At 47.1% G+C, this 500,440-nt stretch overlaps 2 protein-coding genes and 2 pseudogenes across 10 annotated transcripts; 1 reads left to right on the top strand and 3 right to left on the bottom strand.

The window, feature by feature from the left end:
- Positions 1 to 14,312: 14,312 nt before the first annotated feature.
- Positions 14,313 to 127,227, top strand: STK24 (serine/threonine kinase 24). Of its 5 annotated transcripts, none has more exons than XM_004746116.3 (11): positions 14,313 to 14,795; positions 61,676 to 61,906; positions 98,313 to 98,369; positions 105,918 to 106,026; positions 106,325 to 106,482; positions 114,368 to 114,553; positions 117,207 to 117,352; positions 119,137 to 119,266; positions 120,360 to 120,428; positions 122,741 to 122,877; positions 126,163 to 127,227. In XM_004746116.3, exons 1-11 carry the CDS (start codon positions 14,754 to 14,756, stop codon positions 126,197 to 126,199), a joined length of 1,302 nt encoding a protein of 433 aa, XP_004746173.1. In that variant the 5' UTR covers positions 14,313 to 14,753; the 3' UTR covers positions 126,200 to 127,227. The 5 variants fall into 5 exon arrangements, with proteins under 5 accessions (XP_004746173.1, XP_004746169.2, XP_044937325.1 ...); XM_004746112.3 differs by lacking the exon at positions 14,313 to 14,795 and adding an exon at positions 43,100 to 43,150; XM_004746114.3 differs by lacking the exon at positions 14,313 to 14,795 and adding an exon at positions 54,706 to 54,774.
- LOC106005208 lies at positions 110,170 to 111,377 on the bottom strand (annotated as a pseudogene).
- A 2,799-nt stretch (positions 127,228 to 130,026) lies between the features above and the next one.
- On the bottom strand, positions 130,027 to 400,959 carry FARP1 (FERM, ARH/RhoGEF and pleckstrin domain protein 1). Of its 5 annotated transcripts, none has more exons than XM_045081388.1 (27): positions 400,550 to 400,959; positions 343,488 to 343,681; positions 225,755 to 225,859; positions 209,211 to 209,253; positions 206,676 to 206,754; positions 199,141 to 199,238; positions 196,653 to 196,767; positions 195,664 to 195,811; positions 193,247 to 193,342; positions 191,572 to 191,735; positions 191,006 to 191,074; positions 188,762 to 188,837; positions 187,390 to 187,624; positions 174,068 to 174,255; positions 172,860 to 172,949; positions 171,699 to 171,832; positions 153,461 to 153,542; positions 147,166 to 147,403; positions 144,752 to 144,882; positions 139,581 to 139,649; positions 139,286 to 139,375; positions 138,718 to 138,800; positions 138,529 to 138,641; positions 137,250 to 137,416; positions 133,530 to 133,637; positions 133,004 to 133,155; positions 130,027 to 131,473 (listed from the first exon to the last, which is right to left on the bottom strand). In XM_045081388.1, the coding sequence occupies exons 2-27, from the start codon at positions 343,656 to 343,658 to the stop codon at positions 131,392 to 131,394; spliced, it is 3,126 nt and encodes a 1,041-aa protein (XP_044937323.1). In that variant the 5' UTR covers positions 343,659 to 343,681; positions 400,550 to 400,959; the 3' UTR covers positions 130,027 to 131,391. The 5 variants fall into 5 exon arrangements, with proteins under 5 accessions (XP_044937323.1, XP_044937324.1, XP_044937322.1 ...); XM_045081389.1 differs by lacking the exon at positions 400,550 to 400,959 and adding an exon at positions 399,540 to 399,660; XM_045081387.1 differs by lacking the exon at positions 400,550 to 400,959 and adding an exon at positions 398,874 to 399,006.
- Positions 238,127 to 238,210, bottom strand: LOC123392415 (annotated as a pseudogene).
- Positions 400,960 to 500,440: the final 99,481 nt, after the last annotated feature.

Here is a 500,440-nt window from a genome sequence, read left to right on the forward strand (position 1 = left end):
TAAAAATTAAAAGTTTCTGCGCAAGAGGTAGATTTTAACACAAAGGTCACATTAGGAATGAGTCGTGACAAAATAAAAAAACATGTTTCAGGATAAGGAATTAGGAAGTTGGGCAAACCATTGTGCTTCTTTGAAGAATGTGTTTCTTCATCTGTAAAGGAAGGAAATGAGGAACTAGGACTCCCATTAGGGTCTATGACTGGACCATCATGACTACAGGGTAGCCGCTACCCACATGTGGTTGCTTAAATTTAAATTTAAATTCATTAAATAAAAATTCAGCTCCTGGGTCACACTTGGCACATTTCGGGTGCTCAATAGCCATATGCAGTTAGTGGCTCCTCTATTGGACAGTTTGGATATAGACCATTTCCATTCACCACAGAAAGTCCTATTGGACAGTTCTGGCCCATAAGTTCAGTCTTAGCATAATTGGAAGGAGGGAAGATGTTAAGGTGCTTCCATAAGTCATCCATTGTGTGGTGATTTTCCACTTAATCATAGTAGACAACATTTCTAGAATATACCTACATCTCACCAGGCCCAGTGGATTGGGCAGCAGGAAGGACGGGAACTAAAGCAAGGTAGAGCTAGTGCGATGAAATTATCTCCAGGTAATGGAGAGAAGATACATTCTAGACCCTTCTCACCTTCCTTCCTTCCCTGCCCTTCTTCCTTCCTTTCCCATATTTTTTAATAAGTGCCAAGACTTGAGTCAACTACTGGGTATTCAAAGATAACTGAATCTGTCCATTTGGTCAGAGAGAAAAGCAGAGGATGACAATACAATGTATTTGGTAAGAAATATGACAGAACAATCTTTGGGGTTTTCTGGAAATCCATGGGAAGATTACCTAACCCTAGATGAAGAGGCAGAGGAAGGCTTTCCAGAGAGGGTGATACTTAAGGTGGGGATGAGGGGAGACATATGTGAGTTAAAATGATTTCCAGATATGAATATTATGGTTTGTTATTAATTATGACCCTGTTAAAATGCCACAACGGAAAGGAAGAGCAATTCGAGAAAAATAAATAATGAATAGTTTTTGAAATAATTAGCATTACAAACCCTGTGATATGCAGACTTTGCAAAGTCACTGTCAAAATGTGAGAATAGTTATTTTTATCCATTCTGAAGGGTTACCTGCCTAACTCAGTCTTTTTAGTTGCTTCCTCCTTTGTATGAAAAGAACTGTAAGCTGATTCTGCTCATGTGGTCCTATAACCCTCCCCAAGGGTACTTCTCAAGACTTCTACCATTTCAGGGGCACCTGGGTGGCTCAGTGGGTTAAGCCTCTGCCTTCAGCTCAGGTCATGATCTCGGTGTCCTGGGATCAAGCCCCGCATTGGGGTCTCTGCTCTGTGAGGAGCCTGCTCCTCCCTCTCTCTCTGCCTGTCTCTCTGCCTACTTGTGATCTCTGTCTGTCAAATAAATAAATAAAATCCTTAAAAAAAAAAAAAAAGACTTCTACCATTTCAATAAATGTTGCTTCTCAAATCTCTTAGTTTCTCAGACTAAAATCTTTGGAGTTATTCTTGCTTCTACCTTTCTTACACTTCACATCTCTTCCTTCAGATCCTGTTCACCTTTGCCTTCAAAATATATTCAGAATTCTGTCCGCTTTCCCTAGGCCCCGTGATACCTTTATGGTCCTCACCACCTTTACTTTGTGCCTAGAGAAAAGCAAGAGATTTCTCATGGTGTTTCTCTACGGTTGCCTTTCTACTATGAATTCTCCACTCAACAGCCAGAGTAACCCATTTAAAATTTGGCCGATCGCATCATGCCTATGTTCAAACTCTTTCAAGCTTCCCATTTTGGAAAGATAAAGTTGAAAGTACTCATGATGAGCCACAAACCCCTACATGATCTGCCCCAAGCTCCTTCATCCCTTCCTGGAATTGCTCAGGTTGGAAAACCACATGGATCATTCCCTCACTTCCTTCATGTGATTGTCCAAATATCCCCAAACAGAGAGGTCTTCCTTGTCTGTCCGATCTAAAATGGCTCACGCTGGGGGCACTTGGCTCAGTTGGTAGAACATGTGACTTTTTTTTTTTTTTTTTAAATTTTATTTATTTATCAGAGAGGGGGGGGGGAGAGAGCGAGCACAGGCAGACAGAATGGCAGGCAGAGGCAGAGGGAGAAGCAGGCTCCCCGCTGAGCTAGGAGCCCGATGTGGGACTCGATCCCAGGACGCTGGGATCATGACCTGAGCTGAAGGCAGCTGCTTAACCAACTGAGCCACCCAGGCGTCCCGAACATGCGACTTTTGATCTTGGCGTTATAAGTTTGAACTCCACAGTGGGTGTAGAGATGACTTTAGAATCTTTAAAATTGCTCACCGTTGCTACCAGCTCCACGATCATTCTTTATCCTTACTCTGCTTTGTTTTTTATCCGTACTATGTTTTGTCTTCAACACATTTATAATCACTCGATGTGTTATATATTTGTTTATTGGAATATAAACTCCACAAGAGCATAGATTTTGTTATGTTTACCGCAAAATCTCAGTCCCGTGATCAGAGTCTGACTGAGGCATGTGCAGTTCATAACTTGTTGATGAGTGAATAGAATTCACGTTTCATCTATAATTATATGACCTCTGTAGACTATGAGTTCCTAATGATATGATTACATATTATTTCCAGCCACCCGTTACCACTTGGAAGGTAAACTCACTCTAAATGAAGTTCTTTAAATATACCTCCCTCATGCTGAACCTGTAGGATCATGGACCCAAAACAAATCTTAAAAGGTACTCTTGCTTAGAGCCATTCCTTTCAAAATAGAATATGGATTAAGTGTTCATAATGGATAGTTTATGGATAATAACTTATTATAGTTAGTTTATGGATAATAATAATAACACTTAATCCTTACTCTATTTTGAAAGGCTACCTGGGAAGAAGAATCCATTGTTTCCTTTGTTTAACAACTTTAGTTCCTGGAAATTTTTTCTTAAGCCAAATCTAAATCCCATTTGCTTTTATTCTAGGATTAGGAGAATTTTCATAAATAAAACCAGTCACTTATATGTCAATTATACCTCAATTTTAAACAACAGGTATTTTTTTCCTTCTTTTTCTCTCTTTTATTTCCTTTTTCATAAGGAATCCATAATCATTGTAGAAAAAAAAAACAAAGAAAAAATCAAAGATAACCTATATAAATAGCCTCTTGTATTTACGTGTGTGTATATACATATATTTTTAATTAATTACTTTATTTATTTGACAGAGATCACAAGTAGGCAGAGAGGCAGGCAGAGAGAGAGAGAGGAAGGGAAGCAGGCACCCTGCTGAGCAGAGAGTCGGATGCAGGGCTTGATCTCAGGACCCTGGGATCATGACCTGAGCCGAAGGCAGAGGCTTTAACCCACTAAGCCACCCAGGTGCCCCTGTATACACATATATTAATAAATATTTTATTGACATGTAACATACCTATAAAACTACACGAGTCAAAAACAGCTTGACAAATAATTCGAAGTGTAACCCCAGTGTAACCACAACTCAGGTCAAGAAATAGCGCCCTCTTTCCCACAGGTAACCATTATTCCTTTTATCCTCTCAAATTTAACCACTTTGGAGGTCTAACACTATTAGATTAGTTTCGGTTGTTTTTAAACTCCAGGTAAGTGGAATCATACAGTACTCCATATGTGTAGTATTCTTTCATATCTGCCTTCTCTTATTCAACTTCAGGTTTTGAGTTTCAGTGTGTACACACACACACACACATACACACACACCATTTCTCTTTATTAAATCTGTCTTCGGTTGTGTTTGATCAGCTCTTAAACTCATCAAGTTCTTAAGAATTTCAGTTATACTTTTTATTTCTAGAATTTTTATTTGATTCTTTTTAATTTTTTAAACTTTTTTTTTGTTTTTTAGAGAGATCATGCAAGCGAGATGGAGAGGGGTAGAGGGAGAAGGAAAGAGAATCTTAAGCATTCTCTATGACCAACACAGAGCCTGATGCAGGGATCTATCTCAGGACCCTGGGGTCATGACCTAAGCAGAAATCAAGAGTCAGATGCTTAACCAACTGAGCCACCCAGCCATCCCCATTTGATTCTTTTCTTTCCTTCTTTTTAAGAATTGGAAAAATGTGATTCATTTTTATAGTTTCTATTTTTCTGGAAAATTCTCCATCTCCATCTGTCATTTAATTTCTTGTTATATTCATATTCAGTCATGTTTATTTTAGTATGTTTCTTCTGATTACTTTGATGTCTCCATGATTATGTTTCTATTATATACTTTTTCTCTCAGTCTTCTGTCCTGTCTTGCCTTCTTATATGCCTGGTTATATTTTGTAAGTTCTATTTCACTGCCTGGTTATTTTTTATTGAGTACCATACATTGCTTATGAAAAAATGTACCGATGGTTTGAGACTCCAGATGATGGAATCTTCATCCAGAAAGGATTGAAGTTTACTTCTGGAATAGCACAAGGCTAGGACAGATCACCTTAGTCTGATTTATTGGGCTGATTTGAAGCTAGGCTTATCCTTTGTGACAGTTAGTCTATTTCTTTTCTTTTCTTTTTTATTTTTTTTTTAAGTAGTCTCCACACCCATGGTAGAGTCCATAGGGCTTGAACTCATGTCCCTGAGATCAAGACCTGAGCTGAGATCAGGAGTGAAGACCCTTAACTGACTGAGCCGCTCGGGTGCCCTGAGAGTTAATGTATTTTGATTCTTCTTCATTTTTAGGGTGTAGTGCTTTGTGGTCCCAATCAAAAGTTTGGGTTTTTTGCCAGAACTTCTCTTCCGTAGCACTGAAGTCACAACTTTGCTTACCTGGCCCTAGGGAAGTGCCGAACTTCTGCTTCACTCTTTTGCCACTCAGTTGTCTCTTTCAAATTAGCAATTGCCTCAGGAAGGAGAGCAGCTCCACATGCCAGGTCTACCTATTGTGGCTTTCCTATCTTCTGGATCTTGGTTCCACAAATTGCCTTGCTAACTCTCTGATAACGTCAAACACTTTTTAAAAAATTTATTAATCTATTAATTAATTCATCTACCTGTTCTAGTCATATTTAATGACATTGTTCTGAAATAACCTAGGCCAGAATTCAGCCATTGCCAGAGCAAAATTTTACATATACTCTAAGGAGAAATACTATTATAATGTACCTGCATTTCTATAACTTGCTTTTCTCACTTATCCCTATGTGAGCCATGAAAATCTTTAATAAGTATGTTAGTATTAATTTACACAATAATTTTAAGATGGTACATAGAATTTCTACCATTCTATGAGTGAATCATAATCTTTTAGCCAAACCCTTATAATTGGACACGTTGACTGTTTTTACTTTTTCTTTGTTATGAACACTAATATGATGTTTATGGTCATTTTACCTTTCTAAGTAGTTGTACTTATTTCTTAAGTATAGTATCTTGAAACAAAAATGTGATAGAAAAAAAGAAGGACTATTTTAAGGTTTTTGTTATATTACTAAAGGTCCCTCTAGGGAATTTATACCAACTTACTTTTTCACCAGCAGTATATAAGCCCCAGTTTCCTTATGTTTTTAAACATTTTCTATTTTTTAAATTTATTTGACAAAGAGAAAGAGAGAGAGAGAGAGAGCATGCACAAGCGGGGGGAGGGGCAGGCAGAGGCTAGGGAGAAGCAGACTCCTGCTGAGCAGGGAACCCGATGCTGGGCTCAATCCCAGGACCCAGGGATCATGACCTGAGCCAAAGACAGACACTTAAACAACTGAACCACCCAGGTGTCCCATTTTTAAGCACTTTCTAAATAGTAGAATTCTAATTTTTAAATTTACCTGCTTCTGACATGCATAGACAAATATATATTATATGATTCTTCCACATCTCCACACCAAAAATACTCTTGGGATCACAAGGGAAAAAAACTAAACTTCAATCCTGACCTTGAGAAGTTCATGATTCTTCATAGGCTTTTTTGGGCTGTTGTTTTGTTTTGTTTTTGTTTTTTACGATTTTATTTCTAAGTAATCTCTCTACCTAACGTGGGGTTTGAACTCACAACCTTGAGTTCAAGAATTGCATGCTCCGCCAACTGAGCCAGCCAGGCGCCCCTCTTCATAGGTATTCTTGGTATGACTCAGTTTTCATTGTGAAATGAATATTAGGAATATTCCCCAAGAGCCTAATCCTCTGTATAGAAACTTGCTGTCTTGTCCTCTCACCAATTATACATACATCTTGGACCCTGCCTTATTTTAAATTGCAATTATATACTGAGGGCTTATTTACAATCCACAGTCCAGGCTAGCTTCTTGGTCTCCTTCTGCCAACTCTACATAGCCAGGTAGTGTGGCTGTACTTTATTTTTCCTCCTTCGTGTACTTCCCTAAACTCATCCTTTTTGAACTCAACTCAGTGGTCTGACTCCTCATCCAGCTTACCAAGGTCACTCATCCAGACCAGGGGTCAACAAACCACCAGGCAGGGTGCCAACTTGGCTTACCAGCTGTGTTTGCAAACAAAGTTTCCGCTCCGCTTACTTGCATGGTATTGTCTGTGGCTACTTTGTTGATACAACAGTGAAGCTGAGTGGCTGTGATAGAGATCCCAGGTCCCACAAACTTAAAATACTGATACCCCTGCCCTTCACAGGAAGTCCGCCCGTCCTTCATTTTTACAACTAAGATCCTGAACTTAATAAGAAAGATTTCCCCACTGCCAGATTAAGCAGCTGCTCAGAACAAACCTCCAAGTCCCCAACTGCAGTGGGCAAAGGGCGGATTGCTCAGTGTGACTTTATTTAGGGTACAGGCACTCCCCGCCGCAAAAAAACAAAACAAAACAAAACAAAACTGTGGGATGATTCTGTCCCTCCCACTCTTCTAGCCAGTCAGACCTCCCTATGAATTCAAGCAGAGCTATCATGAAGGATGTCTCATTTTATCTGGGCTCTTAAATCTTTGGGATGATAAGGGCAAAGAATGACATGATCATCCTTCTCTCCTATGGAAAGAGCCTGTCTGGCAGGGAAGGCAAGCAGGAGCCAAATAAGCCCAAATATCGAGACACACAGAGTCCTGATGACCTTCCTTGAATCCCCAAATTGAGTTGTCAGCAGCTAGCTTCACTTTTTACAATTTTACTCTTTAAACTTGATGTGACGGGCTTATAAATACTGGCTTTCCCAGGTAAATGAGATAAATGACTCTTTTTGTTTAAGCTAATTTGAATCAGGTTTCCGTTGTGTGAAATCAGCAGAATCTAGACAAGTATAAACCTGGACCCAGGGATAGAAGGTGCGAGAGAGAAAAACTGTCATGCAGAAGACAGAATGGAAGGCAGTGGGTGTTCCTGGTTCCTAAAACCATGGTTCCCAAACTCTGCCTCAAGGTGCCCTGAGTGTTCACAGAGGTAGCCCAAGATGGTTTACATTTTCTAGAAATGCAGCGGTATTAAACATCTGTCAGAGGCCATGCTGACAGGTGGTCCACAGTTTCAACACTAGATCACGCTTCCTTCTTTTCAGTGATGTCATAGAGCCACGGAGCATCTGCTTATATTTTGACAGCTGCTATGTTAAAAAAAAATCAATGTGTACCAAGAACTGAAGCATTGAAGAAATATGTCCAACCTCAATCTAAAGTCTGAGAAGTTGTATATTATCCAACAGGAACACATGTCCCCTTAGCATATAACTGCGATTACTTAAGAATTAAATTAATAGACTCTTTTATTTATTTTTATTTTTATTATTTATTTATTTATTTTTTGAGAGAGAGAAAGAGCACAAGCAGGGAAGGGAGAGTTAGAGGGAGAGGGAGAGAGAGAATCTTAAGCAAGCTCCAAACTCAGTGTGGGGCCCAACTCTGGGCTTGATCTCATGACGCCGAGATAATGTCCTGAGTTGAAATCAGGAGTTGGATGCTGAGCTGACTGAGCCACCTAGATGGCCCCAGATTATTTTCTAATTTACAGTGTTATTTTTCAAAGGGCTACTGAGTTATTAAAACAGAACCACTAAGTTGCTTGTACCTAGCTTCTTGATTAATTGGACTATTAGGTATTTCTTTTGGCTCAGAGGTGCTATGAAAAATTACTGAGATGCTGAGGGTACCGGGGAAGGAGAAAGTTTGGTACCTCTGCACTTAAGACCATCCCCAGGACCTCAGATCCTCACCAATAGGAGGTGAGCTGCTAAAACAGTGCACCCTCCAGAAGGGCCAACCTCCATGTGCTCCTCTCCAGTGTGGCCACAGAAAGCCACAGAATCTGGAGAACCTTCCAGAGAACAGAGGCAAGTAGAGTCCCAGTGGCTGATCCCGGTCCTTCCCCAATTGTCTCACTTTCCGGAAAGGTATCATGTATATCATGGTCTGATGATGACCCCTGCTCATTTTTCTCCCCTTCTTTTCAGATGAGAGTTTTTAAGGTGGTTATCAAAATTTTTCCCCGTATCAAACACATTAAGTGTGCTAACATTTACCGTGTAGATATACAGCAGATTTTTGACCTATGAAAAGCTATATCCAGACTTGACAAAGAGGAATACATATTATCCAGAACCTCCAGAGTAGGAATGGATGACCTAAGTAGACGCTGCTGGAACCTGACTTGCTTTGGAGAAGTAATGAGTATATGGGTGGCTAGGCAGGGGCTGACTGTAGTATGTTAGGGTGGGAACACACACAAGAAATCATAAATGGAAAAAGAGAATGTGTATGTTTGTGTGTGTGTGTGTATGTGTGTGTGTGGATGGACACATGCTGGGCAGCCAAGGGGTGTGGATGGACACATGCTGGGCAGCCAAGGGGTGCCCAGGAGTCTTCTTTCCGTCTTTCCATCTTGGCACCTCTTCTAGGAAACCCACACAAGGATAAGGGTAACCAGAGGCCAGCAGGGAAGACAGAAAGAAGAAAAGCAGCGTTCCGATTTTATCACTCAACACACCCTCCTGGATTTAACCAAGCCTCAACCAGGAAGCTTGGATTTCCATCATGGAGCTAAAATTTCCCTTTTGCGGTTATGAAGGGTTGAGCTAGGTTTCCGTCACTTGTTTAAAGAGGACTGACTAATAGCCTCACTGACTAATAAACTCATAGGAAACAAAGTAAAACTGGGCTGGAAAATCAAGGTTTGAAACTACATGCTTTTTTTCAGGTGAATCCTTGATGATAGGGTTGTGTCAGGTCGATATTTTCATGAGGATTCTGAGTATAGCTGGCTGTGTGCATTCTGGAACCAATGCCTACAACTCCCAGGCACATTTTACCTTCGGGTGGTTTATACAATGTTCCTTAAGCACATAATTCCCTAGATCTCCTTGAAGTTAAAATTAAAATCGCTTTCTACAATTTGTCTTCCTTGTCAGAAAATAGGGCCAAGGGCTTTTAACAGGGGAGCCGCAGTTCTGAGAGTGTGGGATGGATGATATCACCCTTCTGGGGATGATTTCATTTATGCCCTTTCTGGACACGTCTGAAAGCAAACCCAGCCTCGGGAGGGAGGGAAATCTACACACTTGATGAGTCTTTGTGTACTGAGTCTTTATGAGCTGATTGGCAGGGTCAAGTGTCCACTGTGCAGAGGGTGACAAGCTCTGTTAATTGGCTTTTTGCCAGGCAGAATTGCACATGAGAATTTGTGTAGTGAGCCTGTTCTAACGTACCCTGCTAAACAGCCTTAACTTCCCTGGTGTGAGCCCCGAGAACATGCCAGAAACAGAGAACAAAAAGCCCCTTCCTCTTGCGGGCTCAGCTTCCAACCAGCCTGGTAAATTTCACCTCCAAGCACCATGATACTCGGGGCGCGGAGACACTGGAGAGAAAGAAAGACTTTATCAAAGTGTAACCTTTTGGCTGAAATGAGTATTTATGACTTTCGAAATACTCCCTGGAAAATATTCTGAACTCTTTTCTGGCACATTCTGCCACGTATTTCAGATGATTTCTTCTAATTGGAAATGCTTTACCAAGCAAATACGTGCTTCTCTTCCCTGCTTCTGCTCTGCGTTGTCCAGCGGCTGGAGATTAATGCTCTAGTTTCTCCATGAGAAGAAGTTCAGGGACTACGCCCACGGAAATATGAAGCAATGCCTATTAGCATAAATGTGAAATGTGACGTGTGTGGAATGGTGCACAGGCCTTGAGAGAGGAGAAAGGAAGCTCCCGCTCCTGGAGCGGAGCCTGGAGGAACTAGATAAAGCAGGTGGCCAGAACCGCTTGTGTAGGGAAAGGGCTGGGTTCAGGGCTGACAAGGCGCCCCACCCCCAGTTCTATGTTGAAGTCTTAACCATCAGCACCTGCGCACGTGACTGCAGTGGCAGACAAGGTCTTTAAAGGGGTGATTAAGTTAAAATGAAGTCCTGAGGGCCAGCCCTAACCAAATCTAGCAGGTGTCCTGGTAGAAAGAAATCCGGGCACATGCATATGTACACGCACGATGTGGAGACACAGGGAGAAGGCGGCCACCTACAAGCCAAGGAGAGAAGCCTCAGCAGAATGGACCTCGCGGACACCCTGATCTTGGATGTCCAGCCTCCATCACCGTGAAGAAAAACGTTCCTGTTTAGCTGCCCACCCATGGTACTCTTTCATGGCAGCCCGGGGAGACATATGTGGGGTGCGACCCCAAACTGAATTAGAGTCATGTTGCTCTGAGAGCTTGATCTCCGAGCCCCACGCCCACCAAATGAAATTTCCTTTGCACCAACGTAGCCAGATCTCTTCCCGGGGCCCTAGCATATAATTCCTCGCCGTCATGTCATACCAATCTTAATGATCTGTCTTCCACTTTTTGTGTCTTCACCTGCTGAACATGTGTAGGATTTGTCAAGCCTTCTGTTACTTCTCCGAGCTACTCGAATTTCTCTCTTTAAAGTTCACCATCTAAGTCCCTTTCTTGAATCTGTACATTTAAATTGCTAATGAGCTACTTGTCTAGCTGCTCTTTATAAAGTGGCATTTGGGGGTGTTTATCTTTTCAACCCAGAAGGAGAAGTGAAGGGACTGATTGTTGAATTCTTGTTTTCAGCTACGCTCTTGGAGCTCTGCTGGGACTACTCACTGGTTTAGAGGGAGTTGATAGCCAAGGGCTCTGTATTCTGAAGGGCCCTATATAGGGGCCTGGAAATGTCCTTTGTGGTCCTGAATATGTGTCAGAGCACAATTCATTGCTCAATTGTTATCCTTAAGTCAACACAAAAGACAAAGAGGGCCAGGGGATGAAAATAATTCCATGGGCTAGTATCTCCATGGAGACCAGCAAATGCATAATCTCTATGGAGACCCTCAAAATCTCTCCTTGTGAAATTATAATAGTATATGATCTCTTGTAATTCTGTGTGGAGGGTGGAGAGGAAGTGACAAGAGGAAGAGGATGAGAGGATAATCCTCTTCTTTCCATGGTGGAAATTAGAGCTGTTGCAACTCTAAATTTAATCAACTGCTCTACAGTAAAATTCTGAAGTTAGGATTCTGGGACGTCATTTCTCTAGGTTGGGAGGAGAGGTACCTGAGGAGTGCCAGTGTTTATGGACCCAACACTGAACCAGATGTCTGACTCGTAGTTGGCATTCGAAAAATGTGTTAATGGGTGAACAGAGGCAATAAGCAATTGGGCGGGATCTCATCAGGGGCTCGGGCTGTGTCAATCTGCTCTGTTGAAACAAAGGTAGAAGGCCACTGCCCTGGGGATACTGGGTAATGTCTGCATATGACCCAGTGCGACCAGGAACTCCTATTTTGTGTCTTCTCTTACGAGGAGAATTGTGCTCAGTGGTATAAATATGGTCAAAGGAGGAAATGAAGTTCAGTCATAGTGAGGAGGTAAAAAGGGAAAATAGCAGGGAGAAATCAATAGGGAAAGAGGCCCCTAATGAATGCAAGTCACTGTTTCCAGATAAGTTGTATCCTTTTATAATCTACATGCTCTTAGCCTCCCTAGCTTCTGGATATGAAGTGGGACTCTGGTTACTTTTTATACAAGATTAAGGTCCAAGGCCTCCCCTCCCGACACCCCTCATCCTCCCAGGGCTTATTTGTTGGAAATAAGCTCATGCAAGGTGGACTCCATGAATTTCCAATGATAATGCCTCCGACCAGCGTCCAAACATTTCTGTCCACTTGTCCTGTTTCTTCCTCCTTATCTTGCTGCCCTGTTACTGCCCCTGACTGCTAACCCCAGAGAGTTTTAGCACGATGGTCTCTACTGGTTGAGTACAGACTGGAAAAAATCAGCTTTAATTCCAGGGATAGCCACTGCTCAATCTTGGTAATATATACTTCCGGGTTTTTCTCTGGTAATGCATCACAGACATATAATGTTATATGTCTATAGATATAGATACAGATTATAGATATACATGTATATACATACCTATAGATATATAGATATCTATATATATCTATAATATATATCTGTATATATCTATATCTATATATCTATAATGTTATATGTCTGTGATGCATTACCAGAGAAAAACCCAGAAGTATATATTACCAAGATTGAGCAGTGGCTATCTATACATATCTATATACATGTATATCTATACATATCTATAATGTTCAAATATATGTTCATATATAGGAAGTGGTTTGAGCTCAGCCTATACATTTGTTTTGCACAGTGTCTTCTTGACAGCCTATAATGAAAATACCTTTCCATGTTACTAGATATTGTAATATATCATCATTTTTAATGTCTACATAGTACCTACTGTATAAACACACTATCATTTACTTAACAATCTCTTAAATTTTTAATCTGTTCCTAATTTTCCCACAATTGTAGCTCTCCTTGCCCTGCATCTTTTTGTATCCATTTCTGGGCATGTCTTGGTTCTAACTTTAGGCCATGTTACTTAAGGAGACTTTCTGGGTGGAAGATTACAAACCTTTTAAAGATGCATCTCTTGCTTGTTTTGCTGGTTCTCTCTTTATGTTCCCATTTTTGAGTACATGAAACTTACACAGGATGGTGAACTCTCAGGTATCCGGGTTCATGCTTTTCTTAACTTTGTATTTGCCGCATTCTCTTCCCAGTCCTTGGGGGAGGCAGGAATTCCTGACTCAGTGATCCCATAAAGATAATCTGAAGGTATCCATCCTGGACTTTGAGGAAAAACATGCACGTTTCCAAAGGGAAAGTGAGGATTATTTTTAGCACCCCAGTCCTCCTCGGATCCAGCGCACCTCAGGGAGCAGCAATTCCCAGGATACCGCGACCCTTCGGAGTATGAACACCCCTTTCGTCGCTCGCTGGAGGACTTAGAGTTTCCTCCCAATTGTTTAGGATCTCCGGGGGACTCCCGGGCAGCACCAGTGACTGCCTGGTCCCCACAACCTGAGGTGCAGGACATCAGCTCGTGGCCGCCACTGTCCCCTTCAAGTAAAATACTTTCCGGAGCTTCTTTCCTCCGTTGTTGGAGAAGAGGTGACTAAAAAGTAGAGGCAGGACTGGTCCCCAGAGGGGACTTGGAACTTTTGCAGGCGGCCGAAAAGAGAGGCCGAGAGAGGGCCGGGGATACGTCTAGACACGGTTTCCTTCCATTGTCTTCTCTTCCTCCTTGCCCCCTCCATCCCCCCCGCCCCCATTTTTCCCTTTCTTCTGGGTGGACGCTGCCGCCTGGGTCTGGGGCCCGGAGATGGTGGGGTGCAGCCCCCTCACTTCTTCGTTAAGTTTCAGCCTTCAAGTGGGGCTGCTTTCAAGCAGCAGAAACACGGAGCTGAGCGTGAACAGCTCTCGACCTCTCCCCTCCCGGCTTCCTCCTCGGGTGGGTGGGAAACTTCACCCAGAAGCCGAAGAAGCTCCGCCCTGGTAGTCTGGAACTGGCCACGGACCGGGGACCCTCTGGGCCCTCTCCCTCCCGAGGTCCCCCTGCCCTAGCCTCTGCCCTCGGGGAGGTCGCCCGGAGCCCGTTTCCCTGGGGGCAGACGGAGCGGGGTGGGCTTGCGTGGACCAGGAAGAGGATGGCAGAGTTCAGACTTGGCGCTCCCCGCTCCCTCGCCGCCCGGCCCCGCTGCGCGCCGGACTCCGGCCGGGAGCGCGGGGGGAAGTGGGGGCGGCGAGGCTAAGCGGGGTGTTGGGCACGCTGCCAACCCCAGGTCCGACTCAGTCCCCTCCTCCCCTAGCCCGGCGCGGGGGCTGAGGCCCCCCCTCCCCGCACTCGTGCGCCGGCCGCCTCCCGGCTCCGCTCCGCCGGCTGGCAGCGGGAGGCGGCCCGCGGGAGGCGCTCGGACCCCCGCCAGGACCCCCGCCCGCCCGGCAGGCGGCGGCGCAGGCGGCTGCGGCCTAGGGCGCCCGGCGGCCGCGAGCCTCCTCCCCCTCCCGGAAGCGCGGGGCGGGGTCCCCGGCCGGGCCGCGGAGGCGGGCGCGGGGGCCGGGCCGGGGCGGGGCGCGCTGGGCTCTGCGCTCGCGGGCTCGGCGGGCTGTGCGCGCCCACTCCCGCTCCAGGCGGCCAGCGCGCGCGGGCCCAGGCCGCCCGGCTCCAGCCCAGCAGCAGCGGCGGCAGCTCGCGGCGAGTCCCCGCGCCACTCTCGCAGCCCCTCCCCGGCGCGGTGCATGGAGACGCGGCCCGCCGCCCGCCGCTGAGCCCGCCGCCCCGCCCGGGACCCGCCGGGGCTGGGGTGGCCTCAGACTCCGGCAGGCCCCCGCCGAAGCCGGACTCGGGCTTGGCCGGCCGCCCCCGCCGCCCCGGGGCTGCGCGCGGCCCGCGGGCCTCGTCGCCCGCGCGGATCGCCGCGGCCCGGCCGTCCCGTCCCAGGAAGTGGCCGTCCTGGCCGCCATGGCTCACTCCCCGGTGCAGTCGGGCCTGCCAGGCATGCAGGTAAGCAGGAGCCGGGCCGCGAGCGGAGGGAGGGGATGCGCGGCCCGGGGCGGAAGCGGGGAACTTGGCGGTGTAAACACGGCCCCCCCTCCACACGCTGCCCCTTCCGGGGTCGCGCCGGCCTCCAGCGCGGCACTCCAGCCCCCAGGGCGCCCCTGCCCCGCGCCGCGGCCCGGGGCTCGGGGACAGGGGGTGGGGGTGAGCGCAGGGATGAGGGGGTCCGCGGCCTGGAGGCGCCCTCGCGGGCCGGGGGCCGCGGGGGTCTGGCAGGGATGTGGGGGAGCCCTCTCCGCCGCCCTCTCCGCACTACGCCTTGCGAGCTGCAGGCCCGGCGCCCGCCGGGTCCCCGGGAGAAGTGATGGGGGGAAATGCCCTTGGAGGCCCCGACCCGGTCTTTAGGCCCTGCGTGCAGGCGGGGGGCGGCGGAGGCCCCGTTCCCCGCGAGCAGGAGTTAAAGTTGAGAGGCCGGAGGGGAGCCCCGGGCGCGCCCCGACTCGTCCTGGGCCGGGCCGGGCGGAGGAGGCAGGGCGGGGTGAGGGAAGGTGTAACCGCCAGCCCCCACTCCCGGCGCTTTTGCTCCGCGCCTTTCCTTCTGGTGCCAACTGAGGGGAAAGTGCGAGCGTGTAAACCTTCTGGAAGGAGGAATCAGGCGGACAGCATGTACTCCAGTGTCCCGAGCCGACGCTGACCCGCCCGATCTCGGGACACTGGGCTTTCACTTGGACACTTGATTGGATCCAGACGAGTTCCTTCCCCGTAAACCTCTCGGTGGATACTTTGTGGCATCTTGGCTTAACCAGTGATTTGGCGGAGGGGTGGGGGTGGGGGTTGTGTGTTGGGCTTGACTTTCAAATGTGCCTGCTAGCATTAGAGTCTTTTCGCCTTTGGGGACTGTTTTTAGTCCTTTGGAAAACAAAACTACTTGGCCCTGGTTAATTTGTCATATTTGCAAGCGCACAAATGGTGGCAAAATAGGAAATGGGACTGAAATCTCATGATACAGTGGGAGTATGTCTTTAAAGTTTTGTTCTCCCGGTTTAGTTGAGGGAGTGTACATAAAGAGCTTTAAAAAAACAACCACGGTATCCAAGTGGATTTATTTGTTATTTTACAGACATCCGCCGGCCCATTTTTTTCCGTCTTCCCTTGCTCTTTAGGGCTGAGAAGTGCAGTGTTTGGACCTGGCATCTTAAGGGCTGAGACTTGAATCTGACAGGTCTTCCCATGGCAGGTCGTATGGCCCACCCCACCCCCGCCTTTTGTTAACCATAAAAAGAAAGCTGGATTTCATTGTTCAGGTTTGAAATCTATAAAAATAGCAACACGAAAGCTACCAGAATTTTATCCTGAGGGTTTTTTTTTTTTTTTTAATAAAGGAATAACAGTCAAAGTTAGTATCTTGAGTGTACTTGAAGAAAACTGCCCTTGAATCTCATTTAAAGAGCTTTTAAACTCAACACTCATTTAAAACCTAAGCTTCTGCAGACTGTTAGGTAAAAATCAGATGTGGTTTCTTGGTATTAAAGTTCCTGCTTCGCTTTGGTTTGAATGGAGAGGCAGGAAGGCACGGTGAACTGGGTGAAAATGATTCCTGAGCCCTAGAGCAAGAAGAAGCTCTTGAGTTGAACAACTTTTCTTTTCTTTTCTTTTTTTATCAGTTATTTCCTTTAGACTGACGTCTGCCGTGTTAATCAGGTTGTAATCTAGTACGGATGCCTCACTTAAAGTTTACAGTGGAGGTGTAAGGCCTTTGTGGAAAGTGAATCAGTTTGAGGCGGTACTTAAAGCCCTGTTGGTTGGTGCCCTGAAGAAGGTATCAGGTGGTCTCCAGGTGGTGGTGTCTGTTCTCAACGTTGTCTGTTGTCTTTTTTTTTTCCGCCCTCAAGTGGATAGGCGAAATCTTGGAAAGAGGATGTAAATTTCCATTTCAAGGGAACTGTTTTTGTTTGGTTGAGACCTCCAGATTTTCAGCTGTCATAGGTTGGGGGCAGGGAGCTGTAAAAGGTGGCTTTCAGCACTCCTGTCTTTAAGTCCACGTACAAACTGTAATTGTGTTTAGTGTGCCATTTGGGGAAGAACATTCCTTTCCTCTCCCTTCTCCCAAGAAGAAAAACAACAGGCGCATTTATTTTTCTCCTTTGAATTAGCAGTTGTTACCAGCCCAGGAGGCTTTCCTCAAAGTTATGGGTTAAATTAAATGGAAGTCACACCTGCTTTTGACTGTTCTCTAGAATAAGATAAGAGACACTGCTAACCCTTCTGTGTCTGGTCCCGATACTTCCAATCACCCCGCCCCCTTTTTTTGTTCCCCTCTCATCTTCTGAACAGGGCTTATAAGGAGTTGGGGTAAAAATTTCAGAAAGACAGCAGAGTGAATTTAGGTGGCCTGAATTTAAGTATCAGAGATACTTAAGTAAGCCTGAAAGGACATTTTCATATAAACACCATTTTTTCGTTGTCTCGCAAATCATTTTTATGCCTCTAGATTTTTATTGGTGCCTCTGGAGGTAGGGGTGTTATTTATTCTGTCTTCTGGATGTGAAAGCCAACAGAGACTAATTGAACTGACCAAGGAGAGGGAGTATATGAGCTGGGAAGTGTGTGATTTGAAACCAGAACTTTTCCTGTCTCCCAGACTGTGTTTCTGCTCATCATGGTGTACTGCTGCTTTATTATAATTTTTGCAAACATTAAAGGCTTTTTAAATTACACTTTGGGGGGCGCCTGGGTGGCTCAGTGGGTTAAGCTGCTGCCTTCAGCTCAGGTCATGATCTCAGGGTCCTGGGATCGAGTCCCGCATCGGGCTCTCTGCTTAGCAGGGAGCCTGCTTCCCTCTGTCTCTCTCTGCCTGCCTCTCTGTGTACTGTGATCTCTCTCTGTCAAATAAATAAATAAAATCTTAAAAAAAAAAATTCCACTTTGGGTTTGCTGAAGAACTATGCTAAATGAGGAATACAAGATTGTATTTTATTTGGCCAGGAACTATTATTGAACATTTATATGCCAGGTCCTAGGTAAGGGGTAGAGGACTGTACATCTGAATGAGTTAATATTTGTAATAAATGTGTAATGAAGGTTGCCAGGGGCCTTTTTTACCTCCCACATCTCAGTTTCCTATTAACATAGGGGAGAAAATAAAAAATCATGAACTGAATGTAGTAACTACAAATAGACTTACAGAAATTAGGTTGATTTGGGGATGTATGTACTCCGTGTCCTTGAACATTTGTTGTTTCAATCAGTTTAATTCAGATTTGAAGAAAAGCTTCAGTTGTCAGTGGGAACACTAGCCAGCTTTTAGTTTGCTTAAGTTGTAATTTAAGAAGAATTAGGTTTTGGTTTATAAGTTTCTCTTGCAGATTTTTATTGGTCATATCTCAGCTTCCAAGCTTTTTGGTTTGTGACCCGCGTAAGAAGTACATTTTACATCAAGATCTGAAACAGAAGTTTTAAGAGACAGCCCTGACCCTCACTACTTGTGATGTCCTGCTTTTGTGTGATGTCTTTTATTTAAAAAGAAAGAGAGAAAGAAAGAAAGAAAAGCTGGTTGCAGCATTAAATTGATTTCACAGCTGACTGGTTTGACCCAAGTCCGAAAAATACTGAGTTTGGTATGTCCCATGTGCAGGACAGCTGAGTTACTTAGCATGTTTTGAGGATGTCGTTAATTTACTATATTACCCGATTTGAAAAGTACAAGAGGGTTTAGAGGAGTAGCTGGGAAACTTAGTTTCTACTTGGTAAGCCATCCTGTCCCCCTCTCTTCCTCTCTATTGTTCTCCTTGATTGGAAAGACTAACCTTGGCTGAGAATGTCCCTTTAAGTGGGGATTTCGAGAGGAGCGTTGAACAGCCTGGTTTGGACATGTTGGGAACTTTCCTCAAGTGCTCTTGCTTGCCCTGGGGACACCTGTGTACCCTTAAAAATACGGGAAATGAAGGAAAACAGAAGGACAGCTGCATTTAATTGTGGCTTCAGTGCTCTCGGATTTTTTTCCCCTTGTTTGTGTCGCATTGCCATCGTTTTTTTTACTGTTTCCATGGAAGAGGCCTCTCCATGTTCAGCCTGTTGCCATCTGCGCCCTGGGGAAAGGTTGGCATGTTACGGGGTGTGGACATTCCCGGGATTTGTGAGATTGAGGTTCTGAAGGCACCTTGAGCGAAATGCTTTAGTGTGGAATGGGGTCTAGGGTCCGATGTTGGACGAGATGGGGAGCCTCTGTGGTTGCGGTGCCAGGACCTATGAGGAGTGGGTGGGGACCTCGGCGGGCCACGTGCTCAGGAAGTCAGCTGCCCAGCGAGGGCTGTGATCTGGGCGGTCCCAGGGGTTGGAAAGCAGGTTCACGGGGACACAGAGGTTGGAAAGCAGGGGTTGGAAAGCAGGTTCATGGAGACTAGCCTGGACCCCAGAGCGGGGGCTGGGGAAGGGGGCCTGCGCTCCGGCTGGGGTAGGGAAGCACTGAGTGTCAGGAGCTTTAGGAGTCCTGCTTGGCTGCTGGAGGTGGAAGTAGGATCCTGGGGCTGGCTGGCTGCCACTTGGAAGGCGGTGAGAGGAACCCCAGGCTGGTGAGAGTCGGGACAGACAAAACTGAGTGGTTGGAGGTTCAGGTGTCAGCAGGATAGCCAAGGTGGACTTTCTTCTTTTTCAAGATTTTTTATTTTCAAGTGATCTCCACCCTACATGGAGCTCCGAGACCCACTCACAGCCCTGAGATCAAGAGTTCATGCTCCGCCGACTGAGCCAAGCCAGAGGCCTGCCCCTCAGGGTGGAGATTTTAGCAGATTGACTTCAAACCTTGGTAATTTTGAACTCTCAGTGAACATTGAACACTTTTTTCTTTTTTTTTTTTTTAATACGATCTCCCATCTCCCCAGCTTTTGATGCTTTTTTGCTGTTCTATGCTAAGAGTAATAAGGAAAGTAAAGGCACAGTTTTCTGTTACTGTTAGTTGCCTAAGATTGTTTTTTTTTTTTTTTAAATTTTTTATTTGACAGGCTAAATATGTTTTCTTAAATACCCGTTTAAATATAACTTGAAGGAGTATAGGACATTTTGGTTGTAATCCAGCTATGGGAACGGTCCTGGTAGGATTTCACATAGAACCAAATGACCTTCAAGTCGAAATTGGTCAGGTTAGATTTTTCTAGGCTGCCGACATAGCACGGTGTCCCCTCAGGGTCGTTACGGGCAAGTGGCAGCCATCCTTGCTTTCTCGTTCCTGCGTGTGATGCAACTTCACGTTCCTCTTCCCGCTGTTTTCATGCGCAGAGCAGAGCTCGCCCACTTCGTGCCCGTGGAAGGGTATTTCTAGGACCTTGATGAAAGACGTGGTGTGAGGAGTCACTGAAGAAATGAGCCTGTTGGCAGCTGCTGCTTCTTCCTAGAGTCTTTTTTAAGGCAGCTGAGGCCAGGGTCAAGGAGTCAGAGGATCTCTGGAGAAACATGCCACTTGGCACTGCGTTGGGAGCCATCTCCCAGTGATTCAGAGTTGCCTGCTTGGGAATTCCGTACCTGCAGGAAATGGGCCACACTGAGCCAGCCCTTCTGTGGCTTCTTTTTTATGCTTCAGCTCAGCATTGTTATCGTTCAGGGAACCTTGGAACCTTGTAGCAGCAGGGAGTGCAGGAAATAGAGGTTGCACTGTTATCCCTGTGTGTCTGTTTAGGGTCATCTGGTGTCCTTGGACCAGTCATTTCCCATAATTCACATTTTTGCAGTACAGTATGTTTTAAAAAAACTCCTAGGGCCCAGTGCTTTGGGGAAAAGAAAAAAAAAATCATGGCTAACATAACACCTGGCTGTGGAGTTGAGTATGGAGTTTTCCTTTTTTTAAAAATTTTATTTATTTGACAGAGATGCAGCAAGAGAGGGAACACGAGCAGGGGAAGTGGGAAAGGGAGAAGCAGGCTTCCCGCCGAGCAGGGAGCCCTATGTAGGACTCGATCTCAGGACCCTGGGATCATGAACCTGACCCGAAGGCAGGTGCTTCCCGACGGCGTCTAGGTCGCTCAGTGGTTAGAGTATGGAGTTTTCTAAACCCAAATGGCTCCTTGATTTCCAAGGTTCAGATTAAAAAAAAAAAAAAAAAGTATCTTTGCTTGCTACAAGATATACAAACACCCCAGATTGTGGATTACAAAGGCACTGTATGTGCATACCCCTGGGGACAGCATTGTTGACTTTAGAGACCTTCCATTATGTTTTCTTGAGGGTTGTTAGGTTTTCTTGAGGGTCAGGGTCAGTACAGGGAACCTTATCTGAGCAGCGCCTGCTGGTATCTGAATAAATCGTGGGAACATTCTGAGTTTTCTGTTAATGCTTACGAAATATGTAGCGGGTGTTTATCTTCCTATTATTTTAAGCCTCTTCCTATTTTTAAAAAGATTTTTTAAAAGGCCCTGAGACTTGAAACGACCATATAGGTCCAGATTCTTTGTTTTAATTATTTAGGATTTTTGCTTAGTTTTTATTTAAAAGGTTGAGCATAAAGAGACATACGGCCGAATCAGGTTTGTTCAGAAGGAGAGCCGTGACTGGCCCCTTGCCTCCCTCGTCCTCCTCCCCAAAGGCAGCCCCCTTGATCTCTGTTAGCTAATTGTTGTTATTTCTACTTTATTTATATAGAACATTTAAAAAATTGCTGCTGCTTTTTTCCTAGTTTAGGGCGGGGTCTGTGTGTGGACTTCGGACTCTGAAGAAGAGGCTTTGGTTCTTGGCTGTCTCAGGCACAGGTCCCTCTCTTCCCTCTCCCCGGCATAGTCTCCTTCTGACTTTGGTGACGTGCTAGCCCAGCCCTTTAGCAAACCGGGATAACTTTTCAAATCTTCACTGAAATTTTTTTTTAAAATAATGTAATTGCCTTAGTTTGGGCTGCTGTGACAACGTCCCGTACAGAGACTGGGTAGCTTAAACACCAAATGTTGATTCCTCATAGTTCTGGAGCCTGGTGAGATCGAGGCTCTGGAAGATTCTCTGTCTGCTGAGGGTAGCTCTTCCCGGGTCATGGACGGTCTGTTCCATGGCAGAGGGGTGTGGGAGCCCTCTACGCTCTCTAAGGACACTTGTCCCAATCCCAAGGGCTCCACTTTCATGATCTAATCACAGGCCCCACCTCCCAATACCAATCCCAGAGGGGACTGGGTTAAAGGTGGGAATTTGGGGAGGACACAAGACATTCAGTCTGTGGCAGTATTTATAACTTACTCAGCCAAAGCTTGCAGAAGTTACTGAAATGTTTTCCGAAGTTTAGGTCAAGCAGACAGGTGTCTGGAGACATCTTGCTGTGAGCCTTCTGAGCCGCTCCCGAGTGGACTGGTGGTCGTCTGCCCTTAGCGCTCTGCTCACGGCCTCTGTCACCTTTTGCCCTCAAACGTGGGACTCCTCGTGCTGCCCTGGACCACCTCTTTTTCTGTGTCTCCTGTCACTGTCTGTCTGGGTTTACACTGTTGTGTTGGCGAAGTGTATCTTGCAGTGCCTTCCTGTGAATAAGGTACATAGGAGATAGGTTCTTTGAGGTCATGAACATTTCTTTTCCTCTCAATTAATGTTTTGGCATGGGATATAGTTACAGGGTGGAAACTATTTTCCTCCAGGATTTTGAAGGCATTTCTCAGTGTTTGAGGCTTCATTGTCGCCGGTCAAGTCTGCAGTGCCACACCAGCACTGGATTCTGTGTGTGTGAGTTCTTTTGTTCTTCCTGAGCCTAATAGGATCTGAATTTTTTCTTCCTGAGCTCGGTTTTCACAATAACTTGTCATGATGCAGGTCTTTTTTTTGTGACCGATACTCAGGAAGCCCTTATCATTGGGCAGCTCAGGTCTTTTCTGTGGTCTCCCTCTCTTAAATTATTATTTGGATGTTGGACCTTCCATTGAGGACGGGTCCTCAAAGAGTTTTATCCTTTTAAACCTGTTTGCTCTCTCTTTGTCTCGCTTACTTGGCTTTCTGGAAGACTGTCTCAGTTTTTTCTTCTAACTCTTCTAATGAGTGTTTCTGCTCTAATTTTTTAAATTCTAAGAGGTCTTTTTGGTTCTCTGAATGTTCTTTCATTATTTCAGTTGAAATATTTGCTCTTATCTCCCTGGGTATGTTAATTGCAGTTATGTTTCCTTCCTCCAGAATAGATTCTCTTCCTCCAAGGCCCTTGGTCCCCTCTTGTTGGTCATGGTCTTTATTTCTAATGCTAGAGGCCACCCTTGAATGTCCACTCCTCTTTAAGAGTGGGGGACAACCATGCTGGTTGGAAATCTGAGCCCTTGACTGGAGCTTTGTAAACCTCAGTGATGCCGGGTGCTTCTGCCAGATGGCAGAGGTGACGAATGGCTGATGTCTGTTTCTTTCAGCCTTTTATACATTTCCCCTTCCTGGAGAAGCTTCTGACCTGCTCTGGTCTGGACCCCTTCTTGTCCACAGCTGGTGCTCCCCCTGCTGCTCCCCCTGCTGCTCCCTCCTCCCATCTGAGACCTGAAGCCTGATGTGCGCCAGGCGCTGGAGGTTGGGGGAGGACTGAGTGTGGGTGCTCCGTCTTGTGGAGCTGCGCTCCCGTTATTTAACTCCCGCCTCTGTCCTCCTCCAGGAGCCCTCGGCTTCCTTTCTAGGAACTGTGATTTCAGTAGTTGCCCTGATTGGGAAGGCTGTGAGCGGGGAAGGCCACTGGGGGGTCTAACCACTTGGTTAATTGACTTTCCATCCTTATTTTAGATGCTGCCGGTTCCTGAATTCTGCGGATTCAGGCTGCAAATGGGCTTGGCTGGCGGCGCTCTCTCCATCTCCAGTTTCGCCTGTCCTTCCCCTCCCTCCTCTGAGTTTCTTCCCACTCCTGGAATTTCATTGCTTTTGGTCTTTTCTCCCCTCCTGGCAGGCAGAGGTTTAACCTTAGAGAACCTCCCTTTGTTCTGGTTTGTTGGGATTTCAGGATTGTTCAGAGTAGGTTACGCTCAGCTTTCTGCCTGGATGCCCCTCCTTCAGCTGGTACAGAATAGAATGAGTGCACTTTGAATTCCAAAGTCAGGTCTTCTCCAGGTGCCCGAGCCCGGTGAAGGGCTCCTCAGGCCCTCGTTCCCTTCAGGAGATGGTGCCTTCTCTTTTCTCTCTGTTAGTCGACGACCATATAAATCCATGCCTGTTTTTTACATATCTCTATCAGTGACCTCCACTTTTGTAACTTGAGCTGAGAACCTGTTTTTCTCTATTCTGTGTCTCATTTGCTAGTCTCAAGGTCATGTGGGCACAGAACCATTTCTTGAAGCCTCATAGTATCTCTTTGGAGAAACATCTTCTTCAGTTGATGTGTGTTTTGGGGGCTCAGCCCTGGCTTGGAATGGACTGTGTGCTTCTGGAGGTGGGGAGCCTGGAGCAGCTCCCCTGGCCACTGGCTCCGTGGTGGTCAGTGCGGGACCCGGGCGCAGGTGCATAGCAGCTGTCTGATAGCCCGACACGGTGTTCAGGAGGACACGTGGCGGAGCCAGTTGGCCGTGTGTCAGGGGGTTCCATGCTGTGGACGGAGGCCCGTGGCGTGGGGGTCTCTGCAGGTTCCATGCCGTGCACAGCCTTGTGCGCAGCCTCAGCATTTATGAGCCCTCAGCTCAGGTGTGTATCTAAGCAGGTAAGGTTGCTCTTGTGGGATAGGACCTTAAACTGATTTCCTACTTAGGAGCAAAGTATTTTTGGGGGGGTGGGTAGAAACTTATAGTAATAAATCATTGAGTGAAAGTGAAAGATCATCCTGAATTTGGGGGACAAGGTGGTGGTTAGCAGTTATTTTCGGTACCATTTCATAGGATAACTTTGAAGTTCCGTGCAGTGTGGTTACAGTTGCTAAATTGCTACCTGAACTCCGGGTAAACTGAGAGCCAGCTGGGGAAAGGCATTGTTTGAACATTCTGGGAGTTTCCTTGTGTTTGATGCACCTTCGTTGTGCCCAATGTTTCTCGAGAGGTATTTTGAAAAGAGAAGAATTATGTTGAGTACAAAGAGTTACTCAGTTCCTTAGCGGTTCCTTGTGGTAGGCGGGTTTTCTTTTTCCTTCTGCTCCTCTGCATTACCAGAATAGATAAGTGGGAGAAGTAAAGGTGCCTTTTGCTTTGCTGAGTTGAGAAAATAAATATTTGTTGCTTGTAGTGGAGGGAAGCCTTGAAGGAGTAGGACAAACTTTTATTACCTTCTTCCCAAGGGGAGGGTGCTGGTGGGCTGCTTCTGCCCTTGGGCAGTCCTTGAGGCTTCTGCCCAGGTGGAGGGGCTCTTATACCCATTTTACAGGTGGGAAAACAGAGGCTTAGGAAGTTTAACCAAGGCCCCTCAGCTAGAAAACAGCCCTATTGGGGCGAGAGCTCTGACATCGGATGCCAGCATTGGCGGTGCTCTCCCTCACACCAGAATGCCTCCCACCGAGCCTTTCAGGTCCTGCCCTTGCCCCGTCCTGCCACATGGGATCCTGTGTCCCTAAGGGTCACAGTGTGCTTCCAGCCTCTGTGAAACCAGCCCAGTAGGAGATGGTATTTTGGGCACCTGTATTACCCCCCCCCCCTTTTTTTTTTACTTTTAAATATTTTGTTCCTGCTCTGGTATTATTTTTAAGTGGCTTCCCAAAATGTGTGATTGTGCCTGTGGGGGTGGTGACTTGGACATTAAGGTGTTTTCCCCATTTCTGGTCCCCAGTCCCTCTACTGAGCCCTTGGCCCTCCCCTCCAGTGGGATTGGGGCCTTTGGGGGCCTCTTACTGCCTTTCTGTTGTTGCCAGAATAGCTGAAGAAGGTACCCATAGTCAGACCAGTGGTTTCGAAGTTTTAGCATTTTTTCTCATCACCTGGAGGGCTTCATGAACTGTAGACTGCTAGGCTGTCGGTCTGGGACGAACACTAACAAGTTCTCCAGCTGTGTGTCTGTCTCAGGGACCACAGTTTGAAAACCATTAAACTGGAGAATTAAAAATCCTTAAATCCCTGTTGCTGGCCACTGTGGGACACTCCAGCGATGCCCCATTTGAAATCTCAGTTGAAAATCAGTGCTTGGGGTGTGCGGCGGGCTCCGTCAGTAGAGCCTGCAGCTCTTTTTAGGGGTTTCACCACTTCGGATTTTCATTTTTTCTTATTGATTTATAACGTAAACTCAAGTTGGTTAACATACAGTGCGGCGTTGTTTTCAGGAGTAGAATTTAGTGACTCATCGGCGTGTGTAACACCGAGTGCTCGTTTGGTCACGCGCCCTCCGTACCGCCCGTTTAGCTCGTCTCCCCTCCCACCCCCCTGCAGCGACCCTCAGCTTGTTCCCTGTACTTAAGAGTCTCTTATGGTTTGCCTCCCTCTGTTTTTATCTTATTTTAGTTTTCCTTCCCTTCTCTACGTTCGTATGTTTTGTTTCTTAAGTTCCACATGTGAGTTTTCACTCGGACAGTGTTTGTCTTTCTCTGACTGACTTCCCTTAACATAATACCCTCTAGTTCCCTCTGTGTTGTTGCAGATGCAAGCGTTCATTCTTTTTGACCCCTGAGTAATATTCCATTGTGTTTACACGCCACATCTTCTTTATCCATTCATCAGTTGGTGGACGTTCGGGCTCTTTCCATGATTTGTCTGTTGTTGACAGTGAGAGCTTGCAACTCTTGATCTTGGGATCATGAGTTTGAGCCTCACATTGGGTGTAGAGGAGGCTTAAAAAGGAAATCTTTAAAAAAAAAAAAAGACAATTCTTGAGACTTATGACTTACATTTCAGAAGACTGACTTTGGAACCATGGGTATAACTGGGAATTGGGAATTGACTGGGCTTCTGTGAGACTTGTTAGAGCCTTAACTGTTTTAGCAGGTATCATAAACCTGTTGGGAAATAAAGGAAGATCTGTGTTCTGTATCTTTGTGACATCAGAACCTTACTTTGTAAGGACTGCATCCCTTAGAATTAGCATTCCACTGTTCTTTTGGAAAACACCAAACCACAACAGAAGTCTTGACGTGATCATTTTCCTAGGGTTGTGAGGAGGACTTAATCGTCCCAACTCAAGCCTTTGGTTGCTTGTGACCAGATAGCTTGTACTGCTTTTCAGTCCTTCTCGCTGGTCAGCTCTCCGCTCCTCCTGCCTCTGGGAACCTGCTCATCTGACAGGATATCCCTTGCTGGGAGGGGGGCTAGCTAGGAAATGAATGGGTTCTCTTTGGGCAAAATTGATTTTCTTTTCTTGCACTTGTTCTGTTTGACACTGAAGATATACATATATGTGTGACTGGGAAAAATATTCCAGGCCAGTAGACTTTGTTATATTTGGGATCTCAGAGGTTTTATGCTTTTATGTATAAATAGTTGATTTGATTTTAATTTGAAAAATAATCTGTATTTCTATATTAGCAGTCTTTTATTAGAGTTTACTGCGATTAGCTAAACTTCAGCCTTATCTGACTTGCTTATTTGAGGGTGGTTTTGGAAGGAAGGAAGAAGTCTTGATTTTTTTTTTTAAGTCTATTGTAATTTTTCAGAGCTTTTTAATTTTTAATTTTAATTTTATTTTTTTTAAAAGATTTTATTTATTTATTTGACAGAGATTACAAGTAGGCAGGGAGGCAGGCAGAGAGAGAGAGATAGGAGGAAGCAGGCTCCCTGCCGAGCAGAGAGCCGGATGCGGGACTAGATCCCAGGACTCTGGGATCATGACCTGAGCCGACTGCAGAGGCTTTAACTCACTGAGCCACCCAGGCGCCCCACAGAGCTTTTTAAAATGTGTTTTTTGTCCAATATAAGGGTAAATGGTGTATAAGGGTAAATGGATTTAGGAGATGGACTGTGTCAGGAAGGGCATTTTCGAGGTTTGGGCTCCTCTCTTCCCTTAGTCAGTGACGACTTGGGGGTCTTCCTAAAAACAGAGTTTGTGTCATTTAGAGGGCTTCCCTCCGTGTTTTCTCCTTCAAGAAACGGTGAGGTGCTGCTGTGAAGTGAAACTGGGTGCATTTCCTGACCTCACTGTCCTCACACGGGCTGCTTGAATTTGTCCCCAACGCGGGCATGCGTGGTGGTGGTGGTACTCTCCTGTCACGCTCGCAGTTGGAGAGCCACAGCCCCGGGGTGTGACCAGAGGTATCGTGGGACAGAATTCCTTCTCTGCTTAGGCTTGAAGCGGGGTCATGTTTTCAAGTGATCCCCTAGTTTAGAACAGTTTTGAGTTGAAAAGCAGTTTTGTCAAGGATCTGTTTGATCCCTCCCTTTGGATGGATTACTGTGTATGTGGAGCAAAGGTTTCTCAGCCCCCCCCATGTAAATGTAAATGTCTGTGCTCACATATGTGTGCTCATATACAGTATGTTAATTTCTTTCCTCTTCATTGTGATGTGTCAGTAAGTAGCCTTTAAAAACCTTGTGCTGTAACACTCCTAGTTAGAAGCAGTTTATCCTCTTTGTAGGTCCAAAAAGAACAAAGTTTCTGTTTTCTTTTTATCTCCAAAAGGAACAAACCCCTCAACATCCTGAAAAACAGAACGGAAAGTTACCTAAAGTGATAAAATACTGATGAATCGCTAAACCAGGATTACACTCCATATTAATGCACTTGAATTTAAATAAAAATTTGGAGAAGGAGATATAAAAAATGATGAAATATTCTAAGCCCTTTTAAAATGATTAAATTCTCCATATTTTTCTACATGGTTTGTTGCACCGGTTCCTTCTTAGTAGGTTAGCCATAGCGATCAAGGCTGGTTTTGAAATTCCGGGAAAGAGATTCTTCCCTGTGTCCTTTCGTGTCAGGGTCACAATAATTCTGTTCACTTCTGCTGGGGAACCTGTGGCCGTGGAGGCTCTTGGAAGACCGGAGCGAGGGCTTCACTTGCTTACCTGCTGCCGTGTACGAGCACTCCCTCCCAGTCCGGCCATAGTGCCTACGTGTAGTCTACTAAAAAGTTATATGAAATGGGGGGTTGAAGATAGGTACAGAAATGGGAACCCCTTTCTGGGAACACATACTCACTCTAGCCCCCATTAAATCATTTCTAAAGAGGGGCGTGTGGGTGGCTTAGTGGGTTAAAGCCTCTGCCTTCAGCTGGGGTCATGATCTCAGGGTCCTGGGATCAAGCCCCACATCAGGCTCTCTGCTCAGCAGGGAGCCTGCTTCCTCCTCTCTCTCTGCCTGCCTCTCTGCCTACTTGTGATTTTTGTCTGACAAATAGATAAATAAAATCTTAAAAAAAAGTTATTTCTAAAGGAAAGCATGTATGGTGTCAGTACTTGAGTAAAGCTGTTTATGACTTTGCTTATTTTCCAGTCGTCTCTGAACGTACGTACGTTCAGATCTGTAAGAAATCGCACTCATACACAGGTGGTTCTTTTGTATTTTCCATCCAGAAATGGATCATAGGTATCGTCCCCCATTTCTACATTTTTTTTTAAAAGAGATTTTATTCATTTATTTGCCAGAGAGAGAACACAAGCGGGGAGTGGGAAAGGGAGAAGCAGGCATCCAGCCGAGCAAGGAGCCCAATGTGGGGCTCGATCCCAGGACCCTGAGACCATGGCCTGAGCCGAAGGCAGACACCCAATGACCGAGCCACCCAGGCACCCCACCGCGTGGTTTGTTTTAAGGTCTTGACTGACTTAACCTTGCCTCCGTCATGTAAGGCTCCCTCTTCCTTGGGACTCAGAGCTCTGGTCGGAAGCACTATCCTTTTCGTCTCTGCTGGCCGGACAGAGTAACCTTGCCACTTTGTCTTGCTTTTGGAGAAAGAAACAGTAATTCATCACTGTTACTGTTGTTCATGAGTCTTTGTGGTTAATTGTTTTGCTTACATTGATACGCTATAGACCGTTCACCCAGTGGGATGGCAGATAGATGCTGGGCTCCGCTTCCCCTGCCGAGTTGTGTCCCAAACAGAGGACACTGTGCGTGGACTGGGCGCACGTATGCGTGTGTGTGTGTAGCACCTGCACACGCGCGCATGGGCCGGTGTGAGCGGTAACTCAATGGCAGAACCTCTCTCCTTTTGGGCCTCCTTTAGTTAGCTAGTGAAGCGACCCCTCGGCCCCGAGGATGATGAACAGCAGGAAGTCTGCTGGGCTGTACTGTGTTCTTAATTGTTCTTCAGGTGAACACTTTATCTATGTGGTACGTATAAGTATTCTAGCTTTTTTTTTTTTTATTTAAACGATTTTATTTATTTGTGAGAGAGAGTGAGAGTGCACAAGCAGGGGGAGTAGCAGAGGGAGAGGCAGGCTTCCTGCTGAGCAGGGACCCCCCCCCCCCCCCCCCCCCCCCCCGTCTGGATCCCAGGATCCCAGAATCCCAGGACCCCGGGATCATGACCTGAGCTGAAGGCAGGTGCTTAACTGACTGAGCCACCCAGGCACCCCAGTATTCTAGTTGTAGAATAGCTTTTCTATTGTGTGTATTTCTTTTCAGTCTTTTGCTTTAATGAAAAGTTGTAGGTAGCTGGGAAACTGGCAGGACCGTGACCGGTGCAGATATTGTGAGTTGAGATTCCTGCACCAAATGAACCTTCACGCCCGAACAGGACCAGCCTGCTCTTAGCAGTTTCAGAGTATGTACCAGAGGCCCTGTATCCACGGCTCTTCCCGCACATGGTGCCTACGGGAGCAAGGGACTGCTGGCCTCCACGGTGCGGGTGTGGAGGGTGGGCTGCCTCGCTAGCTGCATGGGGGGGGGGCGGGGGGCGGCGCCACGGGCTGAGTTTCTGCACCAAGACTGGGGTCGACCCCCATCCCTTTATGGCGTCCTGCCCGCTGGTTTCAGATCAGCGTCAATCTTTCCTCCAAAGGAGTTAGGAAAAACTTGTTTTCTCAGAGACTTGGGAGTTTTGGAACCTCGAATAAGGGACATGGACCTGTAACTACCAACTTTCTACCATATGTACATTTTCCTGAATACAGAAATTTGAGAACTAGAAGGCAGTGATCGGAGAATCTAGCATTACGGAGTTCCGCTGGAACCTGTTGGCCTTTTCTCTTCATTCAAATTTAAAAACTTCTTTATTGTACAATTGATCATCCTTAGTTGTTTAGCTCTTGTGAGCGCAGACACAGAAGTGAGTGTTGTTGGACAGATGCACAATTACTGAGGGGGAGGAAGTGTTGTCAGACCCTGTGTCTCAAGGTCTTTGCTATTTATAGCTGAAACATGGTGTCGACTGGCCTCTTGGCTTGTGGTATTGAAACAGAAACATTTATAAGGCTATATTGATATTTTGATTATAATTTAGTGCCAGGATCCTACCACTGTTACCATTTGTTGCAAGCCGAAGCAAAATTTCTCATGTGTCAGAGAAAAAGTTTAAAATACGGACATTGCCCCAGTGCATGTCAAATTGGGTTTTTAAGTTTGTCAGTTAGAAGTCCGGCATGTTTTCGTCTAGAAACGAGTTTAGAAATGGTGGTTAAGTTGTGAGGCTATGCTAGAAAAGCCTCACCGACCTACAATTTAAGGGTCACGTTCCTGGTTCCGGAGGCAGGAAGCCAGTTGGTGTAAGAGGGCTGGGGGAGAAGGAAGCATTTTTTTTCCTTTTCTTGGTCTAGGGCTGGCCCTGGGCAGCATTGCCGAGCTCAGGGGGCTCTCCGGCAGGTTGCTGGCCCTCACTGTCCTGCCCAGTCCCTGTCTCCACCCGTGGAGGCCTTCTTGGTACCGTGGCTCTGGTGTGAGATTTCTTGACCGCGTCCGTGGCAGCAGGTTTCAGTCGTTCCCAGTTAAAATTCCGACTCCTTCTTTTAAAGCCAATTTTAGCTAGATTTGGGAAAGCCTCTCCACTAGTTGATGTATAAGTAGTAGTCGTTGATTCCAGGAAGAAAGTGCATTGCTCTGAATAAATACCTAAAATGCAGAGTATCAGGCAGTGAAAGGTTGAAGGCCTGTGTAGGAGAGAGCGTCTGTGCCACGCCCCATGCCTGCTGCTGCTGGAACTTGGAAGACAGATGCCAAGCCCTGTCTTCAGGGGGCGTATGTCCTGATAGCAGGGCACGTGTATGAGCCCGCGTCGGTGGGACGAAGGCAGCTGCAGGAGCGTAAGGCACAGAGGTAGCATAGAGGAGACAGTCACGAAATACCAGAGGTGGCACTTTGAAAATCGATCAAGGAAATGATGCCTGAGCTCTGTTCTGGAAGATTTTTTAAAGGCAAAAAGAATCTAGACAGATTAGAGTGTTCAAAATCGTAAGAGTTTTTTTTTTTTCCCCCTCTAAAATAGCATGAAGTTTGGAAAAGTGCAAGGAATTCACTTTTGTTCGACATGAAAGGGAAAGGAAGGAGAACAAGAGACAGGAATTGAAGAGGTCGTCAGGGACCAGATCATAAAGGACCATGCTGAGTGGTCGGGGCTGCAGCCTATTAGGTAAAGCAGAATTTCCAGGAAAGTTTGCAGCTGCAGACGGAGACCACTTTTGGATTTTAACAGCTTGCCTGGTGCCTGGGCTAGGAGACCCTTGCCACCTCGGGTGTGCCACTAGGGGGACTGGACTGGGGCATCCCCGGCTGGGTAGGGAGAAGAGGAATTCCAGAGGGTAGGTGGAATGGGCTGGATTTGGTAGGGGTGGCAGTGGAGGGAGAGGGGGTCCGAGGGGAGCCTCTAGGGTTCTGGCTGGGGCGTGTGGATGAATGAATGGAGGGGCCCCTGAGATGATGGGCCTGTGGAGGCGAGGTAGGAGATCTGTGTCTATTTCAGATGCTGGAATGTAGGAGGAGGGAAGGAATAGGTGGTTTCCCATCTGGGTCTGGAGCTTGGGGGAAGGGTCTGGATGAGGAGGGACGGAAGCTGGGACTTACTAATAAGTAGGTCATCAGTGGTGGTTAGCAGTACAGGCGTGAGCGCGGTGAAGAGGGTGTTGAAAAGCCACGAGCCCGCGTAGGATCTTGCTTCCGGACGCCTGGACGTTCCGCCTGCCTGCTTTTCCCTGTGAGCCGTGCTCGGAGCTCTGCCAGCTGCTCAGCAGGGCATTGCGGTCCGAGGCCGCAGGGCGGAAGGGTGGGTGTTAGTCTGTTCCCTGGGGGCAGGGTTCACAAACTGATTGCTCTGTAGTCTAGAGCAGCTCCTAGTCTCTTGGGTGGCAGGGCGTTTCTTCTGACACACGTTTTATTACGTTAAATCCTATGCCAGAACTCCAAGTACCTAGTCCTCAAAATATGCTGACTTTTGACCCTGAATCTCCCTCCTGGGTGGTTTACTGGATGTGGCCGCTGAAGTGGACCAGAAAGCAGCCGGAGAGCAGAATTTAATGAGGACGTTCAGACATTTTGGTTTGGTTACACCTGCAGAGATCAGTGGGGAAGCCTCTAGATTAACTCGACCAAATGAGCTTTCGTTTAGCCCAGAAGGTTGAAGGGGAGGTCCCTGCCGGGCTCCTGACTGCACCCGGTCCGACGGGGAGGAAAAGTCAGGAAGAAGGAAGGCAGTGATGGGGTGGGTCGTGTCGGGCGATGGCGCTGTTGCAATCATTTTCTTTAGTGTGTGCACGTGAAGCGTGCCAAAGCACTGGTTTTTGACAAGAAATGGATTTTGGAGTTGTATCTTGTTGGTTTACTTCCAGTTACTCTCCAAGAAGCAGGATGTTTTAAATAACTTGGGAGCCTGGAGAGGACAGTTCCTACAACTTGGGGTAGATGGGAGCTGCTGAGTTTGCGTCGCTGGTTTTGCCAGAGCTAATTTCAGTACTTGGAGTGGAAGGGCCCGTTGTGCTCGGTGAAGAGCTGTGGGTGTCCCGGGTCTTGGGGCGGTGGGGGCTCTCTGGGGGCGGTACCTGGAGCGATGAGGATACTCCTGTCGACAACAGAATTGAGCAGAGGGTACGCAGACTTCTGTATACTCTCAATGTCCCCCCTCCGCCCCGCCCCTGATTATGTTGGTTCCGATCAATGAGCCTACATTGATGCCTCATTATCATCAGAAGTCCGTGGTTTGTGTCACGTGGTTCACCCCTGTCGCACTCTCTGTCGGTTTTAACAAATACGTGAGGACATGTGTCCACCCTTAACAGTGTGCAGAAGAGTCTCACTGCCCAGAAAATCAGTGTGGGTCTTTTAAAAACATGTCCTTTTGGTTCTACTGGAATATTTTTTTACCTGTACACCATTTTTCCTCCCGTTTTTTTACTCTCTGACTTGACCAGAGTAGTTTTCTCTTGGTACGGGGGAGCCTGGGTTGCCCTTGGTCGTCTCCGTCCTTATAAAAGCTGTGTGCACTTGGGGTTCTCGGGGTGCACGTATCCCAAATGATGTCTTGAGAAGTTAGTGGCTCTTGGCAGCCATCCAGGAACCAGACAAGGGAGGATTTTTTTTTTTTAAGACTTTATTTATTTGATAGCGAGGCAGCAAGAGAGGGAACACAAGCACAAGCAGGGGGAGTGGGAGAGGGTATGAGCAAGGGGCCTGAGGCGGGGCTGGATCCAGCATCCCGGGGGGCCATGACCCGAGCCAGACACCCAGCGACTGAGCCACCCAGGCGCCCCGCAAGGGAAGGTTCTAGCAGGGCCTCCCTCCACAGCTCGTCGTTGGCTCCCTGCTCCTCCAGTTCTGAGACTGTGGAGTTGAAAAGCGTGTATCCGCACTGAACGCGGGGGAGGCTCGCACCTCCTCTGAGTAGCTCTTCTTTTCGTTTCAATCCCTAAAATTTCCGTCTTCCCGTCTTTTCCCAGCTGGGTCAAGGGGAAGGCGAAGGCCATTTCGCCCCAGAGTTGGAATAGGTGCTCTTAGGCTTCAGAGCCCCCCAACTCCACTGACTTCTGCCTGTGCTGAGGCTCTGCGGAGCTGCCCCACACTGTTGACCTGGCCTTAGCGTCTCTGATGTGTCTGATACCAGTTTGGTCCTTTGGGTCTGAACCCTTTCCTATAACCCAGCTCCTGTGGAAGGCTGTTGGGAATTGTAAGGAGGGAAAAATTAACTGCACGTGGTTTCCCCCTCCAATCCCCCTAGACTAACGTAAGGACTCCATTAAAAAAACAAGCTATTACAAATTTTAATTTAAAATATTACAGAAGTAAACATAACTAACTGTAAAAAAAAAATCAGTACAGAATTGTATGGTTTTATCCCTCAGGGTAACTAATGTTGAACGTAAGGATTCTGTGTTTGCCTTAATTGCAAAGGGTTGTTCACTCTTCTACATTGAGAACTGAAGGAGAAGGCTGGGAATGCCATTTATTTTTTCCTCCTTATCACAGCAGTTCTATCGGAAATGTCACCAACCTCTAACCAAGACCCCTTAAGCCATCCAGTTTCTGCCAGCACTTAAGTGCTTTCCATACTCCTGATGAGACATGATACTCATTCTTCAACCAACAGAGATTGACTGGATGTCTGCTGTGTTTCTAGGACCCTGCTAGAGGCCGGGGAAGTAGATGAGGTTTGCCTGCTGTCCGTAATGCTCTCGCAGCCCGTTGCCCGCAGACATTCCGGCAGCCCAGCAAGCGCCCGGAGTATAGGGTGATACTAATCAAAGTGGATGAAAAGAAAGGAGCCTTCCTGGAGGAGGTGGCCTTGGGCATACATATAAGTAGTTCTTTAAGGTGCTAGTGGGTAAAGAGCATTCGAGGCAGATAGGATCTTGTCATGGAATTGGCTGTAATTTGGGATAACTGTTGTAGATCAGTTAAGTGAAGGTTTTCCCCTACCCGAGAAAATGAGGAGGAAAAGGTATTAGAGAGATTTCAGTTTGGAATAGGATAAAAGTGCTAAGAAAAGAAAGGTGAAGTCTGGGGGGTTCAAGTCTGGTGGGGTCTCCTTCATGGATTGGGTCATCCAGATTATGCAGCAGTGGCCTGAAGTGACTTTGGTGGCCTCTTAATTTATCTCTGACTGGCTTGAGGGACACATAGCAAGGAGAGATTGGAGACCTAGGTAGGTCTTGATTTCTATAGGCTGGCCCCAGTATATTCCATTTCTAAAAGTTGACCTTAATCTTCATTCCTGATTCAGAGGAATGGTTTGTTGTTAATTTTTTTTTTAATTGGGCTAAATGCACACGGAAGCACGGGGGAGGGGGGCGGTATAGATGGTTTCGCTTTATTTTGTGTGCTTAGGGCCTTTGGAACGAAGCAAAAATACCTGCAGGGGCGCCTGGGGAGGGGCTCAGTGGCTCAGGTCATGATCCCAGAGTCCTGAATGGAGCCCCGCGTCGGGTTCCCCGCTTCTCCCTGCCTCTGTGCTCTCCCTCCTCCTCACTCTTTCAAATAAATAAAATCTTTAAATGTATATGAGTGTTTTTACCTTTGAGCCAAGAGCTTTGGGCGGGCTTCCCCTGGGGGAGGCTGGCTGTGGCCGCGAGCTCGGCCGGGAGCTCGGCGGGAGGCCCGCGTGCGGGAAGGCGCGGACGGGTTCCGCGGACGGGTTCCGGGGACGGGTTCCGGGACGGTTACCCGTGGCGGGCGGGGGAGACGCCGCGAGGGAAGGAGGCAGCTGCTGTGTAATCAGGGCAGAAGAAACAAGGAAGGGTTGCCTTCTCTCTCTGACAGAGTCCCCTCCGGCGGCGACGTCGGTGTCAGCGACGAGTCGCGCGCAGGGCGAAGACCCCTCTGTGGCGGGGGAGGCCGGCCGCCTCGGAGCCGGCGCCGCGGGGCGGCGCGCGGGGCAGCTTCGGGCCGCGGCGTCGGGCTCCTCGGCCGGAGAGGGGTCGGCCGGGCCCTCGCTCGGCCTGTGGGGAGCTGAAGACTCTTCAGAGGGTTGGCGCGAAAGAGTCGCTCAACCTGAAACCTTGGTGCGTCGCAGCGGCGGTCGCCGCTCTCGGGGCGGAGTCGCGGCCGGAGTTGGGTGAACAGTCCGGGTGCAGAGGCCCCGCGACCCTGCGCGACCCCCTGCGCGACCCCCTGCGCGACCCCTGCGCGACCCCTGCGCGGGCTCCGGGGGGCGGGGGCTTCGCCGAGCGCTCCGGACGCCTGTGGGAGGCCGGACGGTGGACGGAATAGGTGACCAAGTAGATGAAGTCGTTCCTTCGGTTTTCAGAGGGAAAGCGGTGGCCGGAGGGGGCGTCGTGGCGCGTGCCCAGGGCTGCTGTGTGATCTGAGGCCGACCCCTGGGGACCCCTGGGGCCGGGTCAGCGCCGGGACGCTCCCGGAGGCCTCCTCCCATATCCGGCCTTTGGCTGCAGTGGACCGGGTGCCTGTCGTTTGTCGTCCGCGTTCCCGCCGCGGCGCATTCGCGACTCAGAGGAAAGAGGCACCTAAGGCTTCGGGTCAGACTGATGGGAACACGAGGACGTTTGTCATATGCCAGCTTGAAAACTTCCAGTATATGATTCTCAGGAAACCGCAGTATGTACGCCTCTGTCTCCTCTTTGATGAACACTTGGGCCGGCAGAGGCACGGAATGAGTGAGAAACGGAAAGGGTTTGAACCCACCCGCCTCTGGCCGTGGGCACCATCCTTACGCTGTGGTTCTCCAGTGCATTTGCCTCCTGGACTGCAGCGTGAGGCGTTTCTGCTCGGTTCTCCAGGGAGAAATTGGTGTCCAGCCCCACAACGGGCCCCACCTCCTCTGAGCGCTTTGCAGCCCACTGTTCGGTATGGGGAATAAACCCCGTCTGGGATGGGTTTATTGGGGTATTTGATTGGATACGGGATTGAGGCTGTGGTACTGAGGTATAGAGAAGGTGACTTGTACATGTTGTGCATTTGTTCAGTTTGCACGGTTGGTAATAAGGCCAAGGTTTCTGGGTTGAGAGCTGAATACGTATGGGGGCCTTGCAGAGGAAACAGTGATTTGCAATGAAAGATCGCCCCTTCCCCTCCGCAGGGGCCTACTTGTGCAGGAGTCCGTGAAGAGGAGTCAGTACAAATACTGGGAAAACAGCACAGCCTGCTCTCTGCTCACTTTAATTTAATTTAATTAATTTTAAAAGATTTTCTTTATTTATTTGACAGGGAGAGACACAGCGAGAGAGGGAACACAAGTAGGGGCAGTGGGAGAGGGAGAAGCGGGCTCCTCACTGAGCAGTAAGCCCGATGTGGGACTTGATCCCAGGACCCTGGGATCCTGACCCGAGCCAAAAGTGGATGCCTAATGACGAAGACACCCAGGTGTCTCTCTCTGTTCACTTAAAAAAAAAAAAAAGATCTTTTCAATATCATCTATCTTTCTTTCTTTCTTTTTTGTAAAGCTGTCATTTATTTATTTGAGAGAGAGTGAGAGAGAGCACAAGCCGGGTTAGGGGCAGAGGGAAAGGGAGAAGCAGACTCCCCGATGAACAGGGAGCCCAACACTGGGCTCGATCCCAGGACCCCGGGACCATGATCTGAGCGGAGCACACACGCTGAACTGACTGAGCCACCGAGTTGCCCCTACATATTTTCAACATTAAAAAATCATGCCTTAACTAAGTCTGGGAAGAAGGGGAGCAGAGGCGTTAGAGGGCCTCCGAGATCAAGGTGGGAATGACTCTAAAAGCGTTCCTGTGGCAACGTGCAGAGTTGTGCGTTCTGTCCCTTTTCAGTTGAGAAAACCCATCTTCTTCGCTCTTTTTGAGCGGCTGTTTGATTCTCTGTCGACCCCTTTTTGGAAGCGGGAGATAGGAGTCTGACGTCCTGTGATAGAGGCTGTGCCATCTGCATCGCTGGGATTGGAGGTAGGAAGAGCTGTTGTGGGCGATAGTTAGGAGCAGGAGCGGCTGCCTGTGGTGGGGTGCGTGGGAGGAGGCCAAGGAGGAGGACGGCAGGTGGACACCGACTTACTGAGCACCTGGTCCCTGGGAGCGCTGGAGCTGGCCGGAGAGTGGAAGAAGGTCTCTGTTCGCCACATTCTTGGCAAAATTGGTCCCCTTGCAGCAACCTCCTCCATGTTCAGGCTTTTGGACAGATCTTATGATATTCGTCATTAAAAGAAAGCAAAACCAAAAATAACAGCAAGTCCTTTGTAAAATGAGTTACTCCGGTGTTTAACGTGTAGTGAGAAGAAGGTCAGTAGGCCTTTGACGGCAGAGGGTCTTTTTGTGTATGGCTCTCTGGGATCTGGGGCGTATCTGGTAGGAGAACCTGGCGTTGTGGGATGGGGTGAGCAGGGCCCCGTGCGGGCCTGCCCTCTATCAGGTGTCCTTTAGAAAGCGGCATTGTACTCATCGCCCGGCCCCCCTACCAGCGTTACTTTGCCAGACCTTGTTCTCTGGCTGAAAGTGCGGGTCCACATGTAATGAAACACGCTGTCCTTTAAACTGAATGATTTTGCACATTGAAGCGATTTCTTTCATTCTTTGGTGAAACCTAGGATGACAAAGATTTTAAGAGTATTGAATCACATCCGTATCTTAAGAAATTCCTGTGATTTTTCCAATTTCTTTAAACTTCCATGTTTCCTTTTTAGCTTTGGAAGAAAATTTAAACAGGCTTGAAAATAAATGCAAATACAGGAGAAATTAAGTTTTTTTCCAGATGATTTATTTATTTTAGTATTTTAGTTTTGTTTATTGGTTCTTCTTCTGGAGAGAATTGTTTAATAGAAATGCAATAGTTATAGTGTTTGGTATAATACAGTTCAGGATGTTTAATCTATTATAGAAGCACGTTTGCTGCTTTTAGCTTCTTGATCATTGTCCAGATTGATTTAGGGTAATGGATTAGAGATGTCTGAAAACTGACCTTTTGTAGCCAGAATGGTTTGAGCCAAGAATTTGGGACCATAAACTTAAGATCTTCCTGAAGTCAGTTTGGCCTTTTAAAAAAAAAAAAATGTTCTCAAAAAAGAGTCTTTCAGTGTATGTCATGTTTATATGTGTTTGTTAAAAATGGAAGCGTTGGGGCGCCTGGGGGGCTCAGTGGGTTAAAGCCTCCGCCTTTGGCTCAGGTCGTGGTCTCAGGGTCCTGGGATCGAGTCCCACATCGGGCTCTCTGCTCTGGGGGGAGCCTGCTTCCCCTGCCCCCTCCCCTGCCCGCCCCCCCCCCACCCCGCTTGCCTCTTTGCCTATTTGTGATCTCTTTCTGTCAAATAAATAAATAAAATCCTTAAAAAAAAAATGGAAGTTTTACAGCTCTGCTTTTTCTTAGTATAAATTTGTAAATTAAGCTCATTGGTAACAATTGAGAAAATGCAGAAAAAAACGATTAAAAAGCCCATAAATAACCACTTGTTATTATTTTAGTGTAAAATCCTTCTGAAGTTTTCGGTGAATGTATGTTACGCATCTGTCCCCTCCACACACAGCAAAAATGGAATCTTCTGAATGTACCATCCCATAATGTGCTTTTTCCTGTAAAACGCCGGACCACTTCTCCGTGTCGATGATTCATCATCATTCGGAGCGGCTGCTTGGTATTTCATTGAACGGCCACAGAGCAGTTCCTGAAACTAATCCTACATGGGTATCTGCTTCGGTAGTTGCAACTTAAAAAAAGGAGAAAAGGAAAATGCCAATGACTATACGAATCTGCATCCTTATCTGGCTATTTCCTTGGGATGCGCTAGAAGCGGGAGTTTTATTTGCTGAATTTCAGTTTTAGGCACTGTTGGTGCGCGCACACGCACACGCGCACGCGTACACGCACACGCACGCGGAGTCCTTGTTGCTTCCAGAGCTCGTCCTTTGTGATCACTCACATCTTTTTAGTCCTTCATTTTTAGATGGTGTTTGTTCTCCCTGTCCTTTTTGTTGCAGTTTTCCTGAGTTTTCTGCTTTTAACGTGATGTTTATTTGCATGGCTTTTATTATCTTCAACTGCGGTGGCTACTTTTTTTTGGGGGGGACACATGGGAGTGTCCTATTTTATTTAGGTTTTTTTTTTTTTTAATTAATTTAAAATTCCAGTCAGTTCTCCTGCTTGTCAGGCTGGTTCCAGGTGTGCGATGCAGTGATGCAGCCTTCGACGCCACCCCGCTAGCTTCTCTGAGTCAAGAGAAGTATTTGAAACCTTTCCCCTGTCCCTTGCGAAGTCCTCTGTAGGATGACGTGTCATTTTCGTTCAGCCCTTTGCTTGTTGTATTGCTTGTTCCGCCCGCTCTGCTGAGTCGCATTTCTGCACCGGTCCTCCCGGCTTAGGAGCACTCCGAGGGGCGGGTTCTGTCGGTCGCTGCCGTCTGCCCGGGACCAGGGCTGGTGCAGGGATGCGGGCGCTCCCCTGGACCACTTGCCCATCAGGTCCGCCAGGCCAGGGGTGAGCTCCCTCCTGCCTCCGCTTGCTCTTCCTTGGGGTGACTTGCCGCCCCCCGCGGTGGGCTCCTCTCCCTGGTTGGGGACATGAGGAGGGCTCTGCCACCTCAGAGTCCTGCCCACAGCCTGAGCCCCTGCCCTTCCTAGAGCATCTCATTTTCAGAGAAGCCCCTTCTTGCTGGGGCCCAGCGAGCGGGGGCTGGGCTCAGGCGTCACTGCATCGGGCAGGCAGTCTTCAGGGCTACGGCTGTTCCCCAGTTTCCTTGTAGATGGACTTTTCTTCTCCTTTCATCACCTCCAGTGTGGGTCAGAGGAGAGAGGCGTAAACATGCTGCTCATTTGCCTTCTTCCTTGGCGAGTCTCCTTGCGGTCTCTGTCAGCACGATCGTCCGCGTGATGGATGGGGAGTTAGTGCCCGAATAGTCACCCTTGGCCAGTCTGCCTCACGTGCTGTTCTCCTTGAGCAGAGCACCGAGGAGGACTTGGAGGAAAAGGAAGCTTTTGTGTTGTGCGGGCGCTTATCTGGACCAGTCAGCCGCGCTGGAGACTGAGTCTCCCTGTGCCCGGTAGGGGATGGTTCCCTGCTGGGTGCAGCCCTTTAAAGGCGCCCTGTTTCCTTGAAGCTTCCTCCCACTGAGGGTCTGGATGACATTTACTCTGGATGACATCCCCTCTCGCTGGTGGGAGGACAGTAGCTGGCGCGGCAGGAGCCCTGCGAGCCCGGGTCCTCCCAGGCCGCTCGTGCCACCTCGTGTGGGACAGGAGCAGGACAGCTTCCTGAAGGAGGGGACCTCCCAGAGGTCACCTCCCCGATTCCCTTCGGAGAACTGAGTACTGGAAAGAAGGTAATTTTAAGGAGAAACTTACATTGGCGCAGGATCTCGAATCCTTTGGTGTCCGAAGCAGGTCCTTGTTTGGGCATCCTCTTGATGACCTCAGCACGGTATTTGGTATTTTCAGACTTCACCCTACGAGGGATGGCTGGCATTTCCTGTCACACTGGGGAGGTGCGTCAGTCGGTCAGTCAGTGGTGTCCTTGGGCGCTCGCTGAGGAGTGGAGAGCTCGCTGAGGAGTGGAGAGCCGGCGGCTCTCTGCACTGTCCTGCTTTCCGCTGGCGCCCAAGCCGCTCCGGGGCCTCGCCCACCCTCGCTGGGCTGCTGCTTCTCATCTGCTGTGGGTTAGCAACCTCCCTTAGAGTGTGGGTTGTTCATGGGCCAGAATGTTCTGAGAGGGACTGAGGTCCCCTTCTGTGCAGAGCAGGGGACACGAATTCAGGGCTCAGGGTTCATGACCGTGACCTCTCTTTCTGCGCTTGGAGGCGGAAGGCTTCCTGCTTCCGGAGGGTTGAGGTTTCAAAAATCTGACCTCTGAGTCGGAGTTGGGTTACTATACTGGAACAGTTGTGCGAGCTTCCCTTAAATATAGGCACACTTCACGCAGCACGCCAGCCCCTGGGTCGGGGCAGGGGGCGGGCAACTCTGCTGCCTTATGCATTTGATTTGCCCTTCAAGTGTTTAGTTCTCTTTTTTGGGAATGAGCAGCTCTGTAGTATCCTTGAGTAGGGAAGGATTTCACAGAAGCGGTAATCTTTGGGAGGGGTAGCATGCCTGGCTGTTTCTTCTTATTCATCGGGGCCCAGGGCCCAGGGCCCAGGGCCCAGGGCCCATCTTCCTTCTCTTTTTACCCTTGCTGGCATTTTTGGTGATGTGGCTTTCCCTAACATACAAGTGTTTCCCCTCCTCTGAGAGGATTTGCTACACAGAGGTGCTGGAGAAGCGAGGACCCTGGAAACGGAGTATGTATTCGTCTCAGCAGTGTGAGGTTTAACATGTCCGTTCCTTAATCTGAAGTAGGTGAATTGTCTTGTATGCCGTTTCTGGGGTCTAAGTGGGTGTGAGGGATGACTGTGCTGTTGTGGAACTGACCTAGGATCTGTGAGGTCGGCTCGATTTTAGTTACAATCAGTAAAACGCAGGGCAGGGAGCAATCCTGGAACGATCCTGCTTACTGGTAGAGGTTGGTTTTTTTGACTGTGCAAAGGCTGGTGTGTTGTTTTCCTTAGACTCGCTGCCCTTACCTGGTAGCCAGGAGGGAGTTGGCTGGAATGGGCCTTACTCAGCAGTATTTATTTCGGTTTGCACACCTTCCAGAAGGTTGCTCACTTAAATCCCCATTTATAATATTTGAAAACAGCTGACCCACCGGTCTGTACTGGGCGTGATGGAATGTGGGGCCAGAAATTACGAAATCTGCGAGTTGATGACCGCGTCCCGAAAATAATGCAGTTTTGTGAACACCTTCATTTTCAAGGTGGGGTAAGTAGCCTGTGAGGATTGGAGGAAATTAAATGATTTAATCTTTACCTCTTCAAAAGCCAGGGCAACCACAACACAAAGGTGAGGTGAATTGCCCAAGATCATTAAACAAATATGTGGTAGAGGCAAGACTTGAACCAGTTTGTCTCAAAAGCCCACACCCTTAACCACTACACTTCGCACTTACACCATGAGGAAGTGTATTTTATTTCTCTATTTAACAGCAGATGCTGGTGTCACTTAAACGAGGGAAGGCAGGACACGAATGAATTCTAGGTAGTGTGGAATATGGTAAGCAGTTTGTTTGTACTCCTGCATTATTTTTGCCACAGTACTGGCTGAGAAAAGAAAGACCTTACATTTCAAAGCAAGCTTAACGAGTTCCTCCTTAATAACTATGGTCTGTCGAAACAGCGTCTTCTCAGGTTCTGTTCATGACGGAGAAAATGGCGTAGAGCACAGGCGAGTCCAAAGCTTATCTTACCGCTTTGCTTGCTGTGTCTTTAATCCTCCTGGGACAGTATCTTCTGTATTTATTAAATTGGTTGCTTCTAAGTAAAAAATAAATCTTCCCTGAAAGAAGTTGAGAATTTATTTTAGATTAGAATGTAATTTCCTTGAACCTTCACCTTTTCTGAATCTGATGCTAAAAGCATGCTCTTCTCTACTCACAATCCCAGGAGTTTTCATAGTAATGCCACAAGGAAAACAGAAGAAAACCACCTTTTCTTTTCCTGCCCTGAGCAGACACCCGTGCTGTGCTTCCTGAGTAGGGGCTCAGGATACCTCCAGAGGTGTTGGGGTCGCTTGTGAGTGGCCTGACGCTTCATGGACACTTATGCTCTGTGGCCTGGCTTGGCCTTTGTGTTTGGGGGCAGGTGGGTTGGAAGAGTCGTCGTCAGGGATGTGAAATTTCGGTGAATCAGGAAGCTATGGAAAAACACAAAACTTTCTTGTTTTTGGAAAAAACCACTCCGTGGACACCTCAGCCGGGTGTTCCGCGAGAGGATGAGGTAAGATGGAGTGAGTGGAGTCTGTCCTTGTAGGGCTCACGGTCGTTTGCGGGGACGCAGACGAATATAGGAGTGCAATGTGGGATATTTTTTCTTTGAAACGCTTCTGTGGTTTCCTTTCCATACTGCAGAATGTACTCCCCGGGGTGTATAATTCAGTGATTTTTAGGGACTTGACTGAGTGGTGCAGCCCTCACTGTCAGTCGGTTCAGAACGTGTTCATCCCCCAGTGGGACTCCTCATGCTCACGGACAGTCGGCCTCTGTCCCCCCAGCCCCAGTCCCCTCTGTCTCCATCACTTGGCCTCTTCTGGACACTTCATATAAATGAATTCATCCAGTCTGTGGGTCTTGTGACCGTCTCCTTTGACGTAGCATGGTTTTGAGGTTTGTGATGTGGCCTGTGTGAGTAGCTTGGTCCCTTTTGCTGCTGAATACTGTCCCATTGTAGGGATGTGCCTCATTTCGTCTGTCTATCCACCAGTTGACGGACATCTAAGTTGTCCCCAGTGTTTGGGTACCGTGAATAATACCACTGTGTGTGTCTTTGTGCGAGCCCTCGGGGTTCCAGTTCTCATGGGAGTGGAACTGCTGGGTCATACGGTGGTCTGCTGTTTGATTTTTTCAGAAACTGCCAAACTGCTTCATGAAGTAGCCACGCCGTTTTACATCCCACTAGCAGTTTACCGTAGGAAGGGGCAACATATTTTTAATAGATTAAATAGATTTACCATTGCTTCCATTATAACATGGATACTGTTCCATCAATATGGCAAAACAGAGAAAAACAACCTAACAGCAAAAGCAGTGGTTTCATTCCTTACCCACCCACAGCCATTTCAGGCTTGGCGCCATCGTGACCCACCGTCGAAGAGGTGCGTGCCGCCGAGCATCGTGATTGGAGTGAACGGGACAGAAGTTGAGGACAGCGTGCCCAGGGGTCTGCGGGCCGAGTGCATGTAAACAACTTGTCCTTTCCGTTCTGTTTGGTGGCTGTCAGGGTCTGTGGATTATAACTGTGTGTGTCCTTTTCAGTTACTAAAACCTTCCTCTCAGTCCTCGCCAGCCCTGGGCTCCTGCGTCTCCTCACTTGATTTTCCTTCTGGTAGTTTCTGGAAGTCATGACAGCCTTCGGTACCTTTCCTGAGGTTTTCCGGAGGTTTCCCCGCACAGCTGTGGGGGAGGGACTGAGAGGAGCTTGGGGGCTTGGGTGGCAGGCGGGCCCCTCCTTGAGCCGCTCGTGATCCCGGGACAGGGAGTGTGTCTGTCTTGTGTGAGTGTGTGTGTGTGTGTGTGTGTGTGTGTAAGACACGGGACAGGAAGAGGAGCGGAAGGGTCCTGAGAGGGGCAGAAAGTAAGGCGAGCTAACAGGTGTCCTCTGGAGCCAAAGGTCAACTTAATGTGGGGATAAAGGGACAAGGGATGTGAAATACCACCTGGGCCGAGCACTTGGCTTTCAAGCCCAACGATGTTTAGTTTAATTATAACCTGAAGTCTGGTGTGGTCCTCAGTATGGAGGTTCTGGAAGTGATGAGAATTTGCAAAGGCCCTGTGGGTCAGTGACATTGATGAGAGTGACAGAAAGCCAGTGTCTGCTGTGAAGGAGGTCAGATCTGCAGGGGAGGGTCTGCTGGCACTGAACTTGAGCTGAACCTTGAGCTGTGGAGTGGAGGGACAATGCCGGTAACTCGCACGGCCCGTGCCAGGGCCCTTGGCACCGATGAACTCATCCGACCTCCCACCGCCCTCAGTGCAGGGGCTTTATGTTGTCCTCATGGGCGGAAGAGGGAACAGAGGTCCCCAGCCACTCAGGATCTCATCCCCTGTCCCTTGTCAGAGCCAGAATCCGATCCAGGCAGTCCAGCTGCAGGGTGTGTTCGGTTGAGAGGCAGTGGAAATGGACCCAGAAGAGGACTAGAAATAGTCTTGCTCCTTCTTGCTTCCTGTTTAACTTTGGGTCGCCTTACTTGCGTCCCTTCTGTATAGCTGGGTGGGGGGAGCGATACGAACTGATGGCACTGTTCAAGGCAGAGCGTGCCCTGGACCAGAGGGAGAGCTGGCCTGGGCTGGAGACATCTCACGCCTGCTTGAACCTGGTTGTGTTTGCTATTCGAGAGCGCAGGAAGGTAAGTAGATCTTCCCCCTTCTAAAGAGTCATACCCGGGAGCATTGTTCTGACCGGAACCCTGCCCTGGGGCCGGGGCCCAGAAAGCTTTCCATCACTGGCACCAACTGTAAAAATAAATATGCTTAACAGGTAGCCTGGTCCATGTGAGGCGGGTTTTTAGGGGTCACAGTGTAGGGTAATAGGACTTCGGCTTTAGAGCTAAACGCTGTGCCTTCTGGCACTGTGTCCCCGGGGAAGTAACAGACTTTGCCGGCCTCCATCTTCTCCCCCGTGGGAGTGTCTTCGTCCGAGGGCTGGTGAGATGATGGACAGGCGCGTTGGGTTGGGAAACGAGGGCCGGAGAAGGGGCGTGGCGGGGTCCGTTGCTCGCTTCTGCCCAGGGATGCCTGGCCGTGACTTCTGAGGTCCCAGACGGCTCCTGTCCTGCCCTGGGCACTGGTCCTGGGTCCCTTTGGTGGGATCAGGCAGCCTTACCAGCATGCAGGCGGGGGACAGAGTCTACTCTCTTGGTGGTATGGCCTGGGGATGGGCAGACTCCAGCTGCCCTGGGCTCACTTTGTCAGCTCATGAGCTAAGACGGTTTTTCCATTCATAAAGAGTTGTTCAAAGAAAGAGAAGAGGAATGAGCCACGGAGACTGGCGGACGCAGCCGAGGTGTTGGCTGTCTGCTCCTGGAGAGGTTTTCTGCCCTTGCTCAAGCACAGGCCACGCAGGCCTCAGCCCTCCCGAGCATCGCCCAGGACAGCCAACCTGGTGCTTGTCTTCCTGGCCGGTCGTGGCGGCAAGACTTCTGAGCAGTGTGAGACGCGCCACCCCCCACCCCGGGAGAGAGGAGCGCTCTGTGATCCCCTCGGTTCCCTGGTGGGCGGGAGGCAGGTTTCCTGCTTGGGCCGAATCAGCCTTGCTCATTGCCTTGGCAGTTTTATTTCATCTGTTTTCTCCTTAATGCCTCTAAAAGCTGAGGATTTTCAGGTAAAGGAAATGTGACCATTGATTGAAATATAAATACACCTAAATTGTTTGGTCTGCCTTTTGGAATAGTCCGAACCGGAGCTTCCTGATACTTGCTACTGTAAGCTTTTGTCAAATACGGGAAGGCGAGTTCACCTGCAGGGAACGGGGGGCAGGGGGGCATCCGATTGTGCTCCTTCTGCTGATGGTGGCGTTCTGTTGTGATCACCCGAGGGCACACCTTGCCTGCTGGGTTCCTCTCCCCAGCCGTCCTGCGGAGCGCACTTCCCCACACAGAGGCTGACCCTTGATGCATAGACAGTGGGGCTGAGCCCCCTGACTGGCTGCAGGGGCCCGCGTGCCCGTGACTTACCTACAGTACCCAGGTGCCCTCAGCTGCCTCACAAGGGTCATGTTCGCTTTCTCCTGCTGTGGCTGTGAGGTCTGGAAAGGCCCAGTTAGGAAGACCGCCCTGCACAGAGCCTTTGAGTGCGGGGGCTCTGGAAGTGGGGGTGCCTGTTGTTTGTCAGTGCTTATTGTAGGGTACAGTCTGAAGCTCTTCCAGGGCATGCATGTATCTTTGGGGGGGGGCGGTTAATAAGGGAGGTGGCAGCGTTCATTTCTCTGGGAGCTCTGTCATCTCTTTGGGATGCATTCTGTGTTTTTCATCACCTGCTTGCCCGATAGAACTGGCCTGGTTTCCGTCTTTGCCTGCGTGTCTGGGGCTGCTCATCATCCCGGAGACACCCCAGGCCTTCCTGTGTCAGCGGCGAGCCTTCCATGGAAGAAAAGGGTGCCCGGCAACCCCTGCAGGGGCTCAGAGGGCTGGACTTCGTGGGGCCTATGGGGCCCAGAAGCTCAGTCCTGCTGTGACTTGCACTGTTCGTGACCTTGGGCAAGTCGGAGCCCCAGGCCCGGGTGTCCTCCTCCCTGTGTTGTCAGTGAGTGGTGAGGGCGGGTGAGGCTTTGGCACCCAGCAGGCAGGCAGAGCCTTAGAGCCGTTTGCTCGGTGTGTGCTGAGAGAGCTTGCAGCCAAGGGACGGTCCTTCCAGCCCGGGCCCTCTCCCTCCCTGGCCCTTGGGTCCCCGCTGTCGCTCCTTCTCTCGCCGGAGCTCTGATGGCACAGAGCTGCAGACGCTGGTTTCCTGTAAGGTGGTGTGCGCGGGTGTGTGTATGTGCGTTTGTGTGTGTTATTAGAGACTGAGGCCAAAACAGTGAATTCAACTGGGGGGGAGAAGTCATTTTATTCTCTTAATTATAATATTTTTCTAAAAAACTTGCATTTGTGAGTTTAAAACTTAAGCAATTTCTACCGAACACATCCCGTTAAAGATAGTAGATCCTGGTATGAGGATCCCCTAAAGCTCCTGCCGGTGTGCGTCTGTAGGTCTAGACATCTATATTCATAGGGTTTCACATCCCTTTCTCTCAAAAAAAATTTTTTTTCTTGCCAAATACTGTAGAGTATTTACTGAGTTTCTTCTAGATTATGGGGCTGTTGTGGGGTTGAGCCGAAGTGTACAGTATGGGGGAAATGCGTTGGCCAAGCCAGATTGTGGGGTGGGCACGTTGGAAGGGCTTCAGAGAGCTCAGGTGGGGAAGCCGGGGCTGCCGCTGAGGGCAGGAGGTGCTGTGCTCAGGAGCCAGGCCCGGGGCGTCCCCTGTGCTGCCCCGTGTATTTACTGCAACGAGGAGAGAGCAGATTTCTACAGACCCGGGACTTCGGCCTCGCATTACAAATTGATCTTCCATCGGTTAGTGAGGAATGAGGCTTCTCTTTCTTTTGAGGATTGGAAAACTGTCCGTTCTTTGAGCTAATATACACCATTTGCTATTTAAAGGTGTTTTATGGTAAATAAAAGTTTTTATTTTGGAGACTTTGAATTAACCAACTTAATACACAAAACACCCTTTGGGGCTGGAGGCAGAGAGCAAGCTTGCAAGGTCAGCGAATTACCAGGAGGCAAGTTAGTGGAGGTCGCAGGGGAAGGAGGTAGAGAAGATTGAAAGGCTGAGCCTTGGGGAGATACCCCAGCCCGAATGACGTCCCACTTCGCTGATGTGATTCCTTCCCAAGCGGAGAAAAGCAGGTGAGCGGGAGAAAAGTTCTCAAGGCGTTACTGTGGAGCAGTCTCCTGCGCCTGACCGCTGGTTCTTAACCTTGCTTGCCTGGTGGAACCTTCTGGGGACTCGAAATAACACTGATGCTGGGGGGTCCCCTCCCCAGAGCTTTGGATTTCATGGTCCAGGGTGATTGTGGTGTGCAGCCCCGGTTGAGAACCACTCCGCGGTGGGGCAGCAGCCAGTAGAGCCATTGGTCTTTGTTGCTCCCTCCCCAGCAGGTTGTCCTGGCCCCGGGCTCTGGTCGCTGTGGCTCTTGCTCGGTGCCAAAGGAGGCCAACGCCATCTTGGGGATGGTGCATGCCATCAGGTGGTTAGTTCTTCAAGCCACAACTCATGAGTGCCGTTTGTGCTGTTGAGGGTGCAGGCTGACCAAGTAGGACACTGTCCTGCACACCTGTCCTGTGTCCTGAAGAGGAGCCCTCGTGTCCTGAATCAGCATTTGGTGTAAAGGCCAAAGCCCCGACCTTAGACTTCCGACTGAGTCAGAGTGAAGAGGCCAGGGTTCCCCTGTTGTGTTTAGGTCAAAATGTGTCTACGGTTGGCTGCGGGGTGGGGGGAACCCCAGTGATCTGACCAGGGGAGATGTGCTGATTGTGACGATTCAGTTCCTTGAAAGCAGGACACCCCTTCCCAGAAGTGTGCCGGAGACTTTCCAGGCAAGGGTGGAGGCGAGGGGTGTACCACGAAGTTTCTTCACTGTGTCCGTTCCCAGAACTCTAGGGGGCCAGACATGGCAAGGATTTCTGGGAAAATACTCATGGAAAGGCATCTGAGTTTTTTTGGGTCTTTTTTTGGGGGAGGTTATAGATACTAGAGTGGCTTTGTATGTATGTAATCTTATATGTGTTTCATCAAAAGTTCAGCTTTTTTTTTTTTTTTTAAAGATGGGTAGGCATGGGAGAGATCCCAATCAAGAATGAACTTTCAACTTGTTAGGATGGGGAAAAGCTTTTACGGGTTCATGGACTTGATTAGACAAATCCCATCTTTCAGTGCAGAGTGCCTCTTGAAATGTAACGATTACATTAATCTGATGAGATGGGTGTTCAGGGCATTTTATTTGCCAGTAATTAGCTCTAAGATATCTTATTTATGAGAAGAATAATTTATACTAAAAAAACAGGAATGTGGGGAGCCTGGGTGGCTCAGAGGCTTAAGCAGTGCTGACTTTTGATTTCAGCTCAGGTCATATATGATCTCAGGGTCCTGGGATGGAGCTCTGTGTTGGGTTCCATGATCAGTCGGAGGCTGCACAGGATTCTTTCTCACCCTCTCTCTCTGCCCCTCCTTCCTCTCTCTCTAAAATAAGTAAATAGATCAATCTTTTTTTTTTAAACAAGAGTATTAAGCCATACTTTAAAATTATGATAGTCTTTAAATGTGTCTTTGGGGGCGCCTGGGTGGCTCAGTGGGTTAAAGCCTCTGCCTTTGGCTCAGGTCATGATCTCAGGGTCCTGGGATCAAGCCCCACGTCGGTCTCTCTGCTCAGTGGGGAGTCTGCTTCCTTCTCTCTCTCTCTCTGCCTGCCTCTCTGCCTATTTGTGATCTCTCTCTCTCTCTGTCAAATAAATAAATAAAATCTTAAAAAAAAAAATCCCTATTTGGGACCACGTTGCATTGTTATAAATGGTATGCTTTCAGTAACTGTTTTGGCCAGTGTTTCAGTGATTTCTAAAAATGTTTCCAAAACTAAGTGCTGTTTTAAAGATGACCTCACCTGTTCTCCGAGGTGCTTGCTGAGTGCCCGCCCGCTCTAGCAAAGGTAACAAGTCAGTGCCAGTGCCTCACTTTTTCTCTTTCTCTGAGGCTAATTGGATCCTCTGACATGTATAAGGTAAATAAATACTGGGAGCATCATTGTTCTGTTTCACCGAGAAATTAAGGACTTGCTCAAAGTCATAGGACAGTATTGCCACAGGGGGACAATCCGGGTCTTTTGATGCTTTTGTGTTCTTGTATTTTGCTGTCAGAGCTTGGGAGGCAAGGAGGGACATGCTCAAACTTTATTTATTTATTTTTTTAAAAGATTTATTTATTTATTTATTTATTTATTTATTTATTTGACACAGAGAGGTAGGGGGAGCATGTGGGCACAAGCAGGGGGAGTGGCAGGCAGAGGGAGAAGCAGGCTCCCATGGTATCCTGGATCCAGGACCCTGGGATCATGACCTGAGCCCAGAGCAGATGCTTAACTGGCTGAGCCACCCAGGTGCCCTACTCTCTCTCTCTCTCTCTCTCTCTCTTTTTTTTTAAGTAAGCTCGAAGCCCAGTGTGGAGCCCAATGCGGGGCTTGAACTCACAACCCTGCTGAAATCAAGAGTCGGTCGCTTACCTGAATGTGACATGCTCAGGCTTTGGAAGTAGATGGCTATGGGTTTGAGTTCGGGGTGTGTCATATACCCTGTGTCCTTCAACAAATCAGCATGACCGCTGCCAGCTGGAGGGGATCCATCCTTCCGAGTGGGCATCTGTCATTTTTCTTAGGGCTTCATTCTGCCTTAGGGCACATCTGAGACCAAAGAGTTTGACCGCCTCCAACTGTAGCTTTCCCCTACCTTGTGAAATGGGGAAGGCCAGGAGTTGCTCCAGGTCTCTGGCTTCTCTCCAGGTGTCAGGATGTAGCTGCTGTGTGTGTTCCAGTCTTCAGCTTGTTTTGCAAGACAAACTGAGGTTCAGGTTTCTGCTCAGGAAGTTTTAGTAGGATGTCTTTTTCACAAACTAAAACTTTTTTTGTTTTTCTGTTATTCTTTTTGTTGTTGTTGTTTTTAAAAATTTATTATTTTAGAGAAAGAGAGTGAGCACAAGTGGGGCAGGGGAGGAGGGAGAGAATCTCAAGCAGACTCCCTGCCGAGCACAGAGCCTGTTGTGGGGCTCGATCCCACTACCCTGAGATCGTGACCTGAGCTGAAACAAAGATCGGACGCTCAACTGACTGAGCCACCCAGGCACCTCTAAGATTGTGTTTGTGTTTGGGAACCACATGGGCTTCTTGATAAACTGCTTGGGTGTGCTGTGTCCACACCCACCAGGCAGTGCCTTTGCATCTTTCCTCCTTGGCCATAATTCTCCCTTTCCATTGCTTGTGCTCATCTAACCTTGAGTCTCTCTGAGACTTCCTGCACGGCCGAGCCTGCCTTCTGTGTCCGTTTTTTTTTTTTTTTTTTTATTCATTTGACAGAGAGAGATCACAAGTAGATGGAGAGGCAGGCAGAGAGAGAGAGAGAGAGGGAAGCAGGCTCCCTGCTGAGCAGAGAGCCCGATGTGGGACTCGATCCCAGGACCCCGAGATCATGACCCGAGCCGAAGGCAGCGACTTAACCCACTGAGCCACCCAGGCTTCTGTGTCCGTTTTAGGGGATGGAGTAGTCCGCACTTACCGGGAGTGGAAGGTCTTCAGAAAGTTCTTGCTTTTTATAATTCTTAGCATCATTTCTTAGACCTCAGAGCTTTTTACTTGGAGGAGGGGCTGTCTGGGGCTCAGCGGTCTCTCTGGAAGCCTTGTGCTAGAACGCTGCTTGGCGGCCCAACCCTCTGGCCTCCCTGGTCGGTGGTTCGTTGACGACCACCACACATGACCTCCACGGGGCTGTCCTCTGCAACTTAGGAGTTTTGCAGATGTTTCCTTCCCGCTTTCTGGTGATGCTCCCTCAAGCCTCCTAGAATCTCCCTCATCCCTTTCCTGAAGGAGGAAAGGCCTCATTGTTTTAGTTGATTTTAGGGTAGCGCAGTGGCATGTGCATTGGTTTGTGAGTTAGGTGATTTGGGGTTTTACTTCTGTCCGCAGTTCAAGGGAAAGGCTTTTAAGAAACTACGGAGTCATGACCAAGCGCTGTCGGAAAGGGCAGCTCAGTGTTAACGACGAAGAACTACAACAGAAGCAGTTTTCCTTATGTTCCTTTATCTCTTGAGCATCCTGAAAATGTACTGTTTGCCCATTTTACAGATGTGGAGACAGATATGGGGGTTTCAGTAACTTGCTATGAATTTGGCAGAGCAGAGATCTGAAGTGCTCGGGCCCCTAGACGCCATAGTTTTTGGCGGGTAATTTAAGCATCAAGAGGGACAGTTTTGAGTAACTGTCTGATAGTTTATTTTGGGTCTCATCTCTCCAGATCTTAGGTAGCTGCTGCCCCAAATGAGAGATTGTGCATGTCAGCGAGCAGCTGACACCGGTTCTGTTCTTCGGCCTCCGCTTTCCTGGTCTCTCCTCCCTGTAATGCTCTGGATGTGGGCTGGGTTTTTGTTTTCTATTGTTTGAATATGTCTTCGGCTTTCCTTCTTGGAAAGGGGCGTCTGCTTGAGATTCTCCCCGTTCTTTCCTTTTGAGGGAACTCTGGATGCTGTCTTGCAGCTCACCTCTTTGCTGGTTAGGTTGGCGAGATGGTAAGATGCTCTCTTCGGTGATCACAATCTCAAGTGGGAAAACAGCCTGCAAAAATGTTAATACAGTTTTCCTCCCACCGCGTGGGTGTGCTCCTGGAACCACTGCCTTTGCTCAAGGGAGTGGTCAGGGTTGAGTGTCATTAAGCAGTAAATGGGAATTCCCCCCCCCAAGAGCCTTGAAATAAGGCTGATCTCTTTGGTTACAGAAGAAAGAGGGTGTGGGACACACAGTTGAGATTGGGCTTTTTTTTTTTTTTTAAGAATTTTTAATAATTTTAAGTACTTTAAGACTTTCAAGAAGTTGCAGAAAACGCTGTGTAGTTCCTGTGTGCCCTTCCCCTAGCATTCCCCAATGATAGCCTCTCACGCTGTAAAAACCAGGAAACCGATGTTGGCACGGTGCTAGTGAATTAGCTGCAGACCTACTTCAGGCCAGACTTGCCAGTTTTTGCCTGTAGTTTTTGGAGGGTGTAGTTGGGATGCAGGACTGTTCTACTGTCACAAAAAGTCTGCCTGTCACCTCTTACCCAGCATCCCTTCCCCCGCAGCCTCACAGCTGTTCTCCGTCACTCTTAGCTCTGTCACTTCAGGAATGTTCTATAAATGGAACCGTACACTAAACCCCTGGTGCTCATAGACAGTGTTGAGAAGGTGGGTGATGGGAGAGTCAGTAGGGGTGTCGGAAAGGAGCCCCGGGATTCTGGTTCACAGGGGGCATCTGGGGCTTCAGTAGAGATGATGCGTTGCCCGCGGGTGAAGGAGTGAAGGAAAACCATGGGCTTTAAGGTTAAGTGGGAGCCCACCGGCAGGGTTTAGGAAGGTCTAACAGTGGGTCAGTTGGAGGCACAGCTGCTGTGGGGTCAGGCGGGGCAGGGGGGGATTGCATGGGGAGACATTCCAGAAGAATGATGGCCACAGTTGGGCGGTTGGGATAGCAGAGGAATTAGGATGTTGGAATCCGCCGCTATAGAAATGGCAGACAAGAAGGCTGGTGGCACTGGGACATGGGCTGGGAGAGCCCGGCAGGTATGAGGGTAAGGGACGGCGGGCAGCCAGGGTGGAGGCATGCGGGTGGTGGGGCTGCCCCGGCTGGCACATGGGTCTCCCGGCTGGGTGCCTGTCCGCTGCACGGGTGGTGGCTGCCTGCGGTGCTGCCTGGCGGGGGGAAGGGGTTCTGAGGCCGAGGGCCTCTCTAGGAGGACAGATCTGCGGTTGGTGAGTGGGTGCGTGCCCGATTCCGAGGTGGGGTTGGGGCGCACCTGCCGCCGACTCCCCCTCCTCATCATGTGCTCTCTGTTGTTGTAGGGACGGGAATGCGATAAGTAGCAAGTGTTCGAACATATCAAACTTGGCTCCTTTCTCTTCTCAGAGAGAAACAAAGAGCAAAGCTTGGCTTTAACCCAGAGCGGGGTAGTATGGTGTGGCCAGAGCCGGACAGCTAAAGCCAAGGAGCTTTGAAAGTTGATTAGTAATGCCAAATGCATTTTTCATTGCCAGAAATGATCCAAAGAAAACAGTAATAGCTATTCAAGTTTAAAAATATAAAATACTTGTCATCCTAGAACTATTTTAATGTATTCTCTCAAGGGATTACGAAATACGCTGAATTGTAGCAGAACCCCGAGCTCCGGGAGCGCGCAGCTTAGCCCTTTCTCTGAGCTTTGGAGGGGAGCGGGTCACTGTGCATGTGGATTTTCTTCCCAAAGAGATCCCAACGGTGCAGGTGGGCCTGTCCTCACTGTGCCGCGTGGCACGGGATACTACTTCTGCTGAGCACATGTCCATTTCCTGTGGCCGGGGCTTCTAGGAGATCCCAGGCGCTAGGGTAGCTGGTCACCCCGAAACTTCCATATTTTAATCAGCGAGAGGCTTGTGTTGATTCTGGATTCACCCTGACTTTTCAGCTCTCCCACAGTCCTTGAGCCCTGGAGGTTTTCCAGGCTCGTGGGGTCGGGGCTCAGGAGCTTTTCCAGAGCCCAGACTTTTGCCTGAGCCCCGCCCCTGAGGGAATGCATCTGCCATTTATTTTGGTCAGTTCTGAGGGATCTTGACCTTAATATGATTAGGTGTAACAAATGCTCCGGTCTCCCTAGACCTTGTAATTAACAGTAAACAGGATAATGTGTGAGTGCGTAGGAAGTTCCAGAATGTAGCCAAGGTTTAATGAGACAGGCAGCCTGGTGGTGTTAGGGAGAAGGGGTGATGAATGTGGGACGATGGCACCCAGAAGTGGAATCCACATGTCCTTTCCCAGACTTTCTGGACATAGCCCGTGGTGGTTCTGCGAGAACTGGAGAGCCGTGACTAGAGACGAGCCCTCAGTGTTGGAGGGCCTTTGGGGCAGACATCGCATGGTCCGTGTGTCACCTGGCGCCACGAGAAGACGCTAGGTGCCCACTCCTTAGTGCTTTTCCTGGAGACACTCTTGTTTCTGTCCCCATGACCCTTCTCCCAAAGGAGGAAACGGAAGTTTGCAGATGTTGAGTAGCATATGGGGCCCTATTACATAGTAGATATATAAACGCTGTCCAAACTCTTCCATCATGAGAAACCTTTTCCTCCTCCGGCTCAGAATGAGGCTCTCCAGGCCAGCAGTGCGGGTGGGAATTTGGACTTGGGGGGCCTGAGTGGTATTTCTGAGGGTCAAGTCCAGGACCTGTAGGGTGGGAGCTGGATGTTCTTGTGCTGGCAGTACCCCACCTGGGGCTCTCTCCCCGCCCCGCCTTGTTGATCCAGGAGAGGTGAACTTTGGCGGGAGGGTCCTGACCTTCCCGCTGCTTCGGAGAAGGCTGAGCTGCTGTGTGTCCTGACCCCTGCCTGGGATCTGGCTGGGGCTCCAGCAGCAGGACCCTGCCGCCCGTCTGGCAGGTGGGATGCGGGGGTGAGACGCCAGCAAGCCTTTCTCACCTGGGATGATGGCCAGCTTAGTTCATTCAGCATTAACCAACCTACCTTCCTTCCTTCCTTCCTTTCTGGGAGTGGGGGTAGGAGGTGGGGCAGAGGGTGAGAGAGAGAATTTTAACCGTAGAGCTTGATTTCATGACCCTGAGATCATGACCTGAGCCCTAATCAGGAGTCAGACACTTAATCCGAGGAGCCAAGGTACTCCCCAGCATAAACCATTCTGGAGAGAAAAGCCTCAGGATGGTGGTCAGAACAGCCCCCGTTCTACCAAGGGGATCTGCTTTGCCCGTGGCATAGATTCCGACAGGCAAATGCTGAAGCTGCTTTCTGAACAAGGTCATGGTTGGCACTGAGTCTCTCATGGCTGTGGGGCTGCATGGCCTGATAATGACTTGCCAAAGGGCAGGGGACCCTGCTTATTTAGTCCCCTGCTGTCACTGTATTAGCATATGTCTCCCTCCATGCCAGGGACAGTCTGCAGCCCGGTTCCAGCTGCTGACACAGTGGCAGAGAGTGGGGACTGACACGCCACACTCGACCACACGCAATAGCAAGCTGTGGCCGCCAGCTGCACCGTACAGGCTGCAGGAGAGGGCTTTGGGGGAGAGGGTCCAAGCAGTCGTGTGAGCAGCTGGGTCTCCATCAGGCCAGAGGGAAATCGGGCAGCTGATTAAAATGAAACACTCCACCAGAGTAGAGAATGTCTGTCTGCCCCTGCCGCCCCCACGATGGACACGTTTCTCTGGCAGTGATGTGGGATTTCTGTTAAACTGGTTGCCTGTTCTTGTCTAACTTCTCCCCAGAGCATCGTGGCCTGAAACATTGATGATGGAATGTGGCTCATGATTCCTGGGTTGATTAGGGTTTCCCTGCAGGTCCTTCCTGGGCTCGTTCACGTGCCTGTGGTCAGCAGGAGGAGTGCTGGCTGTCTGCCCTGGGTCCCAGGTTATGTCTGGTGTCTTGGTTCTTCTCCGTGTGACCTCTCCAGCAGGCAAGCCCAGGCCCCCTTTTGTGCCAGTGGATGCATTCCAAGACGTCAGAGACAGATGCTGCAGGCAGGGCCTCTTAAGGTTTAACCTTGGCAAGAGCACAGCGCCCTAGGAAATCCAAAGGCCAGCTTGATTCAGGCCACCTCTAGGTGGGAGCAAGGGGCACAGTGGCTTTGGGGTGTGGACGTAAGGCGATGAAGTTGTTACTCTAATAATCTCCCAGGCTGCCTGCTGTCCCCGAGGATCCGTGTCCTTTACAGCTACAGGATATACGGATACAGCTACAGGATATACAGATCTCCTGTTTTTTCCCTTCCCAGGTGGCACAGCATCGACCTTAGAATCTGTGCTCTGCCGGCCTCTGCCAGCGATGGTCCCGGGGGGGCCACCAGGTTGCAGCTCTGCAGATCTGGCTTCTCTTCATTCAGGGAACTGAGGCTTGAAAAGACACCCCCCAAAACAAGCAACCAAACCAGCATGGCGGGGTGGGAACACGGTGACTGCAGCAGCCGGGCCTGTTTCAAGAGTGGCGGGAGGGAAGGGCGTGTAGCAGCGGACGGTCCTAGCAGCTCCGAGGTCCGGCCCTGCCCTGGCAGCGGGCTCCTTTTGGGCGTCAGCCGTGGTGTCCGTTGGTGGTGGTCAATAACCAGCCCACTGAAACCTGGAGGTTTCCAAGAGCAAATTTGCTCCCTCTCGTGCAGTCGGTGGCTGCCCGGGAGGCTGGGCTGGCCTTGGCTGGGCGCTGTCACGCGGCTGCGTTGAGCTCGGTGAGCTGGTGGCGGGGCTGCGGCTGGGAGGTTGAGGGTCCCCTGAGCCGTGGAATCGCCGGGGCTGAGTGAGTCCCTCCCCTGCGCTCAGTTCCAGCCTCCTCAGCCCTTTTGGGGCCTAGGTTTAGAAGTCCCCACGTTCTTTTGGCCAGAGCCTGTGTCAAAGTCTGCCCAGATTTAGGGGGTGGGGACGCAGACTCTTTCTTGCTGGGAGGAGGGCCAGTGACTTTGCAAAGGCGGGTGTGGGCCTAGAGCGGGGCGGTTCACTGGGGTTATCCTGGTACCAGGCTCCCTGCTCTCCTCTCCGGCATTGTGGGAGTGTGGATACATTTTTGTTGGCTTCATTTTCTATTCTCAAAAAGGAATGCCACGGTCTTTTCTTAGTCTGGGGCCGGGACAGTTAACAGAGGGTGTCAGGTTAGCTGACCTAAAACAGCCGGATCTTAGTGGCATGTAAGCCTGTCAAGGCTGTTGCGCTTCTGTCCCCGGGTCTCCCGGGCAGTGGTTCTCACAGTGGGCCCATGGATCTGCGTCACCTGGTTGCTCTCTGGTGCTTGGGGGCCGTACACCACATTTGCTGAACCAGAAGTTCCGGGGCTGGGGCCAGGCAGTTTGTGTTCCAACAAGCCTGCAGGTGATTCTGAAGCCACAGAGGTCGTTTCTGCAAGTTCAGGGGGCTCTTCCTACAGCTCCCTTAGCCTTGCAAGCTGGAGGGCCGCGTTCCTCGCTCCCCCTTCCTCTGGCTCTCAGTCCCCCTGAATTAGGATATTCTTTGTAGACTCTACCCTGCAGGGCGTGTGTCGGTGTGAGGCTGGGGCTTTCTCCCTGCTCAGGGGACATTTCTTGGCCATCAGTCATCGTGCCCAGGGACATGGGTCAGGAGTTAAAATATGGTCCCTGACTTCCCTCGGCTCCTAGTCTAGTGAAGGAGGTAGTGTGGGAGGGCTGGCCGGTTCAGGGAAGTGACAAATGCAGTTCGTGTAGCTGGAGCTCGAGGTGTCCATGTAGAATTATGGATCTAGCAAGTCCTCGATCCTGGGAGTTAAAATTCAGAAGGCAGGGCAGGAGCTCGCAGTTTTGAAAGTTACCCCATGTGTAATTTAAAGCCGTTTTTCCTAGGAGGTGGCTATTCGTCAGAATTAATTGGGGGTCTTCAAACAATATGGGTTATGTGCCCCTGCCCTGTGCATGGCTGAGAGCATTTTGGGATTGCCCACGTGTCCCAGGGGCTTCCGACCAGCCAGGCTGGGGGAACACAGTCTCAAATCGTGACACTGCGTGGCGGGGACGAGTAGAGGAAGGATGTTGTGCTCTGTGGGTAGTCTGTGTGGGGAGACTCTGCTGGGACCAGGGACCGGGAGGAGCCGAGTGCAGAGCAGGGTTTAATGCCAGGGGCCTGGAAAGTTCCCAGAGGGAGGGCTTCGTGGAGGAGGACAGGATCAGGCATGGCAGCCTCTGGGCTGCAGCCGATGGACGGGGGGGGGGGGGGGGGGGGGGCAGGGCACCTGGCTGGACTCCGTGACCGGCGGGGAACTCTAAGGGAAGGAGAGGGCGAAGGAGGAAGGCGACCAGGGAAGCCCAGTGTGTGTGTTTTTTCAAATGGGAGAAACCCGAGCAGGCTGCCAAGGCTGATGGGTCTGTAGAGAGGGCTGAGCGGAAGAGCGAGCAGTGAAGCCGGCCCCCGATGAAGCCACAGCCCGGGGGACAGAAGGATGGACTCAAAAGCTCAGCGCTTGGGATTGGCCTTGAAGAAAAGGAGGGCCCCCTCCCCTCATCCTGGGGGGAAGGAGGTAAGGGAAGGGGTTTGGAAATGGGAATTTCTAGCTGCTGAAGATGGACGTGGTCTCTCTCTTGTTCCTTTTTCTTGCAACCCAGGATGTGTTCTTTTTCTCACTTATTTTGTTCATTTTTACTGATGGGGTTAGTGGGTTTTGCGAGTGTTTACCTTGTTCAAGTGCACAGTCTCAAAAATGGGGCTTCTTTGGCATCTGTGAGATAGCCCCTGACTTGGTGCGCCTGTGTTAGTGGGGTATGCTATCCCTGCGGGGTTCACACTGCGGCGCAGCAGCCCCTCCGCATGGGATCGGGCGGGCTGGGGTTCAGTAGTCCCTCCCTCGTGAGGTGCTGCTTGGGACTCTGCGGGTTTCACCTTGAAAGCAGGTTCGTGGTTAGTGCCGACTAGCTCACAGTGCTGCCGACATTGCTGTAATTCTCTGTTGAGGGCCCCCCACACCTCCTCCTTCTGTGCCTGCTTTCCCGCCTCTTTTTCAGCCCTTCTCCTTCCCCATCTTCCTTCCTTCTCCATGTTTCCATTTCTTACGAGGACTGGTAGACTTTGAGGGTGAGCCTGCCATCCTCTCACTGGTGGGCAGCATTTTTGAGAGCAGGTGTGGGAGGCGGTGTATCCAGGGTCCTGTCTTACTCTGGGGGGTTTCAGGTGGTGCCAGCAGTCTTTTGGGGTGGATGGTCCCTTGTGCTGAGATAGGCCGTACCCCTGAGTCTCCTTGCTGAATGTCAGTCTCCTCCCTTGTCACCTCCTGGGATGACAGGTTGCTGCCCACTGAGAACTCAGCTGCTCACACATCTCTCTGGTCAAGGAGTCCTTAGGGTGGGTGTTGGAGTCCCCTTGGAAATGGACACTGTGTGTGTGTGTGTGTGTGTTCACCTAATCGCACTAGAGATTAAGAGCTTTCAGAAGGGATTTCAAGGGCGTGATGCTTACAAGACAACAGGTTCTTAATGTTTTCTGGGTTCTGGTTAAAATATTGAGGCCAAGGTAGTAGCTGTAGGTGAAGATGCATAGGGCTGCCTTTGCTGGACTTCAGACCGGGCCTGTTAGGAAATCATTAAGTGCTGGTTAACCTACATCGCAGTGCATAACCAACCTGAACTTAGGAAATGAGGCAGAGAGGGGGAAAAAAGGGAGAAAAGTGGAATATTTGCTTCAATAGGGGTGTTTTTCAATAAATCCATATATCATATTGCATTCAAATAAGGGTTTGGGTTTTTAATTAAGCAAGTGCTGGAGCCTTTCCCAGTTTTTATAGTCTGGGTGGTTCTTATTTGCACACTCGCTGTGTTTTATAGAGAGGAGGCTTAGAAATCTCCGTGTTGTCCTGTGTGTGAAGAGCTGTGAGCATAACCAGCCTGACCCTTAAATGAAGAAGACTGGAAGACTGTGTTCTTTATGTTTGTAAGGAAAAAGGAAAATCTGGTCCCTATCTTGTGAGTTTCTGAAGGTTCTCTTCTTTTCGTTCTCTCCTACAGAACCTGAAAGCAGATCCAGAAGAGCTTTTTACGAAACTGGAGAAAATTGGAAAAGGCTCTTTTGGCGAGGTGTTCAAAGGCATTGACCTTCGGACTCAGAAAGTGGTTGCCATAAAAATCATTGATCTGGAAGAAGCTGAAGATGAGATAGAGGACATTCAACAAGAAATCACAGTGCTGAGTCAGTGTGACAGTCCCTACGTAACCAAATATTATGGATCCTACCTGAAGGTAAGGCTTGAAAATGAGAACGCAATTTTCCATGACCCGGTGTGTGACCGAGCTGGAGCTGTGTACGTGAAGGACGTCAGTGTGGCAGCTTTCAGAGGAAGGAGAAATGTTCTGACCTTTGCGATCAGAAGAACCTGGCCTTGATAGTTTTATCATCCTAAATGTCACCTGTAGAAATATATTTTGGTTTAAGTTTTTGTTGATGTTGCCTTTCAAAGAAGAAAATTATTTCTGAGGGGGACTTGGTCATCAAAGACACCTTTATTCTGAAGGTATTATAATGGGCATCGATGACTTTCCCTGGTTTTAGCATGGTTTATCATAAAAACTCATGCTGCCCTAATATTAGCCTCTTGATATTATCACTTATCTAGTGTAGTTTAATACTATTTTAGAAAAACTGCTGGAACTGATACTGTTGTTGAGTGAGCTAGTTTATCTCCACTTGACTTTGAAGAATTGTAGGTAAGTAAATAATTACTTAAAAGAGTTACAACAGTCCACTACGCATTGTCCTTGACTTCACCTGGTTCTGTGAGTCGGTAAGACGAGCATTGAGATCGGTGTTCTGGTCCCTCCTGGGACTGTGTTAGGTGTTGTCAGTCACTCCGGTTGCACCACTCAGAAAGCATAAGGCTGTCCCTTGGGTTACAAGTCCCTTGACTTAACACCCGTTTTACTGACCTTAACAGTGTAGTATCTTCCAACGTGGAGTTTTGGCAATTAAGAATTGGTGAACAAAAATTCTAAAATAACTTGTGGAAACGAAAACCTCATAGGTAGGAAGAACTCCTTCCTGAGAGGTGGTCGGCGGTGAGCCCAGAGAATGTACAGCCGGGCTTCCTCCCGACCGGGTTTACGCTCTGAACTCTTCACGGTGCTGCCCGCCATGTCAGCCTCCTGACGGTGCAGGCTTTGACTTTGAGGAAATGGAATAATAAGGTATAAGCGGAAGGATGGACATTTTGAGAACCCATCGATTCACTTAAAATGAATATTTAAAGAAATAAAAATCGAGTGGTAATCCAATCTATTTTTTTTTTTTTTTTTGGCAATGTGACATAGGTTCAAATGGCAAAGGATGGCAGTCGGCCATGGGTCAAATGCAGCCTTGTGAAATGGAGAGAATAAGTTTTGGAGTCTGACGTCTTGGTCTTGAATCTTGCTTGTCTTGGCATGTGGTTTTGAGCAAGCTTATTTGTTTGTTTTTTGAAAAACTTCCCTGCTTCCTCATTTGTAAAATGGGAAATTATGGTATATACCTCATTGTTGGAAAGATTAAATGGTATCAAGTATGTAAAAATACCTGGCATGTGCTAGGTGCTTAACGAGTGTTAATTTCCTTCCTTAATTGAATTTATTCATACTCCTTCTCTGAAATTACCTAGCAATGAAGGACGTATTCACTGAGGTCAAAGCAAGGAGGAGGAAGTGTGCCAGTGATAACAGTGGATGTTGGGGTGGGGTGCATCCATTTTGGGTCGTGATAGGGCAGAAAAAGAAGCACCGTATGTTTTGATTCTCATGGTCTAAGCAAAAACACGTCTGACTACCGGACGGGAAAAGCAAAGGTCTTAGTGATGTTAAATATCTATTGAGAAAAAACAAACAGCCAAAGAAACTCAACTTGAACTCTGCTGTACCACTTAATATTCTTTGTGAAATGACTTCGACAATAGCTTTATTGTAAATTCAGAGTTGGTTTCATGTGGTGTGTTGATGTTGTATTTTAATATGTTCATGGTTCCTTCGGCAAAGGAAGGGTGGAAGATTCTGGCAAATTTGTGGTGATTTATGCCAGCTAATAGTCGACTATGGGAATAAAGGATCAGTGGTTCAAAAGTATCTTTTTCAGCCCAGTTCTCCAGCAAAATTTTAACTGCCTGCTGGAATAGATTGCTGTATTATGGCCAAACATGGTGTTGACTCTACATACTTAGAGATTCCATCTATAATGTCTCGTTCTTGCCAGAGTCACTGATTCTAGAACATATATTCCAAGTCAACCTAACCTTGATCTAGAGTCGTCCAGTAAATTTATTTGGTTAACATAATGTCAGCTGCTAGAATAACCTCCTCCCCCCCCAATTTATAACAGCTCACATTGGATACAAGCTTATTTCTTGCTCACTGGTAAGCCTGATTTATGGGTGGTTTTCCTCCAGACAGTGATTGAGGAACCCTGGTTCCTTGTTGTTCTTCCTTCCACCTTCCGTGCGTGACTGTGCTCGTGGGCCTTAAGTCACTGTGGGAGCCAAAATGGAGACTCCTGTGAGAAGTGTCCATATGCCCAGGCCTAGGTATGGAACACGTCATTTCTGCCCGTGTTCCCCTGGCCAGTCCACAGTCATTCGACCACACCAGACTCCGGAGAGGCTGGGAAAGGGCATCTCATCATGAGCCTCATGCAGCCGGCTGTGGGCTTGGTGCTCAATGAACCGTCCCTTTCTGAAGCCTCTTACCCTGTAAAGGACGTAGAATAATTTCCAGAGTGATTTTCTCCACTAACTATCTTCAGGAGGATGAAAAGTTTTGATAACTTTGTCTAGAATGTCTTACATTTTACTAGGCAGATTGTCTTTTAGAGAATATAACTGCCTCAAGAATGCCAAAAATAATATCATCATTGTGGAAACTTGCCCTTGGTTTCTTAAACCACGTAAAAGTGGATTCTGTGTAATTGGATTAAGAACATAAGGAACTTTTCTAGTTAAGCAGTAATGGCTGTTATGAGTTGGGCAGGACAAGAATCCAGAACTGTGAGTCTATCCGCTGGTTCTTGTTTATCAATTCCATGAAGTTCCTTGCCCAGAGGAAGAGCCTCAGTGATGAGCCAGGGGCTTCGTATCATCTCTGCAGGCTGACGCAGTTGAAGCTTGTAAAGTCCTGTCAGGTAGGATACAAATTAAATCGATAGAAAAGACAGATGATGGGTCAGTGGGTCTTTGGCATTAAGTTGAAAATTACTGTGCTTTCTGTGGTTTTTGTTTCCCTTCTAAAATCTCCCGGTAGCATTCAGAGGGTAATATTCTTAGTTCTTTAAGGGCTGATGGCAGCGAGGGCCTTCCGTTTCACCTGGCGTTGAGTAAGGACTTTCATATACCACGACCGGGCAGAGAAGAAATGAGCAGAAACTGGGTTCTTCGTACTGGGCTAGCACTTAGAGGCTTCCTAACTGTGTCCGTTGGTTTCCATCATCTGGTCTAGAAAAAGAGATTAAGCACAATAGGTCCGGAGTGCTCTGATACACTGAATGTTATTGAGGATGAGGGGCGCGGAGTTGATTTCCTACTGTGTGGCTGGGATCCGATCAAGAACCGCAGTGGAGTAAGTGTTCCGCCTGAACAAGGTCGGTCGAAGGAGGAGACCAATTCAGGTTCTGGTGACGAATCTGAAGCCTGGGGGGGGGGCTTGAAGGTTACCAGGGTCCAGAGAAGAACCGCATTTGTTGTAGTTCAGGTGTTTCTTGTTTGGGAAATGAAACCAGTGAGAATATTTAATTAACCAGAAGCCTCTGAGTCCTAACCATAAACTACTGGAATTTCCTGTTAGAAAAATACCACCTGCAAGGTCAGAATGAAACTGTGTGCATGTGCGTACCCCGCATGTGTGTGTGAGTGCGCGCGTGCACGCGGCGATGCTCCGGGCGATGTGAGGGAGGGGAGAGAGAAGTCGGTGGTTTTTAGTCGGGCAGGAAAGACACAGAAGATCGTAACCACATGATGTTCCTTAGGATTCTAAGCCTGTTTCCTTCTTGAGCAGTGTTCACAAGTGCTGCTCACCCTCGTTAGCTCTACCCGGCTCTTCCGGGGTTTTTTTGTCGTTGTCAATTTGCGGAGGTAGATGCGTTATTAGAATCTCCACTCTGAGGGTCACAGTAAGGGCCAGGAGTTTAGTCTAGGGTCTTAGCACAGGTGCTGACACCCCCCCCCCCCGCCGCCCCCCCGCCCCGCGTGCTTTAGGCTGCTGATTTTCTAAGGAGAAAACGCAGAAGCAGAAACTTCCCCTACGGGGTTACTGATGAACATTGAGAACAGGTAGATAAAGTGCCTGGCATGTGGGAGATCTTTAGCAAATGATCATTTTTTTTTAAAGTAAGAGAGAAGTTACCTGTGACAAATGATTCAAATTCATGAGGTTTTTATTTTTTAAAAGATTTATTTTGGGGAGGGGGCCAGAGGGAGAGAGAATCTCAGCAGACTCCCTGCTGAGCGCAGAGGAGGGGAAGGTCTTGATTTCAGGACCCTGAGATCCGTACAAGAGTCGGAGGCTTCACAGACTGCATCACTCAGGTGCCCCCCAAATTCATGAATCTTAAAAACAGATCATTAGCATTTTAAAAACGAGGTTGATCATTTTCCTTTTAAAGTAAATGACTTAGTACTTTCACATATGAAGCCAGCTTAACCAAAGCAAATCACATGCAAGGCAAAAAATCCAGAAAACAAAAAAAGCTGTATTTCTCTTAGCTGTTTTTGTCATAGTATTGATACTAAGGAAACATGTCCATGGAGTGAGTAGGTGTCTAGTAGTGAATTCAGATCCCCAACCTAAAACTAAGGTTTTCTTCAGTTCCTGAAAAAATTTAGGGTACTTTTACTCATCAGATTCACTAGAAAACTAACATGGAAAAGTCCCCTGATGAGTTTTAGAAAACACAGAGCTCTACGTAAAGACAGATTAGGCTGGTAAAAGGGTTGGCTACGTTGTGTACATTACAAGTACACTTCACAATGATTTATTTTTTAAAGATTTTATTAATTTATCTGAAGGACAGAGATCACAAGTAGGCAGAGAGGCAGGCAGAGAGAGAGGGGGAAGCAGGCTCCCTGCTGAGCAGAGACCCTGATGTGGGGCTCGAACCCAGGACCCTGAGATCATGACCTGAGCCAAAGGCTGAGGCTTTAACCCACTGAGCCACCCAGGCACCCCCAACAATGATTTTTTAGAGTTAAATTATTTCGACTTCTGACGCCTTTGGTTCTTTTCTTCTTCGTTCTCCAAAGGGAAAATAGTTCGTGATGAAATAGAAAAAACAATCATTTTGCCCTTAGGAAAAGAAGTAAAAGAAAACATGTATAAATGGCTGGCATCTTTGTGAACGAGGCTGCTGGGTTGGTTACCGTCCACCCACTATGCTCATGCTTCTTGTCCCAGCGTGACTAATAGCCTCTCCTTTGACTCTCAGAAGCATCCATGTTTGGACAATGTACTCAGCCTATTCTGCTTTATCTCAAGAAAAAAAAAAAAACAACAAAAAAAAACTAAACCCAAACTACAGTCTCTTGCTTCCCTATATTGTATTATAATTTCACGATCTTTTTATCTCAGAGATGAAATAAGAGTGTTGCAACATGATAGTAAACATATCTGTTGGGACATGTCTGAATTTATCTTCGCTCACACTTTTTCCCCAACTGCTTGCCCCACAGTAGATCCTGCTGTTGTATTGACCTAGTTTCAGACCTAGTTAGCAATACTTTTGGGAGGCATTTCGGCTCACATATATGCCTAGTATGCGTGTAAACACTCTGCCTCAGGCATTCTTACATAAAGCACACAGGTTCCTCCTCGCTCATGCTTTCCCTGCCCCTGAAAGCAGAGTGTCCCAGCACATCCTCACTGAGACAGAGAAGATGCCGTACCCTGGTATCTAGGATTCTGTGGGTATAGTCCACGAGCAACGATTTGCAGCTTAACTGAACTTGAGTCAACAAGGCAGAGTTAAGGGGCCAGAGGGGAAAGTCAGAACTCGCCTGCTGTTAGGAGTCCCTGTGCCGAATGGGACTTTCTGTGGTTGTAACAGAGAAAGGCATGTGAAATTGGGGCCCAGCCCAGGCACCTAAATGGAGTAGATGTGGTCCCTCTGTACCTCCTGCCGACATCCCCAGGCCGCACCCTGCGACGCTGACGGTACCCGTGGCCACGTCCGGAGACATTTTCAGTTGTCAGCACCGGGGATGGTGCTACTGGCGTGTGGTAGTGGGCGGAGACCGGGGTTGCTCCTACAGACCCTGCAGAGCCCAGGACAGCCCCTACAACAGAGAGCCACTCAGTCCAAGTGTCCGTCGTGCCACCGCGGAGACAGCACGGCCCATGGAGTGAGCCGTGATCTTTTGTCCCAGAATGTAGGAGGAATGGAATTTCTGGGGCTTCGGTTGGGACTCTGGGAAATATCCCCAGGGGTATTTTGGACACTCTCAGAGACCATGATGATGTCCATGTGATTCTGTGGCCAGACCACAAGCGAGCTTCGGAAGCCGCGTGAGCAGGGTGCGTCCACATCTGGGACCGTGACCTCATGCTCTGTATGCTGGGCTAACCTCCGAAATGTCACACGGTATTTTGGGGACAGTGGTATCCAAAAGATGCTTTCCTCCGTGACTTTTACTCTGATGTAAGATAGGACAAAGGCTGTAGGATTTTTCAGAACGTTATGGGGCAGTAAGTGTGTCATTTACCTGAATATTGTCGAGGACCCTCTCTTGGTTAGTGTCCATGACAAACTCTGCCCTTTTCAACAAAGCCCTGGAGAGTGCTGCTGGTCCGGCCGCCCAGGGATGCTGGTCTCGGGAAGGAGAGGGAGCCTTCCCTCACTGCTGAGTGTCTGAGTGGGAAGCGGGATTCTCCCGTGAGCATTTGTGGGCTTACTACAAAGTTCATACCCCGGAGACATTATTTAATACCCAGACGAGTGCTGCGTAACCTCCTCCGATTGATTTATTGTCTGTGTTCTTGATGACAGCCAAGGTCAAAAGTTAATGATGCAGCAAGTGAGATGCTGATGCCTTGGTTTTTTTCCCCCGTTTTTGGTATGTTTTTTACTTTTTAGTTCTTTTTGGTCACTTGTTTATAACAGTGGCGTGTCATTCTTAGTCTTAAGCAGAGATCGTCCCACTGTAGCCTCTCCGAGTTTTGGGCTAACTGCCTAATTAATAAAATGACCTGTTTTATAATGTTAAATAAAGAATTGGTCATGCGCCCCCCCCCCCCCCCCGTATTTCTTTCCACTTTTTCCATTAATGGACATCAGATAAGGAGAGTGCAGGTTTTCCGCCCCTGTTTTTCGGTGTGGCACCATCAGTATTGATCTGTGTAAGACCCTGGTCTGTTTTCATCCATTTGATTGTATTTCCTTCTTCCCCCTACCTTTTTCTTCTGTATCATAGGTTTTGATATGTCTTAGGATAGTGTGTCCTCAGTAGATACAGTGTTTTGTGTGTTGTGCATGAGTTTATTTTTCCCTACCACATAGTTGTTTTTCAAAATTAGCACGCGGTAAAATTAAGCGTTTTTGGGTGTACAGTTCTTACAGTTCTAGTTCTTTGTGTCTTAACACACGTATGGATTCTTACAAGCACCGCCATACATAGGACGCAGAACAATCCCAGCATCACGAATAATTCCCAACTCGTTGCCCATCTGATCCCCTGGCATCCGTTCATGTGTTTTATTGTCCCTGGGGATGTGCAGGTTCCAGAGTGTCCTATAAAGGGAATCGCACATCCTGGTCCTTCTCTCAGCTAGCGTTGTGTATTTGGGATTCATCCACGTTTGTGTGTGTCCGTTCTTTGTGCCTTTTCATTGTTGGGTCATGCACATTGTCATGATGTACCAGACTGACCCATCGAAGGGCACTGGGGTAGTTTCCGGGTGTCGGCCATCGTGTGTAATGTTGCTGTAAACACTCCCCCACAGGTGCACGTAAGCTTTCGTTTCTCTAGGATAGATACTGGAAGTGGGATTGCTGAGTCATGTGGTTAAGCTTATGCTGGAGTTCCCACAGTGCCTGTGTCATTTTGCATTGGCTTTGTCAGCATTTTTTATGGTAGCCATCTCTGTAGGTGTGTCATGGTATTTCGTTGCAGTTTTCATACGCATTTCTCCAGCGACTTAGGATGTTTGACTGTCTTTTCATATGGCTCTTATTTCCATCAGCCCTCTGGAGTAGGGTACTTTTGCTTTACTACCTGACACTCCTTTTTGGTTTCTCTGTTTTTTTGTTTTTCTTTTTAAAAAACAGCTTTAAGGGGGCACCTGGGTGGCTCAGTGGGTTAAAGCCTCTGCCTTCAGCTCAGGTCATGATCCCGGGGTCCTGGGATCGGGCCCCACATCAGACTCTCTGCTCGCCAGGGAGCCTGCTTCTTCCTCTCTCTCTCTGCCTGCCTCTCTCCTACTTGTGATCTCTGTCTGTCAAGTAAATAAATAAAAAAAAAAAAAAAAAAAAAACCAGCTTTAAGGAGGTAGAATTTACATGCCCCATAGTTCATCCATTTAGATGAAGTCTTCAGTGGTTTCTGGTGTATTCCCAGAGTTGTGCAGCCATCACCATAGTGAACGTTAGAACATTATCATCACCCCAGAAAGAAACGAGTGTCCATGACCAGTCACTCCACATTTCCTCCCAGGTTCCCCATCCGTAGGCCCCCAAGGACCTACTTTCCAACTCTATAGATTTGCCTATTCTGGAAACTTCATATAAATGGAATCCTAGGATATGTGGCCTTTTGTAACTGGCTTCTTTGACTTAGCATAATCTTTTTCAAAGTTCACCCATGTTCTAGCATGTGCTGATACTTTATTCCTTTTCATGGCTGAATTGTAGCCCATCATATGTATGATTTTTTTAGTATTTCCGTTTTTAGTATTTGGTATGTATATTTAAGTTTTTAGTATTTGGTATGTATATTTAAGTTATTGATTTTTAAAAAATAATTGAATCTTCTTTTAAGATTTATTTCATTATTTGATAGAGAGTGAGAGGAGAGTGTGCACACACAGGGGAGGGAGAAGCGGGCTCCCCACCGAGCAGAGAGGCTGATGCGGGGCTCGATTCCGGGATGACCTGAGCCAAAGGCAGACGCCCCGAGGTTATTGATTTTTTTAAGTCCATATTTGATATCACAAGTAGCTTCTCTGACTCTGTTGTACTGTTAACTGAGAGGTATCCTTTGTTGAAAGAAATCTTTAATTCTAGTGTAGATCAGTCTGTCAGTTTTTCACCTTCTGGTTTGTGCCTTTGGGATCCTGTTTGAGAAATCCATTAGTTCCTCAAGTTTATAGTTTTTATGGTTTTTTTCTTCAGTTAGCCTTGGAGTTTTGCTTTTTATTAGATCTTTATCTGGTATATAGTGGGAAGTAGGGATTTTATTTTTCTCCATACAGTGGGATAGGTTTTCCATTACGAGTCTGTAAATGGTCTGTCCTTGCCCTGCTCAGGTATGATGCTGTAGCACACCAAAGTCTTACATATTTCTAGGCCTGTGTCTGGATTTTCTGTTCACTTGTGAAGCCAGTATCATACATGTTTTATGTGTGTGATTATTAGCTTGTCTTTAAGTCTCAATATCTGGAGGGGATAACCCTCTTCATCTTTCCCGCGTACAAACAAAAGCTTTGCATGAGGTCTTTGAGGATCTTTATTCTATCGTATAAGGTTAAGAATGAATTTGTACATTTTCTGTTTAAAATCCTACTGAAATTTAAAAATTTATTTTTGAGGAAAGTTGTCTTTTTGTGAACCTTAATAAAGTTAAATATTGTCCCATAAAAGATCTTGTGGATTTGTAGGTCAGTTCCTAGACACGTATCTTACCTTGCTGTTTTGCGTGATATATTTTTGGGTTGCTTAGTTAAGGGCATTGTGATAATTTTTTTCGCATTGTTTTTGGTAATCTTGCTGAATTCTTGCTAGTTTTGCACACGTATGTTCGGATCCGTAAATACCGGCCGTTTTCTTCCTTCCCTAACACCTTCCGCCAGCATCTTCCATTTTCGGTTTTGGCTGTGACCTCTAGGACTGTGACTGTGTTGGTTACGTAGTGATAGGAAGGGTATACCTGTGTCGTTCCTGATCTTAAAGAAAATGCATCTTAAATTTTTCTTTAATAGGTATGGAATTTGATACAGAGTTCGGCGGTGCAGACTATTTTTTCTAAATAAGGAAGTCTGCCTCTAGTCCTAGTTAGAAGGCTCTTTAAAAAACAAAGTAACAGGGCGCCTGGGTGGCTCAGTGGGTTAAAACCTCTGCCTTCGGCTCAGGTCATGATCTCAGGGTCCTGGGTTCGAGCCCCACATCAGGGTCTCTGCTCAGCAGGGAGCCTGCTTCCTCCTCTCTCTCTGCCTGCCTCTCTGCCTACTTGTGATCTCCGTCTGTCAAATAAATAAATAAAATCGGGGAAGGGGAGGTAACAAATCATAATACTCTTTTTTTCCCTGTAGTTTTAAAGACGGTTATGTCTTTTCAGTTACGACTTTTTCAGTTATGACTTTTTCAGTCTCCGTGTACGTAGGTTGGCTAGATCTGAGGTGTGCCCCTTCCAACTTCTGAGAAAGGAAACGGGTGTCACAGGGTGAGGACGGTCCTCTCTAGCTGATGTTGGTAAGAAGACCCCGGAGCTGGTTTCATTAGCTGAGAACTAGGGTCCTCTTCTGGGGCCTGCAGTTTTTTGCATACCACTCAGATGGAACAGAGAGAAGTAGAACCTGACCTTGCCTTGGACTGTAGGCCGCTGCAGGGGCCCCATCACCAAGATTCCCACCATCGCATTTCCTTCCTGGTCACGGGTCAGGAACGATGCTGAGACAGAATTTTAGCAGCTGTTCAATTGCTCGCTGAGTGATTTACTCACATCTGTGCGGGCAGTTACTGTGCGTCTTGGCTCCCAAACCTTGTGTGGGTTCCTGCGGTGGAGGTATAACCCGGCTCAAAGCAGCTGGACCGAAATCACTGCACACTGGCTTGTGCTGAATTTGACAAGAGGTTTCCAGGAGGCAGAAAGTTTTTGTATTTGAAACTGGCCTGGAGGGATTACTTGTGGGGCAGTACCTTGATAGAGTACCTTGATAGAGTTGTCTCTTTGGGAATTGTTCAGATGGTATCTGGAAGGTCTAGGGGTCACCATTTCTACATGTGCACCTTGGGATTTGTTTCTCCCTTTGCTGGGGACTATCCAAGACACACTTGGGAGTATTTTCGGTGGCGGTAAGAGGAGAGGAAGGATGGGTTGGGGTGGTTCAGACTGCCTTGGTGGTTCTTGTATTTTTGAATTTACTATAATACTAAATATTTTCCATCCACTGGTTTTAGATTGCACTTTGGTACTTTGCCTCTACATTTCGGGATAGGTAGGTTTGTGAGAACGTGGAACAGAGACTCTTGGGGATTGGGGGAAGGGTCTTTGAATTTGGTTTGGGGAAATACCCTACAGAGGCTCTAGAAGAGACCTAGTTAGAAGGGAAAGATCGCCTTTCCCTGCCGCTTTCTGTTCTAGCCCCCCTGACCCCAAGCCCTGGAGATCTGGAGGCCTGCCTCTGAAGCGCTAATTCTGGCTCTGAATCTTGGGCCTTTGTCCTCGTCTGCAAAATAAAGTTCCTTTCAGTCTCTGTTTTGGCTTAGCTTGCCATTCAGTAAGGTTTTTTTTCCCTCTTATTTGTTTGTTTTAATTAGAGCGTGAGCACACACAGGTGCACTGGAGGTGGGATGGGGGCTGGGGGGTGGGGAGGAAGTACCAAGCTAGCCCCTCTTGGGTCTAACTCGGAGCTTGATCTCATGACCCTGAGATCACGACCTGAGCTGAAATCAAAAGTCTGACGCTTAACCGACTGTGCCACCCAGGTGCCCCCAATAAGCAATTCTTAAGCACAGTCAGAGTAATTAGAATCCTAGATTGTCAGAGCAGGAAGGGACTTGGCAGGCTCCTGGCACACTCTTTATTCTCTGGATTAGAAAACCAAGGCACAGATGAGCTGAGTGATTTCCTTTTCTCCCGGTATCAGAGTCGGGCTGGGTTCAGGGCTGCGGGGCTCCTCGCCCCTTGTCCCCTTTTGGCTTCCCTGCACCTGACTGTTGTCCTGTCACATACTTTTCCCTTTTCCGTGTTGGATTCCCTCCACTGGTGGCTTGTTCCTCCTTCCATGAAGGGGATTTCAAGGTCTCATCCGTGGCTTAGCCCATTTTGCTTGAGCTGAGCTGTTCAGTCCTGAGGACGGGGGTCCTAACTGTTGCTTAACGAAGCACCTGCCCTTTCCTCCCTCCTGCGGATGATGGAGCTCCGCAGGCAGCCCCTGGCGAGCGTCAGCTCCTGAGGCCTGGCTGCACCTACAGATGATCTCATTTCTTGGTTCCCCACTGTGGCCTAGACCGTGGGAGTGCTAAAAGCTCCCCAGGTGACTGTAATGTGAGGTCACGGTGAAAGTCATTAATCGGTAGGATCACCTTGAGGAGAAGGAGCGTCCGCAGAGAGCAGCACACAGAAGGTAATTACCACTAAGGAAGCTTTCAGTGTTGGAGAAAATACCAGCTCAGAAGGTTTCAGCAAGAAGGGTGTGTGTTTCCTCACAGAGCAAAAATTCCAGAAGAAGGGCACCTCCTGCTGATGGTCCCCAGGGTCCTCAAAGATCCAGGTTCCTTCTTCCTTTTCATACCGCAGTCCTCAGGGTCTTAGCTTGGCCTGTGGGCAGATAAAGGGCCATTCTTTTTTTAGGAAGTGTTCTTCAGGTATAGGAAACCTTTCTCAGAAAGCCTCCCTAGGCCCCCTCCTTACATAGTCACTCATCAGACCTGGGTGACAGCCTGATGCCTCACTGAGCCCCTGGCTGGAGAGATGGGGCCACCTCATCGGGCCCCGCCAAATAGGACTTAACCTCTTTTTCTCCCCCCCACCCCCCGGGGTTTACCTGTTAGTAGTAGTAATCTCTGCAGCCACTGTGGGGCTGGAACTCATGACCCCGAGATCAAGAATTGCATGCTTCTTGCACTGAGCCTGCCAGTTACCTCTAGGATTTACTTCTTGAGCTGGAGAAGAGTGGGTTTCCCCCAGAGTCATGAAGTCAAGGGAGGGAGAAGGGGGAAGTGTTGGTTGAGTAAATCAACCAACAGAGCCTCTGAAAAGGAATTCTGTTAGGTCCTGCCCTAGACATGCCCACTGGGAAGCTCTCTGCCACCCCTGCCATGGGGAGTCTGGCATTTGCTTACCTGGGAGCGTTCCATTTTGCTGGTGGCCATTGAGATTCTACTGGAAACTTGATCAAATTAGCCAGACCCTGGACTTGCAGGCGCCTGGCCCTAGGTCATCTTTTCACACCTGCCTTGAATCTGAGTCCAAGTTAGTATCGTCAGATGGCCTAGTGCTGAATTTCTACCTTATTTCTTGGCTGGTTTAACAAGAGAGATTCTTGCCTAGCAGGTGTTGACCTTAAAAGTAAAATAATCAGTTATTTTACCAGCAAAATGAATTTATTTCGGGATAGCAGAGGAATTGCAACTTGGGTCTGTCAAGCTGAAGCAAAAGGCATAGTCAAGTCCAGAAGATATGGGAGAGGAAGACTCTTTTATAGGGGAAAGGGGGCGCTGGGCAGGGCTGTTAAAAACAAAGTCCATTGGACTGAAGGGGAGGATTGGATGTGTAGCGGCTTCTCATTGGCTGAGTTGTGGCGGTCTCTCATTGGCTGGGGTGTTGCCGGGGGAGGAGAAAGTCCCTCTTGCTGGAGTGGTAGGGTATAGGCTTCTTTCTTTTGGGGCTCTAAGGCGTCGCGTACAGTAGTAGGGTGTATGGGGCTGCCCCCTTCTGGCCTCTCAGCTCCATTTTAAATGAGGTTTCCTTTATTCAGTTATTTACTCTTCGGTGCATAGATGATTGTCAACCTCTATAGCTCACATGTGTTGAATGAATGAATGAATTTGAATTTGTTTCAGTAGCTTTGACATAGATCCAGAAGCCTAGCCAACACCTAAAAAAATCTTTCCTATGGGACTCATAATTGGACTCCCTTGGGATAATGGGGACCTGCTTTGGCTGCCAGAGCTGGCTGTCACATGAGCCCTGCAGGGCGGCCCTGTCCCTCCTATTCCTTCCATTTTGGTTTTGTGGTCCTGTAGCTCTCATTGTTAGCACCACCTTCCTTGTTCCTCACCTGTGGATGATTCTGTGGTTGCCCATAAAACAGTCTGGCAGAGTTTACATTCCTTTTCCAAACAGCCGTTCGAGTAACTTAAAGTAGCCTGCCCTTATCCGTGGGGGATTAGTTCCAAGACTGCCAGTGGTTGCCTCAAACTGCAGATTGTACCAAGCCCTATATACTATGTTTTCTCTTAAATGTACATATGTGATACAGCTGAATTTATAAAATAAGCACAGTAAGAGATTAACAGCAATGACTATAATAATAATAGAACAGTTATAGTAATAGCATTAATGTGAATGTGGTCTCTCAAAATATCTTACTATACTTACCCTTCTTATGATGCTGTGAGTTGATAAAATGCCTATGTGATGAGATGAAGTGAGGTGCAAGACACAGGCATTGACCTTTTGGGCCTTTCACTGGGAGGAGGATCATTTGCTTCCAGATTGTGGTTTAGTGCTGATCACTGAAACTGCCAAGAGCAAAGCCATGGATAAGGGGGGATTTGCTGTAGTAGCAAACTTGCTTTCTACAGAGCCGAGTTCTTCCTGATAACTTGCCTTTGTTTTCTTTTCCCCGGTACATCCTAGAGCAGGTCCTTTGTGGCTGTTGCTCTTTTGTGTGACAGACTCTTTGGGCTCTGACGGATTGACTGATGTGAAGTTAGTTCCTGGTCCTTTGGGGTAGGGAAGTGGCTTAGATGCTTGCCTTTTGAGAACCTGCCAGGCCTAAAGGTTTAATTGGTATGTTTAAGAGCCCTTTTGTCCGTTTTCTGATGATTGATCTTTAGGGAAGTAAATTAATTTGTAGGTGACTTTCCTCCCTCCTCTTTACCTGGATATCTATAACCTATATTTGGAGAAAAAACACATATTTGAATCCTGTTTTTAAAACATGAAGATGTTCTCCCTCACGAAACTCTGTGAGTAGGTTTTCTTCATTCTTCCTTTTTTGTATGCTTTTGCACAGATAACTGTATGCAAGTTATTCTGTATACAGAGTATTCTGACTTCTGTTTATTTGCATTAATTACGGAGGCAAGGATCAAGTATCTTAAGGCATTTCTTTGCCTGAAGGAAAGGACTTTTTTAAGAAAGGAAATTTTGAAACGATATCCAGTAGAACATAGACAAATAACTTGCCTAGCTGTGCAGCTGGAAAGTGTGTTCTGGCATTGGGGGGCTGTTGGCGTACTGCAGACCAAATTGCTAAAAACATTTCATATATAACCTGTGAAGTAGACCAAGCATTGCTACACTGGATTAGGTATGTAGTTTTCTGAATTATCATGCTTTTTGGTTAACTTGGTACGAGGTTGACTTTCTGGTTTATGCTTTGATGGACTCTTCGCTGTCATCGTAAGTGAAATCAGTAGAGAGAAGTCAATGGCAAGGTTGATTATAGACCAGGGCTCATGGGAGCTCATTGCCTGCGTTTCTTGTTCATATACAAGTCTTCTCTTGCTTCTGGCCGAGGCTGGTATAGGGTGGTATGGATTTTGCAGCCATTATTGCTTATGTATCTTAAATAGGCCTGACGAGGTGGAGTTGGCTTGTGTTCGGTACATGAAGACTTCTTGCTTTTCTCTCCTTCCTTTGATGGATCTATATTTCTGGACACTTTTCTGAGAGTTGAGATGCATTCAGAGGCTGACGGACTGGTTCCTAGAAGAGAGGGGGCATAAGTATGCCAGATGCAAAACCACAATGATTTCTTTGATTGCAGGGACCTTTGGGCCAGCTTGCAGTAAGAACTTGCCTTTAGAAGATCCCTTGGTTCACATCAGTGTCTCCCTCTCCTCAAAGGGATGGCAGCCCGATGGACAGCGGGCACATGACCCTGACATCAACAGACTTCCTCGGAGGTAAGCTGCTCTGTCAGTGCCACCCAGACGGACAGGCGCCTTCCTCGTCAGTCCTGAGCGCTGCCTCTATCCACACTGTCCATACACGTGCTCAGAGGACCTGAGTCTTTTCCACTTCCTCAGGTGACAGATAGCCCTTCCTGCACAGGGATTAGAGATGTGTGGAGTGAGAGCCAGCTGTGGCAGCTTTCTCTTGACTGAGGACAGGCATTTCTGAGTTGGTGGTCTTGAACTCACAGTCAGTCCTTTACGGCTTTGTGTTCATTTCTCACTGTGTGTTGGGCTTAATTCTGGTCACTAGGAGCAACTGTGTTGCTATCTGGGGACAAGCTGCACATGGTCTGTCCCTTCTTTTGGGGGAGATTCTGTTGATGCACTTGCTGGCAACACCATGTTATGACTCTGGTGCAGGCATGTGCAGTTTCAGAGACTGAGCTTGGAGCTTTCTAGAAGGTATTGCAGCACGTCTTAACCCAAGGAGGGCACAGTGCAGCAGACATTTACCTTTCCTCAGGAAGTGGATTGCGACCCCGTGTAGGTGAGATTGTCTCTGGCAAAGATTCTGCTGCCTTGGGCTGTGTTGCTTTATTCTTAAAGGGCTACATGTATCAGAATAAATTAGGGTTTTCTTAGCATTTTTTGGTTGTTGTTTTAATTATTTCCTGCCTTCAATTAAGAGCTTCAGTTGCAGGGTCGAAATAAGGAGAAATCTTAACTTACTCCTTGTGAAAAGCTGCTGGGAGCAAAGTTTCACTTTCACTGTTTCCGTGTAAAACTCTGGAAGCTTCCGTGGCACTGTTGCGATGGATTTTAACCCGAGTGTCATCTTCAGACCTTCTCAGTAGACCTTCTGTTTCCCTTTTTGGCAGAAGCGAGGAGAGGAGTGTGTTTGAGCGTGGCAGGACGCGCCGGCAGTGCAGGCGGAGGAAGTCACCCTCGCCCTTGCTGTGGTCTGCAGAGTGTAAGGGGTGCCCTTACGTGTTTGCCGAGTGTTTGCCACCTGAGGCTGTTCTCCCTGGAGAACGTCTCGTGACCTCACTGAGCGTTTCCTTTATGCCAACTTGTACATATTTTTAAGAAAGGAAGACACTTCCGTGATAAGCTTTTGGTTTTTAAATTGTTTTTAATTTTTTAAAAGATTTTATTTATTTATTTGACAGAGATCACAAGTAGGCAGAGAGAGAGGGGGAAGCAGGCTCCCTGCTGAGCAGAGAGCCAGACGAGGGGCTCGATCCCAGGACCCTGGGACCATGACCCAAGCCGAAGGCAGAGGCTTTAACCCACTGAGCCACCCAGGCGCCCAGCTTTTTGGTTTTTTTATTCTAACCTCTTAAGGTCCACCTTAGGTCTGTTACAAGGATTTCCTTTGTAAGCCCCGGGCCTGTCTGGGAGCCGTGCTCGTGTGAGGCTCTGGCTAGTGTGGAATGTATTAGGAAGCTTATCTCCTGGTTCTCACACGTTCTTATAGTGCTCGGGTCCCCACTGCTGTGTTTGCCATCTAAGGGGCTCAGGGCTGTCGAATGAATTGATTCTAGCATCAGTGCCTGGTTTAATAATGTACCAAGTTGGATACTACACTTTCTGATGTTGATCATCAAGTTTCTGCCTCCAGTGTACATTGGAGGAATGAGAACTAGTCCACTGGCGTAGCTGGCAGCAGAAGCAGCATGTTCTTGGTCTCTGACTTCTGCTTTCTCCTTCGAGCAGGAATGATTGGGTCCCTTCACCTCTGCTGGGTGCACCACAAGTGTGCAGAGTTGTGTCCGCCTTGCACTTGTTTTAAAAATCACCACCTTGGTACCCTGAGTCCCTTATGTGGCCGTTGGGTGTGGGATGGAAGCCCCTAGAGCACATTTAAGAAGCGTCTACTTGTACCACACCGAGAAAAATTGACGGCAGTTGTTTCCAGTATGTTCGGTATGAGATGTGTGAGCCCTTCATTAGTAGGATCTGCCCCCGCCACCCTCATAGTCCTCCAGGTGTTTGTTTTTTTAAACCTTGCCCATGGGATTTCATCGATGTGAGGAAAGAACTTGGGATGACAGCGCCAGCCTCTTTCTCCAACAGCATCTTAAAACTGTGTTTGCACCTCAAGGTCATACTCTCCCTCAATCCCAAGACCCAGTTTCTAGGGCTCCCAGGCGTAGGGTCAGGTGCATTTCTTTCTCCTGCTGTCATAATCTGTGGGTCACCGGTTCTTTGCATCCTGAGCTCTGCTCCTCTGTCTTGGTCTCAGAATGAAGGCTTGGTCTCTGTACCCGAGACTTGTTTGGTGTCGTGAGGGAAAGAGAGACAGAGCCAGGCAGGCATCACCCGAGTAAGTGCTCTGATGGTGGGGGCACGAGGTTGTACTTGGAGTACACAGGAAGGGCAGCCCTCCACAATAGGAGGGGGAGGGCAGGGGGACACGGGGTGCGTTTCTTGGAGTTCATGTGTCACGGATTTAGGATTGGCAGACCGAGCCAGTGGGCCTTGGAGAGCCTGGGAGAAGCCTTTGGACAGAGGGTGAGAAGGTGGGGTGATTTAGGAGGGTGATACCCGGGAAATTTCTTTCTTCTTTTTTTTAAAATATTTTATTTATTTGACAGAGAAAGCACAAGTAGACAGAATGGCAGGCAGAGTCAGAGGGAGAAGCAGGCTGTCGCTGAGCAGGGAGCCTGATGCGGGGCTTGATCCCAGGACCCTGTAATTGTGACCTGAGTCAGAAGCAGACGCTTAACTGACTGGGCCATGCAGGTGCCCCGAAATTTCTTAATAAACACACTGAATTGAAGGAGGGAGAGAGGAGAGCGACCTGGACTGTCCTCCGGTGGCTGCTCTCCTGCTGCACGTGGGGACTGTAGGTGGCTGCTGGTCAGGTCAGGCACCTGGCGTGTGAGTTGGATTTGATGACAGCAGTCAGTTCTGTACGTGCACCCAGTTTTCAGATAGCATGGTTTTCTGTTCCTAAATGGGAAAAAAAAAAAAAAATAGAATTTCACTTGACAGGTGAAGTCCAAACTGAAGTTTCTGAAGTCCAAACTGTTTTTACTCATTTGGTTAATTAATTAGAAACTCAAGTGTTTCAGAGCACACATAAGAGGTGTGAATAACGGTATATAAATATTGTTGGAACTCTCTGTTGTGGTTTCCCTTTCTTTCTTTTTTTTTTCCCCCTTGTCTCTGGTTTCAGAGTTTCAGCAGTAACAGAAAGACCGGGTTGGTTCTGGAAAGACAATCTGTTGGCTCACCTGCCGTGATAGGCACGTTTTACTCACCATGTATGGTGGGGAAAGGTGCGCGCATTTGAGGACCGAGTGGGTGTGAAGCTTTCCAAGTCTAGATGTGCCATTAAAATGCAAGTAGCCCACTGTTCTGAGTGTCCCAAATAAAGAAATTCGCCGCTAACTTATACTGTATCTCGCTAGGTTGGGTCTCTATGCTGAGTCGGTGATCAGGGGTGCACACCTGGGCTCCATGGGTTGGCAGCGGTGTGGGATGGGCGGGGAGGGAGTGGGGGGAGGTGTGAGGGGAGGGAGGTGTTGCATAACCTTCACACTGATGCTGGGGTGGGTCCCTGTGTTGGGGCCAGAGCACAGCTGAGGTGACTCGTGCCCTCTGGTCTGGGGAGCGTGACGGTTTCCATGTCTGACGGGAATGTCTTCTGTCTGCAGTTCCTTACTTGCCTGCTGTTAGCTGGCTTTTCCTGTTTGTTCGTCACATGTTCCTTTGTCCCGGCTTTTAACTCCCGCCCAGGTTTCGCGGCTGGCTTGGACCTTGCTCAGGCCTCAGATCTACTTACGGAAGCATTTACCAGTTATTTCCCCTAGAATGTCGCATACAAACTTCACCGTGCACAGGCCCGAGCAGCGGATTTTCCTGTCGGGTGAGCTGGGTCTCAGGGAATCCGGAGTTGACGTTAGGAAGGCATCCGTGAGAAGGAGCGTGTTTAAGGTGGATACAGTAACTTACAGCAGAACATCCAAGGGCTTTGAAAACCGCTGATTCCCATCCTGTCCTTCAGCTAGAGTTTGGGGATGGTGGCCTGGCCTTGTTTATAAATGAATCAGTTTAAAATTTCTGAAGTGTAGGGTCCTTGTAGGGCATACATTGAAAATACCATGGAAATGTGGGCAGTGCTTTTTCAGGGTGACTGTGTCAAGAACATTCGGCCTTCATCTGATGCTGTGTTTTCTTTTCTTTCTTTCTTTCTTGAGAGCAGGAGAGACAGAATGGGGGGGGGTGCAGAGGGAGAGAGAGAATCTTACGCAGGTTCCAGGCTGAGTGTGGAGCCTGACGCAGTGCTCGGTCTCACAACCCTGCGATCATGACCTGAGCTGATAACGAGTGTTGGATGCTTGACTGACTGAGCCACCCCGGCACCCCTGAAGCCATGTTGAAGCCTTCATGAAATTGCCCGTGGTCTCTAGGAGACAGAGTTGGCAGAACACATCTCCCCGGTGGCTGTCTGGGGTTGCCTGAGGCCTTCCATTGCCACTTTGCTCCTGTGGTATCTCTGGGGCTTCGAAGGTGGAAGGTGGATGAGGACGGCTGTTTGGAGGAAGAGTGCCATGGGCAGGGGAGCCACGAGGAGCCGGCTTGGCAGGGAAGGAAGCGTCTATGCAGAATTTGCTTGCTTCCCTGGCCTGTGTCAGAATCGGGAGGAATCTGGAATATGCCAGTTGCTTCTAGAAATGTCTGACCTAACATTATTACACTCACTCTAAGTAAATTAAAACTTGGAAAAGGGAGTCGAATGTGTGCCAGGAAGTGGTCAGATCTGTCCATTTGATCATTTTGTGATTCCTCTGTGTTGTTTTCTTAGATTTTTGGCTTGTTATTTTAAACACAACTGATTTTGGACTTACTTCAAGTATCTGTCCTGTTTCCATGCTTCTTATTTCTCCTTTTGCTCTTTGTTTCCTTCAGTGAATATCCTTTACTCTCTAAAGAAGATGGGTTTGGGGATTATGATTCCATTTAAGTCCATGAACATAATTGGACTCTGAAAAAAAAAAAGGAAATTCATGCTATGGTCAGATGCACAACTTTGAGCAATAATTTCCCAGATGTTGGCAAAATGGATTTTTTATGTTGTGGCGGAGGCACCGTGTTGTTCACCGTGTTGTTGCCTCTTTGTTTAGTTGACTGTTTCCTTTGCTATGCAGAAGCTTTTGATTTTGATGAAGTCCCAAAAGTTCATTTTCACTTTTGTTTTCTTTGCCTTTGGAGACATATCTTGAAAGAAGTTTACAGCATCCTTTCTTGATAAAAACTCTTCACAGCATAGGGATGGATGGAATATATCTCAATATCATAAAAGTCATATAAAAAAGCCCACAGTGAATATCATTCTTGATGGGAAAAACCTGACAGCTTTTCCCTTATGTCCAGGAATGCAGCAGGGATGTCCACTATCACATCACCATTGTTGTTCAACATAGTATTAGAAGTCCTAGCCTCAGCAATCAGAAAACAAAAATAAATAAAAGGTATCCAAATCAGCAAAGAAGTGAAACTCTCACTCTTTGCAGATGGCATGATAGCCTGTGTGGAACACCAAAAAGCCTCTACCCCAAAAATGCTTGAACTCATACAAGAATTCAGCAAAGTGGCAGGATATAAAATCAATGCACAGAAGTCAGTTGCATTTCTATAGGGTAACAATAAGACAGAACAAAGGAGATTAAGGAGGTGAGGAGACCCTGGTACTGGCCCAGACAGAGCCTGTCCTGGAGACATGGAGGGTTGGAGTCCGCTGGAGCCAGAGTTGTTTTAGCTGGTGTTTCTGGTCGCACAGAGAACTGACTCAACAGCCCGTTGGGTCCTGCATCCCGGGGTGGTGGGGGGCAGCTTTTCCCTGTGTGGTAGCCTCCTGCCCTCTCCTGGCCAGCTGTGCAGTCAGACCAAGGCTTGGAGGTCCTAAGTGTTGAGAGGATGTGAGCCCCTCTTGGGAGCTCCCTAGCTGCCCTCACGCCAGCAGAGGCGTTTTTCTCTGCCTTATGCACCAAGGTTTGGCCAAAGGGGGCCCAGCTGAAGGGCCCTTGGCAGACAGCAGGACCCATCCCTGCTTTAATGTCTGGAAGGCATCAGCTGTGTTCCCTGATGGCCTGGAACAGCCACAGCCCCTGGGACAGGGAGCACATCTGTTTCCTTGGAGAGTAATTTCTAGTCTGCAAGTATGTGTCCTTGCGATTCTGGGGAAAATAGACACGGTGTGCTGAGTCTGTGGTATCAGACTCCAGGGTCACCGTGGGCAAAGACAAAACTTTGCTTTTGAGCAGATTGAAAATATCTGAAAGTAAATCTTGCTTTCAAATCGCAAAGGAATACACTTCATTTTGCAACCAGTCACGGGGGGAAAGTTGTAGGCTCGGAGCCAAAGATAATATAAAAGATGTGCTTTGAAATGTTTCTGAGGGTGGCGACTGGATCCCTTTCTCTCTCCCGAACACACTGTCCTAGTGTAATTGAAGAAGGTCCCTGAAGACATTTGGCAGCTCCATTTTATGTTTTTCTCTCCAGAAAGTCGAATGAATTAAAATTCCAGTTAGGCTAAATATTTTCCTTCACCAAAAAGAAACTCAACTCTGGGTTTTTGGTTGTTGTTGTTGTTGTTGTTTTGGCTAATGTTACATGTAAATTAAAATGAATATTAATTGTATTTCTCGTTCTCTTCATTTCAACATACATGTTCTGCATATTTAAACTTTCGTCTGGAGTATCTAAACACAGCTGAGGTATTTAGATAAGATAATTATGCCATATGTTTTCTCCTCTAAAACATATATTTCTGAGTAAATTCCTTAAAAAATGGTATGATTTATGCCATCACAGATCTCATTTAGATTATGCAAAGAGGGACCACTTGGGTTGTAATTGAAGGGAAGACTTGTTCCCAGGGAGGTCATTCTTCTCTTTCCGCGTTCGTTCGTTCATGTGGCACAGCGTGACTATCAAAAAAAAAAGGAAAGTGGACGCTGGAACCAGCCCTTGGATCGAATCCTGCCCCGAAGGAAGGGGTCTGCCAGGGGCCAGCCAGAGCGTCAGGGCGGCGGTCCGGGAAGAGTCTGCGACCGAGCTGTGCGGCTTTTCATACACAACGGGGTCTTCCTTATGGGGGCAGAGGCGGGCTGGGGCTGGCGGTGCTTCACGCCGTGGGGGGAAGCACGAGCCTGTACCCCGCAGGGCACGTTCCGCGCTCTCTCGGGCCTGACCGTGAGCCCCAGTGCTGCTCCCCGTGACGGAGCCCGTGGTTTGTGCATCTGATCCAAGGGCAGCTTGAGTGTTTTCAGGAGCTCATTGGTCGCAGACGCAGTGTATGTTGAGAATGTGTGCGTGTCCCGAGCCCTTTGCTCTGGACTGGTGCCGTGCAGAGGACACCCGAGTGAGCAGCCAGCAGCACAGCGGGAGCAGAGCAGAGGTGCGCCGGGCAGACGCGGGTCCTCGGTGACCGCGCGGAGTCGGCGTGTGGCCTGCAGGCCTGGGCTTCGCAAGCCGCCGCCTTCAGGGTAAACTCCACACATGGCAACAAAATACTGATATGAATGCGCATGCAGGCATTTAAAATACAGCATTTGTGTTTTGTGAATCTACCAACTCCGTAGCTTGACTCAGAACGCGAACGGCCCTTCTTTAAAGATGTGCGGGAGGTGCGGGCTGCACAGTTTATATATTTTTAGTCTTGCCCAGCCGTCCTCGCCTTCGGACCTGGCTTTATCTCTTCGGGCTGGGTCGTTCTCCAAGAACTAATGCCATCTTCAGTAGGAGTTGGCCCTTCTTTGGATTTTGTGGGTTTTGAGATGAGTGTTTCTGACATATGTTGTGTCACACCCGCGATGGTTGTCGCTGAGCTGAAGGGTCGTGTAGGCACGAGGCATGTCCCTTTGGCAGAAGGATCCATCCGTGGCGCGGTGAGGGCAGAGAACCTGGTCAGCTTAGTGGTTGGCATTTCCTGACCGTGGCGTTTGCTGTTCTGGTAGCGGAGGCGCAGGGGAGGAAAGGTCCTTCTCTTTTACCTCCCAGGGTGTGTTTCTCACATTGCTCTTGATTGCTGCTCTTCCCTGTGACTTAGAGCCTTTGTGAATACGCGCATCTGGATGCTTTGTGTCTGCGTGTGAGCAGAGTGGTTTCCGTGGTCTTCCTCTGCGTGAGCAGTCAGCACAGAAACTTCCCACGGTCGCGTGTGGTATCGAGTTAGGTCAGCTTGCTGTCGCCGGGGAAGAGAGGACCATCTCAGACCCCTCTGGGGAGACTGACCTATCACACACACTTGTATGTGTGAGCACACATTCGCGCACACACACACACGGTGATAAGACAGCCCTTTTGGAAAGAGTCCTGTGATAGAAGCCCAAAGAGGAGCATTTCAGGGACCGTCCAGCGCTCTTTCCAGTTTATTAAAGGACATTAGAACAAGAATTCTGAAACTGGCCGTGATGGAGCGTGGGGCTGGGGAATCCCTTAAATTGCAGACAAACATTTTATATTTTCCCAGCAGTCAGATTGGAATTCACAGCTGTATAAAAGGAAGCCAGTTAAACAGTTAAATGTTATGGACAGTGACATCAGGAAGTATTTTCCTCACTGGATTCCTTTAGAAATTGCTGAGAGCCTGTGGTGTTCATTATGGTGGCTTCTGTCGGGGGTCTCAGTCTGTCAGAATGTCTCCAGAGGCGCCCGGCTGCTGTCCTTCCTTGCCACCGGCCAGGTACCTCCGTAGACGAGAGGAGACGGATTGCCCGAGCAGGCAGGGTCATTGGGAGAATGAAGTGAGACCCTCCTTAGGAAGTGCCTGGCTCTGCACTCGTGGGAAATGATGGTGGCAACCCCGCCTCCTTGATCAGGAGGAAGGCACGAGGAGTTCTTGGGACTGTTCCTTCCCCAGGGAGCCTGTGGCTGCCCCCCGTGAAGGAGAACGTGCCTGTCCCCAGGCTGCGGACAGCTCTCCCTTCCTTCCCTAAATGCCTTGGGCCAGCACCACCTCGCAGCCAGCTCAGCCCCTCGTGGTCACAGGTGAGAGGCGGCCCCAGGGGACAGCAGCCTTGTTCTCCCTACAAGGAGGTACTTGTCTGATCACAGGGGGACCACTGCAGATGTGGAGGGGAGCCCAGACCCCCAAAAGCGCTGTAATTGGGGCAGGCGGGAGGGCAGGCACGGGGGAGCAGGTGGGGACAGGCGGGGCGGGGGGCAGGCAGGAGCTGGTCGGGCTGGGGTGGTTGATGCTAGTGTAAGGTGGAAGCTTTCTGTGCAAAGAGACTCACACCCAACATTCACTTATTTCCAAGGGGTTTCTTTAGAAATAACTTTTGGGGCCAATGACCCTTGTTAGCTGACGGCTCCTCTCCTAGGCTGCGCTGCATCCCTGGTGCTGAGAGGCGCCCGGGTTCCCACGACTCTCTCCTCTCCCTGCTGCGCTCCGTCCTTCAGTGGGAACCATGGCGCTTTCCCAACCCTGCCTCTTGCAGGTGTTTCGGTATGTGGCGATGCCATGAAATGCCTGTTCCTCAGGATGGTGCTAGGATACATTCTGTTCTTCCAAGGTTTGAAATCACTCAAAGGCAGAAACCATCTGATCTTCCTGCTTGCTGTCTGTCTTTATGTAGATGCTTGTAGAGGAAGGAAATTGATCCGTTTCTTCCCCTGACTCCTTTTCTGTCTATAGGTCTTGGGCTTGCTTGAGTTAATTTTAATTCGTACGTTACAAAGAAGTTAAGTTTCGTTCTGGATTTTCAGATTTACTATTCATGAAATATTGTGATCTTTTCTATTTGCATTTAGAAAATGGTTTGTAATTTTCTTTATTGCTATTTTTGCAAATATAGTGTATTGTCGTTTTTTCTTGATTGCAGTAAATGGAAGTTGTCATTTAAAAAAATGATACATTTCTCATTTTAATATTTTCCAATATGCATATGTCTTTATCTTTAGTCTTTGCTTTGCTTTTCTTTTTCTTTTTTGTTTCCTTTTTCCTTCCTTCCTAGCTTATGGGTTGAACACTCAACATTTCTTTATTTTTCATTTTATTTTTTGGTGTGATAATGAAAATATATCATGATATATCATGAGTACATCTTTGGCTGTACTGTATATATAGCTTTTGCTATATAGGCAGACCTCATGGATCCTGCGGGTTTGGTTCCAGACCATGGCAGTAAAGCTCAATATTGTATACTAAAACAAGACAAATGAATTTTTTGGCTCTTAAGTACACGTAAAAGTTACGCTTTCGGAAAAGTTATGTTTATATTGTAGTCAGCTAAGTGTGCAATCATAGCACTTTGTCTAAAAAAGCAGTGTACATACTTTAATTATAAAATACTTTATTGCTGAGAAATCCTGACCATTTCTCAGGGTCGGGGTGGTGGTTGCCGCAGGTTGGGGTCGCTGTGGCAATTTCTTAAAACAACATTGAAGTTTGCTGCATTCATTGACTCTTCCTTTCCCAAGTAGCTTCTCGGTAGTGTACCGTGATGTTGGATACTATTATACCCAGTTGGTGTCAGTGCTCTCAAACCCTGTCACTGCCTTATCAATTAAGTGTGTGTCATAGTCTCAGTCCTTTGCTGTCATTTCAACAGTCTTTGCCGCATCTTCTCCAGGAGCAGATCCCATCTCAAGAAACCAGTTTCTTGGCTCCTCCACGAAGAGCATCTCCTCGTCGGTTAAAACCTAAGATTGCGGTGATTTAGCCCATCTTCAGGCTCCACTTCTAACTCTGGTCTCTTGCTGTTTCCACCACATCCTCAGTGACCTCCTCCCCTGGAGTCTTGAACCCCTCGACATCATTCATGAGGGTTGGAATCAACTTTTCCCAAACTCCTGTTTGTGTTGATAATTTTGACCTTTTCCCATGGATCATGAATGTTCTTAGTGGCATCTAGAATGGTGGATCCTTTCCAGAAGGTTTTCAGTCGACTTTGCCCAGATCCATCAACCTATGGCAGCTATAGCCTGAGGAAATGTATTAAATCCTAATACTGGAAAGTCAGAATGACTCTGAGCCCTGGACTGCAGAGTGGATGTTGTTCACACAACACGAAGACGCTGTGAATCTCACAGCATGTCTCCACCAGAGCCCTTGGGTGACCATTAACACTGAGCAGTAACATTGTAAAAGGAATCCTTTGTCGTGAGTAGTAATGTCTCAACAGTGGGCTTAAAATAAAAAGGTAAACAGTATTGTAAACAGATGTGCTCTGTCATTCAGGTTTGGTGGTTTCATGTAGAGAGGACAGGCAGAGTAGATTTAGCCCATTCTTCAGGGCCCTGGGAGTTTCCGAATAGTCACTGAGCACTGGCTTCACCTTCATCACCAGCTGCATTAGCCCCTGACTAGAGACTCAGCCTGGCCTTTGAGGCTTCATAGCCAGCACTTATTTCTCCTCTGTAGCTACGAGGGTCCAGTGTCTTCCAGCAGAAGGCTTTTTCATCCAAATTGAGAATCTGTTGGGTGCAGCCACCATCATTCGTGATCTCAGGAAACTTTGGGATGACGTGATGCATTTCTACGTCATCACTTGCTGCTTCATTTTGTACTTTTATTTATGGAGACGACGTCTTTCCTTAAATCACAGGAACCTGCCTCTCTGCTATCTTCAGACTTTTCTCCTGCAGCTACCTGACCTCTCTCGGCTTTTATGGAGTGGACTTCATACTGCTCATCAGCAATAAGGCTCCTTTCCTTTCTCATCATTTGTGAGTTCACTGGAGTAACACATTTAATTTCCTTTAGAAAGGTTCCTTTTGCATTCACAACTTGGCTGATTGGCACAAGAGACCTAGGTTGTCTTGGGTTTGGACATACCTTCTTCAGTAAGCGTACTCCTTTTTTGTTTCTGATTAAAAGTGAGAGATGTATGGCTCTTTCATTCACTTGAACATTTGGAGGCTGTTGTAGGGTTATTCATTGGCCTAAAGTCAATATTGTTGTGTCTTAGAGAACAGGGAGGCCAGAAGAGACAGGGGAATGGCGAGTTGGTCGAGCTTCCAGGACATACCACATGTACTTGTTAAGCTCCTCCTCTTTTATGGGCATGGTTCGTGATGCCCCCAAACAATGACATTGGTAACATCAAACATCACTGGTCACAGATCCCCATAAGAAATACAACACTAATGAGGAAGTTTGCAGTGTGAGGATTACCAGTATGTGACACAGAAACATGGAGGGAGCCAGTGCTATTGGTAAAATGGCGCCCGTAGATTCACTCAGCACAGGCTTGCCACAGACGTTCCATTGGTGGGCCTGCAGAAAAATGAGGGATGCCTGTGCATAGTGTTTCCAACATCATTTTTGCCTGATCTGTAGTGAAGATTTTGATTTTTTTCCCTTTGGGCTAAGGATTTGGTCAAATAATTTTTAGTTGACTTATTTTTTTCTTTGTCTGCTTTCCAGTACAACCTATTTTTAGCTGATTTCTGTATATAGGGCCTTTCTCCCACTTCATAATGTGTTTCCAACACTAGAAGAATTTCCCTGCGTTGCAGCACTTTTGTCCTCCTCTTGGGGCCTGGAAGAGGGAAGCCTGGATTCTCTTTCCTCTTCCCCGTTCTCATCTGGGTGACCTCTTCATCCTCTGTAGGTGGGAATGATTCCCTTTCTACCATAGAGGCCTTTGCTTTGGAAGCCATATCCTTTTTTTTTTTTTTTAAAGATGTATTTACTTGAGAGAGAGAGGGTGCACGGGCACACTCATGGGTGGGGGAGGGGCAGAAGGAGGGAGCGTGCTCATGCAGACTCGCCACTGAGCGTGGAGCCCCACACGGGGCTCCATCCCAGGACCCTGAGATCATGACCTGAGCCGAAATCAAGAGTTAGATGCCGACTGAACCGCCCAGGCATCTCCCCCCCACTAAGAAGACCGCCATATTCTAAGGCTGGGAACTGGCATTGTTTTAATAAAGCCTCCCGTATTGTGGGTCATGGATCTGGAGGCCTCTGACTGCAGTGCAGACGCAGAGCAGAACTTGGGAATTCCTGCTGTAAAATCTCGTTCTGTGTTAGCTGTGTGGACGCTGCCCTGTCTCATTTGCCTGGTTGTAAGCTTTTGCTGGGTGTCCATGAAGCCCCTGGGGCTTGTTCATGTGGGGGCCAGCTCGCTCACCCATTCCAGGCTCTCAGGAAGTGTTTCCAGATCATTCAGGGAGAGTTTTCCTGGAAGCTGCGCTGTTGTTGCGTTGACATCAGATTAATTTGTTCAAGCAGAAGTTACGGGAAGCAGAATCAAAAGCCGAATGAGGAAACTGCTGTTTCTGTAGTTCATGGGAGAAGAGGCTATTTTCCCTAAGACGTTAAGAAGTTACTGCCTCTGAAAAAGGCCCTGTAAGCCCGTAGAGACACGGACAAAGGATGTAGATGGAGGATGGTTCACAGAGAGGAAAGCAGTCACGACTCTTGGTATGTGAAGGTGTTCAGCCTACGATCAGAGAAGGAAACGTCCTGAGAGACATTTTCCCCTGCTCGTGGATTCTGTCTTCATGTTCTAGGGCTCCCATAATAAAGTACCACAGTCCCGGTGCCATAAACAGCAGATGTTTATTTCCTCACAGTTCTGGAGGCTGGAAGTCAGAGGGCAAGGCATCGGTGGGGTCGGTCCCCTCTGAGGCTCGTAGACGCCCCCCTTCTCTCGTGGTCCCAGGGTGTGTGCCTGTGTCCTCATCTCCTAGAAGGATGCCAGCCACGTTGGATCAGGGCCCACCCTGGTGCCTTGATTCTTAACTTAATTACCTCTTTAAAGACCCAGTCTCTGCGTAGTGTTGACCCTTGGAACTACACAGGTCCACTCATGGGTGCAGAGTTTTTACAGCTCTGTCAGTGCTTTGTCCCGAATACCCTTTTCTCCAGACAGTGTAAGGGCGTTACCGGTGAGGTTGTGGTCAGCGGCAGGCCATCAGTAAAGTTGTTGAGGACTCGCAAGTTCTCTGCGGATCTGGGGCTCCGGGGGAGGGTAAGGGGGTGTCAGCATCTCTAACCCCTTGGTGTTCAAGGGTCAGCTATACAAATCTTGAACTGGGGGTTAGGACTTCAGCCTATGAATTTGGGGGGGCATGAAATTCAGCTTAGGACAATGACAAGAAAAAGTTTCATTACGCTGTTGGCGAAGGAAAGGGGAAATTGGCACTCCTACGTTGCTGGTGGGGCATGGATCGAGATGGGTTCTTTGAAGAGAAATTTGTCATTATTTGTTAAAATCCATGTGGGTTCCTTTGACCTAGAAGCTTTATTTCCCGTAACTCTTCAAAGTGAAAACATGTGAGGTTCTTCCTTGACACTTGGCTCGTGATAGCAGAAGACTGGGAACGACTCCGTGTTGTCGGTGTGGCATGGGTTAGTTATGGTTAAAAAAAGAAGAGGAATTTCTTTATAGTCAAATAGAGAATGTTCCAAGGAGAAGCAAGGTACAGAGCAGTGCACAGAATGTTACCATCTGCATAAAGGGGAGAAGGAGTTTGTGGGTTTTGTGGAGAGCATTTTCTTTGAGGTTGCACCACATGTTTTGGTAGTTTGGGGACAAAGGCTGGGTACCCCGGGGCCAGGGGGAGAGGGAAGGTTCTCACTGTATGCATTTTGGTACCTTTTAAATTTCGAAATGTGAATTTTTTAAATAAAGGAACCATTTTCTTTCACTTATGAGAAAATTGTATCGCGAGGTCGCTTATAATTTACATTTTTGAGGTGTTTTAAAAATGAAATTATTCTGTTTAAAATCATTCATGTTTTTTTTTTTTAAAGATTTTTATTTTTATTTATTTGTCATAGAGAGAGAAGCGAGAGCAAGCACAGGCAGGCAGAGTGGCAGGCAGAGGCAGAGGGAGAAGCAGGCTCCCTGCCAAGCAAGGAGCCCGATGTGGGACTCGATCCCAGGACACTGGGATCATGACCTGAGCCGAAGGCAGCCGCTTAACCAACTGAGCCACCCAGGCGTCCCTAAAATCATTCATGTTTTAAGAGCTTTTCTGATTTATTCTTCTGAGAGCGCCCCACAAGTCATGATTTGGAAGGTTTTATGAGGGTCGTGAGTCCACGTCTAGGCAGCGCTTGGTCACTGAGGACAGGTTGCTGTGTCCCTCAAGCCAAACCGTCCTTGTAGGACTTTCTTGTCTCAGGCTCGTAGGGCAGTAGTTATTTTTTTCATTCCAGCGTGGAATGTGTATGAATCATTGTTCCAGATTTCATGTTGCTCAGACACTCCCATGCAGGAATATACTATTTAGTAACTTGTTAATTGGGCTGCAATTTGGTTTTACCAGGCTATTTTAAGGCACTTATGGGTGACGATGTTGATAAAGCTAGTAGCACGTTGTTTGTGTGTGGCACCTTGAACTTTGCAAAGTGCGTCCATGTTCATGACAATCTCATTATACTGTTAGTTGAACTTGGAGGTTTAGAAGCAGGTTATGACCATCTTTTTAAGCCTAGCATCTCGTAGTGCATAAGTGATGACTTTCCTGCTGGAGGTTTCAGGGGGTGTAGTGGCTCTGCTGTGGAGGAGAGCATGAGCGCTCAGCACTGGTGGTCCAGTGCCACCTGAGGCTTATTGACCTTGGCCATGTAGTGCAGGGGTTTTCGGTGGGGGCGGTTCTGGCCCCCAGAAGACACGGTGCTGCCTGGAGACATGTCGGTGATCAGCACTGGGGGTGTGTTACTGACATCTAGTTGGGGAGGGCCAGGAACGCTGCTCAACTATCCCGCATGCACAGGGCAGCTCCCCGACAGACAGCCTAGGCTCCCCCGGCCTCAGATGTCAGGGGTGCCGAGGACGAGAAGGCTTGATGCAGGGCACAGAGGCAGCGCCTGCCTGCCTCCCCCAGAGCCTGGCTCCGCTCTCCCCAGCTCATCCATTTACTCCCTTGTGGACGTGTGCTTTAGGGTCGGTGGTGGTGGAGCTTACTCGGAATCCTGACTCATGGCCATTGTAAGTGACCTTGTCTGTCTTGTGTTGCACATGTGTCCTGCCTGGGAGGTGGGATGGAGCCCGCAGGTGAGCTCCTGATGGGGCACAGGTTACGTGCCTACACGAGATGCTCCCCCAGATCCTAGGATCTGTCCCTTCGCGCTCTTCCTGGTTTTCATGATAACCACAGCATCTGTGTCCTCGTCCAGGTTGGGAGGGAGGCAGAGTTTATTCCTAGCCCCCTTGCCTTTTGGTGGGGAAGAGAAGTCAGCAGCTGAGCTTATGGTTCGGGAATTTGAGCCAGGAGAGGGAGGGCAAAGCAGAACCCGGAGCTTTTAGGGCTCATCCGGACCGTGGGGGAAGCCTTTCTATAGGCTTATAGAAAGGGAGAGAATGATTGAGTACGGAGGGTTGGGGCTGTGGAGAAGGAGTCTCCAAGGGAAGGTGGCAGATCGAGAGACGGCATCAGTAGCGGGACTGGGGGCCACTGGGGGAGGGGGGTGGGTGGGCAGGGAGCACGGCTGGCACGCTACTCTTGGACAAGGATGAGACAGACCTCTTTCTCGGAGGCAGGGGGAAGATGGGGACAGACGTTTGTGGCCCCTGGTGGCCCGAGGGAGGTGGCTATGTCCTAGGGTTGCATGTCCCCGAGAGGGGAGGGGGTTATGTCCTAGGGGTGCATGTCCTAGGGGGCGTTGCCCTGTGAGTCTTGACTCGTGCGGGGCAGGAGCAGCTGTGCGGGATCTGGCGGGCTTTGGAGCTCGGTGTGTCCCGGGACGCGGGTGGGGACGGTGGCATGAGAGCAGGGGACGCGTGGGTGCCTGCGAGTGGGGGCGGCCTCCCTGAGACAGAGGTGGGAATTCACTCTGCAGTTTAGTGCGAGCCATCAGTTATCTTAAAACCAGAGTGTATTTTTTCATTTTGTTCTCAAGGAGAAAGGAGAGTCATTCTTGCTTCATGAATGACCTGTGGACTCCTTCATCCACCTGTCCACAAACTTGTCACACCCCCTCCTCTCGCCGGGGCTCCCTGTCAGTAGATGGTGATGCCGGGTGTTCATCTGAGTGAGGGCAAGTCTGGAAGTGACCTTGATGTCCCTCTGTACCCCCAGGCCCCATCACATCTGCCTCCCCGGCACCACCTCTCTCTCTGCCTCCACCTGAGCCTGCAACTACTCTCTGCTTCCTTCTCCACCCACGTCCAGGGCTCACTCCAAAGTGGGCATCTACTCTGGTGCCCTCCAGTGACTTTTAGGGGGAATCTGAAGTGTTTAGCACAGGCTGCAAGATTGGCCTCTCTCTGTCGCACACTTGGTCACTCTGCACCGGGGCGCCCTCGCCTCCGTGCCTTCCCTCCATTAGGTCCTTGGTGTCCCCTCTGCCTTGCCTTACAGCTTCGCTTCTGTTGGCTCACCTGTACTTGTCCCCCCTCCCCCGGCCCCTCCCTCCACATCTCCCCCAGCCCCAGAGCCAGCTCCTCATTCGGGCTTATATGCAAAGAGACAATTCCAACTCTGCGATCCGGCAGGTCCCTGCTGTACCCTCTCTTGGCACCTACTCTTGATAGAGTTCAGGGAACAGTTGCCAAGGTCTGTCTTGGGCTCCCGAAGGCCAGCTCCGTGCGAAAAGGCAGGCGCCTCCCCTGCTTACCGCAGCCTCCTGGTGCCGGCCCCTGGCAAGCTGCCCTGCGGCCCCTCGGCCCGAGGGAGTGGGGACTGAGCCTACACAGTGCAGGGCCGGTGGGGTCACTGACCCCGCTTCCCGGGCCACCTCCCATGCAAGTGAACGGCTCACCCAGTGAGCTGGAAAAGCCAGTTCGGCCGACGGGGGTCAGCCAGAGAACCTGTTCCTGATCAGTGGTGCCAGTGGACCTGGGGGAAGAGCACGTTAGTTACAGTCCCCTGGCCATCGTATTTAAGCCGCATGACCTAACGCTGTTTCCCAGGGGTCCTCGGATCTGGTGGCCCTTGTGTTGGGACAGCCTTCAGACGCCAGTAGATATGCCACCAGGAAAGAGCTGGATATAGCAGACGCAGGGCTGGTCTTTCATTCCCTCCCCTCCAGGAGGTGAAGCCTTTACAACGAGAGGTGGGGGCACTTGGTTTGCTGCCTGTTCCGCTGTGGCTTACGTGCCCCCGAGGTATTAGGACAGCATGGGGAACTGGGTCACTTTAGCACCTGGTGCGGCTCCCTGGAAGGAGAAAAGTAGTGTGTTGAAAGAGTTATTTTTTATTCATTCATTTATTTATTTATTTATTTATTTATTTAAGATTTTACCCATTTATTTGACAGAGAGAGATCACAAGTAGGCAGAGAGGCAGGCAGAAAGAGAGAGAGAGGAGGAAGCAGACTCCCTGCTGAGCAGAGAGCCCGATGCGGGACCCGATCCCAGGACCCTGAGATCATGACCTGAGCCGAAGGCAGTGGCCCAGCCCACTGAGCCACCCAGGAGTCCGAAAGAGTTATTTTTGTTTCCTTGGTGGGTAGTTCCCTGCTGGGCTAACCCCTCAGGGATTTGGGAGAGAGGAGCCTAGTGCTCGGAAATGGGTGGGCAGGTGCGGTGTGGGAAGCAGTGCGGTGACCCCCTCAGGACGTCTGGTCACAGCCAGCAGCAGATGGGAGTGACGGAGAGGGTGATGACCCACTGAGTCTACCTTCACGGCCATGAGAGCAAGCGTTGGGAGCTGGGTCAGACAGCGCCCTCGCAGCGGGCTTGGGAGTAGAGATGTCGAGTTCCAAGGTTTTCATGGCAGGAGAATGTAGAGTTCCCGTGTTCTCCAAAATGGTATTGGTTGTTCCTTGGGATAATTTATTTCTGTCAGATGAGATGCTTTTTGGAATGCCTAGGAATAACACAAACATTTCTCGAGGAGCAGGGGCTGTGTCTGCCTGGCATTAGGCTCAGTTACAAAATGGAAGGAAGGCCAGAGAATAGTCTTTCTGGTGGGAAGTTCTCTCAGAATCAGAACCCCCTGTTCCCAGCAGGTGCCTGTGACTGGGTAGTTATGGCAGGGGTGGAGGGGTGGTCGTGGTAAAATGTTTGTATGTGGAAGGTAGATCCCAAACACATCATGTCAGGCTTCTGTGCCCCCCGTCCAGTCTCTGCTGAAATTGTCTTTGTCGTACTAGACATCAAGGGCATTTAAAAGCTTGAGAAAATGCTCTATATGCAGTAAAACTTGGACTGTCTAGAATATCTTAGAATCAACTCCAGATGTCAGAATTTAGTTGACATTTTACAAGGAAGGTATTTTACAAATGTGGTGCGGGTATCGTTGCCTCTCCGAAGCGAACGTGTGGCCGGCACAGTTCTCCCTTCCTTGATGACAGCGCGCGGTAACTGACAGGCCCTGAGCTTGACCGCGCCCCACTGTCCCCAGGCGCGTAGTTTGCTGTTGGTAGGAAACACGGACTCGTGAATCTAAAATCCGACCAGGAGTTGCTGAAGTGAAAGTTCGCACGGGATGTTGGGGAGGGAGGCAGGGGAGGGTTTTCCCCCCGGCCTTCCTCGGGGGGCGAAAAGGCCAGAGAAACTGTTCCAGGGTTCCAGAAGAGCAGGCGGTCAGAGTCCGCCCTGTTGGAGCCAGGAGTGTGGAGGGCCCCTGGGGATACTCTGAAGAGGGAGGGCTTGCTTCCACCCTGAAGGGACCCAGAGCTCGCTGGACGTCCACTACAGCTTCCACACAGGACTGAGTCAGTAAGAAGCTGCTGCTTCACATCCGCCCATGCGTTTACTGCCCAGGCCAGGGACCAGACCCCTCTCCCCGTGCCTGGTGTGTGCCGGGTCCTCCAGCCCCAGTACCACTCACGGGTTACTCACCACCAGTGCTGTGACGAGGGTCCATGTCACTAGTTGTCGACCTTGCCTGCTTGCTGTGGGTCAGGCACTAGATTAGATCAGATGCTCAGAGAGGAAACAACTACCTGAATCCCTCCGGCTGTCAGGAGGTCAGGATCCGAACCCTGGTCTGGCTGGTCCCTGAGCCCGCAGGCTCCTGACTGCCCCAGGGGTGCTCCCTGTGCACTGTGGCTTGCTTCTTGGCTTTCAGGGGAGCATTGCTTTGGGATTTGTGTTTAAAAACAGAACCCTGGAAGTCACGGGGGCTGAGTGGTTTTAGGAAACACGGAGGGGAAAGACACCAAGTGGACACTGGCGAGCACACAAACTCAAGACTTGGTTTGGGGCCTGCTGTTCTGGAAAGCTTCCTGAAAACTCCGGTAGCTTTCAGGCTGTGGGAAACTGGATGATAAGAGGCTGTGCTGCTGTCCCCCCTCGGGAGCATCCCGTTCCCTTAGCTCACAGGGCGTGAGGGCTGCCCCTGCACAGCCCAGAGCTGCAGGCGACGAAGGGCAGTGGCCGGGCCCCGGGGCTGGGCGCTCTGGGCGCCTCCCGGTTGACATGCGGGGGAACGTGTGTGACCAACGCCGGCCCTGTGCTGGGCCTTGGGGACTGGTTCCCAAACCCTGCTGTTGCCGAGGATCACGGACTGAGCTTGTCCATCCCCTCTTCAGAGATTTCTGGCTCAGCAGGTCCAGAACATGTTGCCTCCGAGCTCCTGATGCAGGCAGGGACAAGCCATGGTCGCCCACCATGTCTTGAGGCCGTTCCTGCACGGGACTCATTTGCACACGCTTTTCTTGCTGTCACGTGTTTGGAAATTTCCAGTTCCAAAAGAACAGTGAACCCCCCCCCCCCCGACATTATTTAAATTTTTTTCTGGTTTGGTTTATTAAAAATAATTACCCTCTTTTTGTTTCTGTAGGACACTAAGTTATGGATAATAATGGAATACCTTGGTGGAGGCTCCGCGCTAGATCTAGTAAGTACCCCCCCGCCCCATGCCTGAATACGCATCAGAGCTCTTCTCCGTAAATCTTGGTTGTAAAGGTAATTCTGTTTTTATCCACTTGTGTTTCCCTCTTCAGTTGCACGGAAAGCGGACCAGACTTTCCCTTATAATTTCATTTCTAATAATATTACTAGAAATTATAGTTTCCTCTTTTTAAAGTTTTTTTTAAGATTTTATTTATTTATTTGACAGACAGAGATCACAAGTAGGCAGAGAGGCAGGCAGAGAGAGAGGGAGGGAAGCAGGCTCCCTGCTGAGCAGAGAGCCCGATGCGGGGCTCATGACCTGGGTCGAAGGCAGAGGCTTAACACACTGAGCCACCCAGGTGCCCCAAATTTCCCCTTTTTAAAAGATTGATTTATTTGAGAGAGAAAACGTCCATGAGTAGGGGGAGGGGCAGAGGAAAAGAATCCCAAGCAGACTCCCTGCTGAGTTGGGGGGGGTGGGGGGGTGCTGGATATCACGACCCTGTGATCTTGATCTGAGCCAAAACCAAGAGTTGGGTGCTCAACCCACTGAGCCCCCAGGGAGCCCCTAGTTCTACTTTTGAAACCAGTTCTGCTGTTTCCTGGGAAGCCAGTGAATTTGTTCGTAGAAGCCGTGAAGGATCCTATCATTGCCTTCCTTGGGAACCATTGTTAGCTTGTGTTCCAAAACTGCTCTTAACTTCTGTGGAGCGGAGATCCCGTTATTGTTTCGTACTTCAGATAGTATAGCTTAGCTTCTGAAATGCGCCTGTAACATTTTCATTTATAACTAATTAGAAGCAGGGTTTTTAAAACATACCTGATTTCAGAAGTCCGGCAGGCCGGCAGCCTGTGACCGTGGCAGAGCGATGTCACCCATGGGAGCCGGGGGCAAGCCTGGGTGGGGGGTGCACACTCCTGTTTCTCAGTCGTACGTGCGGTGGCCTTGCTGGTGCTGGCGGCGCGTTGACAGCGGAGCTGGCCCCATCCCCGTGGTTTTGTCCCCTGGCTGGCCCCGGACCTTCTTGCCAGTCTGTGTGTGAGCCAGCGGAAGCTCGCCAGGGGTTGACCTCAGAGCCCCAGGCTGCACCTTGCTGCTCTCAGTGAAACATGGCAACGTTGTTAGCTTCTGGCTAGATGTTTACAGATGAGCAGTGAATCGTAAGCATCACTTCAGTTGTCTTAGAAACACATGGAGGCAGAACAAGTTTTAAAAAACTCCCATAGTTGTTTAGCATTTGACATCTTGTCCCCACAGTGGTTATGCTCTGGAATCAGGGCACTCAGCACCTGTCCTGGAAGGGCTGGCTTGGGGTGCTCACGTGGTCATTTTTAGTACCGGCCTTGTCTGTCACTTTTGTTTTAAAAGGTGACGGTTGTCTGGCTGATGTGCCTGCAGTTTTCCCTGCTCTCAGAGTGGTTGCTGGAAAGCCTGTATGTTTTAATGGTTATAGTCTTACACAGATTTTATCCACTAAGGAAAGAAAAGCCCTTTTTCTTTCTCACAGTGGAAGTAGCAATTAGTCGTTTTTTGCAGGGGGGGGGGGAGGTAAACCTCTAAAACTTTATGTATCTCTAAAAGTATCACATACCCAATTTTAAAATAGCCTATCATGTTATAAACCATGAAAGCAATCAGTCTAAGTAGTGTTCAAGGGGAAATTTCAAGAAAGGGTTTAATACCGTATCAATGATAAGAATGAGAAAAGCAGCAGAAGAGCTGGATAAATTTCATGGCTTGCTTAGCATCTTTTCCATAAATACCTGACACAGAGAGTTTTTCATTTTTTACCTTTGTGGGAACTGCTACAGGAATGTAGAAAATAATCTCATTTTGGGTAATTAGATTTACTGTTACCTTGAGGGCACCGCCTTGTGGCACGCAGGAGATTGTTTGCCGGGACTCTGTCCTCCACACACAGCCCTTCAGAGAAGCAGCTCTAGCCTCGCTGCCCTGGTTTATTCATTCTTAATGCCACAGTAATTTATTTAGTGGCAACTGCCTTTGGAGCTTTGAAGTCTGTGAAATTGTAGACATTACAATTGGAAGGAGGTGTAGAACTCTCCACTTTAAAAAAAAGAAAAAATCTTGTTTGGTATCAGTCCTAGCAGACTGCTCTGCACCATGCACATTGATGGCCTCATTGACGAGAGCCAGGCCTCCTTTTTTTGGACGTCCTGAGTCCTCTCCTTTTAATTGACGAGCCAGTGGAGAGGCTGAGAAGTTGGGTGTCCCAGCTAGCAAGTAAAACTGGACTTTGGACCTCGTTGTGCCCGGCTGCAAAGTTTGTTCATCCGTCCCTCTGACTTCGTTTTATCTTTCTCATATCCCCTTGCTGGTGGCTGGTCCCCAACCTGCAAAGATGACGCATTCATAATAGAAGACAAGAATTACTTTTTGAATGTTGAAAACTATTAGGATTATTTTGAGAGGGTCTGTTATTTGTTTATGAAAGATTTTAAGAATGAGAATATTATTGCATATAATATTGGATACCATGTAGCTGAATATATGGATTCTGGGACTTTTGCCTGAAAAATTAACATTGCTTTTATTAAATGTCTCTCTGGTAAGAGGCATACTGCTAATATGTCTGTGTGGCTTTGGAGGAGCCTCACATGTCAGGGTCTGTGGAGGAAAGGCGACCACATGTGCCTTGGTCGGGGAGAGGGCCATGCCATCCCTCAGAGCATGTAGCTCTCCCTGGCTCTTGCTTCATCTTTGGCTTTCTAGATTCATCTTTTCTCTTCATGCACTCAGCAGCCAACATAGTCAGCTTGGGCGGCCATGACAGATTACCGTGGACTGGGGACTCAGACAACAAACATGGGTTTCTCAGAGTTCCCACTGGAGGCTGGGAAGTCCAAGCTCAAGGCATGGGCAGATTGGTGTCTTGTGAGGACTGCTTCCTGGCTTGAGGGTGGTGTCTTGTATCTTTGCATGAGGCGGAGCAGAGAGCCCCAGAGCAGCTCCCTGACCTATTCTTGAGAAGGGCACTAACCCTGTCCCTGAGGACTCCACACATGTGATCTCATCACCACTGGCGGGCTCCACCTCCTAAAACCATCAGATTGGGTGGTGGGTTTTCAACATTTGAATTTTCAGTGGTGAGGGTGGGCACAACAATTCAGTCCCTAGCAGAATGAAACCTGATCTAAGGCTTCCCCGACTGGTCAGAGGTGGATGGCTGTCTGGGCAGCCCCTCCCCCATTCTTGTCCGTACGGGTGTTGGAAGTACCGTGTGCCAATTTGGTTTTTTGCTTTTTCGCTCTGCATTGTGGTTATCGGGTCTTTTTACTTAATGCTCTTAGATGGTAGTTGAATTCCTTGCCTTAAACCTTAATGACACTGTAGCCTGGATCAGGACGATGGCTGCCCTCCTTCAGCTGACATTGCCTTTTGACCATGTCTGGTAGTTACTTTAAGAGGGGCTTGCTGATCATTCTGGAATTGAGGTTCCACAGGGAGGCCGGCTCCACAATGGGATGGGAGACAGAGGTAGAATTGCCTGGATGTTCCCCAGTGGGAAGTGGGTGTTTGGGTCGTAGGTAGGGAGCTGTCTGGGTATGAGCATGCTTCCACGGACCCCTGCCCCCGAGCAGTCGGAGGCAGCAGCGGTGTCAGCTCTCGGAGCGCAGGAGAACGGCAGACCCGATCCCCTGCTGCCGTTTATTACATCTGGAAGCGGCCTGAGAGAGGAGAGCGACTTCACCGCGGGCTGAAGATGGGTTGAGGATCCTGGTCTGCTGCTTGGCCTCTAGGTAAATCATGGGCCCCACAGATAAGACAAGGCGAAGGACAACCAGAAGGCTTCATAAATTCCACTGTGGAATTCACACAGGTCTGCTTTTTGTGGGGGCACTGAGGGGCTGTCGTGTTGTTGTCTGGGCGCAGCGGGGGCCTCTCTCTGTGAGGCAGATAACACTGATGCTGTTGGAGGGTGCGTCCCTGGGAACCGCTCTTCCTCTGTTCTGGAATTGCCTCCTTCCTGACTTTAAGAAAATGCAGCCGATACCCTTAACCCGTTACTTGAGCAGCAAAAGATGGGATCTGGCATGAAGAATAGTTTCAGACATAGTTTAGGTTTTTTGTTTTGTTTCATTTTGTTGTTTTGTTTAGTAATGTCTGCACCCAGCGTGGGGCTTGAACCCATGACGCCAAGATCAGGAGCTGTGCGCTCTTCGGACGGAGCCAGTCAGGTGCCCCCAATATATAGCTGAGTTGTTAGGAGCCAGGAGTGTTTGAGTAAAATAAGCATATATTTTATTTTGAATGCACACATATGAGTGTGCTCGATCTGTTGATTGTTTTTTTTAATTTGAAAGGCAATGAACAAATTGAAATAAAATGTTCCTTGGTTCCCCGTCGAAGCCCTAGAAGGCACTGTGAGGAAACGCTGGGTTCTGGTTTGAAAACCACGTGTGTAAATAATTTCTCAAGTTTTGTCTGCTTCTGGCGTGCCCTGACTTACAAATATAATAGGTATCGTGCGGTTGAAGACTTCATGACTTGAAATGTGATAGGTTTCAGGTGAATTCATTTTTCATTCAGAAAATGCTTGTTGTGTGCCTGCTACGCGTCGGGCACTGTTCCAGCCGCGGGAAGTTTCGGCAGTGAACGAGGCAGAAGGAAATCCCCCTGGCACGGAGCCGTATTCTGCTGAGAGAAGAGAGTCAAACTGTATGTCGGAAAGTGCCGCAGGGAGAAGGAAGCCAGCTGGGGTGGATGGAGCCGCTCGCAGGCAGCGTCCGCAGCAGACGGCCAGAGTCCGGGAGATGGGTAGTGACAGCTCAGTCTCTGCAGGAGACTGTCAGGGCTGGCCTTGGAGTCTAGTTTAGAAGAACCCCTGCGCCGTGAAGTGGTCACTCGATCAGGCAAGAGATGGTTGACAGACTTAAAAATGAACATGCAACACGATTTAAAGCAATGAGATGGCCTGTTTGTTAATGTTAGGCTAAGCAGTTACTGCAATGGCCCCCAAACGGTGTCTCCAGCGGGAGAGAGGGCTGGTTGACCCTGGAACAACACGGGTTTCCACTCCCCGGGTCCACTTGCATGCAGATTTCTCCTGTACGGGACAGTGCTGTAAATGTATTTTCTCTTTTTTATGATTTTCTTAATACCATTTTCTTCTGTAATATACTGTGGACTACACGTAACATACAAAACGAATGTTAAGAGACCATTTATGTTATCTGTAAGGCTTTTAGTGGAAGTAGGCTGTTAGTAGTTAAGCTTTTGCGGAATCAGAAGTTGTCTGCAGATTTTCAACTGTCTAACCCCGACATTGTTTGAGGGTCCACTCTGTTTGTCCCGCTTCCAGGGGTGGGGGTCACTGGGCTCCAGTCCACATGGTCGTCAGGGCCCTGCTCTGGACGGTGGCTCTGCCATCTGTAACCTGTGGTTTCCCGTGGTCTTCAGTCACTGTCCTCTCTTGCTGCCAGTGTTCTCAAGGCCAAGACCAGCAAGGGGCCATCACTTCTATGCATATTCCATGAGTGAGACTTAGTCACACGGTGAAGCCTGCTACCTCGGACCCTGGCCCAGGTGGCCCCCAGTTGCGTGCCTGGCTGAGGGTCCGCGTTGCCGAGGAAGGAGGGAAAAGCAGACTTGGGGGAGAGGGAGTTCGAAGTCACCCAGAAGTGAGATGCAATCTCAGTGTTTTTCCTGGGAGTCTTTCTTTTTTTTTTTTTTTTAAAGATTTTATTTATTTGACAGAAATCACAAGTAGGCAGAGAGGCAGGCACAGAGGAAGGGAAGCAGGCTCCCCACTGAGCAGAGAGCCCGATGTGGGGCTCCATCCCAGGACCCTGGGATCATGACCTGAGCCAAAGGCAGAGGCTTTAACCCACTGAGCCATCCAGGCGCCCGGGAGTCTTTCTTTTATAAAATTATTTGAAAAGCCCACATTCCTCTTCATGGTAGAGACCGGCACGTTGATATTGCTTAGAAATGTTAGTGGTGGAAGAGGTTAACGTATCGCTCTGCAAACTTAGCTCACCCCGGGCTTCCCCACCTGTGGAGAAGTCTGGGTCCAGAACAACTGCAGACCTTCTGCAGTGACTCCAACAGCAAGGATGATCTCCCACCTTCCCACGGCATGTAAATCACCCGTGGGTGGTGCTTAGGTCACGTTTAAGAGGGCGTAACTATGTGTCTATCAATTGGAGAGCCAGCACTTAATGATCCAGGGAAGGGGTTTTAGTTAGTTTCCCCGCTCCTCTTCTTTCCCCTTGGTGGTGGCCGCAGGCGGCCTTGCTGTTCCTTTCCGGAGACTTGATAGCAGAAGGGAGGGGCTGGTTAAATCCAAGTCTAGTCAGATGTCCCTCATGATTTGGGTACCCTGCCGGAGGAGGAAATGCAACCTGTGCTCCGTGATAGGATTTGGGAGAACTGGATTGTCCTTCTGGGTCCTGGTGTGAATACGAGCGTGCCCGTGCACACCCGTGCATGTGTAGCACGCGCACACACACTCGCAGTGCACAGGCGCATGCATGCACGCACATGCACACGCATGCACACACACCTGCACATGCGCACGCACGCCCACGCTCACGTGCAGCCTTGCCCTCCCCTGACTCTCCCCGGTTATGAGAAAAGTGCCTGTTCCCTTTCTGAGTAGTGAAATGTCTTTGTCCTGTGAACACGCAGAAACAGCTGTGGGGGAGACGGACAAGGCAGGGTCTTCAGGTTGTGCTCTTTGGAACAATAGTTTAATGTATGTTTCTTGAAAAATAAGACTCTTGGTCATATAATTTGGGGGAAAATTAGGTTCTGTGGAATAAAGTGTGCAACATGTTGCCTTCATCTGAGGTAATCTCTGGACGGCCCTTGGACAGTATCTGAATTAGAAACTGGGTCCTTCTTGGTAGGGTAGTTGGCCCAAGGGTGTGACCTCCTCTGAGCCCATCATGTCTCGTAGAACCAGTGTGCCCCCCACGTTGTCCGGCCCTGTATCCTGCACGGGAGACTGCCAGGGGATCGGCCTGGTCACAGGGCACTGCTGCCTGATGCCAGAGTCCCCGAGACTCTGGGGTCATTGGTTTAGGAGAAGTGACCGGCTTTGAGAAAGAGCCCCGCGCACCCCCACCTCCCCTCTAGCACGCCTGGACCCTGTTCTGGAAGACTGAGCTGGGCCTGTGAGCCCTGGATGAACCAGAAGGGGGGGTGCCAGGCAGGAGTCCGGCTGTCACCAAGAGACCAGGGGAGCCTCTCTGATCCCCGCCCCAGGCCTGGGAAACAGCCGTTCTGTCACCATCCTCCTGGCGAGGCCCTGAGATGCACAAGTCAGCTTGTCTGTCCAGGACAGCGTCTGTGTGTCAATCGAATGCTCATGTGGGAAGAGCATCTTAGTTTCATTCCCTTTAAAGCAACCCCCACCTGGGTGGCTCAGTGGGTTAAGCCCACTGCTCAGTGGGGAGCCTGCTCCTCCCTCTCCCCACAGCTCACGCTCTCTCTTGCACACACGCACTCTCTCAAATAAATAGTCTTTTTTTAAAAAAACAACCAAGATGATCATTTAAGTAACTTTAATTGTTCTTTTCTTATTAGTTAGAACCTGGCCCTTTAGATGAAACTCAGATTGCTACCATCTTAAGAGAAATCCTGAAAGGACTTGATTATTTGCATTCCGAGAAGAAAATTCATAGAGATATTAAAGGTAAGGAGGTGTCTTGCTTGTTCTCCTCAGAAGCGCCCCCCCCGGGCCGGGTGGGAAGGTGCTGTGGAGCTGAGCTCGTGCTTCTCTGCCCGAGGGAGGTTATCCTGCATGTGTGGGGAGACTGCCTTCCTCACGCCTGGGCTGGGTGGCTCGGGGGGGCATCTCCCCACAACGCAGCAGGGCTGCCTGCCCTCAGTGAGCCCGCGATCCCCTGGGACAGAACCACGGGCCCCTGAAGCCACAGCGGGTGGAGCCGCCCCGCAGGTAACGTCGGGGCGTCTCGGCTTTCACTCTGCAGCTGCCAACGTCCTGCTCTCGGAGCATGGGGAGGTGAAGCTGGCCGATTTCGGGGTGGCGGGCCAGCTGACGGACACGCAGATCAAAAGGAATACCTTTGTGGGCACCCCATTCTGGATGGCGCCTGAGGTCATCAAACAGTCCGCCTATGACTCAAAGGTAAGGCCCGGCTCTTTGCGGTGGCCGGCTCCGGACAGTTGTCCCCTTTGCTTCGACCTTGTAGCCTTTCCCAGCGGAGTGAAGCGAGGTCCTTGAAGTGAGACCTAAAGGTGGTTCTCTCAGACCTTGGTCAGAGAGCAGGTGTCATCTCCCTCTCCGTCGTTCACTGTCCTGAACTCACCCGGCTCACAGTTGCCGAGGTTTCCAGCTTCAGCACCGGTGCTCGGTGGCGGTGGGCGCCCCGAGAAGGAGCAGGGGACGAGGGTGGCCGGAGCGGGCTCGGGCCTGGTGACACGTTCAGGTGGAAGCACGAGGGCGTGTGGGGCCGCAGAGTGGAGCATGCGGGGGGGCCCCGGGCAGACCTCGGAGCAGTGTTCCAGGGACAGGCAGAGAAAGAGGCTCCGCAAAAGCAATGGAGAGTCCACGAAAATAGAAACCCAGAATCTGGAAAGAATATGCCTTTAGAGATTGCTACAGATTTTTCCTCTCGTTATTTTCAATTCTGCGTTAGGATCCTTATTCCCAGAGGCTCCTTCCTAACATGACGCAAAACGTGATTCCCCTTTTCTATGTTTTTTACCTGTCATATGTGGTACTCTCCAGTTTTTCCTGGTACCTTCAACTTTCTTTTCTTTTTTTCTTTTCATTTCTTTCTTTTCTTTTCTTTTTTTTAAAAAAGATATATTTATTTAAAAAGAGAGAGAGCACCTAGAGGTGGGGAGAAGGAGAGAGAATCCTAAGCAGACTCCCCGCTGAGTGAGGAGCCCCCTGTGGGGCTTGATCTCGAAACCCTGGGATCAGGACTTGAGCCGAAAACACCCAACCAAGTGAGCCACTCAGATGTCCCCTTCAGCTTTTGTAAACTTCTTTAGTATAGACTAAACAACCTACGGCTCTTGCCTCAGGAATCCGTGATTTAACTGCTCTGTCCCCCCGGCTGCCCACTCTCACACTGTACGCAGAGTACTCGCGTGGCCACAGAGAACCGGCTCCTCTGAATCGACGATTTCTAGGCAAACCCGTGTTTAACTCCCATACGTTTACATGCCAGCGTTGTTTCCTCTTTTTAAATGGGAATCTTCTAAATAGACAGTTGACTTCCCAGCTTGTTGAACACAGCACGCAGAGCGTAGAGCAACCTTTCCTCCAGCCCTCAGGGTGCCATTGTAGCCGTCGGCTGTTGGAAGGACCGGGTGGTACTGGTGGGGTACCTGGTGGGGCCGCAGGTGTGCCCTGGTGCTAGCCTGGCAGAGACGGACCTGGCTATCTCACTTTTGAGTTGTCGTGGTGGCCGTGACTGTCATAGTCCCCCCGTGGCCTTGGCAGCCGTGGCCTGAAGGTGACTGTTGGGTCTTCAGTCCCCAGTGTGACAGCTGCGCAGTGTTCACTACACTTGTCGCTCGTTGGCGTGTGGCCCTGTGTGAGGGTTTGCTCCAGGGGAATCTCTGCAGCCAGTTCGGCCATTGGGGAGCTGTCAGTTTGGGACTCGGCAGGAACTTCTCTGTTTAGTCCTTTCTCTTTATTTGAGGCTGAGGCCCATTTATCCAAGTTCGTCCATCTAGAGTTCGGTAGGTGCTAGAATCTGCATTTCTGAACTCCTCTGATCATACTGTGCCAGTGTACCTTCTCTTCGCGGGAAATGAGCTCCTCGACCACGGGGCTTGTGAATCTGGATTCAGACCTTCTCTTTCCATGATGAAACGTCCACCACGGCTCACGCGACAGCTCACTCGACCTTGCCCTTGCTGCCTGTCTTCCTCCTTTGGGGCCACTCTGGACTTTTGCCCAAGATGGGGCCTCTAGCGGTAGAGATTTTCCTGCATCATAAGGCTTGGCCACCTTTTTCCCGGAGTTCTTGCCAAGATCAGAACACTCAGATCTCATCTGTGGGTGTTTCAGGGTTCTTGTGTGTATTTAAAGATGCTGTCTCCAGCTCCAGGGGCACGCACTTGGTTGGGGAGCATGAAAAGCTACGCCACTCTTCTCTCTACCCTTTAACTTTACCTCTTAGTCTGGCCTGTATCAAAGGCTAAATCTTTTCATTTTCCCGAGTCATACCCAACACCTCTGACCTGGAAATCACGTGCAAAAATGATGTTGATGTGAAGTTTGCTTCCCAGATTTGTTGACCCAGGAGGTGTGGAAAGTGCAGATAAGGCTGATGTCTATGTCTGAGTCTGGGACCTTGGGGGTAATGTGACATTAGTTCGCTCCCATTAGGTGTGGCTCTGGACTAGCAGCTTTTTTTCACAAAGGGTCTTTTTCTGCATTTGCTTTGTGGATATTTTTCTAGGGACTGCCTCCCTTCTCAGAGGCTTGCCTGGGAGGCGGTGGAGGCTCTTTGGACGGCCACGGGTGGTCTCCTGGTACACAAACATATTTGGCTTCTTTCCAGTTACCCTTTCCATTCTTTGCCTTAGGTGTCTGTCTAGACATATTTCCCGTTAGTTTTTGCTTTCTGTTGAATGCACAGCCCCATGGTGGCAGGATTCTGTTACCGTTGTTCGGAACCCTTGCTCCCGTCATACTCACTTTTGGACACTCCCTGCTTTTCAAAGGAAGGTCAGGTTGGGATAAGGCTAGAATGCCCCTGCTTCACTAGCATCATCATCTTTACTGAACCAAAGGCCATGTAAACCTTAGTTTTATGTACGTTGTCGACATGAACGCCTGTTGAAGCAGTATCTCTGACCCCTTGTCATTTGTCCAGACTTCTTAGGTGTCCTGAGCATGTTTGCACATACGGGACATCTTCCATTGGTCTCAGTTCTTCATCTAAATATAGCATTACTAGATCATGATTGTCCGTATGTCTCGAGCCTTCATTATTACTGTTATTTTTAAGGTGAAGTAGGCTAGCTTGGTTTATTTTAAGAAGTCTTGAGACTTTGGAGATGGTGCCAAGGGAGATAACTGCTCTCCCACAAAGAAGGGTTTGCTTTCCATGTCTGAGCAGGGTCTTGGCTAAAGAATGTTAATTCCCTCCTACCCCCCGCTTTCTTTGTAAGGTTATTATGGTGGTGTGTTAGCAAATGGATTGGACTTGTATGAAAACATTGTCTCTGTTCGATGTCTCTTTCTCTGTATTCGTTCATTTGGTTATTGCTGTAGTTGTGCCCAGTGCTGAGTAATTTACATCTTCAGTGAGTGATTGCAGTCCTGGGTGGCTCTGGCAGAGAGTGGGGAGGGCAGAGGAGTTGTGTGCAGAAAGTCAGAGCAAGCTAGGGAAAGCTTCATAGACATAGAGCTTTGCAGCCCCTCAGAGATGAGGTGGGGTGGGTGTTCAGACCCAAGTCTGGTGTGGGAATGGAGTGACCTTTGCATTTGGATTTTAGATTGTGGTGAAGAACGTAGAAGGGGGTGAGGCTGGAGAAGGTGACTTGGCCTGCTGACTGAAATACCCCGCAGACACTGAGAAGCCAGTGTCCATAGTCTCTCGTAAATAACTTTTCCCTTTTTTGGTCTCAAAAGCAGTATGTACTCTTTAATGTGGAAAATGTTGGGAAAAAGGAGATAAAAAAAGAAAAACATCTGTAGACCTACCACCCCAGCACAGGCTAAGTTATTTTGGTGTCCGGTCATCTCTGAAATAACTGTTTGCCATCTAACCATGGTGAAAAATGGAACTAGGTGATATGTTGATGGAAAAAAATAAGATTGTTAAAGATAAGGGAAGACTGGCAGTATTAGCCCACCAGTTTTTGGAATCTGTCTGGTTAGCTTGTCCATGGTGGCCTGTGAAAAGCAGGATCAGAAGCTAAAGATCACAAATAAGATTTTTTTTGTCAGCATTACATGTGTGAATTTTAAACAGATTGTTGGATTGGTGGCTCATATCCATTGGCTCATTCAACTTGATCACTGGTCTCAACCCCTGTAGCTTTTCCAGAATTACTGCCTTCACCACGAATTGCTATGAGTTTTCCTAATTCAAAGTTGGGACTTTTTCAGCATTTTTACTTTCTAACCAAGACATTCATGGAATGGATAAATGGACTGACAGGCCTTTTCTGTGTCTTTTGATGCTTTCTGGAATCAATGTATTGACCACTTCTTTCAAGTCCTTTGCAGATCTTGGGGCTGTGATTTCTATCATCGTTTTCCAAATTTAGCAGACCTGTTGGTGATGAGCATAAGAGGACTTCTGAATCTGATTGTTGCCTTTTTTTTTTAGCAAAACCAATACAAAATAGACAAAGTAAATAACCAATAGTCTTGAGTTGGGCATGCGCTTTGATCATGATCTGGTATGTTTTTTGACCGTGGAGCACATTTTGTCTTGGGTAAGACGCATGCCATGAAAATCAGGCAGTTTTTGTCTTGAATTTCCTCAGTAATTAGCCTGAATTTTCTAAGTGCACCTTCATCATTCTGCAGATGAACAAGGCTTCCTTTAGAAACGCAGCCCTTAGGGAATCGGATGTGAGTTTGTTTCCCGAGTCCCCGTGACTAGTGTTTTCCAGTGTTTCTTACATTGAGCGTAGCTGGTGCTCTCAGATCACACCAGTCTGTCTTGGGAAATGAATCTGCTGCTTTCTTCGCTCCCTTTTTGCTGCTTAAGGCACTGGTTCTTCCCAACCACCATGGTACTACCCAGGGAGCCAAAAGGCAGGATTCTTAGTTCTTTTTTTCCCTTCCTCCTTCTCTTGATTATAGAGCCTTGCCTATGGTTCCTTTTAGAATATTTTCTGCATATAAATTTTTTATAGCACTCAACATTGTGTTGTATCTGCAGATCTGCAGCCAGCCTACTTTTACTTAATTAACAGGATATTGCAAAGATCGAGAGTGTTGTCTATTCATAGCAACCTAACCCCTACCGAGAGGAGTCCCTGATCTTCAGTACCAGAGAACTCTGTGTCGTCTCTTAGGAGCATGCTATGGGAGCTGTCCATGCGGGAAGTCAGTCTGTTTGCAGGGGTCTGTGTGTAGTTTAGAACACCTGCCCTTACAACTTCTGTTGGGCCCATATTGAAAACCACTGTTTCTTTTCTCTTAACATCTAATTTTCATGGTTTTCCAGATGGCAATAAAACAGGTCTCCTCTCCTACCTCAGTCTTAATTGCTTTGGAAAGTAAGTGCCCTTCCCCCACATAACTTTTATTTTAATACCTAGACACGTGTTCTCATCTGATGCCATATTTCCCAAAGATTTCCTAAGTACAGTAATGGACAAAGCCCCTCACATTCGTGATTCTCTGCCCCTGTCACTGTTGAGCGTGCGGTGTCGCAGTAAACGTGTTAGCGCAGCTTCATCCTTCTTCTAAGATTTAGTGGAAGCGATGGAATGTTTTTGGCAGCATACACCATCTTCTAAATCTAAAATTATTTATTTAGGATAGAGTCCTAGAAGTGGAATTTACTGGTTTTAACAAGCTTGGGTGTTCTTACGGCTTTTGCTACATACTGCCAAATTGCCACCAAGTTTTCCACATTCGTCGGCAGGATAGGAGAGGTCTAGAGAGGGAGCCTCCAGGCAGGAAGACACTTAGGAGCCCCCCCAGAGAAGCCCCAGGAGGAGAGGATAGCTCCGAACCCAGCCACGGGCAGGAGGGACAGGGGGCCCCCAGTGTTGAGAGGCTGGGAGCCACACCCCTGGCCCTGGCTGGTGGAGGAGGATCCAGAGAAGAAGGCACGAGCTGGTGCAACACACAGGCTGTGGCTCAGCTGGCAGGATGGCACGCGTTTTGCTGGGACGAGGCCATACTGGCTGACCCTCCCCGGGGACTAGGGGGGAAGCAGGAGGGCGATTCCTGAGCCTCTCTTCTGAAGACTGTGGCATGGCTTGCAGGCGGGAAGGTGGCCTCCTGTGGGCTGCTGGCCCGTGCCGGCTTGTAGGAGCAAGTGCAGGTCCTTGAAATCTTGGGACTCTCTGTCTCTTGTCCAGCCAGGAGCCTGCTCCGCAGCCCTCGGAGCTCTGGGGACATGAGCATAGGCTCATGGTGAGAGGCTGTCGGCAAAGGCCACCGTCGGTCTGGTGTTTGGATTATGGTTTGTAAGTGGCTGTGGGGTGCTTGGGGGTCGAGAGGTTGTCCGTCAGGGGTCCGGGGGGCTGAGGCCCTGTGGGTGCCAAGCAGCAGGCTTTGCATAGAGCAGCCGTTCTCGGGAAGTCCCGGAGGGCCTGAGCAGGCAGCCAGAAAGGGGGGTGGGGTGGGATGCTTTTGTGGGAAGAACTGTTGGGAGCTGTTGGCACACGAGGCTGCGCGTTCCCCTGTTCGCGTATCCCTCGCTCCCTGTCACTGTGCACCTGCTCCTGTCCTCCTGCTGCCGCTGGCAGCGCAGCGCCGCTCACCTGCCGAGCAGCCTGCCTCCTCCTGGGCGCAGGGACTCTGGGATCTGTCACGTTTGTACTGACTTTAAAAGTAATACATTCCTATTGAGCTAAAGCAGAGTCCAGGGAGGGAGCATGGGCAGAGGACTCCTGATGCTGGTTCTGGAGTCTGATCCCTTTTGTGCAAAGAATTCAGAACAAGACTTGCTGACAGGCCTGTTTTCACCAAGAAGAGAAGCAGCAGAGCATGTGGTGGTGCCGACCCCGCCGGCTGCTGGCCAGGGAGATCGCAGCGAGGGTCTGTTCCGCTCCCTAGGGCTGTGAGAACACAGCAGGTTTTGAAGGTTGGGATGTCGGGGTCCTGCCGTGACCTGAACCATGTCTCAGCCTTTCATTTCTTTGCTGTAGAGGGAGGGATCGAGTAGGTTCTGACTTTCCATGGGTTTCCCGTGCCCAGTGACCAGGGCAGAAAGGCTGTGCGAGGCGGGCTTCGTGTGGATCCCGATTCAGTAAACCGACCGTGACAGTACTTTCTTCAAGAGTTGAGGAAATTTAACTATTACAGCATATTAAGTTATTATTAATTTTTAAACTGTTCCTAATTTTAGGTCTTGATCGGTAGTATAGAACCCTTGCTGACAAGCTGAGGTCGTCAGGGGAGAATGTCAGGATATCTTTGACTTTTAAATACACTGTGGCAAACAGTAGACAAAGTCCATATGGCAGATTGTTCATAATCATTAACTTCATGTTAGTTCTGTGAATATTCTCCTCTATTAAGATTCTGGTATTATTCTCTACTTCTGTGTGTGTGCGAACGTTTCTGGAAGACACCCGTTCTGAGTTCGGGGCCCTCTGTGAGGCACCCTGCTCAACCTCCCCGGTATTATTTCCATTTTGCCGTTGAGGAAACTAGGCTCACAAGTTAGATTTTTTATTGTTAAGATTTTATTTACTTACTGATTTTAGAGCACGCGTGAGAGAGCATGGGTCAGAGGAGGGGCGGAGGGAGAGGGAGCGGGAGGCCGTCCCCATGCCAGGCCTGCCGCGGGGCTCGATCTCACGACCCTGAGAGCACTGCCTGGGCTGAAACCAGGAGTCAGACCCCAATTGACGGAGCTACCCAGGCGTCCCGGTGAGATACTGTCTCCTGTCGTAAGACTTTGGTTGTGGAGCTGGCATTTAAACCCAAGTCTCTGAGGCTCTTAGCCTCACAGCTGTGCGTGGTTGTAAGCAGGTTTAATGGGGTGAGTTGCAAACACCCCTCTGTTCCAGACGTGCCCGCTCTGCTCACTTCTGGCGAACTGTCTCGTCACTCCAGGGATCTGAGTCACCGTGGAGTGCCTCATACTCCAGCAGTAAACGGAAGATGAATGATTGTAAAAGCCGCCTTCAGTGCAGAACTAGAAGGTGGTCTGTGTATTCCGTTTTCTGCTGTGTGTCGCCTGTTTTGAAATTATACCAAAGGCTTATCTTTTTTGTTTTTGCTCAAAAATAATTATCTTTTTCAAAACCTTAGAAGTATGTTGAGATGTATTTCTTTTTTTTCCTAAGAAGCCTATTTACTCGAGCTTATTCCTTTTGGTATCTCTAAAAATGCTTTGTTGTTGCAGGCAGACATCTGGTCCCTGGGCATAACAGCCATCGAGCTTGCGAAGGGGGAGCCCCCTCACTCGGAGCTGCACCCCATGAAGGTTTTATTCCTCATTCCAAAGAACAATCCCCCGACGCTGGAAGGGAACTACAGCAAACCCCTCAAGGAGTTTGTTGAAGCCTGTTTGAATAAGGAGCCAAGCTTTGTGAGTTGCTCAAGCTCGGGGTGGGCCCCTCTTTCTGTGTGGCCAAACTTGGTCTAGAGCCATCTTACTGGAATTTCCTTAATCACTCTTGCTGTAGTCACCATCGTCTTTATGACCGCGTTCTCTTTTTTCTTCTTCTTTTCTAAATGGATGCGATTGATTTGAGTTGCAAATTTTTTTTTTTTTAAGATTTTATTTATTTAGGGTAGAGAGAGTGTTTGCACAAGTGGGGGGTGTGTGTGGCTGGGGGCAAAGGGAGAGGGAGAAGCAGATTCTGTACTGAGCGAGGACCCTGACTTGGGGCTTCATCCCAGGACCCTGAGCTCATGACCTGAGCCGAAGGCAGAGGCTTTAACCCACTGAGCCACCCAGGCACTCTGCAAATGTTTTTATTATTTATCTTTTAATAAACAGAAATCTACTTATTTTCTTTCAGATTTCCTAGCATTTCGTACCTCATTGAGCCTGAAGACTGTGCTCCTTAATATTATATGTGGGATCATAAATTTTTAATGTGTATAGTAAAAGGTCAGGCTATTTTTAGCCGTTTTTAGTAATCGCAAAGTCTGGCCAGAAAAATAATGGCTAAATGTGTCTTTAAAGTACATGTTTTCAATTTCTTCTTGGCATGTGGTAGGAAAGAAACGATAAATTACGAAGTACGCATGTACCACCCACCTTCCCCCTACCCCTTCCTTTTTTACTTTTGTTTGTGTGTAATTGACTGGCAGAGCCCTGTGGCCAGACGAATTCTCTCCTGTATAGCCTTAGCTGAATTCTCTCCTGAATTAGGATGCATCTCTGAAAGTTATCTTTGTATTTTGGTGTTACGTATAGGACCATGTGTCTTGGTTTGTTTCTGAGTCTTCTAGCAGTGTTGGCTGAAGGCCAAGCTAAATCTACCCCCCCCCTTTTTTAAAAGATTTTTTTTTTTTTTAAAGATTTTATTTATTTGTTTGACAGAATGATAGAGCACAAGTAAACAGAGCAGCAGGGAGAAGCAGACTCTCTGCTAAGCAGGAGGCTGATGCAAGGCTCGATCCCAGGACCCTAGAATCATGACCTGAGCCGAAGGCGGATGCTTAACCAACTGAGCCACCCAGGCGCCCCTTTAAAGATTTTATCTGTTTATTTGACAGAGGGAGATCAGAAGTAGGTGGAGAGTCAGGCAGGGGTGGGGGAAAGCAGGCTCTCTGCTAAGCAGAGAGCCAGACTCGGGGCTCGATCCCAGGCCCCTGAGACCATGACCTGAGCTGAAGGCAGCGGTTTAACCCACTGAGCCAGCCTGGCGTCCCTGAATCCCCTTCTTAACTCTTATCTAAGAATGGGTGACTAATTTTACAAGAACACCATGGTTTTCTAGTATGCTCGTTTTGGTAAAGGAATGAAATGGGGGATGCAGCATTTTCTTCGAAGCCCCGGGGAACGTAGCCTGAGATCGCCTGGTGGGCTTCATTAATGCATCAGGCGGGGGGTGGGTCGCTGCTCCATCTGTCCACGGCGCTCTGGACGGTCTGGCATGATGTGAGTCCCTAGCCACAGTGCGGAGGCTAGGAAGCACCCAAGAAGATACACCCCCACACGTGTGCTCATCTTTCCATTAAAAATGGATTTCTAGTGTCTGCATACTTGCCCAGAGCACACATATCCACCTCTACCCTGCCCGAAGCACACTGAGGAAGAGGATGAGAAGCTGAGAGTGTGAGCACTTTGGAGACGCTGGGAGTTTCCCAGGGAGTGAGACGGCACCTGAGGTGACCCAGGTTTCCTGTGGGCTTGAATTTGAGCCACACGACTGGCTGTTGTGAATCAGGCTTTAGTAAGTGGGACCTGAGTCTCACTGGCCGTGTTCCCCCCTCCGTCTGCTCTCGTTTGGGCTGTGCTTGGAAAGTGTGCTCCTTGCCATCTGATTTGCCATCCTTGAGGGGAAGGCAGTTGCCGACTTCAGAATGTGCTGTGTGGTTTTGGCCATTCAGAGCCCAGGATCTGGACGAGGTTCTCACCCCAACCCCAGGGCGAGAGACAGACGGGGGAGGCCAGCACTTGTACGTGGTGAGTGAGGGCACCCGGTACTCTTTCGGCGTCAGAGAAAAGGGTATATCTTGGTTCCTTTCTAGTTTCCTTGCGATGTACCCCCGTTACCATCTATCCACTATTTTGGGGAGGTGGAGCCAAATACTAACACAGAAAGTTAACAAGGTAGCACGGAGCATATGTTTTCTCTCTTGTCAGCATCTGTATGTAAGTATGTGTGTGCGAATGTAAAACAAAATATTTTATAAAAACTGGGAGGTATATTCTAGCTGTCCTAAATGATCTCTGGAGTTCTCTGACATGTTTTCCGTGTCAGTGCGTCTTCCTAGGGAAAGGCTTTTTGCTTTCGCTGGGTGGTTCCCCGTGGCATGTCATGGACCACGTCAGACACTAACCGCCATGTCCACACTGCACGTGGATTCCCACCCGTGGGTGCTGGACCACTGCTGTTGGAATCCTGGCTTTTGTCAGGGAAACAGACCTGGAAGCAGAACTCGATCTTTACATTTTAGTGTGGGTGTGTGACTCTTTGAGGCAGAAGTCTGTCTTTTGGGGTCGAGTCAGAACACAGGGAACTTCATCTCCTGCTTCCTGTTCTGTCTGGCGGCTTTTTTTCCAGAGACCCACCGCGAAGGAGTTACTGAAGCACAAGTTTATAATACGCAACGCAAAGAAAACCTCCTACCTGACCGAGCTCATCGACAGGTACAAGAGATGGAAGGCCGAGCAGAGCCACGAGGACTCGGGCTCCGAAGACTCAGACACGTGAGTCCCCTCCACGTGGGCGTGCGGGGCGCGTGACCTGGGTTGGGGGTCTCCCATGGGAGCCCTGTGAACGGGTCATGTTTGGGTTTGTTCTTCTCTCTCATCTGGGGTGGGATTTTCTGTTGTTATTTGTGGATTTCTTTGTTAATTTTTTTTAGATACACCAGGTTGATGGTGATCTTTGTGTCAGTATGGGACAATTTGGGGACCTTTTGGCCTCTTTCTGTTGCTAGTGGAGTTTCCAGGAAAAATCTCTGTGAAGGAACTAGGCCTGGTCTCCTTTTCCTTTTCTTTTTCCTGCCCATAAACTATCGGTCAGGTCAGGTGTGACTGCTTTACATGTATCGCTTTTTGACGATACAAATGTACGTCTTTGTGATTCCGTGTTGTGGTGTGGTCGATGCTAGGGCTTTAAAGCCGCATACCAGAAGTTCCTTGCTGAAAACTGGTGTCAGGTTACGCATTCTGGAAGTCTTTTAGCCAAAGAGATGGTTGAGGTCTGGGAGTTGCTTTGGTGTATATGTGTGTGTGTCGGGGGGCGCTGGGCCGCCCACTCCGGCAGGAACGAGGGCGTCACGAGTGGAAGTGGGCCCCGCTGTGGCACCTCTTCTGTTCTCCCTCATGCCTCGGCTACAAGTCCAAGTCGACCACCAGACCAGGTCCACGCACCAGGCTGGTTGAATCAGTTTCTGGGGGCGAGACCAAGCGTTTCAGGGTCACAGGAGCCAAGAGTGAGAACCGCTGGCTCAGGACGCGGAGAGATGAGGGTGGTAGCTGTGGGGACAGAAAGGTGGACCGGCGGCCCGAACGTGGCCGTGGCCTTGAGTGAGGGAAGTGGAGACCATCCAGACCTCGGCGTGTGGGTGGGTGTCGTGGTGACCAGAGAAGCAGCCGGGCGGGGCAGGGAGGAGGCCGGGGCACGGGAAGCTGAGTTTGGGGTGGGACATGTGTGAGGTGCTGGCAGGATGGTGTAGGGGCGCACTGAGGTGCGGGGTGCAGGTGAGGCGTGCCGGCTGCGGTCCGGGATTTAGTTACAACGCTGTGAATGGTCGTTGGAGCCGTGAGAGTGAACCGTGTCACCCACCCAGTGGGCCGACTGCTGGGAAACGCCAGTGTAGAGGACCGAACTGTGGGTGACCATGGCCGGGGCGATCTGGGGGCAGAGACTTCGGAGGGGAGCGGGGATGAGCAGGAACACGGACCCGGGGCTCCAGCAGGCGGAGGAGAGAGCAGGAGCCCCCTCGCGCAGTGTCGTGCGGGCGGTCGACGGCCTTGGTCAGGGCAGCTGCAGGGACAGGGTTGGTTTTGGGGTGAGGGAAGGTCAGAAGCAGAGGCAGTAAGTGTAGCTGACACAAAGTGTAGCTGACACAGCCAAGAAACGAGACTGCGGGCTGGCTGTGGCTGGAGGGGTCGTTGCGTTGCGGGAGCCAAAGGGATGCGTGTCGGGGTGTTGATGGGAAGGAGCCGAAGGGGAGAAAAGATGCCCTCTGAGAGCGGGACTGTCAGTGGAGCGCGGAGCGCAGGGTGGTCCTGCCGGGGAGCGGCCTCTCTGGGGTCCAGGAGGTGGGATGGCGGCTGTGGGTGCGGCCGGTGCCGTGGGAAGTCAGGGAGCGCCGTGGTGATGGTCTCTTTCCTCAGGGCCGGGTGGCAGGGCCCGGGAGGGGTGATGGGTGACGAGCGGGGTTGGGAGGTGTGGAATGTGGGGTGGCTAGCAGGGCTGCGGGGGGCCGGTCTCGGTGCAGGGATGTGCACTCGCTCATGGAGTTCCGGATTTCTCTCCAAAGGGAGACGGATACGGACAGCCAGGCCTCTGGAGGCAGCGACTCTGGGGACTGGATCTTCACTATCCGAGAGAAAGATCCAAAGAGTCTTGAAAATGGAGCTCTTCAGCCTTCGGACTTGGAAAGAAATAAGGTAACGCTGGCTCCTACCACAGTTCGTCCCCACTCACCTCTGCAGGCCTGCTCTGTGGGGGGCGGGGTGGGCTCCCTGGGGTAGCGTGCTGGGGGGTCTCGCTATTGGGGACCCATAAGGACCCAGAGAGTCAGATCCGAGAACCCGGCCTCTGGTCTGTACTGCAGGCTGCTTCCTGCTCTACAGAGCCTGCTGTGTCCCTGTCCCCGTCCCCCAGCCCCCTCCCCCGCCATCGGCCTTTCCTGAGGCTTGCACATAGTGGGGGGCGGGGGGAGGGCATCTCACCTGTGAAGTGACATTCAGACTCTGCACGGAACTCTGTTTTGTGTATTGGGGTTACTCAGAAAAGATACCAGAATTTTGGGATTAAGGTTTTTAGGATCTTAAAAATAAACATAGTGCTGTTGGTACTTAACATGGGACTTTATTTTCATTGGTTTTACGCCTCTTTAAGTTTATGAAGAACTGTGTTTTTGGAGTTGCTTTAAAGCACCGTGGTGTAGTTTCTGTCAGGCAGCGTGGACCAGCGGCTGTTCACAGCTGTCCCCTGGTGATCCTACAAGTCTTGCTGTGCTGGGCAGATGGGAGTCATTACAGAGATTGCAAAAGTAGAAAATGGGCCCCTGTCCTGTGATAGTCACTTGCACCAGCCAGCTTTGATCTCATTTCCATTTCCGGAGTGTCGGTAGTCAAGTCCTGCTGCATAGACCGCGCAGGGGTGCGATTCGGTGTCACCGGCCTCTGCACGAGGGCCACTCCTGGGACCTCTCGGGCCTTTGCACCTAGAGTCCAGATGCCGGTTGGCCCAGCTGCATGAGTCTGGCACATCGCCGCAAAGAAACATTGACATTTAGTGAAAGAGCGAGACACTCCCATTTAGCTATCACAGCAAGTGCCTCGACTCCTGGGTTGTGAGTTTGAGTCCCACTCTACGTGTGGAGACTACTGAAGAAAATAAAATCTTAAAAATAAAAGCACAGCAAATAGCGTTTCAGACTGTATGCTGGCTAGCTTGGTGCCTGTCTGAAGTTTCTGCGCTATTGAATGTGAATGTTAACTACTTACTTCTCATCACCTTTTTTTCTTCCCTAAGATGAAAGACATCCCAAAGAGGCCTTTCTCTCAGTGTTTATCTACAATTATTTCTCCTCTCTTTGCAGAGGTAAGATACCCCGTTGACGTGTGGGGGGTGGGGGGTGGCGCGTGACAGGGACGTAGTGGGCTGCAGGGTCCTCTTTCTGGGACGTGTCGCCAATCGAATTCGGGAGGTTAGAGCCAGTGGGCACCAGTAGGTGGGGAGTCGGCATTGTGGTCCCGTGAGGCCGCTGGGGTTGGCACTGGCTTCCCGGTGCCCCTCCTGCTCTCCTGGGCAACGGCTGCTGCCCGGTCCTCCTGGGAAAGGTCACTGTCGCCTCCTTGAGTGTGCTGGCCCCGCATGGCTCCGGGAGTCACCAGGGTGAATTTGAGCTTCTGTCGCACTGCTCTCCACAAAATCTGTTCGGTGTGGCCTGACGGCTTTGCATCACACAAATTGATGGCGATGCGGAAGTGTAGAATTTGATTTTAAAGGAGATACCAGATTTCGCAGAGACCTCCTATGCCCTACCGTGCCCCCGTAGTTCACTGTAATCCCATAGAAGTCTCCTTACCTGTTGTTGGGCCCCCGGTTTGTTTCCCCGGTGGGGAGCCCGCCCTGCCTCCTGGAGGTACGGCATTGTGCAGTGTTTGCCAGAATAAAGTTTACGAGAATGAAGGTTATTCTTCATCTGGTTAGGAGGTGATTTGAAAAGAAGTTGGAGATACCCTTTCTGGTTTTTTTTTTGAGTCCCACAGGCTGCCTTTAAGGTAGTCCAGAATGAGCTACCCTGGTCCCATGCTGAGCCTGGGGTGTAGAGTTGAAACCACTGGACACGTGGGTTTGTGACGGCAAACTTGAGTGACACAGGGCAGCTGGAGGCCCTCTGTGTCACTCCCTGGCTCTGCCCTCGGCTGACGTTTCTGGGTGCCTGCGCTCCTCCTCTCCTGTCCATAAGACACCATCTCACTCTTCATTATGTTGTGTGGGAGGGCGGTCTGGGTTTTCAAGATGTTCCCTCGCTTTCCTGTTAGCCTGCCATGGGCGCTTCACTAGGATCAGTCTGGCCATTAGGGAAAATGATAAACGTATTTCTTACTTTGTTTGAAGCCAGGTATTTTCTACGGGGCATATGAAGAAACAGTGCCGAAATCATTACTTAGAATTGGTGAATTAGTCCTCACTGTAATATTGTTTAGATTTTTTTCAGCTAAGCTGAAGGTAAATTCACGGGTGTCTTGTCTAAGGTGTTTTTATCAGTATACATCATTTTATGGAATTCCAATAAAAATAACAAGGAATCATTATCCCCGTGTCTACAAGTGAGGCTGTCCCGATGTCGGAGTGTGCATGACGGCTGATAGAGCCCATCCGGCAGCAGCTTTGGGCAGGGGGACTTGTGTTGGGGGCGCAGGGCAGGGTGGGCTGGAGAGGGAGACCGTTGCAGGAAATGGGAGAAGGCAGAGAGGTTGGGCGCTCGCGACTTGTGAATACGGTTGTATTAGTTAAGTGATCAGGAGTCCTAGGTGGACACCGGCGGCCGCCTCCAGGTCTGCCGCAGTCTGTGGGGGGAGGAGCACAGGGAGAGCACGCTGGGCCATGGCCTCCCACACCAGGCCCTCCGAGTCCTCCATGTGTCCCTGCCACGGGGAGGAGGAACCAGCATGGTCAGGATGGGCCGACCAGGATGGGCTGATGCTGGCAGTGATGTGTTCATGGGAGTTTGCAAAGCCAAAGCCAAATGTGATCCATTTGTTAAAGGCGACATCAGGGAGGGGCTCCCACCGTGGGAGGCTCGTCGCGCCTGCTGCCTGTGACTGAACCTGAACGGCCCTCTTTGTCCTGCGTTGCTCCGGGAGGGGGACTTAGAGCCGGTGGTGGTGCTCGAGGACACTGCTGTGATTTCTTGTGAGGGGTGGGAGGCTCAACAGGGACACTGGATTCCCAGAATTTAGGCTGGGTGGGGGTGCTTGGTTGTAGGAAATAGAGTATTTTGACAGCACTGTGGACCAAAAAGGCTGTTTGCTGGAATAAAGGACCGACCTGTGGGAACCAGAGCTGAGCGGTGGGACAATGTATTTCTGGTGTCGACGAAGGTCCAAGTGGAAGAAGAGGGGCGGGTGTCCTGTCGGGTCTTGAAAATGTGCCCAGAAAGTTGTCTCTGCTCTTTCCTGGCGAAGGTGGCGATTTAGGTCTAATGAATGCCGTTTCCACATGCACTGTCCCCCCGAAAGACACTCACCAGAGGGAGTGCAGGCTGCCCACAGCCCAGCCCGAGCTCCGCCAGGACTCGTGTGCCTGGGGCGCAGTGGGCCTCCCGTCGCGTCCCTCCTTAGAGGAGGTTCCCCTTGATTCCTTCGCCTGTTCGGGTCATGCTCTTCTCGCTTGTGTGTCTGCAGCTGAAGGAGAAGAGCCAGGCGTGCGGAGGTAACATGGGGTCCATAGAGGAGCTGCGCGGGGCCATCTACCTGGCCGAGGAGGCCTGCCCCGGGATCTCGGACACCATGGTGGCCCAGCTCGTCCAGCGGCTGCAGAGGTAACTGCCCTAGCCCCGTGGGTCGGACCATGCCACGTGTGCCCCCTGCCTTTCCTGGTCTGTCCGAGGGACGCCTGGCAGTCCTAGGTCGCCTTGGGGCTTTGCTCCTGGTCTCCGGCTGTTTCCTTCCTGGCCACACGGTTGAGGCAGAATCAAGTCCGAGAAGACTTCAGTTCTGAGCTCTAGATGTCACTGTGAAGGAATGACGGGGTCTGGGGTGCCCAGGGGAGGACCACAGACCATGCGCTTGGAGCGCTTTCGTGGGAACACCCAGTGACCTTGTGACCCTATCCGCTCCTAGCGATGCTGCCTGTCTGCTGGGGGCGGCGTATCTTCCTTCTCCGGGTGCTTTTCTCCTCTCCCAGGGTTTAGGGACTTAGGACACGGGCACCTTCTCCTGAGCTTATGCCCGTGCTCACGTCTGCCTTGCTCCTGGGAGCCTTGTCGGGACAGCTGCGCGCTCCCTGCCCTGCCGGGGGCTCTGGCCTGAGGGGGCAGCAGCAGAGGGGGGCAGCGATCGGGCTCCCCCCACCCAGTCTCAGGCTTGTTCTAGGAGTTCCCTGGTGGAGGCCACTCCCACGGCCACCCCCACGTAAGGGCAGTCCTTTGGGGTTGCTGCGGAGTGGAGGTGAGCTGTGACTCGAGCTCTACTCCACACCCCAAACCGTCACTCCCCGGAAAGCTGGCTGGGTCATTGCTTTGAAATTCCCCTTCCGGGGGAGTTGTCCAGTGTCTGCCAGAGGGCAGCCGAGCCTTGATGAGAGTAGAGCGTTTCAGGTCTTTCCAGAGACACTGACTTGACAATGTGTAAAGAAGTTAGGGGCGTGTTGGGTTGCTTTTGCTTCTTGGCAGTGATGATCCAAGGGGCTGCCCTCTGGCCCGTGAAGCGTCCTGATAAAGTGGGATGTGGGGGCACAACCTAGTCGCAGCACCGCACGCGGTTCACGCTCCTCTGCCCCGGCTGCGGTGTAGACGCCATCCCCGCACGCCGACCCGCCCTTCTGTGCCGGCAGCACGGTAGGGCCTGTTTACCGGCCGCCTTGATATCTGAGGCGAGCGAAGGAGTCCGCTGTAGTCTTTGGGTTCATCCGCTCCCCGCTGTCGGTACTCACGACTTCCAGGCATAAAGGAAAACAGAAGTCAGGACGGCGGGACACACACAGTCGGGACAAGCTTGTCGTACCCCTCGGGGGTGTGTGCGGGGACGTCCCTAACGTTAGTGTGTCCGTGACTCTTTCATCTGGGCTGGCATCCTTGTTACCGCACAGGCTTCCCCACGACCGAGGAATGACTTAATGGTCCATTTTTCTCCCTTCCCGAAGTGGCTCGGGGGCTGGTGCATGTGTTTTGCTGGTACGGGAGCCTGCGAGTGTCCCAGCGCTCAACGAGGAGCCCGCCGCGCTGGGAGGGTCCTTTCTGGTTTGCTTTTCTGCTTGTGAAGGGCCACTCTCGGGACTGATGGTTTCCACCCTGTCCCGAGTTGCCTGAACTGGTCAAGGGACACACGTACCTGACTTGATTTCCCCTCTGCTTCCCGGCCCTTGGGCGGCCAACACAGCTGGTCCGGCCCCGCGCTGCCCGGCAGCCGGTGTGAGCCACACTACACGGTCCAGGGCTCTCTGGTCACCTCCTGAGGAATAGTAAAGAAGGTGCCAGTGAAGTTAGTGTCGTGATAGCTCTTGAACCCACTGCATCCCAGGTCTTTCCCCGACGTGTCATCAGTGAGGGGTTGTTTCCCGCGCAGTTTGGCATCTTTGCGGACCGGCATGTTTCACACTCAGCGGCACATCTCGGCGTGAACCCGCCATGGTTGGTTGTGACCTCGGCAGCCGCCGGCTCAGTCCCACCCACCACGGCCCACGTCACGCGGGGGCGTGTACTTTGCTGTGATGCATTAGGAAACGCCGAGTCCACAGTCCTTCTCGTCCCCACGCCGTCTGTCTCTCCCGCTCTGCTCTGTGCCGTGCAGACTCTGCAGCCAGCGGTGACGCGCTCCAGGGCTTCGGGGGTCCTCCGCAGGTCCCTGCAGCTGGAGCTCTTCTGTGTGTGCCCCACCCAGATGGCCCAGACCACGGTGGCCACAGCTGCTGCTTCGTGCCCGTTTTGCTCCGAACGGCATCGCTCTGGTGGATCAGTCACCTTGGGGAAGAATGAACCGACTTTGCCTAAAGCGTTTCAAAGACATGTATCGTAATTTGAATTATCGTGTGGACCCTTCTGTGTGGCATCAAGTCCTCCCGTGGCGCAGGCAGTTCTCCTTCTGGAAGGAGGCTCTGAGATCTGTGGCTACGGCCTGCTTTCCCACAGGGTCCTACGTGATCCTTTGTTCTCCGGGAGACGGCCCAGTATTGTAGACGCCGCAAGAGCGGCTCTCGGCCAGAATGGTTGAGAGCACTTCCGATAAGTGTGTCCTCTGCCCTCGCCTGTGAATGGGGGTCAGTGTTGAGGTCAGGTTGGGCCTTGCAGACACCCCCCCTTTCTGTATTCCAGAGCGAGACAGTACCCCGCAATTATCAGAAGCCGAAGAAGGCGCCCATGACCCCACTCAGCCTGGTCACGCCTCCCGGTGGTGCTGGGTCACGGGGTCCGTTGTGTGTAAACCATAGACGCCAAGGTCATGACCTGAGCCAAAATCAGGAGTCGGACGCTTAGCCGACTGTGCCTGCAGACCCCCTATAATTACAATTTTTAACTGTTTTTTCAGTTTGCTGAATTTACTTAACCCTTTCTTTGCTCTTGGACATCGGAGTTGTTGCCTAATCTTTCCAATGACAGAAAGCCCTAAGAGACCTCCTTGTGCAAATACAATGCTCCTTCTCTGGACAGTCCAGGGACAGCTCCAGGAAGTGGATTACGTGTGCGAGCAGCAGTATTCTTGTGGCCTGGAGAGGCCTCCTGTGGCCATGCCCCAGCCAGCCGTGTGTGCGCCCTAGGGGTCGCGCGTGTCAGCGGGTGCTGCCCACTGGGCAGTGTTAGAAGTGCACTGTAAGCACAACTGTCCCATCTTTTTTTTCCTCCCAGGAGACCAACCGCGCTCTGGCTTGCTACATTCTTCCTGTTTTTCCACTATCTAACCGACGAAAAGTGGGGTCAGAATCATGACTTTCTTAGTTCTTATGAATTCTTTATATAATAATGAACCCATTGATGTTTGCGCCTCTAGATTTCTTTTATGACTTGAGATTGCCTAGTAAACTGGGATTTCGGTGCTGGTTTGACTTTTTGCACGGGGGTTACAAAAATGACACACATTCACTTAAATTTCTCTTGTTTTTCTTTCCCTAGATACTCTCTAAGTGGTGGAGGAACTTCAACCCACTGAAATTCCTTTGGCATTTGGGGTTTCTTTTCTTCTTCTTCCTCCTCCTCCGAAAACGTCCACGAGAGCCTTTGCTGACCCCGCTGCTGCGGTGTGACATCCGGGGGCCCCCCACCCCCGACCCCGGCCGCGGGTGCCCACCATCCTGGGGCGCACGGCCCCCCCCCCCCCTCGCCGGCTTCCGCCCGACGGACTCGTCCTGTGGGCTGGGGAGGGTCGGCTCCTGCAAGCGATCATTTTATTTTCTCGTTCGTGTTTTTTAATTTTAGCCATCGTGCACATATCAAGGAAAGTGTCTTTAAAAACAAAAACAAACCCTGAAATGTATATTTGGGATCCTGACAAGGCAATTGAGGACATGAAATCTCAGGTACCCTGCTTTAAGTGGGTGACTCCCCCCGCCGCGGGAGACGGAGTATCGCTCTGGTGGGTCAGTGTACAGATTTGTATATAGTGTCATTTTTACGGAAACCCTTTTGGCGTGCATAAGGAATCACTGTGTACAAATTGGCCAAGTGCTTCTGTAGATAATGTCAGTGGAGTAAATATTTGACAGGCCATAACTCGAGTCTATTGCCTTGCCTTTATTACATGTAAATTTTGAATTCTGTGATCAGTGATTTGGGTTTTATTTTGTATTTGCAGGGTTTGCCATTAATACCACTTCCTGCCCCCCTCACGGAACACTCCTCTTTGTACCTCCGCAAATGCAGATCCCCTCTTGTTTGCCCGACGGCCCTTTTGGTACACACACAGGTTGATTTCCTTCCATTTGATGGTACTATTTCTTAGCGTTTTAAATTGGAACATATCTTGCCTCATGAAGCTTTAAATTATTATTTTAAGTTTCTCCCCGATGAAGTGCTCTCGTCTTCACGTTTGTTTGAAATCGTCCCACGGCAGGCCCCGCGCCAGCTCTCCTGTCCTTCCCAGTAGGATTTTCTGTCGCGCCTTGTAGTGGAATCCGCATATCATCTTGCCCACCTAAAAATGTCTGAATGCTTACACGAATAAATTTTATAACACACTTATTTTGCACATTTTTCCTTGAAACGTGACTCTTCAGAGGGCAGTGTACCTGGTATGTGTGTGTGTGTGCGCGTGCGCGTGCGTGACAGCGAGCGAGCGCACGGGGATGTTTGGCACTTCCAGAAAGACGTGCCCACATTCAAAACTCTTGAGTGTCCTGGTCAGCTCCCTGTGTGACTTTCAAAAAATTGGCCGTTTAGAAAATGGAGCTGGATACTACTTATTTGTGAAATTGCGCTCTCTTCCCAGGGACCTTGATTAAGGGCAACCTTGCTTTCTTAGAGGAGCCGGGGCTGCTCTCTGTCAGCCGTGGGCCTGTCGTTCTCCTGGCCTGTGGCCTGGTGGGAGGCAGGCGGAGTCCTTTCTCTGGGGTGAGACAGGGAGTCGGCAGCGATTCCCGACTAAGTACACGTGGCTTCGTGTGGTTTTCGTGGGCACAAATCATCGTCCTCTTGCAGGCGCAGCGGCCCTTGCAGGGGCAGACAAGGGAGTTTTGGAAGCAAGGAAGTTACTGGGTCACCTTTGGGATGGAGGGTTTGCTGTCTGGCGCCCCAGTGGCTGGGCCACAGGGAGGGGAGGCAGCCTGGAGCTAGAGAGGGGAGCGTGCGTGTGCGCCGTCTGGGTTTGGTCATGGACTGCAGCGTCTAAAAGCCTACAATGAATTTTTTTTTTTTTTTTAAACCAGAATCTGAATGATTGATTGATTTCTGTAAGGGATATGTTTTGATTCGGGGAAATAGAACTGCATCGCGGATCGTTATCTTGCGTGTTCGGCGGCGGCAGGGACTTTAACTTGCACGAGAAGACGTGAGGCTGTTCGCGCTCTAGGAGTGGTTCGTGCAAGGCAGCGCCCCATCTCCCTGTGCGAGGCGCATCTGCTGCGGGACAGTCCCATGAAGCAGTGACGCCGCTTTCTCCGGAGGGTGGCAGGTGCTGCCCTTCAGCCAGCCGGTGTAGACGGCCGCTGGCTTACGGTCCCGCACCTTTGCATGTAGACGGTGACCTTGAGACGACACGCTGGAGCCGGTCTCCAGCGCAAGGAGTGGTCACGCTGGCAGGGAGACCGGATTCCAGGTGAGCGGATTGACCCATGGTTGGCACAAGGCCCACAGCCCCCAGACGGTCACAGCGGCGCCCCCCAGGGAGAGAGAGTCATTGTTCTGGAGGCTACCTGAGCACCTTCTACTGACGAAGCCTGCTGGGGGTTGGTGGGGGGAGTGCTGTGAGGAGCTTGGACAAGGGGATCTCGCCCCCAGACTCTCCGGTCTGTGGCCACGCAGGCTGCGGTTGGCTTCTCGGGGCCCGTGGGCCATGTGCCCTTCCACGGGCTGCTCCGCGAGCCGGGGAGGCTGGTGGCGGCATGGCCCCGCCATGGGGGCCCCTAGCGGAACCTGGGGAGAAACCCCGCCACCGTGCAGCCAGACCCACAAGGCTGGCACCTGGAGGCTCCCTGATGCCCAGACGCTCCCCACCCCGGCCCCCAGCCTCACTGCTCAGATTGTCCCTGGCCTGGGAGAGGCTTTGGGCAAGCACAGCTACCACCTGGGGGGACCAGAGGCAGTGGGCTATATGGTTGGGTTTTCATGCCTTCTAGCCATTCTGTCGTGTGTCCTGGCTGGCTTCACAAGCGAGTGGCCACCACAGGGGTTCGGGGGCCTCGGCACCTCAGAGCTGGCCTCGTGACTGTTGTGATGTAACCACAGGCCACACGCCTTCTGAACTCAGCGGTTTGCCGATCGAGTTAGTCTTATGTCCAGTGCAGTTCTTCGTGTAGCGTTTTGTACTGTTCTTTTGGCAAAACATGGTCCATTTATGAGTGTTTTTTTCTGTTCCCTTAAACAAACCGCAGCTTCCGTATTTGTGCTATCAAATACGGCAGTAAATGGAGAGAGTGCGGTGTGGCGTGTGTGTGAGCACGGGGACTCTGTCGTGCAGGGGGACTGTGCAGGTGAAAATCCGAGCCCCCGGTGCCATGGTGTCAGGAGGTGAGGAGGTCAGGAGAGCGAGGGCCCATGATGGGACTAGTGACTTTCTAAGACGGGCCCCCCCGAGCCCCTCCTCCCTTCGGCCCTGTGAGGACACAGGGAGAGGACAGCAGACTGTGACCTGGGAAGGCTGTCACCAGACACCAGATCTGCCGGTGCCTTGGTCTTGCACCTTCCTGCCTCCAGAGCTGTGAGATGCGTTTCTGATGTTTCTGTTCGAGTTGCCCGAGTGACCTGAGACACTGGGTGTCTCTGAAACTCCCCGGGTTCCTGGTAGCTTGGGGGTGGTCTCCGGTGCCCACAGGATTTGCACTTAGAAGTCCCAGGGGCCCACAGAGGTATGAGTAGGGCAACACCAGCACTGAACCGGCTTGGACTCTCTGAGACACTGAACTAGACCCCTTCATCCCCTAGCCTATGGAAGTCAGTGACAGGTACCCTGGGGGGGGGCATCTTCCTGAGACTGCCTTTATCCCGTCAGCTGCACCTCCGTTCCCCCTCCTGGGGAGTTGGTCCTGCTGCTGGGGTGTGAGAGAAGCCATCTGGGAAGGAGTGGCTGGTCTCCAGGAAGGACGAGGAAGGACGTGGAAGGTAGCCCCCCTCCCTGGCTTTGTGTCCATCCCTTGAGTTTTAGTCAGTTTCTAACCACGGACAGGCCCCGCCAGGGTTCCGCCTCCCCGGTTTCACGCCGTCAGCCTCACACGAGGTCCCCCGCCCCCCGCCCCCCCACGCTAGGACCAGCCACCTCCACTCCTGGGCCGCGCCGTCCCCGCAACCCGCCCGCATCGGACGAAAATAAAGACCAGACAAGGTGGGTGATGTTTTGCCTTAAAACGTCAGTGTGCTGGATTGTGGCGTGAGGTATTTTTATTCCCTTTTGTTAGTACTTTCAAACCATCTGGTACACAGCGTAAGGCAAGTGATGAACGCGTCTCGAGCTCCTCGTCCATGGGGGCCGCCGCTGCCTCCACGCCCACCAGCCCCGGCTCCGCTGCACCGGCCAGTGGGGCTGGGGTACGGGCAGCGGCTGGGTGGGTCGCCCCCTCTGGACTGGGTCGGAAAGGGTTTAAGAAAAGTAGGGAATAGCAGCCACCCGCTCTCCACAGAGAACAGGCAAGCAGATTTCGACTAGCGGGCCCCGCAGGTCCCAGAGCCCGGTTCCCTGTGTAGTCCGACTGTTGCGGATACGCAAGGTCATACTGTGGATACCCCATGCCTGGGTGGGGGGGGGGGGATATAAGCGGAGGAAAGAATGTTCTTGAAGACAGGCACAATATATACTACTACTAACTGTGCGGTCCCCAGCCACAGGTGCAGGCTATGGGGGTGAGCACGGAGGGCCGCGCCCCTCATGTTCATGGGGCTTCCACGGCCCCTGGAAGCTCATGGAGACCCTCTGGAACCGTCACGTATCACAAATGGCCCTGATCACGGACATACAAGTTCTCATGCTCGGGAGACAGACAGCAGACACCACAGTGGAGGACCTCCCAGCGCACACACCACTCCTAGGACAGCGAGTGCGCAGACCTCGAGCCGGATCTGGGCCACCCCGCTATGCTTCTGTAAAGAGGAATCACGGAAGCAATTTGGTCCCCTTGTGCCAAGAACAGCATTTTGCTGGAGCATAAAACCCCAAAGGGGAAAGTACGTAGCGTGCGGCGAGCTGCTTCTATTAATCAAAGAAGTAAATCATAACATTATTATAAAAGTAGAAAGATTGAAAAAACGAAATCTGAAAATGATCTCATTTGCTTAAGACTGTGCTGTGTGTATCACAAACACTGGAAAACTTTTTTTTTTTTTTTTTTTTTTTTTTTTTAAGAAAAAGAGCGCTTGCCCTGTCTTTTGGTTGAACGGATGGGGTCGTACTGCCTCAAAGGTGCAGCTGCGGAGGAGCGGTCATTTGGCACTGTTAGGGACACGGGGTTAACACTGGCGTGTGCTGGGAACAGGCCACCCGGAGGAAGACCGGCGCAGCGGGAGCCCTGTTCCGTTCAGACCGCGGAACAGCTCGGAAAGACAAGGTTAAAAACGGTTTTGTGGAGACAGGAGAGCTGCTGTAAAACCAGGTTTCGGTTTCCCAGACAGGTGTTAATTTTACTAGGCTTCGTTAATACAGAGGACAGGCAGTGTCTCCCGGGGAAGCCGCCCCCGCCGAGCCCAGCGACAGACGTGCCATCAGTACCCGTGAGACTCTCTGTGGCTCAGGACGTGGGCGCGCGAGGTGGAGCTGGTCGCGCTGCGGATCACCTCCATCCACCTGCGACCGGAGAACGAGAGCAGGGTCAAGGGCTACTTTCTCTGAACCTGCGCAGGGTGTTTTTTTCCCTTGTAACGGCTTCCCGACACTCCACGTAACCTCATGACTTACAAAAACACAGCACGGCAGGCCGGTGCCCGGTTTGCAACGTGCTATTTTAGCAAACGGGTTCTTGAACGAACTCTCGGTACCCAAGTACACGAAAGCCAGGGTAAGGGTTCCGTGAGGTATACCAAAGGAACAGTTTGAGAACCACGGCTGGGGCGCTCCCTTTGTAGAGCAGCGGGATGGAGGGGTCTGGCCCGCTCTGTGCGCTCCTTCTGCCTCCCCGTCTCTGCTGGACAAGGTCTGGAGGTGTTCTGGGGTGTCACAATGAGGGGGCGCCAAATGGCCTCTAGGGGTCGGGACCAGGGTGCTGCTCCCCAACCTCTAACGCGTGGGCCGGGGCCTCCCGCCCCTCCAGGGATCCACATGGTCTCCAGAGTCATCAGTGCCGAGGGTGAGAAATGGGTAGTAAGGCTGTGTAGAAATTCTCTCATCACTGGTCTTTTTAGGGTCTCAATGGCCCTTGCTACCACAGTGACAAGACCCCCAACCGGTCCAGGGTTCCCCGTCTGGGCTCAGATTTGGGAAGTCTGTCGCCTGGGCCCACTTTTCTAAGCAGTGTACTAGGGAGTGCCGGAGGGGAGGCCTGGGCCTTGGTTTCCCCCCACGGTGCGTTGCCCTGTAACTACCCTTCCCGGCGACTGGGTCCGGGTCCTACCCTGTAGGCTCACGTGATGTGGGGATACCGAAGGAACACACACTCTGGTCCTCTCAGCACGGCCAGGAGGGCTGGGGACCCCTGGCCCTGTCTGCTCTGGGGCCTGCGGACCTCCCCCTACCCCGACCCCACCCGAGCTGGTGCTTTAATACAGGATCCAGTTCCCCAGGGACCAGAATTTCTACTTGAAATTTCAGGAACGGTCTGAAATCGGTCAAATGGGATAGTTTGGGTCTTTCCATCTTTGAAAAGGACAGCTCCTGGGTCTCATTCTAGCCCACAGGAAGTCTTACTAAAAAGGTGACCCTCAGAAGCACGAGGATTTGCTCCCTTCCTCGGGTGGCTCTCCAGCCGCGGCACAATCTGGCAGATTCCGACTGAATACTCTAGACACTAAAACGCATGTTAGAGATTTCAAAACGGGCGCCCTGGGGAGCATTAATTCAACATTGTACAGGTTAGGGGCTGACACTGAACCAGAGAAGTCAGAGTTTCACTTGCTTCTTCGAGAACAGCGGTGGATACAGGTGGCAGGCCGGGGGACCATCCTCCTCACCCGGCTCCCCCAAAGGTCAAGGACATTTTGGAAGTGAGCAAATGCCCAGGCCCACAGTGGGCAGTGAGTAGCTGCCCCCAGAAGAGCCTCGTCCACTGGGCTCGCTTGGGAGAAGGGAGGGGGTGTACGGCCCGATCTCGTCTGATCTCGGAAGCTAAGCGGGGTCGCGCCTGGTTAGTACTTGGATGGGAGAAGGGGTGGGGATCATTACCTTTCGAATGTGTATTCGCTTTCAGCCCTGAAGTAGTACACGTGGGACTTGAAATGCAGCTTGAACACATAGTCTTTGTGGATGTCCTCCGACTCTGAGGGGATGGTGAGTGAGTAGCCGAGCAGAGGCAGGCTGGCGAGGGGGTGATTGTCCTGGGCAGAGGCAACAGCGGGGGGCTTTGGAGAGGCGGCCTCGGGCCCTGGGGCCTAGCTGCAGCGTCTTGCCCCACAGGCCAGCCAGGAGGCCCAGAATTCATTAAAGGCCCTCAGCCTTCAATGAAGTCGTCCCCTCTCCCGCGTTCAGCCACCAGCCCGGTGACCCTTCCCCAGGCCACGGCGCCGCCTCCCGCACGCGGACAGCATCGGCCTTCACTTTGGAAACGAGGGTCTCGGGGATGTGGCCTTCACGGGCCTGGGTGGCTGGAGCGCTTGGGTTCTTCATCCTTCCAGAGTGAGCCTGTCTCCGCACCCACCCCCCAAACCCTGCCTCCTTACGGCCACTGCGCCGGGCTGTGGTCCTTACTTACCTGGTGAGACTTGTAGAAGAACAGGCAGAAGTTAGTGAACACCACCCACAGCTTCTGCCACCCGTTGCTGTTCTTGAACTTCCTCAGCAGATTCCCAGACAGCTGATTCTGAAAGACAAGCACGCCTGTCAGGAGTACAATGTGGGGTGGGGTGGGGGTGGGGGGGCGGGCGCGCGCGTGCACGCGCGTGCACACACACACACACACACACACACACACAGTTCCCGGGGCCTCCAGTCCCGGGGGCCTCCTCATGGGGTTTCCGGGTGAGGCTTCCTGCTTCTGCCCTAATTTAGGGAGGGGGCCTCTGCTCCCTGTGGGTGCAGAGTCTGAACCTGATTGAGCTGCTGTCACCCACCTAAATGACAGGTAATTTGCACCCTCCTGCCCCCCCAACGGTGACCTCTGTACCCCAGGTAGAAGGTAGGAGCACATCACGCTTCCTCGCTGTGCCTGCTGCCCCTCGGAGAGGAGACGGAGAGTTCCTGAAGTGCTGCCTCTCACCCAGGGACCCTCCCTACAGGGTGCGGGGGGAGCTTGGTGCTCCCCGATTTCCGACTTCAGAGCCCCGAATGGTAACCCAGGAAAGGCCCCATCACCCCAGGACAACACGCTGTCGGGTGCTGCGCGCCACCTAGTGGCCATGGCCGGAACGCCGGCCTGCCCTAGCAGGCGTCCGCCAGGGCCCTGCACATGTGACTCTCCCAAGGAAGAGTCATCCCCGGACCACACTGGCCTTCCCCACGCGTCCTGCTTGGGCTCCCCAGCTCGGAGGCCCGGTGGGGGACACCTGGGGCACAGGCTGCGCACCCAGACCCCGCACCGGGAACGAGACCGTGGGACTGCCTGTCCACAGCCCTGACCAGCCGGTCCCTCAGTACCCTGGAGACTGAAGGAGGCAGGAAACGGATGCTGGGGACAGACTCCCAACCCGGGGGTCAAATGGGCAAATTATTAAAAAAAAAAACAAAAAAACAAAAAATACACCTGAGTCTACTTTATTCTTCCAACACGCATTTTTAAGGTATGCAAACTTCTTTCTCTTGCCTCCGGGCCCAGGGACCTTAAAGAATTTTAAGTGTCTCTGCCTGGAGTTACCGTCTGATGGGGGGACAGAGGCTACCGGAAGCAAATGGTGCCTCAGGCCGAAAGAGCACTGGAGGTAGACAGACCCACAGACAGGCGGGTTCCCACCCTGCCTGTCACCCACGGGCGAACAGGACGAGAAAATGGGGTGCTCGGAGTGCCAAGCAGGTGATGGCAGCAAGCAAGACTGGGGGAGCCTCACACACGGAGCTGAGTACACCCAAGGCAAGGGGGGAGCCCTCGCCTACCGAACCCACACCCGCCAGCTGGAGCCCGGAAGGTCCTCCTCTTGCGGCCGGTCCCACAGCGTGCCGCGGCCCACCGTGACCCAAGTTCAGGCAGGCACATGGGAACGTTCTAACCGCCGCCACCACCACCGTCTGTCCTTTCTGGAACATGCCATGTTCCAGCCCTCTGAACAGAGTTCTCCTTCCCTGCTCCCCACTGTCTCATTGGCCGCTGGGGTCACAGCTGCACGCAAACCCCCCCACTCCGGCTTTACTCAGCTACACTTGTCCCTTTCTCAGGTCCCACGGCCCTCTGTTCTGGAGAGGCTGAAGCCTGCGGGCAGAGGACTCCGGTCTGTGTCCGACCAGACCAGTTCTCCTCGGCCACCTTTACTGGGTGGGTCAACATCCTTGAGCCCCAGTCGGCTGCGGCCCCGTCACCTCGCTCCCCTCCCAGAAGCCTCTGCTCCTGGACTCCCCAGCGGAGGGAAGGCCTCTGTGCTCTGCCCTCGTCCTGGCACACGCTGCTGCTCAGTCTTTATTCTGGATCGCGTTGCATTTCCCCCCCCCTCCCCCGCCCAAGGTTCTGTTTCATTCCAAAGGGGCCTTATTTGGAACTATGGTCTCCACAGGCGTCAGAGTTCAGATGGGTCCTCCTGGAGTAGGGTGGCCCTAAGGCAGTACCCAATGTCCTCACGACACCTGAACACGGACACAGGGACACCTCCCCATGAGAGAGTCTGAGATTGGGGTGATGCGTCTGTAAGCCAAGAGACACCAAGGATGGTGGCCAATACCGGAAGCTGGGGATGAGGCATGGTGGGGCCCTTCCTCAGCTCCCAGCAGCCCGGCGGGGTAAGCGGCCCTGGTGGGAACCAGTTGGGGGGAATGCGATGTGGCAACCAGGAGAGCCAGAACCCTCCCCACCCCGATTCTCCCTCTCCGTGCTTTCCCTTCCCTCCTGGTCCCTGCCTGCCTCTCCCCAGGCCTCTAACGCCTGCCAACTCCGATCTAAAACACGAGAATGCTCCATGGGCCCTCTCCGCGGGGACTCCTACGTCTCATGTGGACCGCCCCCCGCCCCCCGCCCCCATGCTCTTGGCTTCCCTACCACCTCCGGGTCGCGCCCAGCACATCTTCACGCCTTCCCCAGCTATCGCCCGTACTCCCCTCCACCCGTGGGGGTCCTGCAGGAGATATGAGGGGAAGAGGGTCCATTGCGGGGGGGGGGGGTGTGCTCAGCAGCAGCGGAGCCGGGCTGGAAGGCATGGCCGCTTCCTCCCCATTGCCCAGTGGGACCAAAGGGCCTGGGGAGGGGTATGTGGCAAGGGCCAGGGGTTCACCTACATTATTGCTATCTTAAACCCACACACCGCGGGGCTTGCAGTCCCCTCTCGGGGGGCCGGTGGACGTCCCCGACGGGCCGGACAGTCTGCAGTCTGAGCTTATCAGGCCAAGTGGCCAAGTCAGATTGTCGTCACCAGATAACATCAGACCCCATTCTTAGTTCATGGGCTGGGACCGACAAAGGCGGGCCTGGATCTGGCCTGCGGGCCGGTTTGCTGACCAGCTCACTACACACACCTGACCACGTAGGCCGCTGGGCAGGCCTGTCGCCCCAGAGGATCTGGCCTTACAGTGCCCGGCTCCCAGGACCTACCTGACATGGGGGTCACTGTGTTCCGGAGTGGCCTGCATGCTCCTAGGCTGGCAAAGGGAGTTTCAAGCCTGCCAAGTTCCTGAATCCCCTGACAGTCCTCACCTGCCCCCAACCCCCCGTGCGTGGGAGAAGCTCTAGTTCCAAAGCGTGAAGGGAGGCAGGACGCTGAGTACAGCGAGCTGGGCAGAAGGACAGAGTCCGTCCGTCCCCTTGGGGTTGGAGCTGAGGGACCGTTCACTGGCAGCCCCAGGAAGGCCTGGTGCCAGGGGTGCTGGGGAGGTCCCGGGTGGCGCACCTGGGGCCCAGGGCCTGCCCCTCACATGGGTGCTCCCAAGGACGCTTTCAGAAACAGGCGCGGGCTTTCGGCCCCCTTCGCAGGGGGACTCCGGAAAAGCAGCGTGGAACCGTGATGGTCACCCCCAGAGAGTGATCGCGGACAGTCCGTAGGGACTGTCCCCAACACCACTGGCTGGCCCCTGCCATCCCTGGCTCAGGGTCTCCCGTGACATGTCCTGGGCCAGGCCCATCTCAGAACTCAGGTTTTCAGGTGTGAAGAAGGCAATCCAGCGCCTCTGCTCATGGCAGCCCGGCAGCGGGGGCGGGGGCAGCCGGAGCCCACACGGCTCCGTGGTCCGACCTGGCCCTGCCGTGTCCCCCTCCCCCACCTTCCTGAGCACCAGTGACCAGCACCGGGAGGGGGACGACCACAGCTTCGGGGGCCCGGAGAACACAGGATGTGATCCACACCTCCACGGCGACGCTGAAGTCCACCATGGAGACGCTGGTGTTGCGATGCCAGCACACATGTACCGTAGTGTTGCCGCGGGGCGGGGCCTGGCGCTCCAGCGACGTGCGCGAGGCGCTCAGGTCATCCTCCGACTCCTGGTCCGCCACCGTGGCCTCGTCCGGGGACTCTGTGCGGTGTGACAAAAGGCTGTGCTTCGGATCTCTGCTGGCCAGGAGAAGGACCCTCCCGGACCCTCCTGGGTGCCAGATGGGACAGGACGGCCGAGGGCATTCAGCTGGGGAGCCCCCTGCACCCCGCCCCGAGCAGGAGGTCACACTAGCAGCCATCTCCTCGTCCGGGTCCCACCCTGTCAGCCCCTCTGCCAGGGAGCCCCGAACACACCTGGGCACTGAGGCCTGGGGTGTTCGCCCGGTCAGACGGCCTCGGGTCCTCTCCCTACTGCCGGCGGTAGCACTGTTCTAAGGGGTGTTTGAGTGGGTGGAAGTTCCTTGATTTTTAGGGTTATGAAACACAAATGTCTATCAACGACAGCCAAACTACAGAAAGAACCCAGGTGTCTTTTGGGTCGAAGAAGAGCTGGCGATCTAGCCACCGGAATATTACGCGGCCGTCACAAAGGTGAGAGCTTGCCATTGGCAAGGATGTGGATGAACCTGGGGGATACTGTGCGAAGTGAAACAAGTCAGAGGACCAACACCATATGATTTCACTCAAGGAACAAAACATAAACATACGGGAGGGGGAGAAAGCAGGAGACAAACCATAAGAGACTCAACTACAGACGACAGACTGAGGGTGGCCAGAGGGAGGTGGGTGGCGAGATGGGCTGGATGGGGAATGGGCACCCAGGAGGGCACTCGTGATGCGCACCGGGTGTTCTGTGCAACTCATGAACCACCGAATTCTGCTCCTGAAGCCAATATTGCACAGTACGTTCACTAACTGGAATTTAAATAAAACCGGAAAAAAACGTACATGGAAGAAGTAAGATGTGTCCAATCGATCACAGCAGCTATATAGAAGTACTTGGGTCAGAGGGCCTTCTTTGTTTTCTATCCTATAAACTTCCAATTACATGATTTTGTACATATGTCATAAAAATTAGGAATAAAGAAGACTAAACACAAACGTCCGTCACAGAGATGGGAGCTGCCGGGAATGGAACAGGCTGTCCCCGCTCCGTGAGCCGGGGCTGTGCCCCCTCCAAGGCCAGCTCCTGGAGGTGGTGTGCCCATGCCGTCAAGCACTAGGAGACTCCCCCCGCCGGCCCACACTTACTGTTGTCAGGGGGGCTGCTGGCCAGGAACTCAGGAGTGGGGCCGCTGCTTTTCTCTGCCAAATCAATGGCCATCTGGATATCCTCAACCCACTTTTCCATCTCGGACCTGGAGCTGAAGAGGCGGGGGACAGCTTTTCAGAGCCCGGCAGGGAAAGGGGCCGACGGGAGGGGTCGGGCGTCCGCCTTACCTGGCCGCCACGACGACGGACTGCCGCTGGCCCCGGAGGGTCAGGCAGTGGGGCACACCCCACTCGTCCTCGCTTTCCTCGATCTGTGGGACGAGTGTGCATCGTGTTACTGCCAAGAGGCAAGTGGGACACGCAGTGCATTTTCAAACGCTCCCCGAACTGGCTATGGCTCAAAGGAACCACAAAGGCACGGAATTGCTTTTTGGCAGTGCCCATAAACTTCCCTCTACCCGGTGGCGGACAGGCGGCCCCTGCTCGAGGGGTGGGCTCCCCTGCTCTAGGGGCTGGTAAGAACGCTCTTTCAGGGGTCCCGGGGCCAGGCCTACCTCATGGCCATGACAGCTCGCTTCCTCACTTGATTCTAGAAGGAGGTTGCCCGGACATCTCACATGCAGGAGGAGCCGTGTCCCGAGCCCCTCTCAGGGAGCCCGAACAGGGCCAAGGGGCCTAGTTCCACCCCTCCCTCCCCTTCTTCAGGTCGCGGCCTCCCCCTTCCTCTAGCTCGGCCTGCCTCCTGCAGGCAGCGCACCAGAGGGGTGGGGATCGCATGCTCACGGCGCATACTCACGGTCATGCCGTACAGCGGCAGCTGTCCGTGGACTTTAAACTGATTCGAGGCCGTCAGCCCCCTGCTCGTGTACAGCAAGACGTCATTGAACTAGAGGAGCAAGGACAAGTGCAGCTGAGACGGATGGGCTCCCCTGAACCCACAGGTGCACAGACTGCGTCTTCAGGATCTTGCAGGGCAGCTGCTCCGCAGCGACCGCAGCTGCTCCTCCTGCCTCCCTGGTGGCCCGGGCCCGGCCCCATGACCCCCGTGGGGCCCCCCATCACCCTGAAGACCGACGGCTCTCGGCACTTACCAGGAAAAACATGCGCTGCTGGAGTCCCTTGCCGGAGAGCTTGCTGAGGCTGCCCAGGCGGATGAACTCCTGTGGAGCAAACAGAGCCCGGGGGTTGGCGGCGGCGCGCGAGCCCGCGTCCTCTTGCCACGCTGGGTTCCGTGGAGAACCACAGCAATTCTAGTTACCGTTCACTGAGTGCTGCTGTCCCTCCCAGGAACCCATAAGGCGGGCGCTCCGATGGGCTCCGCGCAGAGAAACCAGTGCTCAGAGGCCACGACACTGTGGCTCCATGGCCAGTGCTGCGAGCGGGGTGGGGGTGTGCAGTGGAAGGTGGGGGGTAGTAGGGTCTCCCGCCACATGCATGGTTGGGGGGGTGGTCAGGGCATTGGGAAGACACAGAAGCCAGAGGGGAGTTACTCCGAACCCAGGATCGCTCTGTGACTCACAGCTCTGGTTTCTGGAAACCAGTAACTGCTCTGGGATAAAACAGCCAGAAGCAAACGTGTCCAAGGAATTCCTCCTCCCAGATTAATAAACAACTGGGGGCCCAGGTCACTTGGGGGCACTTCAAAAATTAAAAAAAAAAAAAATTAAAACTCTAAACCCCACAAAATTTTTTTCTTGTAAAATACACATAAAAATGACCGTTTGTGACCTTTAGTGCATTCAGAAAGTGTACGCATTGCTACTCTCCAGGTCTGGACATTTTCATCACCCAAAAGGAAACCCGGTGGCCCTCAGGCAGTCACTCCCCACTCCTGCCTTTCCCTAAGCACCTGGCTCCCACCAATTTTTTTTTTTTTTAATGGATTTGCCCATTCTGGATATTTCCTATAAATTCTGTCTTGTCATATATGAAGTTTTGTTTTGCGCCTTCTTCCCCTTGGTGTGTTTGCAAGTTTCATGCACATGGGGGTACATATCAGATCTCCCCTCCTTCCCGTGGCTATTTCCTTGTATGGACACATCACACTGTGCTCGTCTACTCACCTGAGGATGGACACTTGGGGTTTTTTGGCTACGACAGTGTAGTTATGGACATTCACATTCAAGGTTTTGTTTGAGGGGGCGCCTGGGTAAGCGTCTGCCTTTGGCTCAGGTCATGATCTCAGGGTCCTGGGATCAAGCCCCGCATCAGGCTCCCTGCTCAGTGCGAAGCTTGCTTCTCCCTCTGCCTCTCCCCTCTGCTCATGCTCTCCCTCTTTCTCTCTCAAACATAAATAAATAAAATGTTTAAAAAAATTTGTTGTTGTTGTTGGAATACCTGTTTTCAATTCTTCTGGCTATATACTAAGGACTGGAATTGCTGGGTCCTGGGGAAATTCTATGTTAACTTCTTAAGGAGCCACTAAACTGTTCTCCACCATGCTACTTCTAACCCAGGGCTGCAAGTTCATTGATGTTTTTCACAGTCCTCCTGTGGAGGTGGGGGCTCTGCTTCCCTTCGATATGGGTGGGCTGGTGACTGATTTGACCAACAGCGTGTGGACCTGCCACTATGTGACTTCCAGGATGAGGTCATAAGACCACATGTAGCCTTTGCTTTGTCCCTAGGAACACTTGCTCGTGGGACCCTGAGCGGCGCACAGCATTAAGACCAGCCTGAACCGAGGGCCGGTTGGGCTTCTCATGGGCTCCCTGGTGCATAGTCAGTTCCAGCCGAGCCTCCAGATGTCGCTGCCAGGTGTCAGCCTCTGACCCTCCAGGCCAGGCCAGCCCGTCTGGGACCCCTGTCCGTGCACAGGGAGCGGAAGAATCCCCTGGCTGAACCCCGCCCAGTTCCTGACTCACGGTGAGTCATGACCTCTACGGAACAGCTGTTTTCAGCCTCTAGAGGTCCATGACCTCTAGGAAAAGCTGTTTTCAGCCATGACATGTCCGAATAGTTTGCTACGTTATCAACAGACTTCTGGAACACCTGCCACCAGATTTTTCCATGCTCAGAGCAGCTACCGAGCCAGGGCCTCAGCCAACTCATTTTGATTCTATAGACTTTGGCACAGACTGACTCAACTCTGCTTTTTTAATGAAATATGGATCAAAGACCATGTCTGCCGGCAGTTTCACCGATGTACGTGTTTTGGGGACCAACAAAGGGACACATCATAGATCCTTGCAGGAATTTGGGATGGATGCTATCAGACATCAACAATGCGATCCGAGGAAATGCTGTCGGGTGGGGGGGTGCACCACTACCAGGCAGCCAAGGATGGGACCGGGACTCAAACCTGCTGCAACAGGTGCGTTTTTTAACAGATCTGTGGGAGCTTGACTGTTTTCTCTGCGGGAGATGAGGTGCCCTGGGACACTGGCTGCAGGAAGACGGGGGAGCCCCGTCTGTGTTCCTGGGTTGGGGGGTGCTCCAGCGGTGGGGAGAAGGGCTGTGGACTCCGATATCAAGGTCCGACACAGGGGAGGGAAAATGTCCCGTGTCTAAAATTTTTCTTTTTAAACCACAGGAGGCGGTGGGAGGACGGCCCCAAATATCCTTGAGAGCAAAGCTGCTTCCCTCCGGAGGGAAATCCAGTCCACACCTCTGAGTTTTCCCAAACGGACCTCACCCACCGCCAGAGCCTGCTTCCTTTCTGACTATGCTCCTCTAACCGGAAGGCTGGCCCAGGACAAGCTCTCCCCCAGGCACCCAGTTCTTAGGATAAACACCATCGGGGGGCTGACTCCGGCCCAAGTACACCTGGGGTGGCCTGGGGTAGCCTGGGGTGGGGGGGGGGGAAGTCCCACCCTCCAGGATGTGATACCATCGCGGACTGACCCCAGCAGGAAGGTGAGCGGATTCGGCCCTGCCAGACTCACGCTGCAGCAGCCAAGGGGGGCGTCTCCCCTTTAAGTCTCCATTTTTGAAATTCTACTTAGAGACAAATCAGAGCTTTCCTCCCAGCCATGGGGGGTTATTTGTTCCCCGGAGGGCCTGTGATTCCTTCCTCTCCGATTCATTCAGGGTAGACCTGAGGCTAGTTGATGGACACACGGGACATGGATATAAGGCAGTCGGTCACCAGCTCCCCAACTCCCCAGCTCCAACTTCCCCTAAATAATCCCGAGCACACAGTAGGAGTCTTATACTGGCATTGTAGAGGAGCCTCAAGTTCAACGTTGTCCCATTTTTCAGAGAAAAAACCGAGGAGCAAAGTGACTTAGAAACCTGTCCGGGATCAGTGACAGAACCTGTACTTAGCCACAGGCCTTCCTCCACGATGCTACCCTTAATCTCTTCAAGTAACTACAGGTGGGGGAAGGAGAGTCACATTTGCTATTTTTACACATTAAATCTCATTTGATCCTCATGGCCTATAAGGGACAGCATAGGACGCCCGTGCTACAGAAAGGAAGGAACATTCTGGTTGGTTGAAACACCGAGGTCTGGCGGAGCGAGGACCTGAGCCTGAGACTTCCTGCTCTAATCTGCTCTTCTTCACATGGTACCAATGGGGGCCTTGCCGCAAAAAAAAAAAAAAAAAAAATTTTTTTTTTTTAAGATTTTATTTATTTGAGAGTGAGCACAAGCAGGGTGTGTGTGGGAGGAGGGCAGGAGGAGAAGCGGACTCCCCACGGAGCAGGGAATGCAACGTGAGGCCAAAAAATTCTTTATGGGTAGGCTCTGTTCACCAGGTAGCATAATAGGCTACGTATTCTAGAACATCCAAAGTTAAGAGACAATCTCAGTAATGGCACGGCTTCCTTGTAGCTGGGTAAATGTGCTTCTTACATGAAGCCCACTAGAATGTTCTCCCTGGCAGAGCTGATGCAAGCTCTGGCTTTCGTTTCCACCTGTCACGCCCCACATACAACTCTTCTGACCATCTCTCGCGACTAGTGTTCCATCAGTTTTGTAACTGGGCTCTCCTGTCAGAGACCCAAACACACGGGCAGGTTCCCTCGTCTTCCCCACATTACAGACTTCAAGTTTCCGGAGAAGCTGCCTGGCAGCCAGGACGGAAAGCCCCTGGCAAACTGGACAGAGCACCTGTCCGAGGAGCAGCAGATATGGGGGTGGGCGGCTCAGGTCATGATCTCAGGGTTGTAAGATCGAGCCCTGCATGGGGCTCTGTGCTCCGTGCGGAATCTGCTGGAGACTCTCTCTCCCTCTGCCCTTGCCCACTGCTCACGTGTGCATGTGCTCTCTCTCTCTAATAAATCTTAAAAAAAAAAAAAAAGGCAGATGTGCAACAGACCAAAGGCACCAAAATTCTCTCTGAAGCACCGGGTCATGTGTACCTTGAAACGGGGCAGCCCTAGGGATAATGATCCCAGACAGAGTGGATATACCGCCTAATATTTTTTGATCCCTGGGCAGTGATGGCTTCTTAGGAAAAGAATCAGAAGCAGGCAGGTTCCCTGTGTGTTCATGTCCCCCTGGCCCGGAAGGGGTGTGCACGCGCGTGCAGCGAAGCCCTGCTTCCCCGCGCGGCCGGGGGAAGGTTAACAGCTCAAGTGAACGCGAATCTCTCCTAGAACCATGTTCGGCCTAAAACCTTATTTTAATTCTAAATTAAAATTATGTCGCGGGGCGCCTGGGTGGCTCAGTGGGTTAAGCCGCTGCCTTCGGCTCAGGTCATGATCTCAGGGTCCTGGGATCGAGTCCCGCATCGGGCTCCGCAGGGAGCCTGCTTCCTCCTCTCTCTCTCTCTGCCTGCCTCTCTGCCTACTTCTGATCTCTCTCTCTGTCAAATAAATAAATAAAATCTTTAAAAAAAATAAAAAAAATAAAAATTATGTCATGCACAGTAAACTGCATCTCTTAAAACTCCTTTTCATCCTTATACAGGAATTTACGTGCTTTGGGGCGCTAATTTTCTTGCACGACTGTATCACCATTTTGCCCCATTGTTTGTTTGTTTTCCCTTGGCTTCCATTTCCATTTCCCTAACTTTTAAAAACTAAAATAAGCTACCTCAATTCTTCTCCAGATATGGTGGGAGGAAAGAAAATTAGCCAATCAACAGGTAAGGAGAAATAGTAGACCAGGTGGTCAAAGGCTTGCTTATCTCCTTCTGACTCAGAATTTTCTAGTGATTCTGTCACCATCAAGGCGCCTTTCCCAGTTGCCTTGTAGCTGGAAGGAAGCCACTTCATTGGGAGGAGGGGGTCTTAAACCAGAGTCCAGATTCAGAAGGTTCAAATGTAAATCACTGAAACACTGCCTCGCTGGCTTGGCTCCCGCAGCGGCTTACCCTTCCTGGAATCACGAGATTGTCGATGCCGATCAAGTCCTTCTTGAGTTCGTGCAGCTTCTGGAAGTTCTCCATCTTGATCATCGTACCGTGAAGCTGGACCACCAGCTCAGTGATCTCTGCCAGAGCAGCTAACGAAGCGAACACAGACACGGTGGCATGAGTGGCAGACCGGGGTCCCCCCCGCCACCACACCCCAGTATCAGCCCTCTGGGTCCCATCCCCCAGTAGCTAAACTAAGTTAGAAGCCATCCTCCTGGGGGGAAACACTGCTATTCCTAATACAAATTTTTCACAAATAAAAAAATTGGCATTGTGTATTTACTGGAGTTTCCCAAATGCATTCTAGAAATGTAAAAGATCCCTTTGTGGCTACGTGGGGGACGGCTGTCCTGTCGGAATCACTGGGCACAGAGAGGCAAACCGTAGGGGAAGAAGCAGGAGGAGACCTGGAATTTTTCCCTGGGGCAGAGGTTTCTACCCGCCTCCTGTTACCCGGGAAGAACAGAGCACAGGGAGGCCACAGAAAATCTGGGGCAAAGGAGAGACCCTACTGATAGTGTGACATTCTGGAGCACGTGACATCCGGCACCGCACCGCACCCCCCCCCCCTGGGGTTCTTCCTTCTGCACCAATTATCCCATTTACCAAGATGACTGCAAAAGGCAGATTTTGGAGCCTGGGCACATCTCCCTCACGCGGGGACGTATCTGATATGGAAAAGGAGCTGATGCCCAAACTAGAGTGACTTTAGTTTACGTAAATCCATAGGAGCTGAGCGTTTAGATATTTTCGTCAGGAAATACTTGTCAGTGGTGGGGGCGGGGGTCGGGGCTGGGCGGCACAGCTGATTAAGTGTCTGCCTTTTGGCTCTGCTGGGATTGAGCCCCCGCTGGGCTCCACGCTCAGTGGGGAATCTGCTTCTCCCTCTCCCTGTGCCCCTCCCCCTGCGGACACATGCACACTCTCGCAAACAAATGAATCTTTAAAAAAATTTAAAAAAATATTTAAAAACCTCATCTGTAAGTTTTGTCTACATATCCTAGAATACCAAAGGATCGACTTTTCTGCAACAAGCCCCACAGCCCCATTCCCTCCTTAAAACCCTCCCAGTCTTCCCCTTTGCTCTTCCTTGCAGTCTTGTGGGATTTATGAGACCCCAGGGGGCCTGGGCTCTGTTTACTTTGCCAGTCTCGTTTCTGCTGCTATCTCTCTGTGTTCTATATAGAACTTCTACTTTCTGTAATGTTCCACAGTCTCTGTCCCCTGTGGGCCTCTGTATGTGTTGTTCCCAAGTCTATCCAAGAAAATTCCTTTACTTTATACATTAGATAAAAACTTAAAATAACCTTTCCTTCAGGGCACCTGGGTGGCTCAGTGGGTTAAAGCCTCTGCCTTTGGCTCAGGTCATGATTCCAGGGTCCTGGGATCGAGCCCCACATCAGGCTCTCTGCTCGGCAGGGAGCCTGCTTCCTCCTCTCCCTACTTGTGATCTCTGTCTAATAAATATCTTTAAAAAACCATAACCTTTCCTTCAGAAAGCTCCCCCTGGGCTCTGGGGGCTGGGTCAGGTCATAGGTCAGTCACTGCCCAGATGTCCTGCCCTCTGTGGCCACTAGCTGGTCCTGTGAGTGGGGGCCACATCCGGGTTATTCTCTCTCCTATGCTTAGTACACAGCAGGTGCTCAATGAGTACCTGCTGTAGGAGAGACCAGCCAGGAGCCAGATCAGGAAGATTTAACTGCAGTCTGAGGGAACCAGAGGTTACCCAGGTTTTAAGCACGAGAGTGAGAGGTACATTTAGAAAAAGAGGTGACAGGGGCGCCTGGGTGGCTCAGTGGGTTAAAGCCTCTGCCTTCGGCTCAGGTCATGATCCCAGGGTCCTGGGATCGAGCCCCGCATCGGGCTCTCTGCTCAGCAGGGAGCCTGCTTCCTCCTCTCTCTCTCTCTCTACCTGCTTCTCTGCCTACTTGTGATCTCTATCTGTCAAATAAATAAATAAAATATTAAAAAAAAAAAAAAAAAAAAAAAAGAGGTGACAGATGGCAGGTGTTCATAATAGCTTAGGAGAGAGATACCGGCAGCCCAGGTATCTCCTCTGTAAAGTGGGGTAGCAGTACTCCTGTTGTTGCTGGTTGCTAAAGGAGCGAAGGCACCGGTGTCACTAAGATACCTGGTGCGGTACCTGCCCCGGTGCCGAGAGCGCGACACGGAGAGTGACAGCGTCAGGACACTAGCACAGGACGGTCAAGAACATGGGGTCTGGGTCCGGGCTCCGAGCCATCTGCTCTCCCGCTGTGTGACTCCGGGCGCGCCCCTCAACCTCTCTGGACCCTGCGCGGCGCCCCGCCCCCCCGCGGCGCCCCGCCCCCCGCGGCGCCCCGCCCCCCGCGGCGCCCCGCCCCCCCGCTCACCGCGGCAGTCCCGGAAGTCGGCGTGGTGCGGCGGGTGGTGCTTGCACAGGCGCTCCAGCAGCCGCTTGTAGTGCACGAGCCGGTGCAGCGGGCGCAGCAGGAAGGTGTTGAGCGGCAGGTAGCACACCTTCTGCAGCTCGAAGTCCCGGCACAGGTTCTCCAGCCGCCGCGAGCCCCGGATGCCGGTCTCCAGCGCCTCCAGAGCTTCGCTGTGCTTCCACAGGTGAACCGCCAGTTGCTGGGGTGGGCGGGGAGACAAGTGCGCATGCGTCCCACGCGGCCAGCCTCTCCCAGACGAGGCTCGCCGCGGCTTCCTTTTGTTCTCCTACCGTCCCCACTTGGCTATGTGTTTGATAGCGGCGCTTAGGTTCTCCGGATGAAAGAAAAGGCTCTACTAAAGCATTAAGCCGCTCACAAAGCTTAGGGATTTTGGAGGAGGAGATGGAGAGGTCATCTCGGAGGAGCAGGAACAAACAGGAGCTCTTTCAGGGGCCCGGTGGTTTTCTTCTAAATGTCACCAGATGACAAATAGACCAGGGCCCATTCAGTAAATGTCACACGGTTACCACTGTGCCTTCCTGTTTAACTCAGAGTATCTGCCACACGCCCCAGCTCTGCTCAGTCCTAGAGAGCTGGGTGAGAATTAGACATGCGCCCTGCTCCAGGGGGTCCCAAAGAGACGTTGCGCATGACCCTTTCTTCAGGCTCCTGAGCCTTCTCCTGGACCTGTCTGGGAACTTCCTTACTGAAAGCCAGTTTCAGCAAAAACCTTTTTTGTCAGCCTAACCCTTATCCTAACCCTACAGCCTGGATGTCTGGTCACCTTTGACATTGGGTTCCTCATCTCTCATCATCCCCATGTGATACCAGATCACCCTGTCTTCAGCAAAGAAGGCTGTTAGGTTGGTTCAGCCAGAACCCGACTTACCCATGTTTCCTCTGCATATATTCCCATCCTCTGACCCCCTACCCTGCCCCTTGGCTAGAAACGCCCATGTTGTCTTCAGAGATGAGCCCAGTCTCTCCCCCACTGAAAACCCCACCGCAGGGGACTCTACCCCAGTCACAATGGTCCTGAATAAAGTCTGTCTGACCATCTCTAACACATGCCATTGAAGATTCCTTTCCTGTTATGGCTCACGGTGGACACTGGTGAGGGTAATAAAGGACAATAAAGCATTAATGGAGGAATTCAATCTTCCCAGCAGGTGGGGAAGATCGCGAGGGAAGGAGGTTTCCGGACAGAGGTAATAACATGGGCACAAGGACATCAAGGTCAAGAGAACAGTCGTCCTTAAGACTCACTACCCAGGGGCAGTCTCGCTACCCATGCACCGCTCACCCCCACATCTACATTTCCACGCCCCACAAAGGGTTCCTAAGGAGCCTGAAACATAGCAAGTCCGGTGGGAACCCCATGCTCTCTGCCTCACCCAGGGCCGCCCTGAGATTCTCCAGCCTCAGTATGAGTGCCGCCACCAGCCAGGGACTCAAGACAGGGAAACCAAGAGAACATTCTAGATTCCCCCATTTTTTGAATCCTTTACCAAGTTTTTCTCATTCTACCTCCTTAAAACATCAAACCTTTTCCTGTTCTTCTCCACATGGTCACTGCCCTGGTTCTGGCCTTGTGCCGCCCATCACCAGGGTGGGGTCTCCATGGGGGCCTCTGCCTCCACGCCTCACCCCTCCACCACTAATAAAAATTGGCGATGGAGCTCAGCTCGTGGCCTCTTGGATGGAACATGACGAGAGCTCCCCCCTATCCTGGGACAACCTTCAGAGTCCTCAGCAGGGCACAGAGGACCCTTAGGATATAATCTCCCTACGCCTCCTGTCTTGCTTCTTGCCTCTCATCCCAGGGCCAAGCTGAACTTGAACGTGCCCGGCTGTTGCATTCAGAGCCTCCGCAAACGACACTCCTCTGTTTGGACTCCTGCTGTCCTCAGCAACTCCCTGGACACCCACCTGCCGACACCAGTTAGGGGCTCCTCTGTCTTCCTGTACTTAGGCTGTATTTGTCCCTCTTAGTCCTTATCACATGCTCTCCCCTGCTTAGCTTGTTGACTACTTTAAAAAAAAAAAAAATAGACTCATAGGAACTTGCAAAGTAATGTACAGGGAGGTCCTCCGCCCAGCCTCCCCCGAGCATTACCATCTTGGGACGACCGCACAACGTCAACACCAAGAAACCGACATTGGGCCAATCCGGAGCTTGTCCGGGTTCTACCAGCTACGCACACCCTTGAGCGTGTGTGTTCTCGTGTGCGTGCAGCTCTATGCAGTATTGCCACATGCACAGTCCCCTATTAAGAGAGCATGTCTGTCATGTTCCGATATCCTTGTGGCCTGATGCATACAGTAGGTGCTCAGTAAATGCCTGTTCCCTGCATGCACTAATGAGCAGATGAGGGGCAGTGGCTGGCTCGGTCACGAGAGCATGCAACTCTTGCTTTTGCAGGCCTGTGAGCCGGAGCCCCCTGTGGAAGTTACTTAAAAAAAAAATAAATAAATAAAAGAGAGAAAAAGAGTAAGTGAACCCATGCATGCACCCAGCTGAGGCAGGAGTCTTGCAAGAACCCGAGAGCCCAGAGAGGCAAGTTCATGATCCCTGGAGCACAGAGTGGAATGCAAAGATCAGGGGAAAGGGCCTGGAGAGATCATCCAAGGCTAGACGATGAAGGCTTCCTTTGTCACGTTTTGGGTTTGGACTGCATTCTCCCAACCACAGAGACGCAGGAGGGCTCTGAGCCTACGCAGTCGGCCTGTAACGGAAATGGTGCCTGGAGCTCGGCTCGCTGTGGGAGGGGAAGCACCGGGAAGCAGGTCGAGACATCCAGCGGAGAGCAAACGGAGGGCCAGAAGGAGTAATGTGGTAGGAGCTGAAGAAGGAGAGGGGGCAGGATTTGGACACTCGAGGAGACAGACGGCTCAGGTGAAGGTCCCAGACTGGATGAAAGGCGGATCTTTTATTTGTGTGATTTCGAAGAGCCTTTGTGCAACTGGGCGGGTGTTTCCGGTTGGAAGTCCACAGCGTGAGCCCGCGATCACAGTCTGGGTGTGTGACTTTCAGGCGGGGATTGCGGCCCCTGGCCCCCTGCCTCTGTCATGGTCACGAGTGGAGGGTTGCCCACCCCTCAACTGTGCCCTTGAAAATGCAGGTAAATACGTGGCTTTGTGTGTTGGGGCTTGCGGGGGGGCAGGAAGGACCCTGCGAGCTGCAGATTGCTCTAAGCATTTTGGACAAGTGCTAAGCTGGGCTTCTACATCTCTAGAACTTTCTGCGGCCCTCCCTTCATATTTCATAAAAATTCTTTAAAACCAACTATAACCACTACAAGAAAAAGCAACCCAAACAAAGTCTAAAAAAGGCTGCCAGGGGCTGTGTGAGCCTCTGCACCTATTTTAATTTCGCTCGCACAGAGCTCCATGCTATAAATGCTCACGGCATCCGCGCACCAACTCACGCGCCAGCAGCTGATGAAGCCGCCTCAGTGCAGAAACGCCAACTCACCAGGCCCTGAGCACAGACCAGGGATGTTTTAGGAGGTCTCAGGTGCCAGGTGAACAGAGAGCAGGCTGGAGGCCTGCGCGTGTCACCTCTCCGGGGGTGAGCGACCACAGACAGCTGGTAAACCGGACAACTCTGGGGGCTGTCCCCAAGGGGGCAGGCAGTGGGCTGGCAGGTGTCCAGCTGCTGTCCCCGGAGGCCACGGCGGAGGCCCAGCCTCCTGGAAGGGAGTAAGTGCTGGGGGAGCCCTCCCTGGGCAGGATCATACAGCGGGTCCTTGAATAATGTCGGGGTTCAGAGCATTTAACTTTTAGTCCCCCTAAAACTCAACTATTAATAATAGCCGCCTGCTGTCGAGGAGCCTTCCGGTCAACACAAAGAGCTGATGATCCCACGGTGTTATATTTACCATCACAGGGAGCACGACACACATTTAGGGGACCCTATTGGGTTGATGGAAAAAATGCTGCCCGTAAGTGGACCCGTGCCCTCCAAACCGGTGTTGTTCCAGGGTTCAATGCCACGGGAAGGGAGCACGAGGAGCAAAAGGGGAAAACCCGACTGGGCCAAGAAGACAGGCAAAACGTGGGAAAAGGAGCTTCCTGTGAGGAAAAGAACTGGAAAAGTATGACAGTGATGAACGCATATTGTGTGTGAGGAAGAAAAAGATCTTAAACAAGCGAAGAAGCTTGGAGAGGCTGCGCTCTGTGTGATTCTGACTCTAGGACTTTCTGGAAGAGGCAGAACTATGGAGGCAGGAGAAAGTCAGTGGTTGCCAGGGCCTGGGGGAGGGGAGGGATGAACAAGCAGAGCAGGGAGGGTTTTTCGGGCAGCGATGCTGTCCTGTGTCCTCTTGTCACAGCAGGTACACGACGTTCTGCACTTGGCAAAACCCCACAGGACGTACCACTCCCAAGAGTGAAGCCTCATGTAAACTGGATTTTGTGAATAAAAATGTCCATCAGTTTTAACAAATACACCAGAGACGTTAGCATAGGGGTCATGGTGTGTGAGCGTGCGCGTCAGTGGGCAGGAATAGGGGAGCTCTCTGCTCGATTTTTCTGTAAACTTCAAAAATTGCTTTAAAAAAGTAAAATAGATTACGGGGTGCCTGGGTGGCTCAGTGGGTTAAAGCCTCTGCCTTCAGCTCAGGTCATGATCTCAGGGTCCTGGGTTCGAGCCCCGCATCAGGCTCTGCTCAGCAGGGAGCCTGCTTCCCCCTCTCTCTCCGCCTGCCTCTCTGCCTACTTGTGATCTCTGTCTGTCAAATACATAAAATCTTAAAAAAAAAAAAAAGGAAAACATATTAATAAAAAATACGACAGAAAGTTCAAAGATGTCTGTTAGTTACATGGGAGTTTTGTACAAAAGCCTGACTTACGGCATTACAAATACCACAGCCCTAGAACCTCTGAGATAGTTCTTTGCATCTATTGCATAGGATTCTGCCATCCCACTAGCTTCCAGCGCCTCCCTCTCTCATCTTGCCCAGAGGGGAGTGTTGCTTTTTGAACAGAGAAAAAGTGAGCACAAGGCCTACAAAATAAGATCTTGATCTTTCAGAGAAATAGGAAACTTCGAGAGTAGCCTTTCTTTCCTGTGTTCCCCCATCTGCCCCCCACCGCCCCACCATCCTCCCTCATGAGAAAGATCATTCTAAGGGGGGAAAAGTGAAGCACTCAACAACTTAGCAAGATTCTCGGGAATTAATTCAAACTCTAGTGGTAACTTTCACTGTACGCATGTCTTAGATGTTGGCTAGTGCTAGACAGACAGATGGCCGGCGGGAAATGGTGTCGGTATGAGCAGCCTGCCCTCAGTTATTAGTTAAGGCTCTTAGATAGGCTTCGGGCAGTCAAGATGTAGGAAGATCGCTTTAAAATGCAAACAGAGGGGCACCTGGGTGGCTCAGTGGCTTAAAGCCTCTGCCTTCGGTCATGGTCATGGTCAGGTCATGGTCCCAGGGTCCTGGGATCGAGCCCCGCATCGGGCTCTCTGCTCAGCAAGGAGCCTGCTTCCTCCCCCAACCCCTGCCTGCCTCTCTGCCTATTTGTGATCTCTGTCAAATAGATAAATAAAATCTTTAAAAAAATAAAAATAACAAATAAAAAAAGTAAAATGCACACAGATGTATCTGTATTCAAAAGGTAAGCTGTATGAATCAAAACATTCTATATTAAAGGGATGAACAGGTTAAAGTGAAAATGTAAAAATGAAAATTCCATATATAAGAGAGGAAGTAGATTTCAAAAATGAGTGGAAGCCTGGCTCGGGGGGGGACCGACTCTTTGTACTTCCATTCTTCGTAACCAGCAAGCAGGTTAGAGCTCTCGGCCTGGCACCAAGACTTAAGAAGTCATAGGATGGAAAGAATTCCTACGTGGTTCTGAAACCGGTGTTTCTGCCACACGTAGACGACACCAAAAACAACGGATGAAAAGCGAAACGTTCTGTCAACCAAACGTCTTGTCTACCTAATTTTTAAAAATGGGTTCTGAATGATTTATTCACAGAAAATACCCATTGTTTTGATCACACAGAGTTTTTGAAGAGGAGAAAGGACCAAAAGTGTCCCCCACCCCCACCAGGTGACTTCCTTTTCCTTTATGCTTCCAAATAGAATGATCTGGCAAGACAGAGGGGTTTACGCGGAGCTGTATCATCCCTAGAAGGTCAAATCCAGTCCTGTGCGCTTACAGACAGCGGTGAGAGCCCAGGCGTCTGACAGCCCCGCCATTACTGTGCCCAGGAAACGTGTTCCACCCCAATCCCAAAGCCGCTCACCTTCATGCCCTGAATGTTCTTCAGCAGGACGTCTCCGATTCTTTGGTAATCTCCTCTGATGTGGGCATTTGAGCGGCCTTCCCTGAGAACAAAGGCAAAAGGTGGTGGGAAACGAAAGCGTTAGCAGTGGAAAAGCTCCCTGAACGAGTCCCAGCCCCAGGATCCTACCTAAATAGCGACCTTCCCGACTCCCCTTCCAGTACCTCCCCCTTCTCTGGGTATCACTGAGTATTAGCGCCGGAAGGAGACCTGGAAATTTCCCAGTCATTCTGCAGACACAAAGAAGTCGACTTGTTCTTTGTTAAAAGATGGGGGAGAACTATTTTGTCATCATTTTAATTTGGTCTTATTTTAGAGTTTCTCCCCATCCACACTTGGGTGATTCTGGCATCACTTGAACAGCATGGAGAGCACAAACAGACCAGGTTTCTGCCCCTGAGAACCCTCAGCCTAGAGCAGACAGAGTTGTGTGCAAAGCCCTCAGGAGGGGAAAAACAGGACTGAGGGGGTACAAGAGACCCATGCGTGAGGAGGTGGGAACGGGTGCAGAAGCAGGCAGGACAAGGGGTCCTAGGTATAGGGGAAGGTCCAGACTTCCCCCATCCCGACCTGCTGGGTGATCGCTGACAAAGATGTGGGCACCTTCAGCAGAGTTTTGGTGTATTTTATTTACATTTCTTAAGGCTTTGGGCTGCAGCCAGTGTTGATAAGCCAGGGGCTTACACACCAGAGGAGAAGAATATCAAAAATCGCAGGTAGGTACTGAGCACGGTCTGCCATGCTGAACACAGTACAAGCACGAATTCACTGACCCCTCGTGTTGACTCATGAGGCAAGTGCCCTCTGGACCACTTTTTTTTTTTTTAAAGATTTTATTTATTTTATTTTATTTATTTATTTGTGAGAGAGAGTGCAAGTACGTAGAGAGGCAGAGAGAGAGAAAGGAGGAAGCAGGCTCCCCGCTGAGCAGAGAGCCTGATGCGGGGCTCGATCCCAGGACCCTGAGATCATGACCTGAGCCGAAGGCAGAGGCTTAACCCACTGAGCCACCCAGGCGCCCCCCTCTGGAACCACTCTTAAGCAGCTTTAGAAACCGAGGCAAAAGAAACACGTGGCTTGCCTAATGTCAGGCTCAAGCCTGAACTTGAGCCAAGGGGGTCCAGGTTATGCCCCTCTAAGCACGGCGCCAGTGGTATGTGTGAATTGAAGCACTCTTGAGAAAAGAATATTCCAGAGACAATTAAAACACCTTTTACAACAATGAATCTGGCTATTATCTTGAAACCAACTGTTCAGGAAAGCTAGAAGCCAACTTCAGTGAAGGGGATGAGTGAGGGAAAGAAAAAAGGTAAAAATCCGGGCATGGCACCTTGAGTCAGAAGTGAGAGGTGCTCCAAGGGGCATAAAACCCTGAACCCAAGTCAGGACGGGCCGTGATTCAACCCCAGGGATGCCATCGCTCTATGCCTCCAACACTAGGAGAGTGACCTCCCTTCCCAGCTAAAGCAGCGCTGAGCCTGGGAGCCTTCTGGAACAGTTATCAGGATGGGCAGAGGAAGGCGGGAAGAATGCAGGCATGTAAGGAAGCCAGTCCAGGGGCTGGCTCCTCACCCAGCCCCTGAACTCCCTGGGTTTTAAGCACATGCTGTGTGGATGACATCACACAGGAGGTGGAGCCTGCAGACGCCCCTCCCCTGGTGGTCGATGACATCACATGGGGGCGGAGCCTACAGACCCGCAGGGGAAAGCTTCCCTGGGAAAAGGGACAGAGAGCGTCCATGATGCCGCCAGCTTGGGTCCTCATGGCTTCTGGACGCTTTCTTCAATCCATTCCTTCTTCCTCCACCCCCGACACAGTATCCCCAAACCTTCCCCTTCCTCTTAGCTGCCAAAACAACCATGGTTGGCAGAGTGCCTTACTTACTCACTTCTCTTCCAGTTCAATATGGATTCTCTCCCCATCACACAGTTGTTCTGCCCCATGCTCAAATGCCACGGCAGGAGCTCCAGTATCCTCCCTTGTCTGTCTCTCGTATCCTCACCCACTGGATGAGATTCCCTCCAAAATGGGGCCCCTGGGGGAAGTTCAAGCAACGGACTGAGACCAGGCTAATCACTGCCTTGTAGTCTCCATCAGCTGCAGGATCGCGACATCTCTGGATTTCCAGCAAACGGTTATTAATCCAGTCTCTACAGAGAAGCAGATCACTTGGCCATTCTGTCGGTCCTAACGTGTGCCTGCTTTTAGCTGCGAGTTTGCTGGCTGCTCTTCTCATACGCTTGGGCGCAGAAAGGAGCTCTGGCCTGAAATGGAGGCTTTCTGCCTCCTGGGAACACCGGTCTCCTGCACCTTCGCCATCCCATGAAGCTCCCTGAGGAGCCGGAAAGTTCTCCTTTCCTTCCCCCACTGCTCCCCCCAACACCTGAACAAAAAAAGCAAGACCCAGCTCCTGAGCCACGATGTACTGATTTTGACAAAATGCCACACATTAATAAGAGGAGGGAAGACGCGCTGCAACTTGATTTGCGGGTACGTCGATACTACTCGGAACTTATGTAAGTGACCCCAAACCTTTCAAATGGGCATGCCATTGACAGCGCAACTCAGGAAGGTCTTTATTTAGTTCGAAGGACATGATTTAGATATTTTAGTGAGAGTCCTCTGGATTGGGGGGGGCAAGGGGAGAAATGGGGGGAGAGGGTCTTGTGGCTTCCTTAATATTCCTAACAAGCAATTTCCTCTTTCTCACAGATAACACCCTAGCCCAGGGGAGAATCCAGAGCTGGAAAGCGTACGCTGAGGGAGGGGCAAAGCCCAGCATGGAAATCAAACATCACTGACTTCACTTTCTTTCTTCTTCTGCCAACTATTTCTTAAAAGAAAATGTACTCCTGTTAAAGCCTCAAAGTCAAAGGGACATTTTCCTGCATTGGCTTGCTAGCAGAGCCCCGTTTCTGTCTGTGGCATCTTTACTCTTGTTTTAGAAACAGCTCCAAGGGCGCCTGGGTGGCTGAGTGGGTTGGGCCGCTGCCTTCGGCTCCAGTCATGATCTCGGGGTCCTGGGATCGAGTCCTGCACCGGGCTCTCTGCTCGGCGGGGAGCCTGCTTCCCTCTCTCTGCCTGCCTCTCTGTCTACTTGTGATCTCTGTCAAATAAATAAATAAATAAATAAAATCTTTAAAAAAAAAAAAAAGAAACAGCTCTAGTTTCCTATCACCACTGCCCTGTGCCCCTGTGGGGGGTGAGGTGGGGGGGGGGTAGACAGTGAGGTGGATGTATTCAAAAGGGGCCAGCTCTAGCGGGTGTGCGGAAAGCAGGCTGCGGCCCCGGAAGTCATCCCAACCATTCAGGCAGCTCTGCCCGCCCTCGGTACCTTCCCCTCTGCAGCACACAGGGCCGGTCCCAGCCCTGCTGTGGTTCCAGAATGTGGAAGGCCTTCCACGGGAACAGGACAGAACCCGAAACTCCTGCTGCCGCCTCTAAAAACACTGTCTTGTTTTTATTTCCTGCCCCCCGATCTGCACGTTCAAAGCATCTGCTTTATTACGAAGAACTAAAAGGTCATTTCATTATGAAGAACATGAAAAAAGTAATTATAACTCTTCCAGAACATCCTCCGGATGTTAACCTCCCAAGAAAAGGGTCCTTGTTTGGAAGACGGGGCCACATATTTGCTGCCTGTGTAATTACCGCGCCGCAACAAAGCCGAAAATTCCTTTGACAATTTCACTTTGGAAACCCATGTACTTGGGTGCCTCCTGGGTGCTCGATTCTGACCCGTGCACGTACACCCTGGAGCAAGGACACACGGGCTCAGCACAGGGCTGAAGGCACATGCTGGCACACACACACACACACACACACACACACGAATCTCCAAGTCTTCCTGACTCTGTACACACTTCATTCACCACTACGTGAGCTGCTCACTAACTCAGCAGCAGGCAGAGCAAGAAGAGGAAGGAAGGACCAGTTCCCTGGGGGAGGGCCGAGAGTGAGGCCGTCTACAGGGCACAGAGGGAGCCCCTGCACCCGAAGGCTTTGACTCTGACCCCCCAGGAAACACAACACTGGCAGCAGGAGCAGATGGGCAACCCCGATGGGAGAAATCACAATGTGCTCCCCCCGGCACACCCCAACCCCAGGGTCAACCAAAACTCTACGTGGAACCCTAAAACCGTGAACAGCATGTCCACAACCTCGTCAGTGACACAACCCCCCACAGGCTGTGCTATCCCGAGAGCGGGACGTCATGTATGGCTGATGTCACGTCTGGCTTCCATCAAGCGTCAGAGAAGACTTTACTGCGAACGCAGGTAGTGACCAACCCCACTGGGCTGTCCAGGTAGTCTCCTACAGTCCGGACGTGTTCAGTAAGCACTCGGACCTCCCCTTCTCACAACAAACGAGGCATCATCTCAGACTGAAGCACAAAGCTCCAAGCACCTCCGAGCTGGGGCGCGGCAGGCCCACTGGACTCTGGGTCTGGACGCCCCCTCCCCTGGAAGATGCACTGAACCTTATGAGCCCCCATTTTTAGGCCACATTTGCAAATCAAACATCATATCCTTAGCTCTTGCTAGTCCCTGGGGTTTCCAGGACTTTACAATGAAAAAAGTCTGTAATGACACATATTTGTCTATATCTAAGTAGAAAGACAGTGTATAAATAAGTAAATGAATAAAGATAAATCTCCCATTAATGTGTGAGTGAGGGAGGTTGGCTGAATTCAAAAGCAAACAATTTAGCCAGAGTAATCAGTTAGATTTATATTCTAGACCCAACACTTCTTTATATATATTTATATGTAATACACGGAACATCTATAAATATATTAGCCACATGTAATCTATGTAGATTTCAATATTCTTCGATGGATTTTAATATCCTTGAAGATCCCTGGAGAGGAAAATCCAGTTACTTTGCATTTTAGTTCGCATCCCAAGCTGTGGGAAAGATGTTCGTGCAAGAGGCGTCCTCACTGGGCTTGGAGCCCTTGGGATTGTCTTTGGGCGCCCACAGGTAAGGGACCCAGTCCCTGGGCCAGCGCCATCAGAAGGCAGACAGCCCGTGCTCCGGCAGAGGCCATGCCCGTGCATGATAACCCCAGGACACTTAAGGCTCTGGCTTTCCTTCTGGGATTCAATACCAAGTTCCATTTAATAAGAGGAGCCAGAGTTACAACCACACCCACCCACAGGCAGGCTTGACAGCACCCACGTGAGATCTGATGCCATTACCGGGGTGCAGTCCTGTCAATGAGCCACCTGTGAAAATGCGACAGGACGAAAAAGGGGTCTTAGGCTCATCTGCCACCTGGAGGGGGCTCTCTCTCAAGTGCTGTCCAGCAGAAACCCACCTGCGGTTCAGGCAATTGGAAAAATTGTTTTCATTTTCCTAGGAAAGCAGCTTGTTCTCAGAGCACAGTAGGCTCTACAACCAGGACAAGGCAGAAACTCCAAGGAAAACTAGCTCCCACAGAGGACGGGGAACATGTCCTTTTACGCATGTGTTAAAAGGAGACAATGACCACCACCCCCAGAAGCCCAGCAGACACTGGAAAGCCAGCTGGGAGAGAATATAATGAAATCCCAGGGTCCTCTATGTGTCCGTCTTGGCTTTGAAACAAGCATAAAAATTTAAACTTATATAAATAAGCATACAAGCGATCCCCCAGCACAGTGTATGGGTAAACCCCCCACACAGATTTTTTTTCCCATTGTTTAGGCTAATTTTTCTCATTTTTCTTCCACTGTTTAAGCTTCCAAGCGGTTTTCTAGGTAGACCACATTGCCTTGTCTCCCAGGAGTTTCACTGCCGTTTACTCTAACAATGACTTGAAACCCTTTCTGCATCATCTTATTCTTCCAACCAAAGAAAAATCTTCGAATAAAAGCTCTTACATGGAAGAAGTAGCCCCAGTGTGGGTGAAGCGGGGAGTGCAGGGCTCAGAGAAGCACCCGGAGTCTTGCTTTTTGACAGCTAACCTCAGAGATTCTGATTTCCAGGCAAGTGGACGTTGGGTCACGATGGGAACCGACGAGGTATTCTGTCTCCCACTCCCGAGCTCCCTCCCCTTCAAAGCTTCGAGAACTGTGCTGCCCTGGACAGTATCTGCACGTGGCTGTTTAAATCTCACCTCTACTAACCATGAAATCAGCCACACTAGCCTATTTGACATGGTCTGTAGCCACATGGGTCTAGTGGCCGCGACCGAGCATTGCAGACACAGCACAAATCTATCACTGCCAGAAGTCCCACCCGAGAACATCGCTCTGGAGAGAACAGGGACGAGGCCTGTAGCTACCTCTCCTGCCCCAGGCTCATGGGCTCCAGCGAAATCAAGAAGTGAGGTGCCGTCCTAGCTAGTTGTATCCCAACCAACTCTCAAAGCCTCATTATCCACAGGGAGGGGAAGGCCGGCCTAATTCCACAGGATTGTTTCGATGGTCCAACGAGACAATCTAAGGGAAAATGTTTGGAAAGATGTTGCAAGAAATGCGAGGTGCTTTATGGTACACATGTTGCCCGTCTTAAAGCCGTCATGGTATTTCACAGCTCCAGAATATGGACGGAGACTTCTATTCTGGGAAAAGGGTCAGATGCCTGTGCATCTCTGGGCTTGGCCCAAGTAGAAAATGGAGCAGGAGCTCTTGCTCTCCCCCCAGATGTCCATTTCCCCTTTTCATATCTTATCAGGCTGCCTCCTGGTCTGGCTGCCTCCTCCAGAGAGCAGAGTGAAGGTGAAACCAGAATGAAGAAAGGGGAATGCACCATGTTTTGTTGGCCGAACACCAAGAAGAGGGACCGAGCTGTGGCAGGGATGCAGTCTGTGTTTGTTGAATCCACGAAAGCTGATCCTGGTGCAGTCAGCTGACAGAGGGATTCACGTGCACACGGCTCGAGGCCCTGAGGTGGGGAGATGGCCTCCGCCACCAAAGCCCCCGTGTGTGACTGGGAAGGAAAAGGGAAGCGAAATATCCTCGCCCCGTCCACACATTTGTGCGCGAGCATGCATGCGTGTGGCCAGGAAAGGCCTGAGCAGTGTGGGTAGCACAGGGTAACGGGCAGCGGGCAGGGCTGGGGTTTCCTGGGATCCAGAAGCTGTTCTCATGTTACAACAATCAACCTGCTTCCTTGGAGTTCTCTCCTTCTAAATGTTAGGCCTAAAGCTGCTGATGCTGAAGGCATAATGTCAGTCAGACAGACTGGTTTCCAAAACCAGCTGTGCCCTTAGCTAGCTGTGTGACATCTACCAAGTAGCTCACCCTCTCTGGGCCTCATTTCCTGACCTGTGAGATAAGGAAAGAACAGTATCAACCTGGTGATGTTCTTGTGAAGATGAAATGACACGGTACACGAACGGTGTTTAACAGGAACACAGGAAACATTGGATTCACGTTGGCCAAAACTCACCAAAGACATCGGCAAGCGGCTTACACTTTTTAAATCAAAGGGATAAAATAAAAGTGTTCCTAACACTTAGCCAGAGCCTTGTCTCAGACTGTAATGGCCTTGACATCTCTGGTGACCTAAACCAGAGCCAAGCAGAGGCCAAGAGACCATGCCCTCTGCTCTCGGTTCCTCGCACCTCTGGCCTGATTCAGATTCTAGATTCAAATTCTAGAGAGAGAGGGCAGAAGGCTGGGTCAGCAGGTCAAGTGGGAAGGTCAAGCAGCAGTTCAGCAAGATGGGGAGGGTAGGACTTGGAAGCCACGCTGCCTGGGTCAAGTCCAGCAATAACTCTGCAAGCCGGCCGGGCTCTTCCTCCTGCTGACCGAGGCTCGGGTCCCCTCGTCCCAACCTGCCTCTTCGCGTCGCGCAGCTGAAACACGGCGGGTAAGGCTCAGAAGCACGCCCGGTAGGTCTTACCAGTGCTCTTGTTTCTACTGTGATCCCTTGGGCGTGGCCAGAGAGGCTCTGAGGACATGTGGCAAGGCTAACTTCTACAGGATCACCTCTGGTATCACCATGCCCACAGTGGCCATGTCACCCTTAGCAAGTCTCTTGGTAGATTAGAAAAAAATTGAAATCCATTTTTGCAGATTTGAGATCTAATGGGGATCCTACTGCAGACAAAGGCACCAGGGGGCCAGGGTCAACCAGATGCCACATACTTCCTGCCACTTTCGAGAAGACACATATCCCAGGGGGGTAGGCAGAGGAGAAGGGGCTCTCGGGGAGCAGAGCTGACCTCCCGAAGCCAGGAACAGAAGGATGGATGCAAGAGTTGGGGACAACAGGTGCTGGATGGGGCTCTGGTGGGTTCCCGTTGAGTGGCCCAGGGCACCCCACACACTGAAGCATGAACCATCCATGGTGGATTCACACCTAGCTCCTTTCCAGGTGGAAAGTCTTGTGCTTTATCAGCACAGCTGCAGAGGCACAAGCCGCAGGCCAGATCACACCCAAGTTCAAGTTGTGCGTCTGTCACTTACAGGCTGTGTACCTCTCTAAGCCTCATTTTTCCCAAACATACAACAGGAATAACAGCTACACTTGGGGAAGCGTTTTCAACATGGGCGACAGGCTTCTTCGGTAGAGGGTCAGACAGTAAGTATCTTAGGCTCCGTGGCCCGTACAGTCTGTGTCATGAGTCTTTAACTGGGAAAAGAGGCCACAGACAATGGGTAAAAGAATGGGCATGGCTAAGTTCCAATAAAACTTTATTAACAAGAACAGGCAGCAGAAGAGATCTGGCCATGGGTCATAGTCTGCCAACCTGTTTTTGAAGATCAAAGGGGAAAAGCTGGGTGGGCGTTTAAATTTTTATCACTGATGCCAGTTTTCAGTGGTACAAGGTACCTGAAGAGTTTGATGCCACGAACTCTGCATGTGAATGAGACTTTATAAAGGCACTGGCCTTCCTCACTTGCTAGGCCTCCCTCTGCTTTATGAAAGATCAGTCCTTACCCTGGACAAAATCAAGACATTTTCATGCATTCAGCAGGTATTTTGAGCAATTCTTGTGTCCCAGGCCCTGGGTTTGTTGTAGTAACAAGTACTATTTCTTACTCATTTTTCAGCCCAATATTGTCCAATCTTTTTTTGTGATGATGCAAAAATATTTTTTTAAAGATTTTATTGAGACAGAGAGAGAGAGAGAGCGCGTGACAGCAGCGGGAGGGGCAGAGGGAGAGGGCGCGGATCTCAAGCGGACTTTATGCTGAGCATGAAACCTGCTGCGGGGTTTGATCCCATGGCTCTGAAGTCATGACCTGAGCCAAAATCAACAATAAGATGCTTGGGATTCCTTGCGGGGTGCTCAGTCATTAAGTGTCTACCTTCGGCTCAGGTCATGATCCCAGGGTCCTGAGATTGAGCCCCACATCGGGCTCCCTGCTCAGCAAGAAGCCTGCTTCTCCCTCAGCTTGCTTCTCTCCCTGCTTGTGCGCTCTCTCTCTGACAAATAAATAAATAAAACATTTTAAAAAAGAAAAAAAAGAATAAGATGCTCAACTGACTGAGCCACTCAGGTGCCCCTAAAATGTGTTTTATATCTTCTATGAAACACAGTAGCCACATGTGGCTAATGAACTCTTGAAACGTGGCCAGTGATACTGAGAAAACGATTTTTAATTTACTGTAAATTTTAAATTTAGATCACTGTACGGGGCGAGCCGCTGTCACACTGGACAACGGACAATGCAGCTTCATAGCCTGCCTTTGTCCTTTTTTTATATTGTCTTCCAATTGCAAACCGTTCAAGTGTTTGAGGAAGATGAGGCACAAAAAGATTTGAAAACTGCCTCTGCTATGCCAGTCATTCTCTCAATCTCTCTCACTCTCAAATAAATAAAATCTTAAAAAAAAAAAAAAATCCACAACAAAAATGGGTGAAGCCATTGGCAAACAAGAAATCATTCATCTGACGAGGCCGTGATCACTCTCAAGTTCCAGGCTAGACAAAGTGGCACAGGAATGACTGGCCGTGTGCCCAGGCATGTGTGTAAGGGACCGAGATGCCGGGTGGGGACGGGTCGGTGATGTAAGGAGCCTAGTTACAGTCTTGGAACCTCGGAGACGGAAGATGCGGAGGACAGAGGCCTCTGCATGGGCTGTGTCACAGGTAGAAAAATCAATGCCATGAGCGGACTTTGCTGGAACAAAGCCTGCCTCAGGATTCCTGACTCATGGGGTTGTAACCCAGACTTCCTGCTCACAACCTGATTCGCCCCTGCTGGGAGCACTGACAGCCCATGAGGCCGTGGGCTACATCACACGAGAATGTTCCACGAAAAGGCACTGCAGCTAATTTTACTCTAAACGAAGGGTAACAGTTTTCATTGTCCCTAGTAAACATCCCGCAGACCTCCACATGGGACCGACCGTGTCTGGAAAGGATTAGGCAACCGTGAATAAAGTTTGTAGGACGGTAATTATTATTCCATGAAATAATTATAGGCGTCATCTGCAGTCAACCTTTACAAGTATTTTGATGTTGGGAAACAATCTAGAAATCAGATCCTTTCCTTATGTCCACGTGACAGTAGACCCTACAGAGGTCTACTCTGGGGGGAACCAAAGCTCGGGAGTCCTGTAAATTGCATGGGCGAGGGGTGCCTGGGGTGGCTCGGTTGTTAAGTGTCTGCCTTCAGCTCGGGTCGTGATCCCAGGGTCCTGGGATCCCTGTCGGGCCGTGTCGGGCTCCCTGCCTGGTGGGAAGCCTGCTTCTCCCTCTCCCACTCCCCCGGCTTGTGTTCCCTCTCTAGCTGTCTCACTCTCTTGTCAAAAAAATTAAAAAAAAATCTTAAACAAAAATTGCATGGGCGAAGCTGGCCTTTCCGCGGGCAGCGACCAGTAGCCTCTGACAGTACAGGGATGAGGCATGGAGAGGCCGACTCTCGCAGGGGAGAGGAGGGTGGGTGTGGAGGGGGACGTCCGTGTACACACACGTACGGAACGTGGCATGTGCTCAGGCCCAGTTCGAACACCTGCATCCAGCCCCCGAGGACAGGATACTGGGGGACACCACTCTGGCTCCAGGGAGAGCGACCTTTCTGAGGAGCGGAGGGAGGAAGGCAGGAAGCCCCGTCACCACCCCGGCAAGACGGTGTCCCTGCCCGCCCTGTTTACAGGGAGCTCAGGTGTGTGGTGAGCTCAGGAACAGGGGCTGTCCAGCCTCTGGACATCCTTTTGAGCATCTCCCAACACAGTCCCAAGTTCACACACCGGACGGAGAAGCGACACGCTGTACCACACACAGCAGGTGTCCCCCCCGCCATGGGAAGAGTGTGGCGTCTGACCGGCTGGCACGATCGCCCACCTCACCCCTTCTGGGACAGTTACAAAGCTGAGAAGTCTGCTGTCACTTCCCAGGGGTTGAGGATCAAGCCCCGCAGACCACACAGAGCAGTGGGGCAATGCAGGGAAGCAATACTGGGAGACGGAAGAGCCTCCAGGAATGAGGAAGGTGCTGGAAAGGCAGCTGGAAAGGTGGAGACTGCACCGTGCCCTTGGCTGCGTTCTCAATGTGGAAGCACTCAGCATTCGGCTCAAATACGATTTCAGCTTTATTTTAATAAAAATGCTATTTGTCGGAGAGAGAGATAGGGTGAGCATAAGCAGAGAGAAGCAGCAGGCAGAGGGAGAGGGAGAAGCAGACTCCCCGCTGAGCAGGGAGTCCGATGTGGGACTCGATCCTGGGAACCTGGAATCACGACCTAAGCCGAAGGCACACGCCCAGCTGGCAGAGCCACCCAGGCGCCCCACGATCTCGGCTCTAAAGGGACATCCTCCGGGCAGTTTAGCCCCCTGCAGCCGGCTGCGGATGCTCGGGCTCAGGCTCAGATCGAAGGTAACCCAAGCGGCACCCACACCCACTTCCTGTGCTCACCTGCCGCTGCCTGGTTCAAACTGCGTGACTCAGGGATGCGCCAGGGCAGCCCACAGGGTGACAATACGGGCTCCATCCCTCGTGGCCAAGACACTGTTTCGAAGCTTCTACTCCTAGCCTGCACTGGACGACTTAGGATTTTTTTTTTTCTCTTTTTAAAAATCTGGCGGTAAAAGGTACATACATGGGGCACCTGGGTGACTCAGTGGGTTCAAGCCTCTGCTTTTGGCTCAGGTCATGATCCCAGTGTTCTGGGATCGAGCCCCGTATCGGGCTCTCTGCTCAGCAGGGAGCCTGCTTCCTCCTCTCTCTCTGTCTGCTTCTCTGCCTACTTGTGATCTCCGTCTGTCAAATAAATAAATAAAATCTTAAAAAAAAAAAAAAAAAGGTTCACGCAGGCAGTTTGCCGTCTTCACCATTTCCTAGGTGTACTAGCGGTTTGGTGGCTCTAAGGACGTCCCCCGCGCTGGGCAAGTGCCGTCCACCCCCACGTTTCATCGCGGTCAGCGGGAACTCCGGCTCCGCGGTGAAACGCAGGCGCCTGCTGCCCTCACCCCGGACCTCAGTAACCACCCTCTTATCTTCGTCTCTAGACATCTGATTCCTCCGGGTCTCTCCTAAGTGGCATCATACAGGGTCTGGTCCGGCTGGTGTCTCGCTTAGCCGGTCTTTACGTGTCCCCGGTGCTGCAGCAAGTGTCCGAACATCCTTCCTTTTTAAGGACAATATCCCATTGGACGACGTACCACATTCTGTTTAGCCACACACCTGTCAGCGGGCCCTGGGCTGCTCCTGCAGCTTTTGGCCACTGTGATAATGAGGCTGTGAACGTGGCGGCAGAAGGAGGGGTCTGGGTGCTCTCAAGTCTTTCAAATACCCGCCTAGGAGTGGCCCTGCAGGGTCACGTGGTAATGCTGTATTTAATTTCTTGAAGAATTCCTAGGCTCTTCTTTTAACGATACCCAGCTTCCAAGAGCTGGGATGATGAGTTTTTATTTGTTTTTGTTTGTTGACTGTCCACCGGGACGCCACGGTGAAGATGTGCCACTCTGGAGGAAGGTATTGCTCTAAACCATTCTCTGACCCTCCCCTGGTCACCCCCACTCCGTTTCTGCCACTGGAGCGTCCTGGTGAGACAACACGGCTCCACGTGTGGATCACTGTCTGCAGGAGGGTCCCCACCCGACAGAGAGGCTTCCTTTCTGCTCTGAATGGACCCCCTCCTTGTCTCTCGACTCCCTAGGGTCCAAGCCTGCTCCTGCCCTTACTGCAACGCACTCGGTGCGCCCGGCCACTCTCCAGACACGCTCTCCTCTGGGACCCCCCAATCTCTGGTGGCTTCTTTATGTTCCTTCACTGGCTCTGGCTCAGCCATAAGCGGCACATTTATGGAAGGCTGCCAGAGACGGGCTGTTTATTACAGTCCTGTCCCTGGCTCTCCTCTGTCTCACCATTCTTCCTTACAAGATGGAATTCTTCTTGTGGATAATTTCCCGATCCAGACCTGCACCCGATTTCCTTCCCAAGCCCGAGACCTGCGTTCCCAACTGCTGGTAGGACTTCACTGTTGACCCGTCAGAACTGCTGTGCCCCAAAGCTAACTCACCTTCCTTTCTTCTTTCCATTTCTTAAATTCATGAGCATCCTCCCAGGGAGCCAGGATCCCTCCCAGGGGGCCTCTCCCTTCCTTTCACCTTTGGTCCCACGAGGCCCACTTGCCTGCTCTGTGACATCTCAATCTCTGGTCTCTCCACCCTCCTAGCTAGACTCCTGCACGCCTTCCAAGGGAATCTACTCCAAGTTTCTCCTAATACACGCAGCTGATCCCTCTGGAGAACCACGTGCACCCACAGCCTATCCCAAGTGCCCCCCTGCAGGACTGTCCCCCAGACCCCAGCTCCCCGGGTCTTCATCCATCTCTGGGGATCAAGTTGGCCGATGTGTGCTAGGTGCCTGCGAGGCATTTCTGGGCTCGAATTTGGGAAACTCTGCTCTGAAAGCCAAAGGTTGTGAGTGGCCGTCTCTGAACGCTTTTGAACAGCCGAGTAGAACATTCTGACTTTGAAAAAAGAAAAGCATTCTGGATGTTTTCACAAGTCACCAAACTGGTTTCCTTGTTTCTGGAGACACAGAGTAGCCTAGGCTTTGGCCAGGATTCCTCCCCTCGGGGGCATCACGTCAGGAGAACGTAGCATTTAGATACGGTGTGTTTACTGAGCAAGGGGGTTCAGCCTCCTTGTGCTGGAAAGTGTCCTGGTAATTCATCTGCCCTGAGGCCTCCCATGGCTGATGGAACCTTAGGGACAAGCTAACACAGAACTGCGCAGGAAAAGCCTGGTGGCTGTCAGTGCACTACCAAATTGGGGGGAATTTTAGGTGCGCGGTAAACTTGGGATCTTTTTTCCCCATTACAACAGTCATTTAAAACAATATCACTGGGGGGCGTCTGGGGGGCTCCGTCTGTTAAGTGACTGCCTTTGGGTCAGGTCATGATCTCAGGGTCCTGGGATGGAGCCCCACATCGGGCTCCCTACTCTCTGCCCCTCACTCTACTTGTGCTCTCTGTCTCTGTTAAATAAATAAATAAATAAATAAATAAATAAATAAATAAATAAAATCTTAACGTAAAATAGCGTCATTGAATAAAGTCTGGAGTTTGGCTGATGGTAACTCAGCTATGGGAGTTACTGAGCTCGGGCAGACGGAAGCAACTGACGTCGACGGAAAGGCAGGCATGAAGGGTAACCCAGAAAACTCTTTTGTGGCAACTTCTCTCGAAATCTAAAACTATTTCAAAATAAAGTTAATGTAAAAAAATGATCAGCTCCCCCTCCCGGTCCCCGTGCATGGGGTAGAACTCGAAGCCCTTCCCACGTACCCTCTCCTTTAGTCTGAGGGATGGCCCTGTGAGCCGGAGACCACACTGCACACCTGACAGCCGAGGCCTGGGGCTCCGCAACGGCCGCAGGCAGCTGGACGGAGACAGCTGGTGGTGTTCCCGTGAGTGTGGACCCAAGTCAGGACACAGCCGTCCCCATCTATACCAGCCAGCCCGGGGGTTCCCGTGCATGCATATACATCTCCGCCTGCTTCTCCGTGGACTGTCGGTCAGGACCGCAGTGTGAGCTCCTTCCTTAATAAACCTCCCCGCGTTCCGCTTTTCTTAAATACATTCATTCCCGGGCTGCCTCTGCTGTGTAGGCACCAAGGGCCCAGAGGTCGTTCGAGGCAGAACATGCCAACGATGCCTGGGTGCCCACAAGGGACATGGCCCACTCACCTATGAGGGGGCCTGGCCCTCCCCCTCTTCCAAGCCTGCCTCCTGCCCCCAAGACCGAGAGCCCCCCGCGGGCAGAGACTCACACTCGGACACCAGGCTCGCTCGTCCCCTCGCGCACCTGTGTGTGCACACGTTCCCAGGAGCCATAACCAAACCGCAAAGCAAAGAATCGGAGAATCCTAGTTTGTCAGAGGAACTCCCTACCAGTGGCTCCAGAAAAGGAATTTCTCAGTCCCCTCAAGCAGTGCTTTAGAAACACACGTTTCTGGGACTCCTTCCAATGCTCTGATTCAGCAGAGCTGCACCAGGACGGGGGGATCTATTTTTTTGAAACTCACCCCCCACCCCGGCCCCCAAGGTGACCTTGAGGCACTGGCCGGGTTTGGGGTTTCTCCTAATAGATAAATGCCTTCTAAAAACAGTCGGCCTGCGCTCAAGAAACCCCGGGCTGGGGGAGCTCACTGCCTCATAAGGCAGCCTCTCACGACTAAGCGTCAGCGTTAGGAAATCCTTCTCTATATTTAGACACGACATGCCTCTTTGGAAACGTCCTGTTTGAATTTCCTGCTCTGGTACAGTGAAGATGATGCTCACTCCCTTTTCCATGTGACCAGCTGAAAGAGAGCCAACGTGCATTCTACAATCTTCTCTCTTTTAGGACAAATGCCCATGGTTCCAACACTTTTTCTTTTTTAATGAAATGCATTCTCTTATTATCAAATGTAAAACTCAAAATGTCAAAGGTGAAACTCAGAATTGGGCCCAGTGTGCTGAAGGAGCCCTGAGCCTTGAAGGTTTCGTTTTTCATTCTCTGGCCTTCTTTATGTCTAGGACACTCAGGACAAGGGTTCCTGCCCTTGGTGACATACTGGGATCACCTGTGAAGCTTCAGGAACCGCTGGGGCTCAGGTCCTACCTCTCGGAGATTCCAACATAACTGGTCTGGGGTTCTGGCTGGGGATGGAGATTTTTGTTAAAGTTTCTAGGTGACTGGAAGGAGTAGCCAATGTTGCGAGCTAGAGATGGACACCGGGTCCTCTCCGTGTTATTCTATCTTCTCACATTCATTCACGCAGACTTTCTGCCCGGAACCCCCCGCCAAGCAGGTCTTCCTCAGCACGCCCTTGAGGAAATGATTAGCTGAACTCAACAGCAGACTTTTCCACGGATTCCTGATAAACGTCACCAGTCTGGTTTGGGTCCACAGTGGCAAGGACATACTGTGCCCTTGAGCGGCGTATCGACGATCTGTTCTCTCTCTAGCTTTGAGTCTTTTGTATGTAAAACATGAATAACATTACAGATCTTTGAAAGAAACGCCACTGGAAATCCTCTGGGAAACATGGGATAGCAGCCGCTTTTTAAGAATTGGCTCTTCTTTCACAGTTAAGGGCTGGATACTAAAAACTGAAGGTCAAAGATAAATCCAAGAGCATGCCACTTATTCCTAACTTCTCTGTGGTGGCAGGAACTAGCGGAGGCCACGATGCTGGGCTGCCAGGGTCCCACCGGTGGCATTTCCTGTGTGTGACCTCCCCAACATTACCAAGGTCATCTGTCATCATTTAGGTGGATGGAAGTTGCCAGGTGCTCAAGATGGTCTGAGCCTCTGGGACGACTTAAGACTGTTCAACACACATCTCACTGGCCACACAACTAACTGTGGCTTGGTTTCTCCAGAGCTCTAAGTTCTTCGACTCCCCTGTGAAAGCATCGTCGAGCTCTGTAGGAATGATGAGGTAATGTGCTAGGGCAGAACGCAACCAAAAGCTTCCAAGGAAACTTTGGGAGGTAAAATCAGAAGTTAGAGCCTGTAGAAGCTTTTTTTCATTTTGACAAGTGGCCTTTCTCTTACATTCACACCACCAACCTAGAGTAAACCTCTCCAGTGGGGTTCCTAATCTTGCCCCATTTTCAGTGAGGCCGTCACTCAGTCCTGGCTGTGCTCCCCTCCCTGGGGCCATCTTGGTCAAGCCTCCGGCCTCCTCCTATTGTAGGGCGAGATCTGTGTGTGCGTTGTCTTCAAGTACACTCACAGCCCGACTCCCAAGCATGTTCCCTTCACGACACAGGAAAGCAGCCCCTCAGACCTGGTCAGCTGCCACTTGAATCCCATCATCTGGGATCACCTGGGGTGAGACCACCTCAGCCACTGCTCCTTCACACTCCCGGTCACTAAACGCCCTAAGAACACTTTAAAGCAAATTGTCCCCTACAGTGAGGAAACAGTATACAACGGCGCCACCTCTGCCAAAAACACAGAAGCCTCTTGCTATTTCTCTCTGGAATTTGTAAATGCATGTTTGGTAGACAGTCAACTCCCCGAGTGTCTACACAGAACAGGCTTAAAAAACAAGAACCACAAAAAGCACACCTGAAGAATTTTCTGTAAAGGTTCCATCTTAGGGAAGGGGACACTGGACTTTGCCTCCTCCGGGACACGGAGTGCTTCCTGACTTCCAGCACCACACTCTTCTTCCTCCCAGATTACTGTTTTCTTCGGTATTAAACGGACAGACTTAATGTGACTCTGAACCAATCTGCCCATCGACATTTAGATCATTTGCAATCTTTTAATGCTAATATGGCTATCTCTTGTCATGTCATCTCCCATTATAAATGCATCCTTAAGATGAACTCCTAGAGTAGGATATAACGTGCAAGTGGGCGGTACATGGGGCCCTATGTTTTGCTAAGCACTTAACACCATGTCATATAAATCTGAAAACCGTGTGAGACATACAGATGCTTCACAAAGGACTCTAAGGCCAGCGCAGGGAACTACCGCCAACACCTGCAAAGTCCCCCCTCCCCCACATGCCTCTACTCCTTAAAGCCCACATTGGTTTTCCAGAAGGAACTACCATCTTTATGTTGTAAGTTTCACTTACTCATGAGAAAACCCGTGTTCCAAAGAATTGTAAGCCAAAGGGAACAAAAACCCAGGATGACATCTGAATGCACACAGAATGGAACTGAAAACCATCTTGAGGTTGGCTCACCTTAAGCCAGGTTCTTGCTTTTCTCTTTGGGCATGACAGCTGCGCACAAGGAATGACAGGAAGACAGGAGGGAGCCAGGAGAGGGGACGCGTGTCATGGTTAAAAGTAATTGTGCTCACCACAGGGCTAGTCGCTGTTCGGTTTCCTTGAGAAAACTTGTATGAAATTTGTGCAAAGGTTCAAAATTCGAGAAAATGAGACTTTTCAAGGCTTCGGGCATGGCGTCCTCTTTGCTCACCGCGCTCTGAAACCACTAGAACAAAGAGGACACACGCGGACACGTGAATGGCGGCCCGGAGGACACAAGGCTTTCTCGCTAAATCTGGGGGCACCCGGGAGCATGAGGGGCTCCTGGGCCTGACTGCTTTCCCCGTTTTCCATCAGACGGGGTGAGAAGCCCCTAGCTCATTCTCAGGGCCGCCCACAACTTGTTACCGATGGATTGTTGAGGTCAAGAGAAATCTCTGAAGTGGGCAGCTACTTCCAATCAGGACTGGCATTTTGGCCAACTCACTGGGTCCCCACTCATTTAGACCACGGCACCCCCTCTGCTTCGATCCTGTAGGAACATCGATCGCTGTGCCTTTGTGAAGACGCTGAGCCCCAAGGAGGCAGGACAAGGGAGAGAAGCCACTACCTTCACACAGGTAGGTACTCTATCCCCTCCCCGAGGCCCAGCGCCTGTTCGAGCACCTGCTTGGGCGAACCCCTCCCCCGCCCAGGCCATTCACACCCTAAAGGCACAGAAGCCCAGCGATTCCCACTGGCCTCCACTGGCTAGTTTTTTCCCAGAACCCAGGGATCCTAGATACCTGCAGTGCTTTGAATTTCTTTCCTAGACTCAATAGGACTGATTAAAATAACAAAAGGCGGGCTTCGGGCAGATTTGCTGACTTGGCTCCATTTCTTACCAAGGGCTAAAACCAGGCTTCTGTTCACCTCTGGGGTCTCCCTCAAGCAGAAGGAGCTGCATGTGATGCCCGGCAGAACACCGCTCTGCCCTGGGTGCCAGGCAGGCAGAGAAAGGTTTCGTTTTAATTATCTCCATGTTAGGAACTTCCTTTCTTTGCACTTGAAAATCACAAATGTAAAATTTTTTAATAGAGCATGTTCCAAATTAAATATACTATTACCGTCTAATTTCTATAACCCAGAACCAAATCCTTTTAATTGAATTCAGAGAGCCCAACATTTAATTAGATCCAGCAACTCTCTGAAAGCTACAGGGGTGTTGAGATACATTACGCAACTGAATGCTCTAAGGGAAATGCGACACATACCGAGGTGATGACCTCAAGGTCCTTCAGGTACGTCCTTTCGGTGGTGGATACCTCCTTAGCAATGAAGTATGCCTTGTCCGTTGGGAATCTCTGCAAAACCCACAGGAGAGACAAGACGTCATAATAATCTTTGAGCACAAGCCTCTAAGAATGTCCTGATTAAAGCGACACATGGTTCATTTTCCATCTTCTGTTCACGGCTCAAGAAACTCTTACTGGTTTGCCTTTCTGTGTGAGGAGCTAGGAGAACAGAATGGATTCCCATGATGGGGATAAAGCCTGGGAACGTTTCCTTCCGCATGAATCTTACCCGCAGTCAAAGGCCTCCAATGAGTACGTTAGTCACCGTGAAGGACTATTCATTCAAGATGGGGCATTGGAGGCTCTAACCAATTAGTAAAATATCAGAGCAATGCCGTCTTCCAGGAAAAGAAAGAGAAGCCGCAGCGGCCTTTGTGGGGAGCAGGGTCTGGTGGTGTCGGTGTATGGGAAATGGGAGCTTGAGTGTCCGTGGAAATACACAGTGGCTGAGCTACGGGGACGACGAGAAAACAGCTGGCGACACCACCATGACTTGGTTCCCTGGAGTCCTTCACTAAGGTGAGCAAGCACCTGTCTACAGTGAGTTGGCCATGGGCAATCCTGGCTGCTAGCCATCTTGCCTGTTTCCACGAGAGTATGCCTGATTCCACCTCCGGGGATACACACGAGAGCACTGGCATCGGAGACTTGGGACCCCTGGATGCCCATGTTTCTGGCAGCAGCAGGGAGATAGCCAAAAGGAGCGAGTGACCCACCTGTCCCGACAGACAGGTGCATAAGCACACTGTGCTCTACCCACACAATGGGATAGGACTCAACTTTAAAAGGGAAACTCTGTCCCACGCTACACTGTGGATGACCCTCGAGGACGTTGTGCCACGTGGAAGAAACGTCAGACACAGAAGGACAGAGAAGCGGTCGAATCCACAAAGACAAAAAGCAGGATGGTGACTGCTGGGGGCTGGGAGAAGGAAATGGATGGAGATTTCCCGGTGAGTGGGGACAGGCTCGGTCTAGAACGATGACAAAGTTCTGGGGATGGACAGTTACACAACACTGTGAAGGTACTTCATGCTACCAGCAGTTAACATGGCAAGTGTTACGTATACTAGTGCAGTTTAAAAAAAAAAAAATAGAGCAACGCGTGTGCACGCGGGTCCCCACACCTTTCTCCGGCCTTCCTCCTCGTCGTCGGTGCGCGGGCACGCCTGGTCGTTCAGCAGCGGGCTGACTAAGGGGGAGGCCTGCTTGGTGTCGGGGCTCAGGTTGGGAGACAAGATCACGCTGGCGGGCACAGCTCCTCCCTGGGAGTTGATGGACAGCTCTGAAAGGTGAGGGCTACCAGTCAGGGAGCCTATTTGGGGATGAGAAGTATTAGAGAAAAAAATAAAAAAGTAATTCTTTCTGGGACCGGATCGCTACTGTCCATTTTCCCCCAAATCAAATCTTTAGAACCTTGACTACCATTCTGCACATCGAATGCGCTTCACGATTTTCTAGTTTTTCTCTGAGTTGCGGCTGCCTTCCGACTAAAAATACCGTAGTATGAATGAGTCAGCGGAGCCAGAGTTCTGTGATTAATAAGGCGGAGAACTCTGCTCGGGGAATGGGTAGAAGCATAGTGGATCCCCAAACGGGATCTTCAGCTCCTTACTACTGCCTGAGCGGCTACGAATTATTCCAGAAAGACAGTGTCTCTACCACCAGGAGACATGAGAAAGGACTAGCAAAATAGAGCTATTCTAAAAGGAAACTAAATAGCTGATGTGCCGGGACAGACTACGCCTTGGAAACAACGGGCCGCAGCAAAGCCAAGGATGAGCAGCTAACTCCCCTTCTACCAAGAACAGAAGCAAGCTTATTATACCTGGTGATGGCACTCCGGGTCTCTCTCACTGTTTGGGACAGAAACACTAGCACCACATGCAAAGCTGGAGGTCATTACATTATCACAATTCCCCTTGATGAGTCAAAAAGTGACAGGTCATTAATGATTCCTCTGCAAAGGATACATTAAATAATAGGAAAATGTATCATTACCCATTAAACGTCAGCCAAAGGAGAGGGTGTGCACGTGCAACGTTTCGCCAACAGAATTTTGTGAGTCTCCAAACCTCAACCCATGGAAGCCAACCGGGACGTTTCGGAAAAACACTCTACCTGCGTGTTTCCACCGAACACATTTGTTAATTCTAACACAGGTTTGCTAGGGCTAGTGCGAGGGTCGACGAAGTTCAAGGAGCCTGCAGTGCCCTCTGTTACCATTCTAAGGAAAGACGATGTAAAACGCTTTCTTGTTTCCCAAAATGCGGTTTCAGCTCAAGGCTATTCCGCACACTGACAAGGATCTCGGCGAGAAGGTGAAGTGCCGTTTTCTGGGCATACCCCGATTTTCTTGAAAGCTACCCTCTCCCTCTGGATTCATCCATATCCACTTTGAAATTACAAGATGGGATGGCCTAGAATGGGTAGTGAACTTGATATCACAGGAGGAATGAACCAACTATGGAAAACCACCAGCCCCCGCCCCGTCCCAGCTGGACCGGCTAGGGGTGTTGCCAACACATGCAGGGAAAGCCAGCACACCCAGAACAGCAGCAAAAAAGCAGATGTCCCGCTACAGGACTATGGGTCAGTGCGACAGTCCCCGAAGAACGAGACTTGAAGATGTGAGCAAGATTAAAGAAGTTTGCGTTTTAAAAATCCCTCCATGGAAATCCTGGCATTTTTAATACGCAGCACTGTTAGACAAAGACCCGTGCACCCCACACTCCACCAGACCCAGCGAAACCCGGAGAAAAAGGCCAGAAATTGCTTCACAAATGTCAATTTTATTGACACTAGTGCACAACCGAATACAATGATTTCGAAAGTACTGGAACTTGTCAAATAGAAATAGTGACAACAATTAGAACCGCAAATGTTTCAAGGGTCTACGCTATTCCCTTTAAGAAAAAAAAAAGTCACAAAAAGGAAACGTGTCATCACTACAAATAGGAAATAGGAAAGAGAAATTCTGGCAGTCTGGCGATCCAAACATTTCATGCATTTGTGAGTCATTGTATCCGAGCAGCTTTTTTATCTGTCCACCATGATCCGGCAAAATGGGGGCGGGGCTTACCTTCAGCTCTCACACTGTGGTGAGGTCAGGTGAGGCAGTTCTAAGTGAGAGCATGCGGGGCCTCGGTTTTGCAGGGATGTGCAGCAGAAAAAGCACTCACGTCATCAGTGAGAGTTGGAGCCAAGAATAAAAAGCAGTTAGAGAAGGCTGGCTTGGAGGAGGAGAGGGGGTGGGGGTGGGTTTTGGGACAGTACCAATCAGGCCCTGGACAGCATCCAGCAGCAGACAAAAACCACCTGCCCCACTGGGAGGGAGAAAATGCGGGAGGTGGGGGGGCCCATCAAGCACAGGCACTTCTACCCTCCAAAGGTCAGAAGCTATTGCCCTGGTGAAGTCCCCCTGGGGACACTTCTAATTTAGTAGACTGAAAGGTTGAGAAGACAGACCAGGGTTCCAGGAGATGTCTGTCCCGCCGAGAGGGCAGGGCACATTTCAAAGAGAACAGCCATCTAGAAGCATCTACACTGGACCACGTCAGAGACGGGATTCAGAAAACAGGATAATGGCAGTGAACTTCATAACCCGTATTCCTAGGTTGAGGAAAGGACAGCCCCGGGTCAGCCACAGGTTGCTGGGGGACATGCACTCACTCACGTAGCCCAAAGATGTGGGTGACCGGCACCTTTACACGGGCAACACAAGGACTGTTGCCCACTTCCGTTTCCGGAGCGGCTCCTCCCGCTAGCTTTGTGTCTACTCCTGGGGCCCCAGACAGGAAGGTTGATGGGTGTATTTAACAGCAGGACCAATAAATCAATAAATACCAAGCAGCCCGGTCTAGAAATCTGTCCACAAGTCCAAAGAAGGGGACAGTCCAAACTCTGAAGTTCAAGTTTGCTCGTTTCAACTGCCTCCACGGAGAGCAGCCGTCTTCTCCCCTTGCAAGCGAAATTACTCGAGACTTTTGGAAAATTTATAGGTGACGTGGTCCAAACCCAACTATGCAGCTCACTGACCATTCAGCAATCCGTCAGACATGCTGATGAGGGCAACCGGGAGAATCCGGCAGCTTGATGAGAAATTAAAACGCTCTTTGGACTGAGCGTATGCAAAGTGGTGTCCACGTAGGGTCCACCCCTGGGCAGGTGGGAAGAGCTGGGTCTTTAAGTCAGAGTCTACGCTACAGTTACTTGAACTACAGGTCTATGTAACCAATTTTCACTGAAGTAGTCCATTCCACAAACAAACAGGGCTGCTCTGTAAGAGAAAACCAGCCCCCTTACCTACCTAGCTTATCAAGCCTGTTCAAATCATGAAGCTGGTTACCTACTTTGAAGGCACAGCCCCAGGTGACGAGAAGAGGAAACTGTGACTGATGTTCCCAGCTACTCAGTGAACTCATTAATGCCTGGGTACTTTTTTTAATTGTTTGTTTGGTTTTTTTTCCCCCCTCCATGACAAACTGACACAAGTAATTTCTTTCAGGGATGGGCTCTAGGTAAATAATTTGGGGGAATCTTTTGAGAAAGCACCTGGATATTAAGGCAACAGGTGGAAAGAAGCTTCAAGACATTAGAAAAAGATCAGTTATACTCCAAAAATCCAGAAGCTTCTGATTCTTCTAAAAACTATTTTTCCCATTTCCAGAAACTGCCCTGCATTTTGTTTCCAGTCATAACTCTCCAACCCTCCACCTCTTCCAAATGATTTCATGACCCCAACACGGTGCCCCCCCCCTTCCCTGCTATTAACCCGTATCAAGTGGGCTGAGTTTATACTACCCCCATGGACTGGAAATGCCACCACCAATACTGCTGTCAAGAGAGGCATTTCTCGGAACAGCTTTTAAAAATCCTTTTAAATGTACACATTCTCGTGGCACAAACAATTATGGAACTCCAAATTAGCATGGCTATATTTAGGGATTCAATTTTTCACCTAGCTGAGAAACTGACTTAGCTTCTCTATCTTTTTAATGTAAAATACATTCATCCTTATCCGTTCCTGGCTTTTCTGGGGAAGCTCTGCAGTATCACCCCAACTGGACCAGCCCCTTTTCAGAGGTACATCAACAGTGGGAACATGGTTTATGACCATGGAGCCAAACTCAATGCTCATCTCCCACTTTTTGGGATTGGGCACAGCTGCATAGTAACCTCCTCTGATTGTATTAAGGCTTAAGAAGAGACTCACACATGTCTGGAAAAAGAGAATTTCCACTCTATTTTCCAAGTCATAGAAAATGGCATTTGGAAAACTTAGTTGTACTTATCCTCTATTTTAAATTGGTCATCTTAGTTTTAATTAGCTAAGTTGTTTTTCCTCTTAAGTGTTTAGAAAACCTGGTAATCATTTTAAAAATAGTAACCCAGAGCAGGTCTGATAGATACTCGAATATTTGAGAATACTGATTGCTTTCTCAATTCCTCTTTTCAAAATTTTAGTAAGTACAATTAGAACAGGATGCTGATTATTCAGCGTTCCCCCCAAAGTTACCTGGGCAAGCCTCTAGATTCCACTCAACTATCATGATTTGTCTCCTGGCATTTGGTTCTAAAACAAGAGATTTTATCTCTACATACCCAGAATATGTTCCAAAGGCACATGTAGGAAATTCATTACAGATGTAGGTTTTCATGGATCTTTGAAAAGGCTCTTTTTAAATCCATCATCTCCTTCTAAAAAAAGAATACGTATGAACTCTTTCTGGAGAGCACCTGTATTTGAATTGTTATCAAAAAAGTTATCAAAAAAGGTCAGTATTAGGCTGAAAAAGGGTAATATCCCAAATGGACAGGGCTCACTCGTGTGATAACTCAGCTGGGTGTCCACTCCAATGGAATATGTGAAAAAAGCTGACAATGCTTTGTTAAAATTGTAAGGTGTAAAAAAAAAAAAAAATTATAAGGTGTCACGAGAAAAACTAGTTCACAGAATTAGCAACCCTGGTTGTGCTGTCCTTTTCTTGATAATGGAGGGTGTTGAGGGTAATGCGTGTATGTGCCTCTTATTCTCAGACCAAGGTCCTTTAAACAAAGTTTCATAAGCAGCTAAGAATCAGCTTCAATGTTCATCACCCAGCAACTCAGAAAAGCAACCACAGTGCAACGTGCAGAGAAACAGAGACATGCCTAGGAATGGAGCAATGACAGAGAATGTTCTAGTGTGCTCTCACTTACGGAGAAAAGAGAAAGGAGAATTTCTCTTTGTTCACACATGGTGGTGGTGGTGGTGGCAGCGGTGTTGGGAGCAGTGTTTGGGTTGGGGAACACGGTGTTTCATACCAATGAAAAATACCATCTTGTACTTAGGACAAAGCTTTAGCCGTCAGTGGGAAAGAGCAGTTACAATGGACAGTTTTTACAGCAAGATACCTGTTAGGACAAGTAAAAGCCTCTTGAGTCTGGATTAACAAGAGATATTATCGTGCATACACGGTTACAGGAGTTTGGCCTTCCATGCTCCGAGAATCCCCAAGCTCATGGTTAACCGCAGAAGCCAGCACCCTTCCCGGTGATATAAATCCATGCTTTACAGGGATGCTGCTTTCCTAGACCGTGGAGAGGGGGAGGAAACCAGACAGTATCTGTGACAGCCTACATTCTGGGGATGCATCAGAATTACTAATAGTTTACTTATTATCCATGAGGAGCCAATGGGGCTGAGCTGGGCGGGGTCTCCTCTATGTTCCCATCAGCCCCCGCACCCGCCAAGACAAGCGCCCAACTAAATTCCCTTATAGACATCAACTATGGAGAGTGTTCTACCCTCATCTGATTGGCTGGTCCGTATCAAAACAGGAAGCCAGCCCTTTGGTTAGATGTCTGAGCTCCCCTGTGCAGGCTGTGGCCACAGATACGCTCTGCTTCCGTGAGACCTCTCCCCCAACTACAGTGATCCTGCTCGCTTCCAAAGATGACCCCCCCCCCCCCACCGCTGCCAGTGCACACACAGTACAAAGTGCAGGCTCCTTAGAAGACGAAATCAGGCAACTGAAGTCTTCCCTTTGCCTTCTAGACCCCACCCTCAGTGATAGGGGGTAGGACCCCGGCATGTCTCCGTGTTAAAGCTTGCTGTTTAGAGAACAGGATCACTGTAATTCTAGAGGAAACAGGTATTCCAAGTACAAATTGGTATTCAGCAGTGTAAAAAAAAAAAACAAACATCAGACAGTGCTCAACAATGCAGGAAACAGGGTACACCATGCTCTGAGGATAAAGACAGAACACTGGGGCGGGGTGGGGGGCTTTTCCCCTCCTAGATAGGTACATGCTGACAGACAGTGCATACAATGGAACAACAGAAAATGTTTCCCCAAATTTATTAAACAAATGACAAAAATGAGAATGAAGTCCCCAGCCTTTTCTATTGTAAAATTTGGCATATTAGACATTTTTAATAAAATATTTTATCTCTAGTATTAAATATACACACAGAAAGGACAGAAGGGAACTGGATTAATCATATAGGCCAAGCTTGTGAGACTGGGTTAGTCAGGTGTTCACAGCAACTTTCCACGCAGAAGGGGGTGGTGAGCATGGGGGACTGGACCTCGGGCCTTGAGGTGCGTGTGGGGAGAGCAGCAGGCGTGTGGTCTGCACTAAAGAAGGCCTGTCTTCGGTCGTTCTGTACATCGCTGCAGGCAGAGTGACAAATTCCCTACTTCCCACAAAGGAACTTAGAGGCCCAGGGGGAAAAGGAGCTGTTAGCCTAGTTTCATGAGCCAGAAAGTTCATCCGTGGGTAATGACACACCAGTCACACGACTATGGGCTCCAAAAGGAACCTTCTCCTGTTTCCTATTTGAGAGCCAGTAAACAGCCCAAACTTGTAAGAGAGCAGTAAACTGCCTGGAGACTCCCGGGCCCATCACCGCCTCCATCTCTTACTTGAAAGTAGAATGAGTCCATCCCTGTCTGATGCTTTTTACTAAGTGAGCACGCATGCGCACACACGCAGTACTCGCTCGTGCCCCCGGCTTGGGCTGCGTTTGGCAACGACCTGCCGTCACCCTTCAATATTCTGCAACTGCTGCCCCGAAAGCCCCGCGGATCTTCCGGTGCCCTTCCCGTGATGGCCTCTGGGACACCAGCCTTGCAGTTCACCTAAAACTTGCTCTCAGCTACACATGTGGATCGGATGTCCCGTGTCAACAGCTGACTTTTAATCCTCCCTGCTTTCAGATATGAAGCCACTCCAAGACATTCCAGAGTAACCTGATCTAGAACCCATGCAAAGACCCAGAGGAGGTGCCTTCCCCTGGGAACAACACCGGAGGCTGAAGAGATGCCCATGTCTCCAAGCGAAGCTAAGGTCAGCCTACACCGACATGATTCTGGACAAATCAGTCAATTCAGTTCTGAAAGATTTTCTCACTTCTTCCCCAGGTCCCTCCAGGGAATGCTGAATTGCCTTCATTGGAAGAGAAGAAACGTTCCTTGTGCTAGAAGTGTCATTTACATTTCTTGGAATGATGTACTGTTTCCTCCCTTTTTTTTTTTTTGGACAAAACAAGACTCCACCCACCTCCTCCCAAACATATAAAATGGCATACAAATGAGCATCTGCAACTCCTGTTTGTAGCAGAATTACTTGGAAATCTCTAGGTTATTTGAGGAAACAGTAAGTAGTCCTTTTCAATGATGGCTCTAAGCAAGAGGCAACCAGGTCCTGACAACATAATGCCAAATCGTGGAGTTGGGTTTGTTTGTTTGTTTGTTTGTTTGTTTTTTTAAATAAGAAGAGAACAGCTTCTTATTAAAGTGGCATGCTTATTTTGATCTAAAAGTCAGTGGCTTCCTTTTAAAAACCAGCGAGTGGTATTAGAGGTATGCACGAGCGTACACCAGGGAGCCCATTCTCCTGCACTATTTCACTCAACTTGACTGAAACAGACGGAATGAAACTAACAAAGAAAAAGCAGCAGCGCCAGTAAATCGTCTCAGTCACCAGAGCCTCGTTTGTTCATCACTTACTGCTCTCGGAGTTCATAACGAGCACTTCTGCTCCCATGTGCTCTCACGGAGGTGGCGAACGTGGCTGAGTGTGAAACTCATCAGACAGCCACCAGTGGTGGATTATTCTGCAACAGTCCCTCCTTTCAGGTTCAACAGAGACTTACTCCCTATGGCAGCAATGGCAGAGAAAGATTCCGCTGCAGCTTGATTTATAAAATCTGCAGCAACAGACTCATCCCATGAAACCAGAGGAAGGCCCACCAGCTTTAGAGTGACTCCGCGCCTATCAGAGAAGGAAGGCTTATGGCCTCCGAGAGAGAGAAGATCCAGAAAACAAAGCCTTTCTTAGGAATGCAATTCTGAGGTCTCTTTAAATGCTTGCCGAGATGAAGAGTGATTAAAACAAAATCAATTCAAAATAAGCCCAGTGATGAAAAGGGCCCCCAAGTTTCTTAATTTAAGGCTGGGCCAATCACTGACTAATGATGGCAACTGTACCAAACTCATTCTGTGCTGAATACGGAGTAACATTTTAAGTGGAAAAAGTTGATGGATTGGAGGTGAACACCAATTACAGATACGAAAAAGGATGCTGTATGCATATGCGCAAGTTTTAACAGAATTTTAAAGGATAGTTTAATCTCATTAATTTTTCCTTCTTTTAGATACTGCTTCGCAGCACAGTCAAAGGGCTTCCAAGGCTAGGATGCAAGCTGAGTTTCTGATTCAACTGAGGACAGGCTAGATTTTGCATACGTGCTGCAAATTTCAAGAGGCTCAGGCTGTATTTTAGTTTTGCAGGCCTGGCTTTTTTCTTTTTTTTTTTTTTTTTTTTTTTTAAAGCATTGCTGGGTTTGAAATCTTCAAAGAAGTTCTTGAGAATAAAATAAAAATCATTCACATTTCAAGTGCTGGCCATGTGGCACAACTGGGAACTAAGTCTGTGAGAAATCCCCAAATATGAGTCACATATGTGGGGGAAGAATCTGGCCCACAGAATTCCTTTAATTAAATGCCTGTCTAATAAAATATCGTCAACGGCATACAGATGCCGGTCAGAGGAGCTGGAGCAGTTCAAGTTCCGGAACCCATTAAATGCATTTCTTCACGCTAAAAGAATTTCTTGCATTTTATTTTGCCCTGAAAAACAGCAACAGAAAAATCAACCACGCGAGGGGCTACAATGTGCATACTTTGAAATACCATCTCACAAAGATAGGGATTCAGGGGGGCCCTGGTGGGGCCTGGTGGCTGGAAGGTGAGTTTCTATAGATGGTTTGTATTCTATCTGAGGCCTTAAGGTTTCCTATTTCATGGAGCAGCTATTACCTAAATCCTGGGCTCCTTACTGATTCAGGAGTCCTCTGCACTAGCTGTTGTCTTAGAAAAACAGACAGACGGGTCTTGGGAAACCCTCTGGAAACTAGAATGAATCCACAGGTCACCTGTCCACACCCAACCCCATTGCTGGTCTTTGCTGCATCCTTGGTTCAACTCTGTGACACACGTGTCCTTCCCTGCCACACCGTGTGGCTCTGGAGGCCATGTTAAGACCTGGGGAACCAGAGGCGCCCAAAAGGTAGAAGGTGAGAGGCTGTCAGCTTTCCCTGACCTCTGCACGGAGAAAGACCACATCTCCTGTGCGAGCTGGCTCTGCCGGGCTCCAAGAATGCTTAGAAGTACTCCCTAACCCATGCTTAAAATCTTTATTTGTGCAGAGCAAGCTCTCCCAGAGGCAATTAGTGGATATTTTCAGCACTTTAGGCTATGTGGCTTTTGAACAAACCATACCCCTTCTCTGTTAAGCACCATTAATCACATCAGGACTGCTGCTTTCATAAATACTGGCCCAGAAGCAGAAATTGAGTCGCTTGGCTGGTACGAACCCAACCAGAGGAAAACTTGATGAGCTACCCTAAAAAGGGAACGTCCGTCAACACAAAACTGAGTACACTACCATTGATCAGCTGTTTTTAAAACATTTCACATAAAAACAAACAGACAAAAATCACTCCTTTAAGCAAAAAGCAAAACAAAATAATTACTGGAGCATGTTTTGCTTTGGAGGTTTACATTTGCTGATTCGCACTGTATGCTGGGAAGGTTAATACCCACTGCTCATTCATACTTCCATCAGCAGACTGCAGTGTAATCAGAGGTAAAAAGAAAAGTCATTTGAACAAATCACCTTCACAAATAAACCACAGGATTCCAAATGGGACTCTGCTTAACTCACATTGGACTGCATTTTTATACAGCAGATCGACATCTTTTTCTAAGTCCAGAACAGAATATGCAAGAACACATTATAAGTGCAAAAACTCCACAACAGAAAGAGCAGTGCTTCCTACGCATTATGGACTGTAACTGTCTTAAGTCAGGTCTCCATGATCCCTGGTCTCCACATCTAATTTTAATTATTAATCTGAACAAGATTCTCCAAAATTAAAGTACTAAATCAAAAAGGTCCTATTGCACCAAGAGGTCACACAGACCAGAGCTGAAGGGCTACGGGCCACAGTTCCAGTTCAGCTTCATCAGGCAGTGGTTGTATGACTAGCTGACATGTCTCGACTTCAGCAGGTCAAGGTTTGTCATCCACAAAATGAAGGTTTCCCCTAGACAATCTCTAAGGTCCCTTCTAGTTCTAAAGTTCCATGACTCCGTTAAATATAGAGATCTAAAGCAAGACATCAATAGACTACTTCAATGAACATCTTTCAAACCATCCAATAATCAGTTTGATTCATCAATCATGCACTGAATCAAATGATTAGGAAAATAAGACAATAAAAAAAAGTTTGTATAAAAGTGGATTACGTTTTCGGCATCTTCAAAACCAACTTGTCAACATTCGTGTGGACAGATAATCAGTTGGGAGCCACAAGGTCAGTCGATCTGTCTATTTGTCACATATGGCTGCCAAATTCTTCCCTGCTTCCTAAGTACGTGGAGCCCTGCCCTTGTCATCATGCCACATGCAGGAGCTTAGTAAGGCAGTGGGCATGGTGGCATGCCAAGGATGTATCACTGTTAAAACTCTTTTCAATTATCTGGTAGTTAGGATCTAAAAATTTGATTCTACAACTCATTTTTTTTTTTTGAAAAAGTACTAAAGACTGCAAAGTACCAAGTAACAGGCATTAATTAATGAAAGTATTTCATTGATGATGCTTTCCTTACTTTGCAAGCAAGCCAGAAATTTACCTGTCAGCTTCAACATAGTCCACTAGATTCTAGAAGGCAACTGTGTCAGGCTGAGGAATGACCCAGACTGCCCAGCAGAACCATCTGCGGAACCCAAAGGGCACCCCAGACCAATTAGATAAAAATGTCTAGGGTTAGGGCCCAGGCATCACTGATTTCTAAAATGTCCCAGGTGATTCCCTTGTGCGGCTGGGGCCGAGAAACAAGCATGATAAAACCAGGTTCTTGGATCTAAGATGCAGGAATGCTGAGTGAAAGGCACTGGCAGAAGTGGGCAAGATTTAAGAAGAAATCAAACCTCTCACTACATACACTTCTTTTCCTGCACATGGAAACTTCTAGAAGTCACTGTTTCCAAGAGAAGACCCTGTTCACCCAAGTGTGAACGTTAAGAATGTACGTAATAACCAGCCAAGAGGCAGCAATACTGGAAAACGGTCCTCTCTCTGCTGCACAGGAGTCAAAGTCAGGCCTTTAGTGCCTCCTGCAAGGTCTGATTTTCCCCTGCATCGCCCCTCAACTGCATTTCTATGTTTCAATTTGAAATTCTGACAGCCAGTTGTAGCTTCTTAAAACATGACTAACAATTTGACCAACTGATGCGAATCGCAGCCAAACCAGCAGACCCTTAAAATTAGTTCCACTGACATCCTTTACATCAATTCAGAGGAAGTCTGGAGAGAAAAGACTATTCTCCCTATTAAAATGTTCATTATTCTTGACGGGGATTTCACCCACACTTAAATCTTAGCCAGCCATCAACTTACAAACGGGCTTGAATTATGTCAATTCCCTCACCTACTGAGGCTCCAAAAAGCTCCAAAAAACAGCACCTCCTCTTAAAGAGGGGGGAAAAAGTAAAACCTACACCTTCCCTGGGATCGCTATGATAGTTCAGTCTGAACATTCAATCGAAAGGAGCGTGATCTGCACACAAACTCAATACACACAGAAGATTTCCACATAAATAAACACCCTATACCCATGATCAGATTCATAAGAAAGAATTTCTTCCTTGCCTTCAACCAGAAAGATAAACAAGCTCCCGGTAACTTGTCATCATGTCTTACTATTTATCTTGTCCACTATTTTTTTTTTTTGGAAAGCAAGCCCACTATGCCAACTTTCCTTTTTCTTCAAGATTTTAGAGTTAGGCATACCCTATCCAAACATGGCTGTCCAAAACTTCCTCCAAACAAACATTGATTAAAGATTAATGAGTCCCTAGGACAGATCATCTCCACTGGAACCCTGGACTCAGGACTCCAGGTTCCCGACTCTTGAAGCCCGGCCCTCCTACTCGGCCTCCTCGGCCTCCTCACTCACACGCAGGCCGCCCCCCTGCTTCGGACTTCTCCGCATGCAAGGGGAGCCCAGCACCGCTGGGTTGCCAAACGTGAGTGGCTGCCTCAAAGGGGTCCCCATCTCAGAGTCTGAATCACTGGATTCAGTCCCGCTGCTGGTGGAGCCCTCGGTCACGTGCAGGGGCGCCCTGGGGCCCGCCAGGCCGCCGGCACATGCTGACCGCACGGCGGGCGTCTTTGAGGTCGGACCCACGAAAGGCGCACCATTAGCCAGCATTCTGCCTCCCGACGCGGCCAGGCTGGCCCGTCCTCCCTTTTCGCGGCCATCAAGCCCATCCAGTGCCTGTGGGGTTGTCGCCACCTGGCTAAGGATGAGCGGGTCGGTCTCTGACTTGTTGTATCTACTGGGAAGATCCCGTAAGTATGGCCTCTGCAGGACGGGGGACGAGCTCTCGGAAAGAGGGCCCTGGCTTGGGAGAGCATCCTCTCCCGTCCTTTCCCGGCTCGGGTCATGCCCGTTTTCGGAGACATAGCCCTGAGACCCAGTCCGGTCCCAAGTCAGATTCGGACTCGACTGTCTGCTAGCGGGGGACACAGGGGTGGCTGGGCTACTGCGACCGTCCGAGCCCCTGAACAGCTCATCTATCAGGGAGCTGTGTCGTGGGAGTCGGGGGCTCCCGCTCATGTCAAAGGTGAGGTCTGCGGAATCATCATCGAGGAACTCTCTGGAAGGAGGCCGGGAGGACTTCACGGAGGGAGGGGAAGCCCTGGGCCTAGCCTCGGTCCGCCTCTCCTCCCTGGAGAGCAGGTAAACCCCACTGGTCAAATCACCCTCATAGTTGTCATTTGTTTGGGACTGGGACGCTTGCTCCCTGAGCAGGTCGGACTCGCTATCTACGTCACTGCAGTCAATGAAAGGAATGGAAGTGCTGCTGCCGCGGGCAGCCCTGGATGCTGGACCTGTGCTCGGCTGCGGGGGCTGAGCTTTACTCTGCTGGGTCCTATCCTTAACGACCTCCTCCTCTTCGTCGGCCGCCGCCCGCGCGGCTCCGTCCGCCTTCCCGCCGCCCGCGGGGCTCCGGGGCAGCGCGGGGCTCCGGCGCGGCTCTTCGGCGGGGGCGCTGGGCTCCTCTCCCTGCGGGCCGCCGGCGGGCTCCGCGCCTTCTCGCGGCGGCAGGCTGGCACTCGGCTGCGCCTGCGCGGGGCGGGGCGAGAGAGGGAGGGCGGGGTCAGAGGCTACCTTAGAAACACGCGGGAAGCTTGCAGCAGCGCCAGGGACTGCCAGGGACCTCCAAGGAAACGCTGCCGGTCCTTGCTGCTCAAACAAAACACCGCCCATGCGCAGGCCCTCCCGAGTGCACAGGGTCGGCCTCCAGAAGGTTCTCTCTGCGTGTGGATGCTGACGATGCAGGCCCTCCAGCAGCACGTGTGGGCCACTGCCTGTCTGCTCTCTAGGGCTTCCGGGCTCATACTGGGCTCCCAGTTTCCGTGGACCCAGAGAGTCCTTGCAACCCACAGGGGGCTTCCCAAGAAAGGGTGGGTGGGGAGAGGAAGAAAACACATGGTGGACCACCCCCCCCCCCACACACACACCCTCCCCGGAAAGGCAAGTTGACATGGATTTCAGACAAATGACAAAAAACTTCTTTGTTTATACTTCCAAGGGAAGAACAGACAGGTGAGGCACTCTTTTTAGAGGTGCCTACAAAGTTGGCATTCTCTGGTAGAGAAAACCCCGAAAACACACCCAGAGGCCAATTCCGGACAAAATGAGCTTTCACCATCCTCAGGACAAGAGTGATAATGTCCCTTAGTGCCAACTGCGGTCACTGCGCTGTAACAGGAGTCCTGGGAACTCTCCACCCAGTCTGGTGCCAACAAAGGGTTCTGACCTCGGCCCTGACCGGGAGCTACACCCAGCAGGTGCAAAGGAGGTCCCGGTGTCTTCACACAACCACACCCATTTCGCTGGATGGGGGGCTCCGCTCTACTGGCTCCCGTGGGTGCCTGCTAGCGGGGGACACCTGCTAAGCTGAGTTCAGGCCGACAGAGCAAACGTCTCCGTGGCAAAAAGCACAGCATGGAAGACAGGAAATGAGCTGAAAAAGGACCCGCTCCAGGGTACGCTGAGCCCAGGCTGGGCTGCACAGAGCCTGGGTCTGCTCAAAGCCAGGGCACACACACAACTATACTCTTCCCTCAAAAAGAAACCCCCAAAGTGCAGGGCAAATAACTCAGAAACATACTGTAAAACACAGTAGTTAACAAAGTGTGGTGAAACAAAACGAAACACAAAGCCCCACAGTTGTAATAATCGATGAGCATTACTGACTTGTTTTGGCACTTCTGAATTCGGCTCTGTAGGCTGTGTAGCCAGGCTTCTGATGGACTGAATCTTGCTGTGTTTCCTGGGAGAAATCACATAAGATAGCCAAAGTTAGGTAAACTGTGTTTTGTTTTCTGTGTGTGTGTGTGTGTGTGTGTGTGTGTTTTAATGAAAACTAACAACAGCCTTATGCGTATCCTTACTATGAAGGCACCTAAACTAGTCTGTATGGGTGCCTGATTGAAAGGGGGTCATTCTTGGGGCGCCTGGGTGGCTCAGTGGGTTAAGCCGCTGCCTTCGGCTCAGGTCATGATCTCAGGGTCCTGTGATCGAGTCCTGCATCGGGCTCTCTGCTCAGCAGGGAGCCTGTTTCCTCCTCTCTCTCTCTCTCTGCCTGCCTCTCTGCCTACTTGTGATCTCTCTCTGTCAAATAAACAAATAAAATCTTAAAAAAAAAAAAGGGGGTGTCATTCTTTTCCTAATACTTGTAGTATTCAGGGGTTACCTAAATTCTGAAAAAATTCTCAGTAATCCCCTGCTCCCGTTCAAGCGGTCAGGAGACCCAGTCACTGCTCACTACCTTTCTAGACCTCGGAAGGTCCGTGGGAGGGAGAGTTGGCTAGGTTCCAGGATGCCCTGAGGTGCAAGTTCTGGTCTGACAATAGGCTATCAATTCATGTATTTCTGGTCATGATTTTCTAGATCACTTCTATGATAGAGGCAATCACCACTAATCAGCTAACTCTTTCACAGTGTTGAGGTCAGGGAAGGCCTGCCCCCCGTTAATGAATTTACAGTCTCAGCAGTAGAAGGAACTGGATTTAATGCCACTAGCCTGTCTCCTTTATCTTTTCCCTTCCTTCGTCTGCCGGTGCCCTCCTCTTCCTCCGTGAGCATTAGAAACTTTCGAGCTACTCAGATGATGAAACCGTATCAATACAGACAGATCAAAAGTTAACGTGCATTTGGCTTTTCTTCGAAATACTCCACGTATACAAGGACAGTCGAAGCATCAGGTTTGTTTCGGCAAGCGTAAAACGAGGCACCAAGCACCCGGAAGGTTTGTCAACAGAGATTCAGATAAATAAAGCGGGATACTTTCACAATACCCTACAACGGCAACACAGATCCCCAGATCAGGGTAGGGCTTCAAAAGCAAGATGCAGAACGAGGGACCGTGTGTTACAAGTTAAACAAATGAAACCACACAACCCAGAGGAACCCTGCCCATCCGTTTCAGGTGCGTAAATATATGTAACAGGAGGAACAGGAAGCTGGCAGCTGTGCCTCTGGGAAGGGGAGACGGGAAACAGCGAAGACGGCTGTCGGTCAAGGTGGGGGTGGCTACGGGAGCCAACAGCAGTTACACACAAAAAAGGGGGAAAAATCCAGATGCAGAAAGAAACGTGGATGTTTGCTGTGTTCTCCAGTCTCTACTGTCATTTTAAGACGGATTAAAATGTAAAAAAGAAAAATGTTAAAAAGAAGAAATGCACATGCCCTGAACAGCCCATCGTGCACCTCACATCAGCTGTTTACTCGTTTATCTCATGTCCCTGGATTCTCTGCTTCTCCTTCTCCGGGCAGCAGAGCCACACTCGGGGCAGGGGGCCACGTGCCAGCTCTGAGACGAGGGCTGGTAACTTGATCTCTCTGAGCTACAGTGTCTCCATCTTTAAAAAGGTAACAGGAGGGGCGCCTGGGTGGCTCAGTGGGTTAAGCCTCTGCCTTCGGCTCAGGTCATGATCTCAGGGTCCTGGGGATCAGGTATCCTGGTATGAGCTCTAAAAAGAGAAAATACCACTTTGGGTTTCTTCTTTTTCCCATTACCCAGGTCCCGCATGGGGCTCTCTGCTCAGCAGGGAGCCTGCTTCCCCCTCTCTCTCTGCCTGCCTCTCTGCCTACTTGTGATCTCTCTCTCTGTCAAATAAATAAATAAAATATTAAAAAAAAAAAAAGTAACAGGAGTGGGGCGCGTGGGGGGCTGTGGGTGAAGGTGCTGCCTCGATTTCCGCTCAGGTCATGATCTCGGGGTCCGGGGATCAGGCTCCGCCCTCAGCAGGGAGTCTGCTGCTTTCCTTCTCCCCCTACCTGCCCCCCACACTCTCTAAAATAAATAAAATCTTAAAAATAAAGAAAAAGGGGACTAGGAGTGCACCAGCCTCATGGACCTGGCATGAAGACTGGGAGTTCACGGATGCGAAGCGTGCGGAACCTAGCAAGGGCTGCCAGCAACGAAGCGTCTGTCACCTTTCAAACTGCACTTTCTTGTGTCCCCCTTCTTTCACGTAGTCAAGGACCTGCTTCTGCGTCCGACCGCTAGAAGGAAGGGGACAGAAGAAGATGAGAGGGAAGACAAGACAGGAAGGCGTTCTCATTTGAACATGGGACACACCCAGTATTTCCTCCCCCCCCTTCCATCACCAGGAGAGACTTGGGCTTTCCTAGCGAGCCAGGCATCAATGCCGCTCCGAGAGACAACCGTCTGTGCCCATTTTGTCCCTTGGCAGTTCCCTTCTAAGTAGCAGAAAAATGTTCAAGTGATGAAACCCCTTAATGATTCTGAATTGGCTTATTAAGCAACCATCCTGAGAATCTGTATGCTTCGAGGAGGAAGGGATAATTCTGTTCACCAAGAATGCCCATGGCCTAGACTAGGGGACACGGGGACTTCGGACACGGGGAAGACACTCCAATGTTTGCTGAGAGGAGGAGCGGGAAAGAGAAGCGAGGATGTGTAAGTCTAAGGCGCCATCCCGGGGGCTAGACCAAATGTCGAGGAGCAACTTGCTTCTTTAGAGAAAGGAAATCGTTACCTGAACCGAAATGATGACCCCCGACTAAAGAGAACGGGCTTTGGCTTTGGTTTGGGCTCTTCAAAAAGTCTAAAAAAGGCATGATGTTCAACACAGATTTTCCAGAAGGACTTGCAAAAATCCCGACTGGCCATGAGAAATTCCAAGGTATCCTGGTATGAGCTCTAAAAAGAGAAAATACCACTTTGGGTTTCTTCTTTTTCCCATTACCCATGAACACTGGGTTGGAAAAACAAGAAAAGGGATAGAAAACAAGTATGTCCAATAAAATTTCAATCATGTACTGTATTATAGAGCAGGACCATAAATTCACATATTTAGTAAAACACAGTTGTTCCTAATGACAAAATATAGTCATCATTCAACCATTCCCCACCCCCCCCACCCCCGAATTCCTTAGAGGAACTACAGAAAACAGGAATACTTAGCAGAAGCCATAACACTTCTTTTGACAGAATTCATAAACAAATTTTGTGTATGTTGCTTACATTTCCTTCTTTAAAAGAAAAAAAAAAATCAAAGTACAGAATTCCCTTTTTGCCTCCTTAAAATAACTGAAACACACTTTTATTTTCTCCCTGAAGGTTCATGCCAACTTTGCATACTGGTCTTAAGTCTTTTTTCTGTCGAGCCACATATGGCTCAAGCCTCCACGTGGCCCCAGGGACCACACAGGAAATGAACATTTTTTTTTTCTTTCTGGAGCACAAAAGTATCACTCAAGGCTGAAAAAAAAAATCACGTCCTTTGATTCTGCAAAGCGGAGAGCATAATTTTCAATTCCCGGGCTGAACATTCTCCATGTAAGAGGCCGTATTTTATAAACAGGACTTACCACAGTCCTTAACGTTCCCAGCAACTTCCAACTATTCTGAGGGATCTCAGAGTCTGGGCAGTCCCAACTTACAAACAAGCGCGCCCCAATTCTACATCTGTAAGTAGCCTTTTGGAACTCAGAAAGCATTTTCCCAGAGAAAATGCTTATAAACAACTTATAATGGGTGACTGCTTCCCAGGTCAGGCCATAAAAGCTGATTTAATCCATTTTGTAGCTGAACGATGAGCCTCGATGGCCATTTATCATCTTTTTTCCCACAGGGGAGAAAACCACTCGCCGTTCAAATCCGCAATGGCGGCTGGGGACATCAGGGATCTATCATCCATGACCTCCACCACCCATTTCTGGCAGGGGAAGAAGATGCTCTTTCTTCCCTGACCCCGTCCCGGGGTGAGCGACGTCTTTAGGGGTTCTGGAGAAAGTGGGGTGGACCTGCTTATCAGCTGTGCGAATGCGCTGTCAGAGGCTTGGGGACAAGAGCGGGGATGCGAAAGCTGGGGACAGCTGGAGGCTTGTGTGGGCAGGGGCCTGCCCTGAATCTCGTGGATGCTGAGTGGTGTCTCGAGGAGGTGGCCTGGGGGCTGGAGCCCCAGCAACTGTACAGGTCAGGCTGTCTGGGGCTGGGGGGAGGGGCTGCCCATTCTTTACCCTTGTTCTGTCAACCCAGGTGACAGTGTGGTTACAGAGTGTCCAGGCAGACCTGTCGGTACAGACCCTCAGACACCGGCACAGCGCTGGCTGCCGTTCCAACCTGCGCCCCAGCAGAGCCCCTATGTCCCCGCAGTCATGGGGTGGGCTCCAAGGTCACGGTCCCCCACCCTGCCCCCACCCACTTACGTTGGCATCAGGACGGAGTTTGATGAGAAAGCGCTTTCTTTTGAAGCTCAGCTTCCGCACCTTCGCCCAGTTGAAGGCATTGATCTTAGTAAAACCCTGAGAAGAAGAAAGGTCTCGGCCAGTGAGCCACGAAATGCATAATAAGCAACACAGGGGGCTGCTTTGCCTCAAGGACGGGGAGCTGTCGCAACCATGCCTTCTGCTAGAGGATTCTCAGGATTTGCTGCTGTGGACATTACTGTTCCTGGAGCATTATTTTCCACTAATTATAGGCTTTGGCATTCAAACCAAGTCTGCCTCCAGGGAGAGGGGCAGTCAGCCAAGGGGAAGGATAAAAAGACAAAAAAACAGTAAAAACCACGACAACCACAATTAGTGACCATCACTTTTGGAGTGTCAGCACCCCGTAAGGACCCGACAGACCTCACCTTATCAAACCTGAGACAAAACCCGCGGAGATGGGTTTATTATCTTTCTCTTACAGATGTGGAAAGTGCTGCATGGACAGATCTTGGTGTGTCCAAAATCCCACAGTTTATGAGGCAGAATGAGATTCCCCAGCTTGTGCCTTAACCAGCGGCTAATCGTTAATCTCCATAAAAGCAACCCAGCAGGTTAGCAATCAATCCCCCGTGTCGCACAGGGGTCAGCCTCCCATGCCCAGGCGGCGGCCCCGGCCGCCCCGCTGCACAGGCGGGAAGGGGAGGGAAGGCCCGGCCTGTGGTGTTTATTGTCTTCTGGACCAGAGCATAGTCTCAGGGAAGGACTCACACATCCCCTTCTCTGAAAGTCAGGTGTGGAGACACAGGGTGACGGAGAAGCAAAGGGAGACAGCCAGAAACCAGCTCCCATCTGTCCTGTCATCTCAACTAAAATTAGAATTCCTCCTGAGCCTGTTCGAACACCAGAACCGTTTATTTAAATTGGTGAGAATGAAGCAATTAAGGACTGGCAAGAAGATTAATTTCAAGTTACAGCCTTTGTACATGATTAAATAACGGAGCAGTACTCAGTATTGGATTCTACCGCACACCATCAAGAGCGAATTAATTCAATTGTGAGGCATTTCTTCCCTCCCTACTCTCTGTGATTTTTAGAACTGTTTAAGGCCTCTGATTTTAAAATTTCACGGTAGGACTGAAAACTCTATTTGGTTTCTTGTCATTTGGCTCATCGAGCACTCCTAAGGTTACTCCAGTAGGCCGAAGACTGCTGAGAGCGGTCATGTCCTCTAATACCATCCTGCTTTCCCATAAGAAACCCAACCCCGACTCCTCTCGGGACAGGATTCGGTGATAATTCATGTCCGTCGTAAACATCCGATCCTGCGGCAGAGAGGCCCTGGGACTATTTTGGTAAAACAGGAAGGGGAAACAGAACCGAACCTGGCAGAGCTTGAAGGAGTAGGTTAGATTGTGTACATATTTACCCCTTCAAAATGGGTGAAAAGGACCCAATTTAAAAGGCAGCTGCTTTCTTCATACTCCTTTGAAACTAAAGCAGAGATGATGTACTTTTGTTTGAAAGAAAAGCACTGAGGAAACCTTTGGGAATGGTGAATAACTTCATTGTCTTGATTTCACTGATGGCTTCAGGATATCTATATATATATATATATATAGGCTTATAAAACTGCATACTTTAAATATATGCATTTTATTCTCTGTCCATAATACTTCAATGAAGCTGTTAAGACACAAAAGCAGCACCATCAACAGAACAATGGCAGTGCGATCAAGAGAGTACACACTTCAGAGTACAGAAAACCATGTTTTTAATAAAACACAGGTAAGAATTCAAGTGCAGTGTTTTGCTATAAAGTTACTATATAGCACCTGGCTGTCAGGAATTTAGAGAACGGCTAAATCCTAAAAAATACACCTTACGCTTTTCTTTTTAAGTTACGTATACCTGAAATAACAAATCAGCCGACTGATGTAAAATCTGAATTAGGTATAAAAACCTCTAAATTTGGTTTAAAGAAAAAAAAAGCAATTAAAAACCTTAACAGGTTTTAAAAAAAGGGGGGATGGGGGAGAGGACATGAGTATCACGTGCCAGTGTGAAGAAGGTGTTTCTTTGGGGGGATCTGAAATCTGATTCTATGACACTGGGATTTGAGCCCAGGTCCACCGAGAGAGATTTCTGTGATCCTACAAAGTCAACAGATACAAGCAAATCTCGGGTTGTGCATTCCCCAACCAGAGCAGGGGCCAGTGAACGGAATGGAATAGGATCTGGAAGCTGAGGACCTGGAAAGAAATAGAAACCCTGAGATGAGTTTCGTTTTTTCCTGTTCACAGAAAGTAACTATCGGAGGTCTTAACTCGGCCCACCCAACACGGAATCAGAGTTGAAGAGCCAACTCTTATCTTTCCATCACCAAGGGAACTGAGCTGTGGTCTCAACGCTCTTACCTGAAAGACGAGAATTCCCGTGTTGGCCACAGCCAGGTTGATCTTAGTACCTTCCCTGTCCTTGGCCGGGTGCAACCGGATCCCATACATCTCCAGCCTGCGGGCAATCTCCAGGAGTTGGAAATCTGATTCTGCTGGTGTCTGTCCACTGACAGAACAAAAAATGAGAAAAGAAAGGCCAGGAGATTTGGATTCCCTGTGTCTATTAATTTGAGATTAAGCAACTTCTCTTGGGAAATTAAAAGGCATTTCATCACAAACAATGGAGCTACCTGATCAGAAGATACCCAACCCCCCATTCATTATCACCCAAAGTCAAACAGCAAGGACAAAAGCCCTACTGCCCATGAAACACAAAACCTCAAAAGTCTACCTCACATTTGCCCTGTTTTTTTTTTTTTGTTTGTTTGTTTGACTCAAAGAGTTTCCTTTAAGGTCATATAAAAGCAAAACACCATGGTGTTAAAACACATTTTTAGTCACTTACAATGGGCCTACCCTTGGAAGCAAAGTTCAGGGCAACACTCTTGCGTACTTTCATCAAGCGCACATACCCTCCTTCAAAACAGCAACAAAAACAAGAGGCCCAGCGAGCATCTTTTGAAAAATATTTTACTGATCAAGGCCAAAAAAAAAAAAAAAAAAAAAAGGATACAAACGTTCTGGATTTTCCTAACATTCCTCCTTTGCCCCTTGTGGATATCCCTTTCCTGATTTCCTATTAATGGGTCTTAAGTTCTCCCTTTAATTCCACAACGTGGGTGCCCTAACTTCCAGGCCTATTCCAGTAGCACAGGAAATCAAAGAAGGATCCTAGAGCTCTGGTCCTGAGTGGGTGACCCGCATTTCAGAGTCCAGGGTGGGTGACAAGACCTCCAGGAACCTCTGTGCTCTTCTCCCTCTCGTTTGGCCTATCTTGCCCACCCATGTACGCTGGAAGGACAGACAGAAACAGCTCAAAGGGAACACAAGGCACCCGCGGGACTTACATGTGATTGTGGTGAAACTCCACGATTTTGTCTTCTAGTGCGTCTTGCTGAGGTATGTACTTGTTTTTTGCTAAATGCTCTCTGTCCGAGGCTTCATCAAAATCCCCAATCTCAGCTACCAAGGAACAGAGAAAGAAAACCCAGCCATACAGGATTAATACTTCACAACTTGTTGCATCCCCCCGTGGAACATTCCAGAACTAGCAAAGCAGAAGGCAGTGGAGAAGGCGACCCCAGCCTGTGGGTATGGGTCAGGGCCGGACATCAACACAACTTCCCGTGAGCATGTATTTAACAACTGTGCCAACATGCCGGGATGGTTTCCCCTCTTTCTCATCTCTACCAGCTGCAAAGAAGACTGCATTATCCATCCGTCTTCCTCCATCCTCGTTCCTGGTTCATTCTTTCCTCCCCACCCAACTAGGACCACTTCTGTTCTAGGCGGTAAATTCTACACATGTGGATTTCAGGACCTCATGACTTCTAAAAGAACCCCAGAATTTCAGGACTTTACAAAAGCAACTTTGAAACTCTTATATATAATAATTACTGGTCCAAACCCCAAATGTTTTCTCATGCAGAGAAAAGCCAATGGTAAATATAGCTACACACACGTGATCTCATTTGGTAAAACAAAACAAAGTATATTAAGTTTCTTATAGTCCTAGCGTCAGAAATGACTGGTCAAGCTGCAGATTCTTACGAATTTTTCATCTACAAAGAAGAGGAGGCACATTTTCTCACATTACCTCTATATTGTCCCCAAATGGCCATGGTCTGGAAAGCTACAGGACAGACCTTTGAAAGAATGATTGTACCTTAACATCACTAGTGCAGCTCAGTTTATACCAATCTAATACCTCTGGGACAGCCTCGTTTTTTGATTTGAATCCTGATTCATATCATAGGATTCAAATAATAAGTTGAATAAAAAGTAGCCTAATGACCAGAGCCCTGGTGTTTCTGAGTAAAAGCTAGTGAAATCTACTGGTCATTCTATCATGTGAAGCAGCTTGTCCCACTCTGGCCAACGACCGTCCAGTAACCAGGCAGGACGCGGCCGATATGTTCCTATAAATCGCACCCACTGAGAACATTTGCTCTGCACAATACCGGGCCAACTTATCTGGCTCCAGCTATGCCAGGGGAAGAACTGATCATTCTCAAGCCCTTCCTGCTGCGGGGGACACATCAGTAGCATTCCTTCCTGAGTCTGGGAGATCTTCAGTAAGGCCCACATAGAAAGAATGAGAAGAGAAGCACAGGCTCTAGAAATACCTCCTTTTAGGCGTGTTTATGAACCACTAGGAATGACACTTGTTCCAAACCTTTGGGAATCTTGTTACCTGGGCAGATATCCAAATGGGTTGATTTTACGAGACTACTCTGGAAACTACGGAAATTTTAAAATGAGATGACAGCACAATTTCCTTCATCCTCATGCTTATATACGTGACATCCCTATCTTCCCGAAGCACAACATCTATATTCCATTTCAAGTAACTTCTGCCTTAGCCAAGAGGGGGAAAAAATGCCCAGCTGGGTTGTCAATAAGCCTTAGAGTGAGCACAGTCTAATTTATCCTCTGCCTAGATTAAGAAGGTAAAAATACCCAGTTTCAAGCATCACCAGGGTTCAGCCCAGCTTCATGTGTCTTGGGGTTTACTGAACTCCGGAGAACGGAATATAAGATGCGCCATTGTTGACAGTTTTAGGTCTTAAAGCTAATGGGCCATATTCGATAATGGATATTAAGTTCAAGAACAGGACAGAACAAGCTTAGTTTATTTGGATGCCATCTGTCCAAGCTTCTCCTCCAAGTCAAATGAGATTATCAAACAACTGCGTACTAGTCCTTAAAAAAAGGGGGGGCCCGGCGGACAGTCAGCTGAGCGTGCAACTCTTGGTGTCGGCTCAGGTCACAATCTCAGGGTCCTGAGATCAAGCTCTACACTCAGAATGGAGTCTGCTTGAGATTCTCTCTCTCACTTTTCCCTGCCCCCTCCGCTGTCTCGTTCTAGCTCAAATTAAAAAATCTTAAAAAAAAAAAAAAAAGAAAGTTGGGAGCCTAGGTGGCTCAGTCATTAAGCGACTGCCTTCGGCTCAGGTCATGATCTGGGAGCTGGGGGTCCTGGGTTCGAGTTCCCATCGCGCTCCCTGCTCAGCAGGAAGCCTGCTTCTCCCTCTTCCACTACCCCTGCTGTGTTCCCTCTCTTGCTGCCTCTCTCTCTGTCAAATAAAAAAAAAAAAAAAAAAGGAAGGAAAGAGTAGACAGATACCGAGCACAGAATTCACAGGCCAATGCTGGGCGTGGTGGGTACGCCCATACAGCTTGAGGAGTATGGTCCTCAACCCACTGGAACTCGGGCTCGCAGCAAAATAACACAAAGGCATCGTTACCGTGTTTGGGGGCTGTGATTACTTCCCCGCATCCATCGGATCGCAGGGGGCTCCAACAGGACCTCTGGAGGAAACAAATGCCACTTACACTGTACGATGTGTGAGATGAGGAGGGCCGCGCTCGTGTCATTACAGGTCAGCCTGCCCTGAGCCAGGTCCTGCTTCACCTGCAGAGCGAACAAGTACCTGTGGACACAAACACACCCGTCCGGCGTCACACACTTTCTGGCTGACGGCACGCACGGGGGGCGGGAGGGGGGTTCGGTGTCAAAGTCAGGCTCAGGTGCACATGGTGAGGAGCTGGAGAGAGGTAAACAGAGCAAGGAAAAGAGAGCCTGCGTCGTCCAGCATGAATGCCCGGGGCCGATGACGGCAATGTCAACACTCATCCGTCACTAGAAGGACCAGGAGACATGCTAGAACCTTCTCATGTGAGGACAAATACATTTTATTCTTTGGCTCTACCTCTCCATTTAAAAACCTAAGACTATCTTATGCCACTCTCTAAATAATTTTTGCAGGGTGTAACAAAAGTTTATGTTTTTTCCCCACAGATCAAATGTATGAAAAAAATAACTTTAAGGATCAGAGAATAACAGTAGGTCATTATCAAGGATAGAGAGAACTCTTTTGCCAACTGACTTGGAAAGATATGAGTGTTTTTTGTGTGTGTGTGTGTGTGTGTGTGTGTGTGTGTAGTGTAACAGTCACTTAGATTCTCCCAAAAGCCTCAGTTACCAATCTATAAAAATTCATTTTACAGTTATTTTTATATTGCAGAATAAAGCAAGGAAACATTTTTGGTGGAAGAAAAAAGAGGTATTTATAGATCAAAGATATTACGTAAAAACAGTGCAGTGTAAAAACTGATTTGAAAAAAAAAAATCAACAGGAACACCTACATATTTTTAGGAAGATATTTGCTAGTTTTGCCCTAGAGGTGCTACCTCAGTAGCAAATCTTGGCAGTTGGATTCTGGCAGTCTGCAGTTACTGGAAGGTCACAGAGGAAGGTCCATGGAGAAATGACAGGTTCCAGGTATGGGGTAGGTATGAGTCTGGAGTATCTAGTGAAGTCAGAAAGCAAGGCGGCTTGGAAATATAAATGGGTTGTATTAAAAAGGCAAAAGAGGGGCCCCTGGGTGGCTCAGTTGGTTGAGTGTCCGACTCTTGGTTTCAGCTCAGGTCATGATCAAAGGGTTGTGAGATCAAGTCCCAGGTTAGGCTCTGCACTCAGTGGGGAGTCTGCTTGAGATCCTCTTTTTCTCCCCTCTCTCTTAAGTAAATCTTTAATAAAGGGGGGGGGGCAAAGAAACATCCTGAAGGGGTGTCCACCTGCCAATGCTGTGGCAACTTGAGTATCAATTACAATAATTAAAGTGAATCAAAACACATGGATTTGATAAAAATTCCTGAGTCCATTTCAGTATTCAAAGAGAAAGCAGGAAAAACATAGGAATTTGAGAATGAGGGAGGCAACGTATGGGATCAGGAAGGTCCCCTTCCCGCCGCACCTTGCGACAAAGTCTGAAGTGAGGGAGAGCTCCTAAATTTTCTAAATGCATCACCACTGGAGGAAACTATGAAAGCAATTCTTGGTAACCTGAGGCAAGAAATGGAGCATGGACTCTGCATCTCCAACAAGAGCGGCATTTCAGGATATTTGGAAAATCCAAGTAGAGGAGGCAAAGTTCCTTCTGGAAGTATGCCGACTAATTACCGCAAGAATCCTCCTTCCACAATCTCTAAAACATTACAGACTCTGGCAAGGGCTGTTAATCCGCGTTAAAACCATCCAGGAGCAGGGCGCCTGGGTGGCTCAGTTGTTTAAGCCTCTGCCTTCAGCTCAGATCATGATCTCAGGGTCCTGGGATCGAGCCCCACATCGGGCTCTCTGCTCAGCGGGGAGCCTGCTTCCCCCTCTCTCTCTGCCTGCCTCTCTGCCTACTTGTGATCTCTATCAAATAAATAAATAAAAATCTTAAAAAAAAAAAAAACCATCCAGGAGGGCGCCTGGGTGGCTCAGTGGGTTAGGCCGTTGCCTTTGGCTCAGGTCATGATCTGAGGGTCCTGGGATCGAGTCCTGCATCGGGCTCTCTGCTCCCTCTCTCTCTCTCTCTCTCTCTCTCTCTGCCTGCCTCTTTCCCTACTTCTTGTGATCTCTCTGTCAAATAAATAAATAAAATCTTTAAAAAAAAAAAAAAAAAAAAAAAAAAAAAAAAAAAAAAAAACCATCCAGGAGATTGAATGTTTGCCTGGAGACAAAGTAGCATGACTTCACTTCGCAGTGGCGAGATCAGAACACCCCCACCCTAATTCAATGATGAATCTTGGCGCTGTTAATGAAACGGGAAACACACAGCATCACTTCTGATGAATTCTGGCCCCAAATGTCCAACCAGTACCCATCAAGCCTATTGAATGACCTTTCAGTTTTCTAGAAAAGCAGAGGATGGAGGAAAAAGCTAAATGGCACCACGAGGATGAAATCTGACAAATTAAGGAGGCGCGGCATTCTACCATGTACTGGGTCCAGTTTCTTCAACAAGGTGGTATCACGGTGGGGGTGGGGGGGGAGACTCTGCTGGATCAAATAAGGTCCAAAGGACATAACCAAGTGCAGCTCTGGTCCTACATGAATCTCCTTTCAGATGAGCAGACAAAAATGACATTTACGGGACAGATGGGGAAATCTTAGCATGGCCATGGTAGTAGGAGAAATGAAAAGTACATATGGAAAAATCAGAAAGGATATCACACTAATGTATTACCTAATGCTCACCCCTGGGCCACCGGAATACAGTATTTTACCTTCTTATTCTTGCTTATCTGCATGTTCTAACTTTCTACACTGTACACCTGTGATTTTTTTTAATAATGACAGGTTATTTTTAATTAAAAAAAGGGGGGGCTTTTAATAAGATCAACCATAGAGGTTGCCATAAGAAATAATTGAAGTAACGCATGGAAAGCTCATGGCTAGAACAAACACATTCAATAAAAGTTAGCAATTTTTCCCTTATACATGAAAAACTAGAGGTGCCCGGCTGGCTCAGGCAGTGGAGCACGTGACTCTTGATGTCAGGGTCATGACTTCAAGTCCCGTGTTGGGGGTACAGCTTACTTAGTAAAATTTAATAAAAAAGAAAGAGAGAGAGAAAGAGAAAAGAAAAATGAATCCCCTTTAAGTTGCTTAGGAAATTCCATTTCTAAGAACTAAAAACAACTACAGAGGCAATTTTGGAACAAGCTCTCCCAAAAAACCCAAATCGAAAAAAACCTCCCAATCCGCCAGCGGGTAATAGTTGACCTTTACACAGTGCCCCCCCCCCGACATTTATTCCTGCTCTCCTGTTCCCGGTCTCTGGGAAGTTAAAGGGAAGAAACGCAGAGACTATAAAAGACAAGACAAGAGGCAGCACAATCTGGCTTTCTGGATTAGGCAGGAGATATGCTATTTTGAACCTACACTTCTCAGACCAGCAGGCTTTAATTCTCTCTCTGGTTAAATTTTTAAACAAGTCGAGGACCTAAAAGCATTCCGTTCTGAGTAGTTGGCCATCTCCCAGTTCAAACATGAGGTCTGGAATCTGCAGAGAAATTTTCAGGGACAGATGAATGGTCAGAGTCTAACAGGCGTTGGGGACCTTTGGTGACGTCTCCTGCAGGCTCCCAGGCAGCGCTGGCTTCTGGAAGCTCACACGTTCAGGCATTCTGGGGGCTGTAGGAAGAACCTGTCACTCCTTACTCTAGTCATATTTAGTCTCCCTGTTCTGAGGTCCTTGTAACATGAGAACAGTCTTCCTGGGCCCTGACAGTTAACTTCATGACCGCTGTCCATCAGGGCTAACTTCGGGGATTCACCAACGCCTTTCGTACTTATAAATTAAGGAACTGCCATCAAATTCACAGGAGCTAAAGGCTGAGTCAGCTCAAAAGACACAAAATAAAACAAGACCAGTCAATGATGGACACTCAAAGTGCTAGGAACAGAGCGAGTCCTTGGCAGCAGCCTGGGCATCTGAAGAAGGGCATGACGGTGGCCGGAACTCATCAGGAGGACTTCTGGGGACAGTAAGTGTAGCAAATCACACCAACCAGAGGCCCTACTTTGAACACGTCTATCTTAACTTATTTCGTTCGGGAGGTCTTCACTGTTCTTTCCTTATTCAGCGGAAAGTAATTTACAACTTCTCCGCCGGTCTCAGGTGACACCTGAGCAGGCCTTGAAGGGCAGCAAGTTTGGACGGATCTCACCACCTCTAAGAAGAGCACAGCCAAGAGGAAACCGGATCCGAACGGAGACAGGACGCCCTGAGCAAAGCGTGCCGAGAGGCATGTGGGCTCATCGAGACGGTCTTGGGAGCTCTGTGGTGAGGAAACCTGGTAACCTCTATCCCAAAGACCGCTCCCTGCCGCAGTGTTTCAAATCCACACCTGCTTTTCCCCTTCTAGAGGCCACGACCCTGGTGGCAACAGAACACAGCGCCACGGAAAGTGCGGTTCAATAAATAGAAAGGAATTCGGCCCCTTGGTTAACAGCAAAGTGCAATTTAATCTTCTATCTACAGACACGGGAAGCTGAAACCTATTCCAGAGGCCCCGAGAATTAACTGTAGAGCTAGAGTCACTCAGAGTCTGCTAAACTGCAGACCTGCCTCTGTGGCCCTCTTGTCCCCCAGTCCCTCGGCTAAAGTGCCGCCCACACAGAGCTTCCCCTAAACCTTCCCTCACTCCCTCTCTGCTGCAGAAAAGTCCCGGGGACCTCAAGAGGCCCATCATTAAACTTCTGCTTACACAGGAACTTGAGAATGAGGGAGGCAACATATTGGATCAGGAAGGTCCCCTTCCCGCTGCACCTTTCAACAAAGTCCAAAGCAACGGAGAGCTCCTAAATTTCCTATCAATTATCTTCACCCTTGCACCGAAAGGAGTCTATAGAAAAGATGTTTTAAATGTGGTTAACACTGGGAGCCGGAAAGCAAAGACAACAAAACCCAAAAGCTGCCCCATTCGGCTGAGCCTGTGTCACCTGAGGAATTTATCAGATCGGACACAGCGGTGCATGGAATTTTCTAGCAAAAACCACCATGGGAGGAAACTACAAACCTCTAGAGACCATGATTTGTAAACACTGAAAAGGTGCAGAAAACTCAAAGCAAATTAGAACAGGAGGGAGAAAAACAAGGCTTCATGCCACCAACTTCCCAAGGAGGACAGAGGTACAGCGACAAACAGGAGGCAAAGGCACACTGCCCTGTGACAGCTGGACTCGCCTTCACATTGAGGTTGATATTCTGAGCTCCGAGCAATGAATGTTCCAATCAAAGGAAACCCAGCCCAGACGCAGAGACCCAGCAGGCCCAGCAATGACGGCACCGGAAGCCTCTGCTGTTGTTGGCCCATCCTGTGCCTCTGGACATCGCAGTCCAGCTGCCTCTCCTCCATGGGGGCTGTTCTAGAAAACCACGCATACCTCCCAGAAGGCTGAGGGCTCCTGTAATTCCTGGCCAATTAATGGCTTCATCCATCTGAGGATTATCAGTGGAGGTAGCAACTTAGTAGCAACTCACTCAGAAAATGCAGAGGCATGGGAAGAGCCACCGCCTTCACCTGTTCCTGGAAGTCCACGTTCCTGCACCTGACACGGCAGCACGGCGTCTGGGTGGCCTCTCAAACAAAAGCCGGCAGAACCCAATCCCTGACTTTCCACCCCTCTGGAATCCCCCTGCTTCCCTCTGCTCCTTTTTTAAGTCAAAGTCTAAGCATAAGACAAAAGTCTAAGTTTTCTCCCCGCCCCTCAGTCTCTGCTGCCACCGGCCCCTCACCAGGATGGACGGACCCCATCTCCAGCACAGAGCCCAAACGCAACCACGCTTCTCCGTTTCCACTCCTGCCACCTCCTCGGGGACCACCAGTGGAGAGCAATGGCTTCCTCATGGAATTCCCAGCTCTCACCGTCTTGCGACACCCGCACGGCAGCTAGACTTTCAACCCTACCATCCAGCCAGCCTCTGTCCTGCCTCACTGCACGTCGCCCTGTCTTTTCCTGTCATGCCAGCCTTCTCTAGGGTACAACTGGCCCTTGAGGGTGATTAGGGGTACCAACCCCAGGCGCAGCCTCAAATCTGCATTTAACTTTTGACTTTCCCAAAACTCAACTACTGTTGACTGGAAGACTTACCAGTCAGAAACATAGCTAACACATATTTTGTAAGTTATATGTATTATACATTGTATTCTTATAAAAAAAAAAAAAGTAGGCTAGAGACAAGAAGTGTGAAGAAAATCCATTTGTGAAGAGAAAGTGCATGTAGTTCCGTGTTGTATTTATCACACTCTCATGCACTCACGCACGCGTGAGCCATCTGCACGTAAGTGGACGTGTGCAGCTCAAAGTCCCGTTCAAGGGTCCACTGTATTTGAACATCCGGAGCTTGTTGGTGCCTTGACCACCGCCAACCGTTCCTCCTACCTGGAAGGCTCTTCCTCCAAGGAGGACTGAAGGATTTTCATCACGTGCTCAGACACGTACCACTTCCTCAGACTGACCCATCTGAAGCTGTCACCTGGTCGTAACTGTCCATCCTATCATCCTTCCTCAGTTACCTACAGAGATCTTACCATTATCTGATATTTGTTCTTGTTCATTTAATCATTTTATCCGCTCCTATGAGAGTCAGGCTTGCCTTTTCACCACCATATTCCCAGAGCCTAGGACAACGCATACAGCGTCCACTTCCTAAGCACTGTTGATGGAATGCCTCCATTCCTTTGCTAAATGACGGTCAACCACCCAAGACATTGTGCTCCATACCAAGAGGAGGACAAGGAAGGGACACGCTTAGCCTAATCAGCAACAGCTTGAAAGCCATGTGTGGGAAGAATCTGGCTGGCCAGACTAGTAGGTCACTCATCCGGGCACTCTTGAAAGGGTGACACTTTGTCTTCAGGCATTCCCACCAGGCTCTGCTCTCCCCTAGCATATATCGTGTGTCTTCTGCAAGTTAAACAATGATGGCGATGATGTGATCATGCATGGCCTCCCTACGGGCTCCAGCCACCTCGTGCATAATCCTGCTTCTCCTCAAGACAACCCTGGCCAGGTGCCAGCAGAGTCGCACTGAACAGGGCAATGAGCAGAGGGACAGAGGGAGCATGGAAGCTGGCCAGTCACACAGGGACCAAGGGCAGGCCTGACTCCATACTCACACTTCTCCCACTTGGCCAGCTTTCAAAGAAACCGAGCATTGGCTCATGCCCACGCACCCATGGCAGCAACTAAAAGACACTGAGCTACCATCTTGGTTTCCCAGAGTCTGACTTCCCCAAACCATCCTGTGATGTGACACACAGAAGAAAGAACTAGGACCGGGAGAGGTCACAAGCCCAGTTCCCTTCACGGCTTAGCTTTCAAGAAACCAGGTTTTGAGGAAAACGTGGTGCTTTCTCTCTTGCCCTGTTTGTAGGCGGAGCTGGGAGCAAAGGGTTACACGGTGAAGGACAGCGCAGACGCCGGTCAGGGAAGCGCTGTGGACATGTGTCATCAGATGGCGGAGAACACGGACCTTCTATTCTCCTCGGCACCCCGTGGCAATAAATACCCAGTTTCCAAACCACTAACCTTGTGAGTTCTTCTTGGAGTTGTGTGTGGTCAGGTGGAAAGAATTTCACCACAAACTTGACAACAACATGCTTTGGCCCTAAAAGGCAGGGAGAAAAAGCAGGGAAGCATTTATTGATTTGTTTCAAGTGCAATTAAGGAAAAAGACTTCAGAGGGTATATCAGACACCAAATAACGAGTCTCATTCCAAGCTGCCAAGAGCACATCTGCTGACATCCGGGTCACTGAAGCGGCAGCTGAGGTACTAATTCCCACTCCCACGTCGCAGAGACACAGCTGCCTGTTCTAAAACAATGCTGTGACCTGACTGTGTGGTTCAGGTATTAACCTTTTCCTCTGAAGACTTAAACTGTACTCAGATTGTAAAAGCAGGCATTTGCCTTCAAAAATTTATCTAATTGGCTCTTTTAGTCCAAATGGAGGCCTTTGGGTAACTTGAGGGAAAAATGAAAATGTCAGTCGGTTTTAGGATTTAGGATTTTAAGCTCTCCACCAGGTAGAGCTGCTGATGGGCTCATCAAATATGTAGGAGCACCTACGGGCCAGGAGCTCCCCTGAGCTCTGGAGAGAAGACAAACAAGGCGCGGCCCAGCCCTCAGCCCTCAGCCGCAGCCCTCTCAACCGTCGTGCGGATGCGTTCGGGCAACATCAGAAAGCAGACCCGGGATGCGTGGACAGGGAGCGGATCAAGGAGATGGGAAACTCTTCAGAATTAAAACAGAACATCAAGTTAATTACAATAATTTATAACCTGAATCAGAGCTTGTTCTGATATATGTATCAAATTTCATATCTATCAGATATATATAAGCTTATATGAGCTTACAGACCAGAGCAGTCTTACAGGTTCTGCCCTTTGGAATGATAGCCACGAGTTTACTAAGGTCTATGAAACATAAGGAAATATAATGAAATCCAAATTTTAACAGCAGTTGTGCAAAAGCAGAAAACGTCTCTTTGCTCTACCTTTTGCTGTCACAAAAAATAATGTTGTATCATCATCTGTGATCACCCATTTAAGTTGAGGAAAAAAAACCCCAAAAGCGACGGAAGATGAAGATGTGGACAAGAGACACAAAATTAGGAGAAAAATGAGGCACAGAAATACTGAAGCCCAGGGACTCTGGGTCCCTTGTCCCTGACCACACTAACAACAAAAACCGTCGCCTGTCGAGGCTGGATCATAAAGTAACATGGCCAAATGGGGAAGACAGAAAGCCAGCCTGTCTCCTGTCCGCGGCGAATTCCGCAAGGCTACCAGATCCTTCTACAGCCTGAAACGAGGAAGATGCTGTCCCTCAATGCAGAAGGACAGCTCTGTCTCACACCCAACTAGTCACAGCCCACAGGGATCGGAGGAGAAGCCCCGCTCAGGGTGGACCCAAGGGCAACAGAGGGTATCTCCGGTCTGCATTTGGCAACATGCTAAAAGACGCTGTTCCACACCGAGCATTTCCCAGGAGTTACTGCAGGCACACAAGCCATCATTCTGGATGCTTCGCTACCTCCACCCACCAGGTCTGGGGGCTTCTCAGCAACAGGCTCCCCCACACCTCCCGCCCTCCATGCTCAGGTTCTGGCTAGCCGCCCCATAAACCCATAAACATTAAACAAACAATGGAGGTTTCATTTTCAGCATCAATAATTGCTTAATTTAAATGACAGAAGATCAACATCAATTTCAAACGCATAAGGGCCCTACAGACGCTGCGCGCCTGGTTATTACACCCACATACATTGTTAGAAGTGGCCCAGTGGGGTTTCTTAGTCAGACATTGAAATGATCGCAGCGAGGTGTCCTGGTGCTTCCTGTTCCACTAATGGAATCCGATTCTGTTTCTATCCTGGGACTTCTGCCCAGGCCGGGGATGCAGGGAGGGAGCATTTAGACTCTGAACTTGACCTCAAAACCAAGAGTGGGGGGCGGAGAGTGGAGGTGCTGTCCTGGTCTGAGTCTCAACAAGAAGGGAGAGAGAAAGCCTGCCTTCTTTCCTTACTCCTCCTTAATCTTCTCCAGCACACGATATAAATGCAAGCCAGACTCCCTTCAGTTCTGCTCGCCATTCAGAAAGCCACGAGTGCCCCAGACACTTATGGGCACCTCGTTGTTTCCACACAACACTTGCACTCTGATTTCCCAGGCTTTGGAGAGGCAGGACAGAAAACCTAACCCTAGTCTTTGGAATCCACCTTCCCCTTCAAAAGTGACAGTAACAAACACAGGCCTTGACCAAGGCAAGCTCAATTAGCCTGGGATGAGCAATATGCGTTAGCTATGAATCGAGATTGGATTTTCCAAGCAAGGTTTTGATGACCAAATTGTTAAATATTAAAATTGCAGAAGTGACATTTTAATTGCAGTTGGTTTAGTGGATGAGGACAGGAAATCACGGGGTTAAAAAAAAAACCAACCACCACCACCAAGAATCTGTGCCACCAGCTCGCTAAACGCAACAGGGCCAATGGTTGTCTAGAAAAGGAACTAGTCTGGCTTCACACTTAACATCACTGTTAAACACAGGGGAGATACTTACTTCTAATCTGCTTGACAATAGGTTTTAAGAGATCCAGCCACACCTACGAAAGAAAAAACAGATTGAGACAAATTCTCAATGGAAGAGCACAATATTTTGAGACTTGACTTGGAGCTGTTTAAAATTACCATATTTTTGAGTATTTGAGGCCGTCTGTTCCTGTTTGCTGCAGGATGGTGTATCTCCCATCACCTACCACTTGCATAGTATAGATCCAAATTTGCTGATATCATCCCTGAGCTTCGGAGTTGAAAACCTCTCCCAGCTGCCACGAGTGAACTAAGACTTCTTTGCCTCTCTTTGTACTCTTCTCTCACCGCTAGTTCCTCAGCAAACCCCGAGGCCCCACTGCACGTCTGGCTACAGGGGGAGTGAAAACACATGTTCCTTAATGAAACAAATACCCACGTGTTGTTCGCATTTACAGAACAGCACATCTTTGACGCATACGGGAAGGGAAGAAATAGGAAGGGAATGTATCTCTCTGCACCAGGCACTATCCAGAAGCTTCCAACCTCTCAAAACAAGGCCAGAAGGATTCAGGTTGCCTAGAAGAGGAACAGAGACTTGTAGACAAGAACTATCATTTGTCCAGACATCAGAGTAAGGACTGAAACCAGGCCTGTCCAGCTTCAAAGTCCAGAGTCTTTTCACACACAGGCAGGATAGGAGGCAAAATTAAGAGAGAGCAGCCAACTGCCCTTAAGGATAAAGCATCATTTAACCATATTATCTGATTTCACACGCTGCTTTTCTCTGAACTCCTTCTGAACTGGTGGTCATGTGGAAAGGGTTCTACTGAAGACATGGTTACTGTGCTTAACGTAAACAGGTTCTTACAAGTAAATATGAAAAACACAACACTCTTGAACGATCCAAAGAATTAACAGGTAACTGACAGAAGAAAAAAAAAAGTAACAATGGCTAACAGGGAAATTATTCAAATTCAGGAGCAATCCACACTACAAATGCAAGGCAGAAAAATCAAATACCAATTCCACCCACTAAATTTGCACCAGGATAGGAGTGTAGGTATCTGTGTATTCGCACCGTAATACCCCAGCTTGGCAGGGAAACCTGCAGTGTCTTAACGCTATTGGTGGAGAGATGAATTGGTATATTTCTGGAGACTAATTAGGTAATAATTATCTGAAGCCTTAAAAACCCCCACTCCTACATGTACTCTTCATCCAGTCATGGAACTTTGGGAAATTGTACAGTGATGCACGCAAAGATTTAGGTGAAATAAAAATGCTGTGATTAGCATTTCTGATGGTGAAAATTTTTTACAATAACACCAAATAAATAAGTAATCTCCAATAGGACACGTTATCACTCAGGCATTAAAAAGGATGTTCTTGTGGAATATTTAAGTATGTGGGAAAATGTGTTGGGGAGGTTGGAAGATGGATGATTTCCTGCCTTTCTCCATTATCTAAATCACCTTAAGTGAGCACTAAGAATTTTCACAATGGAAACACTAAAAATGTTAAATCTCTACTTATTCAGGTTACTCTTTCCCCATTCACCTTCTCCAATCAGTAATATTTCTTTAATTTTTTTTAAAATTTATTTATTTGACAGAGAGCAGAAGAGCACAAGCAGGCAGTGAAGCAGAGGGAGAAGCAGGCTCCCTCTGACGTGGGGCTCGATCCCAGGACCTTGGGATCATGACCTGAGCTGAAGGCAGTTGCTTAACCAACTGAGCCACCCAGGTGCCCCCAAGCAGTAATATTTCTTAATGAAATTCTCATTTCAGTATTTCCCATCCCCTACCACTCTCCTGTAAGGGGGACAAACAACATTAACAACAACGAAACAATGATATTAGGGGGATTTGGCTGGCTCAGCTGGAGGAGATGTGATTCTTGATCTCAGGATCGTGAGATCAAGCCCCAGGTTGTATGTAGAGATTAGTTACATAAATAAACTTGAAAATAAAATAATGGCATTACTTGCCATAGGTTTATCTCCACTGTGATAATTATAAACCTCAACCTTCAAACGTGAGAACATCAACATTTAAAACCGCAATCATCGTTTGCGAGACGTATTTTTTAAGATGCCTAACAGATGGAAAAGGTGCCAAATGTATTTCCATGGGATAAGAAACGGAGATTGAGACCATCAGTACCCAGAGTTGGAACTTAAAACCCTGTTCTTAACTTTTTTATTCATTTAACAAAATATTACCGCATCCCCATGTTAGGTTCTGGGAATCCAGTGATGAGACAAACTTAGCATGGTTCCTGCTTTATGGAACTGATGGTCTAGTGAGGAAGAGACAGGAACCAAACCCTTCCTGACAAAAGTGAAGTTGTGTGACAGAAACTGACTGAAGGGAGGGCAGAGGACTCCCAAGGGCTGGGATGGAGGTCTGACCAGGCATGGATGTGGGGGGGAACACGAGACCTGATGTGAACACAACATTGTTGAGGGAATGGGTCCCCGAAGATGACGTCGTGTGGAGATGTGAAGGGAATGCCACAGCCCCAGAGCAAGGCGGGTGGGTCAGGAAGGGGTCAGACTGCACCTCCCCCCCCCCCCCCGCCGCCGCCATGTTGCCATTCTTCATCCTTGTCCTCAGAGCAATATGAAGTCAGATTTAAGCACAGGGCTGACGACATCAGATGTGCTATCTTTAAAAAGATGAAGCTGGCAGTGTGAGGACAGAAGGGCCGGAGGAGATGTGGACTGGCCCACAGCAATCGTCTGGGCGAGAGGGAACACTATTCTGGAACAGGGGTGCAGAAGCAGGGATGGGGGCAAGTGGGCGGACTGAAGAAAAATTTAAGAGGTAAAATCAAAAGGGATTTACTGACGGACTGGATATGGTGGCTCAGGGAGGAGATGATGACCAAATCTATACCAGGATTTCCCCTGAGGGCCTCTGGATAGACGCTGGCGCCATTCACAAAGACAGGAGTACCGGAAGAGGGCCAGGATGGAGATTCTAGACTTTGATTTTATGAGGTGTCCTTGGATTTCATGAGCAAGAGACGGTATGGCAATGGTGGGGCGCACGTGTCTAGAGCCCAGAGGTGAAGCCCGGACCGGACATCTCACATTAGAAGTCGCCTCCACCCTGACTCCGTGGAGGGGAAGGCAGTCTCACCGAGTCCAGAGGATGAAATGCCATGACCCAAGATGGCGCCTCCGCCATGGAACAGGCAGGTGGAAGCAACGAGGACTGAAGGGAAAAGAGGAAACGTCACGTCACAGAAGCCGTGGGAAGACAGCGTTTCCAGAAGGAATTATACCAAGAACTACTGAAAGGTCAAATGAGGGAGAAGTAAAATCGAGAATGCGAGTTTCCATTTCTGGGTCGGGAAGATAGGAATGTTCCTTCTTGCTGCCTTCTGCTTCCCCTGTAAAAGCAGAGGGCTGCAGGACGAGGCAGGGAGAGAGTAAGTGAAGTGTCGTGTTGCACGGGACAGCACGTTAACTGGCAAACCAGAGTGGAGACACCCCCCGCCCCCGCAGCCCCGGCTACGGTGTGCGCACCCACGGGCCTGCAGGCCTACGCTCGCCTGGCCACCATAGCTGCCTCAGGGAACCCCCTCCGAGAAGCTTCCCCATCGCCAGTTCTGCTGCAGAATCTGCCTCAACTTCCGCAAACCACTTGGGACAAAACGACTGTGCTCTGGCAACATCAATGCCAATTTTATGAATTGTTTTAAAACAGCTCTCGTCTGTTTTTGGCATTTCTGTGGCAAGCATCAAACACAAGCACCAGTTTGAGCCAACGGAGCATGTGGTTTTAGAACGAGCAGGTCTGGGAACATCAGACCGGCGGGCATGAGGCTGTAGGGTAGGGCTCCGTGGCAGTCACACTGGGGGCCATCGATCATGTCATGGCTCACCCAGTGGGTTGGGGGGAGAACTCAGGGTCTCCGAGAACCTCTCTGTTTACCAGTTACAGTGTTAGCTGCAGGGCTCAGAAAAGGTCTTGCACGGAGAGGACTTAAATTACCCTAAATGGATGAGCTATAAGGAGCAAGAAGACAAATAGGGTTGCTGCTTGTCAGAAGTCAAGCACGGAAGTTTTGGTATATAGGGAGGGCCACTGGAAAGCACCTCAACTGGACGAGGTCATCATAGACAGATCACTTCTCCACTCAACCTAAGTAGAACGGAAGCAAGCTCTGGCCAAATTAAAAAGGTGACAAAAGCGCCATCATCTTTCTTTCCCTGCCAACCGGCTCCCCAGAAGGTCACAGCTGTAATGATCTATGCCTAATCCCACTATTCACCCCTTCGACCAAGCCACACATCCCTGTTCTTTCCAAAACCATGCTGCTGGTCTCCAGAGCACCCCTACACAGCCATGTTACCGGACTGTAAGGGGATTTGGTTAACATGAATGGATTTCTCAAAATGTCAGTCTCGTCAGTACAACTCACTGAATCAGGGAACTTCCGGGCTAGTAAGAGGTTGCTGGGGCTGCTGGGCCAAACCACCACAGACTAGGGGACTTGGACAACACACTTTAAAAAAATTTCCTCACAGCTCTGGAGGCTCACATGTCATGGGCTTGGCTTTTCCCAAGGTCTCCTTGACTTGCGAATGGCTGCCTTCTGGCCCTGTGCTCCCGTGATCATGTCTCTGTGGATGTATGCCCCTGGGTACATCCAACTTCCCTCTTTGTAAGCTGACAACTGTCACCTGGATGAGAGCCTACTCTCCTGGCCTCATGTTAACTTCACCACCTCCTTAGAGGCCCTATCCTCAAGTACAGTCTTGTTCTGAGGTACTGGGTATTAGAGCTTCAACAAACAAATTTCAAGGAGACACAACTCAGCCCCTAACATATACCTTCCAGAGCTTTCTAGCCCCGTCTTCTTGCGTCTGCCTACATTTCAGTCAGGCTCCCTACTTTCCTCTGATCTTCGGTTAATGGTAGTGTTAGAAGAAACACTTCAACGCTTAGGTATGTAAGGAAAGGCAAAGTCAACCACTGTTCCCAAAGTGGTTTTTCATCTTTCCTTTCGACATCTTTAGCCTCTGTTATTTTGGTGGGTGACATTTTAGGTAGATTTTGTAGGCAGCTAAAATATCTGAGGTATTTTGAAAAGGTTCTTATTGAAAGAAACTCAGTTACTTGGTATCAGAATACTGAGAAGAGACCATTTCTTGAGCATGTCCTGCAGTCCAGGCACTAGACAACTGCTTATACATTCTCATTTAATGTTCCTGACGATGCGGTCATTTTACACAGGAGAAGCCGAGTTCAGAAAGCTTCTTTAAGCTGCCCAAGGTCATACACAGCCAGGATGCAAGATCAAGTTCATTTGACCCCAAACTTGTGCTTTTTCTGCAAATAATATGCTGTTCGTCTAAAAGCTAACAGACTCAACAAAAGCTTAGCTCACCTCTTCAGGTTTAAAAATCAAAACTGCATGTGATAAAAAAATTTCATTGACTGTAACACATATAGGAATGAGATAAAATGTTACAGCAAATGATCCAGTGTCTAGAATTCATGGCAACAAAGTAGTCTTTCCACAAGCTGACTCCTACAAGAAATAACTAGACTTTGAATTTTTATAACAATTTGCTTAAATGTAACTTTTTCATATTAATGGTAAGTGTGGCTTTCTTTTTAAACCTGTTAGACGGTTTTTTATTCTGCTCAAAATAGATTAACAGGGACTGGATTTATCTTCCTACATGAAAAACAAAACAAAACAAAACCAAAAGAAAAATATACTTAGCACAACAAATCCGAAAGCTCAGGACACCAGACAGTTAGAAAGAGTGATCCCTGAGAGACAAGTAAATAGAATCACAATCACTACACTTGCCCCAGCTTTCTGCCTTGAGCAAGTTCTGGACCATGGTACAGGGAGGAAGTATTTGGCAAATCCATGAATTAAAAAGATGGGGCTGAGAAATCTCCCTCCAGAAAGAGCATTTGAGAGAGTACAGAAGGTTCCCTTTGAGAGTCATCAACTGAATACTGATCAATGTCACCTTGTAATAAAAGTACCCAAGACTGGGGACAAAGAACCAATGAAATGACTCAAGGTATCAGACCTAGAGCTCACATAGTGTCCGGACTACTACTATTTCTCACCAGCCGTACCAGACAACCTCATGATTTCTGGGGTACTGGGTAAGGTACAGAATGGCTGTCCCTTAGCAGTAAGGAATAATTAACTTGAGAGTATACACCAAACCAGTCCCAACTAACATGTCTTAAAATCCAGATCTGAAAGGACTAAATGGTTTCCAAATAACTTAATTGCATCCCAGGACACTCAATAAAAGTTTATAGGAATATAAAATATCTAGGATTCAACAAGGTAAAATTCACAATATCTGACATCCAATAAAGAAAATCACCAGACATATAAGGAAGTAGAAAAATAGGGCCCATAATCACACAAAAAAAAAAAAAAAAACAAAACAAATCTAACATGGAACACAGGTGTTAGAATTAGTGAAGGACATAAAGACAGTTAATTACAACTGCATTCCTTATGTTCAATGTTGACATACAGAAGAAATAAAAGACTTAGATGAAACCTCTAGAAACAAAAACAACACTGTGTGAGATTCAAAAAACAACAAAAGATATAGGATGAAACTGAAATCAGATTAGACACTGCAGAAAAAACACTAATGAACTTGAAGATGAAGCAACAGAAGCAATTCAAAATGAAACAGAGAAGTAGTATCAAGAAATTAATGGGGCGCCTGGGTGACTCTGTAGGTTAAGCTTCTGCCTTTAGCTCAGGTCATGATTTCAGGGTCCTGGGATCAAGCCCCACATCGGGCTCTCTGCTCTGCAGGGAACCTGCTTCCCCTTTTTCTCTGCCTGCCTCTTTGCCTACCTGTGATCTCTGTCTTGTCAAATAAATAAACGAAATTTTTAAAACAAGAAGAAGTTAATAGGGCACCAGAGAACTGTAGATCAACTTTGGGCAGACTAACATGCATGGAGAATTGAAGTCACAAAGGATAAAAGATGGCAAGGGAGGGGCAAAAAACCCCAGACAGAATATTAGAAGAAATAATGGCTGAAAATTTTCCAAATTTGATGGAAACGATAAACCTGACAGATCTGAAAATCTCAGAAAACCTCAAGCATAAGGAATGTGAAGAAGGGGTACCTGCATGACTCAGTTGGTTAAGCATCTGCCTCCGGCTCAGATCATGATCCCTGGGATTGAGCCCCACACTGGGCTCCCTATTTAGCGGGGAGCCTGCCTCTCCCTCTCCCTCTCTCCCCTGCTCATGCTCTCTCTCTCTCTGACAGATAAATAAAATCTTAAAAGAAAAAAAAAAAACCCAAGAATGGAGAAGACAAACAGAAAATAGCAAGATGACCCATTTAAATCATTATTAACAATCACACTACACGTAAATGCTCTAAACACCCCCAATTAAAAAGCAGGATTATGAGACTGGACAAAAAGGCAAGATCCAAATCTATGCTGGGATCCTGGGATCTAGCCTCACACCCGGGTCTCTGCTTCGGGGGAAGTCTTCTTCTCCCTCTCCCTCTGCCTCCTGCTCCCCCTCCTTGGGTTCTCTCTCTCTCTCTCTGTCTCTGTCAAATAAATGGATAAAATCTTTAAAGAAGTCTATTAATTAGAAACCAAATATAAACAAAATAAAAACAAAAAACCATGTATCTTCCCAGCTTAAGAAATGGAAGATGAGGGGCGCCTGGGTGGCTCAGAGGGTTAAGCCTCTGCCTTCAGCTCAGGTCATGGTCCGGGACCTGGGATGGAGCCCCACATCAGGCTCTCTGCTCAGCAGGAAGCCTGCTTCTCCCTCTCTCTCTCTCTCTCTCTGCCTGCCTCTCTGCCTACTTGTGATCTTTCTCTCTGTCAAATAAGTAAATAAATAAATAAAATCTTTTTAAAAAGAAAAAAAAGGAAATGGAAGATGACCCATTGTTCTCTTTTTCTACCAATCCATCCTCTTCCCAGACTCTCTATGCTCAAGAAAAGCCTCCTCTGAGAACTGCCCCATTAACACAGCCACTGTCACATCAAACCACAGTGCTTCTCTGCATGGTGACAAAGGCACTCCACAACATCACTGCTGATGGATTCCCAAACTTCTGTCTGTGGTTCTGCAACACTCTTCATCCCTTACAACCGGCATGTTCCACAAAGAGCTGCTCATGGCTAATGATGTTCTCAGACCCCCAGGAAGAAGCAAGGTCAATAGGCTGCTATGAAGCATAACATAAGGAGGCCTGACCGACCCCGGTAGGGCTGGGAAACCCCCAAGAGGGGTGTAGCTGTGGTTTCTGTGGCCTTAAGCCCCTACAAAGCATGTCTGCAGCTGTTGACTGAACTGTGTCCCTCCCAAATCCTAGTGTCGAAGCCCTAACCCCCCAATGAGACTGTATCGATAGGTCTTTAAAAGGTAATGAAGGCTTAATAAAGTCCTAAAAGTGGGGCCCTGGTCCAATAGGTCCGTGGCCTTAGAAGAAGAGAAAGATGTTTGTCTCTTTCTGCCATGTGAGAACACAGTGAGAATCTCCACCTGCCAGCCAGAAGGCGAGTCCTCACCCAGAACTGATCAGGCTGGCACCCTGATCTCAGACTCCAGTCTTCAACACTGTCTGCCGTTCAAGTCACCCAGTCTGCGATATCTTGTTAGGGCAGCCTGTACTAAGACACTACCAGGGGCAAAACTTTTCTCCTGGCACAGAGAAAGATAGAAAATTAACAAAAAGAGGGCAATCTTCTTCCAGAGCTTTACTGGTATTTATTAAAAATGCGAACTGTCGTATCAGATCGGTAAGCGATACAGCTTTAACGCAAGACTGGTGGGTCAGCTTCGTTGGTTTCTGAGCTCGAATGCAAGCACCAAATGTGACAGATATCGGGGTGCTTACTACATGCAGGGATCCTGCTGGGCCCATCATTTTAAAGTATCCCATGGCAACCTCGTAAAATCATCATTTATTAAACTCATTTCCCAGATAAGGTCCAAAATCGAAGAGGTTCATATTCGACCCAGCTGTGACAGGACGAAGAAAATGTTTAAAATGATATTTACAAGCCACAGACTTGTGGCTTGTGAGATCAGCGGTACCCTCCCAGTACCCTCGACGGGCTTCTGAGATCAGCAGTCCACACCTATCTCCGTCCCTGAGGTTCACACAGCTCTCGCCGACCTCAGGGCCAATGGGAGGAAAGGCAGCCACATGTAGCCGAAAGCAGGCCAGTGTGTGAATCCTGGTTAAAAACCTGGTTATGCAGTTCATCGTTAAGTACCGGGCAAGTTACCTCTCTGAATCGGCTCCCTGGGCAGTGCTGGCGTGTTGCCATAGAGACAGCAAGGTCTGCAGAGCCTTGCGTGTTTACTGTCTGGCCCAGTTCGCCCCCCTCTCGAATGCAGAACAAATGAGATGCATTAAAGAGTGGAGCAGAGTCATGGCGCACAGGAGACGATCAAGGACAGTCAGGTCTGAGTTCACTCCAATGGCAACTTCCTGGCCTTCTACCAGCCCCCCGACTCTGGCCACCAATTAACTCAAATATGAAGTAGAGTCTCGATTCCCAGGATCTGACTCACATTCCTGCCATGGAAAGACCAATCAATACAGCAGCTGATGAAAACACAAGTCTGCTCCTGTGGGGGCAGTCTCATGGGCACGGCTGCCTGGACCCAAGGACAAGGGCAGGCCAAACTCGCATGGACACACAGCCATCAACTCTATTAAGTGGCCAGCCAGAGGACAAGTCTAATGAAGGGTAGAGCATAACTGATTACCAATTATCACTAGCTTATCTCCTGTCTTAGACTGTGGAATGCATGCCTTCTCCCCTTAGGCTTTTGCAAACCCGACTGGGGCAGCCCGCTCTGACGTGCGTGCTTCATGTGATGGAAAGTGAGCCGAGCACGGAATGCTGGGCTGGGACCCCAGCTGCCTGGACCGACCACTCAGGCATGGAGGTCCACAACTCCGTGTGCCAGAAACTTGGTTGGGGACCCTAGCTTCCCACATTAACATGCACAAGCAGGCACTTGGGCAAAACCGGCTGCCACAGCCCCCATTTAGATCTGGTGGGACCGATCACACTTCCTCTTGGTTTGGCAAGTAAGTAAGCAGCCTCCCAGATGAAGCCGGTAAAGGTGAAAATCACAGCAGGAGCATCGAAACACTAGGCTGAGGACGCACACGTGTTCACTGCAGCAGTCTTCACAGACACTGATGGTTGTGAAATACACAACCTCCAGGTCCACCTACAGACACGCACGTGCAAAAACATGGTGCGTGCATTCAACACGTCTCAGCTGAGCCTTAAAAGGAATGGATATCCTGTCATATGCTACATTGCTACATTACACCCTGAGGACAGGAGGCTCAGCGAAATAAGTCACAGAAAGACAAAGGGGTTTTAAGTACGCTGAGAGGTATCTCTAGTAGCCCAACTCCTAGAAACAGAATTAGAATGGTGGTTGCCCAGGGCTTGGAAAGGGGAATTGGGCAGTTGTAGAAGGGCATACAATTTCAATTTTTTAAAGATGGAAACAGGGGCACCAGGGTGGTTCAGTTGGTGAAGCATCTGCCTTTGGCTCAGGTCGTGATCCCGAGGTCCTGGGATCGAGTCCTGCATGGAGCGCCCTGCTCAGCGGAGAGTCTGCTTCTCCCTCTCCCTGCCATTCCCCTGCTTGTGCTCTCTGTCTAACGAACAGATAAAATCTTTAAAAAAGTAAAATAAAAAATAAAGAGGAGAAGAACATTCCTGAGACCTGTGACACGAGGTGAATATAGTTAATGCTACTGCCCAGTACACCTTGAGACCATTAAGATGGTTAACTCTTATGTCCTCCGTTTTCATCCATTTAAAAAATGGTCATGGTAAGAGTTGCCATGACAAATACTTCTTAAACACCTGAGTAGGTCCCACACACAGGGTTACATGCTGGCTGATGTTAGCGCGTCTGATCCTTTCAAAATCCCCACTACCGAGCCCATTCCACCCACGAGTAAAGCGAGGCTCAGGAGGGCCAGCGCCCCACTCCTGTCACCCCGTTGTGCTGACTTCGGGGCTGGGAGTCTGATCACAGAGCCCTTTCCCAGGCTGCAGTAACATACCACCCCGCTCAAAATCAACAGAATCGGGGGGGGGGGGCCAGAAACCAGTGGACAGAAATCTTGTATTTTCAAGCACCTTTACTAAGAGCAGAGGTGAAAACCCAGCCAGAATTTCCGGTTTTCACAGGTGAGTGGCTCTTCCTCGGTTTGCCAAAATCAAGACTTGTCCTCGGCTCTTCCAAAACTGATTCTGTCAGCCAGCCTCCGGGCACCTTCTGGTCATTATTTCTGCTCCTCTGTGATTTTATTTCATTGAATTTGGGGATACACTTTTTTTTTTTTTTTAAGAAAAAAAAATTTATTTGAGAGAGCACATGAGTACACGCAGGGGGTGTGGCAGAGGGAGAAGCAGGCTCCCCATGGAGCAAGGAACCCGATGCAATGTGGGACTCGATCCCAGGACCCTGAGATCATGACCTAAGCCAAAGGCAGATGCTTAACTGACTGAGCTACCCAGGCGCTCCTGGGGATAAACTTTCATTGATATTTTATACACATATGGTACACACGGGGTAAGCATAGAGGTCACTGTATTTTTCCCCGCTGATTATACACACAGAACCAGCACCCAGATCAAGAAACAGAACTTGGCCAAGGGCCCCAGGGGCCCTCCTTGAACCCCGCCCCCAGGCACCCCTCCCGCCTCCTCTAACATCACAGATCCGTTATTTTCTTTAGTCTTACGAAATTAACTCTCAGGTTGGGATTTTATAATTGACAGAGAATAAAACATGGAAACATGGTCAGAACAGAAGGGTGATGGAGAGCATGAGCTTGTGTTTATGCAAACCTGTACCTGAATCACAGCCATCGCATTTCCTCACCGTGCACCTTCATGAAAATGACTTCACCTTGCTAAGCCTTAGCTTCCTCATCAGAAAAAGTGTATATGATGGGCTTTTCTGGAATGAATGAAATACTGTAGGTCAAACTAACAGGATGCCTTGCACAGAGTTATCACTCTTCAGAGCAGGTGCTGGCTGACTATGGCTTCCTGTATTATAAATAAAGTTTTATTGAAACAAAGCCACATCTCTTTGTTTACATACTGTCCAGAGCTGCTCCTGCACTATAAGGGCAGCCTTGGGTGGCTCTAGTAGAGAACCTCTGGCCTGCAAAGCCTTCATATAATATTATTTGGCCCTTTATGAAATGTACTGATCCCTGCTTTAGAATGTGAGCCACGTTAGCGGCTGTGTCCACAGGGACTAGAATAATCTGGCACATGGTAGGCAGCCATGTGGTGGCTTTCATCTGTGTTGCATGGGACAAATGAACCCCTATTTCTTTGCCATTATTAACAGGTTTTCTGTATTTTGCGGCTAAACACACTCCTAAATGGTATTGTAAGAAAGGAGCAAGATGATAAAAATCAAGCCTGATAAAACTTGAAAGAAGCCAGCCCTGGAGGTGCACAGGAATATCAATAGGTCTGTAAGTTCTAGAAGGGCACTGAACTTGGGGTCAGAAGGACCTGGTCAGAACCCCAACTCCACCATTAGCTAATTTATGCTTTAAAAAGGCAACTCCAGCTGGCTCAAAACAAGGCATGAGTGGAGTCGGGGAAGGCAAAGTTGTTAGAAATAATAATACAGCATTACCCTCCAGTGTTTTGAGAATCAGTATTTTAACATAAAATACTTTTATGAAACAATGTTCCGCAGAACTAGCCACATTGTATTGTAATTTATTTGTTTTCCTTCTCTCTCTTACCAAGCAGTTCACTTTTCTGTTTTTTTCAAGCTGTGCCCATCTAATGAATGGAAACCGTCACCACTTCTTGCTGTCACTCGTGTCTTCTACGGTACAAAGGATGATGACAGACAGTGTAGGCACAAAATAATTGTTGGATAAATAGAATGCAGAATTAGATCTGGCCCATCTGTGGTCATCTGCCACATCAGAAAAAGGAACGGGAGTCAGGGAGGCTTAGATTTAATTCAGGCATGCGGAAATGCTAAAGAGTATTTGGAGACAGGAACAAGCTGAGAAAACACTATTCACACCCGTTTTTAGGTACGGGACAGATTTGCTCATTCACCACCTACCCACTCAACTCCTGTCTCTGCCTTCCTTGTAACACTCTCTTCTGCTCTGTGATGTGTCCTTCCCCTGGGTTTCCTCCTCCCCATCCGCACCTCCTCTGGGGGCTCGCTCTTCTCTATCCCTTAAATGCCGGTGGCTCCAAGCGAGCCTCCTTTACACAGTCTACCCTCTCGTCCAGTGTCAGAGCTTCAGCTGATATTTAAAATAACCCTGGGGAGGGGGGCCCTGGGTGGCTCAGATGGTTCAATGTCCAACCCTTGATTGCATCTCAGGCCATGATCTCAGGGTGGTGAGGTCATCCTCCTCATCTGGCTCTGGGCTCAGAGCAAACTCCACACTGTCTCTCTCCCTTTCCCCTCTTTCTCTCTTCAAGTAAATAAATACAATCTTTTCAAAAAAATTTTTAGAGTGCCCCTAGGTGGCTCAGTCATTAAGGTCTGCCTTTGGCTCAGGTCATGGTCCCAGGGTCTTGGGATCGAGGCTCACACCAGGCTCCCTGCTGGGCGGGAAGCCTGCTTCTCCCTCTCCCTCTCTGTCAAATAAATAAATAAAATCTAAAAAAGAAAAAAAAAGAAATTGGGGACGCCTGGATGGCTCAGTTGGCCAAGCATCTGCTGTTGGCTCAGGTCGCGATCCTGGCGTCCTGGGATCGAGTCCCGCATCCTTGCTCAGCAGAGAGCCTGCTTCTCCCTCTGCCTGTGACTCTCTCTGCTTGTGCTCTCACTCTCTGACAAATAAAGTCTTTTAAAAAATTTTTTTTTAAATAAAATACTCCTAGAATTTTTTAAGTCCACATTTCAACTCAGATATCTTTCCTGTGCTCCGGGAGATACACCTACTGGTAATGCCCACTGGACATCTCCACCGGGATGTCCACGGACGCCCGAGTCCTCCTGTCTGGATGGAATACCTTGTGTCTACCTCTGCACAGACAGGGCCACTCTGAGACTTTCATCTCCAGTGACTGGCACCACTATCCCCCAGATGGCAAAGCTGGAAACCCAGCTGCTCTGAGCCTCCTTGGCGTCACGAGCCCATCCATTCACTCATATCCCCAGCCACCTCCTCCCCCCAAAATCTCTTGAATCACCCACCTCCCTCCAACTCTCCACCACGGTACCCCCTTAGCTCCTTCCAGCGCCGTCTCTAGCCTGATAAACAGCAAGCTCCTAATGGCTTTCCTGACTTTAGTCTTGTCCTATTCCAGTCCAGTCCTCTTTCTAACCGATAAATTGGATCCTATCATGTTCCCTTTAAAACACACTGACAGCTTCCCAAACACATTAGCTTAGTACAGAGCTGTGCTGTCCAGCACAAGAGCCGCGGGCTGCACGTGTCTACTGAGCGCCGGGAACACGGATGGCGTGTATTGAGAGGGCCTGTGAGAGTCAAGTACATGCCAGATCCAAAGACTCAGCACAAAAAAAAGGTGAAATAGCTTAATTCATAGTTTTTGATATTGATTGCATATTAAAATGATCATGTTTTTGGACACACTAAGTTAAATACACTTTTAAGTTAATTTCACTTTGGGATGCCTGGGTGGCGCGGTCGGATAAGTGTCTGCCTTCGGCTCAGGTCATGATCTCAGGGTCCTGGGATCAAGCCTGCTCAGCGGGGAGCCTGCGTCTCCTTCTGCCCCTCCCCCTCCATTCCCTCTCTCTCTCCTGACAAATAAATGAATAAATCTTAAAAAAAAAAAAAAAAAAAATTACTGGGGCACCTGGGTGGCTCAGTGGGTTAAAGCCTTTGCCTTCAGCTCAGGTCATGGTCTCAGGGTCCTGGGATCGAGCCCCGCATCGGGCTCTCTGCTCAGCAGGGAGCCTGCTTCCTCCTCTCTCTCTCTCTGCCTGCCTCTCTGACTACTTCTGATCTTTCAAATAAATAAATAAAAATCATTTAAAAAAAATTACTTTTTTTTTTTAACATAACTGCTAGCAAATGTGATATTACATATGTGGCTCATATTTTCCTTCTACTGGATGCCAATGGTATAAAAAGTCCCTCAGGGATGCCTGGGTGGCTCAGTGGGTTAAGCATCTGCCTTTGGCTCAGGTCATGACCCCAGGATCCTGGGATCAAGCGGATTGGATCAGACTTCCTGCTCAGCAGAGTCTGCTTCTCTCTCTCCCTCTGCCCCACCCCACTGCTCGTTCCCTCTCAAATAAATAAATAAAATCTTAAAAAAAAAAAATAGTCCTTCAAAGTGTGGCTCCCTGCCTACCTGAGAGCCTCCTCCTTCTCACTCCTTCACCTGAGCCCCTCCCCCTAACTGCTCAACTCCAGCCACACCCGCAGGTTCCTGAAGGTTGCTTTCTGCCCTTTAAACTCAGGGTCCTCTCTCACTAGAACATTCTATCAGGTCAACTCCTACTGGGCTCATGGGACTCAGTTTCATAGTACCTGGGAAGGAGACCCTGAACACCAAACCAATGTTATGTGTTGCCCCTCACTGCCCAATGCCCCTGGACCCAATGGGGCCCCTGTCACATGCCCTGGGCTAGTTACTGACTAAGCTTGACACCCCACCTGGATCATACGCTCCCTGCGACTTACAGTTATCCCCAGCACAGTGGCTCACAAAAGTGCTAGGTACCCTGTAGTAATTCAGAGAACAAAGACAAATACAATCAGTGAACTTGTAGTCTCAAGTGACATCTATTAAAAGACTAAGATACAACCTTAGGAAAGTTCCCTGAGCCAAAAGACAAAATAAACAGTAAGCTATGTTCTCACTCTTGGGTTCACAGGGGTGAAACCTCTGTAAAGAACATGATATATCTTTCAAACTTTACAATGATGGAAACCCAGGCCTTTGGATGGATCTTAAGCAGTGAAACACTTGGTCGCAAGCATCAAAGCATCATGTACTAGTGGGCTCCCTGTAGCTTCATTTGTTTACAAAAAAAAAAAAAAAAGAAAGACTGGGAACAACCTACATATCCCACTATTTATAAGAGGCGTTATAAATCATGGCATGACCATTCAGCGCAATGGCACGAACCTGAAAAAGGAGGAAGTGGATTCTATGAGCGGAAAAGGAAAGAGCTTCAGGATACATTAACAGAAGCGGTGGGGACGATACAGGAAGTTGTATATTGTTTCCCCAAAACCACATGTTTCAGAAATATGTGCTTGTATATACACAGACACGGACGTTTATCAGGAGGATACGGGGCCACTAGTAATGGTAGTTTCTGGAGGGAGAGGTGGGGGGAGGGGTCAGAGGGAGCCAAGCCTTCACAGAGCATGCTCTTGGCACTTGCTAACCCTACATATGTAGTATTTTCCAACAAGATTAACAAGGGCTTTCGGGATGTTCTTCTTCTGCGACAGGTCTGTACAGCCAAGGAACCACACCTGGTTCCTCACCTTTCCCGACACTGAGCAGATGGTCAAATACCAGCATCAATTTCCTGCCACTTACTGTGATCTTCTTGTGGTCGGGAAACTCGAGGCCGAAATAGTCCCCTTCTACAAGGTTGAGGTGGTTGCAGACCGCATCCAGCAACACTTTCCCCGGGGCTCTTTGCTGCGAAGAGAAACAACAGGAGTTACCCACCTCCAACACAGGAAGAGATGAAAACAAACCTCGGCTCCCATCACGGGAAGCCTCGTCATTCCTGAATCTTCCGGCCCTTCTCGGCTTGCCAATCTCCACGGATGCTGACCACTGGACCCCCTGACTGCACCCCCTGGAGTCTTTTACAGGCTGCATTCCTACTTAGCTGCTAATTCTCTGCCATTTTCCCCTGCCCACCCCAATTCCACGCACCACCCCCTTTCTTAAAAATAAATAAATAAATACACACACACACATACACACACACACAATTTATTTAGAGCAGTTTTAGACTGATAGGAAATTGAAGACAAGACACAGAGAATCCCCACACAGCTCTTCTCACCACACACACACCGGATCCCTTATTGTTAACCCTGTATCGATCCATCTGTAACCACAGCTGAGCCAACACGGACACATGATCGACATATTATCGGCACCCCGAGCCCACACTCTACAGCAGGGTTCACTCTGCATTCTAGAGGTCCAGACATCTTGATGAATGTATCAGATCACATCTTTGCCATCACAGGGTCACAGAGGATAGTTTCACCATCCTAAGAATCCACCGTGTGCCACCCAGTCAACCCTTACTCCCCCAACCTCCGACTCCTGGCTATCACTCCTTTTGCTGCCTCCACTGTCTGCCTCTTCCAGAATGTCATACAGTGGGAACCACATGGCATGTAGCCTTCCCAGATTGGCTTCTTTTGCTCAAGTGTATGCACTTAGGTCCCTGGATGTCTTTTCATGGCATCTTGGTTCGTTTTTTTTTTAACTGCTAAATAACGTTCCCTTACATGAATGTACCACAGTTTATCCATTACATCTTTTTTTTTTTTTAAGATTTTATTTATTTATTTGACAGAGAGAGAGAGAGAGCAAGCGATAAAGGAGGAGCAGGAGAGAGGGAAGCAGGCTCCCGCTGAGCAAGGAGCCCGATGCAGGGCTTGATCCCAGGACCCTGGGATCATGACCGGAGCTGAATGCAGATGCCTAATGACTGAGGCACCCAAGCACCCCGAAAGTCATCTTGATGACCATCCAAGTGTTGATGAGGAAGAATAAAACTGCTATAAATATGTGCGTGCAGGTTTTGTGGGGACGTAAAGTTATCGACCCATGATTCCGTATCCTTTCTGTGGCTGTGGAACCCCTGGTCCCACTCCTCGTCCCTCCCACCCCAAGTACGGCAGAATTTAGGACTTTCTTCCCTAGGTTCTCCCAGCACATTGCGCAAGCTCACTCCCACACCTCACCTACACGGAAGGTAAAGGTTGCGTTTTGTTAACTTCTGTATCCAGGGTGCCTACACACCAACCAATTTGGAAGTGAATAAACAAATGAATAAAACTTCCTCATTCCACAGTATTCTATATCGTTAAGTATACACGAGCTTGCGTCTCCACTTAAATTCTGGGCTCCTTACTCACCTTCATAGACTTACTGTCCAGCACAGCAGCTGGACCAAATGCCCACAGCAATCAGTACCGTACAAGCACTTTCTAGTTACTGAACCTCTAGGGAAAGGGAACACAGGACAGACAAGGTCCCAATTCCTACCCTCAACACTAAGAACCATATGCCTTGGTTTTTCTTCACTGCTTGGTGGATTCCTTTTTTTATTTTATTCTTAAAGATTTTATTTATTTATTTGAAAGAGAGAGAATGAGAGAGAGCGCGAGACAGGGGGCATGGTCAGAGGAGGAAGCAGACTCCCCACCGAGCGGGAAGCCCGATGCAGGACTTGATCCTGGGACTCCAAAATCATGACCTGATCCAAAGGCAGTGGCTTAACCAACTGAGCCACCCAGGTGCCTCTGCCTGGTGGATTCCTAATGACCCACTAATAAAATGGACCCAAGTCTACCACACAGATCAAGCACCGGAAGGAAAACATCTCAAAACATGGTCATTTCCAGTTACTGCTTTTACATGTGCACTTTCCCCCTGAGAAGAGTGGAACATTACAGCAACCAAATAGTAACCCAGGGGACTAATGGACAGAAAGAGCTAGAGGCTGACAGGTTCAATGATGGGCATGTCCATTAGCAGGAGTCATTAAAGAGGCTTCGGTGTCCAGTCAATAAGCATTTCTTTTTTTTAAACAGATGCCATTTTATATCCCTAGAATTCTCATCACCGAAGTCCAGAAGATATTCACAGCTATCTGAAGGCATACAGTATTTGCCACAGGGAATACCAACCTCACCGGGCTCTTCCAGTGCCTGGTTCAAAAACCACTGGTAAAATTATCCCACGTGCGCTGATGGCAGGACTCATGAGAAAAACAGGGATGTCTAACAAAGAGAGAAAAGATTTCATTCCCATTCTCGAAGAGAAATCACCCCTCCTGTACTTCCCACGTTGGATCTACTCTGACAGTTTGCAACATCGTTCCTCATTGCTTGTCTCCAGTGGATTTTTTTGGAACTTCACACTCAAAGTAATTTTGTTCAAACTCACATCACAGTATATGTTAATTAACTAGAATTTAAATTTTTTTTTAAAAAACCCACAAAATAAGAAATCAAATCACAGAATGTAAAATAAATGGTGGTGTTGGTGAGTGTACTTAGTGGCACTGAGTTGCACATGTCACGGCTAAACTGGTCAATTTCACGTTACAGATGTTTTCTCACAACGCAAAATGCAGAAGAAAAAAATAAGAAAAAGGGGCAGTGGGATTCATATCTGAAAACAGCCACAGGGGGTGATGCATGATAGAGTCTGTCTCAAATTTTTTTTACGAGCCAGAAAGTGAGTTCTTCTTAGAACATTAGAGCTTAGAAAAATACTGAGGGGTAGAACTAGTTCACGAAGAGTGGCTGTGAAGGCCCGACCACACGGGGAGAGTGAGCGAACACCCATGTGGGCGCACGCGACATCGGCTAAGATTTCTCGGTGCAAAGAGGTCTTTTATGTGTTGGGCAGGAAATGAACATTGTTGAGTAACTGCAAATTTTGCATTTGGGGCAGGCTTTGCACCAGGAGCCAGGAATGGGGTTCAGAAAGCTATAAATCCACCAGCCCTTTGGCTAAAACAAATCTGGACGTAAGTTGATGAAGTGTGAGTTGGGGAAGGGAGTATATCCAACAGCGTGGATAAAGCTAGCAGAGCACAAAGCTTAGACCCAGAGGAATTTTGACCTGAAGAGGTCTCTTCTCAAAGGGGGGCAGGGGCTGACTTTAAGATACACACACATTTGGGGAGCCTGGGTGGCTCAGTGTGGTTAAAGCCTCTGCCTTCGGCTCAGGTCATGATCCCAGGGTCCTGGGATCGAGCCCCACATCGGGCTCTCCACTCAGCAGGGAGCCTGCTTCCTCTTCTGTCTCTGCCTGCCTCTCTGCCTACTTGGGATCTCTGTCTGTCAAATAAATAAATAAAATCTTTTTAAAAAAAAAAAGATACACACACATTTCTATTTAATGTTGCACAAGCTACTTACATGAGGAAAGGAAACCAATATACACATCATCTGAAAACCTACACATTAGTAAGTTTAATATGAAAAGGATCTTATGACAAATGACTTCTTTAATTATCCCTATGTGTTATATTGGGGCTGGGGAAAAAACCTCTAAGACCCCCATAGCCTCTAAGTAAGGGTCAGTCTGGCCAACCCCACACTCAGCCAGTCTTGATAAAAAGTAATTATGGACGTGTATGCCTTACAGAAAAGACATCCAAGAGTAATTATATGTTTCATTCTGGAGAACAGATCAGCAATTAGTGAAACTACATAATCGCATTTTCACCACTTTTTTCTTATTGGCTACTTTTAATTATGCTTCAAAAGGCATCTGAATTTTAGCCTCCCGCACAAACAAGTTAACTAATTTCATATTGGGCGTCCCTGCTGATTCTCTCCATTTTGAACTGGCTGTTCACGGAATCCTATAAAATTACTTTGTAGGAGGGGGCGCCTGGGTGGCTCAGTGGGTTAAGCCTCTGCTTTCGGCTCAGGTCATGATCCCAGGGTTCTGGGATCGAGCCCCGCATCGGGCTCTTTGTTCAGCAGGAGCCTGCTTTCCTTCCTCTCTCTCTGCCTGCCTCTCTGCCTACTTGTGATCTCTGTCTGTCAAGTAAATTAAAAAAATAAATAAATAAATAAATAAAAATTAAAAAAAATTAAAAAAAAATTACTTTGTAGGAGGAGGTCTGCATTCTTGGGGATGGCCACTAAACACTGAATAACAAATAGTAGGAACATTCAAATTTGTTTTTTTAAGCTATTAAAAATTGTGAATCAGGGGCACCTGGGTGGCTCAGTCATTAAGCGTCTGCTTTCGGCTCCGGTCACGATCCTGGAATCCTGGGATGGAGCTCTGCATGGGGCTCCCTGTTCCATGGGGAGCCTGCTTCTCCCTCTCCCTCTGCTGCTCCCCTGCTTGTGCTCTCCTGCTCTCTCTCAAATACCTAAATAAAATCTTTTTTAAAAATTGTGAATCAAAGTTGCTTTCGTTTATTGTACCTTAAAAAAAAATCTATCTATGCCTTTAGGTTTTTTCTATTACATAAAGTTTTATGTGGGAGTATTTTTTTTTCCTTTTCCAAAAGAATAAAGACAATTCTTTCTGGGGTAGGGTCTAGTTTCCTCCCTCTCTCTGTTTCCTCCAAGCTTCCGAATAATTTCCCCTACTTGATACATGCTACAGTTCTAAGCTTTCAAAAGCAATCTCCTAGATAGGAACCTATAAAGATAACATTCGCCCAGGTTTAAAAACTTTGTATCTGCTGAGGTTTCAGAAAGCTGTTTCTCGAAGTGTTTTGTTTCCTTCCCCCCTCTTCCTGGTTTAGGATTAAGGTAACCATGACAACCAGGACTGGCTCTAATCCAGCAGAGAATGGCTTCTCTCTAAGGCCTTGGTCCCTTTTTCTTACCTTTAATACCTCTTAGGAGAATATGATTCAAAGTCTTATAGTCCACTAACCTTCAACAACCCTAATCTTAGGGCATTAGAATCCCATAGATTTCCTCACAGCCCTTGGCTACTTTTTGACCAGGTGGGTGGATACAACTGATGCTGCAGGCTTGAGGAGCCTACAGGCACTGGGCTTAGATGCTGCACAAACAGAAATCAATACAAGTATTTCCAACAAGAAACCAGCTAAACCCGAATATTACGCGACATACCATGTTAGAGAGAAAGAGAATGCGACGTACCATGTTAGAAAGAGAACTCTCCAGTGTCTCTTCCTCCAAGAACACTAATCCTACTGAGGGTTTTGCCCTTATAGCTAGCTTCATTTGACCTTCATTGTTTCCCTACTCTCAGGATAGCCACAAAGAAAGTTCCGTCTTCAGTATACGAATGGAGAGTTGGGGAAGCATGACTCAGTCCACAGGACGCGGGAGTCAATGAGAGGCGTGGAGATGATATCATCTATGCCCCAAGATCAGTGTAAACATTAAAACGATGATTGCAAAGTGGTGAGCAAAGGCTCTGGTACAGAGGAAGAAGTTCTCCATCACTGCTGCTCCTGCTGTGAAGGGAAGATGTTCATTTCGAGCATGGCTGGTACGGGAATGAGTGGACACCGAGGCGGAGGCATGCCTCTGCAACGTCAGGGCACAGGAAACCTGGCTACCCCATCAGTGTGCCATGAGAGGACACCTCCTGATGCAGAGGCCACCCCGGGGCCCCGCTGGGGGTGATTCAGCACGGTACTTCCGGTTTTCAATCCCGCCAATCAACCTGACCAGCTGCAAGTGCTGATTCTTGGGGAATGGGGCGAGGCCCCAAGGTCACCATTTTCCCAACAGGCTCCCAGAGCGGTGGCTGCTGGGACAAAGATTGTGCTTTGAGTGGCAAGATGCTCATCACAGGAGTCAGTTACTACTTTTTTATAAAAAAAAAAAAATTATTTATTTGAGAGAGAGTGTGCATGCACGAGCAGGAGGACTGGCAGAAGGGGAGGGAGAAGCAGGCTTCCCGTTGCGCAGGGAGTCCGACGGGGGTGCTCTCCCAGGACCATGACCTGAGCTGAGGGCAAATGTTTCACAGACTGAGCCACCCAGTGTCCCTAATCAGTTGCTACTGAATGACACTCGGGTCCTCTACAGGCAGGGCTAGCTGGCTGGTTTTGTGGTCTCTCTGATTTCTATACAAGGCGAACATCAAGCTAGAAGCTTAACTGTAGGGGGGAAAAAGTGGTGCCAAACTTATGTTTATGGGCTGAACTATGTCCCTCAAAAAGATATGTTGAAGTCCTAACTCCCAGTACCTGTGAATGTGACCTTATTTGGAAACAGGGTCCTCGAGATGGAGTCAGGTTAAGATGAGCTCATTCGCATTGGGCCTAAACCAGTAGGAACAGTCCCTTCTAAGAAGATGGTGTGAAGACAGACACACTGGGAGAAGGCCCCGTGGGGACAGAGGCAGAGACTGGAGTGATGGGACTATTAACCAGGGAACGCCAAGGATGAACATCCCCCCACACTTCCGCCAGAAGGCGGAAGAAGCAAAGAAGGATTCTACCCAGTCTTGGAGGGAGCATGGCTCTGAAGACACCTAGATTTGGAACTTGTGGGCTCCAGAACTGAGAGAGATTAAATTTGTTGTGTGAAGCACCACCCCCCCCCAATACACAATTTTGTGATTCTTAGTCACAGCAGCTCTAGCAAACTCATACCCATCCCTCTGCTGTATGGGAGCAGAGACAACACAGTTATGCCCAGAATAGTCCCTTTTGGATAAATGAGATTACAAGGAAATAATAAGCCAATAAGCAGATTTAGAATAACAAGAACTCTGGCAGAATTCCTCTAACTTGATCATCACATACACTCAGCAAGTAGTAGACTAATTATAGAAGGTAATTAATCTTTCCTGCTGTTAAAATATATTCCCTTTCTCACAGCTGTTGCTTTAGATGTGAACGGGTTCTAGAATTGAAATCCTTTTTAAGAAACATTGTCTCTTTTGAGAGCCTTCCACCTGTCAGGTCAGAGGGACGTGAAACGGGCTCAGGAGCTTCTGATGAAGCAGAAGTTCAAGGAGAGTACAATTTCAGAAATTACACAGGAACCCACCTAACCGTCCATAAATGCATGTTTTTCTTAGAAAATTTAGCACAAGGCCACTGCCAGACAGAGCTTAATATAAGAGATGAAAAAAATGTCAGTCTGTGGCTAAATATGGCCAACTCAATACATGCATCTCCACTACATCCAGAAACCCCACTTCAAAAAGAACAGTAGAGAACAGAAAAAGGAAAAAGAGGAATACATACATTAAAAAAAAAGAAAGAGAAGAAAATGAGAGAAGTGACAGCAGGTGAGAGGGGTCCCCCAAATTCTAGAGGAGGACAGACAACAACACTGAAACCTAATAACAGAGCAGAGGAAAGAGAGTAAGCAGTCGGCAAACGGCCACATTACACAGAGCCAGCCCCCCTCCCAAAGGTCAGAAATGGGAGATGCCAGCCACTTCTGATAATGCAGACTAGAGGAAAACCCTTGTTAAAACACTGCAATTTGTATCCCCATATAGCCAGGAGTTTATACCTAAAAAAAAAAAAAAAAAAAAAAAAGAAAGAAAGAAAAGAAAGAAAAACAAAACAAAAAAAACAAACAAACCTAGAGGGTTATAATAAGGAATATTTGTATAGCAATTAAGAGCTCTAAAAAATCTAAGATGAAAAAAAGAGCAGCACAGAAATACTTTCACTGGAAGAGATTACAGATATAGGTGAAAACTCCTAGAAATAAAACATCCTGACCAAGAGATGGCACTGAGTTTATGGCTTCAGCTCAAGAGTCCCAATGTCTGACCAATGCGACTTCTATCCAGACCCGAGAGCAGAGGATATGGTGCAAGCTCAATGCAAGGAAATTCTCCAGCATGAAAGAGTCCAACCTTCTAGGTTGCAAAGGACCAGAGAGTATAACACAGAATGAATGAACACAATCAATTTCAAGGCAAATATCTGGGTCATTTTGGAACCCAAAGAAGAAAAAGAAAATGCTTACCAGAGGGAAGGAAAGGCAGGTGAATCACAACCAGGGCTTGGGACTTCTTGACAGCACACGAGAAGCCAGAACAGAGTCCCTACCATTCTCCCCTCCGGGACAGCAATAATAATGGCTGGCGGCTTGTTAGGCGTCAATAAAGATACTGGAGGCCAGATGCAATGGCCCCAGGGCTCACCCCAAGATGGAGAGATCCCTTCAGTCTCAGCTGCATAACTGCACCTCCACAAAGCTACCTGCCCTGGGGGACTCCAGGCTGGAGGTACCAGACTTGCCAAGATCACACACTCACGGGCTGTGGAGCTGGGATTCAAACCTCGTTCGGAGACCCTGCTCCTAATGGTTGTGCCCCAGAGTCTCTCCATTTTCCCCCTTGTCCCTTTCAAGACCTATATATACTTGCAATTTTGAGGACTCCCAATTGTCCTGGGGAAAACTTGCCGAAAAAAACAAGGAAAGAGGCTGGTGCTTTCCCAGAGTTCTAACTAGAGGCACCGAAGCGGGCTAGTAGGCCACATGGTAGGACACAGCTAGGATGACCATAGTAAGGCATAGCCCCAGCATGCTAGGCCGAGTGGCACATAAGCCAACCATGATTTTCCACCGCAGAGGCAGGGCTCCTTGGTTAACATGGAAATGAGACAACTGAAACGTGGGAGATGATTCTCATGCTGTTTCTCCACCCCTTGGGTGATGGAGAAAGGCAGCACAGTGTCATCATTTGGAATACAAACCCGGGGGCACCTAGGTGGCTCAGCTGCTTAAGCCTCTGACTCTTGGTTTCAGCTCAGGTCATGATCTCAGGGTTGTGAGAGAGCACCTCGTTGGGCTCCACACTCAGCACCATCTGCTTGAGATTCTCTGCCTGTCCCTCTGCACTGCTCCTCATCCCACTTGCTAAGATAAAAAAAAATTTTTAAATTTTTAAGAATACAAACTCTGAAGACACCTGCCTTCTTGCAAATCCCATAACTCCGTTCCATGGCAGTGTGACCTTGGGCAAGTTACTCTTTGGGCCTCCCTTACGTTTTCTGTAAAATGGGCGTAATCTGGGGCGCCTGGGTGGCTCAGTGGGTTAAGCCACTGCCTTCGGCTCAGGTCATGATCTCAGGGTCCTGGGATCGAGTCCCGCATCGGGCTCTCTGCTCAGCGGGGAGCCTGCTTCCCTCTCGCTCTCTGCCTGCCTCTCTACCTACTTGTGATCTCTCTCTGTCAAATAAATAAACAAAATCTTAAAAAAAAAAAAAAAATGGGCGTAATCTCCAAACCACTTCATAGGATTTGTGAGGAGGAATATGTGAGTTACCATACCTCAAGCTCTTAGGATGGTACCCGGGGCTCAGTAAACTCTACCAGGTAATAAGTATGATGTGGGGGTGGGGTGGAGAAAAGGACACAAAAGCCCAACAGGAAAGTGGCGGCGGCCTCATTAGCAGACACTGTGATCACCATCGCTGTGAGATACGAACCAGATCAAGAACAGGAACTACAACTTTAAACACGGAAGCCTGGGAGCGGGGACAAGGCTTTCATTCTGGAAGAATGAAGCCCACCGTGTAGGCCTGCCCATCTATGCGTCCACAAACGCGGTGATTCTTCCTCCCGCCGTGGCTCCAAGGGTGGCCACACTGTCTGCGAAGACACTGCCTTCCTTGTTCCCCGCCGCACTGAGCCCCAGTGATCCGAACACCCATTAAACACACTTCAGACTGGATATCAGAGCCCCGGCTCCAGGTCAAGAAGAGAATGGGTGCTTTCAGCTCCTCGGCTGTAATTTGGCTACACTGTAACCACAGCGTTGTTAGTACAGAAGTCACTCCCCTTCCGTGGCCCCGGGACTTCACGTGCGCATGCGCGGCGAATGCTTAAGGCAACGAGCAAAACAGGAAAAACATGTATGGAGAATTCGGCCATTCCTAGAGCTGGGTTTCTCTGCTCTTGACCCTGAGCAATTCATTGTCCTTGGATCCCTTTCTGAAGGTGATGAAGAAAAAATTCTAAAATTTATCGAAATAAGACAATCTTGACATTTAAAAAAATATTCAGTAGTCAGGGAATAACATATCACACAAATAATGAATCAGGCAAGTAAAACCCAGATCACGAAAGCTCCAGGAGAAAGCATTAGATCCTTCCCAGCAAAAGAAAAATGCTCTCTCTCCCCTTGGGCTCAGTGATCTAATTAAGCCTCAAAACTTAATTCAGTGCATGGAGCCTGAACTTTCTGGAAATACACCTGATATCATGCACTTAGCCTCCAAAATTATTATTCCAAAGTAAGATGGAAAGTAAACATTTTATTGAATTTAGCTTAATATTCTAACAGAAGGATAAAAACGCTGTAAAACGAAACCTTGAACTAATATGAGTTTCCCAGTTCGCATCTCTCTTCCCCTGCAGGCAGATTACTTCTACTAAGTTTTTTAAACACAACTTTTCCCCTCAAACCAATCTCCAAGGTTCTTGGACAACTTCCAGGAACATTAAATGAACAAAAAATTATTTTAAATGTTTACAGATGCTTTCAACAGAAAACATTTTTAGTGTTTTTCAGTTAGTAGGAGAATGGGAACATTTTCTCATCCTGAAAAAGGACCCTTAAATTACTTTTTATGCATTAAAAATAGGTCAACCGAGGTGTGAAAAACACAGCTTTCAGGTCAATTTAAGAATTCTCAGCTCTGGCATCCCCAGAAAACGTCCCAAATAAATACTATTTACTTTTCATTCTTCAAGTACTTTTCAGGTTTACTATCCTATTAAGCACATTAGCAACTGGGATCCAAGTGGGCAGGAGCTCCAGGCATGCATGTCTACAAGGAGGTCAGAGTTTTAACTTGAGTTAGTACAGCTGACCTTTGAATAACATGATTTTGAACTTCATGAGACTACTTATATGCAGATTTTTTCAATAAATACAGTACCATACTATAAGTGTGTTTTCTTAGTAACTTTCTCCCTCAGGCTTACTTTATTATAAGAATACAGTATATAATGTATATACAATGTAACATATGTGTCAATCCACTGTTTATGTTATCTGTAAGAAGCTACAGGAGGCTAGTAGTTACGGAAGTCAAAAGTCATACACAATGTACTTTTCAACCAAACAGAGGGCTGACACCCTTCCTGCATTGTTCAAGGGTCAACTGTACTTCTTTGAAAAACTGGAAAGCAAAAAAAAGAAAAAGAATAAAGTAAAAGAAAAACTGGACAGCTCCGATCAGTGTAAACAGAGAGGCTCCAGATTTAGCACAAAGAAACTTACAAATATGTAACAAAGGTAACAAAAGGTATCTAACAAGAGACTGAAGGTAGTCACAGAAAATGAAATGCTATTTCCCAGGGGCTTGGGGTGGAACAGGGATGGAGAGTTATTGTTTCAGGGGTACAGAGTTCAGTTTGGGAAGATGGAAGAGAATTCTGGAGATGAATGGTGGTAATGGCTGTACAACACAGTGAATGTACTTAATGCCACTGAACCGTACATTTAAAAATGCTTAACATGGTATAAATTTATGTTAGGTGTATTTTATAATGGGAAAATATCCAAAAGGACTGGTAATCTATTATAGGGAATGGCAAATTAGGGGGAGAAAAAGTCAAGGACTCAAAAGAATGTTTTAATTATAAACAAAGTACACAATATATTTATAAAGATAGACAGCAAACTTATATATTTCCAATGGATGAAGCTATTACTGCTAGGTATAAAAATGTGTGAGATTACATTTGGGAATAGCACAGAATGCGGGGGGGGGGGGGGGTGGTGCTGGACCAAGGTTCCAGAGTCTTTAGGATAGGACTTCGATGCCTGGCTTGTCGTTTGCCTATGTGGCAAGTTACATGGCCTGCCTGGGCACTGATTTTCCCAACTGAATAATGGAACAATAATGCCTCCTAGGGAGGCAGGCCTGAGAATTCAATGGGGTAAACACATAAAATGACAGGAATTGATGTCAGCATTTAGAAAGAGGCTTTGTTTATGGTTGCAGGCTTTTCCAAGTTTTTCCACCTTTTGATATCTAAGAAAACTCCCTTTAAACCCCATTTTAAGGTTTACGGCACATGAACCGCTATAAAATAAAACATATTTGCAATTATATTCCAGAATCTTCTGAGGAGGGGTTGAGGAATAAGATAATGGGAATAAGGGGCAGAGGGGACAAACTAGAAAACCCTAAAAAGCAAGCAAGTTCTGTGTGTTCACTGTGGATGACCCGTCCTTCCTGCCACCAGCTTGCCAGAGTAAGACAAAGCCTAAGCATAAAAACTCTAGGTTTAGGAAAAAGCTCATAATTAAGTAACAAACTATAGAAATGATCCCTGAAAGTATAGTCTTCATAATTGAGTATATAGAAAAAGTACAGACAGCAAATCCAAAAATATGGATGGTCCACTAGAAAGGCTGAAAGAGTGTGAATTAAACTGTTTTCCTTTAAATTATCAGGCAACATGCTCCTTGCTAATAAACCAATGTTGGCAGACAAGATCATTCTGCATGGTTTACATCAGATTCTTTCAGTTCTTACAAACCTAGTAAAAAGAAATGATGATCAAGTCAGGAGCTATTTCTAGGAGCTAGTTCCGGAACAGCAACGATTCTGAGGTTCATCCGGAAACTTAAAACCATCCACACCCTCTAACCTGTACATATCTAGAATCTTGCATGTGAGAAGTGTTTGGAAAAAAATCCTCCAACCATTCCGATTCATGCACACACTCACAGTCCTCCATGACACTCAGGACTTGGAAAACACACAGCTTACGTTCTATGACAATCTTTTCAAATTCACCTGTTGCAATACCTTGATGAAATTTTTTTTCAGCTTCCTTGTATTTCTTTGCTGCATCTGGCCTCTGTACTTCTGATTACCATTTGAGTTACTAAATAAATAGTTCCCAAATAGTTTCTCAGGTCAGTTCTATCAGAAAGAGCCATCTTCCACTAAATCATCTGTGTCATTCCTCCTCCAAACTCGGCATCAGGGTCTTTGCAATGGAAAACAAGGCCGCAGAGAATCTGCTCCTCCCCTGTCACCTGTCTGAAGCCACATCCAAGTGTTCTCCTCCTGCTCACTCCAGTCTAGCCACACAGGACTGTCTGCCGTTCTCAGCCTATCAAGTATATACCTACCTCAGGGCCTTTGCACTGGTTGTTCCCTCTGCCTCCAAAACCTTCTCCTTAAAAATGTACATGCATAATTCCCTTGCCTCTTTCAAATCTCTGTGCCAATGTCATGTCTCAACAGGGCTCACCCAAACCACCCTCAACTGTAATTTGCCCCCAGTCTCCTTAACTTCTTTTTCTGCTTCTCATTTTTCACTTTACCACTCTCTAGCATCTGAAACAGTATTTCTTTATAATGTTTCTTATACATGGTTGTTCTGCTCCATTAGCGCACAGACTCCATGAGCATACGGATGTCTGGTTTTGTTCGTTCGATCAGCATGATCCGTAGCAGGTGTCCATGCTGAGCAGATACGTGAATGAAATCCTCTTAAGATCACTTCTCGCAGGGAGACCGCAATAGTAGCACGATCTTTTAACAAAAATAACCATGTGCTAGGGTCTAGATTCTAAAGCCGCTTTGAATATATTTTTTATTTCAAGACATTGTTGCTCAAAGTATACAGCGGAAGTATAGAGAACCGACATCTTCCAAACGCTGTAAAGGAAAACTGCTCTGGAAAGGTTACTTGGAGGGAAAACACGAAAAGGGAAATAATGAAGGATGGTTTTCTTTCGACAAGGAAGCACATCGGGCTGGGCCACCGTCCACAACAGCGCTAGTCACGTGACCATTGCACATGGCCAGAAACACCTACAAGAAGACCAGAGACCCCACATGGAAACCATCACTCACCAGTGCTAACTGGCCATGAGCCTTCATGCTTATTCCCTCATCTGACTTCAATGAGGAATGAGGTTCCAGAAATAAAAGGAGGGCTTCTGTTTTTTCAGATCTTGTTTGGAGACCAGACCCTCCTTGGGCTATTATTACTGATGTAGCACTCCAGAATATTCAGACCTACTGCTCCCTTTTGAACTGGCTCCCTGGTTTACTCTTGTGTGATTACTTCAAAATCAGGTAAAGATGATACCTTGGATAGCCCACTCTGCTGTCCATTCGTACGGGCTGCCTTTTAGCCCTATTTTCAATCCTATTTTCAATCAGACCAGCCCAGCAACCAGCCAGTTTAGGGTTACTTCATTTTTTGTAGTGTGACCACTGCTCAAAGTGAGCGGCAGGAGAACGGAAGGCAAATCTAAGAAGGACACTGAAAAGCATGGGTATAGAGCACATCTTTGAAATAAAATCCTGCCCGGGGCCCGGGAACACGGGCAGCCCGCAGCTCTCCCTTACCAGCGCTGAGAGCCAGGCCACACCTGAAGACAAGCAGAAGTTTCTGAAAAAGCAGAAGCGTACAATAAAACCGCCTTTAACAATGACCCTCTATGACGTCACAGCACTTAAAACGCTCGTCGGCAGCAGCTCCGCAAGCAAGGACGGACACAGCCGAAAAGAGCGTGCCCCCTTAGATCCAGAGTTTGGGTTAATCTGTCCACAGTGTGGGATCGTGACATGCACACTCTCCCAGTTTATAAACAATTACATCAGCGCTACAAACAAATGCAGTAAGTACATGCTTGAAACAGAGTCCGTCACCTGCTGAAAATGAAGTAGAACTTGACAGAAGAGAGTTTACAGGTTTCCCTAGAAATTGGGAGAGTCAGACTCAATTCTGGAGGAGAGATCCAGGAAAAAGATCTAGTTAATAAAGTTTAGATTGTCCTTTCAGGGTCTCATTTCTTCATCCTGCAGGATGCTTTCTCAACGGCGCTGCCGTCAGGCCAAAAGAAAAGCTCAGCAGAGCCCCACACCCTGTGCGTGTAACGCCAGCACTGTTTTACAAAGCCAAGATTACAAATCATTCTGTCCTCCTTAATGGCACGATTAACCCAAATTGCCCTGAAGTGAGGAGAGAAGACTGGGAAATGAATAGGCTCCTAAAAGAAAGGCCGGAAGGGATTCACAGCATCGGGAAGTAGAATGATGGTTGGGGTGGGGGGCAGGGGGGGGGGTGGGGACGGGCAGTGAGCGCGGGGAGAGGGCGGCGGGGTTATTTAATAGAGTTATTGAACAGAGTTTCACATCTGCAAAAAAAAGTCCCAGAGCTCTGTTTTACAGCAACGTGAATCCACTAACCACCACTGCATTGCTGACTTTAAAATGGGGGAGATGCTAAGTTTTATGTGTTTTTAACCACCACTGAACACAAAAGCAAGCAAGGAGAACTCAAACTCTAGGTCTGAGCCTGCGCTTGAGACTCCTTCCCTGATGACCCCACAGCCCAAGCCGGTTTATTCATCCCACGGAACAAAGCAGGACAGACTGGCCGCACACAAACACACACACACACACACACACACACACACACACACACACGCGCGCGTGCGCGCACGGCTGTTCTTTTGCACGGGCGTCATTCATTACAAAGTCCGCGGCCATGTGTGACTTTATGTTTGATTTTCATTCATTTTTCAAAGCTCTCCTCTACCAATGGCTGGCCCAGTGGAAAAATTTCAAAAGCATTTATTTTACCCTTAGCAGCTCCTTTTTAACTCTGTGTGCCTGCGAGCCAGGCAGACGAACCTATGAAGCTCTGTTTTCTCTGCTGAAATGCCCCGGAGCTGTTTCAGGGCATCAGGAAAACAGTCCAGCTTCTCCTTCTAGTTTATGCTTTACCTGCTAGTTCTTTTCTTCCTTCCTGGGCAGGCCCATGGTTAGATCTTTTTCAAAAGAAAATCAACAGTTCTACAATACAAGGCAGGATGTTCTGTATCCAGAGATGCCCTCGGGTGACATCCAACACTGAGATACTGTGATCCAGCAGGGAAATGGAAAACCCCTTGAAACAATGCAGCACAAGTAACTTGGAATAAAACAGACTTACACATTGGTGATGATGTGCCTGCACGTGTAGATTTCCAGGTACACGCCCACAAATGATATGCACAATTTATAGGCGGCCCAGCAATCTGTATCTTGCATAAAGATTTATCTTGCATTAAGGTGTATCTGGTTTCCTACCACTGCGGTGATGAGCTGTCCCTCCAGGGAGAACACGGTGGTGAGTCTTCACCCAGCTTCCAGGACCCAGATCTTTCCACACCTCCTTCCACAATCTCCCCTCCCCCAAATAAAACAATGGTACCATCACTATATAAATGATACCTGGAGAAGTTTGCCACTTTACGAAAAAAAGAAAAAGAAGGAAAGGAAGGAAGGAAGAAAAAGAAAATTCTAAAACTGGTTAAGTTCATTTAAATTCTCCAAGTGATAGAACTGAGAACACATAGAAGAAACTTCTGCACGAAAAGCCTGACGACAAGCGGGCTTGTGAAGGATGCGGAGGTCCACGGTTTGGGATCCGTCATGAACTGGATCCAATTCTGGCCCGGAGGGAAAGGAAAGCAAACTATCAAATGAAATGTTTTTAGGAAAAGAATAAACGTCTTCTCTCTTTCCCAACTGCAGAATAATGTCTCATGATTAATCACAGTCATTTTCACCAGCACCGAAAAATCGCTCGCAGTTTCTGGTTTGATGTACTCAAGGCACCGCACACCACGTGGAGCACTTCGGGGGCTCACAAAGGTCAGTGCTGCATCTTGCGGGATAGGCTGCCAGCCTGTGTTGCATGTTACGCTGAACCCAAGCCACGGGCCCTGCATCCAACATGATGCTACCGGCTTCCTAATAAGCCTTCTGGAAAACTACTGGGACCCGCTAAGCTGAACGTATGTATGGGATCAGCAAATCCGGAAACTCACCGGAAGACAGGGGACAATCCCCATTACTAGTAGAATGAATCAATTCCAGCCAAGGGAACGCAGACGCTGTTGCCACGGCAACACCACAGATGAAGGTTGCGAACCTAATGCCGAGTCAAAGAACTCACAAGGAAGGGTATGGATTGGATTCCACCGATCGTGAACTCATTTGTTATAGTCCCCAAAGGTAGGAACAATCAGGACAGTAGCTATCCTGGCAGAGAAGGAAGAGCTGGTGGGGGGTGTTGGCGGGGGGTCGCCTTTGGGGGCTGAGAATCTTCTCTTACGTGATCTCTGAGATGGACAAAAGAGTGTATTCACGGATTCATTCACAGCCATTGTGATTTGGGCGTGTTTCTGTAGGAGACTTCTACTCTAAAAATGTTTTTTAAATCTTACTATCATAACATGATGGAAGGCATTGCCTTTCCCGACTGACCTAACTCTGTGCTCCCCAAATCCGACGAACATCCAGGTGTGGGATGACTGGGTACTCCTCCAGTCAGGTTTCGACAGGCATGAGAATGGTTTCGACAGCACTCTGCCCCCACAAACTGCCTGCGCCAGGCACATTTTCTGGAAGCCCACAGGCCTGCTGTCTCTGCCCGCACAATCCCCTGAAGGAGCCAGCTTTGCCTTGCTGCCTCCCCTTCCTTCCCTCCGGGGCTGGGTCTGACGCCGAGGAAGAAAACCTAAGCAGTTAAGACTCCGTGGGTCTCTGCCAGGATCACGCCTAGGCGGGGGGGGGGGGGGGGGGGGGGGGGGGGGGGGGGGGGGGGGGTCGGGGGGGGGGTCGGGGGAAGAAAGGGGGGCAGGGAGAGAGCTGCTCGGCCAGTGCCATGTGACCCAAAACCCAGCTCCTGGGAAGAGGTGCTCTGCAAAGCACCAGCGTCCAGGACTGACCTTCTAAAAGGATAAGCTTCTTGGCAAGCAAAAATAATAAAATTCATGCACTTCAAGGATTTCTAGGACAAAAAGAAACCCCAGAACACGATGAGGCTTCAACGCAATAGTTCATTATGCCACAATAATTTCCAACTGTGTAGCAAGCAGGCATTCATTTCTTATTTTCACACAACTTCCCCACACGTTATGGAGCCATCACGCTGCGAAATCTGCATTTCTCGGTGGTTCACAACAAAGGGTTCCGAATTGCTTTCACCGGTATCTAACTTCACATTTTCTATTGAATTGGGCTAAGAAATTTCAATTATCTTGGTAAGGTCTCAAAAAAAAAAAAAAAAAAAGAGTGTCAGGCATCGCCAACACACAGAGCCCTACCGTGTCCTCCCTGAGGGTGAGGAAGGCCGCCGAGAGTCCTGGGGCCAGAAGGTCAGCAAGACTTCACTAGATGGCAAAAAGCAGAAACATGGCGCCCTGAGGCCCCTCAGGATAGGACTTGAGCTCCTCAGGGCCTGGTGCTTTTGGGGGGGGTCTTCACTTGCCCAAAGGGCAGAAGGAAAGGAGTTTGGGAAGGGTGGTTATGAAGGTACAGGCTGTGGGAGTTGCTCAGAAACACACACCAGGTTTGGCCAACAAACTGTTGACCACAGAAAACAGACCTGTGAGGGCTTCACATTTTTTTCTGATGACGGTAAAATCCTTTTTTCCCCCCTTCCTTTGAAGACATTAAAAAAAGAGCTCTCCGTACCGGCAACATATCAAAAAGCAGACTCTTTCCAGAAAATGTCAAGTCATTCCATCAGGCTACTCAGACTCAATAAGCAAATCATGAATTTCAGCTTAGAAATCATCTGTAGACAGTTATAAAGAAATGTGGAAATACTGAACACCAAGGTTACCCACCACAAAATAAATCTTTCTAAGGAGCCTCAAGGACTGTACTCTCCTTGTCCCTATTGCCAAAACACACAAGCTAGATTAGATGTGACAAGATTTCCTCAGGAATATGGGGTTTCCTTCATGAAAGACTGCTGATAGAGTATGGGAGCCACTTGGCTTTTTCTTTTCTTTCCAAGCCACAAATTAAAACAAAGAAAACCAAGAGCCACCTGGAATTGGGAAACCCTCTTCCAAACCGGCACTACACAGAAATTCAAATTTATAAACGAAATAAGATGAAGGGTGGCTTTTAACCCTGAAATCATGGATTTCCTTAAGAGCAAATTTTTCTACTATGTTAACTTTATTAATCAAGTCACACAACTGATTTATGTACGACTCATTAGACATAGCTGAGTTGTGATGTAGCTCAGAATGTGTATTCGTTATAGAAACAGAGATGACTAAATTCTATTCTGGCTCTTGAGTATTTAATCGCTCTAAAGTTAACTCCCTTAAAGGATGGGGAAAAAAGAAAAAGAAAACAAAACTGTTGACAGTCAATCAGAATTGAAAATTGCAGGACTGTGCAAATAATCTTAAAAATATTCTAGAAAAAGGGGGGCTTTTTTGTTCCCTTGGAAGAATGAATAAACTTAACTGCAAATAGTAAGAATTTAAGGTTTTTTTGTTCTGAACAGCAAAATAAACTAGTCTTAATTTTTTTTTTTTAAAGACCTGGTTTTGGGGCACCTGGGTGGCTCAGTGGGTTAAAGCCTCTGACTTTGGCTCAGGTCATGATCCCAGGGTCCTGGGATTGATCCCCGCATCGGGCTCTCTGCTCTGCAGGGAGTCTGCTTCCTTCTCTCTCTCTGCCTGCCTCTCTGCTTACTTGTGAACTCTGTCAAATAAATAAAAAACATAGAAAATAAAAAAATAAAGACCTGGTTTTCCAGTTTCCTTGAGAAGTAAAAAATGAATAGCCAAAGATGTGCCAATCAGAAAAACCTTCAAAAATGACCTTCAAAGTAGAGCAATCCAGAAAGAACAGATAAACAAGAAAATAATATTTTCATGGGTTAGGAAGAGGCTGGAAAATATTTAATAGGTATAAATTCAATATATTTATTGTTGATATAATAATAATGGAAGTCTCAAATTTGAGAGGGAAAAAAAAAAAGTCTGTCCTTAATAACCACATCTTCAAAGCCAGAAGCAGACTCAGCAAGATAAAGAAAAACTCATTATGAACCAATACATTTCTCATTATGAACTCTTTGGATCACATATTAAATAAAATCTAGCAGCCTTTCTCATTCCACTACCTGGGCATACAGGCTTACACCTACTGATGAGAATTGGAATAATAAAACCTAAAACCTTTTATGATACAGGTAGATGGCAATTGCTCCCAAATCCCAACCCCAAATCAACCCCTTCTCAAGAGGCTAAAGGAACAGTGACCATCTTGTTGACTGTAAGCAACACATGCTTTCTTTCACCACAGATCACCACAAATTAAATAAATCTATCCATTTCTGGCACGCGGTTCTGTGCGTTGCTACTAACATTCACGTGTTATGTGTGACGTGCACGTGTGTTTTCAGCGGGTTGGGGATGGCGGCCTTTTGTGCAAGATGGCCACCATGATAAATAAAATTTTTAAATTGTCCATTCCAGAGTTCTAGAAATTTCTCAGTTGGGCTAGGATGCTTGGGTAATTCCCTCCATCGGTGCCGTCCTCCACGTGCCTCAAGAGTCTTCCTTCTGTTTCCAATAAGGAGCAACCCAGAGACACCCTGGTCTTGGTCACACAGCCTTCAGAGAGAACCACGTTTGGACAAGGAGCATAGACAATTAAGAGGGAAGGTAGCACAGTCAGCCTCATGGCTGTTGCCAAGCAGGGTGGAGAGCCGTCCAAATCCCAGGGTTCGAGGGGCATGGGGCTGAGGTCAGAGGCAGGCTGGCATTCATTCTGGGAGTCACTATGTGTCACCCAAGATTCTGCAGTATTTTTCCTCAAGCCCATCTCAGGTGGTGCTGACCATCTGCTACACCCTTGACCAGGCACTCCCCAACGTTATCTCGCTCCCCCTTACAGAGACCTCACCGGGAAGGACTGCAGAGGGAACTGAGGGCAGCGAAGGTCATCTGCCCCGGGTCGCACAGCTACTAAGGGTAGATCTAGGGAAGTCTGTGTGTGTCCGACGCCAAAGCGTTGGCTGGGTCGGTGGAGAAGTCTCATTCCCTCCGGGAAAGAATGACATCAAGCATTCCTCTAGCCCCTAAGACTTCCAAAGAGTAATACTTAAACAAGCCATGGTTTTAATAACCAAGAAGTGAAAATTTGAAGGTTATCTGAGGCAAAGAAAGTTCCTTAACTGATTTCTTAAGAGGGCCAACGATTACTCACGGCCAATTTTTCTAGTCTTCTATCTACACCTCCCGCATGAACATACCTCTTTCCCACCAAAGGATCATGATGTCATCCCCTGGAATTTTCCTCTGGGTATTGCTGCTTTAGCCACACGCCTCGAAGAGAGCCCAACCATCATGTGAAGAGCACGACCATGAAAACCTTATGCGACTCAGGTGATGACCTTCATCATTGCGCTAAAGCTGCTTCCCATTCTCAAAACCTTTTTTCAGATCCAACCATTTCTAAATGTAAGTTTTTTTTTTTTCAAGATTTTTATTTGTTAGAGAGAGAGAGAGAGAGATACAGAGCGCAAGCACAGGCAGACAGAGTGGCAGGCTGGAGGCAGAGGGAGAAGCAGGCTCCCTGCCGAGCAAGGAGCCCGATGTGGGACTCGATCCCAGGACGCTGGGATCATGACCTGAGCCGAAGGCAGCCGCCTCAACCAACTGAGCCACGCAGGCGTCCCTCTAGGTGTAAGTTTAACACACAGTTTGGGTTAAGGCTCTGATTGGAGCTCAGATTTGCTTTCATCATCTACACTCGTGGGTCTGAAGAAGTTAAGCCCTGGGGCCAAGGGCTGACAGGAGTGTGCACCTTGAGGACCCTGTAGGGAGAAATAGGATCTTGAACTTCAAGACACGGAAAGCGAGCCAACAGGTATGAAAAAGGAGGAGGAGGAGGGGGTGGGGAAGGAGGAGAACCGGAAGGGGGGGAGGAGGGAGAGAAAGATGGGGGGAGGAGGGGGTGGGCAGGGAGGAAATGGAGGAAGAGGAGGAGGAAGGGGGAGAAGAAGGGGGAGGAGGAGGGAAAGGGGGGGAGGGGAGGATCTTCTATTTCTCAAGGTCAGTGGTGACAGGAGGGTTGGTGGGGAGCAGACCCACAGCCACAGACGCTCGTCCACACATCCCAACTTTAAACAACGTGAAAGGAGCCAGAGAGAGGTCACCCTCCTCTCTCATAATTCAGAGGGCTCCAAGTCCTCAGGCTGCAGACACTGAGACGCACCTGTGACCCCGGGCGGGGGCAGGGGGGGTACGGTCCTTGCAACCCCCCCATTGGAGGTGCCAGGTCCCGCCTGGCATTTAGGCTCCCAGAGCTTGTACAAGGGAGGCTGAGGAGAGAGGAGAGGACGAGCCATCAGCGCTCCCAAGAGCATCAGTGCTGTCGATAAAGGACTTGGACTCGGTTCTGGCAGCTCCAAGGAACCCGCTGAGCTGCCAGCTTTTCAGCAAAGGGGACACGAAGTACAGGGTCTGCTCTAAGACCAACGCATCGGCCATTCCAACTGCAACACAGCCCGAGGCTTACAGGACAGTCTAAGGTGTCACAGGGACCCCAGGAAAGCGTGCTGAATCTGCTTGTCCATCTCCCACCCCAGACACTGCCTCAGTATCCCCAGAGGCGCCGGGCGGACAAGGAGGGACAGGGGAAGAGAAATCTGTCTTCTCCTCTACACGTCATTCTAATCATCTACATAAGATTCCAAATACTCGGGGTCGCATGGCTTAGGCACAGGTATTGTCCCAAGTGGTGACTGGCAAGCTGAGCAGAAATACCATCAAACATCTGTCAGTGAGCGGTACACGTCCCGATTGTTGGGGGTCAGGGGCACGGCCCAGAGGGAGTCCTGAGCACACCTGTGCCCATCAGAGACCCTTTTTAGGAATCACACAACGGGGAGTGTGACTTTGCATGTCCCCTTGTGACAGGGCTGGGGACTCCAGGCTCACGTCTGAGAACGGGACTTGGGTGAGGCCTGGAGAAGCAGGGAACGCAGGTGCATAGGTGGAGGGAAATCAGGCAGACCCAGGCAGGAAGGAGTGTGTCTGACCACCTGCTTCCCTCCTGCCTCCCTGCCTGTGGAGGGCCAGGTAAGGTCACTGTCAGTCCTCGGTTGCACTGGTACCCTGGTATCTGAGAATCCAGTTCCGTTTTCTGTTTACGTCATCTTCTTAATAGGGTCCTTTTTTGTATGACCTAAGCCTTCCAAGAGTAGCTCGGAAATAAACTTAACTGCTTTTCCCAAAATATTTCAAGAAAAGGAGGATTTTTTTTGTTTTTTTATTTTTAGTAAATACAGGTAAGCAGATATCAAAAATGAAGAACAGGCTTGGATTTATATTAAAAATATTCTAGCCTAGGGGCTCCTGGGTGGCTCAGTTGTTAAGTATCTGCCTTTGGCTCAGGTCACGATCTCAGGGTCCTGGGACTGCATCCCACATAGGGCTCCTTGCTCGGGGAGAAGCTTGCGTCTCCCTCTCCCACTGCCCCTGCTTGTGTTCCTCTCTTGCTGTCTCTCTCGCTCTCTGTCAAATAAATAAATAAAATATTTTTAAAAACATTCTAGCTTATTTTTGCCCTTGAGTGCGTGATCCTAAGTAAAATGAGAAAGACAAATACTACATAATATCACTTACACATGCGATCTCTAAAAAGTCAGACTCCAGGACGCCTGGGTGGTGCAGCTGGTTAAGCGGCTGTCTTTGGCTCAGGTCATGATCCCAGGATCCTGGGATCAAGTCCCGCATCGGGCTCCTTGCTCAGCAGGGAGGCTGCTTCTCTCTCTGCCTCTGCCTGCCTCTCTGCCGGCTTGTGCTCTCTCTGACAATAAGTAAAATCTTTCAAATTAAAATAAAATAGAAAGTCAGACTCCTAGAAACAGAGGAGGAGACAGTTTTCAGGCGCTGGGGCAGGGGGTGGTGGTGGACACAGAGGGGTTGGTAAAAGGGAATAAGCTCTCAGTTAGAAGATAGATAAGGTCTGATGATTTCATATATATCATGGTGACTACAGCTCACTCTGCACTGTGTAAAACTGAAATTTGCTAAGGGAGTAGAAATTAAATATTCTTATACACACAGATAAATATGTAATGCACTTAATGTATTAACTACATGGGGGGGAAGGCTGTTTCATAAGGTACCCATACACCAAATCTCCACGATGGAGACTTTTAAAATCCTACAACCTTATATGCCAATTATACCCCAATGAAGCTAGAATTTTAAAAATATCCTAAAACTGTGGATTATAACACGTTATTTGAGAAAAAACAAATAATTTGATCCTGCCAAACTGTATAGAAGAGGTTTTAAAAAATAATTTTTTTTTTAAGATTTTGTTTTTTTACTTATTTGACAGAGAGAGACACAGCGAGAGAGGGAACACAAGCAGGGAGAGTGGGAGAGGGAGAAGCAGGCTCCCTGCAGAGCTGGGAGCCCAACAGAGGCCTCGATCCCAGGACCCTGGGATCATGACCTGAGCCAAAGGCAGATGCTTAACCGACTGAGCCACCCAGACGCCCCAAGTTTTTTTTCTTTTTTTTTTTTTTTTAATTAATTGCTCTACTGTGGGTTGATATATAAATTAATGGGGTAAAAGCAGGGAAGTGATGACTATAAACACTTCTGATTTTCCAGAACAGACTGTATTTCGTCTCCCACATATTTTACTAATCAGTTAAAACCTGAACTCCAAAGGGTGTGACAGGCATATTTTATGTCTTACACAACTGCTTAAATGAAGCACACATTCCAGAGACAAAAGCCAAAGGTGGAAGGCAAGCAAAGTCCCCAGTCACTTGCCACCCGAGGTGGGGAGGCACAGAGAGCGCCAAAGGAGGTGGCCGACTTCCAGCCTCCAGAACCTCTGTCTTGAAACCATCCAGTGGACAGAAACGCCACAGTCACCTTTACAGCTGAAAGGGGCCTTAGAATATAAGAATATCTGTCTCAAGAACTAATCTTCATTTGCAAGTACAAGCAAGGAGTGGATGCTTCCAGTTCTAAGCAATGAGGCAGACCATTCAACGAGGCTTTATCTTTAAATCTCTCTTGCTTTCTGGTAGCAGATTTCCTTTATGCTTAGCTTTGGCCACAGTTAAGAGCCCACCTTCCCGGAGGCCATGGCAGCAGGAGGGAGTGGGAAGCAGAAGCAGACAGAAGCTTCCCTGCTCTGGGAGAGGCTGTGGGGCTCCCACCTGCTGAGGAGCAAGCGGCTGGCCGGTTTCTGCACGTACCCACACAGCTCCGGCCACAGGGGCCATCCTATCCTGGGTGTTTTTAAAAGCAGCCTTACAGGTTTTCCTCCCCAGGTTTACCGACCCAGCAAACACATGCAACACACAGGATAGAAAGAACACTTCTATTTGCTTCCTGTCTGGCTGCTTTGGGGCTGGAGCGGATCCTTGAAAATGAACCTCCCGATCCCACATGCTCCAATGTCGGTCACATGTGTGGTCACCCAAATGCCACCTGAGGGGACAAGACCTATGTCACCTCCATCTCCCAATAACGCAATGGTTGGGTAAAATCACCAGCATGCTTCAAAGGTGGACCTTGGGAATCAGCCGGTTTATTACTGAAATCTTAGCTGGGCTGACGGATAGCTTGGACGCCGAAAGAGTCCCTGAAAGGGGCTTGCATGGGAAAAGCAGCAAGCATGAGGCACGCCTGGCTTGGGAGGACCCCAAAAAGCAAGAGAAGGGCCACTGGGCAAATGTGGGGGTGCTCCCAGCTGCTGCACCCTCCAAGGTGATGACCTCACACGTGCGTGTGTGTGCGTGTGCTCCAGAGTCCTGAGTCAAGAGGGGCGCATAACCCCAGAAGTTTTGGGGGGTCAGGTATAGCTGTTGGAGGGCAGGCTCTGCTATGAGGAAGCTGTGTGACCTTGGACAAGTTCTTCAACCCCTCTGTACCTTTAGGTCTCAGAGTACAACTGGGAATGATTGGACCCCAATAGAGCAGGACCTGCGGGAAGATTAAACAGGCTCAGAGCGAAGGTTAGGTGTTATTGCTCATAGCGGTGTTTTGTCTGTTCTTTTAGAAAGCCTGTCTGCTTCAGGAGCAGACGGAGTGGGAGTGTGTGAGAGCCAAGGGGAAAGGCCTTCCTCCTAGGCAGGAATTAAAGTTCCAGAATGAAACCATGGCAAAGCCTTGTCCTGCAAACTAAATGTCCCCCCCAAAAGATCCAGGGGTGGCTTCTAGGCCCCCAGACACAGAAATACCAAGCTCACCCCCAGAGCACTGCACAGTCCCTTGGCTGAGACCACATGGATGGAGCAAAGAAGATTCTGATTCCCTTGAGTTGCTCCAAGAGCAGCCGAGACAGCGATTGGGGGCTGCATGTGGTCCACATGCCTAGCCGGGCTCTGGGTCCCAAGTAGGTGATGTGGGGGCCGCGGTCTCTGCCCCAGAGTCACTTTGCCACAATTCATCTACACAGACGGGACCTTTCTTCTTACCACAATTTGTCTATGCAGACAGGACCTTTCTTCTAATTCTCATGTCTGGGGTGCCAGACACCCTAGCCTTCCTGAGGCAGGGGCGGACACACATACGCAGTGAGGAACAGACTGCGGCCACACACACTGGCCCAAAGAGGAATTCAATCTCAGCCGGAGAGGCCATGTCATCCCATGGAAATGGTCTCCCGTCACAGCCGCCTCCACGCACCCCAGGCCCATTGCATAAGATGGCATTTGTTTTTATTGTTGGAAAGGGCTGGCTGTGTGTCTGATCTGTAGGAGGGAGAGGCCTGAATTTGCTGAGCATCCGAAACAGTTTAAGATTATTAATGACCATTAGATGCTGCAAAATCTGAAGTCCTAAGAGTGGTTTTATCTGAGGATAATCACTATGACTCAGACTTAAACCGAAGTCAGCCTGACGTTTCTTCCTCCCCCGACGGCTCATCGGCTGAATGGGAATTCAGAAAACCATCAGTGCGTTCCTTCTGCTAATTGTAGTGACACAGACATGGAGGATAACGTTTCTATCCTTGCTTCTCCGCCACATTATGAGACGAAGAAAGGAAGAGGGAGCACGAACACTTGACTCTGCATCAATCCTACTAATAGAACAGAACGTATTTGCTGCAAACATCTCATTGTTCATTTCAGTCCATTGCTATTGGCAACCGTCCGAAGCGGTCCATGGGGGCGCGTGGACGAGCCCTGTCTGCGGCTCTGCCCTCGAGGCCGGCTCTTCCTGTCACCCTGGTCTTCTTCCAGAGTTCCCGCTCCAACTCAGGAAACCATTTGCTGCCTCCAATCAGAGTCCCCAGGGAAACAAAGTTTCTCTTGACAACACACAGCACAATATGAAAGCTGGTCTGCTCTCTTGTCCCTAATCTGATCACGTTCCTTCCAGAGGTGACCTGCCTGGCCCAGGAAATGCCAACCTCTATTTGAGATTTCATGAAAGTAAACCCTGCTGTCACATCAAACACACAGGATTCCAAGCACAGACTGCCCCCCCCCGCCATTTTGTTTGAGCTGTCTGGACATTATAAAACAATAATACTTTGGAGGGCACAGTATCATTCAGCCAGCACTGTCCCTTACAATATTTGATTCATAAGTTCATGTGAATAGGGGGGGGGGGAATCCTGGCATTTATTGAGCACCTTCTGAATGCTGCAAATTCTAGTAGGTACGTAATAGATATTCCCATGTTTAATCCTGAGGATCCTGAGAGATAGGAATTAATTTGGGATTTTTTTTTTTTTTTAAAGATTTTAGATCACAAGTAGGAAGAGAGGCAGGAAGAGAGGCAGGCAGAGAGAGGAAGAAGCAGGCTCTCCGCTGAGCAGAGAGCCCGATGTGGAGCTCGATCCCAGGACCCTGGGATCACGGCCTGAGCCAAAGGCAGAGGCTCTAACCCACCGAGCCACCCAGGCGCCCCTAATTTGGGAAATTTTTAATACAAGATCATGTCAGAATCATTAGAATAAGTTATTTACTTGGAAATGTGTTCAAACATTAAATAAAGTAACACATTTGGTGCCCAGCACAGCACCACGTAGATAGCGGGCTCTTGGGAAAACATCCAACCTTCTTTCTTGGCGAGGAGAACAGGACTTACTCAAGTGCCTCCAAACAACGCACCAAAGGCAAGAGCTGGGGCTCAGCTCATGTCCACCTGCATTTACTTGGCCCTACCTGGCCCCGTGCATGCCTGTCCTTCTCACCAACACAGGATCTTATACCCAGGTTAGTCCATGGTACACACAGCACAGGGTGGCTGGGGGAGACTTGGTAACTTGCCCAAGGTCTCGGGGCCAAGAGATGAAGGATTAGCCAGGATGTGACCTTCCTCCATCCTGAGCAATCCTACACCCAGTCTTTGTCTAGACTATGTTTACCTACAGGATACTTTTTCTCAAGTGTGCTCTTCTCTACAAGGGAACTATGAAGGGCCTTTGATGGGGGGCGGGGGGGGGGGGGTTGGGAGGGTAGCAAAGTCCGTGCAGAAGAGGCATGAATCTGTTCCATGCTTGTCCCCCCAACACAGCCCCAAGCCCCCCCACTTCTGGTGCTTCCCAGCCTGCAAATGCATCACTCTGATCTCTGCTCTGTGTCTCCTCCCTGAGTCTCTCCTCTTATCCGGACACTGGTCATACTGGATCAAGGACCCACGACTCTCCTACGCAGCTCTCACTCGAACCTCCATCTTAATTCATCTGCAAAGTTCCCTCTTCTAAAGAGAGTCACATTCACGGGTACCAAAGGGGCAAGGACCACAACACACCTTCTGGTGGGGTGCACAATTCACCGCTAACACCTTGTCTTCCGGAGAAGCCATAGAAAAATCCTGCCCAGTCCTTCTCCCGTGCCCTTTATCCAAATTACGGCTCATGATGAAGTCAGGGACAACGGTGTAAATATGTCAAGGGAGATGGCGACACCGGCTGAGAAAGAAGGCAGAGAGCCCTGTGTGGTCAAACTGGGGTTCACACAAGAATGAAGGTCAAGAGATCTCGGCTCTGTTCTGTGTCGAAACCTACTCTTGCTCTTATGCAAGAGATGCCTGTTTTGTTTTTTAAATTTTTTTCTTATAAATAACATCTCCATCTTCTGAAGCCTACTTGGAAACACACACAAACACACACATACACACACACACACACACACACACACACACACACACAAACTCGGCTGCAGCTGGGTGTACTAATTATTCCAGCATTATGTCAACCTCTTGTCAAATGAAGAGTGGCATTCCAAAATTTCTTCACGCATCATCAAAATTAGAACGAAAATGCTACAGGAAATCTACTTCTCTCTCTCTCCAGTGTTGATAATTTGGAGAGCAAACGTGAGCCCTGCCAGTGTAGCAAAGATTATCTTAAAAACAGGCCTTACGGAGCACCTGGGTGGCTCAATGGGTTAAGTGCTCACCTCTTGATTACAGCTCAGGTCAAGATCTCAGGGTCAGGGGACGGAGCCCTGCATCAGGCTCTGCACTCAGAAGGAGGATCTGCTTTAGATTCTCCCTCTCCCTCTGCCCCCCATCCCCACATAAGCTCTCTCTTTCAAAAAAATAAATAAATCTTAGGGGAAAAAATACAAAAAGCAGTGCTTCATTTGCAAGTGAGGCAAAGCCATAATTAGGGTAGGCCAGCCCCGTTCATCAAAGTTCATTTTTTCAAGTACAAGTTTTCTCTGGTTGAGAGGTACATTCAAAGGCCCTTTAAAAGTTCTCTAGAAAGAGAAGATTTTTTTTTTTTTAAAAGATTTTTTTAATTTTTATTTATTTGACAGAACACAAGTAGGCAGAGAGGCAGGCAGAGAGAGAGGAGGAAGCAGGCTCCCTGCTGAGCAGAGAGCCCGATGCGGGACTCGATCCCAGGACCCTGAGATCATGACCTGAGCCGAAGGCAGCGGCTTAACCCACTGAGCCACCCAGGCGCCCATAGAAAGAGAAGATTTTTAAAGCAGAACAAGGGTCACCCACCAAAACACGGAGAGTGCACTTAAAAAGCCACTTCACCAACACAACACCTGATTCGCTGTCAGGTTTCCTCGCTCTCAGCTGGCAGGCAAGGTTAAGAGAGCCTGTCAGGTAACTTAACGGAGGCTACCAGTTTTAAAAGTTGAAATTCACCACCTGAGCAGGAAGCAAAAAGGGTAGGGGCGAAGGTTTCGGATCTGCTGGTCCTTTGGCAATCCCATTCGTTCTGGAAAACACTGGGATGAAACCCACCAGCTACTCCCTCACTGTAACCTTGACTTGGCATTGACCTCCTTGGGCTTCAGTTTCCGCTCTGTAAAGTGCAAAGGACACACACAGCCTCCCTTGCAGGTTGGTCGTAAAGGTTAAAAATACCACACACGAAAGGTACGCTCTGGAGCATGGGACCCACAGCAGCTCAGTGAAGGGTGGTGGTGTCTTGATCTGTGTTAATACTTCTGCTCTTCCCCTAATGGTCATTGATACTAGGTAGGGAAGGGGGTGGGCAAATCGGCCGCCGCGCTCCCAGAAGTGAGCCCTCCCATCACCAATGGAAAGCCCCTTTCCCACTCTGAGAACCCTGACGACTTCTGGGAGAGCCATCCCTGGCCCCTTTGTGTCTCCCTCTGAGGTCACTGGGAAAAGGGGGGAGCTGACCCACGTCCCCAAGGATGACTTGGACTCCCCTTGCCAAGGGGGCAGAGCAAGAAGCAGTATAAACTGAGATTCTTCTCGAAAGGAAAATTTGAAACAAAATCTCAGTGAACAGTTCCAGCGTCCTTAAAGCTTCTGTTGGGAACAAATCTACACTGTGACTGTCTCACCATCTCTGCACGGCTTGGTCTCACTCATCACCCGTTCCCTGCGGGTCAGGTACCTTCCCAGCATCTGAAGTTTGCAAAGTTTGCCTCCTGGTAACTCAACTCCACCCCACCTCCACATGTCAGATCAGAACTTCCAGGATATAGAACCCGACGCATTAGTAAGTTTCTAAATGGCATCAGGAATAGCTTCAAAATCATCAACGAACTGTGCTGTAACATACACACAGCTGTACGCGGGGAGGACAGTGCTGCTTCATCTTGAATGCCAAATTACTGATGTTCTCATTTATTCTAGTCTACAGCTATAACCCTTAGAAGGCGGAAGAGTATGTTTTTTAAGCTGCAGCATTCAGGAAACGCCATTCACTGGGCCATCCCTGGGGTCGGGGTGGAGGGGGTGGAGCACAGAGGTGACCTGCCCCTTTCGGAGTAAACCCACTTCCCAGATTTCCGCCATCAATCTAGTTGATGTGGAAATCAGGGCTGCTATGGTCCCAACAGAGGAAACCTGGGAACTGGGGTGGGGTGGGAGTCAGGGTCAGCATGCCACATTCAGGAGATAACGCGCTCTATTTCTGTCCTCCAGCATAATGATCTTAAATTAAAGGCTCCTGTGGAAAAATATTTAATCTATTAAGTACAACAACAACAAAAAAGCAGACTATAAGGAGTGTATATAAAGAAGGGTTCCATGTGCATAAAAACCAGACGTAAATGGATATAAATCCCGGAAGAGATCTGCAAGATGGTAATATACCAAGGTTTAAGGAGACTGTTTCTCAAGACTAGAATTATGGGTGATGAGTAGGTTTTCTCCTTGTTTGCTGACTTTATTCTCTAATTATGGGTGCAGTAAACCGGAATGACTTCATTAGAAGAGAAAAACAATACGAGTTTTCATCCACTGTGTGGATTCAAGTTTGCCTGTTCTAGATACGGGGCTGCTCACAAAGGCTACTTGCGCCATGGCTTCCCCCTCTTGACGGCACCTACGCTGGGTCTTCTGTCTTCCTTTTTTTAACTTTCCCCTGTACCCGCCAAAAATGGCAGCCCCCCTTCCCTTCTGATTTTTGGAGCATTTGCTCTCTGCCTCCCTTCTCATCCCTGACCCCTCGGCTTCCCGGAGCTTCTCTCTAACCCAGCTGTCCAAGAGAAACAGCGGGAGGCACAAACGAAATTTACGTTTTCCTAATAGCAGTATTTTTTAAAAAGGGAAAACAAACCGATGAAGTTAATTTTAACATTTAATCCCAATACTCCAACTATTATTTTAATATATCAATATTTTAAAATGGAGTTATTTTACACTTGGGGGCTTTTGGGTACTAAGTCTTTGAAATCGAGGATGCGCTTTTTTTAAAAGATTTATTTATGAGAGAGAGAGAGAGAGAGACAGCATGAGTTGGGGGGAAAGGGAGAAAAGCAGGCGCCCCACTGAGCAGGGAGCCCGACACGGGGCTCAAGCCCAGGACCCTGGGATCATGACCTAAGCCAAAGGTAGATGCTTAACTGACTGAGCCACCCAACCACTTAGAACTGGCCACATTTCAAGTGCTCAGTAGCCACATCTGGCCCGTTCAACTGTATTGGGCGGTGAGGTTCTTCTAGTCTTTATGTCTGTTTTCTCTTTATCTTCCACTCATGGATCACCCAGTATACCATCTAAGCGGGGATCAGACCTTCATAGTCCCTCCAAGTCACAGTTCCCAACTACCGGATCAACAAAGCACATCCTTATAACTTGGTTCTGTAGTCACAACATGTGCCGAAGGAGCACCAGAGGAGCAATGGTCTTGAAATCTCTTATCCGATGACTCAGTATTTACCGAAGACCCACTATATGATGAACGCAGATAGGACCATTACTGTCATCAAGGTGCTCACACCGTCCTTTGGGAAAAGCCACGTGAACAAAGCCACTACCATACGTACTACACGTGAGGACTGTACGTATTAGGAAACCACAGGGGAGAACACGTTATGATGAATTCTGTGGGTTGCAGAGTCTAGGAAACCTTCGGAGAGGAGTCTACCCAAGGGAAAGGAGAGGGCGGTCCAGGCAAGGAGAAGACCGCACAAAGGTGGAGAAGCGTGAACTCACAGAAGCTTCCAGCAAAAATACACAGAGCATACAAAAACAGGGAGCCCGGCAGGAAGTCAGACTGCTGTAAATGATCTTGTGTGACCTGCTGAGTAATTTTTACTTTATCCTGTGAGCAATGAAAAATCGCTGGCAAGTGTTTTTGCAAGAGCCTGGTATTATCAAATTTGGGATCTATTAGCTCTGGCAGAGGGTAGGGTAATTGAGGGGGAGGGTGGGTGACTAAAACACAAGACAGGCATCAGCATCTCTAGTTAGCTGCTCTAAGCTCAAAAGAGCTTTAGAAGAGGAGACAGAAATGAGCACGAGGCCTTGGGACTCGGTGTGGTCTTGAAGAAAAGAGGGTGCGGACGAGCGGGCATTGATATTAAATCTTTCGATGTGCATCTGGTGCAAACCTCAGACAAGGGACCTGTGGTGTTAGAACTAGAGTCGGGACATAACCTCAGGGACGCCACACTGTTGGGCACCTAGGGCTGGAAGAGCCAATCAAGGAGGCAGAGAAGGACAAGGCAGAGGTGGAGGGAAAGCCGGGAGCCACTGACGGACCTAAGGGACATGTTTCCGGGGAAAGGACACTTTTCAGGAGGAATTAGTTCTGCAGATTCCTTCCATCCATAACATGAACCATATGAGATACTCAAATTCAATCTCTAACATATTTTTGCCACGTCCCCAATAGAATCCAAAAATGAATTATTTACTAGCCAAATGATCAATGTGTGTAAATTAAAGCCTAATCCTCTGCCTTTTCCAGCTTTCTGATCTGGACCACATTTTATAAATGAAGAATTAACCGTAGAATAAAACCAACGAAATCCAGGTGAGTCGTCTCACGGATGACTAGTCTCTGTCCTTCGTGTAAAGTCCAACTCTCTACAACAGAACGTTGTAGAGGTGAGCCTCCTCGTAGCTTCTCTGAGCTTCGTATGGTTGCTTCTGGAACGCCGGGACAAGAGAAGGGACCTGAGGAACAGGAGTGGCACAGTACAGGGGCCAAGGAAGTAAATGCTGGCTTTCTTCTCTTTCCCATCACAGCATTTGGTTTCATTCCCAAAGAGTGGTACAGTATAAAAGGCAGGACTTTTGGAGCCAGAAAGATCTGAGCTTGGATTGTCAGCCTTCCACTTTCTGACTACATTTAAGCAAGGGACAAAAACTTCTCCATTTCCTTCTGCATCAAGGGGAACAGGTGAAGAACTATCTAGCATGGGGGACGCCACCTAAGCGGAGACCCTGTTCCTCCCTTTCCTCCTTCTTCCTGAGTTGGAGAACTGCAGGGGAGTCAGGCAATTTCCTCCCTCCCCACATTTCTGAGGGGACTAGCTACGGCCAGGTTGGTTAAACACCACCAGGCTCCCGACAGCACGACTCACCCTTTCTGCTATCACGGTATTGTTGCGTGGTGAGTAACTGGTCGTTAGGTCTGGAGGCCAGAAAGATCTCGGTGAGGAACAGACGCACACAGTGATCACGGACCAGTCTGTGCCAGTGTCTGGATGGTGGGTCACCACCCGTGTGCTGCTCTGTCCCCACAGAAGGCAGCCTGCAGCCACGCGGCCACACTGTGTCCCAGAGATAAAGCCACGTAACATTTCACCCATGTGGACAAATGGAAGCGAGATGAACAACAAAATGAACGACTGTGCAGTCAAGAAAAGGGACGGAGGGAAATGCAGATTGAAGGTAAACAGAGTCCCAGAAGAGCCAAGCACGGAATCTCGCGACTGTCCACGTTTGAGAGACCCCCGGTTGGGCAGCCAAAGAAAGCCAGTGGAGGCAAATTTATCCGCATAAACGCAGAAAGTGGTCGTGAGTAAAGGCTGAAGATGTCTGAGAGGAGGGGAGGCTGGCAAAAGCCTTTCCACAAAGAAATTCTCAGAGATAGGGTCTGACGCTGCAAACACAAAGGAGAAAATGCTGGAAGCTGATCCAGTCTTTGAGGAGGAGGCCGAGAGACCAAGGTAGAGAAAAGATGCGCACTCCGTCATAAATTATATGACAAGGACTGCTCAAACAGTTCCCGATGAGTTTTATTTTTATTTTTAATTTTTAAGTAAGATTTGAGAGAGAGAGAGGGAGAGCATGCGTGAATGGGAGGGGGAGTAAGCAGAGGGAGAAGCAGGCTCCCCGCTGAGCAAAGAGCCCCATGCAGGGCTCGATCCCAGGACCCCGGGATCATGACCTGAGCCAAAGGCAGATGCTTACCGGACTGAGCCGCCCCAGCGCCCCGGTCTGTGATGAGTTCTAAAAATCGAAAATGTTTCTGACATTTTAAATTATGGGGTATGACATAAACACTACTTTTACTATTTTTCTCTGTTTCCCCATGCATTTGTCACTGACAGCATTTTTAACGTTTTGACAAAAAATTTCAAAGGTCAGGGAACAATCATCCTTTTAAAATTCTGGCCCGGCCTCGTTGTGCAACTTTGGTGGAGTTTATTCGACCCCCTGTAGCCCAAGTTTGATCTTCTGTGAAGTGGAGACATAACCAGCCCCTGTCCAGGCCTCGGAGAAGGTCAGACATGACATGATTATGTGTTTAAAGCACCCGGCACTCTGCCAGGCACGTGGCCAGCCCCCATCCGGTGGCAAAGAGCAGGATTATACTTTCCCCCATAAAGACAAATCCAACAAATTTCTTCAATTTGTTGAAGAAATTCAACAAATTGAAGAAATCCAATTCTTCAGAGGGAGAATAAAAAAGACATTGAAAAATTCTTACATAGCAACTGCCTTCTATTAATTACAAAAATCTGTGAACTTGTACTTCCTTCTCCCGCTAAAAAGATCACCGTCATGCCTGAGTTCCCTACACAACATGAAGAACATGCCAGCCACCGAGAGGCAAAATTTAAAGAAGTTGAGACCAAATGAGAGAACGTTTCTCTGTGGCACAGGTCTTATTTTTGAAGGTCACACGGAAAGATATGAATCCTCCGTGCCAACTAGCAGACGGAAACACAAAGCCGTTGACCTGCTCCCGGTGAACTTACGGCCAGGCCAGCTGAGGTCATGACCTTTTTTGTGCCTGGATGAGAGGCAGGAAGGGTCTGTGAACGCAGAGAAGTCAATGCAGGCTTTGACCTGCAAGATGAAGGTCAGTATCACAAGCCATTTCGCAGGTGATGCCGTTAGCTTGCAAAGGGGACGCCATTTAAAATCACGACGCCCACCGGCCTGAAAACAGCTGGCACTATCCCAAACCCACCTCCCAGGGCTGACTTACTGGTTTCTAGGTCTCGGGGCTCCCAGCCCTCTGCCGCCCCGTAGTCCTCACCACCAGCCCAAAGCTGTTTCGAGGCAAGAACCGTGTTGTCCTTCTGGACCCATCACCCAGCAATGCACATGTTTGTTGATGGAATGAATGAACGGAACCAAGCCACAGAAGTTGCTTCAGAAGCTCCTTCTCATCGACGACCCACCTGGTCCTTAGATAAAAATCACAGTTAAAAGAAAAACTTCTGGTGAACAGGGATAAAAATGAAAGGCTTCAACTGGGCAGCTAAAAGTCCTAACCCATTACCCGTAACGTCGCTGGCTTCCATAATCAAGGCCAGGGCAGTAAGAGAGACTTCTGAAAGTGGGGTTGGGCCCGCCGAGTGACACACCAAGACGAAGCCCCTGGGGTGGGGGATGGGGGGCATACATTCCATTTTCACCAGCCTTAAATCGACTCTCAGCAGCATCTCCCAAAACAAACATGGGACTAGAGCGAGGTATGGAGTTTTCTAAACACCAGGGGAAGGAGACTCACCATTAAACTGAGACCACCACCAGAGTCAAATAATGAGTATGTTCTGATGAAGGGAACTTTCTAATTAAAAGGGCATCCATTGACTTTGAGGTCTTTCCATCCACTAGTCAAATACAGCCCAGAGTCTTTGAATTTCCTAATTGTCGGCTATTCTTCCTGAGTCCGTCCTCCAGGTCTTAACCCCTAACATCCTTTCCACCTCCAGGAGCCTATAGGATTTCACTCCTTTTACAGGTAGAGAGGTTACTAACTTGGACAAAAGATGTTCTTGTTCACATAAAAGTATGTCCTATATTTAAAACAACAACAACCAGGAGTTCTTTTACATAAGCACTTTAGAAGATGTAAGGCAGATTATCTAGGGTCTATATACTAAAGTGGTGGGACCAAGCTCAGACTAGGACTTTGCTTAGAGCTCCAACAACTGTTAACAGCATCATTCGGACACATTTCCCCGAACCGCAGTTAACATCATGGGGACCAAGTCCAGACCATAAAAATCTTTTTGTAGGTATCCAACTCCCACAACAAGCCCCAAACAAAATCCAATCACGGTAAAACTTTAACAGTTTCCTTGAAGTGGAAATTACATTCTATAAAATTCAGTCATTGTTAGGACTCAATTCGGTGACCTTTAGTCAATTTGTAGGCCTGGGCAACATCACCACGATCCAGCGGTAAACACCCGCCCGGCTCCCCTCATCAGCCCCCAAGGCCACTCTGAGGTGGATTCCTGCTCCCCCTCCCGGCCCCGGAAAACCACCTGCTCTCCACCCCTCTAAACTCACGTGAGTGGAAGCAACACCTCGTCATTTCCTCATTTAGCATAATGACTTTTGAGGTTCCTGCCTATTGAACATGTCCCATCAGGGTAAATTTCACTGATTTTTTTTTTTTTTTTTTTTCCAATGAAGAGCCAGCCTTTCCAATCGTGAGCCAGCTACCCAGAGAACACATCCTGGGGAAATGAAAAAATCCCACCTGGGCCAACAGGTCCCCTCCAGGCGTGGGGCAGATGACTACACGGCCACCCCAGGGCCCGACACCTCTTCTCTCATTTACCGAAGAGGGCTCTCCCACTCACCTGGACGTCAAGTCACCCTCAGCTGCAGGTGACACTGTTCCTCCTCCACGGACCCCATCGGAAGGGGTCCAAAGGAACCAGTTACCCAGCTCCCTTATTCTCTCGCAGCGAGAGAGATGCTTGGTTTCCTCCCTCATGAGACCTTCAAGTTCCTCTTTACTTTTCAGCTTATCTTTTCTCTGTCCAGAGAACTCTGTCGGGGGAGCGGGGAATGGCATTTGCCTGAGCATGTCCATAAACAATGAGGTCTGGCAAAACTAGATTGGCCTGCGTTCGGGGAGCTGATGGAAGGCAAAAAACAAGACCATCTTTGGCCATTCATAACTGTAGTGGTTACGGGGGAAAAAAAACAAAAAACTGTGCGGTGGGGGGAATGCAGCAAGAGGATTCTTGGGAGTGAAGGAATGAGCGTGAGATACAAATTAGTCCCTTAATAGAGGCAAAATGACAACAGACGCCGGCGCTCGGCCCTCCCAGGAGTCTGCAAAGAGGTGGGAGGCCTGCCTGTCTCTACGCGCGCGGGCGTTGTTACTCCGGGGGCGTGATTACGGCTTTCCTCCACCCAGCACCAGGGGAATAGCTGACTTTGTGCCAGAATGGGGCAGCTGTCCCCAAGGCCTGGGAAGCTCCTTCTTGCCCTCCTGCTTCTCAGTGGGAGAGCTCAGGGTGGGTATCTAGAGGGTCTATATATGGGGTCAAAACTAAGGGGCGTCTCCTGGAAGCAGTCCTCGAAAGGAACTGGCTTCCTCAGGGAAAACACCGTTTGTCCTCGACTCCATGGCTTCAGCCGGGCTGATGTGTGCTGTTTGTGAAATCTGGTCCCCCGAATGAACGAGGCTGCTCTGGGCACGCTTCCCGCCCCGGCCCCGGCTTTGGCTCAGAGCACAGTGTTCAGTTTCTGCTCTTTAAAGAGATCCAAGCCATATGCCACCGAGTACCTGTGCACCTAAATAAACCAACAACAAAAAACATTTGCTGCTTAAAGCCAGTTAAGTATTCCTCTGTGTGTTTTCTTTTTTCTTTTTTTTTTTTTTTAAAGATTTATTTATTTATTTGGCAGTCAGAGATCACAAGTAGGCAGAGAGGCAGGCAGAGAGAGAGAGAGAGGAGGAAGCAGGCTCTCTGCAGAGCAGAGAGCCCGATGTGGGGCTTGATCCCAGAACCCTGGGATCATGACCTGAGCCGAAGGCAGAGGCTTTAACCCACTGAGCCACCCAGGCACCCCCCTCTGTGTGTTTTCAATGTGCCATCATTTCTCGGCTTGTCCCCACCGCCCACCCCCACCCCACTGCCTCCTACCCCCGACTGCCCCACAAAACCCCACCAATTTCAGACAGTCCCGTTACTTTATTTTGTTGTCACGCCCGCTCTTTAGTCATTAGTCCCTAGGAAGATTAAATGATAGGCTACAGCCTAGAAAACTCTAAGCTTTCAATAGAATTCAAGTCCCAGGAATGTCCTGGAACCTGGAAAATACACAAATACCGAGTTTCTAAGTCACTGCCAGGAAAATTCTAAATAAGAGAACACAGTGGGCCACACATCTTTAACGTGGCTCAGAAAACCAACACCTCCACGTCCACGGTGGCTTCAGGCCCCTCAGGCTGGCACCCCGCCACAAGAGCAGCTCTGTCTCCTTGAACCAGGCCCGTGAGACTGACCCCAGGAGCCGGCTCCCGCATCGGTTCAGCAAGAGAACTTTCAGGGGGTAAACGAGCAGTGAAGGGGACACACAAACCAGAGAGAAAGAAAGTGCATGGAGAAGGCCAGGAGCCAGGTCCCCATACCTCCTCCCACTTCCTTCACACGGGAGCTTCCCAACACTTCAGCACCACCGACGTGTCGTGGGGTGGGGTAGGGGGACGAATCGTTGTCGTGGGGACTGCCCTGTGTACGGTTATTCAGTCTGCAGCACCTTGAACCCATACTGGTTGGACACCATTAGAAGACAACCGACACCATCTGTACACATTGCCAGGTGGTCCCCGGGAGTGGACCCCTGGTCGGCACCCACTCCAGCATCCTCAATATCTGGGTTGGAAAGACCTGGGAGATCATCTAGGTCAAGGCCCATCGTTCGGAAGGAGTTCAACAGAGTCCTTTAAAGAGTAACTCTCCAAGGTCACCGAACCCCCTACTTATTGGCAACACAGAAACCAAAAGAAATGGTACCTGAGCAGGCCAACAATTCTGGAGAAGACTTTTTCCAAAAAATATTATTATCAGGCATATTTCAAAACCATTTCTTGGTAAATAAAACAGTGTAAGTAATGTTGTTTGGTTGAATAGAAAATGCCTCCTGGAAATCAGCCCATTCAAAAAAGAACGTGCACAAATCCTGGTTGTTCTAAGAGGAGAGACCCCTCGGATCTGCCCATCTCCCATCAAAGAACAGCCATTCATAGAGAAGCCTATAAAAATAAAACATGGTCTGGATGATTATGATCAAATCTGGAGATACAGGGTCCACACACCTGATGGTGGTCCAGGACCCTCAGGAAATGTTCCCAGTGACTGCCAATAAGTGACTTATGTGAAAACCTGAGCAATAAGGTAGCATGGGCCACGCTCTCCTTCCCCAGGCACTTGCCAACTGAAGCCTTGTTTCCTCTTGGTCTTGATTAAATGTCTTTACATGGATACAGCACTCTCAGGGCAAGGTGGTCAAAATCGGAGTTGGGTGGGGTTTTAGTATATTGCAGGGACCTAGAAGGAGTTTAATCAATACTCTTAAAAGATCATTTGGGGGTAAGGGTAACATTAGACACTATTCAAAGGTGACATCAGAATAAAAGAGCGATTTTCAGTGTTCCTGGAGCATTTTGGTCCCAAATGATTAGCAGTGTAGACAAAACAGCAGATAATCTGGGAAGCAAGGAACAAGCAAAAATTTATCAGCAAAGAAGAACTATTCACAAGTAGTAAAGAGCTAGAATCAAATGCATGCATTCTTAAAAAAAAAAAAAAAAAGATTTTATTTATTCATGAGAGACGGGAGTGGGGAGGGGACTGAAGGACCTCATGTGGGACTTGATCCCAGGACCCTGAGATCATGACTGGGGCTGAAGGCAGAGGCTTTAACCCACTGAGCCACTCAGGCACCCTGGGATCCACCTTTTAAATGGAGCCGGCCAGAGCATGCTTTCCTGTCTCTTGGCTAGTAACTTATTCTCAGCGCAAGGCAGGCTGCTGTGAAGAAAAAAGGCTGCTTTAAGCAAAGGTCAATTTTAATAGGATATTGTAAGCAGAGAAAAAAAGACACTAACATTTTATAAAAATGGTGATCTAAGTATAGTGAAATTTACTTTTTTTTTTTTTTTTTTTTTTTTTACTTTCCTTGGGTTCACTTAAAAGAAAAACAGGAATAGGTATTATTTTCTTACTCCAAATTAAAATCGATTAATTTTTTTTTAAATGAAACATAACCAGCATTTTCTGAAGCTGTGGATTGCAGCGGCTGAAATGTCCAGGCCTGCTCCCAGCATCCCCAACCAAACCCACGCTTTCCCATTCCATTCCTTCAGCCAGATGGCATCCAAGCAGGACGCCTCTGCCTTTGGCAACCCTGTCTACTTACAACGTGCTAGTCTCATTGAGCCCAAAGTCGGAAAACTCCAGTCAAAGCACACACAGCTTAGTGTATGAACCAAATCCGTTCCCAACGCCGGCTCACTGCACGGCAGGTCCTTCAAGTTTCAGCATCGCAGGAAGAAACCACACAGTCCTTCGGCAGCAGGTGGACCCCCCCCCCCCCCGCCTCGTCTGTAGCCCTACACTATCTCCCACGCCATGGTGCTCCCTTATTGTGCTCCAGCCTCCCAGAAGGCAGGGGTGGTGTTTCACTCCTCTGTATGCGCTCAGTTCCCATAAGCGGAGGATTAGTTAAGCGTCTGCCTAAGGAAAGACTCCATGTCTAAGGTCAACAGCATCGACACAGATAAAAACAAGCAGTGTGCCATATTCCGGGGAACAGCTGGCAGAATTACCTCAAATAATTGAAATCCACGGGTAAGCCACAAGGAATTAAGCTGATTGCTACGTCCTAACAAGATCTTTTGTACAAGCCGATGCAAAAGGAAATACAAGGGGCAGTTCCGTAAGAGGCTCTATTTACTGCTTTAGGAATCGTGTTTTTCTGTGCTGGTCAGTTAAATCTGACAAACATCTCCCGAGCCCCGTCTCTGTGTGTTATGGCCACCCCATATGGCAAGATATCTCAACAAGAGCCACGGTTTCTTTACCTTTTCTTGGTAAAATGGGCAAAACGTGCCCTCTTTCGAAATGCCAGTATGACGGCTAAAACAATGGAAGTTTATACAAAGTGCCTAGTATATGACAGGTGCTCAAAAATATAGGGTAGACCCAAGGCCACTGAATAACACAGCTCTAGGGTTAGGGGCGGGGGCGGCATTTCTGTCACAGTCCCGGAGGGCCGGACACACACCAATCTCGCATCGCCTTTTTCCTTAGCCTCCTGCTTTCCTGGTTTATTTCATTTTCCACCTCCCTGCCTGTTCTCACCGGAAATGTCAAGGTCAAAATGCAAATGCATAGGATGATGGCAAACAAGATCCAGGAAAGTGGGTGATTTAGAAATGAACCTGCTACTGATCAACTTCTGAGCCATTGAAAAAGACAAGGAATTCATTCAAGATCTATCTTTAACTCCTAGATACTACTGACAACTTCAAAGAAACATAAAACAACACTTAATACTCTCCATTCTTCTGGGGGGAGGGGTTCCACAGACCCCTTTTGAGAATTCAATAAAAGAAAGAGACTGTCTTCTCCCAAATACACACACATCCTGAAATTCTGCTTATATTTCAGACCGTTCAAGAACACACATTCCCACCCCAGACCCCTCCCCCACATCAGCAATAAAAGAGAATCAGGCTAGACCTTCCCATGATTAAAATATGGAACATGCTGACTTTTAAAAATTATTGTGCATACAGCTGGCTACAGTCCCAACAATTCTCTTGCTCTAGGTTGTGTTAAAATTCCAAAGAACAAAATAGCATGAAGCGAGCCTGGGAAGTTTGTGAAGCCAGTCTCTGGTCTAAAATGCCGCCTGCTTCCCCAAATAATTAAGCCATTACTTCATCCTCGATTGCACACCTGCAATATAATTGCTTCACAAAACCATGCTCACAGATGGCTTTGAGAGAGGTGAGTCCACATAATAAAAGTTCACAGGCAGCTTGGTTATTTGGACAGGGTTTTGGAATTGCAGAGATGCTGCCTGAGGCAAACACAGCATCTCATTAGTCCGGCTGATTAGCTGGGCTGCACTTTGCAGTGGAAACCCCACATCTCATCCTTCTGGGGGGGTGGGAGGGCTGTGTCGTGCGCCCCCAGGGCAGCCAGACTGTATTTTAAACAATAAACAAAGCACAGGGTCCCACACGCTGAAGAGCAGAGTCTACAGGAAAATGACAAATAGTCAATGCTCTCATTTAAAGATCCCAATCAACAAGAATCACAATCTGCTTTCTATTCGTAAAATGCTTTACGGTTCTGAAGCGCTTGAACATGGCTCAGAACCTCAGAAGGCAGGTATGACCGCTGCCAATGCACCCGTTGATTAGCAAATGCTCTTAGAGCAGAGACTGGGCGGGGTGTGGAGGAGTCAAGGTCTCGGTCTTCCAGCAGCCATGAAAATGCAGAATGCCAAGTCAGCCGCAGGAAGGACAAGGGTGTCCTCCAGGAAAGGAGCACTGAACCAGATTCTCCAAGGGAGAGAGATTCTGTGCTGAGAACTGGAATGGGAGGAGTCTTGGGAAAGGGCAGTGAAGTCAGAAGAGCGTGGGCCAATACAGAGGCAGAGAATGGGCAGGATCTCACCGCTGGGTGCGCCCTGGCGTCTGGGGCGTGATGGGGGCTGCGGCTGGCGAGGAAGATGGGCCAGATCACGGAAGGCCTGACCCTCCGTGGATAATGGGCGTTTACAGAGAAGGAAGTGGAAGATAACACAGATCTGCTGGAGCCGTTGTTCTCAAATGATGCAGAGCTTTAAAAAATATATCAACCCAGCAAGTGCCCTCCTAGGTATTTACCCAAAGGATAAAAAAATACAGATCCCAAGGGGCACCTGCACCCATGTTTATAGCAGCAAAGTCCACGATAGTCTAACTACGGAAAGAGCCCCATGTCCATCTACGGATGAATGGATAAAGAAGATGTGTCGGGTTTTCATCTGCCTATAACGGAATACCAGCCAGCCAGCCAAAAGAATGAAATCTTGAGATTTGCAATGACGTGGGTGGGGCCTGACCGTACCGGGCAAAGTGGAATACGTCCGAGGAACAAAAAACAGATGATCGCAACCCGTCTATGGAATTTAGGAAAGGAAACAGATATGGGAAGAGGGAAAAGAAGAAAGGGAGAGAGGGAAACAAACCTGAAGAGACCCTTAACTATCAGGAACAAACTGAGGGCTGCGGGAGGGAAGGGGGGAGGGGTGTGGGAGGGGGTGACAGGCTGACGGGCTTTAAGGAGGGCACTTGATGGAATGAGCCTGCGTGTTACATGTAAGTGATGAATCACTGAATTCTACTCCTGAAAACAAGACTAAACTCTATGTTAACTTAAATAAAAATTTGAAAAAAAAAAAAAAAGATAAAGGATTACTATTTTTTTAAAAAGCGTAACAATGCTTGGGTCCTACCCACAAAGATTCTGATTCAACTAGCCTGGTGTGGGACCCGGACAGCAGCATTCTTTTTTAGAAACTCCCCAGGCGAGATTACCATGCAGCTGGCATGGACAAGCACTGGGCTAGAGGTCCAGCAGCTTCCAGCTCCGCGGTCAGTCAGGGCTCTTTCCCGGGCGTTGAATAATAGCAATTATTTCCCCTTCATTTTATGTATCAATTTTAAAAATGAAAAAAGAAAAAGGGAAAAAGGGATGGGGAGAAAAGGCTCTCAGATCCACACATACACACATACCCTATCCTTCAAATTCAGCTCTTCACTAGAACATAGAGGATTCTAGCGATGGTTATGTGCTATGTGTGCAAATTGATATGCAAAGTATCCTAATGAATGCAGATGTTAACAAATCCAAAGTGACCTTTACTTCTGGACAGACTGGGTAGGAAAAAAAAAAAAACTGTGAAAGTCTCTTTATTACATATTCTTTGAGACCATGATGCTTTGCTGGACAAGATCAACAAATCTAATAAGCTTCCTACAGGGCCTCAGGGAGCCAGCACACGGCAGGGGGAGTGGGGGACATCCTGCATGATCCCTTTTATCTGAAGAATTTCAAGCTTCTGAAGGTCATTTTACCGACAGATACGGAGTTCATAAGAACAGGTGCATGAGAAATAGTGACCCAGCAAACTTCCAGAAATCTAAATGGCTGGTGCTCTCCGGGTCACAAGGTCAGCAGACCTCAGTCACATCTACTGCCCCTTTGTCCTTCCTATGTCCCACAAGGACACCACTGACCGAGCTGCCTTCCCTCTTCCGACACAGTGCTCTGTCGGCCACCATGAATCGACCAGACTCGGCAACAGAATCAAAATCAATTTATGATTCCTGCCCCATAATTTAACACCACTTTAAAAAGAACCACTCACTAGGACTCCTTGGAAAGAGTACCAATTTGTACCAAGCAAGAAGCCCCAAACACTGATTCCATTCATTTAAACCAACAACATAGCCTTTTAGGTAAGTAGAAGTTGATTGACCAAAAAAATGTCTGGGGACATAAATTTCGGGGAAAGAATGAAATGCTTTTTTCACTCCTGCCAGAAGAGAAAGAAAAAATTAGGGTGGGGGGGGGGAACCCTCATCTTAAAACAGGCTTTGGTGCTAACCTTTGAACATAACGCCATGAATTCACTGTTGTGCCAAGGGCCGGGGTCTGTCCGTCTCAATAGGATTTCCCCTGGGACTCACAGAAGAGTTGCGAGAGGGCTGCCTTCACCCCTCTGGCTGTTTTGTTCCTGTCCCCTGCCCACCCAACATTTATTTATTTGGGGGCAGGGCAGAGAGAGACCCTCCAGCAGACTGAGCACATCGCCAAAAGCAGGGCTCGATCTCGTGACCCTGAGATCATGACCTGAGCCAAAATCAAGAGTTGGGTCTTCATTGACGATGCTCCCCAGGTACCCCGTTACAGGACACCTAGGAAAGGTGTGTCCATTATGTTACAGGACATCTAGGAAAGGTCAACTGCACGGCATGATACAAATAAAATGTATAAAAAATATTCTAAATGTATTTACCAATATTTGATCCTAAGCACCGACACCAGATCATAATGGGGGACTGTGAGGTCATCAATAATGTGCCCCCTCTCAGTCAGGGGCTCTGAAAGCCCGAAGCTTCCCCGGGAGGGTTCGTGACTAACACCACGAACGTGTCCTGCGCTGTCTTCCACAGCTTCCCGTGAGGGGGACCAATGGTCACAGGAGACGTGAGGGACACAGCCCTGTGGCCAAAGGATGCCATCGAACACGGGCATGTATTCTGTCCTTTCAGGAAAGGAGAGCTGATCAGCTTGTTGAGAATGATCAAATCTGGGGCAACCAGCTCAAGGCTACAGACATTTCCCAAGATGGATTTCCACCTGTATTCATTACACAATCTATTTCTAAAAGGCAACCCATCTTGCGGAATCACATTTACCTCCCAGCCCACAAAACCTGTGGAAACCCGGCCGTGAACAAAAGATTTACGGATTCCACCATGAAGAGGAGCAAAAAAGATCTGGGTGTACAAAATGGCCGTCCTAATGAGGCGACATGTTAGGGCCCCCTCAGCCACGGGGACAGGAGGCCGTACAGGTTCCCTTCTCCACCAGCCCAGGCTACCGTGACTAAACCCTCGCTCTGCCTTCCTCCAGGCCTTTCCCTGTACTGTCTGTCCTTATGGCAGGCCCCCCTTCGGCCCACACGCTTGACAAGCTGTGAACTCAGGCATTTCAGTTACTTCTACTGACGACAGCTCCCATTGTGTGGAAGGCACCCCTGTGCCCAGCGCTCCGTGGGTGAACTGCATTATACCTGCGAGATCTGCCATGGCTCTGGGGCCACCTGAGGCTTGGCACTTCACAGAAGTCTCCTCAGTGGTCTCGATTTGAAAGTCCCCACACCTTTAACCAGGCAGCCCGTAGTCACCTCCTCTGCAGTCTAACCCCAGGCCCCCTGAGCTATCTGGCAGCAGGGAGGTGAGGCAGCTGGGCTATGAGGGGAATGTCACCTGCTCTCGAGCTCCCCCCAACGCGGACCTGCTCTCACAGGCCTCCTCAACTTAGTCAATATTTGTCCAGCACGCCCGGCCTAAGCAGAAGCATGATAACCACCTTCCGCCTGCTCCTCGTACTAGAAAACAAAACCCTTGACTCCATTTAAACATGAGTGATGAGGGGCGCCCGGGGGGCTCAGTTGGTTAGGCGGCTGCCTTCGGCTCGGGTCATGATTCCGGGGTCCTGGGATCGAGCCCCGCATCGGGCTCTCAGCAGAGCCTGCTTCTCTCTCTCCCCATCTCCCTGCCACTCTGCTTACTTGTGCTCTCTCTCTAGCTGTCAAATAAACAAATAAAATATTTTAAATAAATAAATAAATAAATAAATAAATAAACACGAGTGATTAAATGAGACAACAATATGGCGGCAATCCACAATCGAGTTAAGGAAAGATCCTTCCATCTGGCTGGCTTTTAACTTTTTTTTTTTTTTTTCAAGATTTATTTATTTGAGAGAGAAAGACGGACCATATGTGACCAAAGGTAGGGACAGAGGGATAGAATCTCAAGCAGACTCCCCTGTAAGCCTGGGGCTTGATCCCAAGACCCTGAGGTCATGACCCGAGTCAGATGCTTAACCGAATGTGCCACCCAGGCGTCCCCATCTGGTTAGCTTTCTTTTAGAGTCGGAGGAACGCAGCACAGGTAGGACTTTGAAGATTTAAAAATTCCCCCCCAACCTCTACTTCTACTTTCGTTCCCGTATCTTATGACCTCGGGGATTTAAACTACTCCATGACTTTCTTACTAAAACAGGTTCCATTTCTATTTAAGTGTCTTGGAAAGAAGAGGGCATGTTATCCATGTGAGTAACTCATCACCGTCCGCAGCCAGAGCTACACGCCGGATGAGGGTCCAAACCGCAGGATGTACAGGGGAGTCCCACAGGCACCACCAGCAAGGCCACACCATTTTAACACCATTTTGCAAGAACAGAGATTTTTTCTTTGAGCCTCTTGGCACTTTTCCAACTTCATCACTCCGATGGCCAGGAGTGAAATGCATGACAATGTATCACTGCTTGGGTATGTTCTAGTCTAGACCAGGACCATCTGACGTGACGTTCTCCAGTCAGGGGATGTTCCACACCTGAGCTAACACAGTTGCCATGAACCATATGGCCGCTGAGACCTTGGAAGTGGCCGGTTCCACGGTTCATTTAATTAGATTTAATTTCAATTAAACAGATGCATGTGGCCAGTGACTGTGGTACTGGACGGTGTCTGTCAGACCGTGACACACATGGGGGATTACTTTATCTCAGCCAACCAGTTTCAGCAAATACCGTCCCCCACCCCATTTCACTGACGCCAAGGACTTACTAGCATCTTTCTAGCATCTTCCATCACTTATAGCTCCCACGCCCCTAACTGAAGAAAACACGGAGTCAATTCAATGGAAAAATGGGAAATATTAAAACTCCAGATTTCTAGTTAAAAGCACTAACGCTGGACACGAGTTCAGTAAGTCGTCTTACCCCACCTGAGTGACAAACAAGTACTTCTTAAATTACGCACCGTGGGGGCGCCTGGATGGCTCAGTCAACGGGGGAACCCGCTTTTGATACTGGCTCAGGTCATGATCCCAGGGTGCTGGGATCGAGCCCCACCTTGGGCTCCGTGCTCAGTGCAGGGTCTGCCTGAGAGTCTCAGTCTCTCCCTCTGAGCCTCCCCTCCCTTGCTCATGCTCTCTCGCAAATAAAAATCTCTAAAAATAAATAAATAAATTATCCGTAGCGTGTAAGGGATACCGAAGTGGCTGTGGGGACACTTCGACGATCACACATCAGGGCACACGCTGTACTCTGTTAAGGAGCAGGAAAGGTCAACAGAGAAGGCGTGACGGGGGGGGGGGGTTACATTTTGCTTCCTACTCTAGGAAAAGCCTTTTCAATGTCCACCCACCCAAGTTTGTTTGCTCTCTCTCCAGAGGTTCTGGTAAAGAACACAGAAGCTATTGTTCACCCCCCGCGCCCCCCCACCCCCGCCGCTGGCTCTCCTCAAACAGGGCTTTGTCTCCAGGCCTTCAGAGACGATCGCTCGCCCAGGAGAAAATGCTGCTGCGTAATCGGGCCACACTGTGTCTAGTCGGTGGCATTTACACAGATTCCCAGAGAGAAGTGACCGGGTCACCGAGCACTGGGGAATTGAGAGCAGGGTTGGCCATCCCCATGGAGGGAGAAGGTGGCTGGTGGTAAAGGGGACTCGCCTTGAGGTGGGGGCGTGGGTCACAGCCCATGGGAGGTCCAAGAGTGTCACTCAGCATGGGGACATGGCATGTTGCTGAGTGTGGCATGTGCGCTGGCTGGCACGGAAAGTGCCACTGGAGGCAACTCACCTGTCATGACAGTTACTCTGTGAGCCTGGGATCCACCCACATTACACAGTAGGACCACAACGCACAGTAGGACCACCCACAATGCACAGTAGGACCGCTGAATCCTACCAGCAATGGAAAGCTAAGGCCAAATTCACAGACCCAGATCATCTCGAAAATCAAGCAGTGTGAGATTTGGTTCTACTTTCAAAGATGTACATCCTTCCAACTTCTGAGTTCCTCTGCTACAGAGCAAAGAGAACAGAGAAGAAACAGATGCTAACATTCTTCTCGCGCGCGCCCTGCGTGGTCTTTCCCTTCTCGAAACCGGCAGCCCCACTCCGCCCGCTGCTTAGCGCCCCCGCCCCACCTCCAAGTCATCCTTGACTCCTCTCCTCTTTCTCTCACTCCCCAAATCCAATTCCTTACCAAATCCACTAAGTGCTACCTTCAAAACTCTGGGACTCCACTGCGAAGTGCCACCCTCTTGTCTCCAGGGAGGTACCACAGCGCTCTAACTGGCCTCCTTGTCCAGCCCCTGAAGTCTGCTCAACTCTGCAGCAGATATGGACCTCATATGGGGTCCAGTCAGATGACACCACTCAGAAGAATACCTAAACGCCTTCTCCTGGCCTACCAGACCCCTTGTCATTTCTCTGGGCACTTCACCCATTTCCTCTCTCACTCCTATTCCAGCTACTGTGGCTACCCTGCTTTTCTCAAATACATCTAACACACTCTGACCTCAGGACCTTTGCATATCTCCCTACTGCTCTCTGAAATGACTTTCACCCCCAAATGTGGGACTTACTCCCTCACTTGCCCTCAGCCTCTAAATGTCATATTACCAGAGGCTTCCTTAACAGGTTTACACAAAATATGACATAAAAACATACACCACTATACACACTCTTTCAAATTTTTCTCTTTTGCATTTAGTACCACTTGGCATATATTTGGTTTTATTTCTAGTCTTTTCTACTGGAATATAAGTTCCATGGGGACACGAGTATTCTGTCTGTCTGGTTAACTGCTATCTCCCCGGGGCTCACCTACCAGACAGCAGGTGTTCAAAACATTTATCTGTGGGGTTTCTCTTTGAATATTTTCATTGGTTCTCTACAAAGCAGAATTCTCTCAAGATGAAGTTCATGCGATGTAAAGGTCATCAGGAAGACTCAAATAAGTTATAGGCCATAAAAATCACAATTTACTTAGATAAAAAGCAAGTGAATTTAGGACAATATAGTTCTGCATATTTGCCTCTGGACTGAAAATTAGGTTCACCAATTCCTCAATGAGCTCCTTCTCTGGGGTGCCCCACTGGGCTGCTCTGGTCAGAGGTGGGACTCTGGCTCTCCCTCAGTGGTATACAATGAGGGTATCCCCCCAAAGCTTTGGGGGTCTTGGCCTGTCCTCTCCCCTTTAAAAAACAAATGCCCACGATACACATCTACTTCAGAGGGCTTTATGTTAAGATGTGAAAATAAATGCGTGTGGGTGTATGTGTGTGACAAACACTTCATTTCTGGGTCAATAAGTTTATTCCACATGGAACACCTGGCTGGCTCAGACGGTAGAACACATGACTCTTGACCTTGGGGTCCTGAGTTCAAGCCCCACTGGATACAGAGCTTACTTTAAAAAAAAAAAAAAAAAGGTTGATTCAGTTTATAACACTAAATTCCCTTCTCTGTCACAAACAAGTGGGCCGTGTGCTCCTCCAGGCCACCTCCCCAACTTCGTCACCCCAGGAGGCTGTATGCCCCAGAGACAGCAGACTTGTCCCTTAGGTTCACCTGTCACATGCCCAGGACATTGCACACTGAGCCTCAAACACAGTGGAGGCTCCAGTCAACGTGTGCGGAGCGACAGAGACACCAGAGCCGACTGGAGCCTCCGAGGGCTGGTGACCGACCACCTTCAGGTGGCAGGGGTTCCGCGGCACACTGGACAGACAGCATGTGGGACACGGCTGCTCTTTTTAGAGAAAGTGGACTGGACAGCGGACTGTTTCCCACTCATTTCCAGGACAGAAGTCCGCAGCTTGTTGAAGCTTCCCGTGCTCTTTCTGCACCGACTAATTTTAATTGCATTTCATCGGGTCCCTTCGGTAATAGCCGGTGACAGTCCCAGATGCCAGGCCCTGGCAAGAGCATCTGCTTCTCCCCTCAGGATTAAACTAAACGACTTAACCTCCAGGACGGCGGGCCCTCCTCTCGAGGTCTGTGGAACAAAAAAGCTTACACCACCGTCCGGGCCAACAGCCCCATTAAGAGAACCCCATTGGAGAACCCCAGTGCTGGGAGCATCTATTTAAATCTGGATGGTCACTTCCTTGAGAGCCGGGACCTCATCTCCTGTATGGCTGTCCCAGGGGCCCCAAGCAAGACCCATGCCCAGTTAGAGCTCAGTGAAAGTTTGCAAAAAGTCACCGGATGTGAAGTACAGAGCCCAGGAAACATACAAGGTGGCCGGACTAGCGCTCAATAGGAACGAGATGGCTTTCCATTTTATGGGTGACCCCTTCGGATTTCTCTGTTGTGCTTAATTTCCTTTCAGTACTTTGCATGAGCCAAAGTACCACTCCAGTCCCTTCTTATTTTGGAGAACAACGAGGCTAGGTTGACTGGCCCACGGCGTACGGATAACCAGGTTGGGCACATGATTTCTCATCTGTGGCCGGATCCAGCATGCTCCCTCAGTTCTTGGCACAGGGCTCACCCGGCGGGGGAAAGTGCCCGCTAATGGTCGGTGGGATGGATTCCAGGGGTAGCTGACAGCTGACACTATCTGAGTGCACAGGATGGCCAACATCAGCGAGTTAGAAAATAAAACACCCCACTGAGTCAAACTGCTCAGATGCAGAAAACACTAGGACAGCGGCTCCTCTAGAACACCCCGAAATAGAAATTCATAACATATGACGGGCCCAATTAAGACATTTGGGAGCTTGATAAAAATAAATAATTATGTAATGGAAAGTAAGCTGTGACCATTTAGAATCAGGAATTCAAATGCCGTGGAGGCCAAGAGGCCACCGAATGCAGAAACTTCCTTCATCCCATCTCGGACACACCGTGGAAAGCGGGTGTCACCACCTCCATCAACGCAACGTTTCCACATGCGGGCACCGCTCGGCGTGAGATGGGCCACGCACCTGTTCCAGACGTGCCCTGTGGCATGGTAGATTCTGAGGCTAACATGGTAGGGAGACATCACTTCTGTCCCTGAGAGTCTCAGAACCTACTGGAGAGGAAAATTTTAAAAACTGTGCAGGTAAAATGGCCAGCGAGAGGCACAGAGAGGCTATGGGGACGCCGAAGAGGAACAGCACACACACAAGAAGTCAGGAAAGGCTCACAAAGAGTGACAGCACATGAGCTCCATATTGAAGTTTCGCCCAAGAAACAAGGGACCAAGACACCCCAAGGGAGCCCAGACACGAGGAGCACAGGGTATCTGGAAGGGTCTTGAGCGGCCCCCATCAGTTCACGAAGGGCCCAGGAAACAGGAAAAGCTGTTGGGATTTTGTCCCCGACATGAAGGAAAACAACCGAGGAACGATGTACTCAGAGATGCATCAATGGACCTACAATGTCACTCATCACTCTTGATGGTGCTTCTGGCGAGCTCAGAGTCTGTCCTCGCCTGCAAACCTTAAGCGCCACGAGGGCCGGGTTTGAGTCTGTTTGGCTCACCGTGTTCCCGTTATCTGGTACGGTGCAGGAGACGGCGCCGGTGTTGAACAGACTGCGAGTGAATGAACGAACCCACCCGTGAGTGGACTCCAGCGCGTGGACAGAACGGGGGACACTCGGGGAGGGGGACAGACCAGCCTGTGATAGGATTCCTCTAAGCCTGATCATGGGAGAGATCACAGCTGCCCCTCAGGTGTGGTCTGAGAGGCTAAGAGGACAGGAGAGTGAGGACAGAGATTTTAAGAAGTCTCAGGACAAGGCGACAGGGACACTTAGGGAAGTGAATTCAGTTTTAGAGATCCCGAGCTTGGGAGGTCGAACATCCATGCACCAGCAGAGGGGAGCTGTCAAATCAAGCGTGAGTCTGCTTACATGTAGGGGAAGATGTAGCCAGAAACATATACAGGTGGCCACAGGAAGGCCACGGATGGGGCCACGAGGCCACGGGGGAGGAGCTTCGACCCAAATGTTGTGAAACCTGGATAGGTTTTGTACCACAGAATGACTCCCTTTGAGTTGACTGTTAATACCACCAACAGTGGCCACAAAGCAACAACCAATCTTAATGAGCCATTTGCTGTAAGAATTTCATTTTCAGCTTTTAAGACTGGGTAATAGCTGAAGCATGAACTAGATTATCTCCATAAGGGAAGACGGCGGTTTGAATGCCAGCAATTGGTTTAAAAAGCAGTTGAGCACAAATATGCCTAACGAAATTATCCCAAAGTCAGACGCAAAAAAAGACCGATGATCACTCTTTTCATTACAGCCAGGATCCACTCAGGTCCTGAGTTTCCGTGAGAACAAGGGAGCAGATTATAGGAGAGATAATGAGCGTGTTTTAATGTCTCGCACGCACCTGGCTTGCTCAGACTGCGAGTGACGTCACTAAGCAGGGCTGCATCTTCCCACAGCCTCTTTGAGACGAAGAAAAAGCACTCAGAAAATTCTCAATGAAATCAGATGAATAGCCGATCCGGTAGAAAGAGAAATGTCGCTACGGAAAGAAGCTGGGATTCACGACTAGGAAATCTAAATTGATCCTCTGTATTTCGATTTTGTTAACTCCTGACAAGTAAGAGAATCTACAGATTTGGCATCGGGGGGTGGGGGGTGGTAGGGGCGGAGGAGACTCTCTTCCATCTTAGAATTTAGGAAAAATTTTAAAACATGTACATATTGCATTTTCTTCCCTTTGAGACTTTAACGGCTGTATGAAGTCTGATAAGGGGAAATGTACACCATTACCATCTGATCATCTACTTTATTGAATGGAGGAAGGTCAATGAGAACATTAGCACTGATTTTTTAGGTACTAAAATCCTCGCGTATTTTTGAAAGTAGCGACATGGAAGCAGCTTTCCAAATCCTTTACCCTGAAATCAGCTCATAGGATCAGACACAGTGTTATACAGAACCCCATGCCATTTTCAGGTCCAGGGGAGCTCATCTCTGCTCTGGGAGTGAATGGTTTCCATCTATCCAACAGGGAATGAGTACTTCTCAGCATTAAGAGTATGCTGGGCCTTAGCTCAAGGGGGGGGGCGGGGGTCAGTTGCCAGCAGCTGGGAAGGAAAGCTAGATCCTTGTGCCTGGTGTTAATCTCAAGCTCATTCAATTTACCCTAAGGCACAGGAGAGCCTCTGCATATTAAAAATTAACTTTCTCAACTCATTATGAGACCAAACTTCACTTGCAAATATAACCAGCAAGAGCCTTTGAGGGAGGAAGGGAGTTGGCCATCCAGCTAAGTAATTGGAATTCATAATTCTGAAAAGCCCAGGAATCCCTCCCAGACTTAGGAGTAATAAAGGCAATGTGTTCAGCCAACCCATTATCAAGAGTAGTCAAGAGTTATCACTATTTTTACGCAGTATCCTTGTGTCTACAGAAGCCAGCTAAACCCCCTGGTTTTGGGGGGAGGAGGGCACTCAATTTCTAGCTCTGAGGTTGGTGTGAATGAACATTTTTTCACGGAGTTAGTATCCCTGCCTAGGTGCTGGGGAGGGCGTAGGGAGGAAAAATTATCATGGGGCTATCATCTACTGACTTTTTAAGACATTTGCACACAGAGGGAGGTGGTAGCAATGGTTATCTAAGAGCTAAGTTTTCTTCAAGGATAGGAATGTTCTAGAGTAATCTCTACTGTCCAATATGGCAGCCACTATGCAACTCAGGAATAGTTCAATTGCATTTAAAGTTAAATAGCCACATGGGGCTGGCAGCTACCCTACTGCACAAGGTAGACTGAGAGGACTCCAGCTCGGGGCGCCTGGGTGGCTCAGACAGCTCACGTCATGATCCCAGGGTCCTGGGATCGAATCCTACAACTGGCTCCCTGCTTAGCAGACAGCCAGCTTCTCTCTCTCCCTCTTCCCACTGCTTGTGCTCTCGCACAGGCATACACCCTTGCTCTCTCAAATGAATAAATAAAATCTTTTAGAAAAAGAAGACACAATCTAACTTTTGTCAGCTGATGATCCAAATACAAAATGCTCAACTTTGAAAATTTTAGTATTTATTTTTAGGATTAAGAAAAGCGTACATCCTTCGGTGTAATCGGCAAAAATGCACATGTGAGGCAGTCTGTCACCAACTCCTCATTCTTCACCTTCAGAGATATCTAGACCAACCACACTGAGCACGTTTTCGGTCAAAGGTATATCAATTATATTAAAATATAAATCTTTAGTTTTAATTTTTTCCAAAGAAAAAGCAAATACCTAGGAAAATAGAGAAGCGGCTGATGAATCCAGAATGTTTTTCAAAAAAAAAACCAAAACTTTTTTTTCCCCCCAAAGATAAGAAACAAAATAAAATTTCTCTGAGTCCCACGATGAATCTCAGATTTGGCTACTGTCATGCCGAATGACTTGGACTCTGTCCAGTTCGGTGGCCTCGCTCCCTACGAACTTGCCTGCTCACACACAAGATCTTCTGGGTGATTATACTAACACCACAGGAAACTGCTGGTTCCTTGGGTGCCACCAGGTGTGACACGTTCCAGAAGGAAAGCCTACTGTATCCTACTCCTCTGAGGGGCTAGAGGATAGGACAAAACCCCACCTAATTTTAATTTTAGACTTTCTTGACAGTCGTTTTTCATAGGTGGGTTCGTCTCAAACTTCCCTCTGGTTTTCTTCTCAGGATGGATCAAGATGTCCTCATGTTCCTTATGAAAATTTCAAACTAAGTCAAATTACAGGAAAGCCACTTTTTTCCCCCACTAAAGCACATACACCGATTACAGCACTTATGTAGAATTATCCTGTTTAATCAAGCCAGAAACCATCCTTTTTAAAACACAGAAAGAGAAATTCTCTTTATACAGAGAGACATGCGTAATAACTTGGGTGTACTTCGTCTGTAGTTATTTCAGTAAAATGCACATCCGCAGACGGTAGATACAATGACATCCTGTATTCACAACAATGTCAAAAAATAAAGCACCCAACAATTTTCTCAAACCCCCCTTTTAAGATCAAATCTCTTTTAATCCTCTTTGATAGAAATCATTCCTAAGTATATTTATAATTCCTTGGGTTCTTAAAAAGAGGAGGACTGAATTTTAAATTTTTTATTCAATATCCCTCAAAGCCAGAACATCAGCTATCAGTTCTCACGGCTCGCTTTGCCCAGTCTCCTGGTTTATAGCTTCCAATTCTCTATGTACTAGGAGCAGTAATTAAGCCTGTGTAGGTTAACTGAGTTAATCATGATCTGAATTGAGGAACCAAAGAGCAAAGTACAGGGCTGCGAGGCGAGGATTTCTGCCAAGCAAAGCATACGGAAGGACCACGGTCCCAACCCAGCCACCCTCCCTGGCACCGCCATCCGCGTTAAAATGTTTTTCAAGGGCCAAAGAAGCCAGAGAGACCAGAAGCATGAGCCCCAAATGACACCTCAAGTCCAAATTTCAATTAATATAAAATTAACCAGTTAATTTACCATTTGCCAGGATTGAGTTTACTAGACAATGCTAGCAACAATCAGAAGTGCATAGCTCATCAATAACTTGGCGATGCCTCGGCTATAAATTCTCCAACACCAAAGGGTTGTCATCTTTAATGTTAGTGACCCCATAGCAAACTTTCTTTTTGCAGCTAGCCCCATTTAATTTTTCCCGCTGAGGGGTACCTCGGGGGCTCAGTGGGTTGAGATTCTGCCTTAGGCCTGGGTCAGGATCTCATTCAGGGTCCTGGGATCAAGGCCCACACGGCAGGCTCTCTGCTCGGGAGGGAGCCTGCTTCCTTCCTCTCTCTCTGCCTGCCTCTCTGCCTACTTCTGATCTCTCTCTCTCTCTGTCAAATAAATAAATAAAATCTTTAAAATAAAAAAAATTTCCCACTGAGATTAGCTAGTGCTTAAAGCATTTGGGGGATGCTTTCAGTGCCTTCCTTGTGCTTATTCAGAGGAAGGTGGAGACGGGGAGTGAGTGCGGATTGTGTGTAGAGCAACAGGAAATGCAAGTCAGGGGCTGACAAGTGCCCGAAACCAAAGAGAACAGTAATGACTAGACCATCAGTGCCCCTCCACAGTTACTCCTCTGAAACCTGGCTTTCTAAAACAAATGATTTTTTTTTATCAGCTATTAGCAATAAATGTAAATGTTCTCTTGCTTCTGTTTTTCTTAATTATAATTATCAAAAAAATTTAAGATAGTATTACACAAAGTCCTTTACAAATCTACCCATTATCTCTACTTTTGCTTTTCTTTGTGGGAACCCAGCCATCTATGGGCCATGGATAAAATACGAACCTAACCGAATGGGTCTGTAGCACGCCATAGCAATAATACAGTGTTCTCCTAAAAACAAAAACACAGAGTCCATGATATTGGGCAATGCATGCACAAGTTCCTTACTGTAAATCTCCTTAATTTATCAAACCTGGAATTTAAGGAAGCATGGGCACACAGAAACCACCCAAGGTCTGGGCTTAATGATTAACTTGTTCGTGTTGCTCATTCACCAAACACAGACACCAAGTGCAGAGTGTCCCAAAGGGCACCATTTCACTTTGCAAGCACAACACAGACACCCGGGGTCCAATAGGACTGGGGACATGCAGGAGGGGCACCTGACCACCCAGGAAGGCCCGGAGGGCTTCCTGCAGGAAGAGGCATCTCAGCCAACACAAAGAGTGAGCCTTGGATGCACCGCAGGCAGGGCGCATTCAGGAAAGCACAAGGCTGCGTGTGTGCCAGGCCCAGGAGCTGACGGGTCCATCAATTTAGGGAACCCACTGCAGTGGATGTGGGGCTGGAGTGGGAGAGGCAGCAGAGGAGAAGCTGGAGAGACCACAGTTCCTGAAAGCCTGTTAAGCAGAGTGAGGAGCCTTCCTGGTGAAGCCACTGGCCGCGGTCTGAGATAAAGTAACAGAAGTGCAGGTAGGGCAAGAGAGAGAAGAGGAAGGGCAGGCAAGATGTCTGAGGGAGGAAGGGCGTGGGTGGGCGTCAAAGGGGCACAAAGTTTGGGAATGGGGACACTAATGTCACAATGGTGATATCTGGCAGGAAAGGAGCCAGGGCAAAGGGAGAGGCCCAGAATCCCTGAGAAAGACATTCCAGTCATTAGAGCAGGCCTCTGAGGACCGGAGGGCAGAGGCCAGAGAGGGAGGAAGAATGTCCTAGGAGAACCCCAGCTCTGTCCCCAGACTCGTAGCCTTGGACTGTGTCCGTTCTCAAGATCATCCATTCTTACCCAAGCCCCTGGGAGGCTACTGCCAAAGCAGGGGATGGCAGGAGACACGCCTCCCATGGGAAGAGGGGACCCAGCTCAGCCGAATCTCTTCTCCAGCTCTGCCCACCCTGTAGCCCCCACCCCACTGGCCTTTCACAATCTAATTAAAATGAAACAAAACTAGAAATGCAGTTTCTCAGACCCAAGAGCCACCTTTTAAATGGCTACCCAAAGAGGCTGGCACAGATCTTTTCCTGAATCACAGAAGTTCAGCCAGAACTGGGTGGAAAGGGTTTCAAGTAGCATATGCAAGGGGTGAAGAAATTTGATTTGTTTCATAAAAAGGTAGAAATTTCACCTCATCACAGGGTACTTTAATGTGCTCAGTGAAGGGGGGAGGCACCCGGCTGGCTCAGTAGAGCATGCGATTCTTGATCTTGGGATTTTCATTTTAAGCCCCACATTGAGCTTAGGGCTTATTTACAAAATAAATAGAAAAATAAATAAATAAAGGTAAAATGTTCAGTAGAGGATCAATGTGGAAAACAGAAACACTAGTTCGACATTCTCTTGAATACATAAAATACTCAAAGAACTACAGCTGAAACGATACAATACACTTCAAATGTTGGCACTTAGGCTATTTTTCTCTCCAACGTATGTAAACTTTGTATTTATTTATTATGCTGTCAGTGTGGATAAATACGATGAAAATAGTAAAAACACTACAGCCTCCTCAGAGTAGGCATCGAAAGCCTTCAAACATTTTCACAATTCAGGTTTTTAAATTTATGACATATTCCAGGAAACCAGGAGGTAGGAAACCAGAATCGACAACTTGCTGAAAGTGGCATTAGGAAGTGTTCGATCTGGCAAGTCCTGGGGGCCTCCTACCCAGGTTTATCGATGAATACCTTGGACTGTGTCCTTTCTCAAGATAGTTGTGCCAACAAATCAATGTTGAATATGCAAATATGGTGGAGTCTCTGTCTGAGGGTTTATCCCCAAGCCTGCACCCAGGAGGTGCTCACAGCAGGCTTCCCTTATAAGGCCCAGTACCACCCAGCCCCCACCCCCACAATACAAGCCTAGGAACCAGCAATCAGAAATTGCTGGAACAAATGGGATCAATGTATGTGGTTATGGGTAATCTTTTAATAAATGATGATTTTTTTTTTTTTTGAGATTTATTTTAGAGAGAAAGCTTGGGGAGAGGGGCAGAGGGAGAGAGCAGATCTGAAGCACACTCTGAGCTGAGCATGAGCCCTACGTGGGGCGCGATCCCACCACCTGGAGATCATGACCTGAGCTAAAACCAAGAGTCGGAGGCTCCATGCTCAACCCACTGCCCCGCCCAGGTGTCCCTGATGAGGGAAATTAAATGCTTCTTCCCAGAGGAAATCCAAGAGCTCAGATATGGTCTGAGGCCATATCCTGATTTGATCCGACAAATCACTTTAAACACAATAAATACTTGTATTTATAATGTTGAGGCTCTTCTCTCAAGGAGCTTTTGCCATCAAAACAAGTTATCAGAAAATTAAGAACCCAGGAGCAAACAAACCTGCGTATCAACAGCAAGTACAATCGGCCCCTCTTCTCCGCCCCTTTCTCCCAGCCACGCCCACAACGCTGGAAACGCCCCCAGTGCCCGGGTGGGGCCAGTAGCGGGAACGCCCCTCGCCTCGCTCGGGGTTGGAGGGGGGTGGTCCTCGCTCAGGTCTCGGGAAGGGCTTGGGGGTTTGCTCAATCTGTCCAGTTACATTATGGAGCCAAACCGCTCCTTAAACCCCTGCGCTCCGATAGGACAATTCCATCCCTGCCATTCTGAGGTCCGGATCTGATCTATTTCAGTCCTTCTGGACACCCAAATCCCACTGTAAAAACCACCTAAAAACACTAAAGGCCATTTTAAGTAAGATGAAACGTTAGCCATGTTGCCAGGGGCCCTAACACAATTACTTACAAATGTGTTTAGGTGCTCTATTCTGTTTACTGGTACAGTATCTTCACGTCGCTTTCACAGTCAGGGCTGAGGTCTCATCCCCTATCCTGCTTTTCCTCAGTTACTATTATGCTATAATAGATGAATCAACAGCTCTTATGAAATAGGCAGAGGGGAACACAGTGTCCAAGGAGGAATTCTTGTTCGACATCGCTGGTTATAAATCCTGGACACCCCAGGCACAATCCACAGGCTCTGGGGCTTCTCAATGTCTTTTTCAGAGTCTCTGCAACACTCGATAATCTAGAAACTGATCTCGTCCTTGGCATTTTGGGTCCTCATTTCATCAACTACATTCATCAAGGGAAGGCTGAACACAGAGGTCCAGCCTCCAATTATGCTTAAAGACAGCGGTGACAGGCACGGAGCCATCCGCACTGGCCAGACCTGCCACCTCAGAATGTTAGCAGGAGCTGCTGTCAGCATCAGAGCTCTAGTCCATCAGCCTGGCGCCTTGCAAGAAGGAAGAGACTCTGAGCTTTAGATCTACCCTGTCCCCCACCTCTACTAGTTTCATGGGCAGATGGTGACTTTTGGAGCTTCTCAGTGTAAACACTTATACAATGCATTAATAAATGCAGGCCTGAAAGAGTGTTTCATGTTTCTACACTATATTTAAACATTACGCCAATCACACTGCCTCCAACCCAGAAAGTGACGGGGTGGGGTGGGGTGGGGTGTTAGATGTTAGCCGTTCATCAGTGGAAAGTTTTATTCTGTTTTCAGGCCAAAGCGATCAGCCACCAATGCCAACCACTCGCTGGGAAAGCAGGACACTGTATACAAATTAATTGTCACGGCTCAGTCTTTCACAGATACAAAAGGGGTGGGGGGCCGTGATTCCCTTTCAAAATCCAAAAATGTTGGGAATCCCTTTCCTTGGCCAAGCAGTTTCCTTCCTAGAAACTCATCACATTTTGCCTTGAGGGAAACAATTAAATCATTATTTTTGTTGATTATTTTTAAAACATACCTAATTATCACCAACCTCAGCAACGATCACTCGTGGCCAGTCCTATTTCATTCATATCCCTAACCACACTCACACACACCCACTTTACATGGCAGAAAATCCCAGGCACCATTTACTCCATGAATGAGGAGCCCAGTGTGTTAGGTCTACTTTAGAATGACAAGAGCCTGAGTTCACTTGTTAACGTTTATAACATTCTGGGACATTAGAAGGCATTAACTTGCTATTGAATCACATGTAGGAAATTAAAATGAACCACTCCCTCTGACCACTTACAGCCATAGAGTTCATTTGGAAAAACATTTGCCAGACGAATACAATGAATTCACCGATCCACCCCAGGACAGCAAGATGAATACAGTTTCATCTAGATGAAGTTCACTCTTTTTAATAAAAAGTGTGAAATTTAATAAATTTTAATGAATTTTTAATAAAATCATATTACTTGGGAACTAACCAATCAGCCAAGTATCTACTGTTTGACCAGAGTTAACTCAAAACTCAAAAGAGAAAATTGCTCGTATTTACTTGATGGGCAGATGAAATCCTAACTTTTTTTTTTTTTTTTAAAGCAAGCCCCATGCCCCATGTGGGGCTTAAACTCATGAACCTGAGGTCAGGATTGCATACCCTACAAACTGAGCCAGCCAGGTGCCCCCAAACGCCTAACACTTTTTTTTTAAGATTTTACTTATTTATTTGACAGAGAGAGAGAGAGATCACAAGTAGGCAGAGAGGCAGACAGAAAGGAGGAAGCAGGCTCCCCACTGAGCAGAGAACCCGCTGGGGCTCAATCCCAGGACCCTGAGACCATGACCTGAGCTGAAGTCAGAGGCTTAACCCATTGAGCCACCCAGATGCCCCAAGCCTAACATTTTTAAGGAGGTTTTTAGTTATGTGAATGGTACTGATACCTTTCTTTTGACATGTAAGATTCTGGATGGTCCAGATCAACATGGGAGCAGATTAATCACAATTTTGCTAGTATTCAATGCTTAACTGAAATCCTCTCCCTGGGATTATCCAGGCCCCTCTGATTTTATGAGGTAAGAAATGGCAAAGGGACAAGGGAAGGGGAGAGAGAGAAGGAACCAATCTTAAAAGACTTGCTTCTTTGAAATCTAAAACAAAGCAAAAATTTTCAGATAAGCCCCTCTCCTCCAGGTAATGAATGCATAAGGACCAGCCCCTGGCCCCCTCAGTCTCTCCTGATCAGGAAAGGGAAACATGAGGTCAGTTAGGAGCCCGTGCAACTCTCCACTTCAGACAAAGAGAAACTCACCAGCCAGCAATGCATTTCCCAAACCAAGCATGCCCGTGTGCACACCAAAAGCTCCAGGGAACTTCCCTGAATATTTTGGGGGATACCTTGTGGTTTTGTTTTCCGTTTCTCAGTCCTTTAAATTTTTTCTCTACAGGGTCACCCCGGCAAAATGACCAAGTTTAATTGAGGATGCCATCTGAAAAAAGTGTGGGGGGGGGTGAACAAAACAACAAATCCATGCATGCATTAGTGGAGATGGGTGTTCACACTGAGGGAATGTCTCCTTGGAAAAGGTCAAGGTTAGCAGCCACACCTGGTAAACTTTTTTTTTGTTGTTCCCAGCCACGCAAAACATTAGGTTTTGCCACTTTATAAAGAAAGGCTGATTCTTTCCCGAGCTACACCATTCCGATATTTCAGTTGGTAGTTGAGAGAAGACAGGCTTTGCCAGGAGACATGCGAGGTTCAAATCCCTGCCCAACTGGTCCTTCCACAGTTTAACCTTGAACTCCTCCCCTGAAGTCAGAACCATCAGTCTTCACAAAGCTTCGTCTGTTTGGTCTCTGAACTTCTATTTCCCTACACACAGGAGAGATTAGCTACCTCACAGCAGCTATGTAAGCAACACATTTTACCATTCTGTTCAACAGCAGAAGACCGATAATTCTTAAATGCCTAGGGAGCCAGACACTACTGTGGGCAGAAAGCAGGAGCCACTGCCCTAGTAAAGGCTCTAAGCAAAACTGAAAATGCTCGCTTCCAAAACCCTCTCACAGTCCAGCCACTGGCTTCTTCCTGCCCCCCTGGCTCCAGGCTCCAGTCCCAGCTCAGTAATTATCACTAATTATCTCTGAAATGTGAGCTGATAAGAGCTCAAATGCAAGAGTAGCAATTGTGGCTTCAGACAGCCCCAGAGACAGACATCACTAGTCCAACCCAGCACCAGTGACCCTGAACTCCAACTATGACCCTGCAGACAGACATCACTAATCCAGCAACCCTGAACTCCAACTCCAACCCCACAGACAGACTTCACTAATCCAGCCCAGCACCCGTGACCCTGAACTCCAACTCTCTGGACAAGATATCCAAGCAGCCCCTACCAGTTACACAGCTGGCAAAACGGCAACCTATTAAGTGATGTTCTTCCCACGTATTCGCACTTAAATACGGGGCCCCTGAGGACTGAGACATAAAGATCCCTTAGTCTCCCAAACACAAACGAAGGTCAAGACAGAAGTGAGAGGGAAAACCGAGGGGAATGCATTTCATGATTGGGTCCCCACGTGAAAATTTTCTTTTAAACTATTCTAACTGTTGGGCTTTTTACTCGAGTGCAAAGAGTGCTATTTGCGGTACTTTTAAAATAACATATAATCATCAGTGTACCATGAGCTAGACTCATCAAAGTGCCATGAGTCCCAGGACACGGGCTTGCCCGCGTTAAGCCCAGCAGAGGCAGCAAGCTGGGAAGGCGGCTTCAGCAAACGGCACCAAACCTCATCGCTCTCGCCTGTATGTGCGACAGCGTCGTCCCTTGTGTGACTGTGCGAAGAACGTCTTCATCCTTCCAAACCCTGGGCTCCAGCGACAGAGATTTCAGGTCTGCGTTGCAAAGTGCTGTGTCCCCAGAGACCAGCCCAGCACCAAACCCTCAGCCGACTCTGAAATACCCAGGGAGGAAAGCAGCAGTTCCTCCACGCCCCTGAGTAACTGCAGGAAGGCTGGTCCCAACTTTTCTGTGGTGCTGACTTGTGTCACTGTGACACCAGCACGGGTCCATACTACTACTCACAAGGAGAGAGCTCGAACAGCCTCCATCCGTCTTTCCCTTCGTCGCCAGTTCCGATTCAGAGGACGACAGTGTGAAACCAGAGGGGAAATCGTGGGACATAATTATATGAAGAGAGCAGCTTCCGAGATTCGTGCACTGGCCTTCCGATCTCGGGCCACCGCATCACCAGGTCCCCACGCTGTCACCACACACCACCTCAAAGGAGTGATTCACCATTAAAAAAAAAAAAAAAAAAAAAGTGGGGAGGAGGGGGAGAAAGGAAGGGAAAGAAAAGCTAACACACACTCAGTTTCTTGGCCACCTCAATTCTCAGGCTAAGAAAACGGCTCTCATCAGATAAGAAAGGTCACTCCATAACAGAGAGAGACCATAACAATATTCACATTTTCTTATCATTCTTGTGGAAAAGACCCATTGGCTCAAAGTGGGGTCATTTGCCCCCAGGACAGCAAACCCAGACTTCATTGCAGTTTCAGCCTCTTCAGAAGTAAAATTTAAAGCCAGTCAATTTGGAATTTTCTGGAAACACCAAGGAGGTAATCTGTCACATGGGCCCTCCCTGTCCCCCTAAAGGAAGAGGAGTTGCTCCACGTGATTAGACACTCCCCCTGCCCTTCCCACTAAGGGAAGGTGATCGCGCCTAGAACAATTCTTTTCTCTTGCTAATAACTTCCTTGACCCATCGTCCTTCCTGTAAAAATCTTCTATGTTATATGATTCCTTAGAGCATCCCTCTACGGGCTAGATGGGATGCTGTCCGATTCAGAAATCGATTAAATAAAGCCAATTACATTCTTCAAATTTACTCGGTTGAATTTCAAGTTTCCCCAGCACGCTTTGTGAGGCCCTCGTGAAGCTGCTATTTGAACTCATTCACGTCTCTACATCTGTTAATCACAAAGGAACCCTCGAGATCCCACAGATGCCCAACATCTAGGAGAGGAGTGAACATTTACCAGAATGGCTTTTTCCAAGAAAAACATACTGCGGCTTTATAAATCACTAATAGTTTAAAAACCAAGACCCAACAAAGCCCGTGTACACGTATATTTAAAACCAGATGTGCAATCTCATATTGCCCACATGAAGAATTTAGGACAGCCCACAAGAGCTTTTGAAACTAAGAACAGAACACATTTTACCAGATTTCCTAGTCATGTGTTATTGAAGATACATTAACAGCTCAGCCTCCACAAAGAACCATGATAGACCCTGACCAAATGGGAAAGGGTTATAATGGTTTATTACACGTCTTCCTAGCGGTCGAATGTGAAATCTGCTATTAAAAATTGACTCTGCGTTAACCTAGGATCCTACTGGGTCCCAAACCTTTTCCCCTGAATGCAGTATGATGGGCTTGGTGGTTAACTCTTAAATAACCAATGATTTTTATTCTAACCTAAAACCAGACTTTTAATACACCTGCACTCAGTTGATATGTTTCAAGTAACCAAGTTAAAAACATTTTGTTGTAGAGGCGCCTGGGTAGCTCAATCGTTAATCGGCTGCCTTAGGCTCAGGTCATGATCCCAAGATCCTGGGATCCGGTCCCGCATCAGGCTCCCCTTTCAGTGGGAACCTGCTTCTCCCTCTCCCATTCCTCCTGCTTGTGTTACCTCTCTCGCTGTGCCTCACTGTCAATAAATAATAAAATCTTAAAAAAATTTTTTTTTGTTGCCTAAATTCTCTCCTCCCTGACCACTCCCTTAACAAATAGTAACGAGTCAAAGAATCAAGCAGTCACTAAAAGCATCCTGTTGGCCCATGAAAAGGTCAAGGTTCCTGCCCCTGATCACCTTCTGGTTCCAGGAAATTGGATTTCCTGGTATGGTGGTCACATGATTATCTTTATTTTTTGGAGAGGCATTCTAGACTACTTAAGAGTGAAAGGTATGTGAAAACTCGTCAAGCTGTACACTTGCCCTTTGTATAGTTTTCTGTGTAAATGGTATATACCTCAATTAAAAGTTTATTTTAAAAAGGAAGAGTAAAAGATCCTGATGTCATTTATTTTTAAAAGGGTCCACAGGGGCACCTGGGCAGCCAGTCAGTAGAGCAACCGATTCTTGGTTTCAGCTCAGGTCATGATCTCAGGGTCGTGGGATCGAGTCCTGAGTCAGGCTCTGTGCTCAGTGTGGCGTCTGCTTGAGATTCTCTCTCTCCCTCTGCCCCGCCCCTCACTCTGCCTCTCTCTAAAATGATGCAGTAAAAATCTTTTAAAAAATAAAAAAGCTTCGACAAATAGATAAGATGGATAAATGGATAGAAGCAGCAGCTAGGAAAATGTTCATTACTGAATGCAAGGAGTAGATACACAGGGCTTTGCTTTTCTGCAGGCTTTAAATTCTTATAATAAGAAAATCCAATCGGACTTCCTATGTATTCACACAAATAGCTTTAGCAAAAACAGGAAGAGCCCTCACGTGCAGACAGCACGGTCTCTAACAAGAGGAAAGGTAAGCCTCTTAGGACAGAAGGAGCCATGTATGCCCCAAAGGACCATGAATTTTCTAAGCTCAAAAAGGGCTTCAAGCAACCTCCGCCGCTCGGAGCACAAGGACAGCCCTGGGATTTATTTGAATCACACAAAAGCTGGGAACAAATAGGAGAAAAAGGGCAAGAGAAAGAAAGAAGAGTAACTTGAGTTGCCATGACAACCAAGAGGAACAGACATATTGTCCAAATCCAGACAATGGTAAGAGTCTCCAGGGAAGGAGAGGGGAGGGAAAAAACACGAAACACACGAAACACGCACATCTCCATTCTTCTGAGTTTTACTAAAGTAAAATTACTTCTGGAGGGGGGATACCTGGAGCTGAGCCTTTGGACTCTTGCACTGAGTCCTAGTCCTGACTCTCCTGCATTTCCTGTATTTCTGAAACAAATCCCTATGGAACCTCAGTCGCCAACAGCTGACTACGGCATCTGCTCCACACCGAAGATCGCTCGGGTGGCAAGCTCTCAGCTTGACCAAGAAATGACTGGAATCTTCTTGAGGGGGTGCCCAGCACAATATCTAAACTGAGTGCTGGGGGCTTTTAAATGCCAGCTTATTTTCCTCTTACACTGAACGAATCTACTAGGATTTTATTGTTTCCATTTGGGTTATCCAACTCAAATGGGTGCATCCCTTCTCACCAGATAATTAAAGAGTTAAAAAAAAAAAAAAAGTAGCTCATTACATTCACCAGCAAAGATCATCACTAAGAATTACAAGGGAAGGAACGCCTGGTGACCCAGTCGGTTTAGCGTTGGGCGCGCGATTTCAGCTCAGGTCATGATCTCAGGGTTCTGGGATCGAGCCCCACGTCTCTGTGCTCAGCGTGGAGTTGGCCTGACTTTAGCTCCCCCTTCCTCCTCCCCACATCGCCACCCCCCCAAATAAATAAATAATTTTCTTTCCTTTTTTTTTAAAGAGTTGCAACTGAAGAAGATTCATTTCTATGGGGTTGATTCGAAGTTAAGGGCAGCATGTGTTACCATAGTTTTAATATTAAAGCCAATATATCAGCAAAATTTATGAGATACTACAGATCCACAATAATGAAATACACAGGGCCCCTTAAATTAGCATAAACAGAACATGTGGTCAACTAGACTTGCTTTGGGGTTGGCAAACATTTCCTGCCAAGAACCAGGCGATACCTACTTTCTGGTCCATGTCCATATGGTCTCACCGTAACCACCCAGCTCTGCCACTGCAGCATGAATGGACTGGGCTGTGTTTCAATAAAACTTTATCGATTTATGGACACTGAAATGGGAATTTCATGTCATTTTCACATGTCATGAGATAAGTCTCCTTTTTCTCAACCATTTAAAAATGCAGATGAATTAGGACTTCACCTTTCCAAAATGAAAAAGTTCCGGCAACTGGTGCCCACCATGTGAATTTAATCAACACTGCTGAGCTATCCAGTTAAAAATGGTTAACGCGGTAGATTTTATGGTATATGTATTTTGCTTTAATTAAAAAACTGTTTTGAATTAAAAGTTTTTAAAAAGTAAGACTATTCCTGGCAGGTCGGCTGAAGCTGGCCCACGAGCTATCATTTGTGGCCCGATAGAATCTCTCCATCTTCATTCGGAAGTAGGATGTGAGCTGTCCTGCTTGTTACCCCCACGGGACTAGACACCTGCATCAGAAATCACTAAACAGCAGTGTCCATCGACGCCACAGTTAAGAAGAGAGGCCTGCCATCCCCTGTGTGAGGGCACAGACACAGTTTGAGGGCTTGTGAAAGGAGAGACACATCTCTCTGGGTTTTGAGTCAACTGAACTGGAACCTCCCTGCACAGGAAAACTGGATTTGAGGACGGGACCTCCACGTGCCCTCAGCAGCCATCCGAGAGGTCCCTAAGGAGGACACACACGGAAACACCCTGGCCTGGGGAAGGCGGCGGCCAAAAAGAGAGAGCTCGGGGAAAAGCCAAATACAGATGTGACCCAGAAAAGTCTGGGGGCTGTGAGACTGGGCTCTGAAAGCACTTTCGTCACCATCAAAGGAAACATGGACTGCCTTTCCAAATCCCACACTTGCTATGTCCTCACCAATAACCAGATGAAGGCAGAGAGGCCAAGTTTCCTCAAAGCAGCGACTGTGACCCAGGGAGACAAGTCCCAAGGACACCTGGGTTCGGCCTGGCCTGTGATGCCACAAAAACCAGAAGGCGCAGGTCAGAGTGAGAGGGATTCTTTAAGAAAACAAAGCGGCCCCTTGCTGCAGAATTGGCCGGTGGCTAAAATTCACTGTTTACACAGAAACACTTTTTTTCTTCCTATGATATTAATGTGTCAAATGCCTACATAAAATAAGCCCTTTCTCTGTGCCTCTAACTCCATCCTTTTAGTTTTCAATGGTGGGTTTTATTAAAAAGAGCAACCTGGGGTGGCTTGTATTCATTCATCTACATGGGACATCTGGAAATTCTGGAAACTAGCTTGAAATCTGGGACTTCAGAAAATTTTCCAAAAGGTGGCTGTTCCAAAGAGTGACTCACGACTAACCTAAAATCCTCCCTTTGCCACCAACCAAGCAAATGAGTAAGCTCTGTGTTAATGACCGAGCTTCACGGGTAGGAACCCTGATGAATTTCATGTGGACAGCGTGCTGGGCCCCAGTGCATTAACACCATTTCCTTCAAAGGACAAAGCTGGGACTGTTCTACCCATTTTACAGAGGAGGACAACAAAGCCAAGGGAGCAAACCTTCCCAAGGCCACACACCTAGCAAGTGGCTGAACTGGGATATGAGCCCAGATCTTTGACAACAGAATTAACGCTTTGACACCAGAATTAACGCCCATCTTTCAGATAAACAGAATCACCACATAATGTGAAGACCACTGCTAATATGAGCTGGAAAACCATTTTAAGCAGTGACCTGTCGGTGACTTGGTCTCACAAGGTCTCCTTATCTATACAGGAATGAGTTGGCACAAAGGGTGTCCACTAATTTCATGCCCTCGACACAAATTCTCCCCTCAGTAGTCGGTCATGCTAGGGGAAAATAAAAAAAAAAGGAATAAAGCACTTAAATGTCATTTGGCTGTTTTTAACTTACTTTTCCTGTCACACAGAACAATCACCATCACTCTGTGGAATCAAGGGATTTTTCTGGTAGGACAAAGAACTTTATAAGCCATCACAGAGATCATCAGCTAGCTGCAGCGCACCATGAGACAATGGGCTTCACACAGGACATTACGAATATCATCTACCTCCGCCATCAGACTGACTTCTGACATGACATCCCCACCCCCTCAGGATCCAGAGCCTCAAGTGGAAGGCCAATATACCTAGGTTGTTGCAAATACAATACAGTCAAAATAATCAGCTTTACAGTTCATTTCCACAAACACCCCGAGTGTCTGGCCTGTGCTTGGCACGTAGGATTATAATGTTGACAAAGTCCGGCATCTTGCCTTGAATGAGCTACGCCGGGCGAGTTTGGGGCTACAGAACCAAGTACGGCTGACCTATGAACACTGCGGGGGTTAAGGGCACCAACCCCACCACAGCTGAAAATCTCTACGTAACTTTTGATTCCCCTAACACTTAACTACTAACAGTCTGCTGTTGACTAGAAGCTTAACCAATAACATCAACAGTCAACACCTTTTTTGTGCTCTGTGTATTATGTACTATATTCTTACAGTCAAGCTAGAGAAAATGTTAAAATCATAAGGAAAATACATTTATAATACCTACTGTATTTATCTTAAAAAAACAAGAACAAAAACCCACCTCCACATATAAGTGAATCCACACTATTTCTACTCAAGGGGCCCAAGGGTCAACTGTCTTAACATTCTCTGTGAAGTTCAATTACAAATCACATCTTAGATCTGGAGATGCAGGGACTTCCCGAATGAGATGACATTTTAACAAGGTTTCGAGGAGGAACAGCTTTCAAGATGGGGGTAGGGAAGAGGGGAGAGCATGCAAGAGGCATTCTAGAAGGAGAAAAGAACATGTACAAAGGTCCTGTCCTAGCACACAGGGTAAGGTATTCGGGGGACCACTGGAGGGAAAACTTGAGCGGAAGATGGATGCTCCCTAGGTCAGATGTGGGCAAGGAGGCAGGCAGTCCAAGTTTCATTTCGTAGATTAGGAAACCGTAACAGAGACGGGCAGACCAAGGGCTCTGGGGGAGTTGGGCTAAGGCCTGCTCCGTGCTCCACTGGCCCTCCCCACCCAGGGTTCGGGGCTCCGCGAATGGCACTTCATTGAAGGAAAAAGGGAGGGGTTTCCTCCAAGGTCACCAGTGAATCCATGACTAAATCAAAGTTAGAGTCAAGGGCGCACCAATGCTTACAACAAAAGTCACTCTATTTCCAAACCAGGCAGAGATAACGAATAAAAAAGTCAGGGGAAGTGGGAAAAGAACCACCACTGGAGAAATGTCAGAGTATAAAAGGCTCAGATTCATAAACAGGAGATGGATTCCAAGAAGATAAATACCACATGGCGCTTAAGGATATTTTGCATGGCGGATGGGCCATGCTCCACTCAACCCCATTTGGCCAGACATCCAGAAGGCTAGACTTTTGCACACAGACTAAGCCATTCCTTAAAAGAAATCCCTTCAAAGAGCAAAAGCTAGTCAGAAACATACAAGGTTATATACTTTTATAGGAGATCACAAGATTCTCTCTTTATATTGTTAATATTTTATGACTTTTGAACGAGCATAGAGGCTTTGAAAACTTTCTGAGAACAGCTTTTAAAACAGAGTCAAGTACAAAGAAAGATAAAAGAGTAACCATCTATCCAGCAGCCAGAAATGACAATGTTTTGTCACATCTGGTTTGGGTTTTGTTTTTTTTTTTTTTTTTTTTTTTTTTTTAGTAGAAATAAAACCTCATAAATAAAATTACTCCCATTCTATGTTCCTATTTGTGTATCTTTCCAATTCATATTCTACTCACATATGCATACACCTCTTTGGAAATACAGAGAGCTCTGGGTAGGTCTGGTTTTTAAATATAAATTAAACCATACTCATATCATTCAAAATTAGGTTGTTGAGATCTACTCTGATTTATAGAACCACAGCTCACTCCTCTAACTCTGGCACAGTACTGGCTTAAACATACCACTTTCTATTTATCCTACCTTTGTATGGATATTTGTTTCCAGGTCTATTCCTGAAGATCAGTTAATAACCTTGCACTTATCCTCCTGAGAGACTGGAGATACGAACGCTGTCAACCAAAGTCATGTTGAAGGTGAAATTGTATTACGGAAGTAACAGGGTCACAGTGCCTGGGACACTCGGCTAACACCTGTCATTAGGAAAGTCACAGTCTATGCTACACTATGGTAACACCCGACTTCTCCAAAAAATACCCACTACCTTCTCTTCAGCCTAACGGAGAGTAATTGTAGGGTTATGGTAAATTCCTGGGGCCTCACAGAGAACTGGCTATATTTTCTTTTGCCCTAATAAAGATTCCAACTCAAATTCACGTGCAACATGAATGACTATCACGATACCATTTTGACACAATAATGCAGTGCTGGTAATGCCACCAGGTTATCCCCAGCGAACACAAAATGCACGAATTCCATTAACCTGAGCCTGGAATGACCAGTTCCCATTACATCTTCGTCTCTTCACTTTACCTGGAGATCTTTGCTAGTCCCCTCCAGGAGCTCCGTTTTCCCTGATCTGAAATGGAAAAACACTTGATCATCTAATCCCACTGAGAGGGAAATCACAATCGGAAGCTGCCCTCCCGCCGCCTCACTGTCCCTAAAACAAGCTCGTTTGGAGCCTGGAGGAAGAGGAAGAGCTGGCTAGAAAAAAGAACGTGGTATCAACCTGTAGGAAGCAGAATCAGCACGGGGGAGCACTGCTGAAATCACCCACCAGCGCAAATTCAAACCATGTGTTGCTTCTTTTTCCTTTCCCCCCCCCCCACTCCCACACAAGCGTGCTACGTACCGAAAAGACAGCATCTAGATTACAAACTCTCATATAACTACATATTTTTAACAAACATCAAAATATGCTCTTCCTAGGACACCATAAACTCCTTCCCACACACAATTTTCCACCATCCTCAACCCATTCAAAACAAAACAGCTCCCCAGCACGGAAATACACAGTCCTGCAGATTTATGGACGCTGATTTCACCCTGGGAGGGAGGAACGGTGCCTGGTCCAGGAAGGGATGGGGTGACTAAAAGGATGTGGCATGAAGGCTGCATCCACGGGATGTAAAGGCAGGCAGACGGCAGGATTTCTTTACGGAAGACGGGAATTATGGCCTGTCCCCCCCTTACACACACCTTAGGATGGGCCAGGTCCGGAACTCCCCAGCATGGCAAGCACCCCAGGTGAAAGCCAGCACTTCCCCATGGGACCCTGGCCACCCCCTTCGTGTCCCCCCGGGGCCTGCCCTATAAAACAAAGGAATGAGACCACACACGCTCCCCACCCCCTTCAGGTGGGGAGCTCAGAATACCATCCCTTCCTCCTGGAAAACTGCAACCCCTGTCCATCCTTGGGTCGCAGGTGCCCTCCTAAAATGCCCCGACAACAGTGCAGGAACTACATGGAGACAGAAGCCTCCAACTGATCGGCTGTGCGGGTCTCTCCAGAGCCTTCTCCTACCGCCTGCGTAGAACGGATTCGTACTGCAGGCCTTGACCCTCTCCAGCCAGCAGGGCACTGGGATGGGGCCCGGCCCCTTGCATCCTGTCTGTGGCCTCGTTTAACACTGCTCTTGGCCGGGTAAACTTGGCCAGCAGCAGATGAGAAGTCAGTTTCAAACACTGGTCAGCCTCTTGGCAGGACGGGGGGGAACTGAAATCAGAACACGGTTTCAGCGTTAGAACTCCCTGCCTCGGGAGAACAAGGGAACCAACTCCTGCTAAAGCAGCTGGCATTCTGAGAGATGAGGGCCTCAGAGGCCGGCGGAGAAGGAAGGAGTCCAGGCAGTGTTAAAAAAAAAAAAAAAAAAGCACTTGTAGGTGAGGTTCGCGTCTACTGGCATTGTTTTGCTTTCCTGGGCCCAGAATTGAGCTGGGCTGAGTCCCAGACCTCAGGGTACCATAACCTTGACCTTTCCGATGTTTGCCGATGTTTGCAGAGTTTATCTGGCATGTGCTGAATACTTGAATGGCTGAACCCAGAAAGCATGCAGGTGACTACACAGCTTAAGCCTGGTAGGTTTTTGTTTTTGTTTTAATATTTTATTTACTTATTTGACAGACCACAAGTAGGAAGAGAGGCAGGCGGCGGGGGGAAAGCAGGCTCCCCACCGAGCAGAGAGCCTGATGCGGGGCTTGATCCCAGGACCCTGGGATCATGACCCAAGCCGAAGGCAGAGGCTTCAACCCACTGAGCCACCCAGGCGCCCCAAGCCTGGTAGTTTTTAATGGTATAAGCTGAAGGAGAGAAGGAAAAAACAAAACAACAACAAACAAAAAAAAACCCAAACCAGGGGGCCTGGGTGGCTCAGTGGCTTAAAGCCTCTGCCTTTGGCTCAAGTCATGATCCCAGGCTCCTGGAATCGAGCCCCACATCGGGCTCTCTGCTCAGCAGGGAGCCTGCTCCCCCCCCCCTGCCTGCCTCTCTGCCTACTTGTGATCTCTGTCTGTCAAGTAAATAAATAAAATCTTAAAAAAAAAAAAAAGTTTTAAATGGAGCAGTTTCACGAATCAACCAGCAATGGGTGACTTCCAACATGATTGAGACCATCTTAAAAAAGAAGACCAGCTTTGGGGTGCCTGGGTCAGTTAAGCGTCTGCCTTGGGCTCAGGTTGTGACCTCAGGGCCCCAGGATCCAGTTCCACGTGAAACTGTTCGGTGAGGGACCTGCTTCTCCCTCCCCCTCCCCTCTCCCCCTTGCTTGTTCTTGCTCATGCTGTTAAATAAATAAAATCTTTAAAAAAAAAAAAAAAGAGCTCAATACGTTTTAGACAGCAGAGAGCAATGAATGACCAAACACACGCAAAGCAAGAACGTATTCCGTCTTTTCCATGGTGTCCAGAACCCGGGGGTCAGCTGGCGTCCAAAGTCACAAATAATTTACTCCATCAACTAACATCAGAAGCGCAAAAATCCTCAGGGGCAGGGGCACCTGGGTGGCTCAGTGGGTTAAAGCCTCTGCCTTCGGCTCAGGTCATGATCCCAGGGTCCTAGGATCGAGCCCCGTATCATTGGGCTCTCTGCTCAGCAGGGAGCCTGCTTCCCTTCCTCTCTCTCTCTCTGTCTGCCTCTCTGCCTACTTGTAATCTCTGTCTGTCAAATAAATAAAATCTTTTAAAAAAAAAATCCTCAGGGGCAGAAGAGATCAATATTTTTATTAAAAGTAAAGTGACTGGGTGTGGTGCATTAACAGTGAATTTTGGAACACTGAAAAAAAATTTTAAAAATTAAAAAAAAAAAAAGGTATAGTGCCCCCCACCTCACAGAATAAGGCACTTAGAAGGTGAGAGATTCGTGAAAAATTGTATTATGAAGCTTGCTGAGGATTGTTTTTTAATTGCATTCCCCCATGTGAAGACTGGTTTTTCCAAACTCTTCCTTCGAACGGACTGCCCATGCAGGAGTTTATAATACAGTCCAGAGGATTAAAACCAGGAAAGAGCCTGAAGGATTATTCCAATCCCAATGTTTTGCGAACATTCTAACTGAAGTTCAAAGGTAATTGGCCCAAAGTCACACAGCTCCCAACACACACACACACACACACACACACACACACGCCTCCCAAGTATTTTTAAATGTCCCGCTTCTTTGGCCCCTGGACTATTTCCCGGACCCCTCCCCTCCATTCAACCAAAATCTTTGGTCTGAAGGTTAAGCCAAGACCTACAACCAAGAACTTCTTCCTCTTTTCTTTAAAGTGTATGAGAGAGATCAAGTTTTCAAGAGACCATCTTGGAATATGAAATTTCACTGCTGCCGTGTTTACAATTGAACACTGTGAAACTTGGTGAGGAGGTCCGTCTGAGCTTCCAGAAGCCAGGGAACCTTGCGGACGCAAACCTCCAGTTCTTTATGCTAAACTGAGGGGGGGTGGCGCCAACACTGGGGGCAGGTGGGCAAGACAGGCTTGGCTGCATGGATGCCCCTCACTGAGCAAATTCTAAGACTAATTACAGACGAGCAGATGTGTACTGATTACAAAAAAAAAAAAAAAAAAAGGAAAGAAAATTTTAAATTCTTGAATTAATTGCCAAATAAAATCACATAAATATACATGAATAATCCTACCAGGAGGCAATATCCGTGGGCTGCCTATCTAGAATTTGCCACTTCATCGTGAGAGCAAGATCAGAGACGCCGGCAGAGAGGGAGAAGCTTGGCAGACCGCTTGGGGGTGGACTTCGGCTTTCTTCTTTGCTCACCATCTTTGCCGATGCCCAGTTCTGTCCCCTCACACCGGCACTCTTTACCTGCTCACACCAAAGGATGCCTGTTTCGGGCCACAGATTCGTAAGCGTGACGCCCTGTGGTCTAACACGTTATCAAGATGTACTGACCCATCTCGACACAAAACCATACCATACCGGTCGATGATCTTTCTCAATTATTGCTGGAGTTTTTAAAGGAAAAAGCATATCGAAACCAGAGGGTTTCCACAGCCTGAGCTCATCAAGGCCTACTAATTAGATGAATACTGAATAAAACATCAGACTCTGATAGAGTGAACATTTTAGCTTGGATCTCTTCCAAGCCACAGATCAATTGGGTTTTTGGTGTTTTGTTTTGTTTTTCTTAATTTTGGGGGGAGGGGCAGAGGGAAACAGAGAATTTTAAGCAGGCTCCATGCTGGGTGTGGAGACCAGTGTGGGGCTGGATCTCAGACTCTGAGATCACGAGCTGGGCCGAAATCAAGAGTCAGATGCTCACCCAAGGCACCCCTGGAGTTCTTGTTAACGAAGGATTTGAACAAATACATAAAAGAACAAGAAAGCAGGGGAGATGGAGAAGATGATGAAAATACAAAATGAGAAGGAAAATGTGTACTTTTAATGTGACATTGATTAGATATGTCAAGAAGAAAAATTAACAATTCCATCACACTCTCCCCCTTCGGAAAATCCTGCCATATCCAAAAGCTTCCAGAACAGTTCTATTGTAATAGACGCCCAACACAGTCAAGGCTGGGAGCGATCTAAAGACGCAGACAATTCCATCTCCGGAAAAGCCTGAGGAAGTTAGTGACAAATACTGTCTTTTCTAATCAAAAGGCTTTCTTTTGGGGCATCTGGGTGGCTCAGTCGGTTAAGCGGCTGCCCAGGGTCCTGGGATCTAGGCCCCAGTCGGTTTCCCTGCTCAGTGGGGAGGCCTGCTTCGCCTGCTCCCTCTGCCTGCCTCTCTGCCTACTTGTGATCTCTTTGGGTCAAATAAATGAATAAAATCCTTAGAAGAAAAAAAAAAAGCTTTCTTTTGCATTCAGTGATGTTAGGAAATTTCTGATACATATTTTCAGTTTGATAATGGGAGAGTGATGGTGTGAAAAAAAAATATACAGGTTTTCAAGTGATACACACTAGAAGTGTTTACAACAGGGCACCTGGGTGGCTCAGTCTGTTAAGCTCGGACTCCACTCAGGTCATGACCTCGCCGCCTGTGACATTCAGCCCCACATCAGAGTCCATGCTCAATGCAAACTTGGCTTGATACTCTCCTGCTCTCTGTCTCTCTCTCTCTGCCCTTCACCCCTGCGTGCACACACTCACTTCATGCTCTAACAAATGAATTTCTTTAAAAAAATAAAAATGTTTACAATTGAAAACAAAAGCTTTGCTTTCTGAAGGAACCTTTTCAAAACCTGATGAGTGAGGCCCACCCCTACTTTTTTTTTTTTTTTTTAATTCTTCTATGATCACCTATCCTTTTTTTGAAAGCTGTGTAGCAGAATTACCTACAATTTACCAATTTTAAGTGTTTTGGGGAATCAAGCACATTCTCAGTGTTACGCAACCATCACCATTCATGTCCCTAACTTTTCTTCATCTTGCAAAACAGCACCTGTGCACCCAGGAAACACCAACTCCCCATCCCCCCTCCATCCAGTTCCCGGCAACCACCACTCTCTGTTCCGTCTCTAGCATGCACACAATGTGCAGAGCTCCCCTGGTTTCAAACTCAGAATTAGTAACATAATACCAAAAAAACCTCCCTCAGATTCCAAATATTGACTCATTAAAAGACAGTATAACATATGTATTCAATTTGCAATAAAAATACCAACATTTTAATAGTTCCATAGAATTCTGCATACAAATAAACAATCATTTAAGTGAACTTATGGTTTTATTATCATTGCTTTCGTGAAATCGTTTGATAGACTTATTTCTGTTAGATCTCTTAAGAACACTTCCTAGAAATGAGACGGCTGGGTCAAAGCTAGCACATTTTTAAGATTTTTGACCAGTTGCCAGAATGCCCACCAGAAGGGCTGTTGCTTTAACTTTTAGTGAAGCTTCTCATATTCAAGTAGACTGCTCTGAATTTAGGGGTTGGGGAGGGAGGCCAGGAGAGACTCAAACAATAACACGGTTCCCACTAAACACTTGTACTACCGACCCGTCCTTTTCTTGAAGTTATGAGACCTTTTCCACGTGATCTCTGCCTGACACGGTGTATAAGAAATCTACAAAGGTCATGAAAGCTCCTGAGCGAGGAATCAGATTTTCTAAAGGGTTTTCTTTCGTCCGTTAAAAAAAGCTGAAGATACAACTCTGAAAGAAAACTGCTACGCAGAAGGCTTATAAAACACACAACCAACAAGATACAGATTTCTGTCTCATTACTAATATTTTTCAAAACCAACCCAAGAATGCAATTAAAAAGTGCATGGTTTCATAATATTTTACGTTATCAGCAAATCAGCGTATTTAATTACACAAGCAGCCATTTCGCATTTACAAGAAACACTGCAAAACCAGCAACATCTTGTGTTTTGTGTCTTACCCGTTAATTGAGCTTGTTGAGGGTGGCCGAAAGGAGCCTACAAAGAGCACTCTCTGTTTCCCCCCATACACCCGAAATCTCATTGCTCAAGTAAAGCCAAATTTTCTCTGGTTTTAGAAAGTTACCATTTCAAAAATTTCTCCCTTGGCTTTTCAAGGTAAAACTTTTTTATTTACATAAAGGAGGGGTAGGTGTGGAACAGAGGGGGAGGGGAACAGAGGGGGACGGAGGGAGGAAGAGGGGGAGGGGGAGGGAGGGAGGGAAACAGATGCCATAAAAGAACCTCTGTTCTGTCTCCAGCTCCTTCTTTGGCCCAGCAGCAGCCGAGGCAGCAACTCTTCCCCACAAGGTGGTTCCTGAAAATCGCGTGGTTACTTTCCCCATCTCCCCACTGCCATGGGTTCTAGGAACATGTGTTTTCATTTAGAGCATTATGGATATTCTCTAGACAGTCAGTCTGTTGAAAAGAAATTAATCCCAGCAGTGAGCTAAGATCCTGAATTCTCAGCAATTTCTTGTGAATCGTCGGTAAGGCTATTTATGCTGAGGCTGGAGTTGAGTGTGTGAACAGCTGACCAGGGCTAAACCATTATGCATCAGGCTTCTCCGGCTTAAATCTTTCTGCATTTAGAGCAACACGGGCAGAAAAACACCTTTCTCGTTAATAAATGCAATACAGAGACAACAGACAGAATTCCTACAAGAGCTTCGTGTCTCCATCACAGAGACCTAATGCCTCCATTTTACTGAGCACCTACAGTGTGCCCGGAATCACCTAACTTCAGAGGTAAGATCTAGGTCACTTTGCAGGCACGACGGCCAACTCACATGGCCTGCTGTTGACACCAGAGACTCACTGTGGGTAACTGGTTTGTTCAGAATCAAGTTGTAAGAGTGGAACTAAGGGCTGACTGCTTCTCTCACTCTCAACTCCAAACGGGGTTCATGACAAGAAGGCTGTCTGAGGGTGAGGAGGAGGGCCCAGTGCTTCTCCGGGATGCCCACGCATTACCAACCGCCCCGTCAAATCAACACTTTGCCCCGACCCTGAGAGGTGTCCCAGAACAAGAGGTAGGCCGAGATGGTCTCAGATCGCCAACAACTGAACGATCACGTGGACAGGAGAGGAAGTTATTTTCAGAGATGCGCATAACCATTCGATAAGCCCTGTATGGGGGGTTGTGAAGAAGGAGACAAAACCACGGATCGACTTGTTCCAAATCCCACTTCTGACATGTGCGTGCGCACACTCACCCACACACCACGAGGAATCCTGAGCTCAAACCCAGAAACTCTGCCTCCGCCCAGGACTCAATCTGTCAGCCCAAAGCAAGGCACCACGTGGTCCCGGTCTCCACGAAAGCGTGCTCTGAACGGAACAGGAAGGTCCGGAGGGAGAGGGTAAGAGCAACGCACAGGTGCCTTGGGAAGTGAGCCCGACGTGTCCTTGTCTGTGACCTTGGCCCCAGCAGCGGCGAACGCAGACAGAGCGCATCCGTCAAGAGCCCCATGTCGTTAACCACGTACATGAGCTCAGGCGAGCCTCACGACCGCATGCGAGCGAGACGCTATCGGCCTCGTTTCCCAAACGGCAGACCTCGGGTCCCGCTTAAAGAGTGACAGCAGCTGGATCTGAATCTGGGGAATATCGGACTCAGAGGGTTGCCACGGTCATTTCCTGAGATCGATTCCGAACGCGCTCTGCAGCAGCCCCCAGAGACAGCGCCGACCGCCCTCACCACCCTTCTTCTTTTTCTTCATCATCATCATCATCATCATCATCATCATCATGTCGATCTGCAGCAGCAGCAGCAGCAGCAGCCGCATAGCAAGGCCAAAGGGTTCAACTCAGGGCTACAGCCAGTAAACACTTCCCAATAGTCTTGAACGCTTCCAATTATTTTCATCTCCCTGAGCGCCTTATCAAAGATTAGAAACTTCACATTTTTTCCTGGCCTAACTTGGCCTGAAAATCACTTTTGTTGCAGCCTAAGTCAACACACAGCTAAGAATTCATCACGCCCTGCGCATACAGCGCCCGTGCCAACCTCTGGAATTCTCCGGACTCACCACCAAGGAGCTGGTCTTATTTTGATAAAAGCTCCTCTGAACTCTCGGGTCTGTGCTTGCCAAAACCCAGCTGACAAACGGTGGTGTCAAACAATTTGGAAGCGTTCTAAAACTAATACTGAGATTCGGGGCCACTTGTATTTTCCTCTTAAGTGTGAATTATCACGAAGGCTCCCTGAGTCATGGACTTGGCTATTTGGGCAGGCTCAAAGAGAACTTTCTTCAAAGACCAATGCCAGATGCTTCCTTGAAAACAGCGACTTACAGTTTCAAGCCTTTGGAAGGCTTGGGATGAAAGATAAAAGTTTTCAAATGTGTTGCAAAGTATTAAGTCGAGAGATGGCTTCTATTATTGGAGGGCAGCCTGTGGACGCGGAACTTGAGAACATTCTGTCATAACTGAGAGGTAAGGCCTGCCGAGACAGCTCCCTTGCCCATTTGCAGAGGTACTGTTGGCCTGTCTTTAGGTTCATGTCAAAGTAATGGGACAGAATCATCACTGTGTGTGTGTGTGTGTGTGTGTGTGTGTACACATATGCTGTGCACCCACCCGTGCACTGGAGGACAGGAGAGAGGGGGATGGAGGTGGGGCAAACTTCTAATACCAAAACCCAGACCCTACTCTTTGGAAAATACCATCATCGTTGGATCAATAAATAAAATTCAGGTAATAAAACCTTGTATTAAGTACACTAAAGAGATCTGGACATTGACTGGCTAGGGACACTTCAAGTCTGTAGTTATGGAGTGATAACCACAGGCACGCATTTTCTTTTCGCCTTGTGTTTCTCACACTGAATGGTCGAGAAGTTGAGACAGACCCAAATGACAAAATGATGTTCCAGAAATGATTTCTGAAAACATTCACCTGACAAGAAAGTCCCTCTAAACTCTACTATACATCCTATTAAATTATTTAAAAATATATACAATTAACGATCTGGCTGTCATAATCTAGTGTCTTCTCTTGGTGGATGAAGGTCCTTATCAGGTCACATTATTAATTCACACATTAATGTGTGAGCTTGAGGGCTTTTTGTCGTTGTCTGTGCCCTATTCCCCAGGAGGGGCTTTCCATTAAACTGAAGAAAACCATCGCCATGTCTTGGTTAAAACCACCTTCCAAGTGTCCTGTGGCGTTGGCAAAATCTTGGAGAAGGAGGAAAGAGAGGTCCTGGCCCCACTCTGGCTACCATTAGCTAAACAATCCTGGGCAAAACCATTATCTGTTTGAGACTCACTTTTCTCATCTTGAAAAAGGGGATAAAGTTTTTTAAAAGCCATCCAAGTTCATTTTCCAAAAGTACATTTTGATATTAGCTTTATGATTATTCAAATATACATTTATGCACTTGTCATAAATTAGAAACTTCGTGCTAAGTGAACATTTTTGTATTTATTCATTTAATCCATAAACATGTATTAAATCCCTGTTATGTCCCAAGCACCATCCTTGGGACTAAGAACAGACCAGAATCTACACAAATTCTCTCCTCCCAGTTAAGTGGAAAGACAGGAACCACCTACATTATTAAGAGACCAAACACGCTATTGTTTAGAGTTGTGTGCCAAACTATAAAGAAAAACAAGGGAATGATTAACATAACATTTAGGCCCTGATTACTTCTGTGGGGAGGGAGGGTGAGCAATGAGGAAGGGCCCCACTCCAGGAATGTTATGTTTTTGAACTTGCATGTTCGGGTTCTTATTCATTAAACTATACTTACCACATTTTATAGCCTCTTTTGCAAATATGCCATATTTCGCAATCTATAGTTTTAAAAGATCACGTAAGAAACAAATCATGCACAAACCCAAAAGACCGGCCTTATAAAACAGTGCTTTAGAATCTGAAGCATTCGAAACATAAATGGTTTCAGATTTTAGTGTAAGAGTTTTGATGTGATTGGAGGGGACATTTTAAAGAATCATATTTCAGTTGTTTTAAGCCTCCTTCTCAAAGTACCAAAGTTTTTCAAATTAAGTCAGTAGAGAGCCCCCCATTCTGGGTGTTTGGGAGTCACTGGTAAATCTCATAAATAAATTTATGCTAATGTATTATTTAATGTATACAAGTCACATACTCTTTCCTGAAATGCATCTCCATACCAGTGGCTCAAGAACTTGAAAACTTACAAACAACAAAAATTAGGTTTTCAAAAAGGTCAGCAGCCTAAACCCTGCTTCATTCTAAAGACTTCTAAAAGACATCTGGGCAAGGAGCTGTCAAACTTCGCATATGTAAATTGCAAGGCTAGAGGTGGGTAACCAGAGCATTCATTTCCCACTGGAATTTCCTTTTTTAAAAAACCACCACTGGAAACCGTCATTAGAAACAGTGCTGCTTCAGGTTTTCCTTTGGTCTTTTTCCTTCTGGAACATTCAAAGACAGGTACAAACACAAGGCTCTTGTGATCTTTCTTTCACAGACATACATCTGGTTCCTTTTCTGCATCCCCACAAGGTACAGCACTATATGGCATCAATCATTTCCATAGCCAAAGAATTTATGTGTCGTCAAAGGTCCATAATGTGGATGGATATTGGGTGTGTGTTGCGGAGAGGGCAGACCATAAGATTCCTTCTACCACAATATCACTGTCACCATAAGGACTCAATGGAAAGTTATTTTTAATTCTACACTCCTTGAGCAAAAATGAAGAACTCTTCCTTAAATAAAGGGCTCAGAGACTCCCTTGTAAGAAAGGCTTTGTATTACAAATGTTTATGTTCTTAACCATGTCAAGGAAAAGAAATGCCACACCATCAAAGATACCATTTCCCCCCCCCAAAAGTCCCTGACAGATTAACAAGGAACAAACATGCTTGCCTACTTCCAAAGGTGAAGTTGTCCCATAAAAATCCATCCACGCATCCCCTGATCTGTGTCATTTGTGTAAAACCTACCTGGAAATTCCTATTTCTCTGCTTATTAGAGGTTCTATGAAACACAGCACAAAGAACACAACAGCTGGACTTGGAGGTTCCTCCAACCGAATTACAGTTGATGCTCATTCTTTGCTATATAGAGTCTGTTCTGTAAATGTGGTGCTTAAGTAGCAGATACTTAACCACTGCTCCGGGGCAAGAAACAGGGTTGGGTTCCTAGAAGCTTCTGGTCACAGCATTTTCATCAACCCATCAATGCGTAACCTTCGTTCAATGTGCTTCTGTTTAAAGACACCTTATTCCACATCTATTGTTCATTCATTAACACTGACCTCATGACCAACAGCACCGTAACTCATGCCTGAACAAAGCTCATGTGACACACGTATTTTCTAAGGCACCTCTCAGCATTCTCACGGCTGGGAGCACCAGGGACTACTCCATCTCTACAACTGGGGGCCATCTGATCCCACGATGTAAAAAGCACAGAAAGGTGGAAAAGGTGTCATTGCACAGACCATGAGAAGGACAGCTGTTGACAGTGACAACTGAACCCAGAAGGCAGCGCATCTCGTCCAACACGCACAGTGGACGACTCCAAGTTCTCACCGCTGCTCTGTGCCCATCTGTGAATGATCTCGGAAGCAACACAAGGAGTGATGGGGGGTTGGTAACAGATAAATTTGAGGGAGTTTGTGAATTTGCAAATACCAGAAGATCGGCTGCAGTTTAACAAGCCCATCACCAACTTTAACAAATTAACACCTAAACCTAAAAATGTTTCTGAAGGTTTTTTGATAATTTCTAAAAATATACCAGGTATTTCTTGACACCATTCCAGACTATAATGGAACAGCCTAATGTTTCTATGCCCATAAGAAACTCTTCCTTGCATGAGCCATCTGCCTTGCGAAAGGCCACTCACGCCATCAGCTATGCAGACAATGTCATCCGTCCTTGTGTCCGCTACAGAATCTCTTTCCACCCAAATACAGTATAAAGAGCTCAAAACTCACAGAAGGTTCCAAACACGCAGAACTGGTTATAGTTCTAGGTATATAACCTACACTTGACCCGCACTTGAAAGAGATGAGCAAATGACACATTCCCCCTAGAACGACTAGGTTTCGGGTTGGGGTAGGGCGTGCGCATCCACCTACTGAGAGAAGACCTTCCAAGGCAACGGCCTCTGTGACACGGAAGGTGTGGAGGGCTTGGGTCATTATGTAACTGCCTTCGATCCTTTGTAAAAAGCTCGGGGAGCAGGTGTGATCATCTGACCTTTGCTCCACCTCCCCAACTTCCTCCAGAGAAGGTCTCTCTGCTGCTTCTGATTCCCACAGAACCCCACTTCTCTCCTGTCGGATGCTTTTGCCTGCAGTCACCCCTCATGCGTTCAAACTGCTCTGGGTGGCCATCCCCTCCCTGTATGCCCTACACCGCACGGCTGTGGGTAGGGAGAGCACGTGGCTGTCACACAGAGCAGTGGGTTGTCCAGGTAAGTGACCCAGCCTGGCCAGGTAGGGCCCCCCTGTGACTTTCTGAAAGATCAGTTAAAGAAATCACGCACGGGAACCAAAATGGGCCAAACCTTGTCGGCTGGGTATGTGGAAGGTTGCACAGCCACCATCAGCCACACCCCTCGAGTGTGACACCATGACCAGATGGCTGGCATCGTCTTCCAGGTGTGCAAAGAAAGGCTGTCCAAGGCTGTCCCCTTGAGAAGGCAGGTGCCCGGGACGCAAGGAGCCCCGGCTCTCAGTTCTAGGCAGAGCAGACCCAGGCAGGACACACAGATCAGTAAGCAGCTGGATTCCTAAACCTAATTAACAATTAATGTTCCATTTCGGTGCTCTGGTCTAGAAAAACAATGACAAAGCCTCTATTCACTACAGTTCTGGGTTCCTTAGGTGATGTCATTCTGTTTGTTTACAGTTAAAGTACCTGGTTAAAATTAAACTTTTCTAAATGCCCCCTTATAGCATTGTTTCCGTGTGTGTCACTAAGGACTCTGAGCTCTTAAAATTATCCCCATAGAAAAGGGAGGGAACAGAGTACGTGAACACCCACGTGCACACACTAACCCCACCTGACTTTCGAGAATACACTAACAAAATTACAGTCACTTTTGCTGGACAAAACTAAAGACTGTTTTTCAAGTTAAAAGAGTAAGAAGGCTAATAAGCTTATTTTCCTGATCTGTCCTTGATAAAGAATTTGTTTCTAAAGTTATAAGAGCAGGATGCATCTCCATTTTCTGTGTTATTTGAAATTGCAATTGTCAAGTAATCATATGATAGCTTTGTAATTACAAAACAAGTTTTTCTTTTAAAGAACTGTCCTCTTAACCCCAAAAGATTTCTCAAGAATTAATACCGACATAAACATCTGTTCCCTTCCCTACTTCAGGCCTGAACCATCCACTTTACTCTGGGAAGGAAAGCTGGAGGAGACTTTTTAGAAAAAAGCTTTGAGTTTCCACAAGTAGAAAATGTCCCACATATTACTCTAATCATCTGTTTCAATTACAGCGTTTCTTCCTTTATTGAGGTATTATGATTCTGTCATAAATAAAACATTGAATACCGGAGCTGAAATTTTTTTGCATCCAAATTAACTTAGAAACATCCTACAAAATGCTTATCAGGAAACTGAAAAGACAAACAGGAACTAAAGCAGATACTTGGGGGGCACTTGGCAGGGGGCTCAGTTAGTTGAGTGTTCGACTCCTGATTTTAGCTCAGGGTCATGATCTCAGGGGTCCTGACCCCCTCATCAGGCTCAGCACTCAAGGGGGGCGTCTGCTAGTCCCTCTCCCTCTGCTCCACCCCCCCGCACTCACAGGCCCACGTTCTCTCAAATAAATGACTAAAAATTTTTAAAAAGGTAGATACTTGGTTTTAGTAGTCTAAAAAGCTTCACAATTAATAATCCATTATTTGAATTTAAAAATGAGATGCAAAAATTACCACAGTGTTCTCAGAACAGGGCAGTGTGGGAAAAGAGGTGTTCCTTTTACATTTAAAACCTTTCAGGAGCTGAACTGCAGTAATCCCAATTAACATTTTAAAACTAATGAATCTAATTAAGAGACCATAGGGGAAAGAAATGGTTTTTAACTTCAGCACCAAGCAATAAACGAAATTCCTCTCTTCGGTCTAATTTATGTCGGGAATAAAAGTGAATCTTCCCCTAGCATCAAATACCGCACAGCAGAAAGGTCTCCTTGGCTCCCTGCCAAGAGGTCCCCAGTCTGGGAGAGCCCAACCCCCCTTCCATCCCCCCACCCCCACCCAGCATGAGCGCAGTTGTAAGTGGGTCAAGTGCGTGGGCTTCACTAACCTGAGAGCCTATCTCCACCCACGCCCACCCAGCAGAAAAACATGGTCACATCAACATTTTAATAGAACTCCAGCCACCACCAGTCATCTTCTTCAAATGAAATAATGAAATAGGACTTTGAGTCTTAACTCAGTAGAGTATCAGCAGCTCTTTGGCGAATGCTACTTCCTGGGCTCCCACTTCAAATCCAATTTATGTAAGAAACTGAGCCTTTGGTCCCGGAGTGATAAACACAGTCCTCTCCAAACTCTTCAATTACGTGCAAATGGTAGTTACGTGCTTGGGCCACAAAACCATCCACAGGGATCAGGTGCTCAGAGAACAGGAAAGAGCCAGCACAGTATCCGTAGAAGGAGCAGAGCAAATGTTCCTTCTCTGGGAAAGCCAAACTGCCAAGCAGCAGCAGAAAGTCAAGGTCAGCTGTATTTCCATCACCCAATTTTGTACCTGATTCTATTTCACTTTAAAATCGCACAAAATTCTCTGGTACTTAGGTGAATACATTAATGAAAGGTCTCTCTGAAATTTTAATCAACCTCAAATGGACCCAAAGGATCATCATCATTGATATTCAAGGTGGGGGGGGGGCCTCTAGAAATAAGGTGCTGGGGTGGGGGGAGGGGAGGACTCATTTCTTTTGTAATCATTTCCTAACAGGACTGTAAGTTTCCTGTACCCTAAAGAGGTTGTTTAAAATGACCCTGAAATCCAACATACATGAACGGGGTAAAAATGTAAAACCCTCTAGAGCAGCCAACAGTGAAATCAATTTTAGGTGGTTTTTGTTACAAAAATAACTGACGGTCAACACAGAGGCCTTTTATCAAGCTGGGGGCGGGGGCGATGGGGAGACTGACATAGAATTACCTAAAAGGTCAATGAAAGGGGCGCCTGGGTGGCTCAGTGGGTTAAAGCCTCTGCTTTTGGCTCAGGTCATGATCCCAGGGTTCTGGGATAGAGCCCTGCATCCTGCTCTCTGCTCAGCAGAGAGCCTGCTTCCTCCTCTCTCTCTCTCTCTCTCTCTCTCTCTCTCTCTGCCTGCTTCTCTGCCTACTTGTGATCTGTCAAATGAATAAATAAAATCTTTAAAAAAAAAAAGGTCAATGCAAGTTATACAGATTTTCTTTTTCCATGAAATACAAGAACAACACAGTAGCTCTGGGTGGCGGATTCTTTATCCTACAGAACTTGTCAACACCCTTAAGATGACAGCGTCTCTGGGTGGCTCAGTCCATTAAGCCTCTGCCTTCGGCTCAGGTCCTGATCTCAAGGTCCTGGGATCAAGCCCCGAATCGGGCTCTCTGCTCAGCAGGGAGCCTGCTCCACCCCCTCCCCCCCCCCCCCGCCTGCCTGCCTCTCTGCCTACTTGTGATCTCTGTCCCTCTGTCAAATAAATAAAATCTTCTAAAAAATAAATTTAAAAAACCTCAAGTTCTGCCCACGGAAAATACCCTTTAAAATGTAGCAGCTTGGATTTTATGAAGATACACATTTAAAAATTTGAATCTCTAAAATCTATGTAAAGAGAACATTAGTCTCTCACAAGCTTTCACGCATCAACACGAAGTATTCTTAAGTTGTGTTTTTATGATTTTTATATCTTTGGAACAAAGGAGACATGTACATACATATCCAGTAGGAAGAAAGCCTACTTTCTAATATATAATATATGTATTATATATATACACATACATACATATAATAGCATAGACACCCACTGAACTTACTAAGTCCAGATTTTTAAGAATCTTAATATTCAAGCTGACTCCCCCTGAAATAAGTTTCCTATTCGGCTAGTGCATGTATACTACTATTCCAGACAAAAGCATCAAGAAAGGCAGTTTTGATGTGGATAGCAGACGCAAATGTTCTCTGTTCCCTTAGGGGAGGGAAGAACACTCAAGATATTTATATATTTAAGAAATATGTGTCTTTGATCGATCTTGCACGAAACGTTCAGGGTGGTCCGTGCAAAAACAGGTCCTGCGTAAGCCAAAAGGACTCTAAGCAGAGCCTGTCACGGCAAGACACATGGCAGCATTGCTCCCATAAAACAGAAAAATAAACAAGCTGTATGGCAAAGAACAAACCAGAGGTTTGTATTTTAGGCCAGACGTATGGAATATGTACCCCACTCCCGCCAAAAAAGAGGTTCCCCTCCTGTTTCTGTGAAGTCCAAGCCGTCAAACGAATGTGCCAGTATGCAGGGCACCGCCCATCAAAACTGTTCAATACTTCCTCCTCTGCTGGCAATTCTCTCAGGGGTCCTCCAGGCCCAGGCCAGCAAGCACATGGTAGGCATTTCTAGAAACACCCTGGGCTTCCTCCTACCTGCCCACACACTGGGGCGCCTGGAACTCTGCCCGCTCTGCCCATGGCTTTTTGTAAGATTTCACTTGGGGCTTATCTGTGGCAGAAACTCACCTGCATCCCCAAACTCCACTCCAAACTCTTCACACAGCCGGATTCTACATTCCCACGGCGTTCATAAATATCCTTTATCTCATCTTCTGATCCTTCATATCTGTCCATGTTTTGACACTATCACTGTTCATCGATCGTGTGTGTATATACAGGATTAGAACCCTCACTAGCAACAGCAATGTCCACCGTAGCCAAACTATGGAAAGAGCCCAGATGTGCATCGGCAGACGAATGGATAAAGAAGATGGGGGATCTGTAGAAAATGGAATATTACTCAGCCATCAAAAAAATGAAACTGTGCCATTTGCAAAGATATGGCTGGAACTAGAAGGTATCATGCTAAGTGAAAAAAGTCAAGCAGAGAAAGACAATTACATGATTTCACTCATGTGGAATTTTAGAAACAAAACAGAGGATCATAGGGGAAGGGAAGAAGAAACCAAAGCCAAGACTAAATCAGAGGGAGACAAACCATAAGAGATTTTTTTTTTTTTTAAGATTTTATTTATTAGAGAGAGAGTGCGCAGGTACAACCAAAAGGAGTAGCAGGCAGAGGCAGAGGGAGAGGGAGAAGTAGGCTCCCTGCTGAGTGGAGAACCCGATGTGGACTCAATCCCAGGACCCCGGGATCATGACCTGAGCCAAAGGCAGATGCTTAACTGACAGAGCCGTCCAGGTGCCCCATTGGAAACAAACCAAAGGTTGCTGGAGGGGAGGGAGGTGGGAGAATTGGGTCACTGGGTGATGGACATTAAGGAGGGCGTGTGACGTAATGAGCACTGCGTCTTATAGAAGACTGATGACTCACTGATCTCTGCCTCTGAAACTAATAATACATTACATGTTAATTGAATTTAAAAAAAAAAAAAGAATCCTTCCATCCGCCCTAGGGCAGAACTATCTTGTCTTCTGCTTTCTTCCCACTGATTTATCCTCTAGAATCCCGGCTACTGTCTGTGATCATAGAGTCATGTCCCGTGACTCACAGTACGTCAAGGGAGAAAGCGCACTGCCTACTTTTAAGAGAATACCGATCACACACTACGAATACCGGGTTTCCCGATCACACACTAGACACTTCTCATTCCGCCCCGTCCCCCAAGGCCTTTTCCTAATCCCTCCCATCCTAAAATTTTCACCAGGAACAAAGAGGTGGTGGAAAACTGCACAAAAAGCAACTCTCACACTCTGGGGTCATATCCACCAGTATGGGGATTTTGTGTTTCATTAAGGTTATCATTGTCTACGGAACAAGAGGGAATTTCATCACTCACGGAGTGTTTCATCGCCACAGGCTCGCCCCCACTAGACAACTCATATTTTCCTCCAATCCTTCTCGTCAAATGGTTTCTTTCCTTTTTACCCGGCTCTGACATTGTTACTTTCCACCAAAAGACCCAGGGTATCCACGACCAAAAGATTTCATACAATTACTCATAATTTTGTTAACTTGCCGATCCCAGAAATTCGTGGTGGTTCCTTTTTTATTTGCTTATTACCCAGCAGTCCTGCACCTTCACCCTCCGCTCACACAGCTCCAAGAAGAGGCGACACATCACGTTTCCACAAACAAGAAACCCACCCCCTTCTCCTGCTCGGGCCCCAGAACGCCACTCAAGCGACCGCCGTGGAGACAGATTCATACCTGACCTTCACCCGGAACTGACCTTTCCAAGGCCCCGGACCTGAGCTTTTTTTCCTAATTCCACATTCCTGTTTTTAAAAGGAAGGCCCATCAAAAATGTCCATCGGCCCCTGATTAAATTTCTGCTATAATCATCAGACTGGCCAAAGGAACTCCTTGCCCTCAGCCCCTGGCAATCTAACCCCAGACAAAGGAAGACATGGAAGAAGCCACAAACGACATGGGACCGGGGGGCTCTCTCCACCCGAGGAAGCAGAGATGCTTCTCCTACTAACACGCCTGCCTCAGCCAACTTCCCTCCGTGGAATGATCCCACCACGGCGGCACCCCCCTTACCCACCTGCCCCCCCTCCGCAAAGGAAGAAGAATCTCCTTCCTCCTAATAAGGTGTCCTGTCTGGTGAGACGCGGGGGTCACCCCCGGCAGGAAGCCAGCAGCCTCTCGCTCACCCTTTTCTCTTCCCTTCTGGAAAAGCTCCAGCCCAGCACAGATAAGCACGGCCATGCCCCCAGGACTCCAGACGGACATCTAGCTTGGAGCTGGAATCCGCTGCCCTCCTTCCCTTTGACACTTTGTCTCAACTCAAGATGACCCTGCTTCCTCCCGCACCTCTCCCTGAGCTGCCCTGCCCCTCTCTAGCCACTGCCATCGGCCGTCCAGTGGTCCAGCCGGGAAAGAGAGTTCTGGTCTCCCCGGCACCCCGGGGGACCACCCTAGCCCTGTGCTCAGCTCCTGCTAAGCCCCCCCCCCCCCACCAGCACAGACTCCAGCAAGAATCCCTCAACATCAGTGCCTAACCTTGACCTCTGCCTTTTTTTCCACCCTGGAGGACCAGCCCTTTAGCTCTGATTAGATATCTTCTCCGAAACTACTTAAAGTGATTCCATGGCCCAGAAGTCACTTAAAATAACTAAAAATGTTAGGTCTGACAAACAACAATTTTGTCAATGCAGTGCTTAACAACGAGTAGGGCCACTCAGGTCCAGACGGGTGGAACTGCAAGAATTAAGTGGGCTCCAGGGGAAACCCTTTGCTAACCCTGGGGCATCAGGGCCTTTCTGGTTTTTATGATGGGGATAAGGGAGAGTAACACCCCCAGGGCCTGTCCTGAGCAAGGGCTGAACACACACCTAACTTGGCACATGTTCCCTTTGGCCCTTTGGTAACATGGTAAAGATTTCAAGCATCCCACTGTACTGAATCCTGGGGTTAATTATTTTCCCATCGCTGCAGAAAGGTTTAAAAAATGCATCTTTGGACTGTTGGCGGCATATCAGCCCATAAGGAAGTACATTTCTCTAGGAGGATTAAAAGGTAAGATCTAGTCCATACCACTAATCCAGCATTCCCAGACAGGGAAGCTGAGATTTTTCCCCCCGGAAAATAACAAAGGCAAAAGCAGGCTTTCTCGATTACCTGCTTTACAATACAGGCAGGATTTTAGAAATGCGTAGGAAATGTTGGCAACGTTTATGCATTTTCTCTTCCAGTTTTATTTAGTCTCTGACCAGACCGAATAGGACTAGATTTATGGCCCTCTGTGGCTTTAATTAAATCCGGTTTGGAAGATTTTTTCCTTAAGTCTTCAGACAGGTGGCACTTAGGAAGAAGTCCTGACTTAGCAAAGTCAGTTTTTCCTGGCGACAAATTAAGGTTTTTGAAAAGAAAAAATGCCATTGGATTGAGGGTTAGGGTTCAACCAACTTTTACCATGCTATGTTCTTCCAATATACAGTGAGTTTACTAACGAATTAAAAAGGGGGGGGGGGCTTTATGAAGCCAGTTACAAAAGGCCACATATTGTAGGATGCCATTTACAGGAAATGTGCCATCACAGGCGAACCTGGAGAGATGCAAGTAGGTTAGTGGCTGTCAGAGGCTCGGAGGAAGGGTACAGAGAGCGACAGCTTGTAGGTATGGGGTTCCGTTTCGAAGGGCGAGGAATATTCTCAGAAATTGACTGGCAATGGCCACGCGACAACTCTGCAAATACGCTAAACCCCACAGAATGCTACATCCTTTGAGTGAACCGTATGGTTGAAGAGTTCCATCAAGCAGTTTTAGACGTAGGCCTGTCTGGGGATGTGGGGGAGGGGCAAGGAGTACTGTATCAGGAATCAGGTCTCCGGGCGCAGGACGAAGCGGCTCTGCAGCCCAGTCGCACAACCACGGGAACAGACTTAACACTCAGCTGTGCACTTGAAAGTGACAAAGGTGGTAAATTTACAGTGAGTAGGTTTTTTTAGGTTTTTTTCCCCACTTTCCTTTTGCTACAGTTGTAAATTTCAGAAATTGATTTGAAAGGGAAAGGGGGTGGCTAGAAAAATGCCATCTGATTCAAAGCTGCTGTCCCACGTTCTGTCTCCCGCCTGGGCACAGACCCGGCCTCCACATGGATAGGGGCAGCCTCCCTCCTCTCCACCAGCACCGGTCTGGCTTTACCACTTGACCACATCCTAGGAGTTCCTGCACATCAGAACTAGCTGATGCAATCAAAAGGTCACACGCAAATTACTTGAGCGTCATCTCTCCTCCGAGAGTACCCTGGCAAGTCCCAGTGGCTTTCTGAGGCCTTCTTTCCATGATACTGTGATACTGGATGCTGTGGGACTGGCGGTCTGGGCAGTAGTAAGTGCCCAGGAGAGGGAGGCAGGAGGGTCCTGCACAGGGAGGCCCACAGAAAGTTCTCATAAAATTGATGCCCAAATTGATGCATGTGAAATTCTGAGCAGCTACATGACGCGGCTGAGCAAAGACAGGGACTCCCTGCCAAAAGCTGAGTCCGCTGGACTCCACCCCCCTGCCACCCCCGTGGACCCCAGCAAGCTCCCCAGCCTCTCGGCACCAAACTGGTTCACGTAGATGGGAACAGTCACAGCACCTCTCTGGGAGCTCAGAGCACTACTTACCTCTGTGGGCCAAGCTGTCATTATTCTTGCTGTCATTATTAAGCAGTGTGGTTATTTTTAAAAATATCGTTCTGTCCATATGTTGAATTAGTCTGCTCAGGCTGCCTGACAAGCTATCCCAGATTGGGTGGCTTCAACAACCCATCTTTATTTCTCCAGGTCTGGAGGCTGAAGATCAAGATCAAGGTCTGATCAAGGACATCCAGCTCCTGGTGAGCACACTTTTCCTGGCTTGGGGATGTCCCCAGATGGTGGAGGGAGGCCGAGGAAGCGCTCTGGGCTCTCCTTTAGGACACTAATCCAGTCCGATTCTTCTTAGAACCTCATTGAGCTTTACTTACTTCCTTATATCAACACGTGGCGGGGGAGGAAGGGGGTAGAGGTAGAGCTTTAATGCAGGAATTTGGAAGGAGACCCAATCCAGCCCATAGCATATACCAAGAAGAGTAAACTACCAGCTATGCGTTTTGTGCCAGGCAAGAGTCACAAAAAATAGTTCAGTCTATGGCCACACATAAGAGACAACTTTGACCACCTGGGTAAGGATACACAAACACACTCCTTAAAGATTCAAGTATAGAAATCCTCTACACCTTGCTTCCTTACTTATGAAGACCTGATTCAGAATTTATTTACACAGATTTCTTTTTTCTTTTTTTTTTTTTTTTTTTTTTTTATTTATTTGACAGAGAGAGTTCACAAGTAGATGGAGAGGCAGGTAGAGAGAGAAAGAGAGAGAGAGAAGCAGGCTCCCCGCTGAGCAGAGAGCCCGATGCGGGATCGATCCCAGGACCCCGAGATCATGACCTGAGCCGAAGGCAGCGGCTTAACCCACTGAGCCACCCAGGCGCCCTATTTACACAGATTTCTAACAGCATTTGCCATCTGATGTCCCAGAGAGTGGATTAGAAGTAGTGAATCAGAGGCTTAGAAATAAATGCTTCTAGGTCCAAGAACAAAGAAGAGTGACAAGAAGGAATAACTAGCCAGGTCTTGGGAAAATTTTTTCAAAGACTGATGCATCCACTTGAACTTAAGAGCAGGATAATTTCGTTCATGTTTTCTTTGTTCAGTATGAGTTGAAGGACCTGTTATGGTTGACTTGTGTCCCCCTAATATTCCTATGTTGGAGCCCTAACCCCCGAAGACCTCAGCATGTGGTCTTATTTGGAAAAAGGGTCACTGCAGACATAAGTAGTTAGAATGAGGTCCCACAGGAGTAGGGCAGGCCCCTCATCCAGTAGGACTGGGGTCCTTACAAAGATGGGAAATTTGAACACAGGTGCACACACAGGGCTCTGCCGTGTTTCTGCTTCCAGAAGCCAAGAACAACCAGAAGGCGAGAGACTGGTTGGAGGGTGCTCTATCCCCGGCACCTTAAGGGCAGTATGGCCCTGTGGACACCCTGATATTGGACTTCCAGCCTCCAGAATGCTTTGTATGTACTCCATCCATCCACCCAGGAGACTGAAGGCCAGGCTCTACTCTAAAGAATAACACTCTAGACTGGAAACCGTTCTTTGGTTTGGAGAGTATGATGGATGAATTTCACATGTCAACTTGACCATGCCATGGGGAGCCCAGGTATCCAGTCAAACATTATTCACAGTGTGTAAGCGAGGGTGTTTTAGAAGAAGATGAACATTTAAATCAGTGGACTGAATAAAGGAGACTCCTTGCCCCCATGTGGGTGGGCCTCATCCAATCAGTTGAAGGTCCCCTCCTCCCCCACTTTTCCCCCCCAGAAAAGAGGAAATTCCCTGAGCCTGACTACCTTCCCACTGGGACCCCAAGCCTTCTTCCTGCCATCAGACTCAAACTGAAGCTTTGACATTCCCAGGGCATCAAGCCTTCTGGCCTTCAAACCAGAACTTATACTATCAGCCCTCCTGACTCTCAGGCCTCCAGACTCACACTAGAACTCATGCCATCAGCCCTCGTAGGTCCACCCCAGCTTGCCAGTTCCCCCTGCAGATCTTGGGACCTGCCAGCCCCCATAATCATGTGAGTCAACGCCTTATAAATAAACTTTGTTCTATATGTATATCTATACACATCCTATTTCTTTGGAGGACCCTGACCGACGCAGACAGATCCGGCAAGCTCCTCGGTGTCGTTATCTTACAATGGGGAGAATGCTGCCCTTCTGGAAAGTTGTGTAAATTAGAGACAGAGCAGGCTGAAAGCTAACAGAGTTCCAGCCTTGGCTGATGGGAAACCAGAGTGGGAGGCTAGAGGGAGGAGCAGCGGTGGGAAGGGGCAGCTGCTCGCCACCACCAAATCCACACCTACACAGAACACAACGAGGTACAGGCAGGGACGCTCTCGCATGGAAGCGAATGCCATCTTTTAAAAAGCCCAAATGGGTATAAATATATTTGCTGGCATAAAACAAGAGACAACCCAAGAGAAAGAATTACAAAGGCCCAAGACACTAAAAATAGACATCAACAGCCCTAAAAACCCAAGGTGTGAGACATCACTACAAATGACAACTTGAAACACCATTTTGACAGAAATTTTAATGTATCCCAAAACACCAGATGTGAAAGTACAAACAAATGAGTTCTAATGCTGTTAGGAGACAGGTACTTAGGTACCTCGACCATAAGAGAGCTTCCTTCTCCCAAGGCCCAATAGTTACTATACACACCTGTAAGAGGAAAACAGGTGTGCACCGTATCAGAGTCTACTGCAGCGAACCTTGTAGTACTTCCTTATTGCTGCTCTTCCAAAGAAACGATGAATTTCACTTTCTAGCATGCTGCACACCAGCTTCCTGGAACAAACCCTACCACTGGAGAGGCTAACAATACTAGATACAATGTTAAAGGGATCTTTTCAGCCGCCTTGCTAAACTAGCAAGAAAGCAGAGACCCGAAACAGAAAGAATGGAAGACCCAAAGGGCAGCCCAGAGTCCCCAGTGGAGCTGGGTCAGAAGCGGGATGGGCCTTGTCCACATGTGTAAGGGAGGTCGGAGAAGGTGGGGAGGAGGGTGCCCCCAGGAGCACAGGGGTCCCAAGCCAGGCATTCCCCTCACCCATGAGGGAGTCGGGCTCAGCTACTCCCCGGAGTGCCCAGATCCCTGCCGCTTTCAACTTGGAAGATACGATCTCTAAACCCTTGGTACTTACCGCACTGGGGTCTTCTTAAAAACCAAAGAGCTTAATTAACTAATGGCTTTAACCTGGGTGGCTCAATGGGCTAAACCTCTGCCTTCGGCTCAGATCGTGATCTCAGGGTCCTGGGATCGAGCCCCACGTCGGGCTCTCTGCTCGGCGGGGAGCCTGCTTCCCCCTGTCTCTGCCTGCCTCTCTGCCTACTTGTGATCTATTAAATAAATAAATAAAATATTTTTTAAAAAAATAAAATGTGCAGGACCTCAGGTTTCAAATTCTGTCTCCTCGAAGGAGTGACTACAGAGGACTTCTGCTCAAGCTGTTCTGAATTCCACACCTGACTCTGCCCAAAACAGCTCCTGCTCTATCCCTCCTCTCTGCCCCCAGAGGCGGGATGCTACCCTCTGCCCCCAGCTGTGGGCCTGTCCATCTCCGTCATCACCTAGAGACGCAGACCAGCCCCCCAGACACGAGGCCTTCAGACTCGGCACCCTGACACTCACTCCCTCCAACCTCAGCCTTGGAGCACGCAGTGTTCGGTCACTCCTGCTCCCCGGGCCGGGGGCTGTGGCAGACAAGGAGGTTGGCGGGGCCCCTCCACGTTCAGCAGAGACAGCCTGCTCTTCCAAGGACTTCCTTTGTCCTAGCAGATGGGAAAGGCGCCCACATCCCAGAAAAGTGAAGAAGAAGAAGAAAGGTTGAAGAAAAACAGCTGATTTGGAGTCAACTGCAGTGAAAGACGTTTCTCTGCAGCTCACAGAGAAGATCTTCAGCTCATACAGGAGGACGGAGGCTAGGAGAGGGACGGAGCCCGCCGTTAAGCGCGCAGTGCTGCCAGGAACCGAAGTTAGCAGATACAGGAGAAACTGGTTTTGTGGGTCCCTCGGCCTCTGCAGTAGGGGGGAAGGCGTGGGGGGAAGGGCCAGCAGACACATGGGTAGAGGGGGGCCGGGGCCCGTGCTCTGCGGTGGGTGCCAGTGGTTCTGCTGTGGAGACAAACTAACAACAACTCTCTGCAGAAATGACCTTGAAGACACAGAAAACTGGAGATCCACCCAGCATCGGGACCCTCTTGGGTCTCTTTCTCGAGTCAGAGAAGCAAGAACATGTTCTAACTTCTTTTTCCTTCCGCCTCCCCTCAAGTAACATTCTTTGAGATGCCTGCACGGGGCTGGAGTTTCACGAATCATGCGTTAACTGGAAACAAGACTTGTTATTTGTAAGGAGCCGTGCCAAGTAATTCGTGCTTACATTTTTATAGATGGCACCGAATGAGTCCACCTATGTGTACATACACACACACTTTTGTAGGAGTGTTTTCGTTAGTCTGAGGATGACTGGGCATAAATAAAAAATATTCTCAGATGCATTTCTCTGTTCTGCCTAATACAGCCCTAACCCCACCGCAAGTGCTCCCGAAAGCCGACACAATCGTAAACATCCAACAAGACCCTTTAGTGCAAACACATGCACATCTACTAATTCTCCCTCTCTCCTTTCGTCAGAACCCCGATCTGGAGGTGGATTACTGATGGAGAACACGGATTCTCGGCAAGACAGGTTGCAAGAACAGAGAGAATTTAAAATAAGGTCTATTGTATAAATAAAGGTCAAGGCAGGTAGATTACGCTCTGACTCCAAGAAGCTCTGGCCTCCTGTATCCGGAAGGAAGGAAAAATGTGGCGCGGTGCCCAGGATACCTCGCCTGGGGTGGGGACACGGTGGTGGGGGGAGAGGAATGCCAACATTCGCTCTTAAGTCAAAAAGGACTTTCTCAAATCCACCATCTACTTGACTGGCTCCATAGTTTAGCCGTAACCTTGCAATTACTAATGGAATTTCAGTTAAAAAAAAAAAAAGGATTAATGTAGCAACTTCAATTCCTCCAAGTCTACAGCACCCTGGGTGAATTGTTTTACTGACATTATAAGTGGTGTTTATTAAAAATGGATAACATGGTGAATTATTATAAGTATAAATGGATTGATTAGGCCATATGTGTCCTAGTTAATAACCAGCCTGGGATGTGGAGAGAGTCAAATTATGCTGAACTTGGTGTGCATTTCTGGCAGCCAACTGAATGCATGAAGGGGCACGTATTACTCCTCTTCTCCGTTACGGTCTCAGTCTCCTACATAACCAAAGGCGATCTAAACAGCTCACCAAATGTTTTCCTAGTGTTTTATTTTTACATTTAGACCCAGAGCTTTAATCCACCTTAAAGTTTTTCCTTTATCTGGTAGAAGATCAAAAAATCTAATTTTTTCCTCCAAACGAATAGCTAAGCAGGCCAGCCCCGGGAATGAAATAAACCATTCTTTCCCCTCTGACTTCAATGTGCTTTTCCCATATATCATTTCCCGTCAGTACTCAGACTCTTGTTTCTATTTCTGTGCTAGAACCTGCTAGTTTAATTACAGTGGCTCTAAAATTCTTTCGTCTGAAAGGGCAAGGCTCATTTCACGTATTTCAAAAACGTCTCGGTGACGCTCACACATTTATTCTCTCACGGGAACTTAAATTCACTTTGCCTCCTTCTGCCTCCCCCAGGAAAGTGTAGCACACTGATGGGAAGACAATCAAAGGTGTCCATTCTCACAGGGAGAACTAGTAGTTGAGGCTACAATCTCCCCACCCAGGAATATGATACATTCTTCTACCACTTAGAACCCATTTTTTTATTATTTTTTTATTTATTTTTTATTAGAGCCCATTTTTAAAAGTCCTTCCACAAAGTTTTACATTTTTCTTACGTTCCCTCCCAGTAAAAGGTCTAAACAGTTATCACTCTTGGTCACAACTGTGAGCTTTGCCCCATCTCTAAGTGGTTATTCCAAGGATGAAAAAAGGCCATCAGTTTCTAGGTCTTTCTTTTATTTACTCATCCAAGTTCACTTAATTCAAACATATTTAAAATATTATGTTGGGTTTTTAAGTGTATGACGACAAGCTTTGAAAAATAATTTCCCCCCTTCTAACCTTCCCAGTTTTTTATTGTTCTTGTAAATTAAACTTATTCTTATGTAAGTTATAACTTATTAGACAGAAGTAAGAATGGGATACTTTGCTAATGTCCTCAACCATCAATAACTTTCTAAGAAAAGGCCACCCGCTAGGCCAGAGAGTTAAATCCAAGGCGGCACAGCTCATTTAGAAACACAAACCCTGCAGGCATGGGACCCATGGGGACATGCAAGCCGCCAAAAGAAGCCCTTGAACATGTGGGCCTCCTATACAACAACACACACCACGAAGGCCTTCACGGGGTCCTCACTTGATCTACAGACAAAGAAGCTATTACAGGATTTTTCTGGGGAAATCAGGCAATACACCCCAAAAACATCATTCCCTCCAAAGTTTCAAAGCACTGCGTTCTCCATAGACACGTGATTTTTTTTTTCTAAAGATTTTATTTATTTATTTGACAGAGAGAAATCACAAGTAGGCAGAGAGGCAGGCAGAGAGAGAGAGAGGAGGAAGCAGGCTCCCTGCTGAGCAGAGAGCCCGATGCGGGACTCGATCCCAGGACCCTGAGATCATGACCTGAGCCGAAGGCAGTGGCTTAACCACTGAGCCACCCAGGCGCCCGACACGTGATTTTTTAAAGTACATGATCTTTACGTGCCTTGTTGAAGGAGGCACGTTAGTGCCCACTTATGAACTCTATTCTTGCAGCATGGGAATCTCCACACGACTTCTGATGAGCATCCTTCCCGCTACAAACCCTCGCTGTTCTCCTCCAAAAGGACAGTAAAGAAAACTGGCACTTCCCGCACTTCAACCCATGGTCTGCAGCAAAGGCGGCTGAACAGGACAAAGGAGACCGAAGGAATACGACGGGCTCCCAAAGATTCGCGGAGCCATTCGTGAAGCAAAAAGGCAAATTTTAGAGAGGGTATTTTCTTTTCTACAACAGAAGAAAAATAACACCAGTTCCTTCATGAATTCAAAGGCTGCTAGAGAAATTGGTGACAAAATTGTACCTCAATGGGCAGATCTCCGGGTTGTCCTACTAACTGCTTTACCGCTTCTGGTCGCAAGTCTATCCAGCATTCCATCTGTCTGCCATGCCCTTTCTATCCTGCCGTAGCCCGGGTCTTAAGAATTCATTCTATCTTCTGTCCAAGTATCAGCCTGGCCCAGGGGCTCTCTTGCAGCGCTCCCTGCTCCCAAGGTCATCACAGTGAATCGCTTCACCTCCCCCGGGGGGTGATCACAGGGCTGCGGGCAAGCTAGAGGTCATTTCTCTGGGGGTACCTCCTACACCCTGAGCCTCCTCCCCTTTGGCAGTCCCTACATCCGTAACTATGCATCCCAAGGTGGAGAGAGAGGAACACCCAATCTATACAATACGTCCTGTTACATAAAGCGATATTCTAGAAGACAGACGGGGCATTTGCCCGGCTCACCATTATTCACGTCCATGCTACTGGTCACATGGAGCTGCCACAGAGACCCTTCCACGGCCCCCTTTCTTTGCTTACTCCAGACACAGTCACTCTCTGTGGCTTGCAAACCAGAGACAACTGTATGGAAATACCATACGATACCAATACCTTTGTCTTGATTTTTTTTTTCTTGACACTTCTAAGCATTTCCCCCATTTTCTACAGTGAACACAGTTTACTGGAGACCTAAGTATTTAGGAGCTTCAGAAAGGTTTTAGGGTTCATCTGTGTTTAAAGACCAAATGTTTGTCGGTGCTCACTAAATCCCAGACCCTGTTCAAAGATGCCAAAACCTCAAATGCTCGGAATTATGTTAACAAGCAATTACTCAAACGAGCTGTTACGGCAGCTTCGTGGATAATGACAATATTTTCAATGATGCCTAAATCTCTTGGTGGGGGGTGGGAGGGTGGTACCCAGGTCTCTAAAGCAAGTGAGAGGCAGTGACTCATTTGCCCCACAGTCCCTTGGCTCTGAGGCATGACCAGTGACCATTACAGAACCTGCTAGAAAATATGAGACAGTCACAACTTGGCTTTCAAAGAATGCTTTCTTTCCGAATAATTCTTAGAATACTCATATGCTAAAATTATATATTCAGTCACCTTTTTTCCATTTCTCTAACCTGTTACAGGCAATGCAGAGATAAAGGGGGCCTTGTAACTCAGGAGAGACTGCTAGTCCCACGTCTTTCCACCAGCGTGCTGACAGCTCCCTTCTGGTTTTTGTTAATGTCCCCGTGACCTCATCCTCTAAGAAAAACGCTTCTTTTGAGATCATGCGATTGTGTCCTGTCACTGCCGTAAGTTAATAGTATACATGGTTACTCAGAGGCCTCAAGCTGTGAATAAAATATATGTAAAAAGGATTTCGTACCGGGAAAATTTAACCAAATGCTAGACTTTGGGGACATAAATTTAAAAGTTCTTGTAAAAAATTCTTGCCTACAGGTTTTCAAATGCTACAACACAAGCAGAATAAATGTATTTTTTTTTCTTGACTTGTTTCATGTTCACTGTCAGATGAATCTCTGCAAAGGAGGAGAAAATGTGAGCAGAAAGGCAAAGAATAGAAAATTTATCATTTGCAGGGAATTAATTAGAACAAGGTCCAAATGGTATGTCTTGGCAGCTTTCCACTTGGAATGTCAGACGTTACTCAAAAACAATATTTAGTTGCAGGTCTGCGTGCCAAGTGCAAGGAGATACTACTTGGCGTGCTTACTTGAAGACAGGTTTTATGCGATATTAAAAGATTCTGTTTGTGAGAAACTTATTCAACTGATCAACGCACACGGAAATTGCTGGAAAATAAAGGACATTTGGCACCTGTGAACGTTACCAGCTTCGGTAACTTCAGGATCGTTTTTGAAATCGTGTCTTTGCAAAAGTGTCCTCAGTCAGGAGATGGCCCACGACCCAGCAAACCGGGCACCTGGACATAGGTGAAGGGACACTTAGAACAAAGTGATGTGCTGAAGGTCCCCCAAGTAGATCAATGGACAAAAAAGGTCCATAGGCTATTTACTCCTGGCATGTGCAAGAAACCCACAGCCGCTACAGATGTCCTCCAGAACCCAGCCCTGGCCTTAAAGGAATGTGACAACTCTGTGGGAGACAAGAGCCATAAAATGATAACTAACGACACAGAAACAAGCAATCAACGGGGACACCACACCATGCAGGGAAAGTTAGTGAAACTTCAAAGTCACCTTGGATGTTTTCAGAGTATCTCTATCAGTCATCTACAGAGCAGAGGTCACATACGGAGGAGCTAGGATTTTAACTTATTTTAACAAATCTGTTCTCACCTCCAAACCCCTTCACCACAATTGACCCTGTTTCCAGAGCCCGAGCCCCAGCTGGAACACTGGGGTGGGTCACCTCAAGCACAGTGGAAATGAAGGGCCAGCCTATTTTTCTTAAGAGCCGAAACTAGCTGTGGCTCTTTTAACTAGTTTCCAATTTTTTTTTTTAAATTGTGGTTAAATTGTATAGTTCACTAGTGATAAGTATATTCACGTAGATCCCCAAAACGTTTTCATCTTGCAAAACTGAAACTGCCTTCTCCTAAAACAGCTCTCCACTGCCCCTTCCTGAGTCCCTGGTGACCACTGCTCTACTTTCTGTCTCTAGGAATTGGACTACTCTTGATGTCTCATATAAGTGCATTCATATAGTCTCTGTCATTTTGTGACCCAGTTCACTTAACGTCCTCAAGGTTCATCCATGTTGCAGCATGTGACAGGATTTCCTTCCTTTGAAGACTACGTATTAAGAGGGGAGACAAGATGGCGGGGAAGTAGGAGGAGGCGCCGTTTCAACCTGTACCCTAAAGTGAGCTGATTACTTACCAAAGAACTCTGATCACTCATGAAGTCAGCCTGAGATTAGAATCATACACTTCTGAAGACTACGTATTCCATAGAATGTATATACTCCACGTCAGCCACTCCTCCATCAATACCCACACGGGCTGCTTCTACCTCCTGGCTACTGTGAAAAAGCAATGAACACAGGGTACCCACCTCTCCAAGATTCTGTTTTCAGTTCTTCTGGATATTCTACCCAGAAGTAACACCGCTAGATCATACGGTAATTCCAGGTTTTAATTTTTGAGGAACAGCCATATTTTCCATCACGGCTGCCATTTTGCATTCCCACCAACAGGGCACAAGGGTTTCAATTTCTCCACCTCCTCACCTAACACCTGTTAAGATTCTGGTTCTTTTGACAACAGCCATCCTAATGGATGGGAAAGGATATCTCATTGATTTTGATTTGCATTTCTTTAATGGTTAGTGATGTTGTTCTTTAATGGTTAGTGATTTTGATTTGCATTTCTTTAAGGGTTAGTGATGTTGTTTCACATAACCATTGGAAGAGGGATTGAGAAAACTGGGAGAGCAATAAAGTCTTATGCTTTCAACCTGGACAAAGACATCAAAGGGAGGGATACTCGCCAGAACCAGAGAATGATGTTAGAAACCCAACAGAATGATGTGGGGAGGTGCTCCTTGGTGACTTTCAAGCTAACACACTCCCATTACAGATTCATGGAAAAATGCCAGGGATGAAGGAAAATTACGCAAAACCAACCTACTCCTGTGGTTCGCTTGATTGAAACAGCCAAGATTCCTCTTCTGGTGGAGCTGCCCATACTACAGATCTCATTTCAATTATGCATATGTGTGATTTAGAAGAGTTTGGGGGGATAAAAGTCTCCTCCACGTACTGGGAAAATGTCCTATCCTACACTGTGCTCCAAAGGAACCAGAGCAGAAACTAGGTACATGAGTTGCAAAGCTAGAAGCCACAGCACCAAACAGGCCAACCATTCCTCAAATGAAGTTTCATAATGAAGCTGAACAAGGAAAATCAGTTGCTGTTCATCGGGGCTGAATTAGGTCTCAACAAAATTCACACATTCAAGTCTGATCCCCAGCACCCAGTGACCTTATTTGGAAATGGGATCTTTGCAGAAGATCAGGTTAAGATAGGGTGGGCCCTAAACCAGTAGGAGGACTGTGGCCTCAGAGAAGGGAGATACTGGGAGACAAATGGACACACAGAGAACACAGAGTGGAAATGAAGGCAGAGATTGGGAGAGAGACATCTACAAGCCAAGGAACACGGAAGACCGTCAGCAAACCCCCAAGAAGCTAGGCGAGAGGCCTGGAAGAGATTCTCCCTCATGGCCATAGAAGGAAACCAACGTTGCCGCCATCTTGATCTCCGACTGCCCATTTCCGGAACTGTGAGAGGCTCCATTTCTGTTGCTGAATCTGCCCGCCTGTGGTTCTAGGTCACGGCAGCCCAAGCAAACTAACACATTCTATTTCAACAAATGTCAGACTGAGGCATTAAGTGAAGAAGCCCAGGAAATGAACCACATCTGAAATGTCCCCTTCAAGGCAGCAGCAGAAAGCACGGCCAGCAGGCCTTACAAGGACCATGCACTGCCCGGAGGCTTCTTGTGGGCCCAGGGCTCAGAGAGAGAATTTTAGTACCTTGTGTACTACCAAACAATGACCAAAAACAAAACCAACTCCCCAGGCCCCTCGTCAAGCATTTTTAGAGCCAGACAGAGGGCAAAAATAATTTTGGAAGCTAAGCAGCTCATACCCACATAAAACCTCTCTTGAACAGCCCCGGGGTTGGCAGGACGCCGAGTGGCTCCTGGCAGGGCCTTGCTGAACCAGTTTTCTGGAGAAAATTAGAGTTTTCTTTTCTAAGACTGCCATGTCCCTCTTAAGAGCTTCAAAAGAGAAGGCGGTGGTGGGCACTGACGGAAAAGTCCACCTCAGAGAAACTGCCCTGAGAATGGAAAGGAAGGGGGTGGGGGGAAGGAGACAGACTATCTTTGTTTTTAGGGTTTCGGCAAGCTCACCATGAGCAAATACTAGGACTTTACTTGGAATGAGGGTTTCCTCTTAAAAAGGGAATAATGGGCAAGAGCTTAAACCAGGAGAGCTCTGGCAGGGTGGGGCTGGTGCCCAGACTCTTCATCATGTGGTCAGCAAACAGGGACACGAGCCATTCCTGTGCCATCGACCCGGACACAGGCAGCCGGTAAACAGAGCTGAACCCCAGCTAACGAAGAAGAGTACTTCCCAGCACCGGGCTACACAGCCAGATGTCCCACTTAACAGCTCCAATAAAACATGTCAACTCCGTCCTTACAAAAAGCAATCACTCAGGCCAAGGGAGAATCAGATGGCCAACAGTGATCGAGAAGTTTTTTTTCCACTCCTATGTGGTCACACTAGAACCATACACAACTCTGGCTGGCTCTTTTATCTTCAGCATGTGGATTCTCATGATAAAATCGCGTGCAGATTAAAAGCGTGTCCATGAATTGCAGGATTTGTACATGAACAAAGGTCTCCATGTCAGTGTCAGCCAGATGATGTGAGGCCCAGCAGGGTATGGGATTAAGGATGGAGTGGGGGGTCAGACAGTATAAAGGCTGGAAGCCAAGGCAGAGGAAGAGGGAGAGAAGCAGAAACTTAGAGACAGGAGCCTGAGGAAGCCACACCTGGTGGTCTTCATTCTCTCTAGGAGGTGGCATGCTGGGCCATCCCCTAAGAGACAGGGTGTCCTGGCTCTTCCCCTCACTGTTCCTGCTGACTGGCTGGGACAGCCTGCTCCCCACGGCTCCATGGTTTGTGGGCTTCTGGGTGGGCTCAGCAGAAGGAGACACTGATAGAGGAGTGGTCAGGAACAGAGGTGGGCTCCTTCCTTCCTTCCTGGCCCTACCGGGGCTCTGGTAGTGGCCGTCACTCCCGCTGGCCACACCATGAGTGGCCGAGGAACCGTCCCTCTTTCTGTCCCTTCAATTCTCAGAATGACAACTCCCGTGGGGCCCCAGGAGAGCACGCTGGCCAGAAGGGACTAGGATGGCCAGCCACAGCCAATATGGACACAGCAAAGCAGTGACCAAGGGTTGGCCATGACAGGAGCCAGGAAGCTCCAATGACCAGGTAGGATCAAAGACTGGACATTTGTAGCAGACACGGCCTCTGCTTCGATGTAATTTTTTTCTTCACTGGTTGATGTTGCCACAGAGAAGAAAGGAACTCTGGCCACTGTGAGAATCCCAGCAAGGCAAGGGACAGGTCCCCTGTGTGAGAAGTCACTGGGCTCTGAACTACAAGCAGAGCCTCAGTGAGGAAGAAGAGGTCACCCCAAGGGTCAAGAGCAGAGGTCGTGGGAGGGACAAGATCCAGAGGCAGATCAAGTAGGATTCAGAAAGTCAACTTTGTGGGGCGCCTGGGTGGCTCAGTGAGTTAAGCCTCTGCCTTTGACTCAGGTCACGATCTCAGGGTCCTGGGATCGAGCCCCGCATCAGGCTCCCTGCTCAGGGAGCCTGCTTCCCCCTCTCTCTCTGCCTGCCTCTCTGCCTACTTGTAATCTTTCTCTGTCAAATAAATAAATAAAATATTTTAAAAAAAGAAAGAAAGAAAAAAAAGCCAACTTCATGCGACCACTGACAGAAGGGGAGGGGGGAAAAAAATCACAGAATGCTGAAAGCATGAGCTTTCATAAAAATGTTACCAAATATTATTGGACATCCATCATTCAAGAGTCCCCTGGCCCCTGAGAGCAGTCACAGGTGCCTTTTACTTCTTATTTCTGTTCCTAGTTAAGGGGCACACACTCAGAATCAGAAATGGAGGATCATTTTTAAATTACAAGTCAGGCTTACAATGAGTTTTGACTGCCCTTTTTTCATTTCAAAAAACGATCAAAAAGGAAATCTTTCTACTAACTGTTCAGTGAGAACAAAGCCTGAAGTGTTTTATTTTTAACAGGTGTGCTAAGGAAAAGGCGTCTTGAGGCTCAGGGTGAAACAGACTTTTTTCCCTTTGTTCTCTCAATGCTAACGAGGCATATGTTATGGGGTGAACTGGGTTCCCCAAGATTCATGCGTTCAAAGTCCTAACCACACCCCCCACTTTAGAGCTTTCACATAAGGCTTTCACAGAGCTAGTCTAGTTCAAACGAGGTCATTAGGGCTGGGGCCCTCATCTTGTGGGGTCGGTGTCCTGATCAAAAAAGAAAATTGGGAGATCATCACCCAACACAGGCGGAATGCCATGGAAACATGGAAGCAGATATGGGGACGTCCCATCTACCAGCCTAAGAACACAAGACACCGCCAGCAAGCCACAGACGCTGGAGAGAGGAGACAGGCATAGATGGCATTCTCCCTCCCAAGCAACCAACCCTGCGGACAACTTGACCTTGGACTCTGGGTGCCCAGAAAGGAAAGGGAATACATTTCTGTTGAGGAAATGCCCAGTCTACAGTATTGTGTTCCGGCAACCGAGGAAATGAATATAGATTTTAACCATAAAAAAGGTATTGTTTCGATACCCTAACAACTGAACAAGTGCTCCTTGGTCTTGCTTTTCAAAGCTGTAGACATTCAGCCTTCTATCTAGACCAGAGGTAACTGGGCATCTGTGTTCAGTTTGCAGACAGAAACACACACTGACCGATGACCCCTGGAAGAGACCTAACAGCCAAAGGCACTCGCTGCTACACCTCATAAGTAAAAGTGCATCAAAATTAAACAACAAGCTCATGACCCCTATCACGCCCTTTCTTTCTAAGGATCTGGAGCAGGGTCCTTTCAAGTCCCTGGATTTAAAAAGACTTTCCCAGCCCGGACTTCGCTTCGGCATGGCAAGCTGAACAGAGTCGCCTCTGGATGACAAGGAAATGGAAATGCCAAGAGTAAATAGAATTTTCCTAGTATACATGGAAACCAAGCAATCAACCTCCATGTGATGCTTCCGGTCTGAACGATTTACATAATCACTGTGAAGCTCAGAGGTTCACTTAGAGACACAGATTCTTCTTTGTGATTAAGAAGAAGGCAGTGCCTTTTATTAGCAACATTAGCAACGTTCCTTTCATACCAGAAGACACGATTTCGAGTACAATTGTCCTGGAAAGGCCCGTGCAGGGTGATTTCCCAGTCTCCTATGACAGCAGGGAACCACGCAGGTTGTAAGCGCGAAGGCTGTAGGATCTCCCGGTCTCTGGGTGCGCCCATCCCATGAGTTGGCCAGTCCTACGAATCCCACCTCCACGATTTTTCCTGGGTCTTCTCCATCCCACCATGCGGACAAACACTGCAAGGCCTCTGGTCACTGGGCCTTCCTCCTGCAGGTTTAGCCCCATTCAATCCAACCCCCTCCCACCCCCGCACATAAGAGCGTCTACCACCAGCACGTGCTGGAGGCCGGCACGACACACCAGATGCTTCACCAGAGGGCTGCTTGTGGTCCTGGACAACCTCATGGTATAGGGAAAGCGGGGCTTAGGTATAGGGATGTGCAGGTCTAGGACCCTCCTCTCTCTCTAGCTCTGTGACCTAGACCAAGTCCAGTCCTTCCTGTGCACGCCCCTCCCCGCCCCGACCCTCATTCACGCCGGGGTCAGAGGTTCGTGGCTCAGCCACAAATGAGAGACCAGGACAGACTTATCAGCACAATGTCTAGCACATGGATTTTTTTGAAGGCAGTCATTTCTATCCACTTTCTTATCACTCGCAGCACCTTGCCTTGTGTGTTCATATCCTATCGTGTTTTCCAGATCACATTCCACAAAGTAACACCAGAGCCACAGAATTCCACTGCGGGTATCTAGCCTAGCTTCCTGTTTATATAAATGAGCAAAGAGGAACCAGAAAGCGCTGGATTACGGTTACGAAGCGTTAAAAGGCTTTCGGAGCTGCTCACTTACACAAGACCCCTAATGGATTCAAATAATTCCGTGTCTTTTCTTAGCAATTAAAACTAAGGTGAGGGGCACCTGGGTGGCTCAGTGGGTTAAAGCCTCTGCCTTGAGCTCAGGTCATGATCTCAGGGTCCTGGGATTGAGCCCCCAAATCGGGATCTCTGCTCAGCAGAGATCTGCTACCTACTTGTGATCTGTCAAATAAATAAATAAAATCTTTAAAAAAACAAAACAAAACAAAAAAACCCAAGGGCCGACTCAAATGCTCCAAGAGATGGAAGACACAAATGAGGGAATCCTAAAAACAGGTACGAAAATAAGTCACACTGATTTTTAACCTATTTCATACTAACAGTCAAACACAGGAGTATCTCGCCTTCCAAGGGTGCACAGAGCCCGCACCATGAAGAACCGTCCTCGAAGTCTTAACAACAGCCCCTATCCATCTTGAAATCCCTCAGCCAGCCTGCGCTAGAATGCACAGGAAAATTAAGCTCAAAGAACACCCTCTTCTATTGTGAAGCTCTGCGAACTGAGGCTCAGAGAAGCTACAGATAGATTTTGGGGGGGAGGAATTGGAGGGGACGGTAAATGTGCTCGTCGGAAACAGAATTCACCACAGCCCTCCAAGTGGCACTTTACTCTTAAAGACCTCTGAAAGCCACCTGGGCTACATCTCTATTTTAGGACAAACCCTTCCAGCTCATCAAATGGGAGACTCTGCAGAAAGCTTGGCTGGTGGCGGGGGGGGGGGGGCAACACAGGGGGGATTTTCCAATCTCAGTCTCAATTTTGCTCAAGAACAATCCAGCAACTAAAGCTTATTAGCAGCCGAGGAGGACCAAAAAAAGAGACTTTCCTGAGAGGCTGATTCGAGTCCAGGGCTCTGCAGGAAGGGTTTCCTCGGACTTCACCTTGGCCCCGTGAGGCAGGCGTCCTTCATCCTCAGGGAAATGAATAAGCCAGGATCCAGTGTCCTGGATTTTCCCCTCCAACCCTTGTGTTTCTTGGAACTAGAAAATTTATTATCTCCAATTAAAGGAGGGGGATGGGGAGCAGCTCTAAAATTCCCTTTGTTTGCTCAGGATATTGGCCCATTTTAATGCCAGAGACAGACATTCTCAATTACAGTTTTTTTGTTTTGTTTTGTTTTGTTTTAATTTATGAGGTTCTACTGAGAGCCTTTTCAGGGAGAAGAGAGTCAACAGCTGGAGCGAATTCCAGCCATCACGATGAGAGCTGCGGAGCCGACTTTGATCACAAGCATTTACGTCGAAGTTGAAAAGGGCGCCCCAACGAACATTTCAGGCCAACATCTAAATTCGACTCTTGGCTTCAAGGAGCCAGAAAGGGAGACTAACACGATTAGGCTGAAATGATTTATGAAAAAAAAAGAAAAAAGTTTTCATCTATTAAAATGGCCTTTAAATGTAACCTCACGAGGCCCGACCCAGACAGCACCATTGATCATTCCGGTTAAATAAAAACACAAGAAAGGACGGTGCAGAGCAGAGCGCACATAAAATACTATTTCAGAAACTCTAACGAAAAGAGCCAAAAGCAACACAGATAAGGAAAGAAACACAAATTTTTAAAAAGCTGAGTGAACTCGTTCCCGTTCAGACTGCAGCTGCTTCAGGAGCGGCTCGGGGGCCGCTGGGTGGCTCAGTCGGTTAAGCCTTCGGCTGGGGTCACGATCCTGGAGTCCCGGAGACTGAGACCCACATCAGGCTCGCTGCTCAGCGGGAGTCTGCTTCTCCCTCTTCTCATGCTCTCTCTTTCTCTCTCTCTCTCTCAAATAAATAAAATCTTTAAAAAAAAAAAAAAAAAAAAAAAAAAAGGATCTCTGGGCAGATGCCACTTCCTGCTAGGTTTTAAATGGCCAACTAAATTTTATTCCGGTCTCAATACCATCAACTCCTTCTCCACTCCTCCTCCTTCTCCCCCAATCCCCTTCCAAGTGCACTGCATGCAAAAAAAGAAAAGAAAAAGCAAGAGACGGAGAGAGAAATCAAGTAGTCCTGGGACCCCTATCTGCCTCCCAGCATCACTCTCATCCGATCCACTGGAGGGAACAGCTCACCCCACTGCCAGGCGCTTGGAATTCCAGAGCAGTGAGAAGCACAACACTTTTAAGAAAGGAAGATCTAGTCCCCCCTCACACACAAAACCTTCAGTTAAACATATATTCCATCTTTTGGGGGCCCCCCCCAAAAAAGTGACTTTCAGCGGCTTATCCAAAGGGGCACCTTCTCTAAGATGGCTAAAATAGAAATAAATTAGAGGGAGGAGGGGCCAGGACACAAAATGCATTCAGAATTAAAAAGACCAAGAGAGAAAAGGAGTCTGCTTTCCTAAAGACACCGTTGTTCTGGGTGAGGCATCAAGGGGAGGCCCACCCAGGAGCCGGGGAACCTTGAAAGACAAACTGGTCTGGGTCCGTTTTCTGAGCTCCAGGTGATGAAGATAGCTTTAAAATTCTAGAAACGTGTAAGACCTTCCGAAGAACCCAAGCCCATGGAGAACAAGTTCCCGACAGAGGTCAAGCCCAGTTTCATGAAAATTAGACATTAAACAAGTTTCGTTTCGAAAGGTAAGAAAAGGAAACGAATGTTTCATCATGTAGGGATGGACCATTAAGAGAACACCTGGGTGGCTCAGCCGGGTAAGCATCTGCCTTCGGCTCAGGTCATGATCCCAGGGTCCTGGGATCCCCACGTTGGGCTCCCTGCTCAGCAGGGAATCTGCTTCTCCCTCTCTCTCTGCCCCTCCCCTGTGCTCATATTTGAATGCACTCTCAAATAAAATCTTTAATAAGTAAAAAAAAAAAGGGGGGGGTGAACCACAAGAGACAAATAAGGTTTGACTTAACAGAGATCATTCTGCCCCCAGTAAAAAAAAACAACCTCTAAGGACTCTTAGTAGGACATGCTGTTTTCAACAAGCGGATTTCCTACTAACAATGTGTTATCTAGAAAATTACTGGTATCTTTCAATCTTCTATTTCCCACTGTCAACGCAGTATCGTTTAGCCCATTTGAGATCAGTGCGATTTATGTAAGTAACCCCCCAGCACACACTTGCAAGATAAATACTGTCAGTTTCCTGATGCTGCATAAAAATCACAGAAATCACAGCACACTGGTTCACCCTCCCCACTTTTTCTCGTTTTTCACTGCTCACTAGATAACACTCTGTATCCAACCAGTGTGGGGTCTGTTTGTTTTGGGGGGAGGGTTGCTTTTGCTTTTGTTTTGAAAAGAAATTCCTTTTCTCAAAGAGTTTACCATCTGCTGGGACAATTAAATACTAGTCCTGAAAAGTTAATCCATCAACAAGGATGTCAATGCGGAGAGTCCCAGCTTCCAAAAAAGGGAGGGGAAAGGCCTTTACTATCATCTAGACCAAAGGCCTCATGCTGCAGATAAGCAAACTGAGTCTCACGCATGGATGTAAAGGAACTAATTAAGAAGATTAGAGCCGGGGGTTCCAAGTCTAATTAGAGGGGCAGACAATAAGCACTGGAAGGAGACCAAGCAGGGCCCCCAGCGAGAGCCACAGGGGCCCTGGACGGTTGGCAGGTTGGAGAGAAACGTGTTGGAAGTGAAGCTGGGTGGGTCCCACGTGTAGGCACCCCCAAGTGTGGGACTGGATAATAAACAGGAACACAAGAGGCCCCGCCCCCCAGCGCTCACGCCCTACACACTGGAGCCCCAACCAGCATGGCAACGAAAGCAGATCTCCGTGAGATGCCACCACAGAAGGGGAACCCACAGGGACAGTGGTGGGGAATTCGGGCACCGTCGCCCTAGCTGCTCGGCGGTCTGGACCTTGGGGGAGGCTCTCCGTTCCCCCAGCCTCCACACACTCACAAATCACGAATCTACTTTATCCTCTGACACCTGGGAGCTATACAGGCTTCCGAGGGAGGTGAGGACACGACAGATACACGGAAAGCGCAATGATGGGACCCTGGGATGGCCACGGTGGACACCAGCCATCAGAATTCCTTCTACCACAACTCATGCGGGGCACTGCTTCTAGAAGGCTCCCCCCGCCGCCCGGCCGGCCCCCCACCCAGCCACACCTGCCAACTCAACCCAGACCAGGTGTCCTCTGGTCCCATGAGTGACTTTCCTACGTGTTTTTTCTTTCTTTCTTTTTTTTTTTTTTAACCAGGGCAGCTCCAAAGCAGCAAAGGAAATGGCTCCCTCTTCTATCCCCCGATCTTCTCCACTCTTCCTAGAGTGACCTTGCTAATGAAAACACGAACTGAATAAACACTTGGAGGAGAAACCATCTGCTTCAATGCAACCAACCAACGACCAACGTCAGTAGGAACAGTGTTTGTTTACCAGCAGGGTCAGGAGGCCAGGACACACAAAACCTTCTCAGAGATCTTGAGTGGGGGATGGCCCTGGCTGGGGTGAGGGGCAGGGAGAAGTGTCATTAACCCTTTCGGAGCTGCACGAGGCACTCCGTTTTACAGCCTCCAGGTGGAAGGGAAGACTGTAGCTCCCAGGCCCCCGGGTGAGGCTTATTTGCACATCATTTTCCACATAAAGAGGCTACAACACCATTTAAGAATTTACAGTCAGTACTGAGCTTGAACTGCCCACTCTGCAGAGTATACCTAAGCTGACCGTCCACGTTCAAGAGCAAAGGGGGCTGATGGGCCCACAAAGAATAAACCCGTGCTCACCAGGGAGGCTTTTTTGAAAGGTTCAACACTTTGAGAAAGCCTCCGAAGAAAGACAACCATGCAGACCACAATTTGGTTATCTGAGCTAGGAAGGGTTTAGGGAATTCGTAGTTTAAATGAGGACTCTGCCTGCTTTCTACGCTGAAACAAAACTAATGAGAAAAAGCTCAGGAAATCCAATCCCCTGGCCAGCCGGAGGCCTTCCAGCTGCGTGAAGGCCTGGCTGGTTCTCCGAATAGAGAGCACAAGGTAGCAATTTTGAATCAGCTCTGTCAATAAAAATGCTGATATCTGCCTGTCTGCAGGCAGTTTCAGAAAACATCTGTTACCCACTGGTTGGGAAAGAGCATTCTGGCCAATAGAAAACTCAAAATAAAATATGAATGGATGAGATGCATGGAAAAAAGGACATTAAATTCTACTTGTAAGATAAACTCATTCTCACATGCAGGCAGCAAACATTTTAATGAGCAATGACTACATGCCCGGGACTGTGCTAGAGGCCAGGAATGAGACACTGAGGCAAGGTCCCTGTCCAGGGAAGTGGCAAAGGCACCACCCCATCCTATTTGCATGAGGGTTTAGTAGGTGCTGAGCTGGAATAAAGCGCCCGGAAAAACGTCATCATCATAGGAGGTGGGGTTTATTACTAGCCTCATTTTACAAAGGAGAAAGCAAAGATACAGAGAGGTACTTGTCCGAAGTGATCAAGAAGTCAGTATAAAAAGGCTGAAATTTGAACCCAACCCTTATAGGTGCATAAGGGAAGAGGTCTGAGGGAGGGAAAAAAAGGCCCAGACACTATCTCCAATGTTAGCGTCTGGATAAAATGATAGTAGGGTTCTTAAGGGTGCAGAGAAGTTTATGGGGAGGAAAAGAGAAAAGTTACTTCCAGACAGAGGGGTTATAATTGTAAAACATAGACACCAGCAACTATCTAGTAAAATAAAATTTTTAAAGATTTATTTGTCAGGGAGAGCATGCACAAGCAGGGAGAGCAGCAGGCAGAGGGAGAAGCAGACTCCCAGCTGAGCAGAGAGCCTGATGCGGGGCTTGAACTCAGAACCCTGGGATCACGACCTGAGCTGAAGGCAGATGTTTAAACCGACTTAGCCACCCAGGCATCCCATCATCGAGTCAAATGATTTTAAACAACGAAAACCTACTTTCATTCCTTTCCTTAGGGACATCCTATACCGTTCCTAGCTGTTAGTGACATTCTTTGGTTTAGGGACACTGAAGAAATGCAGGTGAACAACACTCCCTGTGGTTCGCACACCCAACATTAATATTTGATCGGTCCTCAGTCCAAACCACACACGAACACCATTTAACAGAATGTGTAGCTAGAGACTTGGGCTCAGAGGCCCTTAGTACAGGCCCAACAGGAAACCCTGAAACTAAATACCTCACCAAACCAGTCTGGCAACGAAGAGAAGGCACTGGAAAGTGGGAGGGGGGGTACCTGTTCCAGAAGGCCTAATTCTAACAGGCTGGCAGATGCCCTCATTTATGTTCACAGTTTCAGCAGACTGGCAAAGAGCTTTGTTCACCAGAATACAGAGATGTTCCCCAGCCCTTGAAAGACAAACCTTCCACAACAAGAAAATAAATGTACAATAAACTGGCAGTTTTCAGCACAGCTATTCTGAGGTTTACCTTTCCCTGAGACACTTAATGGTAATTCGCACTCTTGGAACGATATTAAGAGGAGTATGATTTAGTGAATCGTACTGCATAAGTGATTAAATGACAGGTTACAGACGTCTGTGTCAACTCTTAAATCCCACAGTCCCTCTAGCCAGCAGGAGTAATAGACGGGTCGTCTCCACTTTAAGAACAGGTTACGTTCCCAAAGTTTTGTGTTTTAGTTGGCTGTTGAGAATTCAGGAGTGATTGTCTTCCCCACCAACAGTGCCAGATTCGCTGTAGAGTACCTGAGACAGAATGCAGAAAACGAAACCCGAAGCGTGCCCCAAACAAGGTCTGCGGACCCCAATCCACGTGAGGGACAAGGATTCCGGAGCAAAGTGCGGTCCAAATTCTAAAGCGCCCAGAGCACTCATCTCACCCTCCCCGCCTTGGGCCCAAGAAATCTCACCACCTGTAACTGGTGCCGGTTCCCTACCCTCCAGCAGGAGGAGGCGGGAGAGGAGGAGGAGGCGGGGCTCGAGGAAAAAGGGCAGAACCGCAGGGGCATGGGGGCCAGGGCCAGGGTAAAGGGCTCCTATGGAAGAAAGAGGCCAAGGCTATTGATTCTTCCCTCTCTGCCTGGCTCCCAGACACCCCCATTTCCTGGTGTCTAGAGACACCCCCCTCTAATTGTGGGGCTGCTAAACTGTGGACCTAGATCAGGGTTTTTCTGCTCCCCCCCAACCTCCCACATCTCTCCTGGCATGAAAACCCACATGGGGCTCTTTGATGATTTTCTCAGGACTTTTCTTGCCCGTACCCTAGATTAGCGGCACACGCACGTGCACACACACGCACCGTGAGAGGAAGACTTGTAGTGAGCAAATGAGACAAGACCACAACTGCATCCAGTTCAAATATATACAGATCACATGTGCACACACATACACACACATACTCTCGTAGGAAAGTCTGTAATTCAAGTGATCGGCCCACTGAGACCACGATCTAGGCCGTGCACGCATGAGTCACAATACTGGATGGCGGAGAACCAGATCGGGTGAGAAGAGCGTGCTGGGGCGGGAGGGGGGGGGAGGGTGTGGACCGCACCCCCCAACTCCCACCACCTCCGGTCACTGAAAAAGGGGATTCGAGGAACCTCCCCGTCCTGAAGGCTGCCCACCTGTCTGAGTTCACACCTCTACCCCAACTTACCGGAACTTCAAATGCCTCCTGGGTGTCATCCAGCATCTGGATTTTGATGGACATGAGTTTCCCAGAAGGCGTCGGGGGCGGCTTCTGACCATGTTCCAAGGTGCTGATCCCCGAGTTCTCCGGGGCCCCCAGTCGCGATCCTGGACTTGGCCTCTGCTCTATTTCTCCCATGGTGAAAGCAGACTCTAGAATATCTGCGGAAAGCAGTGAGAAAGAAAAACCCGTCAGAAGACGCAACACATGTCAAGACCTCAGGGGCATCTGCGGTCTCCGAGCCGTCCTCGAATCCGAGGAGCCACAGCTCGGTGGGCCGTCGCTCCCCCCACATGGGACTCACACATGGGCGACTTCGGTGCCTTCATGAAATGTCAGGTCTCCCTCAACCAACCAAAACATGCCAACAGTGGTGCGTATTTTAACGTATTTTCTTCCCTAGTTTTACAGTCCGCTCTCATAGTACAAATTTTGCGGCGTCCAGCACAGTATTCAGGGCCCACAGTGAGCCGGGCACGGCTTTTGGCGTCTGGAGAGAAGAGGATAAGCAATGCCTAAGCCGTACCATCAGTGTCCCTTAGTTAGCTGTCATGCACACAGAACATGCAAAGAAACATGGGCTTGATCAAGATAAAAAAATAAAGCAGACATCGTGGCTCTTGAGTTTAGAATCTGTTGAGGAAGGTAAACACGCGATGCCACAACACAGGCGACGTAGGGTAGGGTCTCTTCCCTCCATTTCTTCGGCTTGTTTCTATCACAATCACCTTCTAATTCATTTCTTTCCTGCCACCCGCCCCACGGGCCCCCCATTCCCAAGAAATCATTTCACATATAATGGTATCAACAACGTTACTTCCCTAGAAACAAAACCCAATCTTCTTTCCTCTACATGCCTGGCCCCGTCCCCCTCCCCTGACCCAGCCACACCCCACCTCACTCCAACCTCCCCCTCCCCTTTGTCCTGCTCTAGATCTCTCTGGAGCATGGCTCTGGCGGGCTGAACGCTTTGCACTACTTCTCCACCTGGAAACTTCCACCCTGGCTTTTGAACTCCGTTCCAGGATCACATCCCCGACCCCTGGGCAGGAGGACTCTGGTACCACTGCCCCCTCTGCACCCACACCCGTCATTCAATGTTACCATGGTGGTGAGTCCCATGGGCTTCTGCCCGATTACACCTCCCAGGACCCCAGGGCCTCAAGACCTAAAGCAGGAATCAAAGCTTGATATCTTTGGATCTCAGCACCTGGCTAGACACAGCACGGGGCATAAAGATTCCAACAACGGATGCTTGATGCTGGGCCCTTTCTGGATATGCAGGATCACAGGGCAGAGCACAATGGGCGGGGGGCGGGGAAGGTGGCCCTTCCATCACTGAGAGGGTAGGAACGGTCCTCAATCAAGTCTCTAATATCAGATAATAATGGCAAGGAGACAAGCACACAGGAGAAGGCACTGCGGGGAAGACGAAGAGCCCCCACAAAGTTATGGGACAGAAACTAGGCGGCATACAGGAAGAATACGGATTCATGTGGAAAGAGGGTTTGGAAAACAGGCTGGAACCAAATGACGAAGAGCTCAAGCCCTGGCTGAGAAACACGGTCCTTCCCTGGAGGCAGCCGGGAGCCCCTGCGTGATAAGAACGTGCAAAGCAGAATCTTAGAAAAACCATCCAAGGAGGAACTAATCCTACACGCTGGAGAAAGATGGCAGGTCCAGTGACAAAGCTATTGTGACAATCTGTGCCTCAGGGGACAACGTGGCCAGTGGACACAGAAAGGAAAGCATGAGGCCATAAACCCAAGGTTATGGAAAAATGAACCCAACATTAACAGTAAGCTGCCCAGGAGGATATAGAAGAATAGCAAAGACCAGAAAGTTTTATATTAGAGCAGAAGAGTGTGTGGGAGGGAAGGTGAGAGTCTGACTGGGAACATCCAGGGCCCTGCGGGGAAGCTGGAGATGGACTCGGGCTGAGGGGTCAGAGTCCATCTGGCTATACAAGCAAAAGCCATAATGAAAGCAAATGGTGGGGAGCAAGAAAGCAAAAAAGAATCACTGTGCCCAGTCAACAGGTGGTCATGGGCTGAATATTGTTCCCCCACAAAATTTTTAAAAGATTTGAGAGAAAGAGAACATGATTTGGGAGCGGGGAGGGTAGGAGGCAGAGACGGGAGACTCCCCACTACACAGGAATCCCTGATGCGGGACGTGAACCCAGGACCCCAAAACCATGACAGTCTTGAGCGGTGGGACCCGACCCGTTCATCTGCGATGCCCCAAGCGCAAGGCCTCGCGGGCAAGGGGCCACGGGGTCGTCTGCTTGCTCAGTGAATCAGACGTGGGGGTGCACCTCTGATTAGTTAGGAAATCAGCTGTGTGTCAGACAATCTCCCCAAACTACGAAAAATTATTTCCCTGCAGGTTTTCTGTTTGGGGTCTCATGGTTAAAAGGAAACACAAGTTCCAGAGAAAATGGACATCTGCTCAGTTTGCCATGCCTGTCCCCACCCAAGCTCTGCACTTTTTCCTGCTTTGGTCTTAATCCCTCCCTGTCATTCAGAGCATCCCCTGATGCCTTCCCCTTCCTCCTCTTCCTCCTCCTCCTCCTCCCACTGCATCAGGGCCCCGCCCCCTGCCCCCCTCCCCCTGCGTCAAGGAGATACAGCTCAGATGCCCAGCGAGGGAGGGGACAGCGGAGAGGAAGGGGCCCAGTCCCCCCCACATCACCCCGACCTCAAAGATGCTAGGGACCCTCCCTACAAAGGCACCTTCTCCTTGTCCTGCCTGAGCAAAGGGCAAGGCGCCTCACCTCCTAAACTAAACCCTCTCCCCACCCCACCCCGGGGGCCCAAGATCTCTCGATGAATACGCACTGTCCTTTTTTAGCCTCTTGGCACGTAAAAATGAAAAGTGAGCTAGTTACTGATAGGTATTTAGTACCTTAAATTCCTTTTTCCTCCGTCTCCAAATGACCTCACGCCTGTATTATTTCCACTCTGGCTACTGACACTTCAACAATGCAGTCCCTCCTTTGTTTCCCCAGCCGCATGCAGACCGGGGCTGTACATGGAAAGTACTGCTCAATTCAAATATCAATCCGGCCGAGAGGCCTGAGCTGAGCATCCTAGGAATGTCACGGGAATACCCGAGGAACACTGGCTAGTCATAAAGGGGTGACCACGTTGATGCCTGCTATCAGAATTGGTGGGTCCAGTAACACAACACAGCCTTCTAGGCCAACAGGTCTACCAGCCCCCCAAAGCCTCCTGTCTCTATAGATCAGTCCAGGCTCCACTTGGACTTGACCTCCATAATCACCCGTACCTTCTGAATTCCTTCAGGAATGGTCAAAGCAAAGCAAATGAACCCTTCTTCCCTTGTGATACATTACTAGTAACATGATCATTCCAGACCTCAAAGCAAAAAAGCTATACGTGAAACGACTTCACTCTTCGGCTGAATGAAACAGGAACTACAACGAAAAATAAAATTTTTAACTGGCAGAGAAAAGATGAAAAAGCTAGAGTTGCCTTGTCATCGTATCCTGGCTTCAAGAATTCCTCTTGGAATGTTCCCAAAAGCATTAAGGACGCACACACACACACACACACACACGCGCGCGCGCGCGCGCCAACTCCACTCCGAACACATCTGCGACTCCAAACCACAAACCAGGGAAAAAAGTTGCCAAACTGCCGTCAAGGTCAGACAGAGGAGAAGGAACGGAGAGGCTGCCCATGCCTGCAAAGCCAGGCTCCCCGAACACTCAGGATATCCCAAGCCAACAAAGCCAGCAAGCACTTTCTGGGAACCAGGGGAAGAGGCATAGAGGTTAGCACAAGAGCTTCTCTGAATGCAGCATCTCTAGTGGGAGAGCCCACTAGAGATGGGGCTGATGGAGAAACAACACAGGTAAGACCCATCAGCAGGACGCCGCCCATTACCAAGGCCAGGTGAAAAAGAGAGGGCCCTGGGAATGCTACCAGTCCAGCAAGCAGAGAAAACACAGAGGACAAAAGGATTATACACACCCCCTCGAGTCACCAGAGTTCCTATGAGCATGGGACGGTCTCCTGGCTCTCCAGAAGCTGTTACAAATAGCTAGTTCATAAAGCACTCCCCAGATAACAAAGGACCTTTACAAAGATGCTAGATTGAAGGAAAAAAAAAAAAAAAAAAAAAAAAAAAAACAAGAACAAAAGAATTAGTCCCAAACATGCTGTCCCAACTTAATGAAATAATGGACTCGGACGAAAACATGAGAGGATTTACAAGAGGGGCACCTGGGTGGCTCGGTTGGTGAGGCGTATGCCTTCAGCTCAGATCACAAGACCAGGGTCCTGGGATAGAGCTCCATGTCCATCACCCCACCCCCCACCGTCCTGCTCAGTGGGGAGTCTTTTGCTTCTCCCTCTCCCTCTCACCCTCCCCCGGCTCCCTCTCTCTCAAATTCTTTTTTTTTTTTTTTTAATTTTTATTGTGCTATGTTAGTCACCATAAAATACATTTTTTTAAAGATTTTATTTATTTATTTGACAGAGATCACAAGTAGACACAGCAGCAGGCAGAGAGAGCGGGGGGGGGGGGGGGGAGCAGGCTCCCTGCTGAGCAGAGAGCCTGATGCAGGGCTCGATCCCAGGACCCTCAGATCATGACCTGAGCCGAAGGCAGAGCCTTAACCCACAGAGCCACCCGGGCACCCCAATACATTAGTTTTTGATTCAGTGTTCCAAGATTCATTGTTTACGTACAATCAAATAAAATCTTAAAAAAAAAAAACAGCTTTCCTGAACTCTTATAAATCCTACGGGAAAACGGGAGAAGAAAATAAAGGATAAAGGCAGACCTCAGGGGAATACCAGAAAGATGAGTAAGAACGTTACTGCTATAAAATATATGTTCATGTTGCTCCCAAATTCATTGTTGAAACTAAATCCCCAAAGTGATGGCAAGTTGGGGGGGGGGTACTTTGGGAGGGGTTACATTGTGGGGGGGGCTCTCACGAGTGGGACTGGCGCCCTTATGAAGGGCCCCCAGAGCCCTAGCTCAGCCCCTCTGCCATGTGAGGACCCAGCGGGAAGCCAGCAGCCTAGGAAGCAGATGCCTTCCTGTTTGGACTCCCAGCCTCGAGAACTGGGAGAGAGTTCTGCTGTTCCTAAGTCACCCACTCTATGGTACAGTTAGAGTGCCCAAACAGACGAAGACAGTCACCAAAATGGAAGTGGCTAGAAGAAAAGATGCCCAGTGAAAATAGGAGGTTCTTGATGGGAAAAATGGAGAAAAGGGAGCAAAAAGATTTAAAATAGAGTAAAAAGTGATAGCAATGCAGACAGGCAGGTGCACCAACTCGCCCACAACCAGAGTCCCTAGTGATTAAAAAATAATAATGGAACAAGAAAGAAAAGAAAAAAGTCTAAGGCAGAATTCAGGAAAACATTCCAGAAATAGAAGGTGATTCTCTGCCGTGAATGAACATATATTCCAGAAATCACTAACTCAAGATGATCAACACCAAGGCATTTCCTGTGTGATCACTGATGTTCAAAAATGAAGCAGGAATCATTTGGGCACCTGGGTACAAAGTCCAAACAAAACTCGAGGGGATGAAAATTCAGACTCACCCAGGGCAACCCATAATGCTTAAACTATCAAAACGGTCCTCAAAGAAAGAAAAGAGGAATCAAAACATTAAACCCAATTTTTCATTCAAACAGAAGAGTCACACATTTTAAAATAGTCAACAGCTCAGAAGACTGTTGTCCAAGCCCTTGCGGAAGAAACTACTGGAAGGAAGAAGGCTAACCCTCAGCAAAACAAGGGCTGAATGGAGTAAAACACTGGGAAAGGATTACTGGTAAACTCTAACTCCATTCATACCGTAAGAGGAAGACGACAATAATAGCAGAATATTGTGAACTTCGGACAACGCAGCAATGATTAAACTGACAGAGGAAAAGCCCAGATGTTAAGAGGAATGCCAAATCGATACATTAACTGTTAGCTCGGGTTTTAAACGGGGTACAAGAAAACTTCCATCTCCAAAGACACACCCGCGGTTAATAAGCACTCGGAGGGGGGGCGTCCAACATCGTGAGTCATGCGGAAATGCAAATGACATCCACAAAGACGCGTTTTCACACCCACTGTGATGGTAACAAGTGTTATTTACAGTGTGGAACAGCTGGAATTCTCCCACGCTGCTGCTGGGACCAGAAAAAGGTGTAGGCCCTTGGGAGAACACTTCGGTAGTTTCTTTAAAATTTAATCACAGATTGAGCACATGAGCCAGCAACTGTGCTTCCCCCGGCGAAGCCCGGACATCTCCCGGAGGGTCTGGACATGAAGACGTACATCCACACAAAGGAGGGGCCAACAGGTGGGAAGGAGACAAAGCCCACCAGGCAGGGCTCCCGCCGAGCAAAGGACTCCTCATCACCAACAAAACTAAACGAAATGCGGACACCTGCTACAACACGGATGAACCTCAGAATCCCTTTGCTAAGTCAAAGCCAGATGGAAGAGATTACAGAGCCAATGACCTGACTTGCAGGAATTATCCAGAAACGACAGATCTGCAGAGATGGAGAGCGGATTCCTGGGGCTCTAGAGAGGGGCTGGGCGGACAGGAAAGGGTCAGAGGGAGGATGGAGATTTGGGGGGCGGGGGGGGGGCTGGAAACGTTCTGAAACCACGTTGTGGTGACGGTCACACAACTCTGCAAATGTACTAAAAACCTCTGACTTGTACGCCTGACACCCATTCACGTTCTGCTCTATAAATCACACCTCAATAAATAGGCTTTAAAAATGTGTGCGGGGCGCCTGGGTGGCTCAGTGGGTTAAGCCACTGCCTTCGGCTCAGGTCATGATCTCAGGGTCCTGGGATCGAGTCCCACATCGGGCTCTCTGCTCAGCAGGGAGTCTGCTTCCTCCTCTCTCTCTCTCTCTGCCTGCCTCTGCCTACTTGTGATCTCTCTCTGTCAAATAAATAATTAAAATCTTAAAAAAAAATAAAAATAAAAATAAAAATGTGTGCATACATGTCGTGATGAGCCCCAGGTGATTTACAGAATTCAATCACTCCCTTACACCCTGAAACTAACATAACAGGTTAACTGGAATGAAAATAACTTGAGGGGGCGCTTGGGTGGCTCAGTGAGTTAAAATAACTTGAGAGAGAGCACATGTGCATCGTGGGAGGGGGTCCCCGCAGGGCAGAGGGAGAGAGAGAACTCAAGCAGGCTCCACGCTGAGCACAGAGCCTGACACAGGGCTTGATTTCATGACCCCAAGACCATAACCTGAGCTGAAACCAAAATCTGGCACTTAACCGACGGCATACCCAGGCGCCCCTAAAATAAAAACTTTAGGAAAAAAAAGTGTGTGCCTCCACACGACTATCGTGAACACACACAACCTCTCTGGAGACAAACAAGTGACCCGTAGGAGAGCGGCCTCCGCCTTAAGGACTGAGAAGGCTATCACCCATTCAGAAATACACAATTGTAAGGTGGCCCTCTCCTAGGAGGCCGTCTCCTCACTACCCCGGCTCATGTAGAGCATGAAACCAAAGGAGACGAGATCACAGTCAAGAAAGGGGACAATCCTCCATCCAAACTTGGACCAAGAATTCGCAAAGGATTCTTCCTTCCAGTTTTAAGGATAAACCCCTTCCGTCAATATCACACTATGTCAACTAACTAGAACTTAAATACAAATTTTAAAAACACACCCATCATTTTTCTTTAAATACACGCATTTGAAGCAGACACACTCACGCAGACACACGTACATAAATGAATGCCACCGAGGAATTCCGAGTGAAGAAAAACTCACAGAAAACGGGCACTCACAGAAGCCCAAGACGCAGATTTCAGGAAGCCACGGGGCTGGGTTCTAGAGCCCCCAAAGTAGTGCTGAGCGCCCCACGTCGAGAAGGAAGGAGTGCACATTGGCCATTTTGTGGGGACCCAGAGCAGCTCCGCTCAGGAGGGCAAAGGGCGAAGGGTGTGTAACCCCAGCCCTGCCTGGTAACAAAGCCACCTTGTGTTCTGTCCCCGGAGCCACAGGCCAGGAGGGAGGGAGGAGCTAACCCCCCCCAACCCCGCACCACCACCACCACCACCACCAAAGGCTGGCGGCCAGCAGCTTCCTCACAGGGACTTAGATAAGGGGTTTTGAGAAAGTTCAAAAACAGCTATCTATGCGGAAAGATTGGCTTCCTTCAAAAAAAAGTCTGGGAGCAAAAGAAAGGACAACAGATCAGCTGTTTCACATCAACCAGAGACTTCAAACAGGCGGGAGAGGCTGTCTGGCCTGTTTGATCATTTGGGAGGAGACCAGAAGGCTGACCGTCTGCGAGTGGGGGTGCCCCGATTCACCAGCACAAGGCAGGGAGAGGACGAGACCCCATCGACTTCCTAAAGACACGCTTCGCCGTCTGTTCTTTCCAACCCTAGTGAAAAGCGGTAAGTACATTCGGCAGGCTAGCCTACATACCCCTACATACCCCCTTAGCCTACATACCCCTCACGTCTCTGGAAAGTACTTCAAGAAAAACTCTGAGCAGAAGTTTTCTCAAGTTCATAGATGTTATTTCAAAAGTCTGGTTTTAACTGTAGCCCCTTTTTACTCAAAAACCTTGAGTCTGACCAATACCGAATTAAATGTGAAAATTCCTAGCCAGGCGTTCATCGACCTACCCTGATGCCTCTACTTGTGAATCAGTGGTTTTCTAACCCTGCTGGCCTCTGCTGTTTCGCACAGCGCATTTCCTGACGCGGTGCTGGTGCTGTTCTATATTCTTCCTTCTCAAATATTGCCTTCCTGCCCCGGGTCCAATGTCACCTCCTCCAGAAAGCCTTCCTTGATCTACTCTTTCAGGGGAAAAAAATGCCTTGCTTTATCATCTCTGGGGTTTTGCTTGTACTTGGCTTGGATTTCTCCTGCTTTCCAGACCTTCCTCCTCTCTTCCTGCATCTTCCAACTAGATTACAAGTCCAGAGGGGCTGTTACCTGGGAGCAGGACAGGCTCCTCCTGTCTCAGTACAAGAGATGGCCCTGACTCTGGGACAGAGAGAATTTCAGGCAGCACATGTATCCCTTCTAGAGGACACTTTCCTTACCTGAAAAACGCAGACAAAGCCGGCCAGGTTTTGTCTGGTACAGGGGTTTGTTTTGTTTTGTTTTTTTTTTAAGATTTTATTTATCCATTTGATAGATCACAGGCAGGTGGGGGGGGGCAGGTTTCCCAATGAGCAGAGTCCAATACAGGGCTCAATCCCCAGACCCTGAGATCAGGACCTGAGCAGAAGGCAGAGGCTTAACCCACTGAGCCACCCAGGTGCCCCATGCAGGGGGGTGTTAAACTGTGGTTACAAATCAGCAGCAAAAGCATCAGGTGGGAGCTCTAAGAAATGCAAATTCCGTCCCAGCACAGGTTCTCAGCATCAGAAAGGCTCAGGGTGCCTTCCGGTAGATTCTGATGTGAACTCTGGCCTGAGAACCAGGGCTCTACTTCCCAGGGTCCCCATGAGGATCGGCTACGATAAGTAAAATCCACCTGACTACAAATTGGGCCGTAATTTCAGGAAAACATCTGGCGACCACGTTTCGCACATGCACCTGACGCAACAAGCACCTGGTTTATTCAATAGCTCTTGGCAAAAAAAGATGGCACTTCTCCGATCCCATGTTCATGCAGACTCCAACTTCCCTCTGAAAACGAAGACAAGGCAATCCTTCCATCTGCATTTTCACGGGTTTGGTAGAAGGCATTTCCTGCCTTGATTAGATAGGCAAGGACAAAAGCACGGAGAACGGAAGTGGAAGCAGAGGTGTTGGGAAGAGAAGCTCTTTTTACCCCCGTTGTGTGAGGGAAGGGGAGAGGATTAGGAAGGGGGGGATCCAATTCGCCCCATGTCAATGATGTCAATTTCTTGATGAGTCTGAGGGTACAAAACAAGACATCAGCTCCCCTCCGTTCTGCCTCCAACACAAAATGCCGGAGTAAATAAAATGTCAGGAGCGACATGGTCTTCTTGAAGACAAAAACCCCAGCCGGGAAACCCCCCCCCCCCAAGTGCCCACGCACCACGTGGTTCTGTGTCAACAGAGGCTGCCCTTCGTGAGCTGCCGTCGAGCTCGCCCTACTCCCAACACATCGATCTCATCCACTCACTAAAGACAGTCCTCTCGGTGTCCCGTGGACACTGGTCAGCCTCTCTGAACAGCTGTGGGAAACAGCCAACCCTTGCCGAGCCCACATGAGGTGGGTTTGGTGCTTACTCTGCGCCTCTGAAGATAACAGACTTTCAGCCTCTCATTCAGGTGTCACAATCACTGGGATTGTCCCCAATAACATACATCTAGAGGGACCTATGAGGTTTCAGCAACTGCACCCAGAACGCTAGGGGACCCAAAGCCACACCATGGCACCCTGAGGTTCGTCGTTCTGGGATGTGTTCTCCATCAGGCAACAGACAACAGGTATTCAGAGAGAACCATCCAATGCAACGTGTTCACTTCTGACAACAGGTATTAGTCAATTTTTTTTAAAGAATTTTTTTTTTTAGATTTTTTGTTTATTTATTTGACAGAGATCACAAGTAGGCAGAGAGGCAGGCAAAGACAGAGGTGGGGGAAGCAGGCTCCCCGCTGAGCAGAGAGCCTGATGCAGGACTCGATCCCAGGACCCTGAGACCATAACCCGAGCTGAAGGCAGTGGCTTAATCCACTGAACCACCCAGGCGCCCCAAGTATTAGTCAATTTTTAAAGCTAGAGAAAGGTGTGGATAAGATACAGTCCAGGCGGAGTTCATTCCTGCATTAAATAAAAGTGCCTGCCAGTTGGTTAAGCATCCGACTCTTGATCTCAGCTCGGGTCTTTTTTTTTTTTTTTAAGATTTTATTTATTTATTTGACAGACAGAGATCCCAAGTAGGCAGAGAGGCAGGCAGAGAGAGAGGAAGGGAAGCAGGCTCCCCGCTGAGCAGAGAGCCTGATGAGGGGCTCGATCCCAGGACCCTGGGATCATGACCTGAGCGGAAGGCAGTCTTTAACCCACTGAGCCGCCCGGTGCCCCTCAGCTAGGGTCTTGATCTCAGGGTCGTGAGTTCGAGCCCTGCACTGGGATTCACGTTGGGTGTGGCACCTACTTAAAAAAAAGGTGTCTGCCCTATGCCAGGAGCTGCGGCGGTAGGAGATACAGGATAATGGAGGCAAGAAGGTAGTGAAAAGAAAATGAGGGGCGCCTGGGTGGCTCAGTGGGTTAAAGCCTCTGCCTTCGGCTCAGGTCATGATCTCAGGGTCCTGGGATCGAGCCCCACATCAGGCTCTCTGCTCAACAGGGAGCCTGCTTCCTTCTCTCTCTCTGCCTGCCTCTCTGCCTACTTGTGATCTCTGTCAAATAAATAAATAAAATCTTAAAAAAAAAAAAAAAGAAAGAAAAGGAAAAGAAAATGAGATGAGTAGGTGAGAGGAAGATTTCAGTCGGCCAGAAACAGGCCAACGTGGAGGAGGGTCACTTGTGGATCAGAATGAGGCACTGCGGTTTATAAGACAAGGCGGAAACCAGGAAGCTGTAAGAAAATATCTGACAGTGAGGTGGTGGCGCGATCAGGACACCAGTCAGGTGTCCTGTGCACCTGTCCTGTCTCAGGCAAGAAAGCATGGAAGTGACAAGGAGAAGAGTCAGGAGGCATATCTGGGAACACTCTGACATGAAGAATCTTTCCAAGTCGATGACAAATTAGGTGTGGGGGAAGAAGATAGAATTACGGACAGATCTAGAACTTGGCTACAAGTGTGAGAAAGAGCAAGAAAAGGCCGAGAGGTCTTGTTGGGGCCGACTGAGGGTGACTGCAGGGCCTGGAAGCAGGCTGTCCGGCGACGTCCTGAAGTTCACCGCCCCCATCTCCTCAATACTCGCCCTTCCTCAGCCCCCAGCTATCTCCTCTCGGATGCCTTCTCCAAAGTTCCACTCCTGTAAGCGGAGTAGAGGGGTCAGAGGTGGCGCTGTGACCATGAGTGGCATCATAGGCAGGAGGCTGGAAAACAGCACAAAAAGAAATAACCAAGATGGCAGCCCAGAGTCCATGCCCAACAGGCATAGGCGGGAAGAGGAAGGAGACTTGGTGAACGAATCCCATGTTCTCCGAGTTGGAAGGGCTTCTAGGGAGCACATTCATGACAACCTTCCCCCTGACGGGTGAATCCCATATTTACAAATAGCGGAGTCTGAAAATCCATTCTCAAGTCACACCAGGACGCCAAGGAGGCAAGAGCATGAGGAACCAGAGGCTGAGCCATTAATGCTGGATGCTGTCGGAGCATCAAGGAAAATGAGTAAGAAAAGTTCGCTCGGGGGCGCCTGGGGGAGAGAGAGTCAGGAGAGTCTGCGAAGTTCTTCTCCTCGGGGTCATGACTCAAGCCCCACGGTGGGTGCAGAGGTTATGTTTTTAAAAAATATTTTAAAGAGAAAAGTTCACTCATTAGATCTGGTATGATCCGTTAGTCACCGGTATGACGAGGCAAAGGATCACTTGAGAAATGGAGGAAGAAGACAGACTGACTATTACTAACTCAGACAGCAAATATATTCGTCTACAAGAATCTTTTTTTTAAATAGAATTTTTTAGGGTTTTACATTTCCAAGAAAAGGCAGAGGGCTCCTGATTTCCCTCAGTCTCCTCACACTGTCTCCTATCGTTAATAGCTGCGTTAGCGTGAAAAATCTGTGAGAACGGATGGACCAATACAGACACATTATTAACTCAAGTCCAACTCCGGTGTACCTTTTGCGGGGTGTGACAAACGCAAAATGTCACGCACCCACCATGACACCATCACACAAAATCATTTCTCCGCCCTGAAAACATCCCCTGTTCTCCATCGCTTCATGCCTGCTCCCCTTTCTCCATCCTGTCCCCTGACAACCACTGATGTTTCTACTGCCCAGCCTTTGTCTCTTCCGGAAAGTCACGCGATTCTTCTGGAATCATACAGTATGTAACCTTTCCGACCCGCTTCCTTCACTGCGCAACGTGGATCTGAGTTTCCGCCATGTTTTTTCATGGCTCGACGGCTGGGCCCTCTTTATCCCTGAGTAATATTCCACGGCCCACAGGTACCGCGCCTGCTGCTCTCTGCTCACTTAGTGAAGCACATCGTGGCTGCTCCCAGTGTAAGACGACTCTGAAATGCTTTTCAGCTCCAGAAATGGGAGGGCGTAGATGTTCCCTCCAAAGGGGGCCAACTCGGCTTGAGGAGAGAAATGGAAGCCAGGTCCGCGGTTTCATGAGCAGATGCTACGTTGCCAATGTCCAGCTCGGTCAAACCCACCCCGTGGCAGGTAATGAAGCCTATCTCAGCGGTCCTGTGTGATAACTCTCTTTACTTCATGAGAAAATGACAGAACTTAATAAAAAACGAAACAAAACAAAAAGTTTCTGGAATGTACAAAAAAAGAGAGAAAGAAAGAAAAGGAGGAAGGAAGAGAAGGGAAGGAAAAGAGCGCTGGGCATTTTCTTAATAAACTACAAGGCATTAAGTTTGTTTTCAAATTAAATCAGGATATTGCCAACAGCTTCTTTATTAAATAAGGAAATTTTTAGTAAAAAATTTAACTGACACTCTATCGTTCTCTGCTGAAGTTTCAGATACTCTAGAAATGACGCTTAAGAAATAAATGCCAAGAAGCACGCCTGGGTGGCTCAGTCGGTTAAGCGTCTGCCTTCGGTTCAGGTCATGACCTCAGGGTCCTGGGTTTGAGTCTCACATCAGGCTCCTTGCTCAGAGGAAAACTGCTTTTCCTTCTGCCCCTCCCCCGCACCCCCAGGCCCACTCGTGCTCTTTCTCAAATAAATAAAATCTTTTTTAAAAAAGGAAAGAAATGTCAAAATTTAAATGCATCCCGCATCGTGCGGAACATTCCACCGACATCCATCCTAAAGTGAGTAACGGCATGTTTCATACAACTTTAAGAAAAAAGAAGGCATTTCCTAAAGCTTACCAAATCCAGTGAATCATAAATGACAGGGCTTCCCTTCAGGGTGGGAAGAGGAAAGCAATTTCCATTAAAGCCATTAAAGAAAAGACTCTTCGATTTCTACTCTCACAGTTTCAGTATTATTCAAGACACAGACGAGGAAGTATTATCGCGGATCAAATGACACAATAAAACTCAACAGCACTGCAAAGGGTATCGCATCCTGGAACACTTCCCCTAGAATTAATCATTAGTTCCAACAGCGAAATGTCAAGGGAAAAAAAGTATGTAATAAAAAAGTGAAGCCCCTTGTGAAAAAAATGAGAAGGTTTAAATGTCAGCCCAGTGAATAAATTAGGTATTTAACTAAACAATACTTTCCATTAAAATATAATAATAATTATGACTAATAGTCTTTGCCTTAAACTGCAAAGCGGGAAGAAAAATGATTCAGATGCTGTCAAATTGTTCACCAGGTTCTAGTTCAAATTTTTGACGTTTCTGAGTGTGTTATAAAATTAACTTGACCTTTCCTGGATTTTAGGCTTCTCATTCGGGGGGTGTGGGGGGATGTACAACTATTATTTTAATATAGCCAACCCTTACACAGCACTTTCTAGAATACAGCACTGTTCTCTGAGCTTTATAAATATGAACTTCTTTAATCCTCAAAACCACCATGGGGAGGACACTATTACTGACCCCTTTTACAGATAAGAAAACTGAAACCAAGGGCTTAAGTCAACTTTCCCATGGTCACCCAGTCAGAGAGAGTGGCAGATGTGGGACCAGAGAGCAGACAGGCTGGTCTTCACCACCAATAATCACTGGCTCTCCCGGACAAGATAATCTTCAAAATTGTCACCTTCTCGAATATTCAGCGACCTTGGGACTCAGTATTCTAGATGCAATCAGTCTCCCCTGAACCTCACCCCTTTTCGAGTGCACAGGTATCAATCAAGCCACCAAGTTAATTACCCACGCAGGCTACAAGGATGCCAAAGGGGAAGGCACATCCAGTAATCAAAATGCTTACTGCACTCTTACTAGGGCCTATAAAGAGTATGGAGTATGGTCTTTTTATGGTTTCAAGTTATGAATTTTTTAAACATCTTAAAACCTCTCTCACTTCTCTAAGCAAGGATTTTTTTTTTTTGCAAACATCTGTTCCTGCAGTAGATAGCACACTCACTCAACCCTGGGTGATTCGTTAATTCTTGCAGCCGAGATCCTCGGAGCACAGGCAAAGGCAAGTGTCCTGAAAAGGTCTGCAAAACTGCAGGGCTTCAAGGGATCCTGAGACACACCGGGCAGATACTGCTGGGCCAAGTCAAAGAAAGATAAGCCGCCCTCTCCCCGGGCAAACACTCAGCTCCCACAGGATATACCGCTGGATGAAAAGAAACAGACACGAAAGCAGACACAGAACATTCCATAGCCACATGTCATGAAAATGAAGGGAGGTGGCGTGAAGGGGGCTGAGGAACGGGGTCCAGATTCCCCTCCGGGCTCAAAGGACCAGTCACCGTGTGAAATGAAACGTCAGAGCACCATACGTTGGTTTCTCTTGAGAAATACACGATTTTTCCAATTTTGTCACCGAGAACTCTCACTTGATAATATGTACCATGTATTACAAAACCTCCTCGAGCCATTACTTCATTCCTACACAACCACCGTATGGGACAGGCTCACTTAGGGAGAAGCCAACATCCCAACTTTCTGTAACTTTCTGTAATCTAATGGAAGCAGCCATTAAGGATATAGAACCCTCCTCCCCCAGTACAGTAAACCAGGGCAGAAAGAACAATATCTAGACAGTAAGAAATGGCAAGTAAGGAACACACATTTTCCTATAACTCCAGGTTTTCAACTAATACCGATTTTGCTGAAACACAAAATTCACCTATAACAGAAGTTCTGTATACATGTTACATATTCTCAGATCATAAAGCATAAAATCAAGAAATAAAGAACAAAGTGAATCCTGACCAGTCGTTTACAAGCTCCAGTACCCCGCGCCACAGAAGGCAACGGTGAGAGGGATTTGTTACTGAGAAGAGTTTGAAAAGACAAGTAAATGGTATTCTACCAAAGTGTCATTGCAAGAAAAATGGATCGTTCTCTACAACAATATAGGCAGGAAGAAAAGGGGTGCGCCTGGGTGGCTCAGCGGGTTAAAGCCTCTGCCTTCGGCTCAGGTCATGATCTCAGGGTCCTGGGATCGAGCCTGCTCCCTGCTCAGCAGGGAGCCTGCTTCCTCCTCTCTCTCTGTCTACTTGTGATCTCTGTCTGTCAAATAAATAAATAAAAAAAAAAAAAAAAAAAAATCTTAAAAAAAAAGAAAACTCAGAAAATGATTTTGGAATTTAAGTCTCCTCCAAGTCTATATATATAAATAAGCCTGGGACATTTTCCCAATGTTTCACAGATAAACAATCTTTTTCTGTTGTTTTGTGAGTTTCAAACTCATTTTAGTCGAGCCCAAGCAAAAACAAGAACATTTTAAAAGTTATATTCAAAAATTCTTCATAAAATCCTACCTAAAAAAAAAAAAAGAAATCCTACCTAAGTGACAAAAAAACACACAAGAAGAATTATCTCCTAGACGTAAGTGAAGACTTAAAACTGGGAATTCTGAGATGGACTAGACCATAGAAATAGACCACTTAATTCATTACTACCAGAAATGATAGTAGCATATAATAACCATTAGGTATCAAAAAATGCATTCAAAAACTGAACATATATATTTCTTTTTTCCTAAAGATTTTATTTATTTGAGAGAGAGGGGGAGAGAGAGCGAGCATGAGTGGGGGGCCGGGGGCAGAGGGTGCCCAGAGGGCTCCGTAGGTAAAGCGAGGCTTCCAGCCCGGGCCCTGACCCCGGGCTCCCTGCTCAGCAGGGAGCATGCTTTTCCCTCTGCCCCTCCCCCTGCTCATGTTCTCGATCTCTCTCCAATAAACAGAATCTTAAAAAAAAAAAAAAAAAAAAAAGATTATAAATGATTTTTATTTATTTTCTTCTGAGAAGGTTCAAAGGTCAACATGAAACGGACAGCCGTGTGGACAGGCAGGCCCTCTCCAGGACCAACGGCAGGGAGCTCTTCTTGGCCAGCAGGGAAAGGCAGACATATGAGCCTGTGAAGACTGCTGCCAAGAAGAGCTGCCCAGGCATCCTTCAGAGCAGGTGACAAGAGTCCCAGAAAGGCCCTGATCGCTGCCAGGTGCCAGCGCTGGCCACTCAGGGTGTGCAATCTACCGCAGGTCAGGGGACATGCGGCTGCAACCAGTTGAGGCCGCCACGAACACGGAAGCCTGTGGTTGGAGCAACGACACCATACGTCTAAGCGTCAATCAACTCCTCTGTACTAAGGACTCTAACATCAATTTGAGGTCTTAAATTTGACACTATTTTGAAGCAGAAGAGGGAGCTTAAACATTTGTATGTCATTCCGGTGGCCCCACATCTGGAATTCAGACATTTAGAACTTAGCGTCAGGGCACTGGAACAAGGAGCAGAGAGAACAGAGGTCCCTCCTCTCAAAGCTCAGACTCTCAGACCCAAATGTGGGTGATGTGTGGCAAAGCAGATCATTCACAGCAAAGGATATTGAAACAAGTGAAAGAAAAGATAAATTGTTCAGTGCAAGATTTATTTGCAACGAATGGGTGGCTATTTGGGAGGAAGATTAGGTTGGACCCACCCTTCTCACCAAAATAAATTCCAAATGGAGAGAAGATTTAAAAGCAAAAAAAAAAAAAGAAATTTAAAACCTTTGATTCTCAGACATTCTCAGCTTTTGATGTCCGCTTTTGCTTGAACGACATACAGGACACAGGAAGGCTACAAATATTTCATATATCACGCACCTCATGTGTCATCAAGTTGCCTCCGAGTGGCCATCCAACAAGGGGCAAGTGTGGACCTCCACCCCAACCATCAGCAGGAATTTCTCTATATGGGTCCCAGAGGACAGAACTTCCACAGGGATTTGCAAAAAGTAACATTTTCCACACTGAAGATCCTTACACTCCCATATTTATTATGACTGTTGTAGAAAATTTTACCATTCTGATATGAGCGATTTTATTTCTATTCAATTCTTAAATTGCAATTCATAATTATCTTAATCAATCCTGATGAGCTATTATAGCCAAGAAGCAATTTTTTAAAATATTTATTATTTATTTACGTTAGAGCGAGCACAGGGGGAAGGGCAGAGGGAGAGGGAGGGAGTCTTTTTTAAAATTTTCTTTTAAGAGTTTACTTATTTATTTGACAGAGAGAGAGATAGATCACAAGCAGGCAGAGAAAGCCGCAGAGGGAGAGGGGGAAGCAGGCTCCCCGCTGAGCAGAGAGCCCGATGTAGGGCTCGATCCCAGGACCAGAGCTGAAGGCAGAGGCTCAACCCTCAGAGCCACCCAGGCTCCCCTGGATAATTAGCAATTTAAAGAAGACAAATGGAAAGGAAAATCCCACTAGAGTTGAGAAGGAACCAATATGGCAGCTATCATAATCTTCTTTAAATGAATATATAAATTTTCTGCAATTCAGAAACCCCCGGAGAATATTTACAGAGCATGACAGAACAACAAAGGCCATCCAGAAAATAACCAGGAAGTGAAACCAGAAGAATATATTAATTGTATGTAGTTCCAGAATTAAAAATGCACTGCTAAGAGCCAACTATGAAAATGGGTCGTTACCAAGACGAGGAAGCTAAGATGGCTTTATTAAGAACAGATCAGGCTGCGATCACCTCCTTTCTGTTTTTGTCAGATGTTACACTGGCAGATCAGGAAATCATCAGAGCCATGAACGGCTGGATTTCAGCGAGGTGTTCCGAAGAAATGTTCATGACATGGTTGTGCATTAGGTGGGAATAGGGCTGGGTGACAGTACAGTTGGTTCCTACTGAACAAGGCTCCCAAAAAATTTTAAATAAAGAACATCTCCCTAGACCCTGAGTCCCAGGAAAAGGCCCCATCCTTGTAACTTACCAGATATCTTGTATTATTGTGTCAATGAAGGCTTTAATGGTATGCAAACCATATTTATAGGTAATGAAGCACTAACACAGAGAAACGCCAGGATATTTAATCGAAATGTACCAGCTAATAGAACACTGTATGTTAATGAACTTCCATTAAAAAAAAAAAAAAATAGGGGATTCCTGGGTGGCTCAGTGAGTTCAGCCTCTGCCTTTGGCTCAGGTCATGATCTCAGGGTCCTGGGATCTATCCCCTCATCGGTCTCTCTGCTCAGCGGGGAGCCTGCTCCCCACCCCCTTGCTGCCTCTCTGCCTACTTGTGATCATTGTCTGTCAAATAAATAAATAAAATCTTAAAAAAAAAAATAGGAAGGCACCAAGCACCCCTACTTTACATGTCTTCGTAGTAGGATACCATTGCTCTGAAGGGCCTCTCTAATTAAAGAAGTCAGCCGGCTATTCCTACTTGAGCACACATTTTCTATGGGGGGAAAGAAATAAATGTAAGAAGAGCTGGGCTTTCTGGTGACTCCACAACCATACTTAGCAGACGTCACAGCACGGCATCTTACTCTAAAAGACTTCTGAGCCCTGACCATCAATCAGTCCACCCATCCATCCATCCATCCATCCATCCATAACTTGTTGCTTAGATAAGGGACTGGAGAAACACTCACATCTCTTAAAATCTATTTTGCCTACAGACTACCCATGGAATAGAGGGACAGAGTTATTAACCAACACGAACAAAATTCTCTGGCTTCCTTGCATCTGCCTGTAATCAACGATTTTTCTTAAAACGCCAAAGGAATTTTTTTGGAGATTTTTTTTTTCTTCTGAAGGTAGAACAGCAAGTCAAACCCCATGTTATATGGCCGGATGCGACACTTCTAGAAACGAATATGCATCGATACCATAAATACTGTGCACTCCCTAGAATTTGCCATTTTGGAGAATTTATCTTTGACAAATCATCCCAAGGAAGAAAGAAGCTTCAGGCCCAAAGGTGTTCTTTATAGACTTATTGACATTCGTGCCAGCCCCAAAATACCCAAAGAATAGTTAACCAAATTACTTCCCACCTGCTGCCCAGAAAACTGTACACTCAAAAATTAGAAACATGAAGATTATGCCACATAAGAGAATCAAGTTGTGATAATGTTTAAGGCAAAGAAACACAAAAATAGGGGCGCCTAGCTGGCTCAGTCCATGAAGCATGTGACTCTTGATCTCGGGGACGTGAGTTCAAGGCCCACGTTGGGCATAGAGCTTGCTTACATGCACGCCTGCATGAATGAATGAATGAATAAATAAATAAATGCAAAACTGCACGTGCACGATGATTCTGGACACCACACACAGGGTCTCCACGTCACGGGCAAAGAATGGGATTTGTTGGGGCTTTGGACTACCAAGCCCGCTCTGGGATCCCAGCGGTGCAGAAGCATCAGAGGCGAAGAGCTGGGGGCAGGCCTGGGAGCTCCTACAATGCCTCCAGCAGCGCTGGGGCAGGAGCATAAGGCCGGGCCGCGCTGTGTGTGTCAAGTTTCCAGTCTCAGGGAGGGGGGCACAGGAGGGCAACAGAACCAGGAACTGGTCTAGAGGAGAGGGCAAGACACCAGTGTTTGTACATTAGAGCACTGGAATCGATACTCTGGAGTCAAGGACTACCTGTGTGAAAGGTTTTTAATAGGGAAAAAATAGAAACCACATGCTAGGAACTGAACTGTGTGCCCCCGCGCCCCCTGAAAATGCATATGTTGAAGCCCCAACCCCAAATGTGTCTGAATTTGGAGATAGGACTTTTAGGAAATAATTACCGTTAAATGAGGTCACGAAGGTGGGGTTCTAATCTGACAGGGTTAGTGGCCTCTGTAAGAACAGGAAGAGAGAAAGAGCTCCCCTCTCCATATACACACAGCATGTTAGGACAGTGAGGAGGAGGTCCTCCGCAAGCCGGGAACAGAGGTCTCACCAGGAATCATACTGGCTAGCACCTTGATCTTGGACTTTTCAGCTTCCCAAACTGCGAAAAATACATTTGTGTTGTTAAGTCACTCAAGTCTACAGGATGTTGTTCCGACAGCCCGAGCTAGGACAGTTTACCAAGCTACTGGAAATGTCATCTATCAACTACCTGTCTGGGGGGGAAACAGATCCTGCAAAGCTACCAGTCAACCTTCATTTTGCTAGTTAGAAGTTTGGGAGGGAGAGAAAGGCATGAAATAGACATATACTTCAGTTAAAGAATTCAAGGTCGGATCTTTTCCACACTTGATTTATAACAAAAGAATCCCCAGAAAGAAGAACTTAAAAGAAAGGGTATTTTCCAGAGTTTTACCATTCATTAAGATGATACAGAGGTAGGACAAAGGAAGCACACCCATTTTAAAAGTTGTGCACAGTAAGGAAGGAGACCATTGTGAAACATTTTTAAAAGAAAATAACAAAAGAGGGGCGGCTGGCTGGCTCAGCTGGGAGAGTGTGAGACTCTTGATCTCAGGGGGATGAGACCAAGCCCCGCAGTGGGCATGGAGCCTACTTAAAATAAAATAAATAAATAATAAAATACATTTTTAAAAGAAATTAACAAAAGAGTGGAGATCGCTTCAGTTGCCAAACTGCAGACATCCGGGCGTTGCTAAAGCAACAATTCTTCAACCGATCAGCTCAAAAAAAGAAAAGCTAATATAAAGGCTGTTACAGACAGGATCAAGAAATCCAAAGGGACAGGGACAAGAAGGGGTTGACACAGTGGTAACAGGCAAAAGAGAGAAGACAGGGGCAAATCTCAACCACTAAATATAGATACTTCTAGTAAAGAAAATATCGTATAATATGGAGACAGAGAACTTCAATGAGAAAGAAAAAAATCAGCTCTTAAACAACCATCCCCCAAAAGGTTTCTGTTAACAGAAATCACCAACCTTGGCTGTGAATAAAATTCGAAATGAAAATAAAAATCTGAAATATATTTATTTTATCATGGGGCTCGGTCTCACAACCCCTGAGATCATGGCCTGAGCCAAAACCAAGAGTCCGACACTTAACCGACTGAGCCACCCAAGCACCCCTTCCTCCAAACTAGTTTTGAAATTAAAAATTCAACTATGCCTCACTTGAGAAGTCTTTGTCAGATGCATGGCAAAAATAAATAAATACTGTCTGTACTGAGTATGTATTTTATTTCAATATTACATTTGGTTGGTTAAGAAATCTCTATTCCTACGATTTCCATAATCAGGTGAATTTATCATGTATTCAACCCCTTTCCTGTACTGCTCCTTATAATATCAGGTTTCTTAATAGGGTCTTTTACTCTTGCTTGATCAAAAAAAAAAAAATCTTATGACACTCAAACCTTAAGAAGCCGGCCTTCCTACTTCGAACCCTTCAGAAAGCAAGAGTTCATGCACCTGACCATGATGTGACCTAAACCTTACTCCCAGCTGAAGAGCACACCTCCATCAGCCAGCACCTGGCAGGCTGGTGGCTCCCTGGGAACATAACAGTTAAGGAGCCATGCTTCCCACGATAGGCAGAAGTGCTCTCTCCCAGAAGTGCTCTCTCCAGCGCCAGGGCAGGACCACCGGAAAGCCGGTGGAGGTCTGCACTCACAGTGGTGCCAAACACCCTGCGGCCCTATCACTTTAGAGCAGAACTGGAATTTTGACCTCAGAAACCTCCTGGTGCAAGAGGCCAACCCGTTTCCCCAAGCACTCCTGTTATGTACCACAAACCACTTTGAAGAGGACTACCCAGGAACTCATCTCTAGGAAAGAAGGGACTTCCAAGGGCATGCACTGTGGCTGGCTCAGCCCTCACCGTCCTCACAGCACAGAGAGGCCCACATAGGGCCTTCAAGGTAAACCATGAGCCATCCAAGAGGTGGTCAAGGCACCAGCACATTACCATAAACCTTTAAGTACCTTCCTCTCACCTTTTTATCTTGAAACTTCATTCATTCAACTAACATTTTTTTTGGAAATTTTATTTATTTATTTGAGAGAGAGAGAGAGAGAGAGAAAGAACCAGAAAGCACATGGGGGGGGGGGGGGGACAGCATAGGGAGAGGAAAAAGCAGTCTTCCTGCTGAGCAGGGAGCCCCATGCGGGGTTCGATCCCAGGACGAGTTAGAGGCAAACGCTTAACTGACTGAGCCACCCAGGCACCCTTCATTCAACTAACATTTATGATGCCTCGTTCTTACAGGAACTGCATCAGACCCTTCCTGGATGCTGCCAAAACAAGAAAGGTCAGCCTCTCCACAAGTGTCCACACCCTGAAGGATGACCAAGAGCCAAGTTCAAGTTGGTAACAGTGCCAACTCCTGTTCAGTAGAAAAAACACTGCACCCACTGGGAGGAACTTTAGAGCTTAGAGAATATTTGTCCTCACAGCTGGAAACACCACATCTGAACACTTTCCCCCTCAGGATTTTATGTGACTTCCTGGGGTCACAGTTCATTGTCTTAATGATTTGACTGACTCCCTAAAGAACGGTCCATGTATATGTTCCATGTCGTATTTAATAGAATGAGGTACATAAAAGTAAAAAGGTGACGGACAAAATCGGAGCTCTGGTCATGGACCTTACATTTACAGAAGGAAAATGGGAATAAAAGAACTAACTTTCCATTTCCCTGTAAGACCTCTCAGCTAGATCATTTCAACAGCCAAATGGCTTTTGCAAGTACAATCTCCAGCTCCGAATGGTAACTACCCATCTGACTGCCCAGATTAAAATATTTCCAGCTCAACTACAATTCTGTTACTGAATTCCTACTGAAAAGCCTTTCATATCTCTCCATTACATACAAATCAGAATAAATTATTTAGCCTAACATCGAAGGTTGCTTAAGGCGACCCAAACTTACCTCTGCACACCTTTCTCTCTCTCTCGGCTCAAGACCCCCTTTCCTTACCTCCGCCTGGATTATCTTCTCCAAATCTCCACCTGGCAACATTTTGTTCCTCTACCAAAGATTATCTAAAATTCTTCCTGTTGCTCTCCATTTGCATGCTCAGAACATATGAATTTCTCTTCTGGCTCTTATCAGATTATGCTTTATGTTATGATACTATCTTTACATTTAATTGGGCGATTACATCACACTTCGGACTTTCAAATATATGATGTGTTAAAAGAACACCCTCATAAAAGATAAATTTATAGAAAGACATATTATCTGCACGGGAAGGAAGACAACCCACATGAAAGCAATCACTTGGGAAAGTTCTGTTGACTTCCAGGTGAAAAAATGATGAATGAGCGGTATACAACAGTATGGCGGTACCTCAAAAAATTAAACACAGAATTACCATAAAATCCAGCAACTCCACTTCTGGGTGTATGTCCCAAAGAAGTGGAAGCAGATCTTTGACCAGATACTTGTACACCAAGGTTCATAGCAGCATCATTCATGAGAGCCAAAAGGCAGAGGCAGCTTAAGTGCCTACCAACAGATGAGGGGACAAACAAAATGTGGCATATACGTGTGACATGGTATTATCCAGCCTTGGGGCACCTGGGTGGCTCGGTCAGTTGAGCATCTGACTTGTGGTTTTGGCTCAGGTCATGAACTCAAGGTCATGAGATTATGCTCTGCATTGGGCTACGTTGGGCTCCATGGGGCATGGAACCCGTTTATGATTCTCTCTTTCCCCCTCCCACCTTCCTTGCTCCTCTCCCTCTTAAATAAATAAATAAATAAATAAATAAATTTGTTTATTAAAAAATAAATTTTTATATACATTTAGTTTATATATAAATATATATTATATATAATATCATATATTTATTTATTCATTTATGTATTTCATCAGCCTTAATAAAAGGAAATTCTGACATATACAATATGGTGAGCCTTGAAGATATGATGTTAAGTGAAATAAGCCAGACACAAATGAGCAAACATTGTATGGATTCCTCTCATATGAAGAATCTAGAAGAGGTAAGTTCACAGAGGTAGCAAGCAGAATGGAAGCTGCCAGAGGCTGGCCAGGGATTGGGGGAAGTTAATGTTGATGGATACATTAATTCATTTGAAGAAGATGAAAAATTTCTGGAAATGCATGGTGGAGATGTTTGTACAATAATGTGAGTGTACTTAATGCCACTGAAAGGTAAATTCAAAAACAGTTAAAATGGTAAATTTCATGTCATGTATAGCTTATCAACATAACAAAAAAAAATGAATGGATAAATGTCAGAGAATCAAAATTACCAAGAATGGTGTCCGCCAAGAAAGGTACCATCCGATTCCAAATGTCAAGAAATTATGTAATAAGGAGCATAGTGAGTACTACTAACCATTTCCTCTCTTCTACTGGTATCCTAATCAGATGCAACCTTATGCAGAAAAGCAAGCCACCCCAGAATAAAACTCTAGATCAAAACAGCACCAAAGAACCAGATTAACCCCAATGCCTGAATGTTTTATTTATTTTTTTAAGATTTTATTTTTAAGTAATCTCTACACCCAGTGTGGGGCTCGAACTCACAACCCATGAATCAAGCGTCGCACACTCTATGGACTGAGCCAGCCAGGTGCCCCCTTACGTACTTTACTTCCCTTGTCCTGTCAGGAGTTCTTTCCAGCAGGACCCTGGAGCCAGTGTGAATCAGCTCCTGAGAGCAACTGTTAAGTTTGGGGGAATTTTTACCACCAGTTGTTAAAAGGCATTATTAAAAAATAAAGTAACACTTAAATTATATTTAAAAACAAGGTAATACATACTCCCACGTCATCACTTCCTAATTATGTTCCTACATTTTTACTGTTATCTCTACTTGAGGTGACTGTTGCCCACTGAATCTGTATAGTGACAATATTAAAGAACATCACCATCGTGCACAGCCCCTTCGAATCCTGTGTTCAATGATGCCACAGGGGTAGCATGAAATCGGCCATGGTGGGAATATTTACACCACAGAAATTGGTGAGCACTATGAACCAGAGGGCTGTTTCGGTTTTTGTCTTTCTAGAGAAGTGTTTATTAAACTGGTTCTTCCCCACTCAAAGCACTCATCACTAAAATTATGGACCTTAAAAAATAGTCATCACCTTAAAGATGACCAACTATTAGCATCAGCCAAAAACATAAGAACGCATTTTACTTCAGTCTGCAAAAACAAAGTAGAGTAACTGAACCCTTTAGGAAAGGGTTTCTCACAAACTCTTGAGATCATTACTGAGATACACAAAAGGACACAGAGTCCATCCCACTCCCCACAGTCACCATAGGCAAGAACAGAATGGATTTGAGAAATCTGGGGAACAACATGTTGGCATTTCTCCCTTCAAATATATTTTCATGCACTGTTTTTAAAGAGCAAAAAATAGGATCACACTACACATAGTGTTTTATAAACTGCTTTTAGATTCTAATAGTATAAACAATGTTCTAATTATCATACTTTCTCCACACCCCTATTATAGCATGTAACTTTAAAATACTTGTTAAAACTAAAGGCAGATGACTCTCAAGATAGAAGAAGTAACAGAAATGGTACCAAAAAAGCAAAAACAAAAACAAAACACCAAACAAACAAAAAAACAGTAAATGCAACAAACAGGAGTGAATGTTTCGAAATACTACCTGCCCCAGCATTCCGACCTTCAACATGTCCTACACACTAGTGTTTTTAGCAAACAGCTCAGCCTCACTCAAATATGAGTAATCATGGAGTACGAACCCACGCAGAAGGCAGATAATAATATTCACTGTAAAAATAATCAACAGGAGGGGCTATGGTATGAAAATGCACAGCCTCTTTTTCAAAAATTAAGAATTGTAAGACAGTGGCAGCAGAGCTCTAGTCCAGGGGTGAGGCCCCTTCTGAATGCACAGTTCAATCACTCATGGTACAGCCATGAAAATCAACAAAAGCAACAGATTCAGCGTTCGGAAAAAACAGCTCTCCGTCATTTGAAAAATATTAACTATAAAATGGTCTCTCTAAAAAAAGGCATTCAGAGCCTAGATCGGAAGTTTCCAAGAAATGACTATCATTAACCTAATAGTTTTCTCATGGACTGATAAGAGCAGGAGACATGGATTAGAAACAAAAAATTACAGAACGGAACAGCAACAATAAAACAGAGCAAGCTTCAGAAAACTCACAGAGACACACAGGGAACACACTTGAGGAACTCACTCAGAATTACATGGAAAGAAAGATACATAGATGATTGTAAGAACAGATGCAAGATTTAGATGTTAGCTTTGGATAGAACATAACAACTATATTTCATGAACAGTGATGACTATTCGAAATACTAACAGATCTAATAGAAGAAAACTTTCTGATGTAAAAACAGACCTGAATCCATAGATACTATACAGAAAATCCCAGGAAAGTGACCTAAAACAACCAATGCTCAGAGAGGCTACTAAAAAAACCTCTAAACTCAAGAAAGAATGAAAGCACCCACAGGCACATCCGTTGAGAAAAACCAGTCCTGTGTAAGAAAGAAGAAACATTAACCTGGCCTTAGCTTTCTCCTCCAGAAATACCCAATGCTGAAAATGGACAACAATGTCTGGAATTCTGAGGGCAAAAAAGTGTGACCCAAGAACTTGATACTCGGCCAAATCACCCTTCAAATATAAAGGCAAGAAACAGCCACTCTTGAAGCCATGAAGAACTCAGGGAATGCAGTCCCCACGAGGGCTGCTTTAAATAAAACAAACCGACAGTGAGGTCCTGCCAACCAAGAATGAATCAAAAAGAAAAACAAAACCTCAGGAATGGCAAAGCCACAGTAAGAAGAGTGGTAATAAGCAATGACTAAGAGTTACCAGAAATTGTGATATTAGAGCAGAATTATATTAGAATTCTATTAGAGTATAAATGTTATAATCCTTTGCATTAAAAATTCGTAATTGATAAAAATTTGCAGCTAAGGGGAAGACGGGGGGCATAAGGTCAGTGCTAATTTCTTGCAAATCACAATGATTTCTTACAGTAGGTTTTTTTGCATACATGTTTTCATTTCTGCAATAATCAGGTATTACTTTTAAATCTTTAAGAAGTGTATGTGTTTTAGAATAAGCACTACCGCAGTGGAATGATTCCATTGGAAACCTTACAAGAACGTGCTGGAAATGAACATTAGGTGAGAAAGTTATGTCTCATTCAAAGATGGTTCTTTCAAGGAATCCAACTGAGAGGTGGAAACACATCAACAGGGGGAATGGTTTGGGAAGGAAATTTTTTTTAACTCACTTTGGTTTTTTAAGACAGGAAAGATTTCAATCTTGTTCACAGACTAAGAGAAACCAGTTGAAGATTAAAGAGGTACTAGGGCTCCAGCATCCCCACTCCTGGGTATACATTCCTATCTCTCATTTAAAACAGCAACTTGTATTTCTCCCAAGACAGACACAAACATGCCCACATAGAGTTTCTTATAAAGAACTACATCTTGGGGCGCCTGGGTGGCTCAGTGGGTTAAGCCGCTGCCTTCGGCTCAGGTCATGATCTCAGAGTCCTGGGATCGAGTCCCGCATCGGGCTCTCTGCTCAGCAGGGAGCCTGCTTCCTCCTCTCTCTCTCTCTGCCTGCCTCTCTGCCTACTTGTGATCTCTCTCTGTCAAATAAATAAATAAAATCTTTAAAAAAAAAAAAAAAAAAAAAGAACTACGTCTTAAGGGTGCCTGGGGGGCTTAGTCAATTAAGCAGCCAACTCTCCATTGTGACTCGGGTCAGATCTCAGCATTGTGAGATCCAGCCCTGCATGGGGTGCCCCGCTCAGCAGGGGGTCTAGCGGTGGGGGGGGGGGTCGTCGGCCGGAGGCTCTCTCCTCCCACCCCCATTCAGGCCCTCACGCTCTCTCGCTCGCTCTTTCTGCTCTTGCTTTCAAATAAACAGATCTTTAAAAAAAAGAAAAAACTATGTCTTATGTAAATTTTCATAGCAATGTATCTCACGTCTCAACTCTGGCTTTGAATTCCTTGAAAATAGAACCACGTTATACCTCCTGTTTTTGAACACCCGACAGGGGCCTCAAATAAAGGTGGCTGGTTAGCAAAAGATTAATTAAATCAAGGTGCCCAGCACCTGCAACAGAGAGTGATTCGGCAAAACCCTCGACCTGAATTTAACCACGAACCGCACCCAACCATCCCCACTGGCCCAGTCAGAGGTAGGGGTACGGATGAGAGCACAGCCTGGGTCAAATCATGCCTCTACTGATTGCAGCTGTGTGACTTGGGGCACACTGCTTGACCGCTCTGTGCCTCAGTTTCCTCGAATGTAATAGCATCCACCTCTCGGTGCTATGTTGAGAATATGACATATGTAACGTGCTTAGAACCTGCCTGACACCTAGCATGTGCTCTGAAAATGCTGGTTATTACTACTCAAGGAGAGGAGGAAAGGGAACGCAATCAAATAGGAGACAAGGCAGAGATGTCACATGCCCCATAAAAGTGAGTCGGGTCACGGAGCTTTCTCTAAGAACTGTCTTTGCCAAAGCTAACAACACAATGCTTCCGTACAATGACTCACTGGGCCCACTCCCCCCGAATCTCTCAGCTTCTGTCAGTTCTGTCAAAGGGCTATTTTATTCACTTTCAAGCCTTCCAAAAACATTTGGAACCTGCACAAAAGAAGAAATATGAAACTTTGGGGCAGCGATAAGCAGAAAGTCGAAGCCTCTGTTCGGGGGTTTTCCTTGTAGCTCTCCCCAGAGTTTCGGCCACAGCACGTCCCGTGTGTTTGAGAAATTCTCAGGTGTGCTGGGCTCACACCCCGTGAACTTCATCAGGACCCCGGAATCAGCAACCTTTGAGAACACTCCGATACACGCCAAAAATATATATCGTTCCTCCCACTTTCAAACAAAAGGATACAGCTCATTACCGATCATTTTCAAATTAAAGCAGAAAGGCAATCACTGCAAAGTGTTACTAAATTTGGTAATCTGGTCTGCCACTAGAGCCGGCAAGCCAAAGTCCTTAAGGTTTTGGTCAATTTCCTTCCGGTCTGTGTATTTCCAATACCTGAAACAAACATTCCGGAGTTGGAAAGAAAGCAAGCAAGCCACCAGGACACTGGCAAAATGCTCCCACACCCTGGCAGTGGCGACCCTTCTGTCACCGTCCTCTGAGACCACAGCTGCGGCAGGTCCCTGGTTCTGCTTTAGAGAGCTGCAATCTGGGATGACGGCACTCCCCAGCACCACTTTACCAGGCAGACATGGGGGTAGTGAACAGAGCAGCGTGCAGACTGCTGACCTCCAGCTCAGACCATGGTCACTTCTCTCCGGATCAGGGTCCCTGTCCCTACTGTCCTCCCTTACCACTCCCCAACCCCCACCCCTTGATCGAGAAAGAGAACACATGGGCCAGGCTGCAACTGCTTCCTTGTCCTGCAGAAAAGGCGAGTAAGGAAGGGTCAGGAAGTCCTTGCGATCAGCGGTAACTGCATGTTACCCCACCCCGGTGAGAAAAAAAACGGCTGGGCCAAACAACACTGATGCTTCTGTGAATTTGCAGGCACTTAATGAGATGGCCCGCCTCCCACTCTGTGCCTCCATGACTGTAGGATTCTGCTGGTTGGCTTCCTGAGATCCTGAAAATAACCTCACAGGCCTGCATTCCACGGCAAAGCCTTTAGGATTCCAAAAACTCCATCCAGGTCGTGGGGCAAAACACCGAGAGCAATGAAAATCAAAACCTGAAGAAACTGTACCCAGGTTGACGGAGAGATCCTGAAATCTACCAAATTCTTTCTGAAGTGATTTTCCTAAGTACCACCTGCAATTTAAGTAAACCGTGGAACCGCTGACTTTTTTACTTATGCCAAAAACGCTCATAAAAATTCCTCTCCTTCTTTGCAAGGACACAACCCTCAAGAACAAATGACCTAATTAAACGCGATTTCCTGGCTCACAGCGATGCACAGGCTAAAATGCGATGAAACGAGGCTGAATTGGGAGAAGGCCGGATGCCAAGCTGCTTTAGTGAACTGGGTTTGCTTTTTTTGACACGCATGCCCAGCACCAGAGCTACAAACCTGAGTGACAGCCGTCCTTAACTACTCTTATGTATGAAGCAGCCAGAATGTCCATTTCCCCGCTTATCTACGGCACATTTTTCCAAATATGATTGTGTAGCACTATGAATGCATCTTTTTGGCACAATCGGTCGGCCTGCCTTGGCTACTGGGTTCGTGCCAGGACGCTACAATAGAGCGGATCTGTTGTCTCTCACTCCGGCTTTCAGAAATGTGCTAAATTATCCCATACTTTCCCTGGGCTCCGAACCCTCCGCCTTATCTGATTTTGCACAGATGTTCAAGGAGAAAGAATTTTTTTTCTTTAAATGAATGTCAAAGGCCTGGCAAAATACTGTACAAAGAAATGCAAAAGTCAGCACTGTGCTGAAAAGCTGGTTATGAGCTCACTTCCTTCTCACTCCGGCTTCTCTGCCCCCCCCCAAAGAAAGGGGGGGGGGACATGGAAACTATCACACTTGCCCAAGGCCCAAAAACAGCCAGGAACATGGTCAGGTTTTGGACTCCCAGGTGACTTCTCCCTGCTCCTTCCTGCTGAACTCTGAGGAGCTGTTAGATTTGTGGGTGCATATCATATCGCAGGGGAACTGTGCTAGAGGCAGCCCTGTGCTTCTCATTCTTTTGGCTACAACCCCTGGGGAGGTGAGGTCATGGGGAAATTCCTAGGGGGTCACATAACTGCTTGGTAGCACTGTAAAGTAGCCCGACAGAGCCGAGTCCCATCCCCTGTGCCAACCCCCATGACAGCCTATTTTCAGAGTCTTGTTTAATCAGCCAGTGTCTCCCTCCTTCCCATCGCTGCATCCCCATGGCCACCCAGCCCTCCCTAAGTAGCCAAAATTCAATCAATAGCCTGGCATCTGCTGGGTTCCTGCTCAGAAACGTCTCACGCGTGGCTCATCAGCAGTGGAATTCTCGTCCTTCTCCCCACCACACCCAACAGAACAGGCACAAAGTCGGAAAACCGCAGCAGGATTTCCAGCCCCCCACCCCCGCCGAGTTGTCAGGGCCATCTTCTCTTTGTTCCCTCCATCCAGAAGAGAAGTGCTGGCCCCATGGAGGCCAGCCAACCCCCCAGCAGAGCCAGTGAAAACATCTGTGGTCAAGAGATCTAAAAACAAAACAAAACAAAACTCCAAAAAGCAAAAACCAGAAACAGACCTCTCGGATAGACAGAGCTTGATTTTCCGTGTGCAACTGAGAAAGGAGAAGAGGGAGAGAGGGCGGGGCACCCGCCGCATTGACACGAGAAACCCATCGTGTTACTAATCCTGTAAAATCTTGACCAATGACCACGTGCATTGGACTACGTCTGCAACCCAAGAAAATGAAAAAGGCCCCCTATTTCTTTTTTTAGATCTGGTATGATCACTGCTTCTACAGCAAATTTCTGCATCCTAGCAAAATCAGCATGGCGGATAAACCATGTGCCTACATCACTTCTTCCACCAAAGATTCACCAACGATGACAGCAAATGGACCTCTGCAAAAGGACCAAACAATATGCAGCCAAGACAAGAGCAGACAAGGCATTCAGCTGGGCCTTGGACAATGAATGGAAAATAGCTGGTGATGGTGTCCTCTGTGATGCTCTGAGGGGCTCCAAAAAATAGGCCAATTCCCTGCCAAAGCCCCTTGGAGGACCTGTTGGGGGATGGGGGGTAAGGGGCTGGGTAGAACAGCAGTGCAGGTCTGATTCAAAAGGGATGGACCTTGGGGCCCCAGGTCCCCTCCCCTACCTGCCCCCAAAACCAGTTAAGAGGCTTACTGTCCAATGGAATGGGGGGAGATTAGAAACTCAACATAGCACCAGACACAGGGAAAAAGAGAGATAGGATTCTGTGCTGAAAGCGTAGCAAGAGATGGTAGGAACTGAGGAAAAAGTCTACTTACTATCCCCACGGGACCCACTGTCCCCTTCCTGCATCCTGCTTCCAGAATACTCTTAGCTTATACCAGGCTTATTCCAGGCAAGGCTTGAGAATCTGAAAGAAAACATACTGACAGTTGAGGGCTTCCTTTTCCTCAAAAAGACCAGTTGCTGCTTCATCGCTTTAAAGAAAAATCAGCAACTGACAAGCCCTGTCCACATGCAGAGAGGATGAGATCTGATTTTCTGTACCTTAGTCTTCACACTCTCGATGAACAGCCAAGGATCAGCCAACACTTAAGGCAAGTTTATGAAAGGAAAGTCCGGACCAAAATGCAGAGGAACAGAAAAGCCATCTGAAAAATGCAGACATCACAGGGAGACAAGGGAAATGTTTTTAAATCTAGAATTAAGATCCCCAGAGAGAACACCATGTCTCAAAATATAGGGAGAGATGCTATTAAAAACAGGCCAACAGCTCTTAAAAATTAATAATATGGATAACTGAGATCTTTGTTTCTATAGTTAGTTGAAAGGTTAATCTAAAGAAATTTCATAGAAAGTAGAGCAAAAAATACAGATGGAAATTTTAAAAGATAGGGAGGGAAACCATAGGCCTAATTCTCAAATAATGGAAGTTACAGAAAGAGAGAGTTAACAGAAACTTATTTTTTTAATTCAAGAAATGTTCAGACTGATAGACAAATGTCTCCAGATTGAAAAGAAAAGCAAATGCCCAGCAAAAGTAATTTTAAAAGGACCCACTGAGAAATAGGCCAAATGCTGCAAAACTTCAAAACATGAGAAATTAGGTGAAGATTCTAAAATATTTCAGAGAGAAAGAGAAAAAAAAAATCACATACAAAGGATACTAGATGACAAGGGAGCAATGTCTTCAAAATTTGAAGGATCATATAAAAATATATTAAAATAAATTAAAATTAAAATGACATAAAATATTAAATATTTTAAATTCTTAGTTCCATGTGTAATAAAATTATCAAGCAAATCTAAGCATACATTAAAGGCAGTTTTCCATGCAAAAATTCTAAAGAAATTTAGCAACTTTGTACCTTTCTGAGAAAGTTACTAGAGTATGTATTCTATCAAAACAATGCTGTAAACTATAAAATTAGAGGATATAGAATCCAGGAAAAAGTGGGTCCAGGAGAGGAAAACAGTGCAGGAAAACCTCTAAATGATGGTTGTATACAAGGTTTGAAGTACAACCCACTCAATAGGAGTCAAACGATGGGGGTGCTACAGACAGTGGTACATGTTCAGGGGGTAAAAATGGGGTAGCTCAATGGTTATGTGTTCAGAATTTGGTACATATTAGTTGAAAGAAAATTGACAGAGCTGTTGAAATTATTTGGAAGAAATAAGCAATAGGTACACAGAAAATCAAGGAAGTTTTTAAGAAGTGAATTATCTCCAGGAAAACAAAGTTTTTAAAGAAAGCTTGTCAAAGAAAAGACTCTGGCTTAGCAGTGAACACTTCACACAGTGGTAATATTGTACACACCAAGTACTGAGTTAACCAAACACAGTACTACAGTCACATTGGGACGGGGAGGAAAGTTGAAACATGGGTGAGGTAGGGTTCAGAGAGCTAAGTCACTGTCCCACTAGGAAGTACAGAGGAGGACCTGGAAGCTTTAACTACTTCTTAAACAACCTTCCATCTCACCATCCTGTTTTCAGAGTTTCTCCCAGCCCACAGGTCTCCCCACACAGTGAAGGAGGGGCTCCACCAAAATGACAGAAAAATGCAGAAACAGAACGAGATAGGCGCCAAGAAACAGATTTCAGGAAGAGAAGCAAGGTGTACTCCCAGGAGAGATCCCTGATGCTGACTAAGCCAGAGATCCTCCATCATGTGCTAGAGACAGAAGGGTGCCACTAAAGGGTGCTGAACAAGCCAGAAAACCAAAGAGCCGAAACCACAGCAGCTCAGAAGACTTCCAGACAAATCTCCTAAGGATAAAACAGAGACTATCTGAGCATCTGATGAATCTGAATACTCATAAAGGGACTTGGGTAAGAGGTGGGAGTTTTGAAATCAATTAGGTTAAGTACATGGAAAATGAAGCAAAGGAAACGCTAGGTAATTATTAACTCCAGGGAAAGCAGAATTGGGCACAAAGCGGGTAAAAAGCCATGTTAGAAATGTGAGCCATATGGCTACCACCATGGCTCAGTTGTCAACAGTCACAGCAGAATCTATTACAATAGCATGACCCCTCAAATGCTAAGCTACTGGGAGTTTGGTTTTCATTCCTGTATAGCTGCAAGTCATGACCACTGACTGTTATTAGGAAAAAACAAAGTAGGGTCCCATGTTACTCTTTAAACCAACATAAATTTTTTGAAAAAAACGTAAAGCTCTAGAGGAAAACAGAAGACTTTTAAAAAGGCTCTCAGATTATGGAAGATCTCTCTAAACATAACCTAGATCCCAGACACTAGAGAGGAAAAGACTGATAAAGTACAGAGCCAAAAAGGAAACTACGAAGTAGGCCAAGACATTTGACAAAGGGCTAATTTTCTCCACATGCAAAAGAACTCCAGCAAATCACAAGAAAAATACTCACAACCTAAGAGAGAAATTTGCAAAGGCAGGAACAAGTAGTGGAAAGATGGCCAAGAAAATCCAAATGGCTTGTCTACAATTAAGAGGGGACTCTGGATCCAGACTGTCTGGATTCAAACCCTTCCTCATCACTAACTACACGTGGCCCTTGTATGGGTTACATCTGGCCTCAGTTTTCTTCATCTTTTATTTTTTTTTTAAGATTTTTATTTATTTATTTGAGAGAGAGACAGTGAGAGAGAGCATGAGCGAGGAGAAGGTCAGAGGGAGAAGCAGACTCCCCATGGAGCTGGGAGCCTGATGCGGGACTCGATCCCGCGACTCCGGGATCATGACCCGAGCCGAAGGCAGTCGTCCAACCAACTGAGCCACCCAGGCGTCCCAGTTTTCTTCATCTTTAAAACTGTGATCGATATTGTACCTCTAAGGGTCTCTCTGAAGAGTAAACAAGTTAATATTTGTTAGAATTATTAATAATAATATAGTTATTAGCATGTGGTAAGCAGTACACAGGAGTTAGTAAAATGAATAAAAGGGCAGAAACTCTTGGGAGGGCAATATGGGAATACCCATGTATACTGAAAACACATCTCTTTGATATACACCCCACTTCTAGAAATCTATATTTCAGATATACTCAGACATCAAGGGGCCTCACTCCCGCACTGTTTGTAAGACCAAAATCGCTGACAACAACCTAAATGTCTATCAATAGGGGAACCCTACAAATAACCAGGGGTACCCCTATAAAATGGCTATGATGTGCCCATAAAAACGTAAGAGCAATCTGTATATATTAATCTGGAACAATCTTCAGAGCGTATTAAGTGAAAAGAACAAGATATAAGACAGCCTACGGTATATGCTACCATTCATGCTAAATGTAGATGTATAAAATATTTCTTGATGTTATGCTCTTGAATGATGGGAGATTATCACATAAAGGTCCTACCAGCTTTGTTTTAATGGTAAGAATCATGAATTACTCTTTCCCAAGTGCTGGAAAACTCTTTTCTTAAAGGGAATCCACTTTTTCCATGTAACTATTTTCCTTATTTGTTTAGAAAACCTTTTCCCAGTAACATTCTGTTAAAACAAACTTCAGCCTGACAGAGTTCAGACCACTGCGAACTCTGAATTATTGGGATTTAAAACCAAGGCATGTGCAGAATGGCGTGCTCCGGATACCTCTTCATAATTTCATAGTTACAATTCGTCTTAAAACATTGTTTCTCAGGAGCGCCAGAGTGGCTTTATCAGTTAAGCTTCCAGAGCTTTCGGCTCATGTGGTGATCTCAGGGTCCTGGGATCAAGACCCACATCAGGCCCCCTGCTCAGCAGGGAACCTGCTTTTCCCTCTGCCCCTTATCCTGGTCACGCTCTGTCTCCCTCTCTCTCTCAAATAAGTAAAATCCTAAAAAACAAACAAAAACCCCACACACATTGTTTCTCAGAAAATGTTTCATTTCCTTTAATACGCTCACAACTGCCAAACGACAGTACAATTCTACAATATTTTAAAGACCGCACAAACTCAAAAATAGAGTCAAGCAAAAGAAGAATTTTAAATCCAATGGAACATCATAGTATTCTGAAGATAAACGGGAGGATTAAGCAAAAATCCCATCATCACACTTTGGGCAAAATACCCATATGCCACTGTCCTGATCCTTTTTTCCACTTCCTCTTCCCCATAATCTTCACTGCTCACAGGTATAACGTTCACTCAAAGTTAAGACTGCTGTTGGTGCCAACAGCATGACTCAGAGCCAAGCAACTTAGCAACTTACACAGAATTCACTTAAAAGGAGGTGGTCCCAAGGATTCAAGTCCTAGGCCACTAGAGTAGGATGTCATGATCCCCAAGGTTTTTCTTCCCCCCAAAGGAGCATCTGTTAGCTCTCAAAGCTCTGGATTTGAAAGGTGGCCTCGGCCATTCACAGAACACTGTGAAGGATTTTCTAATCTCACAAGAGACCAACTGGGCCCATGCATGGCAGCAACCAAAATGAAGTCTGGAAGCTAACAGAAGGGTCTTTCAGTTCTTTTATTTGGTCTCATGACCAGTGACAACGGGCCACGGCCTGCACTGGGGAGCAGCCACATAGATGTGAACACAAGCCGGCGTCTTATAGACGTCTTATAGGTTCAGCTAGGGAGAGGCGCTTTTTCCCCAGCACACATCGCTGAGAAGACAAACGTTTCCCCAATTCTCACACAAGCCCCTCTTGGAAACCCCACATACCCCTGTGCAGCCCCCAAGCCAGGAGACAGGCATGCCCCACACACGTGCGAATTGCCAGAAGCATCCTTCCGTTAGGTGTTTTCTTGAACGCTCCAGACTGTTCTGGAAACACTCCTGCCACAGTTTTATTTTCTAACTCCTGAGGAAGGCTAAACATTGCTAATGGAAAGCAGATCCCCCTCCCCCAAACACCAAAGAGGGGAAAAAAAAAAAATCCACTGATAGAAGAGACAGGGAGGGCAGAGTCTCCATAGCCCCTAAATCCTTCTAAGCACATTCTGGGAAATCTCCACAAGATAAATATTCCAAGAGCAGGTCCTCTGGGGCCTGCCCCCTCCCTACTGTAAGCTCAGTGGCATTCCTCAGAGCAAAGGTCAACAGGAAGTGACCTCATATGACCTTCACCTTAATTTAAGAATTACTGAAGCAAGACTAGGGGGGAAGGGGAGAGAAATTCATAAACCATATGTATAATACATGATAAATCTGAAGAAAAGGAAACTTTAAGGAAAATGCTAGATGTTGATAATGGGGGGGGCTGGGGAAGAGGTGTATGTATATATCGGAACCCTCCGTCCCTTCTGTTCCAAGACTGCTCTAAAGTTGTCGGTGTTGCTTTTTATTTTTTTTTAAGATTTTATTTATTTGACAGAAATCACATTTGTTTAAGATTTTGTCATTTTAAATTAAGACAAAAATAAATATAAAGCAAAAATCAAGAAGAAAGCAGTAAGTGTGTGCTCTGCCAGACTACTTTTCTTTCCTTTTCAGTTTCTACCATGACCCTATTGCTTCTGCAATTAAAAAAAGGCACAGGCACAAGAAACAAGGTTATTTTTAAATGCTTTATTTAAAAAAAAAAAAAAAAAAGAAAGAAAGAAAGAAAAGACTCCGTGAAACACAGCCAATTCCCACGTGAAACGCGGGAGGCTAGCCTTGTGATCTGTTGAGGACACCTGGGCCACCTGGGTCTTTCTGCAGACATCCCTGGGGGAGATGGGACCGTGTGGCCCACCGACAGTCCCTCAATGCACCCCCGCCCAGGCCGAAAGCACCCACCTGCTCGAGGGCTGGCATCAGTCTTCAGGGAGAGCCTTATTTCTCAGTTTCTTTATTACGTGGCTTCTGTTTAAAATCCAAACGGCTTCCCAACCCCCCCAAATATGCACACCCAGCTACAGAACACGGGGCCATGGGGCGTCCCTCAGGCTTGCGTCAGACCCAGGTTTCTAAGTAACCCGCAGTCCCCACAGCTGTGGCTGCCAGAGGAGCAGCAGCTTCAAAGGTGAACCCAAGAGAGGTCTTTAGGACTGTGACTCAGCCCCCAAAATTCCTTGAAGGAAAAAAGAAAGCTCGTATTACAATGCTGGAAAGGAGGAGGAAAGCCTCTACCGGAGGAGGAGCTGTCATGAGGTGTCACCTCGGGACTAGGGGGAGGCAAGGGAGGCACTAGGCTCGGGCACAAAATTTCAGAGGGTGCCAAGATAGCTGCATCATGAAGAGAATCACTTTTAGTGACTCTTTTTAGAAAGCAAAAGTATTGTAAAAATTTCACAAGGAACCATGAAATGCAATTTTTAAAATAAAGGAAGGACGTGACCCTGAACTTGGAGGACCCATCTCCCATGACCTCAGTTCTGGGTGGGGGGGGGAGAGGGGTTCAGTTGTTGCTGTGGGATGATTCCCAATCTAAGCCACGAAGAAGAGCATGGGCTCTAGGAAAATCTGATTTTACCTATTAGCTACCTGTGTGACCTTGGGCACATTGGCCCGAAATCTATGTCTTAGTTGCCTTTCTGTAATGAGGAGCTAATACCTTCCTCGGCGAATGAATGATCATGTAAAAATAAATACAACAAAATAAATAAATACAACAAAAATAAATAAATGCCAAAGCACATGGCCCAGCACAGGACGCAGGAGGGAACTGGCAATCCCACAGCTTCGCACCAAGTACCCGGATTCCAAGGAGAAGCCAGAACATTGCCTAGGTACTCAGGATAGACTTAGAAGCAATTTTCAGAAAATGGGCTTGACAGGTTGTCCTGGTTTCCCTAGGATCACCCTCAAGACAAACTTTTCTGATCCTTTCCATCTTCAAAACTGGAGACTCACCCCAGCACCCAGTCAGAAGAGGATGGGGGAGGAGGCGGGGCTGGAGACCTGGACCAGCGTCCACCCTGTGGGCTCCTCAAGATCAACCAGCAGGTGATACCCAAACAGTCTGGTATGGCTAGAGGACAAAACCGTCTCTGGGTTTCTGAAGAGTTTTTCTTCCTCCAGCAAAGCATGGTCATCTTTAAATAAAAGGAATCCAGCCCCCAGGACAGTCTCTGACCCCCTTCAGTCCTTGCTAATTTACCTGCGAGCCTGGGAGAAGCAACTGTCCCAAGCTGACTCTGGGATTTATGGACGTGACCTTGGGATCATGATCATCACTATTCTCAGACTCTCCAAGTTTGGAGTCTGAGTTTATCCTTATGAATTACTCCACCTCCAAGACAAAAGGGCCCCACGAGCTGGACCAGAGACCCCAGGCAACCATGAACTTCCACACCACAAAGAGAGAATCACCTTCCAATCACCATCTCCCCTAGAAGACCGCCTCTCACCCAAGTGTCACAAGGACCCTATATTCCTTTGCTTTACGCCTTGAAAACCCTGGGAAGAAGAAAACCATCTTCCAGTGGATGGTTTCAGTCATACAGCAGGGGGAGATCTGCGATGCCCAAAGTACATCTCACGTGACTCTTTACACACAGGAGCGGGCTCTGCTTAATGTGCAGAAAACTATCTTAGGAGGTTTTCCATTTCTTGTGTCTCTGGAACATACTTTACTTTTCACGTTTTAAATAAACGTCTAAAAGATGTTTAAATAACGTCTTTTAAATAAAGACTAGGTCATTAAAAAAGCAATAAAAATTCAGTATGGGAAATTGAGAAAGCACAAAAAAGTTCAAAAGAAAAAATAAAAACCATTCATACTACTTCTAGCCAAAGAAAATCATGGGCAAAACTCTCTTCTCAATACACATAAATATGTAGATCTTACCTAGAACTTTACACATACATGCTCATCTCTTAAGTAGCAAACTAAGTGCATAATCACAAAAGAAAGGGGGCGGGCGCCTGGGTGGCTCAGTCAGTTAAGCACCTGCCTTCAGGTCGGGTCATGATCCAGGGGTGCTGAGATCGAGCCCCACTTGGGCTCCCTGCTCAGTAGGGAGTCTGCTTCTCCCTCTGCCCCACTCCCCATTCATGATTGCACACTCGTGTGTGTGCACACTCTAATAAATAAATAAAATCTCTAAAGAAAAAAACAAAAACAAAAAGAGGTAGGTGACCACACGCAGGAAGGTCAATGAATAGCGTAAGAAATAAACTCAGAACCTCATCATCCTGCAGAAGGCCAAGAGGAGGGACGACATTTTCCAAAGAAATGTGACATTATCTGCGACAAAGTTAACTTTTTATGAGAGTTAAGCATCAGCAAATATTTATCGAGCCCCTCCTAAGCTCCCGGCGCTCGGCCAGGCCCTGGGAGCGCAGGGGGTGACTGAGTTGGGTAGAAGGAGCTCAGTAAGTGGGGAAACACGTCCTGAGCTTCTTCCCGGCCTCTGCCAATTCAGCATTTAAGCTCTCCGTGCCTCAGTTTCCTCTTACCTAAAATGGGGATTCAAAATCAGGGCTGTTGGGAGGATTAACGGAGTCCATGTACCTAAAGCACTTGGAGCTCAGCCTGAGACGCAGAAGGGCTTAATCCGAGTGAGGGCTCCGACAGGTAAAATGAGCGACAAAGAAAGAAAACCCATGGTAGAAACAGAGGGTCCAGGTAAGCCCCCAGGAGGAGACCAAAGCCATAGAAAGGCTTCTGCACGGAGGTTGGGCAGCGACGGGGCGGACATCTGAGGCAGGAACTGAGTAGAAAGCTCTTGCCTTCCAAGCTGAGGAATCAGCAGGTGTGGAGATGGGGCGCTGGGAGACAGGAGGGCTCCTGGGGCGGTCTTTAGGGGCAGCTTGTGGGGTTGGGGGGGGAGGGTGGAAATAGGAGGTGGGGACAGAAAAGGGGCCAAGAGACCAGATTTCATTCAGCCGCCTTCTTTCCAGTGACAGCCAAACAGGTAGAATTATTCCACGTCACGATCACTTTGAACAGGAAAGCTTTCCAGACTATTCCGGTAAAGTCGAAGGGTGTTAATTTATGTATTTTTACATCACGTTTACCAGTAAGCATTTTCAAAAAACTCTAGAGAGGCAGAGATATAATGAGCTGATCCTTCACACCTGCTCTCCAGACAGCCCTAAACTCATCACAAAGGTCCTTACAGCACATACGCTGACCTCTAGTCACGGATTTCTCACTGAGGGTATTACAACAAACAAAACAAACAAGACTAGATGGTGAATTTGGTGTTTGCTACGTCAGAATGACTGGAAAAAAAGGAAAGTTAAACAAAAGTTTAAACATCCATAGAAAACGGTGTGCCCGGCTGACTCAGTTCGTGGAGCGTGCGACTCTTGTTCTCGACTCAGGTCATGATCTCAGGGCCCTGGGGTTTAGCGCTGTGCCAGACTCTGAGCGTCCAAATCGTTGTGTGGTCCCCTCCCTCCGACTCACAGCTGGCCTGGGTGACCAAAACTACCATGGAAATGACAGTGTAAGGCTTCCAAACCTAGCTCATAAAAGTCATGGCAGCGTCTCCCTTGGCCTCCTCCTAGGTCACTCACTCTGAGAGAAGCTAGCCGCCATCTTGTGAGGACACTCAAGCATCCTGCCCAAGGAGAGCCCATCGTGAAGCGCCAGCTGACATCTTTACCACAAACACACAGGCAGAAACTCAGCCGTTCCCAAGGTCCTGACCTGCAGAAACTCTGCGAAAAATTAATATTTACTGTTGGTTTAAGTCACTTAATTTGGGAACAATTTGTCATGCAGCAACAGATAATTAATACACACTCTAAAGCTATATTCTTTTCTCCATATCTACCACTGCCTTTCAGTAGCTTCCGTAATTTTGTTTTTTAATTACTATTATGTATATTCATATAGAGAATGAACAAAATAGTTACTGAAATCAAAGCTCTAAACCCTATCAGTTCTCTGAGATAAGGACCCCTGGGACTGACACCTTACATGGACTTGCCAGTACTATCACGCTCTGGGACTTGATTTTATAAACACAATAGCTCTTTTGGGTCTACCCCTTCACAAAACAGGTAGCTGACAGAATTCCTTAAGTCTGTGTGGTGTAGTCCAGGAAACTGGTTAGTCACGACTTTTTTTTTTTTAAAGATTTTATTTATTTATTTGACAGACAGAAATCACAAGTAGGCAGAGAGGCAGGCAGAGAGAGAGGAGGAAGCACGCTCCCCGCCAAGCAGAGAGCCAGATGTGGGGCTTGATCCCAGGACCTTGGGATCATGACCCAAGCCGAAAGCAGAGGCTTTAACCCACTGAGCCACCCAGGCACCCCTAGTCATGTCTTTTTAAAGTGTGTTTTCAGCATTTTTTTTTCCCCAATAAGCATAACTATGCTGAGCTACCACTACACATGATAAAAAACATTCACAATGTCAAGTCCTGATGAGGATTCCGCTTCAGGGTATTTGCTCATGAGAATTCAAAAATATGTGCACACCAAAACCTATGTGTGATGGGCCCCTGGATGGCTCAGTCTGTTGAGTGTCCAACTCTTGGTTTCAACTCAGGTCATGATCTCAGGGTCGTGGGATCGAGCCCTGCATCGGGTTCCACACTCAACACAGAGTCTGCTTCGGGTTCTCCTTTCTCTTTCCCTCTACCCCTCCCCCTGCTCGCACTTGCTCTCGCTCTCTAAATAAATAAGTCTTTAAAAATCTTTAAAAAAAAAAAAATCATGAAAGTTAATAACAGTGGTACATTTACAGCTACTGTATTCGTAACTGCTCCCAACTGGGGACAACCCGAATGACCTTCTCCAGTGAATGGCCTCACGAACTCTGGTACGCCCATACAGCGGACTATGACTCGGCTACCGAGGAGACTCACGGATGCTCCCAAAAGCTCAGAAGACCCTCAGAGACGTCGGGTTGAGTGAAAAGTCTCAAAAGGCCACATGCTCTATGACTCCATTCATACATTGTTCTGGAAAAGACCCAACAACAGTGACAGAGCAAAGACCAGTGTCAACAGAGGCTGGAGAAGCAGGACAGTGACTACGAAGGGGCAACACGCGGGAATTTTTTGAGCTGTCTGACAGGGTTCCACACCTGGAGCGTGGTATCGTTCGCACACACTGGCACATATCGTAAAACTCACAGAACTACCCAGCGGGGAAAAAAGTCACTTTTACTCAATCTTGATTTTTAAAAAAATACAGATGCATATGTACTTTCCTTTTGAAGCAATTTCAGATTCCTTTTTCCCTTAAGAAGAAATACATCTTCTCCTACGTCACCCTCAGGGCCCAGGTCCCTCTTGATGCCCAAATCTTTAAAAAATGCTGATCACAAGGACTCGTACAAGCCAAGTTATTCAGAATCCGTGATTTGTACCTTAGGAGTCTACCTTCGTTCAAACGATTACTATTCATTATTTTCCTCTACAGCTGAGGACAAATCCCCTGGCCCCTGCTGCTTTATGTCCCTATAAACATTCTTGCCTGAGAGCAAAAGACCTTTTAGAAGAACACAGATAAAACTGCACAGGCTCTCAGTACATGTTTGTTGGGTGGGTTTATGGTGGAGCTCATTCCTTAAGCCACAGGTTACCTGGATCTGTCCCCAGACTGTCCCACTGGCATCTGACGGCCTCAGGGAAAATGAGCCCCCATGGTGAGGTGCTCTCAAGCTTGAGGGGACCATCCACACAGACACCTCGTGCCTTGCTGCCCCAAGCAATCCACACCTCCTTTCAGTATCAAAAATGTCTCCATTTGGGTAAAACACATATATATAGTCCCCTTGAAGACAATGATTTTTTGGGGTCTGCTTTGCTCACTGGTGTGAATGTCAAAAACAGTACCTTCCATATGAAAGGTGTTCAACACATCTCTATTCAAAGTAAAACTGGGTTTATTCTTTGTAACTTGGGAAGACATTAAGAATTTAAAGAGTTGTGATTTCCCAGACGCCTATGATCCTATGGTAAGACTTCCTTTCATCTATCAGAGACAGGCTCTTTTTTAAGGACCTGGAATAAAAAAAAGGCGCGGGGAGTTGGACACTAGCCCCTGACCTGCAGGAACTAACCGGTGGAAAGGGTGAGATCAGCACACTAGGGGAGAACTCCTCAGACATCCGTATGACTCAGTTGTGCCCATAGGCACCCCTGCCACACATCTCCCCCTCCCTACTCCCTGGGAGCGTTCTACACACTTCTGGATCCGCTCTTCCAAAAGGTGTGACAATGGAATTCAGAAATAGGCACTGCTTTAATTGGGACTTTGAAAAATAGGCAAGACTCGGATGTGTTACAAATGTTCTGCTGGGGGCTGATTAGGGCTGCAAAGAACTAGCACTTTTGCTGGCGAAGGGCTTTCGACCAACAAGAAAAATTCTCCCCAAGTTAGAAGAAAATAAAGCAGCATGCACACCTCCGATTCCAGCCTACTGGAGGGCTCCTGGCTCTACTCGGGGCCTCTCTCAACCTCGGGGGCAGCCCAGTTACACCACACACATTCCCTGAACGAGCCCCAGCCCTTCTTCCCCACTCTGGTGCATTCGAGGACCAGGAGCATCCTCGAGGGGATAATACATAACAAGTGAGAAACTGCTTATGATACCCCTCGTAAGGGATGGTTAGGTTAGAGACGCTGCTCTTGGAGCACAGGCATCAACATTTACGTGACGGTGAACTTGGGGGAGTTTTGCACAGCCCTGGGATTGGAAGTAGAGCAGAGGTCTTGTTTTGTATTTCTGCCCTCCCCTTTCCTGCTGGCCCCTCCCCCAGAAAGGGTTTTTCCCCCACCTCCCTAATTTTGCCTATGAATCCTAGCCATCTGGAAAGGCTCATGCTGTCTGGACCCCATCTCATGTCTCCCTGGTCCTCTGCCGCAGACACACAACTCCCCCCTACCAATAAAAGTGGTCCCTCACGTGGCCTACACAAGAGTCCTCCTCTGGGAGGTGAGGGTGGAGGTTCATATTCCATAGGTGACCCCCACATTTCATCCTAGTGGGGGGCAGGCTGAGCACTCCTCCCAGGGGAACGGAACACGCTCGAAGCTGTGTTGAATTGCCAGGATGATCCAAGGACTCTCCGATTTTAAAGCAGACCATGGATGCTATCCTTCCTGTCCTCCCCTGCCCTGCACCTCCTCCTCCACCACCACCAAGCTGTCCTGCTCAAGATGCCAGGGGACAGGGTAACCCAGAAACTGAAAGCGATGCCCGGCCAACACCAGAGTCAAGACACGAGAAGGGAAGAAAGCCCCAGGAGTTGACTCCGGATCTGGGTTTCTATGCTGATACCCATCCACCTCCGCCCTTCCTGAGGTTGGTCCTGAAAACAAAGACACACCCCTATTCAGCATCCCGTGCCTCGAGCCGGACGCCTGTCCCTTGCAGCGAAAGAGACCTAGGGACCCTTCTACCATAGATTTATGCACACAGGGTCATTGCCGCAAAATACCACAAGCAAAAACATGACCCAGAAAGGACCATGTTACATACAGCACGTAGAACCACAAAACAGTAAGAAAACTCAATATGGAGAACCCTCAGACAATGTTAATGGGGAAAAAAGTGGCTTCTGAATGTGCATGCATTATTTTCTCAATTTCTAAAAAACAGATGTTGGCATAGATAAGTTAAAATACTTCAAACAGGGATGCCTAGATGGCTCAGTCAGTTAAGTGTCTGCTTTCAGCTCAGGTCATGATCCCACGGTCCTGGGATTGAGTCCTGCATTGGGCTCCCTGCTCAGCGGGGAGCCCGCTTCTCTCTCTGCCTGCTGCTCCCCCTGCTCGTGCTTCCGCACATTGACAAATAAATACATTTAAATTAATTTTTAAAATGTTTAAAAAACATACTTCAAATATACCAAATATGGCCAAAAGTCAAATGGAAATAAACCAATTTTTAATTTTCATAATCTCTGAATGGCAGGATTACAAGGGATTTTGACTCTCGGTTTTATACGTGAATACTTTCCTAATCCGGTTAGAGTGACACACTACAAAGGGTGCCTCAGTGGCTCAGTCAGGTAAGCCTCTAACTCTTGACTTCAGTTCGGTCATGATCACGGGGGAGAGATCAAGCCCCACATCAGGCTCTACACTCAGCGGGGTAGATTAAGATTCTCTTTCTTAAGATTCTCTTTCTCCCTCTGCCCCTCCCCCCATTTGCATGCATGCTTTCTCTCTCTCTCTAAAATAACAGATCTTTTAAAAAAAGTAACACACACACACAAAAAAAGTAACACACTACAAAGTGAACCTAAAAATAAATAAAAACATACTTCTTTAATTATACTCAGCTCAAATGCCGCTTCTTCCCAACAGAATCCACTGTCTTACTATCCTGAACATTTCCACCACTACTATGGCTTTTGCAAAGTTACAGTCATATTTCACCTTTTATTATAATTAGCAGACGCTTCTCCCACCCACCCTGGATCCCATAATCTGAGAGCAAGGACTGAGCCTTATCTTTGTGGCACCAACGGTAACTAGTACATTCAACAGATGTTCATAAACACCTGTTGGCTTGTAAACTAGAGTAAGAATAAAAGTGAATAGGCAAACTACTCTAGCCAGTTGGCCACCACCACGGTAAAGGGAGGTGGGGGGGAGATGATCAGATTTCTTTTTAAAAGTTGTATCAATTAAATGAAAATAGACAAAAATATTAATACTCCATAATCTGCATTTCCTTCACCTGGCTATTTGACATTCAATGTATTTGCTTAAAATTAAGGTTATTATGAAATCATTTAACTTCTCCTCACAAATATCTGTGTCTAATTTGGTAAACCTCTGGCTTACCCAAGTCTGACATTTTTAAGCAGCTCACTCCGCTAATAACATTGGCTCCCAATAAGATTTGATGCCAGAGAACCAGAAGTTCTAACAGGATTATGAAGGATGATGTTAATAATAATGTCCTCAAAAATCTCCTAAGCAATATTAAATGTGCAGGGAAATGTCATTCTAGGAAGACAAAAATGGCAGGTACCGCCATGATTTTTTTCTTAAAGAAACAAAACATCATGCTCAAGTATTTCTTGTAATCCAAATTGCCAAATGATCAATTCCAAAGAGAAGTGAATTAGGACATCTCCTAAAAGACCACCTTGAGAAGGTAAAATTTATGTTGATTTAGTTGCAACATTTACACTCAATATCAAATACCTAAGCCCTTAAAAACAGTTCACCTCTCACAGAGTTCTGATAGGACCATGAAATCACTTTCCACATAATTAACAGGGAGAAACATGTTTTCTCAGAGACAATGGTAAATGGAAGAAAGATAGAGTCTTCCAATTAATGTATCATCCAAGATGCTTTGGAGGGCTGTAACAGAATTAGAAAGTAAGTAAAATTATTATTTAGCACACAAAGTCCAGGTTTATATTATTTAATATACAAAATTTACTCTTCTTTAGAATACTAAGCTCCAGGTGCAGGAAGGTCACAGACTCAGTGACACCCACAAGTCATCTGCCAGCTCCATCATCCTCTTGCCTTCCTCCAATGGCTGATCACAACATGGCTGCTGTGGCTCCGGGCATCACATTCAGTCTAGTCCTTGGGTCTCTTTTCAAAAGCACAGAATCATTCCCTAGAACCACCTTCACAGACCTCCTAGATGTTGGAGACTTCTGGGAAGGATCTGGCTTGATGATGAAAGAAGCCCGAAGAAGCCAGTGTCAGTGTCAGTATCAGTGTCAGTGTCAGTATCTGACAATACCAGATGTGTGAGAGCACGAAGCTGCAACAACCATTAGTCATAACAGCTAATTAGGCAGCGGCAGCCTAATTACCCAGTAGGAAACAAGCCCAAGTACGAAAAGCAACATGCTGGGGATGGCAGGGTGAAGAGATAGAAACAACCTGGGTCCTTAATGATACCATGAGCTGAGACACCAAACTGGGAGCCCCTTACTATTCTTTGACGCAACTGAATTTGACGCAAATTACTAGCCAGACATTCTACAATGTCAAAATAAATGTACTCTTAAAGGCGCTCTTCAGATTTTGGGGAAAGAGCACCAATAACTTGCCCAACATCACAAACATGGATGGGCAGATCTGTGCGGTCCCAGTGCTTATGCTCCCAACTCTTGCCACCTCTGCTACCAACCTCTACCTCCCATATTCTCACACGTCACGGCGTGTTCAATACACCCATTTTAATTCAGATCAACCAATATTTATTTACCTTCTCTGGGCAGGAGAAACGAAAGTTGGGAAAGTTTCTGACTGAACAATGCTTGTTATCTGATTCAGAAAATGAGGAGAAAACAATATATAATTCCTGACAAAAGAGAGGAACTAAAACCTTTCATAACTACCTACATATGCCACTCTGGTCTCTTTTTAAAATGTTGCATTGTGGGGCGGCCGGGTGGCTTAGTTGGTGGGGTGTCCCACTCTTGGTTTTGGCTCAGGTCATGATCTCAGGGTGGTGGGAGAGAGTCCCACGTGGGGCTCCGCTCTCAGCAGTAAGCGTACTGAAGATTCTCTCTTCTTCTTCCTTCCCTCTGTCCCTCCCCGGCACGTGAATGTGCGCCTATTTGCACGCGAGCACTCGTGCTCTCTCGCAAATATATAAAACTTAAGAAATGAATACAAAAATAAAAAGAAACAGAAAGTAAAACATTACATATTACATCTTGCTTTTACTCAAGGTTCCATTTTTGGATTGATTTCAAAAACGTTTCTCTCCCATAATCCTTCTGTGTGCTAAAAAACAAATACGACAACTCTCAATTTCAGAAATCTATTAATTTGATCATAATCTTAAACACTTTTTTCCTCAGATTTTCAAAATGAGCCGGTATTTTCTCTTTCAAGTTTAAGTCTCTTCAACTCGGTTTTAGTTAAAAAGAACAAAACTGGGGGCACCTGGGTGGCTCAGTGGGTTAAAGCCTCTGCCTTCGGCTCAGGTCATGATCCCAGGGTCCTGGGATCGAGCCCCACATCGGGCTCTCTGGTCAGCGGGGAGCCTGCTTCCCTCTCTCTCTGCCTGTCTCTCTGCCTACTTGTGATCTCTGTCTGTGAAATAAATAAGTAAAATCTTTAAAAAAAAAAAAGAACAAAACTGTTCCAAGTAAATGGAGGCCACCTCATGAAACAAGCAAGACCAGACTAAGCATCACACATAAAAACATGTTATTTTTCCAAAGTTGAATAAATTCCCTGACCTTTAGTAAGTTTAATAATTAGATCACATACAATGTTTTCTTAATGACTTTTGCTTTTCAAAAGATACCATCAAAAAATAAAAAGGTCAAAAGACAGACTGATGAGAATATTCACAGAACAAAGAACTAACAACGAACTTGTATCCGGCATAAAGGCTCTCCAGGACTATAAAATAGGATGACATTGAGGATGTGCAGTTTATACTCAAAAGCCATGTAAAATGATCAGACGGAAAAAAAAGCTTAAAACACAAAAGATTTAATACACAAATGGTCAATAAGTACATGAAAAGCAACCATTAGCCATCAGGGAAATAGACAATTAAACCACAATAAGTCCCCAGGACATATCCACCAGAACGGTAAAAGGGCAAAGACTGACAATTTCCAGTGTTAGTGGGGATTACAGTCACTGGAATGCTCAGATGTCACTGGGGAATGTAAAACAGTACAACACTTGGGACTGCAGCTTCTGAGAAAGTTAAGCATGTACTTATTTTAGGACCCAGCGACAAAATTAAAAACAGATCTCTACACGAAGACTTGTTCACAACTGTTCACACGGCTTCATGCACGACAGACCAGAGTGGCCAAAGGGGAAGGAGTCATGCCCAGACCCTGAAATGCTACTGGGTGAGAGAAAGAGGATGGGAGGGAGGAGTAGAGAGGGGAGAGTAGGGGGGAGAGGAGGAGAAAGAGGAGAGGATGGGAGAATCAAAGTCAAGAAGAAAGAAATCGGGCGCCTGGTGGCTCAGTGGGTTAAGCCGCTGCCTTCGGCTCAGGTCACGATCTCAGGGTCCTGGGATCGAGTCCCGCATCGGGCTCTCTGCTCAGCAGGGAGCCTGCTTCCCTCTCTCTCTCTCTCTCTGCCTGCCTCTCCGACTACTTGAGATTTCTCTCTGTCAAATAAATAAATAAAATCTTTAATAAAAAAAAAGAAGAAGAAGAAGAAGAAAGAAATCTTACCTCGACAGAGGGAAACCACAGAATGCCAAAGAACCCTAAAAGAAGCCACTGTCTGGGTGGCTTGGTCGGTTAAGCATCTGAATCCTGACCTCAGCTCAGGTCTTGATCTCAGGGACCTGAGTTCAAGCCCCACATTGGGCTCCACACTGGGCATGAAGACTACTTATTTAAAAAAATTAAAATTAAAATTAAAAAAAAGCCAGAGAGAAAAGACAGACTACTCACAAAAACTAATCAGCCTGACAGCTGACATTGTAGCAACAACAATGGAACCAGGAGACAGTTGATTAATACAAAAGCAATCCAGAATTGCATACCCCAGGGATCTATCATTCCAGAACAAGAATATTTAAAGGCATGCAAACATGGGGGTTACCACCAACGGACACTCACTAATAAAACTCCTAGAAAACATATGCCAGGAAGAAGGAAAATTCTCCCAGAAGCTAGCTTCTCAGACAAGTTCTGCTTTCTTCCTCATGTTTTTAGGTTTAAGTTTTTGCTTTTTAATACCATTGTATCTTTTTTAGTGCCACCCAGTGTTAAAGGTTAAGTTTTTTAAAGATTTTACTTACTTGAGAGAGAGTGAGAGAGGGCACAAGCACAGGGGAGGCGAGGGAGAAAGAGGGAGAAGCAGGCTCCCCGCCGAACAGGGAGCCCAACGTGGGGCTGGATCCCAGGACCCTGGGATCATGACCTGAGCCGAACACAGATGCTTAACCGACTAAGCCACCCGGGTGTCCCTAAAGGTTAATTTAAACTGTTAAATCAGAGCAAAACAGAAACAAAATCAAATGTCAAATTTTCAAATTCCCAGAACAGCTACCTTAAAAAAGACTTCAAACACTACCTGGGAAGAATATCGAAAACGAGATTTACTTAATCACTGCAAGTATTTCCCAAGGGAGTCCCATGGGCCAGGCATATACTAGATCCTGAGTTAAAAGGATGAGAACAAAAAAATGAAACCCCCCCGTGATCCTGGATTTGTAAGTTTTCTTTTGACAAAGTACCTTGACGGGAAGCCAAAGTCTGTGTGCGGCACAACGTTACTCTTGTGCTAAGAAATACTGTCATAATAGAGTTAAAAGCAATCCAGTTTGGCCCGTGGCTCCTTTGTTTGAAAATGTATGCACAAATATGACAATTTCAACACATGAAATTAATTCAGTGCAAACGATGAATTCCCACCTCATTTATTTGCCAATCTTACCGTGTGTCTAGTCTTTCCATCCCCCATTAAAAATAAGAAAACTGAGAGCTGGGTTCTCAGCCACTCTGTCTCAGTCACACTGTACTGGATGCTCCCTGGCTTATTTCACAAATATCATAAGGCGAGAGCACCATATTTCCTATCTATCAAGTGGCCACTTCTGCTTAGAGTACCCACTCGGCAACACATTTTTTTAAACTGCCTTAAACTAGGACAAGGGCAGCCGAAAAAAGTCAGTTTCTCCACTTAAACACCTTTCGGGGGGCTTCTTGATTAAAAACAAAGGCAGCATCTGGCATAAAAAGCCTGGTGAAATCGGCATTTCAAGTCCTTTTAATGGAAACCGTCAGGCTCTGATCTTTCTGGACATGTGCAAGTGGTTAGTAGGGTAACCTGGAGACGGACCCTGCAGCAGAAACCCTACCTACTAAAAAGCCAGAAAAAGAGGTGGACCTACTGCTTTCCATTTAGTGGCCAGGCTTCGAGAGCCTGCCTTTCAGTCAAAGGCACCCCACAACAGGACAAGGTCAGCCACAGGAACCCCAAAAGCCTGGCCCTTCCCCTCCCAGGCAATGGCACCCAACACCTGAAACACTCGTGCACCCCTTAGTGGCAGTGACTCGAGCCAGCCACTATATTTGGAGATTGGGGGGGCCCCTCTCTTTTTTGGAGCATCTTTTGTTACTGGAGAAAGCACATGTCTGGAAAACACGAGGCAGTTCTCTGCGATAAGCAAGGCCAGTTGCAAAGGGCTGGTTTCCAATGCCTGGTTCTCTGTGCTACCAGATCACTGGCCTAGGACCTACACATCCACACTTGTCCCATCCTCTGGGAAAGTCACAATGTCACCTTTCCTATAGACTGTCCAGCACGCAAAGCCTGGGCACTTGCCTTTTCTTCACTGGTCTCTAACCTCTTCTAGGATGGAAAAAGCTTGTGATGGTTATGGCAAAGCACCCTCTTTAAAAATTTGAATTGAATGAATTAATTCAAATGAATTAAACTCTGCTATGCTCGGTGAGTTGGAGAGGGTGAATTCCACTCTTAAAAAAACTAACCCTTTCGAAACTAGTTAATTCTTAACTTCCCTTGGATGGTTTCTTTAATCAAATACAAAACACAAACATCCACCCAGGTTCCTTTCAGGCTCAAAATAATTATAAAATAAATGCAATGTACCAGGAAAAAAACTGTTTAGGATTTTTTTTTTTTTAATTTCATTTTGGTAAATTTGACTACAGTAGCACCAGTGTTCTTCTATGACCCAAGGAATCTAATCACCCTACAAATTCTAGGAAGATACTGTCCATGTGAAAAGGGGCATTATAAACCTAACTCCAGGATTTCCATAGGGACAGACTCCCTAAATGAATGACCACGCACCAACTCACAAGGGGCCCGCTGCACAATCCATGACCCTATGCGGCACCACGACATCAACTTCAACTATTTCAAGTTTCCTGCCCACATACAAGAAACAAGAGATTCTGGGAAGGCCTGGGCTAGGGAGACATCAACTCAGTATGTCCACCGACGCTCTACCCAGTGAGCCAGCCACTGGCCAACAGTACCCATTTATTTTACCCAGAGGCAGATCTATTAGCCAGACATTCTGAAAACACAAACGTTTTGTTGTGCTTGGAGAAACTCCAATATTGGTGCCTTGCTGCAGAACGATGCTACCCGAATATAAAGTGAGCCATGTGGATGTTGAGCCCACATAGGAAAAGCAGCGCTGGGAACTGTCATACCAGAAGACCAACCCTTTGCAAAAGCTAAAGGTAAAGCCCCAAGCTGTGCAATGAGGGAAGAAAGCCAAAGACAGGAGAGAGCAGGAGGGCCCACCCCATCAGAACAATGAGGGCAATTTTTAAGGCAACTCCCTCATAGATCTCTGCACCAAAAGGCCCTGTCTCCCTTTTAGATTCAATAAGAAAATCAAGACAATGCGAAGGTCCTTCGGAAATGGGCTTGGCAAGTCACCACGTGCAAAACACATTAAACAGAACCTAAGGGGTTTGGCTTTCCTGAGACTGCCCGGCCTGCCGGGTGGGGTGACAGGGGTCCACAAAAGTCAAGGCAGGGGCGCGGCGGGAGAACGGGGGAGGGCTAGCAGAGCAAGTGAACCTGGGAAACTGACAAGAAAGGCATTGATAGCATTAATAAAATGAAACAGCCAGAGGCCACCATGGTACTCCAGAAGGCCCATGCACAGGCTCAGACCGCTCAAATGCTCTCCACCTCTCCGGAAGCTGATCTGATCTCAGGGTCCTCATTCCTTTGTGAGTCTACCTTCCTCCTTTCTGGGGTCCTGCAACGATCCCAGCAGCTGCCCGGCCCCAATGAAAACGACAAACCAAATCCACAGTGATGACGGGAACTCACGCCCCCCCTACACACACACACACACACACACACACACACACGCACAACACACTCACTCGCTCAAGGGTCTGGCCAGATCACACAGCTGAAGTTTCCGGAACTTAAATTGTAAAACCACAATCAGAAGTTGCTGTTTTGAAATGCTCACCACAAAAATCTGTGTCCCTTGCTTGAAAGAAAGAAAAAAATAAAAACTTTGCTCTCCATAAAGACAGACGATAGAGAGAGACAAAAATCTAACTTAAGCAGAGGGTGTGTTCCTCTTTGTCACCTACCAGGGTGCTCGCGCCGCGCGTGGGCGAGCGCCTGGCACCCAGGAGTGCCGTGGCACCCAAGCCAGTGGCCACCTCCCCAGCCCCGCCCGCCTCTGGGGCCAAGATTCCGCCGGAGGTCCGGAAGCGGCGTCCGGCGCTGTCACTGTGCGGGGTGGGATGGGAGGAAGAGGGGGGAAGGGCGCCGCCGGGTGGGGGAGGCGAAGGGGGCCGCGCGCGGCGCCCCGCTGCCCCGAGTGAGAAGAGTGCAAAGGGTGGGCGCCCGGAGGCCCCCCGAGCTCCTGCTATTGTTGCCGGGGCTGCCCGGGGCTGGCGGGCGGGAGCCCGATCCCACCCGCCGCCCGCCTCCTCCGGGCAGGACCCCGCGGGCACGCACCCACCTCCCCGCGCGCCCCTCCCCCCCCCCCCGGCGGGTCGGCTCCGGGCGCCCCGACTCGCACAAGTTGACGCCCTCCCGCCCGGCCGCGGTCATTGTTCGCCCCGCGCCTCCTACCTCCACGGCGCCGGCGGCTCCGGCTCCCACTCCCGGCCTCCGGGCTCAGCAGCTCCGAGCCCCGACTGCCGAGGGCGCGGCGGCTCCGGGCTGCGCGTGCAGCGGGGGCACTCGGCTATTAATACCCGCGGGCGGCGGCGGCGGCGCGGGAGCGCAAGCGGGGCAGGGGGTGGCCGGCCGAGGTCCGGGCCATCAAAGGTGGCGCGGGGCGGAGGGGAGGGCGGAGCAGGCAGGGTGGGTGGGGAGCGGGCTCAGGGTCGCCATGGCCGCCTCGACGCCGCGCCGAGAGCCACTCGCGCTGGGAGGAGCGGCGCAAAGCGGGCGGCGGCCGCGTCCCCGCCCCGCGCCCCAGCCGAGCGCCCGCACCCCTGCGCCCGCGCGGGACCCGCCGCCTCCAAGGCCGGCGAGCGGGAAGTGAAGGCGATCGCGCCCCTCCCCGGGCCTGGGCCGGCCCCTCGGCGGGGGGGAGCTGGGGCGCCGCGCCGCCCGAGCCGCGGGGACAGCGAGAGAGCCACAGCCCCCTCCAGCGTCCGGGCCGGCAACCTGCGCGCCAGCGCGCCCCGCCCCGCTCCGTCCTGGGGGCAGGTGCACGGTGGGGGCGGGGGGGGCACCGGCCCGGAGCTGCCCTCCCGGACCCCGCGAGCCCACCTTGGGTCTGTGCCTTACTTGGGCCTAAAGCCAGAACCCGGGTCTCAGCGCGGCGCCAAGGAACCGAGCTCAGGAAGGGCTGGGGACTGCGCTGCGCCACCGGGGATTCGCCAATCCTGCTGCGGACGGTGAAAGCGACCTCAGGAGAGCGGGAGACTGAGCGCACCGGCTAAAACCGGGAGCTGCGGGGAGGCGGGCGGCGGCGCGGACTCCGCAACTCGCTGGCTGAGGTCATGCAAGCTGGTGCTCGTGTGTCCACCTAGGACTTTACGTGGTCGCGCGGGAAGCGGCGTTTTGCAGAGATCGGCGAGCACCTCCTCTCCCAAGCCGCACGAACGGGCTTCCGGCACCACCCTGGGCGGCGAGAGACTTAATCCTGCAGGGGCGGTTGCCACCTCCCCCCCGCCACGACCGGGTGTCTTGCACCCTGGCGATTCCCAGGACAGTCCCCACCCCTAGGTGCCCCACCGCCACGCCAGGAGCAAAGCCCCAGAGGGGAAAGGAAAAGGCTGGGAGCTCGTTTGCGAAATTTAACGGGGGAGAGAGCGCGGTTGAGCACCGAGGCGGCTGGGACCTACGGCGGGGGGAAGCGCAGTCACCGTCCCCACCCTCCGACTGGGAGTTCCTGCTTTACGGTCTCCATCCCCCCTTCCCGAGCCCTCGGTGTCGCTTTTCCCCTCCAGGCTGTAGACTTCCCACTGGTGGAGGAGAAAGGGCGGGTGGCAGCAGCTTAGAACCCCGGGGAACCCCGTGTTAGATCCCGAGGCCGTGAGCTTCCCGCCTCTAGAGGCCGCTGGCTCCGGAACCCTGGTCACTGTGCGCCTTAAAGGGGTTCCCAGGCCTCGAACCAGGTGGATGGCTTTCAAGGGACAGGAGCAGAGCAAGGGGCCCCTTGGGGCGGTGTGGGCGGACACAACAGGGCGCTTAGACGCACAGAGGGTACCTGCGAGCAGCAGGTGCGAGTAGTTTCCAAAAAGGAGTAGGGGCAAATTTTTAGTATGAGGCACTGGCCTGTCACCCACCCCTACCTTATCAGCTTCTCGAACGGTCAGTCCGCATCAGAATGGCCGGCGGGACTAGCTGGTCCGGCCCCATCCGCAGAGTTTCAGATTCTGTAGGTCCGGGGTGGGGCTTGAGAATTTGTGCTCCTTTAGCAGGTGTGCTGGAACCGCTGGAACCACTGTACGGGCAAAATGGTTCCGAGTCCTAGAATCACCGAAGATTCAACAAAACAAAACAAAACAAAAACAAACAAAAAACGAAAGCAGAGCAAAACTCACTGGCCAGACTACAGCTCAGCCGAGTACATCAGAATCTATGGGGCTGGGACCCAGGCCTCAGGCTTCTTCCAGCTCTGGAGGTGATTCCAATGGGAAGCCAGGTTGGAGAAAAATTGTTCTAATCTTGAAAGCAGACGTGAATCACCTGGGGATCCTGTTAAGATGCAGATTCTGGTTTAGTAAGGTTGGGACCCTATCTCTCTCTCTCTCTCTTTTTTTTTTTTTTTAAGATTTTATGAGAGAGAGAGAGAGCACAAGCGGGGTGGGGGAGGGGAGAGGAAGAAGCAAACTACTGGCTGCGCGGGGGGGGGGGGGTGCAAGGCAGAGCTGGATCCCAGGTGGATCCCAGGACCCCAGAATCATGACCTGAGCCCAAGGCAGACTCTTACCCCACTGAGCCAGCCAGGCGCCCCAAGTTTGGGACCCTTTGTTTTGTGCTAGGCCAGGTTCTGGGCTGAGTGGCAAGCAAGGCGCTCTGCTGTGCGTCTCAACGAAAACCAGAAAACCCGCGGAATCAGAAAATTAGAAAAGTGACATTTACCCTGTCCTTCTGTTTGGAAAACACACAGATTTTCATGTTGCTCTAGCGTTTCTTTCATCTTTCGGGGCCTGGGATTAAGGTTCGTGCTGTGTAGCTCTCTGCCCCGCACCACCCTTGTGCGTCTGATGCTGTTTCATTATCTCAATATTGCCAACATGTTTGCGACAAGGTGACTTTTCCCGGAGGCCATCTCAGAGGTCTGCAGGCCTGGGGAGAGAGTTAATACAGGAGAGAGAAGAGGGCAGGCGGGGGGCTCCAGCTGGGAGAGACTAGAGAACCCACCCCACCCCACCCCACCCCACCCCCCCAGCTTCCTGCTCTCTCCAGAACATTCTGTGCTCTGTACTAAATCTCATTGAAAGCACTTGATAAATTCCTTTGCCTGCAAAGCCAGGGATACCTTCTTTGCAAAACCTGCTTCCCTGCACTTGTCATTTTTTTTCCTTTGTGCCTTACTTTCAGTCTACACAAATGTGTAATTAATGAGATCCCCTTTTTATCCCATGTTATTTAGAAATCCTTCTGAATTAAGGGGCTACCCTGTTCTTAACTTTTCCCTTTGTTAATTTTAACTACTTTTTTTAAAAAAAAAATTACAGTAAGTGTATGTACTTGGAGAATTAAATAAGTAGTCAGAAAGGTATCAGGTAAAGCATATAAGGGACCCTTCCCCGAATTCCTGGTCCCACTTCTCAGAGATCAATTTTCCAGGGGTTCCCAGTCCTCAGAAATGTTCTAAGCTTAGGGACGCCTGGGTGGCTCAGTCAGTTAAGCGTCTGACTCAGCTCAGGTTATCATGTCAGGGACCGAGCCCCTCATCGGGCTTGGTGCTCAGTGGGAAGTCTGTTTTTTTCTGTCTCTCTCTCTCTGCCCCTTCCCCTGCTCGTGCACGCTCTCTCTCTCTCTCTCTCAAATAAATAAGTAAAATTTTTTTAGAAAATGTTCTAAGCTTAGGGGCTCCTGGGTGGCTCAGTGGGTTAAAGCCTCTGCCTTCAGTTCAGGTCATGATCCCGGCGTCCTGGGATCGAGCCCAGAATGGACCTCTCTGCTCAGCGGGGAACCTGCTTCCCCGCCCCCCTCTCTCTGCCTGCCTTTCTGCCTGCTTGTGATCTCTGTCTGTCAAATAAATAAATAAAATCTTTAAAAATGAAAAAAGAAGAAAAAGAAAATTTTCTAAGCTTATACAAAAGTGTGAGTAAATCTCGTATGCTAAAGTGATCATGTGTCACAGTGGAGGGAAACTTCTTATTCCATAATCACCATCCCCTCTCCAGGAAACAGATTACCACACAGCCGAGACCCCCCTTTCTGGGTCCAGGCATCACAAATCTCTGGATGCGAGCATGTGTCCTGTCAGTAACATGAGAAGCTTAACTAAAACCCAAGTCAGGGAAGAGGGCATTTGCCCCTAGCTCTTGTGGGCAACCCTGGGGGTGACTCCTAATCCTCATATTCTGTGTAATCCCCTCACCCTGACTGAGGGCGGGGCCTAGTGAAGGCCTCACTACGAAGGTACAGAATATGGAAGCGTGAGGTGATGTCGCTTCCATGATTAGCTTACAAAAGACTGAGTTCTGTCCTGCCGGCGCCATATTGGGAGGTATTCCATGAAGGAACACTGCAGTTGGGAACAAAGAGAGTTAGTAAGGACAGGAGGCCTTAGATAGAGCCCTTGAGGCACTGAATCCTGCGACAATCACAAGAAGGGGTGGGAGGTCCTTCCTAGGGGAGCCTTGAAATGATGCCAACATTGTGAGACATCCAGAGCCAAAGGACCCAGCTAAGTCATGCCTAGACCCCTGATGCACCGAAAGTATGTGGTGATAAATGGCATTGCTCTAAGCCACTAAGTTTTAGAGTAATCCATTATGCAGCCATGGGTAACTAACAAACACAGCATAATACAATAGGAGTAGTAGAGTTAGAAGACGAACATCCCAAGTTAAGTCAACAGGAAGAATATGGATCTCCCTTAGAGTAAGTAGGAAGTAAAATCTTGGGGTTTTGAGCTGTATTTCGTTTCAGCAGAATGGAGCCCTACTCCTTCTGGAGACTGGCCACCATGGGGCCAGCACTCCCAGCTGCTGCCCTTGAACGGAACCAGCAGATCCGGACTTGCATAGGAAGCAAGTGGCAGGAAGTAGACCCATGAGATTGTAAAATTTGTAGAATCCAAGAAGGATCCTAGAGATGAGGGCCTAATTATTTTGCAGAGAAGGTTCTAGATCTGGGAGGGGAAGGGATAGCAATGGTGGTGGAAGAAACCAGGTAGAGAGAAGGTTAAGGACAGACAGGGGGTGAGGGCAGGGGGAAGGTAGAGAACAGGAACCGGGACTGTCCATGCAGGACACTTCTGGCTTAAGAGGTGGTTGCTAGCCATCTTGGTAGATGTTGCAAAATCACCCTCCAAAGATTCTGCCAGAACTTATTCTTCCACTGTGGTGGTTTTAGAACATGGGACAAATTCTTTGATACTCCTGTCATGGAGAAGTGGGGGGTCTATGTCTGCTCCCTTTGAATCTGGACAAACTTGTGACTTAGTCAGTAGAGTAGAGGTGATGCTATGTGACTTGCTCAGAAAAAGCCATGCATGGGGCACCTGGGTGGCTCAGTGGGTTAAGAGTCTGCCTTCAGCTCAGGTCATGATTCTGGGGTCCTGGGATCCAGTCGCCCTCCATCGAGCTCCCTGCATGTTGGGAGGCCTGCATCTCCCCCTCCCACTCCCCCTGCTTGTGGTCCCTCTCTCACTGTGTCTCTGTCAACCAAATAAAGAAAATCTTAAAAAAGAAAAAAAGAAAAAGCCATGCAGCTTCTAGCTTATTCTCTACATACACTTGCCCTTGGAGCCCTGAGCTGCCATGTAAGGAGTCACAGCGACTCTAAGACCACCATAATCCAGTGGCCCCACAGAGGTGCTCCAACTGACAGTCCCCGATGAGCCCGCCTTATACCATCTCAGTCCAGTGTCAGGAAGTGAGTAAAGAAGAGAGCGGGCTCTCCAACCCCCCTGTGCCTATCCTCAGCCTCTCCAGCCACCCCAGCCTTGGGGTCACACCAACTATGGACACTGGGAAGCAGGGAAGATCCATCCCCATTGTGCCCTTTCCAAATTCCAGATTCACAAAATCTAGGATAAAATGGCTATTTTATGCCATTAAACTTTGCATGGCTTGCTGTGCAGCAGCAGATAGTGCAAACATGTGCTACCCATGCTGGAGAATTCCTCCTGCTTACGCTTTAGCCCACTCTTGGTATTGGCAAACTTTACTATTTGCCAATCTTATCAATAAAACGGAATCTCATTCATTTTTTTCATTATCCACTGACATTTCTTCATCCATGAACTGACTTCATATCCTTTGCTCATATTGCTGTTGGGTTATTTGTCTTTTCTTGTTGGCTCATAATATCTTGATATGTTAAGGAAATCAGTGCTTTGCGATCATATGCTGAGTATTTTTTCTGTTTTTGTATTTGTTTATACTTGTTTCTGTAATAAGAAGTTCTTAATTTTTATATTGTCAGATTTATTGTTGTTTTCTTTTCTTGTGTGTGTGTGTGTGTGTGTGTGTGTGTGTGTATGTGTGTGTGTGTGTGTGTGTGTGTGTGTGTGTTTTAAGGAAACTCTACACCTAACGTGGACTCTGACTCATGACCCTGAAATCATGAGTCACATGCTGGACTGACCAAGCCAGTCAGGTGCCCTAACCATTGTTTGCTTTTATGATTTCACATTTTTCCATCATGCTTGAAGAGGTCTTCCCTGGCTTTAAAAAAAAAAAAAAAAGATCACTATATTTATACACTTTAACGGTCTATTTTTATAGAATTTGATATTCTATTATATAGAATTTGATAGTATATAGAATTGATCTATATACTATTTATTTTAGCATAAGAAGTAGGAAATAGAACCAGATTTTCTTTTTTCCAAAGGGCTAACCACTATTTGAATATAATAATAATTAATAATAATATGGAGAACAGTAACCCAGGTATTAATAATAACCTATCTCTCCTACACCTGTTTGAAATGCCAACTTTATCGTATAGTAGAGTCCCTGTTCTTTTCTACTCATTGCCTATTCTTGTCCCAGTAATATAATGTTTGTGTTGATAGCTTCATAATGTATTTTAGTAAACTGATAGAACTTACACCCATAATTTCAATGTCTTCCTGGCTACTTTTATATATTTATTTTTCCAGATGAATTTTAGTATCATTTTGTGAAGTTCTAAAAAATAATTGTATTATATCTTGATTAGAATCACTTTGTTTTGTTTTGTTAAAGATTTTATTTATTTATTCGACAGAGAGAGAGAGAGAGATCACAAGTAGGAGAAAGGCAGGCAGAGAGAGAGAGGGAAGCATGCTTCCCGCTGAACAAAGAGCCTGATGTAGGGCTCAATCTCAGGACCCTGAGACCAGGACCTGAGCCCAAGGCAGAGGCTTAAGCCACTGAACCACCCAGACACCCTGATTAGAATCACTTTGAAATTTTCACCTTTAAAGCTAATTTTGTAGAAAGTATTTTTTTCTATTTATAATAGTAATAATAGCCCAAAACAGATGGCTCTTAATGCAGCAGTGAATGTTAATTAATTTAACAGACACATCAACCTTATAAAGTAGGAAGCATATTATCCCCATGTTATCCCCAGTTAATAGAAGCATAGAGAAGTTAAGTAACCTACCCAAACTCACACAGCTAGTAAATGGCAGAGAAGGGAATTCAAACTCAGATTGCCAGGCTTTAGAGACTATGCTCTGCACCATTATGCTGCATTGTGTCTTTATATTCATAGATATAGGACAGCTGGAGAAAAGTATTAAAAACATACTTCTTTTAGAACAGAAAATAGAATAGAATAAAAAGTCAGGACTTTTGTCATATTTTTTTCCACTTTACTTTCAAAAGGAAAAATTCAGGAGAAAACCATGGGAAGGTCACAGAGTGCAAGGATTTTGAACCTGGCTTTTGATCTTGCCTTTTGATTCTCAAAAAATGAAATGAGACTGGTCTGCGTGAGTGGCTCAGTCAGTTAAGCATCTGCGGTCGGCTCAGGTCATGATTTTGGGGTCCTGGGATTGGCCCCGTGTTGGGCTCCCTGCTGAGCTCTTTCTACTCCCCTTGTGTGCTTTCTCTCTCTCTCTCTCGCTCTCTCTGTCTCTCTCTCTCAAATGAATAAATAAATGAATAAAATCTTTTTTAAAAAATGAAATGATAGATAAGGGGAAAGTATATCATTGTCAATGTTACTTGAAGCATTTTCACTGTTCAAAATGCATTGAGATCGGAGGTAGGAAATGAGGAGGGGGAGAGTATATACATATGTGTCCCTGTCTGTCTACCTGTCTGCACATACACGTGTGTATACCCATAATCAAGACGGCAAATCTCTGTCTTATCGCTCTCACGTAGGAAGGCCCATGCAAAATAACTCCAGCGCTTGGTAATCTGTGGTAGGAGTTCCATTTGTGTTGCAAAATTATCCCTGTCTTGAAATTGGATCTTCACACATTTTAAAGCAAAAATAAAGAAAAAATGTTTATTCTGCTGCCCCCCCCCCAACTATTGCTGCCGACGCTCCTTAATCCTAACACGTGCTAAAGTTAAAGAGGGGCACCTGGGTGGCTCAGTGGGTAAAGTGTCTATTTTGTTTAGCACAGGGCAAGATCTCAGGGTCATGAGGTCTAGCCCCATGGTGGGCTCCAGGCTCAGTGGGGAGCCTGCTTGAGATTCTCCCCCTCTGCCCCTCCCCTCTACTCCCTGCACACACATTTACTCTCTCTATATATAATAAATACATAAAATCTTTTTTTTAAAAAAAACATAAGTTACAGAAGAAATCACCTGCTGTTCCCTACCTGGATAGGATAAGGGACAACTGGTCCACAGTTGTCCACAGAAAACTTGCATCTTCAAGCTTTTCTCTTCCCTCTGCATAGCTAAGGGCAACGGATCCTCTTAACCTACAAATTACCGCCAACTCTCAGGGTGGAATTTTCTGACTAATCGGGCTTTAGTGTTGTCTACATTCTCCTGCATGGGATCAGGACTGCTTAAATACAGTTCTTAATCCTTAAAAAAAAAAAAAAAGTAAATCCTAAATACAATCATACTTTTTCCCTAAGCAGTGGACGTTTCTTTTCCCAGCATGAGCCTTGTGCTTCAGCTTACTAGTAATGGAGCTAAAGGTGGACATGTGTAGCCATAAACTAGTACTTGGTTGAATTACTCTTCTACCCTTTCATAGAGATTAAGAACACTAGGGGAAGGGAGGCATAAGGAGGAATTATTTATGAAATAATGCCTATCCTTTAACAAATGAAAATCCTCATCACACATGCAAACATAGCCTACCTAAGTATACAATGCCTAATCATAAATTATCTATAAATATTTGTTTTAAATCTGAATGAGGAGTCACCAAGAGAAATGAACTTAAATGACAGTAATCTGAAGTCCATTAAGTTCTTATAGTTAGAATTTATGCCATACCAAAAAAAAAAAAAAAAGGACAGAGAAAATTTTATTTTCCTAGAACTGCTTAACAATAAAGCAGATTTGTATATTATCAGTGGTTCTTCGAGACTGTTCTATAATTCAAGATAATAAAACTTTAACAAATTGGCAAAAGATGTGAACACTTAACAAAAAGGAGCATCCAAAGAGCCAGCGATGAAAGAGCTTCTTATCAGTCTGAGAAACACAAATTAACACTCCAATGAGACACACCCGTTCATCCACTAGAATTGCTAAAATTAAAAAGACTACCAACAACAAAATTTGATGAGGAGATAGAGCGACTGAAACTCGTACATTGCTGATGAAAACATAAAATGGCACAACCACTTTGGGAAAAAGTCTGGCTGTTCCTTGTAAATTTAAATCTACACTCAGTGTAAGACCAAGTAATTCCACTCCTATGTATTTGTTCAAGAAAAACAAGAACATATGTCCACAAAAAGACTTGCACAAAAATGTTCACAACAGCTTTATTCATGAAACTTAAAAAAAAGGGGGGGATGGGGGGGCAAACAGATGCCCATGAACAGGAGAATGGAAAAGTAGGCTTTGGACCATTCATATACCATGCATGGATTTGTAATTCAGTAATAAAAAGGAATAACCCATTAACAATAGGGATGAATCTCAAAAACATTTTGCTGAGAAAGGAACTTCACACACACAAAGAACATATTGTACTTTTCTATTTACATGATGTTTTATGATAGACACACCAAATCCATAGCGAAAAGCACAGAACGGAGGTTGTCTTTGAAGGATGGAGGATGGAGAGCGACTGGGGAGGACCACAAGAGAAAATATCCCGGAGTGATTATAAGGTATTTGTCCTGCCCGAAGTTTGGGTTACGTAGATGACTCTGTGGAAACCTAGCGAATATAGACTTTGACACTTGTGCATTTCATCATACGTAAACATTCCCCCAAAAGAAATGAAACAGCAAATTTTGAACTCTAGCAAATGCTATTCACGTTAAGTACTGAAGAGGAAGAATAGTTATACCACTTTGAAACAGATTTAAAAAGAAGGTCAGCTGGTGGGTGGCTGGTGCGAGAGAGAAAGATGTGATAAAGGAAGGAGAATAAGATGTTAATTATAGAATGTTGGTGGCTAGAAACATGTTCACTATAAAATTTTGTCATCTTGTATGCTTGGAATGTGTATCATAAAATGATGAATTCCACTTCTAGGTATATACCCAAGAGAAATGAAAACATATGTCTTTTTTTTTTTTTTTTAAGTAGGCCCCATGCCCAGTGTGGAGCCCAATGTGGGGTTTGAACTCAAGACCCTGAAATCAAGACCTGAGATCAAGAGTCAGATGCTTAACCAACTGAGCTACCCAGGTGCCCCCAAATTATATGTCCACATAAAAACTTACATTAGGGGTGCCTGGGTGGCTCAGTTGGTTAAGCAACTGCCTTTGACTCAGGTCATGATCCAGAATCCTGGGATCGAGTCCCACCTCAGACTCCCTGCTCAGCAGGGAGTCTGCTTCTCCCACTGACCTCTCTCCTCTCATTCTCTCTCTCTCAAATAAATAAATAAAATCTTAAAAAAAAAAAAAAAGAAAAGCTTACATGAGTGTGCATAGGAGCCATTATCGAACAGCCCAAACGTGAAAACGACCTGAATGTCTATCAGATGATGAATGGATGAACCTGATGTGACCTACCTATAAATAGAATAGTGTTTGGCAATAAGAAGGAATGAAATGCTGACATGTTACGACATCCACGAACCTAGAAAACACACTGCAGTGAAAAGGCAGTGACAATAGACTACGGATTATATGAATGCATTTATGGGAAATCTTGGGGGTAGGCAAATCTACAGAGACAGGGAAGTCAGAAGTTGCTTGAAGGTAGAGGAATTAGAAAGGAATTAAAGGAATTAGGGAAATGGGATCTGGGGTTTCTTTTTGGGGTGATGAAATATTCTTAAGTTGATTGTGGAACTCTGTGAATATATTAACAGCTGTTGCATTGTACACTGTAAAAGAGTGAATTGGGGGCACCTGGGTGGCTCAGTCAGTTACTCATCTAACTCTTGCTTTTTTCTCTGGTCATGGTCTCAGGGTCATGAGATCTCATCCCATGTTGGACTCAGAGCTCTGTTAGAGTCTACTTGAGATTCTCTCCCTCCCTCTCTCTCTCTGCCCCAACCCATGTCCCTCTAGAATAAATAAATAAATCATTTTTTTAAAATGGGTGAATTGTATGGTATATGAATTTTAACTCCACAAAGCTGTTATAAAAAATAAAATACCAGGAGGCCCTGTGTGGCTCAGTTGTCGAGTGGCCAGCTGACTCTTGATTTGGGATCAGATCATGATCTCATGCGTTGTAGGATCAAGCCTCGGGTTGGATCGGGCTTCCTGCTCAGTGGGGAGCCTGCTTCTCTCTCTCCCTCTGCCCCTCCCCCTGCTGGTGCTCTCTCTGAGATAAAGAAAATCTTTAAAAAGGAAAGAATAGAGGTACAGAGAACCCCCCTCAAAATCAATAAAAATAGGTCAACACCCCAATATCTAATAGTAAAACTTACAAATTCAAAGAGAAAGATAAAATCCTGAAAGCAGCTTGGGACAAGAGGTCTGTAACCTACAGTAGAAACATTAGATTGGCAACAGACCTATCCACAGAGACCTGACAAGCCAGAAAGGACTGGCATGATATATTCAGAGTACTTAATGAGAAAAATATGCAGCCAAGAATACTTTATCCAATGAGGCTGTCATTGAAAATAGGAGAGAAAAAAGATCCCGGGACAAAGAGAAACTAAAAGAATTTGTGACCACTAAACCAGCCCCACAGAAAATATTGCAAGGGGTCCTCTAAGCAAAGAAAGAGCCTATAAGTAAAATAGACTAAAAAGGAACAGAGACAATATACAGTAAACGTCCCCTTACAGGCAATACAATGGCACTAAATTCATATCTTCCAATAGTTACCCTGAATGTAAATGGACTAAATGTTCCAATCAAAAGACACAGTATCAGATTGGATAAAAAAGCAAGACTCAGGTGCCTGGGTGGCTCAGTGGGTTAAGCCTCTGTCTTTGGCTCAGGTCATGATCCCAGGGTCTGGGGATTGAGGCCCGCATCAGGCTCTCTGTTCAGCAAGGAGCCTGCTTCCTCCCCTCTCTGCCCCTCTCTGTCTACTCTCTCTGCCCCTCTCTGTCTACTTGTGATCTCTCTCTCTCTAATAAAACCTTAAGAAAAAAAAAAAAAAGAAAAAAGACTCTTAAAAAAAAAGAAAGCAAGACCCACCAATATGCTGTCTGCAAGAGACTCATTTTAGATCCAAAGACACCTCCAGATTTAAGGTGAGGGGGTAGAAAACAATTTACCATGCTAATGGACATCAAAAGAAATATCAGACAAATTATATTTTATATCAAACATATTAGATTTTTTAAAAGATTTTTATTTATTTATTTGACAGACAGAGATCACAAGTAGGCAGAGAGGCAGGTAGAGAGAGAAGGGGAAACAGGCTCCCCGCTACGTAGGAGTCCGACATGGGGCTTGATCCCAGGTCCCTGAGGTCATGACCTGAGCTGAAGGCAGAGGCTTAACCCACTGAGCCACCCAGACACCCCAACAAATTAGATTTTAAACCAAAGACTGTAATAAGAGATGGAGAAGGACACTATATCATACTTAAAGTGTCTATCCAACAAGAAGATCTAACAATTGTAAATATTTATGGAAGCAGCCAATTATATAAGCCAATTAATAACGAAATCATGAAACACATTGACAATAATACAATAATAGTAGGGGACTTTAACACCCCTCTCACCGAAATGGACAGATCATCCAAACAAAAGATCAACAAGGAAATAAAGGCTTTAAATGACACACTGGATCAGATGAACTTCATAGATATATTCAGAACATTCCGTCCTAAAGCAACAGAATAGACATTCTTCTCTAGTGCACATGGAACATTTTCCAGAACAGATCACAGCCTGTGTCACAAATCAGGTCTCAACTGGTACCAAAAGATTGGGATCATTCCCTGCATATTTTCAGACCACATTGCTTTGAAACTCGAACTCAATCACAAGAGGAAAGTTAGAAGGAACTCAGATATATGAAGGCTAAAGAGCATCCTCTAAAGAATGAATGGGTCAACCAGGAAATTAAAGAATTTTAAAAATTCATGAAAATGAAAACATAATTGTTCAAAATCATTGGGAGGGAGCAAAGGCAGTCCTAAGAGGGAAGTATATAACACTAAAAGCCTTTCTTAAGCAATGAGAAAGGTCTCAAATACTCAACCTAACCCTACACCTAAAGGAACTGGAGAAAGAACAGCAAATAAAACCTAAATCCCTCAGGAGAAGAGAAATAATAAAAAAAAAATCATAGCAGAAAGCAATGAAATAGAAAACAAAAGAACATTAGAACAGTTCAACAAAAGTAGGAGCTGGTTCTTTGAAAGAATTCATAAGATTGGTAAATCCCTGGCCATACTTATGGAAAAGAAAAGAGAAAGGACCTAAATAAATAAAATCATGAATAAAGATCATAACCAACATTGAGGAAATATAAACAATTATAAGAGCATATTATTAGCAACTATATGCCAACAAATTAGACAATCTGGAAGAAATGGGTGCATTCCTAGAGATGTATAAAGTGGCAAAACTGAACCAGGAAAAAATAGAAAGACCGAACAGACCCATAACTAGCAAAGAAATTGAAGCAGTAACCAAAAATCTCCCAACAAACTAGAGCCCAGAGCCAGATGACGTTCCCGGGGAATTCTACCAAACATTTAAAGAAGAATTAATACCTATTCTTCTGAAACTGTTCAAAGAAAAAATAGAAATGGAAGGGAAACTTCCAAACTCACTTAATGAGGCTAGCATTACCTTGAACCCAAAACCAGACAAAGATCACACCAAAAAGGAGAATTATAGACCAATATCCCTGATGAATTTGGATGCAAAAATTCTCACCAAAGTACTAGCGAATAATAGGATCCAACAGTGCATTAAAAGGATTAATCACCACAACCAAGTGGGATTTATTCCTGGGCTCCAAGATTTGTTCAACATCTGTAAATCAATCAATGTGATACAGTACACTAACAACAACAACAACAACAACAACAACAAACAAGAACCATATGATACTCTCAGTAGATGCAGAAAAGCATTTGGCAAAATACAGCATCTTTTCTTGATCAAACTCTTCACAGTGTAGGGATAGAGGGTACATACCTCAATATCATAAAAGCCATCTATGAAAAGCAAATATCATTCTCAATGGGGAAATACTGAGATCTTTCCTCCTAAGCCAGGAACATGGCAGGGATGTCCACTATCACCACTGCTGTTCAACACAGTACTAGAAGTCCTAGCCTCAGCAATCAGGCAACAAAAAGAAAGAAAACGCATCCAAATCAGCAAAGAAGTCAAACTCTCACTCTTTGCATATATGGAAAACCCAAAAGAGTTCACCCCAAAAGAGCTAGAACTCATACAGGAATTCAATGAAGGATAAGGATATAAAATCAATGCACAGAAATTAGTTACATTTCTATACATCAACAAGAAGACAGTAAAAAGAGAAATTAAGGAGTTGATGCCATTTACAACTGCACCAAAACCCATAAGATTTGGAATGACCTAGGAATAAACCTAACCAAAGAGGTAAAAGATCTGTACTCAGAAAACTATAGAATACTCATGAAAGAAATTGAGGAAGACACAAAGAAATGAAAAATATTCCATGCTCATGGATTGGAAGAACAAATATTGTGAAAATGTCTATGCTACCTAGAGCAATTTAATGCAATCCCTCTAAAAATACCATCAATGTTTTTCAAAGAAATGGAACAAATAATCCTAAAATTTGGATGGAACCAGAAATGACCCCAAATAGACAGAGGAGTGTTGAAAAAGAAAACCGAAGTTGGCAGCATTACAATTCTGGACTTCAAACTCCATTACAAAGCTGTAATCATCAGGATAGTATGGTACCAGAACAAAAACAGACACATAGATCAGTGAATAGATAATAGAGAACTCAGAAATGGACCCTCAGCTCTATGGTGAACCAATCTTCAACACAGCAGGAAAGAGTATCCAATGGAAAAGAGATAGTCTCTTCAACAAATGGTGTTGGGAAAATTGGACAGCCACATGCAGAAGAATGAAACTGGACCCTTTTCTTATATCATACACAAAAATAGACTCAAAAAGGATGAAAGACCTCAATATGAGACAGGAATCCATTAAAATCCTTGAGAACACAGGCAGCAACCTCTTTGACCTCAGCTGCAGCAACTTCTTCCTAGAAACATCGCCAAATGCAAGGGAAGCAAGGACAAAAATGAGCTATTGGGACTTCATCAAGATCAACAGCTTTTACACAGCAAAGGAAACAGTCAACAAAACCAAAAGACAACTGGCAGAATGGGAGAAGATATTTACAAATGACCTATCAGCTAAAGGGCTAGTATCCAAAATCTATAAAGAACTTATCAAACTCAACACCCAAAGAAGAAATAATCCAATCAAGAAATGGGTAGAAGACATGAACAGACATTTCCACATAGACGACATCCAGATGGCCAAAGACACATGATAAAGTGCTCAACATCACTCGGCGTCAGGGAAATCCAAATCAAAACCACAGTGAGATACCACCACACACCAGTCAGAATGGCTAAAATTAACAAGTCAGGAAACGACAGGTGTTGGTGAGGATGCAGAAGAAGGGGGAATGCTCCTACACTGTTGGTGGGAATGCAAGCTGGTGCAGCACCTCTGGAAAACTGCATGGAAGTTCCTCAAAAAGTTGAAAATAGAGCTGTCCTACAACCCAGCAATTGCACTACTGGTTATTTAACCCAAAGATACAAATGTAGTGATCCGAAGTAATCTGTACCCTAATGTTTATAGCAGCAATGTCCACAATAGCCAAACTATGGAAAGAGTCCAGATGTCCACAGACAGATGAATGGATAAAGAAGATGTGGTATATGTATACATTGGAATATTATGCAGCCATTAAAAAAATGAAATCTTGCCATTTGCAACAATGTAGATGAAACTAGAGGGTATTATGCTTAGCAAAATAAGTCAATCAGAGAAAGACATTTATCATATGATCTCACTGATATATATATATATATTTTTAAAGATTTATTTATTTATTTATTTCACAGAGATCACAAGTAGGCCACAGAGAGGCAGGCAGAGAGGAAGGAAAGCAGGTTCCCCGCTGAGATGCGGGACTCGATCCCAGGACCCTGAGATCATGACCTGAGCCGAAGGCAGAGGCTTTAACCCACTGAGCCACCCAGGTGCCCCCTTTGCTGTATATTCTAATACATATTTTTAAATACAAATTGTTTAGCAAGGAATTTCTAAATTCATGGAACATATGAACCTGGTACTAATCTTTGATTTGTCAAGCTGATTCTAACTGGAGGACTTCAATATTCTAGCAGATGGTTTGGGGATCTGCTTTTTGTTTGTTTTTCACAATTTCCTAGTGACAGATGTTTCAGGCAAGGGAGTTAGATATGCCTGGACACTCCCTGCTGGTCACCCCAGGTACCTGTAAAGTCCCAGAGGGACAGAGAGACCTAGGAGGTAAGTATATGAAAGAAGGAAGTCATAATTTACATAGGCTACTGGTTCTCAAACTTGTGTACATAATGGAATCATCTAGAGGTGGGGAGCTGAAAAAACACTGACATCTTTTTTTTTTTTAAGATTTTATTTATTTATTTGACAGAGATCACAAGTAGGCAGAGAGTCAGGCAGCAGAGAGAGAGGAGGAAGCAGGCTCCCTGCTGAGCAGAGAGCCCAATGCGGGGCTCGATCCCAAGACCCTGAGACCATGACCTGAGCCGAAGGCAGAAGCTTTAACCCAATGAGCCACCCAGGCGCCCCAACACTGACATTCTTATCCCTTGCAGAGATCCTGGTGTAACTGGTCTGGGGTGCAATCTGGGAGCAGAATTTTTAAAAGCTCCTTAGGAAAATCTAATGCACAGTCTGGTTGCAAAGAACAACTGACCTCAGACCTATCCTGAGCTCAGGGAGATCAGGTTGGAGCAGAGGCTTAATTCAGAACCTAAATCCAAATGGTGGGATCTCACCCCCTCCAGGTCACCCCAAGATATAAGAAGCCCCAGCAAGGGTGACTGAGTGTGATGTCATCGTCCTGTTGTAACTTTTCAAAAAAGAACACATTATATGGTTCCAAGTCAAATTCTATCCAAAGAGATAGTTCAAGTTTCCTCTTACCCTGACCCTCCATTGTTCAATTCCCAACCCACCACCCCCAACCCCAGAGAGGCACCACCGCCAATGGTCTCTTCTTTATCTTTCTAGGGAATTCAAACGAATCCAGATTACATTCTTTTTTTTTTCCTCCTTTTTCTTCTTCTTTTTTTTAAAATAGAAAATGTAGAACTTGATTTTTTTTTTTCCCCCCTGGGGAAAATCTTGGAAATAATGTCATATCGATACCTAAAGAGCTTCCTCATTTTTTCACATCTGGTATTCCATTATATGGATGCACCAGAAATTATTTTTATTTTTTTAAAAAGATTTTATTTATCTATTTGAAAGAGAGAGAGAGAGCAGGAGCAGGGTGGGGGATGGGGTAGAGCAGCAGAGGGAGAGGGAGAAGCAGACTCTCGGTGGTTAGCAGAGAGCCCCATGTAGGGCTCAATCTCGGAACTCTGGGATCGCGACCTGAGCCAAAAGCAGACACCTTAACTGACTGAGTCACCCAGGCACACTGCACCAGAAATGATTTTTTAAATTACTCATTGACGGGGATTTGTTTCTTATCCTGTATTAGAGCCAGTGCTGCCATGAATAATCTTGTCCGTGCCATTCGGCACAAGCATGAATACAACCTTACTGGAGAATTTCCCAAGGCACAGAACTGTTGTGTCAGAAGGTTGTGCATTTATAATATTGATGAAATTGTGAAATTGCTCTCCAGAGGGTTGCTGCAATTTACAGTGAGACCAGCGATGTCTGAGAGTTTCTCTTTCCCCACCTCCTCATCAGAGAGGGCAGGGGTGGGGAGGTGTGGGTCCCCACATTTAACTTTGTGGCAGGTCCGATAGGTTGAAAATGATAGGTCAGCGAATGTTGGTTTCCTCGTCTTTCTCCTTACTTGTGAACTTGTACGTCTTTTCCTACATTTCACATCTTGTCGTAATTCCTCCCTTATGATTGTTTACTCATATCCTCTGTGGTCCACCAGCTGCACGGGAGAAATACAACCTCTCAGAGTGTGCGGTCCCACCTGCGGTCCATACAACTCAGTAAGTCAGTGATTCCCCTGGGAGGAGCAAGGAGGTGGGTAGAGGAATGGACAGGCAGAGAAGTAGAAGCCCTCTGCCCTTAACAGAAGGAACTCACGTTGCTTACGGGCCCCCGTGGTCCTGATACACCGTCATTCATTCATTCCTGTAATAGCCATGAGATACCCACAATATGCAAATCATAACCCAAAGATGACAGATAAAAGAGCGGAGGAACTAGGATGTCTGGCTCAAAATGCTTTTATGACTATAGACATCTTTCTACCAATATCGCTATGTTTCCTTTTTATGCGTATTGACGTGCAATTGCACCATCATGATCCATCCTTAAACAACCTTTTCAAACTTCTCACATTTTCTTGGCATTACACTTCTCCAAACTGAGCTAACTATCCAAAATTGGAAACTATGCTTCCCCCCTATTCAACCTTGACACTCTCAGCATTTTTTCTGCAACCTAAATGGAAAAAATTTCTGATTTATGCTTTACTGTTTCCCTAAAGCCTTTTCTGACTTGAGAACTTTATGTGTGTCTATCCCTTTATTTAGTTTGGTTTCCTTTGGTGTAAATTAGAAGACCGAATAAGGATTTTCTAATGGCATCTAGTCAATCCCCCCAGGCTTCTTGAAGGACAGAGGATATCAATTTCTTATTTTAAATCATTTCCTAAGGAGAGGCCTCTTGTTTTCTCAAAAATTCTCCCATTTCAGTGTTTGTGATCTAGTCATCCAAATAACTTTCCACCATCTAGTGCCTCAAAATGATCTCATTGACCAACTTAATGCCATTTGATGCTGAACACTCCTACATCTTTCTTCAGTTCTCACAAATCAGCCATCAAAAGAGATCCGCACTGTAATTAACTTGTGACTTTGAGTTTTTCCTATGGTAGAATGAACAGACTTTGATTTTGTTCCACAGTAGAAACAATCCTGTATTTGTTTCCAAATTCAGGCATGCAAAAAATATCATCGAAATCAATTTCTATTCCAAACTTCATCCCACCAGGCAGGAAGAAACTCACCTCCCAGGGGGTGTAGGGTGTGGGGTGGGGGTTGTGCTTACTTCACTCCCTCCTCCACCCTTCTTGCAGGATAATAAGAGTCCCAGCAGGTCGGGTAGCATCAAAGTGTTAGGGAGACCCTCTGCAGGCCACGTTTCTGGCCCGGGCTACAGTTCTGCTGAGGGGCAGAGGCACTGTTGGCAAAGCCAGAGACCACAGGTGAGGCAGGATTCCCACTGCCTGTGGGACCGCAGGCTCCTCTTTCTTTTGTAGCTTTGAGGAAATCCTTTCTTTTCTCTCATTACCTTTGGAAGCACTCCCTCCCTCTCTCTTGCTTCTACAGAACATTAAACATAATTGGGGTTTCAGCATTTGAAAATCTGAATATCTCAAACAAATTTCCTTCTTCTGTGCTTTAGTGCCTTGATCCCTCTCTGTTCCCCAAACTGAGTCCCAAATATTCTGCTTTAGGGGAAAAAACCAGTTGAGGGACACAAAATATAAAGACTATTGTCTTCATTAACCATTAGAGGACACTTTAAGTTAGCATCCGATTACAAACATCCGATTACAAACAAACATTGCAATATGGGGTTTACAAAATTGGCTCTCTATCACAGCATCCATTCTTCCTTCTATATGGCATAGATCCTGCTTACAGTGGACGACTCAGGAGCAGAAAAATCAGGAAAATTCATTTTTCCTGACCGCAAGCCCTGGGAGACCCCAGCCTGTCCTCAGATGTCTCACGTCACTCACTGTCTTGGTGTTATTCTCTGATCCTTGGTGTCAGATGTCATCTAGATGCTTCTAACTTCTAAGTCAGCTCAGGCTGCCATGACAAAGTGCCACAGACCAGAGAGCTTCAACAGCAACTGTTTATTTCTCACCATTCAAGAGGCTAGAAGTCCAAGGCCAAGTTGCTGGTTGATCTGTTTCCTGCTGGGGGCTCTGCCTGACTTGTAGATGGCCACCTTCCTGCTGTGACCTCACATGGCCTTTCCTTGGTTCCTGGGTGTGAAGAGAAGGAGGTGTCTCTCTCTCCCTCTTATGAAAGCATGAGTCCTATCCTGGGGGCTCCTCCTCATGACCTTATCCAACCTAATCTAGAACCTCCCTAATCTGGAACCCCATTCCCAGATATAGTCACTTTGGAGATTAGGGTTTCAACATATGAGTTTGGGGAGGACATAAACATTCAGTCCACAGCATTTTCTAAATTTTTCACTCTAGACCGGGCCTCTCCCCTGAGACTATATGTCTAGCTGCCTCTTGGAGACTCCTTTTGGATACTGAATGGACAACCCAAACTCAGCACGGTCAACACGGAACACATCTGTTCCCCAAACCTCCTTTCCCTAGTCATCTCCAACTCAAAAAATGACAACTCCACTCTTCCAGTTGCCAAACCACCTCGAGTCGTCCTTGGTCCCAACCCCACCCCCAGCCAGCTCCCTCACACTCACAACTGGTCTGTCCGTGAATCCTGTTGGCTCTGCCAGACTCTGGCCTCCTCCAGTGGGGAGGGTCAGCTCTGTGTGGGAGCTTGCTCAGGCTGATGTAACAAAGTCCCACAGACTGGGGGGCCTAAACAACAGAAATGAATTTTCTCATAGTCTGGAGCCTAGAAGTCCTCAGACTCAAGTTGTTGGCGGGCTCTTTCTCCTTATTGGGTAGATGGCCATTTTCTTCCTTCCTTCATGGCATCTTACCTCTACACATGTCTGTGTCCAACTCTCCTCTTGTTAGGAGGACACCGGTGTTATCTGATTAGGGCCCACTGTAATGACCTCATTCGAACTTAATCACCTCTTTAAAAACTCTAAGGAGTTGCATTCTGAGGTACGAGGGTGTAGGACTTCAACATATGAATTTTAGGGGGACGCAACCCAGCTCATAACACTGCTTCAAGAAATAAATGAGTTTGGGCACTCGGGTGGCTCAGTGGGTTAAAGCCTCTGCCTTCGGCTCAGGTCATGATCTCAGGGTCCTGGGATCGAGCCTTGCATCAGGCTCTCTGCTCAGCAGGGAGCCTGCTTCCTCCTCTCTCTCTGCCTGCTTCTCTGCCTACTTGTGATCTCTGTCTGTCAAATAGATAAATAAAATCTTTAAAAAAAAAAGAAATAAAGAAAGAAATGAGTTTTCCTTTAGCCTTTGTGTTCATATAACTTCTCACCCTGTTCTGTGATGGAGACAGGGTCACCTTAGCCTCCTCAGTGTCCAGTCCTGCCTGGTAAAGAGATGCTGTCTTCTCAGGACACTGCAGGGTCCACCTGAACGACCATCGACTTGGCTTGTAGCTTCTTGGGTATATAGTTCAAAAGCTAGTGAACCCCAAGTGGGCTGAGATGACTTGAGAAGTATCAGATGGGGGGTATGACCTGCTGATGTCACTTCCTGGCCTTTCCTCGATGCCACAGTGGCAAAATCCCACCATAGAACTTTTGTGGTTATCATTGTGTTCCCTTGTTGTGCCTTTGCAGGGGAGTCATGCTGAATAAACAAAGACATAGCAGAAGTCTAGTGACAAGAACCCTTAAGACAGGCGGGTGAGTTTCAGGAACAACATAGGCCTGTTGCTTGACCCCTTGATCTCATCACCTCTTTGTTGGTTAATGAAGACAATAGTCTTCATTTTTTGTGTCCCTCAACTGATTTTTTTCCCCTAAAGCAGAATATTTGGGACCCAGTTTGGGGAACAGAGAGGGATCAAGTCACCAAAGCATGGAAAAGGGGCCCATAAAATGGGTCCCGTGTTGAAAACCACACTTGGGACACACACACAAAACCGTATGTCTTAAAGAAATCTGAGAAAACAGCCAGGAAGGAGGACATGGGGACAACATGGAAGCCACAAAGTAAGTGGTAGAAAAACAAAACAAAATGAAATCCAAAACCTAACCTCAACCAAATAACCCTTACTGGAAAAAAAACAAGCAGAAAACTCCATGCCTTGAGAGAAGTGGTAAGATTCACGGGATCCCCTCTCAAGTGGGTGTGCTCTGATCGATGGTGACATGAAATTCTGATCTTTAAAAGAAAGAATAGTAGAAATATTTGAAATACATATCCATCAAAACCAGTAGTTCTGGATGATTAGAACATAAACATTGTTTTGTCTTTTTAAAAATATGTTTTGTATTCTATTGAAAAACCTTACGATAATATATAAAAGTCTGATGAGGGGGCGCCTGGGTGGCTCAGTGGGTTAAGCCTCTGCCTTCGGCTCAGGTCACGATCCCAGGGTCCTGGGATCGAGTCCCGCATCGGGCTCTCTGCTCAGCGGGGAGCCTGCTTCCCTTCCCCTCTCTCTGCCTGCCTCTCTGCCTACTTGTGATCTCAGTCTGTCAAGTGAATAAATAAAATCTTTAAAAAAAAAAGTCTGATGAGAATATAAAAGAAGTACTTCATATAAGAAGGTATTTATAAAAAAATACTCATATAAGTAAATATTGCTACTGGATAATGAATCAACACTCCCAGAATTTGTAGAGTTTTCTTATAGACCCTAGAATTGATGCTGTCCAACCTCCCATCGTTCGTCAGAATTCTCATGTATTTATGCGTTATCTTGGCGCGGTTTCCATACTGGCAGCGTAACCCTGAACATCTGACTTCCCTTCCCATAGCCTTTGATTCTGCATTTGTGGAGACGAACACTGCTTTCTCACATGGCTTTGTGGAGGATTAAATAAAATCATACAACTAAAGCATCTATGTAAACAAAACATCCTTCTTTAAAAAAAAAAAAAAAGTTAGGGGTGGGGCCAAAGAGAAGATTCTGTTGGGAAGTGGTGTCTGACCTGGTCGGTCATCTGTACCTCCTTGGGGTTGTCACACTTCACGGACTGGGCTCCTGGGGACCCCCTAGTGGCATGTGGCCTCCCACTGGTCCTCGGTTGAACCCGGGTGTCTGGCGGACATGTGTTGGAGTATTTGATGGGATCCCAACCCATCTGTGCAGGACTCGATGAGTCTGAGAGGGGCACTCAAGCCGGGGGACCCTGAGTCCCTTCCCTGAGAATCTGGAGAAGCAGGGAAGAGGAACTATGTAGTCTCTTTCTATGGTTGTATCACGCAAATTTGGAAACTGCTGTTGACAACTGTTTTCCACCCCATGAACTAGAAAGCAGAGACCTTTAGTTTGCAGGACGAAAGGAGACAGACAGAGATAGTCAGAGGGAAGCAGAGGCAAGAGGCAGAAAGACACATTCATTTCCCAGAGCGCCCACAACGAACCATCTTGGACTGGGATGGTTTAAAATGACAGAAGCTTACTGTGTCGCAATTCTGGAGGCTGGAAGCTGGAAAGCCAGTGTTAGCGGGACCACGCTCCCTCTGAAGATCTACAGAAACTCTGCTCCTTGCCTTTTTCTTTGCTTCCAGTGTTTGTCAGCAACCTTGCTGCTCCTTGGTTGGTAAAGACATCACTCCAGTCTCCACCTCTCCTCACTCGGCGTTCTTCCCTCTGCGTCTGTTTATCTCAAAAGACCCTATTTCCAAATGAAGCCCTGTTCGCAGGCTCCAGGAGTTAGGTGTTCAACAAATCTTTTGGGGGGCACAATTCAATCCAAAACAGGAGTTCCTGGCTTCTCTGCTGCTCACCACCCCGGGTCCGTGTCTAAGACCAGCTGGATCCTGGCCTTCATGTTCCTTGTGGTGCCCCAAGCCCATCATAAGGGGAGCTAGCCAGAGCAGATTTGCGCTGTTTCTTGTCAGAGAGTCCTAATTAATGTGCTCGGCATGTTCCAACTCTGTTACTGTTTCCTCTTTTCCCACCTGAGACATGCTGCAGCTTTTACATTTTTTGGCTAAGCGCTGAAAGGGTAGCAGGGGATCAAACAGGAAAACCATGCAATGAACAAAATACAGGTTTCCGATGCAATCACCTCTTTCGAGAGTAAAGTCACCTGACATCCAAGGATAGCCTTTTTCAAACCATTTTGTACGAAATGTGGCTTCAGGGAAAAATTCACAACAAAGATGTTTGTGCTTTACATTCTATGATTGCCAAGCATTGCCGATAAGGAACCAAAACTTGAGAGATTAGAATTTGCCCAGCGACCCATGGCCAAAGCGCCAAACTGAGAAGGAAAACACGACCCCTCCACCCCGCTTCGCCATAGCTGATGACTGAATTCTGACATTCACATTGAAAGTGAAGACCAAACACCGCTGTCATGTTCCAGAGTATCATTTGATGAAATTGTCTGATTTCTCAACTGTCTACAGAGAGCCTCCTACGTACTGGGCACTAGACTAAACATCCCAGCAACAGAGACCACCACCAGCATCTAACAAGGTAGGTAAATTAAAATCATTATTATCTTTAAAGAAGCAGAAAGCAGACTGTAATTTGGCCAAGGTCCCACACAGCGAGCTCTGAGCAAGAAACCACTGAGATCCTTTCTCCCTCACTCTGCATTTTTCATGTTTTTAACCACACTATATTTCCACCATGCATGAAAATTCCGTGTTTGTTCCCCATTTGTTCTAATCTGTGTTTCGGAAAAAAAAAAGTTTTAGTTTAAAAAAAAAAAACCATATTATGCAACAAATGGCATGACCAGAAAATGAAAGGGGACTGTTTTAGATTAGCAGAGACTCAAGAGACAGAACAAAAGGACATATGTGAGTTCATGTGGATTTGGATTTCAACAGAACAAATGTAGAGACGCTTTTTAAGACAACCGGGGAATTCTTATTATGGTCTGGGTATTATAATTCCACGAACTACTGTTAATTTTGGTAGGTGTGATAAATGACCTGTGGTGATCTAAGAAAATGTCCATCAATTTTATAACATGATGAAGTATGCAGGAGTGAAATGGCATGAAATCTGAAATGTGCTTGGAAAAGATTGCAGTGAAGTGGAAAAAGAGGGACCAAAGGTGACAAATTCTTGGTGATAACTTACTCTACATTCCGTGTTATAGAAATTTATTCTACTATTTGTATACTTTTGTTTGAAATTTTTCATGGTAAACTCAGGAAAGACATATAAATAAAATAGTTGTAGAGTTATCACACAGTAACCTGTCTTTATCACGTAATCATCGCATCATTTCAAACATACATTTTGCATTCGATAGTTTCTCCATGGAGTTCCTGGTGCTCTTGGGCACGGCACCATATATAAATATATATATATATATATATATATATATATATATATATTTTTTTTTTTTTAAGATTTTATTTATTTATTTGACAGAGAGAGAGAGAGATCACGAGTAGGCAGAGAGGCAGGCGGGGGGGGGGCGGGTGGAGCGGGCTCCCTGCTGAGCAGAGGGCCCGATGCAGTGTGCGACCCTAGGACCCTGAGACCATGACCTGAGCTGAAGGCAGAGGCTTTAGCCCACTGAGCCACCAAGGCACCCCCCTATATATTTTTAATTTAATAAAGTTTAAAGCATATCCCAGACATCATGTTATCTCATGCAGTCTTCCTTCCCCATGGTTTGCTCAAAATAGGAAGGAAATAAAACATTACTGCTTTCTGGATGTTTTGTTCTAGGGCAGGCAGTTGGGAGAAGACAGTCAGTCCAGAAACTAGTAAATAGAAACGGATCGATAGAAACGTAACAAGAGAAACGAGTTGGGGGAGGGCGCAGGGAACGATGGGGCAGGTGTAATTTTGCATTGCTGTGGTCAAGGAAAGCTCTCCTGATGCATGGGCTCAGAGCGGAGTCTTGAGCTACGCAAGGGGGCCAGCATTGGGGACAGCATTCCAGACAGAAGGCATGGCATGTGTCTGTGAGCCTGGGGAGAGGGCCAGGTAGGGCAGTGGGTGATGAGGTCAGCAGGGTGCCTGGACCAGATGAGGTAGGGCTGCGTGTAAGGGGGGGGTCCCCAAGTCCACTCCCAGGTTCAAGGATTTCACAGGAGGACCCGCAGGTTCAGCATATAATCATACTCACGACTTCGATTTGTTACAGCGAAAGCATCCAAGGCAAAATCAGCAAAGGCAAAAGGTGCGTGGGGCAATTCGGGGAAGACAGGCATAAGCTTCCAGAGTCCTCTGCCTCTTGGAGTCACAGAACATGTTTACTTCCCTACCAGCACGCTGTGATAATGTGTGGAAAGAGTTGTCTATCGGGGAAACGCATTATAGACTCAGTGCCCTAGGGTCTTTATTGGGGGCTGATTCCATTGTATCCTCTGCCTGACATGTATCTAAATCCCAGGCTTCCAGAAGGAAATAGGGTGTTCGGCATACACCGTATCATTTATAGAAATAGTTCGGGACCAGTGAACCACCCTTACCAGTTCATGGTGGGAACCTTCTAGAAATCTAAGTTTCCAGATATCAGCCAAGGACTAACCTTCTAAGAAGGCCCCCGTCAGCCCAGTGGTCGAGCCTGCTCTGCTTACGTGCCTCTGCACGAGAGACTTGCAAACAGCGGTGAGGATTTTGGAACGTGGGAAGGAGAGGCTGGAAATGGAGCATTTCTTCCCCCTTTGACACCACAGAGACATGAAGAGAGAACAGAGACCCCTGGGAATACCAATGCCAGTGGCACACTTTCCTAGGCATTCCCTGGGACCCTGCACCCCTCTCGGATGGAGATGACTTTCAGCAAAGCGTGTGAGTGAGGAGGCTGCACTGGGAAGGGAGGGGTTCCAACCTCCCCGTAGCCCAGGCATGCTTATAAGAGGTGCTTGGGGCCTATGGGGATGGGGAGCTTCAGAGACCATCCATGGACCAGCAGAGGCCCAGGAAAGAACGAAATGAGAGAGCTGCCTGACCCAGTCCAGTGCTAGGCGCCAGCATGTCATTCTAGAAGGCGACAGGAGGCCAATCACATTTTAGTGGTTTACCAGTTCTCCCTACCTCAATTGCCACCCCCCCCCCCCCCCGTGAGGACACAGCAAGAAGGTGGCGGTCTAGAAGCCAGGAAGAGGGTTCTCACTAGAGAACTTGGACTTGGAGCCTCCAGAACTGCCAGAAGGTAAACGTGTGTTGTATAGGTCATCCCCTGCTCCCCGCCCCCCATCTCCGGGATTCTGTTATGGTGCCCGAGCCAAGACACCACTTCTACACAGACACCATGAAGGCAGAAGAAAAGGGAGGAGGCCAGCATCAAAATGACATAGTTGAAAAATATCAGCATTTATCCCCAAGAAATCGAGTAATTTAAAAGATTCCTTTCTTTTTACAAAAAGTCTTTATGAAGTATCAAAAGTCCATAAAACCTATAAAAAAAATCACCAGTGGAAGATTCCATTTTAGTGCTCTTAAAATGGAATAGTCAATGTCAATTTGCAATGGTTCATAGCACTTTTCCTAGAAAATCTTGAAATTTAATCAGAATCTTTAAAAGAGTTTCACAAAGAACCTGAGCAGAATTTTCATGTTTTGGTAGTTGACATATTAGGAAAACATAACTGAGAATTAGAAAATTCAAAACCATATGAATTTTATGGGAACTGAAAACCACAGAAACTAAAGGATGTCTTTTGAAGTCAGCTTACAAGGTGAGAGGTGGCTTCTAAATCATTTTGTAAGGATCATTTCTTTAAAAACAATGTTTCTAAGGTCCAGTGAAGATAAACACAGTAGCTAGAAATTAGAAGCTATAAAATTCTATCTACAGTGCTGAGTTTCAGGAAAAGGGAGAGTACTTTTATTATGTTCTTGCCCCTAGAAATTTGTTGTTATTTCTTGTATATTAATTGCCCCCCCGGGAAAGAGACTATTCAAACGAGAAGAGGATGACACCGTGAAGTAGAATTTAATGTTTTCCCTTTTACCAGTCAGCGGAGTGCAGTGCTCACAAGGAGATCAGAGTGGCTGCAGTAAATTAAAGAAAGTGGTTTCTTTGGACATCTGAAGAGTGTGGGTAAATTTGCAACCCGGTATGCGTTCAATGAATACTTAAGAGGACCTACCATTTGCTAGTGCTACGGGGAACTAGGTATTCGGGGAATTGGGGAGGGGTGTAAAACAGACTCAATTCCTCCTCGCACAGAAATGAGGTTGTTCAACCCTGCAAATAGGTTGTCAGGCTGAGCCCCCACATGAATGCACAGGATTTAATCAGGCAAGAATGGGAAGGATAGTGTGTTGCGAGGGGGGGGGGTCCAGAAAAAAAAAAGCGTCCTGGAGCATATGTCCCTCAAAAGCCTGGGGCAGCCTATCAGTCAGGGTTCTTCAAAGAAACAGAACACGTATATGTGTTAAGATATTCCGTTCAAGGAACCAGCTTATGTGATTTGTAGGGCTAACGTGTGTGAAATATGTAGGGCAGGCAAGCAGGCTGGAAATTCTCCAGCTGGAGCTGACACTGCAGTCCTGAGATAGAATTTCTTCTTCCTCAGGGAAATACTGATTTTTGTCGAGACCTTCAACTGATTGGGTGAGGCCCACCCAGATGATCAAGGGTGATCTCCCTCACTCTAAATCAGCTTGTTGGAGATGTTGACCCCATCTACAAAATGCCTTCACAGCAACACCTAGATCATTAGTTTAGTTAATTGACTAACCTAGTCCAGATTGAGTAACTATAGCCTAGTCAAGTTGACACATGGAAGTAATCATTTTGGATGGGACCAGCATTACAGGCAAGCGAGAGGGGCTAATCTCCATGTATACCCAGCAAGCCATAAGTGGACGGTGGTACAACCAGACCAAATTGGGCTGGTCAAGGGCTAAGCTGAAGAGTGCTGTCCAGGCCTGGCCTTCTACCCAAGCCTTCCTTAGATTATACGGGTTGAGAAAACCAGGGTCCTATGCAATCTTTATGTTTCTTACCAGACAGGGAGGGGGTTTTCCCTCCCCATCTGGCTGCTGCTGAAAGCAAGACCCTCCCCGCGAACCAAACCTCAGCGGCAGCTAAACCCCAGCCACCGACATAGAAGAACAGGGCTTTACACTTACCCTTATTTTAGCTCTGCATTTGTTCACTTGGCAAACATTTATTGAGCCCCTACGGTGTACCAGGGTTGCTCTAGATACTAGACAGGAAGAAGTGAACAACAGTTTATATTCTAGCAAGGGAGACAGATGTCATACGAGCAGACAGGTAAATGCCTCAGATCATTCCAGATTAAAAAAATGCCAGGAGGACATTTTGAAAGTCAAATGCCATAGGGAGTAGCTAGAAATGGGGAGCAGTATTGGACAGGGTGGTCAGGGAGGACATCTCTGAGGAGGTGACTTTTTTTTGGTAAGATTTATTTATTTATGGGGGGAAGGGGCAGAGGGAGAAGAGGGAGAGAGAATCTCAAGCAGACTCCCCACTGAGTGTGGAGCCCAACGTGGGGCTCGATCTCATGACACAGAGATCATGACCTGAGCCAAAATCCAGACTCAGATGCTTAAGTGACTGAGCCACCCTGGCACCCCTAGGAGGTACATTTTGAGCAGGGACCTGGGTGGTGACAAATTGGGACACAAAGAGCAAAGTATCACCCTACGGATTCCCTAAACCATGACCCAAACCAAACCAAAGCCTAGACTTTGTCACATGAATTAAGCCTGATCTTCCCATTCTTTCCCCAGCATGAGAATCATGCGTCCTATTTATGTAACAATCGCATTTTCTTGTTTCCGCCTCCGATGCCTTGACATCCTGGGGCTGTGCTGACCTTGGAGGGACCACATCTCCCAGGTTTAGCCAATTTCTGGAGAGTCTGCAAGCTCATCTTTCAAATACCAACCAGTCTGAAGCCCACACCCCCAACCACCTTTTCTCTTGGGCTCTCCCCCTCTGCGACCCTATTCCTGTGTCTTCATCACCCCGGACCACATACCAGACAAGCAGGGACAGAGCTCGTCCTCCGTAGGGCCCACTGGAGTCGCTCCAACTAGCTAACCCTAAACCAGCCCATCCTGCCTTGCCTTGACTTTCCCAAGGAAACCGAAGTACAGGTTCTTGCTCACATTTAGTTTGTTCCCTCTGTCTCCCGATGACTCTGGAGCTTCCCCACCGAGGGCCTGGCATGGTGGACTGTGTCCTCTGTTTCCAGGAAAGGTGGGGAATACTAAAAACTTCTGTCTTTATAACAGTCATTACTCTGTCTACACGTCTTACCATACCTAATTACAAGTAGTCCCAGGTACATTTTTTTAATCGTTTTAATCGTTTACATGGATCTTCATTAAACTTCTTCCTGTTAGCCTTGGACCAGTGTCCCGAGCTGTCGCCACCCTTTGAAACTCTTGGGTTGTCTTCTATCACTACACGCATCCCTCCGGTCTTTGTGTCACCAGCAGACCTGCTAAATGCCTCCTGTGTGTTCACATTCATCTCACATTACGTCATCAGCGGAGTCAGGGCCAAGCCCTGTGTGTGATATTTATTTGCCCAGAGATGCTCCCCACCATGTTCACGCGCCACCACCGTATAAAGGTTTCGAGTCACCTTATTTTAACTTCTCTAAAATCTCCTTATCACAAGCCTGACATTTCCCCATCGACAGCACAATCGCTGATGTTAATTGCTTGCTGAAGTTAAGAACAGCCTCACCTTGCCCTATCAACCCAGAGGCAGCTTCCAAAACAGGAGACATGGGTGCCTGGGTGGCTCAGTTAGTTGCTTGCCTTCTGCTCCCAGGGCCCTGGGATCGAGCTCTGTGTCGGGCTCCTTGCTCAGTGGAGAGCCTGCTTCCCCCTCTCCCTCTGCTGCTCCCCCTGCCTGTGCTCTCTCTCTCCCTGTCAAATGAATAAATAAAATCTTTAAAAGACAAAAAACAAAAAAGGGAGACAGGATGGAATTTTCTATGACTTACACTTAGTGGGTTCACATGGTCCTCAGTAATCACGTTAATCTCAAACTGCTTGTGAGAAATCCTTGCCAAACACACAAACATCATCTGTAGGTTCGTCTTATCCCTTTAAAAACAAAACAGGGCGCTCTTTGCTGTAAGTGAGAGTCATTGCTTCTTTGCTCTGCAGAAGCTCAAACGTCGCTGATAGAATGTGCGGGAATTAGGGGACATAGTGTGGAGGTTGACACTCATTCACAGCAAAGATGTAATTAGTGGTGAGTCAAGACACACAATTCCCAAGATGTTAAAATGAGTGGATTCTGGGCACTTATTAGCAAAAAAACCATGAACTGCCCATTGTGAGGAGAAACACGAAAGGAAGAAAAATTAAAACCGAGGAATGTATAATTAGAGCAAAACTGCCTTTAAAAAGTTATCTCTATTATTTTTTTTTCAGCCTCTACTCCCACTTCAAACACAGTGGAATATTTTTAACATTTCCCATGAATGTTTCTTAAATTAGAATATGGAAAGTATTAAACTAATGTATGTTTTTATTAAAGCAATGAATGCTGCTTTTAAAATAAAATTAGTCTCTGAAAGGACCCGGGAGTTCATTTTTCTTTTTAATTTAAAGGCTAGGAACTAGCTACTTTGATTTAAAAAGAAATGATTATACTCTGCCCATTCCATGCTTTAATGTGGTTTTATTACATTTGGGGCTAAGTTTTTTGTTTTTTGTTTTTCCTCAGCGCAACAAAGAAATATCAAAAAGGAGCTCAAAGCAAGAACTTCAGCATTCTTTCCATTAAAAAAAAAATCCTCAAGTTGGGGTGGCTTTTAAAAATTAACAACCTTTTCTCCTGACGGAAAACATGTGCTTTTTTGTCCGTGTTATTGTGAAATGAGCGGACGGCAGACTCGGGGAGTCGCTGCTGGGTCCCATGATGGCAGCCAGAAGGATCCAAGGTAGGATTTCAGCACCAAGAATTCAGAGGCGCCTGGTAACCAGGCCGAAGGAGAGAGCGCCCTTAGCCTAACCAGGCGACCGGCATGGACAGGAGGAGCACAAGGGAGAACAAAACTCCACCCCTGAAATGTACATGGTGACCTCACTTCAAGGCAGGTTGATAGTACAAATGTTGAATGGGGGCGCCTGGGTGGCTCAGTGGGTTAAGCTTCTGCTTCAGCTCAGGTCATGATCTCAGGGTCCTGGAATCGAGCCCCGCATCAGGCTCTCTGCTCAGCAGGGAGCCTGCTTCCTCCTCTCTCTCTGCCTGCCTCTCTGCCTACTTGTGATCTGTCAAATAAATCAATAAAATCTTTAAAAAATAATGTTGAATAACACGCAGGAATCACACAGTCTCTATACTCAAGTGAGCCGGGCTGACAACAATGGATGTGTTTAAGACCCACGGAGAAAAATATTAAATATTTAAGAACCAGATGATACTTAGGTGTGCCTTGATTCTGCTTCATGAAATATATAATGAATCGCTTCTAAAGGTTGCTGGGATTCGACTCAACCCAGGTGCTTGTTCTCAGGGTCTTAGGAGAGCAGAAAATTGGAGGTCGAGGCTTTGCTGTCTCAAGCACTCCGTGGAGAGACCGAGGTCCCAGGGAAGGAGACTTTGCCCAAGGAAGCAGTAGAATCATTCTTAGATGCTGACCCTTCTGGAGGGAGGAGTGGCCATTCAATGTCCTTCATCCTACCTTTCATTATGGGAAACTTCAGCCAATTCAGAAAGAGCGAGAATACTATCACAAGCTTCCATCGGCCAATCTGGTTTCATCTATAATCCGCTCCCCTCCCCCAAGAGCCCCCAATCCACACCATCAGGCATTGCTTTGAAGCAAATTCTAGATATGATATAATTTCATCTGAAAATGCTTCAGTGTCTGATGCCTGCGGATGTGTGTGTGTATGACTGTTTTCAGATTTGATCATAATACCCTAAGTTTGCTAATAACATTCACGTCCAAATTTCCCCAGTTGTCTCATTAATGCTTGTATGCTTGGTTTGTATGAAACAAAGTCTGCACGTGGCATTTTTTTGGTCAGTATGTCTCTTAAATTTCCTTTAATGTAGAGGCTCTTCTTCCCTTTGTTACTTGGGTAGGTTTTTTTTTTTTTTTTTTTCCTTGCGATTTTTTGTTGTTGAAGGAATCAGGTCATTTGCCTTATATAGCTTTCCACATTCTGGATTTTGCTGACGACATCCTTGCGGTATAAATATGGTCCTCTGACCCCAAAATGTCCTGTAACTGGTAGTTAGATTTAAAGACTCGATTCAGTTGAATTCCATATTTTTAAAGGAATACTCTATTTGCAGATTTTTAAAAAAGAAGCCAATAATATCCGGTGGTCTCTTAATGTGGTTGGTTTGTGGCCATTGATGATCCTTGCTTAAATTCTTTATTTCATTAACAAACACTTGGACACTGACTGGATATTTTTAGATGTGGTAATTAAATCACAGTTATGTGTTGAAAGGGAGCTTTTATCTTTTAGAGATACATACTGAAATATTTACAGATATATTCTGTTTCTATTATTCCTTCTTTATTTATAGACGTTTTAACGTTCTAGAATGAGAAACGTCTAGAAGAATGCCATTCATATTGGAAGGTCAGACCCAAGGATGCTTTCTTTCCTTGTACTAGGTTCTGAAACAGTAAGTGCGTTCTACAGGACTCCTTGGGACTAGGGGATTGGGTTTCTCTAACAGCTGCGATATGGACTTGGGAATTTTAACCTATCTGAAGACTGGTCTCTTTTCTCCCAAAGCTTTAAGGCACTACAACCAGGACTACCCAACTGTAAAAGCAGCTTTCTTATTAAAGAAACAATGGTCAAAAATAACGGGATGACAAGAAAAGGGACAGGAAGAAAGGGTTTCAAAATGTGGTATCCTGGGACATGCATTAGGGAAATGCAAGGGTCTTCAGAATGAGAAAAATCGAATGTTCCTTTTCCCAAGGATCGTCTGTGGGGTGGCCGGAAGCAGGTCAGCAGGAGAAAATGCGAACCTTGACCCCAGCTGCTGCAGGCTCCCTCTGTTTGGGGCTGGACTGAGTCTTCTCCCACGAAGTCAGTCTCCCCACCCCTCCCTGCTTTATCTGAGTGTTCGTGCGAGATAAGAGAATAAGTGCCACAGCTCCTAAGTCTGTCTGTTCAAAGATGGGGGGGGGGTGACGACGAGGAAAGGGGGTGTACCCACATCCTACATTCGACAAATAAGCCCGAAGAGTAAGACAGCAGTGCACGATTCCGGCTGATTCTTCTATCACCAGGTAACCCAACAACTGCGACAAATGCACCTAGAGTCATTCATCAGGACTCTGCTTCCAGCTGGGTGCACAGAACCGCTCAGCTTCCCAGCCTGGGGGTCGGAGCTGGCGGGGGGGGGGCGGGGGGAGGACCCTGGCGGGGCGGGGGGGGCCCTGGCCCAGCCCCCCAGCGCACGCGCAGCTCTCAAAACCCGCGCACCCAGAGGCCATCCCAAAGGCACCTGTAGAAAAATGAGCAGACCCTTATTAAGGAGATAATTAATTAGCCCTGAAACCTCATAGTAAATGGAATGCATTAATAATTCATGGACAGGCGCTCATCCGCCCCCCGCCCCCGCCTCCTGGGACACAGACTTCCTGTATCTGTGGCTTTTGGGGGGGACCCCACAGTCGAGCAGTTATTAGGGAAAGCTGGGCAGCCCTGAGGTCGGCCGTGGGAAAAGGGCAGAAATCACACAGTGCTGTCCGCTGGGACTGGCTGCCTTAATCTCACCAGGAAAGCAGGCAGGAAATTAAAGAATCACAAAATACCGACATGAAGAGAATCGGCGAAGGAGGGAGCGGGTGGCAGGGCTTTTCTTCCCCTCCCGCAGGTGGTGGAGCCAGTGACAGCCGGCGAAGGGGAGGAAATGGCCAGAAGAGGCCACGCTAACACCTGATGGCAGCGTCCATATTCTTATAGAGATCTTCACCATTTCCAAAGCTCATTATCCCATTGGAGCCCCAAAACATCTCCTTGAGGGAGGCGTAAACTTTTTTTTTTTTTCAGACGTATTTGCTCAACAAAATATTTATTGTATGCAGGTGCTGGGTGGATTTCAGGAAACACAGACATCAGGAGTCTGTGTCCCAGGATTTAGGAGTTTTTCTGATAGTTTCTGGTTGTACAAGGCTGAGCTATGCAAATAATTAGATGATCGTGGCTAAGGTTATAGGTGATACCACCAGTACTTGTGTTCATAGCAGCGTTATTCACGGTAGCAAAGAAGAGATACAGCCCAGCTAGCCACTGACAGATGCATGGTGGACACAACGTGGTCCATCCATGCGCTGTTCACACACATCCATACACTGTCCTTTCTTGGAAAGGAAAAGCATCCTGTGGACATCATGCCCAGTGAAATAAACTAGACACAAAAGACAAATACGGGATGATTCCACTCACACAAGGTATCTAGAGTGGTCCGGCTCAGAGAGACAGAAAGTTAAATGGGGGTTGCCAAGGGCTGGCTGGGGAGGAAGAATGGGGAGTTATGGTCTAACGGGTGTAAGAGTTTCCGTTTGGGAGGCTAAAAAAATCTCGGAGGTGGGTTGCCCAGCAGTGTGATTGTACTTCCTACTGAGTTGTACACTTCAAAATAGTTACAATCGGGGCACCTGGGGGGCTCGTTCAGTTGAGCATCCAACTCTTGATTTCAGCTCAGGTCAAGATCTCAGGGCTGTGAGATGGAGCCCCCCCCCCCCGCCCAGGGCTCCTCGCTCAGTGGGGAGTCTACTTGTCCTTCTCGCTCTGACCCTCCCTCCACCACCTCACCCCTGCTCACTGGCGCGCTCTCTCAAATAAATAATAATTAAAATATTTTAAAATAGTCACAATAGTGTGTTTTATGTCATGTATATTTTACCACAGTTAATATGCACAATTCCCAACTGAGAGAAAGATGTCTGAATGATTGTACTGTGCATGATGACGTCATGTTGGCTGATGTTGTAACTGTTTAACCTGATCTATCATATCTGTTATCATTTATTATCAACTGTCCTACAGGATCTTTTTTTTAAAGATCCCATTCATTCATTCATTCATTCATTCAAGAGAAAGAGAGCACAACCAGGGGCAGGGAGAAGGAGACGCAGACTCCACCCTGGGCAAGAGCCCAGTGCGGGGCTCGATCCTCGTTCTCTGGGATCATGACCTGAGCGAAGGCAGCCGCTTCATGACTGAGTCCCCGAGGTGTCCCTGAGCCTAATGGATCTTGAGATGCTATGGCACTTCCCGAGCAATCGCCATCGTGGTGGTTCATGGTTTACCAAGGGGCACCAGGCAGATAAGCTGCAGACAGAGGAGAGATTCCAACCCAGCTGAGCCTGGCTCCAGAGTCCTGGCCTTTATCCAATATAAATACTGTCTCTCTCCAGATTCAAATGAATCTTTTGTTTAAAAAAAGATTTATTTATTATCTAGGAGAGAGAGAGAGAGAGTGTGTGTGTGTGTGTGCAGGGAGTGGGAGAGTCGGGAGAGAGCATGTCGAGCCGACTTGCACTGACCTGAAGCCCGACGGCCCTTCTGATCACAGGGCCCTGTGCGCAGAGGTCCTACGCACATGAAGCTGGCCGTGCTGCAGAGCAAATACACAGGAATCCAGGCTACTGTTTCCTCTACACTGGTATCTTTAAAACTTTTTCAATAATAAAATGATTTAAAGTTTGTTGATTGATTAGATTTTCATTTGTAGACAATGGCATATAATGATGACTCTCAAAGTATAATCCCCAGGCCAGCGTTACCAGCATCAGCAGCAAATTTGTTGAAAATGCAAATGTCTAGGACACCTGGGTGGCTCAGTTGGTAAATCGGCTGCCTTGGGCTCAGGTCATGATCTCAGGGTCCTGGGATCAAGTCCTTCCTGCTCAGCAGGGAGCCTGCTTCTCCCTTGGCCTGCCGCTCCCCCTGCTTGTGCTTTCTCTCTCTTTCTATCTCTGTGATAAACAAATATCTTTAAAAATAAATGCAGTTGGCAGCCTGAGTGAACTTCAGGCCCACGATCAGCGGGTTCAGAAGGTAGGGCCCAGCAGGCTTGTCACATGAAGGCCTCCCGGGGATTCCGTGCTGCAGTTTCAGAGTCACTGGGAGATATGTTGCCTGAGGCCGTACATTTAGTCATTAGCAGAACTGGGACTCAAGGCCGGGAGTCAGGCTCTGAGTGCAAACTTTCCCCAGGGTTCGATGTAATCACCAGGCAGAAGGTAGAACCAAAGAAGCAATTACCCAGCAAATGTCTGCACACTGTGGACTCCCCTGATCTGTCCTTCCTCACGGAACAGGCAAACCAAGCCCTACAGCCACGGAGGCTCACTGCACAGGTCCATCTGCTTAAAGGTACAACCCTGAGGTCCCATCAACAGCCACCGAGAGTGTAGACCAAGTCCCGAAGACACCCCTGAGTCGCAACCCAGCGCACGCATGGATGGCCAGAAGGATGGTTGAGTAGTTTGACAGAATGCTAACTTGGTTAAACTGTGTTCCCAAAAGATGTGCTGAAGGCCTAACCCCAGGATCCTGTGCATGCGACCTTGTTTGGAAACAGGTCTGTGAAGGCATAGTTAAGTTAAGATGGGGTCATACCAGAATGGCCTAGGTCCAAATCCAGTATGACCAATGACTTTCTAAGAAGAGCAGAGAGACACAGAATTGTTATGGGCTGAACTATATCCCCCTCAAATTCATATATTTGAAGTTCTAACCTCCAGGGTGACGGCTTTGGAAATAGGATCTTTCAGGAGGTAATAGGGTAAAATGAGGCCATAGGGTAGGACCCTAATCTAACAAGCCTGGGGTCCTTAAAAGAGAAGGAAGAGACCCCAGAGAGCTCCCTTTTTTTCTTGGTGCATAAAATAAAAGGCCACGTGGGGCTCCTGGGTGGCTCAGTGGGTTAAGCCTCTGCCTTCAGCTCAGGTCATGATCTCAGGGTCCTGGAATGGAGCCCCAAATTGGGCTCTCTGCTCAGCAGAGAGCCTGCTCCCCCAACCCTCTGCCTGCCTCTCTGCCTACTTGTGATCTCTCTTTTTCTGTCAAATAAATAAAATCTTAAAAAAAAAAAAAGGCCACATGAGGACACAGGAAGAAGGTGGCCATCTTGCCAGAAACCAGCCCCGGTAACACCTTGATCTTGGCCTTAGAGCCTCTGGAGCTATGAGAAAATGCACTTCTGTTGTGTATGCCATCCAGTCTGTGGTATTTAGTTATCTCTGCCCTTGCAGACTTAAAAAAAAAAAAAAAAAAAAGTCATACAAAGAAGGCAGAGATCCCAGTGATACATTCACGTCCACAGAACTTCCAGAACTTCTGAGGTAGAGCCACACTAACAAAGTGCCAAGTTAAATACATTGGAGCCTGCTACCTTGACAGATATTTCTTCATGATAATCTAAAGGCCTCATTCTACGAAAAAATTCTGGAATTCTCCAGAATATTCCAGATGCTTGGAGGAATTACCCACTCACTAAAAATACTTCAGCTTGTTAAGAATTAATTTCTTTCTAAATAGCCCCAAAATGAAAATGGATAACCAGCAACAGGAAGAATCAGAGGGACCAAAGGTGGCCTTACTTTGTTGCTTTCCCTCTGTAGAAATAAACATGACACAATTTTCCCCGAAATAAGGTGCAGCAAAAATCTCTAGTTGCCAATTTAGCAAGGGATGTGAGGCCCTTTTTAAAATGGTGTAATTGTTCCTCTAGATCAGATTCCCTCTTTTGAAATAATTAGATTATGGTAATGCACCGAAACTAAGCTTTCTCCCATAATGTTTTTTATTTTGTAACAGTTTTAGTAAAATTCAAACATTTATTACTACCTATTTCTACAATCTAGTTCATTTACCCAATTTCAGCGAAAATGTGAGTAGGCTAGTGGGGAGTTAGGGGACCTTTTAGGACTTTCAGAGTTTGGGGAAGACTTTAACAAATATTCATATTAGAATCGTTTTCTGGGGGCCCCTTGGGTGGCTTAGTCAGTTAAGTGTCCCAGACTTGATTTTGGCTCAGGTCATGATCTCAGGGTTGTGAGATCGAGCCCTGCGTTGGGCTCTGGGCTCAGAGCAGAGTCTTAAAATTCTCCCTCCCCCCTGTGCCTCCCCCTCGCTCACCTGCTCTTTCCCTAAAATAAATATTTTTTAAAAAAAGAATCACTTTCTCTTTAGCATATATTTATATAAACAAGTAGAGGGCAGAAACCCAAGCCAGCATTTCCTTTTACTTCGAGTTAATACCTACAGATATTACATAAGATCTAATGATTTTCACATGCAGAATAGTGAAAGAATAAACTTCTCCCTGAGAGATAATACTAGAAATTTGGAACATGTCCCTGATGTTTGTTGAATATTACGTTTACTGTATGGGTTTGAGAACCCATATGAATGTTGCCTAAGCGAACACAGTATTTGGCTTCTAAGTTTGCATAATTCCTGGCCTGGCTGAACATGACCATCTTCCAGGACCACCCATGACACGAAATAGTAACTGAATGGTGGATAGCTGTCCTTAAAAAAAAAAAAAAATGTCATTAAGAGTGGATCACTTAATTAGTACAGTGTAGCTTTTTCTTCCCATTTTGCCCTTAAGGACAAAGGATGTGTCCTGGGAAGTGACAGCTTTATAAACTACAGAGAAGAAAGAGAAATGCAATCTGATGATTGTCAAGTTCCCTTCCTATTAGAGAAGCATTTCTTGGAAAGGTTGGACAGGGCTACTTCTGACCACTTGTTATAATATGAAGGATAAAAGGAGTCCAAGTGATCATTTCCCATTGACTCTTATATCATTTACAGGAACAGCTCTTTTGTGAGACAGCACTGGCACATTTCTGAAGCAGAGACAAGGTGAGATCATTGTCATAGTTTGAAATAAGCTCAGGGAGACCCAGGGGCTGGCGGTGGCGTGGAAGTTTGGGTATGCATCACAGGATCAGCGTCCAGGATCTTGAATTTGACACTCCATCTTAAGTATTTTAAAGCTCAATCCTGTCATGCCCCACAGTTGGCCACACTGGTGTTGACCAAATTTAGAAGAGACACATAATATATAAGCCAGAATGTCCATTTCCTAGTTTCTGATGATAACTGGAGTGACTTGTTTACACTCCTTTTCTCATGCCCCTGCAAAGTCATACCAGCCTGGGTACTCATTTTCAGGCATTTAGGTTCTTGGAAAGCCCAAATGAATAACCAGAAGGTTGCTTGGTAAGCAGAGCATTAGGGCCAAGAGCAGTGGAGACTTTGAGAGTGATGCTAGTCACATTATGGTGAGGCTCAGAGCAGATGTCTCCTGATCAAATTGCTATGGTCTTCCAGAACCCATGTAGGTTTTGAAAATCAACCATAGTATTTTGTAGTTTTTGAAATTCCTTTTCATCTTTTATCAAGGCCCACCGTAATGATCAGAATGGACTCATATTTATTTGAGATTCAATATATTTCTCTGAAGTAAAGACTTTAGAGCTGTATCATATAAAGCAAAACTACCCCCCCAAAAAAGCAAAACTATATATAGTTAGTTATATTTGACTCTCCTGAATTTATTCTGAGTAATCACAGATGGAGTAGACAACTCCAACAAGACATTAAAATGAATGCAACCTTCAACGCTGAAGACGCAGAACTTCCACTGATGGGCTGTAATGGATCATTTTATTCCAAGGACATAAAGGAGTCCTCTGATTGATGGCTTGTGTGTACACAAGACCAGCCCTTTTGCGAAAAGATGAAAATTGTTGGGGGAGGGGAAGGAGCCAGAATTCTGAGAAGATCAGATCAAAGGAAAGCTTCAAGACAAGAAGGGGAGATAGGCAGATATCCCTATTGGAAGCACCCGTGGTAGACACAAAAGCAGGGATAATTAGGATATTTCATAGAAGGGAGAGAGTGACAATGGAGAGACCAAGAGAGGAGCTCTGACATCCAGGGTTAGGGGACATGCCATGCACCCCTCAAGTCCCCAACCGTGTGGCACCTCTAAGACACATGAAAGGAGAACACTTACATTGTTTTAATGGTCTTCTGGGTGCTCTCATTCCTTTTGTGTTTAAGCATGCCTAATAATTTTTAATAACCTTTAAAAATTAGGATTTACAACAGGCTTAAAAAGATATGGAATAGGAGAAAATAGTATAGTGGTTCCTCAAAAGTAGAACACAGAATTACCATACGATCTGGCAATTCCATTTCTGAGGATGTGCCCAAAGGACCAAAAGCTGGGTGTTAAACAGATATTTATTTGTACACCCACATTCATGGCAGCATTATTCACAAGGGCCAAAAGGTAGAAGCAACTTAAGTGTTCATTGATGGACGGATGCATAACAGCATGCGGTATATACATACAACGGAATCATTCTTCAACCTTAAAAAGGAATGAAGTTCTAATACCTGCTTATGAACCTTGATGACATTATGCAGAATGGAATAAATAAGCTAGAATCAAAAGGCCCAGTATTGTCTGATTCCATTTATATGAGGTACCTGGAATAGACAAATTCATACAGACAGAAAGGGGAATGGTGGTCACCAGGGTGGCAGCAGAGGAGGGACATGATGGCGAGTGTAATGTGCGTGGAGTTTCAGTTTGGAAAGAGGAGAACAGCTCTGGACATGGACAGTGGTGAAGGCTGCACATCAGTATGAATGTACTTGATGCCCCTGAACTGTACACTGAGAAGTAGTTACAATGATAAATTGTTATGTATATACGTATATATTTTTTAAAAAATATTTATTTACTTACTTGACAGAGAAAGAGATCACAAGTAGGCAGAGATGCAGGCAGAGAGAGAGAGGGGGAAGCAGGCTCCCCGCTGAGCAGAGAGCCCGATGCGGGGCTCGATCCCAGGACCCTGAAGGCAGAGGCTTAACCCACTGAAAACCACCCAGGTGCCCCTATATGGATATTTTTTTGAGAGAGAGGGAGAGGGAAGGGAGGGGCAGAGGGAGAGAGAGAGAATCTGAAGCAGGATCCGCACCCAGTACGGAGCCTGATGTCGGCGCATCTTACAGCTCTGAGATCACCACCAGAGCAGAAGAGAGTCGGAGGCTCAACTGACTGAGTCAGCCAGACACTCCTGTTATGTATATTTTATAGGACGTTCTCAGGGATTTTACTCTTCACTTGATTGCTACTTCATATGGTAATGTTTTGGGGTTTTTAAAAAAATATTTTGTTTATTTTAGAGAGCACATAGGCTTGTGCAAGCAGGGGAGGGGCAGCAGAGAGGGAGAGAGTGGGGAGAGGGACAAGCTGACTCACTGCTGAGCGTGGAGTCCGATGCAGGCCTCAATCCCACGACTCTGAGATCATGACCTGAGCCGTAACCAAGGCTGGATGCCCAACCGACTGAACCAACTGCGAACCCCATCATACGGTAATATTTTCTCAGGAGGATAGTTGGAGTAGGACAACCCTGACAGAACTCCCCTTCACGCTCTTGAAGGAAAGTTCTTGCTTGTTCCAAGAAACAAATGTTCTTTTTATGCTCTTGTGCTCTCCTACCTCCTACATGTGGCAAGCTGTATCCACTCCAGGCCAAATGGTGACTGTCCGTACAGCACGTTGTTGGCTGTGAATGACATCAGCTGTGGCTGAAATCAAGGTGACGCTGTGGGAGGAGTGTCAGGGCCCTGAACTTGTCCCCTCAGCAGGTACCCTTTGTGACATCCAGCTCTCGGCACCTGCAGCTCTTTACCAGGAGGCTGTCTGGCTTCAGCAGCTGGCTGGGGCTGTGCGGGGCAGGCTGGACGTGTCACGAGTGAGTGTCCCCAGAAGCAGCCCTCAGTGGTGAAGCCAGTGGACAAATTTTGCAACTTTGCTGCCTCTGGGTGGGACAACAGAGGTGCATCTCCATACCGTTCCCAGCATGGTTATATCCCACTTACCCATAGTGATAATTGGTTTAAAAAGCACTTTTGGGGACACCTGGGTGGCTCCGTGGGTTAAGCGACCAACTCTTGATTTTGGCTCAGGATCTCAGGGTCCTAAGTGGAGCCTCACGTTGGGCTGTGCACTCAGCGGAGTCTGCTTGTCCGTCTGCACCCCCCCTGCCGGTACTCTCTCTCTTTCTCTCTCCCTCTCTCAAATAAATAAATAAAATATTTAAAGGGAAAAAAAAGCACTTTTGCTTCTCTGCTTCTCTTTTCTGCCTCATTTTGACACTCCTCGACACTCCTTGACCCTGTGGTGACACTCCCCACCCAGTTTTTCTTATAACCACCTCCCAGACAAACCACTTGCACTTGAATCCTTGCCTAAGGAAGGGCCTTAGACACACTCAGTCTACAACTGTCTAACAGTGATACCAGGACCCCGATTGAAAATGTCCTCGGAGGGGCTGTAATGGGCTGACTCATGTCCCCCAACACTTACATCTTGGAGCCCTAAATGCCAGTACCTCAGAATGTAACTGTGTTTGGAGATAACATCTCTATGGAGGTAATTAAGTTCAAATGAGGTCACTAGGTGGGCAGGCTCTAATCCAGTAGGAAATGACTGTGTTCTGAGAAGAACAGGAAATACGTAGATATGTGTGGGCACAGAGGAGAGACCACATGAGGACACAGCAGGAAGTTGGCTCTCGACAAACCAAGGAGAGGGGCCTCAGAAGAAACCAACCCTGCTGGACCCCATGATCTTGGACATCAGCCTCCAGAACGGTGAGAAAATAAATTTATGTTGTTTAAGCCAGGTAGTCTGTGGTACTCTGTTACAGTAGCCCCAGTAAAGTAACACAGGAGCCTCCACCTTCTAGTAACAATGTATCCTATTTCTGGACTCTTTTGGTGGTTGAAAGGTTCTTCTCTGTATGGAGTGAAATCCTCCTCCTAGAATTACTTTTATTTCCACTTGTTAGAACAATCTGGAAGAAACTGGCTTGCACTTTTATGTGAAAACATTCAGTTATTCATGGAACCACAGAATCTTAAAGCTAGATAATATGTGAAGAGATGGGAGAGGGAGGAGGCTCACCAGAGGCTCTTATCCCACTGCTGGTTCACAAAGACAGTAGGAGGACACCCATGGTTTTTATGTCCACCATCAAAGCATTTGAAGGAGGCCACCAACACTTAAACATCCTTCTTTAAAAAAAATAGAATTTTGCTCTCTGTCCTACTATAACCTGGCCCTTTGATGGAGGGATTAAGTATTAAGAAGCATTGACCTAAAAAAAAAAGGAAGCAGGAAACAAGATGGCGTTGCACAGTGCCAGCAATGCATTGAGGGAGGGGTGGGAGCCATGCCTGAGTATAGATAGATTAGCGAGGATTTAGTAAGTTATTATGAATGTGGTAGGTAAATCAAGCCCTGCTCCAATCATAAGCTTGATATCAAATATAAGCTCAAAGAAAAGAAACAGTTTCTCAAGCAAAAATTCTAAGAAACCAAGTTTCATATAACAAATATTTAAATTCTACATTGCAAGAGAATATTCCTTAAAACTACTGAAAATTATTTCTTGATTTATAAGAAAGCCCTTCTTCATTTTTTTTTAAAGAATTTATTTATTTATTTATTTATTTACTTACTTACTTACTTGAGAGAGATCTTAGGACCCTGGGATCATGACATTAGCCGAAGGCAGGTGCTTAATGGCTAAGCCACTCAGGCATCCCCCCTTTTTCATTTTTTAAAAGATTTATTTATTTGAGAGAGAGAGAGAGAGGTGGGGCGGAGAAGGGCAGAGGGAAAGGGACAGAGTCTTAAGCAGATTCTTTGCTGAGCATGGAGCCTGACCCAGAGATCATGACATGGGCCAAAATCAAGAGTCAGACATTTAACTGTGTCACCAAGGCACACCAGCCCTTTGTCATTGTTATTTTTAAAAATATTTTATTTATTTATTTGACGGTGGGGAGGACAAGCACAAGCAGGGGAGCAGAGGAAAGAGAGGGAGAAGAAGAAGCAGGCTCCCCACTGAGCAGGGAGCTCAATGTGGGACTCGATCTCAGGACCCTGGGATCATGACCTGAGCTGAAGGCAGAGGCTTAACTGACTGAGTCACCCAGGCACCTTTTCCTTTGTCATTCTTAACAAAGAATTTAGAAATACAACATTAAAGTAACAAGTGGGTTTGTAAATATTTGGTAACTTTTCCTTGTTTATTTAGAGTCTACCAGCTGGCTGAAAGCTTGTCAACTCAATGAACCTGCATAGCAGCCCTATTCTTAGAGGTTTTTTTTTTTTAAAAAATTGGGGCACCTGGCTGGCTCAGTCAGTGGAATGTATGACTTTTAGTCTCAGGGTTGTGAGTTTGAGTCCCATGTTGGGTATAGAGATTACATAAAAGTAAAATCTTTTTTTTTTTCTTAAGATTTTATTTATTTATTTGAGAGAGAGAGCATGCATGAGTATGGGGGTGGAATGGAGGGGGAGGGAGAGGCAGACTCCCTGCCAAACAGGGAGCCTGATGTGGGGCTCAATCCCAGCACCCCAAGATCATGACCTGAGCTGAAGGCAGATGTTTAACTGACTGAGCCACCTAGGTGCCCCTAAAAAATCAAATCTTTACAAAAAAATTTAGCTGCCAACAGGGCCTGTAGTTTCTGGTTTCCATTATAATCTCTTGTGAAGTGTGAAGGAAAGAATATGGGGCTTATAATTTTCTATTTCCACATGACCAATAACATTAGCTGGGTTTCTGTTCAATTTCATTCTGCTGCTGAGTTGAAGTCCTTCGCATGGTTTGAGTGGCGGGATCTTTACCATTTCTGAGTTGAGTGAATGCTATCTGGGAAGCAGTCACGGGGAAAAGGTATCCACTTCCTCTCATCTGTTCTTTGTTATTACCCTTGTTTACAGTAGATCCAGCAAAAGCCAAGGTGATCTTTTATTTTTATCATCTCACTTATCTAATTCAATTTCATACCCATACTTAACCTTATATAAGTCACTTTTTATTGTCTAAACCTTCTCTTACTCAGTATCAGCAGCTGTTTTTGAAGTGAGTTTTCTCTGCTGTTTTGTATCTTTCCACTTTTTTTTCTATTTCTAGAGTCCTCTGGTCAATCAATATTAAATCTTCACCCCAAATCCTCTTGGCAAGTATCAAAGTTATAAACAACGCTATGATGTTAAATAGTAAATACTTAAAAGCCAGACAGCATAAAATCTGGAGTCAGAAGAACTGGTTTTGAGTTTCCACTATTTTTCATCTGTCCTGGGGCAAGTAATTCAATCTCTCTAAACTTCAATTTCCATAATCATAAAATGGCAGTTATTATACCTTTTGAAGATCACATAAAATAACATTTCATATCTGCCAAGCAATTACTAAATACCACACTTTGATCTAAGGGCTTAAAAGTATTAACTCATTCAAGCTTTATAACCCCATGAGAGTGCTATTATTATCATCATCATTTTGTAGATAAAGAGAATAAGCCACACAGATTAAAAAAAGAAAACGAGTCCAAAGTCAGATAGGAAGTTGTAGGACTGAGATTTGAAGTGTGGGGAGAGGAAAACGTTTCCTCTACTGTCTTATGTTCAAGCACTGGGGGCCTGCAAATTAAACTAACAACAGATAAATTAACAGGAGAAAGGACATAAAAATTTTTTGAGATTTATTTATTTCTATTTGAGAAAGAGAGAATGTGCCAGTGAGGAGGGGCAGAGGGAGAGAATCTTCAAGTAGACTTCCTGCTGAGCAGGGAGCTCGACATGGGGCTCAATCACACAACCCATGAGATCATGAAACTGAAACCAAGAGCTACATGGACACTCAACCAACTGAGCCACCCAGGCATCCAAGGCATACAACTTTGAATAACATTTACACACATGAGAGTTTACAATGAAGAATCAAAACTCAAAATAGCAGACTTAAGGGTCAATATACCATTTTAACAAAAGAGAGGAGATTTGGACTTTGAGGAATGGTAAATCATGGCGAAGTAACTAGAAGACATTTGAAAGAACTGATGGAAGGTAAGTGTTATTTTTAGTAAGGTCTGTTTATGCAAACTTGTCTTAGTGTCAGTTCCCTGTCTCCATTCTTGAGTATAGGAGTGGGGAAAAACAGTCTTTTCAAAAATGGTTCTGGGAGGGGCGCCTGGGTGGCTCAGTGGATTAAGCCGCTGCCTTCGGCTCAGGTCATGATCTCAGGGTCCTGGGATCAAGCCCCGCATCGGGCTCTTTGCTCAGCGGGAGCCTGCTTCTCTCTCTCTCTCTCTCTCTCTGCCTGACTCTCCACTTACTTGTGATCTTTCTCTCTGTCAAATAAATAAATAAAATCTTTAAAAAAATAAAAAATAAAAAAAAAATGGTTCTGGGAAAACTGGACAGCTACATGCAAAAGAATGAAACTAGATCACCTTACACCATACACAACAATAAAGTCACTATGGATAAAAGACCTAAATGGGAGACCTGAAACCATAAACTCCTAAAAGAAAACATTGTCAGTAATCTCTTGTACATCGCCCCTAGCGACATTTATGTATGGATATATTTCCTCAGGCCAGGGAAACAAAAGCAAAATGAAGCTCTTGGTAGTATACCACAATCAAAACTTTTTAATAGCAAAGGAAATGATCAACAAGACAAAAAAGCAACCTACTGAATGGGAGAAGATATTTTTAAATGATACATTTGATAAGGGGTTAATATCCAAAATATATAAAGAACTGACACAACTCAACACACACACAAAGGCAAATAAGCCAATTAAAATGGCCAGAAGATGTGAACAGACAGTTCTCCAGACAAGATATCCAAATGGCCAACAGACACATGAAAAGATGCTCAACATCACTCATCATCAGGGAAAGAAAGGCAAATCAAAACCATGATGAGATATCACCTCACACATATCAGAATGGCTGAAATCAAAAACACAAAAAACAACAAGTGTTGGCAAGGATGTGGAGAAAACCCAACCCTTATGCACTGTTGGTGGGAATGCAAACTGGTGCAGCCACTGAAGAAAACAGTATGGAGATTCCTTTAGCAGTTAAAAATAGGACTACCAAATGATCCAGTAATTCCCTTATTGAGTATTCACCTAAAGAAAATAAAAACACTAATTCAAAAAGATACACGCACCTCTATGTGTACGGCAACAGTGTTTACAATAGCCAAGGTATGGAAGTAGCCCACGTGTGTACGGATAGATGAATGGATGAAGAACACACAATAGAATACTACTCAGCCATAAAAAAGAGTGAGGGCTTGCCATGTGCAAAAACACGGATGGCCCTAGAGGGTGTTATGCTAAGTGAATTAAGGCAGACAGAGAGAGATAAGTACTGTATGATTTCACTTATATGTGGAGTATAAAAAATAAAACAGACAAAAAGGGGACTCTTAAATACAGCTATAAAGTAGTAAGTCACCAAGGTGAAAAGTACAGCATAGGGAATAGAGTCAGTAATATAGTAATGACATTGCATGGTGACATGGTGTCTGTACTTACCGCGGCGAGCACTGAGAAATGCAGACAAACATCCAATCAATATGCCGTAAAATTGAAACTAATATAACACTGTTAATTATATCTCAATAATCAAAGCGGTGTTCTCATTTTTTCAGAACCAGGGGAAGCAAGTTTACAAGGGGAAATTTATGTCCTGCTTTTAGGCAGATGAGGGAGAACAGAAAACACTAAAACACAGCTGCATCTGTAGATTCTCAGTTGCTGTCAGCTCGAAAGAATCCTTATTCCAGAGTCAAGTAATTTGGGATGCAGATTCTGATCTCCTTCAGAAACTAAGCTAAGTCTGACTCTGGAATCTGTATTTTTTTTTTTTCTTTAAAGTCAATGCCGTGCCCAGCATGGAACCCAACACGGAGCTTGAACTCACCACCATGAGATCAAGACCCAAGCTGAGATCAAGAGTCAGACACTTAACTGTATGAACCACCCAGGCTCCCCGGGAAACTGTATTTTTAAAAATTAAATCAATGAGTTAACATATACTGTATTATTAGATTCATACTGGTATCTGTATTTTTGACCACTACACATGCTTTCTTCCATCAGAACATCTACAAATGCCTTTTAATAACTATAAAAGGCTGAACACATATAAATTATTGCTCTATGTATTATAAATACATATAAATGCACACTGATGTATCTTTATTTATTTATTTATTTTAGAGAGAGTGAAAATGAGCAGAGGGAGGGCAGAGGGGGAGGGAGAGTCCCAAGCAGGATTCCTGCCGAGTGTGGAACCCTACACGGGGTTGGATCCCACGACCCCAAGATCATGACCTGAACTGAAACCAAGAGTCGGCCATCCAGGCACTCCTGAATGAAGTCCAAGGTATCTTTAAACATGTTACAGAGCATTCCATTAATCATTGGCAAACCAGCTACTTCACAAATACACAATTTGATGAGTCAAACTATGTAGGTAAATAGAGTAGGATAAACCAAACTGGGGATACACAAACTTGGCCAAGCAGCAGAAATCAGAGGTGATAGGTAGTAAGAGTTTGGGTCCCCTCCCAGAGTTACCAAATTTTTAGGGAGGACCCAGAAATCTGTACTAACAACAACAAATGTCCCGCAGACGATTCTGGTGACCAGTTATATCCGGGAACGACTACATCAGCAGATGTCTTGTGCGGTCCCTTACTACAGTCGGATTTCGTAATCCCCAGCAAACTTTCTGGTTTAGTGGTCAATTTGAAACAATTTTCACCTGCCTAAATTGTCCCATAATTCAGGTAACTCATTCAGAAATAACTTTGACCATTCTCTAGGGAGTATAGAAGCCACGTAATGAATTTCTCCTATAAAACACCGGAGGCAGGACTGACTCATCTGTGATCTGTTCCAGCCGCGGTCCTGTGAATTAGAAGGCTGTCCATCACATTTCAGGTTTTACACTGGGTCATGTCCTAGACAAAAAAAGCAAATTGTACCCTGCTTTTGTGATATGCCATGTACAAGTAAGTACTAAAAATCTTTCTTTACTGCGGTGAGCTAGGGTTAGTAACCAGTTTTGGGGACTCATTGTAATTGCTGTTAGAGGGGAGTAATTTTACTTGTCATATAAATGTTCAAGGTATTCCAATTCTGTAGTTTTAAAAAGGTGTCATATTAAATGTAGCTACATATAATAAGGCATTTTCATAGAATTCTTGATTTTGCTAGGGATTTAGGGTCAATGGCTGGCTGACTGGGACTCTGAGTTAAACTTTGAGTTAAAAAGTGAGGGACAGGACACCTGGGTGACTCAGTCATTAAGCGTCTGCCTTTGGCTCAGGTCGTGATCCCAGGGTCCTGGGATCAAGCACACATTGGGCTCCCTGCTAGACGGGAATCCTGCTTCTGCCTCTCCCACTCCCCCTGCTTGTGTTCCTGCTCTCACTGTCCCTCGGTCAGATAAATAAATAAAATCTTAAAAAAAGGGGGGGGGGTGCCTGGCTGGCTCAGTCCATACAGCATGTGACTCCTGATCTCAGGGTCATGAGTTCAAGCCCCATGTTGGATGTAGAACTTACTTAAAAATAAAATAAAATAAAAAGTGAGGGACAAGAAAAGAAAAATATTCCACTAGTAGAATTATGGGTGTAATATGCTACTTCTCCTACATCATCATTTTTCATCCCATGTGACTTTTTGTTTTATTATTATTCTTATTGAGGTATAACTGACATACAATATTATATTAGTTTCAGGTATACAACATAATAATTTGATATTTGTATATATTGTGAAATGATCACCACAATAAGTCTAGTTAAAATTTGCCGTGTGACTTTTTAAAATGTGCTAATATTTTGGTTATCTAAAAAAAAGAACTTGTAATAAATACCAATGACACAAAGGTGTTTACTAGTAATTATTTTATTTTCACCTAAGATATCTATCCTTTATGAACTTCCCTCCCCAAAGGCAACCACTGGTAACATACTACCAATACTTACATCCTTCCGGAAATGTTCAGTTCACTAAGGAGTGAGTGCTGTGTGTGTGTGGGGGGGTGTCCCTTCATGGTAAAGGGCATGGTTCCAGTATTAGAATGCCTGGGTTGGGGCGCCTGGGTAGCTCAGTGGGTTAAAGCCTCTGCCTTCAGCTCAGGTCATGATCTCCAGGTCCTGGGATCCAGCCCTGAATCGGGCTCTCTGCTCAGCAGGGAGCCTGCTTCCTCCTCTCTCTCTGCCTGCCTCTCTGCCTACTTGTGATCTCTGTCAAGAAAAAAAAAAAAAGAAAAAGAAAAAAAGAATGCCTGTGTTGGAACCCTAGCTCAGCCACTAACTGCAACACTGACCAAGTTCAGTTTTCTCAGCTATTAAAAAAAAAAAAATGAGGGGCACCTTGGTGTCTTGCTCGGTTCAGCATCTGACTCTTGATTTCGGCTCAGGTCATAACCTTAGGGTCGTGAGATCAAGCCCCATGCTGGGATCTGTGCTCAGCAGCGTATCTATTTGGGATTGTTTCTCTCCCTCTGTCCCTCCCCCTGCTCGTGTGCACACACGCACACACACTCTCTCTCTCTGTCTCAATAAATGAATAAAATCTTTAAAAATAATCACCCACTCATTGGAGAGTTAAATGAGCTAAAGCATATGAAGTGCTTGGATCTCACCTTGGCATATTACGAGCACTTGTAAGCTCCAGATATGTTTATTATTATTCCGGAGTCCTTGCACTATGGAAACAGGAACGCATCTCAATGTGCTCTACTTAATACATGAGCGCAACACACCGCCCTCCGTCCTTGGTGGCGCAGTGGCCCATGACGTGGACAGGACCAATGGTATTCACCAGCCCCCTAGGATAGACACTTATGTCTTCCATAACTGAGGCATTATGAACAATGTTGCACAAAACCTTATGAACAATTTTGCATAAAACCTTCCTGCACGTGGGTCCTTCCCCACACATGTCAGGTTAGGGCGTAAATCCCCAAGGAAGCATTACTGGCTATATGGCACTCACTGCTCAAATCAGCATCGAATTCCACATGCGACTATAAGTAAGCGAGTACAAAACACGCTTTCCAAGCCGCTCTCTGGAATGGGTTGGGGGGGAGATGACTGTAAGCTCTGTGATCATCACTTTCTTCCCACAAAAGTAAAATCAGGGAAAAGATGGCATGTAGATGGGACAAGGAGGATCTGTGGCAGAAGGGAATTTGAACACTTTAGGAACTTTCTAGAACCCTGGTGGTGGCAATTTTAGAAGACCAGCACTGTCACCCCAAGTAGCCACAAACTCAGCGGGGGCGGCATCGCTCAGTAAAGAAAGCCCTCCTGGCTCTAATCCGTGCATCTGGCACATTCTCTCATCCCTTCCATCAGGCTGATGTGGAACAATATGCCCAGTCTGGGGCCAGTTGTGAAGAGCAAGACGCTCATGAGACCAGGGTCACATCCCCACAGGCCGTTCGGCCAGAGATGGGATTGTGGCTGGTTGCTCGGGGGAGAGACCTTCGGAATCAGGGAAACAGCAGACATTTGTCCAAGTCTTAGAACGTGGCTTCCTGAGTGCCGTCCTCGCCAGCTTTCTGCCATGCCGCAGCCATGCCATCGTGCCTGACAGGATACCCCTGTGTGAACCACTGCAACTGGCAAGGCATGGATGTGTTTGGACATGCGCAGACACACACACGAGTATGAAGCAGCAAGGAAGTAAATCTTGCCACATAGAGAACTTCCTTTGGACTGAGGTAATATTTTAGCCCATGTGAGGAGATATTGGGAAGTGAATATCTGAATAATTCCAAGCAGCTGACAGCGAGGTGGACACTCAGATGAGGCTTTCTTACTCCTTCCCTTTAAGAATATTTTACTGTAAAAAAATGTAAACCATGTAGAGAAAACTGGCTCAATAAACTTACGCACCGGTCACCATGTAACTGACCAAGACTCAGCCACTGTTGGTTCATCTGTATTGGGAGGGACTTTCATAAGACATTTCCAAGCCCACTGTTGAAGGGCTTCTCTCCTCTCTAGCTTATCAGCTGATTCCTGTAGCCTCTTGGCCTTTGAGCATTTTGTTGTTGCCTTAGTGAAAATCAAGGCAACTCTGAATTGTAAGAACGGAAACTGTGTAAAAAATATTATCATTCCAGGAGAATTCCTGATTTAGGATGTTAGGACCCTTATGCACACAGGGAAGACACAGAATTTATGATGCTCACTTCTGATTCTATTGGACATCTGTTACCAGGTGTAGGCGTCCCAGTGCATACTTTCCTGACTGCTTGGCATCTCCTCGAAGGTGGGGAGCTTTTGAGGCACGCTGCTCTTGCCTGAATGCAGTGCAGTATTTCTGGTTTATTTGTCTGCAGCGCCAAACATCTTTGCCCATCTTCAGTGCAACAAGAGAGAAATGTTAGGTGAGGGTAAGGGTCATGAAATGGTTGCTTTTTTTCTGTTTTTATTTAATAGTTTTAGGCAAGGAACTAAACGACTTCAGACTTTCAAACAAGATGGCGGGTTAAATATGCCCGGTCGTCTCCTCAACTTCTAAGTCCTCAGTAAAAAAAAAAAAAACGTTCTTAACAAAAGCATACACCATTGGGATAAAGACAATGAAAGAGGAAAAACATAAAGCAAACAAAATTTTGGAGGAAGGGGGAAAAAATGGATAAAGCACACGGACTTGCCCGAGTAGAGAAAGCAGAGAAGCAATCTAGATTATTCTCAGAAGCGCCTGGGGCAAAAGGTGAGTTTTGTCTAGAATTGAGTAAGTGAGTGAAGAGCTAAACACAGGGTGATGGAAGGCTCTTTAAGAATAGGGCAGCTCCCAGTTTGCTTCCCCCCTCGCCACTTGCTTCTGGGCTATGGAGGGCCAGGCAGAGCGGCAGATGGGGTTATAGATCACAGAGATGACATGGGCGTTCAGCATTTAGTTAGTCTTATGGGGTCCACTAGAATCAGAGAGCCAACTCAGCAGCTACTGGAGGAAAACCCTCAGTGTAGAAGAGTAGAAAATGAAGAAACAAAAAACAAAGCACCTTTGATGGAAAATGGAGACCATGGGGTGGGGGGAGGAGTCGGCTGTCATTATCATCCCTAGACATTTACAGGAAGATATTGCATCCATGACACAAAGATAGGATGCTATTTTTTTTTTAACTATAGAACACAAAAGAGGTCTTTAAAATTAGAAGCAGAAGAACAGAAATTAAAAAAAAAAAAAAAACTCAACAGAAAATCTGAAAGACAAATTTGAGGGAATCTCCCAGAAAGCAAAGCAAGAAGACGAAGATGTAGAAAATAAAGACATGGAAAGAGAAGCCTAGTGTAGGATTCTCAACAGCCAAGTCATGTAAATTCTGGAAAGAGAGAGTGGGAAAGAAAAGAGGTAGAAAAATCACTGAAGAAATAACCCAAGAACATTTCCCAGAATGGAAGAATCTAAGTTTTCAGACTGGAAGGTCCTCTCCAGGGCTGGGGATAGTAGAGAGAACTAGATCCACACTAAACCACATTATCCTGAATTTTAGGTCACTGGGGTTAAGGAGAAGATTCTAAAAACTTCCTGGAGGGCAGAGTAAGTTTACCCTAAGGGACGAAGGATCAGAAGAGCAGAACTTCTTGACGGTGACGTTGGAAGCTCAAGACAATGAAGAAATGCCATCAGAATCCCAAGGGACGATGATGTCCTACTTTGAAACTCATTCTAGCCCAACTACCAGGCTTGTCAGAGGACAGAATCAGGAACCTTATTCAGGAAGCTATGAAAAGATGCATTCTTCCAAAGCAATAGTTAACCACAACGTTCAAAACACAAGGATTCCAATCAAGAGAAAAATAAGGGAATTCTCAGGGTGATGGTGACAAGAGGTCTGGGGTTGGCCGCTGTGCCCCTGGCCCACCCCAGGCCAGTCTTGGTGGGAGCATGTGAGGAGGAGCCTGGTGAGGCTTTTTAAAGAAGGGAGGGAGGGAGGAAGAGAGAGCCAGAGAGAAAGAAAGAAGAGACGTGATGTGTATGAAAGTGTTGAGAGGCGAATCACACAAACTGGGAAGAGCGTGGGGATAAACTGGTGGTGAGAATATAGAAAACACAAGATATTTAAAAAAATCATCATCCTCTTCAGAGAAAACACAAAGTTGTATAGGAAAAAAAAAAAAAAAAACAACCAGACCACACTGCATAGCTCATCTGTCTGTGGCATTTACAGGGTGCTGGGCATGGACCACCGGATACTGTTCTAACCAAAATTACAATATTGCCCTATGAGGTATATGGGGGCACAGGGGTGTGAGGAAGAGCTCAGTCATCATATTCCTCAGCAGGAACTCAATAGGTACTGCCTAATGTTGAAAATCAAGAAATATCGATGTAAGTGCGCTATGTAAAGCAATAGAGGGGTGCCTAGGTGGCTCAGTTGGTTAAGCGTCTGAGTCTTAATCTCAGCTCAGGTCATGATCTCAGGGTGGTGAGATCAAGCCCCAAGCCGGGCTCTGCGCTAAGCGCAGTCTGCTTGAGATTCTCTCTCTTCGCCCCCTGCACATGCCCCCTGCTCGTGCATGCTCTCTCTCTATAAATACAATCTTTGAAAACATAATAGAGATGGAGAGAAAAACTCAGTTAAAAGAAATAAAAGTCATGATCCCTGGGGAGAGAGAATGGGGTTGGGGGGACTATTGCTTTGACTTTTCTTTTTTAAGATTTATTTATTTATTTGAGAGAAAGAGAGAGAGAATGGGAGAAAGAGACTGTGTACAGCTGCAGGGTAGAGGTACAGGGAGAGAGACTCTCAAGCAGATTCTGAACATGGTGAACGTGGAACCTGACACAGAGCTCAATCTCACGACCCTGAGATCATGACTTGAGCTGAAGTCAAGAGTTGGATGCTTAACCAAACAACTGAGCCACCTGGGCCACGCTATTGTTTTTAATAAGCTTTGCATATTATTCAGCTGTGAAAGTTCTGTTTCTGCATCATTTTAATTAAGATTAAAACTAAGTACAGGGGTGCCTGGGAGGCTCAGTGGGTTAAAGCCTCTGCCTTCGGCTCAGGTCATGATCCCAGGGTCCTGAGATCGAGCCCTACATTGGGCTCTCTGCTCTGCAGGGAGCCTGCTTCCCTCTCTCTCTCTGCCTGCCTCTCTGCCTACTTGTGATCTCTGTCTGTCAAATAAATAAATAAAATAAAATAAAAACTAAGTACAAATAAAACTATAAAAAAAAATTTTTTTTTTAATTGAGGAGTTCACAAATAGTTCAACGAAATGGATGTGCCCATTCCCACACTTCAGGATTTATTTCCCACAAGTCACTTGGACTTCACTTTGTAAACACTCCTCATGTTGGTGTTTGCACAGCTGTTCAAGTACAGGCTGCAGTGAGCTTTGTGAGTCACATGTCGGGAGTTGAAGGTGCTGGTATTGGAGGGGATCCTGCCAGAGACTCTCAGGCAGAGGGCCAAGGAGGAGGGAGGCAGGGTTTGTAGAACGTTACTGAAGGGGGTCAAAGAGTATCTATGGGAATGAGGATCAAGTGTGTCAAATGCATTAATCTATGTGAAAACAGTTGGTCTCAAGAGGCTATAGACTGTGTGAATTCATTAATATGACATTCTAGAAAAAAATCAACTATAGGAACAAAGAACAGATCTGTGGTTTTTAGGGACTAGGAATGGGGAGAGTATTGACTGCAGAGGACCACTGGGGAATTCATGTGGATGATTGATAGTTCTAGAACTATTCACATTTGTCAAAACTCATCGAACTAAACATGGTGAATTTATTCTAGGTAAGGTATTCCTTGGTAAAACTGACTGAAAAAAAATTTTATAAAATCAATGGAAAATATTAGTGTGTCTATGAAGTGAGGAATGAAAACATGGTATGACCATAGAATGGAATATTAGTCATCTATAGAGAGGAAAAGTACCGACACAAACTAGAACATGGAAGAACCTTGAAAATATTGAGCCCAGTGAAAAAGCCGGACACAAAAGGCCGCATACTATATGGTTCAGTTTATATGGAATGTGCAGAATAAGCAAATTTGTAGAGATGGAAAGTAGATTAGTCGCTTTCTAGGGCTGAGCAGGGGAGAGCAAGCAGTGATTACTGACAGGTGTGGGATGGCTTTTGTGGGTGGTGAAAATATTCTAAAATTCAATACTGGTGATGGCTATACACACTTTGTGACTATTCTAATGGGCCCTGAGTCATACACTTTAAAAGGACGAATCTTATGTATGTGAATTACACCTCAATAAAGCTGTTCGAAAATACCAATGGGGAGGGGCACCTGGGTGGCTCAGGCAGGTAAGCATCCGACTCTTGATTTTGGTTCAAGTCATGATCTCAGGGCTGTGGGATTGAGCCCCGCAACAGGCTCTGTGCTGGGTGTGGAGCCTGCTTGGGATTCATTCTCCCGTGGTGTCTGAATGGCTCAGTCATTTGGGCATCAGACTCTTAGTCTGGGCCAGGGTCATGATCCCAGGGTCCTGAGATGGAGCCCCACAGTGGGCTCCTGCTCAGCAGGGAGTCTTTCCCCTATCCCTCTCCCCACTCTGGTGTGTTCTCTTTCTCTTTCTCATGAATAAATGAATCTTAAAAAAAAAAAAATTCTCCCTCTTACCTCCCCACTCTGCCTCTAAAAAAAAAAAAAAGAAGAAAAAGAAATAAAACCCCAGTGTGATAAAATAGGCCATTTTAAATGGTGCTAGTGGGACTGGGAATTGGTGCAACACTTCCATAAAGGCATTGACTATGCATCTTACAAGCTTAAGAGTGCATGGCTTTTGTCCAGGAATCACTTCTAAAATCCCACCGTTAGTAAATAGCTAGAGATGTAGTCAAGGATATACGTACGAGGGTGTTTTAGCATCCCTTGATAGGAAGATAGGAAAATGGGGCCAGTGATATCCATTTATTGGGCAATGGCTAAGGATGATAAAACCACATAATGGAATACCGTGCAGACGGTAAGAACACACCTTTAGAAGAGAAAGTACATGAGAGAAATATGGCACCCAAGATTTGATATACACAGTGCAAATGGAAAAATACAATTTGTATTATCTGCAGCACTATGTGAAATTTATAAGAGTAAATTATTTGGGGGGGGTGCCTGGGTGGCTCAGTCAGTTAAGTGTCCAACTCTTGGTTTCTGCTCCGTTGCTTATCTGAGTTGTGGGATCAGACTGTGTCTGGCTCAGTGTGGAGTGTGCTTGGGATTCTCTCCCTTTCTCTCCTCCCTCTCTGCCCTCTCCTCGCTCACTCTCTCTTTCTCAAATAAATAAAATATTTTTTTTATTAAAGGGTAAATTATTTTAGAAGACGTCTCTTATTATAATGAATCATTTATAATGTAAAGCATTTAGTGAAAGTCTTGACCATTAAAAACAGACTTGGAAATTTAAGAAGTTCCTATTAACTAAGCTTTCTTTCTTTCTTTTTTTTTTTAAATTTTATTTATTCATTTGACACAAAGAGAGAATGCGAGCACAAGCAGGGGGAGCAGGGGAGGGAGAAGCAGGCTCCCCACTGAGCAGAGAGCCCAACTCAGGGCTCGACCCTAGGACCCTGAGATCATGACCTGAGCTGAAGGCAGAGACTTAACCAACTGAGTCACCCAGGCACCCATGGATTAACTAAGCTTTCTGTGTGAAAATAAACCCAGGCCTTACATCAGCTAAAATACTTGGTGAGTTTATTTTTTTTAAATACTGTCACAAAATCAGGGAGAAGTCACAGTTCTTTTAAAACAAGAAAGGGCACCTGGGTGACCCAGTCAGCTAAGTGTCTGACTTTGGCTCAGGTCATGATCTCAGGGTGCTCGGATTGAGCCCTGTGCCTGGTTCTATGGCCAGCACGGAGTCTGCTTCTCATTCTGCCCTTCCCCCTGCTCATGCTGACTCTCTCTCTCCCTCAAATAAAAAAATAATATATTTGGGGCACCTGGGTGGCTCAGTGGGTTAAGCCTCTGCCTTCGGCTCAGGTCATGATCTCAGGGTCCTGGGATCGAGCCCCGCATCTGGGTCTCTGCTCATCAGGGAACCTGCTTCCCCCTCTGTCTGCCTGCCTCTCTGCCTACTTGTGATCTTTCTCTCTGTCAAATAAATAAGTAAAATCTTAAAAAAAATAATATATTTAAAAATAAATTATAAAAAAAAAAACAAGAAGTATCACAGCAATATAATTTGTCCAAGGATTAATCATGCTTAGTGATATTACTGGTACTTACCCTTATATAATTTTTCTTTATTTTTATACCCAAACTCTAAAAACCTTCATATTTTATTGACTATTTATGACCTTTTCTCAGTATTTTTTCTCTCTCTCTCTCCTTTTTTTTTTTTTTTTTTTTGGCCTGGAAACAACTCAAATTTTTCTTGCTTTTTATCTTACAATTTAAATAACATCCAAGGCTGATAATTTGCTTTATGGAGATCAATAAATGCCTGTATAAATCAAGATAACATAATTCAAGAATACTTGGAGAAAAAAATAAATTTTAACTCCTCATGCTTTAAGAATGCTGGTCCTTTGAAAAGTTTAAATAACTTAAAAACTACAATTCAGAAAACAATTTTTATTACAAGTGTTTATCCAGCTCTACAAATCAATCAGAATAGGCAGTCTTTTAATTTAAGAGATTTTATAGTTCCATTTATTAACTTCCTCCAAAACTGGCCAAAAACACAAAAATCTGTTTAGAAATCTATCCACATTCACACAAGGGAAGAATCTCCTCCGGTAAGATAAGGCCACTCCGGAGGCATTTGTAGCTGATTCCCACTCTTTTGTTTTGTACTGTTTCTTGCTGTATTTGTTCAAAAAGAATGTCGGTCAAATTCAGGGCCCAAATTTATGATGTATTTAAACCTTGTTATCAAAGCACTTCTAGAATGATGGAGCAGGGATCTCCAACAATCCAGTCTTCCATGACGGCAACCAAAGCACCAGCAAAAATGGTCAAAATCAGCTTTTTCAGAAGTCTGGAGATTAACCAAAGGCTTGCAACAATCTAGAGCCCGTTTTTCAAGAAAACCGACTGAATCTTGGTAAGAATGATGGCATTGTAATTTGCCCTATTCCACAGCCCCTTTCTTTAAATCTGTGGTAGTGTTGAAACCCAACAGTCTTGGGATCCGTCAGTGTGGGAACTCACAGCCGATCAGCCACCTGCAGTAGAAGAATGGCCCTGGAGCTCCCCAACACGTCACCTTCCCAGAGAATTGTCACCGTGTCATCTGTCTGGCAGTTCTTACATCCCCCACATGATAGCCATGGGCAGAGCAAAGGACAGCCATCGCTGAAGAGTGAAGGAACTTAATTGGCCCATAAGGACACATGCCAGAGTGACCACGAGGAGGCCAGCCAGGATTCATGGGACCCAGCTGAGGCATAGAGCAAGCTGCATGCTTCTGGAGGTTCCCAGGAGCCATTCCAATGGGCAGAACTCATGCGGACCTCCACCAATTACTGTCAAAAATAACTCAGAAAAATGAGTATGGTTAAAAGCCCAGCTGGAACATAACTGGTATACAAGGGAGATCAATTATCTGTAAATCAAATGTCACTCAAAAAAGGCAGGACAAGTTTTATAAAAGTAAAAATTGCAGACTATTTAAATTAGAGCAGATGGATATACTTACAAGGGAAGACAATTTTAGTTGTTTGTGGGTTTGCCAAAGAGCCTTGTGATTTCAGCTATGGATGAATGCAGAAGGTACCTATGCCTATGCCTTACTTACAACAGGTTAACAGGTTTTCTTTCATTCTTTTTTTTTTTTTTTTTTTTTTTTGAGAGAGAGAGTGTATGAGAGGGGAGGGAGAGAATCCCAAGCAGGTTCTGTGCTTAGCACAGAGCCAGATGTGGGGCTTGATCTCACCACCCTGAGATAAAGATCTGAGCTAAAATCAAGAGTTAGAAACTCATCCAACCATGCCACGAGGTGCCCCTGTGTTGCTTTCTTAATTGCACTTCTGTATAGTACGATGGTTAAAGGCATAGGCTTTGAGTCCACTAGATCAGTCTTGTCCTTTCTTCCCTAGACAACACTGAGCCTGAATTTCCTCATCTGAAAATGCAAACGATGACATCAATATCACAGCATTCTTGGAAGGATTTCAGGCAGATAATGTTTGCGGCATGCTTCATACCGTGTCTCCCTCATCAGAGACACTCAACAAATGGTAGACTTTATTATAAATTAGTATGGGAATAGCCCACTGTGTCAGTCAGGGTCCATCCGGGAGAAATCACACAGTAATCTTGATAGGGTGTAAACTTAATATAAAGAATTATTAACTCTAACACGGGATTACCTACCAAGAAATAGAAAGAACCCTGAGGAATACAGGAAAAGAAGGTGGAGGGATAGTTATTTCTTCCATGGTTGAGTTAGAGCATCTAAAAACGGAAGAAACCTGAAAGGGTCTCCTTTTCCCCCAGCCCAGGCTGGGATACAGACCTTACAGAAGAGGGTATGGCCATGCCTCTGGGTGATAATGACATTTGCTAGGGTTCCACGCTGATAGAACTCAATAACAATCTGCCCACTGGGGAGCCAGGAAGACCTACCCATGGGAAACTGCTGCATTATGGAAAGCACTGGAAATATGCTTCCCAGAACATGGGTCATAGTCAAACAATGGTGAAGAACAATGATATGAAGGGAAAAAATAAGACATGATCCTCCTTCCTGGAAAACTCTTGCATTTTTTACCTAACCTTAGTCGGGTGAGGATGGCAGACCTTCCTCCATTTTAATTCCATGTGATATAACAGAAGTCATAAGTATAGTTAAATAGATTTTTAAATAATTTAATTACAATGTCAATTGTAATTCTTGAACTTCAGAAGAAAAAGTTATTTGTAAATACTATAAATACTCAGTGAGGTGGTATAGAAGTCAAGATGGCAGAGAAGTAGCAGGCTGAGCTACATCAGGAAGCAGGAGATCAGCTAGATAGCTTATCTAACCATTGCAAACACCTACAAATCCAATGGGAGATCGAAGAGAAGAAGAACAGCAATTCTAGAAACAGAAAATCGGCCACTTTCTGAAAGGTAGGACAGCAGAGAAGTGAATCCAAAGCGATGGGAAGATAGATCACGGGGGGAGGGGCTGGCTCCTGGCAAACGGCGGAACAATGGAGCACTAAATCAGGACTTTTAAAAGTCTGTTCTGCTGAGGGACATTGCTCCAGAGGCTAAACCGCAGTGAAGCCCACACGGGGTGAGCATGGCCCCAGGTCCCACAGGGTCACAGAAGGACTGGGGGTGTCTGAGTGTCAGAGCTCACAGGTATTAGAGAGGAGAAGCCGGCTACAGAGATGGAGCCGAGTAGTGAGCTCTCAGCTCGGGGTTACCTTGAACTAATCGCAGCCTGGGTCAGCTCAGAGAGCAGCCTGAGGCCAGGGAGATGGGAGTGATTGAGCACTTTTCTCTGAGGGCGCACTGAGGAGTGGGGCCCCAAGGTCTCGGCTCCTCTGGGCCAGAGACTGGGCGGCCGCCATTTTCATTCCCATCCTTTGGAACTCTATGGAAAGCGTTCAGGGAACAAAAGCTCCTGAAAGCAAACCTGAGCAGATTACTCAGCCCGGCCCCTGGTAAGGGTGATGCAATTCCACCTCGGGCAAAGACACTTGAGAATCACTACAACAGGCCCCTCCCCCAGAAGATCAACAAGAAATCCAGCCAAGACCAAGTTCACTTACCAAGGAGAGCAGTGGAATTCCAGAGGAGGAGAAAGCAAAGCACAGAACTCATGGCTTTCTCCCCATGATTCTTTAGTTTTACCATTAATTTAAGTTTTTTAAAAAATTTTTTTCTTCTGCTGAATTTTTTTAACTTTTTTCTTTTTTAACGTTTTTAAACTAGTTTATCTTAACAATACCTTTCATAAAAAAATAATAATCTTTTTTGAACCTTTATTATTAGAGTCATACTTTATCCTTCATTGTATTTAACTTTATTTTTTGTATAAACATAGAATTTTTTCTTCTAAAAAATGTGGGGTACAAGTTCTTCTAATATATCAAAATATACCCTGGGTTTGTTCTAGTCTCCAGCCCAAGCAAATTCTCTCCACTTTCTTTTTCTTTATTCTCCCAACCAACTTACTTTATCAACTCCTTTCTTAGAAATTTAAAAAAAAAACATTTTTTTCTTCATCTTTATAGGCATATTCCATCACTTCATCATGTTTACCCTTATATACGTTTTTTATTCTTTAAAATTTTGGGAGGTAGTTTCTTCTAAGAGACCAAAATACTCCCAAAATTAAGTGGGTGACCCTGTTCTAGTCACCAGTCTATCTTCTGATTTAGTTAAAGCACATTTTCCTGGGGGTTTTGTCACCCTTTTAGTATTTTATTTGCTCCTTCATATACTTTTATCTGGACAAAAAGACAAGGCAGAAAAACTCACCCCCCAAAAAAGAACAAGAGGCAGTACTGAAGACTAGGGACCTAATCAATACAGACACTGGTAATATGTCAGATCTAGAGTTCAGAATGACAATTCTCAAGGTTCTAGCCAGGCTCGAAAAGGGCATGGAAGATATTAGAGAAACCCTCTCTGGAGATATAAAAGCCCTTTCTGGAGAAATAAAAGAACTAAAATCTAACCAAGTTGAAATAAAAAAAAGCTATTAATGAGGTGCAATCAAAAATGGAGTCTCTTACTGCTAGGATAAATGAGGCAGAAGAAAGAATTAGTGATATAGAAGACCAAATGACAGAGAATAAAGAAGCTGACCCAAAGAGGGACAAACAGCTACTGGATCATGAGGGGAGAATTCGAGAGATAAGTGACACCATAAGACGAAACAACATTAGAATACTTGGGATTCCAGAAGAAGAGGAAAATAGAGAGGGGAGCAGAAGGTATACTGGAGAGAATTGTTGTAGAGAATTTCCCCAATATGGCAAAGGGAACAAGCATCAAATCCAGGAGGTGCAGAGAACCCCCCTCAAAATCAATGAGAATAGGCCCACACCCTGTCACCTAAAAGTAAAATTTATAAGTCTTAGTGACAAAAAAGAAAATCCTGAAAGCAACCCAGGAAAAGAAGTCTGTAACATACAATGGTAAAAATATTAGATTGGCAGCAGACTTATCCACAGAGACCTGGCAGGCCAGAAAGAACAGGCATGATATATTCAGAGCACTAAATGAGAAAAACATGTAGCCAAGAATATTATATCCAGCTAGGCTATCATTGAAAATAGAAGGAGAGATTAAAAAGCTTCCAGGACAAACAAAAACTGAAAGAATTTGCAAACACCAAGCCAGCTCTACAGGAAATATTGAAAGGGGTCCTCTAAGCAAAAAGAGACCCTAAAAGTAGTAGATCAGAAAGGAAAAGAGACAATATACAGTAATAGTCACCTTACAGGCAATACAATGGCACTAAATTCATATTTCTCAATAGTTACCCTGAATGTTAATGGGCTAAATGCCCCAATCAAAAGACACAGGGTATCAGAATGGATAAAAAAACAAAACCCATCAATATGTTGCCTACAAGAAACTCATTTTAAACCTGAAGACACCTCCAGATTTAAAGTCAGGGGAGTGGAAAACAATTTACCATGCTAATGGACATCAGAAGAAAGCTGGGGTGGCAATCATTATATCATATCAATTAGATTTTAAGCCAAAGACTATAATAAGAGATGAGGAAGGACTCTATATCATATTCAAAGGGTTGGTCCAACAAGATCTAACAATTTTAAATATCTATGCCCCTAACGCGGGAGCAGCCAACTATATAAGCCAATTAATAATAAAATCAAAGAAACACATCCACAATAATACAATAATAGTACGGGACTTTAACACTCCCCTCACTGAAATGGACAGATCATCCAAGCAAAAGATCAACAAGGAAATGAAGGCCTTAAATGACACACTGGACCAGATGGACATCACAGATATATTCAGAACATTTCATCCCAAAGCAACAGAATACACATTCTTCTCCGGTGCACATGGAACATTCTCCAGAATAGATCACATCCTGGGTCCTAAATCAGGTCTCAACCGGTATCAAAAGATTGGGATCATTCCCTGAATATTTTGAGACCACAATACTCTGAAGCTAGAACTCAATCACAAGAGGAAATTTGGAAAGAACCCAAATACATGGAGACTAAACAGCATTCTTCTAAAGAATGAATGGATCAACCAGGAAATTAAAGAAGAATTGAAAAAATTCATGGAAACAAATGATAATGAAAACATAATGGTTCAAAATCTGTGGGACACAGCAAAGGCAGTCCTGAGAAGGAAATATATAGCGGTACAAGCCTTTCTCAAAAAACAAGAAAGGTCTCAAATACACAACCTAACCCTGTACCTAAAGGAGCTAGAGAAAGAACAACAAAGAAAGCCTAAACCCAGCAGGAGAAGAGAAATAAGAAAGATCAGAGCAGAAATCAATGAAATAGAAACCAAAAAAATAATAGAACAAATCAATGAAACTAGGAGCTGGTTCTTTGAAAGAATTAATAAGATTGATAAACCCCTGGCCCGACTTATCAAAAAGAAAAGAGAAAGGACTTAAATAAATAAAATCATGAATGAAAGAGGAGAGATCACAACCAACACCAAAGAAATACAAACAATTATAAGAACATACTATGAACAACTCTATGCCAACAAATTTGATAATCTGGAAGAAATGGATGCATTCCTAGAGGCATATAAACTACCACAACTGAACCAGGAAGAAATAGAAAATCTGAACAGACCCATAACCAGTAAGGAGATTGAAACAGTCATTAAAAACCTCCAAACAAACAAAAGCCCAGGGCCAGACGGCTTCCCAGGGGAATTCTACCAAACATTTTAAAAAAAGAATTAATTCCTATTCTCCTGAAACTGCTCCAAAAAATAGAAATGGAAGGAAAACTTCCAAATTCATTTTATGAGGCCAGCATCACCTTGATCCCAAAACCAGACAAGGATCCCATCAAAAAAGAGAATTACAGACCAATATCCTTGATGAACACAGTTGCGAAAATTCTCACCAAAATACTAGCCAATAGGATTCAACAGTACATTAAAAGGATCATTCACCACGACCAAATGGGATTTATTCCAGGGCTGCAAGGTTGGTTCAACATCTGCAAATCAATCAATGTGATACAACACATTAATAAAAGAAAGAACAAGAACCATATGATACTCTCAATAGATGCTGAAAAAGCATTTGACAAAGTACAGCATCCCTTCCTGATCAAAGCTCTTCAAAGTGTAGGAATAGAGGGCACATACCTCAATATTATCAAAGCCATCTATGAAAAACCGACCGCAAATATCATTCTCAATGGAGAAATACTGAAAGCTTTTCCACTAAGGTCAGGAACATGGCAGGGATGTCTGTTATCACCACTGCTATTCAACATAGTACTAGAAGTCCTAGCCTCAGCAATCAGACAACAAAAAGAAATTAAATGCATCCAAATAGGCAAAGAAGAAGTCAAACTATCACTCTTTGCAGATCATATGATACTATATGTGGAAAACCTAAAAGACTCCATTCCAAAACCTCTAGAACTTGTATAGGAATTTAGTAAAGTGTCAGGATATAAAATCAATGTACAGAAATCAGTTGCATTTCTCTAGACCAACAACAAGACAGAAGAAAGAGAAATTAAGGAGTCAATCCCATGTACAATTGCACCCAAAACTATAAGATACCTAGGAATAAACCTAACCAAAGAGGCAAAGATTCTATACTCAGAAAACTATAAAGTACTCATGAAAGAAATTGAGGAAGACACAAAGAAATTGAAAAAATGTTCCATACTCCTGGATTGGAAGAACAAATATTGTGAAAATGTCTATGATACCTAAAGCAATCTACACATTTAATGCAATCCCTATGAAAATCCCACCCATTTTTTTCAAAGAAATGAAACAAATAATCCTAAAATTTATATGGAACCAGAAAAGACCTTGAACAGCCAAAGGAATATTGAAAAAGAAAGCCAAAGTTGGTGGCATCACAATTCCGGACTTCAAGCTCTATTACAAAGCTGTCATCATCAAGACACTATGGTATTGGCACAAAAACAGACACATAGATCAATGGAACAGAATAGAGAGCCCAGAAATAGACACTCAACTCTATGGTCAACTAATCTTTGACAAAGCAGGAAAGAATGTCCAATGGAAAAAAGACAGCCTTTTTAATAAATGATGTTGGGAAAACTGGACAGCCACATGCAGAAAAACAAAACTGGACCATTTCCTTACACCACACACGAAAATAGACTCAGAAATCAATGAAATGATGAAATCAAAATGATGAAGGACCTCAATGTGAGAAAGGAATCCATCAAAATCCTTGAAGAGAACGCAGGCAGCAAGGTCTTTGACCTCAGCTGCAGCAATTTCTTCCTAGGAACATCTCCAAAGGCAAGGGAAGCAAGGGAAAAAATGAACTATTGGGATTTCATCAAGATCAAAAGCTTTTGCACAGCAAAGGAAACAGTTAATAAAACCAAAAGACAACTGACAGAATGGAAGAAGATATTTGCAAACGACATATCAGGTAAAGGGCTAGTGTCCAAAGTCTATAAAGAACTTAGCAAACTCAACACTCAAAGAACAAATAATCAAATCAAGAACATGGCAGAAGACATGAACAGACATTTCTGCAAAGAAGACATCCAAATGGCCAACAGACACATGAAAAAGTGCTCCATATCACTCGGCATCAGGGAAATACAAATCAAAACCACAATGAGATACCACCTCACACCAGTCAGAATGGCTAAAATTAACAAGTCAGGAAATGACAGATGCTGGCGAGGATGCGGAGAAAGGGAACCCTCCTACACTGTTGGTGGGAATGCAAGCTAGTGCAGCCACTCTGGAAAACAGCATGGAGATTCCTCAAAAAGTTGAAAATAGAGCTACCTTATGACCCAGCAATTGCACTACTGGGTATTTACCCTAAAGATACAAATGTAGTGATCCGAAGGGGCACATGCACCCAAATGTTTAAAGCAGCAATATCTACAATAGCCAAACTCTGGAAAGAACCTAGATGTCCATCAACAGATGAATGAATAAAGAAGATGTGGTATATATATATACAATGGAATACTATGCAGCCATCAAAAGAAATGAAATCTTGCCATTTGCGACAACATGGATGGAACTAGAGGGTATTATGCTTAATGAAATAAGTCAATCGGAGAAAGACAACTATCATCTGATCTCCTTGATTTGAGGAAGTGGAGAGGCAACATGGGGGGTTTGGGAAGTAGGAAAAGAATAAATGAAATAAGATGGGATCAGGAGGGAGACAAACCATAAGTGACTCTTAATCTCACAAAACAAACTGAGGGTTGCTGGAGGGAAGGGGGTCGGGAGAGGGTGGTGGGGTTATGGACATTGGGGAGGGTATGTGCTATGGTGAGTGCTGTGAAGTGTGTAAACCTGGTGATTCACAGACCTGTTACCCTGGGGATAAAAATATATTATATGTTTATAAAAAAATAGAATAAAAAAAAAAGAAAAAAAATGAAGATGCACTTTGAAAATATGGGTAAATGAAAAAAAAAAGGAAGATGTGGTATACATACTATAGACTGTTACTCAGCCATCACGAAGAATGAAATCTTACCATCTGCAGTAACATGGATGGAGCTAGAGAGTATTATGCTGAGAAGTAAGATAGTCATAGACAAATATATGATTTCATCCATATATGGAATTTATGAAAGAAAACAGGCATGGGGAAAAAAGGAGAGAGAAAGGCAAAACAAGAAACAGACTGTTACCTATAGAGAACGAACTGATGGTTACTGGAGGGGAGCTGGGTGGGCAGGAAGGGTGAAATACGTGATGGGGATTAAACAATGCACTTGTTGCGATGAGCACCAGGGATTGTATAGAAGTGTGGAATCACTAAATTGTATACCTGAAACTGATGTTACACGGCATGTTAACTAACCATAATTTAAATAAAAGTTAAAAAAAATATATAAAAATAAATCAATAAATACTCAGTGAGATAAAAAGCTGTTGTAAGAAGTCAGATTTTGTTCCTACAAAATTCCACCAATCAGTTTTTGTTGCCAACAACTTTCTGAAAATTTCTGAGTCTTTAAATTAAAAAAAAAAAAATTAAAACCCTTATTTTTCTGCCTCCAGTAAAGCATTTAAAAGATTTAGTGAAAAAGGAAAACAAAACCCCCCCAAATCTTTGACATTACTCTTGTTCGTTACTGCTTCTTAAGTGTAATTTCTCTTCCCCGTGACCATGAAATAAACAAACTGAAATTGGCAGACTTTGGAATCCATCTTCATTATTGGAACTAGAATTAACCTTCCTTCCTCTCCCTCCCTTCCTTCCTTTTAAAAAAAAAAAGATTTCATTTTTAAGTTATCTCTACACCCAACATGGGCCTCGTCACTACAGCCCCGAGATCAAGAGACATAGGCTCTAACAACCAAGCCAGCCAGGTGCCCTGAGAAGTAAGTTTTCTTACAAATCCCCATTGATCAGAAGACAGAATTGTTACTCTGCATTATTTCACACAGAAATTATTTTTTCTTCTGGCTGCTGTTTGTTTGTTTTGTTTTGTTTTTTACAAAACTCTAACTGCCGATTTCATGTCTTGGAAACGCAGACATTTAGTACCAATCCTGCATGCTGGTGGGTGTGTCTGAGCAAGCCCATGCTTCTTGCAATGGTCATTTCCACGTGGTCACACACACACTAAAGCAGGTGAAAATGGCTCAGAGGTGAATGCAGTGTGCTGTTCAGACAGTTGATGGCTGGTGAGGAGCACTCTAGGTTTGGAACCAGAAGCTTTGCATCAGAACCCTAAGCTTTTGGCTTATAGGTTGTATGTGGCCTTGCACTAGGTAGGTAGACTTTGAGCCTGTTTCCCTGCCAGTAAAACTGGGATGATACTTAACTGTCTGTTCGCTGTGATAATTCAGTAGACATGCAAGGGTCTGCCAATGAGTCAAGCATACTAGGTACTTGGTAAAACTTACAAGTACCTTAATTGATTATTGAAAATATTTGTCCAAAAAATGTTCTTTGTTGCATTAATGGGTGCTTTGTTGAACTACCTTTGTGCTAATAGGTTAATGTGCTACTTATTCAACATTTTACCAAATTATGGACTTCAGATTTGCTGATTTGTAGCTCATGTGCTAAGAGACTTACATGTGTCTATGGTATTAAATTAATAGAAAAGGCATCACTAAATAAATCCATCCTTAGCCATTTTTATTCAAGCCAAACCTCCTAAACATAATTCAGTACAGAGACAAGGTTGTTCCTGCTGCAGTTTTTGCTACTCATTTGCATTTGCTCTAAGTCATCTCTGCAACATTGTAACAGATGTACTTTGTTTGCAAAATCTAGTCTCTCTCCTCTGTTGGTCTGCATACTTTGTCAGCAAACACTTACTAAGCTTCTCCCCCATACCCAGCAGAGGCTAGACAATGTGGATTGAAAAATAGATAACACATGGCCTCAGGGAGCTTAGATTTTAGTGATAGAGCTAGACATGTGAGGCCAATGGTACAGTGCACTACAGGTAAGAGCTCTCCCTGAGCTCTGGAGACCTGGAGGAAGATGGGGCAGACTTTGCCCTGAGCACCAAGAAATGTTGCGTAAGTACTAAGACGTGTAAATTGGGCCGTGAAGAATGAGTCCAAGGAGAAAGGCATTCCAGTAAGAGAATGAAGCCTTTGTCCAGCTATGGGACCCTAAAGATCCTGCTGTCCCCCAGGAATGAGATGCTGCTCAGCACAGTTGAAGAAGAGGCCACATGGTTTGTCTGAAAGTTTTTCAAATTGTCACAAATCTCCAAAAGTTTTCCAATATATTTGTCGAAAAAAAATCTGTGTGTAAGTGGACCCAAGTGATTCAAACCCACGTCATTCAAGGGTCAACTGTAAGGACACACACAGACAATGGAATGCTATGTGGCTCTTTTTTAATTTTATTTTTTAAGATTTTATTTTTAAGTTGTAGCTACACTCAGTGTGGGGCTCGAACATACAACCCTGAGAGATCAAGAGTCGCACACTCTACGGACCAGGCCAGCCAGATGCCCCACTATGTGGCTTTTTTTTTTTTTTTAAAGATTTTATTCATTTGACAGAGATCACAAGTAGGCAGATAGGCAGGTAGAGAGAGAGAGGGGAAAGCAGGCTCCCTGCTGAGCAGAGAGCCTGACGTGGGGCTCGATCCCAGGGTTCTGAGATCATGACCTGAGCCGAAGGCAGAGGCTTAAACCACTGAGCCACCCAGGCGCCCCCACTATGTGGCTCTTTAAATTAAAAGAATTATACCTCTATGTTTTGGTCTGGGGGGTTGCCTCAAATATGCTGACTTTATTTTTTTTTTTTAACTTTTAGAATAGTACGAATGGCGCGTTGCCATTTCTGTAAAAATAAAATATTAACCTTACTCTTAAGCTGTTGCATTTACCTATGTGCATGCCTAAAACCTTACTGGATAGATAGAAAGGAAACTGCTCTCAATGATACATTAATATTTTGCTTAATATCCTTTTCTAATGTTTTCATTTTTTTAACCAGGTAAAATAGATCACGTATGTAATATTTCCAAGTATGCTAGGCACCCGTCGGCTCTGTAGGATCAGTCTCATAATCCCGGGAAGCAGAGTGAGGACACAGTTAACAGTGCAGCCCCGTGATTTGGGCGGGGGCTCTGCGGGCTGCCCAGCCTGGCTTCCTATCCCCGCCTCCGCCCCTCACTGAGGCTGTGTGTCCTCAGGCCAGTTACCTCCTAACTTCACACACGGGTTTACTCCCAGCTGCAAACAGCGATAGCCATTGTGCCAGCTTTCCAGGGCTCGGAGGTGATTCCGTGATAAGGCATCTGTAAAGTCTGTGGGGCGGGCCTGGCATACAGTCAGTGCCCCGAGCATGAGCTAGTGTTTTTTGAAAATAGTGCTAACTCTATTTTTCCTTCTCAATGTTTACATCTCTTCTTTCTTTCTTTTTCTTTCTCCCTTTCTTCCTCCCTCCTGTCCTTCCTCCCTTCATTTATTTTGGTGGGGGAGGGGCAGCTGGAGAAGGAGAGAAAAACTTCCCACAGACCCCTTGCTGAACTTGGAGCCTGATGTGGGGCTTGAACTCAAGACCCTGAGATCCTAAGCTGAAACCGAGAGTCAGATGCTTAATCAACTGTGTCACCCAGGGACTCCCTATATTATCTTTCTCTCTCTCTTTTTAAAGATTTTATTTATTAATTTGAGAGAGAGCGTGAGAGAGAACATGAATGCGGGACCGGTAGACACAGAGGGAGAAGCACACTCCTGGCTGAGCAAAGAATCCGACAGGGAACTTCACCCTGGGACCGGAGATCATGACCTGAGCCAAAGGCAGACACTTAACCAACTGAGCCACCCAGGCGCCCCCCATCCCTGCCATGTCTCTCTCTTTTTTTTTTTTTTAAAGATTTTATTTATTTGATAGAGATCAAATAAATAAAGATTTTATTTATTTGATAGAGATCACAAGTAGGCAGAGCAGCAGGCAGAGAGAGAGAAGGAGAAGCAGGCTCCCTATGGACCTCTGGATCACACCTGAGCTGAAGGCAGAGGCTTAACCCACTGAGCCACCCAGGCACCCCATCTTATTTCTATTTCTTTTCAGATTATATTGCTCAGTGCTCTTGCTTAATTTGCTTTCCTCTGTTGGAAGAAACAGAGCTTCACCTCAATGACTTTGATGAGTGGAATTGATTATGAGGACCCAGCTGAGCACCCAGAGTTTCACTTTCACATGGGGGAAGGCTCTGGCAGAAAGGAGTTGGATGGGCAGCTGGCGGTGACAGGGACACCAAGCTTCCTCAGTTAGGTGGATGGCCTGTGCCAATTAGAAAAAGGTTTGATTTTCAAGCCTGGGAGGGGAGGCCATCTCTCACTTTACTTGGAATATTTACGATTAGACATTTGTCAAACTTTTCTATGACATGTTTCTATCTTTTCTTTCTTTCCTTCTTCTTCTTTTTTTCTTTTATTCCTTTATTTTTAAATTAACATATAATGTACTATTTGCCCCCAGGGTACAGGTCTGTGAATTGCCAGGTTTACACACTTCACGGCACTCACCATAGCACATACCCTCCCTAATGTCCATAACCCCACCACCCTCTCCCGACCCCCCTCCCCCCGGCCACCCTCAGTTTGTTTTGTGAGATTAAGAGTCTCTTATGGTTTGTCTCCCTCCCGATCCCATCTTGTTCCTTCTTTCTCTTTTTTAAGATTTTATTTTTAAGTGATTTCTATACTCAATGTGGGACTTGGACTCACAGCCCAATATCAAGAGTCACAGGCGCTACCAACTGTGCCAGGTGGGCATCCCTGTGATGTGTTTCGATATAAAAATCTGGGCTGTCTGGGTAGCTATCGTTGGGTGTCTTGCTTTGGCTCGGGTCAAGATCTCGGGGTCCTGGGATGGAGCCCCGCATCAGGCTCCCCGCTTGGTGGGAAGCCTGCTTCTCCCTTTCCTCCTCCTCCTGCTTGTGTTCCCACTCTCACTGTGTCTCTCTCTGTCAAACTGATAAATAAAATCTAAATAAATAAATTAATTACATAAAATAAAAGTAAAAAATGTCTTCCTTGACTCCAGTGAAAGAGTATTTATGACTGCTGGGATTCAGTACCTCAAGGTCCCCAGCATTAGAAGCTCGTTAGCTAAATAAAATCAAGTGACTATAGAAGAGAGCAGGAAATCCCGGCCGGGCTTCTGCTTCCAGGTAAGACAGCACAAGTGCCACCAGAGCTTCTCTCTGCCTGGATGAAAATGAAGGACTCTGAACAAAATGCAAAAAACAGCTACTGAGAATTCTGACAAATAAACAAATGCAGGCAGATTGGTTGGGGGTGGGGATGGCAGGGTGGCAAAGCTTGGAGATATAGCCCACAAGGGAGTGTACTGCTGAGATTTTTTTACCTCCCTCTTTTCTCTCATGGCTTTGTCTCCAAGGCAGATGTCAGCTGCAGAGCTGTGGGGCTATGGCAGAACAGGCAGCTGAACCTCTGAGAGAAAACCCACGTTTCTGCCCAGAGGAATGGGGAAGGGGGTGCCTGTGAGCCAAGAGTGTGGGAAAAGCCTTGGAGAGGAGGGGGGCATTTCCTTGGGGTGCCTGAATGGCTTCATCAGTAGAACATGTGACTCTGGATCTCAGGGTGGTGAGTTTGAGCCCCATGTTAGGTATAGAAATTATTTTTTTAAAAAAGGAAGAAAGAAAAAGTGGTTCCCTAATTTTGTGTGAACCCATGTAATTCTGGGGCTCACTTCTGACCTGTACATGCTTGTGACAGACCCAAAGGAGCATAGCGAAGCCTTGGAAAATTGAAAGGAGATTGGAAGCACTACCCACAGAAAGCAAGATAGAAATTCTGTCTGAAAATAATCCAATCAAGAAATGGGCAGAAGACATGAACAGACATTTCTACAAAGAAGACATCCAGATGGCCAACAGACACATGAAAAAGTGCTCCATATCACGGCATCAGGGAAATACAAATCAAAACCACAATGAGATACCACCTCACACCAGTCAGATTGGTTAAACTTAACAAGTCAGGAAATGACAGATGCTGGCAAGGATGTGGAGAAAGGGGAACCCTCCTACACTGTTGGTGGGAATGCAAGCTGGTGCAGCCACTCTGGAAAACAGCATGGAGGTTCCTCAAAAAGTTGAAAATAGAGCTACCTTATGACCCAGCAATTGCACTACTGGGTATTTACCCTAAAGATACAAACGTTGTGATCCGAAGGGGCAAATGTACCCGAATGTTTATAGCAGCAATATCTACAATAGCCAAACTATGGAAAGAACCTAGATGTCCATCAACAGATGAATGGATAAAGAAGATGTGGTATATATAATGGAATACTATGTAGCCATCAAAAGAAATGAAATCTTGCCATTTGTGATGATGTGGATGGAACTAGAGGGTATTATGCTTAGCGAAGTAAGTCAATTGGAGAAAGACAACTATCATATGATCTCCCTGATATGAGGAAGTGGAGATGCAATGTGTGGGGTTTGAGGGGTAGGATAAGAATAAATGGAACAAGATGGGATCGGGAGGGAGACAAACCATAAGAGACTCTTAATGTCACAAAACAAACTGAGAGAGGTAGAGGGTAGCGGGGTAGGGAGAGGGGGGTGGGGTTATGGACATTGAGGAGGGTATGTGCTATGGTGAGTGCTGTGAAGTGTGTAAACCTGGCGATTCACAGATCTGTACCCCTGGGGCTAATAATACATTATATATTTATAAAAAAAATTGAAAATAAAAAAAAAAGAAATTCTGTCTGAGTCTAACTGGATGGATTTCTTGCTAAAAAGGAAAAAGAAAAAAAAAAACATTCCCAAGAAAATTTTAATTGAATTATGAGGCCAGGATTAACCTGATATCACAACCAGGCAGGCTTTACAAGGGAAAGAAAGAAGGGATTAACATCTTCATGAATATGAAGGCAAAAATCCTTAACAAAATGCTATCAGTCAGAATCCAGTAATACAGACATGTGACCACATGGGGTTTATCCTGAGAATGGAATGCTTGTTCAACATTTAAAAATAAATCTATATAATTCACCATATCAACAAATTTTTAAAAGGCCCTATGATCATCTCATTAGATGTAGAAATAACTTTTGACAAAATTTGACACCATTCTCAGTTTTAAAAACTGAGAGAAATAGACAGGGACTCTTCACAGTCTGTTAAAGAATATCGGCAAACTCCTGTCCTGCCCCTAACATCATACTTATCAAGGAACACAGATACTTTCCTCTCAGGATTAGGGACAGCAAGGATGTCTGCTCTCACTATTCCTATGAACATTGTGCTGGAGGTACTAGCCAGTGCAATAAAACAAGAAAAACAAATAAAAAGAAAACAGTGTAGAAGTAAATAATTGATTTTCTATTCATGGGTGACGTGTCTATGTAGAAAATCTCAACAAATGTCAAAGGTCTACTAGAATAATAATAAGTGAGTATGTCAGATTATAGGACACAGTCAATACAGAAAAATCAATCATACTTTTACATACTAGTGTATTGGTTTTCTATTGTTATATAACAAATGGCCACCAATTTAGTGGGCTAAAATGACAGAAATTTACTATCACACAGTCTCCATGGGTTTGGAGTCTAAATACAGGTTAAATGCTCCACACTCTGCTCCAAGCTCTGACCGGACTGAAATGGAAGTTTTAGCTGGGACCGGAATCTCATCTAAGGCTTGGGGTCCTCTTTCAACTTCCTTCAGATTAGCAGTAGAATTCACTTCCTCCTAGAGGCCACCTCTTTCAAAGGCGGATCACCTCATCGTTTGTTTTCTCTTTTGGAGCTTGTAGGAAAGCATCTCTCTGACTTCTCCCATGCCTGGTCTGTAGACTCTCTTTGAAAGTGGCCACCTGACTAGATCAAACTCATCCGGGATAATCTCCCTTTTGGGTAACTCCAAGTCAAGTGATTAGAATCTTAATTAGATCCACAAAATGTCTTCACCTTTGCCTACTGATAGAAATGTTCTGCTGTCAGCAGAGGGGGGTGGGGTTATGGACATTGGGGAGGGTATGTGCTATGGTAAGTGTTGTGAAGTGTGTAAACCTGGCAATTCACAGACCTGTACCCCTGGGGATAAAAATACATTATATGTTTATAAAAAAATAAAAAATAAAAAAATAAAGATAAAAAAAAAAAAAGAAATGTTCTGCTGGCCCTCAACATGAGGTCACACAGAGGGTGGACATTGTAGGTTGGAATCCTGCCTCCAACAACTAGAGGAACAACTACAAACTCAACTAAAAAACAATTCTATTTTCAAAATCACCAAGAATCATGAAATACTTTGATATAAATATAACAATAAATGTGTGGGATTGCATGCTCAAAACGGCAAAACAATGAATATTGCTAAGATGGCACTTGTTTTCAAATAGATCTACAGATTCAATTCAATGAAAAAAAAAATCCCAGCAGGATTTTTTGGTTTTTGAAATTGATAAGATGGTTCTAAATTTTATATGGAAAAGTGAAGGAACAAGAATAATCAATTTTTTAAAAGAAAAGATTTAGAAGACTCCCCTTACCTGATACCAAGATTGCCATATAGCTACCATTATTAAAACATGCTATCGAGGAAAGCATAAATACGTAGATCAATGGAACAGAGAATTCAGAAACAGACTCACAGAAACATGGCAGATGAATTTTCAGCAAATGTAGAAAGGCAATCCAATGGGGAGAGGACAGTCTTTGCAGAATATGGTGCTGGAAAAATTGGACATGTCTACATAAAAAATAAACTTCAACTCCTACTTTGTACAATATACAAATTAACCCAAACCTAATAGATCTAAATATAAAACCTAAATTAAAACCTAAACTTGTAAAACTTCCAGAAGAAAAGAGGAAGAAATGTTTGTGACCTTGGGTTAGGCAATGATTTCTTTCCTATAACTCAAACACAATTCATTTTTAAAAATTCATAAGTTGGACTTCATTAAAATTAAGAATGTCTCCTTTCTGAAAAAGACTGTTAACAAAAAGACAAGATACAGACCGAGAGAAAGTACTTGCAAGTCACCTAACTAGCTTCCCCAGTTACTGTATGCAGAATATATAAAGAGCCCTCAAAAAACCACCCCACCACCCCTCAAAACTCAAAAAGAAAAGAGCAACCCAATAACAAATTGGCAAAAAGATGTGAGCAGACACTTTACCAAAGAAGATACTTGGGTGAAAAATATGCAGATAAAAAATGCTCAATATCATTAAGCAATGGAGAAATGCAAATCAAAATCACAATGAGCTGTCACTAACCACTGACATTAAACAAAACAAAACATAAAACCAAGCCTGATAAGGATGTGAAGCAATGAAACTCTCATAAGTTGCCATGGGAATCCAAAACAGTATAGCCACTTTGGAAAACTAGTTTGGCACTTTCATTAAAGTTAAACATACATAGTCTTACCCTATGACCCAGTCATCACCCTCCTCAAGTATTTACCTGAGTGGAATGAAAATTGTGTTCACACTAAATTTTTACCCAAATTCTTCGTGGCTTTTTTGTAATGGCCCCAAACAGGAAACAGTCCAAAGGTCCATCCACAGTGAAATGGTTAAATGAACTGTGGTACGTCCATAAAACAGAATACCACTAAGCAATGAAAAAGAATAGCCTACTAATGAAAACAATTCTTTGAATGAGTCACAAAGGCATTATGATGAATGAACGAAGCCAGGCTTGAAAGGTGGTGTACCACGTGATTCCATGTGTACGTCACTCTTGAGAAGATAGAACCGTAATGATGGAGAACATACCAGTGATTGCCAAGGCTAGCTCTGCATGGGTAGTGTGACTACGAAGGAGCAGCCTGATGGACTTCTGCAGTGGTGGAAGAGTTCTGGGCTCTAATTGTGGTGGCAATTACCCTGATATGTTCTTATGTTAGACACATGGAACTATATGCTAAAAAAAGTCAAAGGTACTGTGTCATCATTTAAATCTTATCAAGAAAATTGTTGCCTCTGATGAGCAGACTTGATGGGAGTGGGAAAGTGGGCCAGGACACTACTATTTTTCATTACAGGGCTTCTTGTTTTAATTTCCTTTAACCAATAAGCTTGTATGACTTTGATAAACATAGAAAAGGGGCATAAGGGGCGCCTGGGTGGCTCAGTTGGTTAAGCAGCTGCCTTCGGCTCGGGTCATGATCCCAGCATCCTGGGATCGGGTCCCACATCAGGCTCCTTGCTCAGCAGGGAGCCTGCTTCTCCCTCTGCCTCTGCCTGCCATTCTGTCTCCTGTACTCACTCTCTCTCTCTCTCTCTGACAAATAAATAAAATCTTAAAAAAAAAATAAAAAGAAAAGAAAAGAAAAGGGGCATAAGGGGAGCGATAGTTCCTGTGCTCAAGTCCCAAGTTCACCATGTAATAGGTGTGTGACATGGGGTAAGTGTCTTAACTTCTCTGGGCTTCAATTTTCATCTCAAAAAGGGGACAGTAGAAGTAACTCCTTTTATTTTTTTTAAGATGTGTGTGTGTGTGTCTAAGTAATCTCTACACCGAACATGGGGCTCTAACGTACAACCCTGAGATCAAGAATCACATGCTCTACAGACTGAGCCAGCCAGGTGCTCCAACATACCTAATAATTGCCTTTTCACAAGGATTAGGTATGTTAAAACCCACACAGCGCTTAGAAAATGATAGGGCATGAGTTAACACTTAGTCTACTGGCTATTAGAAAATAATTAGTTGTTACTATCCTAATTGTATTATTATAATAATTATCACTTGCTAAATATTAATGTATTAGCAAGCCAGCATGTTATTCCTTTAGGATAATTTCTTAATCTAACTAAGGTAGCACAATTCCCCTGATGCTGTGTAATGGTGCATTTCGGGATATATTTTTAGGTTTAGATCTATATTTCCCAATTCCAAAAGACATGAAATCGATCTTACAATCTGATGAATCACAGTCACGGTTGTTTGATAACAAATACCTAAAATACCGGGCAGGTCACAAGGCTTACGAAAGACTGTACTTCCATAATTGTTTTTTATTTCTGATAATTTATTCCTAACAGTTTTTTTTTTTTTTTGAGAGAGAGAGAGAGTGTGTGTGTGTGTGCATTTGAATGGTGGGGGGAGGGCGGAGAAGGAGAGGGAGAGCGAGAATCTCCAGCAGAATCGATACCCAGCTTGGAGGGGGGACTCCATCTCATGACCTAAGCCTTGACCTGAGCGGAAATGAAGAGTCAGATGCTTAACCAATGGAACCACCCAGGCGCTGCTGTTGCAGCTAATTTACACCACCAGTGCCTCAGGGAAAATCCGGAAGACTACAGATCTTTACTTACTGTTACACTTACCCATTACATTGACTTATTCTTTAGGAGACACTAATTTTTTCCAGAAAATAGAAAAAAATAGATTTCTTTTTCTACTGGTGAGATATTTCCTAGCGTCTTAGAATTGTATTTTCCAGGTGTCTGGGTAGCTCAGTCAGTTAACTGTCTGCCTTTGGGTCAGGTCATGATCCTGGGTTCTGGGTTCGAGTCCTGCCCCAGGCTCCCTGTTCCCTAGGGAGTCTGCTTCTCCCTCTATCACTTGCTTCTGCTTGTGCTCACTCTTTTTCTCTCAAATAAATAAAATCTTAAAAAAAAAAAAAAAGGATTGCATTTTCCTACTTACAAGTTGGCAGCCATGCTGTCAAAGTGTCCAGCACTTTCTGTGGCCTGCTTGGTGGATGCCCAAAGGAGCACGGCTGCCAAACAGCTCAAGCCACCGGTGGTTCTCACTCACGGAGCTGAGGAATCCTCCTGGAAACCCACAGGGGACCACGTCAGGATAGATTGTAATTTGTGTCTGTCTTTTGCTGCTGTAAATACTTTCTCTCCTCTCTGTTCCGAGGAAGCCAGAGTCTGCCTTTCATTGCTTCAGGGGTTCATGAATGGTTTCGGCGGATACGGGGCCAAAAGCAGAAATGCCGGGCATCCAGCAGACACTGTCACTCCATTTGGGGGGTGAGTGCCCTAGGGTTGAAGAGGTGATGAGCTGGACTGAGAAAGGTTGGAGAGGGGCAGAAGAGAGACAGTGGGGCTTCGAGCGTCCCCCCGGAAACGGGCCAGGGTGATGATTTGGGGATCTGTGCATTTGGAAGAAACCCCAGTAGCACCAGCACCTTGCAAGGAGTAGGGGTGTGTGAGTGGAGAATGAGGGCGGTGCCCACCCTGCCCGGGAGCGGCAGTGAGAGTCCTTGGGGACGGTGCTGGGGACAGCGGTGTAGGTCATGGTAAGGGCTGCAAGGACCTATTTAGCCAGAGCAACTCCATCTTGGCTAAAAGCCATTTTGTTGTTTGTGCAGTAAAACTTAAACCAACCCTGCCCTCCCCACCCCGAGAAACTTAATTAGAAGCAAGTCTGGGAAACCAGTAAAATATGGTCAGCTACTTCCTAATAACAGAGCCCAGAATACAAGGCCAGGTTGGCCAGTTCTTGATTAACAGAGCCCAGAAAACAAGGACAAGTCGGGCCAGGTGGAGACATCCAATCAGTAAGAAACACACATACTTTTCCCCTAACCACCAAAGAATGTAAACCCCGCCGCTTGGGCGCCAACCTTGAGCACCAATTCTGACCAGAGCAATAGGTTAGTTCAAACAGCTACTATAGGATAAACTGTAATTCAATTGGCCACCTGCGTGTGACCTAACACGACTACAATCTCATTGGCCACCTATGTGTGGCCAAACTTTTGCTCTACAAAAGGTAGTCTGTAAGATGGGGAGGGGTCACCCTCTTCGGAGGCGGTCCTGACCGGTCAGTCAGTCAATTCTTGAGCCTGTAAGCTGGGGGTGGTCACCCTCTTTGGAGGTGGCCCTGGCCAGTCAGTCTGACTTTTAATGCTTAGCATAGAATAGAGCTTTGCATAGCTTTCACCTTGTTTCAGTCTTGTTCCCCTGATCCATCAGTCTGACTTCGAATACTTACTATAAAATAAAGCTTTAAAGAATTTTCACTTCCTTTAATTTAATAATGGACCTAACAAGGGTGACTAACCTAAGGGTCCGCTCACCTCTGAAGACCCTCCGGCACCGGATCTGACCCCTTGTGGAGCAGGTCCCAGCCTCTGAGATTTGAGTGCTCTGATTTGTAACTCCTGGCAGGTTTCTTTAACAGTGTGCTTAAAAAAAAAAAAAAAACAACAAAAAAAAAAAAAAAAAAAAAAAAAAAAAAAAAAAAAAACCCACCAACCCAGAGGAATTAGCTGTTAAGAGGCAAAGATACAGTGTGGCTTAACCATACACAGGTTTAATAAACGTGTAATTTAAGCCTATAATCACAGGTAATCCATGAATTTATATTACTCAGGTGTGGTCCTATTTTTACTGCCAATTCCCTCCTCGTGTGGAATTAATAGCTTTCTCACTTTCTTAATTCTTTTTCTTTTTTTTTTTTTTAAGTGTTATTCAATGGTTTCTTATTTTGTTAACCCTTTGAAGAATTAATCATTGGTTTCACTTTTCTATTCTTTTAAGTCTCCAGTTTGTTAAGTGCCATTCCTTTGAACAATGCTCGCTTTTTTCCTTTTCTAAATTCCTCAGCTGAGGTCTATTTCGTATCTTCCTTTTGCCTTCCTTATTTTTTCTTCTTAAAAAAAAAATTTTTTTTTTAAATTCTAGAAATTGAGAGAGAGGGAGAGAGAGCAGGGGAGGGGGGATGAGGAGTAGAGGAATAGGGAGAGAGAATCTTAAGCAGGCGCCATGCCCAGTGCGGAGCCCCAGGTGGGACTCGATCTCCCGACCCTGAGATCTCACATGACCTGAGCCAAAATCAAGGGTCGGACATTTAACTGAGTCACCCAGGCGCCTTCCTTTTGCCTTCTTCTTAATATATTTATTTAGAGAAATCTATTTTCTTCTAAATAACGTTTTGCACTGATGACTTTTGGCAGGTGGAGTTTGTGTTTTTAAAACAGAATGTCAGTAATTTCTGTGGACTTCGTCTGTAACTCGATTGTTTTCATAGGGAGTGTTTTCAGCCCTGTGGGGGTATTAGGCAAGGCTCTTCTGGGTCCTGGGTAACTTGGGCAAAAGTATACAGTATTGGAAGGATCCTGGGGCAGCTCTTAAAGGAAGAGAGGGGATCCTGGAGGGCTCAGTCCCAGGAGCATGAGACTCTTGACCTCAGGGTTGTGAGTTCAAGCCCCACGTCGGGTGTAGAGATTATTTAAAGAAAGAAAGAAAGAAACTTTAAGCAAATAGTAAAGGAATTGCAGATCATCCGGCTCTGGGATGCAGATGCCTGGCAGCGCAGCTGGGACTGAGTCCTCCAGAGTCCCCTTGTGCCATGGGGACCCAGCGAGGAAATCAAGTCAAGCCTCTGGATCTCTCTATGACGGGTTTCAGTTTCTGGGAGAGAAAACCTATTGACCTGGCTGGAGTGAGTTGTCCACTTCCGGGTCCAGTGGGAAGATACAAGACCCCAGAGGAGCCACGTGTGAGTGTCACTGGGGGTCCCAGGATGGGGAAGTGGGACCAGGACATCTACCCCTGTGGACCCAGTGGAGTGGCTCTCACTTCCTAGTGAGGAATTTGGCCAGTAACTTTTCTCTGTTCAGCTTTCTCATTTGTAAACCAAGGATCCTAAGAATACTGACTTTATCAGGTTATGGCGAAAACCAGGTAAGTTATATTTGTAAACACACACACAACAGTGCCTGTCACATAACGAACACGTCTACGTGTTTGCTATTGGAATTCTAATTTTATCAATATATGGTCTATTTTATTTACTTGAAACTTCTTGGCTCGATATATGATTACTTGGAGTCTGAGAGAGATTTATCTACATTTTTATTTTTTTTAAGATTTTATTTATTTATTTGAGAAAGCGAGAGAGAAAGAAGGAGAGAGGAAAAAGAGAGAGAGAGAGAGAGCAAGAGAGAGAGAGCGCACATGAGGGGGGAGGGGCAGAGGGAGAGAGACAAGCAGACTCCTCGCTGAGCAGGGAGCCTAATGCGAGGCTCGATCCCAGGACCCCGAGATCATGACCTGAGCTGATGGCAGATGCTCAGATGCTTGAGCCACCCGGGTACCCTATATACATTTTTAAAAACAGATTCTCTAATTTTGCATCTAGTTCTCTGAAATCTGTTTATTCTGCCTGACCGGTGGTGCTGTTCAGCTCTGTGATGTTTTTTACCATCTTTTTATTGATCAGATCTACCCAGCTCTGAGAGCCGGGTAAAGCTGGGTACTAAGGAATCCCAAATGGCATTTGATTCTTCTTGGATAACTGTCACCTTTCCATTTGTGTATTTTGTCGTTCTGTGTGGTACCTAATGAATACTGCTGTGTTTTCATTACTCACTGTGCCTTTTATCGTTCTAGCGTGCCAACGTTGATATTTCCTTGGGCTTTTGTTTAAATTCTGTTTTGTCAGAGATCACGATTAAAATGCTGACTCTCTTCCATTCACACAGGCATTACTTTTAGTTTACCTTTTCTCTTTTCTTTAAATGCACCTTTGGACATCATCCAAACCCACCAAATCCTTGGGTTGGGTTTTTTTTTCTCCTTAAGATTTATATATTTATTTATTAGAGTGGTGGGGGAGGGGCAGAGGGAGAGAAAGAATCCTGAAGCAGATGCCCAGCTGAGCCGGGAGGCTGAGCAGGGAGCCTGATGCTGGGCTCCATCCCAGGACCCCAAGATCACCACCGGAGCCGAAATCAAGAGTCCGACCCTTAACTGACTGAGCCACCCATGCGCCCTGGTTTGGGTTTTTTTATTTTTTTTAAGATTTTATTTATTTATTGGACACAGAGAGAGAGAGAGATCACAAGTAGGCAGAGAGGCAGGCCCAGAGAGAAGGGGGAAGCAGGCTCCCTGCTGAGCAGAGAGCCCGATGCGGGGCTCGATCCCAGGACCCTGAGATGATGGCCTGAGCCGAAGGCAGAGGCTTTAACCCACTGAACCACCCAGGCAACTTGGGTTGGGTTTGGTTTTTAAATTCACTCAGTGACTCTTTCTTTTTAGAGATTTGGTCCACGTTGTTGATGTCACATGGCACTCTCTTTCCTCCTGGGGTGCGTTCTGCCTTGTTGAGATGGTCTCTGAGGAACTCGGACGTTGGCTGGCTCTTTGTCCACTTTGCCCCCGTTGCTGGCTCGGGGTGTGGCTGTGCACTGCCTGCAGGCGACCGCCCCTTGCCTCTCCCACCGCCCCCACCCCCACACTCACGCACACCCTCTGAGCTCCAGCCCCACGGGGCCCCCATTTCTACATCCGTGTGCAGAGTCCCTTCCCTCTGCCTGGAATTCCTTCCCCCTTTTCTTTGCCTCATTAACTCTTCTTTATCCTTGAAATTTAGGGCTAAGGCATCTGGGTGGCTCAGTTGGTTAAGCGACCGAGTTAGGCTCAAGTAAAGACTCCAGGGTCCTGGGATTGGGCCCTGCATCGGTCTCCCTGCTCCGTGGGACGTCTGCTTCCTCCTCTCTCTGCTGCTCTGTCTGCTTGTGCTCTCTCGCACTCTCTCTGTCAAATAAATAAATAAAATCTTTAAAAAAAGAAAGAAAGAAAATTCGGGCTAGATGTCCCCCGAGAAGCCTTCTCTTTTCTTAGTCTTAGAAGGGGTAGATGCCCCTTCCTTGCCTCCCTTTATGGTCTGAATGGAGCCTGCTGACACGTGGTACAGCTTTGTTTGCTGCTCCGTCTTCCCAGCAAGCCTGTGAGCGACTTGAGGGCCAGGATGGTAAACCTGACCTCTGAAGGCCAACTCCCAGAATGCACCTGGGCTCACCGTGAGCGCTCAATAAGCTATTGTTTAATAAATAAATGAATGAGACATTCATCTTGTTATTTATGGATTTAAAAATGGGCCCTCAAAATTTAAAAATGGTGCCCAAAATGGGCACCTGGCTGGCTCAGTCGGTAGAGTATGCAACACTTGATCTCTGGGTCATGAGTTTGAGCCCCGTGTTGGAGCAGTGATTACTTCAAAATAACATAACAACGTAACGTAACATAACATAACATAAAATGGTTTGAAGTTCTTTTTTGAGGGCTAGTTGGTGTCATGGCTTCTTCCTTATCTTTGTTAAATCCTTAATATTGTTGCCTTGAAATCTTTTTAGTTCCTTTTTAAATACCTTGTTATTATATGTTGTATTTTCCTATAGATGAAGATAAAAATTTATGCCATCTAACTTCCCCATTAGTCAGACTGACAAATTAATCTTTTCTGAGTCTATCTTTGAAATGCAAATTAAATTGTCCATTTTTAATGATCCTTGAAACGAATGCTTTTTAACCGTAGCCCTTTCTGTTCTTGCGGATTTACAAATGTTACTCTTCTACTGTCAAAGCAGAACAAATTGACAGGGTAACTGACCCAGGATGGTAACGCTTCTGTAAATGTCTTCTCTGATTTTTCACTTGCAAAATTGAGGTTTTCTTGTCTTCGTATCTCTGAACAGCAGCTGCCTTACTCTGCTGCTTGCTGCAATTTAAAAAAATATTGTTTAGTTACAGAATGTAATGGAAGAGATGGCCCCACTTACAACAGCAACAAATAAGAGAAACGATTCTGGAATAAATTTAGGAAGATACTGCATAGTAAAACCTGATATTCTATGTGTTGCCTTGATACCTTTGAGTCTCATGGGGTCTCAAAGCCTTAGTAAGTTCTGCTTTTGCTGGAGAGCCCCCCCACCCAGTGGGAGAGGTTCCCCGTGTTTATTCAGACCAGCCAGTCACATCCTCCTGCGGAAACCATCGTCACCTTCCTGTCGCTACAAAGCCTGCCTCCCACCCCACCTGCTGGGTCACTCTGCTCCCAGATGCAGCCCGGGGTGACTCCGCATGACGCGGGTGCCCTCCTCCCCTGGACTGTGAATGCATGAGACTAATGAACCCCTGTCCATCTCATCATGCGGATGTTGTGCAGTCCACGATCTGACACTATGTAGGGCGTAGAATCCTTCCTTCACCAATGGGGTGAATAAGACATGATCAGAGCAGACGACATGCAGAGATGGTATGAGGAAAGCTTTAGAAGACTCCCGAAAGACACAAAAAATAGGCATCAGCAAAAAGGAAAATGTCCCCTAGTCTTGGATCTTAAAGATGTCTGTTCTCCTAAGCTAACTTACAAATTCAGTACAACCTTACCCAGTAAGAATACCAGCAAGCTATTTCATAGTTAGTGTGACTCTAGAGCTCTTATGGGAAACAGCAGAAGGTAAATACTGTGAGGACAGACTAACCCCAGCAGACGTTAAAACGCAGGATAAAGCCTCTGTAGTTAACAATGTGGGGGTGGCAGGTGAATGGAGAAATGGACATGGGAATAGAATGGATAGATCAGATTAGACTCAAACATACGGGAAATTTAGTAAATGACAAGTGTGGCATCTCAGATCAGTGGATCAGCATGGACTTTTTAATAAATGGTGTTGGGAACATTGCATAGCCCTTTGGGGAGAGATAAAATTAGATTTCTATTTCACTCCACACACAAAGCAAATTCCAAATGGATCAGAACTCTGAAGATAAAAAAAAAAAATTGTAATACCATCCAAGTACTAGCAAATAAATGGTGGAGAATTCCTCTTTACAGTTGGGTAGGAAATTCCTTTCTCAACTATGACAAGGTCCAGCGGCAATAAGATTCATAAATTTGCATTAAAAGACAAAGTCAAAAGAAGACTGATGAATAAGGAGAAAATAGTCACAACAGATTATACTGCAAGGGGCAAATATCCCTAATGCATAGAGAATCTCTTAAAAATTGAGGGACAAAGGACAAAAATATAATAGAAAAATGGGAAAAGGGTATGTACAAATAGTTCACACACGCACAAAAAAGACATAAAAATGGCCCTCAAGGGGAGCCTGGGTGGCTCAGGGGGTTGGGCCTCTGCCTTCGGCTCGGGTCGTGATCTCAGGGTCCTGGGATCGAGCCCCGCATCGGGCTCTCTGCTCAGCGGGGAGCCTGCTTCCTCCGCTCTCTGCCTGCCACTCTGCCCACTTGTGATCTCTGTCTGTCAAATAAATAAATAAAATCTTTAAAAAAAAAAATGGCCCTCAAATGAATGAAATAATGTCCAAGCTCACTCAAAATAAATTACACTAAGTCTCTACTTCTCACTTACCTGACTGGTGCAAATTTTTAAACATGACAGTATATTCTGTTGTTGAGGTTGTAGGGAATCAAACTCTCTCATACACTGCTGGTGGGCACCCATCCTGCCATAATCCTTCTGGGGAAAAACTGGGCAGTATCTAACAATATCCATATGCACTTGTACAAAAAAAAAAAAAAAAAAAAAAAAAAAAAAAAAAAAGAAAGAAAGAAAGAAAGAAAAGAAAAGAAAGCCTCCATGCACAGTGTGGAGCCCAACATGAGGCTTGAACTCCCAACCCTGAGATCAGACCTGAGTTGAGGTCAAAAGTCAGACACTCAGCCGATTGAGCCACCCAGGTGCTCCTACACTTTTACTTTTTGACCCCACAGTCCTACGTCAGGACTCTGCTCTAGATATGCCTCCAACAATATGAAAATATACATACATGGGATCATTCATTGCAGCATTGTTCATAATTGTGAAATGTCAGAAACAACTTAAGCCCCTTTATTCGGGAGATTGGCTGAATTACCTATGCTAAGTCCATACCTAGAGACCTGCACAGATGTAAGAGAGGATGAGGAAGATCTCTATGAGCTGAAATGGGAGTGACTGCCAGGGCATATTAGGAAGTGAGAAAAGCAGAGAACAAGAGTTTATCAGCAGTATGCAAAATAGGAAGAAGGCATTCTAAAAAATTCCACGTGGGGGTGCCCGGGCAGCTCAGTTGGTTAAGTGTCTGACTCTTGATTTTGGCTCAGGTCACGATCTCAGGGTTCTAAGATTGAGCCCCATGTTGGGCTTCATGCTCAGCAGGAAGTCTGGTTGAGATTCTTTCCCTCAGCCCCTCCCCTGTTCTCTCTCTCTCTCTCTCTCAAATAAATAAATAAGTAAATCTTCAAAAAGATTAACATGTATTTGCTCATTTGTTCAAAAGAAATACAGCTGCAGTCAATCAGGAAATAAAGACACTGATTACCAATGGGGGAGGGGTTAGGAAGGGAGAAAAAGCGGTGAGTGAAATTGGAGTATCAGGGACATGGAGAGAGGGACATTTCTCTGAGTATATCTTGTGTGCAGCTGACTCTCAGAGCAACAGTAGTGTTTTATGTACCCTTCGAATACCTAAAATGAAAGGAAGGAAGGAAGGAAGAAAAGAAGGAAGGAGGAAGAGGGGAGAAAAGCAAAGAAACAAAGTAAGAAAAAATTGGATTTTAGCCTATAGAAAAAAATAATATCCACTCTTCCATATCGATAGACATAATCAAACAAATACATGGAGAGAAGGGACAGCACTTCCTAACAGAAGAATTCCAACTGGCAAATGCAGAAGAAAAGGAGGAAGTAGAAAATCACCACTTGGCTAACACATGGTTGTTGCAGACAAGATCCACTGAACACAGATGAATGCTGAAATTGGTGGGAGAAAGTCTGAGGGGGAACAGGGTATTGGTTTAGTCTGGAAGTCTCTCCCTGGGAAAAAGATAGTAACTAGGGGCGCCTGGGTGGCTCAGTGGGTTAAGCATCTGCCTTCAGCTCAGGTCATGATCCCAGGGTCCTGGGATCGAGCCCCACATGGGACTCTCTGCTCAGCAGGGAGCCTGCTTCCTCCTCTCTCTCTGCCTACTTGTGTCTGTCAAAAAAATAAATAAAACTTAAAAAAAATCTTTAAAAAATGTGCTCCCGTCATGAAAGAGACATAGTAAATAGACTTTCTTGGCATGCTAAATCACACAGAAGCATTGTCAAATAAGAGATGCTAAACCATCTGAGATCATATATTTTACAAATATCCATTATTAAAATAAGTGTTCTAGAAAGTATATGAAATAAATTGGTTCAAAATGAAAAGTTAAAAAATATATTTAAGAACTACACAGAGATAAAGGAACCATTTGGAGTTTTAAACAGTAAGAATGGAAAACTGTACGTTCAGGGATCCTTTCTATAGTCGGCCACTAAAGAAGTTTCTCTGAACCTTTAGAACATTATTAAAAAAACACAACAACCCAGAAGTCACAATGGAGAAATTGCAAAGGGTCACGTCCGCGGGACCCCTCTGAGGAGGGGACAGAATATCTTTCAGAAGTTCCCACCTGAGTGCGGGGAAGCTGAGCACTTAGCCATTGGCTCTTGTCCCCCACGGAGACCAAGGGGAAATTCAGTCCCTCTGATCCCGGCTGTCCTGTGCCCCAGCGGGATTCTTCTCCACCCTTCACCTCCCCTGCAGTGAGAAAGACCCAGGGCAGGACGTGGACTCAACTACAAGGGGATTCTGACTTGAGAGGAAGACACCAGCACATTTCAAAACACACTGGAGGTGTTGAGGGCTGTGATGCCGGTTCCCCAGGCTTCAGTGGAAAGAGATGGTGAAATCTCCACGTGCAGAGTCACCATGGGAGGCAGACATGACCCACCTGGCAAGGATTTGCTCTCTGCCACCAACCCTGTGAGCCTGGAATAGGCCCTTGAGTCTCAGATGAGACCCTCTGACTGCAGCCTCGTGAGACCCCGAGCAGAGCACCTAGCCAAGCTGTGCCCAGACTCCTGCCCTCAAGAAACTGTGGGATAACAAATGGGTATGGTCTTCAACCTCTAAATTTGTGCTCATTTGTTATATGGCAGCAGAAATGAAGACAAACACCTCATAGGAATGTGACTCATCCTTCAAAACTTAAAACCAGCCACTGAAGTTAAACACACACTGGCCCGTTGATTCAGCAATTTCAAGACAAAATGAGTGTGGCCACTAGAAGGCATGGATAAGGATGGGCGATGCATCACACTGGTCAGAGTGGTGAGCGTCAATGAGATGAGACAACAGTGTTGGCGAACATGGGGGGAAAAGGGAGCCTCATGCACTGTTGGGGGGAACGCGAATGGGTGCAGGTGCCATGGAAAACAGTATGGAGTTTCCTCCAAAGATTAAAGATAGATCTACCATGCAAGCCAGCAATCCTACTTCTGGGTATATGTTTGAAGGAAAGGAAATGGCCTTGAAGAGACATCTGCACCCAGCCCCTGGCCTGCATTGCTCAAGGCAACATTACTCACAATCACCAGGAAATGGAAACAACCCAAGGGTCCATCTATGGATAAATGAATGAAGCGAATGTAGTATGCATATATACCCATAGTGGAATATTACTTGGCCATGAAAAAGGAGGAAATCCTGCTATTTACGGGAACATAAATAGCATTTACTTAGCATTATGCTAAGTAAAACAAGGCAGACAGAGAAAGTCAGAGAAAGACTGTACAATCTCACTTATATGTGGAATTTTTAAAAATCCAAACTCATAGAAACAGAGTGGAATGATGGTGGCCAGGGGGTAGGGAAATGGGGAGATGTTGGTCAAGGAAGACAAATTTCCAGTTATGAAATGGTTTAAGTTCTGGGGATCTCATGTACACATGGTGACTGTAGTGAGCAGTTCTCTGTAGTATACCTGAAAGTCGCTGAGAAAGTAAATCTTAAATGTTCTCACCACACATACACAAACACTGTAAAGACGTGAGGTGTTGGATATGGAGGTGTTAAGTAAACTTACTGTGGTAATCAGTTTGCAATCGATCTTTTATCGAACCATCACGTTGTACATATGAAACTTACACCATGTTATGTGTCAAATTCTATCTCAATAAAACTGAGAAGAAAAAAGAAACCTAAGAGAAAAAAAAAAAAAAAAAGAATGCGCAATGCAGCTTTCTTCTTTTTTCTCTTGTAAAAGTTGTAGCAAGGGATGCCTGGGTGGCTCAGTCGGGTAATCATCTGCCTCCAGCTCAGGTCATGATCCCAGGGTCCTGGGATCAAGACACTTATCAGGTTCCGTGCTCAGATAGGAGCCTGCTTCTCTTTCTCCATCTGCCTGCCACTCCCCCTGCTTGTGCTCTCTGTTAGATAAACAAATAAAATCTTAAAAATAAAATCTTAAAAATATATATACAATGTGCTCAAACAGGTAGCTTCTCTTAAATCCCTCCTGCATTCACAAAATTCTTTTAAAAAGTCTATTCTTTTCCAGGCTACACTGAATAAAGCCCTTCCCCATGACTGATGTAAAGTTTCCTGAGAAAAATGATGACCTTTGTGTTGATAAAAACGTATGGTTTTTATGACAGGAGAAGCAAATATTTTGCAGAAGGAAGCGTGTAGTGTGTGGGATGCTCTTTTAGCCTCCCGAAACTCTTAGTTCAATAGAAGTGTATCCTTGAGAACTAAAAGCCTCAAGACGTGAATGGCTTAGTTCAATCTCTTAAAGGCTGAGAAATTCTTTCTATCCTAGCACTTCACGGCCGTGGCTGGGACATTAATAGTGATGACAATTTCAGTTCTTTACAAGGTACCCATGCCTCTGTGGATCCCTTCTCTTTACTGGTAACTTTTTTCTTCTCTAGACACCAAATGGACTCAGAGCTTTCACCGACTGTTCTAGGCCCTGCCACCAGGAACCAGGCAGAACACACTCAGTCCCTATTGTAGACAAGAGGGATCCCCTCCCAGGATCTTGAACTTACCCCACAGCTTTCCTCTGTGTGGCACAACCAGATTTTATGATTCTGGTGGAAGTGGGCTCTCTTTTCCCCAGAACTCGGTTCTTTACCAGCTGACTACATTCTTAGAACACCACCTTCTCCCAAAATGACTCTGAAGACTCAGCCGCGGTAAGGGTGGGTGGGTGGATGGGTGTATTCATGTCAAAATCCCAGAGGAAATACAAAGTCTTAATTCCAATTATGAGACAAAATATTATCTCTTATTAAGGAAATATCGAGCTTCAACAGGCACAAGAATATGGCTTATTTTTGCAGGAATGATGATGGAGAAGGAGAGGAAGGTGACCATTCGGGTACAAAGAGCCTTCCTAATTTTTCTGGAATTGTGGTCTTTCATACAGACCCATTATCTATGAGGTGGTCTTCCTGCTTCCCTAGCTCAGCATGGAGCCCTTTAGGGAAGCCTTGGGTGTGTGGAGAAGGCCGTCTTCTAAGCAGGACCCACCTGTGTGGACAGATAATGAATACTACTGAGGACCTAGTGAGTGCTGGGTTTCCAGCCCCACGCTGGTAAAATAACGCTAAACCCTATGCACATAAGTTGTGGGCATGTTTCTTTCTTTCTCGGACTTTTCCAAAATGAAAATGACTTTGCTGTTGTTTACGATAATAAAGAAAATACATATTGCAGAGAAAATTCAAAAAATACAAAGAAGAATTTTTTTAAAAAGTTCTTAGCATTCTGAAAAAATGAAGGTAAGACCAACCACCTCACAAGGAGAGACCACCTGTGAAAATGCCTCCCACATAGTAGGTCGTCAAAAGCGAGGGTGGAGGGGCGTCTGGGTAACTCCAACTCCTGATTCCAGCTCAGGTCAGGAGCTTGGGGTTGTGATATCGAGTCCCACCTCAGGTTCCACACTCAGTGGGGAGTCTGCTTGAGATTCTCTCTCTCCCTCTCCTACAGCCCCTCCCTCTGCTCGCTGTCTCTCTCTCCCTCAAATAAATAAATAAACCTTAAAAAACAAAAACAAAACCAGGCAAGGGTGGTGGAGTTATATTATAACAAATGGAGCTTAAGCTTCAGGCTTCTGCCACAGCATGAGCTCCGGTTCAAGGCCCCTAGCGATTTGCTCCCTCTGTCAGCCATTTTTGTGAAAATGGTAACTGTGATTTACTTGTGTATTCTTTTTTTCAAGGGTCACAAAAATTCTGGTAGGGCTCCTCCTGGAAAACACTGTGGTCCTTTCCTTCCCTTGCTACGTAGCGGGAACTCGTTTTGCATCCACCAGGAAGGGTCCGTGGAGGCATCCGAGGCCGCCATGATTTGGCACCATTGCTCAGCCCCCGAGACAGAGCTCATTTTACCTTTCCCTTGAGGAGGAGAGACTCAGGCAGTCTTCGCTCATGACGGCCACTCATTCGTTCTTCAGAGCCGTCAAAATGGCCGGCCCCTTCCTGGGGCGAGAACATGGCGCCGGCAGCCTGCTGAGCCGTGCGCTTCATAAATGTAGGAAGAGCGCGTTCCCTGCCTTCTCCACAACTGAAAACAGCCTCAGCTGCCAGCAAGTCGAATAAACAAAATAAGGATTATTTCTGCCTTTTTACCACCTGTGTGACTAACCTCTGAAACCAACGGCGCTTATTATTAAATCCCATTGTGGAGGAAGCTGAGGAAAAATGATGGCGGTTTCAGCGCAGAACAACAATCTGAGCTGGTCTTGTTAGCTTCAAAAGATTGTTTGGGTCATTAAGGACCCGGGAGAGGAGAGAGTCTGACTGCACAGCTAATTATCTTCAGCCGCCGGCTGCCTCTGTGGCTCCAGTCAGGCAGTAATGAGGCTGAGGTCTTGGGTTCGGGCCCCAAGTGCACGAGTTCACTTTGCTCCTAACGCAATTAGAAAATTCATCTCGATTTCGGCGCTCTTAAAATGCGTGTCGCTCAACCAAGAGGGCCTGAGCGAGACAGCAGGCTCATCACACAATTAGAAGAACGCTGTAAAAGCACAGGACTCCTTGATCGTGGGGTTTCTGTGCCTTCTTATGGATGAAGAAGAGACTTGGGGGCTCTTAAGGAGCTGAGCGGAGAATAAAATAAGAACACGTAGTAAGTATTGTAGGTTGGATGTAGGTCTTCTTTCAGCTTTAGTTAGAAGAACAGTGTATGTCCATTAAAAATCAGGGATTAGAGTTGTATCAGTACTTGGATCTACCTCGGTAGGAATTTCTGGAGACAACAAAGCAAGATGTAGAAGGAATGTATAGTGTGGCATGATCCCATTTTATAAGGTAGCTAAAAACCCTTGTATACATCTATGTATATATGCATGAACGTCTTATTGTTTGTAGAGAAACATGGTATTCTCTTTAGTTAGTCTGGGGAGGACACTATTTTTTTTTTTTTTAAAGATTTTTATCTATTTATTTCACAGAGAGAGACAGTGAGAGAGGGAGTGGGAGAGGGAGAAGCAGGCCTCCCGCTGAGCAGGGAGCCTGATGTGGGGCTCGATCCCAGGACCCTAAGAGCATGACCTGACCTGAAGGCAGACACTTAATGACTGAGCCACGCTGGCGCCCCTTGGGGAGGACACTGACAGGAGGATGTAGGGGGGAGGGGAAGAAGAGAAGCCAAGCCAAAAGAGAAACACAGGCTACACCAAAAAATCCAGCTAACCAACCAAACAGAAAAAGAAAAAGAATATGTAGATGTATTAGTCTGGGTTCTTTACGGGAACAGTATATATACACTTATAAACATATGTACATGTATAATAGGATGTAAATATACATACGTGTGTATACATGTATATATTCATACATTAAAATATAAGTGTGTATGTGTGTATACACACACACACAGGAAGAGATTATGGGAATTGACTCACAGGATTATGGAGGCCAAGGCCACAGTCTGCCATCCGCACGGTGGAGAATCAAAGAGCTGGTGGTGGGGGGCGCCTAGGGGGTGCAGTCAGTTAAGCATCTAACTCTTGGTTTTGGCTCAGCTCATGATCTCAGGGTCATGAGATCGAGCCCTGTGTCAGGCTTCATGCTCGGTGCAAAAACTTTCTCCCTCTCTTTCTTCCCCTTCCCATTTTGTGCATGCTTTCTCTCTCTCAAATAAATAAATAAATCTTCAGAAGAAGAAGGAGGAGGAGGAGAAGGAGGAAAAGGAGAAGAAGAAAAAGAAGAGCCGGTGGTGTGATTCAGTCCAAGTCCAAAGGTCTGAGAACCAGGAGCGTCAATGTTGGGCTGCAGGAGAGGACAGACATCCTAGCTCAGGCAGAGAGCAAATTTGCCCTTCTTTTGCCTTTTTGTTCTATTTAGGCCCTCAACGAAGGGAATGAATGATGCCCACCTACATTGGGGAGGGTGGATCTTTTTGACTCAGTCTACCAATTCAAATGCTTCTCTCTCCCGGAGACACCCTCCCAGGCACACCGATAAATTATGTTCTACCTGCTGTCTGGGTGTCCCTAGCCCAGTCAAACTGACACATAAAACTAACCATCCCGGTATAGCAGGATGACATTTCTGCATTTCATGCTCTTTGGTGTAATGATATGTATTGTGTGTGAGAACTTTAAAAATTGGATTCAAGCGAAATTCACATAACATGAAATTAGACATTCTCAAGTGAAAAGTTCAGCTGCATTTAGTACATTCACGAATTTGTGCAGACACACCTCTGTCTAGTTCCCAAACATTTTCATCACTCCAAAATAAAACTCCGTATCTGTTAAGCAGTTTCTTCCTCTTCCTCCGTCCCACCAGCCACTGGCAGCCACCATGCTGCATTCTGTCTCTAAGGACTTACCCATTCTGGACGTTGCATCAAGATGGAATCATACAATACGCAGACTTTTGCGTCTGGCTGTGTTCGTGCGGCACGTGTTTGCAATTCATCCACACTGTAGCATGTATCAATACTTTCTTCCTTTCCAGGGCTAAATAATATTCCTTTATTTAGGGGTATGAATTATTGGGGTATGAATACACACAATTGATTAATGCATTCACTCACTGATGGATGTTTGGGATGTTTCCACCTTTTGGCAGTGAAAAGTTTTGCTTTGAACAGGTACATACATGCACTTGTTTGAGAACTTGCTTTCAATTTTGGGGGGTATATACTTAGGAGTGGAATTGCTGGGTCATAGGGTAATTTTTTAGTTTTTAGTTTTAGTTCAGTTTTATTTTATTTAAAATAAATTCAATTGATTAACATATAATGTATTATTGGTTTCAGAGGTAGAGGTCAGTGATTCATCAGTCTCATACAATACCCAGTGCTCATTATTTCCTGCGTGCTCCTTAATGTCCAGCACCTGGTATCCCATCCCCCCACCCCCTCGCCTTCCAGCAACCCTCCGTTTGTTTCCTAAGATTGAGCCTCTTATGATTTGTCTCCCTTTCTGATTTCATCTTGTTTTACTTTTTCCTCTCCTCCAATCATATGGCAATTCTATGTTTAATTTTTAAGGAATGATCCAATTGTTTTCCACAGTGGTTGAACCATTTCGCGTTCTCACCAGGAATATAGGGTGGCTCAACAGGATTTTTAAAAATTTAAATAAATAAATAAATAAATAAATAAAAGGAAGGCACTAGAGAGGCCATAAATTCTCAGAGCTCATTAAGGGCAGTGTTCACAGGAGGCACAGTGGTGTCAGTGGGATGAAAATTACCTTTGGCATTGGGCCAATTCCCGAATTACATGGAGCCTTGGTTTCCTCACTGGTGAAACACGGAGACCACGACATCACAGAGCGCTTGACTATTAAGTGAAGACATGAGAAGGCTACTTGCTGGCACAGGGTAGACAAGAGTTGGCTGAACCTCAACATCCTTTATGAACAGGAGCATTCAATGTAGTTGAAAAGGTAGTGGAAACCATGATGGACATACAAATGATGATCCCCCCTGAAAGGGAGAGTTTCCGAAGACAACGCATCTCTGAAAAGTATGATTTCAACAAGAAGAGGGCGCCCATGGTGGAGGCAGTGTGCCACACGGTGTTAAAAAGCACAGCCTTTGAAAACAGACGGTTCTAGGTCTTCAAACTGGCTTTGTTTCGAAGTAGTCAGAATTCCTTCCACCACAAATGACAAGAACCCAACTCAAACAGCCCTTGCAAAGGAGATTTGCTGACTATGGCAGAGCTTCCCAAAGAGGGTGTTGTGCATGAGTTATAGGTGGGCAGTGGTATTCCTCCCCTTGGCCCTGGGGAGGGGGTGGGGTCTGCTGGGGCTGGCACCTTGACATAGAACGTGTAAAACTGGTCACTCTGCTTTCCCACTATAAATCTGCTATCTCATGTGACAGTGGCTCTCAGGGGCATCTATCCTCACATCCCAGGGTTGGAAAAGTAAGAAGGCTTGTTCCACCAGGACACGGGTAGAAAAATCCCAGGGATAGTCTGATTAGCATGGTTTGCATCATGTGTTCCTGTTCCCAACAAGTTCCCAAGACCAGGACACTGGGTATATCAACCGGCCCAGCTTGGGTCAGCAGTTCCATCCCTTGTAACCATAAAGATGGGATCATTTAAAAAAAATGGAAGCCCCCATATCTAGGGAGGGAAGGGGAAAGAATGCCTCCTCAAAAGGAGATGAACACAAATTTTAATGAGACCTAATTTATTAAAAATTTTTATGGTTTGAGCTTTTGGTGTCATGTCTAAAATCTCTTTTCCTAGCACTAGGATCCAAAAATTTTTTCCTAGTTTTTTTTTTTTTCTGCAAGTGTTAGAGCTTTCCATTTTGCATTTAAATTCATGATCCATTTTTGAATTAATTTTTGTATTTAGTGTGAACTTCATTTTTTTTCTCTGGATGTCCAATTTTCCAACATCGTTTGTTAAAAACACTGTTCCTCCTCCATTGAATTGATTTGTATCTTTCCTAAAAATTAATTGGATGCATTGCATTGATCTATTTTTGGGTTCTCTTTTCTCTTCTATCGATCTATGTGCCTCTTCCTCTTTCAGTACTGTGCAGTCTTGGTTACAAAGACTATGTACTAAGTCTTAACATCAGGAAGAGTATTTCCTCCCACTTAATTCTTCTTTTTCAGAGTGGTGTTAGCTATTCTAGTCATTCCATAGAATTCTAGTCATTCAGTATAATCTTTGTCGTTCCATATAAATTTTAGAATTGGATTGTCTATATCTGCAAAAAAAAAAAATCTTGCTGAGGTTTTTATAGGAACTATGTTGAATCTACAAATATTTTGGGGTGAATTGATATCTTTCCTATAGCAAATCTTTCAATTCATTAGTACCTAAGACCTCTCCATTTATTTAGATCTTCTTTTACTTATTTCGACCACGTGTTGTGATTTTCAGCATACAGATCCTATCCTGTTTTGCGCTGCAAAGGACCCTGTTAAAAGGGTGAAAGATAAGTTCTTGGCTGGGAAAAGTATTTGCAAATCACATGTCTCACAAAGATCTCATACCTGTGATATATAAAACCTGACAGTAAAAGAAACCACATAAATGACAAGTTACAATCCAATTGTAACTTAGGCAAAACATAAAAATGGATGTTTCACCAAACGGGAGTGGGAAAGGCTAATAAGCATGAGATAAAAGATGTTCGACGTCATTAGCCGCGTCATAGTTTAGTACACACAAGCGTGGATCATGCACAGACACTAATAAACTGAGCGTTCATGCTGACGGCTTAGTGTGGGAGAATTAGATGTGTTCATGTTGGCCACTGATGACAAAGATAGAATCAAGTGTCAGGTCAAAATGGTGTGTTTTTACCACATAGGAAGGCTATATTGTTTTCTCCAGAGGCATATGCCAAATTTATAACAATGTAAAAACTATCCGCCGGTACATATATTCCTTTTCAAAAATGTGTTAAGTACATAAGAGCTAGTTTAACCTGTTTTTTTAGGGTAGCAGATGCTAGTTTTCATATTTTCTAATATTTATCCCTAATGATCCCCTTAATCCTACTATGCTGTTATTTTGATCATAAAACTCTCGTGGTTTCTCCAATTTCTTCTGACTTATTTAACCATATTGCACCAAGCCACAATTCTTTTTTTTTAAAAATATTTTATTTATTATTTATTTGACAGACAGAGATCACAAGTAGGCAGGAGACAGGCAGAGAGAGAGGAAGAAAAGCAGGCTCCCCGCTGAGCAGAGAGCCGGACGTGGGGCTTGATCCCAGGACCCTGGGATCATGACCTGAGCCGAAGGCAGAGGCCAGGCCACAATTCTAATGGGAATGGACAGAACCCATGATCTAAACACTACTTTAATGGGTGCCTGGGTGGCTCAGTCAGTTAAGCATCTGCCTTCAGCTCAGGACCTGGTCCCAGGGTCCTGGGATCGAGTCCACGTCGGGCTCCCTGCTCAGCAGGGGGTCTGCTTCTTTCTCTTCTCCTGCCTTTCCTCCACTGCTCGTGCTGTCTCCCTCTCTCTCTGCATCTCTCAAATAAATAAAATCTTTTAAACCTCCCCCATCAAACCCACATTCCTTTAGAGAATAATACTAGTACATCTTCCAAATCCTGCCATTTAATAATCAGTGTATGTGCGGTTCAAATAGCAATGAATTATTTGCCATATATTTATTGAAGGTCAAATAATTAGTTGGTGTTTATCATGCACTGACTATATGGAAAGGGATTTGAAGAAATCCTCCAATGTGGAAAATTTTCAAAATAATTTTGCATAAGTAGCGGCTCGGGCCTCAAGCTTTACCAGCTTTATGTTGTTAGTCAGATTATTTGTCCCAACACTGAAGAAGGATCAGAAATGATACACTCCAAATGCACTGACAATGTGCTCAGGAAAGGACTATTCCACTAGAGAATTACCCGCTATCCTTGTGGCCCCAAGGGCTCGGATTATTCACATTAGCCTGTATTTCTTGCCTATTTTTGCTCTGAAAGTTGGCCATGGAAGGATGAAAGTAGAAGTCTGATGCCACAGGAAATGGCAACCATCTGGTATACCTGATGTCTGAAGAGAAGAAAAGGCCCTCACGTTGAGGTATTTCTAATAGAATTGGTATATTCTTTTTTTATTTTTTCAAAGATTTTATTCATTTATTTTATTTTAGAGAAAAAGAGAGAGGGAGGGAGCATGAGGGAGCGAGAGAAGCAGGCTTCCCACTGAGCAAGGATCCCAACCCGGTACTTGATCCCAGGACCCTGAGATCATGCCGTGAGGCAAAGGCAGACACTTCACCGACTGAGCCACCCAGGTACCCCTGGAATTGGTAGTTTCTTTAGAAACAGCTTCAAATGCGTTACTATTTCTCCCCCAAGATGATGCAACTCAGAGTCCTTGTTGTTTTAACTTTTGAAGTCATGATGTTCCTCTGCTGCCCCCTCAAGGTTCTCAGATTTTTCTCTAGAAAGACAAATTTTTAAATAACCAAATACACCACCCAAAATAGGATATAAAAATCACCCATAAGCTGCTCATAAGGCAAACTGATAGTCTCAATTATTAAAAACCAGTGATATTATCTTTCACAGACTTACTTCGTGGGGGGGCTATTTACTTCCTACTCACACCTTTCAGGATGACGAACCTTTAAGACATATAATTACGATATTTTGGCATACATTTTAAGGTTAAAGAGCAAAACCTTTTTTTGGATATCTAATATCTTAAGTTTTAGGACACCCACAGTACACATGAGTCACAAATTCCAACTTGATTATTTTTTCACTGCGTCCACCATCAACCTATCAACTCCGTTTTTTTCTGAGATAAAAGAATTTTCCAGAATTGTACTAGGCTTGAAGGGCCTGGGGTTGGGCAGGGGGGCGGGTGGGGGCGTGGGCGGGCCCACTGTGCACCTGTGACTTCCCAGCGCTGTGTGCGCCTGACCTCACTTAGGACCCTGCCAAGTGGGTCTTTATTTTCCCACTTCCCAGTTAGTAGACTTGGCATCCACAAGCCAAGTACATTTTCCAAATCCCCCCACTTAATAACAATGTGTGTGCGATTCAAATACCTTCAAAGTCCCTGCTCTTTCCCGCACGGCATGCTAGTCTTGCGAGAAAACACGCATCCGTTCCCTCTTCCACTTAGGCTCTGGCTTTCCATCCACGCCTCCTTTCGAGCAGTTCATGGAGCACCTGCTCTTCGGGGGCTGCCAAGAGCAGAGCAGAAATCCCTCCGGTCTGGAAGGCTGCACGACAGCGTAAATGCACGTCATACTACCTGACTACACCCTTTGCAAAATGGCTCAGATGCTAACTTTGACGTTCTGTGATTATACCGCAACTAAAAAAAAACAAAATTAGAAAAAAATGAGTCACAGAATAAAATATCGGTTATGTAGAGATGTTGGAAGGCTGAAAGAGGAAGAAAGGGGATACTGAAATGTCGGTACTTTCAGAAATGAGCCACAGTGCCCGGGGCGGGCGAAAGCGAGAAGTTA

Source organism: Mustela putorius, unplaced genomic scaffold, assembly GCF_011764305.1.
Source record: "Mustela putorius furo isolate JIRA1106 unplaced genomic scaffold, ASM1176430v1.1 tig00000551_pilon_pilon_pilon, whole genome shotgun sequence".
NCBI classification, from domain to species: Eukaryota; Metazoa; Chordata; class Mammalia; order Carnivora; family Mustelidae; genus Mustela; species Mustela putorius.

Excerpts from the sequence above, each read along its gene's own strand:
- STK24 (XM_004746113.3), top strand. The coding sequence starts at position 60,121 with ATGGACTCAAAAGCTCAGCGCTTGGGATTGGCCTTGAAGAAAAGGAGG. Across the intron at positions 114,554-117,206 it reads TGAATAAGGAGCCAAGCTTT|AGACCCACCGCGAAGGAGTT; the intron begins GTGAGTTGCTCA and ends CTTTTTTTCCAG. Across the intron at positions 117,353-119,136 it reads GGCTCCGAAGACTCAGACAC|GGAGACGGATACGGACAGCC; the intron begins GTGAGTCCCCTC and ends TTCTCTCCAAAG.
- FARP1 (XM_045081385.1), bottom strand. The coding sequence starts at position 376,417 with ATGCAGGAAGGGGACAGTGGGTCCCGTGGGGATA. Across the intron at positions 144,883-147,165 it reads CGACTTCCGGGACTGCCGCG|CTGCTCTGGCAGAGATCACT; the intron begins GTGAGCGGGGGG and ends TCGCTTCGTTAG. Across the intron at positions 139,376-139,580 it reads AGCAGCGCATGTTTTTCCTG|TTCAATGACGTCTTGCTGTA; the intron begins GTAAGTGCCGAG and ends TTGCTCCTCTAG.